At 45.9% G+C, this 529457-nt stretch overlaps 1 protein-coding gene across 1 annotated transcript; it reads left to right on the top strand.

Annotated features, from left to right (window-relative positions):
* Positions 1-163265: 163265 nt before the first annotated feature.
* LOC138491650 (vitamin K-dependent protein S-like) lies at positions 163266-477231 on the top strand. The gene is made up of 8 exons (XM_069618286.1): positions 163266-163873; positions 228583-228692; positions 277996-278188; positions 314781-314948; positions 349383-349548; positions 385215-385372; positions 429074-429299; positions 476284-477231. Exons 1-8 carry the CDS (start codon positions 163775-163777, stop codon positions 476427-476429), a joined length of 1266 nt encoding a protein of 421 aa, XP_069474387.1. The 5' UTR covers positions 163266-163774; the 3' UTR covers positions 476430-477231.
* Positions 477232-529457: the final 52226 nt, after the last annotated feature.

Here is a 529457-nt window from a genome sequence, read left to right as displayed (position 1 = left end):
ACGACAGATGCCTTCTTGATTCTTTACACAACCAGGGAGTGCAGCTCCATGCCAGCTCCGCTATGCACAATTGCATGCCCAACGCCAGACGTGACGTCAGGGCCAGTATATATGCAGCCGCCACGCTCCAGGACATCAGTTCCTTTTTTATGTGCACTCTGTACACTTCATTAACGCCACTAAATCTAGCATTTTTAACTACGTTGTGTCTAATCCCGGAAGGCCTCAGGATTTAAGTCTTCCACAGATTGCGGAAGGCAGATGTCTCTCTCCAACTACTCCAGGATTTTCTAGTACTGTTTGGGGGAGGAACACACCCCGCAGGATTGCGGGTCATTTCACTCCATGCACCCCAAGGCCCAACGGCAGCATGCCACAAAGCTCTTCGCTGTTTGCTTTAGGAATTGCCAAAAAGCACTTTTAAAGTCCAGACCCCTGGCTTGAAGTGGAGTAGAGAAGAGTATTGATTCCCAACCTGGAAGCACCACAGCAAGTGATCCCACTGCCCAAGCAGTTCCTCCAGACACTATTCTTCAAAATGAGGAATCTGCTCCACTGGTGCAGTTTCCCACCCAATCCTCAACACCGGGGGAATGGGAAGAAGTTTGGCTTAAAATGCTTGACATCTTTGCCAAGATGCTGTTGGCATCCACGTGGCCAACAGCTCTAGGAGGAGTCGGGATGGACCCACCACAACTGCAGGTCTACAGGCTTGGTCCTACTGCCAAAAGACACATTTCCAACACTATGCCATGTTGCGCTGCTCACCCGGCTCAGTGCAATGTACTTTATGAGTATGCCCCGAGCAAATTCATGTCAAGGATGTCTGATGTCTTGGGTGGAGAGGGTGATCCTATCCCTTTCCACCTAGAACCCCAGTGTCTGCGCTAAAGTCAAGGGATTTCCTCAAGTAATTCTATGGCGAGGGTGAGGATCTAGTGCAACTGGCCTCTAATCTGTAGGAGTCCAGTAGCCTCAACCCCTCCCTGGAGTTGGGCATTCTCCCAGTGCCAACTCTAGGGAAACCTAATGCTGCTTTTCTGAAAATGATGGTGAATGCCATACCCACTTCTACCCCAGGTGTAAAGTCCTTGTGAAGAATACTTCAAGCATGTCTCAAGTGGAAGGGAGAATTTTTCTGTTCGAAGAAAGGCATCCTACAGCATCAGACACTTGGGCCTTACAGTGACACATGTTTACTGTCAAACATTTGCTCAACGCCCTCCAGACTGCCCTTCTACCTGATGTTGTTTTCCCTCAAACCCTCTCCTTTTAGAAGAGGTTTGTCAGCTTTTAGCATGGGGCGCCATATAACTCGTACTCCACTTGGAATGAGACCTGGGCTGGTACTGAATGTATTCTCTTATTCCGACGGGAGCAGCCTTGTGTCCCATCATGGTTCTGATGATCTTAAATATGTACCTGCGCAAGGACAAGCTAAAGATGGTCAACCTGGTCTAAACCCTTAAGGCCCTCATTCTGCAGTACTGGCTAGTGTGCCTGGAGCTCAAGGATGCCTACTTCCATTTACCGATCCAGCTCAAGCAGCGGTGGTATCTGAGTTTTGTAGAGGGTTCTTTCCACTACCAATAAATGTCCTACCATTTGGATGTTCTTCAGCACCCAGGGTCTTCACCAAATTGCTCAGTGGTTGCAGCTTGCTTCAGGAGGGAAAGCATACATGTCCTCCCCTATCTGGATGACTGGCTCGTCCAAGCCCGGACCCCAGACCATGTGTTGGCACATCTCTCATGGGCCGGCTTCTGCACAGTTTGCCTCACTGACCTTCATGATGTCCCATGTTTCACCAACTCATTCTTTTTTTAATTTTTTTAAACTTGTTTATTTTAAACCAAGGCAGGACGAATAACATACAACGTAGCAAAACATATCTCACCTTTTTCCGACAATCCCCTTTAACTTGTACCCTCTTACTCCCCCTACCCCCCATGGCTCCAGGCCCCCACCCCTCAGGTCCCTCGCTCCGCGGGCCCGCCCGCCGTGCTTCCCCCTCAGGAGTCCTCTTGATCCTTCAGGGCCCACCGAGTATTGATGGGTTTATAGGTCATGGCGGGAATCGCTGATCATACTCCGGTACTGGAGCCCAGATGTTCTGGAAGTGGTGAAGGACTCCTGCCCTTGCCGCGGTTACCTTTTCCGGCGATCAATATGTCCCACAGCTTCCCCCACCACTGAGCCATACAAGGGCCGTCTGGGGATTTCCATAAGCGTGTGAGCACAGTTTTACCTGCTAGGAGACATTGGGTTAGCAGTTTCACTCTGTTCCCGGAGCGCGGGTAGACCCCGGGGATCGGGACCCCCAGCAGGATGGGTTCGGGCTTCAGCGGGAGCGCAGTCCCGGTGATCTGTTCAATAGTCGACAAGCACAGTTTCCAAAATTGCTGGTTCTTTGGGCATGTTCACCACATATGGAAGAAGGAGCCCGGTTGGGCACACCCTCTCCAGCAGGTATAGTCCACCCAGGGGTTCATATGGTGAAGCCTAAGGGGGGGGGGAGTACCAACGCAACATGATCTTGTAAGCGTCTACCTGTTGGTGACACAGGTAGCCAAGGAGTGGGCACGAGCCCAAATATCCACCCAGGTCTGGTCGTCAATCGGGTGTCCCAGGTCGGCCTCCCATTGGGCCATGCATCGAGTTTTTGAAGTAAGAAGTTTCCCAGGAAACGTCTACATAGGGTCGAAATCCTGCCTCGGATTGGAAGATCCTTAAGCGTTAGTTCAAGGGGAGTAAGGGGCTGCGTGGCCGCCTGGAGGGTTTGGGGATTCGAGCACCAATGACGCAGCTGGATATATGTAAATCTGTCTCTGTCCTGGAGTTGGAACACCTCCTTGCATTGTTCGAATGTGCGGGGTAGGTTCCTGGCTTATAGCTGTTCCAGGGTCTCGAGGCCTCATCTATCCAGTTCTGGAAGCTACGGGGGTTCGCCCTGGGTGAAAAGGTTGGGTTGTGGAAGATTGGTGATAGGGGGCTTAATCCTCTCAGGATTCCCTTTTGTTTCAGAGCCCAGTCCCAGGAGCTCAGTGTGTGTTTGGTCGTCAGCAGGAGTCTCTTCCAGCACGCCCTGAGGGGGCCAGAATAAGTGGGAGAAACTGCAGGGGGAGCGGGAGTTGTGCTTGCTCCAATTCCACCCATCTGGGGTGGTCCATGATTGTCTGCCAAATGCGGATGTGTGCCAGTTGCGCTGCTGCCCTGTAAGCCTGTAGATTAGGGACCCCCCAACCCACCCAGCCTAGAGCTACCTACCAATGTTTTATGGGGGATTCTGGCCTTTTTGCCCCTCCAGATAAACTTCAGCATTCTTCAGCATTTTCCTCTGCAAGTCTTGAAGGGCTGGTGCTGGGATGGCTGCTGCGAGGGATGACATTTCCTGTGTTGACCAGCGCTTCAGATCCCCTTCCAGTTCTCGAAACAGCCTAGAGAAGTTTGCCTGGTATGTGTCTTTTGGTTTCGCCGTAATGTGAACTCCCAAGTAAGGGATGGTCTGTCTCTTCCATGTGATTGGGCACATCCTGGTTAGCGCCTCCCGTTCCTCCCGAGGAAGGCCGATCCCCAAGGCTACGGATTTGGAGAAGTTGACAGCGAAGCCGGTGACTTCCCCATAGATAGCTATTTCCGCCAGGGTGTGCTTTAGTGAAGAGCTGGCCTCAGAGCATAAGCAAAACGTCATCAGTGTATAGCGCAATTTTGAGCTGGGAGGGGCCAACCTGGGGGCCCTTGATGAGATTGCTCAGCCTGTGCCTCTGGGCAAAGGGTTCCATAGTTAGCGCAAAGAGTAAGGGCGACAGGGGGCAGCCTTGTCTTGTTCCACAAGTCACGGGGATCGGGGTTGATAGGGACCCGTTGATCCTGAGCAGGATTTTTGGGGTTTTGTAATTGGCCAGTACCATTGTCTGAAACATGCCAAAACCGAAGGCCTCCAAGGTGAATCTCATGAACGACCAATCCACCCTGTCAAACGCTTTAATGACGTCTAGGGCCATAAGTGCAAGGCCCTTGGAGTTTTGGGAGGCGAGGTCTACCAGGTTCAGGGTTCTACGAATATTGTCTCCTGCTGCTCTGTTCAAAATGAAGCCTGTTTGATCGGAGTGAATTATGTCAGGGAGTATGTGAGGTAGATGATTAGCAAGGATCTTGGAATATAGGTAAGTGTCTATGTTCAACACGGAAATTGGCCTGTATGAGGCTGGGTCTCTCGGGTCTTTCCCTGGCTTGGGTAGAAGGATCGCGGTAGACTCCTGCATTGATGGGGTCACCCACCCTGTTTCTCTAAAGGAATTGAGGAGTGTCACCAAAGGGAGGGAATCAGCTGGGGTTTGCATATTTTATAGAATCTTGAGGAGAACCCGTCCGGGCCCGGGGCCTGAGTTTTAAGAGATTTGATGCTTCTTCAACCTCCTCCTCAGTGATCGGCGCCTCCAGGCTCTCTCTCGCCGGGTCAGGCAGACGCGGCTAAGACTGCTCCCCGCAGGTATTCCTCCTGTTTAGACTGATCCCGTGGAGGCGCGGTCATCACTTGGGTTAGGTGGTCCACTGCCAGCTGTTGTTTCTTCGACTCCGCATATTGGATCACTCCCTGTGGATCGCGCAGCCTAGTGATGGTATTGGTATGTCTTGCTTTGGCCAGCTTGGCTACCAGTAGCTTGTTTGCTTTTTTGTTCTTAGCATAGTAGAATTGCCTGGTCTTGGCCATTAGTTGCACGGTATGCTTGGCGTAGTGGGCCTCTAGCTTCTTTCTGGCTGTGCAAATGGCCCGTTGTGTCCCAGGGGACCAGCCTTTTTCCTTATGAGTTTCCTCCGCTGCTCGAAGCTCCTCCTCATGGGCTAGCCGGGATTGTCGCCTATCACGGTGAAAGGCCACACCTTGTGCAATCAGCGCGCCCCTGATCACTGCTTTCATAGTGTCCCAATTGTTTGCGGGGGAAGTGTCTATAACTGGATTTTCTTCGAGAAAGTTCTTAATCGTAGTTGCAATCTTGTCCCTTATAGCCATGTCATTGAGAATTGGGTCGTAAAGAGACCATCTGCGTGAGGTGTTGGCTTTGGGGTCATGGGTTCAGAGCTCCATAATTATTGGAGCATGGTCGGATAGGATCTTTGGGGCAATGGTTACATCGTTAGCGTAGGCGAGAGTTTGAGGGGAAGTTAAGAGGAGGTCAATCCTCAAGAAAGTTTGATGAACATAAGAGTAAAAGGAATAATCCTTCTCGGAGGGGTGGAGCACCCGCTATGAGTCCACCACCTCCAAGGTTCTGAATAGGCGTAAGAGGCTGAGTGCCTGCGTGAAATCTCCAGGGGCGGGGGGGTGAGTTTTGTCTCTGGTGGGGTCCGGTACTCCGTTGAAATCCCGCCCCCCAATTATCATCTTGCCTTCTATAAAGCCCGAGAGGAAGGTGCCCAGTGAGTCGTACAACATTGCTTGCTCCGAATTGGGGGCGTATACTGAGACGAAGGTATAGCGGTCTCCCAGTAAAAGGCATTTAACTGCTACGAACCGGCCCTCCGGACATGTTTTTGAGTCCAGGACCTGGGGATTTAGGTCTTTCCTAAAGAGGATCGCAGTGCCCCTCTTCTTAGAGTCTCCCGATGCGAAGAACTGACATGGGTATAGTCGGGAGCGGAGTCGCCCTAAATCTGCTGGAAGAAGGTGAGTTTCTTGTAGCATAGCCACCTCTGCCTCTTCATCTTGAAGTTTTTGTAAGATCGACTTTTGTTTGGTGGGGGAATTCAGCCCATTGACGTTGAGCGAGAGAAGTTGTAGGTTCTGGTGTTCCTGGGCTAAAGTTCCACCCGCCCTGGTCTCTGGGGGGTTGGGGGGCGGACGAGAGCAGACTAGCCACCATCATGGGTGAGGGTTGGATGTGTGTCGTCCTGCTCTTGGGGTTTGAACACGGGCCCCCAACGGACCACCTAGGTTTCGGGGAGGGAGCAGCCTCCAGGTCTCCTGCCGCCTCTGGGTTCGGTGAAACGGTCTCTTTGGGTGAGGATGGGTGCATGATCTTACTGGCATCTTCAAGATGGCTAATTCCCCGTACCGTGCCATTATATGAAAACTGTAGGGCCGTTGGAAATGGCCATCTGTACCGCACCTGGCGTACTTGGAAGAAGAGGGCCAGGGGCCGGAGCGCTTTTCTGGAGAGTGAGAAGTGAAAGGTCTTGATAGATCTGGAGAGGTGAGCCATGAAAGGAGAGTTCACCTCGCGAGCGGCTATGGCTGAAATGGCCTCTTTTGTGGTGAAGAAATGAACCCTGGTGATGACATCTGGAGGGAGGTCCGAGTCCATTCCCCGACGTGGGCGCAGTCTGTGGGTGCGATCCAGCAGCAGTTGGGCTTTGTCCAGTTGCGGGAGCAGGGACTGGAAAAAGTCCACCATATGTTCTGGCAGGTTTTTGTCTAGGACAGAGGATGGGATCCCTCGGATCCGGAAGTTATTGCTGCGGGCCCTGTTTTCAAGATCCACCTGCTTAAATTCAAGGATTTCGCACTTATCTTGAAGGGCTCTGATTGAGTGTTGGATTTCCCCCAGTGTGGTTGTCTAGTCTTGAGAGCGGTCCTCGATCTCCCTCAGCCTCTGCTCCACCTCCTTCACCCTTTGATCGGTATGTTCTAATTTGGTGGTGAGTTCGGTCATACAGGACCTAAATTCAGCCTTAATATCTGCCATGAAAGCTAACAAGTCTCCCCTGGTGGCAGGGGATTCTCCCTCCTCCTGGGGCTTCTGTGGGGTAAGCTTGGCGGGGTCAGGTTTTCTTCCTCTGTCCGATGCCGTAAACCTGGTGGCAATGTCCAAATTCTTGCCGGCTTTCGCTTGTTTGGCCAAAATGCCAATTCAGGGGGAAGGGGAGATGCTAAAGATTTCTGTTTGAGTCCAGTCCAGAGAGCGCCGACCGAGGCTGGGGCATGACGGTCCTGGAATTCGTTGGGGTGGAGATCCCGAAGGGAGAGGTCCAGCCCAGACAGCACCGATATTTAGGTAGATTATGGCCTCCCGCTGTTCGGTGAGGAGAATAGGGAGGTTATATTTCCTTTGGTGAAGAGAGAGATATAATAGTCTCCCTCGATCCTTAGGTTGGTGGAGAGAAACTGAGCGGGGATGTGGGCCGGGGTGCCCCAGGAAGTGATTGAAAGAGGTTTACGCCATCCTAGGAGTATGCGGGATCAGTGCCTCCTCTCCGAGGGTGGGGGTGAGGGCCCAAGTTGTGTCCGGGTTAGGAATAGAACTGCAGGCCTTGGTGATCACCCCGCAGCCATAGAGACCTTATGGTAGCCTAGATGGTCTGCCACATGCCTGGGGGGCCTGAGTGGAGTGTTTCGTTGCCTCCCAGATCTACTTGCCTCTGTTACGGAGTGGTTGCTGGTTCCAATTTTTGTGGGGGTCCAGGCCAGGTGCTGATGGGCGAGGAAGAGAGGGGGGCCATAGTTCTTTTGGTGAAGAGAAGAATATAATCGTTCCCCTTGATCCTTTAGTTGGGGGAGAGTAACGGAGCAGGGATATGGGCCGGGTGCCCCAGGAAGTGAGTGTGAGGTCTTCACGCCGTCTTAGAAGAGGCCTATTGTTGTAGGTGTTCATGTAGATTGTTGCCTCCCAGTACCAGTCGAAGAAGGAAGAGGGGCTATGGTTCCTCACCCCCCCGGCACCCTGTGGTGGGGAGACTGGGTTAGCCGGTTCCAGTGCAGCTAGGAGTGTGTCAATGTCCCAGCAGGAATCGGGTGATGTTCGTTCCAAACGCAGGGGGGGGAGAGGGTATGGAGGATGATCCTCTCCCCGGAGCCCCCACGTTATGTTAGCCTATGAGGCAAGTTCTCACCCCCCACCTCCTCTGTTGGGGCCTAGATCAGATGCAGCCCGGCCCCCGCCTCTCACTCTCCTAAGGACTCTGCCCGTGTGTGCCTCGTCTGCTCTGCTTCTGTGCCGGTGCCCCTGCAGTTCCATGCAGTGCCGACGCCCTCGGCGGGAGGTGCTCCACCTCGCGGGGGTTCCGAGCCACCCCAGAGTACGCTGTGGGAGTCCCTCTAACCTTGAGGGGCACTTCGGTCCCTGCTGTATGTCACGCCGGGAGCCGGGTGTGTTTTTGGCATCTCGTGGAGGCGGGGCATTCACTGCCTCTCCCGCTGCTCTCATCAGGTGCTGCTTATGTAGGTCCTCGGCGGCTCCAGGTCCACGACGTGGGGTCCGGGCAGCCTGCGCAAGCCTCAGGGTAATGGAATGTGCTCGCCGCCAAGATCCCCATTAGGATCCGCCTCTGCTCTTAGGTGGAATACGCGCCCGCCATCTTGAATTTTCGGACGCCGTCTGGTTATGAGAAGTTCAGTCGAGATTCAGGCATAATGGACCAGCATTATGCCCTCATCTTTGGGCCAGTGGTGCCTGAGAGGTTACGATCGCCTCGGCTGTCAGCAGTGACCCAACTGCGTTGCAGAAGGCTGCCCATTTTTACTTTGGCAGCGGGCTCCCCACGGATGGCTTTAGGAGAGCAGCCACATCGATAGCGCTCCAAGCCACGCCCCATCATTCTCTTTTTTTTATCTGTGCAGTCCTAGACACTTTCCTGGGAAAGACTCATCCTCCCCCCCGATTTTCTCTCTCCGGAAGGATTGAGTAGCAACCATCTTCCAGAGGATTCAGGTCTACCAACCCCAGAAAGAACCTGCCCTGCTTTCCTACGACTACTGGGTCTCAAGGCCTACTGCATTCTGGTTGTGGCAGAGGCTTGGTTACGAATGAGGTCTCTGCAGTGGCTACTTCGTTGTCAGTGGTTTCAGTTACACATGGCCATGTGTCAGACCTTCCACGTTTCTGTGACCGTGCGTTGAAAGACCTTGTACGGAGGTCCCTTAATGACAACTGTCTGAATCTTTCATAGGTCTTGCAACATTGACCCAAACTGACGGTGATCCCGGAGGCGTCCTTGAAGGACTGCAGCGCTAACCTTCGAGACCTTACAGTGAGTCGACTTTAGTCTCTAACAGAGGCTTGAGAACACATCAATTTACTGGAACTGTGAGCAATCAGGCTGGCTCTGGTTGCCTTCCTACCTACCCTTGGTGTGAGGCAGGTGTGTGCTGGTGCTGACAGATAACACAGTGGTCATGGGCAACCTTAATACCTGGGTATTGCTACTGTGGTTCCATGCTCTGAATAATGTGTCTTTGATGACAATTAATCTCACCAGGAAGGAAAATATGACAAATGTTTTGAGAAGACTACAACCCTCCTACGAGTGGGAGCTCTGCCATGTAGTGCTGGAGAGATCTTCTTTTGCGGGACACTTCAGGTAGATCTCTTGGCTTCCAGTGTGAACGGGAGGTCTGAGTTCTTTTGCAACAGGGACTTTCCTTGGAATGGAGTTCTTGGGGAAACAATGACAGTTGTGTGGAACTTCGTTGTTGTCTGTGATCTCACTGATTCCTGTCATTCCACTAGTTCTCCGCAGACTGCAAATGTCTGGATTCATGTTGATTTTCATTACTCCGGACTGGGCATAGGGGACATGTTAACCAGACCTTCTGGACATGTCCATCTGCCCACCCTGGCACTTCTTGGTGAGAGTGGGCCTACTCTCCCAGCCAGGTGGGCGGGTCCTTCATCCGAACCTCAGCAGTCTGATCGTTCATCAACAAAGGGATCAGACTTTGCACGTTTGATGCCCTCTGTTAATCACCTAAACACTTTTCTGGTTCATGTGAAGACAAACGCACATCTCCTCACTTGCATGAGAAACAGTTTTGTGAATCTGACCTTCCCCTCCCCCATAGGTATGAGGCTGCTTCCTTACATTATGAGTGATGTTTTATTGGTAATGCTGAGAGCACAGTGTCATTCTACTGAACCTCTAAGCATGCACAGCAGAGTGCCGTCCACCAACAGGTGTGTTAAATATATTCTGTGACACATTTGCAGGTAGAAGCTCAGATGAAATTAATATATCCGTACTTCATTATACACTCAATTACAGGGGGGGGGGGGGGTGTCATGGCATATGTATATATTTGGCAGTTCTATGATCACATGGCAATGAAATCTAAACCATTGTGTGGGTGATCAGCCTCAGACTGCGAAGGAAGCTACAGAGAATTAACAATTTTAAAAATGCAGATATTCAAGTAGCAATGAAAAATATACACCTTAGACTTTGTTGTGGGTTTCTGCGTGCTGAAGGGCCATCTTCCACATGGCAATTCCTTTTGCGGGATTGAATGGTGTCTATTCACACTGTGTTGGGTGCAGTCTTCTTTGGATGCGTAAGCTTATCAATCTTACAGCAATCAACAAAATGCAGAGCTGTTCCCAAACGTGTGCATGTTTATTTCAGGTAGCCATTTTGTCTCTTTGCAAGAAGGTTTTTAAGACGCGTGCATGTTTATTTAAATGGGAAACGCTTTTCATTTGCTTTCAGGGTACTGGAGTAGGAATAGTAGTAGGATAATCATATGCTACTTTTCATAAATAAAATGTAGATTTCCGTAAACTACTTGAGCAGCACAGAAAAGCATTCTAAATGACATTTAAACTAAGTGTACACTATCTCAAATAATGACATTTTTTCTCTTCTTATTTGACTGGAAAGTAATACATTGTGTAGTGAATACTTCCTATTGCCTTGTGAACCATGTATGAAATGTCAAATATTAATGCCTTAAAATGGTAGTTTTCATTTCGGTACCTGGTGAATTAGTGAAAATATAAAAATGTATTTTTGTTATTTACATTTTATTTTCTTATCAGAATTATTAAACATTTTTTTTAACTATTGTTTGCCAGTAATTCTCATATGCATTAAAAGGAAACCTGACAAATTGTGCATTTTGGCATCAGCTTGAGGACAGATTCATATTTCTTATTTTGCTTGTGTAATTGTTTGTACTGTATTTAATTTTTGATATAAGTAGGCTTTGTTTATAATTCGAATTCTTTGCAGTGCCAGTATCGGCTGTCCGTGTCAAGGCTTTTCTCTGTTAAAGATATTGTGACTACAAACTTGGATTGCCGCGCACTGTCATCCAAGGTTGACCCGCTTCCAATGATGCTAACATGACTGTGGCCACATTACTAAAGGACATATACATTGCGTCTCTAACCATTGGATAGGTCCCAGGTCCCCTAAGCTTGGATTACATGTTCTAGGTTCAAATGGAAAGATGATTTCACCTATGACCTTTGAACCCGTGGATCTGCTCTGTTTGGCAAGAGATTGAATCTGGCTGATTCGATTGAGCACACCTCATTTTATTAACTTTGCAGTTGAACTAAAGTTGGAAGAAGTTAAAGATGCATTTTTTCACTTTCTTACTTTCTAGGAATGAAGATCGCTGTAGGGAAATGCAAAGTTTACATGATTTGACAAAATTGCCTCTTTTGATGTTCAAGATCTGTGGCACACATATGCACTTTCCTATCATATTGTTTATGGTTAAGAAAATGTGAAGCTCGCATCAGCCAAACTCGAGATATTAAGTTGTAAAAACAGAAATGTATCGTTGTTTTTGATAAGCGCACAATGCTTGTAATGTTGCCAACGAGCAGAAACATCTGTATTTGAACAGTCATAATGTTACAAGCATATCAATAAGCAGAACACTGGTAATGTTTAATATTAAAAGCAATCTGAAGCATACGAATCAGCATACAATTGTAACGTTCACCCCACTGCTTCTCCTTCTGATCCTCTTCCTTCTCTTTTCCCTCAGTTCTGTCCTCATTTCCTTCTTTATCTATCTTCTCTTATTAATTCTTCCTTTGCAGACTCTTACTTTCCGGCTGCTTTCAAGCATGCACTTATTCTTCCTGTTCTGAAAAAAACCTAATCTGTACCTCTCTTTTCCTGCCAATTTTCGGCCTATTTCACTTCTAAAATCCTTGGGTGGGCCGCTTATGCTCAGATAACCCACTATCTAAATCTTACCTCTCTTATCCCCCTCTTCAATCTGGCTTTCGTCCCTTTGTCTCTACAGAGACTCCTCTTTTACATTTCTCTCTCTCTTATGTCTGCTTGTCACCCTAAGCTCCCTTCTATTCTTATTCTTCTTGACTTGTCTGCAGCATTCGATACTGTTGATCACTCTCTTCTCATATCTTCTCTTTCTACCTTGGGCCTTTCGGTGTCTGTTCTTGAATAGTTCAGTTTCTATCATTCTCAATGGTCTTAATCTGTAACCTGGGGCCAACACTCTTCTTCTTTATATGGTGTCCCCCAAGACTCTGTAGTTGGTCCTTCTTTTTTCTCTCTTTACGCTGTCCCTCTCTCTACTCTTTTTTTTCTTCATTCAATCTTTCCTTTTATCTGTTTGCAGACACTCTATCTTTTTCTCCTTTTCTTCCTTTGATTCTGCCTTGCACTCTATTGTATCAAACTGTCCTTCTGCTGTTGAAAACTGAATCAGTATCTTCTCATTTTCACCACCTCCACCCTTCTAAGACTGAGGTTATGTTCTTCCCTGCTTCAACTATTTCTCCTACTTTTTCTTCTCCGTCTCCTTTCCTCCATCTTGTCTGCCTTTTTTCCCTATCTGCGTGTAACTTGGATGTTATTTTGTTTCCTTCTCTCTCATTCACACCTTGTATCTCTTCTATTGCTCGTTCTTGCCGTTGCACTTATCAATATCCGTCATGCTCGCCCCTATCTGTTTTCATGCTACGAAACTTCTTCTCTTCCCTCTCGTCTTTTCTTACATCGATTACTGCTCATCTCTTCTGCTTTGCCTCCCTTGCTAACATCTTCTCTCCTTCGTTCTGTTTACAACTCCTTGATTTGTCTTCTTTTTTCTTTTTCCGCTTGTTCTACTATGACATCTTCCTTAATCTCTATTTCATTGCTCCCCTTTGAATCACGTCTCCTCTATCATTTTCTCTCGATTGTCTTCAAATGTATCCATGGTCTAGGTCCCCCCTTATCTTTCTTCAGTACTCTCGTTCTATGTTCCGTCTCGCTCTCTCTGATCACAGAACTTATTTCTCCTAACTGTTCTTAAACCCCCCTGTGCCTCTACTCATTTCCGTTCCTTTGTCCTTCTAGCTCTTAAACATTGGAACTCTCCGTCGTTTTCTTTTTTCTCAGCATCTCTTTGTATGTTGCAGTCAAATCTAAAAGCTTGTCTCTTATCTCCTTTTTCCACTTAATCCTGCTTGCCTTTTCTCTTCTGTTTTACCCATGTTACATTATCACATTATCATGTGATTGTACCATTTTTTGTATATATTCTGTTCAGCGCTTTTGGGAAAAGCCCTCTATAAATATAATGAAATTAATGTTTGTTGTCCTATGCGAGCATAAAAAGGATACCTAAAAATAGGATATTGTGCATACTTTCCTATTGCAGAACTTAGAACTCTCATAGTGAATGTGGGTGATGTCTACTATTATGAAGGGCAACCAAAAGTATATAAATTTCCAGAAACGAGCACAACACAAATAAGCAAAACAACCGTAATGTGTAATTAACAAGCACGCAGAAGCATACAACTAAGCCGAGCTATCTTAATGTTTAATATTCCCAACAAAAATGAATAAACGGCTAAGTATGACACTCGTAATGTGTAATATTACAAGCATAGGCATATGAATAAGCAGAATGCTCATAATGTATATTACCACCAACAAGCAGAAGTCCCTTATTACCCCATCAACCCTCATCCTCGTCACAAACCATTACCCTCACAGCCGACATGCTTGTGGCAGTCCCTCATGACCCCTTATTGCTCCTTCTCCCAGCCCCTCATTACACTGCATCTTTCACCTTCATCAGTCCCTCATTGGGAGCTCTGCATTACCACCTCATCCTAGTCACAGTCCATCATTACTACTGCATCCCCCATCCTTGGTACGGTCCCTCATCACCTTTGCTTCCCCTCCTCTACACAGTCCCTCATTACCTCAGCATCTCTCCTCTTCATCACAGTACCTCATTAACCTAACTCGGGCATTCAGCAGCCTCATCACAGTACCTCATTCCCCTGGCATCACACATCCTCATCACAGTCCCTTATTACTGCTACATCCCTTATCCTTGTCACAGTCTCATTACCCCAGCATACCACATCGTCATCGCAATCCCTCTTTGCCTCAGAATCACCCATCCTCATTACAGTCCCTCACTGCCCTTATCTTGGCATCCTTTATCTTCACAGTCTCTCATTACCCTTACACCAGCATCCCTCATCCAGATCACAGTCACTCATTACCAACAGTTTCCTTTGTCCTTGTCACAGTCCACCATTACCTCTACCCAGCAACTGTCATCCTCCTCACAGTCCCTAATTACTCCCTGGCATCCCTTATCCTATTCACTCTAATTTCTCCCAGAATCCCTGATCCTTGTCACAGCCTCTCATTTCCTATGCAACCCTCATCAGCCCCTTATTACTCCAGCAACTCTAACTCCTCACAGTCCTCTTTCCCCCTGCAACCCTCAACCTCATCAGCATCACTCATTACCCCAGCTACCCCTATACTTTTTTAAATATAATTGTTCTTTTATAACGTGCTTAGAAACCACCCGTTGGTATTAAGCGTGTTATAAAATCGGGATTCAAACCTGTGTTGCGCTGCACTGTCTTACTTCCAAGACACACCCGTTGCCCCTGGACTATCCTTCTTCCCCTTGTCACAGTCTCTCATTACCATGCATCCTCACCTTCCAAGTCTCTCACTACCCCTGCAAGGAGACCTCATCACAGTCCCCCATTGCCCCTTCAACCCTCCTCCTTCTCTTCTTAGTCTCTCACTGCACCTGAAAACCTCATTCTCCTCACACTCCCTCATTATCCACGCAACCATTCTCACAGTGACTCCTCACTCCCGCAACCCACATCCTCCTCAGTCGCTTAATACCCCTACTCCTTTTCACAGTCTCTCACTTACATTCCCACGTGCATCCTCCTCCTCCTGGTTCTTCATCATCATTACTGCACTCATTCTTGTTACAGTGGCTCATTAGTAATTGAAATTGACCTAGAGGATTATATCCTTCCTTCACCAGACGTGACATAACCACTAACCTCACCACCAACAGAGGATCAGGTTTTGATGCTGACCTTCTTAAGAGTGGACACAAGCTTTGATATCCAACTAGAATGGCACCAAGAGGAACCTGACTTCATCAAGCATATTTTAAATGAGAGGAAGTCTGTTTAACAGTCTACCCCTCCATTTAAAAGTGTGTTAAAAAAAGAGTTACTCTCATCACTTAACACAGCGTAGACTACAGCGTTTGACCTGCACATTGAGAAGAAATACAAAGTGGCCCCTTGTTGGGAATGGTGTTTCCCATTGGGCTGCTTAGTTTACTGCTTGGTCTCCCTACCTGCATGTATGATGAGTGCTTGGAGGTGTGAGGTTATGAATGGAATGTGTGATGTGTGACTGAGTGGAATGCTGTGGAATGTGATTCCACCCAGGGCAGTTGAGAATGAAGTAGCCTGGATGGTGGGAGCCATTGGGCTCCTCTGTATCCTGTATCTGATTTACCTAATCTCCTGATGTAATCTGATTAAACCTACTGAAGATCTCATCCTGAGGATCCTTTTAACCTGTTGACCCTACTTAAGGTGACAACACCCCTATTGACACACTGCACATAAGGGGACACCTTAAAGTGGGCTCTGTGGTGGATACCACTACCCGGAAAAGGGGTGGTGCCCCTTTATCCCCTAGTGAGTACCCCACCGGACAAAGAGAGCAAGAAAATCTATGCTTTCAGAAAGAAAATAGCTAAGCAGCTCATGAGGCCAAAATTGCTAATGCTACTGCCCTCACGGGATCAATGGGATGAATTTGAATGTCTCACAGACCAGATGGGTGAACCCCAAAAATCGGCTACGATTAAAATTATAACTCGGGAGAGAAACTCAACTACTAACGCAGTTATAAAGAACATCTTAGATGTAGCTGGAAGGCTAATAACTGGCTCAAGCATTAAGAGTTAGGCCTGGCTTGGGGGGGTCAGGGTTTAAACCTGAGACACAAGCAAATGCTGGACAAACGAATAGCAGAAAATTGTTTGTTTAGGGCATAGGTAGACGAGGCAGTAGCAAGGGCTAAACAGCAACATGATACAATGAGTCTAGGCCAAATAACAGGCAAAACATTCCATAACAGGTGGTCTTTTGCCAGTAGGCGGTCCTTTCGCTCCCAACCTTAAAATTAAACGCCATCCCACTCAAACTACCTCAAGTTACCAGAGTAGTTATGCCCAGGGTACCCGCAGTTATGCTGGAATGTGTCAACCTCGCAGAGGTAGAGCACGTGGAAGAGGAAAAGGGTCAGCCTCCGAGACACAATGACTGCCCAATAAAGGGCCCCTCCCATGCAACTCCTCTAGGAGGATGCATAACTTTGTACATCCACACATGGGAGGGGATAACTTCAGGCAAGTGGGTGTTAAGCACAGTCCAGGATGGGTACTGCATTGAGCTATTATCCAAACAATGCGATAGTCCGCCCAAAGCCTAACGCCTCTTGAGGAAGTGATCCAGACACTCATCTTAAAAGGAGCAATAGAACGAGTACTAAAAGAACAGAACTGGTAAACACAGGAATATACTCCGTTTATTTTCTAGTTGCCAAAAAAGACGAAACCATCCTACCACTGTTAGATGCAAGACCGGCCAACAAATATGTAAAGCCACAAGCATTCAGGATGACAATCCGACAGGAGATCATACCGCTATTAAGGAAGCTTCATGACAACATTAGACAGGAAAGAGGCATACTTTAATATTTCAATGTTCCCAGTTCATCACAAGTACCTCCGATTCAAAATTCTAAACACTTTCCAATTCAAGGTTCTTCCTTTTGGAATTGCGTCAGCGTCACATGTATTCACCAAAGTGCTTGCAGTGGTCGCAGCACATCCGTGCCGCAAGGCAATTACATTGTATGCTTACCTAGACAATCGGTTAATAACCGGAAAGGATGCAGAGGAGGCTTACACACACCACACGGTGGACCCGTTACACAGCCTGGGGTTCTTAGTGAGAAAAAGTCCAGTCTCAAACCAAGTGAAATAAAAGTTTTCTATGGGGCAATTTTAAACAATCAGTCAGCGACAGCCTTTCCTACAGCAGAAAGAGTACAGGCATTGCAGGCACTCACTCCACGGTTCAAAGCAGGTCAGATACTAACTGAACGCAGGTTCATGAGACTGCTAGGCATGATGGCATCCTAATAGCCTATGCACGCCTCAGGATGCGCACAATAAAACAATGGCTTGCAGAGCCAATGTCACAAACACAGGCCATCTTGTGTTAGTCAAGCTAGTACACAAAAGTCTTCTGTCGTGGTCAACGATCAATATGAACAAGGGAGGTCCTTCCATGTCTCTGCTGCCACAACTAACAATAACTGACGCATCTCTATCAGGGTAGCCCATTATCAACTCCTCATTGTACAAGGAAAGTGTTCAATAAAGCAGAAAACTACCAAATAAAATGGTTAAAACTGCTAGCAATAAAAATGGTGCTGTAATCTTTTCAGACAAATTTAAAGAGGAAGAGAATTCTTGTACAAATAGACAACTGCAAAGTTTTATATGAACAAGCAAGGCGTAACACACTCAAAACAACTGTACACTCTGGCACAAAACCTTTGACACTGGTGCAGAAGAGGAACATGTTCATCCAAGCACAACATGCTCCAGGGGAACACAATTGTCTGACAGACTGTTTTTAACAGGCGTTCATTGAAGAACACGCATAGTGGTTATATATTGAGTGGCTGAAGACAAACCTGGTTAATACATTTATATTGCACCGGTATTGGGTTTACAGCTCCAATTAAGTAACTAACTCTCAGACTGCTTTGAAAAAACACTGGCAGGCACTTCGAGGACAATGTTTGATGGTAAGGCTTGATTACAGCCAGCTCAGAGTTCCCATGAGGAAGTGTTATGGGCGGGGATGGTCGGGAATGGCAAGAACTGGATGGCAATGGTCATAGGGATAAGCATGGCCATGGCCATGGGCAGTCAATGGGTGGGCAAGTAACGAAATAACTCCTACAAGTTGTGTGTCCCTCCTCACATGCCTTTTCTCCCTATCTGTAGTCTAATGGAATCGTTTCGGCCTACAGGTGTCACAAGGGACACCTAGTAGCCCAAACTAACTACATCACAAGAGTCTAACAATGATATTCATTGCACCAATGTGGGAAAGACAACCAATGGCACTCACACCTACTACACATGTCTCTGTTGGAAGCGTGCCGAAATAGACGCTGGACACAAAGGTGACATGCTTGTTGGCATAAACTTTTATTTAACAGAAAAATAAGGAAGATCCCTATCTGCCCCTATAAGTAAGAGGGGGTTCCCTGCCTCAAATACAACTAAGGAGGATGTCAGAACATCTGTCAAAATCGAATACTCCACAAGCCCGTGTCCCAAACCTGTTTCCGTCCCCTACACTTCGAAAGAAAACTGTACAATAGGTTACACCCCGATTCTAGAAGGGTGGCACCCTCCTTCTGTGTGTTTTTGGGCAGTTTGCCAATGACGCGGGAATATCCTCCTTCCCCTGGCCCTCACTAGGCTTTTATGTATAGTTCTACACAGAAGGGGCAAGGGGGGTCTCTTTCCCAGGCCATATCCGACGATTCTTTACAGTTCAACAAAGGATGGGGATATGCCTCCCTCCCCAGGCCTTTCTTAGGCTCTCCATCTTCTCTTATCATTATGTGGGTCCCAAAACCCTTCTCAGGTTCATAATGTCTCTTAATCAGGCCTGGTTCACTATCCTGCCAGGTATTGTCTCACAAGTTAAATTCTCCAATTCTCTCTGGGTCCCAGGCCCTTGTCTCTCTTCTTGCTTCTCTGGGATGCTCTCTCACCCAGTATGTTTGTTTCGTTTCTCTGCTCGGTCCAACTGGGACAAGGAAATGGTTCCACACTTCCTCTAAACCACAGCCTACAGGGGTTCTAAGTTCTAAGAGAAAACAATTACCGAAAAATTAATGTAGCTCTATTAGAAGAGCATACTGTGAGCAAACCACGAATTAGGAATACTACCTAATTCTCATTTTGCGATTGTTGGTACCTAGGTGCCTAGGCCTTAGTGGTATGCTCCGATACCGCATTAAGCTAATTCTAACTGGAATACTAGCAAACGGAATCAAATAAGTGGTGCCCACCTTTATCTCTCCCCATACTCCTGCTGAGTACCAACCCCGGGGTACTATCGGGTAGCGGCTTCACCTCCCTGGCCCCATGGGAAGGGTCCCCCTCTGGGGAAGAAGTGATGACATCAAGGGATTCCTCACACAGTCCACCAATCGAACTTTATCCAGTACAAGACTTGCATGCACAAAATAACCAGCAAATAAGACAACCAACACCACTGACTACCAACTTAGTAGCCTGGCTCCTAAGGTCATAGAATTTGGTAATTTACAGCTAACCTCTCAGTGTATGGATACCCTAAAGGAAGCGAGAAAACCTAATGCCAGACACTGCTATTTCAACAAACGGAAAAGATTTGTCATTTGGTGTAAGGCCAAATAGATCAATCCCATACATTGCTCTGCCACAAATGTGGTAATATACCTGATGTATTTATTAGATGTGGCTCTATAATTCACTCATAGTAAATTTAGCAGTATTATCAGCTTCTACAACATCACAACAAAAAATATGTTGGAAGATAACAGTAGTTAAAGCCTTCATGCAAGGAGTCAAATGCATTTATCCCCCAGTGTCTCGTCCTCCCCCAGTGAGATTTAAACGCAGTGCTTTCACTGCTTATGTGACCACGGTTTGAAGCAATGCATAAAGTTCCACCAAAGGAACTATCTATCAAATATCAGAAGAATCAATTAATTACAGGCCCTATCAGTAACTGAACCATTTGTAACTATGCATACAAATAAGGTTGTGTAAAGTAAACACCTGAGATTATCGCCTAAATTAATTTCAAAATTTCATGTCAATTGACTGAATTGCCAACTTTCTTCCAAAATCCACAAAGTAGAGGAGAAAAAGCATTAAACATGCTTCGTGTTTGCATAGCTGTAATGTACTAGCTAGACAATACGAAAGGAATAGGAAAAACAGATCAATTTTTCTTATCAATGGCAACAGGGAAGGAAGGAGATCCAGTCCCTAAAGGAACTATTATAAGGTGGATTGTCAAATGTATTCAAATAAGCTACTCTATAGCAAAAAATATACTTCCATTTACCCCTATAGCATATTCTACCAGTAGTACCGGAGCTACTTCCTTTTAATGTCCCTATTGAAGCCATTAGCAAGGCAGCTAAATGGAGTAGAGTACACACTTTTACTCAGCGCTATTGTGTTAACACGCAATGAATAGCAGATCCTCCATTAGGACAAGCAATCTTTAAAACATGTATTTACATCTTCTCCTTCAGATCACCCACCACCTTCTCAGAATACAGCTTGATTATCTATGCAAAGCATGTATGAGATTTACAAGCCCCAGTTGGCAATATGACTTACCACTAATCGTCTTTCTGTGTCTTGTATCTGCTTAGAATCGCATATGCCCACCCAGCCTCCCCACAGGGGAGCAAGAAAGATGCAATTAAAATGAAGAAGAAAAAAAATGAATCCAAGTAAAGACATGTCAGAAAACAACCAATCTGAGGGTATCGACGCCTGAAGGATCATGGGTACATGCATAATAAGAATAGTGTTGCACGCCCATTTCTCAAATTCGAAAGAACAATATGTAATAGTCTGCACGAACCATTTGATGATGGCCTATGCAAAGCATGTGATTCTAAGCAGATACAAGCCACAGAAAGGCCCTTACTGGTAAATCATATCTGAGATATATTAGGGCGATGATAGCCACCATGTAGTTAAGGTGAAACCTTTGTTCATAGACTTTTCACAAAATTCTACTGCTAATAACATTTGACTTGCTGGATAGAATTGGACCAAAGTTTGTCACAGATTCACCCAAACATATAACATTTTGGAAATAATTTGTTAAAAGATGAAAAAGTTATTAAGAAAACAAAAAACATTAATTTTGGCTCAGCCCCATTCATTTTCCCATACAGAAAAAGTGCATTGATTGAACACTTGTAGCACGAAAACAGCTGGATGGATTTGTTCCAAAAAGGAAACAACTTGGGCACAAAGTTAGTTATTTCTTTTGGTGGTTCAGGGTAAATCCGTCCCATCATTTTTTAAAATATTCCTGCTCCCTACTCCCAAAAAAACGTTTATATATTCCCCCCCCACTGATCCCCCTGGTGTTTTGCAGCAGAGATGCTGAGAGACTTTTCAGAAATGAAAAGTGCGCAAAATGCTATTTGTAGAGGGAAGCATTGTGCAATCCCATTAGGCTAGAGGCAGAGAGGGGGATAGAGGACACTATGTGAAGTTGGGGGTGAGCTGCTGAGCCTGTTACGGATAGAACATTTTCAGCTTATCGCAATATTACTGTGGCAATATCACAAGGTGTGATCAGAAAACAAACTGTGTCACATTTACTGAAGAGTGATTGGGGTCAGTGGGAGTAATGGGAGAAGTTTAGGGAGGGAAAAAACAAGTGAGGAGAGCGGGGGGCCCTAAGAAATGAAGAGGCAGACACATGGTGAGTGCCTGTGAGGATGTTTTCCAATATCGCATTGTATAGATCACATGTGCTAGGCAGAGGGCCCAGAAGAAACTATAAAATAACAAAACCCTTGAAATTCAGTGAAAAAAAACTTGTTAAGGTGATCAGATGTTAACGCAACAAAACCGATAAAATTCAGCAGATATGGGAAATGACCACCCTGACTCGGCGTCCCACTGTTAAAAAGTCCATGAGCACATACATAATATAGCATAACTGAAGGAATTCACAATGACCTACAAAATTACATCTATATCATAACGGGCATCGACAGAGGGAACATACTCTTAGCGGATAGAGGGTAGGGTGTTCCCTGCACAGCAAGGAGTGGCATCGTTCAACAACCAATGCTTGGGCCTCCTTTTGAGGCAGGGTGTGGTCCGTCAGATTCTGACAAAGGTTTCAGAAACGGCAGGGGTTGATATTCCCTTTACGTTCTGGTTCAGAAGAAGGACAAGAGCTTTCATTCTATTCTGGATATGAGACTCTTGTACCTGCACAAGGACGAATTCAAGGTGATCACTTTGGCCCAGATCTTCCAAAGCTTCGATCTGCAAGACTTGTTGATGTCCCTGTACCTTCAAGACACCTACTTGCATGTGCCAATCATATCAGGCACAGGATGTCTCTGAGGTTTGTGGGGATGGAGGGGTCCTCCCCCTCCCACTATCAATTCAAAGTGCTGCCATTCAGCTTTCTTCAGCACCCAGGGTTTTCAACAAACTGCTTGCAATGCTTGTGGCTCGCCTCAGGAGGGAAAGCATGCACGTCTTCCCCTACCTGTATGACTGGCTCATCCGAGCTCACTACTCAGACCAAGCGTCAGCACATCTATGCCGCGTATGCATTTTATTGCACAGTTTTGGCTGCTCCATGAACTTGAAGTTCCAGGATTTGTTGTCTGTGCCCCTGATTCACCGGTGCAGTCGGTATTTCATCTTGAGGACCAAGTGGCAAACATTTCCCAGTTGGGTAATGTTTTCAGACCCCAGAAGATGGTTCTGGCCTCCAACTTTCTACGCCTCTTAGGTCTCATTGCTTCCTGCAGTCCAAGTGCCAGTGGCCGAATGCCCAGGAGGCTTCTTCAGTGGCTACTCTGATGTCGGTGCTTTCAGTTCCAGGGCCACAGGTCGGACATTTTACAATTCATGACTGCGTGTCACGTGATCTCATGTGCTGCTCCCGGAGAGAGAACCTTCTGGAGGAGGGGTGGGGGTGGGGGGGGGAATCATCACTTCGGCAACACTGGTCCTAACTGACAGTTGTCACAGATGCATCCTTGAACAGTTGGGGTGCTCAGCTGCTAGAACTTATAGGGAGCAGACGTTGGTCTCCAACAGAAGCCCAAGAGCACATACGTTTGCTGGAGATGTGTGCGATCAGGCTGACGCTAGTTTCTTTTCTCCCTTCAGTGAGGCACAAGTGTGTGCTCGTTCCCACACAAGTGCGTGCTTGTTCCCACAGAGACAGTGTCCATATATGACCTCAGCAAATGAGGTAGTCTGGAGTCCTTGCCTCTGGAGAGTGGCATGTCTCTGACAGAGGATAATATAGCTTTGACAGAGAATGTCATAGAGGATGCCTTGAGCAGACAGACTTCATCCTCCCTCGAGTAGGGAGCTCTGACAGGAAGTTCTGGAGGAGATTGTCTCTTCACTTTCAGTGCCAACAGGAAGTGCAAGTTGTTCTGCTCCAGGGAATTTCCTCATCAGGGTGCTCTGGGGGTGCACTGACTGTTGAGTGGACTTTTGACCTACTTTATGCGTTGCCGCCGATCTGTATTACACTGGTTCCGTGGATATTGCACCTGTTCGGTACCACTTTGATCCCGATCACTCTGGACTGGGCCCTGTAAGAATGGTATCGGGAGTTGCTGGACATGTCCATCTGCCCTCCCCAGTGCCTCCCTAGGGGAGTAGACTTGCCCTCCAATTCAGAGGGGCAGGCCCTCCACCCAAACCTCAGCAGCCTGAACCTTCATGCTAAGCTGCTGAGAGGCTGAGATAAAAGAAGTGGGACTTGTCGGACAACATCCTCAAGGTGCTCCTTTCCGCTCGGAGGTCAACGGCCATTGTAGCACTATATACTGTCCCTGACATCTTATCTGGCGCAGGGCACGTAGTGGTGTCAGATGGAGCTGCACTGGCACACCCTGGTGGCAGAAAGTTTTCAGGAGAACTGCTGGGATGGGGATATCATAGATGAGGAAAGCATGGGAGGAACATCCATCAGAAAGAACATTACTGAGAGGAAAGTAATGTGTTCCTCTCTGTAATGTTCTCCTTGATGGACGTTCCTCCTATTGATCTCTTAGTACCCCTCCCTACCTGCTTCTATTAGTGGATAGGGCATACACCTCATATGTTCTGTGGTACATCAGCTGCAAAGTGCTAGGGAAAAAAGGTGGAGCTAAAGTCTTGGGACACAGCAACTCTGCTTATGCTGGCCCTGATGTCATATCCTGCATCCCCGGGTGGCAAAAAACTTTCAGAAGACGGCTGAACTGGATAGAGAATATCATAGATGAGGAATTTGTGCCAGGAACATTAGCAAGAGGTAAGTACATTGCTCTTTTATTGGTATTCATTTACCTTTGTTTTCTTGTGAGAACATTCTTTAAAGTGGTATTTAACTGTAAAATATTCAAAAACGACAGTTTCTTCATCATTTGATCTGAGAATTTGGAATTAGTGCTGATGACACATGAATCAATGTTTTGCATTCTCCCGCAGATTCATCATAGGCTAGACATCCATTCGAGCGTCAGCTACTCAGAAACATTTTCGACGGGGGGGATGAGAAACCTGAAGGTGTCTCACCTGCCAGTCTCTGGGGGACGTCCATCCAGGTGGCCAGGACACAGCCATCACTTTTGGATCCACTTCCTGGGGGTGGACCAGTGCGGGAGGATCACCTGGATGAGGGGTCCTCGGGGAGTGGAGGAGGGACACGGGAAGGTAAAACACTGTATCCGCTTTCTTGTAACACCTTTGCCCCATCATAGCAGGTAGGATACCTAGGAATTCAACCCCCACCCTTTCCTGAGACTAAAACTTTCTCACGGACAGGTCACCGTGAGTGACAATGGACTAACACCCAAGCTGTATACCTGACCTGTCCCAAGACAAGGGTCAGGCAGAGTCGGGCAATTACTGATAATTACACACACCTGACTTCCATCACGCACCCCACATGAATAAAAGACGGAGCACGAAACCACACTCTGAGCAAGGCAAAACACACGAGGAAACAGCAGTTGCAATATGGCAGTTTAATATGAGGAGAAAGACAGCGAGACCAGAGAGGGTTGCAAGCAGGGGATTGCCCTTGGCCTTTTCAGAGGAAAGAGACTGTACTTTCATAAAGCCTCGGTGCTAAGAAACATAGGACCCAGAGAAAAAGCGGAAGAAAGGCGCATTGTGTGTATAAGGTACCCAGGACTTTCCCACCTCGACAGCCAAGGCGGGCAGGAGCGTTTGCTGCTGTGGTACTGTCCTTGGTTCCGACAAGAAAGCCGCTCCAGTAAAGTCAGCACAGCCGATGAGTCGGGGAGACTGATAGCAGACCGGTCTGTGTTAGAACAAGGTTGCAAGCAGTAACATTGTATGAAGACATTTGCAAAGAACAAAGTACAAGGCGTGCATGGTTAACGACGCACATGTAATTGAGTATCCAAGAAATACCTGAACATTTGTAAACCAAGGCAGATACCCTATACAGATTGGTCGAAAGCTCTGACCGGTATCCAACAATATGGAGTACAAATTGTGAACTGGGAAATTGAAGTGGTCCTCCTATGGGTCAAACCAAACCCTGTGCAAATTCAAAAGTCTTCGATAGCTAAAGCAAACTGAAATTGGTCCGTGCCCGGCTGAGGGAGACTAATTGGGAAAATGGGATCTGAGCCCAGTTTAGGGGGATCCGGGGTGAACCGTGAGTCACCCGAAGAAAAGTATCCAAACTATAATTGGTCCGAACCCAGCTGAGGGAGACTAATTGTGACAAGGGCATCTGAGCCCGGCTGAAGAGGATCCAGGATGAATCGTGAGCCACCCGAAGAAAAAGAATACGGACTATGATTTGTCCGACCCAGCTGAGGGAGACTAATTGTGAGAAGGGGATCTGAGCCTAGCTGAGGGGGATCCGGGTTGAACCGTGAGTCACCAACATATATTTGGAAAGGAACTTTTTGTATTTTTGACACATCAGGCCCTCTAAATCAGGAGACTTTGTTTACGTAAGAGAATTGGGCATAGAAGGCCCTGATGCTTGTAACAGAACGTTGTCCTCGTGCCGAAGAAGCCCAAGAGTCTGCTATGCTCGAGTGAACTGCCTTGTCCCATGCTGAAAACGTGGGTAAGGGAGGCCAACGGCCTGACCATCCTGATTTACCATTTTGTGAACACTTCTTTGTTTTTCATGACCATTTCCCCACACCATTTGCAAATTAGCGGTAAGGATTGGCAATGGCTTATTTTAGTATAGGCCCTTTTAATTTTGACAACCTCCACTAGGATTGCATTATTATTATTTGATGTTTGTAGCTTGCTCCTATCTTAGATTTAGGCTTACATAGGAGTTTATCACACCCTTGATAAGGTTAAAAACACCCTTGAACTGTGGTCACTTGTGCCTCTTACTTTGACACCATGCCTTCCTTACAGGGGGCATAGTACGACTCGACCATTGACCCCTCTTGACTCGCCCACGCTATACGTCGTTTCCAGACGTGACGTCCACCACCATATATACTACATCACTACGCCCTCGTACCTTTTGGACGCAAACGCAGCAGACTGCTTTTTGGAACGATTCTTGCGAGATGAAATTGAAATTTGACAAACTTGTCATATTCAATCAAATTTCAGTGGTATGACAGCTCCTAAGGGGTCCAGGTTTAAGCGTTGGCAAGACTGCAACTCCAAGATGTTGATCACCGACCCGCATGGCATCTGCGTGTGGTGCGTCGGTAAAGATCATATCGTCAAGGATTGTTGGTCTTGTCAGCGAATGAATCCCAAGTCGTTGAGGGAGCAGTCAGCGAAACTAGCACTTGGGCGACACCCATTGAAATACCCAGCTCGTTTGATTACCAGGTCGTCGGGGCAAGACACAGAAGGTTCTGCGCCTGAAAAAGAGGACAGATGTCACAAAAAGGCTAAGAAATTGTCCCATTCCCATAGCCATTCATCGTCCTCATCTTCCCACAAGAAGCAGCGATGCCACTGATGAAGGCACTTCTCCGGTTCGTCAGAGGAACATGGCAAGACTTGCCTAAACCCAGGCGCATTTAAAACAGAGTGCGAGCCTTTAAAGGAGCAAATGCTCCTAATGTTTAAAATGGCCTCAGCTAGTACGACTCTGGTCTCGACACTGCAGGCGCCCACAGCACCAGTTGTGCCAGGAGGTTTTGACGCCAAGGTTGCCAAGTCAGGTCTGATGCGCTTGTGCTGAACAATGACTACTGGGAAACCGGATGTAGTGTCGAAGGCCCCTGTGTTGCTGGCGCAGTTAGGCCTGGTTCTCGCTCAATGTTTTTCGACAGAATGCGGTAGATTTCCGATGACGAGGGGGACTACGTGTCTTTCGCCTTTAGGCCAATGGGCAAAGGAGCTAGTGGAGATAATTATTTTGCTGACCAGCTAGATTCGTTACCCTTGCTGAAGGGCTCAACGACGCAAGTGGTTTGGACGCATCTCCCGACCTTGATATGCAGCAGGCCTCTCCATATGGACACCCTAATGCTCAATACAGTAGGACAGTTGAGAGGGTTGTTTAGGTTTACCAGAGGACTGGGGGTTCACTCCACACAAGCACTGTTCAGAGCACCCAGGGCCCAAATGAACCCTCCCCCGGTAAACAGACGGAGGACTCGGCCAAGGCCAAGTTAGAACTGTCCTTTATTTCCCATAACAGACAGGGATCATACAAGAAATAGGAAAATCTCCAGTATCACAGCTCCTGAGCCCGTGTCAGGGGCTTTTGTTGGGGTGTGTCGTCACAAGTTAGGGCTCTGCCTCAAAAACCTCAGAGCATCAGCTATTGTGTGGCTTGGGTGGTATTTCTTAATAGACTGCACCTATAAAAGGTTAGCTGACTGGTCCTCACATGTCAGGTGGCTTTGCCTGAGCCTGCCCCAAAAACTATTTATTACATAGCTGCAAGGTCGCAGGATAACAATTGGCTCTTGCCATCAACCCCTGGATTTGTGTTCCGTGATTGACTGGAGTGGGTCTCCACAGGCCTGTGAGCCAGCTCTGTTCTCAGCTCTCCATTTACCTTCTCAAGATGATGAGAAAGACTGCGTCCCCATTGTTGCAACTGGTATAACCATTTTTCCTTAGAGAGTGCCTGCAGGTTGCAATGTTGTTAAACACATGTATCATTTCTTGTCTGCTTCGCTGGGAACTGCCCCTCTTCCCACTGCGGGTGAATGGCCATTGTTTGGCTCGGCCGGACCACGTGGGTGAAGACCACAAAATTGAGCCTTTCTGTCTGCAATTAGTGAGGATTTATTCTGTTATTTTTCAGGTGGCTCTGGGCCAGGAATGTTCTGCTCGTTTCTGACCTTTGCTACGAGCACCAGCCCTGGACAATATGCTGCAAAGTCCTTTTCCTTCCTCCCATATTCTGAGGCATGTGGCTTCATGCAAATTTACTATAGTTGTGCCATTCTTTCTATATGTCTGTTGCATCTTTTTCCTTATGGGTTAGTGTTACTTGGTCCATACAGGTTCCTTATACGACCCTGTAGTTCCATATGGTTAGTTGCAATAAGCGGCTGCAAGCTTGAGCTGCATCTCTTGCTTTTCTTGCCTTTCTTCGTTTTGCTAGTGAAAGAGAAAGGTTTCTGACAGTATGTACATGTATATGTATCTGTCCTCTATCTACAGAACTGTGTAAGCATATTCTTCGTGTGGGCATGTTTATGTCTGTGTAACTTTGTGCAGGGATGCAAGCTTGCTTCATGGCTAACGTTACTATGTCATGGTGTCATCTAATGATGTCAGCATAGCTGGACATTTGTCATTAGTCAATCAGGTCCAGTGAGGCACCTGCATCCATGATCAGTGTTGAGGTACCTGTATCCAAGAAGATGTCAGCTGGATATGGTTTGAATGGTTGTCTGAGAGAATATCTGTTCACGTATGTAGATGTCACCGGCCCTCTTGGGGGGCTAGCCAAACAGTGATTGCATCTTGCATTTCTGGCTCTTTGGGCTGTCATGCTTATGGGGGGTCAAGAGTGGCATTGCAGGGAGGTTGCAACCTTGGATCTGGGCGCCCTTGCAAAACCCCTGTCAGCCTATGACATCATGGACATTCTTGATAAAGACCCACAAACGGACAGGGCATTACCCTCCAATGCTGCCATTGCAGACCCCATTACTACTCTGTGGATGAGACCTTGCTCCACTCAACTTGTCGATTCCAGGCTTACCAAAAAATATAAGTCAGCGTGGGGGCTGCCTTTTCTTTGTTCTCAAACAATGCCAGAAGGCTTAGTGGTGCAAGCCGCTATGGTGAGCTCCAGACCAGCCACGTATGCCTCTCATTTGCCGACAGATAGGGAATCTAAGAAAACTGATTCCCTAACTAAGAAGACTTTTGCCCCACGCAGTATGGCCCTGGAGGCAGTGAATGCATCCTGTGTCTTCGAAACTTACTCCCATGGACTATGGAGACTTAAAGCAGAGGCAGCGGAACACATCCCAGCTGGTGAGATGAGGGAGGGGTTTCTGTCAGTAGTTGATGACAGCAAAGATGTTGCTTGCCAAACACTGCATTCTGGCCTGGACACCACAGATTGCTTTGGGCCAGGCAAGGGGTTTTCCACTGTGCTGAGGAGGTCAGCCTAACTGCACAGTTCAGGTTTCTCGCCAATTGTCCAAGCTAAGCTATTTAACATATCTTTTGATGGCAAGCACCTGTTCGCCCACAGGCTAACGAGTCCTCAGACATTCAAGACTCTAAATCAGCTGCCAAATCACTGGGATTAGCTGTGCAGCAACCTGCTAAACAATCTTTCAGCTTCTACTCTAGGGGAAGAGGCCAGTGATGGTACATTCTGTTTGGAAAGTGAGCACAGCTCCTGCAGGCCAGGTAAGTGACTTGTTTTCTGGCATCCTGGATGGGGTAGAGGGACCTCTAGGAGCCCGCAGACAGCTGTGACAGGGGTGACAGCACCCACCAAGCCGTTTTAAGTACATCCCTCATGTTTCCCCATTTGGAGGAAGAATTTCCAAGCATTTTCTTCAGTGGATGCGATAACGTCTGACTTCAGGGCATTGCGTATGATACTGTCTACCATACTTATGCAAACCACCAGACAGACCACTCCCCCCCGGCCTCCCATCAACATCTGGAACAGCTGAGAGTCCTGTGATTGAAGGGTGATCATGGAAGAGATGCAAAGTGAGCAGAGAGGATCGGGTTGGTATTCCTGTTATTTTATGATACCCAAGAAGGAGATGGACTCAATCCTATTTTGGACCTCGGCCTTGAACAACTTCTTGAGGCAAGGCAAAGTTCAAGATGGTGACACAAGAAGAAATTCTCCATGCTTTGCAACTTCAGGACTGGTTGGTGTCACTGGATCATCAGAATGCTCATTTTCATGCGTTGATCCATTGGCAGCATAGGCATTTTCTGCGATTCGTCATCGACGACACTCGTCAATTCAAGTTGCTCTCCTTTGGTTTAACCACCGTACCCAGGGTTTTTACCAAGCTGATGGCAGTGCTGGTGCACCTCGGGAGATCCGGTGTTCACCTATTCCTATACCTGGATGACTGGCTGATCCCAGGGAAGTCACTGAGGCAGGTATCGACACAGTTCAAGGAAACCTGCTCACTGCTTCACAGTTTGGGCTTCCCCCTAAACTTCAAGTCCCACGTCACACCAAGATAGAAGGTTCAGTTCAATGGAGCGGTCCTGGACACACAGGTGGGGAAGGTGAAGAAAGAGTAACCAGTGCTAGGCAAATGTTCGACCTCTTCAAGAGCTAAAACAGCCTAGCAGCGGCCTCCTTCCTCCGTCTCTTAGGGCTCATGGCTTTCTGCATTTTTCTGGTGCCATGGGACAGGCTGCGCATGCGGTCTCTGTAGTGGCTGTCGAGGGATTAGTGGTCCCAGTACTTCGATGACATAAAGGACATTCTCATAGTGTCGAAGTCAGTGGCCAATGACCTATCTTGGTGGTCCAGCAGAGAAAACATTAGAACAGAGGAACCCTTTTGGCCTCTCTTGCTTCAGGCCCAGGTGGTCATGGATGCTTCTTTGAAGGGTTGGGACGCTCACTTCATTGACCTGTAGGTGAGCAGTGTAAGGAACTGATGGTGGCAACATTAAAGACAGACACAAGTGAAGGGTGTTTATTAAACTATATATGCAGGTTGGAAAAAATGCCTAATCTAAACCTAAAACTAAGATGGGAGCAAGCTACGACCATCAAATAATAATAAGACAGTCCTAGTGGCGTCTTTTCAAATAAAAAGGGCTATACTAAGAAAAACCTATTGCCAATTATTACGCTAAATACAAACAAAGAGTACGGGATAAGATTCTCAGCAAAGAAAGAAGTGTTCACAAATAAGTTAGGAAGCGGAAGTCTGGGTCTCCCTCCCCACGTTTTGAGCACAGGACAAGGCGGGACTCGGGAGCACAGCACACGATTGAGCTTCCCCAGCACGAGCCAACAGTTCTGCTCAGCTATCGGAGCCTTTGGTGGTTAAGTCTCTTTTCTACAAAAAGTCTCTTGCCTCCGAGGACCGGATGTATTCTAAAAATAATAAACAAAAAGTTCCTTTCTGCTTGCACGTTGGGTGATGCCTTTTCACTCTTTGATCCCCCTCTTCCGGGCTCAGACCCTTCTCGAATGTTTGCTTCCCTCCGTCGGGTTCTCGATGGCTTTCAACACAATTTCATCTGTGGTTCACAAATCTTAATGTTTTTTAAACAGTGGACATCCATTTGCCGGGTTCACTCTTGTCAACTTTTGTTAATCGGGACTTTTAGGCTTTGCCCCTTTTTCATCAGCATCGCTCCATCGGAGTACACTCTTGCCAACTTTGTCAATATACAGTTCTTACGAAATGGGATTCACTTCCCTTAGCTTCACAATCATCTGCCGGTCAAAGACTTTCGACTGTACCGAGGATTTTACTAGACCCCTATATGACCACTTTGACCCCTTTGTAACGGTAGTTTCTACAATTGGGTAATCGCCCAGAGTTTCTCAAGTCAGCACCCACATGGTGCCAGACTCCTCTGCAGCTGGCTTTCCCCTCTCTTGTATCAACATTTCTTTGTGCTCTTTCAGAGTTCAATTAGCCATTTGCTACCTTCGTTCATCAGAGTTCGGTTTCTTATCGGCTCTCCCCTCGACTCACCGGTTGCTAATGTTAAAGGACATTTGTACCGCGCACTTTCACCACCGCAGTGGTCCCTTGGCGCACTGGTGGCTCTGAAAGGGGAAGGGAAGGGTGAGTTAGTGGGAGGAAGCAGGAAAAGTGCAAGAGAGCAGTGATGTGCTGTTAATCCATTGGGTTTTCTGTCGACCATGACTTGTTCTCCTTCTGCACCCCAGGACACCAATCCAAAATGGTAGCACTTTCCGTTTAACACACAAGGTCCACCTCGGAGATATGGCCTCAAGGTGGGGCAGGCTGTTTTCTTTGTTCAAAAATAATTTTAATAGTGATGTATATAGAATTTTTGTGAATTGGGGGTTCACCCCCTTATGTGGTTCCTCAAAAGTGGGGTCTCATGAGTTTTTATTCCCTGTCTTTCCAGAGTGTATTCTTTTATCTCCTGATGAAGACGTTACTCAATTAAAGTTAATAAGTCGAAACCGGTTGAGAAATTGGAGATGAGGTCGCCCTTGGACATTTATGTGACCCATCCCAACCTTGCACAATTTACTGTGGCCATGTATATTGATTGTACATCTTTTTTCTATAATGAATACAATGATTGTTTATGAATTTTTATAGGTTTTAGCTTATACATATTGTTGGTTGTTATGAGTGTATGGATGCATGATGGATGCATGTGGACGAATGATATGAATTGTATTTAACTTGTATGTTCCTAATTTTCCTGCTGTGTAAATTGTTATTCTAGTGCTGATTAAATCATGATTAAAATTTGTATACTTAAATAACGTATCAGGTATAATAAAATCCATTGATATCAAAAATTGTACCCTCTGGACTTTCTTTCCGAGACTATCAATTGCCTGACTTTGCCTGACCCTTCTGGTAGGACATGTCAGGTAAACGGCTCTGGTGTTTGTCATCTTTCGTGGTGCACAGAAGTGTTTGTGTCAGGAAAGGGGGGGGGGTAGAGTGTTTGAGTATCCTACGGGGTAGGATGGGTAAAGGGTGTTATAAGCACGGGGATACCGCGTCTCACCCGTCTATGTCCCACTTACACTCTCTGAGGACCCCCCACCCAGGTGATCCTCCCTCACTGGTCCAGCCGCTGGAACTGGATTAAATAGCGATGGCCGTGTCATGGCCACCTGGATGACAGATCCCAGGGGACTAGTCAGGGAGACACCTACAGTTTTCTCACAAACCATTCCTCCATACAATGTAGCCACATTTGTATCACAGGGGAACCGGGAAAGAAAATCTGCATTTCCCTAGTCTTTTCCTTTTCGGTGTTCCACAGTGAAACAATGGGGTTGTAGGTCTAGAACCCATTGCATGACCCGAGGATTGGAGTCTTTGCGTTGGCTAATCCAAACTAGGGGTGTGTGATCTGTGACGAGTGTGAACTTTCTTCCCAAGAAGTAGTATCTAAGATGGATTATGGACCATTTGATGGCCAGGGCCTCTAGTTTCAACACAGAGTAATTTTTCTCACGTGGGAATAGTTTGCAGTTGGTGAATAATATGGGGTGTTCCAATCCATTGCAAACCTGGGACAGGACTGCTCCTAACCCTGTAAGGGAAGCATCCATTTGTAAGATGAACTCTTTAGAAAGTTCAACTAGATTTAGGATCGGGTTCTTGCGCAGAGTCTGTTTCAAGGTGTTGTAACATATCTCATCCTCGTCATTCCAATGCAGTTTCTGAGGTTCGGCATTCTTAAGTTTATCTGTTAGCCGGGCTGTTTTATCCGAAATGTCGGGGATAAACCTACGATAATATCCTATTACCCCGAGAAAAGCTCTAAGATATCTTTTGCTCTTAGGGGCTGGTGTATCTAAAGCAGCTTTTACCTTCTCGTGTTGGGGCTCTACATTCCCATTCCCTACAAAGAAGCCTAGGTATTTTATGGCCGACTGGGGCAATCTGCATTTAGCTGGATTTGCAGTTAGGCCACCGTTTCTGAGGACTTTCATGATGGTATAAAGATGGAAGAGATGGTCCTCCCAGGTTTTATTATAAATGACGATATCATCAATGTGAGCTTTGCAGATCTCAGAGTAGTCTTGTAAAATTTGGTCCATGTGGCGTTGGAAAGTGGCTGGCGCACCGTGTAAGCCAAGAGACAGGACTTTCAACTGAACTAGACCTGGCCCGTATACAGGTACTTGCCAGTACTCTTTGGTTAAATCTAGGATCGATAGAAAGGTGGCGACTCTGAGTTTATCAATTAGGTCATCGATCCAAGGCATGGGATGTGCATCGAAGTCTGAGATGGCATTAACTTGACAGAAGCCATGGGCTTGAAGATGGTTCAATGATATTGGCTTTCAACATTTGTTGACTACCCCGATCACTATCTGTTTATGGGCTTCTCAGAGTCCATACGGTTTTAAATGAACCACTTTACCTTTCGGTGTTCTAATGTAGTGGTATTTGCCTTTTACTCTCCCTGGTTTTTCTGAGAACACATCGGGAAATGAGACTACTACGTCTTTTAAATCTTCTTGGTGTTGGGTATATGGCTCGGGAGGGATTAATTAAAAGTTATCTATCTCTTCAGGAACCAGACCAGCTAGTACTTTGGCATGGGTGGCTGATGGGTTCTCTTTACACTCTTTCAAGAGATTTACGTGATACAACAGGATTTTATGTTTTCTGTCCGGTTGGGCAACTTTATAAGTACAGGTTCCCATTCCCTCTGCGATCTCATAAGGTGTGTGCCACTTAGAGACATGTTTGTTTTCTGACATGGGTAAGAGGACCAGTACTTTCTGTCATATGGAAAATTATCTTAAATTCCCTTTTTTTTCATAATTGAATTTTTGTTGGCTCTGGGCTTTTTCCATATGTGTACAATCCAAGTCTCGAACGAATTTCATATGTTGTTGCATTCTGATGGCGGTTTGCGAGATGGGAATGGGGGCCTCCACTCTTTCTTCCCAGGTTTCCTGGTGCATGTCCAGGACATCTCTCGGCTCTCTACTGTCATGATTCCAGCAAATGAGCACAGTGTACATTCAGGCATTCCAGTCAAGCCAGGAACATTACCTCAGGCAGTGGGTCAAAAGTGGGTGTTAGCCTGGCATACATGGCATTTGCACCACTCCCAGCATCAGTTTCCATAGACTTTCATAGAGTTGACGTTGGCCTTATACTCCAAACATGGCTGCCGCAAGATCCATTCAGATCTGACGGCGCGTTCCATATGCAGAGGGAGCTACTTAAGCCGGCCTCGTCTGAAGCGCTCGCTTCGCGTCTTCTCCGCCGACAGCGGGTAACGTTACCGACACTTTTTCCTCACAGAACCTGTCAAAGGAGAGACATATAAGACATCAGCTTCACAGAAAAAAGACAACAGAATTTCATAGCTAATAGAAAAATATACTGAACTGTAGTTTTCTTCAAAGCAATATCTCAGTCAGCAGTGTCTCCTCCCATAATAGTATGTCACGATCTTGACTGCAGATACTAACTGTAAAAAAACCCTCTTAACTTCTCACTGTTCTCATGTTTTTTTCACTCTCTTTTATCACCACTAGTATCCTCAATTGTAACCACTTTCTGCGCCTTTCCTCGTGCCTTTGGTCTTCAACGCCACCAATTCAGGCTTGTCCTCCAAATGCTGCGCCTGCTCAGGACTCCTCTCCATGGGTCCAAACTATAACTCCATGCTCTGCAATATAAACCACCTGTCCACAAAGTCTTGTTATTCAAATTGAACCCACTTTTTCAACTTCTCCACTGGCGACAGCAATCATTACACATATGGGTGCACCCTACAGGACAACACAACAATATACACTACCCCAAGTTCACAGCTGTCTTCCAGCTCTCCTAGCAAGGCAACCACCTGTGTTTATTTCACCCCACTGCCGGTGTTTATCAAGTAGTCTTCCCCAGTCCTTACCAGATGATAACCAATAATCAATACCCCATACCGAGGTTTACTCTGAGATCTTCAAGAACCCTTGTCCTAGGCTATCCACATCTTCAATCCTTCATATATATATATGTATATATATATATATATATATATATCAAAAAAAGGGGAAAAAAGAGTCCTTCTTTTCCCCAAGGGGGATGGCACTCCGAACAGTGAAATACTCGCCAGAGTAAAGCTTCGTCCTTGATTAAAAGACAATGAGTTTTTCTTTTTGAAATCCAGTTTTATTGCCGCATCAGCCAAAATAGAACAAAAGACACGCTACAACGCGTTTCACAGCCTGCTTGCTGCTTGTTCACGTACAAGTGAGTGCTCAAAGACAATGTGTATATATTCCCACTGATTCCCAACTCTATGGTTCAACAAACTGTGGTGGTCCCTTTTCAGTTTTTGTTACTGCCCGTACTTAGTACCTTGCGGTTAGTAAACATGGTTGCCATTTTGTAACGGCTATTGCCAATACTTTTTTATATACTAAACTGCTAATATACCATAGCCAGGACAGATGAAAACATGATGTGACTCCTAAATGCCTCTGCTAAATTAGCAGTAGTTTTATTGCAATCGAGTGGCATATCGTCCTTAGTGGACAAAACAATTATCTAAACTATTTGCAATAAAGTGCAAAGTGCTGATAGATTGTAAATGGGTCACAAAGTGCATAAGGTTTATAGCAAGTCGATCAGTGCATAGTGCTTTGTTACGCATGGCCATTTTTCAAGAGCAGTTTTTTATATATATGAAAAAAAGAGAAGAAATCTAGCTCAGAATAGATTTGTAAAGTGCTTAATGCAAATGTAATCTCACTAATAATAGATCAATAAAATATATATATATATTTCAACAAGGATCCCCCACCCCCTCATTTGTCAGGTCAATGCTCTATACTTTCATTCCGTGGATCGACTGAGGTCTCCAGTATTGTTGTTCTGCCAATTGGCCACTTACCTTCCGCCCTGCGGGCACCCCCACAGGGATCGGCAGGACTTTTCCCAAGGGGGCTCCTGATGACCGTCTTGCATTTACATGCAGTTTTCTGAGTCTCCACAGGTCACCCCTGCAGTCTTCGTGCTCGAGACAGGAAGATACGCCAATTCTAGGGCTCCTGGCAAACCATCTAGATCTGCTACCATATCTAATGGCGAGATGGACAATCCAAGCCCTTAAGCAGACCAGGGAACAATCCTCAGAGCTCTCAGCTTTGTCAAGCATGACAATGGTTAAAAAGCAAAAAATATATCAGCATTAATGTCACGTCACAATCTTGGTTACAAAAACCTATGAGGTATAGAGATTGGTTAAGGGAAAGATATTCATATGGAAGCTGTATGGGTTTGTCTTTTCATTGCCTATGCTTTAACTGATGGCTCCACCTGAGACTACCTCTAAATTGCTAATAGAGAACACATGTCATTTCTTTATCTTTGGATTGGCCAGTGCGTTTACTTATGAGATATCATGAATTGAGGCTAAGGATTGGTTGGCGTGGACTTTACCAACCTTTATTACTTTGCGGGTCATCAAGACATGAGTAAATGTGCTGGTAAGAGGAGAGACATTGAGAGGCCTTTTTCTCAATTAAAACGTACCATCTCTAATTCTCTAGGACATGAACCGGGGCTTCCACCTTAGAACTTAACCTTGCCCTGTATCGTAGTTCTGAGAACTTTTAAGGAGTAGCTGTCAGGTGCATTTCTGCATCTCGCCTTAATGAATAGACAGTCTTCAACTTCAGGTCACGTGTGGCGAGAACACATTTTGACTCATTCTGCTTACCTTTTACCGTGTTTTTCGTCCATTTGGTTATGGGAGTCTTTACCCTTCCTGTCCTCTAGATACTTGGTCGAGCTACTTTTCTTCAATATTGTTTCCTAATTAAGGAGCATCTGTCTTCGATTAGTTGTTTTTCCTGGACTTAATCTAAGAGAATTTTTTTCACCCATGTGCATTATTTTCCGTTCTCCTCGCTGCCATCACAGCTGTGTTGCTCGGCCCAGTGATTTGAGCTATTACAACAGGTCTGTTCTGCTTGCGGGCTCTGCGTTTCCCCTAGCGCCTTGCATTCATTTGACTGCAGCCTCTGCATCCACCTTGTTTTATATGGCCACTCATTCTTGTCGACCCTTTTACATGTTAAGCAGGCTTTTATGTCTGTTTCTCGTGCGTCTTGTGTTTCAGGGTATAGAATATATGTTTCCTGTTGGGCGCAAATATGCCCTTCATGTCTAAGTGCAGTTTGACCTATTGTTTGCATAGCTTCATGGTGGATGTACATCTGCTTCGTGTCTAATGCGTCTATGCGCGTCAGCTCCAACAGGAATGTAATTTGCTTCGGCACCCTGATCACACAAGGGTCAGTTCTTCTTGGTTCTGCACTTCACCTCCTCTCTGATTACTTTAGCAGCCTGAGCGAATACCACCTTTTACTTCCATGATATGGCAGTGGGAAGGGGAAAGGTTCAATGAATGATGCTCTGCCGTCGCTCCTTCGATATGGAGGTGGGGAAGGGGCTGATGCTATAAATGACTTGTTCATCTGTCTCTCGACATTGGAAAAGGGCTTATCATATATGGCATTTCCTGACCTTAGGAGGGAGGAAGAAGGCCAATGAAAAAGATAGCAGCCAGTGTCCCGGGTGAAAAGCACTTGGCATAGCCATTGCCAGTATATAATACTTAAAATGGCATTTGGTAAAGCTGCATGAAAGTACATGTGGCAAACACAAAAAATACGGTAACCAAATATCCATTGACACTATCAACACCAAGAAATGTAACAAAGTGTTACAAATGAAAAAAGAAAAGGGATACATAGTACCCCAGCTGCACCTCACTGTAAGATGTGTGCTACAGTAACATAACAGTTATCTCGCAAAGGTGACAGGATCCCCTTCCACTAGTAGCCATATGGGCTGACTAGTGCTTCCCAAAGAGATGAGTTGAGCAGGTAATGTAAAACAAAACGACTCTACCTACCTTCATAAATCAGGACAGGGCTAAAACCATAGCACAAAAAATGTGGGGGTTCAATTTATGTCAATGGAGATGATGGGAAGCAGGGGCGAAAGTCCCAGGCCACTAGTCGATTTTAGGATGAGGCGGTTGCAGAAGGAGATGCTGTAGGGGAGCTGGGAGAATTGAAGGGCCCACTCACAGAAGCCAGATTGTAGTGAATTGTAACATTAGAATCACGTGTGCAATGGAAGTCCATTTAGAAGGTAGGCACAATTTTGAAATTGAGGCCTAGTGCAATGGCTATGCCAGTATGATTACAGTTGGTCCAGAGGGTTATAAAGGTATCCACAGCCCTGGCTGTTACACAAAAGGTTAGTTTCCTGAACACACACAGTGTTTCCTTGTATTTTAGTAGTGCATGCAACCCAGAAGGAATGTACCCAGCAAGGCCAAGAGAGACCCGAATGAATCTTCAAAGAGGCATCTCGCAAGACGAGGGGTGAGGCTTTAGACCCTCGCCAGTCCATACCCATGAATTATAGTGACCTGAGACCCCCAAGATTCAGACATAAACAGTTGAATACACTGATTTGTGGTGGTGAGACCTGTCAGAATCGCGCAAGACAGTTTGTGGTTTGCCAAGAGAGAGTTCTCCCAAAAATGCTTACGGAATCTTGTTCATTACAACATAGAAAAGTATTTATTAGGATTGCTAACGTTCTTAGATTTGCAACAGTGATGGCCCATATCTAAGTGAAGTGGCTAGTTCCACATGGTGTCGATATCAGGCCTGACTGGCTCTGAAAGTATATTCTCGGTGCGTAGTCCCAAGGAGACTATAACACATTCTGCAGGGCACCTCATACATGTTTACTTGACAGCTCGGCAGTCCCACGGTTCTAATGTTCCAATTGCAAGTGCCATTTGAGTACACTGACTAGACTAAGACCCTTGGCCATAAAACTATAGAGTGATCAATTGATCAGGAAGATCAGAGAGCCGGGGTGGGCTGCCCCCACTATTAGTCCATGTGATCTGTGCAGCGAGGTGCCAGGGGAGAAAGAACAAACGTATGTCACAGGTGGGAAAGATGTGGGGCAGCAAACGTGTCTGGGAAAGGAGCGGGGGTACATGCAGTTCTGAGAAGTTATCATGACCTCAAAAGTAGCCGCCTCGCTCATGTCCTTAATACCAGGTGCCCTGTAGAGTTGTGACATTATGGCCTGTGTAAACAATTACCAATTACTGTCTTTGTGCTTGATGATGGCAGAAGATGATCCCCACGTGGAAGAAGATGGGCATAAGATGCATGGACCAATCACCTGGAATGCTGTATGGCGCAGGCTACATGCGTATAGGGTCGCCCCAACCAGCTACCTGGATTTGTAACCTTTGTGATGTACGTCACTTGTGAGGCTGTGTATCCTTAAAAGTTATTGCTTGTGCTGTCTTTCATCAGAGCGCTCCGTGGCCGTAGAGTATTTTGTTGACTTGTACTTGTATTTTTACGAGATTAAACCTTGTTCTCCTTGAAAGAGGTCTGCTCGGTCTTTTTCCCTAGTGGGTTGTATTTTTTCTGGTGTGTGTTGAAGGGTTACTCTGCATTTTTGGTGAACCGGGAGTGATTCCAGGGCGTACCTCTGGAGAGGCCGTGCACACCTGCAGCAAACAGTTCCAAGCATGCAACCCATAGTGGTGTATAGGAGACGTTTTGACAGAATTCCTGTCTGCTCTTTCGAGCAGGGCAAGGCTCTTAGGGGGGTGCAGGCCGTTAATGGGACCCCGTAATGGAGGAGCTCAGGTGAACATGCAGATGTAAGTACACCTCTTGCAGTCAAAAACAACAGGGGCAGACGCGAGAGGGCGATTGGGGGAACAAGATAAAGGGTGTGCAAGTTTGTGAGGTGAAGAGGAAGTAATGATGGTGAAGGGCAGGACGGTTTGTTATTGAGTTGAGTAGTGTATGAAGACCATGTTACGGGGAGATATATATATTACGTGGCCTGCGGTAGCGGCCATGTAGTTATGGTTAAGTTGCTAAACCCATAGGAAGAACACTTTTTGGGTGGCTTATAACTTTGCTCCCCCTGAACGAATCCTCACCAAACTGTGCAGAAAAAGTATATGGCCCACTCTGCTCTAAATCTTTTAGCACAGTTTGGTGAGGTTTGGTCAAGGTGAGGCAATGTTATAGGGGGGGTCCCAAAATTAATTTTTTCCACATAGACTGAATGGAGAAAAAACTTTGCGCACGCCTACAGCCCAAACCGCTAGACGGATTTGCACCAAATTTGCGGAAGGAGCGGTGGCTTGGTCCCGAAAGTGTGCTTTTGTAAATTTGCTTGAAACCCGTCCAGTATTTTTTTGTAAAATTACCAAAAAGTAGGCACCAAAAAATTAGTGATATCTAGGTCCGCACTTCCCTGTTCACAGGACTGGACTCCGATTGGCTTAGAGGGCAACGTGGTGTCCGCGGACATTGGACGCGACCGCTGATTGGATGGTGTCAGATTTTTGGAAACGCCCGTCATCTTGGATTTGCGGACAACGGCCGGTGTCCGCGGACATCGCAGTAAAAACATGTTCAAAAACACAACATTGCACTTGTCAAACTTATCAAATAATCTTTGAGGAGGCGAGGGGTGATGAGGATGAGAATGGGATGGGATGGGATATGGCTGCAAGAAGCAAAAAAACAGGTGTTTTCCACTGCGAAAGTCTGTGATATTAGGTATATGGGAGGTGATTTTGAGGTGGTGCGGGGGTAGGATCTGAAGGTGCAAGGTCCCCAAAATACAAAATATAATAATAATTATTGTACACATCCATAAGGGAATGAGAGTAGGAGAGTGGCATTGAGAAGAATAGTATTTGGCAGGATAGCTCAGCGGCAACGAGCTCGCCTCGGAAGCAAGATGACACATAGCCACCCAGGTTCAATCCCCGGGTCCGCGCTTAGAAACCTCTCGGTATTAAGTGTGTTATAAATAACTTATCATATCATATCAATAAAGTCTTCATAGAGATTTAGCATACCGATAACTCTGCCGCCCTGTAAAAAACATTATAAAGGGTAAGCCAACTAAGCATTATGACATAGTAATAAACAGTAGCATTAGATCCGAATAATTGTGACTAACAATATTTTTCTTGTCTTGTGTTCGTTTTGTTTGTTTTTTTCACCCCTTTTTTCTCCCTGACTTGGTTTTGCACATTGTGTTATTTATCTTATGGACTATATTGATGATATGCTCTTCACTTACCCCGTGTCATCCTCCCCAATGCCAACCCTTTTTTCTCTATCTAACGCACGATTTGTTTTTGCTTTGGCTTATCGCATAAATATAATATTCAAGTGCTTTTTATTTGTTGAATGCTACTGATGACCGTTTGGCATTGGGCTTGATATATATGTGAATTCAAAACATCATGTGGTTATTTGATGTGTTTATTTGAACAAACCTGTCTTTAAATTTTGATTTATGTTGCACACATGTTTTACACTATGTTTTTTTATGGATATACAAGGAATGTATTAGCCCTGATTTGAAAAAGGCCAGGAAGGGCCGAAACACGTGTTATCACCGAAGGGCTGACCTAATAATAAACACATTTTTCACCTTATTGGGCGCAGTGTCCTGGATTTTTTCCTCTTGTTTGCATCATTATATCAAACAAATTCCATTTCCAAATGATTGCAGGGATGGGGAGTACAGGGGTACTGCTATTCAAAGACCTTATGAGTGGAAGGAAAACCAATACACTGTTTGAATTATAACACTTCGCGGTGGACCAGCTGTGACAAATGGGTAGTCTGACAGAGGCGCTGGAGGAAAAAGGTGGGGGGCAGTCACTGTTCATTGCACGCAGCCTTTGTAAATGTGGGGGCTGTTGGTGATCGCTGTGTGCTGAGCTCGCTAGCAGGAAACTGGAGACGTGCTCAGCTGACAGGTGAATTATGAATTAAGAGTGTTTTCATAAAATGAGTACATCTCTGGAAATGTCCACGGCATTGGTGTATCCAAGCAAACAATTGGTTTGTTTTTTATAAATATTCCTAATTCTACAGTGGTGCACGTGGGAATCGATGCCGTGGGCCTGAACGTCAATGCCTTGAGCTATCTACTGCCTCGCGTCCTGCCGAGGGAATTTGTCACTTCCATTTACCAAAAACAAGCTAGGCATAAGCCTGTATTGTTTTCTGTCCTTGGAAATAAAGTGAGTATTCGTAAGGAAAGGAAAGGAATGGAATGAGGTATGTAAAAACGTCAAACATGATGAGGGTCAGCATTCTAAAACTGGACAAAGTAACGTTTCATTTCATTTGATGAAAAATCGTTCATCTAAAGAGACTCTGCCTTATGCCAAGAGAATGGAAATGTCGATTATTATGTAAGTTTTACTGTAGACAAATTTGTAGACAAAGGAGTCAAGGTTTCATTTTATGACCGGTATTGATGGCTGGCTAACATTGCAATAGCTTGTTGTTTTTGGCAATTGGTGAGCAGACTCGGAAACAACCGGTGCGTACTTGTATTTGTCCCATGGCACGTGGGCTGTCCAGCAACAAAATGCATGGAGTCCACGTCGGTGTTAGCACAGGATCCACCAATGTCCAATTCTAGGCAAATGATACGTTAAAATGCTGTCTGTGTTATTCAAATTCTTCAGTCAACTTCTGCATCAGCCTCCCATTGCGATCTTAACACACTGCATAGCACTAACCTCTCAATCACAAAGTTGACGCAAACATTGCACGTTGTTTTCTCTGTTTCCATTGTTTCTCGTTTGTGTTCATTCTTAGTTGTCACACGGTGCATAAGTAATGGATCGATTAGAATAGAATTAAGAACGGCTACTGAGACACTTTTCTGTTATGTTTTCTACACAGCCACATCCTGCCCTACGGCAAATGTCATAATTTCCAGATACCAATTGATGGCTTCTTCAGCCGGCAGTTGATGATACACCTCAATGGTTGGATGAGCATAACGCTCTTTTGGGATGATCGCCCTGGGCCCATATGCCCTTTCGGGGTACCAACAATAAGGAGTATCTTGACATCGTTTACGGTGGTGTAGCAACAAGCTGACGCCAAAGCCTTCCGAATCACAGTGCCTCCATCCAATGAGCTTATACCCAGAGGAACACTGTTGTGACTCACGATAAACATTTCTGTATTGAGAACAAAGAAAGCAACAAAACATTTGGTTAAATAGGATAATCGGCAGATGTTCTCGGAGCTTTTATTGTGAAATAAAAGCACATTCTAAATTGCAGAGTATTGTGGTTTCCTTTAAAGATGGTCTTTTGTATTCACAATTGGGACACACTGTGCTGTGAAAGGATGTGTGTTGCTATTCCGGTTTTGCGTCAACTGATGTCTGGACGTACGTGATGATTGGCTGCATTTGGCTACACTGCAAAGTAGCATCCCGGATATAGGCGGAGAATATCGCTAGCAATGGTGATGTCAGCTTCAGGGGCGGGGACTATGATTTAGTGCCGAAAGGTTGATGCGGCAACGGATAAGATTAGCACAAAATGGCAGTGCCCTGCTACCGGATTTCACATATGTAAAAGTGAGGAAAACCACGGTAAGGTGCATAGGAAAAGTTTTTACGGTTGATCAACATATGCTTAAATAGACATGCCCGAACGCTTGGGACAATAATATTTTGGAGCGCACTACTCCTTTAATGAAGCTGCATGAAATTTTACAATTTTATTCCCGACCTAATTCCAAATGAGTGTGCAAAGTTTGGTAGGATTCTGTCAAGAGGAGGCAAAATTAGAGGGAGGTTCCAAAATAATGTAAAGGCTTATAAATGAGGTGCCATTTGACGAATCTACACTTAATTTGGTAAACTGATAACAGATCTATATCTAAATGTTTTTGCAAAGTTTGGTGGGATTTTGTCAACAGGTGGCAAAATTAAAGGGGGGGTCCCAAAATAATGTAAAAGCTTATGAATGAGGTGCCATTTGACAAATCTATACTTACGTTATTTGACAAATGTATACTTACGTTGGCAAACTGATAATAGATGTACATATAAATGTTTTTGTAAAATTGGTGGGATTTTGTCAAGAGGGGACAAAATAATAGGGGGGTTCCAAAATATTGTAAAGGCTTATAAATCTGGTGTCATTTGAGAAATCTACACAAAGGTTTGTATAAAGATTATACATCTAGATATAAATGTTTTCGTAAAGTCAGATGGATTTTTTCAAGTGGGGCCTACATTATATGACTATTGTATGTGCATACATTTGACACATTTGAAAAAATTAAACGTGGGTGGATTTCCAGCAAACTTGTGTAAGGAACATTGGCAAGGACCTGAAAGCATGGTTTTGCAAATGTGCCTGTGTTTTATTTTTTGACAAGTGTCATAATGTAGGTACAAAAAATGGTGATATACCTTTGGTGAGTGAGGTGTGGCCTATGGCCATGGGCAGTGTCCACCTGGGACTAACTTTGTGGTAAAGTTGTTCAAAATTGGGATAGGTTTGAAAGGAAAGAAAAATGTGCTCATGGTAACATGGTCATAGGGTTCTCTTTTCGCCTTCTGCAGGCTGCCATGGAAAGCGAAGAGGGTTCCTGTACAGAACCTCTACTTCCCTTTCCATGGTGGCCATCTTGGAAAAGGATCTGGCATCCCAGTGTAGGAAAAAATCCATTTTTTTTAGCACCCTGTGTTCCCGCTTTTGGAACTTACGGTGCTAATGTCCTTCATCCCCCATTGCAGGGGCTGTAATGGGGGGATAATGGTCCGGAGACTTTGTTATCCACCCCGCTTTGCTTGGGTGATAACTTGGGCTGCCAGGCCGGTATCCACCGTTCCAGTCCCTGAAACGGGGGATAAACGCCACAATATTTCCATTAGCATAACACAAAATGCAAATGGAAATGTTGGAAAATCGTATTGCGTCTATGTACTTTACTGAGAAATATAAAATAGATAGAGTCTATACATTTTTTAGCTCTATTTTTTAACTGTGAAAGGTGGGTCCAAAAGGAAAATTTCTTTTATTGTTTTTGGATGTATTTTTTTCCAGGAGAGCTTAGAACGAAAGGTGGGGAGGGAAATGAGGGAAGATGCACCAAACACTAATATGGAGGGGCAGGTGGACAGGGGAAAATGTTGCGTGTGTGTTATTTCTAAGGTAGGGGGCAGTGTTTCTCATGCTCCTTGATTACAGCAGTGGTGGTGTCTCTTGGGGAGGAGGGATGGCATTAGCTGATTCCATTTTAAGATAAATAGCAGTTTTGCTAAAAGTATGAACCGTGTGCTAGATTGTTAATGAATGAGTAGGAATAAGTGTTGGATCTGTGCAAGGGAAATTTTTAAGTTGAAAGTTCCTAGGTCAGTAGCAAATGCAGTTCGAACTGTCCGCGAAGTACGGATTTTATCCTGAAGTGCGGATGGGTTCCAGACACGACATCATGCAACACCCGCCAGCGTATGCTCATGTGGCACTGTCCGGAAGTTTCACAATGAAGTCAGATGTTCGTAGACCTCTACGGATGCAAAACTAGTTGAAATTGTTGCAAAAAGTGTATAGCAGTGTTAAAAATGATTCTAGAAGGTGGGAGATGGAAAAGTTTTAAGATGACACTATGTAAAATGGACAAAAAAAATATTGCTATATTGGGTAAGTATGATAATAGTAAGTTGTAGGAAAGTAGCACGCACTGGTAAAAACCCATGAAATTCACTGACAAAAACCTTGTTAAAGGGACATTATGGTTACGTTGCACTAATAAAAACCTATGAAATTCAATGAAAAACCTTTGTTAAAGGGACGTTATGATTACAAGTAAAACCGAAAAACCCCTGAAATTCACCAGTTATGGTAAGATAAGCAACCATAACTCCCGCCACCACCGTGCACTGCTAAGACTAACACATAGGATATCAAAGATGACATCACAAATGTCATTGATGACATCACATGTGAAATACATTTTGATGGAAAGTCCATACAAGGAGTTGTTTTTATTGTTGGTAACAAGATGTCAGGTGTGATCGGGAGACCTATCATGAAGTACTTAATCTATTAAAGAATGTACTCATCTAAAATCATTGTATTGGAGTGTTGTTGTTAATACTGTTAATGACTCCAATCAAGCATTCCCACTAAGTCGGTGCCTTTCTGGGATTGCTCAAGGGAAGCCCTTATTTATATATTTTTATGACAAGTTGTAATCTGGATGATGAACCCTTGTATAATGCCCCTCTCTTAGAATCCCCCTGACCCCACTGAGCCAAGAAGTAGGTTTGTTTTGCAAATTAAAAAGATTTATTTTAAAAATTAAACAATAGATATATATCACACTTTTATAATAAATTAATATTTGATATCACACTTAGACATATGACAGTGATCAACAATGGATGATGTGATACTAGCACACTGGTTTAATTACTTAGAAGTAGTATATAGGATAAGGTAGCTGAGAATGCTTTATATGGTACAAGGAAATGCAAGGTGGAAAAGAAGCAACACAGGAATAAACTTGATATGATTTCAGCAAAAGATAATATAATCACTTTGTCTCTGACAATTCACTCCTCCCGCCCCCTATGCAATGTAAGATGATGGAAGTAACACACACAGTCTTCAGGAATACAATCACAGTACAATACAAATTCAGTTCCCCCTTAGCAAGTTTATATCACCACGGATGATTTTGAACCACAGGCGAAAGAATTTCAGGTGATTTACAAGGGAGTGAAATATGCTAAAATTGATTTTAATTCCCTCTAGAGGTTCAGGGTGAGTGGGAGATACTTTAAATCAATTCAGGTCCACACTAACAATGATTAATGAGGGATTATCAGGTTGAAAACGGATTTCAGTAATGGAAGCAAAGGACAGATCTTTCTACACGTGGTTGAAATGAAGCAAAATGTCAAATCGCAGGACTTTTTTTCGAGTGCGTCGAGCGCAATTACGGAAAAAGTATAATGAATAGAAAGCCGGTTCTGGGTTCATTGGAAAGCCTAGAATCTAAGCTTTAAAATGAAATAAAACTCGCTCCTAGCACAGACGGTTCAAGAGATACGGACAATTTCGTGAAGGTAGATTTTCAGAAATTAAATTACAGTTTCAGAATGACAGATGACAGTTTTGCAGCTGTGAACTCACAGAATAGACACACGATTCCTTATGATGCAGTTCTAATAGGTTAAAATAGTTTGAATTAGATTATTTTAAACTAAGAGATTGGTTTTGCACAGTTCTGGCTGGGTACTCACACTATAAATTTGAAATAGGCCGTCAGGGTCTGGTCAGGTTGGGGCTGGACTCCGGGCGATTTCTGGTACTGGTTCTCTGGTTCTGGATCTCGGGTTCTGGTCTGGTCTGGATCAAGTGGATTCTGGATACCGCACTGCTTTCTGGGTACTAGTTCTGCTGGATACACAGGACTCTTGGCAAGCAGCAAACCGCACAGCCGGCGTTTGAATAGTTTGCAAAAGATTCTGAGGCCTGCTGAAGAGTTCAGCTCTTTGGAGTTTTTGTTCTGGAGTTAGTCTGGGTCTCTGGAGTTCTGGATTCTGGAGTTCTCTGTCAGCGTGCTGCGCAGGAATTCAGTTGAAGGTTGGAAAATGAATGTCCCTGTCCGGCTTCCAGTGGCTCTTTTTATGTCTTTTGAAAATGGGTGTGGATGCTAACTTTCTATGCCCAACCCACTCATGATTTGATAGGTCAAGGATTTCTCTTTGACCTGATTTGAGAAGGGAGCAGTGAGTCATCCTATGTCATCAGGTGTCATGTTTATGGCTCCAAAGAAAGAACACTCCCGTTTGCTTTTACCTTAGAAAATCATTTTCATAACTAAACATATTTCCCAAATACACAAGTGGTTGACATTACATGTACATATCATATATTACTTCGGGTAGGTCTCTGTTCCAACTTTGTTTCTAAGAGCCAGGGTTCAAAAATGGCAACTTATTTTCATTTTTAGTTAGTTTACCAATATTGGATTTTTACCAAAAATTACACAGATGTACACCGCCTTTCTACACATATTCCAGTAAATTTTCATTTTTCTAGCGTGAACCCTGTGTCTGCAATCTCCATAATTCATGGGGTTTTACCTCAGAACATGGTACAGAGTCCTAACACCTCTTAAAATGTGCACAGAAAAATCACAAGAATAATGATATAATGAATGAATAATAATGAAGAATAATGATATTAATTATATAATTTTGACAAGTCTGTACTATGAATTATCAATTTTTTTTAAATTATGCTCTGTCCCAGAGGGGGTGTGGTTTCCCAAAGCACATGGTGGAATTTCTGGTTTGTCCACTTCCTCCAACTCAAGTTGCTCACAGAGGCACTGCCCCTCCCCGTTTCTCTCAAGAGGAAGCAATTTACGACCCCCACTAATTTAACATTTGCCTGAGCCAAGGAAGGCTCATTGGTCTGTTTCCCTCCAGTCCTAGGTGCTCCTCCCCTGATTCAATCGGGGAGGTGTCATCTCCTTTTGGTGGGGGCAGCAGAATGCAGCCAGGCCTGGGAAGAGTGGCTGATCAAGTTTCAACTCCTGTCGGGGGTAGTTGTCAGGCAGAATTCAATCTCCTTAAGCCAGGCTTCAGCTAAATGTCACTTTTGTTCCCAGTTTTTCTTCATCCAAATCAAACTTACAATTTTTACACATGCAGTTAGAACGCTGATTCTAAGTTCAAAACTATGACATTTAACAGTTGCAAACTATGTGACACTCAACAGTAGGTCACTCATTTATTTTAAACATTTAGATTTGAGTGTCTTTCAGTCCAATTTAAATTAGGCGGCTGACATTGTTTTAGGCTCTTTCTCTTTTCAGATTTTGTATGCACACAAGTCTACCTTCTGCCAAATGTCTGCTGGTGTTCATTGAGATTTTTGAATATCTTGCAATGTTTAAAATGGGCATTTTTAGCTTGCATTTCAGAGAAACAAAGGTGATTTCAAAGCGCTTTTTGAGCCAACCGGCACTGCTGTTTTTCCTTTGGCACACATTTCACCCATGGCACTCCTGGCCCATCACGCTCGCACTGGTGGGTGGCAGGTCAGGGGAACATTTTGGTGTGCGCAAAAACTGTGCGGTTTTCCTGGATCCTGGCGCAAATGTGGGCTTTTCCGCCATTTTGGATTTCCTAAGCCCACAGCACCAAATGTTGCAGCATAATAGTCCAAACGTAGGTCAGGACACCCAACAATACAGAAACCTAATCATATATAAACATAGGCAATGATTGCAGCATGCACCACAGAAGTACACTATTAATAATCTTGTAATTTTGGATAGTACAATAATGAATGCTACCTTATCAGAGTTTTGAGTAATGTTAAACATGTAATAACTACCTATCAATTCAAGACTTACAACACTTGTACTGGTACAAACAATACATATGAATAACCACAATGCATAAAAATCAGAGGCACATACAGGGAAACTAAGTAAGTAAGGAAGGAAGAAAGAAACAGCATCATCAGAAAATGTTATGTTACTTGGCATTTATATAGCGCTTTATGTATCATTTGTATGACTTCAAAGCGCTGGTAGGATGAACGCCATCAGGAACCGTAGTTCAAGTCAGTAGAGAGAAGGAGTATTGTTTGGTGCGTGGGTGCACCGGCTATGTGTGCATCTGGAGTGGTTGATGGATGATGGCTGCTTTATAGCGATAGGTGTAGTGCTGGTGAAATCAGTTGGATGTGTTCAATCTGGTGGATGGACACCTAAACTGGGTTCTGGCTGCGTTAAGCCTGAGGGACGCCTAAGCCAGCCGGAATGTGCTCAGCTAGCTGTGTTTTATTAGGGTGATGAGGTGTTCGTGGGGTCGTGTTCGTATGAGAACAGGTAGGCCGAATTTATCATGGTGTAGCTGTGTTCTAGTTGAATGATGATGTATAGAAGAGAGTAAGCATAGTGGTGTGATATGGTGGCTATCAGTACAAGTGCCTGCCTAAGACCCGGCACGTGAGCAGGACAGTGGGGACGTACATAGCAACACACATATATTTAATGACAGGATGGATAGGGTTATATCTGGGGTACAGATACATAAGCGGATACTGGTACATGGCATATATAGGCGATAGAGATATTAGGTAGCTTCGTGGTGAACATCTAGGGCATCCGCACTATTTGCACCATCCGTGACATCCGTAACATACGCGCCTTCCGTATCATCCATGCCTTCCGTAACACCCGCACCATCAGTTCCATCTGTTCCGTTCACTTTATCCATTCCATCCACTCCATCAGTTCCATCCATTTCTTCCGTTCCATCCACTCTGTGCGTTCAATCCATTCCATCTGTTCCGTCCACTCTATGGGCTCTATCCACTCTATCCACATTTCCACCTACACAAACTGTTTCACCCGCACCTATTGTTCCACCCACTCATCCGTTCCACCCACTCTTTTCCATACACTCCGTCCTTTCCATACACTCCGTCCGTTCCATACACTCCATCCGTTCCATCCACTCTGTCTGGTCTATCTACTCCATGGGTTCAAATCCATTCCATCCGTTTCATCACTCCATCCACTCTTCTATCCGCATCCGCCGTACCATCTGCACCAACCTTTCCATCCGCATTAACCGTTCCATCTGCACCAACCGTTTCCTCCGTACCAGCCATACCAACTGTTCAATCCATAACAACCGTTCCATCCACACCAACTGCTCCATCCGCAACAACCGTTCCATCCGCACCAACCGATCCATCCGCACCAACCGATCCATCGCACCAACCGATCCATCCGCACCAACCGATCCATCCGCACCAACCGTTCCATCCGCACCAACCGTTCCATCTGCCCCAATCGTTCCATCTAAACCAATCGTTCCATCTGCACCAATCGTTGCATCCGCACCAACCGCTCCATCCGCACCAACCACTCTATCATTGCCAACTGTCCCATCCGCTCCTTCCGTTCCATCTGCTCCTTCCGTTCCATCTGCTCCTTTCCATTCCATCCGTTGCATCCATTCCATCTGTTCTTTCCACTCTACCCGTTCTTTCCACTCTACCCGTTCTTTCCACTCCACCCGTTCCTTTCACTCCACCCGTTCCATCCACCCCACCCGTTCCATCCACCCCACCCCATCCGTTCCATCCACCCCACCCCATCCGTTCCATCCACTCATCCATTCTATTCACTCCGTCCATTCTGTCCACTCCATGGGTTCGGTTGATTCCATCCGTTCCATCTACACTTCCATCCGCACCAACCGTGCCATCTGTACTAACCTGTTCCATCCGCGCCAACTGTTCCATCCTCACTAGCTGTTCATCCGCACTAGCCGTTCCATCCTGCACTAGCCATTCCATCCACACTAACCGTTCTATCTATTCCTTCTGTTCCATCCGCCCCTTCCGTTCCATCTCTCCATCTGTTCTATCCACTCCCTCTGTTGTATCCACTCCCTCTGTTCTACCCACTCCCTCTGTTCTAACCACTCCCTCTGTTCGATCCACTCCCTCCATTCTAATCACTCCCTACTTTCCATTCGCTCCCTCCGCTCCATCTGCTTTCTCTGCTCATCCGCTTCCATCCGTTCCATCACTCCATCCGCACCATCACTCCATTCGTTCCATCCACTCCCTCTGTTCCATCCACTCCCTCTGTTCCATCCACTCCCTCTGTTCCATCCACGCCCTATGTTCTATCCACTCCCTCTGTTCTATCCACTCCCTCTGTTCTATCCACTCCCACTGTTCTATCCACTCCCTCTGTTCTATCCACTCCCTACGTTCTAATCACTCCCTACGTTCCATCCGCTCCCTTCGCTCCATCCGCTTTCTCTGCTCATCCGCTTCCATCCGTTCCATCCACTCTATCGTTCCATCACTCCATCCGTTCTATCCACTCCATCCGTTCTATCCACTCCATCCATTCTATCCACTCCATCCGGTCTATCCACTCCATCCGGTCTATCCACTCCATCCGGTCTATCCACTCCATCCGGTCTATCCACTCCCTCTGTTCTATCCACTCCCTCTGTTCTATCCACTCCCTCTGTTCTATCCACTCCCTCTGTTCTATCCACTCCCTCTGTTCTATCCACTACCTAAGTTCTAATCACTCCCTACGTTCCATCCGCTCCCTCCGCTCCATCCGCTTCCTCTGCTCATCCGCTTCCATCCGTTCCATCCACTCCATCCGTTCCATCCACTCCATCCGTTCCACCCACTCCATCCGTGCTATCCATTCCATCAATTACATCCACTCAATCCATTCCTTCCACTCCATCCGTTCCTTCCACTCCATCCGTTCCTTCCACTCCATCCGTTCCTTCCACTCCATCCGTTCCATCCGCTCCTTCAGTTCTTCAGTTCCATCCGCTCCTTTCCGTTCCATCCGCTCCTTTCCGTTCCATCCGCTCCATCTGTTGGATCCACTCCATCCTTTCTTTCCAATCCACCTGTTCTTTCCACTCCACCTGTTCTTTCCACTCCACCTGTTTCATCCGTTCCATCACCACATCCACCCGATCCGTTCCGTCCACCCCACCCCACCCCATCCGTTCCATCCACTCCATCCGTTCCATCCGTTCCATCCACTCCATCCGTTCCATCCACTCATCCATTCTATCCACTCCTCTGTTCCATCCACTCCATCGGTTTGGTTGATTCCCTCCATTCCATCCACAAATCCATCCGCCCCAACCGTTTCATCCGCGCCAACCGTTTCATCCGCGCCAACCGTTTCATCCGCGCCAACAGTTCCATCTGCGCCAACCATTGCATCCGCGCCAGCCGTTCCGTCCACGCCAACCGTTCCATCCATCCGCACCAGCTGTTCTGTCTGCACTAGCCGTTCCATCCGCACTAGCCGTTCCATCCACTCCCTCCGTTCCATCTGCTCCCTCCGCTCATCCGCTTCCATCCGTTCTTCCATTCCATCCACTCCATCCGTTCCATCCGTTCCATCGTTCCATCCACTCCATCCGTTCTATCCATTCCATCCGTTCAATCCACTCCTTCCGTTCAATCCACTCCATCTGTTCCATTCACTCCATCTGTTCATCTACTCTCTGTTCCAACCACTACCTCTGTTCGATCCACTCCCTTCAGTTCTATTCACTTCTTCCGTTCTATACGCTCACTCCGTTCCATCTGCTCTCACCGTTCTATCAACTCCATTATTTCTGTCCACTCCATCCACTCGATCAGTTCCATAAACTCCACGGATGATTGTGATGTCATCTTTGATGTCCTGGGTGTTAGTCTTAGCAGTGCATGGTGCTGGTGTGGGTTCTTGTTGCTTATCTTACCATAACTGGCGAATTTCAGGGTTTTTCGGTTTTACTTGTAACCATAGCGTCCTTTAACAAAGGTTTTTCATTGAATTTCATAGGTTTTTATTAGTGCAACTTAACCATAACGTCCCCTTAACAAAGTTTTTTCATGGAATATATATATATATATATATATATATATATATATATATATATATATATATTATTATTATGTGTACATGAGAAGCGAAACAGAAGTGGTGTCCTTTCTGAGGTAGGGAAGAAGATGGTGCCACAGTTTGAAATAAGATAAGAGAATTCAGATGTTGGATCCCAGTATAATTAGTGGACTAAAATACCTATGCCCAACATATTCCGGGTGGGGGAATAAAGTGAAGTAGTGGTTGTTATTTTAGTTTATTGTTTTAGCTTGTTGTTTTGGTATTTTAAGGTGTATTGTGCAGGGAACAGGGGCCAAGGGAGTGCCTGTGGAAAAAGGAGTGTGGGTATTGCGTGTAGGGAGCGTGCGTGCGTGTGTGTGTGTATGTGTAGTATTTGAGAGAGAGAGAGAGAGAGAGAGAGAGATAGAAGGGAGTGTGGGTAGGGGGCGACAGGGGAGTGGGAGTGACTGACTGGTAGGAACGCATAAGACAAACTATATCTTGTACATTGTGTAACATTATTGCATATAAAGTCTTTCATCATGGGGGTAATTACACCATTGGAGTATTTGTGTACCCAATTTTGGGTACCTTACCTTAAGGCCCTCTTTGACAATATCTTTGTAACCCACACAATTCCACTGTCTTGGACTCAATCCATAGTTATTCCTGTATACAAAAAGGGAGATCATACATCACCAGAAATCTTTAGACCAATTTCACTCACGGAATCTGCTAGAAAGGTTTTCTCTGTTCTTCTTCTTAGAGATCTGAATTAAGTTCTCGTCAAAGTAGGTTTTAGGCAAAGTATGGGTACTGGACTCAATCCAACAGTTATGGCGCATCTGTTGCATAATGTAAAAATCACGGATGGGGGTCTGTCTATATGGCATCTCTGGACATGTCCGCTGCCTTCGACTGTGTATTGCGAGAATTACTTTGTGCTAAACTGATAAAATTCCCCCCAAAATTAGTTCAATTTATTGCTCTCTTACACGGAAACACTACGATTAGAATCTGTGTAACTAGTGATGGTGCCCTATCTAGAATCATTTCACCTCAAGGGGATGTCAAACAGGGGTGCACTCTTGCCCCAACTCTTTTCAATCTCTATTTAACTAACATTGAGAGTTTGTGGTGTAGGAACGACATCTATCCAGTTAGGCTCAGTAATCTTAGACTGCATTGGCTTGCATTGGCTGATGAGCTTATTCTCTGTGATTGTACGCCAATCGGCCTGCAACACAAATTATATTTTCCGGCAATTTGCGCTCAAACACAATCTCACGCCCAACACCTCGAAATCAAAGATCTTAATTTTTTCCAAACAAAAGCAGCCTAACACGATGAGTTGAATTTTGGGAGGAGAACTCATTGAACAATTATCGTTGGTTAGATACCTAGGTTATAACCTCACCAATTCATCTTCCATTACTATGTGGCAACACTCTATGAGGGACAAAATCACAACATTAGTCTCACATATGAAACGGTTACTCCACAAAGTTTGCAGTTTTTCGATTGTACCTGCCCTTCGTTATCTATTGAAAATCAAACCTGTGCTCTTTGTATGGCTTGGACCTTTCGTTCTTGGATTTGGGGGACTTTTTGAATAAGTTACAGGTCCACCTCTGGAAAGATGTAGTGTCTCTTACAATGTCTGTTCCCAACTCTGTAATTTGCCATGAGTTGAAACTTACTTCACTTCAGGCTCGATACCAATGGAGACAACTGCTTAACTATTCAAAATGTCTCAATCCAGCAGATAATTCACTCTATGCAGAGTTAAACAGTCTTATGAAGGATAAACAGATCCCCTCTATTAATAACTATGTGGAAAGGATGTCAGATCTGCATAATATGATTGGGTCGACAGATGAAGAACTACTCAATCGAACGGGGGGAGGGAAATTAAAACTCTTTAGGTATGATTGGGTATGTACTCTTGACTCTATTCAATCATATTGTTCACACACGGAGTATGCCAAAGAAAAAGGGAATACTTGTCAATGTATCTATACTGCTTCCCTTGCCCATAAATGCGCTCTCTTTACATTGATTCAGTATTTGATTATTTAAATAGTCCCTAAACATAATGTGTTTCAAAGCGCTTCAAGGGTGGGAGGGAACAAGGGAGAATACAGTGACATTCTTATAATTCCTTGCTACATTAAGAATGTGAAAATTAACTATCATACTCAGCCTGGCTACATTTTAGATAGTGCAAGTGCTTTTGACACTGATAGGAGGGGGGAGGGGGGTTGGGGTTTGAAGGAGAATGACACAGATAAGCGGCTACCTTACCAGGCCTGATGAAAATGTTGGTAGTGGCGGAATTTAATAAGAGATGAGGGGGGGGGAGAGAACAGGGAGAAGGAGAAGAACAAAACAAGCAACTTTCGTATGAGGCCTGGCAACATTTCAGATAGTGCTGGAGGGGGGGAGGGAGGAAAAGACAATGAGGGATGGGGGGAGGAGACAAAGAAGCTGCTATCATACAGGTCAGGAAACATTACTGATAGATTAAGAGCTTTGATAATGATAGGAGGGGGGTGGGAAGGACAATGAGACAGACAAGCGGCTATCTTACTAGGCCCGATGACGATTTTGGTACTTTCGGAATTTAACAAGAGGTGAGGGACATCCATTTCAAACTTAACCAACTTCCTACTAAGGAACGGACTAAACAATGGGGAGGGCATTCTGAATCCCCTGCAATAACGGCAGAATGTCGGTTTTGTTCTGGCTCCGATCCCATTCAAACCTTGAAGCATTGGGCAATTGAATATCCGGCTCTTGCTTTGAAGAGAGCTAGGTACTTCAAACATTGGGATTGCTACGAATCTGTAGTCTTAAGGGAATTAATTTGGTCCAGGCTTCTGTGGGGGTCAAACGTTTCTTTGATACTCTCCTTATGTCAATTTTTAACCGATGGCCTGGATCATCTGGACTGTAGGTATTCTGTATGAATTAATTATGAATTCAGTGCATAAATTCTTTTTAAGAGTTACTATTTGTATGCTGTATGAATTAATTATGAATTCAGTGTATATATTCTTTTTATGAGATATTATTTATATGCTGAATTCTTTTTCTTGTACACTTTCTCTTGTATTTGTTTTATTATTTTTGTTTAAGGTTTATCCAAACCAATTCACAATAAAACATTTTTTTTTAAATTATGCGTAGTGCATTGTCATTGTATAAAGAAAAGATTGAAAAATATCATAAGCAGTGGGTAGCAGAGACACAGGGGGGAATGTTCCGCCGATGGACAGAGCAGCGGACAAGCAACAGGGGGATGATGGAACACATGTACACATTTCTGGCAGCCAAATATAAAGGTAAAAAGCTCCAAAGGAAGAAAGAGATTCTAGAATTATGGAAGATGGTGGAGGACATAGAGACTAATGATGCTTGCAAATAGCAGTGTGACAACAGCGTACCCCCCAAGTGTAGTTGAAGTAGCAGTAGCCGAGGAGAAACAAGCACCTCTGCCCCCAGTAGGGTGTTACCCAAACCTTCCTGCTATAGGATATACTAATCCAACATATGTGCCTTCACCCGCCACAGCACCACCCCCATCCATGTCACCCCGCCATATCAAACTAACACTAACACTGCAGTACCACAGGATGGAAAACCACAAAAAGAGCTAGAATGGGCTTTAGAGGTGGCACAGGCAGAATTAGCCCGGTTGAGGGCCCTCATGGAAGAAAGGAGCCTATCAGGGTGTGGACTAGACGAATGGAGGGCCGGGGATATCTTGTTCAGATTAGACAGCATTGCGATTAAGGATGTTCATATTGAGAAGGGGAAACATGGTGAACGAGGAGCGTGGCTGTAGCCGATGGAACAAGTGAGATCGCATGGGGGTACAAACGGAGAATTGCAGGAGGATAAATGGGACACCATGGATGAATTGGAGGATGAGGAGGAGCAAAAGCAGTTAGCCCACGGGTAGAGAACTTGTGGGGTCCACAGTTGAGAAACAGATTTGAGCGGGCAGCATTGGTAAGGAAAAAGGCAAGAGGGCAAGAAGGGGAGTGGGTACGCAGTTGGCATTATTGCAAACATTGCACAATATGTCCTCTCTGCCCAGATGGACAATTGGATTCAAATGCTCCCGCCCCTCATCGCTGGGAAAAGGCTATACCCTTTTGAGAAGCAAAAAGCTGGGATTCCTTTAGCAGTGGGAGATGTGAAAAGCTTACTTGTAGCAATTCTGGGAGATAAGGCAGCGGATGTTTGGGTTAAGGCTGTATACCCAGGAGTGAAAATAGATGCTGATACACATGATGGGGCACACTTTAACGACATTGGAGTGCAGGTGTGGGCTTCACTCTGGCGGGCTTACCCTGATACACCTGATTTGCACTTCATAATGCAGGAGATGTGGAGGGCAGAGACGGGGTAACAGTAGGATCAATCAGTTCCACTTTTCTATTTTGATATCAAAAAGGGATTGCCCAAGGAGGTACAGAAAGCTCTGGATAGGATTATGGGAATATAAGCGAAAGGGTGGGCTGAAACACAGACTATAATTATACATCACTGTAAGAGGATCAAAAAAAGAGAAAAGGAAACAGCAAAAAGGTGTAGGCTGAGGAAGCAAAACTGTTACAGAAAAAATTGGCAACAATAGCCTTTGAAGGGGTGGTAGCAGCAGTCACCCAAACAGATTCGGCAGAGCAGAAAGCAGTGTGAACAGACGCAAGAATAGGAGCGTTTTGGCCAAGCGCAGGGCAGTGGAAAGGTCATCGCAACCACAGTACCCAGAGTGGGACCGAGGAGGTCAGCAGCGTGGAAGAGGATGGTTTCAAGAGGGAAGGAAGGCAGTGGTGGACTTGGAGGGATGGGGCCGAGAGGTAGAGCGGGACCAGTTCCATGTTGGGGATGTGGGAAAATGGGTCATTTTGAAAGGGGTGCAGAAGCAGGATGAGAGCAGGATACAATCCATACACTCCCACAGGCAAAATATACCCACCCTGATGAGGAACCCTTTGAGGGCGTGGAGATAGGAAATAAACAATTCATCTTCACGGTTAACATGGGTGCCGCTAAATCATGCTAAATCATGCATTAGTGAAGGAAACTTCCCGTTATCAGGCGAAACACTCGACACGCAAGGCTTCTCTCAGGCTGTGGCAACAGTTCCATTTAGTGACGATGTAGCCATCAAAAAAGGAGGCAAAGTGGTGCGTGTACCTCTATTGTAGAAACCTCACCAGTAAATTTGTCAGGGCGTGACCTCCTAAGCAAGTTAAACATGACCATCTCTTTTACAGACCAGGGAATACTATGTGCTATCCCAGGAATGTGTGCATTGAGAGGGATGGTAATTATACATGTAAGAAGTGGGGAGGTGGTGGCTCAAGGCATTCCTGTTGATCCTGATATGTTTGTATATGGGAGTACAGAGTTACTTGATTCAGTGCCCCAGATTGGGAAGGCATGTTGGCGGATACCATCTGATTTTATCTTCAGACCTGTTGTGACCCCAGAGCTTGTGGCAGAGACAATACTCTAACTAGACTTGCAAGGGTTGGTGGTGTCAGAGAAAAGGATTGTTGGGACCAATTCAGATGGGTGCGAGTGGCGCACTGTATTGTGCATTGCACCAACAGTACCTGGACCGGGTTGATGATCGAGAGATATGTTGGCAATTTACATACACTGTGAGATAATGGTGCAATATCGTAAAGTACAGTGTTCTCTGATGGCCCTTGTGACAGTGTCCTTTTTCACTGAAACTGATCTAGAACAGGTGACCGAGAGGTTATGGAAACCAGCGCCCATGATGTCAGCCTCTTACAGGGGGTTGTGCCCATCCAAATAACACTCAAGCAAGGTGAGGTGTTGTCCCGGGTGAAACAATATCCACTGTCCAACGAAGCGGAGGAAGGGATCAGACATACCATCTCCAAACTTCTAAATCAAAGAATTATTGTGCCCTCTAACTCCCCATGCAACACAGCTAAATACCTGATGATAAAAAAGGCGAAGGAGCCAAGTTGGAGAATGATCCAGGATCTCTGCCCCTTAAATGACATCGTAAAGGCAGAGTTTCCGGTGGCTTCCAACCCTGTGACCATTTTGTGTAGCATCCCAAAACAAGCAACACATTTCACTGTAAGGCACTTGAAAAATGCCTTCTTTTTCCATATCCCTGCATCCAGATTCCCAATACCTCACAGCTTTTACGCATGGCGGAAAGCAGTACAAGCATACAAGATTACCTCCGGGGTAATGTTAATCCTTTAGTTTCTTTAGCAGAATATTACATGCAGATTTGGGGAACATACAGGTGCTCCGCAACTATCATACAATATGTGGATGCTTTGCTAGTATGCACTGATAATGAGCAACAATATCAGAAGGACTCTGTCACGCTCTTAAAGTTGCTAGCATATAAAGGGTACAAAGTAGACAGAACTAAGTTACAATATTGCCTCCAAGACCTTCTCTATTTGAGACAATTGATATGTGTCCATGGAAAGAAAATAATACCACAATGTGCCGCGTCAGTGCACAGTGTCCCCCAGCTAAAAACTGTCAAAGAAATGCAGAAATTCCTTGTACTGTGTAATTACTGCAGGACGTGGATTCTAGATTACGCGGCATACACTGGGGCTCTGCTGCGGGCCTCAAGGAAGCACAAAACACAGACAACAAGATTACATAGACTGAGGACATGCGTACGAGCTTTAATTAACTGAAAGAGGTCATCTCTACTGCCCCAGTGCTAGCAACCCCTGACTATACTCAAGAGTTTTACTTGTTTTCCCATTCAAATGGTCAAATGATGACTGCGATGCTCACGCAGAAAAGCACTATGTTTCCCCCTCATGTTATTCAGCTTGCGCCCACAGCCCTCTAAGGATCATCATTTATCATCATATGAGGTGATAACAGGCAGACAAATACATATACCTCTATCTCCTGTAAGGTGGGCCTCTGATGCTCACAAGACAGTGTCCATTCTGGGTGTGGAATTTAGGGACTGCCTGACTGCATTAACTAGATCAATAAAATGTATCCCTCAATAGATAGCACCATGCGGTCTGAAGAACAGACCAGCACTGCTTCTACTCCTGCGACTTCCCAACCTCTTCAATTGTCACAGTGTTCGTGAAGAACTTCGTACACGGGTAGAATGGACCAATAAGTGCACAGGTGGAGTGGACCAATACATAAGGCCCATTTTCCATCGTCCAACCCACTCCATCTGTGGTGAAGGTGTGAGGGTACACCTTTCTGATGTTCGGAAGTCCCCCAATGCTGCACCCCCCGCTAATGAGCATGACTGCAAGTATGTGTGCACTTTTACTCATGTACTGCTGAGTAATTTACCAGCTGTACACATGATTTTGAGTTAAATATATAATTTCATCACGTGTATCTTTTAACAAAAGTTTGCTTTTAGTAATGTTTTACTATATTCTTTCTGTTTATGGGTAAAGTGTTTTCTGTTTTTGTTTTCTTAACATGTTTTGGCTCTTTTTCCTTGCATATCCTTGCTCTTTCTCTTCTCTTCTCAGAATGTCAGTAAAGTTGCTCATTGATGCACCAGTTTCTAATGTACAAAATGCAACCAAAGACAAATATAATATGTCCATGTTTTTATCCATGAATATGTGCGTGATGCATTTCACACTAAAAATATGTTGTGATTTTAGGTTTGGCTTAGCAGTATATTTAGTATGTACTTTTATATGGTTGGAGCATATACAAGGTGAGGATATCTGAGGAAGGTGTACAAGGGCGAGGTGTATATATCACAACGGGGATAATAACACAATTCGGGGAATTTATACTAATACACTACCATATGGGGACGAGATATCACAAAAAATGAATAATGTATTATTAGATGCAAAGTTACATGTTCCAGATGCAAGTATTTTAAAACGTTTTAAAAGACAATCTAGGAAGAGATGTGATGAGTAAAGAGGTTTAGGTTTTGATATGATAGAGGACGTGCACCACCCAGAGATGAGTAACAGTTGGTACGCAGACATGAGCTCAGTGGGGAAACAGAGGGTAAATGGGAGTTGTTATATTTGCTCCTTAACACCACACGCGTCAGGAGCACCCAAGGTATTAATACCACAAGAGGTTCCATTTATGGATGCTCAATGTCTTGTTCAACTAGCACTATGTAGATTGCGAAGCACACTCCAAGCAAACAACATATGTCTTCTGATGATGGATCCAGGTAAACAGCAGTGTGCCTGCAACCCAGAATCCTTCTTTGTTTGCGAAGACCATGAATGCAGCTAGAAGGAGTGAAGTTTGTGGCCAATCAGTGGGAAGAAACTGTGATGAGCTGTATGGCAGGCAGACTTATAAGACAGAAAAAGGAAGTGAAGCAGAAGGTGAATGAAGCATGTCAAGAATACTGGGGGAAGCACGTGGCAAAGTTAACATGGATCAAAGCAAAAGAGAAGCCAGTGAAGGTCCAGAAACAGGAAGAATATCAACTGTGCTTCTGTAATGCAGGAGATGTCTCGAGGGGATTGGGTCCTCTGACGTATTTCATACGCAGCTCTGCTGCGGTGATTACTGTCATAGATTTTATTTTTTTTTTTTAATATCTTTATTGGATTTTCAACAAGTAGTGACCAACAAAGGATCATTGATTAGTCAATGCAATATGCACAATCCAAAAAAAAATAACATAACATAACATTCCCAACTCTCCCGCCCCACCCCCCTCCCTCCGAGACCTCAGGTACATCCATTTTATTCTTCTGGACCTCGCGTCAGGCCGGGACTGTCCGTACTGACCGAGGTGATGTCTTGAGCCACTGGGTGGAGCAATGGTACTGTTAGCGCCACCCATCGGAGTAGTTCATCACTGGAGTCCAGCCTCTGTACCTGAATGGCTGTCTCCCAGGCCGCGGTCTCAGCGGCTATCCATCTTTTGAGGTCACCCCACCAAAGGGCCTCGCTTAGGCTTCCGGTGCTTTTCCATCCCATGGCTATGCGTCTTTTCGCTGTGATGTATATCAAGTCTTTTAATTTATTTAGGGGCGTATTCTTACTGTTTCGCTTATACCTTCCCAAAATACAGGCTGCTGGTTCGTGAATTTCCACTTCGATCTCCGTGTTTGCTACCCTCTCCTTCACCTGGGCCCAGAACCTCTGGACCGTCGGACAGCCCCAGAACATGTGGGTCATTCCCGCCCTCGGCTCATTGCATTTGGGGCATGTCTGGATTGTGGCTCCTTTGAACCTCGATATGGCATCAGGTGTAAAGTAGGCCCTGTTGGTAATGTACAGTTGGATGAGTTGGAGACAAGCATTTCTAGAGATTTTTTTATGGTAGTGAGTTATTCTCTCCCATGCATTATCCTCAAATTCAAGGCCCAATTCCCTCTCCCACCTCTCTCTGCATTTAAGTTCATTCTTGGTGGTGCCCTGCAGTAGGGCTTCGTATAGTCTGGAGGTTGCGTGGCCCCCTTCAGCAGTGTCCAACATCGACTCAATGATATCATTCTCCATGACTTGGTCGGTGGCCTCCGGCCATCTGTCCTTCATGGCCTGTGTCACTGCTCTGTGGAGCAAAAACTGGCCTGTGGGCAGGCCTGTGGACTCGCTGAGATCAGTGAATGTCATGAGCTCCTGTTTGTAAATGAGGTCTCCTAATACTGCCACCCCATAGGGTTCCCACTGGGTGTGTATTTCCGTGTGTCCCCATGAGAGTTTAGCCATGACTGCTGCAATGGGGATCTGCGGGGAATATGGGTCTGTCGCCCCCACTGCTTTACAGGCCCGCATCCAGAGCTGGGATCCAAGTCTAACCAGGTATGGGTAATGTCTCAGGGCCCCCTTGTCAACCCATAGTAAGTCTCGGAGTAACCGACGAGGCAGAGCTGGCTGGAGGAGTCGGGTGTCAGAGGTGGTTTCATCTGCCATCCAATGCGTCACATGCCTTAGATGGCTAGCCAACTGGTAAAGTTCAAAATTAGGGACATTCAATCCCCCCTCTCGTAGGGTCTATGGAGAATGTACAGCGCCACCCTGTGCCTACCTCCCTGCCAAAGGAACCCCCTACAGAGTTTGTTTATGTCTCTGAAAAAGGAGCGAGGGATGTTGAAGGTGACGTTGGAAAAGCAATGCAGTAAACGGGGGAGTGCCACCGTTTTGAGGAGACCCGCCCACCCTGCAACTGAGAGTGGGAGCTTACCCCAGAAATCCATGGACTTTGCAAGGGCATCTTTAGCCCTAACCGTGTTAGGAATCTGTTTGATGCTAGGTTTACGGTGTATGGTAACACCCAAATATCTAAACGATGTCACCTGCCATTGAAGGTCTAGAGGGGGCAGGGATCTGTGCTCCTCTCTGTACAATGCAGCAAGGGGATAAAGACAAGACTTATCTTTGTTGATCTGAATGCCCGTGTATTTGTGGAAACCATCTAAAGTCTCTAAAATGTAGGGCAGGAGGTGCTCTGGGTTGTGCAGGTACAGCAGCATGTCGTCTGCGTACATAGAGATGAGGTGTCTCCCCCCCATCAAGTTCGATGCCCCCGTCTCCGTACTCTTGCCAGAGATATGCAGCTACAGGCTCTGCGGCAATAATATATAGCATAGGGGACAGTGGACAACCCTGCCGTGTGCCCCTATAGAGGGGCCATTTCTCCGAGTATGTCTTATTGGTGCGCACTCTGGCCGTGGGATTGGTGTAGACCAATTGGGTCCACTTCAGGAAGGCTGGTCCGATCCCCATCCTAACCATGGTGGCATATAACCATTCCCATCTCACCGAATCGAAGACCTTGGTGGCGTCTAGTGATGCCACAGCATATTTCTGAGGCCCTCGCTCGGTGCTGTATATTATGTGGTGTAACCTGTGCATGTTTTCGGTGATAGAGCGCCCCGGCACGTAGCCAGTTTGGTCCTGGTGAATCAACAGGGGGATTGCTCTACGTAATCTATTAGCAAGGAGTGCAGTCAGGATTTTGTTATCTACATTTAACATAGATAGTGGTCTATATGACCCACAGTCCGTCCCATCTTTTCCGGGTTTCAGCAAGGGGATTATTATGGCTTCTCTCATGGAGTCAGGAAGGATACCGCGTTCGTAAGCCTCGTTGTATACCTGTGCTAGCAGTGGGGCAAGGGTCTCCTCATATGACTTATAGAATTCCCCGGGTAGGCCATCCATGCCCAGCGCTTTCCCAGATGGTAAGGATCTAATTATTGCTTTCACCTTGTCGGGGGTGATTGGGTCGTCTAGGGCTTCAGCCATCTGTGGATCTATTTTGGGTAGCTCTATGTTATCCAGGACATCCTCTATCTCGGTGTCAGTGGGGGTGCAGGGTCCTGGAGTATAGGTCACGCTAGAACTCAGAAAAGACCGAGCTAATCTCTGCCTGGGTGTGCGCTGTGGTGCCGTCAGGTCTGAGTATGTGGCAAATGGGAGTCCTAGGGGTTTCCTTTTTTTAAAGCCAAGCTAAGAGTTTACCGGGTTTATCTCCCAGCATGTGCGTTGTTTCCGTGTGCTTAGCATAACTTAGTTTCCCCAAGGTTTCCCAGTGTGACAGGCAGGTTTGTCACAGTTTGGTAATTTCCAGTAGATGTTCTGGAGTCGAATCTGTCCTACTCTCCAGCTCTCCCAACTCCCTTTCCGCGCCCACCAGGGAATTAGTGATGGACCTCTGGGCGCCCCTCACTGCGGCTATCATCTCTCCCCTCATGACTACATTATATGCTTCCCATGCGGTACCGACGCACTCAACACTGTCCAGGTTGTTTTGCCAGTATTCATCGGTACTGTCTTTTATGTGTTCGCAAAATGTTGCATTGAGCAGGGCTTCGGCCCCAAGTCTCCACGTGCGAATCGGGGGTCTGCGCGGGTATACCTCCCAGGTGGCCAACATGGGAGAATGGTCTGACAACACCCTTGGCAAATATTGTGCGTCGCTAAACATGGCTTGCTGCCCCAAACTGACTAGAATATAGTCCAGCCTTGTGTGGACGTTGTGTGGCGGGGAGAAGAAGGAAAATTCTCTCCGCTCAGGGCCCTGTTCCCTCCACAGATCACACAATGATAGCTGGCTTATTAACTTAGACAATATTTTGGCTTGGGGGGATGGGCGGGTGTGTTTAGTATCAGACCTGTCTTTGAGGGGATCGACGGTGCAATTATGGTCTCCCCCCAAATCATAGTGCAATTTACATAAGGGCTCAGTCGCGAAAACAGGGAGTGGAAGAAAGTGGTGGCATCATGATTAGGAGCATAAGTACTAACAAGGCATAGTTCCTTCCCTTCCATGGTACCTTGCACAAGTGCCATCCTGCCTTGTCGTCCATCTTGGTGCTCACCACTCTGAATGGGATGTTCGGGTCGATCCAAATCAGGACCCCACTTGCATAAGAGGAGTAGGTGGATCCGATCAGGGTCCCTCGCCATGTCTTGGCTAGCACCTTCAGTTTTTCCGTCGTCAGGTGTGTCTCTTGAAGCATAGCAATTCCAACCTTGCATCGTCGCAAATATGCGTGTATCCGGCGTTGTTTCACAAAGCTGTTCATGCCTCTGACGTTCCACGTCATTACTTTTATTTTTTCAGCCATAGGCGCCGTGGTGTCCATTGCTCTTCCTCGGTCGAGGACCTGTCCATGATGTATCCGTCGTGCAGTTATCCTGAGGTCTCAGTGTTTTTTTTCCAAACTTCCCAACGTGGGTGCTACCTCTTTGTTTCTCCCTCCCCTTAAATAAACTTCCCAGACATAGAACTGGTCCAGCGAGGTGACCCTCGTTCTGACTGTCCCGTTTCCGCTCCTTAGGACCAGACATGGTCTTCGGGGGCACTACGGGCGGGTAAACGTACCCTGAAAAAGAAACTCCTGGGGGTTGGGGGAGCACTTGCTTTGGCCTTCCACAAATAGGATCATATCAGCCATTTAAAAGGCTAGGTCCTTCTGCTGATACGCAGTTGTATTAAGAAAAGTTCTCCTGCAGTTTTTGGGAGGTGGTTTGATGCGGCTTCCGTCTTTTGTCTTCGATGTCGGGTACCTGCTGTCCGTCCATCCAGTCCCGTGCCTGTTCCAGGGTGTCAAACAGGAGGGCCCTGTTGTTGTGCATTACCTTCAGCCTTGAGGGGTATAGAAGCATGTACCGCAATCCTGTTGCTTTCAATCTGGCTTTCGTATGTATGAACTGAGCTCTGCTCATCTGTACTTGGAAGGTGTAATCGGGATAAATCGCAATCTTGGCGGAGTCCCTCTTGATCTGGCCACCTGATCGTGAATATGCCAAAATGACCTCTCGGTCCCTGTAATTTAGCACTTTCGATTTCATAGGCCTAGGTGGACCGCCTGGTGGTGGTTTCTTCGCAAGTGACCTATGAGCCCTCTCTATGGAGAAGCCCTGTGACAGCCAATCTCCTGCAGCAGGAGGTTCTCCACGTAGTTGGTGGGATCCGGGCCTTCAATGCCCTCCGGTAGGCCGAGAAGCCGGATGTTGTTGTGGCGAGCCCTCCCTTCTGCCTCCTCCGCTCTGTCCTCCAAGTTCTTGACTCTCTGCTGGAGGCCATCTACGTTGTGTAGAAGTTGGGTTTTTGCATCCGTATTTTCGCGTACCTGGGTCTCCAGCGCTTCGGTTCTGCCAGCCAAGGAGCGGACATCCTGACGTAGGAGGCCCAGATCTGTGGCCACAGCGTCAATTTTATTCACCATTGTTGCTTGGAATGTCTTAATGGCCTCCAGTAGTTGGGTGTTGCTGGGTTCGGCCACTGTTACAGTGGGACCGGGTTCTGTCTCACCAGATGCCGTGTCTGAGGCCTCGGGGTGGGGGAGACCATTGGCCGTGAAAGCGTCTATGGTGGTCTGGCGCTGCTTGGACTTAGCCCCCTTCGGCGTCGATTTGTTCGAGCGCGACATTCGCCTGGCTCCGGCTGAGGGCTTTTTCGGTGATGTGCGCTTTCCTTTGTGGCCTTGGTTGAGGCTCGCCGCTTCGAGGTGCGGAGGCCTGTGTCGTGCCTATCGTCCACGGCCCCTCGGGTGTCCTGGTAGCCCATGCAACACCGCTGATGCCCCGTTCGGCAGCTGTGCCACCAAGTCGCTCTTCCTCTTCCTCTCACGAGCAGTTGTGCGGGTTTGTAGTTCTGCGGTCCGTTGGGATGGCGCTGGGTTCCCCTGGCTCAGTGTGTGAGAGCCGCCATCTTGGTTCCTTGCCGAGCGGTTATCTGCGGGCGGCAAAAACAAGTCTTTTGGGCTTACACCCTCGAGTGTGGAGGGTCCTGGTGCTTCCCGCAGGCGTCCGCAACAATCGTGGTGCTTCGCAGGGTCTGTTTAATGTTTCAGAGCCGTAGAAAACAGCTTATAAGTGGCACATCTAGCGGAGCTCGCCGATGTCGCGTCCTCTCTACATGGCGGTTAGCCACGCCCCACTGTCATAGATATGGAATACGTCGTCGGACCATCCCATCGAAAGAACATTACCAGGTAAGAGAGTAACTTGTTCTTCTGTGGGTACCATGGACAGGTTGTTACGCTCACCTGGTTTGCACGGGGGCGTGGACCGGAACGACTGGACTGGCCCGCTCAGCCTAGTTTGTCTGGCTCGCAAGAATATTCTTCTGCAAAGGAGAAGAGGAATTAACCACCCGTGGAATTGAGTGTCAACCCACCTTCCCCACTCCCGTTGTCTTCCCACTGATGACTCTTGATGTCCCCTCCTTAGTCTCACCTGATGGTTTGGAAGGATGAGCTCTCCATCCTGCGTCGACCGCAGGGGCGCGTTGATGACCAGTTACTTCACTGGCGTAGAGGAATTGGTGAGTTCCAGTATTGACTCTAAAGTCCAATTGTTCATAAGAGTTCAAATGTCTGCTCTTCACTCTGTCCGATTCCTTGCAGGTTGCCGATTAATCCACTCGAAGATTTCCAAATGGCACTCGGTAAGATTCAGGTAAGTCTATTGTGTTTTTTCCCTTAGGGGCCGGGGTACGGCGATGAAGCAGAGTTGACTGTACCGACCCGAGATGAGGTGAGACCCCCGTGGTAAATCAGGTAAGTTTTGTGGGGGGTAACTGGTATTGTCCTTGCTTTCTCCCCTTAGGGGCCGGGGTACGGCAATGAAGCAGAGTTGACTGCGCTGACCCGAAATGAGGTGAGTACCTCCCGTGGTAAATCAGGTAAGTCCTTGGGGGTAGCTTGTATAGCCTTAGCAAGTCCCCTTGCTCACCTTGCTGTCTTTGTCTCCTTAGGTGTCGGAGGGCGGCCTCGAGATGGAGAGAGCGTGATGGAATGCTGAAGTACCGCCAAGCAGGTGAGTTCAGCACGGCGCCGTAGGAATGCGAAGCGATGCTTCAAAGACTTCTGTCTTTCAGTTCCGTGGCGAAATGGATCAGGATTCAGGTAAGGATTCAAGTCAAAACTCCTGCTCTAACCTTTATCCTTTTGTCTTCTTGTTTCAGGAGTCCTAGGACTGAAGCGGGCGTGGCTGAAGACTGGAGCTGCTGAAAACACGGTGAGCGTTACGCTGCAGCAAGCAGAATAACGCGAAGCACGTGTGGCTGTCCGGGCGTGCTTTAAATAGCCTTCGAAGAAGATCCAGGTAAGTATTCTTCCACAGCCCCACCCAAGTAACAAAATAGTCCCTTCAGTAAAATAGTCCCTTCTAAGCCTCATTTGGCTTGAGTCTTCATGCAGCATGGTCTGCCTCAGGTGAGTATGCAGCATGGTCTGCTTCAGGTAAGTTATCAATAATGAGCCTGGTGCCCATGGCGCCAGGACTGACTTCATCTTTATGAGCCTGGCGCCATAGGTGCCAGGACTGTACCCAAACAGCCCCTAACTGGGGTTTTTGGGCATGCTCCAAGTGGCATGATGCCTGCTTCCGGGGCTGCTGGGCCTGGTCTGGTCTTCCGGGGGCAGGCATCATGACACAGGTGCAATGTGACAAACATTCCAGATCTCAAGAAAGGAACAGCCTTAGTGATGGATACCTGCTGGGTGTGCGGCCAGCAGGCATTCTTGCACCTCCCACCATCATGGAGGGGCATATGCTCACTGACCACGCTGTAGTTGGCTCTTCTTGTGATCCCAGAAGCACATCTAATTATGAAACCAGGGAGCCTGGGTATCCTCACATCATCACCACAGACTACTGCTTCTGCATCCCCACTACAGCCTCCTGTCTTCTGAATTCTGCCAGAGAAGACGAAAAACATACTTTTGAAGGGGAAGAAAGGGTTTAACTATTTATCGTCAAACTCAGCTCAATTGCTCAAAGAAATACCTGATCAATACAGACTGTATGATAAAGAAGAGACATGTTTTGTTTCTCTGTTAGTGCCAGGGATACAAGCAGCAGGCAATTCCAAATGGCTGCAAATAGTTAGATACGAACTGATACAGCTGTCGAATGACACTGAACAAGGCTTTAACGCGATTAAAGTTAAACAGAGAGCCATCCGGTTAATGATGTTACAGAACCGGTATGTGCTTGATTTGTTCACAGTAATGGAAGGAGGAGTTTGTAAACAAATTGGAGAATCCTGCTGTACTTACGTGCTCACAAATGATGCTGCGAACGGGTCTCTCATGCAAATGATAGAGGCCGTGCATAGCATTGGAAAACATATGCACACTGAAGCAGGGATTCAAAAAAGTGACTGGTTCAATGATTTCTTCTCATGGGCACATTCATGGATGGGAGCAGTTATGAAGATATTAATGCCAGTGGTGGTGCTCGTGTTGGTGGTCTTCTGCACCTGCCATTTGGGACTTTGATGCTGTGCTAAAGCAATCCCTAATAGTGCAATGATGATGGTTTCAATTGGGGTAAGAAGTGCACTTTGCGGTACAAAAGATGGGTACGTACAAAAAAAGAAGACCCAAATAAGCCCTGCATGGTGAGGATAGAGCAAAGAATTGATCCCCCTGGAACAGTTACCACAGCCCCACCTGATGCTGAAAACTATGTGGAACACTGGGTTGCTTAAGAAGGAGATGGGGGCTGTATAAATCTTACATGCAGCCCAGAGCAGTACGCCCAAGCAGGGGAAAGTTTGCGGTCAGTATGTAGAGTGTGGGTGCCCAAGAAAGGAACATGGAGGTATGATGAGGCTGAACGAATGGCCAGGGAGTTCATTAATACAGAATTAATGAACATGGGGAATGTTGGGAAACAGGGGTGAAAGTCCGAGGCCACCAGGTGAGTTAGGAAGGAGCGGTTGTAGAAGGAGATGCTGTAGGGGAGTTGGGAGAATGGAGGGGGGAGGAGACCCACTCATAGAAGTCCGATTTTAGTGGAAACATAGTGAATTTTAACATTATAACCACATGTGCAATGAAACACAATCTTAGAAAGTAAACACCATTTTGCAATTGAGGCCTGGTGCCATGGCTATGCTAGTATGCTTAGAGTTAGTCCAGAGGGTTAGAAGGGTGTGTGCAGCCCTGGCAGCTCCACAAAGGGTTAGTTTCCTGAAAACACACACACAGTCCACCCTTGTATTTTTTCAGTAGTGCATGCAACCCAGAAGGAATGTACCCATCAAGGCCAAGAGAGACCTGAATGAATCTTCAAAGAGGCAAACCACAAGACGAGGGGTGAGGGGTTTCGGCTCTCACAAATCCATATCCCTAAGGTATAGCAACCTGAGACCCCCAAGTTTCAGCCATAAACATTTGACTACACTGACTAGCCGAAGACCCTTGGCTTTTAAACTGTTGAATGATCAATCAATCAGGAATATCAGAGAGCAGGGGCGGGCTGCCCCCACTTTTAGTCCATGTGATTTGTGCTGCGAGGTGCCAGGGGAAAAGGGATCGAATGTTTGCTGTGGATGCGAAAGATGTGGAGGCGCCAACGTGTCTGGGAAAGGAGCATGGGTACATGCAGTTCTGAGAAGTTATCATGACCTCAAAAGTAGCCGTCTCACACATGTCCTTGATGCCAGGTGCACTATAGAGCTGTGAAACTATGGTCTGTGTAAATAATTAACAATTACTGTCTTTGTGTTTGATGACGGCAGAAGAAGATCCCCAGATGGAAGAAGATGGGCAGAAGATGCTGGGACCAATCACCTGGCATCCTGTATGGAGTAGTCTATATGTGTATACGGTTGCACCACCCAGGATACCTGGAATTGTAAACTATGTGATGTATGACACTTGTAACGCTTTCCATCTTTAAAAGCTATTGCTTATGCTGTCTTTCATCAGAGCACTCCATGGCAGCAGAGTTCTTTGTTGACACATTCTTGTATTTTTACGAGATTAAACCTTATTCTCCTTGCAAGAAGGTGTGCTGGGAATTTTTCCCTAGTGGGTTGTATTTTATCTGGTCTGAGCGTTGAAGGGTTACTCTACAGAGTGACAGCTACAAAAGGAAAATCTTTCCCACACACACACACATGTATGCACAGGTTTATGGTCGCTGGTAAACGGTTTCAGTGCAAAATGTTACAATTCTGCCTGTTGCTGGAATGTTATTGGCAGCCATTGCAGCCAATCTGACGAGAGTTACGTTCAGATTAAAACCAACCGACTGGCCGATAAACTCCCTTCTATGAAAAGGCAATGTTTTTCTAGTGAATCCTTTGCCTAGATTGTTTCATAACCAATTTAAGAAAGTCTCTTTTAATTCCCACAACAGTGGTTCACTTTATAAGAGAGTTGACTCATGTGGATACAAACATGGCCTTTCCAGTGGTACAGAAATTTCAGAGGCATGGAATAGTTTCTCTTTACTTCCAGTAGTGGACCAGCGTTTTCATTCTGTTCGAAGGTGCCCTTCAAATCGGCCAACCATCAAGTGCAGTTCTTGGTTTATACATGTATTTCAGGTCAGGGGGCGGGGGGCAGGTATTCACCTGGAAAAAGCTAGTATTCATGCTCTGTGACAGAGTCCCATTGGAGAGGTCAAGAAGAAAGGAGATGGTAACCCTAGGTGCCACGGAAATCCACCTACTAAGTGATGCCAACTCCAGGAGAGTTACACTGGGATCCCTGAGGTTCTCTCTCCCATTCCCTACCCCATGATCAAGAACCCTCATAAACACCCTAACGTTGAAAGAGACAATCAAACAATCCTCCGGGGCTAGGGCCCTTGAAGTCCAGGGGGTAGCAACTGCGGCTCACTGCTTTGGTAAGGGGGCCAGGGACGCCGCTGAACCAGAGAATGATAGGCGGGTCCCCTGGTCATGCTTTGCTGGATCCTGCTGAATGGCAGAGTATAGCCACAGTAAAAAGTCTATGGACCCCGTCCCCAAAATAAAGTGTCTGAAGTCACTCTCTCTAGGCATTACCAAAGATATGGTATCCGGTGATATTATCCCCACCAATAATATCGCCATATATATAGTCGTGGGGTAAGGCCATAGGCGATATTATTAATGGGGATAATTTATGTGGTTATTCGGAACGGGAGTTGCGGGGGTGTCCCCCGCCCCAGGTTCCATGGCTTAATATTGCCTCAAAAATATGGGGATATTTTTGTATGGCGATATTTTTGTGGGGATATTAAAACATGGAACCAAAGATATATAGTAAGGGGGAAAATGTGATTCCTTTTAACTAGGGTCAATTATATTCACAGGCTTTTACCAACATGTGTTCTGATTCTGTTAAGTCATTCCACAGTGTTAGGAAGCTCAGCTCCATGCCCTGATCGGGTGCTCCCCCCGCTTGAGAAAATGTTGCAAGTTCAAGGGTCTCTGAAAGTGGGGTTCTCCGCAAATGAGCTTCAGGGACTCAAACCTGATACAGTGTTGCAAAATCTTCATTTGCTGAATGCGGATCTCTCTGTGAGTGATTTAAAAGTTGCCAGCTCATTGTTGCACGGCCGAGAGCTCTGTCACTGTGGTCAGAGTATTGCAATTTCACTCCGAATCAGCGATATTTATACACCAAGGGGACTTGCTGACCATATCAAGGGCGCTTCCAGCCTGTACTTCACATTCTGCGGAACAGATGAACTAGGCCCTGAACTGGCAGCACCATAGACAATTGAGGAGAGTGTGCCATCCTCAAAAGTGGAGAGGCTTGGTTCTGCCCCCTAACCTGCAGGTGAGGCCAGGTGCATCCAGGAGCAACAACAAATTCCACACCTCCTCTAATTACCATAAATAGGTGGAGCGTGTAACCATGAACCCAAAACATGGAGACTGCTATAAAAAGCTATGACCTCAGTCAACCAGTGTTGGATGTTGAAGGATGTGGCAGGTGGTTGGAGAATGATACAATGAGCATTAACAAGGCGTTGGAGATAAGTGTGAGAAGTGATGGGAGGAGTCAATAACATCAGGAGGGGGAGTTGGTGTAGGGGAAATAGATGTGGTAGAAGGAGGAGGTGGTGAAATGAGCAGGAAGAGGAAATGAGATCTTAAGAGGTAGATGTGAAAGAAGGAGCAGAAGATGGGTAGGAAATATGATCTGAGGTGAAATTGATTTAAGGAGTATCTGAGGAGGGAACAAGATTTCGGGAGGAGGTTCTGAAGCGAGAAGCTGAGATGAACAAGAAAGCCAGTCCCTTAGTTATACAGTACGTGAAGTTATTGCTGGGCCAGGTCGGCCATAGGCAAGACCTCCACTAGGAGGAGGAATGAAGCAAAGGCAAGGAGGCCAGATGGAGAGCGGTCAGGGCAACCTAGGTGGGTGCACCCACAATATGCAAAAGAATGGGAACCACCAAGTGGGGTGCTAGGAAGCAGAGGGGGCCATTCTTGACTCTTTCACACCCCAATACAGAAATTGCATCTATCACCAATTGATAAATGTGACAGACTCACCCAGGGAATTTTGGCATAACCAGGATTGAGAGACATTTAGTGCAGGATTCAGGATCCCCTGTGAAACCTACAATGGACAGATACTTTCCAGGGTTGGGTAGCCCCTGGCTACCCTACCGACACCACTGGGAAGTGAGATGTCATGCCCAGTATGAGGGACATAACATTTTTAGTTTCACCATTGTGCATCCTGTTTGTTCAATTTTTGTTTCAAGAACCTCCTGTGAACCATCATTCATGGGTCCACTCCTTTTTGTATCCTGCATGGGCTTTGTGAGGGGTCTGAGAGGTATGAGGATAAAAAAGTGGGCCTAGAGGCGTATTACAGCTGACTCCTTACAGACCTGAGCGGAAGACTGATGGGGGCTAAACCTGAAGGCGCAAGCAAAGCCAAAATAATAGTGAGTGAGAATAGGCATAGGCTAGTCAGGCACACTACTATGGATATTAGTGGAACTAGCCAATCTACCAGAGAAAACAGATATAACGATTTAAAACTCAATGAGGAAAAGAACTGGAAATTAACCAGTTGAGAAAACCGCCAGGCTTTTTGAGGGCTATTCTCCGAATGCTGGTGGAACGGAGGAGCCACCGCACACCAAATAATCCAGGAGGGGTTTCCTCATTGTAAGCCAAAGAGGGAAAAGGCTCCTAGTCGAGATCCTGTGCAGAGACTGGACACCAGAATGCTCAGAAAGAAATGTGAGCCAAGGTCACTAGCCGATGGGGGAGGGTCTTGGAGCTTAGACTCCTGATCAATGATGACCAGAGCCCAAGAACCTACAAGGCTTGCAACCTTCTACGGTAGGTACACCCGCCACCCAGAAATCCCAAATCTGGAGTGGTGCAAGTGTTTAGCGGGGATGCCCCATTACACATCACTGCACTGGGTGGGGAGCTCATAAAGACTGCAGCCCAAAAAATGACTCTGGACAGATAACAGAGAAAAAGGCTCATTGGCAAGACAGGTGAGTGAGCACAGCGCAGGTGGGCCACCATACACTAGCAATCGCCAAGAGGACCACTGTATGCTAGCAGCCACCAGGAGGGGTTCTTGGGACCATTCAATCTTGATAACTTTGAGTGACCTTGATTCAAGAGAGTTTAGCCCTCACTATGAATGGTTACATAATTGAATTATGTAACAGTCCTACCCATGTCTACTCTGTGCATTATGAACATTTCTCTCAGGTGTTTCGGTTATACAGAAACCCTCATGCTTTTGACGTACCTGTATCCATATTTGGCTTCTCTTACTCCAACCCATCCTGTGTTTTGACAGTCTAGCATTTTGTTAACCCTTACTAAAAGTCTCACAGCCTTTCTGTGACCACTTTCTTTTCATACAAGAAGTAATCGCTCCACAGAAATCTGTTGGAGCTCAGGGCATTGTGTCTAAGGTTCAATTTCATGCATTAATACTGATGGATAGGGGCAAACTGGTGACCAAAATTGACCCTACAAATGTTTTTCAAAATGGCCCCTTTTACCCAGTGCAAGTAAATGTAGCGAGCAATCCCAGCCCCTACAAGTAGGGTCTGAAGGGTTCTCCCCGCAAGAAAGTTTGGAAAACATGCGTCCAAGTTTTAATTTATAAAAGCATGTGTGTCCCTATGTAGAATTTAACTAGTAGACCATAATAAAAAACGGGGATATCACTTTTTGAAAGATTTGAAAAGCATACACTGACAGCTTTATATACTATTCTTTATTTGAAACGGCTGTGGGTGGTTGGTGGAGTGGGTGAACCACCACCTCAACTACCTCAGCGGCTTGCCTCATCCCACTGGTCATCTGCGTCCCCCTGGTCATCTGCAGGTGAGGGCTCTGGAGCTGGCACTGGGCCCTGCACTACTGCGATCTGCATCCCCCTGGTCATCTGCGAGCAGGTAGGTGCTGGGCCCTGCACTACTGCGATCTGCATCCCCCTGGTCATCTGCGAGCAGGTAGGTGCTGGGCCCCGCACTACTACGATCTGCATCCCCCTGGTCTTTTTCGAGCAGGTAGGTGCTGGGCCCCGCACTACTGTGTCTTGCGCACTGCCTCCGGTCCCTCGCAAGACCACCCCACTTCTAGAGCGAGCAAGGCCTCCTCCACCTCAAACAAGGACTTAGATCCATCACTGTCCTCTGCACTACGGGTACTTAAACATTGGTGCACACAGCGAATCCGGCTGGCCGTGCCTTTGTGATCAAGCGCGGTGTCACTGCTTCTGCGTGTGCGTTGTCTGGCGAGGCATCACCATTCCTGTGGCCGATCATCACTCCTGTGGCTGCTCTTGATCCTGGGCTGTCAGCAGCATGCATTGTCTGGCGAGGCATCACCACTCCTGTGGCTGCTCCCGGGCTGCCTGTGTTTCACTGGCCCAGGATCGACGTGACATCCCAGCCGAGGCGGCTGGACTGGGGATTGAAGCCTCATCTCCTCTGCTGAGCCTCCCCTGTAGTGCCACTCTGCAGACCCTCACAGCGTCCTTCCCAGAGCCCATGGAACTTCCCCGGACTCTGTCCCAAGCTGTGGAGCATTCATTTGCTGAGACCGTGCTACCGTACACCACTCCTAGACCAGTTTGCTCCTCCTGATCACCCAACAAACTACAGACGCTTTGCGGCCAAGTCTATTCACCTCCTTTATTCACCCTTGCTCACTGATCTTCTGCTGAAGCCACTCACACCTCCTCTCCAGTGACCCGCCGGATCTCCCCTCCAGTGTTAACCAGCCGGGTTAACCACTCTGCTTCCAAGGCTAATCTCCCTGCCTGAACCTTCTGTGCTCACTGATCTATCTGCTGTCGCCCTACCACTGAGGTTACTCACACCTCCTCTCCAGTGACTCTGTGGACCTCCCCCCCAGTGACTATTTGTGGACACTCTACTGCTAAAACTACTCACTCCTCCTCTCTTACCCCTTCCTTTTAGCCTCCTTCCCATCACTCCCTGTTACCACTGCGCCCTGGACTGACCGAGAACGCTCTGCTGCTGAACCACCTTTCCCTCCCCTACTGCATCACCCATCCCTGCTGCTGAGGCTACCTACCCCTCCTCTTCAGGGCCTCTTCCACCTCTGTCCTGTCAGCCCCTCCATCCCTCTTCGGATCCAGCTGTGTATATTACAGTGCTTGTGTGCACTCCTCTGCTAACGCTACCTGCCTGTAATCATTTACCCTCTTGTCATGCGCTTTGCCCTACCCTCCCCTCCTCGCTCACCCTCCTCTCCCCACCCCCTTCCTCCTCCTCCCCCTTTCCTTCCTCTTGTTCTCATGTCTGCCACCACAACCTATCCCCTCCCTCATCAACCCCCTCCCCCCACACACTCCTTTTTCGTCCTAACCTCATCTATCCTCCTACTGTGAAACCATCCAGTTTCATTAACATTACACTCTGGAACGCCAGATCCATCTGCAACAAGACCGCAGCGGCACTTGACATGTTCTTCCGCCACAACCTTAATTTCCTTTGCATCACGGAAACTTGGATCCCCCTTACCAATTCCACTGTCTCTGCTTCTCTGACCACCCCCTCTTCCTCCTTCTCTCATGTCTCTCGCCCCTCCGGTCGCGGTGGCTGCATTGGTCTCCTCTTCCACCCTAAATCTCTTTACTTCACCCCTTCCCCATCTCTCCCAACTTTCCGTTCCTTTGAATATCTTTTCAAACCCTTCACCTACCCTCATGCTATCTCCTTCTTAATTATTTACAGACCCCCGGACCCCCTCTCTTCCTTTTATGAAGACCTGGATCACTTCCTCTCTCTTATCTCCCCCTCTCCCACATCTCTCTCAGTCCTCGGTGACTTCAACCTCCCCCTCTCCAACCACTCTCACTCTTCCCCTCTCCTCTCCATTCTAGACTCCTATCTCCTCTCTCCACTCACTACTCCTCCAACCCACTCCTTTGGCTCCACTCTTGACCTCATCTTTATCTCAACCCACTCCTCCTCACCTGTCACTTCCCAACTATCTCTCTGACTATGCCTTACTCTTCTTCACCCTTACTCCCCCCTTTCCCTCTCTGACCACCCCCTCTCCCTCCCCCGTCCTTCTCTCGCCGCGACCTCCGAAACTTCAGCTCACTCTTCTTTAACTCCTGCTCTTCTTCCCTTCCCCCTCTTTCTGACTTCTCCTCCCTCCCTGCCAACAACACCCTCTCCTCACTATCCTCCGCCATCTCCACCTGTTTTGACCATCTCTACACACTTACTCCCTTCCACCCTTCTATCCTGGCTATCCTCTCACCTTCTGTCCATGCGTCGTCTTCTCCGTCACCTTGAACAGCGTTGGATCAAATCCCTTTCTCTGACTAACCAATCAACCTATTTTTCATATCACTCCCTCCTTGACTCTTGCCTCAACTCAGCCAAATGCTCCTACTACTCTAACCTTCTACACTCTCAAGCCTCCCACCCCCGTCGAATCTTCCAAACCCTATCTCGCCTCCTCTCCCCTCCAACCCCTGTCCCCTCTGCCAACTCCACTCTCTCTCCCTCTGATTTCGCATTCTTTTTCACATCCAAAATTCAAACCTTACGCCAAAACATTCTTCTCTCCCCCTCCTACACCCCTCCTTCCCCTCCTCCCCCTCCTCTTCCCCTACCTCTGCTTGCATGTCCAACTTCTCTCCTGTTACTCCATCTTGCGTCTCCCTTCTTCTGTCCAAAACTCACCCAACTGCTGCCCCCTCTGATCCTCTTTCCACCTCCCTTATTCATAAAATTTACCCCCACTTCATTCCTTACCTTACTACTTTCTTCAACAACTGCTTCTCCCCCTCCACTTTCCATTCGGCATTCAAACATGCTACTATCATTCCCATCCTGAAGAAACCTTCTGCTAACACTCTTTTCGCTTCCAACTTTCGTCCTATCTCGCTTCTCCCCTTCCTATCTAAACTCCTCGAGCGCCTAGCCTACTCTCAACTCTCAGCTTTTGTAACCTCTCATTCCCTTCTTCCTCCCTCTCAATCTGGTTTCTGCCCTAAACACTCCACGAGACTGCTCTTACTTCTGTACTCAATTCCCTCCTTACTGCTCGCTACGATAAGCAATCCTCTATCCTCATCCTCCTTGATCTGTCTGCTGCCTTTGATACCGTTGATCACCCTCTACTCCTCAGTACTCTGTCCTCCTTTGGCTTCAAAGGCTCTGTCCTCACCTGGCTCTCCTCTTACCTCTCCAATCGTTCCTATGCGGTCTCTTGGGGCGGCCGCACCTCTTCCAACTTCCCCTTGGACCATGGTGTCCCCCAAGGCTCTGTACTTGGACCTTTTCTTTTCTCTCTTTACACATCCCTTCTCGCTCCCATCATCTCTTCCTTCAGCATGTCCCACCACTTCTATGCTGATGACACCCAACTCTTTCTCTCCTTCTCCTCCTTCACTCCTGATCTTCATCACTCCTTATCTTCCTCCCTTACTGCTATTAAAAACAGGATGTCATCCCATTTTCTCTCCCTCAGCACTGACAAGACGGAAGTCCTTTTCTTTCCTTCTAACACACTCTCCCCTTCCCCTCCTCTATCCATCCACTTTCCCCCTTCCAATCTCCCCATCTCTACCTATTCTTGCAATCTTGGTCTCCACTTCGACTCCTCCCTTTCCTTCTCCCACCACATTTCTCTCACCTTTCGTTCCTGCCGGCACCATCTCTACAACATTCGCAAGATCCGATCCTCCCTCACCTTCCACGCTTCTAAACTCTTAATCTCCTCCCTCATCTTCTCCCGTCTCTTCTACCGCTCTTCTCTCCTCTTCGGACTTCCTGCCTCTCATCTGACCCCCCTCAAATCCATCTATCACTCCTCCATCCATACTCTCTGTCTACTCGGCCCACGCAACTCTATTTCCTCCTCGCTCTCTCAACTTGACTGGCTTCCCTTCCCCTCCCAACTTAAATTCCAATTCCTCTGTCTGGTCTTCAAATCACTCCACGACCTTGCTCCCCCCCTATCTCTCTTCTCTAATTCTACACTCCCTCTCATCCTCTCCACTCTGCTGACCTCTTCTTGCTCACTGTACCCCCGTCACCATGTGCAGCCTCTCGCTTCCGTTCCTTTCAGCTCTTGGCCCCCCTACACTGGAACTCCATACCTCTCTCTATCCGCTCTATTCCTACCTAGATCTCCTTCTGCACCTCCTTGAAAGCCCTTCTTCTTCACTCCCCCCTTGACCCTCTACCATCTCTCCTCTCCATCTCCCTGTCCCTCATGCCTTACCTTCCCCTCCTTTCTCTCATCCACTTGACCTTATATCACATATCTGACTTTATTGCTCCTCTTCCTTTCTACCTTCTCTCCCTTCCTTCTATCCGTTCCCTCACCTCCACTCCCAAGGAAACTGTTCTACATAGTAAATCGTTTTGTATCATGATTGTTAACCTGCTTCTACCATTTTTGTTACTGTTATATTGTAAAGCGCTTTGGCCTAAAGCGCTATATAAACTAAATCAACATAAACATGGGAGGGTAAGTGGAACAGAAAAGCAGGCAGCATCAGTCGTAGTTTGCTGATCTAGTACTTAAGATTGCCCAGGGTTTTTTCTTTATGCTGAAGGGGAATAGGGTGCAAAAAGGAGTAGCAGGAGCCACCAAGGTGCATTTAGGCCCCCACTTTTACCTTTGGCATTTTAGGGGTTCCTTTCAAACAAGTGTGCGCTGGCACAGTGCTCCCATCTACATATTGTTTGTTTCATGGTAAATACAAATAACCTCCCTGTATTTTGTGGGCATCTAGTGAGGAATTAGTATAGGTGCCCATTACCCAGGTTCTGCCAGTTTAGACCAAGCCTTGGCTTTTACCAAGTCAAATTCAGATCATGTACCCTGCTGACCATTCCTCCCTTACCTAGAAGTATCAAATCCCACACTAGGGAACTCTAAAGCATCATGTCTAAGCAAAGATTTATTTCTTCGAATCTGAGCTTGTGTTCGCTGTACTACTGATTTAATGGCTTAACGACCTCTTGTTTGCCTTTAGTTTATCATTGTATGTTTATTTGATTTGCTACTGCCACACAGAGTCCCTCTAGAAAAGTGACTCTCTATAGAAACCTGAAATGCCCTCCCAACACAATGGTTCATCACTGTCACACTAACAGGCTTTGTCCTAAGGAGTGTAAACGTAGCTAATGCTATGCTGCATTGCATTGTACTGCGCTGCACTACTCTGTTCCAACAAGCAGGAACGGCAGCTTCACTCACACAAGAAATCAACTTTGTCTGCATCTTGCAAATTTGTTTGTAATTAAGTTACTCTGTGATACCAAAGGTCGATTTGTGGAGTTATCATATGTTAATGTGTTTTGTCTTCATAAAAAAGCTAGTTTTGTTTATCCGTTCTTGTGGACAGGTTTTATCGTGTCTAAGGGTCACTTTAGTCTTGTCCTAAATAGCATCAATTATCAGGAATGCATTACCTAAGCAATGTGTTCATGTATTACTTAGGCAAAATAAACTAGTAGTATTAGAATAACGCAAATCATTGAATACTAGTAACCTTATGTCCCAGGGTAGTTTAAATTCCCATTTACAATGGAGTGTTTCCCTACACGCTATATTATCCTGGACTAGAGTCCCTGCTTTGTACCTCCATCGACCAAGACGTATAAGCTAAGCCCCAAGCTGCATTGCTGTTGGAGCCTGTTCTGCTAGTTCAGCTGGAGTCAATTACTTAAGCATCATAAAGCACTCCCTGACACGCGTAGCTGAGAGAGTGTCAGTGAGTGTCAGTCAGCAAACAAAGGTGAGTGGGGTGCTCCCTTCAAGTGCTTTAAAGTGTGGGGCTTTGTACTCTGTAGTAGACAAACTATCAAGTTCATTAAGTCATACTCGAGTTGGTGTATCCTTGCTTGAGAATTTCTGGGAACATTCAAGCACTCAGACACTTGAAGTGGCCTATGCAGAACATTTGGAGCTATACTTTTTGGTGTTTATTTATGCTTTGCGGGGACTGAAACATGTCCATGGCGTTGTCTACTGGCTCCAATTATTATAATTTGAGGAGCAACACCAACATTTTGTTAAATACTGCTCTTAAAATTTCTGCGATTTCTGACTCCACTTCCCCCGAACGCAGACAGGTTTTTCGATTTCACCACCGGAATTTAATTAGGAAATACTGACGAATTGCTGAACGGTGCAGATTCTAGTGAAGTGAAAAGATTTGCTGTAGACTGCACGTCTGAAGCGCACGAACATGATTCCCCAGTATTAGATGAATATTTTATTAGGATGTGTCACACCCTAAGCATGGGTGCTAATTTATCCACACCTGAAGAGGCTCTGCAGGGTTCAGCTGATCCTATATCTTAATAGCATGTGGCGTTTGGACCTTTTGGAAGCCAATAAAAACAATGTTGAATCATTTGTGACAGCTCATGCATGCAAACAGGGACTGAGTGCCCTGGACACATAGGGCCTGTCCTCTATTTCAGCCATTCATTTAGTTTTGCAGTCTATCGTTCAGCTGTATGATAACATTTAGGAAGCTGTCCAGCACAGTCTAGGCTTGCTATCTACTATAGCAAATAAACTGAAGGTAAGCCAACAGCTTCCATCGATGGTTAAAGGCATAGGACCATTACCAATGTAAGATTTGGAGTCATTTTATCAAGTGGTCAACTCAAATCAAGATCATTTCAATAACTCATCGACACACAATGAAACACCTGGAGAGGTTAAGCCTAACACCAAATATATTCTGTGGGCTACATTGACCCACTGAACAGAATTCCTCCCATCCATAATAAACTGCATTTCAGCAGAAACAGCAAAATGGCTGTGCTGGCTCCTGTGCGCACTATGGCCTCAACACTGCGTTTTGCAGCGACACAAAGATGGCTGCACCGTCTTGCCAAGCACACATTGGGCAGGGTTGAACAAGTGGGCACACTGACGGAGCGTGCCAATGTGTTCTTACATATACAAAGGAAATAGAGTGAAAAAGCAGCGCTGTTTTGCTGCCAACCCAAAGTTCTATGGAAAAAGGGAATTATGCTCTGATGCTCTTTTCTTCTGATTTCTTATCACAACATGTTATTAATAAGACCCTGCTATGCTTATCCACATTCACATTGCGCTCCAGCAGACAAGCACGACTTCTGAATGACAGGCCCTGTCAAACCAAATCTGAGAACAATCCACAAAAGCTTTATTTCAGCAGCACGGAAAAGCGCTTAACTTTTGCTACAAAGTGTCAAAATCACTGTTTGAAAAGAAATCATAGCTTTCTGTGCACATGCCAATTTCATGGAGACCTTTGCCTTGTACAGACTGTTGTGTAAAAAAAAGCTGGCTACAGCTATAGAACCATATTGGAAAGGCAGATGCAAAAACCGAATTTAAAAACAAATGCCAGCTTTCACCCCATGTGTCAAAATTGGCTTGTGCAAACTAAAGAAAAATAAATGCCAGTTTTAAAAAGTAAAATGTTGAATGAAAGCTTGTCTGTGTATAGCAATGTGAAGGGGTTGGCTGCTGGGAAACTCATATGGGCTGTTTATTCAACAGGCTTGTTTTTTTTTATTAAGGACCAAATAAAAGAAAATAAAGGTTTTAAACTGCCTTGGCTGGATTTTGCAAGCTCCCAAAAACATGTTATTCCAGTTGGCAGAGCTAAGGCTTCCCCCAAAGAGAGGGAACCACCATAAACTTTCAGGTTTCTGCTGAGAGGATGACTGAAACAAAAGGGGCCTCTCTCAGTAGATACTAACACCTCCGTGATAATTACTAGGTTGGACAGAATCTGGTCTGGGCTGAGCCCTCTGACAATGGAACTTCCAGGACAAGGACATGTGGAAATGAAAGTCACACTTCCTTGTGATTTCTACAGGAAGCCTCAAAGGGAATCTCTGTGACAACCTGGGGTGAGGGGGTAGCCTTGGAAAGGCATGCCCATACATGGAGATCAATACTGTCATTTGGTTCCAGAGACTATTTATTGATAAAAATGTAAAGACTTCTATCTCTGCAGCAGGACTTTGTAAAAATGTGAAAATCCCGCAGTTTAAAAAGTGATTTTGTGGTTTATAATTTCAGACATTGTAGAATTCACTGACACCTTGGGGAAAGAAATGGCAAAGAATTTGGGATTATAAGGAAAGTATCCATGATGCCATTGCAAATTTTAATACTTTCATACCTTATGATAATCCACACACGTGTATAAAGTTACAGAATTTTAGGCCAAATCTTTCATACTCAAAATTACTAAAAAGTATTAGAAGGGCGAAACAAAGTCTCACAGAGTTCAGAGTTGGAGTGGAATGGTCTGCATAAAATATGTAACCTGTTTATGTAAGTTGCTAAGAGACTTCAACTGTATAAACGTACCATTTGTGTAAAATTTGGATTTTAGCTAAAGTAACTGTGGGAGGTTTTTGAACATTGTAAAACTCACATCATAAATCTGACATTCTGCCTTGAAATCCAACCAGTTGAGAGCGAGGCGCGGACTAGCACCCCTGACCAATGCAGTCGGTTAGAGGTGGGCTTAGTTAAGCCTGCCCAGCCATATACTTTGATGATGTCACTATGCATTATAAATAAGAGTCCCTTACAGGACTCCAGACACACCCTCTTCCTGAAGTTCCTGCGCTGTGTTCCTGATCTGCTCCATCCATCTTGTTGATTCCAACTACAAGGCCTAAGCATTGCTGACCCTTCCAGCAAGGCCTCAATTCTGGAATCCCACTAAAATCCCAAATAACCAAAGGGGAAAGCTGGGGTATTCTTTTGGGAAGCATCCTGGTTTGCTGTCCATTACCTGCATGCCCAATGCAATCCTGCCATTCAGCTGTCCTTTGCCAGGAGAATTACCATCCAGTGACCCGAATTGCCCAGCTGTTTGCTACCCGGTGACCAGACCTTGCCCAGGTGTGTCTTTTGCCAGGTTCACCAGCCGTGTGGTGACCAGACCCTGTTGACTGTCCAAAAATCCCAAAACTCAAAAGTGCAACGTGAGTATAATCCCTACCCCATAGAAATACAAAGCCTACCTTGTCTTGCCTTTGTCTCTATCCCACTACCTAAGCAATCCTATTTTACCCCGATAACTTGTTGAAACAGTTAGAATTATCCTTGTATCCTGTCCTTAATTTTTAAGTGCTAGCGCCATCTCTTTTCAATTTTGTCTTGCGTAATCCTAAACCATTAGTCATATTTTGAGTGATCGGACTGGTTTACGCCAGGGTTGGGCGCTGGGGTGACAGGGTTGAACTTGCAAATCAACCTTGGATCTTACTTTGTCCATCTTTGGTGGTCTAGTCTGAATACTCTAGTTTAAAGTAAAAATATTCTTGTCACAACTGATTTCCTTTCCTATTTCACAGCTTCATTTTACTCGAATCAACCCTTTTTATATCTTGCATATCCCATCCAGTTTCATAGCTAGAGACCTATTTTAACCTCTATATTGTACCTGTGATGTACCTCTGTCCCCCAGACTAAAAGCTGCATCCTGGGTGCTATCTTTCCTAAATCAAAAAGTGCTCCTATTCAACCATGCTGTAAATATGTTCTAGGGGAAGGTTAACCAAGTGCCTTGCTTTCATTTTCATTGTAATTATCACCCCATTCGTGATTGCTGCCCCATATTAAAGATTGTATGATTTATTTTGAATTTTAAAATAAATAAATAAATATTGCATTTCACCAACCAGCCTGGTTCATGGTCCATTGTGACCCAGGATATTTGAAAAAGGGGGTGTGATATGAGTTGTGTACCATCTCAAATTGAATTCCCATAAAATAAAGAGAAAGTCATCTCAGTTGTGCGCTACATACTAGGCTGAGACCAAGGTGTGTTCCGCCTGATTGAAATCCTTAACAAATTAAATCTCCAGATCAATCAAATTCAACAAATTGCATTATTGAGGTGACAGACACAGACTACCCGTCTCAGCTGGAGCCCCTGACGACCACACAAAACCCATCTAAAAGTAATTAGACAAAGAAACAAAGTGGATAAATAAAACCGAAAAAAAGTAATCCAAAACTAACATGGATACAAAATCGCTCCTCAATGAAATTTCTCTGAGCTCTATCTACTACCAATGATGTGATCGACTTAAATACTCAATCATTATCGAACAATGAATCCTCTTCATACAATCCGATTCCAAAGTCTCGAAAAGCCAATAAGAAAACCAAGAAAAGGCAAATAGTACAACACAAAAGAAGATACCTAAATTCTTTTTACCTGATAATCGAGACAAGTATTCAGATAGTGCCAACTTTGTAGAGTTAGTTGAGTGCCCGGTAAGGAATGAGACAGTGGAATCATTTGGCAGCTACATCTATTGGTACACTAGCCATTTTACAATTCTTGGAAGCAGAAGGTGCCCCATTGGATAATATCAAAACCATGGGCGATCCCCCAGATCGCTCCCCTGGCAATCAAGGGAAAGCAGGGGGTCAGATTCATCAAGCTCAATTGGTAAAATAATAGGCTTTATATGTTACATCGGCCTAGAATATTGCACATTTTCTCACTGATTCCCTCCCACCCCCCTTGAGAATGGTCCATTCCAGTGATATCAACTGGGTAGACATGCAAGACGGTGGTGGTGAAAGAGTAGTGGTCCACTTTTTGTAATTGGTTATTTATAACATGCTTAATAACCAGAGGTTTCTAAGCGTAGACCCGGGGATCGAACCTGGGTTGCTCCGCATCATCTGGCTTTCAAGGCCAGTGCGTTGCCCCTGAGCTATCCTGCCGAGACTTTAATTTCTTCTTTAATTGTGGGAAGCCTTGACTGGGATCAATTGGACCACTTCAGATCGATGGGTGTGATTTGCATAATCTTATCAACCTTGCTCAGTATGAAACATTTACCATGGCAAAAATACCCAAAATAAAGACTTTAAAGTATCCTTAACATCTTTAATGATCAAACGGGACTTGCAGTCAAATGGTCCGATATCGCTAGCTAACGAGGCATTGAAACGCACTGAAGGTAACCACAATGACTGGTTCTGGATGGCATCAGCACTTTATAGAGATAGTAGAAATTCGACACACTGCCCAAATTTTAGCATGGAGCACCTAAAAGTGCTTGCCTGCAATAGCTGTGGGTTTAAAAATATTGTTCATATTGCAAATTCTTCCTCTTTCACATTTCAGGGTGATTTTGACATTATCCTATTTTGAGAGACAATGTTATTGAATCCTTTGTATAGTGATGGCTTTAAAATATTTTCAAAAAGGGCAACTAAGGGCCCAAGTGGTCGCCCTAGTGGAGGGCTTGCCATTGCTATAGACCTTAAATTAGGGTTCACTCACTCGATCTTGGATATGTTTTGTGTTGAACTAGTCGCTGTAAAATTTCAATAGGGTAATGTCGAGGGTATAAATTAAATGCCGATTGTTAATATCTATTGGAACCCCACCAGAACTAATATTGAACTTATTTTAAAAGATCTATGTGCAATATTTGAAGAATGGTTTGGAAATTGTCACCAAAATAATGTCCTTGTAGCTGGGGATTTTAACTCTGTGTGCTCTCGATTATGTCATATCGAAGGGCAAGTCGGCTGACTTTAAACATCTCTACAAAGTTTATACCAGGAGGAGAGGGGAGATCTGAGTAGATTTTATGTTCTCCTGCGGCATTGAGCTCCTTCTTCCGGTGAGACGCACTTGCCTCCATGAAATCATAAGCTGGCAAAGAGGTAACTCCTCTTCATGGATTGACCATGTGTTTCTCTCCTCTCCCATTCACAGCTAAAGCTCTACAATAAATATTAACTTCAATAGTTTCAGCGATCATGCTACCATCACTTTTGAAATAGAGTTTAAGAGTTCTGAGCTCTTATGGGATCCTAATAAAGCATTGTTAATTCCTTGTCGACAAGGACTCTGTGCGCTGGAATTCCCTACTTTTGAAAAACTTCATGTCTTATTATCTGAATTTTGTTTCCTCTCTTCCAGGTGACGTACGTGACAAGGCATTTAATGTAGCAAATAATAAGACTATGTTCAATGTGTCTATCACACCGAGCTCATCCCGTATACAATCATGGGTGGTCACTAACTTATGCCACCACTCGCAGACGTGGGTCCAAACAGTAGCTGCCCACAGTGCAGGTTGCGCACACAGCCTTGTCTGTGGCAAAGAAGACAGTGGCAAACAAGTACCTTCATAAAATGTCATTATTAATGTTTGGGCTTGTCCCTTGTGATATTAAGACACTAGTAGTTTAGAACATGGTCCTGATGAAGATAGCCATTATGCAAACAGGCCAATGAAACCGGTCGACATTTTCAGTTTGGGCAATACGCTGGAGATTAGCAAATACCAGACTGTTTGATTATAGAGAGCGTGGGCCTCGTGATCCCATTACATCTTTGGAGGAATAGTGCCTAGAATTTAATTTTAGATTCTTTTGCACACTTCTTTTAGCAATAGTGCAATATGATCCACGCAGAATAAAACTCAGAAGACCTGAGACATTGACACTTTTTTTTGTTTAATTAACTTTTCTTGTAAATGGCATTTTGGTGGGTGCCAAGACCTTTGGAAATAAGATTGAATGGTTGGAGTCACTACTTTGTATCAAGATACTGTATATAATCTGAGAATGTGTTGCAGAATTGAAGCAGGTCGATTTTCTCTTCTTCTATCCTTTTATAGATAAGCGGCCATCACCGGCTCCTAGGGCCAGGGGGTATTCTTTTGAGGGACAGATAGCTGTGTGTGCTGTTCCTTTTTTGTCTGCTTACTCACACATATGTCAGTGTCTTGGTACATAGAGTAAGAATCAATTGAAGTGTGTCTGTATTAGGTGTAAATTATGTGAAGGTAGTTCTGTCCCTTATGGGTGGTACAAGCTTTGTTTAGACAGACCCTACAGTACTTGGAAGTAGATCCTCTAAATTACAACGTGTCCATCAAACATTTTGGGAAAGGGAACGCATGAGGTTGCCATGCCAACTAAGCATGCCCATAATACAGCACTAGTTGAGGCCAAAAGAGTAAATATAGCAAAGTTGAGAAGCCTCTTAAGGGAAGGCATCGGGGATAGTGAAAAATATAAGCTCACACAGAAAAGAAGTTGGCAGTCTTATAGGAACCGATGTAAAGGGCTGAAATATTTACTTAACATTAGAGACAACCAAAGAATTCTCTATAACTTAAATGAGAAGAGAACCACCTCTTTCTGGGAGATTACCAATATCACCTTTCGTGCAAATGAGATTTTACAATTTAACACAATAGAGGAAGGCGCTTGGGTATTCCATTTTGAGGACACCTATGCTCTATAAGGAATTCACTGCCAGTGGTGCCAGTCTCTTGATATATACTCTGAATTTGCAGTAATAACAAACATGAAAGCATCAAAGGCCCCTTGTTCCGAACCATTTAGCACCGTGCAACATTAAGACCAATCCAGAGCTGTGGTTGGATATCCTGCAAAATCTATTAAGGGACATTATTGTGAGAGATATTATTCTGCCCACCTGCAACCTTTCCTACAACATTCCTTTATCCAAGAAAGGAGATGGAGGCTGCCTAGAAAATCACTGGCCCATAGTCATTTTGGATTCCTCCAGTAAGGTTGTTGCTGCTCTTTCCTGAAAAGAGCTCAACCATTGGGTCGAGAAACTGAATTTGATCCCGAAATTTCAAATCGGGTTCCAAAAGAGATTTGGTACCTCTTTAAATGGAACTCTTTCAATGCACCTTCCTGCCATGTCCTAGACAAAACTTGCTAAAATATTTATATTGCCTTAAAACGTTTTAATCTGTACATTGCAGATTTGAATAAACTATGTGTATGGTTAAATTGTTTTCCCATAAAGCTTGGTTCAATTTCTATGCACTGGTAAGCATTTGCAGATGACTTGCTTTTTTTTCAACCTCACTCCCATAGGCCTACAATGAAAACGGAAAGCTTTCTCAGGCTATGTAGACTGTAATAATATGTGGGTTAACAGGCTCAAATCGAAGATAATGTTTTCATGGAAACAAACGCTTAAAACAGTCCATTGGTCGGTTGGGGACACAAAACTAGAGACAGTGGATTCCTTGATTTATCTGGGTTTCACCATTTCCAATCTAAAGATGATTGAAGAGAAGTTAAACATGAAGACCAAACCCTTATTAGCTGAACTAAAACGTATTTATGTGAAACCTCCCTTCTGCCAATAACACAGTTTTATTCTGTGAAAATTGTGTCTGTGTTAACCTATCGCCTTGATATTATGCTCTTTGATTTGGTGGGCATTCCTTAATATCTTAGAAGGCACACTATGGAAAAAAGCCTTCAGAGTTGTGCTAAATATCCCAAATTCTGTAATGAGACATGAACTGGGATTGGTCTCCCTGAAAGCCTTGGTAGAATGGAAAAAACAAACTTTGTATGCAAAATACATCTCACCACCTGCAAATGATCTCTTCTGTGATCTTAATAGAGTCCAGTTTGATACGTTGATCTGCTATATTACTGAATTTGCAAAAACCCAGGAATCCTTATTAATGGATATTGGTTTGGATTCCTGGGAATTAATCCAGTTCAAACTAAGAAAAAGTTATACCAAAATGATTGGCGATGGACCATAGAACTGCACAATCTTATCCTTTGAACTCAGAATATGCGTAATTTTTCCGTAAGCAAGAAGCTATTCCTAAATACCTTAGGCTTTTTCCCTGTAATCTGGTGAGGAGGACATATATGAGATTTAAATTAAATCAGGCCCCCACATTAAAATGCATAGGTCGTAGATGGGGGGGCTAAAAAAATAGGAGAGAACTTGTAGATTATGTACATGTGAGGACGTTTGTGAGACCTTGAAACATCGTATTTATTGCTCTGGAATGCATAATCTTAGACTTTTATATTTCCAAAGGTTCACAGATTTTAATTTTGCACGTGGTAGAGAGTGCCTATGGGCTAGATTTATTGTTGGTGAAAACATCCCGCTGATTTTAGCCTTAACGGTATTTAAACAAATTGTATATGATACGCAGGAGTTTCAAATAACAACACATAAGTTATTACACATTTAGATTCCTTCCCAAGATACAGAACAGTGATCAAATGTATTATGTGATGATTCACCAGGTATCGTCAATTCTCCCCAGCCGGGCGCCATTTCCTGTGAGGCTAGGGAGGTGCCGCTGCTACCCAGTAGTCACCCTAGGGGTGGTTTGATGTGTGGTGGGGGGCCTCATGGGGAGGGACACCCCCTCTGGGGACAAGGACGACCACCTGGGTACAGCCCATTGAACAATGTCACACCCCTACATTCCCTAGCCCCCCCCATTCAAAACTACTTCCTTGAGAGTAGACCAATATATTACTGTATTACATGGTATACAGCCAAAACAGAAAGGGCTAGGGCAAAAAAGAGCACAGAATACATGAAGATTACTGACTGTGCTAGTACTGGTATGGGGTGGCCTAGAGGAGGCATGAAGATCAAGGTGTCAAAAGAACAAAGGACATTGGCAATCCACCAGGGAGGGACTGGCAACATTGTGCAGGAAGATTTGATGGACTAAGGAAGTTGTCAAGCCCAGCCAGGGGTGGCAACGGGTACCTGGAGATTGTTCCGCGTGGGAGTTTTGAATCCAGACGGCAGATCCGAGGAAGAGAAGAACGGAGGATGCCAGCAAGCCATTGAAGGAGTCCTCCGGGGGTCCTGCTGGAACGGACCCAGACATTAAGCCGAGGATAAGCGATGCCAAGAGGAGTGGTACGCCAAGATGTCACATTGCAGGAGGAGCAGGGGAGAGAAGCCTGAAGAGCCGGAGAGACAAAACCCAGTCTCAGGAAGCCCTGGTGATGTACCAACGTCCTATTGAAGGTAAAGGGTGGTACGGAAGACCCAGACAGGACACAGGGATGCAAGAAAGATAGGCTCAGGCGTCTGTCCCTCAGCTCACTAGCAAATATGCAGCTACTAAGCCCAAGAAGAGTCAACCGTGCAGCCAACCTAATCTTCCTTATCATAGTGGAAGAGATAAGCCTGCTGACCACCAGAGAAGGGTCTGGGAACCCAATGTAAGTGAACTAAGCATCTGAGGAAATCTTCCTCATAGCAGTGGCAGAGGTAGGCCACCTGACCACGTTTGAAGGGTCTGGGACCCCAACATAAGTAGAATAAGCATTGTAGGAAATCATCTTCACAACAGTGGCAGGGATAAGCCCGCTGATGACCAGAGAAGGGTCTGGGTATCCTAATACCAGCGAAACAAATATCCAAGGAAATCTTGTTTGTCTCAATGGCAAGGATAAGTCCACTGGAACCGAGAGATGGACTTGAGACTTTGCGGATATCTTGAGAGAGTAGCAAGATAAACCACACAACGTTTGCAATCTGGGTACCAAAAGTCAGGGGGAAGGGAGTCATTCTCCCCTGGTTCAAGTTTGAAAGATATGGAAAATAACTCTCAAACACCAGGAGAAGGGAGTCATTCTCCTGGTCCAGAAAGTTGAGTTGTACAAGATTTGTTGAAACTACAAGCTAAGGGAAGGGAGACATTCCCCCTGGTATCCTTTTACAAGAGAATATTTGGGAAGCGACACCCATATACCAGGAGAATTGAGTCATTCTCCTGAAGAAGGAACTTTCTGTTGAATTCTATTATTCTTTAGTTGTAGTGTAATGGCTAGAAATAGGTTGTGACACAGGATGGCAGAGTTTGATTTTGACGGACATTCGGACAGATCCATTGGTATTAGTTTGAGGCAGGCAAACCCCTCCTAGAGATAGGGATAGTGAGGGTCTTCTTTTTACAATAAATAAAGGTTAATACCAACCAATATGGCACCTTTGTATCAGCTTCCTTCTTCGACACCCTTACACTTAACATGCATGCACTTTAATGATTTGGAATGTGTTTTCTTATGATATGATTTTAAGCATTAAACGTGTTAAACTATTAGACTACTACTGTCTCCTTTTTCTCAAGCAGATTTTGGCAATGATTAACTAGCAGTGGAAAGTGTTGAATTGTATAAGCTTGTAATATGTGAGTTTGGTGTCCCTCTCTCCCCAGCCCTACATTCAAACCTAAAAATTGGGACAGCGTTAAAAGGGATAAACGTTGCCTAAAGTACATACAAAACAGTTTTAGCAACCCTGGGTGAGAGAAAATTGCAAGTGAGTGCATTTAAATGTTTATATTATATGTATATCATGCTATTTACATTCAATGCCAATTTACTCTGCAAAAAAGCAAATCAAGTGGAAATTAACCAAATTAGAAGTGCTTGCAACACATTGAAAAAGATTCTAAGTAAAAAAAAAATATTTTTATTTTTTTAGAGAAACAATTGCACTGTTATAATATCAAACATATCAAGAATGGATTGAAATGGATTGAATAATATGACACATGAATGATTATTTAGCTATTCCCTCCTGAAGATCTGTCAGGCAATTCAAGACAGTGAAACACGTGTAGAGGGTATTGAATTGAAACTATTGATTTATCAATTTGAAAAATAAATTTCGCCGAGAGAGCAAGAAAAAGAGAGTATTGAATTAAAACTATTGATTTATCAATTTGAAAAATAAATTTCGCTGAGGGCGCAAGATATCTGGTTTCTGTTCTTTTTTTCGTAAAAAGACAAATTTGCTGCATTGAGTTTGTGTCTGTTTGCAATTTTAATCATTTTTTGTTGGGTTGTGTAAAGTTTTAATGTTAAACCAAATCCCAATTAAAAAACAGAAATTCCCATTTTCTCTGAAAACACAAGAAAAGCCAAATCAGGCCTCAAATGCCCCCACAGCAACACTGGCGCAAGTCAAGCAAGCCATAGATGAGTTTAGAAAGAATGCAGAGAGGGAAGTGAAATATTAGCACCCCAAAAGCGGCAAGAAGATATGGGAAGATACCCTGGAAAATGGTTGTCTTGCACTATACAACAGATCAGAGGAAGTAATTGCATTCCACTGATTAGAAATGAGGCTGATATCGTAGTACACATCAATACGGATATCAATACCATGTTTCACACCTCCTACTCTTTTTTTTTTCTTATTAAGTTTATTGAAGTTTACATAAAATTATACATAACATCAAGTTTATCAGTATCATAACTTTTGAATTCACCACAAATAATCCACACACCCTCTACCATCCCCAACCTTAACCGAAAGCAATGTAAAAACAGACCAACCTATCATTACATTTCTTCCAAAAATCTACCCCACATTTGATCAAACAATTTCTGTTTTTTGTTTCTGCGAAGAATAACCTTCTAAATCCTGGAAACTCTGCCTCAAGTCCTCCACCCATTCTGAATAGGTCAGCCTCTCATCACATTTCCATTTTCTCAAAACAATTTTCTTCGTTGAATTTGCAGCCCTGAAAAAACAATATTTCTGTGAATAAGTGAGTTCTTCTACTTTATCATCCTCGCCCAAGATGATAGTATTGTAGTCAAAATTTTCCTGCAACAATAAAACCTCATTAATCTTCTCAGTGACTTTCCTCCAAAATGTTCTTAGCTCATAACACTCCCAGATCATGTGTTCAAAGGAACCAACTGCATGTTTACATCTCCAACAAGCATCTGAAGCAATCATCCCTCTCGCATGAAGTCTTTGGGGAGTCCAAAACACTCTATTAAGAATTTTGATTTGTCGGCAATGCTCTCCCAGATTAACGGAAGTCAGGGTCACATTTTTACAAAGGAACCTCCACCTCTCCACAGACATATCAGAGCCAAGGATCTCAGACCACTTAGTTAATAATCCTTCTGCTGGCGTATGTTGTTGGCCCAAATTCTTATACACCTTGGATGCCATACCACCTCTTGTCCTGTATTCAGGCAACCATAACTGTCATCCACCGCCATTAGCTGTACTTTCGTTTCGCAGTAAATTTCTCAATTTCCTGTATTCTCCCAATGTGCAGTCTCTGAGAGCTTTAATTTGTGCAAGTCTTTTATAGATGATCCATTTTCCGCCTTCAATCAAGTCGCTCAACCATAGCACCCCACTCAGGAGCCAATTCAACCACAATAGCGGCCTCCCCTTCAACAGTATTCTTGGATTTAACCAGATTGGGATGAAATCATTATCACATACCTTGCGTTTACTCTTCTTCCATAGCCCATTCCAACAAGTTCTTAGGAATTTTGTTGGTGGAAATGATCGACATCCAGGCCCATCCACCGTGGACAGCATGGCCCTAGGCGGCAACGGAGATGAACGACTTGATTCCGCCTGCGTCCATACGTCCTCCGAATTTTCAATAAATGGAACCAGATGCCTGGCTCCAAAGGCCAAATGGTAATTTTCAAAATCCGGGACCCCTAAACCCCCACAGTCTTGGGGTAGCTGTAATTTCCACAATCTGAGGCGTGGCTGTTTGTTCTCCCAGATGAACGATTGGATTAAACTCTCAATTCTTTTCCAAAAGCCTTTCTTAACATCCAGGGGAAGTACACTAAGCACATAGTTTATACGTGGCGTCAATGTAATTTTGATGGAATTCACCCTTCCCCAGAGACTCAATTTAAGCGCACTCCATCTCTTCAAGTCAAGCTCCAGGGATTGAATCACATGTGTAATATTGACATCCATAATTTTTGAGACATCATCCGTTAACCAAATCCCAAGGTATCTCATCTTACTCGGACACCACTTAAATGGAAAGTTCCTCATCCTCAAAACAGTGCATGCGGTCGATGCCGGCAGCACTTCCGACTTGATCCAATTGATCTTGTATCCGGATACTCTGCTGAACACACCAAGCAACTCCATCAGCACAGGAATGGAGCTCTCCACATTCTGAACCACCAACAACATGTCATCCGCATATAACCATACTTTCTGGTAGGCCGCGCCATAGCATACTCCTTCAATTCTATCTTCCTCTCTCATCCTCACCACTAACAGTTCCATAGTGATTACAAACAAAATCGGCGACAATGGACAGCCTTGCCTCGTGCCTCTCTCAAGTTAAAAAAAAGCCAGAGCTCATGCCATTAGTCCGAACACTAGCCGTTGGATGTGAATACAGCAGTCTAATCCATCCGATCATGTTATCTCCAAATCCAAAACCTTTCAATGTACTTAAAAGATATGTCCATTCAATACGATCGAAAGCTTTTTCAGCATCCAATGATAACGTCACCACATCATTCTGGCGTTCTCTGCTTTCATATAGAGTCAGCAACAGTCTTCTCATGTTATCTGATACATGTCTTCCTTTCACGAATCCGGACTGACCAACATCTATAATATCCATTAGAGAAGCTTCAATCCTCAATGCCAATGCCTTGGCTAAGATCTTGTTGTCAGTGTTCAGTAAGCTGATTGGCCTATAGCTGCCGGTTTCTACAGGGGGTCGCCCCTCCTTTAGAAAAACAGAGATTGAAGCGTGCCTTGTTGAACCTGGAAGGCACCCATCCCTCAACGATGCGCGCAGCATTTCTGGCATCAATTCAAAAACCTCTTCCGGGAAAATTTTATAAAGTTCTGCCGGTAGACCATCCGGGCCCGGGCATTTCCCAGAATTCAACACACAAGCTGCCGTCCTGAGATCCTCCATGCATAATTCTCTCTCCATGCACTCCAGAGATTCCGAACTCACTTTCTTCAAATGGCAGTCTTCAATGAATTGACAAATTTCACTCTCGGATGAGATGGTTTCTGAAGAGTAAAGGGTTTTGTAGTATGACTGAAACGCTGCATTAATTTCCATAGGGTCAAAAGTCACCACCCCATCCAGTCTCTTCACTGCATTTACAGTTCTGTCATTATCCATGACCCTCAACCCGGGGTGTTGCCAGGTCTACAAAAGATCAGGGGCTAAGCTAATGTCAGAACTGGAGGGACTCGGGGCTAGGTAGCATTTTGGTTGTAGTTCCTGAGCTTCTATCTGGGGCTACAACCAAAAGACCCGGGGCTATAGCCCCCTCAACCACCCTCTAGCAACGCCTCTGCCCTCAACCGATGAGCAAGAAGCCGATCACATTTTTCGCCTCTTTCAAACTAGCTACTTTTGGTTCTAAAAAGCAACCACTCAGCCTTTGAAGAATACAAATCTTCCAATCTCTCTTTTTTCAGCTTTAATACTCTGAAAGTATCACTTGAAAGGTTTTGCATATTTCCTCTCTCGAGATCCTGAATGTCTTCATTAAGTTTTTTCACTTCTGCATCTCTTGTTTTTTTGTCTTGCTTGACAAACCAATCAGCATACCTCTCATTTACGATGTAAAGGCTCCCCATACGAACTCCACCCTGACTTCACTAGTCCAATTCACAGATACAAAGAATCTCGCCTCCTGAATTATCTTGTCCACAATGTCATCATCGTCTAGAAGGGAGACATTCACCCGCCAGGTGTTAGACTTAGGAACAGGGAATGTCAATTGTAAGTCTATGGAGATCAGAGCATGATCCGATATAAGCAATGCCTTGATGTCTTCCCTTTGGAATGATTGCGTACAGAGGTCAGATGTCAGAATGAGGTCAATTCTCGAGTAAACATTAAGCCTTGCAGAGAAGAATGTATATTGTCTCAATGAAGGGTTCTGCAATCTCCATACATCTGAGAGGTTCCATTCAGCTATTAGCCTCTTCAATGCTGTTCTTTTCAGATTGTTAGCACTGTCTGCATCCCCCATACTTTTATCAAGTTCAGGTTCCAGAACAACATTAAAGTCCCCTCCCACAATAACATTAATGGCATGCATATCATGTAACCGCTGTGCCAGAGCCACAAAAAAACTACCATCACCCCCATTCGGAGCATATATATTGCAGAAACAATACGGAACATCATGAATATACGCAGTGACACAAACAACCCTCCCATCTGCATCCTTCACACACTTCACCACAGTGATCGGCAGATTCCTCCTAAACAGAATACCTCCTACTCTAAATTATACAAGTGTAACAATGTTCTCCTAGTAGTAGACATTGATGGGTCCCTGGACAATATCCCTCCCACACAGCTGTCACAAGAAGCAACCTCCCAATTAGATCTCCTTATCACTCTCAAAGAGATTGCCCATGCGATTGATGACCTCCTTAAAGGGAAGGCACCAGGTCCTGATGGGCGCAGCTACTACTGACTATTGCGGGTAGAATATCCCTGCTCAAAATGGCCATACTCCCAAAGTTGCTTTCTTTTTTGCAACATATACCCTTATGGCCCATGGCAGTCTTGACGCTGAATATGCCAAGTTGGTGTGGCATGCAGGGGCAGTGCAGCTGAAATGGACCACTCTTGTTAAACCATTTGATAAAGGTGGGTTTGCAGTGGGTAATCGTGACATCCGGTCCCTTGTGCTCCCCTCAGGTTTCACGGATACATCGCTGTTTGACCCAACAAGCTTAACTGCACTGACCTAGCACAGAATATGGACAATATTAGGGATATCCCATCCATATAACAGGGACTTCCCTCTATGGAACGGTCTACCGCTCTCTCCCACATCTGATACTGCAATCCTGGCTGGAGTGGGAAAAGATTTCAGACCTTAGGTGACCTGTACGTGAACAGCCCTTTTATAGATCCAAGTGATGTCCCAACCAATAATCGGCGCAAAACCTCATGCTGGCTGCAGCATTATGGGATTGCCGGGAGCCTTCAGAACACTAAGGTGTGAGTTCCAGGGTGAACTGCCCAACAAGCCACTTCTGGGATAAGTCGTTAATGCTCATAGCAACCATGGGGTAGTATCTGCCTTGTACAATTTGGCACTAAATCCACGTCCTGAAGTGCCTACCAAGTCTACAGTGATAAATGGGCTGCTGATTTAAATGTGGAAATAAAGGATGGCACGTGGCGTGCAATGTGCGAGCTGACATGGGAGGCCTCTCAGAATCCTTGCTTTAGGCTCATTCAGATGAAAATACTCAATACATACCACTACACAACCAGCATGTTTGCAGCTATTTGCACAAGGGTCATCCGGCGCATGACCTAGGTGCGGGGAGGGGTATTGGAAGTACATATATATGTGCTGATCCTGTCCTGCACTGGCAGCCTTCTGGTCAGATGTATTTACCACACTAACAGCAGTGCTTAATTTGTGTGGGTGTTTGCCTGGGCTCTGTCCTGGCACTTATTTCTGAGCCGCAGCACTTATTGTCTCAGACTCCGTTTAATTATGATATGGTGTTTTGGCAACTTTATTATTTTAACCTTCAGTCACCTTAGAAGCACCTATAAAAATCGGAGCAACATGTTAACAAGGATTGTGTTTAAAGACACTCTTCAACATTTGACTTACATCAAGACACAAGCACATTACTTTATGTTCATTGAAATGTGTAACTCACACATCTACCGTAATTAGTACATGCATCAACCCCAATGAGCCAGGGAGAGTTTCAGCTTTAACCCCATACATATTGACACCGAGGGGAGTAGCCATGGATGGTGTCAATTGTGAGTGGGAAGTTACCTGTTCCGATGTGCCATGGCCGCGCTACAAAATATTTGCGCCCTGGCACTTATTTGTTCACAAATTGCGCACAGACTAATAGCAATCACAGGTAAAGACATCAGGGTCACACCTATCCAATGTTTGTTTAGTGTCTTTGATGACAATGCGCAGGGATTGTGTAAGATTCTGAACTTATGTTTGCCGCTAGCAAAGAGCTGTAGATTATGGGCTTAGCAGCGCTCTAAACCCCCAACTAGAGAAAAATGGCTACAAGAAATTACTTGGACGAATGAGAAGGAAGTCTGGGCGACAATGCAGCCGACCACAGCCCACCCAAGAGATATTTATAGCCCATTTACAGCTTTTTTTAATTCAATGCTTGTGCTATATCATCAAATCTCTGGTGCGTGTGTTTCCTCCCCTTTCATCTCCCCTGCGCCTTGCTTTATAACTGGCAAATAAATCGTTACCTTTTGCCATATCATGTTGTGAGCGTTTCTGTATGTAAATTGTTTTGTTAACTTATGTCATGACGATTCTTTGACCATTTGTTTGAGGTGAAAGCTGCCCATTTAGGAGCTCAAACTTTTGGGCGCTGACTCAACCACATGTTAGTCTCCAAGGGCCATTAGATGTTTGAGATGTATCGCTAGGTTAGCAATTATGTGTGCAAAGCTTACTGCGAAGGTTGGGTGTATGCTGATGGTGGTGTATAAATAAGTAGGAATAAGTGGTTGGTTTTGTGGTTGAGTGTGAGGTGGATCAAGAGTCCTTCACAGTCTGGGAAGTCTGTTGTGTGAGGTAAAGATTTTGAGGTGTTCCTTGTATGCCCAGCGATACCTCCTCTTTTGCCAGTTTCATTGACTTGGGTGAGTTTGAAGTTAGTGGGGATGGATGTGTGCGCTATAGTCTTGTAGTCGTCTGACAACCAGGTTTCTGTTGTAAAGAACATTCTGGTTCGTTCTTCGCTGAGGCAGTATAGCCAGGTGAGGGCTTAAAAATTCACAAACAGCAGAAATCAGCATGAAATTCTCTTCTGAAAATCTAGCAGCAGGAGAGAGAGCAGAAGCAAGAAGGACACTTACGTACCACTACTTTTAGAGGCTGGGCAGCGCCTGCCCACCAATCACAAGAGGTGGCTAGGGACAAAGGGTTCAGGCGGCCAACCATTATGGTTGGCCAGTTGAACTGTGCTCAGCCAAGACCAGTCTCACAGAGAGTCCGGAGACTTAGATTGGTTGAACAAATAAGTAGGCTTCCCAACCATGCTTGTTTATGACAACGCATTGGCGGCTTATCTGTTAATCATCTCTCCATTACACTCCATGGCACTCTGCATAACAGTGATTCATAAACATTTCCCGTAGTGGCTCTAGTTCACAATTAACAGTAAAAATGCCTATCTCTAATGCATTCAGATGAATATATTGTATGTTATTCCTTCTTTGTCTTGCTCATCAGTCGCATTTCGGGATTCACTATATTCGCGCAGGTTTACCTCCAGCATTGCTGTCTGTTGAAACATAGACAATACCTTCTCATGGGAGTGGAATGACCTATTGACATAACGTCTCAATCTGCCTAGAAACTCGGCAGCCATATTGAAAGGGACTAGCTGCCTAACACATGTATGTAATTACGGTTGTGTACTAACCACACAACTTTTTTCAATATATGTTCAATGTGGAGTAGGGGTGTCACGGTATTAGTTTTATGACAATACAATAACCTTCTTGCCAAATGACGGTATATAATGGTTATCGCGGTATAACAGGTGGAGTGAACTAATCTTAACAAATATTTTCTAAAAAGGTCAGATTTATCATCACAAACAAAACTAGGCACCAAGGGCCAGAATTGGGCTTTTCAACATACTTTCCACTGAAATGCCACCCCTTGCTTCCACCAAACACACGTGTGGATGAGGAGGAGGGGTGGGGGGGAGCCCTTCTGCGACTGGCAAAGCAAACTGAATAGCTCTTCTTAAGTGGTCATTTAGGCTATTAGCTCCCCCACTGGCTACTTGTGAAGATGAACATGTTGCCATCTTGATAACCGGCATGTCACAGATCATTGGAGGCTGATGGTAGTATACGCTTGTGCGCATACAAACACACACACACTCTCTCTTTACGTTACAGCCTTTAGTTTACTTGCGGGTCAAAAGGTGATCAGTAATCACGGACATGTTACCCTTTGGTATGGCAGCAGGGAATACCTACAGAGATGAGTGACTTCTGTGGTGTGACTTATTATATGTAAATTCAATGATGGAACCAGGGAAATCCCCCATTGTCATATGTTTAGCAAACATTATCCATTATAAATATATAAACTCCAAAGCCCCCATCCCAAAGTAAACCCTTTTCCTTCTTGGCACTGTATTTATTCTTCCTATTGCTAACATATTGATTTTATGTCAGGCACGTGTAGTTTATGGAATGGCATTAAAAACTGCTCCAACTGAAACTACTTGGCAGACGGCACATCCAACAGTGCAAGACCAAGACAGTGCAGCACTTGCTTACTGCAGCCTTTCCAAATCAGATTGAAAAGCACACTTACGGTATAAACGGTATACCGGTATAAACAATGTGATGGTTATTATTGTTCAATTAAGTGGTTCACGGTATCTTTAACGGTATACCGTTATACCGTTCCATCCCTAATGTGGAGCCTGTTACATTTTTACTCCAACGTCCTGTCCCTTTTCCACCATACTTATGGGAGTTCGTCCTTGGGGATGGAACCAGTGCCTTTTTGATCAGCCAAAAAATATTTTTTCCCTTTCAATTTTGATTGTGCTGTGAGGTGTGGCAGCATGGGCGTGGCTAGCACCCACTGAACCAGCTCACTGGCAGTCCTTTTTTCCACCTTGATGGGAATGGCCGCCTTGCATGGCACACAGCGACATTATGATTGTGTATTTTTCTGTTACCTGTTTTTGTAATTTCTCTCACTTCACGCAGAGCCTGTAACAGTTTTTTTTTTTGCATGCATGTCATGCAGTAAGCATTATGCGGGGGCAGATTCGCACAGTTTGTGTCTGACATGCTTGGGTCCCGAACACAGGTGGGTGGATTGTCATTCTTGTCACGCTTTTTTGCCCTGCCTGCTATGATATGATATGGCATTTATAACGCGCCTATACACAAGTGTTTCAAGGTGCGACGAGGCAAGGGGGAACAAAGGGAAGACAGACAACAATCCTACTAGGCCAGGTGTCATTCAGATCGCGCAAGTGCATGGGAAGGGGGGGAAAAGGAAAAGTGTGAGGGGGAATGGAGAGGGGAAAGTGCAGTGCATGGGAAAGTGGAATAAATAAGATAAATAAAACGGCCAGCTGGTGACAAGGGCAAGGAAGTGCAGACATATGTGCTGGTGGGGGGACTGTAGGGATACAGAAAAACAGTCCCCAGGTGCAGGGGTTGCCATGGAGGCAGTGCTGGTGGGCAATTGACGGGCCCTGGGCCAGAGATCAGAAAGGGTGGCCAGGTAACCAGTGCCGTTTCAGTCAGGAATTCAGCAGGGCAAAGGGGGAGAGAAAGCAGAAGCAAAGAGGAAGGTTTTGAGGTGCTTCCGGAGCAGGAGATGGTTCTCCTCGAGTTTCAGGGAGGCAGGAAGGCTGTTCCAGAGAGAGGCCCCTGCCAAAGAGAGTGATCTGCCACCAACTTGTTGCTTGGAGAAGCGACTGACCCTGAGGGAGTTGGAGGCGGATGAGCGAAGAGCTCGAGAAGGAAGATATTTAGGAAGAGAGAGTTGAAGGTATTGCGCCCCAGACCCCAGAAGGCCTTGTGTACAATGCAGAGGGTTTTGAACTTAATCCTTGCAGCCACTGTGAGCCAGTGCAGAGATTTCAGTCCTGGAGAGATACGATCCCTGGGCTTGAGGCCAAGGACAAGTCTTGCAGTCCTGTTCTGGATACGTTGCAGAGGGCGGAGAGTAGAGGCAGGCAGATTTAGATAGAGGATGTTACAATAGTCCAGCCTAGAGAGGACCAGGGCATTGGAGACAGTGAGCTTCTGGGGGAAGGAGAGGAAAGCAAGAATACCTCTAAGGAGGTGCAGCTGGTAGTGTGACTTCTTAGAGACGTCAGAGATGTGAGGGGAGAAGGAGAGTGCAGAGTCGAAGATGACCCTGAGGTTTTTAGCCTTGGAGGTGGGAGTAGGAAGAGGGCCAAGAGAGGCCGGCCAGAGAGCTGCAGGGAAGGAGGGAGTGGGTGTGCCGATGAGTAGAATCTCAGTTTTACTGGCATTAAGGCGGAGGTGGTTGGCGGCATACCACTCCTGGATGGCAGACAGACGGTCAGAGATGAGGGAAGGAGAGGAGGAGGCCGAGGGTAGCCTGAAAATGAGCTGGGTATCATCTGCATAGGACTAAAAGTTGGGACAGAAAGCGGCGATGCGGTGGGCAAGGAGAGCCAGGTATTGGTGGAACAGCTAGGGAAAGAGGTTAGATCCCTGGGGGACACCACAGGTAGAGAAAAAGAGAGGAAGGACCCAAGTTGGACCTGGGAGGTTCGGTTGGAGTGGAAAGAAGTCAGCCACGCCAGAGCCTGATCAGTGATACTCAGGTTATCACAGAGACGGTTGAGCAGGAAGGCATGGTTGACAGTGTCAAAGGCAGGGGAAAGATCAAGCAAGATGAGAACGCACGGGGTGTTAGAGTCAAGGTTGGTGAGCAGTTCTTCACAGATGTTCAGGGGAGCAGTTTCCGTGATTCTGGTAGTTCTGAAGCCAGACTGATGGTCATGAAGACAACCAACAGATTCAGTGTGGAGATGGCCAGTTTCTCCAAGAGCTTGCCCAGGAAGGGCGTGATGGAGATTGGGCGATAGTTAGCCGGGCAGCAGGGTTCAGCAGAGAATTATTTTTTTTTTAACTTTTCTTTATTGACATGGTGAGAGAACAGACAATCAACACAATGTACAGCATAGCAAGAGTGACAGGTATATATATAGTAGTGCATTACATGGAAATGTTAGGTAGATATCGGTGGGGCCATTGCCCAGCTCCAAGCGGCACAGCAGTGGATTAGATTACATCACCAGGAGGAGGGGAGGACAATAGTTCTAGGTCGTCTTTGTTATTTAAATATGTACAAAATTCTGTCCACACATTCCTGGGGCCGGAGGCCAGCGGGAGGGTATTGATATAGTCCTCCTCGCAGTCCAGGTGAGAGCCCTCATCCACATCTCAAACGAGGGGGGGATTGGCGCTTCCAACATTGTAATAGGCTTTTTTTGGCTATTATGGTGGCAACATTGAGAAACCTAGACCTTTTCCTCAATTCCGGGCTATCCCACAGGCCGAACAGTACAGCAAGGGGTTCTGCAGGGATACGGGAAGCTGTGATGTCTGAGAGAGCTTCAATTATGGCCTTCCAGTATGGGACCAGCGCGTCACAGGACCAAAACATGTGAGTATGATCTGCAGCAGGAGAACCGCACTTAGGGCAGGTGCGGGCCTGGGTGTGTGCAAACCTGTCCAGTCTTTGAGGTGTGTAATATAGTCTGTTAAGGAGTTTGTATTGCATACACCTATGCCTGGCATTCAGAGAGGTGGTCCGGGTGTGTGTGCACATTTTCCCCCACATTGTGTCCGTGATGGGGAGGCCCAGCTCCTCACTCCACGTATCTCGCGCCTTGATTGGCACGTCTGTGGGGTCGGCCATCAACAGTTTGTACAGCGCGGATACTATCCCCCTAGCACCAGCCGAGTTGGATATATACTGGATCTCAGGTGAGTCTGGAGGCTCATCTGGGTATAAGGGCCACCAGGCGCGGAACGCCGCTCTCAGCCTGTAGTATTGTAGCAGTTCCAATGCAGTATCTAGGTGTCCGGGGCGCCACGTCTGCGGAGTGATAAACTTCCCGTCAGGGTAAAAGTCGGTCAGGGCTCGATAGCCTAGATCATGCCAGTGTTTCATCAAAAGCTTATCATGTGTAGGGCTGAGGCCCGGGAACTGCCAGATGGGCAGCCATTTGTAGTACGGGTGGTGGTCAGGTTGTATCTGCAAGATATGTTTCCAGGCCCTAACAGTGGCCGCCACAGGGTCTGCCGGGGTGTCGGCATGATATGTGTGATGGAGGATAAGGGAGAGGGTGTTAACGCTCTCGCTCGCTAGTTTCTCGAGCTTCACATGCGGGGGGGGGGTCGGAGAACATGTACCAGTATGTGGCGTGTTGGGCCTGCGCAGCTGTCCAATATTTGGCAAAATCGGGGGGCGGTGAAGCCCCCGTTGCCATAGGGGAAAGTCATGTGTTGCCATTTCTTACGAACCGCGCCCGAGTGCCACAGGAATTGGGCACATGCAGCGTGTAGATTCTTGAAATATCGCTTTCCGGGCCTGATCGGCACATTTGCAAAGACGTAGAAAAATTTAGGGACCATAATCATTTTGATTAGAGATAGTCTACCCGACAAAGAGAGTGGGAGACTGTGCCATTTTAACATTTGAGCCTCAGCAAGCCGCGCCACAGCCGCATAATTGTCAGCCAACAGTGAATCTTTAGTGAGGGACACCTGCACTCCAAGGTACCTGATGCCTCCCGGTGACCATCTAAGGGGGAATTCGCAGGACGGTTGTGTAGTGGACGGGGTGAGCGGGAAGATTTCGGATTTAGAATAATTTATGGTGAAGCCCAAGAAAGTGCTAATTTTGGTTATGTCTCTCAATATCGGATCTAGGTGGGCAGCCGGGTCTCTAATATATAGGAGCACGTCGTCGGCGTATAGAGAAATGATCTTGGGTGTATCACGGAGACGTATACCTTTGCGCGTATGTTTGTCCCTTACGTTATCAGCCATGGGCTCTATGGCGAGCGCAAAGAGTATCGGAGAAAACGGGCAGCCCTGGCGGGTACCTCTGTGCAGAGCAAAGGGGGCCGAGACCCTGGAGTTGACCAGGACTCTGGCAGCGGGGCTTGTGTAGAGGAGTTTGATGTACGACCTCATGCGTGGGCCAATTCCCATTTTGTGGAGCACCGCTCACATGTATTGCCAGGAAACCATATCAAATGCCTTCTGGGCATCAAGGGTGACTGCCACGGCCTGTGCATTGGGGTCAATCCTAGCCAGAACATTGAACAGGTGACGGATATTTAGGGCGGTAGATCTGCCGGGCACGAAGCCACTTTGGTCGGGGTGGACTAGGTGAGGCATAATGGGGAGAAACCTATTGGCAATGATCTTGGCGAATATTTTAGTGTCTGTATTGATCAGAGAAAGGGGCCTATAAGACCCACATTCGTCCAATGGTTTGCCTGGCTTGGGTAGTACAGTTATAAGCGTCTCACGCATGGATGGGGGTAGGATGTTTGACTCTAGGGATTCGTTCCACACCTCCAGGAGTCTGGGTGCCAGAATGGCTACATGCTCTCGATAGAACTCCAAGGTGAGGCCATCGGGGCCCGGCGCTTTGCCCCTGGGGCAGTTCGAGATGACCGTGGTTATTTCATCGAGGGTGATAGGGGCCTCAAGGTCGTCACTGGACGCGCGGGAGAGGAGGGTCATGGGGATCTGATCTAATAGGGCGTCAGTGTCTTGCAGGCTGTGTTCTTGCTGTGGGACATATAGGGTCGTGTAGAATGTGATGAATGTCCCGAGGATTTCCTGGTCAGACCAGCACATGGTGCCTCGTGTGTCCTTGACGCAATCAATGCGATTCCTGCCCCCCTCAGTACGGACCAGTCTGGACAGTGTTCGACCCGGCCTATCCCCCTCACCATACTTCCTGGCCGCCACAGGGCGGGCGAAGTACCGAACCTCTCTCAGGGCTTGGGACTTGAATGTTTCTAATTCCCCCCTAATCTGTGCCAGTGCAGCCGGGGAAGGGGAGGAGGCATATGCCCTCTCTAGCTCTTTTAATTTCGCTTCTGACTGTTGCAAGCTATTTTCTATGGCCTTGAGGACCCCAGCCTCTCTAGATATGCACATCCCTCTGATGAAGACCTTGAATGCCTCCCAGCACACTCCATCAGAGGTGTCATGCCTGTTGTTGCACTCGAAGAAGGTGTTGATATTGGCTAAGATATCGGCTTTAAAGAGTATTGCCTCATTACAAATCAGGCGGTCCGAAAATAACGGTGGCGCTAAACCCGCCGCCACCGTTGTTTCCGGACCGCCTGATTCCGACTCCTGCAGGCGGGAGGTGATATTTCCGCCAGGTTTGACCTGGCGGGTTTAACACCGCCCGCCTGCAGGCGGACGAGGAAACACCGGCAGCATTACGAGATGCTGCCGGTGTTTCCATGATCCCCATTCCCATTGAGTCCCATTGGACTCAATGGGAATGGGGATTAACACCATTCCGCCTCCATGATTCCTGGGAAACCGGGGTTGTAATGCCCCGGTAATTCCGGGAATCACGGAGGCGGAATGGTAATACGAGTCCGGACTCGTAATGAGGCCCTATGTCTAGCAGGGCCTCCGACTTAAATCTCCAAGAGGAGCGGGGGGGGGCTGGTCGTGTCCCAGTGTTATCTGGAGTGTTACCGGTGAATGGTCCGATAGTGTGCGCGGTAGTATCTTGGTCTCCATGACCCTGCCCATCATGCAGCTCGATATGAGGAACAGGTTGATCCTGGAGAGGCTATCGTGTACCGAAGAGTCAAATGTGTACTCTCTAACTTGCGGGTTGAGAGCTCTCCATGCATCTCTGAGATCCAGTGTGTCGATATGGGTGTGTAGCCTGTGGGCTGCGCGTGACGGGGCTCTGCGGGCCGTCCCGGACCTGTCCAGGTCTTTGTCTAGGATCAAATTCATGTCCCCGCCCCAGATGATGGGAATCCCAATGTATTTCAGAAGCGTGGTGGCGATGGCGTCAAAGAACTCAGGGGCATCAAAGTTCGGGGCATATGTGTTCACTAGGCGAGTGAGCAATGGAGGATCACATATCTACCCTCAGAGTAAATATGGCTGGAGCGCAGGGAAAACTGGACTGATTTATGGATTAGAGTTAGGACCCCCCTGGATTGGGTGGAGTACTTCGTGTAGAATCTGTTGTTGCCCCACGTGTGGGCGGGACATGTTGCTAGGCGCCCCAGAGCGTGAGTCTCTTGTAGAAAGAGGATTTTTGCGCCATGTCGCTGGGCATAGGCAGTTATCCTGCGGGCCTTAGAGAAATTGCTTAGGCCGCGAACATTCCATGTGACAATGTTTAAAGCCATAGCAATATATTATGGAAAATCCCAGTAGTAGTATTCGTCAGGATTGTCCCTCATGCACCTGCCGTGTGCACAGCAGTGTTGAGTTAAGGTCATGCGTCTCTCAGCCATGTTTTTAACTGTTAACACAACCCCAATTACGCCACCCCCCACCCTCACTGCCCAACCCCAACATGCAGTGCAGCTCCCCCACCCCAAAACACACCCGATGCCCCATGGGCTTGCTCCGACCGGGACCCAAAGGTCGGAGGACCAGATCCAACGTGGATAGGGCCACATCCTAGCCCAACAGGGGCCAGTCAATAGGAAGAACAAAATAAAAGTGAAAGCAAACATTGCAACTGCAACGGGGGGCGCTAGTGCCGTGCGGCCGGCATGTGTGGCTTGATGTGGGGCAGCAGACGCTGTCCCGAGTGTATTGTTGCGGTAAAACAGGTATCATAGACAGCCTCCGAGAACCAGAGAAGACGCTCTGGCAAGATGACATCGCAAGAGAGAGCAGGGCACAGGGATAGCTCCAGGTGGCAGGTGAGGGAGAAGGCAAAGAAGCAGTGCAGGAGCTAGCCCGTGGCCCACATACACATGGCAAGAGGCTGCCGTTATTGAGTGGACATGGTGGGGTTGCCATCAACACATCAGAAAGTCACGGATCCGTGGACACTTAGAGAACATCGTAGGCTGTGTAGTCTATGGCGTGTGGTCGGCTCGCGGCCCGGGGACAGGTATATGTAGTTCAATAAACTTCACCGCTTCGTCAGGGACAGTGAAGAAGAAGATCTTACCATCATGGGTAATCTTTAGTCGTGCCGGGAACAGGATGGCGTAGGGGACGTTGCGCTCCCTGAGCAGCTTTTTGACGCCTAGGAACTGGCGCCATTCCTGCTGCACCGCCAGCGAGAAGTCCGGGAAGATTCTAATCATATGGGCTTCAAAACGCAGGTCCCCCTTTTCCCGCGCCAGACGGAAGATGAGATCTCTGTCGCGGTAGTTGAGAATCCTGGCGATAATGGGTCTGGGGATGTCGCCGGGTCTGGGCCGTGGAGCCAGGGCCCGGTGAGCCTACTTGACCGTGAAATATGGAGAGAGAGCAGGGTCGTCCAGGATGGTCCTTGAGGAGTTTCTCCACTGCATCCTCCATCCGCCCCTTGAGAGCATTTACGGGGACCCTGTTAATGCGCAAGTTGTTCCTACGGGAGCGCGACTCCAGATCGTCACACTTCGCCTTGACTCCTTTCATGTCACGCGTTAGGGAGGCCACAGTGTCCTGGAGCGCGGTGATGCTATCTTTGTTCCCGGAGATCCTATTTTCCGCCTCGGTGATCCTCGATCCTGCCTGGTCCACTCGAGTCTTAAGCGAGGCGACGTTAGCGTTGATGTCGTCTAATTTTTCATGGAAGGAGGCAAAGTTTTTAGCCATGGATTCCATTAGTAGGATGAGGTCAGGTGCCTTGACCGCACGGTGCTGGGTTAAATCTGGCTTGTCCTGTGGCGATGATGTGCTGGCTGGGTCATCTCGAGGGACCGCTTTAGTGTATTTGTCCATTGTGCCTCCTTGGGCCCCCGCCTTATTTCTGCTAGGCATTGTCGTTGTGGTGGGCACGGTTGCAGTGAGGGCCCACTTGTGGGTAGGATGGAGAGCTGAGATGGGCCAGGGCAAGCAGGGTCAAACGCAGTGTCTTTCGGTGGCAGTAGGTGGTTAGAGGTAGGCGGGGGACCGCCGTGGATAGCAGAGAGTCAGCGGTGGAGCGGCAAGGCTGTGATGGCGAACGATCGCGGCCCCCTTATGTGTACAGGTTCTGTGGGGGTGCCAGCGGGATCATTCATAGGGGGGCGTGGGCAGAGGCGGCGACACTGTCAGCAGAAAGGTGGGCAGGCAGTACAATGAGGGCCGCTTCTTCATGACAGTACAGGCCCGTAGTGTCGCAGACAGTGGGCAGCTGTCTCGACGCCCACTGCTCCAGCCCCCGCTCACCTGGTTCGCGGCAGCGGGACGATGGGATCCTCCGTGTCGTCTGCGCCGGGGGGGTCGCGATGATCACTGACGCAGCAGGTGGCATCCACGGAGTTGTGGCATCCGCAGCAGGACCCCCAGGCACTCGCCGCAATTTCACAGAGCGGTGGGGAGTGGGGAGGGGACCCAGGAGACAGGCAGGCCAGGCTGGAGGGCCGGATGTTAGGCAACCGCCAGGGCCGGATGGAATGCTAGGCCCAAATCCGACAGGGCCGCCAGCCAGGTCCCAGGTGGGCCGATCGAGACCAAAATCACACAAAATGTCCAGTGAAGTGGCAGAAGCAACTCGGCCAGCTTATAGTCCTTCACAATAACGGGAACCGCAGATGGGAGCAGATGAATGCCGAGGCCGCACAGAGCTGAAAGGCTAGGTAGCCATCTTGGGCTGCTCCACAGCGCCACCGTTAGCAGAGAGTTTCTTAAGAAGAGGGTGCACAAGGGAGTTCTTCAGGGGGGAAGGGAAGACTCCCGTGGCGAAGGAGTAATTGCAGAAATCAGCCAGGGCAGGAGCCAGGGAGTCGATGTGGTCCTTGATAGTTTTAGAGGAACAGGGGTGAACCAGTTTCAACAAGACTTTCATAGATCGGACTTGTCTAGAAACCTCGTCTGCAGAGAAAAGGGGAAAGGCAGAGAAGGAGGGTGGCTGCGGAAGGGCCAGAGGAAGAGCAGGGAATAGCTGGAGGGAGGCGAAAGGAGGAGAGTGAGGACAGGATATCCTGAGTTTTAGAAATGATAAGTGAGAATCCAGTGCCATGCAGAGGGCCTGGGAAGGGACATGAGAGGTAGAGACTGCGGCAGGATTGGCCAATTCCTTGCAGATTTTAAAGAGTTCAGCCGAGTTGTTAGATGCCGCAGAGACGCAGGCTTGGATATGAGCTCTCTTCTTGGTGAGGACGGAGGGCCGGTATTGCCTTTGCAGCAGGCGGCAGGCCAGTTTGTCAGAGGATGAACTTGAAGCACGGTATTTCCTCTCGGCCACCCTGCACTTAGGTTTTAGGGTGACGAGGTCTGAGTCATACCAGGAGTTACACTTGACTTTGGGCTTCAGGCAGATTCTCATGACAGGGGCAAGGATATCAAGAGTATCAGATATAGAAGAGTGGAGCGTGGAGAGGGCTGTGTCTGGGTGAGAGTCAGCCAGAGGGTGATGAGGGGGTGGGAAGGTGGTGGCGAAAGCCTCAACTGACACGCGCTTCATGGGTCGGATGACCGAGAAGGTGGGTGGCAGTGACGGAGGTGGCTTGGCCTGCGGGGTAGGGAGGGTGAGGTGGGAGGATAGGAGAAAGTGATCACTCCAGGAGAGAGGAGTGGAGAGAGGGACAGAGAGGGGAAGGTCTGAAGAGATCAGAACATCGAGAGTGTGCCCTGCAGAATGGAATAGGCCAGAAGGGAGAATGTTGAGTGAGAGAGAGTCGCAAAGGTCGCGAAAGAGTCCAGAGGGGGGACAGGAGGCATCCAGGTGGATGTTGAAGTCTCCAAGAAGGAAGAGTTGAGTGGTTGAGGCCAGGAGTGAGGAGGAGAGGTCCGCCCACTCAGAGAGGAAGGAAGAAATCTGACCAGGTGGCCGATAGATAGTAGCCACAGTAAGGGAATGGCTAGGGGGGAGAGAGAGCCTGCAGACGAGGCATTCAAAAGAGGAGTAGGCCTGCGTAGGAGTGACAGAGGCAGGAATCCACTCAGGGAAGATAAGGGCTACACCCCGACCAGAGCAGTTGGGCCTGGGCGCGGAGAGGATCTTGTAGCCGTCAGGTAGGAGCGTGTCAAAGCTGGTGACAGAGCTGGCAGTAAACCATGTCTCAGTGAGACCGAGGACATCGAGGTCAAGTTCTTCAAGAAGGCGGCAGCTATCAGAGGAATGTTTGACAGCGGAGTGGGAGTTAAGAGTGGCAATGTGGAGAAGGTTGCCCTCCTTGAAGGACTTCCGGGGAGGGGTACAGATCAGAGGTACGCCCTGCGGAAGTGAAGAAAGCGCCCGAGAGGGGGCAGAGAGGGAGGGGGAAGGCAAGGTAGCCAAGGGAAGGGGAGAGGGAACAGCAGGAGAAGAAAGGAAGTTGATGAGGCGCGGAAAGCGTCTATCAAAGAGATGAAGGTTGGCCTAAGGGCCTTGGACCAAGACCGTCCCATTAGAGTAGACATTAACGATGACCTTAGAGGATAGGAAGGAGGTCAGGAGGGCGTCCCAACAGGTGCCACCGTTAATGGGAGAAGAGGAGAAAAGAGAGAGCACAGAGACCGTATGAGGGGTCCATAGATCTGGTGAAGGAACGACAAAGAGGATATCAGTGAGAGTTTCCTTGGAGGAGGCACTGGTGTAGGTGTCGGAGATAGGGAGGCCTGGGTTGGAGACCAGGATGTCCTTTTTAAACTTCTTCCTACCAGCCTTAGTGAGGAGAGCAGGATAGTCAATAGAGAAGCAGTTAGAAAAGATAGGGGAGACAGAGAGCACCATAGAGTAGGTGGGAGAGGAAGGGGGGATCCCAGGGGTAGACAGACAAGACAGCGAGAGGCAAGTGAGTAGAGCCATTGGACAAGACGACGGCACTCAGGATGCGGGCTCAGAAAAGCACAGGACATTCTAAGACAGGAGAGAAGACATACCTGCTGTGCCGAAGACTCCTATGTTGGGAAGATATTTTCCAAAGGACTCCTCCATGGGATATCACCAAGTTTGTCAACCGCAGAAGAGGCTGCTTGCAGTTAAGTGTTTCTTCAGGTCTTTTGGTAACCAGTTCAGTTCCTCCAGACAGGAGCAACATAAGTTCTTCAGCAGTTAGCCACTGCATTACTGGGGCTCACCCTGAGGTATTAAAGGTTTTTACCGGTCCTCGCACTGAGGATCCTTTGGGGTATGTTACCGGGTCTGATGGACCAGAGGTGAAGCCTCTGCATCAGGAATCTCCTGGGCTCTCTGAGCCCGATGGTCAGCGACCCTCTATCGGAGCTCACTTTGATGATTCCTCAGTTATCAGAGTACACCCAAGGGCCTGTTATGGTCCAAAGCACTGAGCTACACCTTGAGCAAATCTCCTGGTTTCTCAAATAAGGTGTGTCGGGGTTCCTCTAGTAACCTGGCTCTGAGGCCTAAAACTAAGGTTTCATAGGCCTCAGCTCAGCTCAGTTGTGCCAAAATTCCAACAGGATGGCAGCAAGACACCCCGATAAACATAAGGATTCCCCAGTAGCAGTTACTCGTACTGCAGAAGTGGTGTCGGAATTGTCATCTTCCAAATCTTTTTTCTCTGAGGTCTCCACAAGTTGTGCACAACATTGGCCTCCTCAAGTTTCTTCCCCCCAACCCCACTGTTAGCAAGGAGGCTTTCCTAAGAGTGGACTAGTCTCCGAAGACCACTTCATGGAATACATCCAATCCTGTATCATCCTTTTCAATGAGAAATGGGGCATCGCCAATTGGCGTACCTACGCCTCCCAGGCAACCCACATGGTACCCTGTCTCCACATCAACCTGGACAACGACTGCATCATTGCCGGACAGATATTTTGATAGATTTCAGAGGATAATGCACTCTGAGGCCATGGTGAGTTGCTTTAAAATCCAATTAGATGGTTATGCCACAACAGCCTTTGCAGCTTGAGCCTACTTGCCCTACACCTGCACTACAGCTACAGCCCCTGGGGTCTCCCGCAGTACCTCTACCCTCTCAGCTTACTATGCTGGCCACTCCCACCACTCCATCAGCGGGTCCAAATGCTTCGGTTGCTCCATTGGATCCCGGAGCAGGAGGGGCTCCACAATCTATGCAAACCGATGCCCCATCAGCTCCAATTGCGAATTTGCCATCTCCAGAAACAGCTAGTTCAGATGCCGTGGCGCCAGCCACAGATGACAACGAGGAAAATGTGATGCTGTCCTATAGGGCTTTTTTGGAAGCATGTGGCGAGTTCAGGAGCCTGCCCATGCCGGTAGAAGCTACTGCTGAACCGGGTGGTGTTATCAGTAATTTTGTCTCACCAGAATCAAGACCGCTCTGGAGTGGCTTTTCCGAAAGATGTTTTAGCTTGGGTGAAAAATTATGGAAAAATCCACCATCTGTCTAACCTAATAGCAAAAAGGTGGAATATAGGTTTTGACAATGGCAATCGGATGCATCATGTTTTTCGGCTTCGCACCACCCTCAGTCTTCTGTAGTGGCTGCAGATTCAAAATCATCATCGCTCACGGGTCAGTGATATATGCCCCTGTCGAAGGAGGGCAAACACTTGGAAGCGTATGGGAAGAAGGTGCATTCCAACGGGGTACTGCACCTTTGCCAGGCTAATTGTGAAGCTTTGCTAGCTGCTGCAAACCAGCGCCAATGGAAGGAGTTTGCTGATTTCCAACAGTTCCTGCCTCAGGATCCAGTCTCAGGTTTCAAATCTGGGATCTGTCTGCAGTTTGAGTCACGCTCCCTGAAACTGATATCATTAGATATCTAAAGGCATTTCGGACCATACCATCTTGGCTTTATGCAAGGGGTGCCTAAAGTGGCCACAAGAAGGGACTTGGCATGTTTTCAAAAGAAAATAATAAATGAGACCAGCAGCTAAATGCCTTTGAGCTGTGGAAGACATGTTAAAGGGTTTCCATAGCCTTGCTTGGAAGTGGCTAACACTTGTGTAAATGTGACTTGTGTAAATACTGACTCGACTATTCATGCATCTTCTTCTTGTCCCGCTTCATCCTTCTTCAAAATGGCACTCCTTAATGCTTGCTCCTTAGTAAAAGCATGGGGTGGAAGTGGAAGACTACTTGGGAAGCTCTGACATCGACGTACTGGGTATTACTGAGACAGCGTTGAATGATGTAGACAATTTGGCAGCATCCTTGTCTGCTCCAAAGAACTATGATATTCTATGGACTGATCGCCTAGACCAAAGAGGGGGAGGAGTTGGACTTCTTATCAAGAAACATTTGGACTGCCATATAGTCACACATTCTGGTATAGAAGGCTGTGAGAGCCTGCTTATTAAAATAAAAACAAGCCCACACACATTGTTTGTTATCTTGATCATATATAGACCTCCGAAAGATATGCCTCTGTACGAGGAGCAATTTGTGGCCCTTGTTAACAATTTGCCAAAACCCAAATCTACCATTGTCATCTTGGGTGACTTTAACTACTGGGCAGAGGACAAAAACATAAACCAGAAAAATCACTACTTACAGCATTGGATACTATTGAATATATTCAAGGATTAAAGATCCAACACACTGACGGTCATGTCATTGACTGGGTCCTTGCGCATCGGTTAGAGGTTTTAAATCCAGTTTTCTCGCTTTGTCCATGGTCAGATCATCTTTTGGTTTGCTTCACAGTTTGTCTTCCTGAGGCACCCATTTGATTGGATAAATTGCCTAGAATGTTGAAAAAATGTCATAACTTCAGGAATATTTCTGCAGCTAAATTCATCTCACTTACTAAACCTAAATTGCTCCCCCCAGAATCTTTTGGAAATGTTAAATCCTTGGTTACTCATTTGTCAACTGATATTGCTGATGTAACTTAGGTGCTTTCTCCAGAAAAAAAGTCATCAAACCTGAGACTTTGAAAAATGCTTGGCTTAATGACATTGGGCCTCATTACTAGTGTGGCAGTTCAGCATTAAGGGTGCCAGCAGCAACGTGCCGGCACCCATTCTGTATCGCCACATTACAAGTCTGCGGGTGTGGGCAGTTGCGCCTAGCAGGTCTGACCTGCTGGGTGCAACGGCACCCGTCCGCAGAGTTTTCACAGAAGTATCGGCACTGGTGGCAACGGTGCCGATGCTTCTGTCTCCCCACTCTCATGGAGTCCATGGGAATGAGGATTAACATTTACCAGCGCCTGACCTCTGGATCCGCTGGTACTTGTAATGTCCCGGTGGCACCGGGAAGTCAGGTGCCGGTGAAGTGTAGCGAGTATGGGGGCAACCCGCCGAAAGCACTGGCAGGGTTACCACCGGACTCGTAACGAGGCCCAATATTGTTCTTGAATCCAGATTATTGAAGAGAATACTTGAGAGAGAATAGTGGAAAAATACAACCCTCGAAGCACTCTCTAAATATAAAATTGCTGTGAACAACTATAAGAAAGTTATTATTAAAGAAAAGTCGAAGCACTACAGTACATGAATATGTAATGCTAAATCAAGATCTGGTGAATTGTTTAAAGTCCTAAAGGAAGTGGAGGGCAAAAGCACTGTCACTCATAACATCAAGGGAAATTCCACCTGGTGTCAAATTATCCAAGAGGAATTCTCTAATAATATTCTTGGCCATCAAAGAACCATCCAGACAAAACAACTCTGCTCTCTGCAAAATAATGTGGTATCAGATACTTCCATCACTGGTTTATTGACAGCTGAGTTTAATTTTAAACAATGCTCTTAGGCAGAGATTCTTGGGATAGTGAACAACCTAAAACCTACACCTTGCAGGGGTGATATCTGCCTTGCAAGTGTTATTAAGGAATCTATGCCTTTTTTGATTCCCTGGATTGGTAGGATGGTCAATCTATCTTTTTGTGATGGTGTGGTGCCTTCTTCTCTAAAGGAAGTTTGGACAACTCCTCTTCTGAAAAAGAGCTCCCTCGATCCCTACCTAGCCACGAATTTTCGTCCTATTACGAATGTTCCTTTCTTTCTTAAGATATTGGACAGAGTGCCCTATCTCCAATTCCAGGATTTTTTGGAACAGAATACCATCCTACGCATGGATCAGTGCAAATTTAGGGCACGGCATGGGAAGGAAACAGCTCTCATGGACATTAAAACCACCTTGTCCAGTATTGTTGAAAAAGGCCATCCAGCTTTGTTGATGCTCTTGGATCTTTCTGTGGGCTTTGACCTGGTTGACCACTCCATCCTTGTTGACAGGTTGAAGGGCTTGGCGGGCAGTTCCCATTAGGCATTGCATTGGATAGCATCCTTTCTCGCTCCTCGGGTGTCAAGAGTGGCAGTGGAGGATGCTCAATCCTCACCTAACTTCATTAACGCCAGAATCCCATAGGGATCTTGCATCTCACCTTCACTCTTTTTTTTTTAATTTCTTTATTTATTAAGCCTTTTTCTTGGTTAACATGTCACACAGTTCAATATAACACTGACAAATCTGCCATTGTCCCCTCGGCATAGGCATGAGTTATGAACTTTTATGGAATCAAATAACAATCTCAGCTTAAATCAATTTGGCTGTGTAACCTCTTACCCCCTATACCCCAACACACGAGATGGGCCAAGAATACATGTTAAAGTTTGTGGAATTCCGATGGGTTGGATATGTGTCTTAGATGGAACATGGGGAGGTTTTATGGGTATGTGTTGAGGAAACGTAGCCAATCCATTTCTCTAGCAGGTGAGAGGTCATGAACTGTCCCTGTGATATTTTCCATCTCATAAATTTCCTTAGCCATGTGTTCCCACATTCCTTCTGATGGGAGAGTCGGTGATTTCCGACTTATCCTGAGGCATACCCTTGCCGCTAATAGTAGGAAATGTGGCATGTGCGCGAGACGCGACCAGTGGCCCTCCGATTCTTCCAGCCCGAATAGGACTGGCTACAGATCACAGATTTGCTCAACGCTGTCTACGCTTTTGACCCATGCCAGAACCTCCTGTTATGGTCCAAAGCACTGAGCTACACCTTGAGCAAATCTCCTGGTTTCTCAAATAAGGTGTGTCGGGGTTCCTCTAGTAACCTGGCTCTGAGGCTCTGAGGCCTAAAACTAAGGTTTCATAGGCCTCAGCTCAGCTCAGTTGTGCCAAAATTCCAACAGGATGGCAGCAAGACACCCCGATAAACATAAGGATTCCCCAGTAGCAGTTACTCGTACTGCAGAAGTGGTGTCGGAATTGTCATCTTCCAAATCTTTTTTCTCTGAGGTCTCCACAAGTTGTGCACAACATTGGCCTCCTCAAGTTTCTTCCCCCCAACCCCACTGTTAGCAAGGAGGCTTTCCTAAGAGTGGACTAGTCTCCGAAGACCACTTCATGGAATACATCCAATCCTGTATCATCCTTTTCAATGAGAAATGGGGCATCGCCAATTGGCGTACCTACGCCTCCCAGGCAACCCACATGGTACCCTGTCTCCACATCAACCTGGACAACGACTGCATCATTGCCGGACAGATATTTTGATAGATTTCAGAGGATAATGCACTCTGAGGCCATGGTGAGTTGCTTTAAAATCCAATTAGATGGTTATGCCACAACAGCCTTTGCAGCTTGAGCCTACTTGCCCTACACCTGCACTACAGCTACAGCCCCTGGGGTCTCCCGCAGTACCTCTACCCTCTCAGCTTACTATGCTGGCCACTCCCACCACTCCATCAGCGGGTCCAAATGCTTCGGTTGCTCCATTGGATCCCGGAGCAGGAGGGGCTCCACAATCTATGCAAACCGATGCCCCATCAGCTCCAATTGCGAATTTGCCATCTCCAGAAACAGCTAGTTCAGATGCCGTGGCGCCAGCCACAGATGACAACGAGGAAAATGTGATGCTGTCCTATAGGGCTTTTTTGGAAGCATGTGGCGAGTTCAGGAGCCTGCCCATGCCGGTAGAAGCTACTGCTGAACCGGGTGGTGTTATCAGTAATTTTGTCTCACCAGAATCAAGACCGCTCTGGAGTGGCTTTTCCGAAAGATGTTTTAGCTTGGGTGAAAAATTATGGAAAAATCCACCATCTGTCTAACCTAATAGCAAAAAGGTGGAATATAGGTTTTGACAATGGCAATCGGATGCATCATGTTTTTCGGCTTCGCACCACCCTCAGTCTTCTGTAGTGGCTGCAGATTCAAAATCATCATCGCTCACGGGTCAGTGATATATGCCCCTGTCGAAGGAGGGCAAACACTTGGAAGCGTATGGGAAGAAGGTGCATTCCAACGGGGTACTGCACCTTTGCCAGGCTAATTGTGAAGCTTTGCTAGCTGCTGCAAACCAGCGCCAATGGAAGGAGTTTGCTGATTTCCAACAGTTCCTGCCTCAGGATCCAGTCTCAGGTTTCAAATCTGGGCTCTGTCTGCAGTTTGAGTCACGCTCCCTGAAACTGATATCATTAGATATCTAAAGGCATTTCGGACCATACCATCTTGGCTTTATGCAAGGGGTGCCTAAAGTGGCCACAAGAAGGGACTTGGCATGTTTTCAAAAGAAAATAATAAATGAGACCAGCAGCTAAATGCCTTTGAGCTGTGGAAGACATGTTAAAGGGTTTCCATAGCCTTGCTTGGAAGTGGCTAACACTTGTGTAAATGTGACTTGTGTAAATACTGACTCGACTATTCATGCATCTTCTTCTTGTCCCGCTTCATCCTTCTTCAAAATGGCACTCCTTAATGCTTGCTCCTTAGTAAAAGCATGGGGTGGAAGTGGAAGACTACTTGGGAAGCTCTGACATCGACGTACTGGGTATTACTGAGACAGCGTTGAATGATGTAGACAATTTGGCAGCATCCTTGTCTGCTCCAAAGAACTATGATATTCTATGGACTGATCGCCTAGACCAAAGAGGGGGAGGAGTTGGACTTCTTATCAAGAAACATTTGGACTGCCATATAGTCACACATTCTGGTATAGAAGGCTGTGAGAGCCTGCTTATTAAAATAAAAACAAGCCCACACACATTGTTTGTTATCTTGATCATATATAGACCTCCAAAAGATATGCCTCTGTACGAGGAGCAATTTGTGGCCCTTGTTAACAATTTGCCAAAACCCAAATCTACCATTGTCATCTTGGGTGACTTTAACTACTGGGCAGAGGACAAAAACATAAACCAGAAAAATCACTACTTACAGCATTGGATACTATTGAATATATTCAAGGATTAAAGATCCAACACACTGACGGTCATGTCATTGACTGGGTCCTTGCGCATCGGTTAGAGGTTTTAAATCCAGTTTTCTCGCTTTGTCCATGGTCAGATCATCTTTTGGTTTGCTTCACAGTTTGTCTTCCTGAGGCACCCATTTGATTGGATAAATTGCCTAGAATGTTGAAAAAATGTCATAACTTCAGGAATATTTCTGCAGCTAAATTCATCTCACTTACTAAACCTAAATTGCTCCCCCCAGAATCTTTTGGAAATGTTAAATCCTTGGTTACTCATTTGTCAACTGATATTGCTGATGTAACTTAGGTGCTTTCTCCAGAAAAAAAGTCATCAAACCTGAGACTTTGAAAAATGCTTGGCTTAATGACATTGGGCCTCATTACTAGTGTGGCAGTTCAGCATTAAGGGTGCCAGCAGCAACGTGCCGGCACCCATTCTGTATCGCCACATTACAAGTCTGCGGGTGTGGGCAGTTGCGCCTAGCAGGTCTGACCTGCTGGGTGCAACGGCACCCGTCCGCAGAGTTTTCACAGAAGTATCGGCACTGGTGGCAACGGTGCCGATGCTTCTGTCTCCCCACTCTCATGGAGTCCATGGGAATGAGGATTAACATTTACCAGCGCCTGACCTCTGGATCCGCTGGTACTTGTAATGTCCCGGTGGCACCGGGAAGTCAGGTGCCGGTGAAGTGTAGCGAGTATGGGGGCAACCCGCCGAAAGCACTGGCAGGGTTACCACCGGACTCGTAACGAGGCCCAATATTGTTCTTGAATCCAGATTATTGAAGAGAACACTTGAGAGAGAATAGTGGAAAAATACAACCCTCGAAGCACTCTCTAAATATAAAATTGCTGTGAACAACTATAAGAAAGTTATTATTAAAGAAAAGTCGAAGCACTACAGTACATGAATATGTAATGCTAAATCAAGATCTGGTGAATTGTTTAAAGTCCTAAAGGAAGTGGAGGGCAAAAGCACTGTCACTCATAACATCAAGGGAAATTCCACCTGGTGTCAAATTATCCAAGAGGAATTCTCTAATAATATTCTTGGCCATCAAAGAACCATCCAGACAAAACAACTCTGCTCTCTGCAAAATAATGTGGTATCAGATACTTCCATCACTGGTTTATTGACAGCTGAGTTTAATTTTAAACAATGCTCTTAGGCAGAGATTCTTGGGATAGTGAACAACCTAAAACCTACACCTTGCAGGGGTGATATCTGCCTTGCAAGTGTTATTAAGGAATCTATGCCTTTTTTGATTCCCTGGATTGGTAGGATGGTCAATCTATCTTTTTGTGATGGTGTGGTGCCTTCTTCTCTAAAGGAAGTTTGGACAACTCCTCTTCTGAAAAAGAGCTCCCTCGATCCCTACCTAGCCACGAATTTTCGTCCTATTACGAATGTTCCTTTCTTTCTTAAGATATTGGACAGAGTGCCCTATCTCCAATTCCAGGATTTTTTGGAACAGAATACCATCCTACGCATGGATCAGTGCAAATTTAGGGCACGGCATGGGAAGGAAACAGCTCTCATGGACATTAAAACCACCTTGTCCAGTATTGTTGAAAAAGGCCATCCAGCTTTGTTGATGCTCTTGGATCTTTCTGTGGGCTTTGACCTGGTTGACCACTCCATCCTTGTTGACAGGTTGAAGGGCTTGGCGGGCAGTTCCCATTAGGCATTGCATTGGATAGCATCCTTTCTCGCTCCTCGGGTGTCAAGAGTGGCAGTGGAGGATGCTCAATCCTCACCTAACTTCATTAACGCCAGAATCCCATAGGGATCTTGCATCTCACCTTCACTCTTTTTTTTTTAATTTCTTTATTTATTAAGCCTTTTTCTTGGTTAACATGTCACACAGTTCAATATAACACTGACAAATCTGCCATTGTCCCCTCGGCATAGGCATGAGTTATGAACTTTTATGGAATCAAATAACAATCTCAGCTTAAATCAATTTGGCTGTGTAACCTCTTACCCCCTATACCCCAACACACGAGATGGGCCAAGAATACATGTTAAAGTTTGTGGAATTCCGATGGGTTGGATATGTGTCTTAGATGGAACATGGGGAGGTTTTATGGGTATGTGTTGAGGAAACGTAGCCAATCCATTTCTCTTGCAGGTGAGAGGTCATGAACTGTCCCTGTGATATTTTCCATCTCATAAATTTCCTTAGCCATGTGTTCCCACATTCCTTCTGATGGGAGAGTCGGTGATTTCCGACTTATCCTGAGGCATACCCTTGCCGCTAATAGTAGGAAATGTGGCATGTGCGCGAGACGCGACCAGTGGCCCTCCGATTCTTCCAGCCCGAATAGGACTGGCTACAGATCACAGATTTGCTCAACGCTGTCTACGCTTTTGACCCATGCCAGAACCTCCTTCCAGAATGTTTGCACTTTCTGACACGACCACCACACATGCCAGTAGTCTGCTTGTTGGCCGCATCCTCTCCAACATAGCAGGCTAGATCCTTGAAACATCCTGGAGAGGCGCATAGGATCATAATGTCACCCGTGGAGACATTTTAGTTTGTGTAGTTTGCATTGGCATGAGATGGAAGTTTTGTGGGCGTTGTTGCAGAGGCATTTCCAGAGATCTTTATGAAGTGGTTTACCCAAGTCCTTTTCCCACCTCTTTCTGAGGGCGTCATTCACGTTTGTCGCTTTATTCAACAGGGCTTTATATATCTGAGAGATGAGGCCCCTTGTGAATGTGGACCTGCTCAATATCCCTTCCAGTGCAGACAGATCTCTTTGTAAACTGTCCCTCCATTTCAGGGACATCAGATCCCCCTTCGGTTCCAGGAAGTGGAAGACCGAAAGGGGTTTGATTTTCAGCCCTTGATCTAACTGTTGGAGGAGATGCACATGTTGCCCTTTATTATTTGACCAACTCTCGCAAGGCCAGCTTCGAACCACTCTTGGAAACGATGTATGTCCTGAATATGATTTCGAATTGGAGGAGCCCAAAGTTGGCTGATTGGGGAAGGCCAAGTTGTGAGTCCCTTCATTTCGTGTTTGTTCCACCACAGTTTCAGGAGCGGGCCCAGCATCCTGTGGTTTAAGGCTTTATTTGGGTATGCTGATTTCAGGTGCTCAGAGCCATTCCTCTAGTGTTACTGGTCTCAGTAGGTCATTTTCTATCTCCACCCACTGCTTGTCTTTGTCCCCTCTGAGATGTGGCCCCAACGCCCTAAAGTGAGCTGCGTGGTAGTATGTACAAAAGTCCGGCAGGCCTTCTCCCCCCCCTCCCTCTCTCCCGCTTCTTTGTCACGTATCAGGGTGTTTTATGCTATCCTCTGCTTTCTCACTTGCCATAGGAATCTGTTAATTTGACCCTTCAGTTCAATGAAGTGGTCCCTTGGGACAGCTATTGGCAACATATGGTATAAATAGTGGATTCTGGGGAGAATTGACATTTTGACAGCATTGAGGCGACCCAGCAAGGAGATTGTCAATTTCGTGCACCTGTCCAGATCGGTAGTTAGCTCGGACAGGAGAGGGGGGAAATGTGTGGTATAGAGATCTCTGATGTCTCTTGTAATGTTTATTTCCAGGTGTTTTAGCGTCTGTGGGGCAATTGGAAGTCCTAGGTTGGTTAAGTCTTCCCCCGCTGGGTCCCTCACACTGTTATATGGGAACAATGTAAACTTCTCTATGTTGGCCTTCAGGCCAGCCCATCGATCATACTCCTTTATGGTCTGGAGGGCTCTCGGTGTGGAGGTGGTAGGATTGGCCAGGTAGAGAAGCATGTCATCCGTGAACATTCCCAGCTCATATTTGTGGTCCCCCACCCTGATACCTCTATGGAGGGCTCTTTCCTGATCTTGTTCCCCAAGGGTTCTATGGAGAGGGCGTACAGGAGGGGTGAGAGCGGACAGCCCTGTCAAGTTCCCCTCCAGAGGCTGAATTCCCTCGAGGTTTTCCCATTGACTACATCCCTTGCTGTGGGGGTTTTGTATATCGCTCTGATCCCTGTTATGAAATGCTCCCTAAATCCATAGTTTTCCAATGTGGCGCAGAGAACCTCCCATTCCAAACGATCAAAAGCTTTCTCTGAGACCAGACTGAGCATCACCTTCACTCTTTAATATCTATATCGGACCACTACTTGACCATCTGTGTCTCCGATATACCAACTATGCTGATGTCGCTCAGGTGGTCTTTGAATTGTCTGGTAATTATGTACAAGACTCTAAAGACCTTATGTGGTTTACACAGTAATTCAGCCATGGATGATTTCTAATTCATTACCCTTAAATGACGATAAGATGGAGCTCCTTATTGTGGCCACTCCTGAACAAATTTGATGATTCCTATAAATGTTTTAATATCGCAAACAGTCAGATACTGGGTTCAGACACGGTCAAAACACTAGGCGTTTATTTTTCCGGAAGAGCTGAACATGAAGACCCATGCATCCCACATTTGTTAATCCTGTTGACACGTAGTTAAACCTCTGAACCAAATTAGGACCTACATTTCCCTTGAAAACAGATTCAGGCTTGGGCTTGATTATTGTAATAGCCTTTTGTCAGGGACAACCAAGTCCAATATACAATCCCTGCAGCTAGCCCAGAATAGTGCAGTAGATACAGTTTTTGGCCTCTGCAGACAGGATCATAGCACTGATTCCAGAAAGGCACTGCACTGGCTACCTGTTATGCACAGGATCTCCCATAACATCCCAGCGCTTGCCTATAAATGCTGGTCATCTACTGCCCCTCTGTATATGGTGAAACACCTGATCATCGATCATTCAGCTTGACTTCTTTGCTCCAGCGATAATCATATATTTAAACAGCCTCAAATTAAGTTGACCATATTTGGTGGATGCAGCTTCCCAGCGCTGGCCCCTAGAGAATGGAATGCACTTCCGTTATCAATAAGAACTATCAACTACTTGACAGCTATCAAGAAAGCAATAAAACCTGTTCTGTCAAGAAATTGGTTAAAGATTTTGGACTTACCTGAGCTCCCTGTATTCCCGGTTCTTGTTCTTGTTTGTTTGTCTCTCTTATGTGTGCACCCTGAGGCCTATGGGCGTGTGGTGCGTAACAAGAAATAAAATAAATAAATAAATAAATGTGGAGAATAATTTCTGGAATGCATTTCTTTCATTTTACGTAACAAGCGTAGCTGAGATTCTGCTCCTTTTGCTGCAAACCTCAAGGGGCCCATTGTGGTGTGCTCGGGAGTCCTACCCGCACCGGCAAGGTTTTTTATTGGGTACGTTTGCATGTTCCATGCTCTGAGCCTGGCATGGTTGTGCTGGATAGACACTGTGATTTTCAGCAATACAAGAACAATGTTTTTGAGGGTCCCATTTAAGGAAACTTTGAGCCGTACGATGCTTAATATTTCTCAGCAGATTCGGACTGGTGCCTAGTATTAGCCCAGGAACCAATAAAGGAGTGGCCCAGAATTGCAAATGGACATCCATTACTTTTGAGCTTTACCTGACGAATAACATTTTTGATGACATTTGTAGCACATAGTGCATTCTAAAGCACATTTGATCAGTAACGTTGGTCAAAACGACCAGCTGCACAGCGGAGTAGCTAATCAAACTGCCCCACTTAATATATCACCCCTCTACCATCTTGAGCCGGCACTTTGAGCTTTGTCCTAGGGGCCAGACAATGCCCTTTGTCAGTCGCTAAGGGTGGTGGGTAAAGTCCTTTCTTTAGTTTCGGGTAGATCCATAGTAAACGAATATTAGTAATCGTTGATGCTCCTGCTGGAAATCATGTCTCTAAGTGATTTTGTGTAGGTGCAAGGGCGTGGGGCTGTAGGATAGACACCTGGTGGACATGGAGTGGAAGATTAGTGGGAGAGGTCTTTCATTTAACATTTTGATGAGCAGAAAACAGAGCTGCAGGAATGACTCAAAATAGGCGAAGACCCTGCAACCATTGGTCGCTCTGGTCTTTTTGAGGCTTCTAAGAAATGTGTAGTTTATTTTGCCAAAGGCTGCTGGTGGGTTCAGTAGGACCAGAAGGTTTACTGCTTGGCTGTGGTACTTTAAATGTAATGCATCATCGACAACCTGTAAGGTGGCTTTTTCTTTGTTGCAATTCAGTCTGGATCTGGATTGCTTATTGTCAGGGTTCTGCAGTCTGTAGCTCAAGGTTGTCCAACTGCAGGCCTGGAGGGCTGGAATCCTGACAGGCTTTCAGGACAGCACTCATTAATGGTCACGTGGAAAAATGTGGATACATTTACAAACATTGTATGCAAACCCCGCCTCACCTGTATTCTCACCACTGTAATTATGGAAATAACAGCAAATGTATGAAAAAACGCGTCTATGCTAATCTGTATATCTGTATATTCACCATGTATGCCTGTAACAAGTAAGACTTCTTAGCGCCACGATGCCCCCGGGCAGATGTGCGCTCTACAAATCCAAATAAATAAATAAAATGCATCTAATGAATATGAATGGAGGGTAGCCTGAAAACTGAACATGGATCCAGCTCTCCAGGTGTCTTGAACTGAAACTCCCATCCGCCGTAACCATCAAAGACAATGGTATGGGATCATGGAAGTCATAATTTAACACATCTGTAGTGCTACAGGTTGCACATGCATGTTCCAGACATTCAGTGACGGAGCCAGTAGAGTGTGCAAGGAAACCAAATTGTCTCTTGGTCTATGACTAGGGACTGAGACAAGATTTAGGTGGGAAAGATCTTGAGGGTGGTCCAACTTGGTCTGGGTACTGGTCTGAGAAAAACAAGGGCCATTACTCAGGGCAGCGGCAAGATTACTAGACACTGAGGCCTTCCCCAAGATCTTTATTGCCATTAACACCAAAGCAAACTGTCCAGGGGCGGCAGTGGTAAAAGGGTTTACGTGGGATGCAAAAGACTATTTACTACAAAAAAGAGCAGCAAACAAAGTAGCAAACATGTCAACATTAAGAAGCACCTGGGGGAAGGGGAGAGTTTGTCGCAGGAAGTGGGGGAAGTGAAGTGACCCATGGGCTTGCATTGGCACTATGATTCTTTTAGGTGGGAGAAAGGGAAAAATAGCAATATTTGTTATGGAGAAATCAGGAGTCTCCTGCCTAAATTGGGAAGGTTGGCGTGTATGAAGTAGCCGCCATGAACACTGTAAAGGGAGCCAAAGAAGAAGTCCATTTTCTATGCTCAAGGCTGAGGATTGATAGGGCAGATGGCAAAGGTAACTATACCAATTTTATTTTCAATAAAAAGGGGAATGGGGAGACTGCAGGGGAGTAGGCACGACAGAGGCCTGTTGGAGGAGCTCTGGGAAAGCAGTGCATACCCCTGGTGTTGCTGCATTGAAGAGCACCCAATATTAATGTTCAGAGAAATGTGAGTGCCTTTAGCCCCTGGTCACCACCTGTGGGCTAAGTAGCATCCGATCAAAGGGAGCTTGAGGAGAAATACAAATGCCCACCTGGAGGTGGGGTGGGGGCGTGAGGGGGAAGTGTCTGGTGGAATAGTACTGTGTTACAATGCTGTGCGGCTCAGAGGCACTGCTGGGCTTGATAAACTCCAAGTATTGGGGTGTAAGTGTGCCAGGTGGCCAGGGGGAAACAGGGACTGTCAGACATGCCGACAGTGTTTCCAAAGATTGCATGCTAGGCACTGGTAGTACACTTCACTAGGTGGCCCTCGAGCAGAGAGGGTGAAGTAAGCAAACTCGAGATCTCATGGTGAGCCGAGGAGTGAGGCTTTTCAGATAAAGGAATTTGAAGGTGAAGCATGGGGGTCCACTCTCTGGCACCCACGCCGCAGGAGCTAAGTTTGGTGCAGGGGCATTAGTGACATTGGCGGCATCACAACAAGCCAGTTAGGGTTACTCTGGTTTGCTCTCTTATGGGGATCGGATAAATACAAGACATAGGGCCTCATTATATGTGTACCGGTCCAGATACAACAGTGCCGGTAAGCATGCAGGCACCGTTGTTTCTGGTCCGGCACACTATGGGTTTGCCTTCCGGAGCCGCTGTGCCTGACATGGCAGACACAGCGGCCACAGTAGGCAAGCCGTCACTGAAGCACTGGTACCGTTATTAACGGTGCCGGTGCTTCCGTGGTCCCCACTCCCATGGAGTCATATGGGACTCCATGGGAATGGGGATTAACAGAATTACCGGTGCCTGACTTCGCGGCCGCCGGGTTTGTAATACCCTAGTGTTACCCGGGAAGTCAGGTGCCAGTAATTCTTTACGGAACTGGCAGCAAACCCGCCGGTATCACCTACAGGGTCACCGCCAGACCCGTAATGAGGCCCATTGAAACTGCTCTTTATGGATGATGTGGAATGGGGCTCTCACAAATGATAAGTAATCAGCGATGTGTGAGCCTTTGGTAGATAGTTGACCCCTCAGGAAGGAAGTGACCAGTGATCCAGCTCCTCAGAGAAGAGAAGGTGGTTTGCAATAGGGTACGGCAGAGTGGACCATACATGTAGTTTCAAGGGACCAGGAGCCCTTTGCAAGAAGAGGTTGATAGAGGCAGGCAGCAGATTCACTATCCGGGAGTGGCCAGTCCTTTCAGCGCTTTAAAGAATTGAGTCAGCTCAAATCATCAATAGGGAGCTGGCTCAGTCTCGCAAGCATGCAGAGGATCTTTCAGAGGCATCCATTAAAATGGTGTGAGACACGCATGGTATCAAGAGAGACACAGACTCAAGTGTTACAGTTTCAAAACCTTTATTTACTGCAATGCTGGGGTTGGTGTAATACCTAGCTGGCCCTGACTCTAAAGGGATGATTCCCTCAACTGATTTTTCTAAGGGCTGTCGATGTCTGAAAGTCCAAAAACTAAGATTCGTCTGTGTCTAAACCTATGCTTGCCCTCACTCTCTGATAAACTGTGGTAGTCTCTTTAAAGGTAAAATAGTGATTCAAAAAGAAATATATGCAAAGGCTGGTTTCAGGTGGTCTTCTCACCAGGTGTGGCTTGGTTAGCATCCTCAATGTTTAGCACAACCAAAAAGAAGTTGTTAATCAGCTCTCCTCCACAAGGTTCAACAGGTCCCAATGTGTTTAGTTCCTGGGGATTCCCTTCCCCAAGCTTCACTCCTTCCAAGTTTTAAATAAAACAATATAACACTGTTTCTTCAGGCTTCTCGCGGTTCCCTTCCCCAAGCACATGCCTCCTTGTTTCACCAAATAAAAGTTCTCCTTTGTTAGGCCTCTTAGGGTTCCCTTACCTAAGCTCAGGGCCCTTCAGTTTCAAAAACAATGTTCAACTTGTCAAATATGTATTCACCTTGGTTCGGCCTCTTGGGGTTCCCTTCCCCAAGCTCAGGCCCTTTCATTTCCCACACACGGGTCCAGTTTCAAATGCAACATTTGAACTTGTCAATATGTGCCTTTCTCTTATTTACAGTTCCCTTCACACAGAACCTTCACATGGGGTAATATCAGAAACTTTTGAAAATGCTAGGTTCTTGGCTCATCCTAAGCGCGACCACTCTGATCTTTGGCCTCTCTCTGTATTTCCTGTACTTGCTTCTCTTCTATCCTTTCCTCTTCCAGGTGCTTCCTGGATCCCTTGGTTATCTTCCACCTTGGTGTGCTCACTTGCACCTTCTTCGTCTTGCTTTCTCTCAGCTTGCCGTGCCCCTGGCACCTTCCCTTTGGGTTCACTGTCTCTCTTGCACATTCATTTCTTTGCTTTTGTACACCCTTTCACCTGTCCTTTTCCTTCCTTGTTTCGTTCACCAGTGCTCACTTGCACCTTCACTTCATTTTTTGGTCACTCGCACCTTTCTCATTTGTCTTGAAGCCTTTTTCTGCCTTTCTGCCCTCTCATCATCTCTCCCATGCTTTCCTTTCACTTTCCGCTATCTTTCTTGCTTTCTGCTTTGTGCCGCTTGCAAATTCTGTCTTTTCTCCATTTGCGCTCCAGGTAGCCACACGCTCCTGAGTTTTTCTTACTTTCCCTTATGAAACTCACGGGGTAGCATTGCGCCGGTGAGCGGTCCTCTCAGGGCATATGGGATCGTCGTCAGGGTCTCACCACCTGCTCCTCAAACCCCCTTGGGACTGGCACACGTCCCAAGTCAACGAGCACTCCTCCACACGTCACCAGCAGGACACAGGCTGCCTCAATCTGGCTCCCTAGCCACGCTGCAGCCCCTCACATGCACCGGGACAGCATTGCGGCACAACGCTCTCCTCCGGATCCTCCAGGCTCCTCTCCCTTCAGCTCTTTGGCTTCTCAGCTTCCTTCAGGATTCAGAACTCGCTCTTCTGATTGTGCAAAACCACACCTTTTATACTTCACATTAGAGACAAGTGGAGTAAGGTGTGGGTAGTCAGTCGGAAATGCCTGACCATGCCGACCCTATTAATGGGACAACCTAATGGAAGTAAGTGGCAGTCTTTCTTCTGTTTCTCAAGGTGTTTCATGTAGGTAATCCTCGCTACTCTCGGTTGCCTCTTCTTCTTCCGAGTATTGGTCAAAAATGGGGAGGGGGAGATGGAATGGGATTGCAAATCGCGAGAAGGGGAATTGAATTGGGATTGAGGGTTACTTCTATTTACCAGAATACTCTTAGGATATTGACAGCATGGATAGGAACATTCTCTAGCCTTGGTGTACTCAACTCTTTTCTTCCTCTTACTTGGACCATGAGTAATTGGCTTTGAATTTGGAGTAATGCGACCTGGATCAGGGCTAAGAGGGTCAGAATACCCCATGGAGGCTTCTTGGACTTCTTCTTCCTCTCTTATTGTTCCGTGTGTATACTGCGTCTCACCTGGGGCAGCCCCATGAATATAACCCCAGACTTCCCTACCAAGCTGTTCGTCCCTCGCTTGTCCACCCTCAGGGCTGGGGTCCAAAATCAATGGCCCTGCCCAGGCCACCTGAATAGAGGGTTCTCAGGGTTTACATGCGAGAATACCCCAAGGTTTCGCACAATGGATTATGTGGACAAGAGAGATCGAAGAATGTGTTGACAAAGTGGAGGACAGAGGTGATTTGATGCCCTTGAAAATAGCAAGCTGACCTCTGCCTTAATGCCACTAAGACTGAGATTTTCCTCATCGGCACACCCGCTCCCTCCTTTCCTGTAGCTCTCTGGCTGGCCTCTCTTGGCCCTCTTCCTGCTCCCACCTGCGAGGATAGAAACCTCGGGGTCATCTTCAACTCCACACTCTCCTTGTGTCCTCACATCTCTGACGTCTCTAACAAGTTACACTGCCAGCTGCACTTCCTCAAAGGTATTCTTCCTTTCCTCTCCTTCCCCAGAAGCTCACTATCTCCAGAGCTCTGGTTCTCTCTAGGCTGGACTATTGCAACAGCCTCTTTCTAAATCTGCCTGCCTCTACTCTCCGCCCTCTGCAACTCATCCAGAACAGGACGGCAAGACTTGTCCTTGGCCACAAGCCCAAGGATTGTATCTCTCCAGGACTGAAATCTCTGCACTGGCTCCCAGTGGCACACTGGTTCCCAGTGTGAGGATTAAGTTCAAAACCCTCTGCATTGTCCACAAGGCCTTCTGGGGCTTGGGGCCTCAATTACTTCAACTCTTTCTTCCTAAATATCCTCCTTCTCGAGCTCTTCGCTCATCCGCCTCCAACTCCCTCAGGTTCAGTCGCTTCTCCAATCAAGAAGTTGGTGGTTGGGGCCTCCCTCTGGAACAGCCTCCCTGAGACTTGAGGAGAACCATCTCTGTTTGTGGAAGCATCTCAAAACCTTTCTCTTTGCTTCTGCTTTTTCTCCTCCTCTCCCCTGCTGACCTCCTGGCTGAAACTGAAACTGCACTGGTTACCTAGCCACCCTCTGATCTCGGGCCCCGGTCCCTCCCCCGCCAGTCACACACACCTGCACTGCCTGCCTGGCAACCCCCACACTTGGGGACTGTTTCTGTATCCCTTACTGTCCCACTACCAAACTTGACACCTGATGTCTGCACTTACCTTTGCACTTGCCACCTGCTGGCCGATTTTACTTATTGTTATTATTATTTTCCCCTGTACTGCACTGTCCCTTCCCCCTCTGCCCCGCACTTTCCTCCTTCCCCCATCCCATGCACTTGCATGATCTGAATGACACCTGGCCTAGTAGGATCGTTGTCTGTCCTCCCTTTGTTCCCCCTCCCTTGCCTCGCCGCACCTTGAAACACTTGTGTATAGGCGCGTTATAAATGCCAAATCATGTCATATCGTATCACACCTCCTTGAGTTTAAGTATGACACGCAACTGCCCAAGAAACGTAAGACTTAGATCTGGCTGTAAAACTGGACAACATTGAAAATAGATAGAGGCGCTGTGATATGCAGATATTGGGGGTACCCAGGGAAGGATGGAAAATCACCCTGTGAAGAGGGGAAGGTCAAGGAAAGTCCTCATTACAGTTTTGCCAGTATTCTATTGGTAATTCCTGCAAGATACTGGCAAAACTGCCTTGCCATTTCCGCCACTTGATATCCCAGTATTACCGGGAAATTACGGGCGGCGGAGACGCTAGTAAGCTCCCATTCCACGGAGTCCCACAGAACTCCATGGATGGGATTGCTGGAATTACCAGCACTGGTGCCGGTGATGCCGGCATTTATTTGGCAGTGCGGGCATAAGATCATGTGTTTCCCCGGTCGGGAAAAAATGCTGGTTACCAGCATTTTCTCCGGCATTTGTCCTAGACCAGGGAACTTATAATGTGCTTGAATGTCTTAGTAAAGTTGGAAAACAGAAAAGACAATTCACTTGAGAGCTCAGAGGGGTGGTACACAGGTAGAGGGCCCCATATTTATTGTCGCCAAGTGAGAAATCAAATGAAGGTCCTAGGGAAGATACAGAAGATTGAGAACATTGATTATGATGGAATGAAGATTTACATTTTGTAACACCTTACTCGGGTAATGCTGGAAAATAGAAGAGAATGTAAACCTGTGAGCACTTGGTTGAAGGAGCACGATGTGAGATGCAGATGGGTGGGTGCGGGTGGGGACTCCTTCTCTTTGATGTTTGAGCAAAGTGCTGAAGAATGTAGAGTTGCATGCCTCAAGTGGATGGAATAAGCCCTTAAACACTCAATGAAGAGAAGTGTATCTCAACATCAAAAGTTCATCACAGGGGAGTGCTATGTATGTTGATGGGTTAAGGAGGATGAAAGAAGATGACTGGTTCAGGGAAATGCAGGGAAATATGCACACCATCACTGGGGGAAAGATCAGAAGAAGGCAGGGATGTTAATAACTTAAAATTCACTCCCGGGGAGGATCACTACCTATTTTCTTTTGGATATAACACTTTATGTCCTTGTATTTCTAAGAACTAGGAAAGGATTATAAGTGGGTTTTTCCACTTTTTTATTTTTCAGATACTCCTGAGAGTGCTCCTGAGAATTGGGAAGTTTCATAGATCCCCACAGTAGGGATCTGTGCACTAAGTTGTATAACGGGTATTATTTTAATGCAACAGTTGCAAAGGTTGGGGATGGGTAGAGGTTCCGCTGAGACCAATCAGCAGCCCAGAAAACTCTGGGCTTCTCGTATAAAGCATACTTTTATTATCGGCTTCATTTCCATGAGGGATTATATAATGTTCAGGCTTAATTACAGTTCTGGTCGAAGGGAGGAGGAGGAGACTTGGGGTTCATTGGGGTCTGACTGCAACATGGCTTTCAGAAACTTCCTGAGGTCAAGGCTGGAACTCTAGGTAAAAGAGATGAGAATCGTTCTACACTTTATGTAAGGCTGGGGACCATAAGGGTTTGAAAGTGGGGACTTTAAATGAAAAAGGATTGAGGTCACCCTACAGGAGATCTCTGGTTTGCAGAGAATGAAGTTGTCAATGCTTATCTGTTTCATTTCTGCAGGAGTCCAAATTCAAACACGGGGAGGAGCATAAGGTTTATTGGGGCAACTTGGGGATTCATACTGGGATTCAGGCACTTATAAAAGGAGAAGGCTAGGAATTAGCAGTTTTCAGTGATGGTTGTAAGGGAGGTACTTCAAGGGTGCCTTCTGCTGATATAGGTTTTTCTTAACAACCTTAAGGTAACCCTACAAACTATATATGGCCTTATTCAAGGTCCTAGGCTGAGCTGAAGATCTTCTGTTTGGAAAGAATCTTAATATCGGTTCTGGATTGGTGGTCATGGAGCAAATGAGCTTCATCATTATGACTAACTAAGGTAGAATTTAGACTGCATTTGGAAAGCATGGAATCCTTGCAAAAGAGGCTTCACTTGTGTATGAGCGCGATATAAATAAAATATCAATTCTCTCTCTCCCTCATTCTATATACACGTGTATTGATTATTCACTCATGGAAAAGGAGAAAGAATGCCTGGTATCCATTACTTCTGTCTACAATGTTGGTGGGACAGTGTACAACATGGTTTTCGATGATGCTAGATGCAGGGATATTTCCCCAGGTTGGCCCACATTGGCAATGTAAACATTTCCTTTATCTTGATGCAGTATTTAGAAATGCCCAAAAAGATTTTTTTAAAGTTCTATCAGCCACAATGGCAAGGTTCTCATGAGCTCCATATGGGAGGCAGTGAAACTCAGGCTCAGGGGCTTGTTGATTAGTGAGGGGTGACACACAGAAAAGGAAGACCATCCTTCTAGAAACCAGATTGCAGAGGGAATTGCGGGAGCTAGAGAAGGAATTTCTGGAGGAGGGAGGGAGGAGGGAGGAAATTCATCACGGATATATGGAACCTGAATGTCCTTTTAAATAGGCAAAATGTTTAAGAAACTGTGCTTCCTTAAGGACCAATACCATGAAAAGGGGGACAGGGCAAACACTTTTCACACTGGGTTAAATGCAGTCAAATCCATGAGTCTGGGGATATGGCGGGCAAAATGCTGGCATGGTTGGAGAGGAGGGATAATGGAAATGGTTATGTGCTGGCCTTGCAGGGTGATAAGGGGGCTGTCCATATGAAGAATGCTGACATGGTTCTATGTCATTTCAACAGATTTTATTAATGTTTTTTTTAGCGAATATCTTTCAATGAAAAAACTCTTTCTTTTTGGGGTGTTTTCCCCCCAAAACCCCCATCCCCTACTGTGTTTCTCTAATCCCAACCCCACACCCCTTAAATGCACTGCCCTATATTTTACAATGAGTTTTTTCATTGAACATTTTTCGTTAAAAAAACATTGAAAAAAGTGTGTTGATGAAAGGACGTTGCACTACTGACATAGCTGATACATTAGTCACATTCTATGAGTCCCTATATCGGACTCCACAGGGTGGGCCCCTATCAGAGAGGCCAAAGGTTGTTGACCCCACGATCCTTCCACAGTTGAGTTTGGAAGCAGACATCATAGAGGAAGAAATAGTCACAGCCATTTCACAGCTTCAGTCTGGGAAGTCCCCAGGCCCAAGTGGTTTCCCAGTGGAAGTCTAGAAGAGGTTGGGGGACACGGTTGTGCTGTCTATTTGTGCAGTGCCGGCAGGAAGGTGTCCTTCCTCCAGACCTGCAGAAAGCAAGCATAGTCGTGCATCCCAAAGCGGGTAAACCGCCAGAATTCTGTGCCTCTTACAGGCCAATTTCACTCATAAATGGAGAGGCAAAAATCCTGGCACAGCTTTTGGCCAATCGTATACTAGGAGTAATTGGGTCCATCATTCACCCGACCAGTGTGAATTCATGCCATCCAACTCTACATGCATGAATTTACGGAGGACGCATATGGCACTCAGTCAGGCCGCCATGATATCGGGTCCACTGGCTCTCCTCTCGGTGGACATTGAGAAGGCATTTGACTCGGTCCAGTGGGATTCCCTATTTGATCAATCATGGAGGGTATGGGGTACCCTTCTTGAGGTGGACACGATGGCTATACAACTCACCCTTGGCTGAGGTTCAGGGTAATGGAATTTCCTTGAGAACCTTCGTCATGGGATGTGGAAAGCTCTTTACCTTAGCAATGGAGCCGCTAGCCATTGAACTTCTAGCGAGCCCCAAGTGGGATGGTTTCAAATTGTCTTGGGGTGGGGAAGACCAGGTCTCACTGTAAGCGGATGATCTCCTGATCTACATGGGTAGTCCCAGGGTCTCCTGGTAACAGGTATTTTGAATGACTACCAGGGGTTTAGTGGCCTTAAAGTGAACTGGGAAAAATCGGACAGGGTTTAGGTACCTGGGTATCCAGATGGGGCGTTGCCCCTCAGAGTTCCCCATGCTGAATCTGTATCCAATCATAGACAATTTAAAGCTTGATGTGATACACTGGAGGCCCCTCCTTTTGCATTTGCTGGGCAGAGTGGCTCTTTTTAAGATACTCTCACTACCCAAGTTCCTGTATGTGTTGCAAAATGCTCCTTTTCTGACTCCCAAATTGGTTTTTGCCAGGGTTGAGGTGACTCTCGGGGAGCTCCCGAGATCCAGAGATTGTCAAGATGGGTCACTTTGGAACCTGGGAAAGTCATTGGATTTTAACCCTGGGAGATGTGGTTTGTGAGGGATCTGTTCTCCCCTTTGAGACAATACAAGAGGGGTTAGATCTCCCACATGGGAAGTGATTTCGATATTTGCAGTTTACTCATGCTGCGATAGCACAGTTCCATGCTTGAGTAACATCTCTTCTCAGTGTTGCCACCATGGAGGCCAACATGCTCCCTGCACGCATTGAGACCAGGGTAACGTCTACTCTGTACCAAGTCTTGTCAGCCTTCGGGGCTAAGGAAATTATCCGCCTTAGATGTCTCCCGGTTGGATCCCGAGGAGTGGGTGGAGGTGTTAATGTTTCCCAGGGAGGTAGGCATATCCGCTAGACCTAGTCTCATGCAATACAAAATTCTGCACCAAGACTATTCTTCTCAGCCAATGCTATATAGATGGGGGAAGTCTGCAAGTGATTGCTGTGTGCGATGTGGGAGACCAGGGGGCTTGTATTTTCACACACTGTGGGAGTGTTCTCAAATCCAAGTCTTTTCGGGGAAGTGTCTTGACAGGTTGTCTGTGGTGGTAGGCTCCAAAGTCCCAAAAGATCCGAAGCTTGCGCTACTCTGAATTTGGGGGGAGGTTGGGTTCACCAACTGTGAGAAGGTGTTTCTGTCCGTAGCTCTGGGATTGGGCAAACGTACTATTGCTTCAATATGGGCTGCTCCAGAATGTCCCCTGACTAGTCAGGGGCCAGCCGAGGTTGACATGTGCATGGCTCTGGAAAGGCAGGTGTATATAGCACAGGGTTGTCCGTCCAAGTTTCAAAACAGTGTAAGGCAAATGGGAGGAGGCAAATGTTTGCTGGTATTTGACATTCCATGTAATTTTGTTTTGTAACTGTGTGATGCACACTCTTATGTCTTTTATTATGCTGTTAACAGTCTTCTCTGGATCTCCACGTCAAGCAATGGTGTTTGCTGGTTTGATATGTTTACTGTAAAACCAATAAAAAGAGTTATACAAAAAAAGACATAAAAAAAGTAGAGGAGTTGCCAGCAATGAAGATTTGACGGTGGGATTACTCGTCTTTCAGAGATTGCCCATTGCTTTGCACAATTTTCAGGCCTTCAATAAAGAGGATGGAGATGAGACTGAAAACTTAAAGATTATCTGTCCAGGTTGAACCACCATTGGCTGTTGTTGAAGGAGGCTTCAATATTGGATGCTCTCTTTACAACTACAGAAGCAAAATGATGAATGAGAAGGGGGAAAGCTCAACGGAATGCTGGTTTTCAGTTTCCTTTTTTAAACAGTTCTCTGAAGTTCGCCCCATTTTCAGCTTAAGTAATGAATCATATTCTAGTGGAAGTATGGGCTCCACCATCATTCCTGGAAGCAATTATATCGGTGATACCCAAGGAGGGGAGAGACATGCAGAGTTGTGGCTCACATAGGCCCTTCTCATTGCTCAATACAGAAGTAAAGATGTTCACTAGGATATTAGCAATGTGCCTTGATGCACTGCTCCCTCTCTAACAACAAAGTGGAGTTTATCTATCGGATACATTTCATAAAACCCTGAACCTTATAGCCTCACTGTGTGAGAAGTTGCCTTTTCTGCCCCTTCTACCTTTAGATGAAGAAAGGGCATTTGAGTGGGTCAGTCGGAATTTCTTGGATGAGGCATTAAGTCGAGTGGTCTTCGGGGAGAGCTGGTTAGATAGATAGGGGCACTTTACCTGAGTCTTTCACCAAGAGTAAAGGTTAATGGAGTGAGGTCTGAGATGTTCATCTTGAGGATTAGGGCAAGGCAGGGATGCCATATTTCTCCCGTATCATTTTCCTTGCTAAAAGATCCTCTATCTATCTGCCATCTAGTGATCCAATGACATCATTCCAAGCCTGTTAGAAGTATGAGGGGAATATGGAAACCTTTCTTAGTTTAATGCCCCTACAGTGTAAAGAAGAAGAGGGGCATGAGGATGTTTGATCCTTCCCTTTCACAGTTTAGACTGAAGCTACAAGATATTTGTGGGTCCAAGTGACCGAAATAATCAGATAATCTTTATTAAGGAAGTGATCAAAGTTAACATTATCTTGAATTGGAAGACTGCCCACCATTAAGATGAATATCTTACATAGAGTGCTATGTTTATTTCAGATGGGACCAGTCTAGGTGCACACAAACTTCTATACACATCTAAACAAGTTCTTGTCATGATTTCTTTGGAATAGCAAGGAGGCAAGAATTGCATAGAGCACATTAATGCTTCCCAAGTAGGTGTTTGGGTTCTCCAATTTTGGGCAGTATTTTAGAGCCTCAAAGCTGTGGGTTTTGACGATCACTTGGGAAACAGGGGAGAGAAACGGCGTGTCTTTATAGAAAATAAGATCTTATCTGAGCAACCATGGGGGAATCCCTGTGGGTGGCAATTGATCGGCTTCTGGGTATAGGGTGCACAGACATCCAGTGCAGTCAATTCTGTGGGATTTATGGAGGAAGCAAATGTTCCCCGCAATGCTTTCCTCTTGGCCCTCACCCCTCTCTTTCCTGTGAGCCCCCTGATTATGGATGACATAATCAACCCACTAAGGTTCCAATATTGGTGCAAAGCTTGGGTGGAAATAGGACAGTTATGGAGGCACAGCTGATCAATAGTTCACCCCCAGCTGGAGGCAAAGCTAGCTGGGGATAAACCTATTAACCTTTTGATACATGCAGCTATAAGGGCTTCTTTCTGTGCTAAAATGGACAGATGATGTTTGCTCCTGCAAAAAAAAAGGGTAAGATTCCAGGAATCTTACCCTTTTGAAAAGGTGCTTGGTAAGTATGTGCGTACATGGGGATTGATATCATGCCGCTACAACGTTGAATTGTTTGGAGTTTTATGCACTGCACGTTTTCTTTTCACTGAGAAAAGATATGGGAAGGGCCATCTCCTTTGAAGGTTATGTTCTAGGGCATTATTGTAGATCTGATGACCTTCACGTTCCCATTCAAAATTGTAAGGGAACCAAGCTTAAGGAGGTCCGGGTGCTACCCAAAGTACCTCCCAGAGGGTGGCAGGAGATTGGCTGACTGAGCTATTCACCTGTGAACCTGCCATGGACTTGGTCATTGACCCTCCTTCAGCTCACCCCAGAGAATCGGACATTCTATTGGTATGCAGTCTTTATAACGAAATATTTAAAACGATTGAATATATAACGAAAATGGAAATGTATGTGAGGGTGGGGTAAAGGGTTAAATCTTGTGGAGAAATGGTTGGGGTGGGTTTTTAGGGGTGAGAAACATGGGTTTGCCCCCCCCCCATAAGAAACAAAAATGTGTTATGTTTTGTCGTGATATATTTTTCGTTATACATGCATTTGTTATTCAATATTTCGCTATAAAGACATAGAACCCATTCTATTTCTATCCCCGACTCTCGATCTCCACCTTCAGGGGGATTGCTGTTTTTAGAGTACTATCTTTCTGACCTGGGACATTAACAATGATGCCCTTTTTAAACCCTCTTCTCTGTCATTCTTCCACCCTAACCTGGTTTACTCAACCGCTCTGTGAACCCCATGCTGCTGCCATGCAAACACCAGAAGATGCTTCGAGCTAGAGGACTATGTGTCCCAGAACTCACATCACATGGCCCACATTGATTGTGGAAGGGCACCGATTTCAAGGAGAACGCACAAGCCAAATCCTGGTCTGACAGCACTCATCCCTTCAGGCCAGATGCCAAACGTACCTGAGGGAAAGCCAGGAGGCCTTCCTGTATGAACAGACAGCTACCCGCTGCCTCTGCATACTGCTGTACTGAGGGGCCACTTCTGTGTGATTTATAGATAACCGCCATGCTGCATCCCCATGATGTAGCGTTCTACTGCCAAGGTGAGTCAAAAGGGCTCAGTAGGGGAATGTACCAATTAGGAAAAGGACTAGTCCCTCTCTTGAATGGTGGAAGGCCGGCTCCACCATTCAAGAGAGGGACTAGTCCTTTTGAACAGGTACAACATGCCAAAGGGGCAGAAGGAAAGGAGACATGCAAGGATAGATGAATCGGAGAAGTCACGGCTGCAAGTCATAGAACGCGTGAAGCTGAGCCCAAAGTCTGCAATACAGAGGAGCAGGCCATTGTCACTGGAGAGCAACTGGTTGGCAGTAAGGCTACAGCAGAACTCAGGGTGTGGAACCGAAGAGCCAGGACCAGCAATGATGACCTAAAGAGGCACGAAGGCAACTTAGCAAATGTGAGGAACTGGAGAAACCCCAAGAACCATTTGAGTGGGAAGCCCTTGGTTGGGAACTTGGAGGCCAGGAGAGGATATGCTCCAGCTAACCCAAACTGCCCAGTGCAGAGATCCTAAATCTAGTTGGTGAAGGGGAGGGGAAGGAGAGGCTCTCTGTCAGCAACTCCAAGTGCATGAAAATGCTAACGAGTGAGATGGGCACTATATTCCAGTATTTAACAGCAAATAAGCTACTGTGACGCTCACCTGATTCCCACAGAGGCGCAGTTATGGCTTCGAGTGCTGATGCTTCTTCAATGGTGAAGCGCAGGACTCTGAAGATGGACAGGAAGGGCCCTCTACTCTGGCTTCTCCGGCTCGCAGGAATATTCCCCTGTGCGTGAAAAGGGAGTATTACTACTGACTGAGTTATGCTCAAGCCTCCCACTCTCTTCCAACCCTCCACGATACCCTTCCACGATTCCCCGTGAAGTCTCACCTTAGGGTCTGAAAGGACGAGCTCTCCATCCTGCTTCTGACGCAGGGGCGCGTTGAACCCAGTTACTTCACTGGATTGAGGTGGATGGGAGTTCAGATAAGCTTGATTATACTGGTAAGGCGCTGTAAAAGTTCGGTTGCAAGTTCAAAAGTTCAAGCTTTAAATAATAATGTTCATTGTCTTTTTTCAGGTGATGAATGAAGATTCCTTTGGAGACTTCTTGCAACAAAGGGCTGATGTTGATGTCTTTTCCCCATAGGGGCCGGGGTCCGGAATGCCGGAGATATGGCGCCGACCCGAAGTGAAATGTGCAGTTCCAGTAAAGATCTGGTAAGTCCTAGATGAGCGCTCAGGTAATGTTTTTGCATTCGCTCATCTAATGTCTTTGTCTTTTTTCCCCATAGGGGCCGGGGTCCTGCTTGGAAGCAGCAAGACCCGAAATGAAATGGGAATGACCCAACAGGTAAGTCTTAGAAGGAAACTGAGCTTTTCCTATTCCCTTCCTTCTCTCACCTCTTATTCTTGTCTTTTTCTCTAGGCTCTGGGAAGTGGCTGTGTATCCGGATGATCGCTGCTGAAGATGGAGGAACCCAGGAAAGGTGAGTGAAATGCAGCGCTGCAGCGATCGTAACGAAATGCTTTTAAAAATGATGTCTTCCCTTTCAGGATCGTCGGTGATGTCTCCGTGGTGCAGAAAAGCTGGTAGGTCTCTTGTCTCCCTTTGCAGGTGACCCAGGATGCTGACAGGCGTGGCTGAAGTCCAGATGCAGGAGCTGACACGGTGAGCGTCCAGCTGCGAGGAGCAGAACAACGCTAAGCGTGAGTTGCTGATCGGGTGTGGTTTAAATAGCTTTGGAGGAAGTTCCAAGTGTGTATCCTTCCTCCGATCAGGTATGTATCCTTCCCCGACCACACCCGGGTGGAAAGTAGTCCCACAGGTAAAGTAGTTCCTATTCAGGCCTCAAGAGGGCCTGGATGTGGCAGCATGGTCTGCATCAGGTAAGTGCACATTAAAACACATGTCTAGCTTTATGAGCCTGGCGCCTAAGGCGCCAGGACAGAGGTCCAACATGAGCCTGGCGCCTAAGGCGCCAGGACTGCGTCCAAAGGGCCCCAGCATGGGCCCGCTGGCACTCCCCTGGGGGAAATGATGCCTGCCTCTGGGGTTGCTGGGTCGGACCTGGCTCCTTGGAGGTAGGCATCATGACAGCTACAGAGTGAGACAGACACTGTAACTCAGTATTCAGCACCAAAGAGGCTGCAGAGTGGGACTGGCATGATATCCTAGGGTTATTATTCCAGAAAACCTTTGCAAAGAACCAAGTCCCGGAAACCGTCAGACTGCTACTATCCAGGACTAGGTAGGGAAAGACTTTTTGAGCTGTATTTGGAACTTTACTTTAGCAAGAACTATTTGAACTTGTCTGGTTTAGCTTAGGGTTAGCCAGTAGGCTAAAGGACTCATAGGATTAGGTTTAAGACCTTTTGTTTCCACCATTTGAGGTTCTTTTTTTATAGAGAGGGTGTTCGGCAAGGGTCTTGGATTTATCAAGCATGACAGCCCTATATTTATATCAAAGGTGTGCATATGAACACCTACTCTCCTTCACACGTTTATACATCCTACTACCTCATACTTTATTACAGTAATCCCATTATTGTTCCAGTTCATCTCCTCGTACCATAAGGGGTTTGCCAAACCTTCTTATTTATTTGTTACTTATAGAGCGCATTGTTCGCCTGTAGGCATCTTGATGCTAAGCAATACTGGGGAGGACCACAGAGAGCATGATATTAGAATAGGAAGGTTTCCAGTGCTTGCCTAAATGACAAGTGGTCCTCAGTTTTACGCAATGACCTAGGAAGGGAGTTCAACAGCCTTGCGGCCACCACAGCACCAGCACGACCCCCTCTGCGAGCGAAGTTAAAACGAGGGACGGCCACCCGGCAAGAGAGGGCCGAGTGCAGTGCGAAGGACATAGGGCTGATGGACGTATGGCTGATGGATGAGAGAGGCTGGTTCACCCAGGTAAATAGCAATGCAGTAATGCAACGGCAGACACAACTAAGGAGACCACCAAAGGGGCCCTGTGCTCAGTGGGTAAGGAAGGGAGAACACTTCTGAGAACTTTTAGCTGATAGTGGTCCTGCTGGCACACTGCGCTGACCTGCATTTCAGCCAACAGAGTGGAGGTGATCTTGACTCTGAGGTCCTTTACAACCGAAACAGGGGTAGGGAAAGGTCCCAGGGGAGAAGGCCAAAACAAAGGGGTCCACATGGCTGCAGCGACAGGAGGGCCAACCACCAACACCTCGGTTTTATCACTGTTCAGCATGAGCCAGTTACTCCTCATCCATTCCCCCACAGCCGCCAAGCATTCCCGGAAACTGGATGCAGTTTCGGGCGAAGAAAGGTCCAGCTGCACAATGATTTGGCGGTCATTGGCATAGGAATAGCATAGGAAGCCGTGGGAGGAAATGAGACTGACCAGAGGCTGATCATAGATGTTGAACAACATAGTTGAGATAGCGGACCCTTGGAGGACACCACAAGTGAGAGGGCAAGGCGCTCTAGCAGGATTGAATGATTGATGGTGTCAAAGGCGGCACTGACATCAAGCAAGATCAAAGCTCCCATGCCGGCCAGATCCTGCAACCGTGCCAGATCATCAACTACTAAGACAAGAACCCCTTTGGTGTCACGGCCAGGGCAGAAGCTAGACTGAGAAGGGTGAAGAAAGGAGGAGCCTTCCAAAAAATAACTAAGACATGGGGCCACCAAAGACCCTAGCAATTTAGACAGGAAGGGGAGGAGAGCTATAGGATATGCCAGCACAGTGGGGTCCAGAGAAGGTTTCTTAAGGAGAGGAACGACGAGGCTGTGTTTTTAGTGGTCAGAGAAAGATTAACTGTTTGCGCAAACAGTGGGACAGCCAAGGGAATAATGTCCTTCAACACTGGAAATACTTCTGGACTGCAATCATAATACAGGTTTTCAAACCAATACCTGCTGTCTCATCACTTTGTCAGATTGCATCTTTCACACTACTCTTTACTTTTTACATGTGTATTTAGATTTCTCCATTTACAATGTACATAACATCACTTACATTTCCGACAATTAATAGAACATCACTTATTAAAATAGTTGCTATATCCAAAATCACAGATGGGCATGGCTTAGAAGAGTTATACATTGCAATGCGTAGGAAAAGGGAGACTCTGACAAACTCAACCAGGCTACATATACAAGCCTGTTCATCACAATTAAATAAAAAAAACACATGGCTGTCATGCAAGTCCTTATTACCGTTGTTATAAAATAAGACCTTAGCAAAACGTGCATAGAGCTAAGAAACAAGGGCATGTTTGAAGAAAATGTATCAAATCTTCACTCCCCATTTTGCATGGATATTTCGGACTTTCACTCCCCCCACCCCTATTTAGTCTTGCAAGTAGCAACAACCTACAATCGGTGCAGTTGTGGATATACACACCAATTTGCAGATATCGCTAGGGAGGACAAATTCTGTATATTTTGAATGTCCAAATGTCTTCCCATTTGAGCATCCTTTGGCTTTAATTGCTTTTGAAGAGTGCATCGTATACCAAAACGTGTTCGATCACTTTTTCTCCCCAGCCATGCCATGAACATACTAATACTACCTGCATTACTGATACGTACCACACTACTTAGTCGTCACAGCTTTTAAATCATCTTTATCCTGACCCAATGAGCTACATTATATTAGATTGCTCTGCATATGGCAGTACACACCAGCTTCTCTATTTAAAATGTCCCCTAATGTTTTCCATCAATGTTGGAGGGGCTATGTGAAACTGGTACCTGTCTAATGGAGCTTTAGCAGGGCTCAAATGTTTTGGAAAGAGGTCTTGGGGTGGGTCACATAACTGGATTCCTGGATCTTGATCTTTTTAGAGTTCTTTGATGATATTATAAGTCATGTATAACACGCCTGTACACAAGTGTTTCTGGAAAATATGTATTAAGCTACATCTGCCTGTTTGGAAACAGTATGGAAATTGCTGAACCAGCCGCCCCAACAAAAAATGAATGGTTACTGATGGCTTGGGAGATGTATGGCGTGGGGTTTTAGTCAATGAATCTTTGATGAGTATAGACATCGAGTGGTTTTACTGTTTGGAAAGGGCCCAGGAAGGAAAAGGTTGGCACCCATTGGACTTTGCTGATAAAGTGGCTGTACACATCTTGGAGATTTAAAAAAGTAATAAATACAAATACCAAAGTATTGTATGGCAGACATTATGCATCCACTTGTTAGGAGATGATCCTGTTGGACTGTTGTTTCGGAGCAGGGTTGGAGTGGGTGAGCTTTGGGGAGGGGATTTATTTACTTTGACTATATTATTCTCCCTTCATCCATGTTATTGAATTTCTACTCAGAAAAGATTGATGTTTACCCATGTTTTTCTTTTGATTGGATTATATCAAAGTCGAATTTCTACATGCTAATGTTCTTTCCTTAAACCAAAAACCAATTAAAAAGAACATATTTGACAAAAAAAGAAGGAATGGGTGGGAGAGTAGGATGAGCGGAAGGTGAGTCAGCCACCTAAAAGCTTGGGACATGATTGTGATGCCGGAATGATATGATCCTGGGAGCCAATCAGGATCCATGGTTCTGGGCAATAATGACTGGACCAGCCTTGAATCCCATTGGCTCACAGGATTCTATCATCCATCCTGGCTATCTTCCACTGGCCCGCTCTTCTCTGTCCTCTATGTATCTGTCAGCTTCTCTCCTCCATGCCCATCTGCAGAGCCACTTACCTGCCGGTCGACTATCTCCTGCCAACTCCATGATGTGGGCCCATTTCCTACACCACACCCTGGTCCAGCTGCTTGCCAGCCCACGTGACAGCTGTGAGTGCCTCCATTCTTTGTTGAAGTCACTGGCTGTGTGACAAAATGGAAGACCTGTAGGCTTCTGAGTAACAGTTGAAGGACGGCCATAGCTGATTGTCTTTACCTTTTTTCCTTTTCCCACCGTACTTGTATTCTTTGTGCTTAGCACAGGCCACACATCCGATCCGGGTGCTAATAATTTTTCCCAGAACTACAAGGCAACACAGGATCGTAGGGTCCATTGGCCCTCTTTATGCACTCTCACTTTACTTTGGCCTATAAGTAAGTTGGTCTTGTGGCCTCATAAAATGCGGCACTGGCCGCAGTTCTGCACAATGTTGCTTAAATAATACCCATATTCAAAGCTTTGTGATTGGAGGGCAGTAATAGTCAATAAACTGAGAAGCAAAGAAGCGATCAGTAGAATGCCACGTTATGTATTTCTCAAGGATCACACAAGAAAGTGGGGCGCTGCTGAGCAGCCAACAAGATGGCTGTTTAGGATTGGAGCTCTGCTTTCGGTCCCTCCAAAAACCGAATGTTGTGGCGGTTTCACAAAACTTTTTTTGCATTCTAAATCTGAGTGGGGGGAACGCTTGGTCCCAGTGGCGGGAAAAACCATAGACCGGGCTACCTGCTGCAGCCCAAGGGAAACTCTCCGGCAGCAGCGAGGGAGGAACCACTACAGTCCTGGCACTGAGGGACGCCGGAGAGGGATTGTGGCCCGTCGCGACTCCCGCCATGAAACCGAAGGTGCACACTACTCCAGCGTGACATCACACAGAGCAGCGGGGACTCTACTGCCGCGATACAGCAGGAACCAACACCCGGAGACCGTGCTTGAGCCCAGGGAGATGGCCACATCTACACACCCGGGCGGTGTTAGAGGTGAGTGGTCAGCCCCATGCTGGTGTGTGTCCCACCTGCGGCTCCCAGACGTACTGTGCGCCTCCCAACTATGCCATTCTAAGATCATGTTGCCTGCCCTTAAGCAAACTGGCTGGATGTCTCTGGGCCATAGCCAGCACCCTGCCACATCCTAATCCACCAACTGCCCCAGTCAAGACTTGGCTGGGCTCGCAGAGTGGCAGGCAATACTTCCAAGACCCACCCATTGCAACTACGCTGGCAGCCTAAAGAACTGTGCAAACTACATAGCCCAAAGGTCTGTGATCACAAGGATGTGTGAAGTCTTTGTAACGGGACATGGCCTGTAGCACCACAACTCCCTGGCCCATGCACGTGCCCAGCTAGACTTCCGTGGGGCTCACAGAGGGACAAGAAGAGCAACAAAAGGCACGGGCACTCGCCAGGGCCTGTGGCGACTTACCTGGGCGAGTTGCTGGCCCTATAAATCTCTGCTTGACCCTGCACTCCCCTAGATACAGCACAGATTGACTGGGCCACTTCCCAGTCTTATGGGGCTCTGCACACAGTCGTGGTCACTGACACGAGTTGAGTTAAGGGCTTGCAGAGTGACCAGAAGAGTAACATAAGGCATGGGCACCCACCTGCGCCTGTGGCCGCTTATCTGAGAGAGTTGCTGACCCTATATATCTCTGCTAGACCCTGGATTCCCCCAGATACAGAGCAGATTGACTAGGTCACTTCTCAGCCTTGAGGGGCCCTGCACACAGTCGTGGGCACTGACATGAGTCGAGATAAGGGTAATTGATCGTGGTGGCTCCCTGCCTTTGATCCCGGCACTCACCTTCACGCTTCCTCCCCCCTCCCATCCGTCATGATAAGAGGAGCAGGTGGTGAAAAGAATACAGGGGCCATGGATTCATTTGCTAAGGTCGCCTCCTGTGAAAGCACTGGGCCCTCAACTAGCTCTCATCCGGTTCAGATTCAACCCATCATGACTCGGATCTCGCTCACATGATGTAAGCCATTGCTAAAGGATTTGCGGCGGTCCACGAGAAACTTGATGACATAACAGCAAATGTGGCATCCATGCGGTCGCAGCTCATTAAGGAGGCTGGAGGCTGTGCATATCACGGAAGCAGAGACAAGAATTAGTGTGACCAAGGACACCATTCAGTAGCTTCAAAATACAGTGGCAAACCTGTCATAGGAAGTGAAAGTGTTGAAAAACAAATGTGAGGACATGGAATCACGTTCTAGAAGGAACAATATTCAAATTGTGGGAGTCCCCGAGGATGCACTGTCTGGATGCGTGGAGCAGGCGGTGGAAAATCTTCTCAAAGATCTACTCGAGGAACCAGCGCTCTCCCCCTTTTTTGCAGTGGAGAATGCCCACCGGGCTCTCACCCCCAAACCAAAACCAGGAGACTTTCCTTGCCCCATCATTGCGAAAATCCTGAGTTTCCGGGACAGAAATCACCTTATACGCCTTGCCAGGGAAAAAAAGGAACTATCCCAGGTCACCCGGATAGTACAGATTTTTCCAGACTTTTCACTCTCAGTCCGGCATGAGAGGCGCCAATTTATCAGAGTCAAAAAAATGTTGCGGGCCCGCGACATCCAGTACTCAATGCTGTTCCCGGCTCACCTGAGGTTTCAGTTCCGTGGCAAATTGTACTTGTTTACGGTTCTGGATGAGGCAGTCAAGTTTATAGAAGCTCAGATACCAATCCCGGACCACGAGAAAGCTAATGAGAACAATCAACTTCCGGTTTGAGTGAACTGGCCATGGCCGTATTTCAGTTATACCGATTTCTTGGATGAGTACATAGCATAAGATGGGTAACCTACCACAACTACTTGTATATCCGGCTATGTGATCCTGCAACCTTGTTGTGGTGCGGGCTGAAGCGTCAGCAGTTAGCCCCATAACAGCTGCTTGACTAATGTTTAGTCATGTTTGGATGTTGTAGCCATGTTTGGCTAGGCTGTGGGTGGGCATAGGGCGAAGTAAGGGGATTTACGCTGCTAGTTTGGGGTGGGCAGTGAGGGTGGATGCGTAGGGATGGGGATCTGTGTCATCAACGGGTTCCCTTAAATGTTCAAGCGCCAGTTGCACAGCGTGGGTGAGTAGGGGAGAAAAGTGCAAAAATGATTTGGCAGCAGAGTACATGGTTGGATCTGATCCAAGTTGCAAAGACGGAACCTGCAATGGTAGATTTGTGGGGTACCCATTACCAGTGACTATTTACTACAAATGGAGCTGAGAGTGATGAGCTGGAACATTAGAGGGATGGGGAACTTCACTAAATCGCATAAGATCATAGCTTATGCAAATCGGTACAGGGAAAAGGTTCTTCTCCTCCAGGAAACACATGCTAAGGAGGGGGCGTCCATGGGCATTGCATCGTCAAGGGGGGCAAACAGGTTTTTCACCTTGTACCCAGCCCAATCTAGGGGGGGCCATGACACTAATTCACAAATCTGTGAAATTTGCTTAAAAAAGAAATACTTGGACCCTGGGGGCAGGGGGCGCTATGTTATTCTGCACTGCTTCATTCCCTGGATCGAATTGCTACTGGATAACACCTATGGTCCCACATCGACTCTCCTGAATTCTTTGATGAAGTAGCCTCAATCCTCACTAGGTAAATCGGGGTCCCCATCCTGTTGCGGGTGGGGGAAGGCATGAACCTAATCCTTGATCAAACTATGGACAGGACTGGTGTGGCCCCCAGACCAAGGTTGCGTGCAGCTCGGCAACTCCTGGCCCATATGTAATACCTGGAACTGGGGGATACATGGTGTTTACTACACCCAGAGGAGTGACAATACACATTCTATTCATCAGTGCATGACAGTTCATCACGTATCTACATGTACCTGACCTCTGGCTCGTTGATGGGCAGAGAAGGAGACCTCACAATACTACCCCGCACTCTTTCCGACCACTCCCCAGTGGTGTTGACCATAAAAACAGACAGGCCCCCTGGGTCAGGCAGCGCCTGGCGTTTCAGATCTGAAGCTCTCAGAGACATTGGGCCTCATTACGAGTCCGGCGGTAACCGAGGCGGTAAACCCACCTGGTTACTGCCGGACTCGTATTACCATTCAGCCTCCGTGACTCCCGGAAATACCAGGGCATTACGACCCTGGTGTCTTGGGAATTCCGGAGGCGGAATTCGGTAAATCCCCATTCCCATTGAGTCCCATGGGACTCAATGGGAATGGGGAAGTGGAAACACCGGCACCATGTCGTGATGGTGCTGGTCTTTCCACGTCCGCCTGCAGGTGGACGGTGTTAAACCCGCCAGGTCAGACCTGGCGGGAACATCACCTCCCGCCTGCAGGACTCGGGATCGGGCGGTCCGGAATTAACAGTGGCGCCGGGTTTACCGCCACTGTTAATTCTGGACCGCCCGACCTGTAATGAGGCCCATTGTATTCAAATTGGAGATCCGGTCTGACATAGAGACCTACTTCACCTGTAATGAGGCGGGTGTGACCTCCTCCGGTGTTTATTGGGAAGCCGTTAAGGTCTACATCCGTGGAATGTCGATCTCTAAAGAAGCTGGATCTTAAAAACCATTAGGAGTAACCTCCAATGTTCTGAGGCCAAGCTCAAGTCCCTGGAGCAGGAATACTCCAATCACTCGAACCCACAGGTACTGGCGCAGATACGCTCCAAACTGGAGCAATTCAAGGCACATGACCTCAATGAGTTGTGCTACTTCTCGCGTCCACAAGCGGCCAGGAAATACGGGGAAGGGGAGAGGCCGGGCAGAACACTAGCTAGATTAGCCAAGATTAGCTGGCGCACCCAGGTGAACTGCATTAACAATGCACTAGGAAATCCCCATTGGTCAGACCAGGGAATTCTCACTGTTTTCTCTGACTTCTATACTTCTTTATATACCTCTGATCAATGGAAGAGTGCACAAGACATACACCCCCTTCTCGAAGGGATACCCTTATCGCGACTGAGTGCCCAAACCAGGCAGAGTTTAGAGACCCCCCTGTCGATGGAAGAGATCCTTACAGTGGTTACTAATCTACCTAAGGGTAAAACTCCTAGCCCGGATGGTCTCACGTCTGAATTTTACCCGGAACATGCGTCCCTGCTCGCTCCCTGCCTTCTTGAGGTGTAGGTGGAAGAGCTACGTGACTCCATTCCGCCAACTTTCCTGCGTGATGCCACTATAACCATCCTCCTCAATCCCAACAAACCAAGCAACGAATGTGGTTCCTACAGACCCCTTTCCCTCATGAATGCGGACACCAAAATATATGCCAAGGTTCTCACAAATAGACTTCTCCCACTGATGCCCCACATCATACACAGTGACCAGGGGGGCTTTGTCCCGGGCAGGTCAACGTCCCTGAATATTAGACGCCTTTTTGATGTGATGGCAAGAATTGACCCAGCGGCAGAGGCGGTGGCTGTGTCATTTGACGCACAGAAAGCATTCAACATGGTTTGGTGGGAATACCCATGGGTAATCCTCGAAAAGATGGGAATCGGCCCAGAAATGCTTTGCTATATTAAGCTGTTATACACGTGTCCCACAGCCAGTGTTTTGGTTAACTCTTATAAGTCTACACCCTTTGGGCTAAGCAGGGGCACACGACAGGCCTGCCCACTGTCCCCGATATTCTTTGCCCTGTCATAGAACCAATGGGGGACATGATCAGTGCCTGTCACAGACATTGGGGAATTTGTCTTAAAGGCCCACCCAAGATAGTCTCAATATACCCAGTTAAGAGTGTATTCTTTTCGAGACCCCCACCATCACCCACTGATTCCTCTCTCATTCGACCTCCTCCCCCCGTATCTGTCAGAAAGAATCCACCATGCAAATGCAAACAGACCTAAACATGCACAATACTCACACCAGCTTACAGTCCCGGCTTTCAAAAGAATCAAAGCTGGAGGTGCTAGTTTCTCTGTGCTATCCCCGAAGAACTGGAACTCACTGCCACTCACACTCAGAAAAGAAACCTTCTTCACTGTGTTAAGAAGAGCCTTGAAAACAAAGCTCTTCATCTAGACCGTACTTAAGAGAGTTCCCCTGTAACTATGGAACATGCCTACTGTAATATTGCAATTTATTGTGTAATTGTCTCTATCCCACTGTTTCCTATGTAATTTTGTATCCAAGTGAATACTCTAGCAGCGCCACAATGCCTCAGGGCCGCTGCACGCTTTATAAATCAAAATAAATAAATACACGGACAACGTCTTACTGTATGTAAGAGACCCCCAGACAAATCTTGATCCTATCCTCCGGGACGTAATACAGTTGGGGGTCTTCTTCAGGTTCACTATAAATTATACAAAATCTGAGATGTTCCCACTGACAAGTGGCACTAAGCAACTGAGGGGCATGTACCCACACTGCTGGTCCCCCAAGGGGATTAAATGCCTAGGAGTGAAAGTATATGATGCAGAGTTCTCCCTCCTGAAGGATAACTATTGGGAAATGGAGGACTATGTGGCATGCAGATTGACCAGATGGAGGGCACTTCTGCTCACGATGGCCTATAAAACTATCCCTAGTAAACATGAAGTTAGTCCCCAAACTCTTATACATATTTGCCAATGTCCCGGTCTGGCCCGGCAAATCCTTCTTCGCCAAACTCCATGGGCTCTGTGAATGATTCCTGTGGCATTCAGGGGTGGTCCGGAAAAAATTGATAGACATGACTCCCCTATATGACAAGTGGGGTTTCACTGCCCCAAACCTCTAACTATACTGGATAGCTGCACATGCCCAATTAACCTCTTACTGCAATGAGGAAAAGCAACAACCACTTAATGTCAAACTTGAACGCTTGGCAGCTGGCAGATCGGACCTCAAGACGCTCATCATAGACTGCAAATACAAAGATGACTGCCTGTTCGACCCGATCTCCTCCACAGTGGTAGCCTGGCATCACATTTTATCTGCAAATGCTGAGATATATCCATATTATAAATGGCTTCCGCTGTGGAGATTCCCTGGTCTGGGCCCCACTTGGGATGCTTCACTGGCGGCACACTGGGAGCGGCTAGGCTACAAAGTGTTTGATGGGAAATTAATGACTCCCTTAACATGGGGATAGGAACATACTGGGATAGAACTTATGCAATATTACAGGATGTGTGCGGCTGTACAATCGTTGTGGCCATACTACTCTTTGGAACCGCTGGAAACTGAAGAGTTGGTTTATATTGCCAACTCTAGTGGCAGCCGCAGAACACTGTCAACACTATACAAAATGCTTCTGAGTAAACAATCACCCTCGAACCTGAGGGCATGCAATAGTTGGTCCAACAACATGGTGGTGGATTTGTCCGATGCCCAATGGAAGCACATGTGTACTCACACTAAACAGGTCTCCCTTAACTTCAGATTTCGGTGTATGTAATATAAATTGTTGAACATACTGTACTACAACCCTCAAAAGCTAAACACGATATCCCAGGGTGTAGAACATCTCTGTCCTAGATGCCGGTCTAACCCAGCCGATCACATGCACATGTTCTGGTCCTGTGCTCGGCTGGAGACATTTTGGGACAATGGGCCTCATTCCGAGTACGGCGCTAACCAATGGCGCTATTAACGCCTTGGTTGACGCCGTACCCGGACCGGCAGCGCCTTGGTGGATGGCGGAATTACCGCCCCATTCCAAGGTTGGCGGGGCGGTAATTCCCCAATCCCCATTTACCCTTCCCCATTCCCATTCTTGCCCCATAGGGCATAATGGGAGTGGGGAAGGCGTCAATTACGCCACCGTAAATTACGGTGGCGTAATTAACATCAAGGTCCCTTAGCGCCATGGTTTTTAACACCTGCTAAAAGCAGGTGTTAAAACCACCATGGTGCAAAGGGAACTCGGAGTATGGCGGTAAGGGATTACCGCCACCGCTCTCGTTAGCGGTGGCCGCTATCCCTTACCGCCATACTCGGAATGAGGCCCAATGTATTAAAGACCCTGTCTGATTTTGTGGACACTCCCCTCAAGTGCTCCCCTTTGGGAGTCTTATTCGGTATGTGGGACAACCTCCCCAACAAGAGACTCAGTGCATTTGTACACATAGGTTGCATGATTGCTAAGCGATGTAGCAAGCAGCACCACCCAACACCAAAGCATGGATGGCTGCACTAACCTGGGCCCAGAACTGCAAGGAGATGTACTTGAACTCATTGCCCCCCACATCACACCCAGCAATGTATGCTCAGAGTTCCAAACCTACCTGGCCAAACTTCCCCCTGATGAGTAGTCAATTAACTGTTACAAGGTAAAACCACTAGCTATGTGTTTCTAGTGAAAAATGTAATGTATGTACGTCGGATACCTCAAGACTGGATCCCACTGTAAAGTATTATGTCTATGTCTTCATACCTGACTTGGATGCTAAATGTAACCCACTGTACTCTGCTTTGTTTGCCAAATAAACACAAGTTTTTTAAAAAAAAAAATGATTACACAAGAAAAGGGGGAGTTGTAATTTGATTGTGTAATGTCAAATGGTGTTGAAGAGCTCTACGTTTTTCTGGAAGAAAGCTTCAGAAATTGATCTGTGGGACCAACAAGCTGCAGCTCAAGGTTACCACTTGATCATGGAGATCTTTGCTGAGCTATGGGCAAGAAGGCAGTGTCTGGATATCTTGTTTTAGCGGGGTAGATGGGTGTGCACCTATGTAAATATTTACCGGTGAGAAACAAATTCTTGAATAGAAAAATCGATCCAACTGACGGTTAGCAGAGCTATCTTGACAAAAGATTGCCATGGTTTTCATTCGCAAAAGTGACCAGGAAAAATGGCATCCAGCCGAAATCCTAAACTTGTGACCATCCTCTGGACAACAATCTTATTTCCAAAAGTATGAGGGATGGTCACAATAATATTTTGTTCCTAAATCCCAGAGAGTCAGGTGGAGGGAGAAGAAGGAGGCTGGGAAACGCGACGAGAAATGTAATTGAAATGTTGACTCTCTTTATGCTCCTATTTACCCCTGTAGTCTTTCGATACTCTGATAGACTGGTGTATTGACCTACAGCGCACTGGAGAGGCAGAGATCGTCCTATGCGTTCTCTGCATAGGAAAATAGATATAGAATATGAAACAGGATGAGTAGCTCATTTACCCAATAGTTATAATTTTGTGAACTCTGTGGCTTTTAAGCCTGCAGCGGTTATTGGCCATTTATTTATGGAGCGAGTAACGACATCATTTCACTTGATCACAAAATGCGACTCAGCAGTACCATCACTGAAAGACTTGGCATATAGAGAGGTGTTGGGTTATGCCCTCAGTCCAGACCAGTTCGCATTTAGATGGGCCGGGCTGTCCCATCTGTGATGTCATTTGGATTTATATGTGCTCTGCTGCCATTTGCATGGCATCCAGGTGCTTTGGTGGACAGGAAAGGTAGAGGGTGCGACTTCAAAGGCTTGAAGCCAAGAGGTTTCCTGTGCAATCAGGCGAGACTTCCATTTCTCCTCCTACCTTCTTAAAGTCCCCATTATTTAAAATTCCATTTGCGTGGCCAGAAGTCTCCATTGCACGGTCTGGTCGTAAGGATACTCCTTTGATTAATGAACACAGATGGTTGTTAGATGCAGAAAGAAACAGCAATTTGTGCCATCTCAATCTGAATTCTGCACTCACTGTGTTGAACCTAGACAGTTGAGTTGGTGGTGTCTGCCCGGTAGTGCAGCAAATGGAACTCTTTAATGGTGGATTCCACCAGTTGCTGGGGATCACACAGAGGGGGAGGGCTAGTGTGGCCGGAGGGATCATTGCTCTTACCCCCCCATAAATGTTTGGCTTTCAGCCTCTTGGAAGATTAATCATTAACACCTGGAAAATAGCTCAGTAAACAAAATTCTATTTCCTGCCTTGGTCTTCACGCAACAACTCCCCAGCACCGTTTTCACTAAACATACAAATCTGTACTTAAATATTTCTTGTAGAAAGCAATCTTAATAAAGGATTTCATGAGGTGGTGACGTGTTCACGCTATGCCCGCGACGGAGTGATGTAACTGTTGCAGGGGATAAATGGGGCAGTCCCGCACATGCGCGACAGTGCGCACGTGGAGCCAGGACGGAATACACGTGTGTGTGTGACACTCTGTGGGGGCCCAGAGGCTACCCTAGCTCAAGGCTGTGCAGCCTTACAACAATGGTGATGAGGAGGTCTCTTTCCTGGACTCACTTGCTTCATCAGCTCAGCTGACGGGGAGATTTGGAACGCTCGTTTCGCTCGATAGCTGAGCTAGCACACGAGGGGAAGGTGATACAGGGATCACAATGCTGGTTGGAAGGAGGTTGCGGCTTTCCAGTTAAGGAAGTGCACGTGTGCCTCCAGGACCATTTTTGGAGGGGGCATTTAAAAAAATAGAGACTTTTCCTCATCCCTACATTTTTTCAATTGAGCTGTTCCTGTGCACGTTTCATTGAGAGCCATGCTGAGTTGCGGCCTCTGCTAAGACGGGATGCCTGTGCGCTCAGCGTGGCACTACCGAGTGAAGTGCTGCACCAGCATGAAGGACGGCCAGGCAGCAGCCGCTCCGACGGTGGCCCATGTGCACTGGCTCCTATGCCAGAATTTGACATTTCGGGTGCGCCATCGGCCCTGGGCCCCAGATGGAACCGGTGGCTGAAGCACCTGGAGATGTACTTCTCTGCGGTTGGGGAGGAAAATGACCAGGCAAAGAAGTCGACACTTCTGTATGCTGCAGGATTGGCTGTTCTGAAGCTGTTTCAGACCTAGAGGTCAGTGGATGACTCCTATAGAGCAGCGAAGGACTCTCGGAGGGACCATTTCATCCCGTTGGTAAATTTGGATTACAAGAGATTTGTGATGTGTGCGGCTAAGCAGAGGGACGATGAGTCGCTGGACTCATTCCACGGCAGGCTGAGACAACTAGCGACCACGTGCCCATGGGTCAGTGAAAAAGGGATGGAGCTTAACCAACTGATTCAGGTGTGTGCTTCAGGGAAGCTGAGGAGACAGATCCTGAGAGAGCCGGGACTCACCCTGGCGAGAATCCTTGAAATGGGACGGTCCTATGAGCTGGCGGACTCAAGAGCTTCCTGGATGGACAAGGCCATGAAGATGGTGAAGCTGAAAGATGTCTGCGTGATAGGGCGCCAGCAATGCACCAGGGGTGGTCAGTGAGGCATGGGCCCCACAAAGGACAGGGGGCCAGAAACACCTGCTCAATGGATACTGTGCGGTTATGACCTCCCGCATGCGGCTCTTTGCCTGACCAAAGGGCGTTTGTGTGGGAGATGTGGGTCAGTAGATCCCTTTGCATGCATTGCAAAACCCCAGGCCGGTCGTCACACTACGAGGCCCTGCCAAAATGGGCATGTTTGCTCAGAAAATATTCCTGAGGCTTGCTTAGGTGGATCAGGACGAGGATTAGCCGGCTCATGATCCGGACCCCGAGAATGAAGAGGAAGACGTGTTTTTTATCTCCAGCCTCAGTGACTTGAAAAGCAAGAGGAAGAGGCAGCCGAGATGTGCGGTGGATGGATGTGAGATCCTGGTATTGATTGTATTGATTGACACAGGCACCTCTGTGGGCATAATGGCTGTGGAACATTATGAGGGGCTGCCAGGCCCGCCTGCTCCTAGCACAGGCGAAAGTGAGGATTTTCACTTTTGGTGGCAAACAACCGCTGACGCTAAAGGAGGCCTTCGTCTCGAGAGTGGGGCATGGGCTGAACACCATCAAAGTGTGATTCTTCATTACTGATGTCATCAAGGACACCCTGTTAAGCTGTGCCGCAACAGAAACCCTGAAGATGGTCTGATTCACATATGGGGTCTATATGGAGGACATCCACGAACTACAGTGGAAATTTGAAGAGGTGTTTGTGGGCGTGGGTAAACTGATAGGTGATCCCGTTAAGCTACATATTGATGAATCCATTCACCCTGTGGCACTCAAATACAGGAGGGTCCTGTTTCATCTGAGGGGCCAGGTAGAGAAGGTGATAGAACACCTAGTGGAAATGGACATCATCGAGACTGTAGAGTGGCCAACCCCGTTGGTATATACATTAGTGGTGGCAAGGAAGCCGAAACAGCCGAGTCCTTCCGGATTTGTGTGGACATGCGCCTACCCAACAAGGCCATCAAGCGAGAACGGCACCTCAAGCCCACCCTGGATGACATCAATGCAGAGTTTCAAGGGGCAAGGTTCTTCTCCAAGTTGGACCTGAGAGCGGGCTATCATCAGGTGTTCCTGCACCCCGAGCCGCGATACATCATAACCTTTACAACTCACAGGGGCTTGTACAGATATAAGAGGCTCTGTTTTTATGTATCGTCAGCCGCAGAGGTCTTCCAAAAGAGAGTGCTGGCTGACCTGGCCAGAGTGATCAACATCAGTGATGACATTCTGGTGTTCGCCGAGTCTGAAACTGAGCATATGGAGAGACTAGAAAAAACTTTAGAGAGGATCCGGTCGCTGGGACTAACTGTCCAACAGGAAAAATGAGAGATTTTCAAGAAGATTGAATTATTTGGCTTCATATTTATGCAAGGAGGAGTATCACCGGACCACAAGAAAGTTAAGGACATGAAAGAAGCCATACCACGAGAGTGAGTCACGGAGGGGAGAGGTTTCCTTGGTATGGTGACATACTGCGGATGCTTCATCCCGAATCTAGGGACGCTGTTGGAGCCCCTGTGAAATCTGATGAAGAAAGAGTGCACATGGCAGTAGGGCCCATTGGAACAGAATGCATTTGAAGGGATCAAGTTGGCCCTGACGGCGGAGAGCACCATGGCATTCTCAACTAGGCCATGGCATCAGAGATCATAGTCGATGCAAGCCCTTTTGGACTTAGAGCGGTGCTGAACCAGCAGAACTCAAAAAGGGGATATCCTGCCAGTAGAATTCGCAAGCATAGCGCTGACGGACATGGAACAACGGTACTCCCAAATCGAGCGGTAAGTGCTGGCGGTGCTCTGGGGGTGCACGCATTTCAGGCTCTATATACTGGGGAGGCCGGTAACAGTGGTGACTGATCATAAACGATTGTTGACACTCTTGGCGGGATCATCATCGAAGCCCCCAGCACGAATCGAGCAGTGGATGCCATCTCTACTAGAGTATGATGTCTGCTTGGTGTATCGGCCAGGAGCCACCAACGCTGCTGGCTATCTGTCCAGACATCCTTGGAGCTTTGAGGCAGAGTCTGAGAAAGGAGAGATGGACGATGAGGAGTTTGTCAGGCTGGTGGTGGAATCCAGAGTTCCAAATTCCATGCCCTGGTGGGTTTGGACAAGCATACAAAGGAGGCGAGGACCATGCTAGAGCAGCTGTGGAAAGTGAGGAATGAGCTGTCCTTCACAGAGTCAGGGCTGCTGTTGAGGGGCCAGAAGATGTTCATACCATCGGTGCTGGTTGCCACGGTCATATCACTGACACATCACAGGCATGTCAAGATCTGAGGTCCACGTGGATTGGTATACCTCTGTCCCCAAGTACCAGTCAAAGAAGAGCAAACAACTCGCTGACCGGTTATTGGGGCCACAGGTGGCAGGAACAGAGAACACTGGGTCCCTGGCTGCAAGGAAAACACAAGGTTAGCAGGTAAGTACCGAGACTCTACAGTTAAGTATAAACAGACAGGTAGAAAGACACCTACCCTTGGGATGACCGATGACAGCCTTGAACCTAACTGTTCCGCCTGAAGGTTTTGCGGGTTGGGGTAGAGGACATGAAAGGGTACCTCAATATCGCAGAGTCCAGCGTGGTCTCAGAGTAGCACAAAGTGATGCTAAGAATAATAAAGTACTTGATTCCAGATGTGATAGTCTTTTGATACCAGGGCCAAAGGAGTAAGAAAAAGGTAATTCAGGAGAGATCCAAAGGTCTGAGCAGTTCAAGTAGGCAGTCCGAATATAAACCAGGTCCAAGGGGCAAAACCAGAACATTCCAAGAGAGCAAGATCCAAAGGTCTGAGCAGTTCGAGTAGGCAGTCCAAATATACACCAGATCCAAGGGACAATACCAAGAGTAAACCAAGCCAGAAAACGAAGTCCAGAATCCAAAAGGTCGAAGCCAGAGTCGCCAAATGCCGTAAGAACAGCTGATAAGCACTGATTACGAGGGCCGGACCTCTTTTATCCTGTACTTCCTGGTCATGTGACCGCTTTCCTGGTCACGTGACCGCTCTCCATGAAGCTGCTTCCTGCTCACTTGACCGCCTTTCTGGTCATGCGACCTCCTTCCGCGATGTACCATCTCCCGACCATGAAGGAGGATAGGGCTCCTGCGCACCCGAAGGCGCCACAGTAATCCCCAGCGCAAGCAGGGCAAAAAGCACCAGGGGTGCCTGAACGTATGGCACCCGTCCGGCAGCTGGGCAGACGCAGAGAAGGAAGGGGTCCGCGGCCTGCGCCACCGCCGAACCCGAGCCCCACGTCTACACGCAGCCAAGCCGGGTGAGTGTGCAGAGGGCATGACAAGCATCAGGGATCGGCCAAAACCAAGTCCAGACTGAGGATGAAAGTGTGGTTCCCCAATCTGGAACTGCTGGTTGATGAGTTTGTGAGGAATTGTGTGTGGTGTCAGGCTGCAGCCCCCGTGCAGAGGGAACCCCAGATCGAGCCAATGCCCAGGGGGACCAACCGTGGGAAGTAGTGCACATGGACTTTGGCTCGATAGGGAGAGATGTGAACTTCCTAGTGGCCATTGATGAATGGAGCAGATATCCAGAGGTGGAGGTCATCAAGTCGACATCAATTCAGAACGCAATACCGGTGGTGGAAAAGATGTTTCGGCGTCATGGATTTCTGGAGGAGATATGCACCAACAACGGCCCACCTTTTCAAGGGGAGAGCTTTGCAATGTTCCTGAGGGAGTGTAGAGTCAATCACAGGAAGATCTCTCTGCTGTGGCACACAGCAAATGTGGAAGCTGAACATTTCACGCGGACAGCTAAACAAAGTGTTCCGGATTGTCAATGGTCGGAGCAGTCCCTGCATCAGGCACTAAATCAATTTTCGAGGGAGTATAGGGCCACTCCACACAGGTCCACCGGAGTTGTCCCTGAAGAAGTTAGGTTCCTAAGGTGCCCGTGTGGTCTCCTGCCAGACGGTGCAGACAGAGAATCAGGGATGTTTGATGAGGATGTGGCCGATGACCGCAGGAGACGAAAGGAGAGGGAGAACATCTGGAGGAAGTTGTGACCACCCGACATATCGCCGGGAGATGAGGTGCTAGACAGGAACCGGCACCCAGAAGGCAAGATCTCGTTGCCCTGTGACCCGCAACCACTGGACATTGTAGGAGTAAAAGGGTCCATGGTGACTGCCTCAGACGGGAGGAAGATGGTGACCAGCAACTCCAGTTTCTTTAAGAGGCTTAGTGTCAACCATCCTACAATCTAAACCCTGTGCGGAGCGAGAGTGGCCCATATCGGGAGCAAGCCTGGAGCCCGTCAGGAGTGGCACATCCGAGCCCAGGGGAGGAGGACAAAGCCTGAGGGCGCACAGGTAGGAGGTACCCACAGAGGGAGTCCTCATGCTGTCCATCACGTTTTAAGGCCTATGTTTTGGAGGACTAACCTGTCATCAATATTGCACTGGAATGAGTCACAGACTGCTGGAGTATAGTGTTTTGAAGTTTAGAGATGCCAATGTTAAATGTTTAGAATAATAACATGTTATGTGTGCCTGTTATATTCATTGTTATGAAAAAGGAGGGATGTAGTGACGTAACTCTGTCGCAGGGAATAAATGGGGCAGTCCCAAGCATGGGTGACAGTGCGCAGGTGGAGCCCGGACAGAATACACGTGTGTGTGTCACTCTGTGGGGGTCGGGGGGCTACCGTAGCGCAAGGCCGTGCGAGCGGCCTTAACACACAGGTGTCCTTACCAGAGCCTCTATTGGCCTTGATGTTAAGTGTGTGTTTGTCCCTTGATCTCAACGAATAAGATTCGAATCCCGGCAAAGCGAGAGGAAAATAAGTGTCAATGGATTTCCCTGAATCTGGGAGCGAGATATGGGGAGAGATTTGTTGCCGGATCCGGAAACCGGCCCAGTGCCAGCACTGCTACCCGGGTGTCCGCCTCATGGCCAGTGGCGACCGTTCTCGTTTGTCCCTCCTCTCAGGTTGTTTTGTAAAGCTACAGCTCGGTCCATTCATTTACCCAACACTTACACACTACCCTACATTTGCACTAGGCCCCAGTCGTACAAGCCTTGCAGTAGCAGAGCCCTGTTCGCCCAGGGTGCCTGGCACTCCTTTGCTGCAGTGTAGCCTTGTCTCGGTTTACTCCCTGTAGAACCGGCCTCCCCCGAGCAGCATTCACGATGACCTTTGCTGAAAAAAGTCTGCTCTTAGACTGACATTGTTGGAAGGCAGCCGAAGGCGATCGTGAAGTTAAACCAAGGCCAAAGCCGGCCTCCTCTGATAAAACGGGATGCGCCGAGCAGATCCCTCAGTCATCCTTCCGACGCCTCCGCACTTCCCAGGGCGAGCAGAGGAGGCGCAAGAAAGGAAGCCACAACAGCAGCTTTTGGGGTGGGGGAAAGAAAGATGATGACCAGACGGACCACCCTGACTTTCCTTATTTTATTGCAGCATTGGGCCCTTTCAGAAGAAAGCGCCGTGAATCCAGGCCTTGAACCGGAAAAGGTAAGCGCTCCCGCTGGTCAGTCCCAATGTGGCGGCTTTATTTATTTATTTAGCCGCTTATACAGCAAATACATTCTGTTTCAAAGCGCCCACAGGGCAACAGGGAGGGAACATGAGATTGAAAGCACATTAAAAATACACCAATATGAAGGAATGGACGAACCTACTATGCCTTGTGAGTATTCAGAACGTGCTTTGGCGCTTTGTGTTCAAAATGAATTCGTGAAAAAAGGTTACAATTATAAAAGGGTATGTTTTGTTCATTGTGTGTTTTACTATTCAAATGTGTATTCTCGATCCGCTCATTCGCTTTTTGCGTTGCTTGTATTTGAAAGGGTTATTGGTTGTATTCTGAAAAGAGGGCGCACATGTGAGGATGTTCCTGTCATGTGTGTTTTCTATTTGTAAATGTACCTGAAAGGCTTGCTTCGTTTTTTTACGGGGGCAATGACCCATTGCCACCCCGTCTTTACACCCTACCACTCTACACATGCCCGAGGTACCATCACAATGTAAATTGCCACCGCGGGAGGATAGATCAGCTGCTCGCTTTGGAAGCAAGACGACACGGGGCAACGCGGGTTCGATCCCCGGGTCCGCGCTTAGAAACCTCTGGGTGGTATTAAGCGATTTATAAATACCCAATCATATCATGTTACCACACGTAGTCATTTTTTGGGGCTGAAACCACGATGCACACCTGAACGCATTATGTGATTTTCTTTTTATGATTTATGTGCAGCCATTTTAAAGTGTTTCAGTCAAGGTAGGCTGTGGTGCATGCAGAATGCAGTCAGAGCCTATGCCCGTGGAGAATAAAGCTCGCACTCAAAATGGCACGCATGCTAAACTTCCACCGAAGGCGAACGAGACAGAAACGGAAAGTGGACCCTCGCTCCTCACACTGTTACTGCTTTGCTTCGAGTAACAAATGCACTAAAAATGCACGATCAGTACCAGTGCTCTAAATAGGAAAAACAAGGTGCAGGAATTCACCATTCTAGGCTTTAAGTGAGCCGGGGCCCAGTCTTTCAAACATTTCTCTCGCTTTGTGGCTCTGCCAGGGCTCTTCCGTGTCTATTAATGTCAGACCGGTGTCCCTCTCCATTTGTGTAGTTCTGTGTGTCTCTCTTCATGTCTTACCAGTGTGCCTCGTTCTCTGTCTCTCTCCGCATCCACCCACTGCAGTCATGTTCTCACATACTCTTTAACGCTGTGTAAGTGACTCTTGTTTTTCTGAACGTGGGCGCTGGGAGCGTGACACTCCGAAACCACAGGCAGTGATTCCAACCAACATCTCAGCCCATGGTTTACTCTTCAGGCATTAACTTTAAATGTCATTCTGTCAGCCTGATGCAGCCATCCCTCAAAGGCGCTCATCAATCACAGACCGATTTTGCCCTGCTTTGGCGCCCTTATTGTGACTGATGTTCAAAAGTTGTCAGGCTTTGAGAGTGTGCAGATAAGTCACTGTGAGATTAAACCGTTTGCCCAGGATCGCACATTTTCTTTGAGCAATGACACTAAGCTTTTAACCCACTGTGCAATTTTGCCAGATGGCCACATACCTTTTGAGCTCTAGATAGTACACATATTTAGGTTTTGGGTTTCGAGAACACAATCTTATAGAGTTTGCATGCAAACTACCCACATCACATAGTAAAGCAACCTACTAATGTGTACATATGTGTAGAACCATGTAAAGCGAAAAGTGTCATTGTAGCTTTATTTTACACATTATACATGGAAGACAATTGGTCAGAGAATGCAAAGAAACACAAGCCTGAAAAATGTCCTGTTTTACACCTCTTCATTTTCATCACTGAGACACACAAGAACATCAATTTTGTCATAAGGTCACTTGCTGAAAGTAATTGTTTGATGCAGACTTCCACCTTTTTTTAAAGCATGGTGTTAAGATAATGTGAACATCCACATACAAGATTTTGGGGTAGGGTGGGCACTGCTAAGTCTTTTGGGTAGTTCACCGATTCAGTTATTTCTCACACTTTGTATGGGAGCTCACCCTTTAGCCTAGGCACAAGGTTATAGCATAATCCAAAAGAGTAGGAACGAACAGCTTCCGTTCCTGGATAGCTCAATCGCAAGACCCTTTCCGGGGTTCCAAACAATATTCAAATCAATTAACTCGCTTTCATATATTAAATTTGCTTCTAAATCATAAGTTCACGATTCCTTGTGTGATTTTTCAAATATCGTTATTTATTCCTGACTCGTCAGTGTCACATAATATCAGCCAATGAACACACTCTGGATGATAAAAGACGACCAGGTAGTGAACCGAAGCCGTATTTATATACTTTAATACAGTGGTCAGATGATGAGATAATGAGTTACAATGAATTCTTCTCTTTTTTTCGTTTTTTTCGTTTTATTCTAAATATTACCTTGGACTGCAACAATCATTGGGTATGTGCAATTTACTTATTTTGATTTTTGTTGAATTTTACTCAAACATGATGAATTGGGAATGAATTACATTAACGTATGATGTTGTGATAATGGGATCCATATTGATGAAAAAGCAGCAGTGTTAATAGCCCTGATGATGGACGGATGTCCAAATGGCATTGGCTGATATTATGTGACACTGACGAGTCAGGAATAAATAACGATATTTGAAAAATCACACAAGGAATCGTGAACGTATGATTTAGAAGCAAATTTAATATATGAAAGCAAGTTAATTGATTTGAATATTGTTTGGAACCCCGGAAAGGGTCTTGAGTTTGAGCTCATCCAGGAACGGAAGCTGTTCGTTCCTACTCTTTTGGAACATCCACATACAAACCTTTTTTTATTTGCATGTCAAACTCGAAAACATCCTGGATAAGCTTTAAAAGGGAAGTTTCATTTTTGTGCTGCCCCCTTTTATTGTCTAGTAAGGAGGGACTCATTGTGTAGGTCTCTTCAGTGGTGTATGGGCTTTGTCCGACATGCCACATCGCAGTTCCAATCACCTACTAGAGTAACATGTGGTCTAGATGGCTATTAAGTACTGCAAATTAAAATGTTTTCTAAGCAATCTCAACTTTATTGCATTTCTAATTTGCATTGCAATCATTTGTCCACCTACTGAGCGCCGCCGATATGTTCTGTCGAAAAATTGATGTTGCCCACCGTTTCATTTGATATATGCACATTTTGCTCACTGCGCACAAAAGGTTGGGGACGCGGACCTAAACCTTTACATATTAGAAAAGGCAGTGTTAAAGTACTTGTCAGGTGATGCCTTGCAGGGGTACCCCGAACTCTGTCATCACCAATGCGTCTTCTTCATGAAAGCTCTAGAGCGCCCCCTCCCTACCTCCACGTGAGTAACTGGGAGAGCCCAATTAGCCACATTGGGTTGCATGCACGGCGAGCACACTGGCGGCTCTGGAGCTGCGTGTGGCATGCATTGTTCTGCAGGGTGGGGGCCAGAAAGGGGCATGGCCACTGAGGGTGGGAAGAGAGGATGAGGGAGGGGGGAAAAGCGCAGTCTTTCTTTGTGGTGCATGCTTGAATTGTCCCCTTGTACCACAGCTGAGTAATGGTACTCCGCTTCAGCTTGGAGAAGTTCCAGTTCCCAAACATGTCAAAAATGAGAAGTGCAGTTCTGAGGGCCGGTTAGGAAGGGCCATTTAAATCTCTGACAGTACACGATGGGCCAGATTCACAGAACGTTTCCCTATGGGAGTATGCCATTATAAAACACTTCCATGAATCAGGCCCTATGTTGGCACATGATATCATGGGCAATTATCTGCAGAAAACATGAGGCGTGTGTTCAGGCCTTCTGATCTACAATTAGGAACGTTTGAAAGGTGCAGGCTGCAAGTGAGGCAAAATGGCGCCATCTGCTCTTGCAATAAGCTCATGCGGGGTGCACAATGTGCAGGCAGATTCCTTGCTTCACCAGGCAAGCAAAATGTGCAGATTGCACCCACTGCATGCCAGAAAAGGTGCTACCTACAAACAGAACTGGGAATACATTTGCTCTTATCTCCAGCAAGTACAGCCAGGAATGGGCTAAAAGTGTACAATGTAAGCATTGGCAATGACCATAGACTTGGCACTTGTAGTTGTTTATTGCATTTTACCTTTAGCATGGAGGGAAGGATTGAAGACTGACAGCACAGGAAAGAAGAAATGACAGCATGGAAGAGAGTGAAGGGCAGTGCCGGTTAGGGGGGGCGAGGGAAACGCTGTGGGGGGGAGGTGGGGAATAAGAAATGAATGGCAACATGAGTGAGAATAAAAAACTCCAATGGATAAAAGCTAGGCCAGCAACAGTACGCCGGCGCATTGTACAACATTTGAAGGAAGGGGTGGCAGTGCAAATGGAGGGGAAAGAGTCACAGCGCAAATGGGGGCATTGGCAGGGCCGTCACGAGGGGGGGGGCAGGATGGGCAAACTGTCCCGGGCCTCGCTCTTGCGGGGGGCCTCGCGGCCCACTCTCCTGGGGAGAAGGCAGCACAGTCGACCTGTGTCCTTTATTCACACAGGGGACTGTGCTGTCTGCTTTCTGCCCCTGCAATGATTTTGCTGTTTGTTGCGAAGTCGCAACAAACGGCAAAATAATGGGAGATAGCAGGGCTCAGAAGTGAGCTCTGCTGCCTCCCGTTATTCAGCTGACAACGTGGACATGTTGAATGACAAGAGAGGACGCCTCTCCTGTCAGTCAGTGTGTTCACGTTTCTCAGCTTGACCACGCTGAATGATGGGAGAGGATTCCTCTCCGGTTAGGCAGCATGTCTACGTGTCGGAGTGAGGGCCATCCGGTCCACCGTGGCTGCGCAGGGGCTTTTCAAGGGTGCATGGAGGTAAGGTGTCTTTTATTTTAATTTAAATGTGTGTGTATATATATATATATATATATAGTCTATATGTGTATTTAAATTAAACGAGTATGTATAAGTGCATGACTGTGTGCTTGTAATGTTGGTGTTTATGTTGGTGTCAATGCTATATTTGGTTTTATGTATGTGTGCATGCAAGGAGTTGTGTGACTGGTGGATGCTATGCATGGGTGAAAGTGTTATATGCAAGTGTGTGCGCTAGCACCCACCCCTAAATTTAGCAGACCTGCGGGCCACTTAGTTAAGGGGTGGGGTCATGGCATCAGAGGTGCACGTAGGCTAAAATTTGGGGGAGTGACGGGGTGGGATAACACTTCAAATGTTGGGAGGGGCGCTAACTTCAGAGCCTGTGGGGGAGGGGAAAACTTACGTGTGTGGGCACATCTAACATCTTTCCACATTCGAATGAGACTATTCTGACAAGGCTTCAATGTTACAAACAGTTAACTCTCGCCCTAATTTCTGAAACGCCACACTTAAGGACCTTTGTGAGAATGAGATGTCTCATGTTACCACTTCCCTTCTAATCACTCCCCTGGCATGCAAGTGCTAACCCCACATCACAATTTCCATTACCTAAACATGTATGTTTATGAATGCAGGTGCTAACAGTGAAATGTTTTATATTAGAAATTTCAGGGCCTTTGTTAACAGTGAAGCCCAGGCCCCGTTTAATGTCTGTCTTGTTCCGTCTGGCCACGGCTCTGTTGGTCAGCCCGGCATGGGCTGGATGAAGTTTTGAAAGCAGATAGTAAGTGGTGCCAATGTGGGGCCAATAAACCCATTGCGCTGTCGGTCTCCCCACTGAGGGATGGTGTCTGGGTCTTTCAGCTTTTTCAGTTGAAAATGGCCCCCAAGCAGCTGCCCCCATGTTGGCAGTCTTATGACACCTACTGATAATCTGCAGCTTTTAACCACCTCACTGTATTATTTTGACTTCTTTGTTGATTTAAGCACTCCACAGGTGCCTTGGCCTATTTTTCCAATCTGTAAGGCCTGGGGTGCCCCACAAACATCGCAAAGAAATGGGCCCCCACCAGCCCTGACACATCGTCAACCAGTCCTGCTCTCACTTCCCTCCCAATACCCTGAGGCCAGCTAGGAAGCTGAATAGCTAGCTCACCTTCCCTTTGGCCACTAGACGTACCTTTCACCCCAATTCAGTGGCTCTTTACTTTCATAATGCTATGCTAATCTCTGGAGAGGTGGGCCATCTAAAAGCTGAGACCAGAAGTTAAGACTTTGTCCTTATCAAAGTGAGCCTGCTGATATTGCATGGATAGGCATTTGTGCTCTGCATGTTTGATGCGGCTGCCGCTCCATAACGAGAGCTACAGGCTGGCGACACATCAAAAGAGGCCTTCTGCCTCAAAGTGGGAGGGCTTCAGCCTTCCCTTGCCAGGGGCTGACTCTGCCCATTCAGCCAGGTCGAGTCACCAAAACCCAACATTTCGGGAGGGGGCTAAAGCCCGATCAGCTCAATGGTGTTGCACCCTACGTGTCTTTCACTGAAGTGCTGTTAAAAACAAACATTGGCAAAGCCAACAGTTTTGGATTGTGCATAAGTATTAGGCATTTGCCAGGCACTGCTATTAAATGCTCAGGTACTCAAACCAGTTTGCACCTGCTACCATCAACGGCCAGTTAATGCCAATACAGCAGTGCCTTTACCATGCCTACATGAAAGCCCAAAGTGTTAGGATTGCCAATGCTTGTTTTGCTTTACCCATGTTGCACAGGACTATGCATCAAGGTTAAAGCAAACCTACTACTTTGCTAAATTGGCATACATTGAATTTAGGCCAGTTGATCCAGTAATAACACTTATGGTGCACAGTCAGCCTGGGCATACTTTCTGTGGCATGGCATGTTTACTGGCAGGGAGTGCGTACATGGTAATAATGGCATATATTGGTGCAGCCTGCATGGACCACAAGGGAACAACCAGCATGAAAATATCTCTATACTAGCATATGTTGTGTGGGAACAACCAGCATGAATATATCTTTTTATACTAGCATATGTTTTGTGCAACGGTTGCATGAAATGTATTGGAAAACTGTCCTGTGCACGGTTGGTGACTTGCAACTATTGGGTTTTTCCGTGTCCTTCCATACAAAAGCAATTGCAAACTGTATGGATTCCTACCCAATTATACATAGAAAGTGCTGTAAAATGCATAATTGTAACCTAATGTTTCAAACCTTTTCTTGCGAGTGAGAAACCCCCTCAAATAACCCTTGTTTGGGCACCCTCACTGTGCTCTGTCGATCCTGCATAATTGACACAAACATTTAAGTCTCTTCAGTTCAGAAATTCACCAGCCTCCACTGTACATCATCCATCTGTGACTGTGTATGATGTGTGTTTTAATGCGCACATAGGGGCAGGGTGCCGCCGTCCGTGAGCCCCCCACCCCCCGTGACAGAGAGACACGGAGACAGGAGTGCTTCCAGTGTGGGCTCCCCGGTGATTGTGATGTCACCAGGAACGCCCCGTTTATTTAACAGCGCACGCGACGGAGTGCACGTCACTCCGTCGCGTGCGTACCCTTAAAGGGCAACGCCACACTCCTCCTTTTCCATAACAACAAATTGGAAACAGGAGGGACTAAACTATCACACATTTATAAACACACCACTCTATCAGTTCCCCAAACGAACCCCCATTTATTCACAGCCACCCTGGATCCCCCGCGGGTACCTGTCTTGACCTGACCATTTAACCCCGGTCAGCCATGCCAGCTCAGTCCGTAATATAGTCTGTGAGACGGGCAGGTTTCCAACGCCCTGTTCTCAGGGGGTACCTCCTGCCAGCGTCCCTGGCCGGTGTCTCTTGACCGGGTCTGCCTCGAGCGGGAGAATCCACAGCGGGTCCTTCTCCCCCACCTTCATCCAAGGCACCTTCACCCTCTCGGTTGTCCGGGCTGTCCACCCTGGGGTCGCCAATTCTCCTGAAGAACGAGGCATTCCTGGTTACAGACGATGTCCCGTCAGAGGCTGTTACCATAGAACCCTTGACCGCCACGACATCTAAGGGAGCGGGTTCATACGTGAGGGACAGCTTTCCATGTGGGTGGCGATTCCTCACCAGCACCTCATCTCCCAGTGCGATGTGTGGGGGTCTGAGGCCCCTCCGGATGTTTTCCATCTGTGTCCTGATTCGTCTTTCCTCTTCAACCTGTTCATTGTCAATGACGGCAGGGTCCCTGTCCCCCACCTCCGGTATGACGTCTCTCGGGCACCTCTGGAACAGCGCCTCCGCCGGGGCCACACCAGTGGACGTGTGAGGTGTGGTCCGGTATCCCCGCAGGAAAACGTATAGGGCCCTCTGCAAGCACTCGCCCTTGCCATGGGCGATCCTGAATACCTTGTTGAGGGTGCGCATCATGCGCTCGGCCTCCCCGTTGGCCCGAGGCCACAGTGGGGTGACCCGCCGGTGTTGAATGCCATATTCCCTCATGAGCTCGGCAAAGCTCTCGCCCTGGAATGGTGCCCCGTTGTCAGAGCACAGCACAGAGGGTAGGCCATGGGTGGCAAAGATCTTCTCCAGCGCCACCACCACGTTTCCAAACGCGACAGACTCTATGAACTCGACCTCTGGGTATCGAGACCACTCGTCCACCACAACCAGGAAATGAGTGCCCCTCGACGTGGACCCGGAGTCTGCGTGCACCACTTCCCATGGCCGAGTCCCCCTGGGCATCGCTTCGATGGATGGTTCTCGTTGGGCCGGTGCTGCAGCCTGACACCATACGCACGACGCCACAAACGCTTCCACCTTCCGTTCGAGTTCCGGGAACCACACTTTCTGACGGAGGCGAGCTTTGGTTTTGGGCGCGCCTTGGTGACCCTGGTGCGCCAGTGCGATGACCTGTGCAACTTTGGCCTGGGGTATCACGATTCTCTCACCCCTCAGTAGCAGCCCCGACTCCGAGAATGTCAGTTCTTCTCTCACTCTCCACAACTGCTCGAGGGCCACTCTGGCTTCACATGTCCTGCGTTCCACAGCCTCCAGCACCGTCTTCCAGGTGCCCCTCTGCATGGCTTCCTTCAGGATCGCGAAACATTCGTCGCCTTTTGATGCGACCTCGAGCTCCTCCACCTGCATGGAGTTTGGGGTGGCCGTCTCCACGACTAGGCGGACGTGCTCGTCGGCCTCCTCCGCGGATGCAGAGTCCTGCGAGTCCCCTCTGGGGTGTCGAGAGAGGTAGTCCGCCGTGTTGTTAGCCCCGGGACGATATATCAATGACACTCCATACTCGAGCAAAGCGAGCATCCAGCGCTCAATTCTCACTGGTGGACGGGATGATGAGCCCGCCATGATCGGCAACAACGGCTTGTGGTCCGTGACCACAGTCACTGGGCGCCCCAGAATGTAGAGGCGGAAATGTCGGCAACCCCACAGCACCGCCAGGGCTTCCCTCTCAATCTGAGAGTATCTTTGCTCGGTGTCGGAAAGCGCTTTACTGGCATATGCTATGGGTCGAACTTCCTGATCATTCCCCACTTGTGTGAGAACCGCCCCCAGTCCGTACGGGCTGGCGTCCACCACGATCTCCGTCTGCAGGCTCGGGTCGTAGAACGCCATGGTGTCTTCCGCCGCCAACGCCCCTTTTATGTCGTCGAATGCCGCCTGCTCAAGGGGGCCCCAGTGCCAGGTGACGTCCTTCTTCGTGAGCGATCTCAATGGCTCTGAGCGGGATGCCAGGTTCCTAATGAAACGGCCACAGTAAGTAACCATGCCCAGAAAACTCCTCACCTCTACGACATTCTCTGGAGGACGCGCCTCTTTTATGTCCTTCACTTTGCGGGGATCCGGCGACACCCCATCCGCCTTGAAAACGAACCCAAAGAATTCGATCGTTGTTTTCAGAAACTCGCACTTGTCCTTGTGCAGGGTGAGGCCCAGCGAGCGTAGTCGTTCAAAGGTCTTGGCCAGGCGTGCCAGATGCTCCGTCTCCGATTTCGCATACACCAAAATGTCGTCACTGATGTTAAAGACTCCATCCAGATCCGCTAATGCCCCTCTTATGATGTTTTGGAAGACCTCCGCCGCGGAGGACACCCCGAAACTCAACCTCTTGTAGCGGTAAAGCCCCCGATGAGTAGTAAATGTTGTTATGTAGCGGGACTCGGGGTGCAGGACCACCTGATGATAGCCCGCTCTCAAGTCTAGTTTGGAAAAGAACTTCGCCCCTTGCAGTTCCGCTATAATGTCATCGATGGTAGGGGTTAGGTGTCGCTCCCTCTTTATGGCCTTATTGGGAAGCCGCATGTCCACACAGATCCTCACCGCCTCTGGCTGTTTGGGCTTGCGCGCAATGACAATGGGAGACACCCACGGGGTGGGGCCCTCAACCTTTTCAATGATGTCTAGCCCCACCAGACTGTCCAACTCTCGATCCACCAGATCCCTCAGGTGAAACGGCACTCGTCGGTGTTTCAGCGCCACAGGTTGGATCGATTCATCGATGTGGAGTCGTACCGGCTCACCCACCAGCTGACCAATGCCTTCAAACAGTGCGCCATGTTTGGCCAGGAGTACCTGAATGTCTTCTAAGTATACTGAGTAGGCGAATGTGACAATTCCCAGTGCCTCAGCCGCGGCACAGCAAAGCAAGGTGTTGTCGCTCACCGGTGTGACATAAAATCTGGCCCGAATGTCTGAGTCACCATACTGGACATCAGCCACGAATACTCCATCCAGAGGCAAGGGCTGATCTCCGCCGAATGCGAATATGCGTGCTCTCGGCGCGGTCAGCGTGGGTGGGGCCTGCATGGTATCATAATGCTGTCTGGCCATCACATTCACGGACGCACCAGTGTCCACTAGCATCGGGACAGAGTCTCCATTGACAAGTACATTGCACCTGGGCTGTCTCTTGGAGCGGGATTTCAGCATGCTCACACTGGACACGAAAAACACGTTTTCCTCGTCCTCTTCCTCTTCCTCTCCTTCCTGAGGAGTCCCTTCTCCACCCTGGTCTACCTGAGCAACGTTGGACGTCCTCTGGGGTCGGAAGAAGCCGGCTCGAACTGGCCCCCTCGGCACTATCTTGGGAGCTGCCGACCTGCACATTCTGGCGAAGTGGTCAGCGCCTCCGCATCTACCGCACTTAACCCCAGTCGCCGGGCATTCAGCTGGGTGCGGGAGATCATATCCACAGTTCGGGCACGAGGAATTAGTCCCTGGCGGGCGTGGGCTCTGAGTGTTCATGGGGCGCCTCGATCCGCGGCCTCTGCCGACCGCGCAGACCTCTTCCACCCTGCCTGGGCGGGCACTAGCTTCCATCCTGGTCGCCCGCAGTTCCGATACTTCGTGGCACCTTCCCAATTCTAGGATGCGGGGAAGGGTGATACCAGGCTCACACAGTATCTGGCGCCTCAGTTTCCTGAATGAGTTGGTTGCGAATCATCACCTCAGGGTCGTTCCACGCACATGGCGCTGCCAATCTCCGCAGCCGCCCATAGAATAGATCCAGAGTCTCGTCATCCTTTTGTCGAGCCGTTCCCATGAGAAAACGTTCATAGTCCGCATTGGCCATTGGCAGAAAATGATTATGGAGAGCCTCCTTAGCCGCCGCAAACGACCCATCCACCGGCTGCAGGGACAGAAACACCTCATGCACTGCTGGACCAGCGGAGTACAGGAGGGTGGCCAGCTTGCCGTCATCACTTGTCTCCATCGTGGCCCTGAAGTACATCTTCAGTCTATCCATCCACATCTTCCACCTCTGTCCCAGACTTGAAGGAGCACCCGAGATATCAAACTCAGGCATTGGCTGTAGGGACCCAGGTGGTTTCGGCGAGGGTACAGGCGGAGGCGCAGGAGCAGCAGCAGCAGCTGCAGCAGCTTGACTCATGGTGGACAGCGCACAGGCACCCCAGAAGTTATAATGAATGGGGCCGCAACTCACCACCAGCAGTCAGGTTCGAAGTCTGCCTCTCACCAGGCGCGCTCTCCGCAGACTTTCCACTCCAGCCAGCCAACAGACCATGAAGTGTCCAAAAATTGAGCAGGGGAAAAAACCCTCAATACGTTCAGCAGGTTTCCCATGGAGTCTCACCCATCTTCTCGGTGAGAAACAGTGAAAGTGTCAATGATTCATTCTGAAAATGACATTTATTGTCTCCAGCGATCGTCCGCCGCTGGAATTTCCGAAAATTGAGTCCGGATGGCTCACCGACGCTTCGTTATGAAGCCGTGAGTCTCCGAGGCCTATTTATCAAAATGGCCGCCGGCCGCGTGTGTCGCTTCCTTCTCCGCGGTCAGAATTCGCTGGGGCGGTCAAGTATGATCATCTCCGCTCCCAACGAACGTCTCCGCCTGTTCCAGGAAGCGATCCCGGCTTCGTCGCCACTGTTGGCGGCCTCCGGTTGCCGCCGTCCGTGAGCCCCCCACCCACTGTGACAGAGAGACACGGAGACAGGAGTGCTTCCAGTGTGGGCTCCCCGGTGATTGTGATGTCACCAGGAACGCCCCGTTTATTTAACAGCGCACGCGACGGAGTGCACGTCACTCCGTCGCGTGCGTACCCTTAAAGGGCAACGCCACAATGCACCACGTGCCGTCATGCCATCCTATATATGTTTATGCCTATGACACAAATGTTAGGCTGGCATAAACCTTTCTTCAGTAGAGAAATCTAACTTTGCTGTAGTTGATTTGCAGTTGTAATAATAAACCATATTTGGGTTCCTCCACACAAACTCAAGGGGAGATTTGTCGAGTCCCCTGTTTGCGAATGTGCTGCCGCTGGCCCAGTGCGTAACATCAAAACGGGGCCTCACCAAATGTTTTGCCCCGGGCCTCACCACATCTTGTGACATCCCTGGGGATGGGTGGCAGTGCAAGACTCGAGTGAGCAACAGCACAAGGCTGGAAGAACCAACAGCGCAAAGGGGGCAGGAGCGACAGAGCAGGGGGTGAAAGAGCGACAGAGCAAGGGGCGACAGAGCAAGGGGGGAGGAGCGCTGAGCAAAGGGAGAAGGAGTGAGTGCGCAGAGGAAGGATTGACAACACAAGGAGGGAAGGAGCAACAGCACAAGGGGAGAGGAGCGACAGCACAATGGGTGAAGAAGTGACAGCACAATGTAATGAAGGAGAAACAGTGTAATGTGGTGAAGGCGCAACAGCGCACGGGGAAGGAGCGGCAGCACACAGGGGAAGGAGTAACAGTGCAAAAGGGACGGAGCGACAGCGCAAGCAGTGAGGAGGGACAGTGCAAGTGAGTGAGGGGGACAGCACAAAGGGGGAGGAGGAAGCACAAGGGGGGAAGGTACAACAGCGCTAGTGGGGAATACACCTGTTAGTTGTATGTGTAATTGCAGCCTGGTGGTAGCTGTACGATATTGTAGTTTTGCTCTCAATGGGGCTAATTTCCACCCCAGTGCAGATGTCCTCAAAAGAAATCTGACATTTCTTCATAGTCATAGATGAACACATTCTGATACCCTTTGCCCCATGCTTTATGCAATTGCACAAAGCAGTAGGACAAAACGTAGTTCTACCTATTTCAAAGTGCTTCCCAAATTCAGAAACAGGATGTGCTTTCAAATGAGCATACATCGTGTTTTTCATTTTTGAAAACATGTTTTTATTGAAGGTTTTACAAGGGAACAGTATTCCAAAAGAGAAAATCAAGTGGAAACCATAAAAAATAAATCCGCATTCTTAACAGCTCAGCACAGATTTTAAAGCACAATGGTTCTTAAAACACCGTTACAGAGAACAAAACAAAAAAATCAAAGTGAAATACACTACAAGCAACACTGAAATGCAGTTTCCTATTGTTCATCTCCATATAAACTGTCCCTTGTCAAGGAAAAAAACAATCTCCCCCCGTAACCCCAGTCCCCTATTGGGACGAGGGAAGACCGGGAACTTTTCTAATACAAATGGGGAACTCCAAGGACGGGGAAATGATTCTAGTTCTAAAGGGGCAGGAAAGTTACATCTCATCTATACCCTTGCACCCTGCGTAGGAGCCATCAATGTCTGCTCCCGAGGGCCCCTTTGGTGTCTACCATCTGCGTGATAAGGCCCCTTATGAGTTCTGTCTGTAGACTTAGATGAGTTGGAATATTCCTGGAAGACATGGGCATTTGTCTCCAATAGCATTGCCGTCAGGATTTCCGTGTCATAGATTTTATATGCTTTCCTTAGCCACTCTTACCCTGCGTGGGGAGAGGTGGCTCCTCTTCCAATGGAGAGTTAGACATACTCTGGCCTCTATAAACAAGTTTCTCTGCATATGAGGCAACACAGACAGAAAAATGGTCATCCTCCTTCTCAACCCCAAACAGGACCACCAACGGGGTCAGATCACTCTCTATCCCATCAATGTCTTTAACCCACCCCAACAGCTCTTTCTAAAAATTCCTTGCCAAAGGGCACTCCCACCACATGTGCCAGTATGTACAGTGCAGACCACAGTTTCTCCAACATAAAGGACTGGCATTAGGATACTACTTAGAGAGTCTTGAAGGGGTGGGGTGCCATCTAAACATGTGTCTGCTCTTATGCATCTTGTACTGGGTTGCTATGGATCGGGACCAGAGTGCCCTGTATATGACCGTCCAGACATCCATCTCCTCCTCGAACTGGAGATCAGTGGACCACTGTCTCTGGGAATTTGGAATACCTATATGTCTCCTCGTCGTTAGTGATAGATACATAGCAGAAATAAGCCCCTTGGTATCCAAGTGCGTGTTAAGAATCAGTTCAAATTGGGTGAGGGAATGTTTCAGGTCATTGCCCAACACACGTCTGTCATTACCCCTTTTAGCTGGAGGGACACTAAGGGAGAGAATGAGGTCAAATTTAAAGAACTCTTAAGTTCAGACTTTAGCAAGAAGCTCCGTTCTTTTCACAATTGGCCAGCCCGGGTCAACCGGACTCGTAATTGGGTTGGAAACTAGAAGGATCTATTATCATATCTTTAATAGGGGGTGACCAATTACAGCTGAGTGAGGAAGGCCATGTTGTAATCGCTGTCATCTCCTTTGGTTTTTCTCGAGAGATACCAGAGTACTGAAAGCACTGGGTGATTACAAATCCTCTGGGGCAATCGTCTCTGGTGGACTCACAGCTGCTCTCCCAGGGTGATGGGGGAGAACAGTGACTTCTCCAGGGTGACCCCATTACCTTATCTCATTACCCCTTATGTGATCTACCAAAACTCTAACCTGGGCAGCGCGATAGTATGATATGATATGATTTTTTATTTATATACCGCCCATACACAAGTGTGTCAGAGCGCGACGAGGCAAGGAGGACAAACCAACGATATTACTAGGCCCAGTGACATTGAGAACATGCAAGTTCAGGGGAGAGGGAAAGGGGAAAGTGCAAGGGGGAGGGGAGAATTGGAAAGTGCTGAACAAGTGATCAAAAACAACAGCAGATAGTGCAGCCAGCAGGTGGCAAGTACAAGAATTAAGTGCAGACAATGGGTGCGTGATAAGTGCAGTTAAGGGGACTGTAGGGATGCAGATACAGACCCAAGTGCAAAGGTTGCCAGGAGGTAGTGCTGATATGCCGCTTGGGTGGGCAGGGAACTGGGCCCGTATTCAGAGGGTAGCCAAGAGCCCAGTGCAAAAACAGGCAGCTCAGCAAGGGAGAGGAAGAGAGAAGGCAGACGCAAAGAGGAAGGTCCTTAGGGTCCTTAGGTGCTTCCGAAACCGAAGGTGGTTCTCCTCAAGTTTGAGAGGCAGGGAGGTTGTTCCAGAGGGAGGCCCCAGTCGAAGAAAGAGATCTACCACCAACTTGTTGCTTGGATAATCGACTGACCTTGAGGAAGTTGGAAGTGGAGGAGCGAAGAGCTCGAGTAGGAAGGTATTTCCAAAGGGAGAGTTGAAGCTAATGCAGACCCAGGCCCCAGAAGGCCTTGTGGACAATGCAGTGTCTTAAACGTAATCCTTGCAGCCACGTGCAGCCAATCCTTGCAGCCAATGAAAAGATTTCAGGGCTTGAGAGATCTAGAGGACAGATTACCATATTTCTAATAAGGGGTGACCAAATACAGCTGAGTGGGGAAGGCCATGTTGTGATCGCTGTCATCTCCTTCGATTTTCTCCAGAGATACCAGAGTACTGAAAGCACTAGGTGATTACACATCTTCTGGGGAATAGTCTCTGGGGGCCTCACAGCCGCTCTCCCTGGGTGTTGGGGGAAAACAGTGAATTCTCCAGGGTGACCCCATTGCCTTATTTTATTACCCCTTATGTGATCTACCAAAACTCCAACCTGGGCAGCGCGATAGTATTAGTAGAGATCCGGGAAACCAGACCCCACCACTTTCCTTAGGAAGTATGAGAGTGTCTTTTACTTGCCCATAGAAAGACAAGGAGTGCCCTTCTAACTTCTTCATGAAAGGAGAGCGGTAATGTATGTGGGAGGGCCTGATGCACAAATAAAAATCTTGGAATTACGTACATTTTTATTGCAGCTAAGCGGGCTGCCCAAGACAACATGATCTTAGACCAGGACTGAAGATCTTTTTGAATTGTATTCCACAGTGGCACAAAATTGGCACACTACAATTTATCTAGTTTGGTGGTAATATATATCCTCAGGTATTTAATCTTTTCTTGCTGGACTTGTATAAAGAGCTTCTGAATTCATGGATTGAATGAGGCAAACTATTTATCAATGGTAGTGCTGCTGTTTTTGTGAGGTTAATCCTAAACCCAGAGAGATGGCCAAAATCAGAGATGGTATTCAAAAATGCTACAACTGTGGTACTCTGGGATTTTAAATATGGCAAGATATCATCTGCGTATAAAGTTAGCTTATATTTCCTACCACCCACCTTCAGACCTTGTATTAACTCATTTGAGCGAACCGCTGCAGCCAGCGGTTCAAGTGCAAGTGCAAAAATAAGTGATGACAAGGGACAACCTTGTCGTGTTCGGTGACTCAAATTAATTCTGGGGATGCAACACCATTCACTATCACCTTCGGTCTAGCACTTCCATATAGTCACTATGTCCCAGCCAGCCACCTAGACCCTATGCCTGCCTTCCTCAAGGTTACTGAGAACAGGACTGCATCTTCTCCATTCTTTTCTGCGCCGGCCATCAGATTCAAGTGGCCTCATTACGGGGCTGGTGGTAGCCGTGCCTGTAACAAAGGCATGGCTGCTGCCGGACCCGTGATTTTACCGGCATCCGCGAATGGGCAATTACCGGTTCATGCTGAGGTCGGTGGACCCGGTAATTGCCCGTTCGCGGGTGCCGGCAATAAGGGGCTGCCCATCCCCATTCGGCCCCATGGGAATGGGGAGCTTGGATGCACCGGCACCGTTCATAATGGTGCCGGTGCATCCACACGTTGTTCTCGCGAGTGCCGCACTGCCCACCAGGTCGGACCTGGCGGGCAGAGTGAGACCCGCGAGCACAACTCGTAGTATGGCGGTACAGTAGCAACGTTGCTGGTAGCGATACTGGTGCCGTTGTTGCCTTACTGCCATACTTGTAATGAGGCCCAAGGTCTTGCGAATATTGTCTTCCCCCGCCTATCCCTAATAAATCAACTTGGTAACTGTGTATCAGTGTGGGGAGGATAAGATTCAATCTACCCGCTAAAATACTGGCATACAGTTTGGCATCCATGTTTATAAAAGATATACATCTGTTGGACCCACATTCAAGTGTATCCTTACTTTCCTTTGGGAAGGATTCACTACAACCTCCTCTCGTGCGGAGAATCCAGTGATTGGTGAGTCTGCTGCCTCTCTCTGATTGGCCATCCCACACCTACTTCAGTCAATCACACACGCTGGCAGGTGGAAGTCAGCCCCTCCTCCAAGGTCCCACTCCTAAGGCTCCTGTCTAAGCCTGTGTGGGCCTGGAAGGGCTCGGGAGGGCTCCCACCTTCGTGCCCCTCCACAAACAGCGATGCAGTATCCTGTGCACGTCTTGCTCCTACATGAACTTGGTCCAAAGCACCGCAGCACCCCCTTCTGCTCAAATGTAAGTGATGGCTGAACTGTCCTAGTGCCTCCTCCACTATCTCCTTGAACCGTAACTATGCCATTCCTATTATGCCTTTTTCTCCCTTGACCACCTATTTTCTTCACTGCACTCTGTGTTCTTTAATGGTAAATTCATTCAAGTTGTGAATTTTTTTCCTTCTGGCATCCCTGTGTGCACCGCATTCATTTGTGTTCCTTTTTACAATCGTAACTAGGTGGGTGTGCATTACATCTTGCATGCATTTTGTGCATTGCATTGTGATCCTTTTTTAAAACCATATCTAGGTGGGTGTGCTTTACATCTTGCATCCATTTTGTGCATTGCATTGTTATCCTTTTTAAAATCATATCTATGTTGGCGTGCTTTAGATCTTGCATCCATTTTGTGCATTGCATTGTGATCCTTTTTAAAACCATATCTAGGTGGATGTGCTTTACATCTTGCATCCATTGTGTTTATTGCATTGTGATCCTTTTTATAATTGAATCCTGCACCCCACCTATTGCTTTGCATTTGTATTTGTGCCCTCCTTAACTACTGGGCTGACTTGGAGTAAGGGCCAGGACTGCGCAGTGCAGACCCCCACCCCCTTCTTTTCCTTCTCTCATCTATCCTCTGCCAATAAGATGGCACTCACCATCTCTTCAATCTTCTCTGTTACACTGTCACCTACCCTCCGTCTCTCATAAAGTCTCGATGTACAAAGCACAACAAAGACATCCAGGGTGCAACTCCTGGCCTTCCCATCGCAGACACCTATGTCAGTGCATCTTCTGGAGGGATCTTCACTGATATCCTTTTCTCTGTCCCCTCTCCAGACCTTTGGACTTCTCATCTCACCTCTGCTCTCTCCCCTTTCATGTCCTCTCCTATTAATGGTGGCACCAAGCAGGAAGTCTTCTTGGCAGGCTTCTTCTCACCACGCTGCAACATTAATGTCTACCACACTGGTGCCACACTGGAACTATCCTGGTTCAGGGTCCTCAAGCCAACCTCCTTCTCTTTGACTGGATCCTGCCATCCCTCATTAACTTTCTTGCTTCTCCTGCCTCTCCCCCTACCACTCTCTCTGTCCCTCTTCCTACCACGCCCCTGTACTCAGCCTCAGAAAACCTTCAAAGTCAGAGACCGTCTCCACCTGGTGACTCTTAACGCCCGCTCAGCCAACAAACACTCTGCTGACATCTGCCTCCTTCTTGAAGACACTGACCTCAACATTCTCGCTCTTATTGAGACATGGGTCAATGCCAGCTCAGTCACTGCTTTCGACTCCCTCCTACCTGACGGCTCCAAGATAATTTCCAAACCGCAACTTCTCTGTGCTGGTGGTGGGGATGCCCTAATATTCCTTTTTCCATCTTAACCACCCAGCTCTACACTTCCTTTGAGAGCCTTCTATGCAAATTGGTAATCTCTCCCTCCTCCACCCTGACCAATGCTACCATTTACCAGCCTCCAGGCGCTACCTCCCTGTTCCTCTCTGAATGGGCTGATTTCTGTTCCTCTTTACTTTCAACCTCCTCCAACCTGCTCCTCTTGAGTGATTCTAACATCCAATTGGACTCCCCTGGCACAGCATCCACTCTTTTCACTGACCTCTGCACCTCTCTGTTCCTCTCCATTCTCCTTCCTGGTCCAACCCACTCTGCTGGGCACAAGCTGGATGGCCTCACCCACTCTGACCTCCCTCTCTCATCTCATCTGGTCACCCCTCTCTCTTGGTCAGACCATTCTCTTCTATGGCCCTTTGACCACACCCCCAAAAGCCCTGCCAACCTCGTTCACAAACATCCACCCGATGAAATGAGTGTCACTTCCACCTTTACCCTCCTTGCCCCCTAACTCAGACTCTACCACCGACTCTGCTCTTAGCAACTTCCACCTGTCCACCAACAGCACTTTTGACATTCTTACCCAAGTCATGAGGATCCGCCTGAAACCTACCTCAAGCACAACATCCTGGTACGACTCCGAACTTGCAACCCTGAAACGAAAGTGCAGAGCGGCGGAACGGAAGTGGCAAACTTCAGGCTCACCCTCTGACAAACTGGCCTGCTGCCTGCTGCCTGCTCCAAAGGCAATACAGACTCTCTATAAATGCCAAGAAAAGGGTCCACATTCAGGCACGGGTATCTGGCGCATCCAACAATGGCAGAACTTTTCAAACTCTACAGGGAACTAGCCCACCCTTCCGCAGTCTCCTCCTCCCCTATTCCTTCCCAGGCCCTCTGCAATGCACTGGCCACTCACTTCACCACCAAAACTCAGGACATCCTGAACAGCCTTGTTACTCACCCTTCCAACCCATCCCAGACCCCGTGCCTCCCTTGGCCACTCACCCTCCTCCTTCCTCTTTCTCCTCCTTCACCCTTGTCGCACCTGAAGAAGTCACCAGAGTTGTCCGGTCCATGAAGGTCTCTTCCAAATGGGTGTCCCCTTGCTCATCTAGAACCATCAAGGGCAACATTGGCTCTATTGCCCACGCACACGCTGATCTCTGCAACTACGCTTTTGCTGGATTCCAACTCTCCAGCTGTCCTCATCCTACTTGATCTCTCCTCTGCCTTTGACACACTCAACCACTCCATCCTCATACAAAGGCTTCACAACACCCTTGCTATCTCGGAGCGGGCACTGTACTGGCTGACCTCATTCCTAACTGACCACTCCTCCCAAGTCATCCACCTTCCACTCTCCTACTTCCTTCTCCACCTGTGGTGTCTCCCCGGGCTCTATCCTCTCACCATTAACATCTACCTTACTCAGCTGGCACTCCTCATCTCCTCCTTGTCCCCCAAATTCCAGTGTTATGCAGATGACACACAACTATTTTTCAAACTTCCTGCTGAACCTCTTGCATCTTCCATCATCCCTGACTCCCTGCCATCTAGGCCTGGTGTGCTTCCAAAGATCTTGCCTTAATGTCAGCAAAACGGAGATCCTTCCCTTTGGGACCCCTACTCCTGCCTTCCTCCCTTCCATGGGCGTAATTTTAGGGGGGCACAGGGGTGTTTCTCCCCTCCAACTTTCATGGAACGCCATTTTGTCCCCATTCATTTGGCTGGGGCACCTTTTCTTCAGATGTTATGTCCCTCCCAACATTTTCAGAAAAGTGACTCCACTGCTCCCTTCACTCTGGCCTTCCTCCATGGGCTCTCCCCTGCTCCTTCTTCTGAAGCTAGAAACCTTGGAGTCACCTTCGACTCCTCTCTCCTTCCTCCCTCACACTCGGGACATTCCCAAGAAGTCCCACTTTCAGCTCTTCCTTCTCAAAGGAATTCTAACTTTTCTCACCTTCCCCCAGAAGCTCAATGTCAGCCAAGGCCTGGTTCTCTCTAGGCTTGACTATTGCAATGGCCTTCTCATGAATCTACCTTCTACCACTCTGCGACCCTCCAGCTATTCCAGAAAAGATAGGGCAGCAAGACTTATCCTTGGCCACAAGCCCAGGGACAGCATCTCTCCAGCCCTAAAAGGTCTTCACTGGCTCCCAGTTGCATCACAGATTAAATCCAAACCCCTCTGTATCATCCACAAGACTGTCTGGGGCAGGGGACCACACTATCTGCAACTCTGTCTTACTAAATATTCCCCATCTAGACCTCTGCGTGCCTCTAACACCAACTCTTTGTGTGTAAAGCTCTTCGCTGAACAGAGGGCAGGAGGTTGATCGCTTTCCTCAGCTGTCTCCCTTCTTTGGAACAGCCTCCCTCTTCGTCTTGAGCAGGACCGTTTTAAATTCCAAAAATCTGCTCAAGACTTTTCTCTTTACATCCTCCTTCCCCCTTCTCTCACAGTTGCTTTGATTGGTGTCCAGGACCCTTATACATCGTCAGGGCACACACCTCCCACACCGAATCGCCCCCAGCTTCTGTCTGTCCTCAGCACTTGCCTCAGCACACTCTCCATCCTGGAGGCTTGCACTTATCATACCTTGCACTTCACCTGTTGCTCACCCACAAGCACCCCAGCACCAACCCCACTGCCCCCTCCCTTCTGCACTTGCACATTCAGCATAATCACAAGGCATAGTAGGTTTGTCCCCCCTGCTCCCTCCACTGTATTTATATTTTTATGTATTTTAATGTTACTCATCCCCTTGCCCCCTGTTGCCCTGTGGGTGCTTTGAAACAGAATTTACTTGCTAAGCGCCTAACAAGCAAATAATAAATAACATAAATAAAAAAATGACTACAATTCGGGCCTGTCTAAAGGTGCTTGGGACAAGACCTCCTTCCAGCATGCTATTAAAGAGTTTAGTCAAGAACAGGATTAATAGCGGGCCATGTCTCTTGTAAAACGCTGGTGTATAGCCGTCCTGCCGTGGCGCTGACCCTGCCTTCAACTTTGATATGGCTAGACGAATTTCCTCTCCTGAGATGGGGGCATCTAGCACCTCCTGTTCCTTCAGTTTTAACACCTTAAGTGGGAGCACATTCAAATAATTCTGGATCACCCCCTCTTCCCCCTGATCTTCTGTAGTATAAAGCTGGGTATAAAACTCCCAAACTTGGCTGCTATGTCTTCAGGGTCAGTGAGTAAATCATCCATATAATTCCTAATCTTAAAGACCGCTCTTTCTATTCTCTCTCCTCAGATGGGACATGATGGGACAGATGTGTGGGCCGTCTCCCCATTTTCAAAGAATCTGTTTTAAAAAGCATACTTGTGTTATCGCCTTCTCTTTCCATACATCCCCTAGGTCTTACCTTTTCTCCCTTATCTCTTTTAGTAGTTCTTCTGTATTGCCCCCAGATGCCTTCATGTCCTACTCCATCTGTTGCTATAGCATTGTTTCATACTGTATTTTTTTTCTTTTCTTAGTTGCTCTTTCTGAAACCAGGAGACCGCGAAACCTTGGCGTCTTCCCATATATTATGGAGAGGCATCTCACCCTGTGCCATTGCGCTGGAAAATTCCTGCACCTCCATCCGAAGCTTTCTATAAAAACCAAATATCTAAACATGGTGTCATTACAGACACGCCATCTATCTATTGGAGCTTTAGACCCTATGTCCAACAGCAATACACTCATATAATGATCAGACCATCTCACTATTTGAAAACGAACCTCCAACAGAGAGTATTCCCGCGCCACTTCCAAAATGATATAGTCTATTCTAGTTAATGTTTTATGTGGTAGAGAATGAAACATATGTGCCCGTGTGTGGGGGGGGCAGACCTCGAAGCGTCAAAGAGGAAATGCTCTGCAGAAGCTCTGACAAGGCTTCCCCTCTTGAGAAGGCGGGCCAAGGCACTACCTCTTAATGAAATCCATGGAAGGGTCTCTGATTAAATTTACGTCTCCCTTGCATATCAGTTGGCCTGTCCTTCAGGAGCATAGGAGAGCCAGTTGTTGCTGTTTGGGAGCATACAATGAGCACAGCGTAACAGTCTTCCGGCCAATTGAACCTTTCACTGCCAATATACGGCCATCCATCCCCCTCTTAATCTGTGAGACCTCAAACCCAAGAGAGGGCCGAATCATTAAGCCCATACACGCTTTCTTCGTTGGGCCCGATTATTCAGCTGATTATTGTCCAGGGATTCCAATTTCTCTTCGACATTGTCTACCCTGCCCTTCAGCTCTGAAATTGTGACCGACCGTCCGCTCTTTATAGACCTGATTTCCTCCAATAGCAATCTAACGTTTGCTTTTATAGAGCCTTTATGGTCGGCCCCTGTGGTGGTTGGAGCCTCTGCCATTGTTATTGCCACAAGTCCATCAGGGTCCCTTCGAAAACTGCTCAACACCTCTGCAGTATTGGGGTTCAACACGTGGTATCTGCTGGTTCCTGAGATATACCCCAATAGGTATATCTCAGGAGCACACGAATGGGTGATCACAGCACTCAGGCCAGGTTATCCCAGCCCTCCAAACAACTTCTAGTATTCACATTCCTGTAGACCAGTTTGGCCCCAACATGCCCAGTATGGGTCGAGGTTGGAACACTCCTCAGAAAGACCAGATGCCGGCTCGCACAGAGCCTGAGCGAGTGAATAGCTGTTATGGCAAGGATCTCATCCACTTCCTCGTGCATGGACCAATCTTAGAGACCCAAAGCCAGTTTAGCACTAATGTACAGAGCCCTCTGGGTCAAACAACAAAAAACGATCATCTCTGTGCACCAATGGCCAACAGGGAATTGCTGTGCCCCTCAATTACTAACTCTCTCTGGCCTTGAGGAATTCATACGCGTCATGGTTTAGTCCCTGGTCCGTTTGTGGTATCCATAAACGTCTCCGTTCTCCTTGTGCGCTGCTCTGTGTACAATTCTCCTGGTGGAGTCTCCCCTGTCCAAGTGTGATTTCACAGTCTTCCCGGTGCATTATCATCAGGGATTTAACTCACCTTATCAACGTGTGTTGCCGTGGTGCTTCCATGTAGCCTCCACTCCACTCTCAGGCCTGTTCCCCTTAACTTCCCTTATGGCACATCCAGATATCAGGTCTCTCGGCTGCTGTCCGCCCAAAAAGCTTCACATGACAGACTGATCGGTCAGCTGAGCAGTCCAAAGCGGCCAGAGTATCTAGAAATCGCTGCTTATCATATTGCAGGAAGAGCCCCCAACCCCTTCACTGTTGTGCTTCCTGCTGCGTAATGTGTACGTGACTTCCCGCGGGGAACAGGCTGCTGTCTTTCAGATTTGGATTCTTCACTGGCTGACCACGAAATGCCTCCAAACTTGGGCAGATGATTCAGGACCCCTTCTGATTGCCTTGAGGTCAAAGACGACACATTAGGGGCTGATTCATGGAATTATTTGCAGAATGGCACACAAATCCCTGTTTCTCGGCGCAAATAATTCTATGAATCAGCCCCTTAATGCATTCCTAATAAATTTCTTCTGTGGTTCAGTGCTGCTGAGCGAGGGAGATGGCACATTAAGGAGTCATGCTGTCTGCGCCCCATGGGTGTCCCAGCATAAATCATGTTTTGATCGGCAGCAAGTGAATACACAATGCATATCCAGGTCATTCATGACCCTGTGATGCTATTTTTCATATCTCTCCAACAGAGATCGAAATGATTGAACAACATACACAACATACTGTAACGGAGGCATGGCATAACTAGACCCTTCCTAACTAAAATTAGACCCATCCTAACTTTTCTCACTACTAAACTCTTAATCACCTCCCTCATCTTCTCCAGACTTTTCTACTGCTCCACTCTTTTCTTTGGTTTCACCTCCACTCACCTCTCCCCCCTCAAATCTGTCTACCACTCTGCCATCCGCTCCCTCTGCCTTCTCTCACTTCACGACTCCATCTCCTCTTCTCTTACTTCACTAGACTGGCTTTCTTTTCACTTCCAACTCAAATTCAAGTTCCTCTGTCTAGTTTACAAATCTCTCTATGGTCTTGCACCTCCCTACCTATCCTCCCTTCCCACTTTCTATACTCCTTCTCGTTCACTCCGCTCTACTGACCTTTTCCTTCTCGCTTCTCCTCCTCCTCCACCTTGCCCCCCTTCCGCTCCTTTCCAATTACTCGCTCCTTTCCACTGGAATCGCCTCCCTCTCTCCATCTGCTCTTCTTCCTTCTATCCTACCTTTTGCACTTCTCTAAAATCGTATCTCTTTCATTCACCTCCCTAAACCTCCTACTCCCTCTCTCACTTTTGTCCCCCTCCACTCTCGTTAACATCATCTATTGTTCCTTGTACTGTTTTGTGGTTTGCTTCAATTGTTATGTAATGCTTGTTGTATTTTCCTTGTACCTCTTGTAAAGCACTTTGGATTAAAGTGCTATATAAATATAATATAATACTAAAATACAAATAACAAGTATGACACTGACACAAGAGTTACATGTTTCAAAGCCTTTATTAGATTCTTAGGGTTTGGGGAACCTCCTACTTTGCCCTATAGCTATGACAGGAGTAGGCTCTACACAGGCAGTTCCAAACGTGGATCAAGGCCCGCCTGGCCTTCCATGTTTAAGTCACTTATTCCAGCATTCCAAACGTTCATTTACAGCTCAACAAAAAGTTCACATAGGTCTCCCTGCGTCAGGCTCGGGCCTCTCAAAGTTTTAACAGTTCACATAGGTCTCCCTCAGCCGAGCATGGACCACTCAAACAACAAGTACCTGATTCAATGCAGATCTCCCTCAGCTGGGCTCAGACCTCGCAATCACAGCACTTGCAGGGATTCCCTTTCTCAAGATTAATTCACATTTGTTAGGGTTTCCTTCCCCTAACTTATCACACTTCCAGTCTCCCTCAGTCAGGCTCAGACCCTTTTCTGATGTCGAAGACTTTCAAATGTGCGAGGCCTTCACCATAGACATCTGTAGGACCACTTCGACTTTCTCTTCAGCTCACACTCTTATGTTATTTGCCCAAGTGTCTCTTGGACTTGGTAGTTCAGTACCATGAGCACAAAAGTTCAAAGAAATATTTCTCTTCAAGCATTCACCTTTTCACTTCCCCTTTTGCTGGGGTTAATCTTGACCATTACGAATTTCAGAGTTCATTCACTTTGCTGCTTTATAACAAAATATTTCACATTTCGCTGAGACTTTCGAGTGGGCTACTTCCTTTTCACCTCACCTCTCCACTACTCTGTATCACTGGCTTCACAGTTATCAGCCACTTAAAAGTTCATCACTGGTTAGCTGTCTTTCGTGTTGCATCAGCATGTGCGTAACCTTCACGTGTGAGATACCGTGTTGCGGCTTCAATCTTTCCTTGACACAAACCGGCCTTTCATGTCTTTCACTAACTCACCAGTTGTGCGCAGTCCTTTCTTGTCTCTGCGGCTTTGATTCACGAGTCAAGGTTAATACCACAGGCTTGACCTCGCCTCTCCAACTCTTGTTGTTCATCCGGGAGGGTCGCCGGCGTCCTTGAAACACAATGCATGTTTCTTCTTGTCTGCAATCTGGCTTTCCCTGAGTCTCCTTCACGACTTCCCAGAGGCAACAAACTCCTACAGGGTACTTCAGGGTTTCTCTATTCTTTGCTCGAGTTCCTCGATCGTCGTCCTGCTCCAGTAGGTTTACCTTTGCCTCAGAAGATCTGCTCCTTCTCGTGTTCCACCTTGCTCAGGGTGTGTCTCTATCTTCCACCTTTTATCCGTGTGGGTAGAGGTAATGGGTATCAGATGTATGTGATTAAAGTCAAGTGCCTGACCCGATTAGCGGGACATGTCCAATGAGATATGTAAGTGTTAGCCTCTTAACTCTTAGTCGCCTTCTTCCTCGGCCCAGTGTTTGTGTAGAAAGGAGGGGGAGTTAGGACATTGGAGGATCCTATAAAATAAGATGGGGCATGAGTACAGGAAAGGGGGAAATACCACGTCTCACCATCGGTTGCCTCAATCACACTCCCCGAAGACCCCTCACCCAGGTGATCCTCCCGCACTGGTCCACCCCCACAGTCTGGATCCAAAGGCGATGGCTGTGCCCTGGCCACCTGAGAGAGAGAGAGAGATCCCTGGGGACTAGAATGTGAGACACGCTTTGGTTTCTCTCAATACTCAGAGCACAAACATTTTTCCAACAATAAAAACGTAAGGCAGATATGAAAACCCTGGGATCTGAGCATTATATTGCATTACAAGTGTTTTTTGGAGAGGTGTAGTACTACTGACAACATACAGGTTCCTCATAAGACATTTCAGATTTCTTATGAATACCTCTGTATGGCATTATTATTTGGAGAGGTGCAGTACCACAGACACTATGCAGAGGTCTGCTCAGATTACCTATGAGGACCTCTGTATGTTTTCAGTGGTTCCGCACCTCCAAAAAAGAATGCTTGAACATTACAAGCATTATGCTTTGGAAAGGTACAGTACCACTTACAACATACATAGGTCCTATTCTTAGGAGGGCCTCTGTATGGCATTATTTTGAGAGAGGTGTGCAGTACCACTCACAAAATACAGACGTCTTTATAGGGCCTCTGTATGGCATTATTTTTTGGAGAGGTGCAGTACCACTGACAACATATCGAGGTCCTCTCAGATTTCTTATGAGGACCTCTGTATGTTGTCATTGCTACTGCACCTCTACAAGAAATAATGCTTGTATGGTAACATTACCCAGAAAGGGAAATCTACCTGTGGCCTAAAGGGGCCTGTAAAGTAGCCCAAATATTGCCAAACTCCCTCTGACTCCAAAAAGAAAGATCACTACTCGGCCCCAGCTTTGAAACTGACATACACGTGGCATGTTACAGTAATTCTGATTGGGAGAAAATAAGTTATACAAGCCATTATTGGATTACATTGAAGTAAGGAAACAAGAAATAACATTTAGTACTTTAGCAGATTATGCCACAACATTTCCAGTTGCCATACCAACCACAAAGTCTGCTTTCTGACCCCCTTTTACTCTATATCCTTTCACTGTAGCAATGGTGTTGGCAATATTTTGGTGGCTGCGAAAAGAAGTACAAGGCTCCTGATTCTGCACCTAAGTGTCCGCGAACGCAACCCAGTCCAGACTCTGTTGTGTCAGCGACAGCTGAGAAACGTTCTGCAAATTCGTACTCACCTTGTTCAGTGCCACTAACAAGGAGGGGAACAGCTAGACTCCTTCGGGAAGTGCATCATATCCACGGCCGCTACTACCATCAAGGTGGCTAATGCTATGGCCATCCTGTCCTGCTATGACAGGGAGCTATGGTTCAAGATTGGTCCAATATTGGATTTCCTTCCAGACAACAGGAAGGTTGAAGCTTAAGCTCTCCTTCACGAAGGAGAGGTCTTCTCTGACCACCGGATTTCAGTGGCAGTGGATATTGCGGACACTAGCTTCCGGGATATGTGAAACAGCACTGTACGATGCTGTCAGGGTTGCCCTCATGGCCACTAATTTCCATTTGGAAGTACAATCCAAAGTGGTGGACATACCCTTCGACGGGGAAGATCTTTTGGCAAGAAGGTTGATGACACACTTCAAGCCATAAAACAGGACAAAGACACCCCAGCTCCCTGGGCATGCTGCAGCTTTTGTGCCAGTCCTTTCGGTCTGGGAAGACATGTTTTTCAAGGATGTCCCATGATGACAATTGTTCCTACCGGTCACAGTCCTACCAGTCCAGCACCTACTCCTCACCCGATACCTACAATGGGATGTCTCAGGTATACAGGGAAAATCAGTGCATTTGTGGCTCCTCACATATTAGGGGCTAGTCCTCCAATCAGGTCTGACAACGCTCCTCTACTTTCACACCCTAGTGGGAGGGTGACTCTCGAAGCTTGTCAAACAGTGGTGTTCCACCACCGCGGATGAATGGGTGTTGTCGCTGATCCAGCAGGGTCGCCATGTGTTCCTCCATTCTCAAAGGTTGAAAATCACTTGCCATTACTCCTGCAAGAACTTCAACATCTCCTCACCAAAGGGGCCATCAAGCACGTCTCCCGTCAGCAACAAGGTCAAGGAGTGTACTTGAGATACTTTCTTGTAAAGAATAAATCTGGGAGTTGTAGACCCATTCTCACCCTACGCCTCTTCAACAAGTTCCTATGGGCTCAAGCCATCATGATGGTCACCCTCCACCATACTCTAATTTAGCTAGCGAAAGGGGATTTCCTGTCATCCTTAAATCTAGAAGACGTGTAGTTTCATGTCCCGATCCATCTCCGGCACCGAAGGTACCTACGATTCACCATTGCAGGACACCATTTTCAGTTCAAAGCCTTGCCCTTTGGCCTCTGCTTAGCACTGAGGATATTCACAAAATGTCTGGCTCCAGTAGCTGCTCATCTACGTCGTTTGGGGGTGCACATCTACCCGCATCTCGATAATTGGTTGGTTTAGGCAGACTCTCTTCCGTTGTTCAAAGTCAGACTTCGGTGTGTTTTGCATTTAACTTTGAAAGTCAAACTTTGTTACGTTTTACATTTAACTTTGAAAGTCAAACTTGTGCGTGTTTTGCATTTAACTTTGAAAGTCAAACTTGGGTACGTTTTGCATTTAACTTTGAAAGTCACACTTGGGTACGTTTTGCATTTAACTTTGAAAGTCAAACTTGGGTGCTTTTTGCATTTAATTTTGAAAGTCAGACTTGGGTGTGTTTTGCATTTAACTTTGAAAGTCAAGTTCAAGTGTGTTTTGCATTTAACTTTGAAAGTCAAACTTGGGTGTGTTTTGCATTTAAATTTGAAAGTCAGAGTTGGGTGTGTTTTGCATTTAACTTTAAAAGTGAAACTTGCGTATATTTTGTATTTAACTTTGAAGGTCAAACTTGTGTGTGTTTTGCATTTAACTTTGAAAGTCAGACTTGGGCATGTTTTTCATTTAACTTTCGCCATTAATTGTAACCTTCTAGCCCAGTGACTGTTCCATACTGCTGTACTTGCATACTCCTCCCACTGCCTCCTCTCTCTACTCACCCATGGTGCTATCTGTTTCTACTATTTACTCCAACTGCTTCTCGTTCAACTATCCTTCCCTTCTCACTAAGTCTGGTAAGAAGAAGTTTAAAATGGATATCTTGGCCTCCAACCCAGGTCTCCCCATCCCTGATACCTATTCCAGACAGACCCTCACCGACATCCTCTTTGTCGTTCCTTCGCCAGATCTATGAACCCCTCATATGATCTCTGTGCTCTGTCCTGTCTCCCCCTCTCCTATTAATGGTGGCACTCGCTGGGAAGTCCTCATGGATTCCTTCGACTCCTCCAGAGTCATCATTAATGTCTACCTAAATGGCACTGTCATGGTCCAAGGCCCTCAAGCCAATCTCCTCCTCTTCGATAGGTGTTTCTCTCGCCTCATCAACTTCCTTTCATCTCCGGCTGTTCCCTCTTCTCCTCCCTTGGCTACCTTGCCCTCTCTTCCCTCCTCCTCTGCCCCACCTTGGGCTCCCTCCACACCTAAGTAGGGCGCACCTCCCAGGAAGGTCTTTAAGGCTGGCAACGTTCTTTATCTTGCCACTCTCAACTCTTGCTCTGCTGTCAGACACTCCTCTGACATCTGCCACCTCTTGGAAGAACTTGACCTTGATGTCCTCGGTCCTACCGAGACACGGTTCACAGCCAGCTCTGTCACGAGCTTTGACACTCTCCTCCCTGATGGCTACAAGATCCTCTCCGTGCTCAGATCCACACGGCCTGGAGGGGGTGTAGCTCTGATCTTTCCTGAGTGGATTCCTGCATCTATCATCCCCACACAGACTTACTTCTCTTTCGAATGCCTTGTCTGCAGGCTCTCTCTCTCCTAGCCAATCTCTTACTGTTGCTACTCTCTATCGGCCGCCTGGTCAAATCACCTAATTTCTCTCTGAGTGGGCAGACCTCTCCTCCTCCCTCCTGTCCTCAACCACTCAACTCCTCCTATCAACTCCTCCACCTCGGTGACCTCAACATCCATCTCGATTCTCCCTGTTCCTCATCTCTGCTCTTTCGCGACCTCTGCGATTCCCTCTCCCTTTCTATCTTCCCCTCTGGCCTGACTCACTCTGCAGGACACACATTGATGTCTTGATCTCATCTGGCCTCCCCCTCTCTATCCCTCTGACCACTCCTCTCTCTCCTCGAGCGATCACTGCCTCCTCTCCTCTCATCTCTCCCTCTCTTCCCCCCAATCAAAGCCTACCCCAACATTGCCACCTACCTTCTCAGACAACCGGCCCATGAAGTGTGTGTCAGTTGAGGCTTTTGCTGCCACCTTCTCACCCCCCCCCTCCGCCCCTGGCTAACTCACACCCTGACACAGCCCTGTCCCTGCTCTGCTCTTCTATTATTGATACTCTTGTTGCTCTTGCCCCTGTAATGAGGATCCGTTTGAAGTCCAAAGCCAAGTGCAATTCCTGGTATGACTCTGACCTAGCTACACTTAAACGTAAGTGTAGGGCGGCTGAGAGGAAATGGAGGGCTTCTTGTTCATCCTCTGACGAATTGGCCTGTTGCCTGCTCCAAAGGCAATACCAACTCTCTGTCCTCACCAAGAAGAGAGTCCACATTCAAGCCCTTGTCTCTGCGGCATCTAACAACTCGGCCAAACTCTTTAAAATCTGCAAGGAACTGACCAACCCTGCTGCAGTCTCTACCCCTCCTCTTGCCTCCCAGGCTCTTTCCATTGCCCTTGTCTCTCACTTTATCTAAAAAACCCAGGACATCCTGTCCACCCTCTCCTCCCCCTCCTCTACCCTCTCCGTCTGCGCTTTCTAATCCTGCTTCAGCCACCCCCCGCCCTCTTTCTCATCCTTTCCTATTTTCTCCCCGATGAGGTTGCTAGACAGGTCCGATCTATGAAAGTCTAGTCAAAACAGGTTCATCCATGTTCCTCTAAAACCATCAAGGACCACATTGATACCCTCGCTCCAGCCCGTGCCGATTTTTCCAACCTCTCCTTTGCCTTAGGATCCTTCCCTCCCCCTGCCCTCTGAAGCACTCCCTTGTGCATCTTCTTCTCAAGAAACCCACAGCTGATCCTTCTTGACAGGCTAACTATCGCCCAATTTCCATTACTCCCTTTTTGGGTAAACTCCTGTAAAAGCTGGCCATCTCTTACTTAAACTTCATGCTGAATCTGTTGGCTCTCTCCATGACCACCAATCTGGCTTCAGAGCTGCCAGAAGCAGGGAAACTGCTCTCCTGAACACCCGTGAAGATCTGCTCTCCAACATTGACTCTAAGATTCCCTCTGTCCTCATCCTGCTCAATCTCTCCTCTGCCTTCGACACAGTCAACCATATCACCCTGCCCAACCCTCTCTGTGATAACCTGGGTATCACCAATCAGGCTCTGGCCTGGCTGACCTCTTTCCTCTCTGATCGACCCTCCCAAGTCCATCTTGGGTCCTTCCTATCATGCCGGTCAAGTGGCACAGCGAGTAGAGCGCTCGCTTTGGCATGTGCAGAGCCTGCTAACGCAGGTTTGAATCCCGGCAGGGCCAATCTCAGCCTTTCATCCTTCCGAGGTCGATAAATGAGCACCACACACCGTGGGTAATAATAAGCAGTGCTCAGATACCTGAGGGTTCGTAGCGCTATATAAATGCGAAATTATTATTATTATTTTTTTATGTATCTCCCTCTCTAACTGTGGTGTTCCCCAGGGGTCTAACCTCTCGCCATGGCTTTTCAACCAATACCTGGCAACTCTCGCCCACTGCATTGCCATTTTCTGCTCATATTTCCAGTGCTGCGCTGACAACACTCAACTCATTTTCAGGCTGCCCTTGGTCACATCCTCTCCTTCTCTCATCTCTGATTGACTAACTGCCATTCAAGATTGGTGTGCCGCCAACGATCTTTGTCTAAATGCAAACAAGACTGAGATCCTCCTCATCGGCACACCTTCACCATCCTTTCCCCTCACTCTCTAGCCGGCCTCCCTTGGCCCTCCTCCTACCCATACCTGCGAGGCTAAGAACCTCATGGTCATCTTTGACTCCACACTTTCCTTCTCCGCCCACATCTCTGATGTCTCTAAAAAAAAAAACCTCCTACTGCACCTCCTCAGAGGTACTCTGCCTTTCCTCTCCATGCCCCAGAAACTCACTGTCTCCCAAGCTCTGGTTCTCTCTAGGTTGGACTATTGTAACAGCCTCATTCTAAATCTACCTGTCTCTATTCTCTGCCCTTTACAACTAATCCAGAACAGGACTGCGAGACGTGTCCTTGGCCTCAAGCCCTGGGATCGTATCTCTCTAGCTCTGAAATCCCTTCATTGACTCCCAGTGGATGCAAGGATTAAAAGTAAAACCCTCTGCATTGTCCACAAGGCTTACTGGGGCCTGGGTCCAAAATACCTTCAACTATGCCTCCGTAAATACCTCCCCTCTCAAGCTCTTCGCTCCTCTACCTCTAACTCACTCAGGGTCAGTCGTTTTTCAAAGAAGCGAGCTGGGGGTATATCTCTGTCTTTGGCTGGGTCCTCCCTTTGGAACAGCCTCCCTGCCACTCTGAAACTTGAGGAGAACCATCTCCGGTTCAAGAAGCACCTCAAGACCTTCCTCTTTGCTTCTGACTTTGCCTCCCTTGTGCCCTTCTTATCTGTTTTTCTCTCGGCACTGTGCACCTGGCCACCCTCTGTCCTCCGGGCCCACGCACCTGCTCACCATGCCACCCTCCTGCACTGCCTCGGGCCACCCCTTGCACTGGGGTCTGTATCTGTACCCATACTGTCCCCCTCCCCCTTGCTTTTCATCAGCACTTATCAGACATACCCTGTCTGCTAAACCCAGCACTTGCCACTTGCTGGCTGTACTACTACTGTTTATTGACTTAATTATATATTTATTTAATTTATTATTATTTATATGTTTCTCCTCTGCTCCACACTTTCCACTTCTCTACTCTTACATGCACGTTTCCCCTTTTCCCTTTCCCATGCACTTGCACGTTCTCAATGTCACTGCGCCTAGTAAGATCGTTGTTCTGTTCTCCCCTGTTCCCCTCCCTTGCCTTGTCGCGCTCCGAAACACTTGTGTACGAGAGCGATATAAATAAAATATCAATTCAGTTCACACACAGAGACCATTATCCATTGCTTACCATCACTGGGGTTCTCCATTAACTTTGCCAAGTGCTGCTTGACCCCCTAGCAACATTCTCTGTGAGCGGCTGGACACGCTGCCTTGTAACACCCCCTGTTTGGAAGACAGAGTGAAGGCCATGCTAGTCAAAGCTCTACTGCTATCGCAGAAGACATCAACATTAATCGGCATATTGAGGTCCCTGTTAGGGATGATGTCATCATGCATCCCTTTAATCCAGCACTGCAGGCTTTGAATGCAACCTCTCCAGGAGTTCCTCGATGGAAATATGTCTCCGGAGCATGGGAAGGGCAGATTAATTTAACGCACACCTTTCCATTCTCACCCAGGGAGCACACTTTCATCTGCAGATCATCAGGTTATGGTCACAACGAACGCATCTCTGGAGGGTTGGGGAGCTCACAAGGGTCATCTTCATAAAAGGGGTACCTGGGTGCCGCAGAAGAAAATGTTACACATCAGTGTCGTAGAATGGCGAGCTGTGTTCTGGGCTGAAAAGTCCTTTCTACTGCAACTCAAGGGCTGAGTGGTCTGTGTGCTTACCGACAACACAATCAAAATGTTTTATCTGTGCAAGCAGGGCAGCATCTGGTGCTCTGTTCTGTCAACGGAAGCTCAAGTCCTATGGACTTGGGCTCTGGCCCATTTCCTCTTTCTCATACCTTTCCAACTACCAGGGATAGATAAAACGGGTGCAGATTCGCCCAGCAGAATTGCGTTCCTGCCATGAGTGAGAACCTCTAGATGATCAGGCCCTTTGCATCTCTCAGCAGATGGGAAACACACAGATGTCGATCTGTTTGCAACCTGGGAGAATAGGAAAGGCGGGGCCTTTGCCAACAGATTCCATAACGGAAGGAGTCTCAGGGATGCCTCACGTTCCTGTGGGTAGGCATGTTCCTGTAAGCATTACCTCCAATTCCTCTTCTCACTCGAGTGATTGACATGTTTAGACGGCATTAGTGTAAACTTGGCCAAGGCAATGTTGGTTCCCCTCAGCCTCTCGTCGGCACCTCCCATCAAGCTACCACCTCCTGTCAACCTTTTGTCCAGGGACCAAGGAGCAGTTCTGCACCAAGACGGGCTTCCTTCAATCTGATGGCCTGGCTCCTGCTTTCTTAGAGTTTGGAGGAATACCTCTGCCACCGGACTATCACAAGGTTCACGTGATGAGGGTGTTAAAACAGTGTGATTTTTTGGGACTGATAAGTTATCTGCCCTTAGCCCCAAAGGAATGAACACTGAGTTGTTACAAGTGATCGCCCCACAGAGATCAGATGAACTGGACAATATCTTACAATATTATCTCAGAGTAGATCTGTAGGAACGGGATTCTTATTTCAAAGGTTTCTGATCATAGGGATCCAGGAATTGTATCATTCAGGTCTAAATCGCAAAGATAAATGGTGGGGAAGATGGAGCTCAGTGTTGCTGAACCCTATAGTAACAGGTAAAGTAAAATGAGACATTAAATGGAATAAATGACCAAAACTTGCATGCACTTGCACTTACACTCGCCAAATGCGACAAGTGCAATGTTTAGTATCCAGGTTATCGTTATGAAAGGGAAGTTAACATTGCGACTGATTATGCTAGTTTTGCCCAAGCCTTTCAGGTGCAATAAATGATAGGCGGAGGCACAGTGCTTAAAAAAATATGAGGACAAAATAAACATATACATGATGGAAAGAAAATCGGTCTGAGGTGTGATGAAATGCAGGGAGCTAAAATTATCCCCAGATAACTATATCGGCACCCCATCTTGTTGCACATGTATGGGGGACTGCCAAACATGACATACAGTATACAGTGACTAGGTAAAACGTGTATGTAAGTGATAATCTGCTTGGTGGCCCAGTCGTCATTTGTTATGTTGATTGCCTTATTTTCCTCAGTTTAGAAGGAATCCACTTGAGCGTGATGGAGAGCATGCTAGGGAGACAGAAGGATCGTGTCCCCTGAGTTGTCTTTAGAAAGGTTGTTTACCCACTGTAAACATCTCTATGAGAAGACCCCACTGGAGAATGAGCGAGGGAGGGTTTGGTGAAAAGTGGGAGCGATTATACAGTGCTTTTTTTCTTTTTTATCCTAAGGCCTCTTCTAGCCACATAGCAGATTTGTGTTGAAGAGGTTAAAGATGAAAACAAAGGGAATGGGCCTGGGTCTGATAGGAGAATGTCATGGTTGGAAAGGCCTTTTGGTGTAAGATAGAATGTGGGTAAGTATATTGGTCTGAATGTTCAAAATCTTGATAAGCACCCAGCAGATATACAATACAGTCTTTACTGGATGATATTGGAACTGTTGTGTTTGTCAAACATGTGTGGATCAATAAGACACACATACAGTGCACTGACAGTAAGTGGACACTCACTAATAGTTAACGCAATAGCATAAGCATGAAACAGGGTAATATCGAACATCTGTATTAATTGTGTTCCCATTGGATACCAGACCTCACCGTCCTCATACCAGGATTCACCAGATGCATGTGATGAAACCTCTCAGGGAAAGACGTGTTCCAGAGGATAGCGGCACGCATGCTGTTATGCCCCTATTCTGTCTGCACTGCGCAATGGTAGAGGCCGGAAAAGGTAGTCAATGCCATTGGATCCCTCACCCACCCACTCAAAGCCACTTCAGCATCACCCCTCCTGATCTCCTACAATATTTGGGATTCTAATACAGCTTCATAAATTGGGAAGGTAGGGGATTCTGCTAGGTTTATTGGCGGGCATAATGTCCCCCACATAATGTACTTACATGAGAATCAGTGTCATTAGAATGGCCATGTATTTTCTTTGTGTGGGTTTATGGTTCACTGCATGTCTTTTGTGTTGCCCAGACAAGTGGGAACATCATATGCAGATCCCTTTACATGCCCCAAACTATGTGGAAGCAGAGAAAAACAGGTAAAGGCCTTTTTCCCATGCTCCTTCTGACAGGCGAATGAATGACTATGAAGGAAGCCTATGGACTTTTCATGAAAGGATGTCAAACAAATATTTCTGACACACTTGGAAAAGAGAATTCAAGGCAGTCCCGATATTATATGTAATGGTATATTATTGCTCCATCATGGTTTTTGACAACCCGTCTCCCTGGCCCCAAAGGCATTTAGTAAACCTCCAACCAAGGGCTAACTGGAAGGATGAGCTCTCAGCAATCAATCAAACATTTATTATTTTAGGATTACAATATACACAATCCAATGGAACACACATTAATACAGTTTAAAGTACGGTGACAGATTGGGGGATCAACAGGTGACTCAAAGCCAACTACTTAAGTTCAAGGGTATTTATTAAGCAACATACAACTAAGACTTTAGGGGGAATCTGGGCCACCAGGCACTTTGAGATCCTTTGCCGGGTTGCAGTGGGCCTTAGCGACATTAGACTTAACCCTTTTACAGGCTGTCCGAGACCACCTTGGCTTTGACTCCTCCAACAGTCTAGGAGACTTTGCAGGGTCTTGGCTCTTGACCACCCCTCTCTCATCTTCCCTTTCTCCCATGTCACTTTCTCCTTCCATCTTTGTGTATCACCCTTTTCCCCCCCTCATTGACATTCTGCAGTGATTTGTTCTTCTCCTCTCCTTCCCTCTGGCTGTTCCTCTTCCTACTCCTTTCCCCCTAGGTGTAATTTCACTCTTTCCTCTGCCTCCAATGTTTCTCCTTTTTCTCACTGCTCCCTCCCACGTAAACTCCTAATGCTCTCCTCCCTCCTCCTACTCAGGTATAGTATTCCTTCCTTGGTTACCTCAGCTCCACCTCTGCTCTTGGGTCTTTCTCTTTCCTCCTCTTCTTATTGCTCCGGTTTGTTTCTGATACCTAAACTTCTCCTTTATCTGAGTTCCTTCCTTCCTTCTCCTTTGCAATCCACTTCTTCTCCACTCTTTTCACTTTCTCTAGCTTCCACTCCTTCACCTAAAGTTATCTCATCTCCTCCTCCTCCACCACCACCCCTGCTCCTCTTACTCTCGCCAATGTCCTCCTCTCCTTCTCTGCTGTTCTCCTCTCCTCCTCGCTACCGTGAAACATACTATCCTCAACCCTTCATTTCCAACTCCCGAATCAAACACCTCTCACCCCTTTACAGCCCTTTTTACACCTTAGCGGGCTTGTTAGCGTGATTAAAAACTGATGAAATGGGTTCAGCTCAGGGGCACAGGGACCTGGTTGGATAATTGATTCATTTTCCCTCGGACTTCAAGATCCCCAACTGCACTGAGTTGGTAGGTGGGTCCGCGTACGGCTCAGCGGTCTGTAGTTATTTCAGTACTAGCCATAATCTTGGATTTACTTTCTGCTTGCTCTCGGCGGTTGAAGCGCCAAGTTCCTGAAGTTACTGGCTGGCGTTAACAGGCACGCAAGGGTCTTCCATGCTGACATGGGCACTCGTGCACGCTAGCTTTCTAGGTCTGCATGAGCATATGCGCTCCGCAGGTACTGCTGAGAGTCTTCTTTAAAGCTAGTCTGTTATTTGACAGCCTAGGAGTGTGCCGTTGGTGTATGATTCTCTCATACTAGAATTTCTAATCCTTGATCTTTCACAGTTACTGTTCCTCAAAATTTTGACAGCACTTTCCTTTCTCAACATGATGGAGTACTTCTTACATACGAAGACTAAGACACAGACCCCTCAGGATAAAAGATGATGGAGAGAAACTGGCACTGAAGGCTAGGAGTGGACTGGAGAGCATGGGCGATACTTCATGCACCTTCTCTGGGGCCTACATAACATAGTGTGTAATTGTCCCCGGTCTCCATGGTCTCCCCACTTCCACCCACTAATCATAAACATGGGACTTCATCACAGTCCATATTTGATTACACTGATTACATGTGAAAAATATAGGTTTAAAATGTGTTCATTACATATTTCATTTTGGCATATTGCATTGTGTAAACAATTCTGGAACTCTAACTATGTTCTAGGACAATGTAGCAAAATAATAAGCAAAATGATGTCCCTATAAACTTAACAGTTAATTGATTACAAAAAGGATAAAAAAAGGTGAAAGATGAGACATGCCTCTAGAGAAGTACCATCAAACTTGCATGCTTTGTTATTTTCAGGGCCTCTGCTCCATTTTCCAGTTACTTTTGTAAGGTGGAATAAGTTCAGATGAAACTTTACAGCTAATGACCAGATATCGATGTTCTTTTGATGTGGTGACTACTGTTCACAGACATATTCAATTCTAGCAGGAGATTAGCCTGAACAAATAGCTTCTATAGTCCTACACACTCTCTCATGCTTTCTGGCAGAAGTCGAAGCTTTCCTTTAAAATTAACTTGAACTTTGCAGGGAAGTGACATGGGATTGCCATACAAGTACTCAAAGCTAAGGTATATATTCTTTTAACTTACACCAATCAAGGGATCTTTAGAGCAGGGGAGATGGTGTCTGAAGAATATCAGACACTCCTGTCCCCTGTACATCCTTTTGCTGAAAATCAGCCAGTATTATTGTTAGATGTTATTCAATCATACATCCAAAGTGTTATTCATGAAAACATTCATATATACAGTAAAAAACAACTTATTGTATAAGGTTTAGAAAAGACACTCATTAGCAATAGATTCTTTATCCACAAATCAAGTTCCCTTCATCAGGTGCAATCCAACCAAAATCTACAATGTAATAGATATATGGAACACAATATAAGTATACAAAAATGTACACATTATAAATAAATGTCAAATATGCATCCAGAGTTAGTAGATGTCTATTAATCACCAAAGATTCTCCTCAGATACAATTTGCAATCTCATTCTTAGCCCATGTGCTCATGTAATACAGATAAAAGAGTAGATACCAAGCCTCATAAATGATAAATTAGTGGATGAAAGTCAGTCCACCTGTGAGATGTAAATGCAGGAATGCAAACTGAAATGCCCGAATACACCCTGTGCTCACATGTCCAAATCAATTCAAAGGAGATGTATGAAGGAAAGTACCTGTTGCATAACTTGTAAGGTTCACAGAAAATGTCAAGAGAGTCCCTACTGTTTCCTACAGTATCAGCAAACTGGGGGATCAAGGAAAGACACAAATGGAATAAGAGATTAATCAATCCAATTACACTGAACAATAAAGACAGAGAAGTACTGTGACAAAATGACAGTCTTCAAAAAATAAGGAAAATATAACTATTGCCTTAATGGAACAAGTAGAAAAAATATTGAGATAAGAGAAATCCGCTGTGCAGTAAATCCTAAATATAAGCGTTCCAGGTGAGGGCAGTCAGACTGATAAGTGAATTGTGAACCAAAGAATGACCTATGGGTATAATAAAGAGTGTGCCACAAGCAGATTATCTATGTATGTAACCACTAGTAACAGTTTAAAAAGTAGAAAGGCCTTCCAATTAGCATGGTGGCAAAAGCAGCATTTCTTCCCTCTGCTTTTGCTTTTAATTGTATAATGTGGTGGAACTGCTGTATCTTGCAACATAGTGGTATAGTGTATGCCAGAGCGGTAACCACGGTATAGGATAATATCTTGTAGTCAGTACAAAGTCAAATCTATGAAAATAATATAAATTGCCTTGCCAGAGGATCGCGTGTGTATATGCGGCGAAAAAATGTAAGATCAAAGGATGTCTTACAAGAAATATGTAAGCAGCATTTCATACCTCTGTTTTTGCTTTTAATCGTATAATTCGGCGGAACCACTGTGTCTTGCAATGTAGTGGTATAGTGTATGCCAGAGCAGGAACCACGGTACGGGATATTATCTTGTAGTCAGCGCGAAGTCAAATCTATGAAAACAATTTAAATTGCATTGCCAGAGGATCGCGTGTGCATATGCAGCGAAAAAATAATGTAAAATCAAAGGCTGTCTCACACGAAATATGTAAGCCCAAAGATGTGTCCTTAGCTCCGAGATCATTCAAACAGTGTAATGCGTGGACACTGCTGTGCCAAAGAATGCGGCAGGATTGTATCAGCTGTTGTCTTGGAGACTCCAGCTAAACACACTAAAAGGACTCTACAGTGTAATACGTCGGAGTCATAGAAAAGGACATGAGAAGCAATCTGAAATGGAGTAACTAGCATAGAGGGAATACTATCCAATATTAAGTGGAGTTGGAGCCCGATATGTAACATAATAGAGCAAAAACTACATAGAGATATATGGGAAAAAAAGAAAAGAGAAAATAATAATAGAATGGAGCCAGGCTGTGGTTAAATAGATGGAGACCTATGGAGAAAATCAAAAGCAATGTTGATTCAATGTATGCAGCAACTTGGGGTGAAAATACAAATGTGAATGGTTATTTATCACTCATTACATTATTTCATGTAGTTGACAATGGATCAATCTTAGAGGCATAATTGATCTAAAATCTTAATTTATGGTATACAATTTTATGGTATGCGGTCAACCTTTATAGTTCAAAAGCACATGTCAATGAATACAAACAAAATTAGAAGACATGGTTCATGGGGAACCCATGGTCTTCGTACCTAGTTGGTACTAAAATACATCAAATCATATCACGAGTATCGTATAAAAACAGTGGAAGAGTTAATTTCTTGATGTAAATTGAGAAATAAGTTGCAAAGTATGAAGATCTGCATAGAAATTGTCAGGCACTCAACCTTGCGCGGAGGTAGCACGTACACCTGCCTCCCCGTTGGGTCTTGGTGCCTGGCTTGGTAATAAACTCAGGCTTCCGTAACCCGCCGGGGAAAGAGGGTTAGGGTCCGCTGGATTGGATAGGTAGGGGGAAGTTAGGGTAAACGGGAAGAAGGGGTAAGGGAATGGTAGGAAAAGGGGGTTATTAGGAAAGGTCCGTCTTGCTGTCCCCTTGTGGGGTTCCTGAGATCGATGGCACTCCGCCCTTACACTCACTCTTACTCTCAGCAAGAACCTCAGAGACCTGTTGGGTCTCACGCTATACACAATGGTGATTGATGCACATTACTTTTGTAGAAGCGTTCCTATCACGCTTCTTGAGCTGTTCACACAGACACCCCTGGAACAAGTATTACCAAGCACTGTAATGGAATAACTCAAAAGACACTTAGCTTCGTGTGATGCAGCTGAGAGGTATGCAAGCTTGCCCCAGTTCTTGCCGTAACACTACAGCGCGATACAAGTTCTTGCTGTTCACTACAGCGGAGCGCCGCTACAAGAAAACCAAAAACAGGAGTGAGTGTTATGTCAACAACCGTGTTTCCTCACACGGCACATTCACACATTCATTCGTTCCGAGTTGAGTTAGTCAGGCCTTGTTACTTCACACTGACTAATTGGCACCGGGTGAGTGTTCCGCCAAGACGGACTTTGGAATCCCTTCCAGTGCTAGGCTTCCCCCCACTACCGACGTGTGCACACAACGTCGAATCCCAACCAGCGTGTTCCAGACACACGCTGAATGTATCTGTTATTTTCTGCAAGCGTTCCGTTAGCGGTCGCTTGTTCGCAATAGTTTGGCCATAAAAGAAATGCACTTATCTGTCATGGTGCGCGGGGCCTGCAGTGTTCACAGGCGGGGTTTGGCCCCGCGGGTCGCTGCCTGCAGGAGCCCTCTATCTGCACGTCTGCTCAGGTCCATCTCTTTTAGCACAAGCAGGGATCCTTGCGCGCGTCGCGCGCATGCGCTGGTTCTCGGGCGTTGTCCAGAAGTAGTTCTTTTGCTCGCGAAGGCGCGAGCATGCTGGGATTTGAAGTCTTTCTTGGTCCTGATTCCGAATGCTGCATTCTGCTGCCTCCAGGCCTGCATTCTACAAATAGGGCACAACAAAGTCCTAAAATACTGATGCTTGGACCACTGCCTGTCTCTCCCCAGTCCAGGATGTTGCCCTTTGTGCGTGGTGTGTACCAAATGCCCCAAACCTGCATTAGGCACTGTCGGAATCCTGACAGTACTCCCCCTCCCAACAGGGCCTGCATTAGAGGGGTTGTTCTTATGAAAAACACGTATCAGCCGGGGTGCATGAACATTCGACGCCGGCTCCCAAGAGCGCTCTTCGGGCCCGTAACCCAGCCAATGTATCAGGTAATACAATTGCCCCAAACGAAAACGTGAATCCAAAATTGCTTTTACTTCGAACTCAGGAACCCCGTTAACAGTGACAGGTGGAGGTTTCTTGGGGCAAATGGACGCTGGGGCGGGTTTTAACAATGCCACATGGAACACAGGGTGAATTTTCATTTGTGTTGGCAAAGTGAGGCGAACTGCTACGGGATTTAAAACCTTTTCCACAGGGAATGGACCCACAAACCTGGGCTGTAACTTACGTGGGCCTATCAAGTGAAGATTTTGCGTGTTCAGCCACACCATATCCCCGACCTTGTATGCTGGAGCTTGTCCCCTGTTAGTATCAGCATATCTCTTGTAGTTTGATTTGGCAGTGTTGAGGTTAGTTATGATATTGCGCCACACACCTTCCAGGTGTTTTTTAAGCAGGGTAACAGCCGGAACTTCTGCAAAGCTCACTTGAGGCACCGGTTGGAAACGTGGATGAAAGCCGTAAGTACCATAGAAAGGAGTTACTTTGGTGGATGCATGCACCGAGTTGTTGTATGCTAACTCTGCTAGCCAGATGACATCTGCCCAAGAGGATTCATTATCATATGTCATACAACGGATGTACTGCTCCAGGGTTTGGTTCACCCTCTCAGTCTGCCCATCCGTTTCTGGATGATAACTGGTGGACAATTTTAGCTGCATACCCACGTTGGCGCAAAAGGCTTGCCAGAAGCGTGATGTAAATTGCGCCCCTCGATCAGATACAACATGAAGGGGAATACCATGAAGGCGCACTATGTTCTGGAGAAAAAGATCAACTAAAGCTTTGGCCGTGGGAACCCCTTTACAAGGGATGAAGTGTGCTAGCTTAGTCAAGGAGTCTACAACCACTAACACAGTGGTGAAACCATGACTCATTGGTAGGTCCACAATAAAGTCTAATGAAATAGTATGCCAAGGTACTGGTGGTGTGGGTAAAGGGTGTAACAGCCCAGCTGGTCTTTGATGATCTGCCTTATTCCGTAAGCAGCATTCACATGTTTGTAGAAATTGTTGAACATCATGTTTCATTCTGGGCCACCAGAAATGACGCGTCAGTAATTCGTATGTCTTGGCTATTCCGGGATGTCCCACGAAGGGAGAGTCATGGCACCACCTGACTGCTTGTTGCCGAATAGCCGTCGTGGGCAGATACAACTTAGTTCCCAAAAAGGGGAGCCCATCCTTAACAGTCTTTTTCTTGCTAGGATCACTCCATTGGGCCAGCTCTTGTGCTGTTAGCGCCTTTCTGATGTTGGTAAACATATCATCCACTACAACACTACCTATGATCCGTGCTGGTGGCACAATGGGTTTAGGTTCCTCTTCTATATTGTATTTGACTTCAGGTTCCGGGTAACGGGACAGGATGTCCGCTTTCTTGTTCTCTACCCCTGGACGGTATGTGACCACAAAATCAAAGTCAGCGAAATACGTGGCCCATCGCAGCTGGCGGGGACTTAGAGCCTTGGCTGACTTCAAGAATTGCAGATTCCTATGGTCGGTCAATATTGTTATTGTATGTTGGGCTCCCATTAGATAATGACGCCACTCACTGAACGCTGCTTTGATAGCTAGTAATTCCCTATCCGCTATCACGTAGTTACGTTCTGCAGGTAACAAAGTGCGAGAGAAGTACGCTACTGGGTGTAGTTGACCAGTGCCATCTCGTTGGGATAGAATAGCACCGAGAGCGTAACTCGAAGCATCCGTTTCTATGACGTAGGGACGAGTGGGATCTGCATGTAACAAGATTGGGGCTGTTGTGAACGCTTTTTTCAGAGTCTGGAAACTTACCTCCGCTGCCTCATCCCAGTGAAACACTACCCCTTTTTTCAGTAAACGGGTGATCGGCTGTACTTTTTGGGCAAACCCGTCAATGAACCGTCGGTAAAAATTGGCGAAACCTAGGACAGTCTGCACATCCTTAACAGACGTGGGGGAAGGCCATTCTACTATGGCTCTCACCTTGCCTTGGTCCATGGTGACTCCTTCTGGCGAGAGAACAAATCCCAAGAATTCTACCGTGGTTTGGTGAAATACACATTTTTCTAATTTGGCATATAGTTGGTGTTCTCTTAATCGCTGCAAGACAGCCTTAACATGTTCTTGGTGCTCGTCTAGATTCTGGGAATAGGTAAGTATGTCATCTATGTAAACGATGGCAAAAAGATCCAAATAATCCCGTAAAACTTCGTCTAGGAAATGCTGAAAGGCGGCGGGTGCATTGCAGAGTCCGAACGGCATGACTTGATACTCATAGAGCCCATACTTGTGTCATGATCTCTGCTTCCAAAAGGTCAGGGTTTTCCCAACTCCCTTGGAAGCAGATCCATAACCCAGGTTCCGAGTGCCAACCAGTCCCAATTGGGACCTTTTGGACCCAGTCCTGGCGCCAGTGGCACCAGGCTCATAAATATGCCCAGTCCCAGCGCTGGAAGCGCCGGGCTCATAATGCTTGGGTGGACTTACCTGCAGCAGACCATGCTGCTTACTTGCCTGCCAGTTGAGCCTCTGATCCTCTTCTGTTTGGAACTACTTTTCCTGTTGGGTGGGGCAGGAGCCACTCCCTAGATTCAGAACACTGGAACTCTTCTGGAAAGCAGGAACTCTTTTCTTACCTAGGCGTGGCTGTGGAAGGAGACACTTAAGCACTACAGGAGGCTATTTAAACCACACCCGATGGATGAATCTTGCTTTGCGTTATTCTGCATCCTCTGCAGCAGAACGCTCATCGTGTCTTCTGCATCTGATCCTGGGCCTAAGGAAAAAGGCTTACCATCCTGAATCCAGTCTTCAGCAACACCTATAAAGACAAGAAAGAACAGGTTAGCATTACGGTCTTCAGTGACAGCTCTTCACTTACCTGGTCCATCGGCTGTCACCAACGCCTCGCGCTGCATTCCGGCATCTGAAAGACAAAGGCTTACCTACTCTTCGTGCGCTCCGGAGGTCTTCACACTGCATTCCGGCATCTGAAAGACAAAAGCTTACCAACTCTTCGCACGCTCCGGAGGCCTTCGGCGCTGCATCCCGCATCTGAAAGACAAAACAAGGTGCGTTTAAAGACATTGGGGAACTTTAATACTCACGTGCCATTACTCCTTTCCACATCTAACCCAGTGGGTATTCCGGCACCCTGCAGCCGCTCCGAACTTGTACCTGCAAAATAAAAAGACAGTTAGAGCGCATCGTGAAGCAGGCAACAAGCGCTTACTTACGTGCTTCCAGGCGCTTCTATTCATCACACGGGCTCCATCTTCAACTCACTTCAGCCCGTCATCCGCCATCGCCGGAACCCTGCAAAACAAGAAACATCATTACTAAAGACTTTAAAGACATTAGAATTACTCGAAACTTACCGTTCGTGCAGTAAACGACGGACAGCAGTCCTCTGAAGTCAAGAGGCCTGCTCCCCTTATCCAGTGAAGAAACTGGTTACAGCACCCTGCCCCGAGGCAGATGGAGAGCACGGCGTTCACTTACCTAAGGTGAGAGCGTTAACCTTTGGGGTTCTACAGGAGAAGAGAAAGGGAAGAAGAGAGAGACATTCAATAACCCAGTTCCTTAATCCCATATTTTCTATCTGCAGACATCTTACCCTTCGAGTCAGACATACAGTGCACAGAGGTCCAGCCCAAAGAGCCAGCCGTGTGTTACACATCACCTTTGAAGATACGGTATACGCCCAGTCAAGACCGGCGCCTCTACGGGAATCAGGTGAGCGTTACAGAACGCAAAGCCCACCACAAAACTCCCGTCCAGGCGCTATGGAAACCTCGAATACCGACCAGCTAGCCCAGTTACTTGGGGAACTAAGGGCAGAAGTGCATGCAGCCCGTCAGGAAACGAACGCTCTAAGAAGGGAACTGATTATTTCCAAGGAGCGAACAGATGATCTCGCTAGACAATTGCTACAGTCACAAGCCGGACAGACCCCGTTACCCGCATCTGGGGGAAATCTTCCTTCTACATCCTCTATGAATCCAGTGCAGATCAACCTACCTGGGAATGTACCTCTGGCTCCGCCTGAACGATTTTCTGGTGACCCAAAGAGGTTTGCAGTATTTATCAATCAGTGCCGGTTGCATTTCTTATGCCGGCCAGCAGCCTTTCCAACTGATCAAGCTAAAGTAGCTTTCGTGCTTTCGTACCTTAGTGGCAATGCGGCAGACTGGTCGATCCCTCTAGTAAATCAAGATGATCCGGTCCTCCATGATTTTCAAGCTTTTCAGCTCAGTATGGAAAAACTGTTCGCAAGACATTCACAGGGGCAGGCCTTGGACAATGAGCTTCTTTCGTTGCGACAAGGTAATCAAGACCTTTTGGCTTATATTGCGTCTTTCAACAGACTGATAGTGGAAACTCAATGGCCTGAGGACAAAAGGATTACGCTGTTTTATAGAGGTCTACGTGGAGAGCTCAAAGATGTGTTAGCCCAAGTAGTGAAACCCCCACAAGATTGTTCGGACTATATAGACTTAGTCGTTCAAATAGATCAAAGACTGCAGAACAGGAAGGCCGATCGTTCCAAGTTTGATGCTCGAGTATTTTCCAAACCTCCAACTCCTTCCAAAGGAGTAGACTCCGGGGAACCCATGCAAATAGGGGGTCTGAAAGGTCCTCTAACACAAAAGGAGCGGGAAAGGAGAAAACAGTTGCAATTATGCCTCTATTGCGGAAACTCAGGGCACTTTCTTCGAGACTGTCCGGTGAAACCTGCCAAGAAGGCAGTAGGAGCTGCAGTTACCAAAGTTACAAACTCTGAGCAGGGAAACGACCTCGCCCGACAAGAATAGAGGTCCTCTTGCCGAGCGTGAAAACCAGTTCCGTGAACTCGCATTTCGTGATACCTATGGTCCTCATTAGCCCTGATAATCCGGATCGATTACATGCAATTGAAGCTTACATCGACAGCGGTGCCATCGGCAATTATGTGGATCATGAAATGGTTTTGAGGATGAATCTAACTCTTTGTCCCAAGGCTGTAAAGAACGTCATTACTACGGTGGATGGTACGGAGATAGCCTCCGGGCCAGTAACGCATACCACTCAAGAGGTGACGCTAGTAAGTCAAGATGGACACCATGAGAAGATCGTGTTCGATGTGATCAAGGCCCCTCAGTTTCAGATTATTCTAGGAATACCTTGGTTAGAGAAACACAATCCTCTGATCGATTGGCGAGCAAGAACGGTCCAGTTTCCAGAATGTGTCTCTACTTGTCACCCTCCACCTGGTGTTGCACTGGCAGCAATTTCTTCAGAGACTCCCCAGTTACCTCCCGAATACCTAGAATACCAAGATGTTTTCCGGAAGGATCAGGCTAACTCTCTACCTCCTCATAGGTCTTATGACTGCCAGATAGACCTGATACCTGGATCTACTCCTCCTTGTAGTAGAATTTATGCCCTCACCGAGCCTGAGAACCTTCACCTTCGACAATACCTGGATCAATACCTGGCAAATGGGTTTATTCGTCCTTCCAAGTCCCCTGCTTCTTCAGCTTTGTTCTTCGTTCCAAAAAAGGAAGGAGACCTTAGAACTTGTATAGATTATCGCTCCCTGAACCAGATCACCGTTAAGAATAGATATCCGTTACCTTTGATCCCTGAACTCCTGGACCAAGTCAGAAAAGCATGCATATATACAAAGCTGGATCTTAGAGGAGCTTACCACTTGGTACGAGTAAAAGAGGGCGATGAATGGAAGACGGCCTTCCGCACCAAGTATGGGCTATTTGAATATCAGGTCATGCCCTTCAGACTTTGCAATGCCCCGGCCGCCTTTCAATATTTTATGAACAATGTCCTCAGAGAGCTCATAGATGTGTGTGTTGTTGTTTACATTGACGACATCCTCGTTTATTCTTCATCGGAATCTGAACATCGGAAACACGTGAAAATGGTCCTCGAAAGATTGCGTCAACACAAACTTTTCGCTAAGTTGGAAAAATGTGTTTTCAACGTGACTGAAGTTGAATTCTTGGGATTCATATTATCACCTGGCGGAGTGCGTATGGATTCAAAGAAGGTCGATGCAGTTCTCAAATGGCCATCACCATCCTCCGTAAAAGGTGTGCAAAGCATGTTAGGCTTCGCTAACTTTTACCGCAGGTTTATCCCCGAATTCTCTCGAATAGTCCAGCCCATCACTGCCTTGTTAAAGAAAAACAAACGTTTTGAATGGTCTACCGAGGCGGAACAAGCTTTCCAGGATTTGAAGACTAAATTTATCTCTGCACCAATCTTAAAACACCCTCGCCCCGAACTCCCCTACATCGTGGAAACTGATGCTTCAAGCCTTGCCATGGGGGCAGTTCTATCACAAAAGGACCCGGTAACCAATCAGTTGCATCCCGTGGCATTTTGGTCCCGCAAATTCTCGCCTCCTGAAATCAATTACACGATTACTGACAAGGAACTTCTGGCTATCAAGTCTGCCTTTAAGGCTTGGCGGCATTATCTGCTGGGGGCCCGACACACCGTTACTGTGATTACGGATCACCGAAACCTGCAATATTTGAAAACCGCAAAAGCCCAATCCTATAGACAACTCCGTTGGGCATTATTCTTTGCCGAGTTTGACTTCATAATTACCTATCGACCTGGTACAAAGAACGGTAAAGCTGATGCCCTTTCTCGGATGGGAGTGGAAGAACACTTGATCAACCCTAAACCTGTACCAATCATTCCCGAACAAAGAATTCTGGGTGTAATCGCCACAGAATCCATAGAGGAAGTTAAGGATAAAGCCAGGCAACTTGTAACTCCAGCAGACATACATAATTGGCATCTGCAGGGAAAGGACTTTGCAGTAAAGGACAACTTATTGTATTTCCAAGAACGATTATACCTACCCAGCACAGATTTACAGAAAAAAGTAATCTCTTGTTATCACGATTCTTTAATGGAAGGACATCCCGGTATGGCCAAGACCTCAGAAAAGATCAAGCGCTACTTCTGGTGGCCGTCTTGGAAAAAAGATATCAGAGACTTTATAATGTCCAGTGGAGTATGCGCCCAAAACAAGAGTCAAAAGGAAATACCAACAGGCCTCTTACGCCCTATTGACATCCCACCTCGCCCTTGGCATACGCTTTCTATGGACTTCATCACCGATCTACCTCCATGCTCCGGATACAATACGATTCTAGTAATCGTGGACTTATTCTCCAAGATGGCGCATTTCATTCCGCTCAAAGGCTTGCCAACAGCAGCAACTATGGCCCGAGAATTTCTCGAAAACATCGTTCGACTGCACGGTTTTCCTTCGGTTCTAATTTCGGATCGAGGTAGTCAATTTATTTCTCATTTTTGGCGAAGTTGCTGTCGGTCGGCTCAAATTGATGTGAGACTATCGACCAGTCACCACCCTCAGACCGACGGACAAACCGAGAGGACCAATCAAACTCTGGAACAGTATTTACGCTGCATGCTGCAACAAACTGAAAAAACTTGGAAAGACATCCTTTGGATAGCCGAATATGCCTACAATAACTCTGTCCATTCGGGAACTGGGAAAACCCTGTTTTTTCTTTTGTACGGCAGTCACCCTCGAACCTCGGAGTTGGATCCCCTCCAAGATCTTGAAACACCAGCAGTAGACTACCTGCATTCTACAATCACCCAAGCCTTTAAGGAAGCTGTTTCTCACCTTCAAAGGGCTAAAGAACAATACAAGAAAGGAGCAGATCAACATCGGAAGGAAGCCCCTCAATATCAAGTAGGGGATCAAGTCTGGTTATCCACCAAATATCTACCTCTAAAAGGGCCACGCACATTCAACCCAAGATACCTTGGTCCCTATTCCATCACTACCATAGTAAACCCAGTAGCGGTCAAGTTGGACTTGCCCCCGCACATGAAGATACATCCGGTCTTCCACGTCTCTCTATTAAAACCCGTGCAACCTCAAACCCGACTAACTAAATCTCCAAAACCTATCCTAGTTGATGGAGAACTCGAGTTTGAAGTCAAAAGCATTCTGGACTCCAAGATCTCCAAATCTAAACTATTTTACCTAATTGACTGGAAAGGCTACGGCCCCCAAGAGAGATCCTGGGAACCTGCTGAATATGTCCACGCTCCTCGCCTAATCAAAAGATTTCACCGAACATTTCCTGACAAGCCAAAACCCCCGGAGAAGCCCGGTTTGGGAGGGGCCTTGAGGGGGGGTACTGTCATGATCTCTGCTTCCAAAAGGTCAGGGTTTTCCCAACTCCCTTGGAAGCAGATCCATAACCCAGGTTCCGAGTGCCAACCAGTCCCAATTGGGACCTTTTGGACCCAGTCCTGGCGCCAGTGGCACCAGGCTCATAAATATGCCCAGTCCCAGCGCTGGAAGCGCCAGGCTCATAATGCTTGGGTGGACTTACCTGCAGCAGACCATGCTGCTTACTTGCCTGCCAGTTGAGCCTCTGATCCTCTTCTGTTTGGAACTACTTTTCCTGTTGGGTGGGGCAGGAGCCACTCCCTAGATTCAGAACACTGGAACTCTTCTGGAAAGCAGGAACTCTTTTCTTACCTAGGCGTGGCTGTGGAAGGAGACACCTAAGCACTACAGGAGGCTATTTAAACCACACCCGATGGATGAATCTTGCTTTGCGTTATTCTGCATCCTCTGCAGCAGAACGCTCATCGTGTCTACTGCATCTGATCCTGGGCCTAAGGAAAAAGGCTTACCATCCTGAATCCAGTCTTCAGCAACACCTATAAAGACAAGAAAGAACAGGTTAGCATTACGGTCTTCAGTGACAGCTCTTCACTTACCTGGTCCATCGGCTGTCACCAACGCCTCGCGCTGCATTCCGGCATCTGAAAGACAAAGGCTTACCTACTCTTCGTGCGCTCCGGAGGTCTTCACACTGCATTCCGGCATCTGAAAGACAAAAGCTTACCAACTCTTCGCACGCTCCGGAGGCCTTCGGCGCTGCATCCCGCATCTGAAAGACAAAACAAGGTGCGTTTAAAGACATTGGGGAACTTTAATACTCACGTGCCATTACTCCTTTCCACATCTAACCCAGTGGGTATTCCGGCACCCTGCAGCCGCTCCGAACTTGTACCTGCAAAATAAAAAGACAGTTAGAGCGCATCGTGAAGCAGGCAACAAGCGCTTACTTACGTGCTTCCAGGCGCTTCTATTCATCACACGGGCTCCATCTTCAACTCACTTCAGCCCGTCATCCGCCATCGCCGGAACCCTGCAAAACAAGAAACATCATTACTAAAGACTTTAAAGACATTAGAATTACTCGAAACTTACCGTTCGTGCAGTAAACGACGGACAGCAGTCCTCTGAAGTCAAGAGGCCTGCTCCCCTTATCCAGTGAAGAAACTGGTTACAGCACCCTGCCCTGAGGCAGATGGAGAGCACGGCGTTCACTTACCTAAGGTGAGAGCGTTAACCTTTGGGGTTCTACAGGAGAAGAGAAAGGGAAGAAGAGAGAGACATTCAATAACCCAGTTCCTTAATCCCATATTTTCTATCTGCAGACATCTTACCCTTCGAGTCAGACATACAGTGCACAGAGGTCCAGCCCAAAGAGCCAGCCGTGTGTTACACATCACCTTTGAAGATACGGTATACGCCCAGTCAAGACCGGCGCCTCTACGGGAATCAGGTGAGCGTTACAACTTGGGGCTAAAAGCAGTCTTCCACTCGTCCCCCTCACGCACCCGCACCAGATGGTAAGCCCCTCGTAGGTCGAGTTTGGTGTAGATTTTAGCATTTCGCACCTGATCTAACAAGGTGGGTATCAATGGAAGTGGGTATCGATTCTTTACGGTTATTCGGTTGATTGCCCTATAATCAATACAAGTTCTTAGATCTCCGGTCTTTTTAGGGACGAAGAACAAGGGTGACGACACCAGTGACATGGAGTGACGTATAAATCCATTAGCCAAATTTGTGTCTAAGTATTCTCGCAGGTGTTTGTTTTCTGATTCGGTCAATGCGTAGATTCGGCTACACGGAAGTGCTGCACCTAGTTCTAAATCTATTCGGCAATCAAATGTATGATGAGGTGGTAGGGTTTCTGCTGCGGCCTTGCTGAAAACATCCCTATAGGCTTGGTAGACTGCTGGTAGGGTCTCTGTACTCCCAATCACGTGCCCTTGCCTAGGCGTACTCTGGATTTTATGGTTTTCCGGAACTTTGGCGGGGTTGCTGAGACAATGTTCCAAGCAGTGGTAAGACGAAAAACGTAAGGAACCCCGAGTCCAGTCCACTTCCGGATTGTGGGTCCCCAACCAAGGCAACCCGAGGATCATTCCGAACTGGGGTGCTGCAATTACATCGAACCTTATGTCTTCATGATGCTGGGAATTACATTCCAAATGTACCCACCTAGTCTGCTTAGTAATGAGGCCAGAAGTGAGTGGTGACCCATCCACTGACTGCACTTCTTCCTTACATTCCTTGTCGTGTAGGGGTATTCCCAATTTACATGCTAGGTCCTGGTCGATGAAATTGCCCGTGGCTCCTGAGTCTATCATCAATGATACTGGAGCTCGCTTGGCCGCCCAACTGATATGACCTAAGACTGTCACATGAACCACCTGTACGTGGTAAGTATTAGCCAAGAGCTTCGGGGTGTTTTCTAATTGGCTCGCCCGGACCACCCTTACTGGCGAGCTTTCTCGTTTCCCGGCAGCTCCCCCTTGGGTTTGGCAGGGCATTCTCTTACAAAATGTCTGCCTTTACCGCAATACAAACAAAGCTTTTCCCTACGTCTTTTGTCTTTCTCTTCTTTGGTCAACGGCCCACGCACCGTTCCTATCTGCATGGGTTCGTCCACTGGCTTCTCATTCTTACTAGGTTTTGGTTGGTGGTCTAATCTGGCCAGTGGTCTCGATTCCCATTTCCTTCTATCCTGCCTTCTCTCGCTTTGTCTTTGATCCAGACGCAATGCAAGGTCTATCATGGAGGAACAGCTTTCGGGCTGCGGATCTACTTGCGCTATGAGGTCCTTCATCTCATCCCTTAGCCCTTGGTAAAATAAAGCCAGGCGCTTCTTCTCTGGCCAATCAGTTTCCACCGCTAAGCGATTAAAAGTGGTTACATAAGTAACCAAGTCCTTACCTCCTTGACGCAGGGTAAGTAATTCTCTGTCTTTAATTAGAGTTGCTGCCTTACGGTTAAAGATCTTACCGAATTCCTCTAGAAAAGTGTCCCAATGATACAGGATAGCGTCATCCTTCGATACCAGGGGCGTAGCCCATGATGCAGCATCCCCACCCAGGTAAGAGATCACAAATGCTGTACGGGACTGAGCGCTGCGAAATATGGTAGGCTTGGTGATAAAATGCAGCTGACATTGCATGATGAACTGATTGTAACGCTGTGGATCGCCATGATACCTTTCCGGGGCTGACAAGGGCAAGGGCGGTTCAGTAGATACGTGTACCTGAACTGGGGTGGGTGGAACCTGATCCCTGGGCAAGGGGGTAGCTTGGGCATTACTCTGCACAGTAAGGGTATGCACTTGACCAGCTAGGTTTACATAATCTTGACGGGTGGCCTGCAATTCGTCTTTCAACTCCCGTAATGCTGCCAATACCTCCTCCATGGTGTCGTGCTACCCAGGCGCTTGAAATACTTGGGCTTGTGCTACTGTCAGGCACTCAACCTTGCGCGGAGGTAGCACGTACACCTGCCTCCCCGTTGGGTCTTGGTGCCTGGTTTGGTAATAAACTCAGGCTTCCGTAACACGCCGGGGAAAGAGGGTTAGGGTCCGCTGGATTGGATAGGTAGGGGGAAGTTAGGGTAACCTGGAAGAAGGGGTAAAGGAATGGTAGGAAAAGGGGGTTATTAGGAAAGGTCCGTCTTGCTGTCCCCTTGTGGGGTTCCTGAGATCGATGGCACTCCGCCCTTACACTCACTCTTACTCTCAGCAAGAACCTCAGAGACCTGTTGGGTCTCACGCTATACACAATGGTGATTGATGCACATTACTTTTGTAGAAGCGTTCCTATCACGCTTCTTGAGCTGTTCACACAGACACCCCTGGAACAAGTATTACCAAGCACTGTAATGGAATAACTCAAAAGACACTTAGCTTCGTGTGATGCAGCTGAGAGGTATGCAAGCTTGCCCCAGTTCTTGCCGTAACACTACAGCGCGATACAAGTTCTTGCTGATCACTACAGCGGAGCGCCGCTACAAGAAAACCAAAAACAGGAGTGAGTGTTATGTCAACAACCGTGTTTCCTCACACGGCACATTCACACATTCATTCGTTCCGAGTTGAGTTAGTCAGGCCGTGTTACTTCACACTGACTAATTGGCACCGGGTGAGTGTTCCGCCAAGACGGACTTTGGAATCCCTTCCAGTGCTAGGCTTCCCCCCACTACCGACGTGTGCACACAACGCCGAATCCCAACCAGCGTGTTCCAGACACACGCTGAATGTATCTGTTATTTTCTGCAAGCGTTCCGTTAGCGGTCGCTTGTTCGCAATAGTTTGGCCATAAAAGAAATGCACTTATCTGTCATGGTGCGCGGGGCCTGCAGTGTTCACAGGTGGGGTTTGGCCCCGCGGGTCGCTGCCTGCAGGAGCCCTCTATCTGCACGTCTGCTCAGGTCCATCTCTTTTAGCACAAGCAGGGATCCTTGCGTGCGTCGCGCGCATGCGCTGGTTCTCGGGCGTTGTCCCGAAGTAGTTCTTTTGCTCGCGAAAGCGCGAGCATGCTGGGATTTGAAGTCTTTCTTGGTCCTGATGCCGAATGCTGCATTCTGCTGCCTCCAGGCCTGCATTCTACAAATAGGGCACAACAAAGTCCTAAAATACTGATGCTTGGACCACTGCCTGTCTCTCCCCAGTCCAGGATGTTGCCCTTTGTGCGTGGTGTGTACCAAATGCCCCAAACCTGCATTAGGCACTGTCGGAATCCTGACAGAAATTCATCAGTTAGAATAAACCATGTTCATAGAAAACAATGTAGATTGAACTCTTCATTCGTACCTCTGCGGTGTAATGTATTGAATAAATGGATCCAGTACATTTCTCTCTGTGCTAGTTTCTTACCTTTGTTTCCTCCTCTGGGAGATGTCCGAACCACCTCCAAAATCATAAATCTAATCTGAGATAAATGTTGACAATGTTCTTTGAAATGTCTAGCGACTGGTGACTTCATATTTTGGGTACATATGTTGGATTTATGCTCCAACCATCTTTCTCGTGCTGATCTGGTAGTCTGACCAACATACAGAAGGCCACAAGGGCATTTTATCGCATAGATAACTCCTGTGCTATTGCACGTGGCAAAAACCTTGAGGGCAATCTTTTGTCCAGTGTGGGGATGTTGAATAGTATTGTCCTTTACAATGTTACTGCAATTACTGCACTGTAGGCAAGGATATTTACCCTTCTTACGTGTGGCTAGTGTCATTTGTTTGTCTGTTTTTTTTCCGGATTTCACTGATCTTTCTCTAAGATTTCTGCTTCTCCTATAGGCCATCATCAGTGGTTTGGGAAAAAGCTTCTGAAGCATTGGATTGTGATGTAAGTGTTTCCAAATGTTTGTAATGATTCTTTGGAAATGAAAGCTCTGTCTTGAAAATTCTGATATGTAGAGTAGTGAAATCCACTTATCTTTGGGACTGGGGTGAAGTAGTGTCCCTCTATCTATTGTATCTGCTTTCTCTTTGGCTTGTTTTATTATTTCAGATGGATAACCTCTCTCGATGAATTTGGATTTCTGGTCTGAACATTCTTTTTCCAGTGTCACAGTATTCGTTGTGATCCTTTTAATACATAATAACTGGGTGTAAGGTAGACTTTGCATCATTTCTCTTGGGTGGAAACTGGCATAGTGTAGAACATTATTGACATCTGGGAGTTTGTGATACGCATTCGTTTTCAGTCCAGTGTCAGATATTTTCCACATCCATAAAGTGTAAATGTGGTTTAATCCGGGGATGTAGCCCATTGAGATATTCAAAGAATTCATTGAGTTGTGATCTGGTGCCTGACCATATTCCAAAGATATCATCTATATATCTTCTCCAGATAACCACATAACTATTCCAATGCAAATTCTCCAATATATGTTCCTTTTCCAGGTGATACATGAATGTATTTGCATAAGCCGGGGCCATAGCAGAGCCCATGGCAGTGCCTGAAATGTGGGCATAGTATTTATTGTTGTACCTGAAATAGTTGTTGTGTAGGATGATGTATAATAATTCAATTATAAATAGCTTGTTACCTCTTACTGTGTCATATTTTAAGAGAATCCATTCCACTGCCTCCAATCTGTCTTGGTGTGGGATGGATGTGTAGAGGCTTCCCACATCCAATGCAAAGAGTATATAGCCAGATAGAATGGACCCTCTGTTTTCAAGATGGTTTAGAAAATCAGTGGTGTCTCGTAAATAGGTATCTTTTGATTGTAAAAGAGGTTGTAATAGTTTATCCAAATCGATGGCTAAGGGAACAAATACACTTTCTGTACCTGCGACTATTGGTCTGAATGGTGGCAAGGTTGCATGTTTATGGATCTTGGGAAGTGCGTAAAAGACTGGAGTTATGGGGAATTTGTTGATCAGGAACTCTCATTTTCAAAGAGATCCACTTGTTTTCTTCATCTCTATATAGTGTGATCTTAATTAGGTCTTTTATCTCTATGATAGGGTCTATATCTAGTCTCATGTGAACAATCTCATCTGATAGGAGGTTCCGACAGCTGGTGTGGTACAACTCAAGCTCCATGACCACAAAAGCTCTTCCCTTATCTGGGGGTTTGATGATCAGACTTTCATCTTTGGATAGATTCTAAATACGTTTGAGTTGGTTATTTTTAATGGTCAAAGGAAACTTTTTCTTGAAATTCACCTTATGCATTTGTTCAATAACCTGACTTTCAAACATGTTTAGGGCTATGTTATTGAAGGTGGGATTAAATTGACTCTACGGTCTTAGTTCCAGCATATCGAATGATATTGACTCATCGTCTAATGGAGGCCGTGGTTCAAAGAACATTTGTAAGCACATATTCCCTTAGAGCAGGATCAAGAAGAAAAATGTGTTGCAAAACAGTCCTAGTAAATGCACCTTGAGAAAGCGCGACTCTAGAATGACGCAAAAGCAAACTCCATTGCTGCATACACACTAGGGCAACGAGATCCCTATAATACAAAATACCCAGTTCTTCACGTAAAATCTAGATGGGGATTGCATTTGGGGTACCCACACTTACTCCCAGCTGTAGGGAAAACACGTGTGAATAAGATATTTGAATAAAAAAGAACCCATACCGACGTAAGAGCAACCGCAGAATAACAGAGTGTCACAGTTGCCTCCCCAAGGACTTGAGTCTGTAGATTGTGGCCACACAATGGAATAAAGACATGGTCAAAAGAAAAACATTCCTTAAGCGGGGGCTAATAAGACCTCAAGCAGATGAAGTGAGTAGGGAGAGTATTAAGAAAAGCCAGGCGGATGACAGTCACTCAGTCGGGGCAGGTCAAAGTGAGGAAAGTCAAGTCGACGCCAGGATGGCAGGAGATTGGAAGGTGGCAACGAGGAAACTGGTGCTGTGAGAGGAGTGTGGCAGAGCCTGCGACAGGACTGAGGAGAATAATAAAAGAAGGTCGGCAGGATGTGGGTTGTGTCCGGTAAACAGAGAGTTGGCACAACCAAGCAATACTCAGAACGAGGTCAGAGGGGAAATGAGGTCCAGTTCACAGAAGTAAAACAAAAAGTTTGTTGTCGGGCAATCTGGCATTCCCTGGGCAGCAACTTTAGATCTGCCTGTGTGGACAGGTCTTTGACAGGTTTCAGGCTCTGAGCACTTGCATAATGTTATGTGCTTTCCTGTGGTATCTCTATGATGGCCTGGAAACTACACACCTTGGGTAGTATAGCTTTAGGATTGTGACTCCATTCGTTGTGATGCCATGATAAGTGACAAGACCTCGCCTATGTATACGGAAGGGAGGGGTTGGCGCTTCCTGTTCCTGACAGTCAAGTAGCATATTTAGAAAGCACACTGCCACCATTACTCGTTTCCTACAACTAGAATGAGCTGCACAGTTTGGTTTAAGAAACTTACGTCTCCCCATTCCTGTATGGCGAGATACAGGTGAATAACGTTGTGTGCTCACAGGCATGGGTCCGTTTACAACCCCATGGGCCTCATTACGACTTTGGTGGCAGCCATGCTGCTATTGGCAGCATGGCTGCCGCCAAAATCGGGTGCGGGTCCGGGTTCCCTGAATGGGGAATTACCAGACCATTCTGAGTTTGGAGGGCCCGGTAAGTCCTCCCTCCAGGAACCCGGGCCCGGAGATTCCCCATTCCCATTTGAGCCCCCATAGGGCTCAATGGGAATGGGAGAGGGAGCAAACAACGGCCCGATTACGAGCGGCCCGTTGTTTGCTCCCTCTTCCCCTCACGGGACCCGGTAAGGACGCCTGGTTTGACCAGACGCTCCTTACCGGTTCCCGCGAGGGGAGCTTGTAATGAGGCTGAACGGATTTAACCGGTCCGCCTCCTTTAGCGGAGCCCGTTAACCCGTTCCGCCTCAGTTGTTATGAGGCCCCATGAAATGTGACAACCGCATTATTGAGCAAAATGATTGGAAAACCTACTAACCCAACTCTCAACTTTTCTCATAGTGAAACTCACACAACCACCTTTCGGCACAACAAACCCCATTGTAACAGCAGACTAACACCACATAACATGTCACAAGAGCACATGGGAATTCGCACAGACCCGAAAACCGCACTTAAGCTCAGCAAACGGTGCAAACCGAACTGAAGCTGCCAACGGGACATCACAAATCTCACTTGCCATTTCCCACTACACCCTACTAACCCCGCCCTCCCCCCTTTCTTCACATTCTCCTTTTCAGATCCACCAGAGCGCCTGGGGACCACTCCGGTGGTGACGGTGCGCGGTACAAATACATTTAACATTAACGACATTCAGGTTGAAGGTCTTGAACAGCTTCATTAAAGAGCAGAGTTGGCTATACTGACTACTGTGGAAAACCACTGGTGAGCATGACTTTCCTTGAAAGTAATGAGAAGAGATCAGCCAGGAAAGTGTATAATAATCAATGAATGGATGGTGGAAACCCACGGTAGCTATAATATAGTGCCCCTACGAAGGTCATTGACATCTGTTATAAAACAGTTGTTAGCCAAGTGCAACTGGAGGGGTGAAGGCAGAGACCTGAATGCACATGCAGCAGGATAGGTCCTACTCACTAATCACAATATTGGGCCCACAACCAGGTAAGCTTGTCTTTTTCCATTTTAAAATCAACTGGACTGCAGTGTTGTTATTCCGACTGTGGCTATGCAGGCTAAAGACATCATTACCGGGTGCAGATTGACTTGCCAGCAGAGCAATAATAAAAGACCACTTAACCGATTCTCTTTTGGTAGAGCAATTGTTTAAGTTCACTGTGGATCTAGAAACAGAAAATCCCTAACTGATCCCTCAATGAAAGAGAAAAATCACTGGATATCAAGGATATCATTGCCTTTCTTGAAGTATGGCTGGGTCAAATAGAGGGTCAGGGTTTTAAGTGGGTTTGGGGCAGAATCGGGCACCAGCTTCGTTTTAAATTTGACATTTAGATGCTGCCCTGTTGGGGCCACTGACCAAAGGCCAACTTCCCTTGCTCACGCAACATGGTGCTGCCTCTCATATCAGGGCTCACCTATCGATACCTGGAATAATTGAAAAACAAACGAAGCACACTAGAAGCATAGCAAAACCACACCGATTACTGTAGAGAGCAGCTAAAAGGAGGAAACCGTTTGGGGGTCATTGCAAGTTGGGTGGTATTCCGGCAGCAAACCCGCCGGAATACTACCCAACGGAATTACTGTTACCGCCACTTCGTATGGGCAACTTTACCGCCTGATTACAAGTAGTGGTGTTAGTCCCCATTAATTTGGAGTCCATAGGACTCAATGGGGGATTTTGCCAGAATTACTGCAACGGTAATTCCACTGGCAGTTGGGCCTCATTACAAGTTTGGCACTATCTCTCTTGGCAGTAAATCCACCAAGATACCACCAAACAGTATTACCGTTACTGCCATTTGGTCTGGCGGTATTACCGTCAGATTACAAGTGGTGGTAGGGGGTGTTAGTCCCCTTTAATTGGAGTCCCCAGGACTCCATGGGAGATTTTGGCAGAATTGATGTTTTTTGGCAGAAAGGTGGCGGATTTACGTCAAGCTCTTAGCTGGAGGTGAATCCTCCACCTCTTTACCGAAGTCGTAGTTGGGTGGTGTGGTAATGCAGCGGTAATGGTATTGCTGCCACATTTTTCCACACTGCCCAATTTACAATGAGCCCCATTGTTTTTATGAAGAGTAAATTGGAGAGTATATTTTTCAGTTTATGGGGGTGGGCTGAATATTGACGTGTGTCCAGAGGCCTTCTGTGTTGTTTCGGTGGGTGGAGTTGTGCCTTGGATGCTACAGATATATCACTGCATCATGCACGCTAACCCCTTTAGCAATGTCGCTGGGATGGGAAATTATAGCATGCAGAGTACACGCATACCACTGCGGCACCCACTTTAAAACCTTGGCCTAAATGACATGGATCGGAGCCTACATTTAACTTTTTTGTTTAGATTACATTTCCATTTTGTATTTTACTATTTTTATTGCATTAGTTATTTTGGACTACTGAGTAATTATATTATATTAAACACACCTTTTTGTACAATTACTGCCCTTTCACTTCAGGACTATTTGGTAATAGATCTAATTCTCCACAATAGTCTGTTTGCCACTTCATTAGTTACCTAGTTTGGCACTTTCAAGCAATGACACATATCACACACTACTAATGTAGTTCAATTGAATAACTTGATTAGTTATTTGCTCAGGACCAGGTTTGGACAAAATGCCTGTAGGGTCTAGAGATATGCCAACAAAGAATAAGGATGTTCCTAAAGCAAACATCCTCAGGCAGGTGTCAACATAAGTGGAGTTCTCTTGAAGTATCCATCACCTTCAAAGCCGAGAGTCCAAATCATAACTTTTGGAACCTATTCTAACAAGTCCTTGTCCCTCTCCGGGATGCTCTAGTTTACAAAATAATGTTGAAACAATGTGGCCAGCAGAAAATTCGAACCCCTAATCTCAATGTGTCTTTTAGCTTCCTGGCTACCCTAAGATTTCAACACAAATGTTGCAGGTTTCGGCCAACGTAAGATGTCCAATCCTAAAATAACAACAGAAAACAGATAAGTTGACATGGGAAGCTCTACAGGGCTTACTCACAGTATGTACCTCTCCAGTCTTCCTGTTTTCACTGTGTCTTGCAAACCTTTCCTAAGTATCCGGTTCTCTGGTTCCTTTTCTCAAGATCCTTCTCGTAGGCGTTCACTCAGCTCCCCATGCACTTGGAGTCCTGTATCTCTCCTTGCCGAATACCAGTCACTCCCAGACCTTGGATTTCACTGCATTTAATTTAATGGGTATGTCTTTCCCCCTGCCCGTCCATTCAGGGTCCTTTCTGGGAAGATATTATGTCACCCTCCTGTCACTGGCTCTCCTCTTTAGTAACCACTTAACATTCAGGCTTCCTTCGGCACTAGGTCAGGACTATTCACTAGGTCTGCCACTCTCCCATCAGTCTGCCGTCCTGTGGTTCGGTGCTCTGGTTTAGCCCTCTCCAGAGTAAATGCTGTAGGTTGGCCAAGGCGTAGACTACTTCTTTCCAGGTTGTATATTCCCCATGTATCTAGGATCAGTTTGGAAGCGTAACAACTACCTTCTAGTTTCCCCCTAAACTTCTTCCTCCTCTTCCACATTCTTTTCCCTCCTTTTATACTTCACGGCTTAGGTAACCGATCCAGGCTTTCAGATTGGCAGGGGCCGTTATGGTTCCTAGTTCTCATTTCCTCTAGCAGATATTCAAATCCCTCTATTTAGTTTTCACAGAAATGTTTAAACAGGTGTCTTCTTCACCTTTTTGGTCCGCTTCTTTAAATGCAGCTCGCTGCTTCGCTGTAATCTTTGAATCCCGCTGGCACATTTGTGGGTGCATCCACAGTGTTTCAAGTCTTCATGCTGGCGGTTCCCGTTGCCTCGATGCCTCTCCCTCCAAACTGCGAGGACCGTGATTGTCAGAACCCTTATTGTGGTAGGTTTGGGAACTCCTCTGTTGACATTGCACATACTCTGGGATATGATTTCCTGACGCTGTAGGGTTGAGCCGCTCCGTGGTTCCTCCTTACCAGTAAGGGTTTTAACATATGACATATAAGAGAAGCCTGATGATCTTGTACCAGCTTTCAGTTACAAAATAGCAAAAGATGTTTCTTTACGTGTTTTGGGAACTGAGACCTGTAACACCCCACCTTGGTGGTGTGGCAAGCCTGTGGGATCCCACTCCTTCCACCCTCTAGGAGCCACATTGTGTAGTGGCCGGACCAAACCATTTGCTAGGGGCTCACCCCCTCAGATAACAAGATGGGGAGTTTGCTCAACTAACCACAATAGGACACACCTCTTTTAACACTACACTTCTCGAGCCATGGAAGAGTGGTCTCAGGTCAAATATAATGTTGTAACTCCACTGAGCTGCCTCCAACCCACCCAATTTCTCATTCCATTTAAGGGCTGGGCTATAGAGCATATTGTTGTGAATTTGATGAATTTACTCGCCCTCAGCGAGTCCATGTTGCATGTTGCAGTCCATGTTCTGGTATACAGATGGCTTAGGGTGTTTGGACAAAGATTGCATTTTACGACGTTATCCTAATGGAGTTGAAACCCATGTTTGTGTACAGTGATTATGATAATAATGCATTTAAAAAGACTAGAGACACTAACATCTGCACGTATATTCGACACACTGCGATAGCTGAGTGGATATGAGACCTGGCCGTGGGCTACGGATGGAAGGTTAAGTTGACTTTGTTTAGGGTTGTTCTGCTCCTCGAAGATATCACAGCCAAACATAGCTGTATCAAATGCAATCAGCTGGCTTTCCATTTTAGGATCGGAAGGTCAATGCACCGTTGTGTTTCAATAAACATTTGCCTTCTATGCTAAAGAGGTCTAAACTCAGAGCTTCATGACTCTGAAGTAACGGGACGAGCATTGTTGCCTATATTTCATACTGTTATGTTTTGTGACACAATATTGACTATTGTTCTTCAAATATGTGGTATTGGATGGATTCGAAGTTGCTTTCAGTATTACACTTTGCAACTTCTGATGAAGGCTCGTTCTCTCTGTTAAGAGAATAATTGGGGTTTGAAAGTGCAGGCCTAGGTCTACCAGACTTGGCATTCTGCAACTAAAGTGCGCCATTCGTCAAGCCTGAGACTTTAGAGAGTTTTTAACTCGTTCAACCGTTACTTAATCTGATCTTGCTTTATAAATTCACAGGGCACTTGTGTTCTTCTGGAGACGACTCGCTCAACGAATGGCTTGTACCTGGGCAATGAAGACGCTGAGAACATTCTACTCATGGAATTTCCCCTTTCTAAGTTAACAAGGTATGGCCTGGTGGTGTGCACGTGCTTGAATGCACACTTTCCTTGTGGGACATATATCCAAGTCAGGGGGAAAGGTGTATATGAGTGTGTTCATCTACAGCGTTCATCTATAGCGGCAGGCAGTCTGCAACCTTTTCTGACTTAAATAATGCCACCCACCAATTCCTTTTCCTGGTAAAGCAAGGATCTGCACACTTTGACCCGCCTGATGATTTGGACAACTCCGTCAGCCCTAGCCAGCATTATCAATGGATAAGGATCATGGGGGTTGTAGTCCAAAATATCCGGAGTGCCACAGGTAGCGGACCGAGACTGTAAAGGGATCAGTGGGTTGCTTTTTTATTATCCTTTGGCACAACTAGTCTTTGTTATTCAAGAATCTGAAGTGTTAGATTTTGACAGGCTCAGATTGCTTTTTGTGACAGGAGGAAATGTTCCAAATTTACCTTAAAAGTTATTTTTCATTCAGAGTTGGCTCCAGCATATAACAATACATGTTGATTGCAAAGAGTGAATGAAAGAAGGCATTACTAGCAAAACGTTGTAATTAAGTATTTTCTGTGCAGTTTATAAACAACAAAAACGTTGATGTGATCACCTTAAAAGAAACAAGTAAATAAACCTATATCAATCTAAAGTGGGCTCTTTTAAAATCCAAAATGAACCTTTGATCACCAAGAACTCACAGCAGGTCCAGGAAGCCAGACATCTCTCCAAATGTTGTTATTACATATTTGGGGCACATTTTGCAAGTCCCCGTAAATTATGCGAAAGGGACCCGTTACTTGTGCACCTGGCTGTATAGAGGTGCCCTCACCATTTGCACTGTAGCAGGCAAAAGGAAGATGTGAAGTGGAGGCGAAATCGTCTTCAAGCCTCGCTTTTGCACACTGCAGTGCACATTGAGATGTTTACAGTGGATTCCATAGGAATCTACAGCATTTACGCCAGAAATGTCATGAGGGAGTAAATACTGAAATGAGAGGCGGTGGAAACAAATCACGAGCTTTCCCCCTGTCCCCCATACAACTACATTAAAATGAGTAGTGGAAACTTCATGTGTAAAATGTTTAAGCATTGATTTTACACATGAAAGTTACATTACTCGTTAAGGAATTATAGGTCTTATATATCACTTGCTTACTTAGCCTTGTATTTCCAGAGCACTGTGAGAACCATGTTTTCTCTACTATAACAAGATGGCCCTTTTCAACCTCAAATAGGCATGCATTTCAATCAGTAGCAATGCTTCAGCCACACGAATGCTCAATCTAGAAGCAGTAGTGCAGGTAGTCTACTGCTCGATCTAGAAGCAGCAGTGCAGCTATTCTACTGCTCGATCTGAGCTGTAGTGCAGCCACTCTACTGCTCGATCAGGAGCAATAGTGCAGCCACTCTAATGCTCAATCAGGAGAGATAGCACAGACACTCGTATGCTCGATCTAGAAGCCATAGTGCAGCCACTCTACTGCTTGATCTGGAGCTGTAGTGCAGCCACTCTACTGCTCGACCGGGAACCATAGTGTGGCTACTCTACTGCTCGATCTGGAGCTGTAGTGCAGCCACTCTACTGCTTGATCCGGAACCGTAGTGCAGCCACTCTACTGCTCAATCTGGAGCCACAGTGCAGCCACTCAACTGCTCAATAAATCAGAGGCCATAGCACAGAAACTCTACTGTTTGATTTGGTGCCATGTTGAAGCCACTCTACTGCTCAATCATGGGCCATAGCACAGTCACGCTACTACTTGATCTTAAGACGTAGGGTAGCCACTTTACTTCTCAATCTGGAGCCATAGCACAGTCATGCTACTACCTGATCTTGAGACATAGTGCAGCCGCGCTATTGCTCGATCTGGAGCCATGGAGTAGCCACTCTACTGCTTGTTCACGAGCCATAGTACATCCACACTAATGCTTGATCTAGAAGCAGTAGTGCAGCTAATCTACTGCTAGATCTGGAGCTGTAGTGCAGGCACTCTACTACTCGATCGGGAGCCATAGTGCAACCACTCTACTGCTCAATCAGGGGCTATAACACAGCCACTCTACTGTTTGATCTGGTGCCATGATGCAGCCACTCTACTGCTCAATCTGGAGCCATAGCACAGTCATGCTGCTACCTGATCTTGAGACATAGTGCAGCCGCGCTATTGCTCGATCTGGAGCCGTGGAGTAGCCACTCTACTGCTTGTTCACGAGCCATAGTACATCCACACTAATGCTTGATCTAGAAGCAGTAGTGCAGCTAATCTACTGCTAGATCTGGAGCTGTAGTGCAGGCACTCTACTACTCGATTTGGAGCCATAGTGCAGCCACTCTACTGCTCAATCAGGGGCCATAACACAGCCACTCTACTGTTTGATTTCGGTGCCATGATGCAGCCACTCTACTGCTCAATCTGGAGCCATAGCACAGTCACGCTTCTTCTTGATCTTGAGCGTAGGGCAGCCACTCTACCTCTTGATCTCGAGCCATAGCACAGTCACGCTACTACTCGATCTTGAGACATAGTGCAGCCATGCTATTGCTTGATCTGGAGCCATGGAGTAGCCACACTACTGCTTGTTCTGGAGTCATAGTGCATCCACTTTACTGCTCAATCTGTAGCCCTAGCACAGTAACGCTACTACTTGATCTTGAGATGTAGTGCAGCCGTGCTATTTTTCGATCTGGAACCATGGAGTAGCCACTTTACTGCTTGTTCTGGAGTCATAGTGCAGGCACTCTACTGCTCAACCTGGAGCCATAGCGCAGCTACTCCACTACTCGATCTGGAGCCATAGTGCAGCCATGCTACTTTTTGTTCTGTAGTCCTAGTGTAGCAACTCTACTGCTTCAGATATGTCTTTATGGGATGGCAAAAGGGGCATGTGCCATAGTCATCTACCTTGGGGGTAGAAGGGCTATTTGGCTGCTTGATGGATGTCAGTGGCCATTTTTTGCAGATCATAAATAACTCCTTCATGATATTCTACCCTGCTACTTGACTGTTGACAACCTGGTCTGATCTGATCTATGAATTCAGTAATACCTGTAAGACCTTGTTGCAAAAATCTGTGTTCAATGCCAGGTCACAGTATTAGATCCTGACAAGGCGCACTCCGCGTTTCTGCTCCCTGAGTTTACTAAACTTGAGTATATAAACTTTGACGATGGAAACACCTACCATACACCAACAAAAATGTACATGCACCAGAAAGCACTAGTTATAAAAACGAACACAACTCCAGCGTGGTGCAGGTCTAGAGCCTGGTCCATGGAACGAGAGTTGTAAAAACTAGCCACCCCCCAATCTACAGCATACATCATTTTTTGGGAGAGGTGATTAGGAAGCCAAATTTGAGACCTTGGAATTAAAGTGTTGAGGCTCATATCCCAGCTTTGCCACCGGGCAACACTGTGATCATAAACAAATCATATTTTCTCATTGTGTAGTACTGTCATCTCATTGCCTTCTCAAATTCTGATGTCATGTCCTAGCCTTTTGTCGGCTCTTTCTTCTCATGCAACCTATTTTCTGGAATGTACTATTAACCCTCCAAAACCATCAAGGACCACATCGACTCCCTGGCTCCCGCCTGCAACCACTCCTTCGCCACTGGAGTCCCCCCCCCCCCTCTGAAGCACTCTCTTGTACACCCTCTACTTAAGAAACCCTCTGTTGATCCCTCCTGGCCGGTAGCTATCGCCCAATTTCCATCACTCCCTTCCTGGGCAAGCTCCTGGAGAAACTGGCCATCTCTCAGCTTAATCTCCACCCTGAATCTGTTGGTTGTCTTCATGACCACCAGTCTGGCTTCAGAGCTGCCAGAAGCACCGAAACTGCTCTCCTGAACATCCGTGAAGACCTGCTCTCCATCCTTGACTCCAACACCCCCTGTGTCCTCATCTTGCTCGATCTCTCGTCTGCCTTTGACACTGTCAACCATGCCATCCTACTCAATTGTTGCGTGACAACCTGGGTATCACTGGTCAGGCCCTGGCGTGGCTGACTTCTTTTCTCTCTGACCGACCCTTCCAGGTCCAACTTGGGTCCTTCCTCTCTGCTATGTTTTTCTCTACCTGTAGTGTAGTGTCCCCCAAGGGTTTAATCTTTCTCCCTGGCTGTTCAACCAATGCCTGGCACTCCTTGCTCACCGCATTGCCTGACTGTGCCCCAACTTTCAGTGCTATGCGGATGACACTAAGCTAATTTTTAGGCTACCTTTGGCCACCTCTTCACCGTCCCTCATCTCTGACTATCTGTCTGCTATCCAGGAGTGGTGCGCCGCCAATGACCTTTGCCTTAATGCCATTAAGACTGAGATTCTCCTCATCGGCACACCTGCTCCCTCCTTTCCTGCAGCTCTCTGGCCGTCCTGTCTTGGCCCTCTTCCTGCTCCCACCTGCAAGGCTAAAAACCTCGGGGTCATCTTCGACTCCACACTCTCCTTCTCTCCTCACATCTCTGATGTCTCTAAGAAGTCACACTACCAGCTGCACCTCATCAGAGGTATTCTTCCTTTCCTCACCTTCGCCCAGAAGCTCACTGTCTCCAGAGCTCTGGTTCGCTCTAGGCTGGACTATTGCAACAGCCTCTTTCTAAATCTGCCTGCCTCTACTCTCTGCCCTTTGCAACTCATCCAAAACAGGACTGCGAGACTTGTCCTTGGCCTCAAGCCCATGGACCGTATCTCCCCAGGACTGAAATCTCTGCACTGGCTCCCAGTGGCTGCGAGGATTAAGTTCAAAACCCTATGCATTGTCCACAAGGCCTTCTGGGGCCTCAATACCTTCAACTCTCTCTCACTAAATATCTTCCTTCTCGAGCTCTTCGCTCATCCGCCTCCAACTCCCTCAGGGTCAGTCACTTTTCCAAGCAACGAGTTGGCGGTAGATCTCTTTCTGCAGCTGGAGCCTCCCTCTGGAACAGCCTCCCTGCCTCCCTTAAACTTGAGGGGAACCACCTCAGGTTCCGGAAGCACCTCAAACCATTTCTTTTTGCCTCTGCTTTTTCTCCACCTTTCCCCTGCTGACCTCCTGGCTGCACTGTCTACCTGGACACCCTCTGATCTCGGGCCCATGTCCCCCCCCCACCAGTCACACACCTGCACTGCCTTCCTGGCAACCCCCACACTTGGGGACTGTTTTCTGTATCCCTACATTCCCACTACCAGCACTTGACACCTGATGTCTGCACTTACCCTTGCACTTGCCACCAGCTGGCTGTACTTTTACTTACTGTTTATTTATTCTATTATCCCATGTACTGCACTGTCCCCTCCCACTTGCCCCCGCACTTTCCCCCTCCCCCTTCCCTTGCACTTGCGCGATCTGAATGACACCTGGCCTAGTAGGATCGTTGCCTGTCTTCCCTCTGTTCCCCCTCCCTTGCCTCGTCACACCTTGAAACACTTGTGTATAAGTGCGTTATAAATGCCATATCATATCATATCACAGGGTGACCAAATGTGAGAGGCTCCCGCTAATCTTATTTTTATGACTGCTTATGAAAAACAAAGCATGGGTTCCTACAATTGCAAATGTGCTTCATCACATCTTAAATAACAATCTACAAGGCTGTGTCTAACAATGACTATAAACATCTGACCTTATCACACAAGTTCGTTTGTTGGACGTATTTAAAGCTTTAAAATACAGTAGTAAAACCCCGAGAAGCCATTTTCGGCTCAAGTCAATTAGTATTCTTGTACTTATAGAACTGCATTTATGATGTATAAAATGAAGCTGCAACCATACCGTTTTTAGGTAAGATGGTTCAATAAGGATGTTTAAATAGAATATTCTCATGTTTCTTTATCGTGTGATATGTTTACTTTCCAAGTCAATTCTGCAAAAAAGGGAATTCGTTTTGGTAACTGAAAGACATAAATGCACAAACAATTACACCTTGCTGCACGACGAGAATTGGAAAGCACCCCAGTGAAGTGGGGGAAATTGCAGGCAGGGGTCAAATCCCAATTTCATGACAAAAAAGACTGAGAAGATCCACAGTAGTGGTTGATCCTTCGTAGTGAAACACTACACTTTATATTCAACATGGATACAAGGAAATAATAAACAATGGAAGATAGCTAAACAATGTTGGTTCAAGGCATGTAATACATGTTCAGGAAGACAGTAATTGGCCAATGCATTTCAGACCAAGCACGTCCTTCATCAGGGAAAGAAAGATATGTGTGATGAAAAATAAATAATCGTAATAAAGGCTGAAATGGAGAACACAAAAGAATGGATAAGAAAGAAGGAAACCAGCACTAAACCTGGCCTGAGAGATAGCCAAGTAAACCTCACATAATGAGATGAACGTCTAAAATGGGGAATGCAAAAAGAGGAAAATGTTACCCAAAAATAACGTTAATTTCTCTGACATAAATTCAAAGCCAATGTTGATGTAAAGAAAAGAGGCTCTTAACATCCTACCTGGCCTTGAGAATAGTCAAGTATAACAATACCTAAGTGAATGCATGCACAAGTTGTGGTCTAAAAAATACAAATATATATTGCACAGCCTGCGGTAGCAGCCATGTAGTTATGGTTAAGTTACTCAACTCATAGGAAAAGCACTTTTTGAGCGGCTTATAACTTCGCTCATCATGGACGAATCCTTACGAAAGTTTGCATTATGTGGCCCGCTCTGAATTTATTTGGCAAGTTTGGTGAGGTTTAGACAAGGGTAGGCAAAGTTATAGGGGGGGTCCCAACATTTTTTTTCCCATAGACGCAATGGAAAAATAATGTGCTCACGCCTACAGCCCAAACCGCTGAACGGATTTTTCGCCAGATTTGCGGCAGCAGCAGCGGCGGCGGCTTGGTCCCGAAAGCATGCTTCTGTAAATTTGGTGTAAACCCGTCCAGTAGTTTATTTTCAAAACAACCAAAAAGTGCGTAAAATAATTAGTGTTCTGATGTTTGTTAATCTGCTTAGAATCACATGCTGTGCATAGGTCCGACATCCAGTGGTCACTGGGGAGTATTGCATTTTGTTTTTTGTAGTCGAAAAGGAGACGTCGACAAGGCGTGTCTGTAACACTATCCCTATAGTGACGTGCGTTGTACCCGCAATCCCTCACGCGTCGAGGTCCCTCAGATTGTTTTTTTTCCGCCCAGTTACTGGTCGCCTTTATGCGGAGCTCCTCGAGAGAGATTGCCAAATCATTCCTTCGACCTTTGGTCGTTTATTAATAACATAGATCCCTCCCTCGACGCAGAGCTGTTTCTCCGCCGAGAAAGATCTTCGACGGAAGGACGAGCGGAGGAGATCCTTCGGCGCTGCCGAACACGTGGCCTGGCCTCGCCGGCCTTACACAGTAGGGAGAGTGGGGTTGTGTGGTCTTTCTTTTCTCTTTGAGAATACCTTTCTCTTTCCCCTCCCTCTCTTTCGAGGTCGTAATCACACTTCTGGCCCTCAGCTATGGAGAGGACGCTCTTTAGGTTTTGCCCGCTTTGCAAGGGTAAATATACCTGGAAAGACAAGCACAAACGGTGCAACCGTTGCTTGCCCCTCGATCACAAGGAGGACGGCTGTGCGGCCTGTAAGTTACTGAAGCCCAAAACGTTAAAGGACCGCAAGGTCAAAAGGTGGGCGGCCTACGCCATGTCTAGGCCTGACTCCTCGCCCGCTGCCGCCGCCGCCGAATGTGATGAGGACAGTGATTACACGGCCCCCGTAACGGAGGTTGTAGACCTCTCAAAGGAGCGTCCACGCTCCTCGTCGTCCGTCCCCGGCCCCGACAAGCCCGACTCACGCCCAGTTTATGGGGATGAACACCCCGGCGACAAGGACGCACACAAAAAAGCACAAAAACACATACCCCCCGGCACGCATTTGTCGAAGACGAAGGCAGCCATAGCGCCAACGGGGGCGTCGGGTGCACCGGCGTCTTCTGCCGACCGTAAGGGTCGTCAGCCCTTCCCGCCACCGCTTCGGCCACAGGCGTCCGGGCATTCTAAAGATAAGGGCGCTAGCACCAAATCCTCCGGCGACGCGCCTCGTAAGAATGCTCACGTTACCAGTAAAGACTCGACATTACCTAGCGCGACGACGACCGATCCCTCGGCAGAGAGAATGATCGCCGAAAGCCTTGCGCGTATATCCACTAAAGACGCCCAGAGACGGACGGCGAGCGATACGTCGAAAACCGCGCACAAGGCCAAAGAAACGCCAAAGGCGCAGGAAAACAGGTCAGGACAGCTCCCGCCGTTGACGGAAAGCCCAAGCCTGCGAGAAGGCTACTCAGAAGGCGAAGGTTCGCTTTCTTCGACGTTATGGGACAGAACCAGGCAACTACAGGGAGAAGAAAATCCTTTTTCATTCCCAGACCGCTCTGGCCTACCTCAGTGGACCTTAGAGAAGTTCCAGTCCTGTATGGATAAAATAGACAGGTTCATGGCCATCCCAGAAAATAGGGCTCCCAAGAGACCAAGGGAGGCACCCCAGGAGAGTCCAATGGTTAAATACCCAAGGTTCTATAACCCCATACACGAAGACATGGGGCCTCATTACACGGACGGCGGTAAGGGTTAACGGTCACCGTTAATGGCAACGGTGACCGTTAACCCTTACCGCCGTACTACGAGGTCCCTTTGCGGGTTGGAGGAACTAACGCCTGCTTCTTGCAGGCGTTAAGTACCAACCCGCTAAGGGACCTCGGAGCTAATTACGGCACCGCAAAATTGCGGTGCCGTAATTAGCGCCTTCCCCATTCCCATAGAGCCCTATGGGGCTGAAATGGGAATGGGGAAGGGCAATGGCGGAAAGGGGATTTACCGCCCCTCCAACCTTGGAATGGGGCGGTAAATCCCCTTTCCGCCAAGGCGGTGCCGGTAATTTACCGGCATGGTCCAGGGTGCTAATAGCACCCTGGATTACCGCCTTCCGTGTAATGAGGCCCATGGACTCTTACGACCTCACTGAGGAGGACACTCACTTCCAGCAGGAAGATGAGTTAATTAATGATGAAGACCAACAAGAAGAAGAAGGGTTTCATGAGGACTCTAACATAGGTGAGGAGGGGTACGAGGATGACACAGGCGAGGGTGACCCAAATCCCTGGCAGTCACCAGCTAGGTCTACAGACACAGACAGTATAGTCATCAGGTCTACTGAGACTACACCAGTCAGGAACCCTTCGCCTGTTGATGATCAGCCCACCTTCAATGCACTACTGAAGAAGGCAGCAGCACATTTCGAACTCGAAACCGGGGAGGTCACCCCAGATACTGACTTTGTGGAAAGGATTATCAAGGAAAAACCTCCCACTAGCAAACAATTCCCATCCTCGCCTCAGTTAAAAGACGTATTACCCCCTCACTATCCACTCCGGCACTGGTGAGAGGGGTCAATCTGAGAATTGAGAAATTGTTCTCACCCTCTCAGTCAGACCCACTATATATGTCATGATGCCTAATCCCGGGAAGCCAGTTCAGGCCCAGCGTCCCCGAAAGCAGACATCATGTCCACAGGGAGGGACCCAGCAACCCCTTATAGGGGCTCTTTGGACATTGTCCTGGCGCCTTTGGCGCCAGGCTCATAGAAGGCATCAGTCTGGCACCATAGGCGCCAGGCTCATTATGGGAGTGCTTGGATGGACTTACCTGATGCAGACCATGCTGCCGGATCCAGACCTCCTTGAGATCTGAAAGGGACTATTTTACCTATGGGACTATTTTACCACTCGGGCGTGGCTGAGGAAGAATACTTACCTGGAACTACTTTGGGGGCTATTTAAACCAGGCCCAGACAGCACCTCACGCTTCGCGTTGTTCTGCATCTAGCAGCTGGACGCTCACCGTGTCTGCTCCTGCATCCTGGCTCCAGCCACGCCTGCCTGCAACCTGGAACACCTGAAAAGGAAGGAAAGGAGAGAAAGGTGAATAATTGAACTTTACCTACCTCCATCCGGAGTCCGGAACCATCACTCCGACGATCCTGAGAAAAGACATTATTTTTAGAAGCGCATCGCATCGCTCGCTGCAGCGCCGCGTTCCACTCACCTTCACGAGGCGCCCTCGGGCTCTTCAGCGACCATTGGCACCATCCGCCGCCTTTCAGCGCCTAAGGAGATAAAGAGACAAAACAAAGGTGAGCGAAGGAACAGATTGAGGAAGGCCTGATTCTTCCACCTTAAGACTTACCTGATTATTTTTGGGACAATCTTTCCTCACCTCGGGTCGGCGCCGCTTCTTTGGCACTTCCTTACCCCGGCCCCTAAGGGGAAAAAGACACACGCATTAGTGGGTGAAAGCAAGATCACTAAGGGAACCATCCATCAAAAAGACTCACCAGAGTTTACCTTCAGCGAATCCATTCCTCTACGCGGATTCTTCATCCTGCATCTGAAATAGAGAAAAGGACAACAGACAATTAAGGCTTGAACTTTTGCAACTGAATACTTACGGCCTCATATCGGAAAAGTCAAGCGGAGTTGAATACTCACCAAACCCGAGATCCAGTGAAGTAACTGGAAATCAACGCGCCCCTGCATCGGAAGCAGGATGGAGAGCTCGTCCTTTCAGACTCTAAGGTGAGACTCTACGGGAATCGCGGAGGGGGTTCGAGGAGTGTGAGAGGGGGAAGGGGGGGAATCCGACACATTATCCAGCAGACAGTTATTCCCCTTTTCCATCTACAGAAGGATTCTTCTACGGGCCAGACAGGCGAGGTTTGGGGGTCCGGTCCAGTCCGTCTTCCGAGTCCTGCGCATCACCTTAGAAGAGGTCATAGCAGTCCAGAACAGGTCGGCGCCTCCGTGGGAATCAGATGAGCGTTACAATATATTAGGGGTCATTCAATCCCGGACTCCTTAGTGGTGACCAACACTAGGAAGAGGGCTGGGGTCCCACTGTCTACCAGCAAGGCACCCCCGGATAAAGAGGGGAAGAAGCTTTATGCCCTGGCCAAGAGAATGACCACCTCTGCAGCATTCTCAACCAGAATTGCCAATAATAATACATTATTGGCAAACTACACAGATGCTCAATGGGGAAAGCTTACGCAGGACATCGAAGAGGCCCCTGAACCCCTTAAAACTCGATTATTGGCTACAATTAATGAAGGCTCTCTGGTCAACCAAAGCATCGTTAAGAATACACTCAATGCAGCAGAGACGGCTGGCCGTACTTTGGTACAGGGAATTTTGCTGAAGCGTCACGTCTGGCTTCGCAATTCCGGGTTTAAGGCAGAAACGCAAGCGTCCCTCATTAATAAGCCCATTGAAGAGTCTAACCTCTTTGGTAAGGCAGTTGACGATGCTCTGGAGAATGTGAAAAAATAATTTGACGTCATAAAGACCTTGGACCAAATCTCAAAGCCCCCTAACAGGCGGGGATTTGGTAACAAGTGCTTTTTTCGTGGCCAACGCCAGCAACAAAACCAGCAACAACAGTATTCTGCCAACAACTACCAAGGTAATAGTGGCCAGTACAATCAGAGAGGCCAACGCTGTGGCAAGGGGAGAGGCCGGGGTTCCACCCCTAAAGGCTCCCAAGCCACCAACAACACATAGTGACGTGAAGATTCTGGTCCCCTCCCATGCATCGCCGGTCGGAGGCTGGTTAACATCCTTTCGTCCAGCATGGGAGGGAATAACATCAGACCGCTGGGTACTATCCACCGTAGCCCGCGGCTACTGTATAGAGTTCAACAGTTCCCCAACATACAGACCCCCGAGGGGACGACGCATGACACCAGAACACCTCGCCATCCTTCTCCAAGAAGTGGATCAGCTACTGGAAAAAGGAGCTATAGAGGTCGTGCCTCTATCTCAGGTAACGGAAGGTATTTATTCAGTGTACTTCCTTGTACCCAAAAAGGATCAAACCATCCGCCCTGTATTAGATCTGCGCCCAGCGAACAAGTTTGTCAAACCCCAAAAGTTTCGTATGGTGACCTTACAGGAAGTGATCCCACTGCTATCACAGGGAGATTACATGACAACACTGGACATGAAAGATGCATACTTTCATATTTTAATGTTGCCAGCGCACAGAAAATACCTCAGGTTCATGATAGAGGGCAAACACTACCAGTTCAGAGTGCTACCCTTCGGCATAGCATCTGCACCAAGGGTATTCACGAAAGTACTGGCAGTGGCAGCGGCCCACCTGCGCAGGTTATCCATCCCAGTATACCCTTACCTCGACGACTGGCTCATAACAGGAGATTCTTACGAGACATGCTTCTCAAACACCAAAAGCCTGTAGACCTTTTGTTCCAACTGGGCTTCTCCATCAACGAGAAGAAGTCCAGCTTAGACCCCAGCCAAGTCAAACAATTCCTAGGGGCTCTAATTCGAACAAAGGATGGCCTCGCCTTCCCCTCCAACGAGAGGGTCCAAAACATGCTGTTTCAGATCCCCCAATATGTGGCAGGTCGAGAGGTGACGGTGCGCAAAGCGATGCGCTTGCTAGGAATGATGGCGTTGTGTATTTATTTGGTACCTCACGCGCGCCTGAGCAGGCGCCCAATGCAAGAGTGGCTCAACAGCCAGTGTGTCAGGCCAGCAGACAATGGGACGATCTAGTGGTGGTCTCGCAGGCCTTGGTTCTCTCGCTGCGGTGGTGGACAAAGGAAAACCTGGTAATAGGGAAACCTTTTGCCACACCCGCAGTGTAAGCCACTCTAACCACGGACGCATCCCTCACAGGATGGGGGGCTCACCTATCCCATCAGACTGCTCACGGAGTGTGGACTCTGAGCGTAGCATCCAAGCACATAAACCTACTGGAGCTACTGGCGGTGTTCAAAGCACTAAAAGCCTTCCAAGAACACCTACAACGGAAGACAGTGATGGTCCTTAAGGCCAGCACCACAGCCATGTACTACATCAACAAGCAGGGGGGCACCCACTCTCCAGGACTGTCCAAGCTGTCCCAGAATATATGGAAGTGGGCTCTCAGACACAACATGTTCCTACTGTCACGACATGTACCAGGGGAACTCAATCTGCTAGCAGACGAGCTCAGCATAGACTTCCCTCTGCCCTCAGAGTACGAATGGCAGTTGCAAGAAGACATCGTTTTCGACGTCTTCACACAATGGGGATTCCCAGAAATAGACCTGTTCGCAGCTCTGGAGAACTCACAATGCCAAAGTTACGCCTCCAGATACCCCCAGAACCAGTCCAAGGGGAACGGTCTGTCGATTCCATGGTCAGGGAGATTTGTTTACGCTTTTCCCCCGACTCCCCTTCTCAACAAGATTGTGCACAAGATGCACCAGGAACAAGTCACCATGATACTAGTGGCCCCTATGTGGGCCCGGCAGCCATGGTTCGCTCACTTGATGGAGATGTCCCTATCCCCCCCAGTGAAACTTCCCTGCCCGTACAACATGCTGTCACAGAACAAGGGCAGGACATTGCATCCATGCCCTCAGAACATGAACTTAGCAGCCTGGCTCCTGAGATCATAGAGTTTGGACATCTAGAACTTCCGCAGAGATGCATGGACATCCTCAGGGAAGCTAGAAAGCCTAACACTCGTCACTGCTATTCTAGTAAGTGGAAAAGATTTGTCATCTGGTGTAGAGGGAAAAGCATCAACCCGGTTGACTGCTCACCCACACAAATTGTTCTGTACCTGACCCACCTATTGGACTCAGGTCTGGTGTTCAATTCTATTAAAGTCCACCTAGCGGCACTTTCTGCATACACCACTTCCCAACTTAAAGTGTTGTGGTGGAAAATCCCAGTTATCAAAGCCTTCATGGAGGGGGTAAAGAGAATACACCCTCCGATAGCTAACCCAGCTCCCGGATGGGACCTAAATGTGGTACTTACCAGACTCATGGGCTAGCCATTTGAACCCATGCACAAGGCAACTCTTAAGCACCTCACTCTTAAGACTGCTTTCCTAATAGCTATCACCTCCATTAGGAGAGTAAGTGAACTACAGGCTCTTTCAGTTCTAGACCCCTTCGTAACAGTTCACAAAGACAAGGTGGTTCTACGCACACACCCAAGGTTTGCACCGAAATTCCTCTCGAAATTCCATGGGAACCAGTCAATAGAACTACCAACGTTCTTTCAAAACCCTTCAAATCTGGGAGAAAAAAGCCTGCATACACTCGATGTGCGCAGAGCTGTCATGTTTACATGGAAAGAACCAGACCACTGAGAAAGACTAATCAGTTCTTCGTCTCGGTGGCAGCAGGAAGAGAAGGAGATGCAGTTTCAAAGTCCACTATATCTAGATGGATTGTTCAATGCATCACTCTCTGTTACACTCTTGCTAAGAGAGAACTACCTTCAAGCCAAGAGCACATTCTACTCGAGGCACGGGGGCATCCATAGCTTTCATTGCAAATGTTCCCCTTGAGTCCATCTGCAAGGCGGCAACCTGGAGTTCGGTGCACACCTTTACAAAACACTACTGTTTAGACGCACACTCTAGATCTGACTCCCAGGTGGGACAGGCAGTATTAAGACATCTTTTCTCTACTGTTCCTTCTCATAACCCACCGCCAACTCCGGGTACTGCTCGCTAGTCTATGCAGAGCATGTGATTCTAAGCAGATTAACAAACATCAGAAGACAATGCATTATTTACCGTAAAAGCATTTCTGAGGGTTGTATCTGCTTAGATTCACATGCGCCCACCCTTCCTCCCCGCTCGGATGGAAGGAACATAGACATCTTTCTACATCTCTCTCTTTTCTGTACTCACTCACATATAAAAGGCTCCCTCAGGGCAGAAAAATACAAACAGAGGGACCTCGACGCGTGAGGGATTGTGGGTACAACGCACATCACTATAGGGATAGTGTTACAGACACGCCTTGTCGACGTCCCCTTTTCGACTACGAAAAACAAAATGCAATACTCTGCAGTGACCACTGGATGTCAGACCTATGCACAGCATGTGAATCTAAGCAGATACAACCATCAGAAATGCTTTTACGGTAAGTATTGCATTTTCATACCTGGGTTCCGGTTCGTGGACCCGCTTCCCTGTTCGGTCCGCGCCCCTGATTGGATGGTGAAAAGCATGAAGTGCATCAGATTTTTGAAAACAACTGCCATGTTGGATTCACGGACAGTGGCAGGTGGCCGCGGACATCACAGTAAAAACATATAAAAAAAACACAACATTGCTCTTGTCAAACTTATCAAAGTTTTTTCATTACATTTCATAGGTTTTTATTAGTGCAACTTAACCATAACGTCTCTTTAACAAAGTTTTGATTTGTATAGATTTTTGTTAGTGCAACTTAACCATGACGTCCCTTTAACAACATTTTTCATTGAATATATATATATATATATATATATATATATATATATATATATATATATGCATGTATATATAAATATATATGTAGATATAAAGAAAACGAAAAATAGTCATACATTTGGGAGCGCCAATTGGCAAAATTGGTGAATAAGAGAATGACACTTATTGCACCAAAACTTGATAATTTAATTATTTTGTTACAGATTTGATGATTTGATCATAATTTATCACATTGCCATACTAGACATCTTCCAATTTGTTATGCTTTTGAATATGAGTGAATGTCTTTTTAATTAAGTCATTGAAACAATCTTGTGTAATTATCTTCTCAATTTCCTCATTGAGAAAAAACAAATTCAATGTCCACACAACTTTTCTGTTGAGTTAGTTTCGTCCTCACTTTCTTTATTGTTGAAGGTTAAGTGAGTTGCCCTCTCAATGTATTGCTGTGTTTAGTTATGTTTTGGGAATCACCTCTCGAAATCACCTCAACATGTGTTTGATCACCTATTAATGGCAGATCTTCACAAGGATTTTGCTTAGTATAGAGCCTTTAGGATTAATTATCTTAAATGATGGAGGCTAGGAAGATGAATCCAGATAGCTATAAATGTTGGGCCATTGAAAAATGGACTATCACATCCAACCGAATACAGAAATTTAAAATATACACAAAATGTACGTATGTACCACAGGTAATTACGCAGACATATAGAGGTATCTGTATTAATCTTCCCAGCCACCATGAAAGTAGCCCTTTGTCTGCAGACCCTGTTATGCTGCATTTACCTTCCTTTGCCACATTGGGGCAAGTCCGTCCATGGTGAACATAGGGAGAGGACTGGGCTCTTGGTCCAGAGGGTATTCGCTGATATGCAATATTTATCATAGATAAAGAAAAGGACTCTATGTGCTATGCCTAAATGTTGTGCATTTCTTCTTTGATTACATTTTAACTTATTTACTTGGGTGACAATGATAAAGTGAATGGATAGCTAGTGACCGTGCACCGTATCATGTGGGTAAATTGACCATAATGAATGGTTTTGATAAGCCTTGGTCTTCGCATATTGTGGTACACTTCTTGTGGAGAACGCCCTAAGGATCCAATGATCAGTTTACACTACAGACAAAGTTGTTTTCCTAAGGTGAGTCAGTACAATTCTGATTTGTGCATAGGGCTGGGCATTGCATTCATAAATATGTACAGAGTATTGCTGCAGTTCACAATGTCTATGTTGTGTCTCAATATTCAGAGCATGGCTGAGTATTGGCACAAAATGGTATTCTCCAAATGGTGTAAAACATTTCTTATGGGCTCATTTAAAAATACAATTATTATTTACATGCAGGGACTTGCCAATGTTAGCATTTAATTGCTCTTGGGATACCCGCATTCAGTTTTAATCACTTGCAAAAATGTCAAGCAGTTGTGAAATTATGCAGTATTTGAAAGTGGAGTGGGAATGAACAGTGGAAACGAACATCCCGTTTCATGCCTCCACTTCAAATAGAATCAAAATCACCTTGAGCCTAAAAGCAAGGTTAAAACCCCTTATGTCCTGATTTCATGCCTTACTTTTGCACTGTGGGGACATAGAACATTACCTCCTCAATGTGTTTTGCTGGGACAATTTGCATGAGTTCTTCTTTTCCAACAGCAATTAGAGTTGGTAGATGACATTAAATATCTGGGCTTCTACTTGATTTCAAGACCAAAAAAAAAGAAAGTTGAAGATAGATTGATAACAAAAAATGGTCAACTGGGAACACAAAGTATAATAACTTGAAGTATAGATGATGTACTATAAGTCCCTTGATTCATTTCTATCATGCAAAAGTAATTCCAATGAATCTGTATGGATTGGAGTTTAGTTATCAAGTAGGGGTAGATATTTATGAGAGGCTGGATGAAAAAATCTGCCGGAAAGGAAAGCATTAATGCAACCTAATTGTGTTCCTATAACCATTTTAAGGTATGAATTAGGTTGTATGTCTTTAACTGCCTATTACAGCTGGGTAATTATTTGCCTATATAGACATATAATAATGGCTATGGGAGAAAATCTCTATTGTGACATTCCGGAGCAAATGAATAAAGACCATGAAGGGGTATTGGAGTCTATAAAATGAAAGAGTGTAGAGACAATAGAGATGTTAAACTTGAATCATGATGACTTAAAATATAAGAGTGCACTAGTGAAAAGGAAGTTATATGAACATGATTGGTGCAGGACAAGTTATCCTTCCGATAAAATAAAATAGTTTGGAAATAGTTTCAGATGCCAGATATAGGAATATTTTTCTGAGGTTTAGGCTAAACCTGATTCCACCATGCCAGATTTTAGGAGTTGGGTGTGGTCTACCGATTGGAAACTGTATTTGCCGTCTTTGTATCCAACCCCAAGTCATGGAAAGCCTTGAACATTTGGTGGTAAACTGTCCATCAATGAATACGTTGAGATTGGAATTTTTTAAGCAGTTAATGTTTTTTGGTCTGGGCACAGGCTGTGATGACTTATGGAGACAATTATATAGCAGAACCAATTCTGAATTATCGATTCCTATTGTAAAATTTCTTAGGAAAATTGATTTAATTGATTAATAATTTTAATTGGTTTTAACTTCCATGTTTTAAAATAGGAGCATGCTTGACTAAACATTGATGATTTTGGAGTTGTAATAATGTGTAAGACCAAGTATAAGTTGTGATCTTTTATATTCAGCTGTTCTTTTGTTTTATGTATTGTTATACGAATTGTATTACCTTCTATTTTATCTACTTCTATGCTGTACTGCATTTTGTGTACGGTTTGAACTAACCAGCACAGTAAATAAAAAAATGTATTAAAAAATAGTATTGTTATGATTTTAATTATTTATATCCATGTTCGATAAAGGTGCTAATTCACAGCCGTTAAAAATGTTAGTGAAATGTCAACAGTAATGCACTATGGTGGCCCTGTACTATAAAATCACAGCAAAGAAAGCCTTTCTGAAATGACAACATCAGTAGTTCATCATCAGCTCTCTTCATGCCTTTCTGCAATTTCTTAAAAAAAACATTATTTGTATAATAATGTCCCTTACCTACTGAGTTCCTCAGCAGCTTTGCTGGATTTCTAGGATTTATTTTTTTCACCTAGTAAGAGTGTCAGCCTTTTTTTCCCCACTCTTACATGTGTTTTGCTGTGTGTGTTTAAAATGTGTGTGTTCATAGACTGTGAAGCTTCACCTACTCCATAGGCATCATGTTTATACTGTGTGTTAGACAGCACCCTCAGTGCAGTGACACAGGGTTGTCTTTTTCAGGCTTCCCACTTCAAACTCCATTTTCTGGGACTGACTACTGTCTCCCAGAACATGTAAAGTTGCCATTGACTTTTTTAGTCTTTTTAAATTCACAGACCTAGTACACACTATCTCACATTGAGTTCTGGAAAGGGTTAATAGTTATCCCTTTTTCTCTGTCTCTCATGGAACATTATTTCGTTCCCCTTTCTTTAAGATTTGGCTGGAGGCAGTGGTATCTACTATATTTTCCTACCGTGGTTTATTTAAATATCCTTGGTACTGTTTTAGGCTAAGTTAGTACCCTCAAACTTAAATCCGATGGACCCCATTTACTTTTATTTGGTCCCGGCTGGGTTTATTTGCCATTTCTTTTTTATAACGGTCTTTCTCGTGTTTTACTCTGTGCGCCAAACCAGGTTTGGTTTCTTTGTTCGCCGTCCTTTGGCGTGCTTCTGCACAGAAGCCCTCCGTAGGCGCCCAAATGTCTGAGGGGGACAGGATGTGAGGGAGGGGTTTGAGACTCCCTACACAGGGTCTCCTTGGAGACCCATGTCGCACACTGTATGATTGGCTGTGGTGACTGTCCCGCGAGGACAGCCACCCTGTTGTGTGATTGACAGCCAGGTTGTGGGAATGGGGGAAAACTGCATAAAAAGCAGGTCTCTGGGACTAGGAAGGCAGAGTCACCACTTGATCGAGAGAACCAAAGAGAAGCTGAAAGAAGAGGACCACCACTGAACCTCCCGGTGAAGCCCTGCTGCGGGTCAGGAACTCCAAACTTCAACGACAGAGAAGATCTGCAAGGAATCTTCTTCCCTTGAGCTGGTGGGACCAACCAGTTTGCCAAACACCAAGCAAGGCCTCCCTCCCCTGGTCGAATTTGCTGTGCATCGCTGCAGTGAACCGGATAGCCAGGAGGCTCGGACCCTGTTTGGGTTTTAAGGAGCGCACCTTTTATTCGTTGCCTTGCTCTGCTGCTGGTTTCTTCCCTGGGCATTGCAGGAACCTCCAGTCTTCCTACTTCGTGTCAGTCTGACAATTGCTTCAGGAACCGTGAGCCTGCAGGACCTGCCAGGAACTTCTGCCTCACCTACAGCCTTCTTCTTCATTTAAGGTACTGTTCTAAACCGGTTGTTCGTTCCGTCCGACTGCCATGAAAGTGTTTGAAATCTTTCACTAATCCGAGTGCTTGTTCTTCTCTACTCTTTTAAGTAACTTTTCTTCTGTGAAAGGCAAAAAGTCAGAATTAATTGAAAGGTTGTTAGAGAAACAAAGTCTGGGAAGTGGGTCTGAAATACCTGCATCTCCAGCAAATGTGGAAAATGATGAGGATGATAATGTGTCTGTTATTATAGATGAGTTAGATGCGGCAGATGTGTCCCACAATGTAGGCCTTACTGCTCCTCTACCTGCTCAGCAACCTCAACCTTTGTCCACTGGGACCCCATCAGGTCCTACGCTCAGTCCTGAATTCATTGCTCTAGAAAAGATGAGGCTTGAATTGGAATGTAAACGTATTAATGCTCAAACTGAACAAAAGAATCAAGAACTGAAACTCAGAGAAATGGAGTTGAACCATGCCTTAGAAATGAAAAAGTTGTCTATTGAAAATGGTTCTCTCCCAGAGTCTTCTAGGTCTTCCAGTCCTAAGAGACCCTGTATGCCTAAAGAAATTGTTGGTATGTATTAGGCTATGCTTGTTATGTTGGATTGGTTGGCAATGTTTGAATATAACCATGGGATTCAAGACATCACAGGGAATCAGTTGCTTCCTTGGCTCTTCTCTAGGCTACCCACTGTTGCATCTGATGTTGTGATGGAGTTGGGGGAGGTGGATAGGATGGATTATGAGTGTGTGAAGCTAGCTTTAATTTCTAGATTTGGGAAGACCCGTTCGCAGTACCTTAAGAGGTTTAGGACCCTCAAAAAGCATGATGGTACCCCTTGGGCTACCTGGTTATGTGAATGTTTGAAAAACTTTGATGGTTGGGTTAAAGGTTACAGAGTAAACACTTATGAAGGTATGAGAAATCTTATGTTGGAGTCAATTTATGATGCCTGCTCTCCTGAGCTCAGATAGCACTTGGCTGATTCTAAGGAGATAGATCCAAAGAAGTTTGCTAAGGCTGCTGACTTGTGGGTTGCCAACAGGGCTACTCACAAGGATTCTGGGGCAACTCGGAAGAAGGATGAGAGAAAGCAGGCAAAGAAAGATAACAAGGAGAATTCCAATACCTCCAATCCAAAAGAGGGCCTGAAACAGCAACACAAGGGAAACCAAATCAGGCTTGTGTACCATCTGGACCCAAACCAGATGGAGGTCAGAACAAACCCCCATTCATCAAAACATTTGGGAAATGTTATGTTTGTGGGTCAACTGACCATGTGAAAGGGCATCCCAGATGTAAGGGTAAACCTTCAGGGGTCCACACTGTCTCCTCAGCCTTCTCCCCAGAGGAAGAAGTACCTATGGCAAGTGGAAACTTTCACCTACTGGCTGATGAACCCATGAGAGTCTCAGCCAGTTTTTCTTTAGTGTCCCTGGGGTTGTGGGAACAATACAATTTAGATGTCTATAATTCCATCCCAGATAATACTAAAGAGTATTATACAGATAGTGTTCTTGTGAATTGCCAGGAGACACCTGCCACCAGAGACACAGGAGCCAGCATAACTGTGGTTGATGAAACATTTTTCAAGGTGGAGGATGTTGCTAAGGCACCGAAATGCCTAACCAAGTTAGCTGGCAGCCCTGTGCAAATGCTTCCCCAGTTACCAGCTCTCATCCAGTGTAATAATATGACTGTCAAAATACCTGTTAGTGTGCAGAGTGAAGTGCCTGGGAGAGTCCTGTTGGGTAATGACCTTAAAACTCTTGGAGTTGTGTCTAGTACCCCCAGGCCTCCCAGTAAAAGGAAACAGGAGCTCACTAGGCCTGCAAGGGAGAAGACCTTGAGAGGCTCTCCGGGGGAAGAGAGAGAGGAAACTATCACCCCCACCCCACATGAGTTGCTCACTGCTATTTCAGGAAAGAAAGAGGAAAAGGGGAAACCCAAGACCTCCAGGAAGAAAGCAGATAGCACCCCTGTGCTACCCACAAGGACATCCCCAAGGTTGTCCAAAGTCACACCTGTGACTCCTCCACCTGCTGAGGCTGAGTGTGAGGTACAACCCTGTGTGGTTGATCCAGTTTCTGAAGAGTCAGATCTAGAAGAAGACATAACTTTAGTTGGAGATCTGGATCCTGTTGACCGGCCTGAGCTGCAGTCTTTACTGGCAGAAGGTGGACCCAACAGGGCAGACTTCAGCTGAGGACAAATAGAGTGTCCCACTCTTGAAGGTCTTCGCCTACAGGCAGCTTCTCAGCTGGATGGGCAAGAGCCTGGAAAACATAGGTTGCACTGGGAAGATGGCCTCTTCTACAGTGAACCGACTGAGTCTATCCCTGGGGACTGCAAAGGACTTGTAGTGACCCTAGAAAACAGACCGCAGTTCCTACAGTTGGTCTATGAGGTACCTTTATCTGGTCATTTGAGTTTCAAAAAGACCAAGGAAAGGCTCTCCCTATACTTCTACTGGCCTAGGATGGGTTCAGAATTTCACAAATTCTGTAGGAGCTGTCACACTTGCCAAACCTCTGGCAAGAGTGGAGCCAAGAATGTGGCACTCCTGGTGCCTCTCCCAGTTGTAGGAGTTCCTTTTGAGAGGGTGGGCATCAACATTGTTGGTCCACTTGACCCTCCCACATCTTCAGGAAACAGCTTTATCCTGGTTGTAGTAGACCATGGTACTAGGTACCCTGAAGCAATACCTATGAGGACTGTTACGGCTCAGGCTGTGGCTAAGGCTCTACTTGGTATTTTTTACCAAAGTAGGGTTTCCTAAGGAAGTGATATCCGACAGGGGATCCAATCATGTCCCACTACATGCAAGCCATGTGGAAAAACTGTGGTGTCACTTAAAAGTTCTCTACAGTCTACCATCCACAGACAAATGGACTGGTAGAGAGTTTTAATCATACTATGAAGAGCATGATAGGTGCTTTAGAGGAACCCCTTAAAAGAAAGTGGGCCCTTCTACTCCCATGCCTTCTCTTAGCTTATAGAGAAGTCCCTCAGGAGAGAGTTGGTTACAGTCCCTTCAAACTTCTCTATGGCCATCCAGTCAGAGGTCCATTGGCCCTGATTAAGGAGGGGTTGGAGAGTGCTCCTTCCCCCAAGCCAGTCAGAGTGACAGACCATGTGATAGGTCTCCGGAGGAGAATTTCACTCATGATGGCAGAAGCTAGTGATAACTTAAAAGCAGGTCAGGCTCTGGTCAAACATTGGCATGACCTGAAGGCCAGCATGGTTGAGTTTACTCAAGACCCGCTTGTACTAGTTGTGATGCCAACAAGGCAGAGGGCCTTGCAGGACAAATGGATAGTACCCTTCAAGGTTGTGGGCAAACTTGGAGAGGTGAACTATTTGGTGGACATAGGGAGACCTAAGGAGGCTCCAAGAGTCTTTCACACCGACCGTTTGAAGGCATATGTCTCAAGACCAGAAGTGGGAGCTTTGCTTCTAGCTTCAGCTCAAGAGGAGGAGGAGAGTGAACCTCTACCTGACCTACTCAGAGGCCAACCTTTGGATGAGAACATAGAAGGAGTCAATCTCACTTCTAATCGGACATCTGAACAACAGGAGGAGTATAAGGTTCTGTTAAATCAGTTTGCCTCCCTGTTTTCACTTTCACCAGGCTTGACCCCTTGGGGCCAGCATGATATTCTCACTGGTGACTGTTTACCTGTGAAAAGCAGAGGTTACAGAATGTCAGAACATGTGAGATCCCACATCAAAGGAGAGGTCAACAAGATGCTTGATCTCGGGGTTATAGAGCCCTCTACAAGTCCATGGTCTAGTCCAGTTGTTCTAGTACCAAAGGCAGGATCCAAGGAGTTGAGATTCTGTGTGGACTATAGACCTCTAAATGCAGTCACTAAGACTGATGCCCATCCTTTGCCAAGGACAGATGAACTGGTGGATAAACTTGGTGCAGCCAAGTACCTCAGTACATTTGATCTGACATCAGGCTATTGGCAAACAGCCCTGACATACCATGCCAAGGAGAAAAATGCATTCTCAACCCCAGCAGGCCTCTACCAGTTTAAGGCTATGCCTTTTGTTTTAAAGAATGCACCTGCTACATTCCAAAGGATAGTCAATCAAGTTCTGAATGGGATGGAGGACTTCTGCATGACATACTTGGATGATATTGCAGTGTTCAGCCCTATTTGGAAAGAACATGTTGATCACTTAGGATATGTTTTGCAGGCTCTTGAGCAGGCCCATCTGACCATAAAGGCAAGCAAATGTCAAATTGGTCAGAGAAAAGTGGTCTACCTTGGTCATGAGGAGGAAATAAGGCCATTGCCTAGCAACGTACAAGTTGTACAAAACTGGGCCACCCCTACTACTCAAACCCAAGTGAGAGCCTTCCTAGGTCTCACTCGGTACTACAGGAATATCATTGAGAACTGTGGGTCCATAGCTTCTCCTTTGAATGTAATCTCCTCTCCAAAATTCCCTAAAAAGGTTGGATGGAATGAGGAGGCACTGAAGCCTTTGAAAACCTGAAGAAAGCCCTTTGTCAAGCCCCAGTCCTAAGAGCTCCTGATTATCACCAACCCATGTGCGGACAGATGCATCTAATACAGGTATAGGTGCAGTCCTTAGTCAACTGGATGAGAAAGGTAGGGATCACCCCATTTGCTTCATCAGTAGGAAACTGAAGGAACCAGAAACAAGGTGGGCAACCATAGAGCGTGAGTGTTTTGCCATTGTGTGGTCTCTGAAGAAGTTTAGACCATACTTGTATGGATCTACTTTTGTGATTCAGACAGACCACCAATCCTTGAGATGGTTAATGCAAATGAAAGGGGAGAACCCAAAACTTCTAAAATGGTCAATCTGCCTGCAAGGGTTTGATTTCACCATTCAGCACAGGTCAGGATGTCATCACCAAAATGCTGATGGTCTCTCTAGGATGCTTACAACCGACTACAGTGAAGAGATTCATCCAGGAGTGGATTAAATCCTCCTGTCTCTTAGTCTGGGGGGGCTCCAGAATGGCTAATTTCCCTAACCTACTGAGTCCCTCAGCAGCTTTGCTGGATTTTGAGGATTTATTTTTTTCACCTGATAAGAGTGTGAGCCTTTTTTTTCCCACTCTTACTTGTGTTTTGCTGTGTGTGTTTAACATTTTTGTGTTCATAGACTGTGGCACTTCACCTACTCCATAGGCATCATAATGTTACTGTGTGTTACACAGCACCAATCAAAACTAATAGGTCTCCTTGATAGTTTAGGTGTTTCTAAGTGTATAAGTTTGACAAAATGAAAGATGAGTACATTCCATATAACTGTTTTTCAACATAAATCAATTTCAATAGTACCTATACTCAGTACATTTTGTATTCTTACATTTCAAAAGAGGAAAAACGAAAACTTTTTGATAAGTAAGTTCAATTTACTTCAAACATCAAAGACACTAATAATAATCATAGTAACAATTTAAAAAAACAAATCATATAATTAGGTACAGAGCACCGTTTCGAGAGATAGTGTCTCTCTTCTCTTCTTCAGAAGCAAAATTAATTCAAAAGTATTTTTCAAATGGACTTTTTAAAATTCAAAAGTCTTTCTTGGTCTCTGGTGTAATTTCGTTGTGAGATCATGGAAACGTCATCTATTGGCGTCAGCTTTCGTTTTGTAGTGATAATCTGAAAATTGTATGGTATAAATATTAGTATTAAATACTATGGTGCATGTAGTAATCAACTAATAGAACATAGGTATGGTTAATACCTGTACATGGGTGAGTCCTCTATGAGTGTAAAAGATGAAGTAGGTCTTCCTTCTTTTCAATACAAGCAAGTTAAATCTGTCACCAACGATCTCTTAATGTTTGTAAACTGCATCTGTATCTCCTAAAACAGTAAGTGTATACAAGTTAAATTTGCAAACATGGAGTACTCACCAATTGGGTGTCTGCAGTGTTCAAAACAAATGCGTTTTCAGTTTCTGTGTCGGGCTCAGGGCTCCATCTGTAGAGATTAGTCTGGCATTAAAATGAAGAACAGAAATGTATTCTGTATAATATACAGAATTGTATATGCTTACCTGTATAGTTCTTTCAAGTACACAGTATCAAGGAGAATCTAGCCGTTTCCCTTGTACCATTGCCGAGTGAACCTGTTGCTCAGTAACGGTCCCAAAATGAAATCACATGACTCGACGCTCGCGGTCATGTGATATTTTAGAATTATGCGGTTTTTGTCATCTTTATTGAGCACACGTAGTGAATCAGTTGGATTCAATGACTTGGAACTACGGTTCCCACAATTCTAAAATCTAGTCTTAATTGTGTGTGGTGTTCCCAAAGGCTACTGCATATGATTCTGCCTATAGTCAACAAGACTTTTTATACAGTAAAATAAAAAAGATTACATACATAAGTCAAACTTTACAAATATAGCATTCCATAAAATAATATTGTGTATTTCCTTCCAGGTGAATAGAGGGAGAAAAATAATTACCAAACCTAAATAATACATGTTTTTTCTACAATCTCTTTAGTGATTTCCCAAAGTTTTGTAAAATGATAATTTAAATGTATATCATCACCACACTTGTGGTGATCCCAAATACTCAGCTTAGTGGTGTTGAGATAATGCAGGTTGTCATAGGCCAATAACGATTTCCTACGAATGATTTTTTTAAAAAATATTTTATTGTTATTTGTATATATCAAGTTAGCTTGATTTAACAAAGATTTGTTTCTTTCTAGGTACTCGTTGCCTTTTTTTTTTTGTTTCTTTTCTCTGTTGTTAAAAGTGCCTTATTCTGGCAGGGTGGCGTTGTGTGTGTTCACCTTACTGCATTGGTGTTAGAGCGGCTTGCAAGATCTTCACTGCGGCGATTGACAGAGATATTTTTTGGCCGCTCATAAGTCGTTGCCAACATACCTCTTCTTCGCTCTCTATGTAAGTTTCTAGTAAAGGCTGTAAGTATACTTGTCGAATCTGCTGGATAGCCGGGCAGGCGAGTAGCAAGTGACGTATTGACTCTGTCTGGTCGGTGTTTTTACATAGCCGACAGGTTTTGGTGGTTGATTGGCCTCTTACGAATAGAATCTCATTCGTAAGCAACAAGTTCAGACAAGCTCTTGGTTTGCTTGGGAATCTTCGCATCAGCTGCATTGTGTCATTGAGTTTCTTTGATTCAGGAGGAAGATGGATCAGGAGCTTGTTAGCCTTGGCTTTTTTCCTGAGTGGCAATCCAGTCCGCTTCCCCCAATTTATTTTTTATTTTTGTGGGGTTTTGGATCAGGTCCTCTTCCGTGCATGCAATATACTCCAGCTGGGCTCTTAACTGAGTTGCCCAGTTAGACAACATCTTGCATCTTCCTTCTTTGACTTCAGCATTGATTAGTTTGTACAGAGATAGTGCCTCCGGGATGATTGTTTTCTTAAACAGAGAGAAGGTGCAAAATTCCACCGGCGCTTTGAGGGATGTGAGGCCTAGCTCTCTTCTGATAGTGTCCATCTGGGTCGATTTTGGCAAGTTCAGAACTGCTTTCCAGAAAAAGCCCTCCAGTTTTTGCCAGATGTTGGTTGGAATGCTAGGCATGGCGTTGGCGCCGTATGTTAGGGCAGGTACCACTTTCGCTTTGTAAAACTTCAGCGTTGGTATCAGGGAAAATCGGCCATATCTTTTGTCCAGGACTCTTGCCTGAGTGGTTAGGGAGCAGACTTTCCTCCAGAGTTCTTTTTGCATGCTCCTCTCTGAGCTTGTGCTACCAATCATTGCTCCCAGATATCTAATACTTGAGACTGTTTCCACGTTGACTTTTTCCAATTTCCAGTTGAAGATTTTGGATCTTCTCGGCATTCGTTCCATTGTTTCTGCTTTATTTATCAGCAGATTAGCTTGTTCTATATACTCTGCTAGGCTGTTCAACAGCCTTTGCAATCCGATATCGGTTCTGTCCACCAGAGTGATATCATCCGCGAATAGCAGTCGTTGGACTGGATCACCACCAGCTCTTGGGGGTATGCTTTGACAGCTTGCCCTGAGTCTTTTAAGTCACCAATGAATGCTGTAAAAAGCGCTGGGGCTAGAGGGCTGCCTTGTTTCACTCCTCAGTTCGTTGGAATTTCTGCCGACAGTAAACCATGTTGATTCAGTTTTACCCTCATTGTTGTTTCCTTGTGTAAGGCTTTCATTGGTGCAAGGATGTTTTCTGGACAGCTCCAGACTTTCAGCTTCCCCCACAATTTCTCTCTGTCTACTAGGTCAAAAGCTTGGGATAGGTCTATGAATGCCAGAAATGCTCTAGATGTACTTTCAAGTGTTTTGCTCTTGATTATGCTTAGCAACATGATGTTAACTGTCGATGAAGAGTTTTTTTCTGAATCCCACTTGGAAAGGGTCCGCGCATGGTGCTGTCTTTGACCAGTCTTGAATTTTGTTTTAGCAGTAACGTCCCATAGATTTTCCCGATTGTGTCCAAAAGAGCGATTGGTCTGTAGTGGCATGGATCGGACCTGTCACCTTTTTTGTAAATTGGGACGACCGTCGATGTTGTCCAGGATCTTGGGATGGATCTAGAGTTTAAGCAGTTGCTGAACACCTTACTAATAAACGGCGTCCTGTTTTTCAGTAAGTTTTTAAGATCAATGTTTGTGATCCCATCGGTCCTGGAGCTCTTGAAGTTTTTAGTTTTTGTATAATTTCAGCGATTTCCTCTTCATCGGAGACATCTAACCATTGCGGCTCTTCTTTTGGAGGAGTTTCCGAGTTGGATGGTGCTTGAAACAAGGATTCAAAGTGTTTCTGCTATTTCTCTTCACTGACGTTATTTGTAGGCTGACTGTTGTTTGGGTCACCCGACAGTTTCATCAGCTTCCAAAATTCTCTTGCATTTTTCCCGTCTCTGTTTTTCAACATTGTCTCAGAGACGTTTTGGTACAGTATAGCACCGTGGTTTTTTATCCACGCGTTGTATTTCCTTGTTTTTTAGATCTACTGAGTTGCTGTTTTTCACCAGCCTTTTCAGGCGTATAATTGCTGCTCTTTTTGCCACCACCTGTATGTCATAATGGTGAGTTTTTTTCAGCCCTTCCGTCCTGTTCCTTGTCGTCGTTACTTTATACGGACTTAGGAGCGGTTGGTAGTCTACACTTGATCTGGTGCGCTCATATTTTGACGCCAGCTGGTCTATTCTTTCTGCCGTCAGTTTAAGGCGGTTGCCTTGCCTGTTTCTTTCGACGTCTAAGGTCATTGAAATTTTATTTGCCCTCATGTGGCTACCTAGAGATTGTGATTGCTTGCGGCAGTCTGGATCACTTCGAATGTTGTCATCTCCTTCTGCATTTCTTTGGACGCAAAGATGTAATCAATTGTCCCCTTTTGTTTCATTCTTTCCCACGTTGGAATTCTTTTAGGATTTGGGAAGGTTTGAGCCATGTTGAAGAAGCCTCGTGTGACCATTATTTCGTTCCATTGGATGCCTCTTTCCTGCGCTGGTCGTTTCTTGGTGGTTTTTTGTGCCATAGCGGATTTCTCCTGGCAGTTGGCATTGAGGTCTCCGCATATAATGATGTGAGCGATTTGTTTTTCAACATAGATGTGGTCGATCTCTTTTTCGATGGTTTTGAGGAACTTTGCATCGAGATTGCTTGGGGGTTCCAGTAAACCACTATGATGGCGATTTTGCTCAGCTGTGTTTTCTGATTGGTTGCTCCCCACTTGGCCCAGTTAAGGATGGCCACCAGATGGTGTTTTGAAGATGCAGTTGTTTCGGAGATGCTAATGCCACTTCCTGATCGGACTGCCAATATAATGCACGAAGACTGGTGACCTAGCTTGCTTTTCACTGCTGGTGAGATTGCCAACACAAAGCCGTTCAATGACGGCTTTTCTACGAGGCAAGTTTCCTGTAGAGCTAAAACGTCGAACTGGCCTAGGTTAATTCCTCCTGTTCTCGTGAGGTGTTGAAACCCGCATGTGTTCCATGAGCCTATTTTTACATTGATTTCTGCAGGTTCTGTTAGTTCTACGTCTCTCTTCTCGCTGTGCCCAACTTCATAGGCCTCGGATTCCAATTTTTTCGTTGTTTTTGAGAGTGCTTTTGGCAACCAGGCCCAAAGCTGATCCTTTGGCCATGTTTGTCCACGTTCTCTAATGCTGTATTTTTGTTGGATGGGTTCAATCCCGTTTCCCTGGTTATTGTTGAGTTTTTGTTTTCTTGAGCGGTGGCAGAGTTTTCAAGGCGTCTGTCAGAAGCCGGCTGCTTTAGTTTTTCTCCTTTTGTCATTTGCGGAAGGCTTTTTGCAGAGCACGTTTTCTTTGGTGATCGTTCCCTCGGCGTGTTGATAAGGATGTCTTCTTGGTTTGAGTTCAGCCGCCCGTTGTTTGTGTATTGTTTCTCCATACTTGACGTATAGTGTCGTCTGACTGAGGATTGTCTTGTGGTTTCTCTCTTCCGTGTATCCTGGGCGCTCTTGTCGGACCAATTTGTAAGCAGGAAGCCCCGATGGTACAGGTTGTCCTGGGCTGCTTTTAGAGAAAAGTTTGGTGCAGTAGATCTTATATGCATAAAGGCTTTGGCTTTTGTATTTGTGTGGTATGGCTCGACTAAGAAGAGCTCATCCAATCTTAGTTCTTTTAGTTTGTGGGTCTTTCTGAAGATTTGCAGTATCGATCCTCTGTTTAATGTTACGTGTTCCTTATTCCAAGATGTTTGTTCCATTTTGAATATTGTCCCGCGGAAGTGTTTTCTCTTTTTTTGATCTTGTAAAGGTATATGTTTTACTCTCACTCTTGATCCCATTGTTTTGTTGCGTTCGGTGGAATGTTTGCTTTGCTCCTTAGTTCTTTTACGATCGGGTGTTCGGCTTTGAAGTTGTTTCCTTGGAGGTCACCCACTCTTTCCATTGTCGTTTCTCTTTTCCCACGGGTGCCTGATTCTCTTTTTCCTCGGGTAGTTGACGGTTTATTGGGGGAGTGTGCAGTGTTGTGGGTGAAATGTTCATTCAATTGTTTTGGCCCTATTGCGTTTTTTTCTTGCATTGTGCCGCTGCTCTGAGCGAATGTCTGCGTTTTAGGTGGAATTGAAGAAGCACTGAGTTTTAGGACAATTTGGTCGTTCTCTGGTCTTTTTTTAGCCATTTGTTGTCCTTTTTTGAAAGGGGACTTTGCCGAGGCCAGCACCCCAGCTCCTGTTATCCCCTTCGGGCGTGACAACTTTGAGTTGAAGATGAAGGGGTCCGGGATGGAAGAGGGCCGGCCTGTCGCGATTCTCGTAGTGATGTTAAATAGAGTGAAGTTGCTGCCCTGGCTCTGTTTTAGTTTAGAAGGGGGGGCTGTGCCCAATGGAGCTACTTGACTGAGCTCCTGCGTTTGCATACCTTTGTTTTTTGTCTTCTTGATTATCATGATTTCGGTCTCAGAGCTTGTTGGATCAGGAGGATATCCTTTGGGATGGTTCTCCTCTGGTGCTGTGGTCTTGTTATAGGTCAATTTTTCCGTAGCTGTTATATATCCCTCCAGGGATATCAGTTTAGTGTGTGCCATGGCGAGCAGAGTTGTGTGATCTTTTAGAGTTTCACTCAGTGACTTGTATAGTTTGCAGAAGGGTGCAAGGGCTATAGTTATGGCCGACATTATTGTTAGCATGTCTGTTTTTTTGCCGGGCGTTTCTTTTTGGGATGTCGCGAAGGCCTTGCTACGTCTTCTGGATTTGGCCGGTGTGTATAGAAGAGAGTTTTGCGGAGTCTGCAGAAAAGGATTTTGGTTAGACGAGGTCCGGCCTTTGTTTGATTTTGAATTGTGGGCGCTTTGCTGGTCTTATTTTCTCTGGAAACCCTTTTGTCTTGCGGGCGTTCGGGTTGAATATTGTTAAGTTTAGGGACTCTTCTTCTTGGTCTTTGTTTGGAGACTTAATCCACTGGTTAGGGGTTGATTCTGATGGCATATTCAATGGGATAGTTTGTGGTTGCACCGGCACCGGGCTTCTTGTTTCAGAGGAAGTCGTAGGTGAATCAGTGGTCGTGCTGGTTTGTGGGTACTCGGTTTGGGCTCCTGAGCTTTCGGTCGCCGTCATGCCCCCTTTACTTTCTTCCCCGTGCTTTGGGGTTGTTGCTGGTGACAGGGTATTTTGGGCTGTGTGTGGTTGAGGCGACTCCGGGGCTCTGCTTTCTGAGGAAGGCGCTGGTAAGGCCGAGGTCACACTGGTTTATGGGTGCTGAGTTTGCACTCCTGGGTTTTCAGTCGCCGGGTTTTCCTCCTTGCTTTCGTCTTGGTTGACTGCAATGGGATCAGTCAGTTCAGTTGGGTTTGGATCATCCTCGTTGTTCCCTGGCGACGTGGACGGTTGCGACCTAGGTTCATTGTTGATTCCTAGTTTTCTCAGTTTGGGAACCGGGGCTAGTTCCTGGATTGCCTCCAGAATTTCTGCGCCCGAGATCTCTTCAGCAGCATCAGTTTTCTTTTGCCAAGTCGTTTAAAAAAATCTTTCAGGGAGTTACCCTTTATTTATTTATTTATATAGCGCAGACCAGGCCCAAAGGCAACCGGGCGCATATCTTGACAGAAAGTTACAGGTATGACAAATCATCGCACTGGTACCAACAGATTGCGATCAGAATATACAGAATATACAATTGACGTTTACAAAGCAAAGCAATGAGCGGGACAGTAATGTCGGAGCAAAGCAAAGCCGGATGGTCCGTCAGAGTCAGTGAGATGTAACTAGCCAAAGCTTGGCTTTGTGTTTGAATAGGTTGAATGACGGTAAGGTTCTGATGGTGAGTGGTACAGTGTTCCAAAGCTTGGCTGCCAGGACAGGGAAGCTGGCACCACCAGCTGTGTGAAGCTTGAATCTAGGGATTGCAAGACCGTGGGACTGTGCAGATCTGAGTACTCGCGTTGGTATATGTTGAGTGAATCGAGAGGCAAGATATGAGGGGGCCTGGTGGTTAACACATTTGTATGTAAGAGTGAGTGCTTTCAGTGAGATCCTTTGGGCGACGGAGAGCCAGTTGAGGTTCTTCCTTGTTTCTGAGATGTGGGCAGATCGAGGGATATTAAGGGCCGGTCACCCTGGTGGTTCATTACAGTAGTCTTTTTCGATTTTCCGCTTTACTCTATTTTTTTTTGTTTTTTGTTTGTGCTTTTGCCTTCTGGTAAATCCACGTTTGTGAGCTGTCCATTCTTTTCTGCCGGATTCGGCTGGTCTGTGTTTTTTGGCTTTATTGTTAGTTTAGGTTTCACAATCATTTTTTTTATTTTTTGTTCCTGAAGTTTTTTGTTTGGCATTGCCCTGTTGTGATCACAGTCCAGCACCGAAATGCTAGGCAATTCTCCTCTGAACAAGAGTACCAAGTTACTAGGGGAATCCAAATGTGGACGCCTTGCTCACTATTCTTAGAGAGGCACAGCTACACCCTACTGATGAGGTTCAACCAGACCGAAACACGTGTCTGGGGTTGCTGTTGGTGCTCTTGTTCAGAGGAGAATTGCCTAGCATTTCGGTGCTGGACTGCCCCAGCGCAGGACAAAGACTGATATGTTTGGGATATTTCTTCTCTGTGAAAGATAGTGAGCTAAAGACTCTGGGTAAGGCTCTTGTAACCAGGATTTATGTCTGGCAGAGAGTCTCCCAGGACCCCCCCTTGTTATCTGCATATTTCAAGTAACTTTGGGTCTCACCCTAAGTTACTTGGGGAATCCAGACGTGGACCCCTTGCTCACTATTCTTAGAGAGGCACAGCTACACCCTACTGATGAGGTTCAACCAGACCGAAACACGTTTCTGGGGTTGCTGTTGGTACTCTTGTTCAGAGGAGAATTCCCTAGCATTTCGGTGCTGGACTGCCCCAGGGCAGGACAAAGACTGATATGTTTGTGATATTTCTTCTCTGTGAAAGATAGTGTTCTAAAGACTCTGGGTAAGGCTCTTGTAACCAGTACTTATGTCTGGCAGAGAGTCTCCCAGGACCCCCCTTGTTATCTGCATATTTCAAGTAACTTTGTGTCTCACCCTAAGTTATTAGGGAATACAGACGTGGACCCCTTGCTCACTATTCTTTGAGAGGCAAAGCTACACCCTACTGATGAGGTTCAACCAGGCCGAAACACGTGTCTGGGGTTGCTGTTGGTACTCTTGTTCAGATGAGAATTACCTAGCATTTCGGTGCTGGACTGACCCAGGGCAGGACAAAGACTGATATGTTTGGGATATTTCTTCATTGTGAAAGATAGTGAGCTAAAGACTCTGGGTAAGGCTCTTGTAACCAGGATTTATGCCTGTCAGAGAGTCTCTCAGGACCCCCCTTGTTATCCTCAAATTGCATGATGTAATCCATGGTCAAATTAGTATTCCAATCTGTTAAGTAATTTACATCGCAATAAGCAACACGCCTGCTCAGTATTAGGTCTGCAATAGGTTGGCTCTGTCAAGATTATTCATATTCCATTTGATTAGGTTTAATCCTGAATTAACAGTGATGCTGGCAGCTACATCTAGGTTGTGCTTAGTGGTCACCAAACACAGTACAGTGAGTAATGGTAATGATCGATTTCTTGTCTAATGAATACCTCCAGATATAACGTTGCTGATAACAGTGTGGTTGACAAAAACATAATCAATGGTAGATGCACTATTTACAGCAACTTTGGTATAATTTCCTGCTGTGTCCCCTGGGCACTGGCCATTTTACATAGCAGGTTAGCCCAACAAGAACCTTTTGGGATCAGTGTATTGCTGCACAGGATAAGACGAGATAATGTTAGTAATACAACAGTTATGATCTATTGGAATCCTTGCATTAAAGTCACCACAAATGGTAATAGGCAAATGGTCCAATAGTCAATTCAGAGTTATTAATATCCTCATAGGCTTACCACTAATGGGAGGATCATATATGTTAATCACTAGTAATGTTGAAAAAGTACTCATCTGCTGCTGCTAACTAATGACCCCTGCCAAAACAAATCTTTAGTTAGTTTCAAGTAGTTTGATGGTCGATAGATTACATATGCTAATTATCAATCCCCCTTTTGGCCTGCCTATATGTCCTTTAGTGGCAGGTATTTGTATAGTTTGTCTGCCATCAATATCTAGACTATCCACCAACCAAGTCTCTTGTAAGGCCTCTATGCTGTAATTAAAAATGTTGTCTAAAAGTCTATCATCTTCAGTACAGAGCGAGTGGCCTTGTGTGTTCCAGGAAATAATGGAAAATAGTTGACTAGGGTTTCTTTAATGTTTGTGGTTTTAGTACCATGGGCATTCACTGACAACTGGAGGTCCTAAATTCCTCTGGTTCCTTCAAAGTAAATTTGTGCACTGCCCTTGTGAGTACCATGCATAGCCATAGGTATTGTAATCTGTTCAATATTGTTCCTATTAAGGGATTGAATAGTATATTTCCTTAATTCTAAATAGTTATTTTTCACCACAACAGTGGATACTGATGGACTTATAATTATATTTGGTAATTGATTAAACTCAACATCCTGTCAATGATTTTGTTTGACCTTGATAATGGAACAATCATAACCCTTTTTGTGCAATACGGTATCAAAAGACATAATACATTCTAGAATGGTAATTGAATTAAATTGTATAGTAGAGGTTGATGAATAGGAATCTTCAAGTAATTCAACAATTGTGATGTCTTCTGAAAAACCACGCTGACGAGTGGGAAAATACTGTGTAATAATTGCAGGCTAGCAGAACGATTTAGATGATGAGAATTTATAGAGCAAAAGAGACTCTGTATTTTTATGGCCAGATCTGCCTTATCCATGTGAGTCTGTATAGGATTATTGTGATGCTTCAAGATATCAGTCAAGGCTTAACGATTTGTGGTGGACAAATTTGCGAGAACACTTTCTTTTGAGTAGGCTGTATCCTTTTGTGCTGACTTAGTTTGTGTAGATAGCTCTGGTTTAACCGTGTAAAAAAGCTGTTTTAGAACTCCAAAAGAGTCATTAAGACAGTTGTGGTAGCTAGCCTCTTTACATAATTTTGGATGCTTGTTCACTCTGTATTGGTTATTATGGTTGGTGTGCGCCATCAGTGACTTTATACATGTAGTTTTGTATGTAATTTGATCCTGTTGCTATTTTACTACTGGTAGTGATAACTGGTCAAGCATTAGTTCAGATACGACAGGATATTTGAATTCCTTTTTATGTTTCTTCCTTTTATTCCATTTGTGACCATCCTCGTCTGAGACTCTTCTAGCTTCTGAAGGAACAATATCAAAGTGGACAGTTTCCTTGGTGATGAATGTGGTAGTCAGCCAGCTCGAGTTAATTAAGCGTGTTTTATTATTGCGCTTATTTTTTTCTTTGCATACGTTGTTTTTGCTATTCTTGAGCTTATTTTGCACTTAAGTTTCTTTTTTCCCCCAAATTAGGGGAGGATTTGCTACATTTGACTCAGCAATAGGTCTGCTATTTTAACAATCACACAATCGTTTTGAGGAGTCAATTGGAACGTGTCCTTTGCCCCCATATCAACTTCTTCAGAGTAACCCTTGTCCGTCACTAGATCACAATTACCTGCGTTGTCAGTGTAAAGTGTAGACAATTCAGTACTTTGAGAGTCTGTTATTATGGTTAGGGTTGTGTCTAAATTACAAGCAACATTGGTAATCAGTCGATTCAACAGTAGTCATTCAATAAGGTTGTTAAACAAAGAAGCGTGCGTCACTGACGTGCATTGTAGCTCCTCACAAATATTAACCAGGGAAGTTAGTAGACAGTCTACAGCCTGCATTTGCTTCGTGAATGAGAAGCTTTCATGCCCCTTGACTTCCACTAATGAGGCGTTAAGGGCCTGTTGCGTATTACAGGAGTCTGATCCAGGGGACAACGCCTCTCCATTTTGTGAAGAGTTTGAAGGAAAAAACAGTACAGAGTAGGCCTTTGTCTAGTAAGTCAATGTCACAGTGATGAATTTCGATGGCGTCAACTGTTACTTCATTATTCCCTTTAGATGTGGTGTTAATGGGAGCTTGTATCAATATAGGTTCCAGCCAACTGCCCATACTAGTTGGGTGTTTTTCATTGATAGAGTCCCGAAAGGCAGATCAGGTACCAGCGCTGAAGAGTTTGATAATGTTATTTCACTTGTAGCAGTAGGACAGCTTGATTGCGTAATACCTTGTGTGAGCTTGCTTCCCAAACAAGCAAGCGTAGTAGTCAGATCTAGCTCCAAAGGGCAGTTCTGTTTGCAGCTACATCATCCGTGGGTGGAAAAAAATGAGTGATTTTGATTGTTGTAGCTGTAACCTTCATTAATGAGCCCAGGGCTTTTATAACCTTAGCAGTGCAACCTCTAGGGTGCCTCAATTCATGTTTTCAGTTTCTCTCAGTATATTCATTGCTTACTCTTACCGCTTCAATTTCTGCCTTGTGAGTACCTCTCTGTTTGCCCATAATCTTCTCTTCAGTGTCGTCATGTGCAGCCTTCGCCGCTGTGGAGGATGACGGCATGACAGCATTGCTTACGCGCTACTGAAGCATGGCTTCTGCGCCTTGGGTCTCTCTTTTTTGTCTGCTGGTGGTGCAGTTCAAAGGGCAATTAAGCCCAGCAGTCACCACTGACAAGTGGATTCTGGAGCTTGCAGTTTGGCAGGTGAGCAGGTACAAAGTAATTAGCATTTAGAGGCTCTTCGGACACCCGCAGGCAGTTGTAATAATTTGCAAAACGTAGTGTGAAAATCACCTTGTTTTTGCAAATGTTTAAATGATGCCTGGTATTTACGCATGACAGTCAGTCAGTATCTTAATTCGGTTTAAGTTAACCATAAAAGTTTGCATAAAACACAGTTGACATTAAAAGCAATAAACGATTTACATGTTGGAATCGATATAACATGAAATACGTCTTCCTTTGATCGCTGGGGTAATTTAAAACCTGATAAAAAAATCGTATTTATTTTTCTCCTTGCCCAGGCAGGTTCAATATAACTTGATGCTGTAAATCTTACATCCACCAATTGTGATTGAACGCATAAAATCTGTGCATCATGTAATAATTAAGAAGGCAGGGTTTTAGATTTCTATGTGCTTGACCGTTTCTTCAACTTCAGGACAAAAAGGGCACTTGGCTGTTGAAGTATTGGACTAAAGTGTTTGTGTATTAAATGCACCAACAGGCAAGGTTCCCAATCTCAATTGGGTATATGGGGTCCTTTGAAATGGTTTAAATACCAAGTCAGATACTTCTCTATGCCATAAACATCCTCATTAGATAAGTATGTTTGTGCTCTTGAGAGTCTTAAACACTTGTCAATTTTCCTTGCTAGGGGCGAATCTTCAAATGCATTAATTATTCTTTGTCTGAACCCCTCTGTAATAGCTGTAGCTGTAGCAGTATCCCATAGATCACCCAGTCTTAATGTCAGCAGAAGGACTTGACCTACCTGAACCAGGGAAGGGATCTCACTCCCTGTAATCCTAGCAGGTCAATAAAGGACTCCCTACATTTGATCAAAGACTCACATGGCTCCAATAAAGCAAAGGATTAAGAGCGATTTGATCCTCAATTGGTATTATACCAAGCTCAAGCTGTAGGGTCGCAATGGGTGTACTTCCTGGTAAAAATAGAAATGTTTTCAAAAAAGTGTTTTCTGTGCCAGCCGGAATGTAGTGTTTGCATGAACGCATATCTTTACTCCATGTTCAGCAGCAGCGCTGGCCTGGGCCCAATAAACCTCCAGCCCTGGTGATAGAATATTCTTATTATAAACCCGTGAAGGGACCCAGTAAAAATGGGGGGGAAACAAACTAGGTAAATCTACAACCATGTCAACAAAAGACTCCCCCGCATATTTGCCAGCTTAATTCAATATTGTTGATACACAAGAAATCCACTCTGTTCAAATATAACCTTTATTTTAAACTACAATCAAATGTTTAGAAAATTCTCATTAGTACAAAAAATCACATCATATATATAACAAAGACTGTGGTACAACCACATTCACATATGTCTATTCACATAAAACTCTTCATATTAAAATTAAAAACCACCATCACTACACCCAGTGATATAATGTGAAGAAACTCAACCAAAGAAAACATTGAAAAAGCTGGGTTACGCCCCAACATGTTTCTGTTCCTAGTTGTTTCAGGACATTATTCAGGGGAATTCTTTAACTACTACTAAGTTCACTCAATGATGACATTTCAAGTGTCCACTCTGAATTGTATGCAAGTGGTGTACCGTCTGGTAATATCTGTAACAATGTACAAAAATAACAATTATTAAATCAATAACCTCCTGCCGTTTCAGCCTTCCACACATCAATCTAAAAAAGTGCATCACAAACACATCAATGTGATCAAAAGTTACTTAATGCTCCAAACTCCCAAATGAATCTTACAATACAATATTTAGACAGCCTTCACCATCCAGATTGCCCCTCTGTGGTGGAACCCAAAAACTAGTTCACCAAAATTCCATGCCAGACAAACGAGCAGTGAACAAACATTGGCTCAAGCTACTGACCCCTCGTCTCATTTATTTAACCAATGGACAGATTAATATGACTTCTGTGACACCCTCTCTTGTGATCTATTACATTATTTCCAATTTTTTCACCACAACGAGAGTCCCTACAGACTCCAAAAAGTCAATCAAGGGAAAGATGGGCGAGGATCTATAGGAGGCCATTTTGGAAAAACATATATGTATATGCACAAAGGCCAACGGACCTCAGCATGGTCACTAACTTTAAGTAAACAGGTTTAGACATGTCGATGATTGCGGGTTCTGTACATGGCAACCTCTCGCATGTTGTGCTTTACTTCATTCAGTTGACGTGAGTGACGCACCGTCATCACATTAAAGACTGCGATAGAATCAATCTTTGGATGAATTATATGCATTTTTTATATATAATTCATCCATAAATTGATTCTATCGCTGAGGTCCGATATTCTCACCCTCTACCCACCTGTCGCATTCCTGGGGCAATACCAATACCAGTGGCACACAACTACCAGCAAGTATTTCTGACCACTTGTATAAGGTTCAACAACTTCAATGGCGTACCTCCAGAACATGAAGTTCAAATCTAACACTCCCTCAAACAAGCAAAGGATTGTGTGCATTAGTTCTTTTCATACCTAAGCTACCAGATAGGGATTGCGCAGTACTAGGCCACTAGTCTAAGAATCATGCTTACCCTGCACACATGGAGGGGTTCTTGAATATGTTAGATAGCCTCTTCCATTAAACACTTCACATAGTGGGGGTATGGGGCTTCCTGGTACCAAGAGCACCTTGGTGTGCTAAAGGAGGATCGAAATACATTACTGTCACGCTACCTGTAATCATGTAACAGCCTACTACCTCAATTAATTTGCCTGCAAACCCGTGAATGTCTTTAACAAAGGCAGGATATTAACACCTAAAACGGCCTGCCATTGAGGGAATTATTGCCATTGGCATCGGCCAGAATGCAGTAGGATGCTAAAGACTAAAACAGGGCAAACCACTAGGGCGCAGGCATCATTTTAAGAAGGTGAAGTAGTCATAATCCAAAATGGGGTGGCTGCAAATGGAAAGGGAACTTAATAAACGTGCTATGCATTTACATTGCCGCACTTGCATATCTTTCCATCAGTGCACTGTCCATTTGCTTCAAATTTGCTATTTTTCAAGGATCAAGCGATAATGCGGTAATAACTGGTAAGAGGGCATATGTTAAAACAAGGCAAGTCGGTATGGAACGCTTGACCCACTTCTAAAAAAAAATGATGACAATCCATCAATGTAATGGTACCAATGGAACGATATAGTACTCCTTGGAACATTGCCCTCATTGTGTTTGTAATTTAATAAATCATTTAACCTTCCCCGAAAGTCTAAGATAATATGTAATTCAGTGATCAATGGCCCATCTCCAAAAATATCATGTATCTCAAGATGCCTTGTGTTAATGTTTTGTTGGAGAGCCCTTAGGAGAAATATACAAACTGTATGGAAGTTCTGGTGTGGTCTTTATTTTATTGTCGTCCATGTTTATTAGTGATGTTTCTGAATATGTTTGTGTACCTAGATGTTCTTGGATAACGGCGCTTAGGCTCCTTCATTGAGGGTCCCCCGCTCCTCAAAGAGAGAAGAAGCAGCATTATAATGTTACCTTCCCTGTAATGGGTTGCTGGTCAATCATTAAATTTGTCAATCAGGAATGATCTGGTATAAGCCTGCTTTCGGAGCAGCCTGAATGCTGCTGGCCAGCGCCCCCTTCGTTTCCCTTATCGCCTTCCATTTCCTGCCCCCCGGCCCCACTGATTAGCACCCATGTAGTTTATTCGAGGGTGCTAAGGGTGTGTGTAACTTAACAAAAAGATTTACTTTGCAGTGTGGTGCCCTTAACTTCGCTCGGGCCCTTAACTTGGGCGGTGCGTCATTACCGACTGGGTCGGCCCACTACAAAGGGTTATATCGCCTCATTAAATAACCTGCCAGCCACTGAGATTGGGGCTCCACACTAGGTGGAACCCAGAGGGATACTAGGCTGCTCAAAGAACGATGGAGGGAAAATCCCACAACCCATTTAGTGTACATACGATTAAGTATCCCCATTTACCACTAAATACCAAGGTTACAGCTGGATGCACTGCTGTGTTTCTCCTCTTTCCCACCTTAGCTGACATTTATGTTAACACATTCTCAATACATTTTAGTACCCCAACAGTGTCTTTGCATAGTCAAATTTGGTGTTGCCATAAATGCTGGTTGGCATGGCTTGTTTAGCCAACCCGTGACTATGACACATTCCACTGTTGAGGAACATCCGATCACATTAACCATAGCACTATCTTTTTACGGGTAGAGTGTAAATGGTAGTGAGAAGGCCAATTTGTACTATCCCTAACCCACCAAATGGTCTGCCGTTTCATGATTCACCTACATTTACAAGTTTAAAAAACGTTTATGAAAATAGGGATAGAAATTGCAACAAGCGATTGCATTACTAAATCAATCAACCAACTTGTGCAGATCCTGAATACTGACCAAGGTCCTGTTGGACAGGACCAAGTTAGAGACATTGAGCCTCTAAATCAGTTTAATTTCCATCAAGTGTCTGAGGACAAGATATGTTCACTGATAAAAACTCTGAAACCGACCAATGACTCATTGTTTCCACTTCCTGCATTGCTAGCTAAGCGTATGGCTGAGGAAATTGCCCCATTTATTACCACCTTTGTTAATAAATCTTTAGATCAACGGTCAGTACCTCAGATGCTTAAATATACCATATTAACACCTCTATTAAAAAAACCTAATCGGGACCCTTTGGTCATCCAGAACTATTGCCCCATCGCTGGCCTTCATTGGCCACGGAAGGTTCTGGAAAAAGTGGTGACTCAACAACTGCAGGCTTTTGTTAAAGAAGAGTCTCTTTTAGATTCTTTACAGTCAGGGTTTCGTCCAAAGTTCGGTACGGAGACGGCTCTGCTGATGGTCTATGATGATCTGTTGAGGGTGGCTGATCAGGGCAAACTTTCACTTTTGGTGATGCTTGATCTTTCAGCCGCCTTCGATACAGTTAATCATGCTATCCTTCTAGACCGGCTGAGGTCGGTCGGTAGTGTATCGGAGCACGCTATCCAGTGGTTTAGCTGTTTTTTGGAGAATCATCAACAGTGTGTTAGACTGGGAGGCTTTAGTTCAGACCCCAGTAATATGGGATGTGGCGTCCCACAGGGGTCTTCGTTATCGCTGCTTTTTTTAAATCTGTATCTTCAATTTCTAATGGAAATCCTGAGACGTTATGGAATGAGCTTCCAATCCCATGCAGATGACACTCAGATTTTCATCACAATTGATAATGTCGAAGAAACTTTTACTAGGATCAGTGAATTCCTCCAGATTATTGAGTGGATGGAATCCAATCAGCTCCAATTTAATTCTGCAAAAACAGTGTTTATCCTGTTTGGACCTGAACATCCCATTACGACCATGAAAAAACATCCTATTCCCAATCTACTGGGAGTAGAACCTAAATTTGCTGTTAAAGTAAAAAAAACCTTGGCTGCATCTGGCAGGACAACTTGGCTGTGAAAGCCAGGTTGGAGCCGAGGTGAAAGCAATGTACTACTACCTGAGACTTCTTCGGTAGATTCTTCCGTATATTCCAGAAGAGGATCATGCTCTAGTGGTAGGAGCACTTACAAATGCCCATTTGGACTACTGTAATAGCCAATTGATGGGTATTCCAAAAAAACAACTATATAGGCTCAAAAAGGCCCAGAATGCAGCAGTTAGGCAGATCTGTGGGCTGAGCAAAACCTCTCATGTCTCTCCCTCACGCGGATTACTTCACTGGTTAGTGGATGAGGACTGCATTAAGTTTAAGGTGGCATGTCTGGTATTTAAGTGTTTGAACAATCTAGCACCAGCCTATTTGAAGGATAAGATCAATCAATGCCAGCCTTCCAGATGGCTATGTTCAAGGGACCAAGATCTTTTGGTTATTCCTCCATCCACATTTGTATCAAGAGGAGACAGAAGATTGGCAGTGTTTGGCCCTAGACTCTGAAATAGTATACCTAGGGAAATTAGGACCCTCAACTTACTTTCCAAGTTCCGTAAGGCCCTAAAAACTTCCCTGTTTAAATAAGATTTAACCATCTTTTGTGCCTGCTGGGAACCTTTTGGCTCAAAGGATGGGATACAGGGTATCTATACAATTCTGGTAACTGGTTTTTGGGATGTCATCTGCGCCATTATTTTAGTCTGTTTTATACATTTTTCAAAAATCAAAAATCAAAATCAGTCAAATCAGATGGGCACAGCTCAATAACCTTCCTCATAAGCTACCAAAGAGTAAAATTGAGAAAGATCTTAGACGGGGGCACATTTCACGCACCACACATGCATACTGGTAATGCAACTCAAACATTGATTAGTTTGGTGATTTTTCAGTCTTAAGTTAAAACATCGATTTTAAAAAAAGGATTAAAAAAAGACTGATTTAGAAAGACTGCTTTATGACTGCACAGAGCGGCCTTTCTAAATCACACTATCACGCCCCTGCCGCAAATGGTGCGTGCAGGGGCTGACAGGCACACCAGGACCCGGAAGTGCCATCGGGGAAGAACAGCTAAGTGTTTGTGTGGTGCGTGTTCGTGTTTGTGTGTGTGTTGCGTGTTCTGGTTTGTGTGCATTTTTGTTTACGGTGGAGTCTTGGGTGGGGTGGGAGGTAGCGGGGGCTGAAGGAAGGGGGAATCGGGGGTAAAACTCCCTGATTTCGATCAAATCCCACAAGACGAGGTAGAGGCGAAACAATGTTTGTTTTTTAGCTTTTTGTAGCATGCCTAAAATCAGCTGGAAAAAAACTGTCCTTTTTGTTAGGCGACCTACACAAATTGAAAATATGACAGGGAACCAATTTTTCACCTTCAGACTGTCCTGATTTATTGATACGATCAAAGATCTTGTAGCAGATATTCACATCCAACTTACCGTGGGCTTCACTTTTATATTTTTAAAATTTCTGAATCGTTTTTTTTGCAGAATACATGGCTTTCACATTTTCACTCGTGCTCTTTGATTATACTTGAAATTCACGTTTCGGGTAGTATTGAACATTAAAGCCTATTTCTGTAAAACATGTTCAATCAATTGTAATTTTAATGATGTTAAGTGTTGCATCTGAAAGCATAAAATGGGTACAACATCTGACACTGGGTTAAAATCCTGTTGAGGAAGAGACTTACACAGAACATAATAAACTATCTTGAGGATAACGTGTCTGCAGCAGACTTCTGAAATCATCTTTTGACTTTATGGAAATATCTTTTTCTCCAAAATGTAAATTGATTGGTTGAAGTGGTTGATCTTAAAATGTGCTATTTTATTTTTTATTTTTTTATTATTAAGGTGCATGTGGCAAATTTCTTGCCTTTTGCACTCATAAGAAAACATTAATTTACAAGATATAAAGCACAAAAATTGCAATCAAGTAAAAATTGCTAAATTGTTAAAATGAGTCCATTCATAACAGTAATTCATCACACAGGAGAGATTCTCATCTTAATAAAAACATCATTTTTCACATTTTACAGGGCCTGGAGTAGCGGCTCTGTATTTATGGTTAAATTGCTCAACCCATAGGAAGAGCACTTTTTGGGCGGCTTATAACTTTGCAACCCCCGGACGAATCCTTACCAAACCTCGCAAATAAAGTATATGGCCCCGTCTGAATTTTTCTGGCAAGTTTGGTGAGGTTTCATCAAGGAGTGGCAAAGTTGCAGAGGGTCCCAAAATTTCAGTTTTTTGCATCTGTGACAATGGAAAACAAAATATGCTTATGTCTACAGCCCAAATGGCTGTACAGATTTTGACCAAACTTGCAGCAGGAGCGGCGGTTTGGTCCCGGAAGCGTGCTTTTGTAAAGTGTAAATCCATCCAGTAGTTTTTTTTAAAACAGGCCAAATGTAGGTAAAAAAAATATGGTGATATCTGGGTTCGGTCCGCGGACTCACTTCCCTGTTTGGTCCCTGGATGGTCCTCCGACTGGCCAAGAGCATGACGTGATGTCTGTGGACATCGGACGCACCCATTGATTGGATGGTGAAAAGTGTGAAGTGCATCAGATTTTTGGAAATGCCCACCATGTTGGATTTGCAGACAGCTGCCGTTGTCCGCGAACATCGCAGTAAAACCATTCCCCGAATATATTGTAGACCAAAATTGGTTGGTAAGTTACCCGAGATCTACGCTGTGATAATTGGCACAACCCTTTTTATACTGGAGAAGCAATCCTTTGCAGCCAGTGAGAATGTGTCTTGATGTTTCAATTTACATATTACATAATCTACACATGTGTTTTTCCCTTGGTATCCTGTTCCATGCTCCAGTGTACTCTAGCACTCGTAAAATGTTCAAACGTAAGTATAAAATAAATCGGCGCAGCTTTAGAATGCACCATTAACCAATTATGCTATTACAGTACACATAGTATTTTTGGATCTATGATGTGTCCCTGCAGGCCGTTTTCATAGTCACCCGGTTGCACATGGCCTGGTTTCAGCACTGTGGGGATACATCATTCCCATTAAGGACCCCTTCCCTAGCCCTCTCCTAATGTGGGGGACAACCCTCAAACCTGTTTTTCTCCACCGCTATCCTCCCCACTCGGCCTGGAGTTTGTTCAGCACGGGGCCAACCCCAGACTCCTGACCTGCCCCACCCTCCCTTTTCCAACTCTACTAACATGCATACAAACACACATGCACCCCACCACACATACATACTGACAGACATACACACACACATTCCCTCTTCCCCAATACCCCTTCTTGCCTCCCCGGCCAGCTAAATGGCCCTGCTGCCAAGCAGTGGTATGGTGGTACTAATTAAAAAAATTGATATTGCAGAGCATGCTGCAATAGGTACAGTACCCACAGGCACTGACGTGAACACACTGTAAGTTGGTTCACTCTGACTTGGACGTGGCCAACTGTCACAGTGCATTGTGGGTATGGATGCAGTCCATGGCTATCATGCGCTGCAGGTGAAGTTTCTGTGCCAGGGCATGGCTGCACTATCACTCCATGGAAGCTGCTCTCATGAATGTGTCCAACTTCATCGCCTCTGCTAAGCACTCAAATCTATCCTCTATCCTGATTCTCCTTGACCTGACTGCTGCTTTTGACACTGTCAATCCCTCAGATCTCCATAATACTGTCTTTCTTCTTGGGATTCGTGATCAAACCCTTGCCTGGATTGAATCCTGCCTTGCACCTTGCCAATTTTCTATCTCCTGGCGCAACAACACCTCTCAACTCACTCCTCTAACCATTGGCGTTCCACAACTCTCTGTCTTGGGTCCGCTCCTCTTTACACTTTATACTTTTGCTGTTGGGCCACTTATGTCCTCATTTGGGTTCTCATACCAACTCTTTGCGGACAACACCTAATCTTATTCTCTATTCCTGAACTCTCCTCTGATCCCTCTATCAAAATTTACAGCTGTCTCTCTGCCATTAAATATTGGATGGCTTTGCATTCTCTGATGTTAAACGCTACCAAAATAGAGGTACTCTTCTTCCCTGCCAAAAGCTTGCTCGCATCTCAACCTCTGCCTATCCAGTTCCCATTTGACACTCTCCTCTACTCTTCTTCAGCTAGACCCTTCTCACACCTTCTCTACTTTCATCTCCAAAACTGGAACAGCAGCAAGCCTCTACCGCCTAAATATTAATGAAAATCAGGCACCTCCTTCCTTTCAACACTGTCAAACATCTCTTAACTCTTGTCTTCTCTAGACTGGACTACCGTGCCAGCATCATCTTTGGTCTCACCAAATGTGCTTTCTGTCCTCTCAACAAGATCAATAACTTTGGCTACCACTACCAGGACTCTCTTTGAACTCCCTGACTTCACACCTACTTCCTCGTACCATCACCAGGCTGGATAGCTGATAATGCAAAACAGGGCCAGATTTACATTTCTTCTCCTGGTTAACAAATATATCCATGGTAGGGCACCACTGTATCTATCCTCCTCTTTCCAACTCTATAAGCCTTCTCCTAATCTCCGCTCTGCCTCATCGACTACCCTTGTGGCTCCTCGCCCTCCATGTGCTTCCTCTCGCTTCCGCTCTTTCTCTCTTCTTGCTCTGCTTGGATGGAATTCTCTTCCCCCTGACATCCGAGAAACAGTCTTCACAGATTTGTTCAAAACCTCCTCGCCTCTGAGTTACCCTCTTAACCTAACTCTCATCTGCCTGCTCGCTAACATTTTTCTCTTGCCTCTAACCTGCCTCTGTCTCTCACCTCCTCTGCCTCCAGTCTAGCACTTCACTCATCATGGTCACGTCCTGAGCACAGCTGGCAGTAACCGCCTACCTGCACTTAAAAATGTCTAATGTTGGTTGTCCTTAATCTATGTATGTCCACTTATGTATTGTCCCCGGTGACTGTTCCATTTACTCCCCTCCACAACCTGATCAGAATGTCCCTCAAATTCACCCCATTGTATGAAGCTCACTGCTTCCCTGTCAAATCAGATTTCTTATCTAGTGCATGCTCTTTTGTGATCAAAAGAGCATTGTTCCTCCTGAATAAAAATAAATAAATTAATCTTACAAACTCCCAGAAAAAGATTATTTAAGGGGATTCTATTGATACAAATCAAAATCTAAACTTCACTGAAATGCATTAGTTATGGTTAGAAATGTTTATATCCGCACTGTACATTAGGCTTTGACTTTCTGCTACCATACTGTTGATGATGTATCACTTTGGAGGATCTGCCAATTTTTTTAAAGATGTTTTTGGCTATTGTGCGTAAAATGGCTAATGGTATTGTATCGTATGCCTAAAGTCAAGACAGGTGAATGTTTGTATATGTCAAGTAAGATATGGTAAAAACAGAACTTTTTCTTCCCAAAACGTTTACATGAGTATGTTTTGAAGGCTAAGTGTATTATTGATGAATTTGCATTGTATTTATTTATATTGATGGATTGTACCCTTAAGTGTATCTTTGATGAATGTATATCATATTTATATTTTGGGATTTTTTGTTGTTGTTGTGTTTTCTGGCGTTATGCTGAAATAAATCTATTTTTGGCTGACTGACTGGTTAAAATCACACACTTCCTGATTTTATACATGCACTGCTCTTGACTTCACAAATTTCAAAACAGATGACATCTTGAATGACTTCATCAATTACTTCACTGATGGAACTACATATTTCACCAGCAGTCTGGCTGGTTGTAATCAGTTATTACGTGACTTCACAATGCCTCCTGCTTGAGCCAGCACAGAGCAGAATTCAATTTGTCACTGCAGCATTTTACTAGAGCCATAACATGCTTTTCTAATTCCTCTTTTGTAAAATAGCTTTCCGTGATACTTTACAGCCATTCTTTGATAAGGAACTGTTCAGAGTGGTATGTTTATTTTGTGCACTGTGGAATTAAACACACGAGAGCGAGAATCTATCTGCAGGTTATTACTTATTTCAAAGCACAAAACATTTTTAGATGCATGTCATTAAACTGCTTGAACTATTTTTCTGTAGCACATTAGAATCTGCATATTAGGTTTTTCTTTTAATCCATAGTGTACATTGAGTATGTGAGTCAGCAATTGGAAGATCTCTTACATTAGATTAAGCAAGAGGCTAGCTATTAAAAGCGTTGACACTCTGTGGCCATGTATTATAAATAACCCTTAATATACGAAAAACAGGATATTGCAAGTCCCCTCTGATTTCTCAGACTTTATAAAGGAACTCAGCCTTCGACCTTCATCCTTTGTTTGGTCACAGGAGCTCCCTGGGAACTTTCAATATCCTCTACAAATACAGTTGGAGGTACTTTATCACAACGCATTAAAAAATTCTAAGGACAGATGAGAATGATGAAAGAAAGAACTTTATTGCAACAATGCCATAAAGTCAAGACCAGTATCGACAAGAGGTAGATTTGCTTTAATCCGTTCCCAACCTTCTTTTAATTTGAGCTAAATCAAATGAGCATATTGCAACAGGCTTCACAACATTTTAAAAATGCAGTACACAATTGTCTCATAAAGCTTTTTAATTTTAAGAAGTGTGGTATGAATAAAATAATTATGTGAATGTCTACAGCTTGTTTTCAAGCTGCATAGTTCAATTGTAGTTTTGACATTTTTCCTGCATTTCTTTCAAGAATGTGTTCTTATTTTGTCCTTACAGTTATTTATCCTCTTTTGATTTACGGACCTTTGATTCTGAAGGCGTTATTTTTTATGGCGACATTGGCGGGGAAGGCAACTGGTTTGTTTTGGCACTTCGTGAAAAGCATTTGGAGGTTCAGATGAGCAATGAGAATGGAAAAATGGTTCTTACCAAGTGGGGACCGAACATGAGCGATGGAATATGGAGAAAGGTAAGTCTGAATAGGAAAGTTGAGAATGTTACTCCCCACTTTCTATGCAAATGTTTCCATTTGGAAAACATGCTTGATTACAAAAGGTAAAACCCGTTTTTATACTTCACTTCTTTTATTATTTGTACAAGAAAGCAGAAAGAAGAAAACAGAGAAAAGAGGGAATTACATAATACAATCAGTAAAGGTGACATTCATTTAATAGTTCACCTACAAAATTTTAAATTAAACAAGATTTTGATAAAAATGTACTTCAAATTCATGCATAAATGACAATAAAGGGTGTCCACAGTTCCTCATTTGTATTTTTTCTTTTAAAGAGTGATCATATACTGGTTCCATTTCCATTTCTCTATTGTTGGTTTCTGTGACGTTTTCCAAACTTTTGAGATTTGTAATTGTTTGCAAACACAAACCCTTTCAATAGTGATTGCACTTTAGAAGGAGTCATGTGAAATACCCCATAGGAAACAAACAAGACAGCCTTGGGGGAATCTCTGGCGACAGATCGCCCCAAACAACATCTTAAATGTATTTAAAAAGTCAACCCAGTAAGAGGTCACTGAAGGACCCTCCCACATCATATGTCCTAACGTGTGTCTGTTTAATTTACAAGCCCAAGATAGCTCAGGTTCACACAGTCCTAATTCAAACATACTTGCAGGTTTCCCTTAAATACCAAAGTACATTTTCTGCTGTGTGTATCTTACAAAATATCTACACACTTTTTCCAACTGTTAATAGATGACTGGAGCTCAATCCGACTGTTCTTCTGTGACCTTTAATATCACCTGACAGCTTCTGTCTTCCGGGATCAGAACATTTTGTAAACTTGAGGCTAAGGTCAAAGATTTGCAAATTATTCTTTGTAATCCACAAGCCCCCACAAATGCTCTTGAAGTCTAACTATTCGCTTGGTCGAGTAAATCCCTGACTTTATCATATGGACAATGTTAATTTTTCTTAATCTTAAACCGTTGTCTCTGCTCTTCAAATGGGAGAACAGTGCCTCTGGTCCAAACATCTCTAAATCGCATGATCCCAACCTTGACCTAATCCATTGAATTTAATTTCCTATTATCCAGGATTAGGATGGCATTATCCTGCAGCAGGTTATCCATACGTAGCCCCTGGGGTAAACGCAAGTCCGTTAAACATCTCCCCACGTAGATAGAGTATGTGCCACACAGGAGGATCTTTTTTATTGTCACACATTTTATCTATCGTAGATTTTGCACAAAAAGGAAAATTAGTGACTGTTGTAGATTCTACGCCCAACCATCCCATTAAATATTTATTTTGTGGTGTCATTTTTTAATCACTAGTGTGAATCCCTATTTATGAAAGCCTGGTGATATCTTTCGAAATCAGAAAACCCAAACCCTTCCAAATAAACCCCTTGTCTCAGTATATGCAAGGGAATCTAAGCTCCTTTACCTTCACCCCCTAAAATCTTGCAAATATTTAAAACAATTGTTGCAGTTCCTTATTTATTAGGGGACGTTGTGAAGCCTGCAATATATAAAGTCACTTCAGCAAGATGCACATTTTGATAGCATTGATTTCTTTCCTCCTACAAAGTAAAATGGGGGCATTTAGCTTCCCATCTCTTACAGGCGCCCTTCACCTTCATAATCATATCCAAATTCATTCTCATTACCTTCATCTGCTGACCACCACACTTAACTCCCTTAATATCTTCTTGAGATGGTACGACTATTGCCAATGGTTCCTTTGCCAGATTAAATTACGTAGGTCATACGGAGCATCTTTGTCTGGTGCCCTTATGAAAGTGAAAACTAGTACGTAGGAGGTGACAGAGGGTATGGTTAGAGGGCTCACACAACTGGTCTTTGCGCCTACCGCCGTCCAACAACCACGGCATGTCCGCAGCATGGATTCCAGCACTGAAGGCTACAACAAGTGCTGGTCATAAAATTGAGGGTGCATAGGAGAGTCACATGGCTAGCCCTTTGACATTTTATCCTCCAAAAACCATGGCAGTCCTGCATAATGGATTCATTACACTGGTCAAGTGGCACAGCAAGTAGAGCACTCCCTTTGACATCCGTGCAGAGCCTGCTAACGCAGGTTCGAATCCCGGCAGGGCCAAACTCAGCCTTTCATCCTTCCGAGGTCGATAAATGAGCGCCACACACTGTGGGTAATAATAAGCAGCGCTCAGATACCTGAGGGTTTGTGGCGCTATAAAAATGCCAAATTATTTTATTATTATTTATAATGAAGCATTATTGTGTAATCTAAATCTGTGAGGCATTAATGCTCATTGGAGTGCCTCAGTTGATTTAAGCAGTTTAATGCTCGATGTCTTGGTGGTGGATGATTTGGGCCTTAATGCCTTTGCTCAATATTATCGTTGCGCTCACATTAAGTTATTGCATGTAACATTATACTGTTTGGTTATATGCTAATTATATTTTTTATTATTTGTCTTTATTAAGTATCAGGTAGTCATTTCAAACAGAAAAGCATACAGAGTAAATAGTAACAGAAGGTGGAGGCAGTCCCTGGGTTGGGTGCCTTTACAAGATGCATTGTTGGACTGGATGGGATAGTTTGGGTGATGAAGAGGAACCATGGGTATATATACTAGGGACAGGAGGATAACACATTAATATTCTAACAAGAAGAACCTTGGGCTAGTATTCACATAACTATAATTTACATTACATTATCCTGTGACATGAAAGCAAGATAGGTAGGTTTGGTGGTCAATTGGGATTGGAAGGTGGGGAGATGGTGTGAAAGCTTCAAATACTAGCGGGGAGGTTGTACTCTCGTTTTGGACATTAACACTGTTAAAAAGGCATTGATGGCTGGGGGAACATTCCAGAGTAGGGGGGCAAGTAGAGAAAAGAAACTAAAGCATGAGGCAGTGCAGGTGCAGCTGGGGGACTGCTAAGCTGCAGAGATACTGGGACGGAGATTACTGTGAGATGAAGTAAGGAAGTAGTTGGAGCAAGACCATGGATAGATTTAAACACAAAAAGAGGAGCTTTTGAAAAAATGTTTACATTGTAACAAGAAGATTTCCAACAAATCCACAAAAACATATTCCAATTGGCCCCCAACCCTTTGCTACACACCTTCTCCCCTCCCTAAGGTAACATTCAATCTCCTGCATCAATGCAGCATTGAGATCCTTTCCCAAATGGCTCTAAACAGTTTAGTCTTCTTCTGCATCAGATATATCACCCGAACCATCAAGGACACCCCGCGCATCTCCTTTATGCCACCACCGTCGGACGGGTTGTAGACTTCCAACCTCTAAGAATCAACTTCCTGGCTGTTAGGGCTGCTTGGACAACCATCACAGTTGTGGCCTGGATAGATCCTTCAACAGAGAATCTTCACCCAAAACCAAGGTCTCAAAGTCAAAATCCCAAGACTTCCTCAAAACTCAGTTAAAATCACAATTAAATCACTCCAAAAGAACCTCGCTCCTGTGCACTGCCATAACATGTGTTCTAAAGTCACAGTCAAATATGTGCAACCCCAACAGGTGTCTGAATCAATGAGCCTATGCTTATACAGTCGTTCAGGTGTCCAATACACTCTATGTAAGATTTGAATCTGCCTATCCGTCTCTTCCAAATGTAACAAAGAGAGGGATACATTACCACGAATTCTCATCCACCATTCCTCAGTCATCCCTTCATGTAGTCTCTTAGACAAGCTCTCTAATAAAGGCTTATCCACTTCTCTGGCCCCGATAAGTAGTTTATACATTTTAGAAGCCAAATGCCCTTCTGATGCATTATTCCTAATACAATCTCTGAGTCACTCTCCTCAAATCACTTACCAGGATCTACGGCCCTCTTATATGAAAAATCACCAAAAGTGCAACAAAGCAGACCGCTCTCATTCTCAATTGGCTAATTCACTTCCCATCCACAAGCAGATCACAAGTAGATCACCAATTACCTTGATACCACCCAAGTACCATTCCGACCAAAACAGAACTTTATTCCTCGTCTTAATTTCAGGGTTCAAAGGCTGGGGCCACTTTGTCTCAGATAATGAGTTCCTCAGTAACCAGCTGGGTGGCATTCTTATACAATTATTTCAATGGGATAAAATAGATAAAATAACCCACTGAAACCAGTTGACCGCTGATAAAACAGGAGGCTCAGTTAATAACTGGACATCCTTAATTAAATATTTATAACCTTATTTGACATTGTTTCTGAGCATCGAAGTAGGAGCATTAAAGCAGATATCCTTCCACTCATGCTCACAGTCCAGTCATGTTTCTTGTCCGGGCATTTATCTGAGCACATTTCTTGCAAACATTCCCGCTTTTGGATTGTACGCCTTAGCTAAAGAAGGGCCAGTCTTTTCTCTGTCCCCTCAACCTAGATAGACATCTCATCACCTCCGTCTAAGGATAGTCCACTCCTAGGGGTCGGTTAGTAATGTTTGGAGGGCCACTTAGGCTATTTGTTAGCAATTTCTGAATGACAGAAGCAAGCATGATGGCCCTGCTACTGAATGTAGACCTGAACATTCAAACAAAAACATGTGTGTTATGGTATTGGGCAAGCAGATCCACCTGTCTCAGACTGGGTTTCTGCAGGGGAAGCTTTGTAAAAATAACATCAGGTGGTTGATTGATGTTCTGGAGAATATTCACAAAGAACCACTGTCCAAAAGCTGTATTAAATGTAGATGCAGAAAAATCCTTTGATCGTGTAAACTTGAATTACTTACAGCATACCCTAACAATATTTGGATTAGGTAAGGCATTTAAAAAATATATATGTTTATTATGTGCATTTGGTTAAACAACCTTTCATACTAGAAACCTTATAAAATTCATATAAAATCACATATCTAAAAGGTTTGCACCTTATACAAATTGAAATAATATAAAATAATTTCACATTTCATCATAAAAAGATTTCCATTAAAAAGTTAGGCATTTATTGTTATGTCATGGAGGTGTATCTGGTCGCTAAATGAAGAGTTTTGATTAATAATGTGAATTCTGAAATTTGCTTTCCTAATCGGTATGTGGGTGGGAGGATTTGTAAAGCCAAATTCTCTTGCTGCTTTATGAGCCTTGAAGCGTAGAAGCAAGAATGGGGCTCAACGGCATGGGGCATCTGTTTTAAAGGAGTAGCGATTGTTAGCCATTAATAGAAAATGTCAACGAGGGCTGCCTACATGTATATGGTCATGACTCCTGAAGGCTACATGGAACTTTAGATACAAAAATGCAAAAAATGCTCTCCTCTGTGACTTGTGTTCCCGTCCATGAAAGTTCATCAAATTTGAAAAGCCGTTGATTTGGCCAAATCCAAACACTCATGACATGTTTGTTTGTTGAAATGTTATCATCATTTTCTTGCCCAAAATAAAATGTTGAAAAAGAAAATTTACTCATGGGTCTTTCCATAGAGGCTCAAAAATACATTATTCACCATTTGATATCTCAAAATTGTCTACTGCAATTTTTAAGAGTTTTGGCACACACCAGGTGCTTAGGTTGCATAAGAGTCGCTGCAACCATTTTGAAAATAACGATGTCTAAACTTAAGATACTCCCTTTTCAAGCACCAAACAAATACATCCAACATCTGCAAGCGTGCACAGTGGTTGTGGATTGACAAATGGAATACAATACATCCTCCAGAACGCACAAAAACACCGCCCAGCCCCCAAACACAGGCACGCTCATGCCCCTGTGCAACCATGTACGGTAGTATCCGAGGGACAAAACAAAATGAAAACTATACAGCAAAATGAAAATTACTCTGCAAATCATCTACAGCCACCATCACACACACAAACCGACAGCCACCCCTATGCACTCATGCACATCAAGACACAGCAACGTGGTTGAAGGGACCAAAAGAATTCAAAAATATCCCACGCAGCATACGGTCAGAGGATCGCAACTAAGTAATTAACATTTCCCGCAACAAACAAAAACATCTGCAATAACATATCCACAGCATGGAATCATAATGAATTATAAAGAAATAGATTACCATGTAACAGAGAACTAACAGACCTTCTCAAAGGACAACCAATATAATACAAAACACGCAAACCGTATTTGACCTTAGCATACATGGGCAGCACACCCATGAATTCTCAAACACAGGTGATGTGCAACAAATAAAAGCACATGCACAGCAGACAAGCAACTCAGCACTGCATCAGATGTCACAGACAGCACAAGGCAAATCACTCTTAGACTCAAGGATGGGTCAAGGGTTTTTATTAACATGTTTGTCATCCCTATGGCCACCCCTCGATCTATCTTATCTAGTGTCGGGCCTCTTCCCTAACCCAGGCATCTGTTACCCCCAGTTAGTACTACTGAAGATTGACCCCTATTGTCTGAAGCTAACTTGTACTACTAGTAATAAACTATAAGACGGCTGCCTAGACTCGCTCAGGGACTTCCTAGCCGTCCCGACTCTATCCAATTGTTAGTATTCTAATTGGGGTTTAGATAGTTCCACACAAATACTCTAGATAGGCTCAGTCTTTGTCTTTCATGCTCCCTCTTACCTCTCCCTTGACTACTCTTTCTTCTGGTCTACTCCGTATCACTCCTTCCCCCATTCTACTGTCCCTACAATGTTCTCCCACCTCCTAGATACTGCCTTCAACCTTTGATATTACCCTTCCTCACTCCTGTAAGCCTCCATCTCTCACTCTGATTCCCTCCTCCACACTTCTACTACTCCCTCCTCCACCCACACTAGTACTACTCCCTTCTCCACACTATTACCACTCCTTTCGCCACACTATTACTACTCCATCTTCCGCACAACTCCCTTTTTCACAGTATTACCACTCCTACACCACTACTACCACTTCTTCCTCTCACTAAGCAAATACCCTCCTTTCACTCAGTATCATTCATTTCCCAGACACTCTTTGTACTATCTTATCTACACACTCACCACACAAACACACAGACTCAAACTACAGAAACATATTCACTCCTTAACTAATACCTCATCTCATCCACAAATCTTTGCCACAAGCCGTTGCTCCCTTCTTTCTTCTGCTGGTCTCTTGGTCGTTCTCTACCTCCACCTCTGATCTCACTTGAAAAACCCGCACTTCCTGCTTTCTCTCCTGGGCTTGTATGCTCCTCCCCTTGTGAGCATTAGTCACCTTTCCCAGACCAATCTGACCATGTCTTTCCTGTCCAGGGCGTGTATGTGCGAAGGAAATCTTTGAACAGGTGTCTAAGCCTTGATTGCTTTCTCAGCGCAGGCTTGCTGCATCCCAAGGATGGCGGACCAGGATACTGAGTGTCCATGTTCCTGTTCCAGAACCATGGTGGTTTGGGTCTCCCGATAAGTCTCTTAGAGGGGAAAATGGGACTGGTTCTCTTTTCTTTCCCAGTGCTCCCCGGGGTCCATCTGTTCCAATGTGGACTTGCTGTTGCTTCCTGGTGGCGGAGCATAGCTCTGTAGTCCACTATTTGAGACGTTGCCTCCTCTCTGTGACTCGCTCTCTCTCGTCTGCTCGTCGGTGTCAATGGCACTGATGTGTGCTGGCTCTGCTCTCCCTGTGTCTTTGAGGTGATTCAATTTTTCACCTTTACTAAGGTTTGCGCAAGGGTTGGCTTATGTGTCCAACAAGGTAACGGTGTGTGAAATATTACACAAACAGTGGTGTCTATGAAGTCTGGGACACTATACCTTGTGGAGTAAAGTGAAAGAGCACCGCTCCCCAAGGATTTTCCTACTTATAAGAATGATTATTAGCCACATTGTAGCTATTAATTCTTCAGCAGTTCCTCTGCCATGGAGCTGCAGAATATAAGTATCACCCTGGACATAACTTTTTCACCCTGATGAAAATGTGCCAAAAATTGGCATTAGACATTGAAAGCAGTCGTTGTTGGTGATGGAGATTTCGTCCCCTAATTGGATACATTTGATGGATCTAGAGTGTGTATTTCCTAGGAACATCAGCACTAATTGTAGGCTTATAATGAATCTAACAAGTTATGTTATGTTATGTTGATTTATACTGTGCAGTGCTACCACCCAGGGGCACTCTCCGAGTGCTTGCGTGGCTCTGCAAGAGAGGGAATTGGGGAGGTTAGTGGGGATAGGGTGAGAGGATAGGTTTAGGTCTGGGAGGAACTACCATCTGTGAGTGTTGTTTTGCATGTGGTAGTTTGTACCAGAGGCCTCGTGCATTGTAACCGTATGAGTAAGATTCAGTGCCTTGGGTGTGTGGTAGTGTTTTGTGTTGGTTTTAGGGTGTTGTGTGGGTTATGGTGAGTTAGGTCATGCATGCTGGTTACATAGTGTCCATAAGCAATCCAGAGTCATGGGTGGTTGTAGCAGTAAGTTAAGCTGGTATCTTAGTGTGTAGTCGCGTTGTTGATGGTTTTGTGGACTAGGTAGGTGGTTCACTCTAGGTGTGCTTCAGCATTTAGAGATGTTGGGTGTGAACATAGTATTGATTCTCTGTTTGTTTATGTGTAGTGTGGCTATTCCAAGGTCTGGTTAGTGGCGTTATTTATGTTGGAGGAGCAGGAAGGGGGGAAATGGGTTAGTAAATTGGTACGTTTTTGGAGCCTCTGGCACGGTTCTTTGGTTGCCGCTTGATGGTATCTAGCCAGGTTTGTGTTCGTGCTTTTTGGCCCATCTTGTCTCCTCTCAGATTGTTTGTCTACGAGGTTGTTGTTGTTGGTATCCTTTCAAGGTTGTCATTGTCTGCTGAATAGGCAGGTTTTGAGCCGGTGGTCTTCTGTGATTCCACCTTCTTTGGGCATGTTGTTCCAGATGTTAGCAATTAGACTTGAGAATGCTGAAAATTCCTTTTTTCATAGTGTTTTGCCTCTATTTGTATGTCGTTGCTGGATCTTAGTTCCCTTCCTGGGCGGTACCCGGCTAATCTTGTCTTGGAGGAATTCTGCTCCTTGTCTGTGCAAGGCCCTGTGGGCAATGCAGAGTACTTTGAATGTGATGCACTTTTTTTTACTGATAACCAGTGTAGGCTTTGCAGTGCTGGAGTGATGTATTCTCTACTGTTTAGTCTTAATAGGATCCTGGCTGCTGTATTTTGACCATCTTTGGAGTTTCTTGGTAAGTCTTTCCGGCATTCCTAGGTAGAGGCTGTTTGCGTAGTCAATTCTTGTGAGGATCAGGGATGTGATTGTGAGGGAAGGAGAGGTAGGGGAGTAATCTTCTGAACACTTGTAGGAGTAAGAAGCATTTTTTGGTGATTGCATTGACTTGTGGTTCCAGTGATAGTCGGTTGTCCATGAGTATTCCTAGGTTATTTACTACATTGGCAGTCTCTGGTTGCGTTCCCATGGCAATCGGCCAGTTCAGTTGTGTGTCCCCACCCTCGAATCGCGCGGGTAAGAGCATCATTTCTGTTTTTACCGGGTTAAGTTTAAGGTTGTTCATTGTCATCCAATTGTAGCTGTCTGTGAGGCAGTTGTTGAGACTGTTATTTTGTTCCTGGGTCCTGTTTGTTTTCACAATCAGTTGAGTGTCGTCTGTGTAGTTGTAGACGGTAAGACCGTGGGTTCGAATGATTTTCATCAGTGGACACATGAAGATGTTGAAAAGCAGCAGGGAGAGGCTGGATCCCTGTGGGACTCCGCAGGATATATTTTTGGTGTTTGAGGTGAACGGTGGTAGTTCGGTCCTTTCGGTTCGGTTTGTTAGGAATAAGGTAAGCCACTTTAGTGTGAATTCCTGTATGCCACATTCCATCAATATTTTTATTGGTGTTGCATGGCTGATTGTGTCAAAAGCCGCTAATATGTCCAATAGTATGAGTGCTGATTGGGCATCATCGTCTGCGTTTATTTTTCTGGTCATTCCATATCGCTAGAAGTGCTGATTCTGTTCCTCTCATTGGTGTGATGCCAATTTGTGACCTGTCGATAATTCCATTTGTTTTGACATATATAAGAAGGATTTTGTATACCTGGATCTCCAGGATCTTTGCTGGGTAGGGCAGGTTGGATATCTGTCTGTAGTTGCTCGGTTCTTCTGCGCGTTCTGATTTCTTTTTTTTAATCAGTGGTTTAATTTGTATTTGTATTTGTATTTATTCGTAATGTAGGCTGATTTGAAGGAGGACGGTACTATTCCTCTTTTGAGTGATAGACTCAATTAGGTTCCGGAAGTGTGATGCCAGGGTTCTGTGGTTGAGGATTCCTTTGAAGATGTGAGGCGGGCAGGTGTCCCTTGGGGATCCTGCAAGGTTGGTGTCCTTGATCAGTGTGGCAAAGGTTTCTTCTGTGATTGGTTCTAGGCAGGTGTGTTTTGCTGTAGTCTGTGATTTGCTCGCTGTCTGTGGTCCGACAGTTGTGGTAGTGTTTGCTCCGGCTAGGTTGATGGTCTCATGGATTGTGTCTCTTTTTGCTCTAAGGTGGTTGGTAATGTTGTCACAAAGTATTGTGTTGGGGTGATGGAGTTCTTGCAGGAAGAAGATGTTTTATGCCTTTGATGATTTTGAAGAGTTCTTTCTGTGGATTGTTTGCTGATTCTTTTCTTGTAGCGTAGTAAAACGTTTTTGCTTTGAGGGCTGTGGATTGAATAGAAAGCTCATATTAGACATAGGATATATCTTTTTGAAATCACATTGATGGATTTGTGCATTTGTTTTATGTCTCTTTCATAATTGTATGAAACATTAGCTTTATACTTGTGCATGTGTCTTGTTGGACAGTTTTATGCCTGAGAAGGATTTTCATCATGTATGGTTGTGTAGTTTTATGACCTTGTATTTTGTTGTCTTTGTAAATTAATTAGCATATATTTGCTATAATTGATAAATAAATACATAATGTAAATTCTTTTAATTCTTCCCATGGAAACAAATGTTCTGCATGTACCTAGATGTTTACAGGTTTCCGATGGATTAAGGGAAATCTGCCTTTCTGTATAATATCTTGGAGATTTCTACATTGCACAGCTGTAACTTTCTGAAATATCATAATCCTCGCATCTGATCATTTACTAATCAGTTCATCAATTTGCTCTCACTAAGGCGAATCAAATGATGGTTGTCTGATTTCGGCACGATGTGTGATGTATGTATGATAGATTTCTGTCTTTTTCTCTCTGATACATTTATACAAAAATTATCTTTTTATCTCAAAATAACAGGGTTGCTGGCATGGATGCTAGGCTACATGAATACTTTGGTTCCAACTATCCATGCTGAAGCTGTTGATAGTCTCCATGACCATCAATCTGGCTTCAGAGCGGCCAGAAGCACGGAAACTGCTCTCCTGAACATCCGTGAGGACCTGCTCTTGAACCTCGACTCCAACACTCCGTGTGTTCTCATTCTGCTCGATCTCTCTTCTGCCTTTGACACTGTCAACCATGCCATCCTGCTCAACCGTCTCCGTGATAACCTGGGTATCACTGGTCAGGCTCTGGCGTGGCTGACCTCTTTCCTTTCCAATCGACCCTCCCAGGTCCAACTTGGGTCCTTCCTCTCTGATATCTTTTTCTCCACCTGTGGCGTTCCCCAGGGATCTAATCTCTCTCCCTGGCTGTTCAACCAGTATCTGGCACTCCTTGCCCACCGCATCGCCGCCCTCTGCCCCAACTTTCAGTGCTATGCGGACGATACCCAGCTCATTTTCAGGCTACCCTCGGCCTCCTCCTCTCCCTCCCTCATCTCTGACTGTCTGTCTGCTATCCAGGCATGGTGTGCTGCCAATGACCTCTGCCTTAATGCTAGTAAGACTGAGATCCTATTCATCGGCACACCCACTCCCTCCTACCCTGCAGCTCTCTGGCCAGCCTCTCTTGGCCCTCTTCCTGCTCCTACCTGCAAGGCAAAAAACTTCGGGGTCATCTTCGACTCCACACTCTCCTTCTCTCCTCATATATCTGACATCTCTAAGAAGTCACATTACCAGCTGCACCTCCTCAGAGGTATTCTTCCCTTCCTCTGCTTCCCCCATAAGCTCACTGTCTCCCGAGCCCTGGTTCTCTCGAAGCTGGACTACTGTAACAGCCTCTATATTAATCTGCCTGCCTCCACTCTCCGCCCTCTGCAACTCATCCAGAACAGAACTGCGAGACTTGTCCTTGGCCTCAAGCCCAGGGACCGTATCTCTCCAGGACTGAAATCTCTACACTGGCTCCCAGTGGCTGCGAGGATTAAGTTCAAAACCCTCTGCATTGTCCACAAGGCCTTCTGGGGCCTGGGGCCTAAATACCTTCAACTCTCTCTTCCTAAATATCTTCCTTCCCGAGCCCTACGCTCATCCGTCTCCAACTCCCTCAGGGTCAGCTGCTTCTCGAAGAAACGAGCTGGGGGTAGATCTCTCTCCGCGGCACGGGCCTCCCTCTGGAACAGCCTTCCTGCCTCCCTGAAACTTGAGGAGAACCATCTCCGGTTCCAGAAGCACCTCAAAACCTTCCTCTCCACTTCTGCTTTCTCTCTCCCTCTCCCCTGCTAAATTCTTCACCAAAACTGCACTGATTCTGCAACTGGGCCACTCTCACCGACCTAGGTCCTGGGCCCAGTTACTCTTCACTTGCACTGCCTCCCTGGCAACCCCTGCACTGCGGGACTGTCTCTGTATCCCTACAGCCCCCCCAGCACTTGTCTGCACTTACCTTGCACTTGCTACCAGCTGGCCCTATTTATTTATTATTTTATTTCTATTCTACTTATTTGTACTGCACTCCCCCCCTTCCCCCTTCCCCTTGCACTTTTTCCCTTCCCCCTACCCCTGCACTTGCGCGGTCTGAATGACACCTGGCCTAGTAGGATCGTTGTCGGTCTTCCCCTTGTTCCCCCCTCCCTGCCTCGTCGCGCCTTGAAACACTTGTGTATAGGCGCGTTACAAATGCCATATCATATCATATCACTGGTGCACACTGTTTCAGTGCAAAAAATATCAAAATTCTGCTAATTTACAAAAACAAAATTCTATCAAAAACATACCGTTTTACATTCAGTCGATGGAGCTTTTCACCCTGAACCATTTTTTTCAACAGTATCTCTTTCTAGCATTTTATTGAAAAGTTATTTACAAAACTGCAATTCCATATGTAAAATTCAAAAGGCAGGTTGTGTTTCTACTTTAACAAAATATGAAATGACATCTCCAGTTCCTATGCCTGGTAACATAACTACTGGTATCAGTTACTGTTGGTTCCTTTGAAGCTGAGAGCTGGTCATTTATGACTGCTTAGAATACTGGTTGTCATGGCGCATATTCTTTGAAATTAGGATGCTGGCAATGGCCTTTTATGATCCAATCCCACCCCTTTCAGTCATTCAGCATCTACCGGTCCCTTGTATCCGACATCAAGTAGCCAAAGGTGCACATTTCCTTCTCCTGGTTGATGAACAGATTTAATTACTTGTATATTTAAGCAGACACTACAGCTTATAGCGATTTTGCAATCCTGTAAAATGCTGCAATAACAGAGGGTTTTTTAAAAGCGTCAAAACGTTAGTTTTTGCAAAAACACCAGTGAAAATGGCAATTTTTGCAAAAACAACCGTTTAAAAAAATAAAAAGACTCAAGGGGCCAGTTTCTGAAAACGTTTTGTGACCCAAGAAATGAAATGCGCAAGCATGTCTCATCACTTGCACAAAAAAAGTGCAGCTCAATTCACAAAGGACATCTGAATGGGTGCATCTCATATGCACCCATTCAGATGGCCTTTTTCAGCCCTTTGTGCAAATCAGGGGGCATTTCTGCGCATTTAAAAGCACATCCAAAATTTGACAAACAAGACACGCTTTTAAATGTGCAGAAATTGTAGGCAACCCTATGTGTCTGCTTTGAATAGGTGCACAGGGGGGTGCCACTGCATGATAGGGCCTTTCCTGACCCAGTCATGCAATACTTTTATTTTAAAGTATGACAGCAGATGTATAAACCGCTGTTGTCTCACTTACATTTATTTTCCGCAAACGGGATAGAAATGTGCTTTTTGGGTCATAAGGGCCCGTCACAGTGAAATGCGCTGGGAGCCTGTAGAACATTGTCGGGACAGCACTTCCAACACAAACGTATTCAAGGTGGCTGGCCAGTGCATCACTTGCGCTGCAGTTCAGCCTCGTGGAAATGTGCAGGTCACCTTTGAGAATAAGGTGACCTGCTCATTTCCAAAAATTAGATATCTAAAAATAGCACATCCTCTGCTCTATTTTTTAGATACACAATATAATAATTTGGGTAAAACACCCCAGAGTTTTTCCCTTGATAAAGGGAAGCCTTTTCTCTACCGTCTGCGAATGGCAATATACACATGTATGAAAAAGAGAAAGGAATCATTCAAAAAAATACTGGTTTTTGAAATGCTAAATCCTGAAAAAATGTATCTAATTGCATATTCATAAAATGAACATTTATGGTGATCCTTACAGGGTTGCGTCCGCATTCTAAACAGAGCAAAGGGTAAGCAGTGCACCCTAGAAAATTTGCTTTTGAGGAGTCTCTTTATCCTTTCATTAAAGTCGTTGGTCTGGGGGTGGTAATACTCAGTAATGCAGTTATCCCTTTAAAGAGTTCATTGAAAAAATGTGTGCAATTATCAGATCTTAAAAGTTTGCATACACCCCATGAGGAAAAAACTCTCTGACCAAGAACTTGGCTGCACTCTTTGCATCAGGGTATGCACAAGGACCAGCCTCCACCCACCGTGAGAAAGGACACACAGCAACTAGTTTAGTTTAGTTTATTAGGAAACTATTAGGAATCGTGACCCCCCACACCTTTCTCCCATATCCACGTAGTCTATATGTAGCTCGTAGAATGGCTCAGTAGGGCGGGGCAGTGTGCCTCAAATTGTTCTTAATGTGAGACCAGCACTGAAAGTTGACAGGTGATACAGTGTACAACCATTTTAGTTACCGCCTCCTGCAGATCCAGGACAAACCAGTCCTCCTGTATATATGCAGCAATATGCTGTTTGGACACGTGGAACAGATGATTCAACTGGTTGAAAGCGACCTGCAACAATTCCTGTGGCATCACTGCCTTGCCTGATGTTTCTTAGCACCACAATACAATGGCAGGGGATTCCTTGCACTCCCTTTTTAACCACAAATCTTGTTCTTCTTGTGCAGCTCAATCAGCTGTGCGACAGGTAAGGCATTGTAGGAATCAGGCAGCTGTTCTTTGCCTTGTGCTACCATTGGGTATTCAGAGACACTCAGCATTTGTAGGGATGCTGCTTGTTTGGCTGATGCATCCGCAGCAGTGTTACAGAGTCAGACTTTGTCTGTCTGTATCGTTATTATGGGTGGTGCATTTCACCACAGCTGTCAAGGAGGGTTGGCGAGTGCATCAACTAATTTGTCTAGCAACTCTGAATGTTGTACGTGAGACCCGTTAGCCCTCTTAAATCCCCTCCTTTTCCACCGTGCCAGACCCACATGCACCGTAGTGGTGACATAGGGAGAGTCGGAATAGATGATGACACTACACCTGTGAGATGCCAAGAGCGCCTCGATGAGTGCTATAAGTTCTGCAGCTTGGTCTGAATAATGCACGGGTAATCTCTTTTGCACCACTACCTCATAGACTTCATCCACTAGGCAGACCACTGCTGCCCCAGTATGTTCCAACTCGTGCTTTTGTCGATAGTCACTGACCCGTCAACAAACATTGCCACTCCCACCCCGCTTAAGAGGGCTATCCTTAGCTTTTGGAATGTCATCTTCCTCCCCTTCGAAGGTTACACAACCATGTGCTACAAGGTCCTCCTCAGTGCACTGTTCTGCCAGGCATGTCACAGGATTTACAGTCATGCATCTTACAATGTGGATGTTTGGGGTTTACAGAATGATTCCATATGCAGATGCTCGCTGTGTAGTCAGAGTACATTTGGAACGCTCTAAAAAGGTGAACACCACATGTTCCACATACAATTTTATTGAACACCCCATGACAATTGTAGAGCTCTTTTCAATCGCAAATGCAGCCACTGCAAGTGCTTGTTCACATGTGAACTGGCCCTGCATTACAGAATCTAGCAGTCCGCTGTCATAGGCCAATGGCTTGTGATGCATAGTAAATTTTTGTGTTAGTACAGCAGTCATCAATTGGCCATTAGAATGAGAAAGCAAATAGAACTCTTGTGTATAGTCAGATGTAGCTAATACTGCGGCAGTAGGAATGACCTCTTTTAGATCGTTGAAACTGGTGAGCATGTCTTCTGTCCAGCTGAGTTTCTGGTCTTTTTTCTGAGCCTCCTTTAGGCCTTGTAATAAGGCCCTCATGTATGCAGTGTAATCTAAAATCCATGCTCGGCAGTAGTTACACAACCCTAGAAATGTCTGCATTTCCTTAACTGTTTTGGGCTGTGGAGTGCTGCGCACTGAGGCAGCGCACTCTGGTATGATTTTCTTCCTGTGGACAAATACAATTGGCCCAAACAGAGTACCTCCTGAAGGCAATATTGCAGCTTTGCCTTATCAACCATATATCCTTTATATGCCAACAGCTGTAGGAGTGTTATAGAATCCTTCCTGCACTGCTGCGCACTGTTGCTACATACCAGCAAATCATCAACATACTGAGTCATTGGTACTGGGCACTTGATTAGTCCCTAAGTCAGCATGTAAGATCCTGTTGAAGATGCTGGGGGACTCACAATTCCCCTGGGGCAATCTTGTGTGCTCGAAACGCATTCCCCCATGCATGAACGTGGTGAGGTACTGCAAATCAGGGTGCAAGTGTATGGAGAAAAGGCGTTCTTAAGGTCTACTACAGTGAAGCGGGTTGCCTCTTTTGGGATGCTGCGCAGTATGGTTGCGGGTTTCGGAACTACCGGAAACTCTGCCTGGACAATGTCATTTAGGGGACAAAGGTCCTAGAAACATCCTTCAACACCCCACCCCTTTTGCCTTTTTTATTGGATAGATTGCTGTGTTGCATGGGGAGGTGCAGGGGACGATTATTCCCTTATTCAGGAGTGCCACAATAGTGTCCCTTATGCTCTCTTTCGCCTCTTTGGACAACGGGTACTGCTTAGCTCGCTGTAACATTACACCTGGCTTGAGTGTTATTTGAACCAGGGCCAACCCCTGCAAAAGCCCAACATCATGTGCGTTAGAAGTCCATAACCTCTCTGGGACCTGCTCTCAATCTGTTTCAGTGAAAGTGGCAGTGTCCCAAGGGCCATCAGAGAATATTGCACCTTGCAGTACTGCACCATAATTTCACAGTGGATAAAGATTGCTAGTACAATATCTCCATCATCATCCTTGTCTTCAAACAATTCTGCATCAGTCATCTCCTTAAGAGGCACTGTACGATAGATGCACAGCACCATCCGCCACTGACACCCATGTGTATCCGTCCCGACCACAACAATCCTTTTGGCCGACACAACGAGGCCCTGTAAATCTAGGGACAGTATTTTACCTGCCACAAGCTCTGGGTCACCACAGGCTGGAAGATGAAATCCGAGGGCACTCGCCAACAAACCTGGCCAATCTGGGGCACTGCATCAATTAGTACCATTTTTCCATGGACAAACATGTCCGGATCCACTGGGATGCCGCGGACTACCACCTCCCTGCCCGTGCCTGAATGATGACCATTGCCCTTAAGGCACACATGCCTGTGGTGGCACATACCACCCCATTGTTGGTAAAGGAGATTGTCAGGTTCAGCTTTCTCAACAAATCCCATCCCAACAGTTTTATGGGGGACACTGCTAAATACAGCAAGGGGCACGCACTACCTTTCCTCCTATTTTGATAGCTACCTCTTTTGTGTAGGGAACTGTCGTGACAGCCCCATAGAATACTTGCGTGTCGAGAGTTTCACCTAATAGCATGAAGTTTCCCTCACTGATGAATGATGTAGTAGCACCTGTGTCGACCAAAGAGATGAATTGCTTGTTACCTATCTCAGCATTCACCAAGGGTTCGTTGTCAGTGTGGGTAGTCATGGACAGGACTGGACACATAAGGGCTTTCTGCGGGCTGTCCTAGTCAGGGTAAGTATTGGTACCTGGGAACATTAAAGGGTTTCCTCCCATGACACTGACCCCTCAGTAAGGCACCACTGTTCCATTTGGTACTGCATTTGATATGGGCACTTGTCCCCCATACACTGTATTCTGGTGGGCCTGGGGGGTGGAAATTAGGTGCTGCTTGTGCCTGCATCTGTGGGGGATTTGGCGACAACTGGGTGTAAGCCTGGTGTATTTCGTAGGGTATGGAGGTGAACATCGGGTCCTGGTGTGCAGATTGCTGTGGTGGTGTGGGGATGGGTTGGTTAGATGGGTTGTATCCTCCCCCTGCCTATTTCTACATTCTCTCGCAAAATGTCCCCACTCCCCACAGCTCCAACACTGAGAGGGTCCCATACCACTCCTTGGTCCCATTCCACCAAACCACGTCTGCAACCCTCTACCCCCTTGAAGCCCTCCTCTGCCCCGATGCTGACCTCCTTGGTGCCATTCAGAGTACTGATTCTGAGGTCAGCCACTGCACTGCCCCTGTGCTCGGATTACTGTGATTTGATCGAAAAGAAATTGACCTACTGAAGAATTGACCGAATGTCTTTAGTTTGATTTTTTTTAAAGTAATGCCGGGGAGGTGACCCCCCCACAGTTCCCCCTACCTTAACCTATTGCCTTACCCCACCCCACATCTATATATAATACAAAATCACCAAAATACCTAACAAATTCAACCCTTGTCAATTTTGAATAAGTCAATTTGGTTTTCGATCAATTTGGGTAATACCCTGTGCTCCAACTGGCCAGAACACTGCTATTCTTACATCTACGCATGCTGCAGTCTGCTCTTGTGAGTCTGTCTCTGTGCTTGTTACTACCATCCCTTATGATGCTATTTTTGCTAGTTTTTTCTGCGCCAGTTGCGCTTTCTCAGCCTCTAATCTCTGAGCTGTTTCTTTTTCTCTTTCCTTAATCCGTTTACAATGATGAAAAATAATAGTCTGAATTTCGGCCCACCCTTTCGCTTCCACACCCACTATTTTATCAAGTGCTTTCTGAACGTCCTTTGGTAAGCCCCTCTTAATAACAAAATAAAAAAGAGGAACTGATCCGTCCCACTGGTCAACAATCTCTGCTCGCCACATCTCCTGCACTTTTCAAATGTATTGCGCGGGGTCCTCATCGTCCCCCATAATATACTGCATTATGGACTACAGGTCTGGTGTGCCTCGGTACACCTTCTGCAGTGAATCCCACATTTGCACTCTGATGTTGTTAAACGGGGTCCCATCATGTGCATCATTATCTAATGTCACTCCTGGATAGCCGGCCTTAACCCACACGTCCCCCGTTTGGTCCCCCACAGTTGCAACAAGTAAGCTCTTCATTGCTCCTACTGCTAGGGGATCCCTGCTGTCTGATTTTCAAAGGCATATATCCACTTTCCGGCCCCGCTAGCGAGGGACGGGAGCATTTTAATCAAATTATTTATATCCATCTGAGCCCATGGCACATAATGCACCCTTCCTGGACCTTTATGCAACAGTGGCAGATGCGTGCCCACCCCCTTCTCTCACTCCGCCCATCACTTCCGTTTTGCTTCCCAATGCTACCCACCCAAATCGGTTCCTCAATTGCGGTCCCCACAAACTCTCTAATCTGGGAGATATTTCGGGCACCTCGTCGTCTTCATATTCATCCATGGTATACCATTCTCCTTCCTGTAGTCTCCTACTGCGCATCCCTATGTGACCTCACTGTTCCGTATCCTACGCTTTCTGCTCCGCGGTGGTCACCCCTCTCTCTCTCCACATGCACATCCTTTATTGAGGTGCTATCCAGTCTTAACAAAATATCTCCCGCCCTCCACCGGTCTACCCCACATCCCTTGTTGCCCTCTCCTTCCTTCACTGCCCTCAGACGGGTGAGCTCTGCTTGCGTCGCCTCTAAAGCCTCTTCTAGCTCCATCTGTGACTTTCTTTCTTGTGGCAGAATGCTACTGGATGTTGGTTGATATGATGTGGGGCGTTGCAAGCAGGACGGTGACAGGTGTGGGCACATATGTTGGGTTAGTGTAACCCGTGGCTGGGTGAGTGGTAAGTGGGTATAGTAGCCCATCCCTAGGCACGGGCTGCAATCCTTTCCCTGGCACTACTGTGGTCACTGTATTTAGGGGTCGTTATCTTTGCATCAAGGCGTACACCTGGCAGTATCTTCTTAGCCTCTACCATCTTCCACAAATCCATAATCTCTTTTTGTTTCTGGAATTGTTTACCCTTGTATTTAGCCACTAAGAATGTGCTCATTTGTTCCAGTATTTCTCTTTTATTAATCCCTTGCTCCGGCCAAGGGAGGGGCATTCCTCTTTGAGTCTCTGACACCCGTTAGCGATGATATTTCTCAATCTTATCTTTATACATTGACAACGCACTATACATATACTCCAGTGGAGCCATCACCCCCACATCACCATTTTTATTCTAAATAAAAAGTTTAATATATGTCACGCACAATACCAGTGCAATTGTCACTACCAGTCCTCCAAATCCACCTCCCCGTAGCCCCCTGTTTTGCTCTCTCCTCCTCTCCACACTTCCACGCTCCTCACTCCACACACTCACAAAACTCCCAAAGGCCCACCCTCGGCCTCCACCAAATCCACAATAACAATTTAATACACTAAAACAATAAATTAAAATAACAAGCCAAAACAACAACCACTACTTTTCCTTCTTCCACAGGAGTCCAAGCTCTCTAACTATATGCAGCTCCTACTTTTGTATCCTCCTTATCACAAATGGTGCATCTTCTCCCCTCACTTGGGGAGGTTCCCACACTCCTGTTTTCCTCCACTCTATTTCCTCAATAATAAATGCAATAATAAAGGATTAAAAAACTTCACCACGTGGTCTCCCACACTTTCTTTCCACACATATACACTGCACACCTCCAACTACTCTCTCCCCCGTTGTTGCCAGTTGCAAGAGGTGTAATTACATCAGCGTGTTCACCCGAGCTCCTCCCTCACGGGGTCCCAAAAACGACCTGCACCCTCCTAGGAGCAGCGCCACACTTCAAAGAGCAGACAGGAATTCTGTTAAAACGGCCCCTGTACACCACTGCAGATTTGCGCACTTCGGACTGGTCACTGTAGGTGGGTGCGGCCCCTGCAGAGGTGCGGCCTGGAAGCCTTTGACTTTCCAGGGGTCGCTGGGATCACATCGGGGTAACAGAAAATGTAGAGAAGCCCCTCTTACAAGGAAACATTTTATTTTCACAAAAATAGAGATGCGCCAGCAAAGAGCTATGCTGCTGCCAAACGGTCTGCCAAAATTAGTATGGCCAGTAGTTTATAAAGACACACAGCGCCATCAGTGGCGTAATTTACGTACGGTAAAAATTCGACTAACTGCTTGGTCCAACCCTATACAAAGGCTACCTGCTCCATTTGGGATGCCAGGCCATTGGTCCCAGCCCCGACCATCCACCTTCTTCCACCTGTGCTCCTCCTCGCACGTAAGCAGACATGAAGTTACAATGAATTGCTTGTTAAAAAAAGAAAAAACAATATATTCTCTGTCTCTGACGTAACGTGCACAGGGTACTGCAGACATGGGCTAAGAGAAGATCTTGAGGCCATCGCTTCTAACTAAATACAGCTCGATTCCAGACACATTTGTGCCCTCCCAAAACTTCCCACCCTCATTTTGGCTATGTTGTTTTATCCCTCCCGGCACCTTGCAGCACAAAGCAGGTGACCTATCATGAAGGCAACTGGTTCCTGCTTTCTGATCTTTTTTGATCGATCGTGGGTCTAACAGTTTTATGGTTGCTGGTCTGGGGCAGACTGGTACTTTGGAATGCAGGGGTCTTGGGATGGGGACATCTGAGTGCTATTACTTAAAGTTGAAACAGGGAAGGTCGGAGGCTTGTGCCCTCCTTCTCATGGGATTGCTTTTTACAGACAGCTCTCAACCCCACTGTGGCTTTGCAGGGCACATTCTTTCTGGGATATGAATACTGGCAACATGAGACAGTGGAAGGTCTATGAATCTCTGCAGCTCTGGTATTTATCACTGGTGCCCATGCTACAACCTATTCTCGCATGCAGTCACCTACTTCTCCATGAATGCCGTAGGGCCTCCTGTGGCCCTAATGGCAGCGCAATGCTAGGCCTCGATTTTAATATGGCTGCTGTTATCCAAGATGGCGTTTTGTTCCCTATGTACACAAGCACGGAAAACCTGCACCACCCTCCCCGTATGGATGCCCCCTCCCCCTGGACCCTCTCCAGGCCCCTACTGCACACTCCCAGCCAGGCCTCTGTCTCATTCGAAAGTGGTGGGGGGCTTTGGACGAGCGCCCCTCCTTCCCAACAAAGGTTAGGGGGCAGTTTGTACAAATGTGTACGTCCTAGGCTAGCTAGTAATCTGCCACATGTATTTTACATGTATTTGAGGATTAATAGATTATTTGTCAAATATGATCTCAGGTTTGTTTCTGTACTGTGTATTGTGATGGAGCTATTCAACTAGTAGGGCATACCTCTTTCAAAGATTCAGCAAATTATGCAGAGTGCGGATAATCCATATTCCTACTGGTAATCATTTGAGGGCTTTCAGGCCTGATGATATGTTTCCCATGGTTTCAAGTCGATAGTGAGTCTGACTGCTTTGTTTTGGATACGTTGGAGTTGCAATTGGTATTGGTTTAGTTTTTTAGTTAGTTGTATAGGATGTTGCACTCATTTAAAGATGAGATGACACAGGCTCTGGCCACATCAGTTGTATGGTTACTTTACAAGTACAGTGTGATATTTCTTAAGATGTCTATTTGAAACGTGACTTTTGTGCCAATTCATTAATTTCTGGTTGCATGATGACTTTGTTATCTAGAAGTACCGAAATGATCTTTTCCTGTTATTTCTAAGGGGATTGTTACAGCTCTCATGAGGGTGGGACAATTAAAAGTAGTGTATTGGCAGTGGGAATGCCAAAAACGATAATTTCTGTCTTTGGTGGGTTTAAAAATAAATGTTTATTCATGGTACAGCCGTGTATTTTTTGGTGCAGGTCTGTGATGTGTTGGTTGTTGTCATTGTGTGATTCTAGTTTCAGAACTACTTGCAAGTCATTTGAGAATAGTTTGAAGATGCATGGTAATGGGTTTGAGATCGGCTAAAGGTTTGATATAGACTTGAAAACACCATTATGAGATTATAGGCCCTTGGGGAACTCTGCACTAAATTAACATTGTTGGTTTTAGTCTCCTAGGTTTTACCTTTTTATAGACATTTTCTAATCCTCATTAATCTAAAATATCAAGCTAATTGTGTTAAATTACATACCTTATCACAGTTTACACACATGTGCAAGTATCTTTATCCAGGATAAATTATAAAACACAGGCAATCATTTCCCATCAAGGCAGGTCACAACCACTAGTGGTTATGTTCTAGTGTACTTACACACAAAATGTGGTATGAATGCAACAGTGATCGTATTTCTTGAAAGAGAGTCTGCTTTGGAATATAAAAGAGACCTTCATAATTTTGTTAAAAACGAGCTACAGTCACTTAATTACAAATAATCTTAAAGTGTGTCCCATCCCTTCTTGTCCCCAGAGCACAGCAGCCCAGAAATTGTGAAGCAAGTTGAACAGCACTACTTTTCTGAGGTGCATTTCTACTGCACTGCCTCTTTCTTGTGCTTTTCTAAAATTGTGAACAAATAAACTGTTGTTTTGAAAAGCATACCAATACAGTCAAGTCACAAATGACATCAAGATGCCCCATTTGCAGAACTGACCTAATATGATGTTCTTGCAGTACTACTAGCCCTCTGCTATTTAATAACACATTAAATCCTCTTGATTCATGACTTTTACTTTATCCAGCCCGGGTGATGTAGACATTGAATTCTGTGGTAACTTGGTGCGTTTTCCATACATCTCCATCATGCCACATATGCATTATCCTTTCTTCCATCCATGAGAGAAAATCAAATAAGACATGAGGCCTAGGTGCCAGGTGCCAGCTGCCAGATTTGTGCATGCTGTGGATGAAAATGCAAATAAGTACAAGAGCTTGAAGGGTGAAAAGATCCACGTTAGTGTTTTAGAGAACAACTTGTTGAAACCCATTGCTCAGAGTGGTGCTCAAACTACAGAAGGGCTCAACAGACTGAGCTATATTACTGCGAAAGGAATTGGGAAGAGTCCAGTGATGGTATCAAAATACCAGCTGAGGAGAGGACGGGGATAAATAATGGCCTAGATATAATTAGGGATAACAGAGAGATGGCTCCTGCACTTGGGGATGCTGAGAGAGGCTATCCTCATGGACGGTCCAGATATCCAGGGAATGTGTCAGGTAGCCACGCTAAAAGGAATGATATGAGTTGGATAGATTTTGTGAAAGGGTATGACATACTTCGGTGTTAGGGAACTTGGACTTGTAATCACCTTCGATTGATGGGTATGTCATGTACGAAAATGGGGTCATAGCTAATGTTCATGGTCGGCCCTCAGGTAGGTTAGTGATTTATGTTTCAATGGCAATTGGGTCAGCACAAGTGAAAATGCAGGCAGAGTAAAGACATGTCCCTTAAGATGCCCGTATAGGGTGGGGCAGGGGGTCAGCTGGCCCTGGTACATTTCTAAAAAGCTCCAGGTGGATCTTACGCCCCATTGAGGATCCCCAAAAATCAAGGAGTTAGTGTCCTAGACAAGAGTCCTAATGCTATAATAATTCTAGGAGGAGATTTTAATGACAAAGTAGGTAAGTGGATCGCAAAGGAGGACATAGATGCGTTAGAGGATAGGGCATGGGGATCCCCTTTTGTGAACTCGAGGCCTAATATTTGTAAAAATGGAAGGATACTTAATCTTTTATTGATCAAACATTACACATAGTGAATGGACCGGGTCCTTCTGATTCCTTTAGAGTCCATCGCGGGAGCTCGCTAACAGATTATTTTGTGATTATGGGACATCATTCGAATAGGATCACTGACATGGAAATTCTAAATTGAAAAGATAGTGATCACACTTACCCGTTGGACTTGATATGTCACATGAGAGTTAAAAGGAACCCAGGCACCATGTACCTTGAATGGGATTTTACTTTCAGATGTAAGAGGATTTATTTGAATAAAGTGAATGTTCAATTGCTCTATGAATATTTGAACGATGGCACGTTGCCAAATAAGTATATTTTAGCATACAAATATATGGTAGAAACCATCCCCAAATGGCTGAGTAAAAGAGTTTTAACCAAAAAGGCCCAAAAGGGTATAGGTAGGTTTGACAGCAAATACAAGAAAAGGAGGAAACCGCTATTGGAGGCCCTTTGGGCTGACCCCAGAGATAGCTTGTTGATTAGTGAACAAAGGAGGGGATATAAAAGAGCCCAATAGATTAGGAAGAACAAACTGGCCAATATGGCTTGAGAGGACTTTGTGGAGGAAGTGGGTAACCAGGATTCTAGCAACTTTTGGTTGGTGGTGTCATAGGTGTCAAATCCAACCAAGAACCATCAGAGTAAGACCAATGTTCAAGCCGGAGTGGGAATCCCACTTTAGTAACATTTTCTCAAAGGAATTGTGATGAGGAAGAGGGTACCCTTAAACTGCTTTGATAGGGCTAGAAGATTGGAAACGCGAGCGTCTTCTTTTATTATGCTGATCTTAATAAAACCATTAAACACCAAAAATCAAACAATCGGCCAGATCTTATCCCATGTGATTTGTTTAAGTCTGATATTGACTTATGGGTTTAATCTTTTTAAGGAGGACAAATCCCAACCCAAATCGTATCCCACAATCTCCTTATCATATGGATCGTCATAGATACTAGGGAGTATTCCTTGCATTTATTTCAATGGGTTACTTCATCTGACATCATAGTGGATACTCAACTCGGGTTTAGGGAAGGTCTGGTGACAACAAATCTGTTTCTGAAATGTATCCTGATTACCTCCAAATATATTTCAAATAAGGAGGGTACCATTTATTTGCCCTTTGTGGATCTCTCCACTTCATTTGATGTAGTTGACAAAAAATTGCTCTGGATCATCCTACTAGAATTGGGCATCCTGGTGGAGATATTAAGGCTACAATTAATATTTCATACAACCGCTGAATATGTCGTCAGAGTGTGATTCAGTTGGGCAGTGTAAAGTCCACGTTGGCATGCGACAGCGATGCATCGTAGCACCAATTTTTTTAATTTATACAACAATACCCTGGATGTCCCATGTATTGGTTGTAGGAGATTCCCTTTATTGGCTTATGCAGACAATGTTGTGCTTCTTGCACAGATACCTAATGCCCTACAGATTCTGCTGAATGCTTATGCTGGCTTTAAGATTAATTGTTAATTAAAAATAAATGTTGGTAAATTGACCCTGTAAGCTCCTAAACACCATAACTCGATCCGGACAGAATCCTACGTCCCCAGGCTAACCTGAACTCCCCTTCTCGGCAGTGTGCTACAGCATACTGTCGCCCAGAAAGTGTTCAAAATGAGTGTCTTGTGATAAACGGAAAGAGAAGAAACGAGGAGTGTTTCCTGAGCCCCATCTGCTCTGTGTGGAGATGAAAGGAGGGAGGCCGGGAGGGAGGGAACTCGCCGGCTGATTCTCCGCCATGCTCCCAGAGACTGAACAATGGCAGCGATAGGCCCGCGGTGGAGTACCGGCTATAGTGTTGCCAGGGGTTGGGGGGATACTGCACTCCCCACAGGAGGTTATATAAAATCTGACACCCGGATCACTGGCCCTGCTGGTCCTCCCCTGGAGAAAGCAGAATCCCAGCATGGGAGCAGGAGCTCCTGACCTCCCACGACAGGAAGAGGATCCAGCAAACAGAGGGAAGCAGGGCCGGTGGTGCCAGCGGGCAAGTTCTGTGGAGGAGGATGCTGCCCTGAGCCGTGGCTGTGCTGGGACTGAGGAGAGGCACTCCTCAACAGAGCACCCGCCGAGCAGTGCGATTTCACCGCATTGTACCTGAGGATCACTGCTTCACGGAAGAATGTGTGCGCAAGGTCCTGGGGTCAGCTACGGGCAGGCAGTGGACAGGCCCGGGTGGGCACTCCCCCCCTGACCACTAAAAAAAGGAGCCACAAGCCCAGTAAGAGGTGTTGCATTAGAGGGGGTACTCCGGAAAAGAGGATTGCCTGCAGTATGGCTGGTAGCCATATCCCTCTCCACCACACTGGGTAACTCAACGCATTGACCCATGCAACAACCCTCCATGGGCTGCTAACATATAAGCCCAGCCACCGCGGAGCACAGGACTCCCCCCCCAACACAGGTGTCCAGGCGCAGAGTCACCTCCTTCAATTGGCGCTGCAGTGAATACTGGTTGGGGTACCCTTGAATACACTAGCCACCACCCGAAGTTCAGAATCAGTGGTGGGAAGGGTGAAGCTGCCCGAGGTCACCACCTGAGATATCGGCAGTAAATACGGCTATATTTTAGAGGGAAGCAGCCGCAACGTGACCGGCAGTAGGATTAAAGAGGTGGCAGAGCCCAACATGGGAACAGACACAGACCGCAGTACCCTGGTGGCGACTGGGTCCCAGAGAGCCCAGGGGAAGAACGTTGTGAGCCGCCTAAGTACCTGACATCATGTCAAAAGCAGGCAAAGGGCGTAAGCAACAATCAAAGCTACAGTTCAAAACTCCCTCACACTCCAGGAACCATGGGATACTGGAAGAATCTCCAGATAGGAATGGTCAGCCCTCCTCCCAAGACACCTCGGCAGCATTTCGCGACATCAAAGAAATGTTCAACCAGTTACAAAACAGCATACAATCATTAGATGGGAAGATGGAGACCCTCACATGAAAGGTAGACCATATGCAGGTCCGACTTGACAAGCATGGGGAGAGGCTTCATGAAGTGGAGGACGTGTGTCCACTGTAGAAGATAAATCATCATCCACATCCAGAGAACTTACCCAAGTGAAATGGGCCTTGAAAGAACTCACTGATAAACAGGAGGACCCAGAATACAGATTTCAGAGGAATAATTTAAGAATTTGTGGAGTTCCTGAATCAGTGGAACAGGGATTTATAGAACCCTGGTTGAGGAAATGCTACGAGAAGCATTGGGAACTGAGGATTTCTCAGATGTGTTTATAGTAGAACGAGCACACCGAGTACCAAGCGGGAAGAAACCGATACCAGGGGCCCCACCACAACCAATTATAGCCAGAATGAACTATCGAGATAGGTATCTCACCCTACGCAAGGCCAGAGAAAAAGGAACTGGGACCTACAAGGGAGACACCATCAAACTCTTCCCGGATTGCTCAGACAGGGTGCAAGCATCACAGAGGGCCTTCATAGAGGTCAGGAAAAGACTGCGGGAAAAAGACATATGCTATGCCATGATGTTCCCTGCTAAACTGAGAATAGAACACAAGGGACGAGCAATCTTTTTTCACACCCCGGAGGATTCCAACACCTTTCTTGAACAATTGCCACAGAACCCTAGACAAAGGGGGAACAACGGATGACACGAAGCTGACCGTCTGTCGTCCACACTAGCCGATAATGGGCGACAATCAGTAGGAAGCCCAAATTAATGACATCTGGGCATGAGTGGTAATATTATGAGTGTGTGGTGGATGGCTGGGCACTGAGTTGCCCCTCAAGCGAAAGCTTAAGCGCGTTAACAGGGGAGGGTGGGGGTAGTAGCTGACAGGTTGGGGTTGTCAGAAGGTAGCGAGGGAGGGAATTAAGATTACTGACATGTTGGGTTTGTTGGTGGGGAGGAGGGAGGGATGGAGAAAAAGACAGTGGATCAGACGGGATCAAGGAAGGGGGAGTGGGGGAGGATAGGGGAGGGGAGAAACAGAACTAGCGGTTTACAGAGGTATCAAATATTACCTCAATGCGCTGGTCCACGTGGTCTTAAAGGTAGAAAGGTTACGCAAACTATGAGCTCTGGCACAGGTATGCTGATATGGGAAAGTAATGTCTGGATCACTTAGAAACATAACATGGAACATGAGAGGTCTAATGTGCATGTCCAAAAGTCGTAAAGTCCTGCTACATATAGAAAGATACCAGGTGGGAATTGCTTTCTTACAGGAAATGCATCAGTCGCCAGAGATAGAATCCAAATGTGGGAAAGAATGGGGATGCCACTGCTACTTCTCCTCATATTCGTTATTTGCCAGGGTGGCGTGTATACTAATCCACAAGTCTGTTGGATTCAGAATGGTCTCCACAAGCAAAGATAGGGAAGTGGCGGGGCCTGATAGTACAAGGTATTATACAAGGCAGACGGTACAAGCTGGTAAACTTCTACGGCCCAAATCAACACCACAGAGGCATTTGATTGGATTGATACCCAATTAGGTAGGCTTACAGCTGGTGAACTAATCTGGGCAGGGGATTTCAACGCAGTCATGGACCAGACCCGGGACCGCACTGGGGGGGGGGGGCGGGTCCACCGGCAAGTACCCAGAGGGACTGGCAAATTACAGGGCTTGTCCCTGACATGGCTGGTTAGTGATGTGTGGAGAGTCGGGTATCAAGAAACATCGGAGTACACATATCACTCATCAGTCCACAACTCAGCATCTCAGTTGGACTTCTTCTTGATCTCTCACTCATTGACTGGCAAAGTGACAGAGGTGAATATCTTAGGGCGCACATTATCAGACAATGCCCCGGGAACTGCTAGCAGTCGGGCTAACGGGCCGCAATAAAGAGCGGGCAACCTGGCTATTCAAGAGCGAGGGGCTAACGGACGGACTGTTCCGAGAAGGTCTGGCAGGTGCAATAGACGCATTCTTCGAGATTAATGAGGGGGCGGTGGGATCACCTGGGGTTCGGTGGGAAAGCTTTTAAGGGAATGTAAAACGGGGGAATCTGGGGTACTGAAACAGATGAGGAGGGAGTTATCCGATACTGAGGTTCACATTAAAGGACTGTAATCCAGGGCACCCACATCCACCCTATCGGAACAAGCAGAGATTAAGAAACATCTTCAGCTATTCAATGACCTAGCGCTCATTTCTCACAAAGAAAGCAGGGGAAAGGCAGTATGGGGAAGGTCAGAAACCGGGTAAGATGCTCACAAGGTCTGCCAAGCTAGACAATCTCTAAGATCGGGTCCTCTCCATAAAAGACACTCAGGGGGAGGATAGATATGCAGACGTAGAGATAGCCCAGGAGTTCTGCCGGTTCTACACTCAGTTATACTCCTCTACATTCAAGTATCCCAACAAGAAGTCAACAACTACCTAGACCAGATGGCCCTTTATTGGTGTACTCAGGAGAAAAGGGAGTGGTTGAGTCGTCCAGGTGTCCCTGGAGGAGGTTCATGTAGCTATTAAGTCTCTCCCTTCTGGGAAGTCCCCCGGGCCCGACGGAGTGACAGCAGAGTTCTACAAGCAATATGCTGGGAAACTCGCTCTGTACTTACTTCAGATGTTCCATCAAAGCCTACAGGACGGCCGACTGCCGGAGTCCCTAAGAGAAGCGCCGGTGGTGGTGTTACTTAAACCAGATAAAGCCCCAAATGAATGCTCTTCCTACAGGCCTATATCCCTCATCAACCTGGACAATAAAATCCTCGCCAACATATTGCACCTGATGCAATAAATTGTAAAAGCAGACCAAGCTGGATTCATCCCAGGGCAGTCCACCTCACACAGGTTTAAGGAGAATGTTTGGGTTGATAACTGTGGTACAACAGGAGGAAGCAATAGTAGCAACCTTACTAGATGCTACTAAAGCGTTTGATTCAGTGGAATGGCCCTTCCTGTTCACAATACTGTGTTGGATGGGGATGGGAGAACCATTTATTTCCATGGTGTCACTGCTGTATTCACTGCCGACAGCCAAGATAAGGGTGACCGGACAGTACACACCGAATATAAATCTGGAGAGAGGTACACTACAGGGCTGCCCCTGTCACCACTGCTATTCGCGTTGGCGATAGAACCCCTGACAGAGAGAGATCCAGTGATGCAGGATGTTGTTCAATTTGGGGACTTCTCGGGCCTTAGAGTGAATGCTACCAAATCTGTCCTGTTCCCGCTAACGGGGATCACGGACCAGTATAAAGATGGGTGGGGGTTCCAATGGCATATAGACCACACCTGGTACCTAGGGGTCAATATTGGCTGGGACCCAGCTGTCCTGTATAAACATAATTACCACAAGGTGCTTGAGCAGGCTTAGTCTGCAATGGACAGGTGGGGAAACTGACCTTTGAACCTCGATGGTTAACATGGTGCTATTACCTCGATTCATGTATATCTTTCTCAATGTTCCACTGCCAATACCTAGTGAATATTTCTGGGATTATTTAAAATCACCGTTGCTGAGCTTTGTTTAGGCAGGGAAGCAGGCCAGAATATCAGGCCAGAATATCCTGGGACAAGCTGACGACGCCAAAACAGGGGGAGGTCTAGCACTACCCGAGTTTGAAATATACTACAACGTAGCACAGGCGAGCTTCCTCCTATTCTGGTTTTGGCAAGCAGGGAGCCAGATCGCATGTGGAAGTGGAAAGAGCGATAGCGGTACCCTTCCTGCTGCGGGCCATTATCCTTAAAGCGCCCAATAGATTATCCCACGTAAATAACATGGTGGAACTGACCTGCAGAGCATGGTCACGTATCGAACATAAAACCAGGGGAGACGTCCTGTACTCCCCTGAGTTGCCAGTTACATACATACCTGGGATCCCCCTTACCAGCGAGCCTGGTCATGTCACTCTTATGAAGCGATTACAGGTAACCTGTTACAGGGAGCTTTTTCCAAATGGGCAATTAATTTACACTGGAAGAGTTCAGAACAACAAGAAACAAATTAGGTCAAATATTCCACATATTGCCTTGTATGTATCACCATCTACTGAGAGATGTCTAAGTTGTTCAACTAACTGTCAAGATTATTTGTGGTCAACAAAATCTTTTCTGGAAAATCAAAACAATAATATTCAGACAGTTTCACAAGCTTTGCCCATGTGCTTACATTGTCAAGATGTTGTGTCCCTTCGGGGTTTTTCTTAGTTTCAGAAAAATGTCAGACAACTAAAAAAAAGACTCGAGGCCCGTAAGGGGGGGTGATTATTTAATTGTCCGTTTTATAACATGTAAGGAATATGTACATTTGTAATGTCTATCTTTATTTTAACAGCTTATGGTTGTAAAATGATTTTATGCTAATGTTTTTTTTCATTTTGAAATTAAGGATTGTTTTGAGATTTATAGATTTATTTCATCATGGATGCAAAAAATAGATGTTTCGTAGAGGCTTGTTTCTATTTATATGCCTTTTAAAGGATTTTGTATATATATATATATATATTAACTGAGATCAGATGCACTCTTCAGAGTGCATCTGATCTCATGGAATTTTTACCAAACTAAATCTATGTTGGCTGACTGACACAGGAGGCACACCATTCTACATTGTGCCCTTCCCCTAGCAATTAACATGCTCGACCCAAAATAAGTCAACCTTCCATTCCTTCTCAAACTCTCCCTACTCAAAATCCCTTCCCTACGTAATGATTTTAGCTGTCTCCTTAGGAAACACTAACACTAGACAATAACAACACGGACAAAGGGCTGACAAGGGCAAGCAAATGGATGTATATAGGCTTAGCGGGCACACCAAGAAAGGTGACTAAAAAATAAGGATTCGCTGGGTCACAAACTGTTTTTTTTTACATTTTCACAACCAAGCTGGAATGCAAAAGGAAACAGTTTTTACTGGTTTCTTTAAAAAAAATGTGCAGGGCAAAAAAGGAAACAAACGGCAGCACTTACTTAAGCCATAATACGACGTGCACACCCCAAACGGGATGAGGAATAAAAATGAGATATGGGCTTATATTAAGCAATATTAAACTTTTTCGGGTAGCACAGAGGAGAAAATGAACAGAAAATAGACGGGAAACTTTGTGGTGATTTTAAGAGGGAAAGTAGGGGTAAAAGGGAAAGATGACAAAGGGGGCTTAATAAATACAGAGAAAAAGTCAATCAAGTAGTGATCAGAAAGCACACAAATCGAATACACGGGCAAGAAATATCACTAAAACACACCTAAAACAGACGTTGTTAGCTTGTCATGTACACTCTTGCTCCTGCAGTCTAGAAAAACCCACAAAGGGAAATTGAAAGTGATCTAGTCCTTTTGAATGTATCACAGAACTCCCAGAGTACAACCTAGATCACCTGGAGATGCAGTGATCCTGATTGGTGTGTCATGGTCATGGGGCTGACCCTGTAAAGAGGGGGGGGCTCTCTGCCTGTTATAGGCAAACCTAGCAGGGCTACAGCAGAGCTAGACCTACTCTAGAGGTAATGTGGGGTAACTGAAGAGGACCCACATCCCCAGCATGTGTGAATCCATGAATGTGGATGAGTGCCTCATTCTTTGAACCGATGCTTATCAGCCTCTGTCCTGGCTGGGTCTCTCTGTCTGATCTTTCCAGTGGTTCCTGGGAGGCAGCAATATCCAAAGACAGAACACTACAAGTAGCACAATGCACTGGGGACCAATGGACAAGACCTGGCCCAGAACAGGAGAAAATAGCTGCTTGCCCTAATGGAAGTGGACTCTCCTCCCCCATTCTGGAGCCGAACGGGAGACCCAACATCTATCCCACACACCACAGAATGGGGACAGGGGCGCAGTGGGGCAGTGTCTGCAAGACTAGCTCTAGCACAAGACTGCACGGGAATAGGGGAGACCCAAGAACACTTCCCAAACCCTATCTGAACAGTGACTTGCAAAGTGTAGGAGAGGCCAAGAGGACAAGCAGTGCAGGAGATCGCATGGCAGCGTGGACAAGAATGGAGGCTGAAAAGGACGGGGACCAAAACACCCATGCGAAGACTTCATGGGGAATTATCAGCCTATAAGGGGAGGAGATCGGAAGAGTTGGCACTAGACTAGAAAGAGATTGGCCCAGGGAAGCAGCTGACTCAAGAATCCAAAGGAGGCCAAAGGAAGCAGGGTTATAGGCAGCAAGGAGAGGGATATAGAAAGCTAGGAGAGACACTTGACAGTTAAAGGTGTTGTGGAGTAGGTGAAGGGTGCCAAGAAACCAGAGGCATGTGCAGTAGGTGAAGGGGGACCTGGCGGAGACTTTTGGTGTGTTTAGAGTGAGTGAAGGTAAGGTGCTGGGACTGAAGGGATTGGTCCGATTTTGCTGATTGTATGTGTGAGAGGAAGAGAGAGGAAGGAAGAGAGAGGGCGGGAGAGGGCGAGAGAGGGAGAGAGAGGTATAAGAGGTAGGAGGCAGTAAAGATAGGTGGGGAGAAGATAGACTAGGACTGGAAGATAGAGTAGAGAGGGGAGAAAGTGTGAGAGAGAGGGGTGAAGTAAGAGGCAGGACTAGTGAAGGAAAGAGTAAAATCTAGAGGGAAGCAGATTAGATCAGGAGGGAGGCGGAGAGTAGAGACAGAATATGGGGTAGAAGCAATAAGACCAGGAATCAGAGTGCAGAGAGGTGCAGTGCAAGAAAGCGGAAGGTAGAAATAGGAGGATGGAGAACAGTAGAGACACACAGTAAGAGGAGAGTGAGGTTAAAGTTTGAGACACTGTCATACAGAGGACAGGCAGCCAGGGCAATCAAACCTTCCCGAGTTAGGCCCCCCAGGCTAGAGACAGCTTAGACTGTAGGGGTATCCCCAGGCTGCAGTGAACCTGTATTGTGGCAAGACCTTTGGGTGCAGGGTGCCTGGGCTAGGGAGCTGGGAGCCCCCTTCAAGGTTAGGGACAAAGCATACATTTACCACCCCTAGACTGGGAGCCCTAGTTGCTTGTTCTTGTATGATATTTCTTTGCAATAAAATCCCCACACGTATTTACTTTGTCGAGTGACTTATTGGGAAACTTGTCACATTTACCCACTGAACAAAGCCCCATCGCCCGAACCAGTGAGATGGGTTTGAGCATCATTATTGACTGACGGCGAATCATCTGGGACCCTGGGCTAAGAAGGAATACTCTGAGGGGTATTTGGTTCAAGCTGTGAGCCAGGCCGGACAGAGGATTGCTTAGCTTTAGGTCAAGGTGAGCACTTAACTTAGCAGGGAGTTGTTGCCAACTATGTGAGAGAAGACTAGAGCTTGGACAGTGATACCGGAGTCGCATATCTGTCAGCCATGTCTACATTTGCTAGGCAGGCTTGGAGTGTGACGGATTCAGTGTTCGTAGAGTTTCGCTTCAGAGAGGCAGTTGATTTTTATCATTGTATGTGTGAGTGGTCCAGTCCTAGTTTTTTAGCTTTGCATTCAGGGTTTTGTAGTCCTGGGTTTTTATTGGCAAAATATGGGATTACAATTCCGATACCAGTCCCGGGAGGATAGCTCAGCGGCAACGTGCTCACCTTGGAAACAAGACGACACAAAGCAACACAGGTTTGATCTCCGGGTCCGCGCTTAGAAACCTCTGGGTATTAAGCGTGTTATAAATACGCAACTAAGAGACATATAACCTTTAACTGCACCTTGATGCCCCCGGGCTGTGTGAGCCCTTTAAAAATGAAAATAAATAAATAGATAAATCCCAGAATGCAAAATTAAAATCAGTACTGGACTAGCATCTCACGAATGCAATGAGGCCTGATGGCGTGGATGTAATTGAGGGAGGAGATTTTTAGCTATAGCTGGGTGTCTTCCTCGTATTGGTGGATTTTGAAGTTCAGGGTGGAGGGGAGTTTGCTTAGGGGTTCCTAAATACTGCCGATAATAGCTATAGAGCCTTGGTGTTTGCTGCAGGTAACTTGTGTGCACTTTTGATCAAGTGTGAAGAAAACATGGCTTTTGTGATGGACTACCATTGAAAGCAATATATGAATTTGGCTGCTGGAGCACTGTCCACGTGACCATGGGAATGAGAAGGCGTTCAATGGTTTCTGACCCGTTTCCTGTATGCCTGATCTCCATCAAGGATATCGCTCATGACATAAATTAAACATTTACTTTGCTACACCAAGGCCTTCCTTCATTATTTGTTATTTATAAATATCTGCGGTTTCTCCTGGCCCGCAATGGAAGCATTAAAGCCCATTTCTATGAACTCACAGGTTTTGCCAGAGTACAGGACTGAAACAGAGGTAGATTAAATGATTTCGCCTAGGATCACACAATGAGCTGAAGTGGGGAAGCTGGGATTAGAACCCAGGTCACCTGCTTTCAGAGGCCAGATTTTAGCAGCCAGAACCGATCATTAATTTTGGCAAATCAAGTAATACTGCCCTTTTAGATATAAATGTACACAATTAGAAGATCAGCGACAACTATCTATGTCTATGGATCTGAGAGTGGTCCAGCATATGACAAATCAACATTTCTGGCGATCCGGAGACTCACTTCTTTTAATAATGCTTGTAATTTCTAATGGCTTACAAGAGATCTATTGTTTTGCGTTCTTCACTTCGAAAGTGTGTCTAATTCTGACATCTTGGGCGACAATGTAGTTGACTAAATATGCCCGTTGTTTCAGAATTTTAACTCTCTCCCCATTGATATCTGTGTTAATAATGTCGAAAGCATTATTTCCAGGAACAAGAATAGAAAAGAAAAACATGGCATTGAAAATGACAGTCTTGCTTAATAGCTCCATTGATAAGCATGCCCCCGCACTGTCCTCCTGTAACGAGATCTGCTTGTTGTTGTCAAGGTCTCCGTCGACAGGAATGCCAACACAATCGAAGTGAGAGTGGACGGGGAGGTGGTGATCAGTCTCATGCACTACGTCAACGCGCCGTTCAGCGTGCAAGGCGATTGGAAGCTCAGGATTGTGGTGGGGGACCTCCCGCCAAATAACACCGCGGCACTTTTGAAGCCGGTAAGTGCAGAGCTCTCCGCCTTTTGTGTCACTAAGGCAGGTGGAAATTCCTGATTTTTTGGGGGGTGGGTGAGAGCCAACTGAAGTGAAGGAGCGTATCGGGGACTTGGCGGGTGAATCGGCTGATTGCAAGGCGGGTGACACCCTCCAAACACGTGCGTGTGAGTTGAGAGCTATGTAAGTGCACACAAACCATTGCTTTCGTGATTCTTCCTGGAGGATAAGAATATGTCATCATAAGTGGGGTGGATGAAACAGCAAAAGTTCACTGAGTGGTGAAGTTGGGGAATTCTGGACATTATCCTTTCGCTTCACCAATGTACAGTGAAATTGACCATTTCGGGTGCTTTGCTTTTGTGCCGACATTTTGTTTCTTTGGGGGTATTTTGCTTGCAAGTTTGAGAATTGAGGGGCTGCAAAGCGTTTTGGCCCCCGAATTGCCAGACATTTGGGGGAATTCGCTGTCAAAATAAGAAATGGATGGCAAACTTTGCCTATTTCGCTTTGCCAGTGGCAATTATATCCACCTCTGAATGTAACATTGATGATGGAAGAATGTTACTGTCCTAACTAAAGGGACATTTTTCAAACCTCTCCTAACACCAAGTTTCTTTGGGTGACCCATCACCCTCGTGCCAACAGCAGGGGTGATTATGCTGGTTCTGGCAAAGATCTGGGGCTATGCTAATGTCAGGACTCGGGGCAAGCTAGCCGTTTGGTTGTTGGCCCTGAGCTTCTATTTGTGGCTACAACCAAAAGACCCCGGGCTTTAGCCCCCTCAGACACAGCTAGCAATGGCCATGGCCAACAGATGCAACAGGAAGGTACTGCAAATAGTTATTGCAAAAGGACAGGTGGCGAAGATCATCACACAAAAAACGCAGACTTTTTTAATGGTATCATCTGTAAGCAGGGCGCCCCAGGCATTTGTCAAAATCGGCTACTCTACTGGGCAAGGCCTGCATTCTAATTGAAGAGATATGGAACAAAAACTGCAACATGCAGCTGTCTCTGATAAAAGAACATGCACAAAAGGGCCAGGACCTATCTTTCTGTGCATTATGTATCCGCTGCACCTGTTTCAAAAAAGTCGAGGGCCAATGTGTTGAAACACCCTCTGTTGAGTCCAAGTTTGCGTGGTTGTGCAAGGAGCAAAAAAAGAGAGGTGCGCGTGCCTAAGAGGAGGAGGTTGGTAAATCAGTGTTTTGTGTAATGGTAGAATACCAAGGATAATCATCATTACCCTACATCGTAGATCATTGCCTCCCTTCTTCGTCACAGTACTTACTAATCAAAGATTTCATAAGCAGGACCAATGTTATGTGCCCACATTGTAATACACAACACATGTACACTGATTACTGCTCATATGTGCTTTTTATTGAGTTAGTTCACCAGCCTGTAGTGAAGAATAAAAGTATTGGGGAAGCTCAGGTTGCAGTATTGCAGATGTCTCTGATAGAATCTGCTTTAGTCTCTGCCCAGAAGGCTGCCATGCCTCTGGGGGAGCATCCCTGGTTCTTTCGGAGAAGTTAATGATAAAGGTATTTGTACCACGCACTGTCACCACTGCTGTGGTCCCCAGGGACTCTGGCGTATCTGAAAAGGAGGGTGTGAAGAGGGGATGAGGGAGAGGGTTATTAGGGTGTATTGGGAATAGGAAAGTGAGAGTTGTGATTTCCTGTTGGCCACTTCAGTTGGATTTGCATTGTTCGCTGAGCTTAAGTGGTGTTTTTGGTCACTGCCAGCATTCCTATGTGCTGTTGTGTCGGGGTGTGTGTTGTTAGTCTGTTGTTGCAATGTGGTGAAGTGCATGCGGATTGCTGTGCAGAGAGGTGGTTGTGTGAGTTTCTGTAAATTGAGTATGCAGAAAGTTTACATTTCAAGGTACTGTTATAATGGTTTTCAAGTATTTGTCGATTTCTTACCACTTTGTCTTTTCTGCACCCAACCTTTATGGTTATCCTGTATGTTTAGTACTCTAGTTTGACCGTTTGGTTGGCAGGCATGGTGCGTAGTGGGAGCCCTCTTTTGTGCGGCCCCCGTGGCTTGTGTATATAGCTCATTTCCACTATTTTCCCTGCCCTGTGGCAGGTGTAGTTTTGGTCACAGGACCTGTCCCTTATTGTCCATCCTCTTGGGTTGCCCTCACCTATCCAAGTACCCTTTAGGATTTGCGGCATGTGGGCCTGGGTGGGCTGTGCTCACCCACCTCTCCTTTTATAATGGATGGTCAGGTTAGGGATTATGGTTTCCTACAGGGGTATTCACGGTTTTGTTGTGGTCCTTTCTTCCCAGTTAATTCCTCCTGAATCTAGAGCAAAGAGCCAAGTTTTGAGTAGTTTTCTGAACTCCAAATGACCCCTTGTGTTGCATATGTTTTTTGGTAGATTATTCCAGGTTAAATTTGCCAGGTGAGTGAAGGGTGATCCTCTGAGTTTTCTTTTGTTGTAAGGGTTTGGTACTAGGCGAATGTCGTTGCTTAATCTGAGTGATCTTGTTGGATGGTAGACAGTTATTTCTTTCTTTAGGAACTCTGCTCCTTGGCCGTGGACTGCTCTGTGCGTTACGTACATTGTTTTAAACTTTATTCTCTCTTTTATTGGCAGCCAGTGGAGCATATTCAGTGCTGGGGTAATGTGTTCTGTTCGTGGTAGTCTGAGCAGGAGTCTTGCTGCAGTGCTTTGGATGCGCTGACGTTTTTTTAACAGTCGTTCTTGCATTCCTAGTTATAGGCTGCTGGCATAGTCTACTCTAGACATGAATGCGATGATGGTGAGTGTTTTTGGGTGAAAGAGAAGAATGGTGGGACCCTTTTTATTGTTTGTAGCAGGAAGAAACATTTCTTGATCATGGTGTTTACTTGTAGTTTAAGTCTTAGTTTGTTGTCCATCAAGACTCGCAGGTTTTTTACTATTATTGATGGAGTCGGTGGGGTACACAGTTCTGTTGGCCATGGGATGTAGTGGTTATTTTCCTCGCTTTTAGCTATGATCATTATTTCAGTTTTGCCCTGGTTGAGTTTGAGGCTGTTTGTGTTCATCCAACTGTAGAGCTCTTGTAGGCAGTTGTTCAGCGTTTTATTTTCTTCCTGTGTATCTTGTCTTTTGTAGACGATCTGTGTGTCATCTGCATAGTTGTAGCATGTGAGGCCGTGTTTTTTGATGAGTTTGATTAGTGGCATCAGGCATATATTGAAGAGCAATGGGGAGAAGGATGATACTTGTGGTACTCCGCAGGTGGATTCCCTTGTAGTAGATTTGGAAGGTTTGATCCAGATGGTTTCTGTCCTGTTGTTAGGAAGGATTTAATCCATAGTAGGGCTGCGTCAGTGATTCCTATTTCTTCTAGTCTCTGGATGAGGAATTCATGGTTGTGTCAAATGCTGCAGAGAGGTGCAGAAGGGTTAGAGCTGTGCGTTTGTCTGAGTCTGCATTAGTCTTTAGATCGTCCCAGATTGTGAGCAATGCTGTTTCCATTCCTCTCATCGGTCTGAAGCCTACTTGTGCTTGGAACCACAGTTGGTGCTCTTTTATGAATTCTTGTTTTATTCTGTAGACGTATGTCTCGAGTAGTTTAGCTGGGTAGGGGATGTTGGATATGGGTCTGTAGTTGGAGGTCTTCCACGTTTCCTGCTGTGTCCTTGAGGAGTGGCTTGATGTATGCCGCTTTGAATGATTGCAGTATTTCTCCTGTTAAAAGTGATTGGTTGAAAAGGTTTCTGCAGTATTCCATGAGCATTCCTTGTGTGAGGATTGATTTGTGTATGTCGGGGGGAGGGGACTGCTTTGTTGCTATTGCTTACCTGCATGAGGGATGTCTCCGCTGATAATTGGGGGAAGCTTCGGGTGGGTCGCATGTTTTAGTCGATTGGTCTGCTTTGTATGATTTGTTGGATGGTGGTGATTTTGTCTTTGATGTGGTCTGCAAGGTCATTGCATAGCTTCAGTGAAGGTATTGGAGAATTGTTGCAGCCAGGAGGGTTTCTTATTTCATTTATGGATTTTAAACAATTCCTTTTGGATGTTGGTGGCTTTGGTTATTCTGTTGTCGTAGTAGATCCTTTTCGCCTTATGTATTTCCTTCTTGTATGAGTGGAATTTTCACTGGAGTTGTAATTTCTTCACCTGATTGTTTTTTTTACTCCATTCTAATTCAAGTTTCCTGTTTTTTCTTTTCATGGCGCTGTTAAGGATTTCAATCAGGCGATACACTCTGCTCTCGACCTAGTGTACAGCGCAATGGAAAAACTATTTGATATATAGATTCAATTATTTGAAAGATGTACCACTCGTATCACACCCCTTACTTAAAAATACCCTGGGTCACGCTGGACCATGAATCAGCCTGGTTTGTAAAAGGTTTTATTTATTTAAGATCGAAATCACAATATATATTTTAATAGACACAACAGTCACCAATGGGGTGACAGAACACTGAATAATATCTTTAATACACTGGGAATCAATTTATAAACACAAGCAGAATGCAGCAGAGAACACACAACTTTAAATGGGTCTGAAACAACAGATAGCACTGTGGTTAACAATTCCCCCTGCAACACACCTCCACTCACCAATAAGCAAATTTAAATAAATGTGAGGAGATAGCAGGTATTCAGAAATAGTACAGATCAAACAGTGTCTCACTTCCCCCTTCCCCCCTTACACAGAAAGAGAAAAACAAAGTGGGCTTTTCAACTGTCAGAATGACTTTTAAAGTGGCTGAGCAAGAACTCTAAATGTGTGGAAAAATGCTTAAATTATTATAAATTCCTCAGGGAGCCGCTTTGAACAAATGCACACAATCACAAGCGATGGTTTAATCAGAAGAAAGTAGTTTGGATCTCAAAGGCAAAGTGGGAAATTATAGAAAGAGAGTTCACACGTTTAAGGTTTTGGCAAAAATGCAAATTTGCGGCAAACTTTTCGTTGCGCTATATTCGCAATAACGGGAGAATCGCAAGGGTGAGAGCATTGCAAACATCTGTCTGTTTTGGCGGTAAATATTTGTCCAGAGAAGGGTTTGGTGTCGTGTTAAAGTCCCCACTCATGATTAGATGGCCCTTGGTGTATTCATAGAGGATTGGGCTGAGTGTCTTGAAAAAGGGGTCCTGTGCCTCTTTTGGCGCATATATCGCAGCAGGGGTGACTGTGCCCGCCCAGGCTATCTTGAGAATGTGAAATGGGCCATCGGGGTACCTACGTATCATGTGCTTGGTGAAGGGGAGCTCCTTGAATATGAGGATCGCAAACCCTAATTTTTTGGAGCTGTAGGATGCGAAAACTACTGAAATGGAAAGTAGGGTTATCTAAAAAGTGGTTAATGTTTCTGAAAACGTGGGTCTTTTGGATGAAGACAATGCCACATATTGAGTGGCGTAACAGCTGGAGAATCCCTTTTCTCTTCCTTGGTGAGTTAAGGCTCTGGACATTGAGGGTGCTCAATGGCATGGAGGTGCAAAGCACCAGGACATTTGGCATGGCGCTGAGGCGCATAAGCGGAAGTAGCTGGGACAGAGCCTTTCGGTGTGAACCTGAGGAGTAAGAGTTGCAGGATGGAAGGGTAAGGAATGCATGAAACAGCTGTGGATAACTGGTGTAGCGGGCTGTAGGGTGCATCTCTAGTTAGGGATGTACAAGAACAGCTGTTACGGGTGTGAGATTTATTGGGAATGCATTGTGGCGCGCTTACAATCTTTGGTAGAACAACCCCATGAAGCAATTAGAATGAACATGAGACAATTCTAAAGCATAAGGAGCGATATGGAGGCCATTCTGGGCCCCATTTCTAGTTGGGAGTTGGCAGACTGTCCTAGGTAGAGAGTCATGGCGGTTGGGGCTCTGGAGGGCTGGACTCGCGCTGTCCTCCCCTGGCCCTATTGTTCTTCGTGGTTTCCGACTCTGGGAGGGGGGGTTTGAGTTGCCATCGGAAGGAGCTGGGGATCCAGGATGGCCAGAGTCCCTCAGGAATTTTGTCTCTCTCTGGTGTAACACTCAGGTACCAGACACTCAGGTCCCAGGACTTCTTGTTCCAGGTAAAAAGAACGGTGCACGGGAAGGCCCAAAGGTACTTATTGTTTTTATTTATTGTTGTTGGCTCATATGAAACTTTTAACAAAAAAGAAGATATTAAACCTTTAACAAAAACGAAGAAATTGAAGGGGACATATAAATAGCAGACCGACAAAGTAGAAAAAACGTACAAAAAATGATTTCCCATTTTCACATGTTTTTTCCAACAATACAACATCCTGAAATCCATCCGCATAGCAAAAAAGAAAGAAAATGGAGGTGGAAAAAGATGAAAAGATGAATACATGATAAAATCGGATTCAATACTACACTTTGATAAAAAAAAGAGTTAAAGATATTAAAACGAAGTTCATGTGAAACAATTTAGTTAATAACCAAGTTTTCCAATTTCAAGGAACCCATGAATCCCACCACTGCAACCACATATGAAGTTACGCTGCCTCTTAGACATCTTTCCCAAAGACACACTGTATCAATAAAAGAGATTAGATTATCTAAGGCAAGTATTATGCACTGTGGGACATTCAAGAATCAAGTGATGTAAAGTTTCAATTTGGTCCTAGCAGAATTCTACATCCTGCGTCTTCTGAAGGTATTTTCTTGTATTTTCATAAGATCTATTTAGTCCAGATACAGTTGCACCGGAATCTGAAGAATGTTCCACAGGCTGCTTTTCCAGGGTAAATAGACAGAAACGGGGCGAGGACACCAAGCTCTTGTGGTCTCCAACCAGATGAACTAATGTGACATAGCTATGCATTTGTGTCAAGTGTTACTTGCCAATCCCATCGTTCCTCAAATCTTCCCGAGTCGATCCAATGTCATTCAGCAATTTGTCACACACAATACAAAGATGATTTACAGACATGCCCATTCCCAATTCAGTTTGCAAATTCACGTTTGCTTTCAAGTCATCATACAGGGTTCCTGGGGAAGCGTTGAATATCTTAACACATAAAATGTAAAAACGCCACATTCCACTGCACCTCAGTGAGCTCAACGCCAGTTCATAACAAATGGCAGCAGCTGGCGGAGATCTAGGCATTTTGAATAATTTTCCCATAGCTATGCTTCAATATAAGACAACATGTTTAAATAAGTAAAATCAAACAACTCCACACCACAGATGACCTTCGTAACTATCCTTCCCTTGTAAAATATTACAGCAGGCAATATGGCACATCAGCCACATTTCTCCTCAATTTTAACAAGTTGATTGCTCCTTCCCTTTATTTTATTACATAAAAAGTCACAAGTAGCAGACTTAAATTGTTTATTGAAAATCGGGAAACCCCAATAAGTAAAGTGTTAAACCAGATCTAGTTTCTCCAATCCACAATGGAAAACAAATTTCGTAGTCAAATCTTTTTTTGTACAATGCATGACCTTAGTTTTCTTTGCATTGATTTGTAAAAAAAAGTCTGACTTGCGTATGTGCCAAATGTTTCAATCAGCCTCTGGAGTCCAACTGGCGTTAAATCGAATAGTAAAAAGTCATCAGCATACGAGAGCCAAATAAGCTTTTGCTTGTTTACTTTAGGTGAGGCAAGCACAACCTTCTCTAGCGAATCTCCAATGTCTGAGACATACAAATTAAAAGACATGGTGCAAGAATGCACCCCTCTCTGACACCGGTGGAAGTAGGAATCTCCTGCGTCAGCCCTCCCTGATTATTAAGTCTGACCCTTATAGGGTCAGAATACAAAGCACTATTTGGGCTCAATAAACCCCAGGGAAGGCCCCACTTAGCTAATTTAATCCACAGAAGATTCCTATTCACCTTGTCAAAGGCTCCGGTCATGTCGAAGGTCACCACGAATAAAGAACTGACTTTTCTGTTCCCAACCAGGTTTTGTGCAGATCTTAGAAGAAAGCCATTCAGAGTGGTGCAGTGAATTTTACGGAACCCAGTTTGCCATTTCTTTCACCTCCATGTTGCCAGAGACCATGCTGTTAGGTGTTGCAAAAGTAAGGCTGTAAAGCCCTTACTATCAGAATCTAAAATGGTGATGCGTCTGTAATTTTTAGGGTCAGCACAATGTATGCAATCAGCATAAGTATGCAATCAGCACAACGTATGCAGTATGCCGTGAATTAGGAAGTACTTGGGAGAGAATAATTTGCCCGAAGTAAATCATTAAAATCCAAGACCACATTACAGGGCTGTGTTTAAAAACGGCATTCGATAGTTTATTATGGCCAGGTGCTCTTGAGTGACTACTACCCATAATAACTTCATGAACCATGGATTGATCAAAATCAAAATCCCACTTTCTATTCAAGATCTCTTCTGGGATAGCTGATGTGGCACTTTCTTCATAGCCCAAAAACTGTTCTAAAATGTGTCACCCAAAGGGCTTTGCTAATGGGGCTCAACAAGAGATCAACTGGTGACCTACTGCAATTGTTAAGAAGTCTCCAAAAGGAGGAAGTGTCGCTTTTGCATAATAATTCTAACATAACTTCAGCATCCCTGTGCAGTAAATGATCTTGATAATTTCGAATCCAATTGCTTTAGGTTTGTCTAGCTTTTTTTGTTTCTTCCGTTCCAGACTGCCTGTCACCCCCATGTTTTGTATTGCTAGCTCTAATTTTGGCCCTAAGTTTACGTGTTTCCAGGAGAACCCTTTGATCAAAGCAATGCGTGTGAATTGTCCTAGCTGAACAAGACATTGGAATCGAGCCTTTCAAATGGCTGTCAATAAAACTGGCAAAGTTAAATAAAATAAATGTGGCAAATTTCCACTCCAAGGTGGAGGATTGCATAGTTTTGTTCACTTGATTTGTTAAATTCCACCACTTTGTGCTGTTTATACCTAACACGGTTACCCACCTGGTTTGCCCTTTTATCATGTTAAGTCCATTAACTTTCCTAGGAAGTTCAAAAGTGGCAGTTAACATTTCATGATCACTCCACTCACATGTCTTGACAGAAAATGTACAACAGCAGAGCAGCGCTTCATTTGAGAACATGTAGTCCAGTGTGGACGGCTTGCCGTCCCTGGACGAGGTAGGTTGACTTGAGATGTCCCCCATGTCCCCCGACACAGCCTCATTAAGACAGTGTGACCACAACTCCTTCATACATGATAGCCATTTTCTGCCATGCGTGATCTTTATAATCTGGCTCCTATCACACGGGTTACCCCGTCGATGGACCCATCTCCACAGAAGTGGAGTTTAGATCCCCACCTTGGCAAATGAGGCCAGACTCAACGTTTTCTGCCCAATTCATTATTCAAGCGCACAGATTGGCGAGCATGGTTTCAATAGAACAGATGTAGCGTTACCAATACACAGTTATTTAAAATACCTTTTCTGTTAACACCCCCAAGAAAAATAGAGGCCTCCTCGGCCAAAAAGCCCTTGTCCGAAGGTAACAAGTGGTGAAATGAGATGCCTGCAGCCTTGTTAATGTCAATCAATAGTCTCCCAGGGTATTAGATCAATAGACGGTTTAAAAAAAACGAAAACAAAAAAAGATTTAGAAAGACCAATCTGTGACTGCACAGAGCGGTCTTTCTAAATTGAACTGTCAGCCCCTGCAACGCATAAGAGTACATGCAGGGACTGAGAGGCACGCCAGGACCAAGAAGCAGCGATGAAGGGGATCAGGTACATTTGTGTATGTGTGGTGTCTAAGTGTATGTGTTTGTGTGCATTTTCGGGGGCTTGAGAAAGGAGGGCGCAGCGGGGGCTGAGGGATGTGGGTTCGGAGGGTGAAACCCCCCGATTTTGACTAAAAATGGTAAGTGTAGCTGGGTGATGGGCAGGGGGTGGTGTGGGGGGTGTATGTCATTATTTGAATTTTTGTAGGCTGCCAAAAATCAGCTGAAAAAAATCAGTCTTTTGGTTAGGTGACCTACACAAATCGAAATAATGACATAGAACCATCCCCCGGAGAGCTTGCCCCGAAGATCTTTCACAGCCGATTGCACATAGGTGGTGTACCCATCAAGCAGAGGGCACTCTATTAGACAGGTCTCTTGAAGTAAAATTATACAATACCCCTTTAGAATCTTTCCTAAACAGTGATTAAGTTCATATGACCACAGCTGTTCCATGAGAGAATGTTTAGAAAAGAATCATCAATAGCGAGGCCAGCATGAAGAGAGATTATTGAGAGTCTGCCACCCAAGACCAGTTATCCGAATCAACAACGCCTTGTGTGTCCTCACTCACCCAATTCACTTGCCTCTGTACAATCAAATCTTGTGGAACGTGTATCTTGAAGTCAATATTTTGCCTTGTCCCAGGCAAAAACTGGTCTGGTTTATTGAATGACTTCGAAGGATGGCCAACCCGGGAACAACTCGTACCCTTACTGACGAAGATGCATGGCTTCCTTCAAAATGAGGTCGAAAACAATCTTGGAAGATATAGCCCGTAGTAAGGGGACTTCTGACAGTAGGGATAAGATACAGGCACGATTCAGTGCAACATTGCTGTTTTCAGGGAATCGACTCTCCACCCGAATTTGCCAACCTTCTAGGCCCCTTACCTTCTTTTGTTTCTTGGCCAGGCCCTTGGTATTCTAATTACTAGATTTTTTAGTGACCCCAATAGTGGCCCCTCATGGGTAATCAATAAAATCCATACTATGCGACCCCCTTAGTAGGCCACTTGCTTTTTCAACTTGACCCCCACGGATAGTAGGGCTGCGTGTGTTTACAGCCAAGGTGTGACTACTCAGGTCGTTGTTACTAAACTTGGGGTGCAGCCCCCTTGTTTGCGGAGCAGCGCCCATGACCATGGGGAGAGCTCAATCATACAACATTGTGTTTGCTTGTGGGTTGGCCAGGCAGTTTGTACAGCGGCTTCCTTTCCACTCCCTACTACTCTTCCTAACATGTCACTGATCTCATTGATATGCGCCGCCGTATAGACCACTGAATCATTCACACATGCGTAGACACCAGCCGCCTGCTTCAAAGACTGCTGATGAGGAATAGGCACCCTGGTTTCGGCCGCAGGGCTATCAGGCAGTGAAAGAGATTTTAAAAAAAAGGACTATGTGCCACCATTATTTGTTCTAGAAGGTTTTTAGTTTTCTTTATAAAACAGGTTCTTTTCACCTTTACCAGACACTTATTAGAGGGACCAGTTTGCACTGAGGCAACCACCGCCTTCTTCCCATGTGCGTCTAAGTGGTGTGGGGAAGAATTTCGACTAGCTAGTGAAGGGGCGCACTCCTGCCCTACTATTGGGGAGGCAGCTCAAAGCCTGTACATTGTAATGTAGCTGGCTGAGTTGAGTAGCCACCTGCCCCACCTGTTGCATGGATGGCACTACCTCTACCGTACATTGCACGTTGCAGTGTTTGTTTATTACCCAAACAAGCTGACTTTCGTAAGTGTGCAGATGCCAATTCACTTAAACTAGGCATAGTTTTAATTTGGTTTAATTTTGCCAATATGAAGTCAAGAAGGGACCCATGAGTTTTTACTTTGTGTTGCAAGTTTTCAAATAGATTCAGTAATGCACATAGAGATTGTGATTCTTGCAATAGGGGGTCGCCCACTATTTGATCAATGTTTTTAATCAGGAGTGACAGTCTCTTGTGCTCGGCTGGTGCTGGAGTAGATGTATAGCATGTCTGTGTTGTATCCGAATCTGTATCAACGGCTTCTGAAAATATCAGGGGTGGAGAGGTGATTAGAAAAGTCATCACCACCTCAAACTTGTTAGACCTCTCTCAGGGCATCTGCTGCCAACGTTTAACAATCTGTGACCGGGGGGGGGGGCGGTTTGGAGTGACCAGTGAATGTAGCCACACTCACCCCTATTTACCCCTAGTCCTAGACCGGACGAGCCCAGTCTTTGTTGGTCATACCAAATCCCTTTCTGAATTGAAGGAAAATAGTCAGTATTAACCCTAGAGACTGAGTAATTTTCTTTATGTGGAGTCCCCCCCCACTGTTAGTAAACCTTTCAGATATTAACAAGAGTTTTACAAATAATTGTCCCAGGTTTATCCGCGCCCATAGAAGACAGAAGCAGTGGAAGCTCAAGTGCCATGTTAAGTGCTGCAGAAGCATCCAAAAGTTATATCTTATGTCGGGACGCCACCTTCCAGGCCTCCCCTTAAGTCGTAAATAGACTTAATTGTGTATGCGATCTTTTTCACCATGCTTTATGGATTTGAACGTCAGTAAGCAAACATAGCAATTATAGCAATCCAGAGGAAATTACTTGTGGTGGCTTCCGTAGAGACTGGCAGTTTCTGAAAGCAGGACCCACGCAAGATGTAACTTTGGAGGGAGAAATGTTCAAACCACGAAAAGCCAGACCCCTCACTCTGCTCTGTTGCTGTGGTCTGCGGACTGCCTCCACTTCCGCACTTTGCGTCCGTTTCGCGGAGGGGCCAGGGTTAAATAGAATGAGGTGGGCCTTTCTCTCCCTACGCCGCTGCTCCAATGACATACACAGAGCTGTTCACAAATGCTCAACGGTATTTAATGTTCCTTTTGTTGATCCAGGAGGTTACAGATTTGAATGTCCATTGCTTCGCTAGCACGGAGGGGGCCAGGTCCTGAAACAGCTGGATCGTGGTCTTGCAGAGAGGACCACACACACACACATGCTCATTGCCTTGCTGCGTGCCCCCTCTTTGAGGTGATTTGTTCCCCTACTGCTGATATACTGTCATGAAGTATTACAGTTGCAGAAATTGACACTCCAGATTTCTTATTAGCCAGTTCTCCATTGCCTACTTAAGCATAGCAGCTCTGATTGCCTTCCCCTGTGTATGCTTGGACACCCAGAGCATCTGTCTGTAGTACAGACAGTGAGCAACCGTGGGAAGATTTGCAAACCTTGCCACAAGTGGCTAACAGCGCTGTGCAATTGCAGTTTCAGAGAAACTCAGTAAAATCATCAAAAAATAGACTACTTGGAGACCACCAGGGGTTGCAGGTGACATGGCAGCCTGAAATATCGTCTCTCTCACCCAGGAAACACTGACTACAGAAGTTTTCTCGTCCAAAAAAAATCAAGGCGACAGCTTGGTGAAGAGGTGTAGTGTTTATATGCTGGCAGAGAGACACAGCCGATGAGGGAATTAAGAGATCGGGTCCCCAGTTCAGCGGTGGCCCTGTTGGAGGTGGTGAGCAGAGATCGCAGCTGCCCTGTGTGAGACATAGCGCCGCCCCCTGCGACACTTAGCCCAAAAAGTAATCAAATCCAGGCAACGGAGTGGAGAATGGTGTGAGCCACGACTAAACATCTGCCTGGAACATAGGCACCAGAGCCTAGACTTGGAGTGTTGACAGGGACGAGCCACCTTTGGGGCACATGAGACAGTGCTTGGCAGTGAAACCCGTTTGAGTCTATAAGGGCCCAGGATTTTACCAGCCATTTTCAGCCTCACGGGAATCTAGAGGAGGACTGAATCAGAAAGACTGGCAGCTGAACGACCTACAGCAGGGTTTAGCCCTGCTTGAGATACACAGGAGCCGGCTTGCACACATCAAGCTTAAGCCTCCAGCGCATGGTTGACGATCGGCTACCAGGCTCCTTGTCAACCGCCGGACGGCTGACCTGCCGTATTGCACTGGGAGATTGCTGCCGGCAACAACGGGCCTGGCGCTATAAGACCCCAGAACCTGTGACGTGAGAAGGTTTTAAGGAGTTTTTGCTAACGCTGAGACAGACCACAGCGGAGCAGACCTTGCAGCAAACTTGGACCAACGTGGCCGTAGATCTCATGGAAATGAAATTCAAAGGCTGTTTTTCTAGACCTGGAGCAGAGGGAAACCAATCTCACATCTACATCAATCACCTCGAGAACCAGAAGAGACGCTTAAATATCTGCATTATGTGGCTGACGGAAACACAAGGGGAATCAGCCCTGTCTCTTGAGCAACAGGTGAAGACCCTAATTAACACTCTTTTTGACAAGCCTCCGACTCCCAAAAAACATTTCGACAGAATTCATTGAGGCAGAGGCACCTGAACGGTCCAAGATCGGTTCTAGCAAAATGTCATAATTTCAGGCAGAAGATGGACATCGCGCAAAGGGCAAGATAAAAATGGCACCTAGAATTTGAAGGCTCACAAATTGGAATATACCAGAATGTAGCGGTCATGACCTTGGTGAAAAGGTAAGACTGCCTTCAGTTGACCCAGTGGCTTCAAGAGCAGGGTATTCAGTGTCAGTGGGGTTTTTCCGAACTTTGAACATTGAGGAGAGGAATACAGGTTCACATCAGGAGATGAGGCGGAAAACATCCTGAAACATCTGACCTCAGAAGATCACAGCACAGAACTCAGAGATGTGCTCTGTAAACAGGACCCCTGACGGAGAGAACTGCAAATCCCACCCAAGGAGAGGCCGCCACCTGGGATCCAGGAAACTTCACAGGTTCAACCCTATGACTGAAAAACCTCTGTTTTCATAGTTCTGCTCTGGCATGTTTGATTGTTTTTGCTGCCTCGAGTGGGACTGCACCCCTATAACATAAGTTCGTTGTTTAGACCTCTTCCCGACATGGGGAGAAGTAAGACAGTTGGTGGAATGGGTCTCTAATTGGCCGGTCGAGAGATAATGTTGCTATTTATGCCTTTAGAAATGTACATTGCTGCATAAATGGACAAGGGTTTTCCTCTGAGTGGCCCTCGGTTCGTAGGGCATCTCCAGCTCATGCGCAATGACCGTTGTCATTTTATTCAAAGGGGGGGGTCAGGTACATAAGGGGGGATCTGATGGTGTTCACAATTTGCTGTTTCTTATTATGCGCGCTACGAGCTGGGGAAATCGAGGAAGATGGAAGGGAGCAGACAGAGGGGATAGGAATCAAACGACCTTACAATGTATCTTCATCACAGGAAACTATCAATGTTGTTGAGAGAATTCAAACAATCAGGGCTGGATATTCTATTAATTCAAGAGTCTACATTTAAAAAAGGGAATGAACACACTTTGAGATGTAAGGACCTAGGTGGGGCCAAATAGGCCTTGGGTCCCGTGAAGAAAGTTGGCGTAGATATGATGTTTAGAGCATCATTAGGCCTAGAGGTTATACAGATTCATAAGGTCCTGGAGGGGTAGACTCCTGGCAGTGAATGGAAAAATTGGGAACGTGGATGTGACTCTGTGCTCAGTGTATGCACCAAACCAGCAAAAGCTTTCTGTAAAGAGATTTTCTCATTCATAGGTCTGCTTATTTGTGGGAGGACTTAATAAAATAATTAACCCTACATCAGATTGGGACTCACTGAGGGCCGGTGGGCTTTCCTCACCCGAGAGGGACGGCTTGCACTGCCTCTTACAAGAATTCTCTCATAGACACATGGAGAGTGGGGCATCTACACTTGCGGGTATTTACCTTCTAGGAGGATAGCTCAGGGGCAACGTGCTCGCCTTGGAAGCAAGACGACACGGCAGAAGAGAGGTTCGATCCCCAGGTCCACGCTTAGAAACCTCTGGGTATTAAGTGTGTTATAAATAACCTATCATATCATATTCACCACCCCATCAAACATTCTCAAGGATAGACTACTTATTACTAGACGGAGTTCAGGAGCATAATATCACTGAAGCGGACATACAAATAGGCTGGTGAGCCATGACATGTGTGGTCTGAGGTTGGACCTAGACCCACGTGCCACTTTAGATAGGAGGTGGACCTTCAATGATACGCTATACAAATATATTGGGCCTCATTATAAGTTTGCTGGTATACCGCTGGTAATTCCTTTGGGATACCAGCAAACTCATCTACCGTTTCCGCCGCCTGATATCCTGGAATTTCAGTGATATTCCAGGTAGCAAAATGGGCAGTAAATCCGCATTCCATGGACCCTGACAGGACCCCATGGAGGGTATTGCTGGCATTACCAGCACTGGTTTTACTGGTGCCAGTAATACTGGTCATTTTTTCCAGTGCGGGCCTGATTTACCACTAGCTCGTGGCTGGTGGTAAATCAATGACCCCCACTGGCAAACTTGTAGTTTTGCGGTGCAGTAAAAGTGCTGGTCTTGTCATTACCGGCACTATTCCCACACTGGAAAACTTGTAATGAGGCCCTATAGTGTTCAAAGAAACGCTCCGTACAGAAATTAAGGATTTCTTCCTGCGAAACAAAACAGGGAAATAGCCTTAAATACAGTCTGGGAAGCAGCTAAAGCCACCTTTTGTGACCTGTTGGTCTCGGAGGGGACAGCCAAGAAGAGGATGAGAATGGTGCGAGAAGTTAATCTGAAACGCGATATCAAAATGAAAGAAGCAACCCTGCAGAGGAGTATTGGTTTGTGGGATGAATTATGAGCCGAGATCAGAGATTTAAAAAGGAAACTTAACGATATCTGGAAAGTGTGATAAACCAGAAGGTGTCTCACCCACTAGTCCCCGGGAATCTGTCATCCAGATGGCTAGGACACGGCTATCGCTTTTGGATCCATTTCCTGGGGGTGGACCAGTGTGGGAGGATCACCTGGTTGAGGGGTCTTTGGACAGTGGGACAACAGATGGAGAGATGTGGTATCCCCTTCCCTGTAACACCTTTACCCCATCCTGCCAAGTAGGATATTTAGGAACTCTATCCCCCCACCCCCTTTACAACACAAACACTTTCACAGGGACAGCCCGCTACAAGGGAAAACAGACTAAAACCTGAGTCGTATACCTGACATGTCCCAGTACAATGGTCAGGCGAGGTCAGGCAATTGCTGACCATCACACACACCTGACTTCCATTAATCTTTCCCACACGGATAAAGGGCGTAGCACGAGAGCGCATTCTGAGGAAGGCAAGGCACACAAGGAAACAGCAGTTCCACGATGGCAGTTTAACAAGAAAAGAAAGATGGCAAAACAGAAGGGGATTGCATGGAGGGAAGTTCCCTTGACCTTTTCGACAAGGAACCGTTACTTTCCTGAAACCTCAAGAATAGAAAGCGTAGGGCCAGGAAACCAGGCTCAAGAATCCTGCATTGTGTGTCGGGGGTACCCGGGGACCTACCACGTCAATAATCAAGGCAGGGAGAAGCACCAGCTGCCATGGAACTGTCCTTGGCTCCAAGAATAAAAGAGCAAAGCAGCATCAGTGAAATCAACACAGCCGGGTTAGTTGGGGAGACCGATACAAGACCAGTCTGTCTTGAAGCCAAGGTTGCAAGCAGCAACAGTGTATGGCGAGCGCTGGAATGAACATTGTTAAAATGAGTGTGATAAAGAACGCAAATAAAGTTGAACTGCTGATCAGTGATTGAACCTTTAAAGCAAGATGCAATACCTTGGACAACGTGGTCTATTAGGGTGGGTCTAATCCAGCTTAGAATTTGCAGTGTGAAGGTGAGAAAGAGATCATATCAGAAGACAGCAAAGTGGTCCTGCAACGGGTTAAGTAAAATCCTGCGCACAATTGAAAGCCTTTGAATTTTGAAGTAAAGAAAGCTTGGAAAAGTAGATGAAGTTGGTCCGAGCCCGGAAGAAGGGGATCATTTGAAAGCTTTGTGTTTAAGTGGCTCTGAGCCCGGTGGAGGGGAATCCAGGGTGAACCGAAAAACACCCAAGAAGTTGTACATTTGAAATTCTAAGAAGGAAGGAACTGTAATGTTTGTCATGTTGCATCCGGCCCTCTTAAATATGAGGCTTTGAATGGCAAAGAGACTTTGGCACAGATGGCCCTGATGTTGAGGTTTTGAACTGCATCCTTGTGCTAGAGAAGCCAGAGAGTGTGCTAAGCTTGAGTGTGTCGCCTTGTCCTGTGCTGAAAACGTGGGGAAGGGAAGCCAACTACTTGAATATTCCTGACATATCATTTCTTGAACACTTTCTTTTGCATAACATTGTTTCCCACACTAATTGTATTTAGAAGTAAGGATTGGCAATATGTTTATTAGTATAGGCCCTTTTATTTTGACAGACTTGACTAGGACTGCGTTATTATTATTTGATGGTCATAACTTGCTCCCATCTTTAGATTCAGGATTAGATAGGCATTTTTCAAACCCAATTGAAGTTCAATAAACACCCTTGAACTGTGATCACTTGTGTCTGTCTTACTGTTTGATACCATGCCTTCCTTACAAAAGGTAACACCATATCCCAACTTTGCTTTCTGAAACAGAAATTCTATGAGAAAGGCGACAAAGCCTTTACTACTGGCACGTTTAAGGGGTCAGAGGACTCGGAGAGCGATATATAGTTCTAAAGATGACACAGGCACTGTACAGATTTGTCCTTTAGATATTGCACAAAGATTCAGTCAATTCTGTTTCGAACTTTATACCTCAGAGAGCATGACTGGTGAGAAGGGCATACTTGCATACTTGGCAGGGCTCATCCCTCAGGCAGTAAAGATGGACGAAAGTGCACTGTTAGATGCTCCGGTAGATAATGACAAAGTACTCGGGGCCGTATCCAAGCTGAAAGTGGGATCAGCCCCGTAGCAAAATGGATTTACGTCCACTTTTTACAAAACATTCAGTGCCTTGCTTGCTCCATTCCTAACAAAACTTTTCAATGCTATCCTAAACAATGAAACAGACCCTGATGTATTCACTGAGGCCAGAATAATACTTATTTGAAAAGAGGGATAGATCTGAATGCAGTTCCTATAGCCCAATATCCCTGATCAACGTGGATGCCAAAATATATGCGAGTGTCCTAGTAGGGTTTTGTCTAATTGTGTGGAGGAAGTTTGAGTAAGTGGGTGCAGACTCTGCAGATTGGAACCTGCACCTCTGGATTGTTTTTCCTGTTTGTAGTTTTGGAACTCTACTGATTTTTCTTGCCAGATTTAAAAACCTCCATTAGCGCATAATGCACGCGTGTGGAGGAAGTGTGAGCAAGTCAAGTGTGAGCAGACTCTGCAGACTTGCAGCTTGTGGCTTTGGTGACTGGAGTCATTCTGGGTGAATTATATATTAGCTTGCCATAATTGTCAAATATGAAATCCACTAAATCTCGCCCCTACATGTTGAGAAGTAAATGTAAACACCCTGCAAAAAGACAACGGAGCACGAACACAAATGATTCTGTTACTAGCTTATCTCCACCTGGTTCTAAGAAAGACGAATTGGATACTCTAGGCCCAGAACAATCTAAGATCACAAGGTGTTTTTCTGTGGCAGCCCCCTTCACGCATGGAGACTGCAGCTGTCACTAGTGCCATGGAGCAATCTCTTCAATAAATCATCAATCAGGAAGAGCGCTTCACATCACCGAACATTAATAGTAATAATAATATAATAATAATAATTTAGCATTTTTATAGCGCTACACACCCTCAGGTATCTGAGCGCTACTTATTATTACCCATGGTGTGTGGTGCTCATTTATCGACCTCGGAAGGATGAAAGGCTGAGTTTGGCCCTGCCGGGATGTAAAAGCAAGCGCTCTACTCGCTGTGCTATCTGACCGGCGGACATTGACAATAACAATTCACTATTGAACTTATGTTTGAATCTACAATGGGAGTCTCTGTGGGCTTCTCTCCCTTTTGCCTCTGCATCCATAGTACCAGAGTATAACAATATCATCGGCACTCATCTGTCTGCCTCTCCCAATCTACAAAGCCTGATATCTAGCTCTGACGATTCCTCTTTTGACTCGCAAGTCTCAATGGTTACTAGGACATATCATGCTTCTATTGAAGACTCTACATCTAGTTTAACCGCAATTGCTGTGACTGTGGATTCAGTCGTTGGCCTTTGTTCGAGCATGGTCAAAGAGCAACTCGAATTAAAAAATATATTGGCCAAATTGATCAATTATTTTATAAAGAACAGCGTAAATGTGAGCATTCACAATGTGAGCACTGCTAATTGTGGCAGTGGTACATCCCTATACTCGACCCCCTGCCATTTGTGATTGCTGAGTCTGCTATTACAGAACTCGTGGAAACTATTGAGTTACATCAGATGCAGATAGTTTCATCTATGAGTCAGCATGGCGACATGGCAGCCTCAAAGGCAGGAGTATCGTAAAAGTCCCCTGTTAAATCTAAATCAGTAGCCATAGTGCAATCCAATTTATTTACTTGCAAAGACCGCCAGAATATGCTAAGGAAACTTCTTAAAAGGATAAGATATTAAAATATACTGGGACCAACACAGGGAATCTTGAGAGCAGGAATGAAGAAGCTTTGATATCATCTAAAAATCCTATAGTCCTCACTGGCCCTCTTGATAAATGTCTTCAGCCTCATCCGGATGGTCTTGCCTATGGCAATAAGCCTACTCATAGTGCCATCACTTTAGATTTACCACAGGACAATTCATCACAACCAACAACGTGTTATGCTGGAACTCAATCTATTTCTACTAAGATAGACACAAACCTTGATGGTAATTCGAGTTAACCAGACAGAATGTAAATTTTAACCGGCCACCTGAATGTTTGGCAAACTCTTGCACAACCCAAGCGTATCTACTCGTAACTTTACTGCCCATTCCACGGGCAGATGGTTAAAAATTGAGGAACAAGCTCCTGCGGCAGAAAGCCCTTTTACTAACTAACCACAGTTTTATATTATGCTTATTGCATAAGATACCTGCATTAACCATAATTACAGTGTATACCTTGACCATGTGGAGATCCCGAAATTGAATGTCCCTAGAATTGTGTCCGGGTGGAATTTGTCTCAACTTCTTTGTTGACCTTATTTGCTCACATTTTACTTTGTTTAGCGTTTTAGGCTTCAGGTTCACTGTCTCTTGCAGGCACACTATATTGAAACCTCCCACTGAAATTATTCAGCCCAAATAATTCCCTAATTCTCTCCTAGATAACAATCATTTAACAGAGAGAGGCAGCCTTATTCATTCTCATGTTAAAGAAACTTTGCGAAAACAGCTGCCTGGCGAGGTTGACTGTTGGGTATCAGAATTGGTTTGACCTTATAGTGGTTGACAGCTTACTTCTGTTGAGACTTATACATTTCTTTCATGGAACAATAGGTGGTCATCAGGCTTTTTAATCTAATTTGGAATGTTTCTCGTAAGGATGTTTTTATGCTACAAGAGACTTGGCTCCAAAATGATTTAGTGATGGATGGTTTTAATATTGTGTGTTTGGCTGCCATCTTGGATAATAGTGGAACAGCGAGAGCCGGCCTATGTATTGTAGCAAAAACAAGTTATGGTGTATAGGAATGTACTGTTGATAGGCCTTCTTCATTCGTTTTAAGCACTGAGATTAAAGACTTCACTCCACCTGTTGAATGTCTATTCATAAACCTGTATGTTCTCAAAGGTGGTAATGATAATGATATTCGGCCCATAAAAGCTCATTTTGAGAAAGTATTGCATTAATGGATTGCAACTAATGTCCATAGTCCTATTCTTGTGGTAGGCGACTTAAATGCATATTGCCCCACTTCGTTTGAGTGTTGTTCTTCATATGGTGATAGTAAGAACATCTCTGTGGCTCTCAGTGGCAAAGCGATTACTTATCAAGATAAGCAGTTGTCTATGGGCAGTAATTGGACTGATTATTTTTTGCTGAATTTGATCTGAAATGTATGGAGATGGTTAATTGTAGTAATAAGGAGGCTATTTACACTTGGTCTAATGGTAGGCATTATTCTGAGCTAAATTATGTATTCCTAGGACATCCAGGTAGGAAATCATGTAGTTCCATAACAGGTACTCCTACCAATCTTAGTGACCATTGTGTGCCTTCTTTGACTATTGAATTAGATGTCCCAGCGTACTCTCAAAAAATCACCTCCTGAGTTTCGGTTAATACTCAGGGCAACCAATTGATTTGGACTGATTATATTGTTAAGAAATTCAGTGTTTTCGTTAATCGGGATGGCCGGATAATAGACTACTTTATCTCATCCACCTGCTACACTATAAAAGCCCTAATGGAGGAAGCCAGAGTTGCATTGATGGTTGGAAGGAAAACTGGTTAACTCATCTACGCTTAGGAATCCTTGATATTAATATATCTAATAAGAAGACAGCATTGCGTGGGGAAATTCGACTTGCTTGGAAATATAAAATCACCTTAGTGTAAAACATGCTAGTATTATTTCCCTGTGCAATAAATATAAGAATCGGTTATGCAATTATAAACACTGTCTTAGCAATGCAAATTGGAAATTCTTATTTACTTTAGTCAACATTTGGTATCACTGGAAGTATTTGGCTGAGGAAACTCCCATTGATTTAAATCCCATTTCCAAAGAAAGCTTGATGAAACGCATCACAACATTTTATTTTAATCCTAAAACTGATAGTGATGACATACGTTCCTTGTTCCATGCCATCTATTGCCTGGATGGCTTTGAGGTGAAAGATATTTTATTGGTGATAGGGAAAATAGAAGGCTCTAGAGCAGCAGGGCCAGACCGCCTGTCTAATGCCATAATAAAGAGCAATCCAGATTTTTGGGTGTATGCTTTGGAGAAACAGTTAACTCAAGCTCTCCAGTCTGGCAACATACCATCCAGTTGGAAAGAATCTATCCTGGTACCTGTTTTTAAAAGAGGTGATTGACAGGACCTTATGAATTATAGGTTACTTGCCATGATAGATTCTTGCTGTTGCGAAAACTACAGCATTGGGCTGATACGAACAATCTACTAGGTATGCATCAAAGGGGATTCCGAAGCGGACATAGCACTCTTAATAATACATGGATGCTACAATATCTAGTAGCCGATTTAATTCAACATCCTAATAAAAGACATTATCTATGTTAGATAGATTATAGCAGTGCGTTTGACCGTGCTTCTCTTCCAAGGTTATGGGAAAAATTGGCACACTGCTGCATTAGTCCTATACTGTTGCATTACATCTGCCAAAGGTACTCTAACACTTCAATCTCTGTGCGAACTGACCAGTATGGCCAGACCACTGGTCTTATACCAACAAATCTTGGACTGAAACAAGGGTGCATATTGGCCGCTGCCATCAGAGGGGCAAAAAACATCCCACCTCGTACTGGAAATGAATCTGGGATTGTTAGCTAGCAACAGTCAAACCATTTTTTGAACAGTGCATATAGTAATTTCAAAACCTCTGTGGAAACCCATTTAACAGCATTAGGCCTGCCGCTTCCAACGTACAAATTGTCACCCAACTTTTTCCAAAACTCTTAAGATAAATAATGCGAGATGGGATCGGATTTAAAATATTGAAGCCCTATCCCTCAAAAGTAGATACAGGGACTATTCCACACAAGGGTTTTGCCCGGAATATCCCTGTACTTATTTGCAAAAATTGTGTTCTGTTGCACTCATGCGTTTCATTATTTATCTACGCTTTAACATACTTCTGACTTTTGATCATATAGGTGCCTAGAGGGTTATTTCGAGGGAGGATAGAAAATGCTGCCTATGTGGAAGCTCGATCGAAACAGCCAGACACCTACGTACGGCCTGTCTTTTTTTACAGGACAAATATTTTTGGGGCTACAACAGGTTTGTTAGTCATACAGAAGGAATACAAACTGATGACATATGAGCATATTTACATACTCAGAGACCTTGGTGCCCGCACTCATCTCTATGATAACAGAATATGGAAAATGTTTGAGCTTTTGAATAAATCTGACCAAAACCCTTGGTTGACAATGCTCCCCAGACACATTATTTAATAAGCTATGGTATTCAATTGCAGTCTAACAGCTTCAAATACTTGGGAATAACCATCATGAGGAACATCAACGACCTCTACAAAGCCAATTTACTGCCACTGTGGGGAAAGATTACTAGGGATTTGCACAAATTTGCCAAAACCACGCTTTCATGGCGGCAGATCTATAAAAATGAACATCTCACCACGATTGCTTTTTCTGTTTCAGTTCCTACCAGTTATGATAGCAGGTGCACTCCTCAAGGAAATTAAACAATCCCTCCTCGCATTGCCAGAGACCACGGGTAACATATAACACCTTAATACTGTGGGATTCACCGATTTCTATGAATACTTCAGGGCTTTGTAACTCCGAATTCTGGTAGACCATCTAAGCGAAAACAGAGAACAAAAGTGGGTGAATTTAGAGAATGGCCTATTTGCCCCGGTCACACTAGGGGAATGGTTATGGGTCCCCCACAGGCACTTACCATGCAAAATACAAACACACCCGATTCTCTCAGTACTTTGGTCCATGTGGAAGAAGCCCAAAGAAATTGAGGGTGTGACGTCCTGGGCATCCCCTCCTGGTTGCATATGGGCCGTCCCATTTGAGATAAAATAGCAGAACCCATATGCTTCCAACCATATTATGAGGCTGGGATAACCAGAGCGGGACAGATGCGGAGAGAGACTGCTTCTTAACAAATACAGAATTGGAATCTGCTCTACACACAGACACCATGCCCCCCCCTGCTATACTTGCAAATACAAGGCACCCTATTGGACCGGCAATGGGTAAACAAACTGCAACGCCCGCTGACGTTATTTGAACAGATACTCAAAACCTAGATGGGATCTAAAGGGCTCATCTCGAAGATTTCTATCTCACTCCTGGGTAGGGGCCATTTAAACACCCCCAACACACAGAGACTGGACAAGAAATCTTGGGCTGCAAATGGATCCAAAATTTGGCAAGCAATTTATTGTCATGAACTTCAGATCACGCCCCTTTTGGACCTCCTGGTCCTTGTCTCAACGGGGCTTACATTCCGTACTACTTCCAATATGGCCGTCCAGAGCTGAAGCCCTTGCTCGCTCCATGCGCTGAACGCGGCGTGATCTATTTATAGACCACGCCTTCCGCGGCTCTGCGCCTCTCAATGCTATTGCAGAGTAGCCTCAGACGTGTGTCCGTAGCTTGCGGTATTGTTTTCGTTGTCCCAGTGATATTACCCGCTCCTGACCCTTTCCCCCTTCCTGATTCCGAGCATTACTAGTCTTTCCCAGACTCCCGGATTCCTGGACTCTGCGCTCCCGGAACTAAACGCAACCTGGAACCAGACGAGACTCGAGCAGCGCTGTTCAAGACCAGGAGCGTTCACAAGAAGGCAGCGATCGAAGACACCGGCAAACACCGGACCCAGGTGAGAAGGGGGGAACTCCTTGACAGTTTGAGACGCCACCCGATCGAACTTAAAAACGAGATGGAAGCCGCCGTGCAGGACTTAATGCGACGCATGCAAGAATTATCAACCAAGGTTCAAAATCTTAAGGCGGAAAACACCGCGCTCAAACAATTGGTCTTATCCCGGGATTCTGCTACAAAGGAGGGTGCCCTGTTGGGCGGTATTGTTGACAAGTATGATGGTTCAGCAAAAACACTTCGTGGATTCCTGGATTCATGCCTGGTCCACTTTACCTTTAAGCCCTATTATTTCTCGACTCCTAGGGCTAAGGTGGGTTTCATCATATCCCACCTTTCCGGCAACTCCGGCGATGCCCTCCTAGGCGACTATGATGGGTTCATACAGGCCCTTAAAGGCATGTTTGACCATCCAGAGCAGGTCTATACTGCCCAAGAACGCTTGCTGGACTTTCAACAGGGCTCCCAAGATATGCTCACTTATGTGACCAGATTTAAACAATTGGCTAAGGAAGCAGACTGGTCCTCTGAGGCTAGTTTTACCCTGTTCAGGAAAGGCCTGAACGATAAGATCAAGGATGAACTGGCCAGGGTGGCCAGACCAAATTCATTCCAAGCACTAATGGACATGGCCTTGCAAATAGACTTTCGCATCCAGGAAAAGAAGGCTGAAAGGAAGAAATCCAAGGGAAACCCACCCAAGACGTCCTTTGAGAGCACAGCCAGAACGGACGCAAACCCAAGTCCAGCACCAGAACCTGAACCCATGCAAATTGGAGCCTTTCGTGGACCCATATCACCTCAAGCAAGATTGAGAAGGATCCATACGGGTTTGTGTATGTATTGTGCTTCTGACAAATATTTGGTCAGGGAATGTCCTCTGGCACCATAAGACCCTCGAAATCTCCAGCGGGTGCTTTGTTGTTCTTCGTTCCCAAGAAGGATACCAAGGAACTCAGACCTTGCCTCGACTATAGAGGCTTAAATCAATGCACCCTCAAGGATCGGTACCCACTGCCCCTGATCTCAGATATCCTGGAAGCTGTGAGAGGAGCCGTAATATTCACCAAATTGGATCTCAGGGGTGCCTACCATTTAATCCGTATCCGGGAAGGAGACGAGTGGAAGACCGCCTTTAGAACACCCTTTGGCCACTACGAGTACCTGGTCATGCCCTTTGGAATAGCCAATGCCCCAGCAGTATTACAACATTTTCTGGATAGGGTTTTCTCTGATATGTAGTTTCTCTTCGTCATTGTCTATCTGGACAACATATTGATTTTTTCCAAGGACCCTCTGAAACATGAAGGACATGTTAAGGCAGTTCTACAAAGACTCCGGGAACATCACCTCTTAGCCAAGCCTGAAAAATGTTTGTTTCACGTTACCTCTGTGCACTATCTTGGATTTATCCTTAGTCCATAGGGGATTGGCATGGACCCTTCAAAAGTAAAGGCCATTCTTGCCGGGCCTACTTCCACGTCCGTGAAACAAATCCAATCCATCCTAGGACTAGCCGATTTCTACCGAAAGTTCATAGCCACCTTTTCCGAGATTGTACAACCTATAGTGGCTCTGCTAAAGGACGACACCCCATTTGTCTGGTCAACATTACAAGAAACTGCATTCCAGCGTTTGAAGACCGAGTTCACACAAGCTCCCATTTTGGCTCAACCCGATACAAGTCGACCCTTTTTAGTGGAAACGGATGCCTCTAATTACGCTATAGGAGAAGTGTTTAAGCAGAAAATGGAGGACGATTTGGAACACCCCGTTGCTTATCTTTCAAGAACCTTAACTCCTAGTGAAACACACTACTCCGTCCTGGAAAAGGAACTCTTAGCCATTCGCCAAGCCTTCACTGAATGGCGACACCTACTTCTGGGAGCCAGACATCCTGTCCAAGTCCGTACTGATCATCAAAATCTTCAGATTCTACAGTCACTGGAGTGCAGGAACAGTCGTCAGGCACGTTAGGCCTACTTTTTTGCCCAGTATCAGTTCCACATTACCCATGTCCCTGGATCACAGAACCTGATTGCTGACGCCTTGTCTCGCCGTCCTGACTACGTGTCCACTGAAGATGAGGCATTTTCTAAAATGTTTTCTCCCACGATTTTCGTAGCCCAAGTAGTTGATCTCCTGGAAGAAGTCCGATCGCAAACCCAATCCTCGGAAATATGGAAGGACATTTCAACAAGAAATCAATGGAAATTAAGAGCCACGGAAGGCTACTTATTCAAGGACAATGCAATACTCATTCCTACACGGAAGTCACAGCAAAAAATAATAAACCTTTGTCATGAGACACTCCATTCCAGGCACTGAGGTATCACCAACACCCTCCGTTTTATACAAAGACAGTTCTGGTGGCCTAAAATGAAGTCTGACGTACAGCAATACATCCAGGCTTGTATAACCTGTGCCCAAAATAAACATGATAACAAAAGACTGGCGGGTCTTCTGCAGCCCACTCTACCCTCTAAACCATGGGAAATCATCGCTACAGACTTCATAGTGGAGTTACCACCTTCCTGAGGATATACTACCATCATGGTCACCATAGATTCTTTTTTTACCCATATGGCCCATTTTACGCCACTGATGAAACTACTCTCCTCTTCAGAGCTAGCTGGAATATTTCGGAACACATATTCCGACTACATGGGCTTCCTTCCAAGATCATATCTGACCGGGGTCCCCAATACATTTCACAATTCTGGAAACACCTCTGTCGGGTACTAGGAATCCAACGTGCCCTCTCTTCAGGATATCACCCCCAAACCAACAGAGCCACAGAACGTGCAAATCAGACCCTGGAACAATATCTCTGATGTTTCGCCACCAAGGTCCAGGATGACTGGTCTCTCCTGATAACCGCTGCGGAATTCGCTTACAACAACTCCGAACACTCAGCGTTACAGACCAGCCCTTTTTATTGTAGTCAGGGGTTCCATCCATCGGTTTTACCCTCGGTTCTTCCTTACCCTACACCAGTACCTACTGTTGACTCCTGGATCGAAACTCTTATCAACATTCATCGGGAGTCTAAAGAACACTTAGAGAAAGCCAGATTACAGACCAAGAGGTATGCGGATTCCAAGAGAAGACCAGGTCCTTCCTATACGGTCGGTGACCGAGTCTGGTTGTCATCAAAACTACTCCCCCGACACTTGCGACCAAACAAGCTGGCTCCCCGCTACTATGGTCCATTTCCCATCAAGGAGGTTATCAATCGTGTCTCATATCGAATCAAGCTACCTGACTCCTGGAAAAGAATTCATCCAGTTTTTCACACATTCCTATTGAAGCCCTACATCTAATCCTCTCGAAAGTCCAGTAGACCTCCTCCTCTACTGGTTGACAACCAACTGGAATATGAGTTGTCCCGGATTTGTGACTCCAGGTATAAGCGGGGCCATCTTCAATACCTAGTGGAGTGGAAAGGATATCCTCCTAGCGAAAGGACCTGGGAACCTGTTTCAAATATCAAGGCTCCTCGGTTGCTCAGAAGATTTCACCTAATACACCCGGGCAAACCTGGAGGGAAAGGCCTTCGGAGGAGGCATGCTGTCATGAACTTCAGATCACGCCCCTTTTGGACCTCCTGGTCCTTGTCTCAACGGGGCTTACATTCCGTACTATTTCCAACATGGCCGTCCAGAGCTGAAGCCCTTGCTCGCTCCATGCGCTGAACGCAGCGTGATCTATTTATAGACCACGCCTTTCGGCTCCGCGCATCTCAATGCTATTGCAGAGTAGCCTCAGACGTGTGTTCGTAGCTCGTGGTATTGTTTCCTTTGTCCCAGAGCTATTACCCGTTCCTGACCCTTTCCCCTTCCTGATTCCGAGCATTACTAGTCTTTCCCAGACTCCAGGATTCCTGGACTCCACACTCCCGGAACTAAACGCAACCTGGAACCAGACGAGATTTGAGCAGCGCTGTTCAAGACCTGGAGCGTTCGCAAGAAGGCAGCGATCGAAGACACCGGCAAACACCGGACCCAGGTGAGAAGGGGGGAACTCCTTGACATTTATGGGGCAATATGGTCATCTACCATAGCAGTGCAGTATAAAATGCACAACAGCAGGCCTTTGTTTTGCTTGCACCTTACCCCCCCCCCCAGACTCTCTAAAATGTACCCCAAAGCTAGCCCCTATTGTTGGAGGAACTGTAATGGTATTAGCGACTACTGGTACATGTGGTGGAACTGTCCCCTGGTGCAGCAATATTGAAAAAGGAGGTTTTGGGATGGTTTAAGGACAAAGATGGATCCACATAACATTGTCCCCTTTACTGGTGGTGTTTGGTCTTGAGATAAGAGAGAGTGAGCATGTATTATTGGCACACATGCCCAGAAACCTGCTCTTGGCAACAAGGTTCTGTCTTACTATCTACGGGAAGAGAAGCCACCTTCCGACGAAAAAAGAATGGATGAATAAGGCCTATGAACTCAACGAGATGGAAAGCGTAACAGCATTATTGCTCGAATCTCATTGACACATAGATATGGATGGAATGGCTTCCCTTTCTGGAGTTCTGTAGCTTGTGAAGGATACAAAGAGGGTGAGTGAAATTGTGTAGAGACACTGGATAAGTGAGCATGGCAAGACCTGCTAACATTCAGATGCAGACCTGACTATTAATCCAGATACAACTATGTCATGTGATGTGAAAACTGGTTCCCCTCCTGATACAATTTTAGAGGTTGGGTTATTGTCCATTCCTTGCCCAAGATGTGACATCACCTGGGATGGGTAGGGAGGGGCATACAGGAGTAGGAAATATTTTGGGGTGGGCAAGGATCCATTTGGAGATGAGATTTCATTGTTTTAGTCTTTATAAGGGACTTATCTTTTGCTCTTAATGTGCGTGAACTTAGAAATGGCATTACTTTCTGCTTTGTATATTATTTGTTCTTTCTCAAACCAAAAGACTACTCGATTAAACAAATAAGAATAAAGAGCAAAATAAGACTACAAACTAAAGAATAATTATAAACTATCCAAACGTTCACTTAAAAAGGTTCCCACTGGAGAAAAGAACGTAGCAAACAAGCTGGAGTAAGTTTGGGTAAGTAATTCCTAAAGCGAGCAGCTGCCACAGAAAATGCCTGATTTGATAGTAGTACTTTCCCAAACAATGCAATCTCCAGACGAGCAAAGACAAACTTTGCATAACTTGTAAACCTGCAAAGGGCATCACTTTTTCCACAGGATAAAAAGGGTGATTTAATCAAACATCTGTAAAAACATGAGCCAAGTTGTACTAAATATGTGCCTCAAGGGACAACCAATGGTACTTACAATATATCAGGGAGATGTTATCCAATTTCTGAGCATCATGGATCAGTTGGGCTGCAGAATGTAGAGTGGCATTTAATGGCAAAAGTGTGCATTTCAGCACTCATTTAACATAGCATTGCCCCTATCATTGAGCGAGTGCACGCACAATTGAATGCACAGCAGTCCGGTATCTGGTGCTTGGTAGAAATTGACATATGGGGATCAAGGTAGAACGCTGAGACTGATGGGCTGTGGCCTTGCTAGCAATGTGAACTTTGAAAGTAAATAATGGATCTAGCAGGAAATCTTGGTACCTCTCTGTGTTGTAAATTTGCAGAGTAACAATATCACTTTTAAGGGCAGTCAGTCATGATTGAACAGTAGAAAGACGAATGCCAGCCTACCCTTAATTGAATGATTCAATGTGAGGCTTGTAGCAAACATCCTGGTCTGATTTACTGAGAATCAACTCCTCATGTTGTGGAAGTCACCCACAGACAGCACGCTGAGATAACATTCAGTGTTATTGGCATTCTAATGATTACAGAACCTGTAGTCTGCCACCAGGCTGTCCAGAAATTCAATGTAAAAAATGATTAATAGGGCACCAAAATTGACTCGTTGGCCACCCACGCCCCATGGGGGAAAGGGAAGATCGTGAAGAAACCATTCACACCCATTGTATGAGGCCAGATGGTAAAGATGAAAACTACTCCAGGATCAACCCCCACAATCCAATACTGGCCCCAAGATTTAATGTAATGTAAGTGGTCTAGTATAACGCATGTCTGCCACTATTGGTGGCCTTGCTGTGCTTGGCTGTGTAAGAGAAAAGGGGGTTGGGGTTCATTAGTGGGACAGTGGGAAAGCCAGATGCGAAACCCGTGGTGTTGATGGGTGCAGGTCGGAAGTACCCAGTTCCTGAGTCCCAATCTGATTTCTATGGGTTTGGCAGACGGAACTTGGAAGTATGTTATCCACAGGGGAAAGGCCCAAGATCTGATAGATTACTCTGCTTTGGTCTGGGTATCCGCTGATGTGGGAGAGTGTGACAGAGCTAAAGAGGAGAGTTTATTTGTGGCTCGGTTAGTTTTGATGTGCTAACGGCTAGGCCAGTGGTGGCCTTCTGCGGGAGGTGGGGTGGTTGGTGTGTGTAGTGTACGGTGGTAGGTGATCTTAGAGGGGAGTTGGTTAGTCGGTTGTATACGAATTGTTCGTATTACAACTGTTCGAATGACAATTGACCGAATTGTGAAGGTCAATACTAACATATATGCGGGGTCAATTGTGAAAAGGTCAATTGTGACCCTTTAAATTCGGTCAATTGTTCATTCGAACAATTGTAAACGAACAATTTGGGTAATACCCTAAACGGTTACTCTGGGGAATGCAGGAGTAGACCTTTCAAGAAAAAACAACCTGCAGACCTGCACTCCTACCCCAGGCCATTTGCAGACAGGTCCCATTTCTCTATCTCCTAATGCCACCCCCCCTCTCCCTCTCTCCCTCTCTCGCTCTCTGTCTCTCTGTCTGAAATAGATACATTGTCCCCAATGAGGAACATCTTCGAGTTAGCAGATGAGGGAAAGGGGCAGTGTGGAAACTCAGACATTATCATAGCCTGCTAAGGCTTATAGGCGGCAGTAACGTAAGGTTCAGTGGAAGTGTAGCTTAAAATTTGAGGACCGCAGTCACCCATTTCATCTTCCTAAGTATGTTGGTTAGCAGGCTGAAAGATGCCTCAAAAATTATTCTAACCTGCTCAGGTGATGTGCTCGCCTTTATAATGGGCTAGCAGTGCTGAACCTAGGTTTGCCCACTTCCACCCTAGCAAACACTTTTAGCTGTAAAGTGGGCAGGAGGAGGAGAATAATAAGATGAGCATCTGGTTATCATAGTGGTCAAATGAACCTGTTTGCTTCCGAGATTTCTCAGACAGTAGTACTGGGTGTCTAGGAGCCCAGGCAAAATACTGGACGATTCATTGGTTCTATCAGATGATCAAACCTCTCTCATTTCTGGTTTATCGAAAGAGAACATATTTTAATCAGCTGTGTGTCTTTTCTTTGCCCACTAGAGATCCCTCCAAAATAAGGCTGTCTTTTTTTATCTCCCTCCTTATTTCGGGGTGGCCTTTATCAGGGGATGAACTGGTATGTTGTCCCTCTCATGGGGTATTTGGCCCTCTGCTCCTGCTTATCACACGCCTAGCCTCTCCAACCCCCCTCCTGAACCACGCTGCATTGCTACCTACCCATCATCTGGTGCCCCGCTGAACCACTCAGTGCTCTGCCTGCCTTTACCCTTGTTTTTCCCCCACTCCTCTCCCTCCCGGTCCCCCGGCTGCCTGACCCACATACCGGTGCACGCTCTGCCATCCGCTTCTGTGTATGCGCTCTTCTGTGAGTGTTGCTTTCAATATTGCCTCTTTTGTGGGCGGAACAGGAAACTCAGTCCACAGTCCCCACATGTATTAATCAAGTTTTAATGTAGTGCTTCTTCTCTTAATAAGGTTGTTTGTGCTATCAGCAGTCCGGAGGGTTAATGAGCATGGTGTGAAATACCAGAGTTTGAACTCTTCTTTTTTACATCACAATCCATGAAGTCACCCCTTCCGGCAACAGTTTTCTAGGAAACCCATATCCGCTGAGCAGGACTGGAGGTAGTTCAGAATGACAGTGTAACAGAACTATTGAGGCTCTGCAGACTTGCATGTTGCAGTGAACAACCAACATGCTACTGTCTGAAGAACCCCAAGGTCCAGCAAAGCAGCCTGAAGCAGAACTCTAACCTCTAAAGCTGTGGTCTGAAGCAGATCATGGCCTTGTTTTAACAGGAAGGCCATGGCCTGGTGGAGCTGTGGCTTTAGATGCCTCCCATGCCTGTGTGGGCTTCCCATAACTGGGTAGTGTTGAGTCCTATGTTTTTCAGTGTAATGGAGAGAGGTTTTGCACAGGGCAACCATTTCAGTTTGTTGGCCTTATTGTGTTTAAAGGGAAGGGGTCACTTCCACTTTGGCTCTCCCAAGGAAAATGAATGATCCACAAGTGTTGTCGACAATAATTCTTAAATTTTAATGATGAAGGCAGAAAGACCAACAGGACATTCTAGATTGCTGTGACACCTTTCCAACAGCGGTGCAAAAAAGTCTGCAAAAAGAAGAAAGAGCCCTGGAGTTGTTTGGGGCCTTGACAGCACAAGCTTCCTTCATGGTACAACACAGGAGAAAGGAATTCAGGGTTACAAGAAACCTTCTCAATACCACTTGTCTAGTCCTGAGCCTTTTTCTGTCGTCAAACTAAGGCATTCTGTGAGTTGTGCTCTTGGTTAACTTTAATGGAAAACACTAATCAGAAGCGCCTTATACCAAAAATGTGAAAAAGGGAAGCCCAAAACTTGTAAAGTTGTGTCATGGTGCCATCTGGCCATAAACATACATATCTTCAGGAAGAGTTCAGAAAAATATAATGGAACAGCGCAGGAAGTCTGAAGAATTAACCAAAATGTGCCACCCTACAATACATGTTTCAAAACAAAATATTGATATCAAACTGATAGTGTTGATTGAATCTCACTAAGGTGCGGTCATGGCTCTGCATTCCATTCATGCTAATAGACACAGAGAATGGGAGTTGCATCTGTTACCATAAAACAGCTATAGTCGGTGTAATCATATGTTGCACATTTATTTATTTTCTGTAAAAAAGGTAGTAAAATTCACTGCTGAGCCTGATTTGTTTGAATAAACAAGAGATCCACAAGGGGGAGAGCATAAAGCCATTCCATGTGATCACGTGTCTCGATTAGCGAGGTATGCCTTTACTTCTTCTGCATTCACTTCGCCATACATTCACTCTTTATACTTTTACTTCTTCTGCCTTTCCCTTGTTCTAACATTCACTTTATCATTACAGGGGGAAACACCGCCATGCCCACCCATCTTTTCTAACCCATATTCTACCATCCCTAACTCCCAACCCTAACCTTGCAGCTAACCTTAAACATATCCATTGACACCTTAACAATGTGAAGATTGGCTGATGTAGTGAATGTAGAAGAAATTTTCTGGGTAAAGAAATAGGGGGATACCCAGATCTTGACATATTTGTCCTGCCTAAATGAGGTTGTTTAACAAATGTTGTTCCATTGTTTTTCAGATAAATCCTTCTTTGGATGGGTGTATGCGTGATTGGTCATGGGTCCAAAAAGAGGCAAACATCCTAACCAGTGTGATGGAGAGCAATGAACAAAGACGCTGCTTTGAACACGAGGAAGAAGGGGCCTATTTTCCTGGGCATGGGTATGCTGAGTTTGAAGCACCCTGTAAGTGTTACAATATATGTGTAATTAAATGTATGCAAATGTTTTTTCCTTCAATGTCTTACCTTGGCTTCCCATAGAAGACGGAACGTTCGTTGTTTGGCTATACTCCATGTTTACGTACACATATGAGTTAATTTATTGGCTTGAGTGGTTACGAGCATGCTCTTGAAGACTGTTAGTGAGTCAGATGGATTCCTTCTTTTCAACTTACTGGCAGACCCTGCCATGCGCTTGTAACCGGGACAGAGCGAAGGTCTAGGGGTTAATTTAGGGTTCCCATCTCTAGGTTGGCCTCCCATGACCTTCGATGGCTAGATGCCTTTGGGCCTTAGTCCGCGCTCTATATGTGCGGTACATTCCATTTCATTCCATGACATTACCTCATCTGTGAAAACACAGGAACACTGACTTTATTTAATACAAAACAAGACCGTAGTGAAGACGAAAAAGATACATATAGTGGGTTCCTGATCAAATGGGTCAATTACATGGGAACCTGCTGCTAGTGAAGTCAAGACGGCATATTTCCATAAATACAAGTCTTCAAAAAGGAGTTAGAGAGAGGATAAAAGTAGAAATGTTATTTCCATGTGGTATTCACAACCTCTGGTCAAAATATTTCTGGAAGCAATTTTCCTGTTCAGGAGGGAAAGTGATATTTTGTACCTGGCCAACATTGAGCTATTAATGTGACCCAAGAATGATACACCGAGACTGTTAAGCATGAATTTGGAAATCATTATTTGTGTTGTCATTTTTTATGGAAGGATCCAAAACATACTCCAAGAGTGGATGTATATTCCTTCTGAAGATTCAGAATATACGTCCTTTTTTCCAGAAAGAACCATCTAATAAATGTTTTCTGAATTCATGAATAAACACATTTTCATTGAAAACTTTGCAGATTTCCACTTATATTATGTACAACACACAAGACTGGAGTGTTTCCTTTATTACTACTTTAATTCTGATAACACCTCTGGTAGCACATAGGCCTGTTATAGTGCACTAGCACAATTTTGGTTATGCTTTAATGTGAAGTATTTGCACTCTGTAATACTTGCTTTCAATGGGTTGGATGGGACCCAGTAAGCTGTATAGAGATTGGTGCCTCAGTAATTGGAGCTTGATTCAGTAGAGTTGCAAGAATGAGTAGAGGTGATGTATCCAAATTGTGGGGGAAATTGTTTGCAGGGAGTTATGGGATGGCCCAGGGAAATTGTCTTCTAACTGCTGTGCGTGTGCCTTTCTGCACCATCATGGGCTAACCCAAACTTGCAAATGTTTTGGACGTGAGCGCTGCACATTTGGCCCATTAAGTGCTGAAAACATAATGGTGATGTTGAATGACCCTTCTGAGCAGGAGCATGGCCAGAAAACTGATGGAACCCTTCCAACCCTGGCAACATGTAATTTGGAAAGTGTTATATCTTTCGTTACTGGTAAGCCGGGGTGGAGCTGTGAGCAGCAGGGCAGTGGATTCACGGATGGAACCGTTACCCAGTAATGTTAGGAACATGCCGAGGACAATAGTGCGACCCGAGTACGGGAGAGAAAGGAAGGACTGGTGTGTGTACTGATATAATTGATGTAACATGATGCTAGTAACATGATGCTGTCTGCAGTTACTACTGGTGATCTTCATGCTGTAAAGAGTAAAGTGCAGCCTCACATGGAACCTGCCTCCAGCGTCATCAATGCATGCATGAACCAGTATACAACATTTTGGCGATAAGGATAACTTGCCGCTGTGAGGACAGATGTGGGCTCGGCAAAGACAGAATCCTGCATCCACCACCCCCCAGGTGAGACCATCAGTAAAGAGGGAGATCTGTTGAGCATCCTGTCATAAATGAAAGGGAGCAGTTAAGCTGTTCAGCTAGGTTTGGGAGTAGCAAAGAGCCTCTTAGCCCACCTGCCACCAGGGACCTACCTACTGCTGGAGAAGGGGCATGCCAGAGCCACTAAGCCTCCTGGAAGAAGGGACAAATCTCTTGAACTCCAAGCAGAGGTAGCGGGAGAACCAGTGAGCATCATACGATAGGGCCAGTGTGCACCCGAAGAACATTGCCCATGAAAAACCGATGAGCATTCTAGTGAAAGACAGATGACCCCTCCAAACAAATCATCCAGATGATATGCCGGTGAGCAACAAATGATAAGTGACAGCTGTCTAGCCAACAGTTAACGGTGAGCCGTGTGGGTAGATCAGCACTTGCCCAGGACAGAGAACTCACACTTTTTTAATGTCAAGAGCTTTTTTTTTTTAACTTTTCTTTATTGGCATGGTGAGAGAACAGACAATCAACACAATGTACAGCATAGCAAGAGTAACAGATACACACATGGTAATGCAATACATGGGAATGCCAGCCAGGTACAGATGGGGCCATTGTTCGGATTCAAGCGGCACAGCAGTGGATTAGTTTACATCACCAGGAGGAGGGGAGGACAACAGTTCTACGTCGTCTTTGTTATTTAAATAGGTGCAAAATTCCATCCACACATTCCTGGGACGGGAGGTCAGCGGGAGGGTATTGACGTAGTCCTCCTCGCACGCTTGATTCCAGGTGAGGGCCCTCATCCACATCTCAGACAAAGGGGGGATCGGCGCTTCCAACATTGTAATATGCATTTTTTGGCTATTATGGTGGCAACTTTCAGAAACCTAGACATTTTCATCAACTCAGGGCTATCCCACAGGCCGAACAGTATAACTAGGGGTTCCGAAGGGATACGGGACGCTGTGATATCTGAGAGAGCTTCAATTATGGCCTTCCAGTATGGGCCCAGCGCATCACAGGACCAGAACATATGAGTGTGATCTGCAGCAGGAGACTCGCACTTAGGGCAGGTGCGGGCCTGGGTGTGTGCAAACCTGTCCAGTCTTTGAGGCGTGTAATATAGTCTGTTAAGAAGCTTGTATTGCATGCACCTATGTCTGGCATTCAGAGAGGTGGTTCGAGTGTGTATGCACATTTTCCCCCACATTGCGTCCGTGATGGGGAGGCCCAGCTCCTCACTCCATGTATCTCGCACCGTGACTGGCATGTCTGTGGGGTCGGCCATCAACAATTTGTACAGCGCGAACACTATCCCCCTAGCACCAGGCGAGTTGGTTATGTAATGGATCTCAGATGAGTCTGGGGGCTCATCTGGGTATGAGGGCCACCAGGCGCGGAACACCGCCCTCAGTCTGTAGTATTGTAGTAGTTCCAACGCAGTACCCAGCGGTCCGGGGCGCCACGTCTGCGGAGTGATAAACTTCCCGTCGGGGTAAAAGTCGGTCAGGGTCCGGTAGCCCAGGTCATGCCAGTGTTTCATTAAGAGATTATCATGTGTAAGGCTGAGGCCTGGGAACTGCCAGATGGGCAGCCTTTTGTAGTGCGGGTGGTGGTCGGGTTGTGTCCGCAAGATATATTTCCAGGCCCTTACAGTGGCAGCTACAGGGTCTGCCGGGGCCTCGGCGTGATATGTGTGATGGAGAATGAGGAAGAGGGTGTTAACACTCTCGCTTGCTAGTTTCTCGAGCTTCACATGCGGGCGGGGGTCGGAGAACGTGTACCAGTATGTGGTGTGTTGGGCCTGCGCGGATGTCCAGTATTTAACAAAATCGGGGCGGGGGTGAAACCCCCGTTACCATAGGGGAGAGTCATTTGTGCCATTTCTTACGAACTGCGCCTGAGTGCCATAGAAATTGGGCACACGCAGCGTGTAGGTTCCTGAAATATCGCTTTCCGGGCCAGATCGGCACATTAGTGAAGGCGTAGAGAAATTTAGGGACCATAATCATTTTGATTAGAGATAGTCTACCCGACAGAGAGAGTGGGAGACTGCACCATTTCAACATTTGAGCCTCAGCAAGCTGCGCCACAGCCGCGTAGTTGTCAGCCAACAGTGAATCTTTAGTGAGGGACACCTGCACTCCAAGGTATCTGATGCCCCTCGGTGACCATCAGAGGGGAAATTCGCAGGGCGGTTGTGTAGTGGACGGGGTAAGCTGGAAGATTTCAGATTTGGAATAGTTTATGGTGAAGCCCGAGAAAGTGCCAATTTTGGTTATGTCTCTGAATATCGGGTCTAGGTGGGCATCCGGGTCTCTAATATATAGGAGCACGTCGTCGGCATATAGAGAAATGATCTCGGGAGTATTATGGAGACGTATACCTTTACGCATATGTTTGTCCCTAACGCTATCAGCCATGGGCTCTATAGCGAGCGCAAAGAGTATCGGAGAAAACGGGCAGCCCTGGTGGGTACCTTTGTGGAGAGCAAAGGGGGCTGAGGCCCTGGAGTTGACTAGGACTCTGGCTGCGGGGCTTGTGTAGAGAAGTTTGATGTACGACCTCATGCGTGGGCCAATTCCCATTTTGTGCAGCACCGACCACATGTATTACCAGGACACCATATCAAATGCCTTCTGGGCATCGAGAGTGACCTCCACGGCCTGTGCGTTGGGGTCAATTCTAGCCAGAACATTGAACAGGCGACGGATATTAAGGGCTGTGGATCTGCCGGGCACAAAGCCACTCTGGTCGGGGTGGACTAAGTGGGGCATAATGGGGAGAAACCTATTGGCAATGATCTTGGCAAATATTTTTGTGTCAGTGTTGATCAGGGAAAGGGGCCTATAGGACCCACATTTGTCCAACGGTTTACCTGGCACAGTTATAAGTGCCTCACGCATGGATTGGGGTAGGATGTTTAACTCTAAGGATTCGTTCCACACCTCCAGGAGTCTGGGTGCCAGAATGGCTACATGCTCCCGATAGAACTCCGAGGTGAGGCCGTCCGGGCCTGGTGCTTTGCCCCTAGGGCAGATCGTGATGACCGTGGGTGATGGGGGCTTCAAGTAGGTCGCTGGTCGCGCGGGAGAGGAGGGTCATGGGGATTTGGTCTAGCAGGGCGTCGGTGTCTTGCAGGCTGTGTTCTTGCTGGGGGCCATACAGGGTCGTTTAGAACGCGGTGAATGCCCCAGGATATCATGGTCAGACCAGCACATGGTGCCTCCTGTGTCTTTGACGCAATCAATGCGGTTCCTGCCCCCCTCAGTTCGGACCAGTCTGGACAGTGTCCTACCTGGCCTATCCCCCTCACCAAACTTCCTGGCCGCCACGGGACAGGCGAAGTACCGAACTTCTCTTAGGGCATGAGACTCGAATGTTTCTAATTCCGCTCTGATCTGTGCAAGTGTGGTCGGGGAAGGGGCGGTGGCATATGCCCTCTCAAGCTCTTTTAATTTCGCTTCTGACTGTTGTAAGCTCTTTTTTATGGCTTTAAGGACCCCAGCCTCTCTAGATATGCACATCCCTCTGATGAAGACCTTGAATGCCTCCCAGCGCACTCCATCGGAGGTGTCATGCCTGTTGTTGCACTCGAAGAAGGTGTTGATGTCAGCTAGGATATCAGATTTAAAGACTATGTCTAGCAGGGCCTCCGACTTAAAACTCCAAGAGGAGCGAGGGGGCTGGTCGTGTCCCAGTGTTATCTGAAGTGTTTCCGGTGAGTGGTCCGATAGTGTGCGCGGTAATATCTTGGTCTCTGTGACCCTGCCCATCATGCAACTCGATATGAGGAAAAGGTCGATCCTGGAGAGGCTATCGTGTACCCATGAGTAAAATGTGTACTCTCACTAACCTTTGGGTTGAGAGCTCTCCATACATCCCTGAGATCCAGTGTGTCTATGTGGGCGTGTAACCTATGGGCTGCGCGTGATGGGGCTCTGCGGGCCGTCCCAGACCTATCCAGGTCTTTGTCTAGGATCAAATTCATGTCACCGCACCATATGATGGGAATACCAATATATTTCAGAAGCGTGGTGGTGATGGCATCAAAGAACTCAGGGGCATCAAAGTTAGGGGCATATGTGTTCACTAGGAGGCATTTGTCATGATCTCTGCTTCCAAAAGATCAGGACTTGCCCGACTCCCTTGGAAGCAGACCCATAACCCCGGTTCCGAGTGCCAGCCAGTCCCAATTGGGACCTTTTGGACCCTGTCCTGGCGCCAGTGGCACCAGGCTCATAAAGATGCCCAGTCCCAGCGCTGGAATCGCCGGGCTCATAATGCTTGGGTGGACTTACCTGCAGCAGACCATGCTGCTTACGTACCTGCCAGTTGAACCCCTGATCCTCTTCTGTTTGGGACTACTTTTCCTGTTGGGTGTGGCAGGAGCCACTCCCTAGGTTCAGAATACTGGAACTCTTCTGGAAAGCAGGAACTCTTTTCTTACCTAGGCGTGGCTGTGGAAGGAGACACCTAAGCACTACAGGAGGCTATTTAAACCACACCCGATGGATGAATCTTGCTTTGTGTTATTCTGCATTCTCTGCAGCAGAACGCTCATCGTGTCTTCTGCTTCTGATCCTGGGCCTAAGGGAACAGAGGCTTACCATCCTGGAATCCAGTCTTCAGCAGCACCTGTAAAGACAAAGAAAGAACAGGTTAGCACTACGGTCTTCAGTGGCAGCGCATCTCTTACCTGGTCCATCGGCTGCCACCAACGCCTCGCGCTGCATTCCGGCATCTGAAAGACAAAAGCTTACCAGCTCTTCGCACGCTCCGGAGGCCTTCGGCGCTGCATCCCGCATCTGAAAGACAAAAGAAGGTGCGTTTAAAGACATTGGGCAACTTTATTACTCACGTGCCATTACTCCTTCCCACGCCGAATCCAGTGGGTATTCCAGCACCCTTCAGCTTCTCTAAAGCTCCGAACTTGTACCTGCAAGATAAAAGGGACAGTTAGTGCGCATCGTGAAGCAGGCTACAAGCGCTTACTTACGTGCTTCCAGGCGCTTCTATTCCTCACGCGGGTTCGATCCTCAACTCTCATCAGCCCGCCATCCGCCATCGCCGGAACCCTGCAAAACAAGAGATATCATTACAAAAGACTTTTAAGACATTTGAAGTGCCCAGAACTTACCGTTCGTGCAGTTAACGATGGACAGCAGTCCTCTGAGGTCAAGAGGCCTGCACCCTTATCCAGTGAAGAAACTGGTTACTGCACCCTGCCCCGAGGCAGATGGAGAGCTCGGCGTTCACTTACCTAAGGTGAGGGCGTTAACCTTTGGGGTTCTACAGGAGAAGAGAAAGGGAAGAGGAGAGAGGCACCCAATAACCCCAGTTCATTAATCCCATATTTTCTATCTGCAGACATCTTACTCTTCGAGTCAGACATACAGTGCACAGAGGTCCAGCCCAAAGAGCCAACCGTGTGTTACACATCACCTTTGAAGATACGGCATTCACCCAGTCAAGACCGGCGCCTCTGCGGGAATCAGGTGAGCGTTACAGCATTCCATATCAGCGAGTGAGCAATGGAGGATCACGTATCTACCCTCAGGGTCAATATGGCTGGAGCGCAGGGAAAACTGGACTGATTTATGGATTAGAGTTAGGACCCCCCTGGATTGGGTGGAGTACTTCTTATAGTATCTGTTGTTGCCCCACGTGGGGGCGAGACATGTTGCTAGGCACCCAAGGGCATGGGTTTCTTGGAAGAAGAGGATTTTGGCGCCATGTCGCTGGGCATAGGCAGTTATCCTGCGGGCCTTAGTGAAATTGCTTAGGCCACGGATATTCCATGTAACAATGTTCAGAGCCATAGCGTCACATTATGGAACATCCCAGTGGTAGTAGTCGTTAGGATTTTTCCCTATGCACTTGCCGTGTGCACAGTAGTGTTGAGTTGAAGTCATGCGTCTCTCAGCCATGTTTTTAACTGTTAACTTAACCCCAACTTCGCCACCACCCACCCTCACTGCCCAACCCCAACCCCAACATGCAGTGCAGACCTCGCACCCCAGAACACACATGGCGCCCCTTAGGCCTGCTCCGACCGGAAACCAAAGGTCAGAGGACCAGATCCAACGTGGATAGGGCCACATCCTAGCCCAACGGGGGCCAGTCAATAAAAGGAACAAAATAAAAGTGAAAGCAAACATTGCAAATGCAACGGGGGGGGCGCTGGTGCCGTGCAGCCGGCATTTGTGGCTTGATGTGGGGCAGCAGATGCTGTCCCGAATGTGTTGCTGCGGTAAACGGGTATCACAGACAGCCTCTGAGACCAGAGAGTACCCTCTGGCAGGTTGACATCACAGGAGGGAGTAGGACACAGGGATAGCTCCAGGAACCAAGTGGGGGAGAAGGCAAAGTAAGCAGTTTAAAAGCTAGCCTGTGGCCCGCATACACATGACAAGAGGCCGCAGTTACTGAGTGGACATGGTGGGGTTGCCATCAACACATCGAAAGTCATGGATCCGTGGACATTTTTATAACATCGTGGGCTGTGCAGTCTATGGCGCCTCATGGCCCCGGAAGAGGTATATGTAATTCAATGAACTTCACCGCTTCGTCAGGGACAGTGAAGAAGATCTTGCCATCATGGGTAACCTTTAGCCGTGCCGGGAACAGTATGGCGTAGGGGACGTTGCACTCCCTAAGCAGCTTCTTGACGCCTAAGAACTGGCGCCTCTCCTGCTGCACCGCCAGCGAGAAGTCCGGGAAGATTCTAACAGTGTGGGCCTCAAATCGCAGGTCTCCCTTTTCCCTCAACAGGCGGAGGATGAGATCTCTGTCGCGGTAGTTGAGTATCTTGGCGATAATGGGTCTGGGGATGTCGCCGGGTCTGGGGCGCGGTGACAGGGCCCGATGAGCCCGCTCGACTGTGAAATACGGTGAGAGGGCAGGGTCATCCAGCAGGTCTTTGAGGAGTTTCTCCACTGCATCCTCCATCCGCCCCTTAAGGGCATTCTCAGGGACCCCGATGATGCGCAAGTTGTTCCTACGGGAGCACGACTCCAAATCATTGCACTTCGCCTTGACACTTTTCATGTCGCACGTTAGGGAGGCCACAGTGTCCTGGAGCGCGTTAATGCCATCTTCGTTCACCGAGATCCTATTTTCAACCTCGGTGATCCTCGATCCCGCCTGGTCTACTCGAGCCTTAAGCGAGGCGACATTAGCATTGATGTCGTCTAGGTTTTCAAGGAAGGAGGCAAAGTTTTTAGCAATAGATTCAATTAGTAGGGTGAGGTCAGGGGCTCCGACCGCTCGGTGCAGGGTCAAGTCTGGCTCGTCCTGGGGCGATGATGTGCTGGCTGGCTCATCTAGAGGGACCGCTTTAGCTTACTTGTCCATTGTACCTCCTTGGGCCCCCGCCTTGTGTCTGCTAGGCATTGTCGCTGGGGTTGGCCCGGTTGCAGTGAGGGCCCACTTATGAGTAGGATGGAGAACTGAGAAGGGCAGGGGCCAGCGGACTCAACCGTAGTGTCCTTCGGTGGCGGTAGGCGGTTGGGGCAGTTGGGGGGCCACCGCACATAGCAAAGAGTCAACTGTGGAGCGGCAAAGCTGTGATGGCGAGTGTTTGCGGCCTCCTCATGTGTACAGGTTGCACGGGGGGCCAGCGGGATCTTTCTCAGGAGGGCGCGGGCAGAGGCAGCGACAATGTCAGCGGGAAAGTGGGCAGACAGCATGGTGAGCGGCGCTTCCTTATGTCAGTACTGGCCCGCAAGGTCACACACAGTGGACAGAGGTCTCGACGCCCACCGCTCCAGCCCCCGCTCACCTGGTCCGCCGCGGCAGTGGGGCGATAAAATCCTCCATGTTTGTCGGTGCCGGGGAGGCCGCGATGATCACTGACGCAGCAGGTGGCATTCACAGTGTGGCGGCGTCCGCAGAAGGACCTCCAGGCATCCGCCGCAATTCCACAGAGCAGCGGGAAGCAGGAGCAGGGAGGGGACGTAGGAGCCAGGCAGGCCAGGCGGGAGGGCCGGACGTTAGGCAACCGCCGGGGCCGGGTGGAATACTAGGCCCAAATCCGACAGGGCCACCAGCCAGGTCTCAGGTGGCGCCGATCGAGTCCAAAATCGCACAAAATGTCCAGTGCAGTGGCAGAAACAGCTCAGCTAGCCGATAGTCCTTCACAATGTCGGGAATCGCAGATGGGAGCAGATGAGCGCCGAGGCCGTACGGAGCTGAAAGGCTAGGCAACCATCTTGGGCTGCTCCACAGCGCCACAATGTCAAGAGCTTTTAAAGAAGCCTGACTGCTAACTGGGCAGAAGTGTTATTACCAGTATGCAAGAAAGTGCAAATGTCATACTGGAAATGAAGTGCTGCAAATTACTGCACAGCACCAGCCCAGATGAAGCTTCTACTGCAATGGGTTCACCCTTAAAATGTGTGGCTGTGGGTCCTGTAAATGGCACTACAAAAGTGTGCAGTAGCCAAGTCATAAAGAAAAGTTAAGTGCCTGTGTAAATTTGATTACCCAGAGCATGCACACTAAAACAACAGGGTACTTGAGATCTTTACTTTCAGAGAACTGCTGGTGGATCATTGGGCAGTTGCCCATTTGTACCATGTGACCTATAGTTGGATAAGTGCTATGCCAGGTGCAGGTGAACCATGGAACAGAAATGTCGTGAGAATATGCACTGTAAAACTCACTGGGATTAAACACTTTTATGTAAAATGTGCTTTTAAATTATATCTATGCCCACTTGCAGCCATTATCTTCTATGACCCCCATTCTAGTCGATGGAATGCTTTGCTTTCATTGGGCTCGAAATTTCCAGTGCTCCAGCTATGCTGCTCAGCCCATCCCCTAAATCCTGTTTCGCATATTTCTCATTTGTGTCATTTAGAAAATGTTACATTGTTTTTCCACTCTCCCTATCCATGTAATGGAGGAAGGTTCCAGACCACCTCCCCCACTCATGAAGAAACAGCCCACCTCTGCCTAACTGCAGAACCTCAGACACCTTCTGAAACCTGCATTTATTCATTTCATTTTATAGACACAGAGAAGGTTGTGTACTTCAATGTTTTTTTTATGAAGTCATTATTAAGTCATTTTAATATTAGGAGTGTTGATATAATGTGCATTATTCAGTTAGCACTTTATTTGCAATTTATTGTGTATAGATTTGCTGTTTCTACCACTTCATAGGCAGTGGTACTGTCCCGGTGGCCCCCATGACAATGTGGTCAGAGTTTCATTTTAATCAGCAAAAGATACCTCTGGTTCGGCAGACTATCTGTTTTCTATTGAGGAGTGTGAGGTTAAGCTCTGTTTTGCCGCGGCTTGGTATATAAATATTTGGTGATATACTGGTATGGTGGGTGCATGCAGGCTGCCCCACAGCCCACAAACGAAAATTGTGTACTAGTTATTGCCCCATTTTACATGCGCATAAACAGTGGATTATAAAATCCTCAATTGGTTGTCATTGGTTAGTGAGTAGTCAAGAATGGCAATCTTTGGTGTTGTATGCTCTTGAAAGAAAAATGCCTTTGATGTTGGTAAGATTTGTCATAAATGTAAGTTTTTAATGCCAATTAATGATCATTGTATTTTCCAATTTCCCATAAACCAACACGTTTCGACCTATCCTAGGTCTTTCTCAAGGCTGGGCTGGCTGCTACTACTATATTGTGAGTAGCAGTGGACGCTCCTGTTGTAGAGCTTGACTGTGACCCTCTCGTCCAAGTTATCACAACTCAATAATGTGTACTTGCATGTGCTCTATAAAGCATGGAGTCGCCCTAAGTTTTTAGTATATTGACTCCATGCACCTGGAGTATCCTGTGTTTCTAAATAGAGGCTTGCTCCTTGTAGTAGAGTGGCCTGCCCTATTGCATCCGCGAGAATGTCTCGTCTGCTTCCTACCCTGGATGTGGCCTGCAAGTTTATAGACATAGCTACTTCTTTTAGAACTCAGAAGCACTTTACATCATCTTTGGAGCAATGCCACTCGAAATAAACCTCTGGAAACTTTGAGTCACTGCATACGTTCTGCCATCTGCACCTGTAACCAGATGGCCAGCATTGCACTCTTTAACATCATCCATGGTCGTGCACCGGGGCAATGGCTGCTTCCTGTGCAGAAGTGTGGGCCTCTCAAAACACATTTGTGGGTCATTACAGATTAGTGACGGGAGAGTCACTGTTCCTCGAATTAGTCCCCAGGATCCTTCTGACAAATTTGCATTGAAACTTTAAATAGACATACACTATTGAGAACTATTTCTGATGACAGGTGTTTTTTTTTCTATGTTGCAATTCAGGGAGATCTTATTGAATGGCTTATATAGCTTCACTTAGTATTATTATAATTATATTATTAATGGGATATTCATTGGGTGCATACAAATCATATGGGGAAGAACAGTTAAGCAGATTGCAAGGGATTAAAACAAGGGAGCTGAGAGCTAACAGGGGAGCGGGAGGGCAGGGAACAGTGGAGGAAACCAGGTGGAGTAGATCACACAGCTTCAGGTAAGGTGGGAATTGACAGGGGTGTGTACCTAGGTGTTAGAGAGGAGCCATTCCTTGAAGAGGAGGGACTTTGAGCTCCTTCCCGAAATGTAAAAGTGAAGGGGCATCTGGTGTTGACGAGGAGGAGGTTCCTGAGTCTGGGGGCATAAATAGAGACTTAGTAAGGAATGTGAAACTGGAGGGTATGTAATTGTTTTGTAATTGTTTGTTTGTACAGCGCTTATACACAAGTGAAGTGCTTCAAAGCGCTTCAAGGCAGGAAGGGAGCAAGGGAATGCAGTAGTCATTCTTAGGCCTTGAAGTTTCTGAATGATCTAACAAGCCTAACTAGCGTACTAGGCCTGACGGAATTTCTCCTGGTGCAAGTGCATGAACTGTTTGAGGTGCAACCAGAATAGGGAGGGGTGACAAAAGGGGGAACAAGACGGAATTTACTAGGCCTAGTAAATTCAGGTCATGTAACTGTACAGACAGAGTGCAGGGGAGGGGTAGGGGGAACAACTGCGCCCTGTCCAGCAGATTCCATGTTTTAAGTGCAGAGAGGCTACCCTTCTCATGCAACGTATGCTGAAAGTGCAGTAGTGCTGAGATTGTGCAGAGGTCCGAAGGTAAGTGCAAAGACTGGCGGGGGAGCCTGGGACCTGTGAGGCTCTGGAGGTGAGCCAGGCGACCAGTCAGTAAAAGCTGAACAGAGTTAGGGGAGAGATGGAAGAGTGCGGCTAAGAGAAAGAAAGAGGAGGTAAGCAAGGGAGAGGGAGAGAGAAAGAGGAAGGTCTTGAGGAGTTTCCGGACCTTAAGGAGCTCTGGCTCAAGGCGTAGAGAGGCAGGGAGTTGTTCCAGAGAGATGCACATGCAGATGACAGAGATCTACCCACAAATCTCTGCTTGGAAAAATAGCTCAGCGGCAAAGAGTTGGAGGAGGACGAACGGAGGGCTCTAAAAGGAGAGTATTTAGGAAAGATCGTTGTAGATAGTTTGGGCCCTGGCCCCAGAAAGCCTTGTGGACTATGCAGAGGGTCTTGAAATTGATCCTTGCTGCCACAGGGAGCCCAGTGGAGGGAATTCAGTGCTGGAGAGATGCGGTCCCTGGACTTGAGGCCAAGGATAAGTCTTGCGGTTCTGTTCTGGACGAGTTGTAGTGGACGGAGAGTGGAAGTAGGAAGATTGAGAAATAGGCTCTTGCAGGAGTCCAGCCTAGAGAGAACCAGGGCTCTGGCGACAGTGAGCCTTTGGGGAAAGGTGAGAAAAGGTAGAATACCTCTGAGGAGGTGCAGATGGTAGCAGGAATTTTGGAGATGTCGCAGATGCAAGAAGAGAATGAGAGAGTGGAGTTGATGGGGGGTTAATAGCAAATTACATATGATAGCCATCATTAGGCCAGAAGGAAAAGAAGAAACATCTTCAAACACTTGTTGAATGAGTTGCATGTTAAATTAGCGTCCAGTAGATGACAGAGTAGAAACACATTAAATGCTCCTTTTAAAAATAGTGGCATACACCATCAGAAGTACAACATTAAATGAATTGCTTAAAACATACTAACATGTTTTAATTAATTCTACAGAGTTTTTGAGTGTTTAAATGTAAGAAATACTGCACTCGCAATAGGGCAATACAATGTTTGTTCATGAAGGACCCATTTTTTAAATGAGGAATTGTGCAAATTCCAAATATGTCAAAGTGAAATCATTTAGCGGTTCTGCAACCTGTGGTTCTCTAGATGATTTGGACTACAACTCTCATGAACCCTCACCATTGACTATGCTGGCTATGGCTGATTACAGTTGTAGTCCAAAACACCTGGAGAGCCAAAGGTTGCTGGCCATGCATTTATCTGAATGATCACGCAAAAAGATGGAAGCTTTTGGACCAGCAAATAAAGTAATTGACCAATTGAAGACATGAGTAGAAAGCAAGAAAGAGGGCTAAAGAGCGTCAGTGTCAGAAAAGGAAGACATAAAGAGGGAATCTAGAGAGAATAAGTAGGCCTGGGGATTGTGAAACTAGAGCAAGAAATGTAAGTGAGGTAAGAACAAGAGAATTAGAGAGAAGGGGCGAATGAAGAGAAAGAGAAGGTACATGGAGATAAAAAGCAGCACAGAGTGTGTGAAAGAATAGAAAGAAGAGTGGGAGAGAGAAACAGAGAACTAAGAGAGAGGTGAAAGTATCAAACTGTGGAACTCCTGCGTGACCGTGAGAGAATATATAATTATAGATTGGTAGTTATCAATTAATGAGATACATTCCATCTAGGGGCCCAGAGTGACATTTTGATAGAGAACATGAGCGAAGCTCGAGTTCTCCATGATGTACCTTGGAATTCCACAGTGAAACACAACCCATAGTTGAAGGCTCCCCATCTATAATGTTATGCTGCTGGTACCCTGACTGCATCCCTTTTTCACCCCGTCTCTTGTCCCTTATGGACTAGCATTACAGAGGGTGCAGGGTGGAGGCATACAGGGCTATATACAAAATAACAATGCCAAATTAATCCTGTCTACACCCCACAACGACCCACAATTGTAAGGAAATAAAACTACCTGTCACAAAACATTCCGTACACCCTCCCCCATGAGGTCACAGCATTTAATTATGAATTCCAACATACTCTTCCATTTGTTAATAAACTTATTTTCATTGTTTTATGAAACGTAACAAGTGCAGTTGTCCAGTGTCGTCAACCTATATCGTTCCATTCATTGTACAATTTAATTTCCCCCTTGCTTGAGGACACAATCGCCACAAATTTAAAGTACAAGGTCAGAGAAGCATCTTCCTCTACCCCCACTCTGAGTATTGTAGGTATGCCAATCTTAACATGCAATGTCTGTCTCCTAGAAACTAGATTTCTCCCTCCTTCATCCAGGTACTCAAAACAGCATCCTCTTCCATGACGTCATGGTAGGAAGATGCAACAATCAGAAAAAACGTGTAGTTGCTAATAGCTTTCTTTGATGAAAGTCACATGCAACTTTAAGGCTTGTGGACAGTGTCGTGATGTGGTTGAGACATATAGATACACTCAACCTCGACATTGATTGCCTATCTCATGCCTCATAACCATTCTTGGCTATTGCCCTGGGTATCCAGTTCATCTTACTTGACATCTTAGAAGCTCCAAGCGCCTGAATACTGTCAACCAACTAAATGCCCATCATAGGGGATATCGACCTCTGGATGTACAAACCAGACACCCACCATACCTCAGAATTTCATGCTATCCATCAGCCAACTGCAATCACCCTCTTCCTACTCTCCTTTTCTCATCGAGGATACCTTGATATGCACATATTCAGGGAATTTAACACTCTCTCTGTTTCCTGGATCAATGTCTTCATGCACCTATTAATAGTAGCAGCCACTTCTACATTCATAATTAACTTTTCCAAACCAAAATTGTGCATTTGTCTGATATTGTTTAGGATCTCATAAAAAGGCCCCAAAGACTTGCATGACATACTCTTTTTTAAAGAAGCCACAGTCCTTCTAAACATGCTACAGCAGATGCCATATTGCCCTTCAGACCTGAGCTATCCAGATTCAGTAGCCACGCTTATTTACTCAAGACCTGACCAGCACCCATCACATACGCCACTAGAACAAGACACGCTGCAAATGCTGAAAGGGTACTTCAGACCTAGGCAACTTGGAGCTGATCATCACCTCCGTAAGAAGCCAAACTTCTTGTGAAAAAATAATTCCTTTCCTCAATAATTCAAGAAACCCTGAGCAAACAATAATTCAGTAACCCCTTATCAAGCCCAGAAAACATTTGAATACTATTCTGATTATCGTCAATCATGTGTGGCTTAATTTGTTCACTAATCTCACACTGGCTAACCCCACGGTGGGGGATTCACAACCTTCCTACCTCGTGGGCAGTATGCAATAAATAAACAAAAGGAAGCGGATACAGTATGTGTCCTAGGTTAACTTTCACAGAAAAGACATGGAGTAGATCCTAAACATATATTAGATCTCAAAACAGACAGATGTGATTTTTTAACATATACAAATCATTCTCAATTTTATTAAAAAATGTTCTTTATTTATTTCTATGGCGCTGGAACCCGTAGGCATCAGGGCATTAACAAAGACATGCTAGGACGACAGGAAGACAGGACAAGAAGAAGCAAGAGGAAACAAGGGGAATTATTCAAATAAAATAGTTTTCAGTTATTTCTGAAAAACCTGCTCGGATTGCTCCTTTCGTAGGACTGGCGGGATGGAGTTCCGCGCTTTGGTAGCAAGAAAGGGGCAAGATCTGCTGTTGAGTCGAGAATGGTTGGGTTGAGGGCATTGTGAGAAACCCGAAGGTGTCTTCCTGACCAGTCCCCGGGCTCTGTCATCCAGGTGGCCAGGACACAGCCATCGCTATTGGATCCAGTTCCTGGCGGTGGACTACTGAGGGGGGATCACCTGGATGGGGGGACCCTTGGGGAGTGGAAGTGGGACACCGACGGGTGAGACGCGGTATCCCTGTTCTTGTAACATCTTTCTCCCAACCTACCACGTAGGATACTCAAACACCCTACCTCCTCCCCCTTTTCCGACACAAACACTTTCGCACACAACGAAAGACGACGGACAAACACCAAAGCTGTTTACCTGACATGTCCCGAACACCAAAGTCAGGCAAAGTCAGTCAATTGACCGGGATCACAGATACCTGACGGACTTTTCCCTTCCCCACAGAGATAAAAGGTCGAGCACAAAATGAGCAAGGCAGACCGCACGACGAGACAGCTATCCAAGCACGGCACTTCAAGATGAGGAGAAAGGAGGCAAATACCAAAAGGCTGACAAGGAGAGAAGCGACCTTGCCCTTTTTTGGACCCAGACCAGCGAGACCTCAGTGGAAGGAATCATAAGACCGCAAACAATAGCTCATGTGTATTGCAGCAGATGTCAACGTTATATGGAGAATGCCTACGCTGATAAGCAGGACCGAAGGAGACGCCTACTACTGTGGTACCAGTCTTGACTCCAGATACAAGAAAAGCCAAGCAGTTCATCACAGCCGGTGAGTCGAGGGGAGAACCGATAAGAGACCGAACTGTGTTGAATGAAAGTCGAAATGTGGCACATTGAGGAAAGTTCAAAGAACTGTAAATTAACCAGCTGCAGAGGGGATTGGCACCACGTGGGTGCTCACTTGAGAGACTCTGGTTGATCCTGTGTTGATTGAAACTACTGATACCAGAATGCCTTAGGAGAGCCGCCAAGAAAGGTCAAAGCGGTCATACAGGGCTCTCGCAAAATCCCTGTACAGTCGAAAGTCTTTGACCGACAAACCGTTGAGAACGCAAGGGAAGTGAATCCTGCATCAAGAGAAGGCAAAAGAAAATATGAAGTGGCAAGAGTGAACCTGAAGGAGGGATGCCAATAAAGAGGGGCAAAGTCTAAAGTCCCAAGAAACAGTGTGTTGACAAAAGTAAACCCGGCAGAGGGAGGTCCACGGAGGACTGTTTAAAAAGACATTAAGATTTTGAATTCCAAGGAGCAAATATCATTTCCAAGGCCAGAATGAGCCCGACAGAGGGAGGCTGATATTAGAGACAGGTCTTCTCCTGGAAGAGGGGCATCCAGGAGTGAAGAATCATTTCCTCAAGTGTAAAGCCGAAAGGAATTTTTTTGTTCTATTTCAACATATCATGCCTTCTGAATCAAGAAAGCCAACCACACAAAGCCCTGATAACGATAGGAACTGTTTGTGGATCTAAGCCTAGAAGAGGGGATCTAAGGGTGAAAAACCATCACCCAAGGTACCTTCAAAAGGAACTCTTTGTTTGTTATTTTTGGAGGCTATCAACTCCTCAGAGGCAAGAAAGAGACTTTTTGTTGAAAAGACACTTAACCACCAACGGTCCTGATAACCAAAGCTGGAACTGTTGTCAAGCTCGAGCGGGTGCTGTGCTCAGAAAGCCCACCTTGTCCTGGGCTCAAAACGTGGGGAAGGGAGACCGCCAGCTACCGCATCCTGACTTATCATTTGTGAACACTTCTTTCTTTCTTGTAAATCGTATCTCACACTCTTTTTGGTATTTAGTTGTAAGGATTGGCAATAGTTCTTTTATTATAGGCCTTTTTATTTAGACAGGATGCCACTCGGACTGCCTTATTTTGCTTTGATGGTTGTAGCTTGCTTCCATCTTAGAGTTAGGTGTAGATTAGGCGTTTTTCCGCTCTACCTCTACCGTTTAACACCCTTGAACTGTGCTCACTTGTGTCTGTCTATTCTTGGTATCATGCCTTCCTTATAGCATACTAGAAGATGTTGTTTACTAGCTCTCAGTGTTTTCTGTGGGTGGTAATTGTTGATGTTCTCTTTTAAATAGTTTGGGGCTTTGCCAAAGACGCATTTGTGTGACAGTGTGAGAGTCTTGAATTGAATTCTCGAGCTTATAGGAAGCCAGTGGAGTTTCTTTCTATGCTCTGAGATATGTTCACCCTGGCTTGTGTTCTTAATGATGCGAACTGCATCATTTTGGACTTTCTGCAGCCTGGCTATATTACTCTTAGATGTACCGCCTAAGAGCGCACTGCAGTAGTCTAGCCAAGAGAGGCTGGTTGCTCCGGCTAGAGTTTTGCAGTTATTTTGTGAGATAAAAGGCTTGATTTGTCTGAGCAGAGTCAGATGATAATGTGTAGTTTTCACTAGGTTTTTTACAGATGAATCTGAACTCAGAGAGGAATCTAAATAATTTCCTACGGGTTTAACCTTGCTAAGTGTTGGAATGTGGCAGCCATGAATCCCAAAGTGGTTGTACCGTTGGTCTAGTTTTGTTCTAGCTTGTTGGGGGGCAAAAAGTAAAAGCTCTGTTTAGGAATTATTTAAGCACATTTGATTCGCTGTCATCCACTGTTTAATTGTGAAGAAGATACTGTCTAATTTGGAGTCAGATTTGTGGTTACCGTTCAGCGTGAGCAGAAGTTCAGTGCCATTGGCATAGTTAGAAAATTCTATATTTTCTCTATCCAGGTTGTCACATAGTGGCCTGATATACATGTTAAAGAGAGTTGGGGATACACTAGCTCTCTGGGGAAACCCGTAACAGATGGCAGCAGGGTCAGAGCTAATGCCGCCCCAGTGCACAGCGGACACTGACAGGAAGGACCAAAACCAAGTCAGAGATTGATTAGAACATCTGCCTGTATTTTGGAGTGTAGAAAACAGGATGTTATGGTCCAGTAAATCAAATGCTGCGGATAAATCCAACAGCATCAGCAGACCCAATTGATTTTTCTCAATCATGCCAAGAATGTTGTTTCGAAGGTCGAGTAGGGTACTCTCTGTGCTGTGGTGGGCCCTGAAGCCGGATTGTCTAGGGTGAAGAATGGAATATTGCTTCAGGAAATCTTGATATTGTCTTGTAGCCATTTTGTCAATTATCCTAAGAAGGAAGAAATAATTAGTGATGGGTCTGAGGTTGAATGGGTCTTCAGGGTTGAGCCCTGGCTTCCTGATCAAAGGTGTAACTGTAACTTTTTTTATGCAGTCATGGATTGTGCTTGAAAGAAGAGTTCACAAAGCGTGTAAGGAACGGGATAAACAGGGATTTATGATCTAAGATGATCTTGGATGGTATTGCAACGCCTGGGCAGGAGGTAGGGCGCATAATAGCAAGGACACCTGCAAGGTGGTGATAGCTTTAAAGGAGAAAGTCGGGTGTTCAACAATTGAGTCTGATGTAACTGGCATGCTGTTGAGACAGGGTGAACCACCTGAAGTGGGGTGCAAAGCATGAAAAGAAGAGGTGAGCTTAAGAGGGTCCATCGGGCGGTAGTTCTAATTTTCTCACATGCTACTAAGATTATGTCTGAGAAGGCGAGCTGGATTTTGATACAATCTGCTATGGTTGCCATGACTGGGGCTGAATTTTAGGTTTTTCTGACGCTTTCAGGATTTTGAAGAGCTGCTTAGTGCAGTTTTTAGCTTTTACTATTTGTTGGTTCAGATAATTTGTCTTAGTATCAAAAACTGCTATTCTGTAGGTTTTTGTCAAATCCTTCCAAATTTCTTGTTGGTGGCTCGATTGAGATTTGGTCAAGGTGCATTTTGCCTGTCGTTTTTTCTTTTTTGATTCCTCAAATGCAGGGGTAAACCAGCAGTTACGTGAGGTCCCGTCTCTGACTGTAGTTGTTCTAATAGGTGCAAGGTGATCTAGCATGTGAATCATTTGCTTCTGGAATGTAGCTGCTAGTAGATTTTACACGCAATAATATATTTCCATAAAACCCTAATAAATAATGGATAAAACCATAGTCTAATACACAAATAGTAAACGATAGCAGCATGTATACACAAATTATACAATACAAATCCACCGTTGTACCAGTTCTGAATTTTGCTAGCGTGAATAAACTGATCACACTTTCTCACACTTTTCTAAGAGCCCAACTTGTGCAAGTTTCTGTCCTAACAAGGCTAAATTCTGCAGGACATTCATCAGAAGTCAGTAGAAGGTAGATTTCAGGGAGATGATCACAGCCGTTTTCATATTGATATGTTCTAGCATTGTGTTTTAAGGCAAAGGTGGGGGGCATCTATTTTTTCCACAAAACAAATGCAAATACCTCATCCCCTACCTTTTATGTGATCCCCCTGTAGTTATGGTTAAGTTCGCTTTCCCATAGGAAGAGCAGTTTTTGAGCAGTTTATTACTTTGGCACTGTTCAACAAATCTTTCCCAAACAAATGTAAATCCGATTTTTTTTTTTTTTTTTTTTTGTGCAAAATTTGATGCGATGGATGCATTTGCACCAAACTTGCATGAAAAGCGGCATCCTGGTCCCAAAAGGGTGCTTTTGCAAATTTGTTGTTAATTGGCGTTAATCCGTCCAGTAGATTGGCCAAAACGTAGGTCAGAATAAATTAGGAATATCTCAGTTCGGTCTGCAGACTCACTTCCTGATTAGGTGTCCGTGGACGCCGCTGAACCAACCAGGAGGCAGTGAAACATTCACAGACATCGCGTAAAGGTGGGTATTAGCCAATTGAGAAACATGAGGTCCATCAAAGCTTTTGATATGGACGACATGACGGATCCGCAAACTGTGCCCAGAGTCAGCTAATGTCATTGTAAAAAATATGAAGAAACACAACATTACAATTGTCTTAGAAATTAAACAAGATCTGGGGAGAAGAGGGTTGGTAAGAATGCAGTGGAAGGAGTGCGTGGATAGATCAGAGGCAACACGTTTGTCTTGGAATTAAGACAATACAGAGCAATACATTTTTGGATCCCTGTTTGCCGCTTAGAGACTGGTCTCCAATGTTAAGCCTGCAATAAAAGATTAATTAAGTATGTCCAGAAAAGGCCAAAAATGGTTTGCTTTTTCGTTGACAAAGACTGTGATGTCATCGATGTTGCAATTTATGATTCCACCTTTGATGTCCTGGGTGTTAGTTTAAGCAGTGCATGGTGGAGGCGAGAGTTATGCTTGCATAGCTTACCGTAACTGGAGAATTTCTTTGGTTTTTATATTTTGTGCAGCAATCATAACTTCCCTTTAACAACGTTTTTTTCTGAGAATTTCAAATGGTTTGATTATAGAAACTTTATTACAGTATCCCTTTACCAAAGTTTTTTCATTGACTATATGTATAGAGATATATATTAGAGGGTGGCGTTCGCTGCCCTATAGTTAAGGTGAGTCGGAGTTACATAGGAAATTGAAAATATGATTAGCTAATAACGTTTGACTCATGTGACAGATTTGGCAGAAAGTTTGCAAACAATTTTGTACATCTGGGCCCCCAGACCAGAAGGTTGGGGAAAGATGCTTTAAAAAAATAAAGAAGTTATTAAGAAAACAACACAAAAAGCACTTTCGGCCTAATCCGCATTCATTTTTCCATAGACAAAAAAGGTCAATTTTGGCTCCACTGCACAGCCAAAAGCGCTGGGTGGATTTGGACCAGGTTTGAAACAACTTGGGCATGAAGCATTGCCTCGCGATCCTTTCCTGGTTTGGCGTTATTCCTTCAAGTACTTTTTTAAATATTTGACAGAGAATGGGGGGCCCCCCGGTCCTAAATAAATAGCTATATCTACCAGGGTACATTGAGAATCTGTGTGTTTATAAACCCCAGATGTCAATGGTGGTGGGGGATACTATGACTATCTAACACAAAGAAAAAACCCAGCCATTGAACTTCTATGTAGTCATTAATTTATTAGCATCAGTATTCTCAGCAAGGGTAGGCCATGCCGGATATCCCTTACTACTTTTCTGCAGCACCAAAACACACACGTCAACGAAACAGTATGTACTTTATAAATTCAAAAATAAAAGTATTTTGATTTATTGCAGTTCTCACACAGGTAGTCTGCACATAAAATATTTTCACTGTATTGTGGGATAAGAGGAATAGTTCCCAAGCATGAGTTAGATTTGATAGACAAGTACATAAAATACCCAAAGAGTGTTGTCTCTAAAGACTTTCTTAAATCCCTTGATGTAGGATTTTATCCCCTAAGTGGATACAATTGAATGCCACTGACCACATGGGGCAGAAAGAAAGAGGGAAAGAAAGGAGAAAATTCAAAATCTTGTTACAAATGCAGTTACGTATAGAGACCATGGCCCTCATTACAACCTTGGCGGATGACCATGGTGCTATTCGCACCATGGTCCATGCCGCTAAGGTTATGATTCCGCCATGGTGGATGGCGGAATTACCGCCCCATTACAAGGTGAGTGGGGCGGTAATTCCCCATTCACCAATGGCCCCTTCCCCATTCCCATTTTTGCCCCATAGGGCATAATGGGAATGGGGAAAGGCGCTAAGTACGGTGCCGCAAATTGCGGCACCGTACTTAGCACCAAGGTCACTTTGTGGCATGGGTTTTAACACCTGCAAAAAGCAGGCGTTAAAACACGGGACCTCTTAATCAGGCGTTAAGGGTTAACGGCGCTGACGGCGGCGTTAAACCCTTAACGCCTGACTTGTAATGAGGCCCCATGTATTTGTTGGTTAATATTTCAAGAAGATCCAAAAAGACAAACGTGAAATTAATTCACATAAGTTCATCATGAAAACCAAGCAAAGGAACAGGAGGATCTGTCTCCGCCCTTTTATATAAATTGATTACAATGTACACATGGGATTTCTTAATTTGTTACGATTCCAAAGGGTATGCCGATGTGTGGGTGTATAGAGTATCACCACTCAATGAGGTTGAGGGATCCGGTCTGTGAAGGTGGACTCTCAAGTTCAATATGCTTTGACGGTCAATGTGGCATCTGTACGTCTTCTTCAGGGCGTGGTTGTAGACCCTGGAAAATGTGTGTGTGTGCTTTAGTGCTTCTAACCACAGTAGTTAACACAATGGGCCTCATTACACGGAAGGCGGTAATGGTTAACGGCCACCGTTAATGGTAACGGTGACCGTTAACCATTACCGCCTTACTGCGAGGTCTCTTAGCGGGTTGGTGCTTTAACACCTGCTTTTTGCAGGCGTTAAAAACCAACCCGCTAAGGGACCTCGGAGCTAATTACGGCACCGCAAATTTGCGGTGCCGTAATTAGTGCCTTCCCCATTCCCATAGAGCACTATGGGGCAGAAATGGGAATGGGGAAGGGCAATGGCGGAAGGGGGATTTACCGCCCCTCCAACCTTGGAATGGGGCGGTAAATCCCCTTTCCGCCAAGGCGGTGCCGGTATTTTACCGGCATGAGCCATGGCACTAATAGCGCCATGGCTCACCGCCTTCCGTGTAATGAGGCCCAATGTATCTTGAAAAGGCCTTAAAATATCCCTTCTCATCACTTAGCCTTGTTAGAGTAAGCTGGGATACTCCAGGTGTCCGCTGTCGTCCCAAGTCCCCAACAGCAATAGTATGGCCGACTTCAAGTCAATCAATCTACTCGAGGTCCCTGGTGGAAAGGGATCCCGTTTGTGTTTATAGTGAAAGGACACCTAGTCGCCGGGAACGAGATGGGAAAAACCAAGGAAAGCCAATTACAAAAGTTTGTGATTGGACTAGTGCTTTTAGTTTAGATCACCCAACTCATGTGTCAGACCCTGTGTCTGATTTGTTGATAAAGTGCTTCCCCACTCCACACTCTGTGCCCCTGTCTTGCCTATCTATCGATGAACGCCTGAGTGTGAAGTGGGTTGGCATGCATGGACATGTAGGGTCTGCTACATTGAGGGTATATACTAATTCCTTGACAGAACACCACCCTTATTTCGGCGCACAATAATCTTTCTACGTACCTGCCCATTCTGGTCCTCATGTACGGCTAGGCCTGGTCGTTTCTCCTTCCTGATTAGTTTTGTTTCTGCTCGCGATCGAGTCTGTACTTTTGACGCCTGCAGGACAAAAAAGTTTAGTTGTTAGGTCCTCTGCGGATTTGGGCGAGCCATCTACATGCAGTCCCAAGGTCGGCAAGTGCTCATGTTCACTTGGTCAACTTACTAAGAGTCGAGAGGCAGGGATCTCAGTCTCGTGTGTTGGGTTGTTACGAAGGTGGGTCAGTGTTGCACAAGTAACTATGGAAACCAGTCAGAAATGACTGCCATTGTAGTAGTTTTGTCTACGTCTTCACGTCCGCCGAGGAAGTGCAAGAATTTTGTTGAGAGCAGTGTCGTAGTCACGGTGACCCACGTGAGCAATCCAAGTTCAGATATTCTACCACACTCGGGGATGGGGGGGGGGGTCAAAAAAGTTATGTGTGCAGGGCAGCTCAGGCCTCGGAATAACTGTCACTAATCAGCCCAGGAGGTACGTGATCGTTTACGTCCCGGTGCATGCCCAGTGCGCACACTCAATGGAATGCCTATGCGCCGAATTCTAATATTGTCACAGTGCATCTGCCCAAACCACTGTCGTATCCAAACTACAAGGCACAGGAACAATCATATTGAATCAGATATAAGTAAATAAGGGTGTTATCAACCTCATTATTTAAGCATATTTATGGATAGAATGCTTAAGAGGAAGTTCATGGTGGACACTATGTGGAGTTCTCCTCTCAGGTTACCTAACTGGGTACATAGATGACTCACTCATTTCAGAGGGTTACTTGTACTTGAATACTTATGCTATTGGTATGAACTCTTAATTAAATCCATGGTTGAATGTGTCCAATCTGTGGATCCAACTGTTCTTCTTCTGTAAACAAGCTTCTGTGAGGGTTGGGTACCCCTTTGACAATATCTAAGACCCACCATAGTAGGTCATCAGGTGAATGTTGAAATTCAATGTAATGATTGACTAAGGGTGCCGTTGCCTTCTTACATCGAATTTTCAATCTGTGTTTGGATATTTGGATGTGTATGGACCTTATCGTCTGTCCCACATAACATAATCCAAATGGGCACTCAATGCACTACCTGGGTCGTTTTACGGTTTTTTAGGCTATGCAGTGTCCATATCCTTTCACCTATAGTGACGGATTGAATTTTCTTGGTGAACTTACAGACGTTACAATTGCCACATGGGAAATGTCCAGTCACTGCTCGCAGGTTCCACAGGCCTGTATGTGGTGTCTTCATAGTGAACCAAGAGTGGACTGGATGGTCTTTCAAGTTTTTTGCCCTTCTGAAGGCAAACCTAGGTAATGGCTCATCATGTATATTTAGTTGAGCCAGTGACCAGTATTTGTGTATAGGTTTCTTTACTTGAAAGGTGTGGGGGCCATGTGTAATGACACAGATCATTCGTCGGTTGTATTCATCCGCGCTCCGGTTCTTGGGAGTTAGGTGTGCCTCTCTGTCTGTAAATCTTGCCTGTATTTTAGATCTTTAAATTAGTTTTTTGGGGTAGCTTCGAGCTTGGAGTCTCCCATCTAGTTTTTCTGCATGTTTATAAAAATCTTCCAGCGATGTACAATTATGCCTGATTATTAAATATTTTCCATAGGGTAAGTTGTCTTTTGTGTGGATCAGGTGATTACCAGTGTAGTGTGGAGAGGTGTTCCTTTCACTACTTTTCTGGAACAGACTGCATTCCAATTTCTCATTGTGATGTTTAATCACTAGGTCGAGAAAATTAATTTCTGACCTGTTGTATTCCATGGTAAATTGAATGTTCTGATCACAACCATTGAGCCAGGTGTGGAAAGATTTGAATCGTTCTTCTGGTCCATCCCATATGAAGACGTTATCATCTATGTATCTCCAACAGTATGGCTTCTGGGCCTTGAAGGGATTGATATCTGGCAATACATATTTGGACTCATATTCTGCCATGAATAGAATGCCTAAGCTTGGAGCAAATGCTGCCCCTGTTGCTGTTCCCTTAATCTGTTGTTAAAACTGTGAATTGAATTTGAAGATGTTTTTGCAAAGAGCTAAGGACTGCAGTTCCACAATGGAACTGTTTGGTATCCTTGTCTGTAAATTGTAATTGTTAAGCTGTTCCCTGATACATTCAATGGCTGCATTTTATGGAATGCGTGTATACAATGATTTTATATCCATTGTCACCAGTAGTTATGTGTTAGGGCCAAAGTCAATATGTTCAAATGTTTGGATACTGTGTGTGTGGTGTCGCTTAGATGTGTTTCAGTCTAGATGCTCATTGATTTAGGAAGGTGTCCACAAATGTGATGGGCTCCAAAACTGATCCTCACCCCGACCTGAGACTATGGGTCACCCTGGGTTGTTTTCCAGGTTTTTTGTGGATTTTGGTTGGTGTGTAAAATGTAGGCGTGCATCCTTGACTGTTGTTGAGGAATCTGCCACCATCTTCTTTTTCTTGATGTAAGAGATACCTAAGATTATACCCCAGGTTATATCCTTAGGACATTGGTACATAAAACGCAGAAAAAAGCCATTTGCAGGTCAGAAACATGCAAATACCATCAGGCTAAAGGTGTGGCGGGGGTAAGAGGACACTTTGAGAAACCTGAGGGTATTCTCCCAAGTGAACCTCAAGAAACCCTTATTCAGGTGGCCAAAGAAGGGTCGACACAGTCCGATCCCAACCCTGGGACCGAAAGAGCAAGAATAGATCACCTGGGTAGGGGAGCCCCGGGTTATGCTCAGGAGAATAACCCAGTGGAGACGCAGTATTGTATCGGAGAAGAAGGAGAGGAGGGCGAGATCACTGAAATCTTTGTAAACTGTACTACATCTACCTCTCTTCCTCCATTTAGACCTCTCCTGTCCCAATCCGACGTCCTGTCCATATCTGGTAAATATCCTAGGACCCCAAACTCTGTTGCACTTCAACACTGCACCTCCCAGAATCCCTGTTTTTCTGTTTCCTACCAGCATACTGCCGTGCATTCTTTCCAGGCCCCTCTAGTCACTATTCCCCATGCTCCCTGTCTTCCCAAACAAAACACTACCAATCCCACAATTCCCCCTTTTTCCTTTCATACTAATAATTCTGCTAATTCCTGTTTGCCTTATAAACCCTTCTACTAATTTTCAAACCCCTCCGAAACCCACCTTTCCGAGATCACCAAAAACCCCTCTAATACGAGGGTTGTAATCCCAAATAGCATCGTTTCCCCGTCCTATTCTGTAGAACAATCCGACAATCTTCCCCTCCCCTTTTCTGACATGAACACTTTCCCACGACACACCAGAGAACGGACTAACACCAGAACTGTTTACCTGACATGTCCCAATAAAGGGTCAGGCAAAGTCAGGCAATTGATCAGAATCACACATACCTGACGGCCCTTTCCCTTCTCCACAGGGATAACAGGTGGAGCAAGAGAGCACAGTATGAGCGAGGCAGACTGCACAAAGAGACAGCTATCCAGACCCGGCAGTTCAAGAGGAGGAGAAAGGCAGCAAACATTGAGAGGCTGACAAGGAGGATCTTGCCCTCTTCAACAACACCCTGCAATCCCTCAGCTGAAAGAATTATAAGGTCGAGGACAATAGCCCAAGTATGCTGCAGCAGATGTCAATGGTACACGCTGATAAGTGGGAGCTAGGGAAACTCCTGCTAACGTGGCAATGGCCTTGAGTCCAATTACAAGGAAAGCCAAGCGGTATATCACAGCTGGTGAGTCGAGGGGAGAGCCGATAAGAGCCGATGAGAGCTGGGCTGTGGTGAATGAAAGACGCAAAGTGGCAAGTTGAACAAAGTTCAAAGAACTGTAAAAGTGTTGAGGGGAGACCAGCTGTGGAGGGAACTGGCACCATGTGGTTGCTAACTTGAGAGACTCTGGTCGATCCCCGTCTGAGTGAAACTACAAATACCAGAAGGCCATACGAGAGCCAGGTCAAAGTGGTCATACAGGATGTTAAGCAAAATCGCTGTACAGTCGAAAGGCTTTGACCTAAGAACTGTGCGAAGTTGACAAGAGTGAACCCGGCCGAGGGATGTCCACTGGAACTGTTTAAAAAGTCATTAAGGTTTGTGAAGGAAGGAAAAGCCATAATGAACCCGGTGGAGGGAGGCTGAAAGCAGAGACGGGGTCTATGTCCAGAAGAGGGGGACCTAGGGGTGAAACCATCACCTGAGAAATATGTAGAACAGAACTTTTTATTTGTTTGTTGTTTTGATATTTGAAAGACCTATCAGGCCCTCGGAACCGGGAGACGCAACCACCGAGGTCCTGATATCGATAGGAAGTGGTTTCGGTTCCAAGCCTGGAAGAGGGAGATCTAGGGGGTGAAAATCTATCACCCAATGTCACGAGAAACAGGGGTCAGTGCCCGGAAGAGAGGTACACAGGGGTGAAGAATCCTCACCGTAAGTGAAAGCAGGACACAAACTTTCAGTTGTTGTATGAACTTTTTGTTTTTTTATTTGAATACGTCAGGCCCTCGAAGGCAAGAGACTTTAAAGAGAAACAAGACTTGGCCATCGAGGCTCTTGACACTGGAACAGAACTGTCGACTTGTGCTGGGGAAGGTCGAGTGTGTTCTATGCTCCAAGATCCCACCTTACCTCGTGCTCAAATCATGGGGAAGGGAGAACCAAGCTACTGCATCCTGACATATTATTTGTGAATACTTCTTTCATTTCTTGAAAACCAGCCCACACTCTTTTTTATACTAGTTGTAAGGTTTGGCAATAGGTTTCTTAGTATAGGCCTTTTTTGTTTGACACAACACCACTAGGACTGCCTTATTTTCATTTGATGGTGGACACTTGCTCCCATCTTAGATTTAGGTTCAGATTAGGCGTTTTTCCAACCTGCATACAGTTTATTAAACACCCTTGAACTGTGATCACTTGTGTCTGTCTTTACTGTTGGCACCATGAGTTCCTTACAACAGCAAGTCAAATTCGGGAGTTGGAGGGGGGCGGAGGGGCTAGTGACCAGCTTGCAACATGAGGCCCAAACATTTTTCACATACCCTCAAGTATAACCTGGGGTATAACAGCGGCTACTTGACATTTCAACTGAAACTGCATCACAGAAACGACAAGAGTTGTGGGGGGAATGAGAGAGGGCAGGAGAGGTGAGGAGGCCACGAGGAGAGTGGGAGGAGCAGGCACACATGAGAGGGGCACTAAGTGAGGGTCTGGGAGGGCAGGGAAGCATTTTTGTTTCACTGTTTTCCTGATAACCGAGGGTATAAAACAGCAATACCCACGGGTACATATATCGTTTGTACTACAAATACCCTCAGGAATAACCTGGGTATACCCATGGCTATGGGAAAAAAGGTTATTGCAATAGTCAATGGGACATATACAGTGAGGTCGGGGGGAAGGGGAATCACTGGCCATGGCCAAAAACGCAGTAGTGTTTTAAAGTAAAGAGTGGGCACGGACGAGTGGGCGTGATATACAGTGGACATTGTATATTTTACAACAGTACCAGACCACTAGCCATGGCCAGTGGGCACGAGCTTCGTCTCTGGCCACTGTATATTTTAGAACACTAGCAGACCTTTTGTTAGAGTATAGTTTTTTACACGCCAGTGCCCTTTGCTTTCTGCCATGGCCACTGGCCACAGACTTCAGGCATGCACACTGTGTGTTTTAGAACGCTACCAGACCGCTATACCATTCCTTTAACCTCCTGTTGGTCAGACTACGACCCAAATATCCTTCATGAACATTAGCCACTAAATTGGACCTTAGCCCGTTGGGAGTTATCAGCCTTTCTTCCGCTCATGCCAGACTCCATTCACACAGGAACGAATCATTAGTAACTAGTGTGTACGCGTCTTCACGTTTAAGCTCAGCCCGGGAGTATTCAAATACTATATTAATCTCATTATCCTCCTCCAAGCATCTTCTCCTTTTACTGATTGTGTATTCCTCTCTGATCTTACTTTCTCACCACACCTGTGTGTGCCGCTGCACTCAGCGTTGTCACAGCAACTATAACTTTCTCCCTGCTCGCCGTTCCTTCAGAGTGGGCCTGTGTGTTTGACGTTAAATTGTTCTGGTAATCTCTTTAGCCTCTTAAATATGTTGTTGCCCCTCGCTAACATCCCCACCCGCTTGCCAGAATTACCTTTCCTTGCCTCAGCATTGATACAGGGTTGGACTTGCTGGCCTCAATGCCAGTGCATTCTATTTGTTGCTTCCTCCTACCGGGGTCTCTGCATACATGGGCCACTCGTGCCACTGCTGTAATGAAGGGACCACAGTGTAGCAGGACTGAGGTCCGTTTTATTTTGCAAAGTGCCCAGACAGGATCACTCGTGACCACCACTACCGTGGCCAGAGGCGTTGCTAGGGTGGTGGCATAGGGGGCTATAGCCCCTGATCTTTTGGTTGTAGCACCGGATAGAATCTCAGGGTCTACAACCGTAAGGCTAGCTAGCCCTGAGTCCCGACAATCCCAGCATTAGTGCAGGCCCAGATCTTTTCCAGACCTAGCAACACCCCTGCCCTTGGCGTCCTTTCTCTTCTCCAACAGCCTTCCCTTCTCAAACCCTGTGGGCTTGGCAGCCTGGAACTAGGCACGAGCTGGGAGAAAGCCTCAGTACTGTTTGCTAGCCACATTACAAACCCTCCCACCCCCTCTTTAGCCGAAGCCCATGCCCCAGAAACCCACCCTAAGCTAAAACATGATTGTCCACCATTAAAAAAAAAAACAGATTAAAAATAGAATCACAGTTTAAGCATTATTGGTACAAAGGCTGAAAGGGAAGCAGCAACTTCCAGTAAATTATAAACACTGTTTATTTTTTATTTCTAAATGCCGGAAATTCGGATTCTGTGTGAAGTGGAATTCGGAGGTTACTCATAGTTCCTCACCCTGTCTTGTACCATGCATGTGCCACCTGTGTTTCTAAGCATTTCGCTTTCACCTGTGCTGGCCGCCCTGCTCATATCTGGGCAATCTGCATTCCTTTGAGGAGCTCATTTCCTAGCGAATCACACGTCAGGAGGAGTGGCATTGCTCTGGTCCAGCCAGGCCTGACTGGTATTTTACTTGGTCTGATAAGGGCTTGTGTGAGTTTCTTGCTTGGAATGGATGGTGTTTTACTAATCCAATGCTTAAGCAGCAGAGCCTGAATACAGACACTCGAGCAAACCAAATGTGGTTTTAGAATACTGTCCACCAATAATAGGAATGTGTGAAGAGATATTTTCTTCAGATTACCAAAAGGTATTGCTTACTGTTTGGGTCTGCGACCTGCCGGATATGGTTTACTCTGCTGGATAGGGTTGATGGGAGTGGTAGTGCAAAACATCTGGAGAGTCAGAGGTTAAAGGCCAATGGCTTACTTACTATATTCCATCAACAGTACAGATACAGTTTATCCATTTTTTGGCTCATTTTCCGCTACGCGCGTATCTTAAATGCAATGCATGAAAGCTTTGAGTCGGGCATTTACGCATTGCATTACTGGTAGGCTGCGTTTTCCTCAATTTGTATGGCAGAGATCAGCTTCCTCTCCACCATACAAATACGGTTCGCCGGCGGTAATTACTTAGTGGTAATGTACTACGAAGTAATTACATTCGAAATGTTTCTTCACCTTTTTCTGTTTTTAATTGCACCCCTCGACCCCCCCACAGTTCCCTTCATTACTGACCCTACCCGAGGGTTCCTGCCCCCCTTTTTACCTCTTAGCCACAAAAACCAATATTTTTAGAAGACATTTCTAAGTTATTACTTTGTAGTAAATAACCATTAAGGTAATTACTGTCAATGAAACAACGTGATACCAAAATACTCCAGCATTTGCTCCTTCATGCATTTTCATGCAAGCACAAATGCTGGGGATCCCTATGGAGTGCTGTGGCTTTTTGCAGTAGCAAAAAAGCAGGCAGGCTCCATAGGGATCCGCTGTTAACGCAGCCTCGTTTGCATGGCGAAGTGCAAAAGTGCATGGCAAAGGCGGCATACCTGCTTGTACGCCCCCTTCTGGCCTGCACATTTGCATCAGCAGCGCATGACCAAAATTCAGCGGCGGGAACCTGTGCATGTCAAAGTGCAACCATGCAGGTTCCCGCTGCTGAATACTGCTGGAACTAGAAAATGGCCTCCTTTGTGCCTAGGCCAAGAATAGCTTTAAACCCGGCGAGGTATTGAATTTGTAATCTTAAAACTACATTCCTCTGGATATTCCTTGACACTCCCGGACGGTATAGCCATCAGGATGGATTCATGTCTTTACATCATTATTGACATTTTCAGTACCCGATGTAACGGTGCAAAACTACAGTTTAATTTATTTCAGTTTTTTTTATTCAATTCTGAACTGTTTCCTTTCCTGTTTTCAAATCTGTTTTTTGTGGTTCCTAGTGATAGCCTCAACATACAAAGCATCGAATGCAAAAGCCTAAAAAAAAAAAATGCATTGAAACCCCCAACCCTTGTTTTTTTACTCCTTAAAAACCATTTTAATAAAAAAACCCTTACCAACAAAAAAATGCATTTTTTCGATGTATTTTTTTTCGATGCTTTGATATTCGAGGGAATCACTGGATACCGTTTTTTGGGTATCCGGTAATAAAATCGCTGCAAAAATGTCACCGATAAAAAAAATTGGGGCAAAAATGCCATGGTTTGACCTCGTAAAGGTGTACCCCATTATACCATTTAAGGGGAGCAGGGTTTGCGGGGGTGTCCCCCTCTCCCCTTAAATGGTATAATGGGTCCGGGGGTTGCAGGGTTGTCCCCTGCATCCTTTACATGATTGTGGAACAGCATTTCTGCCGTAATATTTTGTATTCACGGCCATTTTTGCCGCGATTTTATGACATGGAACTGTTTTTTGTGTGTGAGTTTTTGTACCTATTGATGTAGTACCATTATTTTCGTACCATTGGTTTAAAATCCTGAGTTGTGGGTATCTGGGCTACTGATGGATATGGTGACCAGATGACTGCAAGCCCTGGCCTTAACCTTTATAAATCATTGGTATTAGTTGTCTGCATCCAGTGTGTCCATATGAGGTTAATCAAATCTGCATGTTCCAGTATGCATTTGTTTGTTAGAAAAGAATTGGTGGTGTCCTGGGATATTATTATAATAATAATTATTATTAGTATTATGGTATTTATTAAGCGCAGACCTGACTTTGAGAAGCAACGGAGCGCTTTACAGAGGTATAAAACAGTACAGATGCATAATGAAGCGCTTTTCAGAGTAGCAACAGAACAGATAAAGAGCGGGGTGTGGGATAGAGATAGGCACAGAGAAGGGGTTCAGCTGTATCAGGTGGCGGGGAGCAGAGGGGCAGGTGGCATCTAGAAGTCAGGTGATGGCCTAGGTGTTGAGGCGGAGTGATTCCTTGAAGAGGTGTGTCTTGCGTTCTTTTCTGAATTATAGGAGCAGGGGGCAAGTCTGATACTGACGAGGAGGAGGTTCCATAGTCTTCGGTCGTAGGTTGAGGAGGCTTGTTTTCTGTTCCTTTCCTTTTTGAAGCAGTTGATTTCAAGTCTGCACATGTCCTGGCTTCTGGTGTTGCGCTGTCTGCCGGAGATGCTGAGTTCCTTTGCAAGATAGCTGGGTGACTTGAGGGCGACCGCCTTATAGATGATGCAGCAAGACTTGACGGTGATTTGTGCTTGCAGTGGGAGCCAGTGAAGGTCGATGAAGGCCGGGATGACGTGGTCATATCTGCGTAGTAGACCCTTGATGAGGCATGCAGCTGCATGTAGGACACTACTCAGGGGCACAAGGGAGGACGGCAGGTGGCCTTTAAGGACTGCATTGCCCCTATCCTGGTGGTATAGGACCAGGGCTTGAACAGTGGATCTAAAACTGTCCAGAGGGAGGAAGGTCTTAGCGATTTGTAGGAGGGAGAGCTGATACCAAGCTGTCTGAGTTTTCTTAGCTATGCGTGTCTTGAAGGAGAGGTGTTTGTGCAACCCTAGGAACTTGGCACAGGAGGTGAGCTCAGGTATGAAGCCCTCAGAGTTCATGGTTGACGGCCAGGTCTGTATGTCTGGGTGTTCAGTATTGTTGGTGAGTAGTAGGAATTCAGTCTTGGATGGGTTGAGCTTCAAGTATGCACTAGACATCCAAGACTGCATCAGTGAGAGGCAGGTTTTGAGCCTATGGATGCCCTTGATGGAGTTGATTGTGTGTTGTCAGCGTATTGGTGGATGTGGATGTTGTGTGTGGCTAGGAGGGCTCCCAGCAGCTCCATGTATAGATTAAAGATCACTGGGGAGAGGTTGGAACCGTGTGGGAGTCCACAGGTGATGTGTAACATTGGCGATCTAGAGGAGTCCATCTGAGGAAACTGCTGTCAGTTGACATGTGGTCAACAAGTCCCCTAATAATTGGACAAACCATTCCTTGACTGATACTGACTTTTTTCTAGTTGCTTGTATAGCGCTTTCTCACCCCAGAGCGGATACATAAAGTATGTATGAAAAATGAGAAATGTGTTTTCCACTACTGCACCTTGTTCTCTGTGTTATGCTTCAAAGTTTGTGTACTGTGTTAAATCACCACTTAGTAGTCTTAGAGCGCCTAGGTGACATATTGTGTCCTGGTTATGGTTTTTCAGAATGTATTTTGCTATGGAAGGGAAAAGGAAAGGGAATGGAGAAAGAGAACATATAAACCACAAATATGCTAAGACATAAACTAATAGGTAAAACAGAGAGGTAATATGTTCGTGAATTTTTGCATGCATGATGCACCATTAAGCCTTGCACATGAAAGACTTGCGCAGAAAGTTAAGAGTAAGTTCAAAAGTGCCATTTACTTGAAGGCAGGTTTGCTATAGAAATGTACAAGATTGTAATGTATGGCTGTGTTATGGAGTTGAGATGTGCTCAAGTGACCCCTTAACACATGTTAACCTTCATTGCCCAGGAGTAGGTTTAATTTCTCTCACAACACAAACTGCAGAATAGTAATTCTGGGAATGCCAAGTGCATTGCTCCAGAGGAGCCAAGTGAAGACTACATTGTCTGAAAGGGGAATATGGATGCGACAAACAGGATAGGTAGGGAGAGATGAGCCAGATATGTGTAAGAAGACATCACATATACATTTGGTCACTTGTTCTTTTTCTGTGCCTCTTGCAGCATTCCCATCAAGCAAGAAAGATGGAGAAAATTCGACAGCGTGGACACTAACAGCCACATTTTCCTTTCGCCCTGTGGTATTCAATGGAATTCTGCTTGCTGTACAAGACGAAAACAACACTAATGCCTTCTCTTTTGCAATGGACAAAGTGAAACGGGTAAGGATTTTTCTGTGTCGTGTCAGAAATAGTTAATATTATGCGTCACATGCCTCAACAATATCAAGCTTAACTTCAGTGAAAAAAAAAATTGCAAATCACAAGAAATTTAAATAGCATAACCGTTACTTATGAGGCAAAACTATTGACATGGAAGCTCATCTGGGGAAGGAGAGTAGGGTGATCTGGAGAGGAGACAAGCATGTGCACAGGCGTCATTTGCAGAGTGTTTTGAGAGTGTTTTGCATTGTGCAAGGATCCCGGTTTTGGCTGCTGGGCTTGGAAAGTCTGTCTACACTTTCCATTTGGCTAAACCTACAAAACATTAACTCCAGACGTGGAGCGTCGCAGAGTGTTCGCCGAGTGTCCCCCATGATTGAACTAAGAGCCGTAAGGCGAGCAACATCCCCATTGAACCCGTGCAGGAAGCCGGGTTCCATGAACGCACAAAATGGCAGGTACGTTTAAACTTGATGAACGATGCAGCGGATTCTGCCCTTTTGTCAGCTGACAGCGGGAGCCCAATATTAGATCTCAGAGCTCCCACGGACCATACCACTCTCAACAGCCTATCTGCCAGAGACAATGGAGCTCCTAGGGCTGCAATACAAGAAACATCAGTTACAGCGCAGGACTGGCACTCAAACACCAGTGCCCCTCGTGAGATCTCTAAAATTGAAAAATGTCAGATTCCCTCGTCGGACCCTCGAAAAATGAAAGTCACTAATAATTCTACATCTACAGAAGGGGTGGAGAGAGAACCACAAAAGCCAAAAAACAACTCCAAACATGCCAGCGATGGTTTAGAAACTGGTTACAAGAACTAAAGTAGCCCCCTGTTTAAAAAAAGATGCCACTCAGTCTCTGACATTGGAAAATTCAAGTGTTAAAGTGGCACTTCAAGCGGCCTGAGTCTACCCACCACCCTAAATTTGGAGATAAGGGCTGCCCTAGAAAAAGAGGCAACAAACAAGCAACAAAGAGAGGGAAACCTGGATACCTTAGGGCCGCGCCTGGTGCTGAGCACTAATATAGAAGAGGCCGGGGCATCCTGTAAACATTTTGGAGATCCATCTGATGAAGACCTGCTGGGTAGCGGAATCTTTGGGACACCATTTCATCATCGATGAGCCACGCTGACAGCAACATTTGAGATTTTATAGACGTTACATCAATGTCATTTTCATTATATGGAGAGGCACTGAGACAACTTTTAAGCAGTTTTTTGAAGTAATTAATACTGTAAGTGAATATTTCCTCCCAGACACACTTGCCCTCTAGTGCCAGTGTTTTGCCACAGACATCCAAGGTGAATACCGCCTGTCAAACCCTCATACAAAGGGAAATGATAGATCAATCCACTCAAACTGACTCCTGTCGGAAGGAGTCTGTGGGCTCCATTGGACCAACTGTGGCATGCAGCAAAAAGGCAAAAATCCTCAGTGTAGACTCATTACAGCAAACTGTTCCATCTGCATCACTACATGAGTCGAACGCTGGCTATAAAGAGGTTAAACAGTCTATAGTCATGAATCCCAAACTTAAGAGGATATCTCTACGAAACCTACAACTAAGAAAGTCCCAAATGCCAATGATAAAGGACTCAAACTCCTATGACTTTGTAATGGACCAGAGAAACTTCATCATATCTAACATTCCGAAAACCAAAGAAAAAGAGACTAGCTCTGCGCAACAATGTTCTTGCCTGGCTGTGCCAGAGAACAGGTCCAGGGGTGGTCAGACTTACTGACTCAATAATCATTCGGAGGATAGACCTGAGTGATTGGTGCTCACAACCCAATAGTGATTGTATTTTAGTGCGCTGTGGGGTTGGCACTTTACCTGTTTTTCTCAGACGATGCAAATATTTGCCCAAAGGGACCTCAAACTGCAATTTGGTTCTTTAAATTTAGATCTTTTCAGGGAATTCTTCCTGTTTTTCCTTTTTCCACTGACTACTGTTTAGATGATGACTTTGTATGTCGAATATTTGATTTATGGCTACCACTGGCTGGTGATTTCTATGACGTAACTCATCCGGATTTTATCATGTCACTGGCGCTTATATGTATTTATGTTGTTTGTTTTGTCTGCGCCCTCACGCCTTCGGGTTATTGATGCGCAATATAAATGCAATAAAGTAAAAGTAAAGTACTGTGATGAATCCTATGGAGTCCTCACAGTAACCCTGCCTAAAGTCTCCTCCCACGTGGCCAGGGAAAGGCAGATGCTTCCTGATTCTAACCTTGGGGCTTGTATTAGCTGGGAGGATCACCTGGATCAGTTGGGAGGAGAAAGTCCCATGGGTAACAGGATGACTCTGTGATCCCTCAGTGAAACCAAAATATATAATGGCTTGCGGTCAAAGAGAGTTGTTAATTTCCCAAAGATGACTATCTAAATGTGGGTAAAAACAACAATGATTTATGTATCAGGAGGAATGAAACCCCTTTTGAAATCATAGACCTACATAAAGTAACCTTGGTAGGATGTCTGAAGTAAAATGTTGGCGTTGCAAAGAGGATCGCTCAGAAAACAGATGATGTTTCTGCATGCAAGTGAGTTTCATGGGTGGGGCTTACCTTTCGAAGGATCTTTGGCGTATAGCACTATATAAATAAAAATCAAATAAATAATTCTAGGTTAAAAAAAGCTATAGATGTAAGTTGCCAGCAAGTGTTTAATGGGCATCCAAGCTTTGCAAGTCAGGCAGGTGAAGCACAGCACTGGGATTGTTTGGGTAATCCCTCATCTAGGCTTACAGGACTCCTCGTGCCTAGGGGTGGTTTGCAGTTCTCATCCTTTTGGACAAGTGCCATCTCTGGATAGCTGGTCTGCACAGGAACACCCCAGGACAAGGTGGTGGCCACAAGTACTAAGAACAGGGATCAATTATAGAAAGACTTTTTGCAGGCAGGGCTCTCCATCTTTTGACCGACCACGTCCCTAGGGGTTGAAACTCCGGACCAGTCTGGGTGTATTATAGCGCTGTGTGGCCTACTGTGTCTAGTCCAGTTGATCCTACCCCTAACACCATGTGTCACAAAGTGCACAAGCATCAAACATATGTCAGATGTGGACTGTTTCCCAACAGCACCTTATTAGGGGTTCTTACAAAGGCTAAGACATATCAGTTTCTTTAAGACCACAATATGTTTAAAAATAAAACTAACTTGCCACCAGAATGCACCAAAGTCTGGACGATTACGATCCAAGTATTGGGGTTGTGTGAGAAGTAAGGGATGACGGAGGTTTTCTTTTTTTAGAGCAAATTCATATACGTTTCTGAAATTGTGTGCCTAGTTGCACTACAAGGAACATTTTGTAGCATTGATCATGGCACCCCTTCTAGTGCAATGGGTGGATAGCTTATGGCAAAGCAACTTTTATATACGTAGGTGAGGGCTCAACAAGTTCATTTTTGCTAGGGAGGTCAGGTGATCGGGGGGGTCAGGCAAGGGATTTGCAAGTAAAAATAGTAGCAGTCACTATGGCAACTTGAACTGTACAACAGTATTTTAAATAGTACAGTGCAGCAGGTGGACACTGAAGCGATTCAGGCAGCACATTTTAACCCAGGCATAGAGTATACAAATGCACCACACAAAAAAGGTTTTTCATAGATGTAGCCACGAAGGAACAAAGAAATTTACTTTAAGTTTTGTAATTACTATTGGTCAGCTGTCGGCCATTGGTACAGATAAAAGGTTGTTTACTGCAACACATAAAGTGTGAATTCATAGATGCCCAACATCTTCATAGGCACACTGGACTTGTGCAACTTAGCACAGCTTATAGTGACTCTCAAATGTAATTCACATATATGTCACACACAATTGTTCAGGCAAGTGACCACCTCAGGGACTAAGCAATGCAGTTCAGCATTTTGAGTACTACATTTTTCCTAGTGGACATTTTTGCAGACAGATGGTTATACATTTTGTTTATTTTTAGTTTCATTGTTTTTAAAGGGACCTCCACAAACTGAACGGCGTCTAGGCTCTAATAAAGACTGCATCGTTGGTTGGTGAAATGGCCAATAAAGCAGGAAATAGGGCTTTAATTGCTATTCTAGCCCAGCTTCAAATTTGTACAAACTATGAATGAAGTACATGCACCCTAAAACCCAAGTAATCAATCTACCTCGCTTCCAAACCATGGCAAATTGTGCAGGCCATATTACGAGGGAAAAACAAAGGAACATTCCGTTAACTTTGCATTTACCCCCAGAAGCTACACCTTTTGTAGGAGTTCTGGTCGAAGGTAGAGCCTTTACATCCAGGTGCAGTACACCAACCACCTCCCTTATGAATATGTTTCTCACTGGATCAATATGGAAATAATTGGCCATAGTAAAGACTCACAGAAGATAATAAAACAAAAAACACTTTTTCTTTTTTTTTTGCCGATCCAGGAACAACTGCTACACTTTTAAATTCAAAGTTGGTTTTAGAATCTCTAAACAGAAAGACCAAGTTTCTATATCTGTCCTGTTTTCATGAACTACCCAGAAGCAATTGGTTGCTCACTAAATGTAATGACTGTAGTTTGGCCACCAAACTATGTAGTAGCAGGATTGACTATACTTGTTGGCGGCAGAACCCTCCAAACGAGAACAAAAAGCAGTTATCCTTGCTGAATACCCCAATACATTCTAACAACCAAACTACCTAACCTCGAGCCCGTGAGGGAGTAGTCATCACTGTGTAACACTTTGAAGTATTAACAAGTCTGGACGAAAAAGATTCACAATCCAGCCGACAGATTACAGACCCAACAGTCTTACCTATTTGCTTGAATTCTTCTTTTCCCTTTGGCAGAACAATGTGGATCTACTGCTACTATAACTTCATAGAATATTGCTAGGTGTAATAATAAAATTAACTACTCAAAGTTTATGGCTCGTTTGTAGTCTTCTGTTATTATTATGCTTCTAGACAATTGGGCTTAACACAGACTTAAATATTGATGATTATTCCTTTTATCAAGTATAGGCAACAAAATAAACTATGGGGCCCCCGAGGGGAGGTATGGCGCTGTTTATTAAGACAACACTCCCAGCATATGTCACTAGTCTCCCAACCATTTCTGACAACTTGCAAATTACAAAATCATGTTGTGAACAGCTGTGCTTGATACTGTATGTAGTGACTGTTATAACTACGAACTATGAGACTCATCTTCAGCCAATTGCTGTTCATCCAGCTCCCTACAGCCGTCGGACACCTACACAGGCGCAAAAACACCTCAGCATGGCTAAGATCTAAAGGGACCAGGATCTGGTTGTTGTCGGCATATGAATAGCACCGAGGCCGAAGGAGCGGACAAGACGAACAAGAGCCGGAATATAGATGTTGAAAAGCATAGGGGACAAGGCAGAGCCCTGAGGAACACTGCAGGTTAAACTGAGAGGGGGGAAAAGAAAGGAACGATTGACCCCTATCAGCCAGGAAGGAGGTAAACCGTGTCAGGACTGGCCCTGAAAGACCTGCCAGGACCAGGTGGGAAAGCAGGATAGAGTGGACGACATTATCAAAACCTGCTGAAAGATCTAACAATATCAGGGCACCCACCCCTGCACTATCCACCAGCCTGGTGTGTGCTAGTGGCTTAAAACTTTACTCTTGGTTAGTTCAGTGGGGATTATGACCAGTAAATGGAACATTTCCAAGTGACGATCCCGGAAAATACACCTTCATAGTCACCAAGGAAAGTCAACCATAGACTATTTATGTGTTTCTGTACCTAATGGGAACTCTATTCTTGGTGTCAAGGTTGATAAAGACTTGCTCAGTGATCACCATCCTATAACCCTATTGCTTAAATGGTAAATTCAACATATCTCTCGAGAGAATACCAAGTGTATGGATGATAAAGCTTCCAACTCATATATAAGAAGAATAAGATGGGAATCTACCCGATCAAGAAATCTCAATGTGGCAATAATTGGCTTAAATTCCCAGTCAATAACTACTATTTTAGATCCACTTTGTACTCAAGCTACAGCTCTTGCTGCCTATTTTGAACTAATCCCAGAATTAGCTTTAAACGGATTGGACATATTAGAAAACCTCAGCTGTTGGAATGGTGCAATAGCCAGTGCAAGCAAGCCAAAACAACAGAATTACTTAGGCTGATTTTATTGACAGAGCAAAAATCAAAAGTGCCAGGGCCAAATATAAAAAGGTAATGAAGAATCGTAAACTCAAACTTCAAGCAAAAGAATGGAAAGAACTCTTACAAGCTGCGGGTAAAATGAACTCCTGAACATTCCGGGACCTTATAACAAAAGTATCACTCCATAAGAGCAATGGTCCCCACCCTCTAACGTATATGACCCTGTGTGGTTTAGGGGGGGTGTCTACCCACTCCCACCCCCCCACCAGTATACCAACAAGGTGACAGATGCCACTCACTGAAGCAGCCCTACAGACCATAACCGGATGACATCACCAAAGTAATCATGAAGAGGCGACCTGGCTGACCACACACATGTGGCGCGTTAGTCATGAAGTACATGCATCCCTGCACGAAGTTACACAGACACTTAGGCCGCACTGCTCTTAGACACGAAGCACATGCTTATAATTACTGAGATTGAGATCACAAACACCTTAACTCTCTTATGCAGAATTGCCAATCATACAAGAATACATATAACTGTTTGCTTGATGCAGAATGCAACTAACGTGACTGGCCATATAAATCAAGATGGAAGCCACAGCCACATTGAAATGAATGGAAGGCACTGAAGAGGCCCAAGAACACAGGGAGAGGCATGCCACACTGATTTTACTGAGAAATGCAGACCAGGCTGTCAGTGCAGACATTGTGCATATTCTTGCCGAGGATGCAGAGGGAGGGAAAGTTGCACATCAGCAGAAGAGATAAGACACCTGCCTGTGTAAAAGCTGAAAATCATTATAAATGCCTGCAGCAAAATAGGTTTTTAGTCCCTGCACACATAATCTGAACCTGAAAGTCAAAGCCCATTCACTTGAGCCAGAGACCGTTGTTCCCACCAAACTGAAGACATGATACAAAAGTAATAAAGCATGAAGTTGAAAGCTAGAATGTCCTTGCTTGTGGCCAGGGGAGTCAGAGAGTGGTAGCCTCATTGGAACAGGCGGCACCCTGGCGCCCTTCGTCCCACCTCCAGTGTGCCCATATGCTGGTTGCTTTGCCAGGCTGAAAAGGCTTACAACAGCCAATCCCTACCCACCGCCCGTGCAAGTTCACACTTTGTTGCAAGAACCAATAGAAATGTGCCAGCCTGACATGCTTGTATTTGTAACCTTTAGGAGGTGGTCGCAGGTGTAGCCACCAGATAATATATATCCAATCGAAACACTAACCGTGAGTAGATGCTATATGTAGTTTACCCCACTAACTAATACCATCCCACCTTAGGTTTGTGAAATGTATCATTTGTTTGTGACATCCCTGTGCCTTAAAAACTCCATGACATGCCTGTTACCAGTGAGAGAGCATTGGAAATCATGCGATATCCACTTCTCGATCCCTGTTTTTAAACGTTTTAATAAACAGGAGAATTGTCACATTTCTGGACTCTTCCATTTTATGAGTGTGGGGGATTTCCCCTGTACCATGTCCTCTTGCTTGCATCTGGGGAAATTAATAGACCCTGTGCTTTACTTGCTTCAGTGGGTTAATCATGTTTCAGCCCTTTAGGGAAACTCTGACCCGGATGATAATACATTGGAACTAACTGAGTTATTGAAGCAAGACATTTTTTTATTACATTTAACCATTCTGAAGTATTAGTGACTTTACGAAAGCAGGTTCCTGGGAAGAGTCCTGGCCCTGCTGTTATACCTGCAGACCTTTTGAAATCACTTGAAGAATTTTAGGCACCTTTTCTGTTATTGATTTCTAAGCATGTGATTGCATTAAGCACTTTTCCCAATATCTGGCATCAAGCCATTATTTATCTTATCTTTAAAAAGGACAATAAAGAATCTCCACCTGCATATAGACCTATATCGTTTCTTGATGCCCAATTTGACATTTTTGGGAGACGTGTTTTGCAATGCCTCTGGGAATGGTGTGACAAAGATAATATTCTTAGTGAAATAAAATTTGGTTTTAGAGATAGTCTGGGAACTAGCAAACAGATTTTAACCTTGTATCTCATTGTATCAAACTCTGTACACATGAAAAATGAAAAGATTTACCTGGCATTCCTGGACCTCATCACTACATTCGGTTATGTAAATAGATCAAAGTTATGGCAGTTGCTGAGGACCTTGAATTGTCCGGTGGATTTAATAGCTCAAATGGCCAAATTACATTATGATAATGAAGCCCATGTCTCGCTGGATAGCAAAGGACATTGCTCTCCCATGTGCCCTGTGAAAAGAGGCACAAGCTCCTCTTCATTTTTTCTTTGTATATCAGTGTTTTATCGGATACTCTAAATGCATGTAGGGCTGAGGTTCCTCATATTGGCCATAAACATGGTCCTTGCATACGCAAATGATACAATTTTATTGGCAAGGACACCCAGGTCGTTAAAGCGCTTGATCAGCGTGTACACGGAATATATGCGAAAGCTTGATTTAAGATTTGCTATTCACATGGGACACATTGTAACCATAGAGGCACCGATATTTGCCACTATGCAGGAAACAAATTTTAAAGGTGATAAACATATTTTTTTAAAACAGGAGCTAGAATGAGGCAGTCTGTAGGCGCTATCTCCCGTTTTGAAAAAAGATATAAGGCCCAACATAACGAGATTGTAATACAGATTTAAAATGTTAAAACTAAAGCAGTGTCTAGATATGGTGCAGACATTACTACACTAGGCATACTGGAAAACATCTACTGACAAGGATGCTGGTCTTCCTCAATGGGTACCCAACTACACTTCCAATTGTGGAGTTAAACATGCCTTTTTTAGTAGATGTTTTACAGCTAGAACCTATTTTTCTTTGGCTGAGGGGCTGGGCAAATGAAAGAACAGTATTAACAGAATTAATTTTGAACCAAATGTTAAGCTCTGAGCGTACATATTTAAAAATACCATGGCTTCTGCATATCAAAACTTTCTTACCCAATATTAATACAGATATGTACTTTCGAGAACACTCTGTTATCACTAAACAAGGAAGCGCATTAAGGAAAATTTGATCAGCAAAAGTATAATTACCAGAGAGGAAAAAGAACTAGGTAAAACCTTTTATAGAAGGCATATCATTTTTACATCTGGCCAAATTCACGGCTCTCAATTATGGTCTAAATACAAACATAACAGATTTTTTTATTACAAGAGTGCATTTTAATTTACTCTGGTTAAGATGAGTTACTGCCAAATGGAACAATGAGAGAAATAGTAATTGCTTATTTTCCACAGTTGGAAAAGGAGACCTGTTACATTTGTGGATTTTTTGCCCATCATATAGGGATCCAGGAAAACGCTTGAAATTACCTTGCTCTCAGACCTATGCATTTTAACAAATGTTTATCTGCACTTTTTTATCTGCTGAGATCTAACAGCCAACTAATTGCCTGATCTTTGCTTTCTTTTTTACGTGCAGTAGTTAAAATCAGAAATAATGTATAGAAAGAGACCACTTAACCTTGAAATTACAAAAATAGTTATGTCATATATATTTTGTTTAGTTTCTTTTAATATAGTATAATGAATTTGAATGTGTGCATGGATTGCTCTGCTTCATTGTATTTTATATGCACTGTTGTTTATTGTAATGGCCCGAACTTACAACAGAAGGGCATAGTATTTGTGCCTGAACTAAAATAAATCTCCAAACCTTTTAGTTTTAGAAGGTGGCAAAGTCAAGAGAACCAATAAAAGTTCCTAAAAGTTTTCAGAGAGATGGGAACTAGAATGAGAATTTCGGGCACTCACAAATTTAGAAAATTTGAAAATCCCCTGTCAAACAAATCAAAGTGCTAGATCCGTTCAATTTTGAAGATGAACTATTACTTTTGAAATACCCTAAGGGTACTCGGATTATGTAGAAATGACTGACTTTGATTAGTCAAGCTGATTTGATGTTGGCAGTTGCAAGATAACTAGGGAAACTTTGTGCAGGGGGAATCGAGCCGGGCTGGCCTAGACTCTTCCTGGTGTCTCAATAGTCTTTTTCTTCTCATCCCTCTTCATATCCGAAGATGGGACGATTACTACTTTTGAATGTTCCTTGTTCTGTTTTATTAGGGCTAAAATGTTGGGGGGATGTAAAGTTGTACCATGAAACACCCACACAACAAATACACAGTTGTTGCTCTCTCTCGCTCTCTCTCGCGCTCTCTCTCGCTCTCTCTCGCTCTCTCTCGCTCTCTCTCGCTCTCTCTCGCTCTCTCCCGCTCTCTCCCGCTCTCTCCCGCTCTCTCCCGCTCTCTCCCGCTCTCTCCCGCTCTCTCTCTCTCTCCCGCTCTCTCTCTCTCTCAAGCTGCACACACACTCATTATCTGCATATTACCTTCAAGGTCTAAAAAATTGATAACATAATCGCCACTCTCAATGTGAAGGGCCTTAACTCCCCCACTAAAAGGTCACTCTGAGGGAGAGAAATGAAAAGGCATAGCCTCTCAGGGGTGTTCATTCAAGAAACCCACTACAAGAAATGCGAGGAAGCCAAGATACATGGAGAGGCCATTGGTCAATGCCTCTGGTCCTCAGTACAGACTAACATGTGGAGTGAGAATTATCTTGAACTCTGATACATACATTGATAACATACAAATTAGGAGGGATCTAGATGGCCTTCCACCTTGATGCTAAAGGGTGAGCTATCAGGGAACACAATCACCTTGACTACTTTATATGCCCGAAACCCAACAATAGAAGTTTATCGAAAAAGCATAAATGACAATGGATAAGTAGGTGCAAAGGATGAGAAATCCTGGGAGAAGACTTCAAGATGACTAGGAGCTCCTGACTTGATTAGATATCTGAATACAAACATTTAGATAGACCTAGGGGGGTATATGAACAATCCTTTGAGGAGGTCTTCAGACAAATGCCTGGTGTGACACGTGGACCGGGGTTCAACCTAATGCAGTGAGTTCCACTGTCTTCTCTAACCTGCACAGATCCTTTACAAGGATTGATTGCGTATTTGTTGACAAAGGTAAAGAATATCTCTTTTAGAGTGTGCACATACGGGTGGTTGGCTAGTCAGACCATGATATGATACCGAAGGATCTGATTTGGAAGTCAGAAAGCTGCAGAGAGACCAGGTGGCAATGTAAAAACATTCTGTTGAGTAATCATGTCTGCCGTGATTTTCTGAAAGAAGAAATAAAACAATATTTTGTAACAAACGATCATGGAGAAGTAGATTTGAATACCATCTGGAAAACGGTCAAAGCCACATTTAAGGGGCTCCTCATAGCCGAAGGTGTTAGAAAGAAGGGAAAGAAACCTTTTGGAAATCAAATTATCCAAAGTGATAACAATGTTGAAAGAGTGTCTGTAAACTTACGACAGTGATACTGATGAACTGATTATTTATATCCAGTCTAAAAGCCCTGGCTAAAGTTTATCATTCAATGAGAAAAGTTAAACAAATGCACTATGAAAAAGGGATAGGGCAGGGATGCTCCCAGCTAATAGAATAAGAGCACAAGCATTAGCTAGAAAGGTCAAGAGTATTAGAGATTCAGAAGGTCAGTTAATCACTAGTCCAACCCAATTGGCCTGCTGGTTTGTAGAATACTATGAGAGACTCTATGACACAGAGAATAGAAGTGACAAGGTGGCCCTTGCGGAATACCTACAAGAAATAGATTTTCCAGCGCTAATCCCAAAGTGCCAACCTATTTAGAAAGACTGATAACAAAGGAGGAGATATGCGTTGGCGTGAAGAATCTAAAAATTGGGAAATCCTTGAGGGAAGATGGCTTCACGGCTGCTTTTTATAAAACATACTCCACGTCTCTATCCCCCTTCATGTTTAAACTCTGTAATAGCTTTTTGTTAAGTCAAGGGATCACTTTGTCCTTTCTTAAAGTCCTTATTGTCATCATACCTAAGAACTGACATATTGCTCCTCCTATTGCCCATACCCAAGGTTTATGGTCAATTTCCCAAGCCACTTTTATCCCCTATGAAGGAAACACATCTTACATAAGAGAATTTGTTTTCATATCCCTCTTCATATACTTTGAAGACAAGATCAAAGATTTAGGGATAGCTATAACTATTCTAATTGTTAATATTGACCATGGTTGAGCACCTTGATCCCCAAACAATGGCCTATGTTAGGAAACAAAGTGCTTTTCCTGGTCTCCTTGAGTTAATGGTTGTGAGTCCCTAGAAATAAGACAGCCAAGAGAATCCAAGCACATCCTGTCCTGACGGTCATTTGGGATTTATGGAGGGAAAGGGGGGACACAGGGTGGTTGACACCATGGCCACCCCCGTTAAGTGTTATTTGGGCTCCCCGCTTAGAAATTTATTCCAACAGTGGTACGACGGGTGATTGGTGAGGTTGGGCCCATTATGGGAAGATGGCAAATTCAGAACATTCAACAACTGCAGGACCTCCTAAATATTGTCCACTTGTCATTATTTCAATAACTTCAATTAAAAGGAGCCGTTAGGGACAAATGCTGGGGAAACAACTTGGCCAGACACCTCACACCATTTTAGAGGATTCTCATTAGCCGAAACAATGTAAGGGGATTGATCTCGACCTCTTTAAGGTCTCAGAATCAGAACACAGCGGGGAAGAGACTTGTGTAAAGAAAGAGGTGATGAAATATGGTCGAGGGTCTGTAGGTCGGTTAAACAGAAGTTTCCTTAACAGTCCAATATAAGCTCAATGATTTTAAGTAATTTCATAGGTGGCATTTTCCTCTGGAGAGACTGGCACCTGCTAGCAAATGTAGTGGTCCTGTTCCCGCATTTACTCTTACTGGAGAGAAGTCTTATTCTGTTTATATGAGATTGATGGCTCAGACAGATGCCTCAATCCTCTTCTAAATGCACTCATTTTGGAACACATACTACCCATACAAGAGAACACATATAATTCAACGAAAACTGATATAGACTACTAACTCATCAGAACATGCCTTTTTATGTAGTTGCACTAAAATGCATGCAGCCTGCCATTTGCCCGAACACATTCATAATCAGTGTATTAGCTTGTTGCCAGTTTGGCTTCAGCCCCTAATGCACTAGCAAACCAGCTAGTTGATATACCCCTTGGCAACCTAGCCTGATGTGTGCCATAAAACAATACCATGTTAATGTGGCTCTTCAGTGATTGTATGCGACGTAGCATGAAGCTGAGTGGGGAAAATTCCACACAGATACTGAAGAATTTAAGTAAGGGTTTATTCAGGATAGTTGCAATACTGGGCTAAAAATATAACATTGCTCCATTCACGAACACTACCCAGATGCCTAGTACCTTCCTGAAGTAACTACTGAGCAAATTCAATGCAAGGGTTTCTCCGGGGCTTAGCCAAACTTTGCATCCCAGGATTAGGATGTTTTCTCCAAGTTCAGTAGCCCATCCTGGGAACAAAATTTGAGCTAACTCAAGAATATGTAACACAACAACAGAATGGATTTAACTTAAGGCTCAAAAACAAAGTCTCTAAGGTCAACAAAAGTCTCTAAGGTCAACAAAAGTCTCTAGGTTGAATACAAATCTATATGGGTTCTACAAAAGTCTTACATTTAGGGTTGGTTCTTTGGATCTCTCATCGATTCCCAGCAAGACATAGCCTCAGGGTTCATGTGTCTCCTCACATTTTTCTGCACTTTTGGCTCCTTTTCTTTGTTCCTCTGCCTCTATTCCTGGGCTCCTGAGAGACATATTTTCCTGGGTCTTAGCCCCACATGGTATCACACATTAGGCCTAGGCAGTGGTGAAAGATAGAGCTAAACTAAGTCCAGAGCTGCCACCAGGATGCTGGCCACCTCTGGTTGTCTACAGTCTGAGTCATTCTACACACTCTTCCTGCCTACCTTGATCTCCTGGCTCTAGCATCATACACCCTGTTCTCCTCCATGTCCTCCGCGATCTGAGGTAATCTTGTGCCCAAGGAGTCTGTCCTTCCCCTCCTCTCCACTGCACTCCTTTTATCTCTTCTTTCACCTCTTCGATGATCGACCAAATCCTTATGCCTCCACCACCCTTCCGCAACTCCCCCCGTCAGGCTTGTAGCTGCTCTGCTCCTTTACACTTATTCCTTAGCCTCTTGTTGACTGTCTCACCTCTCCTTCTCCTCCCAATGTTCAGCTTCATCCTGACAACTTCTACCACCTGAGGTCTTTCCCAACTTCCTGTAGCTTATATGCTCATTCTCTTCTCTTGCTGTTGCACCCGAAGTCCTCTATGGCTCTTTCTTCCTCCTTTCTTCTTATCACTCTTCCTCCAACACATGCACTCCCTTCTACACCTATTTATTGTCCATCCTTCCCTTAATCTTCACCAAGTATTTCCTGTCAATGTCCTCCACAGTCTACCCCAGCACTTTAATCTCCACCTTCACCAAATCAAGAAATCCAAATCCATTCCTATCCCCTTGCCCTCCAGTGTGCTTCGGGATTTCATCTTATCCAGTAATTAACTTAAATGGCTGCGTGGGAATGCTGGAGAAAGTAATACAGCCACCTCAAACACCAGCATTTGGGTACATGGTACCCATGAACCGAAGCTCCTCCTCAGTAACAGAAATTCTCAAGATATCCTCAAAAACTCAAATCTACCCATCAATTCTTGGCTGCCCAACTGCTCACAAACATCATAAAATTTGTTGAATGCCAAGCACCATTCCTCCAGAAAATCACATAATTTACGTCATGCACACACATAATTTAGAACTTTGTATTTGTGTTCTTCATTTTTGAGTATTGACATAGCAGAACAGGCAGCAGAGACAGTTTGATTTCTGGATGACTTTAAAGAGGTACTGAAAAATGTGATGGTGTTAGGCTGCAAATTGGGGGGGTAGGATTACTGCCTAAGCTCTAGCTCTCCATCATAGCGAGCCCAACGACGCTCAAAGTGACAGAACATGCTCCAAACCTCATCAGCACCAGATGGTTCAATGGCATGCACATGATTGGACTTCACTGACTGGACCCTAAGCCCATATTAGTCATGAAGCAATTCACTCCCAGTAGCCTACTATCCTCTGAAACCTAACATTTATAAAATGGTCTAAATTCGATTGTGGATGTTGTTAATACTGAAGAACTTCACATAAATACAGCAAACTTGGATTGCGCGAAGTTGCCTATTTCAGGCTTTAGTTGGGTGTGTAGTCTTCCTTTGCTGCACTACATTCCGGAAATTGCAGTTTTGCATTGTTTTCCCTGATAGACACATGACAAGCCTGCTCATTTCACCATTTGCAGCCATGTGCAATGCTACACCACCCACACATGGACTATGCAGCATGTGCCTCTTTGTAGTGACAGAGCAGCATGAGTTGGCACACTCCTGATAAACCATACAAGGCCAGGTGCTTGCCGCAAAAGGGCATGGTGCCACACTACGGATGTTCAAGAGCAGGAATTATCACCTCTGCCCATTTTCTGCTTCCTATCTGTGCTTTTATTCGGAAACTGGCACGATCCACAGAATAAGAGCAGCAGGGGGCATTTGAATGCACAGGACACGTGTAATGAGGGGGGAATGGTAATGTCTGGGAGTAATGTGAAGGGCTCAGGGACGTCATTTCACCAAAATGCCATGGGTAGCGTAAGTGACATCACACAACCCTTGACCCCAGGTGACATCGCAGGAAGTGATGTCATTTGACATTTGACTCTCCCCTCCCCCAGTGATATCGCGGGATGCGATGGAACGCGACCTTTCACCCGTTGAAAAAACAGGAAAGGCTATCACATTGCATTGTACACTACAAAAAATATGGTTACATATCACTATAATGTGATGTACATTTCATACAAGAAAGGATCGCCATATGTATTCGTTAAGTTCAGTGTGTATAGGCCCATATTACCAAATTACTGTGAATGCAAGCAGACGTCCATGACCAAATGATAATGATGTGTTATATATATAGCACGTACGCGTAAGCGCTTTATATTGAAAAAATATACACCCAATATCACCCAAATGTGTTGGTACTCATTTATCGACCTCAGAAGGATGAAAGGCTGAGTTGAGGTGTTTAAGAACAGGGTAAATCAGTGACTCACACCCTGAAGTGTGCATGAAATAAACCTTCAATGAGTCTAGCAATTATTGTATAAAATTCCAGAAAGACACATTATTTGGTATTCCTAATCTCTCTTATTTAGCGTCAGTGCTGAAAGTGTTGGGCTGTTGGCACTCCTTTTCTTCTTTTTTTTAATGGGCTTTAACAAGAAAGCCAGCCACTCCAGAACTAAAGAGCCACATGGTGCTGGCCACAGACCATGAGCTTGCATTACAACCAAAAAACAAAAAAAAACGTTTTTTTTCCTTTTTTCTTTTTTTTTTTCTAGAGGTCGCAAGGGTGACCACAGAGGTCGCAAGGGAGACGACCCCTAAATGACGTCCCTGGAAGGGCTATGTGGCAACATTTAGTGGGCAATGTGAAAGAAGCATGGGATATACAGTAATATAAAACGGTATTAAGCCAAGAGAACTTTTATTAAAAAAGTGGGGGAAAAAACCCATTTAGAAAGACCGCTCTGTGGCTGCACAGAGCAGTCTTTCTAAATCGAACTGTCAGCTCCTGCAACAGAGACAGGTGCACGCAGGGCCTGATGGGCACGCCAAGACCCGGAAGTGGCCTCGGCAGAGAACGCGTACGTTGATATGTGCATGTGTGTTTGTGTGTGTGTTGGGTGTTTGTGGGTGTGTTGGGTGTTTGTGGGTGTGTTTCTGTGCGTCTTGGTGGGGGGGTGTCTTGTAAGGGGATGGAGTTGGGGGGCTGAAGGAGGGAAGTTGGGGGGTGAATGCCCCTATTTGATGTAAATCCTGGAAGAGAGGGTGGGGGAGCGAAGAAATGTAATTATTTTGATTTTTGTAGGCCGCCTAAAATCGGCTGAAAAAAATCAGTCTTTTGGTAAACCGACCTACAAAAATCGAAATAATGACATAGAACCTATAAAACAGATAAGGGGCATCTTCTGAGAGAAATTTGATGGAGCAACGTTCTGAGATATAGTTCAAAAGGGCACATGGCTTTTCCTGGGGGCAATGTGAATGGGGAACATGATTTTTCAGGGAGCAATGCTATGTGAAGCATAACAATGTATAGAACTGGGACAACCCAAGCATGACATTGCGCGCACAAACGTTTGCTGATATTTTCAACAATGCGGAAACCTGCATGATAATGTGCTTACCCAGAGCAAAACTGGCACAATACTGTTTATTATGGCAGGCCATTGACAATATGTTATCTACTAGCGTAGTTTAATACAGGCTTGGCAATATGGAAAATTGCCATGGCAATACGGAGAGGTACTAGCTGCAACATTGAGCTGAACCCTACTATATTTCAAAGAGTAGCATGTTATTTTTTAGGGTCACTCAGGGTAGATTGACACATTGAGCATTTTATTAGCAGCACATTTGACTGTTCATGGAACCTCCTGAAGTTATTAACAGCTCCCTCCCTGGATTATTTGAGAAATACGCAAATATATTTCTAAGCAGGGGGCGCTGTTGCGCTAATACGAAATGGCCATCTGATTGTGCTGCTCCATGCTGGGAAACATCCTTGAGACCTAATTGTCCTTTCTGGTGCCACGTTTCACCCTGGAAATAAGCTATACTTGTGCCCAACTACTTGGTGCAACGACTGCCTGGCCACCACTCTCTGCGTTGGTGCCGTTGCTGAAAAATCCTACACTGACGATGCACCGGCAGGGGCCGAGACATCGCCCGGCACCGCAATTCCATGGTGCGCGGGCTCCCTCTGGGGAGAGGAACAAGGCTTCTGGGGCCCGGTAGACGGAGGTGCCTCCATTGTTCTGGACTGCGCACCCTGCTTTTCGGTGGCTCGGGGCTGGTGCAGCCAGCACTGCAGGGCCCATGAGGCTCATAGCAGGTCACCTGATTGTTTCCTCCATGACGGCACCCTTCCCAGGATGCACACCATCTAAAGACTTGTGGCAGCGGCTTCCCCGGACCGGAGCCGAACCACCGATCCGAGCGGGTGGCCCAACCTGCTTTAACTCTACTTTGTGGGCCCCCGACCATCAACATGGTGGGCACCATGGGCCCGGCGAACCAACCGTGCTGATGACTTCAGCTGCCCTGCCACACATAACACGCGCCTGCCGCAACGACCCAGGGGACGGTGGCGTCCTGGTGGACGTGGAATCCCCCCCGCACCCATATCGCGGTACAAGATCCCTTGTGCATAGTATTACCTTGTTTGTTTGTTTATTCATTTGTAATGTGCACCAGACCTGGGGGTATTAGGGCGCAATGGATACAGGAAATCTTTCTGCTTAGCTTACATAGGATAGGTACAGAGATTAACATATAGTGAAATATGTACACAGGAATATAATACAGGCAAGTATACAATTGTAGTAATACAAATAGAAATGAGTGCATAAATATTGCGGAAAACAGTGAGGGTGGAATTTCAGTTGCAGCTATTTACAATATAGGTATGGTAAGAGCTCTGCTTTAGAAGTCATTGGCCCTCATTCTGAGTTTGGAGGTAAGTTACGTCCCTTACCGGCGTGGTGCAAATAGCGTGTCCGTGCTGGCACCAGTCCGCTAATAAAGGACTATTACGACTTTGTGGGCACGAGCTTTGCGCCATGCCGGTAAGGTACCTAGCGCCATGCCGCAAAAGGCACCCAAAAAGCCCTTAACGGCATCAAGCTAGGCACAGATTACACCACCGACATAGTCCAATGCGTCATTAGCGGTGACCGTAAATAGCGGTGATGTAATTAGTGGACACTGCTATTTACGGTCACTGCTAAATAGCGGAACCGGAAATAGCATCATCGCACAGGAACGGGAAGGAGAACGGTGGCCTGGGACACTGATGATCGACTGAAAAGTACTTCCTACAACACAAGAATGCCTAAAGCTCTGAAGAAGGGATCTGCCCACCTCAGAAAGGAAAGATTTAGTCAGGACGAACTCCAGATGCTCCTGGACACTTTGCATGAGCATGCAGGCACAGTCTTCAGCAGCAACATGAGGAGAGAGGCAGTGCTGCGTAAAAAAGAAATCTGGGCACTTGTTGCCCAGAAGGTTAGTGCAGTGGGCAACACACCCCGCACGGTGAAAGACTGCCAAAGCGGTGGGATGATCTTCGCCTAAGGGTGTGCAACATATTATCGGTCAATCGCACCCAGGCCACGGAAACTGGAGGAGGACCTAGTTCACCCATAAAGCTCACCCCGTGGGAGGACACATGTGCAAGCATGATTGGGTCGGAATCGATAGAAGGCGTAGGTGAGATGGAGTGTGGCGCCACGACATCTGCTGATGGAGGTGAGTGTCCTAAGTAAACACTGCTAAGCTAAATCTGATGAAAGTCAATGCCAATGTCTGTCCAAAGAGCACACCATGGTCGGCCACACACACTCCCTGTAAAGTAGACCGGAGCAACTGAGACACATGCTGATGCCTGCTGCATGGCCATATCATACATGACACATACCACACAAAGTAGGAAATTCCACGAGGCACACAGCATGCATTACCAAAATAGTGAGCATGTCAGACAGCACTGTTCCTGGCCAACATGAGTGACGCCAACATATGGCTGCATTTACCACCCATGTATGAAATGACGTGCCCTTCCCAACACAAATGCCTATTGCCCACAATTGTGGGGATGAGCAATTGTCCTAATGTATGTATGATGCCTATCCAAACATCACTCATGCCGTCCATCTCTTCCATCCCCACAGGCAGTGAGCATGACAGCGAAGAGCAGGACACCACCTCTGCACAGGCCACACCCAGTAAGAGGTCCCAGGAGGACAGCAACCGTCCATCAACCTCCAGGCGACAAGCCAGGGGGCGCTGTGTCCCAGCAACCAGGCCACCGCAGGTACACATTGCACCTGTACCACCAAGGACCGTGGAGGGCACAGCACCAACACCCTCCCCACCCACTGGTCTGCCTGGAGACACCTGTGAAACACCCCATTCAGAGGAGTCCAGTGTGGCTGGGGAGGAGGCCGCCACGGCACCCCTCACAGTGGAAGACAGCCAGGAGGACATCTGGGCCACCATGGAGGATGATACAATGGATGTGGCCCATACCCCAACGCAAATTGCATCCCCCAGGTATCTACGAGCGATACCGTGGACACCAACACCCCAGAGCACTTTGTCCATGACCACACCCAGGGACATATCAGTCCAGTATTCAGTGTTGGGGAGGATGAGCAGGCTGTGCATGCCAGCCAGATTCCCAGCACAGCCACAGGTGCAGCCGCAGGACCACAGCGGGCTGACGTGCTCACTGCACTCATCCGAGAATTTGTAGAGGACAACCGTCAGACCAGAGTTGAGTGGCGTACAGAGTTGTTAGCACTGGGCCAGTCCTTTACAGACAACACCAATCGCCTCTGCGAGGAGGTCTCAGCCCTCCGGCAGGTGCTAGGGCGCATCGCTGATGCCTTGGAGGCAGGTTGTCCTGCCCCTCAACCTCAGCAGGAGGCCACACAAACCTCCTGCAGTTTAACCCAAACTAGCCCGCTCCGCCGGTCGGTCCGTGCACACCCCCTGGCTCTGGAGTGCTGAGTGAATGTTATGGCAGCCTCATGTAGGCTTCGTGGACTCAGTGGGACTTGTGTGGTGGAGTTGTGGGGGAGGGTTGTGAGGGTGTGTGGAGGAGTTGTGGGGGGCAGGGGGGTGAGGGTGGTGGAGGGTTTTGTCACTTATGTTAATATTGTTACATTCAGTACACCGGTTGTGTGAACAAGAACAACTGAGTGGACATTCATCATTGAGCATGTGTCATTTAATCATTCACAGTGCATAGTGTAAATGTACCCCCACACCCAGTGCCCTATGTCCATATATTATTTCACCCTCTGCTGACATGTATGTCAGAAATATTGTGTGATCAGTGACTGCCACACAGCACGTCCGTCCTGTGCATCGGCACCGTGATGATGTCCTGCCACATCTTCCTCCTCCCCTTCATAATCATCAGGTGGTAGCAGTTCCATGTCAGGGGGCAGGGGCACGTTCCGTCAGATGCACATATTGTGCAGCATTACGCATGCCATGGTGATCTTGGCCACCTTCTCATGCCTGTAGAGGAGTTCCCCACCCGACCGGCTGAGGCAGCGAAATCGTGCCTTCAACAGGCCAAAGGTCTGCTCGATGACCACACGTGTACGGGTATGGGAATGATTGTAGTCCTCCTCATGCCTGTTCTGTGGGTTTTGGATGGGGGTGAGGAGCCACGGCTTCAAGGGATAGCCACTATTACCTGTATGAGAGAAAAATGAAGGTAAATGTCAGGGGAATCATGAAGGACAGCTGTACTAGTCACACATGCCTTCAGGTTATGGTTGCCCATATGCACATGTCCCTGGATGCATTGCCACCATTTTCTGTCCCTCCATGTGTCCTGTGCCATGCTCTAATGGTGTGGGTTTCATATTCAAGGTGATGGTGTGCACTGAGGTCTAGTGGCACATGCATGGTGTTTGCATACAACTGTGTTGGTGTCAAAATAGTGAGGTGTTGTGTCCTGGGAGATTTGGCAGTAGTCTGTGCAATATTGGGCAATCAGCATTGGCATTCCCATGGTAACATGCAGCACTCCTGTGATTGTGCCGGCCCTGTTCCGGACAGTGGATTCCCAAGTAGGTTCAGTATGATGCACTCCCAGGGATGCTTGTCCTGTGTGGTGATATGCTGTAGACATCAACATGGTACATATCCACTGCATGGTGCAGAATGGCGTTACGGGGGGTCGCTGATGGGTGGTGCATGTGTCGTGGGATGTGGGGTGGTTTCCTGTTAGTCATGTCGTGATAGGTGTGGACCTTACTTCATTCATAGGGAATTTGTGTGTCTTGTACGGTATGTGTTGGTTTGGGCACAATGTTTGGTGATGTGCACATCATGCAGTCACATCAACATTGGCAGCATGGTGGTGTGTGCATCTCTCCCCCCTTTTCAATGCCATGTGCCAGTCCTGCTACTTACCAAGCAGCCAGGCACGTCGTCCAGCATGTCGCTCCATGAAGCGTGGTAGTGTGTAGTTCCGCAGGACCAAAGAGTCATGAGTTGATCCAGGATATCGGGCACAACAATGTGTGATGATCTTGCTGGCGTCGCATACCATCTGCACATTGATGGAGTGGTATTGCTTGTGGTTGCGGTACACCACCTCCATGGCATGCGGGACTACCAACCCCACAAGGGTGCAGTCGAGGGCACCTACACAATTTGGCATGCCTGCCAGTGCATGGAAGGCAACCTTTGTATCAAATATCTCCTTGGGAGTCCGTGGTAGGGAAATGTAGTCCCTTGTGTGCTTGAGGAGGGCATCCAGCACTTGGTTCAGAATCCGGGAAAATAAGGGTTGTGATATGCCATGAATGTGCCCCACTGTGTGCTAGTAGGTGCCTGTTGCAAGGAAGTGGAGCACAGGCACTACCTTCAGTAGAGGCGGGGATGGCGGTGCGTATTTCAATGAGGCTCACTATGTCGTTGTGTATCAGGTCCACTATGGCAGTGATGGTGTCCCAGTCTAGACGGTAAAGGGTGTGGATCTGCTCACGGGTTAGGTTGAATGGACTGGCTCTGATGCGAGGGATTGGGGGCTGCTGGCATGGTAATGGTGGCTGCACTGGTGGGGCATGCTGGGCCTGTCGCCTCTGTGGTGGTGGTGGCGGCTGTTGTTGTTGTTGTTGTTGATGTTGTGGCAATGCAAGCAGGTCCTCCAGCTCCAGTAATGCTACTACTATTGGAATCATCTTGGTGTGGGAGGGGGTGTGGTGTGTGGGTGCGCTCCTTTTGTACTGGGCCTGACTCCATTGCCTCCACCTGTGCTGATTGTGTACACCTGTGGCTGTTGGAAACACTACTCAGGGCTCTTTACGGCAGGTGGGCGATGCTGGTATTTACGGCATGCCGGTAGGCACCTTTTCCGCCTTCATGAGGCTGTTAGTTGCATGTCCGCCTCACTTGGGATCTACTCCGGTTTACGGCATGCCGCTAATGCCAGCATGGTGGGTCGCGTGCGCGCGCCCAGCCCGCTATTAACGGCATCGTACTTTGCGGTGCCATTAATAGTGGTCTGGTTGGTAAGAATAGCCTGTAGCGGTAAGCGATGCTGGTAATCCTTTACCGGCATCATTTTTCCCTTACCTCCAAACTCGGAATGAGGGCCATTATCTTTTAGCCATTTCATCAGATTCTGTCTGAAGTTTAGGTATGTTTGTTCAGCTCTTAGGTATGGAGTGAGGGAGTTCCACAGCTGGGATGCTTTGACTGGGAAGCTGTTGCCCCCGATTGTAGACAGTTTGAATCTGGGGATGGTCAAACAGTTGGAGTAAGATGTCCTAGTCGGCCTATTGGTAAGTTTTCTCTTGAATCTTTCAGTGAGGTAGTGAGGTGTGGCATTATTCAGACATTTGTAAGTAAGTGAGGCAGTTTACAGTCTAATTTTGTCATTGGTGGAGAGCCAATTGATTTGCCTCCTTGCTTCTGATATGTGTTCTTTCCTGGAGATGCCCAAGGCAGCTCTGAGGGATGTATTTTGGAGACTCTGGGCCTCATTACGACCCGGGCGGTAAGTCAATAACGATGCCGGTAAAGGATTACCGGCATCGCTTACCGCTCCGGCCGATTATGACCTTATAAAGCGGTATTAGCGGCACCGTAATTAACAGTGCCGCTAAAAGCGCCAAGTGCGCAGGCACGCGACCACCCATGCCGCAAATAACGGCATGGTGCAAACACCGGGAACATTACGAGTCACTCAGACATGCAATTAACGCCCTAGTGAAGGCCGTAAAGTACCTTACCGCCATGGTGCAAATACCGGGATCGCGGACCACCCGTAAACGGCCATGTGCAGTGTTCCCAACTGCCACAGGTGCACACAATCAGCACAGGTGGAGGCAATACAGACTCGACCAGCAGAAAAGGAGCACACCCCACCCTTTCCCACACCCAGTCACACCCCACAATGATTCCAATACTACTAGCAATGCAGGGGCTGGAGACTTGATTTCAGTGGAAGTGCTACAACAACAACAAAAACAACAGGCAGCACAGAGGAGACGCAGGAGGAGAAGGAGGTTGAGGAAGGCCCAGCATGCCCCACCAGTGCAGCCAGTGGTACCACGCAGGCAGCCCCAATTTCACGCATCAAAGCCAGTTCATTCAACCTAACCCCGGAGCAGATTCACACCCTGTACCGTCTGGACCGGGACACCATCACCACCATTGTGGACATTATACATGACGACATTGCCAGCCTGATTGAAACACGCACCACCATCCCACCCCTACTGAAGGTAGTGTCTGTGCTCCACTTCCTGGCCACAGGCACCTACCAGCACTCAGTGGGGCACATGCATGGTATTTCACAATCATTATTGTCATGTACGCTGAATCAAGTGCTTGATGCCCTCCTCAAGCACACAGACGATCACATCTCCTTACCACGGTCTGCTCAGGAGATCTCAAACACCAAAGTCGGTTTCCATTCACTGACCGGCATCCCTGGTTGCATTGGCGCCATCGACTGCACCCATGTGGAATTGGTGGTCCCACATGCCGTGAAGGTAGCGTACCGCAACCGTAAGCTATACCACTCAATCAACGTGCAAATGGTATGTGACTCAAACAAGATCATCACACATTGTTGTGCCTGATTCCCCGGATCAACCCATGATTCAATGGTCTTGCGAAACTCCACAATACCACGCTACATGGAGCGATATGCAGGGCAGGGATCCTGGCTTCTCGGTGAGTCGCATGTTAGGCCAATGGAAATGTGATGTGGGTAGGTGATTGGGGTAGTGATGCATACCTCACCTGGCTGAGATGGGGGGTGTAGAGATGCATACCTCACCTGGCTGAGATGTGGGGCGGTAGAGATGCATACCTCACCTGGCTGAGATGGCTGGGGGTAGAGATGCATGCCTCACCTGGCTGCGAGTGCCTGATGGAATGGACCATGGTCTTACCCCAAAGCAGCCCAGACAGGACCTGACACCTGACCCCATAATGCAAGATGTGAGCAGCCCTACCGTGTAAATGATGCAGTGTCAGAACCATTCCATAGCCATCTGCATGTGCACTGTATCAAATCAGACCGTATCCCCTTCAACACAATGCAGCTACAAGAAATTACTATAGCCAACACACAGCACCAAATACCATCAACTGAAAGGACAGTCCCCCACTACAGCGTACAAAGGAGTCACATGAGGGTGAACTACATCAATACACCACTACACTGACACAGCGGTCCTACTGAATTGCAAGTCCCCATTTGTTCTGCATAGTGAGATCATCATGAGGCTGACATCAACGGTGCCAGGATGAAAGTACACAAATTACAGGACAACAGCCTGATCATAGAAACAACGGCTGTGGACTGACAAAGTGCATGAGCACTCACAAGGAACTGGACCCCCCTGCACACACTAGTTGATGGCACGCACACCAGTCCACAAGAGTAATACACACATAGCAGTCACATCGTGTGTCTCCATTCATGCATGTGAATGTGGTTGTAATCAAAAAATAAATGCATGCTATGTTGTCATTCATTGAGGTCCCATACGATGTGATGACTTACACATACATTGATGGCCACATGCAGGTGATGCAGGCTATCCCTTGAAGAGGTGGCTCCTTACCTCAGTTCGCAACCCACAGAACAGGCACAAGGAGGACTATAATCGTGCACATACACGTACACATGTGGTGATTGAGCAGACATTTGGCCTCTTGAAGACACGGTTTCGCTGCCTCAGCAGGTCTGGTGGGGAACCCCCCTATACCGTCCTGAGAAGGTGGCAAAGATCATCATGGCATGTGTCATGCTACACAATATGTGCATCAGACGGAATGTGCCCCTGCCCCCTGATGCTGAACTGCAACCACCTGAAGATGAGGATGAGGAGGGTGGGGATGGGGCAGCACCTCAGGGAGGCAGCGATGCGCAGGAGGGACGTGACATGTGTCAGACTCTGATCAACCAATGTTTCTAGCACACATGGATGGGGGGTGTTACATGGAGATGGCATTCGGGGCATTGGGTGTTTCAGGGACATGGACACTGTAGACTGTTAACCAATAAAGCACATGTACGCAATAAGCAATGTCCACACATGTGAATTATGAGTAACCAAAATGTGTATTGAAGAAGCATAACCAAGTGAACAAGCCCTCCACCCCACACACCCTCCCCCATACCCCCTCAACTCCCCCACACACCCTCTCCCCCCTCAACTCCCCCACACACCCTCTCCCCCCTCCCCTCTCAACTCCCTCACATACCCTCTCCACCCTCCCCCCCTCAACTCCCCCACACACCCTCTCCCCCTCCCCCTCAACTCCCCCACACATGGTGTGCAGTAGCGTGCACCAGTGGTCCACATGGCACCAGTATGCAAGGCTGTGCCTACTGGCCTCCCCCTCTTCTAGCACCAGGTGCCCCCCTGTCCGATCGGCGCAGGTTCCTGCAAGACCTGTGCACGGGGCTGGTCCTGGTTGAACTAGCAGCTGAAGATGTACTTGGTTGCTCGGATAACTGTGGTGGACGCATGTCCCGCATTGCTGCCACCATCTCAGAGAGTATGTGCCGCACTGCGGCCAATTCGGCACATATGTCCTTTGAGGATATCTCTATAGCTGACTTCAAGGATGCAGCACATTCCCGGATGTCGTCCCTTACACTCCCACATTCAGTTATGTGCTGCGTCAAGAGGCCAGTGAGCTCCTACTGGCGCCTTTGAATGTCCTGGATCCCTTCTTGGGTGTTTGGGGCAGCGGTGGATCTTTGAGGGATTCCCGAAATACTATGCTCCTCGGGCACAGTTGGGGTGGGGCTGGGAGTTGCAGGCCATGAGTGATCCGGAGACAGGCCGTGCATGCTGGTATCGGGCAGGCTGCATGGGGACGGGAGTGGGGAATGCAGGGGGCCAGTGGGGGGAGTTGCAACATGCAGCTGATCCCCTTCCTCATCTTCTGAGACTGCTGCTGTGGCAGCTGTTTTGCCAACTGTGCTGCTTGCAGCCGATGCAGTCCCTACTGCCGCTGACACTTGGGTGCTGGTGGCTGTTGTGGGTGCCATAGTGGGGGACGTTGAGCACATTGGTGCTGTGGCCTGTGGTGTGGTCTTGGCCTTCCGATGTTGTGCCGGTTGGCCTATGCCGCTTGAAGCGGAGGGGCGGTGTTGTCCCTCCTCGGCCCTGGTCTTCTTACATGGTGTGCCATCTTCCTCCCTGCTGTCCATGTCACCACTGTCTGATTGCGTGCCTGTGGGGGACCAATAGAGGGAGAGGGTTAATGATGGGTCTACAGGCATCGGGCATACATTGGGGTGGCTACATCCATATGGAATGGCAGATGATTGACATTGGGGGAGTGACATACGGTTGCTTGGATTTTGGGTGGGTGATGCATAGAGGCATCTGGCCTTACACATATGGGGTGCATTCTGCATGTGGACAAGGTGAAGCTCTCCACTGCCTGTAGGCGGTCTTGTACTCATGTGTCTGGTGGACCCTGATCTACATCATTGCACTGTCAGTTCTGGTGGACATCATCGTGGCGAGATTAATATTGAATCATTTAGGACACCTACCTGCATCGGCCGATGACGGTGCTCCTCGCTCCCTCTCCCCGACTCTGTGTATTGACTATGCCCCTATGGTGGTGGCACATATCTCCTTCCACGGTTGTAGTCTGATGGGGGACTCCGCTTCTCCACCTGTCGCCATCCCCATGTTGCGATTTGCGGAGAGTATGCTGCGCACGCGTAGACTCAGGTCATCCCAGTGTTTGCGGCATTCTTTTGGTGTGCGGGGTGTGGTGTCAACGGCGCTGACTTTCTGGCTGACCTCCGCCCAAATCTGCTTTTTCTGCTGCAGTGCTGGACGGGACATCTCATTCGAGAAGACCTCATCTGCATGCTCCTGCAGTGTCTCGGCTAGCATTGTCAGCTCCTCTCTGGAGAAGCGCTCCTTGCTCAGGCGATCTCCCATTTTCTTCACACATTTTGGCATGGTTAAATGGAAAAAGTAGTGGTGGAGGTGTGTATGAGTTCTGGGGGTCAGATGGCTTCTGGTTGTGGTGGATGGCAATGGATTGTGTTTTTAATCATGGCCGCCGTGCTCTTTCCCATTCCTGTGCAATGACGCACCTTCCGGTTCCGCTTATTAGCGGTCACCGCTAATAGCGGTGGTCGCTAATGCCGCATGCTTGGATGCCGGAGGTGGTATTTCCACTACTGACGGTGCCGGAAAGGGGGATTTTCAGGGTTTTTTTGCGGCATGGCGGTGAGGTCTTAACCAGCATGGCGCAAAGCTCGTGCCCGTGTACTCGTAATGGGCCGTTTTTAGCGGTCCATTGCCAGCACGGACACGGTAATTGCGCCATGCCGATAATGGCAGGTTCTTAGCGCCCGGGTCGTAATGAGGGCCTCTGTATTCTTTTGATAATGTACTTATTTGCACCACTGTGCAGGGCATTACAGTAGTCCAGTTTGGACAGGATTAAGGCTCTAGCCTGGATAAGACAGCTATGTTTAGATAAAAATGGTTTGCCAGCTCTGATTAATTTACATGTTTAAGCAGTAGCAGAGGCCATGGCATTTACTTGTTTAGTAAAGGTGAGGGTGGAGTCGAGGTAAAGACCTAATGTTTTCACTTCGCTGGCCATCTTGATCGGGTTGCCATCAATGTTAAATGAGGTGTATTTGAGGCTGAGTTTATTGAGGTTTGATGTGGTACCCAGGATGATGAACTCAGTTTTGCATCATTCAGGCATAGACCGTGGGCGGCCATCCATGCCTGGATGATGAGGTAGACTTTGTTAATCAAGGCTAAATCATTGTCATAATCCCCAGTAAATGGTAAAATAATCTGGGTATCATCTGCATAGTAAGTGTAGGTGATACCGAGAAGGTCCAGATCGTCGAAAAGGGGCTTGGTAAAGATGTTGTACAAAGTCGGTGAGACGCAATAGCCCTGGGGTACTCCACATGTAATAGGGACAGGGTCCGCCGCTGCCTGCGTAAAGTGAGAAGAACCTTATAGTACTGATGCTCAGGAAAGATTTTATCCAGGCTATTGCTTGCTGCAAGAAATGTGCCACAGACTCTAAGTGGGTACATATGATTTGGTGGTCTACCAAATCAAATGTCGCTGAGAGGTCGAGGAGGAGAAGTAGGGCTAATTTCCCATTGTCTCTAAACACATCTATTTGGGTCTTGTCTGATGAGATCGAATTGGTTAGGTTTGCTTTTTTTTTTGGTGATCTTATTCTGGAGGGTGGTGATTTTGTTGGCTAAGGCTTGCTGGATGTCAGAGCACCAGGTTTTGTCTTTCAAACAGTTGTCCTGAACAGGGATTGGGTTTTCAAGTTTAAATTACAAATAATTCCTTGGTGCTCGAGTTAGCTAGCACAATTCTTTTATTGTATGTTTCTTGTTTAGCCAGGATTATTTCGTTTTTGTATTGAGAGGAAATATTGATGAGGTTAGATTCGTTTTCAGCTGAGGGTGCTAACCTCCATGAAACTTCACGGTTCCTCTTTTCCAATCTGAAGGTTTTCAAATGTGGTGTGAACCAGGAGTTAAGATGGATTTAAGGCTTACTTTTTCTCATTTTTAGCAGTGCAATGGAATCTAAGTCAGTTGTTATGGTTTTGTTGTATGCCTCAAATAGCACCTTGGGATCGGTAGTTTCAGCTAGAGCGTTAAGGGTGGGTAGGATAAGGGGCAGGAGTTTATCAGTAGTAATATTCTTTTTGTTCCATGTTAGGGTAGGGGGAGCATATAAGGTGTTTTTAGTGGTAGGCCTTTGGTTGCTAAGGAGAATGACAGCAAGTGATGGTCAGTCCAAGCCTGGGGGGTATTGGCCATGATTGTGGCCTTGCAGTTATAATTTGCCACCCAGTCAAGTATTCTGCCCTTGTCGTGTGCCGGCAGGTTCACTTTTTGGGTAAGGCCAAATTCGGATAGTGTATTAGCAATGATTGTGGCATGTTGATCTTTGGGATCATTGAATTGTAATTTGAAGTCTCCTAGTAGTAGGACTTGTGATGAGTTTTTTAATTTGTCAGAAATAATGGAGGAGATGTCTTCCTCAAATGAACCGAGGGGTCGTGGGGGCCTGTAGATAAGGTGTATGGTGAGAGTTTGAGAGTTGGCAATGGATAGTTTGGCCGTAAGGGATTCACAAGAAGTGCGGTCTGGGGAGGGAGCTAGTCTCATGGATAGATTTGATTTGGCAAGGAGTGCTATGCCGCCTCCCTTAGTCTCACGTCTGTCTACTCTAAGAATGGTGTAGTTATCAGGCACTGCTAACATGAGGGACGGGCCTGCTGCTGTATGGAGCCAGGTTTTCGTGATGGACAGGAAGTCCAAGTTCTCTGCTAGGATAGCTCTATAGCATGAGCGACTAGAGATCTGGCATTTATTAGTGCGCCAGTCAGGCATAGGGCACCGCTGTCTATCCCAGAGGGGGTACGGGGAGGAGGGATGGTACCATTAACATTTCTGACGATATGTGAGGTAATATTGCGGTTGGTCTGTAAGGTTGTTCTACAGGTAGGATGGATATATTTTGTATGAGTGATGACTATAGCAGGATTGGTCCTGTTAATGGGGATAGTTGGTCCACGTGTTAGGCTATTCTTCATTTGGTCTATAATAGACATCAATTTGGCGAGAGGTTCAACCAATTTAGACAGTCTTATATGAAGCCTAAGGTTTCTGGAAGTTGTAGCGCAGGGTTTGCTAGAGTAGGGTAGGTTCTGGCTATGGTCTTATAAGCTAAATGTTGGTTGAAGGGTTGGATGCATGCGTGGTGGCAGAAATGGTGAGTCAGCCCTACTAACTGACATGCTGTTATGGAGGTATCATCTGATGGGGTAGAGTAAGAGGTTTCGTGTGAGTGGGTGAGGGACTAGGTACAAGTAGGGTGCCAAGTAATACTAAATATAGTGGATGAGTAGACATAATGATCCTATGTTGGAGTATATCATGAGTTGAGTCAGGTCTAACTAGGATCGTAAAGTTGTGTAAATGACTGGGGTATGGTGACATACAGGTGAATGCTAAATTAGCCTAGGAGGCGGGTGTAACCAGGATGCAGGTAGGTATGCAGAATTGCACAAGCTCTGAATTGAAGGCACAATTGGATGATTATAATATCATACAGCTGAGAGATAGTAATTAAAGCATGTATGACACTGTGTAGATTGGAACTGGATTTGCCCACTGGCCTAATCAGGATACAGGTAGAATGCAAAAGTACAAATGCTCAATTGAGAACACAATCGGAGGATAGTGACATCATACAGCTGAGAGATGGTAACTAAGGCAAATAAGGTGCTGTGCAGATAGGTGATGTATTAGCCCAATGTAGAAAGCAAGATTACACAAATGTTGAGTTGAAGGCACGATCAGTAGATTGTAACATCATACAGATGTAGGGTGATAACTAAGGTGAGTATGGCGATGTATAGATTGGTAATGGCCTAGCCCAGGGGGCAGGCATAGTCAATATACAAGTAGAATGCAAAATTACAAAAATGCTAAATTAAAATAAAGCCATATGCAAGTAGAATACAGAATTACGCCAATGCTAAATTAAAAGCACAATTAGTGGATAATAGCAGCGTACCACTACGAAAATAGTGAGCTGAGGCAAGTATTTGGCGCAGTTCCGGTACTATTAAAAGGCATGTTCGCTATGGCCAGCGGAGGGCGGGCTTATAGGCTGCGGTTAGCGTTATAGTGCAGGCATGGCAGCCATGCTGGCGGTGAAACTAGATGTAGCCGTTTGCTCTGGTTACAAGAATAAGATTCGCAAGATAGATAGGGAGATATTGTATCAGAGCTCAACATACGCGTATACCGTGTTGCTGGTTCGGCAGCCAGTATGCAATAAGCGGGTCTTGGGGCCGTTTGTCCATGTAGATGATATGCGTCATTAGATAGCGTGCAGCATGTGGAGGCGGTGAAGCCCAGTTGAGTTAATGCAATGTTTCAGATCCTGGTGTGCGGGTAAGAAATCAGGTGTAAGGAAAGACGGAAATTAACGTGTTCAGTTTACCTGAGTGAAACAGCTCTAGCCAGAAATAGTTGACAAGGCTGAGGCTCCTTGTAGCGAACAGGGGAAAACAGGGCCTTTTGCAGGCCTTCTGCAATGGCCGGCATTTCCGCCTGCCAGCGGAGCTCCTTATTCAAATAGGATTTCGTTGTTGGGAAATGGGCCGAAGCCAGCCTCGTTCTGGCACAACATCGCACCGGACATCTTGGGGCAGGCAGAGAAGTGACGATCATATGCACGGCTCCACTTGCTGGGTCAGAGCGTGCATAAATGAGAGATTTGTAGAAAATAAGATGCGTAGTGCACACTGGGGGCTCAGATAGGAGGCTGCTTCACCTTGATACTGGATAACACGAAGATCTCCGTAGGTCGCGGCAATCACAAGGCAGATGCCACGCGGCCGTAGAAATGGCAGTGTTGCTATCGTCGAAGGGAAGGTGGGGGCTCCTGCCCTCTCCTCTAAACTTTAGAAGGACTGGGGTTTTTTTTTAAATAGAGGACAGGACCATGCCCCTCACACCTACCTGAAATTTACAAAGAAGTCCTGTCGCCTCTCAGTAGTTCCCCCTTTCCAATGAGACAGTTACTCAGAACACCACCATGATGATTTGTAATACCAAATCAGAAACCAAAGAACAAAGATGTACCCATCGTTTTAGAAAAAATATATATATTTTATTTTGTTGTACCAAATTTTATCCTGTCTTAAAATGCATATGACTTTAGATAGGTATGCAGTCTTTTTTATAAGAGTCAATAAAGAAGTAAAAAAAGAACAGAAAATTCCATTACTAACTTTAAATACAAATTTCAATAACTGATTATAATGAAAACATTAAGAAATAGAAAAAAACTATGCAAATTAATTCCATAAAAACACATTTAAGAAACCACTAAACAAATCGAATGCAACAACTGACAAAACTAGCAGAGCAATACAGATGTGATATTCAGCTGTCTGGTACTTCATCCTTTGTTTCATTCATAGGATTACTTAGTATCTCTAAATAGCTGCAAGCTCTAAGTGCTCTTTTTGTACTGTGTCAACAGTCACACGGTGTCATTGTCCCAACATGTTTCATTCCCGAAATCTGTGAATCTTGTGTGGGGAAATTCTTCAGGGGATTTCTTCAATACTCGAATGGTGTATCGTTAACCAGACATGTTTAGTGTAAGTTCTACAAAAATTGGTTAGACCGGAGTTGCAGACCTCATGGGGTTACTTCTTGTTGTGAAATAACAGTGGATAACTCCTGCCTTCTCCACCTGGAGATACTGGAATAATGAGACATTGCTGATGCGAGACAGTGGTCGTGGTGGCCACACATCTACATTACCGACCCCTGGGTGAGGTGGAGGGGTCAACATTATGCTTGGCCTCCTGATTCCATCCTGGAGAGGCCCTCCCCTCCCCCACCTTCCTCAATCCATAAACACCCCAGACGGGACCATAGCCACCGGATTTGAGGATACCAGAGGGGCCCGGCTGCGTGTTGCAGTATGCCTCAAGACCTATATATTGCTTTGGACCCCACCGTCCCTGTCACCTCTTCCGCAATGCAGATCCTTGCCCACCTGTAACTGTGGGCCTATAGGCCTAGGGGGCTGTGGCCCCACATTAAACCATTGTGAGCTGCGGCCTTGGAAAGAGGTGAGCTGCACCCCACCCTGCCACCATGGGGTGGGATGGAGACACTTCCCCTGACCCAAGGCGATATCTCTCCACCGTCTGCCTTCCAAAGATATGCGCCGACCCCTGGTGCGACATTTATTTCCTTGGGTACCACATCACATGCAGCTGTGGTGAGAAGGAACTGATACCAAATCGGCTTGACCTCACCAGCCGAATGATGCTGGGAGCTGAAAATCATCCCTGACTTACTCAGCTGAATGATTCAACAAACTGCAGCGTGACCTATAACACCCGTGTACGGGGAGCTGTACAAGGGTTGGGCACAACCCAGGCGAAGTTGTGACTTATTAAACACCGCCGTCAGAGTGTGGCTGGCACCGATTTTGAACCGCACTGGGTACCTGATCTCACAACTTAATGAGACCGACCTGATCAAGGATGTGCACAGCTCTATGCCTCTCGCCACGGATACTATGCACCCATTTTACCAACTTTCTGATTGTTCTGGGACACACAGCTCTATCTCTTAGCTCCTTTGTGCCCTTGCATCATAACCGCCTATCCCTACCGCTGCTCAGAGGAGCTTCGCCCCTTGTCTCATCGTCTACCGGAGTCTACTACCTGCGGCTAATACATCCACTACAGGGGACTGTAGTGTGTTCCTCTGCCCCCACCATCCTAGCTCATCTTACCCTGCGGTACTTTGCAGCTGCCTCTCATATGCCCTGGTCTGGTCATGACCAAAGGGGCTAACAAAAAACAAAGCTCCATCAACATGTACGCCAAGGCGACGCCAAAGCCGAATGAGGTCCTACCAGAGGCGGAGACACCCTTGGTATCCCGCGAACCTACCGAACTTCAGAAAATGATGGACTATATGCGTGAGGGGTTCACCACCCTTCACTCGAAACTCGGTGATATGAGTGGGACGATCTGCTCGATTAAAGTCCGGATGGAAATAACAGACACCTGAGTGACCGAGGTAGTGTCCAGTGTTGGCGTAGTGAAAGATTCTCAGGTCAGAAGTGGCCACATTGTCCAGACAAGTCCAAGTAGTCAGTAAGAAAAATGAAAACCTAGAATCTCGCTCCAGATGTAATAATCTTGGCATCATCAGGGTCCCGGAAGATTAAACTGATGGCCCCATGGACTACGTGGCACGCATCCTGCTTTCTCTACTGGATTCCCCAAACTGTCACCTCAATTCACAATAGAACGGGCCCACCAATCCCTGGCAGCGAAGCCCATGCCCGGTGCTCCCCATTACAGCAAGAGTGCTGAACTACCGAGATAGAGATGACTTACTGCAGGTTGCAAGAGCCAAGGGCCATCCTTACCCAGACTTCTCTGTGGCTATCCAGCAGGAGAGTAAAACCTTTCCTGCTACCAAGAAGAGACTACGAGAACTGGGGGTCAAGTACTCAATGCTATACCCAGTGAAGTTGAGGGTTGAGCACACACACACCGTGATTTTTTTCTTCACTATTCCGGAGAAGGGCTCCAAATTCCTCGACAAACATTTCCCAGGCTAACAACTATTTGACTCTACTCTTGCAAACAATCCGGATCTTTCCTATGAAGGTAGTTCCCTAAACACGTACATGAGATTGGAGCTGGGAATGCCAATATGATCTCTGCCCACAACGCACCAGTCCTACGGACCCAACTTGTGTCCGGTTCTGTCCCTACTTATGTTGTCTACTGTTCCTATATGTTTTATCTCTACTTTGTGCACCACGTTATGTTTTGTTGATACCCAACGTCAGAGTCACAGCCGTTCTTGGCCGACGCATAGCCCCCCAGGCAAAGTTGCCACCTTACGCTAGCTGGTTGATGTTTTATAGGGTTGTCACCCCTCTGATAGGGGGGTTCTAGGAGGGGGTGGGGGTAAAGGTAAAAAGTTCAAAAAACTGCTTGACACGCAACGGAGGAAACGAGTATCTGAATATGTCCAGATTGGGCCTCATTCCGAGTACGGCGCCAACCAATGGCGCTATTAACGCATTGGTTGACGCCGTACCCGGACCGGCAGCGCCTTGGTGGATGGCGGAATCACCGCCCCATTCCAAGGTTGGCGGGGCGGTAATTCCCCATTCACCAAGGCTCTTCCCCATTCCCGAATGAGCCCCCATAGGGCTCAATGGGAATGGGGAAGATGCAAATAACGGTGACCGTTCATTACGGTCACCGTTATTGGCTTGGAGGCCCCTTTGCGCCCTCGACTTTAACACCTGCTCAAAGCAGGCGTTAAGGGCGAGGGCGCAGAGGGAACTCGGAGTATGGCGGTAAGGGATTACCGCCACCGGTCTCGTTACCGGTGGCTGCTATCCCTTACCGCCATACTCGGAATGAGGCCCATTGTCTTTATCAGACCATGGCCCCTCCTAGTCTGGTTGGAACTTACAGACATACGCTCCTGCGTGGGAGCAGCCCTACTGAGACTAGCATACCGTTTAGATGGCGGATGAATGCATTGGTTGTATGAGCTGGAATGTGAGAGGATTGGGCAACCATGCCAAAATGCAGAAAATGCAACTGTAAGTTGAGCGTCACAAAATTAAGATACTGTTCCTTCAAGAAACCCATGCTCTCACCATTGGTTGTGAGGAGTTTGCTAGATCATAGGATCCCCAGTACTACTACACCACTTATTCCACCCAAAGCCGGGGAGTTATGATTCTTATCCAAAAGTCTCTCAAATGTGCACACAAGACAACTCGCATATATCCCTCGGGACGCTATGTCTTACTATTTGGTTCTCTTTTGGGGAGGGAGGTAATACTACTTAACAGCTATGGTCCTAACATCGATGATCCCAATTTCTACACTCATCTTTCTTCCCTATTAGCCGGGTTCCCTCTTATTCCTAGTCTTTGGGGTGGAGACATAAACACAATTGTCGAAACTGACCTTGATTGGTCTGGAACTAAAGCTCGCCAGCTCTCTAAGGTTGCTAAGACCATCATCGAGGTGCAATCTCATTTGAATGTTGTTGACGCATGGAGGCTTACACACCCCGACTCCTGGGTTTTTTCCTTCTACTCCTCAGTACATGACTCGCACTCACGTATTGACAGATGGCTAGTCTCCAATATACTCATTAGAACGATCGTCCAGATGACTATCCTGCCCAGAACATTTTGGGGCCACTCCCCAGTGATTATATCATTGATATGTGGTGAGGACGGAGGGAGGACACGCTTGTGGAGATTGTAGCCATATGCTGTATTAGACACGGTATTTGAATCTGAACTTGGGTCTCGTATTGATGACGTTTTTCTACTAAATGCCAGGTCTCTTGAGTCTCTGGCCACTCTCTGGGAGACTTTTAAAGTTTAAATCCGGGGTATCACACTAGCTATGTAAGTAGGGATTCTTAAGACAATTCGTAGGAATGTCGCTGAGAGCAAATCTCTGCTTGCCAGCCTTGAAACCCAATATGCTGTGTCCCCGTCGGCCACCACACTGAGTGGAATAGGCACAGCATTGTATGCATTTAGGGCCCATGCTGACCGTGAATGGAAGTTCCTCGATGGCCCCCAGTCTGCCCAGAGAAGGAGAGCACCCTGGCCGCCTTTTAGCTAGACTGGTCTATCATGAAAGAGGAGCATCCCATATCCCGGCTATCAAGAGGGCTGACAGTACCCTGGCGCTCTTGTTTCAAGATACCAACGACGAGTTCCGCTCCTTCTATGAAACGCTCTATTCTAATGCTGACACAGCCCCCACAGCTGATATTGAATCCTTCCTAGACACCTCCTACTCTCTAGCCTGTCCACAGAGACGAGGGACGCCCTGACTCTCCCGGATTCAGGCGAGGAATTATCCAATGCAATAGAAGCATTTTCCTTGGGGAGGGCTCCTGATACAGACAGGCTCCCCACCAAATTTTACAAATGCTATAAAAACCTCTCTGGTTCCCCGGTTGATTGCTGTTTGGGAGGAGGCCTGTAAGGTGGGCATGCACCCCCCTTCAAGAGGCGGTTATCTCAGTACTACTCAAGCCACGCAAGCCACCCACCCAATGTGGGTCATACCGGCCCCTCTCCCTCATCAATTGTGATGTCAAAATGAATGCCACGGTACTGGCCCTTCAGTTGGTAACGTACATGTCATTTATTGTCCACCCTGATCAGTCGGGTTTCATTCCAGGGGGTTCCACTGCTCTTAATTTGCGCTGGCTATTTCACATACTCGCCCAAATCAGCCCAGACACATAGGCAGTGGTATCCACCTTAGATATGCAAAAAGCATTTGACTCAGTCTCCTGGAAATTCCTGTGGTTAGTTCTGGAGAGGTGTCATTTCGTCCCCATTTCCTATCCTGGGTGAAAGTCTTATACTCCTCTACAGTCGCCACGGTCCACACTGAAGACCATTGTTCCTCCCAATTTAAAATAGCTAGAGGTACTAGAAGGATTGCCCCTTCTCACCATTACTATTCGCATTAGCCATCGAACACTTGGCGGATAGGATTCACCAACAACATGCACATAGGGGCCATCGAACACTTGGTGGATAGGATTCGCCAACAACATGCACATAGGGGTTTTAGACTGTCTGGGACCCCCAAGATCATTTCCCTCTGTGCAGACGACGCTCTACTTTTCATCCACTATCCCGCAGATAATCTGTGCCAGTCTTAGATGAATTATCGGGTTCTAAAAGTAAACTGTTCCAATCGTGGTGTTCCCGCTGACTGACGTCACCGTCCCCACGCCCCAGAGATCTCTGAGGTTTTGTCTGGTCCCAAACGGAGATTACGTACCTTGGGGTGGTGGTCGCACGGCACCAGACCCCGTTATATGACTCTAACTTTGGGAAATACTTCACCACTCTAACTCGTAAGTCCGCAGATTGGGCAAGTTACCAATCACACTGGCCGGCAGAGTCGCTATTCTTAAAATGTTAGTTCTACAACTTGTGTATTTATTCCAGAATGTTCCCATTTGGCCTGATAGCGAATTCTTTAGGGCACTGACCCGGACCCTCAATGCCTTTTAGTGGCACTCTGGTGCTGTCCATCTGAAATTAGAAAGCTTAGCTGCAAGTTCACAAGTTGGGTTTGGCGCCCCTCCCTTCGAGAGATTCTGGATCGCTGCACAGGCCCACTTCGCATCATTCTGGTTTGAACCGTGCTTTCCCCCTCACGTCAAACTCGAGCGTTTGGCCGCCGGTGGGTGAGATAATCACTCCTTGGTCCTCCCTTCCTCAGGACTCCAACTAGACGCCCTGGATCCCACCGGGTCCACAATACTGGCAGGGAACAAACTATGGAGACAGACAGGCACCCCACGCCCATTCCACAGTGACTTTGCCCTTTGGAACTTCCTCTCTGAATCTCCCCGAGTAGATGCTGCAACCGCACAGCACTGGACTGATGCGGGCCTTAACACTGTGACGCTTTCACCCAGGGTATCTTCATTGAATGGCCTGACTTCCCAGCACCTCTACGAGGAAGACCTTCCATTGGCTTCAGTATGATGGCCTACGCCGATCTTTCAAGAACAGGTGTCCTGACTTCCCCTCGATCCCCCCGGACGATTCAACATTGACTGAGATCATAACGAATACAACCTCCAAAGGGAGGGTCTCCAGACTGTACGGCCACCTTCAGGTTCAGACAACCCCCTCATTTGACAGGCTCAGGGGTATGTGGAGTAGGGATTTGGGTGTTGAACTAATGGATCAGCATTGAGAACACATGTGCACCCGCACCCATGAAGTCTCCTTCAATTCTAGATTTAAGTTGATTCAATTTACAGTACTCCACAGATTCCACTACACACCAGCTAGACTACATGTCAGCGGACCATCCCCCCGGGTACCCCAGATGCGGAGCAGACAATGCAGACTATATACATATGCTCTGGCCCTGTCCACACCTTTCTCCATTTTGGGAAGACATATATGTAATCGTATCTGAAATTTGTGAATGTACCATTGCATCATCTCCATTTGCCTGCCTCTTTCACGAGTTCCCCCGCCTCGGCCGCGACCTCAGGAAATTGACCAGCCTATGTATGTAGCTGGCGATCCAATGTATTCTGCTACTCTGGCTCCGCCCTACAGTCCCCACCCTCAACCAATGGCTTCAGCCTGTTACCTGTGCTTCAAATACGGAGGAGCTCTGGGCCAGTCTACAGCCGGTAGTGTGTATGCCCAGGAAAATTTGGACCCCCTTCCGATCCTATCTGTTCTCCTTATCCAGTGATGATGATGATGACACCAATGACCCACTGTCCCCTATCCTTAACCCTGATTAGACTATCTGTATGACCGGTTTATTACTCATCACTCTGGCTACAATGCTCATGATTGCTTTTCCGCGGTCCTGCGAGACCACTCTACCAGACTCTTTACTTTTCATGCGAAATCACTGATTAATCTTGTATTGCTCCTGTTATATATAGCTACTGTTGTACTGTCAAGCATAATAAATAAAGTTTTAATTAAAAAAAATCTATATATATATATATATATATATATATATATATATATATATATATATATATATATATATATATATATATATATATTGTAAGCAACCTGGCATGTGATGCAGCAAACTTGCACAGAAATTCTGATTATAATTTATGGACCGGCACTGGGACAATTGGGTTAATTAAATCTCCTGATACAGCATTTAAAACTGGTGTGATTTCCACAAAGTATGGTTTATGATTGCCATTTTCTCAAGCATGGCAGGGAGACAATCTATCATTCACTGCTTTTTAACATCAGAGGTTTTTACGTGACACACTGTCGTCTAACAGCTCAAAGAACAGTGCAAAGATAAAGAGGGCTGTCAAAGTAAATTCTTTAAACGGCCTACCTCTTGAAACACAAGGGAGAGGGAGATTGACCTCTTTAAGATTTTCTGGCTTTGATCTATGCCCATGGAGTGGGTTTCCATGACAATAGCGAATATTGAAAAGGCTCCTGATGAAATTTCGGAATTAGCTTTGTATGAACCGAAACATTCTGACCATATGTATAAACAATGTAGGTGGATGACTGCTACATTGCAGGGTTTTGGATTTGGGGAGAATTGTGTTCGTTGGGTAACACTTCTTGATGCCTCCCCAACCGCCAGAGTGAACTCGGGCAAACATATATCGGGAACATGGAACATACAGAGAGGAACACGACATGAATGTCCACTCTCTCCCATGCTCTATATTTTGGCACTAGAGCCTTCGGCTGTATACCTGCGGCAGGAGTTTATGGAGGCAGGCGTCAGAGTTGGTGGGTCCACACACCTCATATCACTATATACAGATGATGTCCTGCTTTACTTGTGCAAGCCACAACATAATTTACCTATTGTACTGGACGTGCTAGACAAGTTTGCAATATTGTCCCGGATCGCCTTTAATAAACATAAATCCTGCCTCTTTCCCCTGGCAGGACTGCGCAGCAAAGAAGTGGCATTCTTGCCCGACATAAAACTGAAATGGGTGATCCATTCCTTTAAATATCTGGGGTTTCGGATTGCACACATTCCCATAGATATACACACACTTGAAGGTGGTGGAGGGAGTCAAGAAATCCATTACCTTCTGGTCTCATCTACCACTCTCTCTTATGGGCAGAGTTGCCATAATTAAGATGGTTGTTCTTCCCAGGTTCTTGTGTGGATTTACGAACGACAATTTTTACATAGATGCCTCATGTTTCCGCTCCCTAGATGCCCTCCTCCGAGACTTTCTGTGGGGCACGAAACAACACAATCCGGCACTAAATGTTATGTGCCTACCCTACAGAGATGGCGGGGTGCAACTACCAAAAATGTTACTTTATTATTTGGCTGCTCAGTTAAGTTTTGGCACGAAATGGCTGTCAGATGATCTCACGTCTGGATCAAACTACTTAGGTCACTGGTGAAACCTGTCTGGCTTATGGAAATTCTTTGACTCCCGAGCTGTTGCATCAGTCCGGAACCTCTGTTTATTAGACTAGGTAGGCAGATTTGGTCTAGAGCTGTCAAATAACTTCTCCTACGACATCCTTATTCGCTGAATGTACCAATTGTAGCTGATGTATGTGCGCATATGGAAGATCTAGGGGAGACACTGAGGATACCCACATGGGGTGATATGTATGAGATTATGACATTTAGGGATCTGGACAGCCTGATACAGCAGGACGGCCTCTCCAAGGGCCAATTTCTGAGACACGTGAGAGTGGCAAGGGTAGCCAGGAATAAATAGGAGTGGCCTGCCGTACCGCATGAAAGCCCGTTACTGGCCCTGATGTACACTCTGGAAGATGGTTGGATTCCTGTGTCCAGATTGTATGAATGTCTGCTAGATGGGTCCGGCATCAGAAATACTAAGCTGAAAGCATGCTTGGAAATGGACGCAGGCTCAGAGATTACAGACAAACAATGGGAGCTAGCACTAGGTTTCACTAAAAATGAATCCCGGAATACAAGATTTAGACTACTCCAAGTCAATGTGCTCCACCGCACATATATGACCCCTAGCAGAGTGGTCAGATTCAACACTAGCGTGCCGTCAACCTGCCCGTAGTGCCACCAGGAAGGCGCTGGCCTAATACATATGCTGTGGATTTGCACACATGTGCAGGGTTTTTGGTCTCAAATTAGACAAGCTTGTACGAAACACGGTATTGCCAGATACCACCGGAATCTGCTTGAATGTCTTCTGGGCTTATATTCTAGACCAGGTAAACACAAACATATTACCAGATTTATGGATCTTGCATGCATACTTGCTAAACGATATTTGGCCATGTCATGGAAACTTCCACATGGTCCACAATATGTAGCATGGTGTAAGGAGTTCGAAACTTGGTGTGATGCTGAAATGGCAGCGTGGCTTAGAGCGATGCCGGCACACGATGATGGGGCTGACCCTACTTTTGAGGCCTGGAAAATGCTAACTGTAACAATGTTCCATCCCTCGGATGATAAACCCCCCATGAAGGTTACCCTACTGTTGATTTGCATTTTCTTATTGAATGAGTAACACTCTTAGGGCCCCTGTCCCCCTATTTAATGCCACCACCCCAATTTAGCCGTATGAATCACTGAACTGGCACACTGCCCCTCTCTGGAAGATCAAAGATCTGTACTCGTGATGCGTGCAAGCCCTGGTTGTACATTATTCCATTCATTGTAACAGACATTGCACTTATTGCACTGCTACATTGTATGTATTGTTGTGTTCATTGATGGGATTGATATTGTAATGTGTGTCAGATGAGGATTCAAGATGAATTCCAATGACTTCATAGAGCATGTGCTGCGAAATGTTCAATTCATTTTCAGATTGTGTAGTGTTTCTTATATTTGTTTTATTGGATACAATGAATATCAACAGATTCCGATAATATATGATTCTGGGTATTGTACTGTTTGTGTTATTTACTTTCCATTTGTATGTTGTGGTATTAGAGTTTTCATGGCTAGGATTTGTGCCCTGGGGTTCTCCTATTTATTAAATACATCTCCCCACAAATCTGCCCGTAAATCCTGTTGCATTTGATCTTATTTCTACCAGAATGTCTGATTTAAAACACACCATTTCAACTCATTATTTTAAAAACGGTTCTGGCTTCGCTTGCTTGCTTCTACCACTTAAGAGAAATATCCATGCCTCGGCCACTTTACAAAAGAAATCAGCAGCTGCCTCTGATTCTTGACAGATTTTGCATGTGTATTAGTCCCTTCTTGGCCATGCCTGCGCAGCACCTGAATCACGTTTAACTTGGAATATGCTTCCTGAAGTTGTTTGTTCATATTTTAAGCCATTCCTCTTCAATCCCTGATGATTATCATGGCAAGACCTCATTCCATTTCTCTGAATTCACCCCCTTTCCAGGTGTTTATGATCCGTCTGTTTGACCAGATGTTTAGCAGCAACCCGTTTCCCTTGGATCTCTGCAAGCGCCAGTGGCTGCACGTGCAGCTGATCCTGCAGAATAATCACCTGTCACTGAAAACGCCAGTGGCTCAATCAGAGTGCGACATGTCAGCTGAGGACGTCCATCGCCTAGAAAATATTTGGCGTACACCAACCACCACTATTTACATTGGTGGAACTCCAGGTAAGTACTTTGTTTCCTGTATAAGGTGATGGATGGCACATAATAAATTTTGTTCCATTTGTTTTAGAAATCGTACTTCTTAAAGCTAACATTTTTTCTAAAATAAGTTAAGTACATTAAATTCCAAATATTTTATATAAAAGCAGCACCATTAGCAAAAGCCTGTGACATCTGAGCTGCCACACTTCAACAAATCTATTCCCTGTGTTGCCCCTGTACTGTTTTTCACAATGTTGTTTCCCTAAATATATTTAGTTGGAGGACGCCCTCCTAATGTTTGATTTTCAATAGTTTAAGTGGCACTGCCCTAAAGGTTGTTTCATTTCGATTGTTTTGAGCAAATGTCAAAGGCACCAATTGTATTTTTAAACTCATCTCACCTCCCTGGTAGCCCCCTGGACTACTCTTTCCTCAACTGCACTTTACTGTTCCCTTCCAGTTTGTTTTAGTATCATCTTGTTTTAACAAAAAATTGAATTCATTTTATAAGTTCTTACTCCATCGCTAAAAGGTGGAAACAGGTTCCTAAAATGTAGTTAAAAACTAATTTTCCTGTCCTGCTCCCTTTTCCCCTTTACCACACTTTTCTTAATTTCAATGAACTTTTCAATTATCTTTAGACCTCTTTAGAAAGGAGCACAGTTGTTCCTAAAATTATTTCAAAGGCTGTTAATGGTATATTTAGTGCATAGTCGCCTTTTTCCCTAGAAGTAGTCGTGTAACACTCTACACTCCAACTAGGTCCTAAGTGAAAATATAGTTTTATTAAGGTCGCTCTAAAAAAAGATAGATTTAGAAAGACCGCTCTGTGACCGCACAGAGTGGTCTTTCCAAATCGAACTGTCGTGCCCCTGCCGCACGATAGTGCGTGCAGGGGCTAACAGGCACATCAGTAGCAGGAAGAACCGTAGCGGGAGAACAGGTACGTTTATGTGTGTGTAAGCATGTGTTTATGTGTGTGCATGAGTGTGTCGCACGTTTGAGAGTTTAGGGGGTTGGGATATGCTTGGGTGGGGAGGTATGCAGGGGCACCTGAGGAGGGAGGTTTGGTGGGCGAAACCCCCGATTTTAGACATCTCGTCAGCGAGGGTCGGGGTCAAAGTGCTGTCATATTTTCGCATTTTGCGTGTCGCCGAAAATCGGCCAAAGAAAATCTGTCTTTTTGATAGATGACCAACAAAAAGCGGAAATATGACATAGAACCTCCAAATAGACACCTTAGACCAGCATCACCAGGTCTACTTACCATTCTCATGTTTAAATACCAAAAATAGGGTGTACGTTCATTCTCTGTGCAGTTTCCAAACTTGTGTAACCTACTGCCATCATCATTGCGCCATCTCAAAGACCATGTAGAATTCAGAAAGAAATTGAAATCCGAAGCTCTCTGTAAGGTGATGATTTAATCACAACCATCCATCGCCGAAATGCGTCTGTCAAGTCAAGGTGTTTGAGCTTTAGAAATTCTATTACTTCCCTACCTAGAAATAACAAGGCCAGCTGATTTTTTTCAAAAACGACCTTCATGGGTCGACCTTTTGAAAGACAGAACTCTTGAGGTTCCATTTGCCATTTCTGAGAAGGCCCTCCAGTCCTGTTATTTTCTTGAAATTCTGGCACTCTACACGTTCCAGGATTGAAAGGGGGAAAAGGGAAAAGGAAAAAGGACTGGATGGCTTTCTCAAGCATGGCAAGGAGAAACTTGAGAATTCTGTGTATGGTCGGCAAATGGAAATCGAGGTATACTGTTTTGCACATTAGTGGGACTTAGTGTTGGTGTTAGCCTTTTTCTAAGCTTTCACAGGCTTTGCAGGTAAGGGAACTGGCGCTTAGCGAGAGAAGTGGTTCACGCAAGATCACACAATCTGGTCAAGTGAGAAGAACTAGCGTTTCCTGGTTTTACACTCACATTGCCCAATATCTCTTACCAATGTGTCAGGAGATGTAGATTCTATGAAAGACACAGATGAGAATGTTATGTGTTTAACATATTAATCTACTCATCCAGCAGCAACGAGAATCATTAAACTTAAGTACAAATAATTTATAAGTTGCAAAGTATGAAAACACAAAGCCTTAAGGAGTGACAGCCCTGACTTCTAAACCAACAACCATCTAAGACCCAGTTAATGTAAAGAGGTTGCTCCATCCCCTTCTGACATGTTCCTGAGCCATTGCTACTAAAAAAAAGAACATGTACATTTGGAAAGTGATTCATCATGTTGAGGGGATATGCAGAACCAACTTCTGCTCAATCTTTTCAATGGTTGCTAACTGAATCACAAAGCATCAAGGGTCGGTGGGTTTTACAGCAGTGCTATCCCTGTCTTTAATAGGATCGAAACCTCCTAACACCCTAGTAAGGTTCATTCTATCATGAGTGCCAAGGAATTTTATTATACAATTTTGAAGGATCAGCATGACATCACTAGCAATACATATAATATGTTTATGTAGAAGTCTTTTGAAAGCTGGCCTGTATCCCTGACTCTGTGCACAAGGCAGTGATTAGTTTGACCCCAAAGCTGAGGTGAGATGATTTTTTGTGTGGGAACTACAGAATCGCTCTTCTAAATGTGGATCAAACATTGCCACAAAGATCTTATCCACTAGACTCGGTAGGGTTATTGGAAGACTAATAGAAAGAACACAATGTGGATTCATATACGGCTGGCACATGACCAGCAGCATAAGCACCCCGGTGACCTGATCAGTGCTTTCAAAGTTGACCCAGCTGCTCTAGTAGCAATCTGCGTCTATACCAAAAAAGCAAAATCTTTAGTAGATTTGGTCGCCGAGAGAGGTTTATCAAAGCTTTCAATGTGCAACATTTTGGAGCACGTACGACCAATAGGACTTTATCAGACATATTATTATTGGGGTACAGCACAAGGCAGGACTTTCCTCTGTTGCCTCTCATTTTTGTCCTTGTTTTAGAGCCACTTGCATTGGCGGTGGTACAGAAATTGCAGTTTACAGGCCTGGGTTTAAGGCTACAGTACACAAGGTCATGCTCTGTGCTGATTTTGCTTTAAGACTTGCTTTAGGATTTTGCTTTAGGCAAAGGAATCCCATACGTCATGAATAGAGGAAATATCTCAGGTTATAAAATTAACTGGGACAAGTCCGAGACCTTCCCTATTCCAAAGTACAGTTTTTGTGCACACATGGAGGAAGGACTCTGGTCTTAAATGGGCCACAGGGGTTTCCATTATTTGCGGAGTTCCATTTATCTGGGACATCAGGTTTACCCTATCAACCAATATTTCTGCAATGTCCAGCAAAGCAAAGTCAGATCTAACACCACAGAGTAAACTAATATTGTCTCTAGGAGCTAAGATCAATGCAGTGACAATGGACATCCTTCCGAAACTCCTTAATTACAGCTGCTAAAGAAGGATGTGGCCAGTATTAAAGATTGTTGAAAGACGTTTTGTGGGCAGAGGGCAAGAAATCCAATTTTCCATGATGGGTATTGCAAAGGCCAATGGAGAAAGGGTGATTTGGTTATTCAGACAGATTGAATACCATTTGGCCTTTAATCTAAGAGACACTGCATAATGATTGGGTGCTGAAGATGCAGAAATGCTGGTATGGCTACACATAATGAAGCTATGACACCCTTTTCGCTAGATGAAGCTATCCAAAGAAAACTTGCCCAAGAAGGCCTTGTCCGAATTGATTGTGGCTCTCACACTGAAAGTATGGAACACCTGCATAACAGGAATGTCATCCAATATCTACCTTCACAAGGGAGCCACATTCAGGGGCAACCCTGCTCTCAAGGTTAATTGCAAGAAGCTTTACTCTGCACTGTGAAAGGGGACTTGGTTCTTTATCTCTTACGTGTTGGGGTTATGCAAACGTGTCATCATAGTGCAATAATTTATTGGAACGGGTTAACCTTGTTCAATACTACATCACTCCAATAAAGCTACTTAACCACTGCATCGTTCAGAAAGACCAAGATGTGCACTAGGCACTCAAAGCATCCACAGGACTGTGTGTGTTATATGGAGAACACCTTCCTGGGTGTGGCAGCCCATTAAGTTGAAATTTAGCTTAGGGGACTGTGCCAGCACGCAGATCAACAGACACTCAAATCTAAATTAGGATTCAACTTAATTTACTGTTTTTGTCAAAAACAGCAAGTAGTGGGCTTTTCTAACTTAGCTTTTCAGGACCACAGTCTCCAGTCCTCCCATCTTTCTGGGTCAGGGCCATCCCCCTTAGAGGGTTTTATGTTGTCCTAAGCACCTTTTGGTACGGGTCTTTTTTTTGTAGATGCAGGATATACCAGGATGTCGCTTTGGTATTCCAGGATTCTGTCTACAGGTAAGCCCATTCTGGCACTCTTGGATCATCTGATAGGGATCAGGCATCAGACATGGGAAGAACTATTGGACCACAGGGAATGTCAACCTTCCCTTCCTGTGCAGATTCTAATGGAGGCCCTTCCTGTACCGACTCTAATGGAAGATCTCCCTTTTGGGCTATACTAGAGATCACCTCCCTTATCCACTTGTTTCCCCTTTTCAATAGCTCCTTATCAAACAACTGAGGGTCACTTCTCAGGCTCAGGTCTTAAAGAGCGTGTCCGCCCCTATTCCTTCCCACTCTACTCTCCATTATTTTCTAGTTCTTTCTTACTGCTCCATACCCCTTCCTGTCCTCTCTGCCTCTCTTTGAATGTTCTTCCAACTACTCCTCCCTCTCGATCTAGGTGTTTCCCTCCATTTTACTCTCCTTCATCTCTCTTGATATTCCTCCTCTTCCTCTCTTTTCAATCCCTCTCTCACCTTACTCTCTCCTCTCCCTCTTTTTCTCTCTCCTCTCCCAGTGCATGCTACCAATGCCCTAGGTCTCACACTCTACAGGGTCGACAGGTTCCTATCCCCACCGCTTAATGATGATAACTTCACATGCCTCCCCCTGTTCCATCAAGCTCCCCCTCAATTCTTTATGTGGAGTTAGGGGAGATCAACTTAGAAAATCGATGTTCACCTGTAGAAAACCCTCTGGATGTTTGATGGTAAATGCATATGGTTGGCACAGCAAACCACCTGGATGCAGGGAGCTGTATCTTTATTACTAGCCAACCTGGTCAAAGGGCCATGATCAGTGAGCAATCTGAAGCGTTAGCCTGTGATATAATCCCCTAAGGTCTTGTTTTCCCATTTGATAGCCTGACATTCTAGCTCAGTTGCCGCCTAGTTTCTCCTATTCGGGAACAACTTTGTACTTGCAAATACAAAGGACTGTTCACTACCGCCTCAAACTTGAGAGAGTACTGCACTCAAATGACATATTTGGAGGCTAGAAGGTTTGGAGAATTCTGGCATAATACGGAGGGGTGGATGGCATAGACATCCCATCAACTCCTCAAACGTTTCCTGGCTTTCAGTGGACCATTGGAGTCAGTTGGTGCACTTTCACCTGATCCATGGATGTCGAGCAATCATTGAGAACCTGGGGATGAAGCACGGATAGTATCCCAGTAATCATAAAATGGCCTAGAGTTTCTAGGCAGTAGGATTGCCTTCAGAGCTTCCACTTTTCGGTGCTAGTGTTAAACGATGCATTTTCCTCTTTGGAAACCTAGCCTTTGAAAGTAGACACTTGGCTTCAATCCCAATTCCCTTAAGGTATAGGCATTTAATATGTTCGCTCAATGTTTTGCACTCCATGAAGACCAAAAGGTAATATAGTGAATTGCCCCTCTGGCATATATAATGTGGTCTGTTCCTAATCTTCTGGAGTCAGAATGGCCTGTCGGTATCCTTTGATGTGGTTGAGGATGGAGATACAAGTGGAGGTACCCATTCTCTGAATCGTCTTGTGGGTGGAGTTGTAGGTAAAGGTACCAATTCTCTCAATCATCTTGTCGATGCTCAGCACCGGATAGGCGTTGACGCAGGAGATGTGGTTCTCTTTTGGGAAGTCAATAGAGAAACGTCAGCTTCTGTCTGTCTTTCCAACTATCACAAGGAGAGGAGAGGCCAAGTGGCTATGAGACGGGTTCAATGGCCTGTAATAATGTCATATTTTGGATTTCTTCTTTGACCACTTGTTTTTGCAGTTCAGGAAAGTGATAACCACACAGCTGTTACAGATGGTCCATGTACTGTATAAATGTGGTGGAAGAAATCCTTTACTCCACCCTTTTTTCTCTTAGAACACATCTTGGAATTGGTGCCGTTAGTCTTGATGACTCTAGTAATATTAAAGTTGGAGCTGTAAGGAAGGCATGGTACCAAATAGTAGGCACAGACACAAAGTCTACTCGTTTCGTAAACCTTTATTTGGTATTTTGGTTGTCTTGGTAGAATTCCTAACTGGCCCGAACTCTACAAAGGGAGTAGTCTTAAACAAATAACCAACAAGTCCAAGTCAGTCTAGTCAAAATAAAAAGGCCTAAACTAAAAAAATGATCATTGCCCTCGTTTTCAAAATAACAAATGTCTTAAGGGAATACAAAAGGAAAATACTGTCTCAAAAAAAATGTGGGTGTTCCCTTCCCCACGTTTTGTCTTATCTGTCTTTTCACTGTCGTAGACTTTCGAAACTGCAAGGATTTTACGTAGACCTCTGCATGACCACTTTGAGCTCTCTTTAAACAATTCTGCAATCCACAATCTTCCTCATCTTTCAACACTAATGCCTGTTGGTACTTGTAGTTTCCTATTCTCTTTAGTTTGCACTCTTGGCCTCTTTCAAAGTTCATATACTTTCCCCTCTTGGCATATTCATAGTTTACATACTTTGCTCTTCACTTATTCAACTGTCTTTCGGGATTGCGGTTACTTTCTTGCCTTTGGTTCCTACATTTCAACTCAGAACATTTCACAGAGACTTTGGATAAGTGCGATTTTGCCTCTAAGGACCACTCTGTTACTTTGTATCCTTTCCTTTTGCAATTCAGCAATTGTCCTTTCCATTATGCGTTTTACCGGCACACATGCAGCCTTCAACTTTTGCGTTAGTTACTTTTTGTTTTTAACACACACCAGGCTTTTGTTGCCTTTGATAACTCACTGGGCCTCATCACGACCCAGGCGGTAAGTTACCGCCTGGGCCGTGACTTTACCACCATGGCGTAAACTACGTTTACGCCATGGTGGTTGGCGGACTTACCGCCCCATTCCGACCTTGGCGGGGCGGTAAGTCCCCAATCCCCATTTACCCTTCCCCATTCCCATTTTTGCCCCATAGGGCATAATGGGAGTGGGGAAGGCGTTAATTACGCCACCGTAAATTACGGTGGCGTAATTAACTCCATGGTCCCTTAGCGCCATGGATTTTAACACCTGCTAAAAGCAGGTGTTAAATCCGCCATGGCGCTAAGGGACCTCGTACTCAGGCGGTAAGGGTCGGCGCTGTTTACGGCGCCGTAAACCCCTTACCGCCTGAGTTGTAATGAGGCCCACTGATCATGTTAATTGGTCTTGTTTCATCAACGCTCTTCATGCAGCTCTGTAGGCCATTGCCCACGCCTTCTCTGCTCCTCCCCAACTCGGTTGTTCACCCGGGAGAGTCGCAGGCCGCTTTGTGGTCCCTTGAAGGGTTCTCTCTTCCACTCACTCGGTTTCAGTCTTGGAACGCTTATGGCTTCCCGAAAGTGTGGAATTCTTGCCTGGCTCTCTCTCGTTCTTCGCAATGGCCGATTAGCTCTTTGGCCTTCCAACTTCCTTTGCCTGCTTCCCATCAGCCCTGAAAGAGCGGTTCCTTCTCGTACCCAGCCTCGTTCAGAGTGTGCCTGTGCGCACTACCTTTTATACTGATGGGAAGTGTTAACAAGTGGCAGCTGTGTATAGTTAGGATTACATGCTTGACCTCATTACAGGGACAGAGCCATTGCAAGTCAGTGCAGGTAATCTTTCTGTCCTCATTCCTCATCTTCCGCGGCTCAGTAGTGTTGTCAATGTAAAGTGGGGAGGAATTCTGGGAGCTGTAGTTTCCCATAAAATAAGCAGGAATAGGATTTAGCTGGGTTGTGGATAAAGGGGGAGACCATGTCTCACCTTTGGGTGCTTCTCCCCCACTCCCCGACAAACTCCTACCCAGGTGATCCTCCCTCGCTTGTCCACCCCCAGGGTCGGTATCCAAAAGCAATGGTCTTTACCTGGCCACCTGACAATGGGACTAGATTGTGAAACACCCTCTGGTTTTTCCCAGAGCCATAGCAGGATCTTCCTCTCGATTGGGGACAGATCCTCTCTCCCGGTTACTTGGAGTTATCTATGGCCTCCAAAGTCATATCAGCTGGGTCCTTCCTTTCCTTTAGCCAGTTTGCAAAATCAACTTGGGAGTATTTTCTTCTGTCTGTTTATTGTAGCCTGTAGTTTAAGCCACCGATGACATCCATTACCGTGTATAGTCCATGCCTTTTGGGAAACACCTTCTTTCCAAGGTGGGGAGTAGGTCCTTGAAGCAGCAAAGCTGAGCCTTGAGATTGTCCAGCTGCTTCTGCTTGACTTAAACCTGCTGCATATGCTATGTCATAGGTTCTTGAATTAAAAATGTCTTTTCTTGTGTTCATAGTCTTGGGAGGATAGCTCAGGGGCAACATGCTCGCCTTGAAAGCAAGATGGCACGGAGCACCACAGGTTCGGTCCACGCTTAGAAACCTCTGGGTATTAAGCACGTTATAAATAACCTATCATATAATATCATTTGACAATCATTTCTGACTTTAGAGCTCACATCAAGGGCATTGCAATGTTCTCTCCCATATATGTTTGTGGTGGGTGGAAATCTCACGGCTTTCAAGATGGTGAATAAGGTCCAAGAAATCACAGTGATCCCCGTTTTTCCCATCTTCACCTACCAGTTTGCTCAGTTATTTAAAGTCTGGTTTTAGTGTTCCTCTAAGCCATCTTATTTTTTCTTATTATTTATTAATTATAGCATTTGTATAGAACGTTTATCCAAAAGCTGTACACATTTAATACATTACAAAGAAATCCAAGTGAACAGAACATGAAGACAGTACATGAAAGTCATGGCGCAGCCAGAAGTCAAGGAAAAAATAGCACCAGAAAAAGCTATTTGTGAAACATTGAAAATGTTTCTTAAACCAAGATAAATTAGAGCAAGAATGAGTATCAAATGGGAGAGAATTGTATAATTTAGGGGCTAATAGTTGGAAATAACGGAATTGGGAAGGAGCACTCGGGTGACGGGGGACAGAAAGATGACTGAGCTGCAGATCTGAGAGCCTGTTAAGGATGATAAAAGGACACCAAGGGACACAAATAAACAGGAGCTGAAGCATAAATAGATTTACAATCTAGACAAAGAAAATGAAATTCAAATCTAAATTTAATCAGAAGAAATTTAAGTCTGCAATTGAAGAGGAGTCAACAATAAATCCTAGGTTTTGAGAACAAAGCCATATTGTTAAATTAAGTGGAGAAAACAAAATAGAAGGAGGCAAAATAATTGAGGAAGATGTAGGAAAGAGAAGGTCAATTTTCTTGGGGTTGAGGCATACAAATCGAGAGGACATCCATGCTTTAACGTCCAGAAGGCAAGCAGATAGGTGTTGGTGAATAGTACCATCAGAGAAAGGAAAGACAGATTTCGGTGTCATCTGCATTATTAACATGTGTGTCAAATCCATGATCTGAGATCAGAGAAGCCAGAGGAGAAGTATAAAGTGTAAAGAGCAGGGGAGGAAGGACTGGACCCTGGGCAACCCCATAGAAAAGATGGTAGGAACATGATAGAGCACTCTTTCAACACACTAGAAAGGGACAATGAGATAAATAAGATGGTGATGGTATATAGAGGTGTAGAGATTATGGATGTGTAGTAGGCCCTGAAGGATACTAAGGGTCCCATAAAGACCATTCATAGGCAGGGTTTGCAGAGGAGCCTGACCCACATCAAACCTGTATGTCTGTTGACATATTTGAGAGGCTTCACAGTACCTCATAAGCTGGTGAAAGTCCCCAGGACAGAAGGATTGACTGGGGACAACTCTTGGGTCTTAGCTATACCTTGGTGCCTGGCCATAAGGTGATAGTGGGCCTAGTCCAATTCTATCTGATGAAACAGGGTGGGGATTAAGAGTTGGTGATAAGGGGTGTAATCTGCCTTAACATTGTTCTCATTCCAGTCAAGTAACCTCCTCTTCACTAAAAAGAGAGGACCTTGCTTTGCCACCTACTATAGGAGAATCACTTTTTAGTGGAATGCTGTAGAGAGGAACCATTACTTTGTGCAGCTGCAGGCTCCAGAGAAATGGAGATGTCAATTCTGGGTGCATGGCAGTTGACATGGACCTTCGTGCATGTGCGGTCGAAAAAAACCCTTTTCTTCCCTCTGGGCCTGTGCTAACCCCTTGACTTCCTCCAGTTCGGGAATGAAGATTATCTCATAGATTAATCGTTCTATAGGTTCCAGCTGGTGGACGGAAAAGGGATTTGTTGAATGATTGCCATCACTCCTGCTTTATCCATTACTCCCACTACTAAGGTTTGCTTCTAGACTGGAATTATTTATTTGTTTGCTTGTTAGATGCATATACAGCAAGTAAATTATGTTTCAAAGCACCCACAGGGCAACAGTGGGGGGACATGGGAATGATACACATTACTATACATAACAATTTTAAATACAGTGGAGGGGAAAAAGAAATGACAAACCTACTATGCCTTGTGAGTATTTAGAACATGCAAGTGCAGAAGGGAAGCGGCAGTGGGGGTAAGTGCTGGGGTGCATGTGCTCATGGGTGAGCAACAGATGAAGTGCATGGTAAGATAAGTGCGAGCCTCCAGGATGGAGGGTGTGCCGGGGCAAGTGCTGAGGATTGACAGAAGCTGAGGGCGATTGAGTGTTGGAGGTCAGGGCCCGAGGATGCATAAGGGCCCTGTTACGCAATAAAAGCAACTGTGAGATTAGCAGAGGAGAGAGGGGGAAGCAGGAGGTAAGGAAGAAGTCTTGAATTATTGGAGGCTATTCTCCTATAAGTTTCCCCTGTGGAGCTGGACTTTCCAGTAAGTGGAAACAAGTGGTCGCTCTCCGGCTTGTATTACCAACTTAAGGGTTGTGACAAAGTCGCAGATAGTTTCCTCAACCTTAGGTGCTCCAAGAGATTGAAATATTTTATTCTGACACCCAGAAGGAGAGAGAAAATATCTATACTTACAGCAGCTGTGCAGGTCTTTTGATCTGAGGAGGGATGATGAGAAGCGAGATGGGGTAGTGAAAAGGTACCAGAATGGTGTAAGTCCTGATGCAGACTTTGTTCGCAAGACCATCTGGCATTGACAAAAGAAGATAGTGTAATTCAGCAGTCAGGATAGTGCAGCCTCTACGTGGCCTAGGAGAGATCATTAACGAAAGAAATATACAATAGGACTGCGGTTTGAGTCGAGCAATATCCAGACTCATGCTGTCTGACCTTCTGATGGCTAACTCTGAAGAGAAGACTGCGGATATCAGGCTTGTGCGAAGTTGTGGGTGTCACTGTGTTTTGATGATGAAGAGGAATTCACTTAAAAACAGCCTATCCCCCTCATGCGAACGAGTCCCAGGCAAAAATAATCCACAGGCTAGCTGCATATGTGTCCAATTAGTAATTGAATAAAGAGGACTGCACCAGATGCCAAAAGAAAGAAGGCAGACATTTTGAGGAGAACACAGATGGGGACATGCAAAAGAAGAGTGGTAGTCAAGAATACAAAGAGCAGAGCCCCAGAGCCTGCAGTAGTGCCCATAGAAGGGATGGCTGGTTTAAGAGGTAGGATGGAGACAAACAACTGGAGGGAAGGGAGAGTGAGCAGACAGATTGAGATCGGCGGAAGGAAAAGTGAGGAGAGGTGCAGTAGAGGTTAAGAAAAATGGAATAAAGGAAACTGGGACAGGTAAAATAATAACCCAGATCCTGCAACAAGGATAGTTAGTGAGGTAAAAAGGTCAAGGAAAGGTGGATGGAACAGGAAGTAGAAGAGACACAGGAGCAAAAAGAAAAACATTAGTGTGAAGAGCATTCCAGGAGCACAAGAGAAAATTGTTTTATTTACCAATCAGGAAAGATGAGGGGAGGAAAAGGGGGAATATTCGAAAGAGAGTGGCGAGGAAATGAGAACTTCCTGGGAAGTAGAATCAAGAAGCAGACAGATGAGCACCCTAGAAAGGGGAGAAGAGGAAAGAAAGCCCAGAGAGTGGAGAACAGGAGTGGATCCCTGGAGGAGAGAAGTGGAGAGAACTGCATAGCTGGGAGAAAATAAGAGAACCATAGGGAAGAAAAAATAGGAGAGAACCCTGGAGAAGTCAGAAAAAGCCCTGTAAGAGGGGAGAACAGAAGACAGATTGAGAGAACAGGAGAAAATCACAGAGACGGAAGAATAGAGGAAATCCCAGACAGCGGAGAAGCGGAGAGACCAGTAGAGAAGAGGGAACCCCGGAGAGGAGAGAACAGGGTAGATCTTCAGAGAGGGGAGAATGGGAGTAAGTTCAAAAAAGGGAGGAGTAAAGAAAGGCCTGATAGAGGAAGAAAGAGCAGAGGAATGAATGTAGCCAAAGAGGGGCGTCCACGAGAATCCAGAGAACCCAAACCAAGACTGGAAAGAAAACAAGTCAGAATCCTGGGGTCACGGAGAAAGTCCCCGCAAGAAAATCTAAAATGGGTAGTTCTGGTGGGAAGAGTTGCGGCCAGAGAATATCCTGGAAATTTAAATATAACCTTCAGTTCTACTGAATGATTATCTACCTATGGAGAACAGATCAAATACTCTCCCAAGATTATGAAGCATCCTGACAAAACAAATAAAACCTTCTCAAATGGGAATACCTTATCTGTGTCATTTGTAATGGCTTGTTACACACTGCTGTACAAATCAAACCATGGCCCGATAAGGAGGTTTAGTTGGGTTCAATACCCAAACCAACGTAAATTGATGAGGCGGTGCGCTAGGTGGGACCCTTGGGTCCCATTGATTCCCCTTGTAACATTATATCTAATGGCAGTGGGAGCAATAGATACTTGAAATCAATTTAGTGTTCTACTTTATTTGTTCTTGGTTTATATGGGATTATAATTAAAAGCAGCAGGTAGTGGGGTTTTCTAACCTGGCTCTTTAGAACCATAGTCTCCAGTCCTTCTCCCCATTCTGGGTCAGGGTCATCACCCTGAGAGGTTAGAACAGTCACCCAGTGTCTGAGATGTATAGTATCCTGAGCACTTCTTTCTTGGTCTGAGTCTTTTTTGACTGGTACCAGATATGCCAGGATGTTACATTGGCCCTCTGGGACTCTGATAACAGGTACCACTACCCCAGTACCTTTGAGTCATCTGGCTAGCATAAGACATGAGAGGTGGTGAATTTCAATAGCCAAAACATGCAGTGCTACTGTAGGGTTGTCTTTAAGGCTAAAAAAAAACACTGTTGGGTGTCTGTCAATTCTAAAACCTTTCCTGTTTACCGAAGAAGGTGTTTGAAAACCATATATTTGCCAATCATTGCTGGTTATGTACTCGTTTTTAGTAGTTGCCATGGGCAACGTATACATTATTAGTAATACTATTACAAAATTATGCAGCATATATTTCATGCATCTAATTATAATGAAGTATTTTGGGTAATATATATATTGTAAGTAAGACAACACACAGTAATACAGGCTCGAATCCTGATCCAGCGCTTAGAAACTGCTGTCTAGTATTGCGCACGTTATAAAATATTACTTAATTACTACAATGAATAGCTCTGAAGAGCTGTGCATGCGAATATAACAAAATATGAAGGGATGTGGGTAGCTAGGGAAGGAAACTGCCCAATAAACGAGTCAAAAATACGGAGATTATTAAAAGGCATTTTTCATCCTAGCATAACCGTCGCCACCCTCGATCTGCCTCAAGCTTGCTAGTTCCAAATTCACATTTCATTTCCTGCAGGCTGAATGGGACACTGAGTTGGGAAACAACAGACCAGAATTTAGAGGAACAGGTCTCCACAGTCAGTCTCACGCATTTATCTTAAGATGCCATTGTGTCATAAAACTGAGCGGGATCAACTCTAGACAGAGAGACGTATGAGGCAAATAAAGGTTGATTAAAGGAATTCCCAACCTTGATGCAACATCAAAATTAAAAACAAACACCCTGCCACCACTTCCCAATTCCCTGGGTACTTTGGGTAAGTAACCACCACTCGGCCCAAACAGGTAACAAAAACCAAACGTCAAGATGGCTTCTCCTGGGGGTTTCGATGGAACGACAAAGTCTTATAAGCTTTGTAGTGCTTAAACTGCCCCCCCTTTGCCAGCATATGTTTTTATTTCAGAGTCACATAATTCAGTGTTGGTATGCGCACTGTGTAAGCAATAGTTTTAAAAACGTTCTTAAGTTCCTAATTGTTGGAAGCAAGATTATTGCCACCCACTGTAAATAGATCTTGCACTCAGCTCCTAAACCAAACTAAAATAATGAATTGCCTGATAGATAACATTATGAAGAACACAGTTTCACTCACTAGGTGACCATAGGACTACTGTCCGCATTTATTCTCAATATATTGATTTGACAATGTAAATGCAGGTTAGTCTCCTAACTCTTTTAGGAACAGGGGATCTTTCAAAACTAGCATTTCCAAAACGTTTTTTTTATTTGTTTAGAGGTTAATTCCTCCTGCAAAAGGGAATACCAAAAACGTGTAGAGCAAGTGTTAGGACTTCAGCTATTTTGAAACATGAACCTAGAGTTCTACATTGTGAGATATTTCATAATAAGTATTAACCCTACCACTTATGTGAATTTAATTGAAAATAATTGTGATCCTACAGAACAATGTTGGCTTGAGGTACGATTAACATTACGAATTTCATTGGGCAAAGTATGTTGATGGATGGTTTGAATGATTTACTTATTGTGAGTAAATGCTGACGGGACCCCTGTGATCACCCAGTGAGTGCAACAGTGTTATCTATCAGACAATTATTTTTTATTTCTCAGTCACTCAAAATCTTGGGGGTTTGACTGTCCCCTCACTTTTTTCTTGGGTCCTTGTTCTACAGACTCGGATCCTGTGCTTGTTGACCGAACACCAGAGCAGTCCCATCGCCTGAGTCTCTCGGTCCACATGCCCTTGCACTTCAGGCCTTGGCCACAGCACAAGATACCATAGCCCTAGCGCTTCCATCACAAAGCTGGCCACCTAAGCATCTCTACAGACCTGATCTAGTCCCTAACACCCTGTTCTCACAGGAACTGCACCAAAATGTCACCCCAAACACTACAACATTTAATTTACTGCACCTTTGTGCTGTACTGAAACGCTGACCCCCACTACACTGACTAAGGGGATCGGGGGTGCTGGTGTCCCCCGCTCTTCATTGTCGGTGTAATTGCGGTCAGGGGTTGCGGGGGCCCCCACTTCCATTAGATCAGTGGTCTTCAAACTTTTTTAATACCAAGGCCCCCCTGAGAAAAAAAACTAAATTGTCTAGGACCCTCCTGCCCCAACCCTCTGTGTTGGTGTTATTTTTTTTTTTATATAGATGGCTGCAGAACCGCGTCATGCCATAATATTGAAGGGATATGTTGTTGGGGACACATTTCAAGACAGTAGGACAATAACTTCCAATCCAAACATAGAAACCGTACAAGGAAACACAAAATTCTCCAGTAAGGCTTTTATTTTCTCAAAATACAATGGTATTTAGTTTTCATTACAGCCAATGCTGAAAAGCCTATTTCGCACAAGTCGGAAGACCCAAAGGGTAAGAGAGACTGTATACCAGATCTTGCCAATGTAGAATACTCTAAGGAGGTAAGCAATGTCATAAGATGCTTTCAGTGCACTGGCTGGAGTAGAAACGATATTTTTCACTGTACTTTTCTACTGTCTGATTACTTGTAACTTGCGAGCAAAGAAGTCTCTGCTCTTAACAATGAGATCCCGATGTTCTGTTTCCAAGTGGCGTCTTAACTTGGTTGGTTTCAGGCTCTCATTGGCTAAAGTTGCTCCACAAACCACACACTGAGTCCTTGTTTCACCTCAGAGCACAACGGAAGTAAATCCAAGGTCAGAATTTGTGGCCTCATACTCCCTGGCTTGAGCTGCTTTTTGTGTCAATGTCTGCGTCTGCCTTCCTTTTGACACTACCGATTTTGGGCAAAAAGAAGCACTCCATTTCAAAATGGGTTCCACACTTATGAAAAAATGTCAATATTAATGCCTTTTCACACACTTTCTTGATGACCTGCAGTTTACATACCGAATGAGGTACAGCATCTATATCATATATCAAATGTTTTGATATATGTAACATATCTCACATGTAAGTCTTCCGACAGTGTAACATAAGAAATGCTTGATATATGATACTGTAACATAAGAAATGTAACTTATTTATGTACCTGCAACCCAAGATTTATTTTCTGTAAGAACCCAGTTGCTTAACGGCCAGGTGCGCTCTATAAATAAATAAACAATACAATAGGATTTGAAAACGAAGCAGCACACCAGGAGATGCATTTTGGAACACGCAACATTGTAAACACACCTCTAGTTCAGATTGTAAATAGTGTTGTAATTACAAGCAGCCAGTTATAAAAGTCCACACTTAAAGCACTTGCTTTGCATTCAGTGAATAAAATAACCTTGTAAAAATAAAATGATCATAGCTGGCAGCTTTACATACATTTAAAGAGAATTGTGTGATTATCAAGCACTGGCAAGCAGGCCCTGCTACTGTGGGAGAAGTGAGGCCTCTGCTCCATCAACTTGAGCACATCAGCTACGCCCCTCATCGGTCCTAACTCTGAGGTTGCACCTGTGTACATTGGAAAGTGCACAGCCACTGCAGGAGAAACGAGGAACATGGTGGCTCTGTTATATCAACTTGAACAGAGCCCCCCCCATGGTCCTCATTTCTCCCCTGCTTAGTGAAAACAGTTGTGTGGCACCCCTGGGGTGCATACATTATGATGGTGACAAAGCTAAGGTTAATAGCTGCCGTTTATAACGAGACGGCAAACCAGCAGGGATCTTAACCACTAAATACCCACTGATCAGTTATAAACTCTTTGCAAGTGGTTAATGTGGAGGAACCACTGTTAGAAAGCAATAAGGTGATAATACTGTACTATATCCACTGGGAGGTGACGCTGGGAGGGCTCCAGGAAACACAGATTCTAATGAGAGCCCTGTGAAGCGCACATTTTAAGTCCCAGAACAAAAATTGAGAAAGGAATGCATTGCTGTGGTAAGAGTTCTGACTGTCCGCATGAGGGAAGTTGCTCACTGTCACTCACCCCCCCCACCCCAAGACACAGTGCAGACCCCTCTCATATGAAAAGGTTGAAATGCCCTGGCACCTCTCATTTGAAAATGTTGAAATGACCTGGCACCTTCCCTGGCCACTGCTGCTGCATGTGAAATGAGGACAATGAGGGCTCTGTTATATCAACTTGAACAGAGCCCCCACAGTCCTCATTTTTCCCGGCTTAGAGAGGAACCAGTCTGCGACACACAGCTTGTAACGCAAAGCACACATTTTAAGCCCAAAAACAAAAATAGCAGAGAAAGGAATGCATTACGATGGTAAGAGTTCTGACTGGCAATATGGTGGCAATTGCTCTCCCCAACCCCAAAGAGTCAGTGAAAGCCCCTCTAATATAAAAAGATTGAAATGCCCTGGCGCCTCTAACTTGAAAAGGGTGAAATGCCCGGATGCCTTCCATGGCCACTGCTGCTGCAAGAGACATGACGACCATGGGCACTTTGTTCTACCAGCCTGAACAGAGCCCCCATGGTGGAGCTCATGTTATGCTGCAGCGCTTGCACTAGGAAAGTGCACAGCCACCGATGCTGCAGGGGAAACGAGGACCGTGGGGCCTAATTGTGATTGTTTTTTGTAACGCGAATAATACCAGCAAGTGGTTTCTAAGCGCAGGATCGGGATTCGAACCTGTGTTGTGCTGCGTTGTCTTGCTTCCAAGACAAACATGTTGCCCCTGAGCTATCCTTCCTCTCCAGGTTCAGGTTGATAGAACATTGCTCCCACAGAGATAATTTCTCCAACAGCAGCGCTTGCACTCAGAAAGTGCACATTCACTGCTGCAGTAGAAACAAGGACCGTGGGGCCTCTGTTCTATCAACTAGAACAGATGCCCGACGCCTTGTTTTTTGCTTGTATTTTACAGGCACTTACCTTTTTAAAGTAAAAGAATGGCAAAGCAAGAACCTCGCGCCAGAATCCAACTGCAGAGTCGATGGGCAGCCAGCGGAAGCAGGATCACTGAAGCTGCTGGTGAGCATTATGTATTGTTGGAGAAAGTGGTGCCTTCCATCCTCATTGGCTGTCAATCAGCCAGATTGAGCTGACAGCATAGCTTGTGACCCCTTGCAAAATGCAAGCATCAAATAAGCTGGCTGACACGGATTGTCCCGCCTACTGTACCATCCCCTCCCATCTGAAAGATGGTCAGGAAACCATTATGCCACTAATGAACCATCATTAGTGATTTCCTGCTCTACATTCGGATGGGATCGGCTGGTCGTGGCGGCAAAAGAAGGTAAATGCTTTTTCTTTTGTTTTGTTCTTTTTCATGAATAGGCTCCTAATGGAGGCTAGGAGCCTCCTATGCAAGTGTGACATGTGCCGTATTGGATTGGACTGCTGCTGGTTGATGAAGCAGCAGCCCAAATCTGTTTGTATCCTTTTTTTTTTTCAGGCTGTGGGTGCACGCAGCCCTGGGCATAAGGCTGCGGCCCACGAGCGAGGCGCACCCAAGAGTTTGACTATCGCTTGCTTAGATGGTAACGGGAGATAATTAAAAAACCCACGTTAGTGGGAGAGAACTAATGCCACAGGGGCAGAAAAGGTAAGTGGATCGGGGGGAGGTGGGTAGAGGGATGCAGGGCACAGTGATCCATGTGATCACTGCGCTGTGCCATAATTGGACTCAGCATCATATAAGTCGACGTTATGGGTGGCACATTGATCACATAGATCCTTCTCATCTACCTTTTCAGCTGTCTCGTGTCTAAGGGGACCTTCATCATAACTCCTGCTTCCAACCTTACCCTTTCTCATATTTCTCCACTGCTTCACTGTGTGCTTGTACCTCTGCCCCTCCTCCACCCACACCCCTCAATCTTAGGGTGTGTCTACTACTCTACGAGTTCCCCCTGGGATTCTCCACCGGCCTCATCTCTGACAGTGCTATGCTCCTCCTCAACTCCCCTCTGGACCTCTCCTCAAATCTCCTTTCTGGCAGACCAATCCTCCACCTCTCCTCTCCCTTGCTGTCATTGCCAACCTCCTCCACAAAATACACCTCCTCTCAGCACTTGACATCACCTCCAATCATTACTATCCTGCTTCTTGATTATCTTGTTTCACGAACACCCCCTCCAACCACCTTTCCCCCCTCTCATTCTGGCCACATCTCCCCAGAATCCTCCCTACTGCGTCACCACACCACAATCTCCTCCTACCTGTTTTTACTACTCTGGAAATAATAAGATGTAGGTGGTGCACAGCATGGTGTTGTGTGTTTGTGTGGCTGTGAGGATATAAGTGGATCTGTAGTGGTGTGTGGTCGTTCTGGTGAATATGAAGCATTTGGCGATGTGGTATGTGAAGTGATGATGCTTCCTCATAGCAGTGGTTGGCCTGTATGATGGATCTTGAGGACACAGGTGACGGATGGGGGTGGCGGCATCACTTTAAGTGGCCATGTTGTTTTGTGTCATTTTACTCGGGTGTTTGGACCGCCCAGCCTGGTTCTTTGGAATCTGTGGGTGCACAGCTCAGAGTTGTGTTTGTGATGTGGCTGTGAGGAGAGTAATGGAAGGGTAGTTTGTTAGGCGTGCAAGCTGTGTTGAGGTGGAGAGAAGTGAGATGCCTGTAGTCGTGGGATTTGTAGTCGTGGGATTTGTAGTGGTGAAATTTTCAGTGGTTGGTGTCCTTTCTCCACTGTGTAGAAAAGGGGAAGGGCACTGTTGGTATGTGTTTTGGTACCATCTAATCTGGTGACGTGTGCAGGGGGTACAGTTGTTGTAGTTGTAGTTTTTGGTTGTGATGCACACGCAGGGGTTGGAGTGTGTGTGTGTGCAGTGTGTGTTGTGAGTGTGACCTGGTTTTGGTAGGTGTAGTTTGTGTCCCTTAAGGAGGGAAGATATGTAGTGATTTGGTTTCCATGTTGCTTTTGTAAGTATGAGTGGAATGTTGGATGAGTGACATGGAATGCTGCCTGTGAGAATGTTGATGTATGTTTGAGTGTTCTGAGTAAGTCAGTTGGAGATATGTAGCCTACCTGAGAGGATGCCAGTGCATGTTGCCTGGAGCTCAGATGTACCTGACAAGATAAACCTAAAATATGTACTGGAACTTCAATAAAGGAACAACTGGAACATCAACTGATGTCAGAGTCATCACTGGGAACCCAGAGCTTTACATAGTACCAAGATTTTCCAACTCTTCCTGGTGAACAGTCCGTCAAGGCTTCTTTGAGTCAGGCAGCAGTCCTCTTTCCAGGCAGAGCACGTTGACAGGTAGGCCTACCTCGCCCGGTTCCAAATCACCAAATGACAGCCTGCAGTCTCTTTTATACCTAAGAGGCTGTGGGCTTCCCTTTAGGGCTAACCTCTGGTTGGCTCTTTCCTCAGCCTCCTTTGTTTCTCAGTTCTGATTGGTTAATTATCTAAGGGACCATTGAGTTTGATGGTGTTATCTTATTACCTCTGGGTGAGCTCCTGGCCTATGGCGCCATCTTGGTTTCTTCGGTTGCTGTTTGGTGGCTCCACACATACATGGATGAATTCAGCTTTTGGTGTACTGCTCACAAGGTAATCCACTACTCTTGTACAGTTTCATGTTTACTGTCCAGGCAGTCCAACTTTGGAATGGCCTCCCTCCGTCCTTACGCCTGCTTAATGATCACCTGAAGTTCAGGTGAGCTATGAAGACCTTCTTGTGTTCCCAGTAATTTTCTTCTAGGGGGTGGCAATGGGGGAAGGGGGAGGTACTCTGCCATGTGGAGCTTTTGTAGCACCATGATGTCTTTACAAGGTGTGTGTTTGTGCTCTGTACATCTTGTTACCATAATTTACCATATGCAGGGTAGTTTGAACAGCGCCCCATCATTGAAAATACTGTAAGACCTCCGGGTAGCTGGGACTTTCAGTTCTTCTGTCATACTCAAGCTCATTCAGAATGAAATAAAAAGTATACATGCTGTCATACTGCCTCGTCATGGGCTGTTGGCACTCCTTCACGTCTGTGCCACTGGGGCATTCCAATATACCACTGGACTGTTCAATAAAATGCCCCTACAAACATGGTGCTCAGCTAGGATCTGGATACATTCCTGTGGCAAGCTCATTGCCACATGTCCCTCCCCACAACACAACACAGCAGGAGATCAATTAAGCCAAGGGTAGCTTCTTTGCCATTGCTGGCTTCCCTAAGGTCCTGGGGACACTGAACGGATCATACACACTCTGGAACAGCCATATGCAAAGGACCTGTTGTTATTCTAGAAGGAGCAACCCACCATCAATGTGCAGAGGACCTGCAATGCCACCCTCTTCATAACACGCTGCTGGGTCTGCTTCACTGGATTGTCTTATGCCTCCATGGTCCTGCTGAGTGGCATCCTGCACAGTTTATGGTGCCAATCAGGCAAACACTGACCAGGTTTCTAGGAAAATGACAGAAACACATATTTGGGATTCTGACAGATGGCGCCATGCTACTGGGGTCCCCGTATACCCCTCCTGTGCTTTATTTGTACTTAACTTGTATATTAATTTATCATACCCATTGATGAGATCCAGGATCACAACACTAAAAATGCACCTGATTGAGAAATCAAAGCTCATGACTGGGACTTGGTGTCCCATTGATGGAATCACATGATAACATTACCCATACCCTCACCCTCTCTTGATCCTCAGGCACCTTTCATTCCAGCCACTTCCTCATGCTCCCATAGTGTGAAACAGTGAAAGCAACATCAGCCACAGCATATTAGCCCTTTAGAAGATGCTGGATACCCACTCCTAAATTGGCTCTCTGTCTCCACCCAAAAACACACCAGTCAATAGGTTGAAAACTACAATAGGGTGCAAACCTTGACCTTTTAACTCATGAAGACCTGGTCCTGGTGCCTGCATTGTGCAGACAGTGCATGTTGCACAATATAGCGATTATGATTAAAGCTGATCTGGGAACATGTAATATACCTGAGGAATGAACTTATAAGTATTAGCCATATAGAGTATACGTTGGTCATTCTGAGTACTTGGCCTTATGGTAAGACTGGTTCCATGTGGTTTCTGCCGACTACATTTACTTTGACCACATTGTGGTTGAGTCATGAGGGTCATACCATTTTTTTTTAATAATGAGGGTTCCACCCATACCCCATCTGCTCCACCCCTACAAACATGCTGTCCCCACCACCTCCCACAGGAACAAGAAAAAAGAACAATGTTGCACACCTTTCTATGTTGTGGTTCATTAATAAGTATAGCTACGTATGTGGTAGGTGGTAGTTTGTATAGCCACTGGTTTAAGGAGGTTTTAAGGTGCCGGGGAGACAAGCGTAGCCTTGGTATCTAAGCTGGACGGAAAATGTAAAACAAAATGAGTTTTAATTAGGAACCCTACGTCCCCTGCACACTATTTGATGGCCAAAGCTTATGGGCTATTAAGCAAGTACAGTCTAGTGTCTATTCCCCTTGGAAATGGAGACAGGGTAGACCGTCTTGTGTTTCTATAGGTATTCATACAGAATTAATTCACTAATTTGACATATCATGTGGTAACATTTCATATGGTGGCATATGATGCATTTTTATATTTAACAATTTAGACCATTAGGCAAATTCAGTTATTTATAATCCAAATGATTGGTTTATTATACAGAATAGCCCAACACGTTTCGAGTATTATTCACTCTTCATCAGAGGCCAACAATTCCATTCAATCATTTTCTACAAAAGAAACATTTTATGAAGAGGATATTAGTATATTTACAAACAAATGAGGACATCAGTTCATCAGTTCAAATAGTGTTTCAGTGAAAAATCAGAACAGAATAATAGCTGACTAGAGTTATTTCATTAATCTGAAGTCTAAAAAGAAAAAGGGTTTCAACTCCCTAACTAATTCAAGTCCTCAAGGAGGTTGTGTAAGTTGTATCAGAAGATTTATTCTATACATGTTTCAGTTAGAAAATATCAGACTAGAGTTGTTACATTCATCTGCACCCAAGAGGTGTTTTAACCTACTAACTAATTGAAGTCCTCAAGGTGGTTATGTGTGCTACATCCTTAGAACTCCATCACTTAATGTGATTAATCGTTGTAATCCGTATTGATGCTTTATACAGACAGCGATTGCTAAAATATGGGGGCTGTTTATTAAATAGTCGCTCTCTTACCCATATTCTAGTAGGGGACTGCTTAATATCAACGTCACTTCATATTCTTGACTGTGCTCGATGTGCTTAGGGGGAGACAGAGCTCCCGGTGGGTGCTTTATTTCACTGGTATTGATGTACCTCCAGGGCCCTGTGGAATATTAGCTGGACATGAGATCTAAAAGATGATGTTCAAACATCTATTAAGTTATTTATATAACGAGTAAAGATGTTTACCAAAAATAATTAATAGCGTGTTGAGAAGGAAGTAGGTGCTAAGTGGGCACAGGCAAAGCAGGTTTATGTTGTCGCCTGTAGGTAATTGTCAACTCGGTTACGTTATTGGATGTACGGAAGCATATATGCCAAAAAGGGGACCATCCAAGGGTGCAGAATTCTGCAAAATAAGAAAAGTAAAGGAGGTAATAAATATTAAACGAATATTCTCCAAAAAGTCACTTACTTATGTTTTGTTCTTAATGGTAGGAATGCAGCAAAGGAAGTGTATGCTCCAGGGATGAGTGTCGCAAAAGCTGCATCTGTCCTGATCCTTGAGCAGCCATATTAATATACGTGTGTTTGTAATGACGTCACTCGCGCATGTGCGAGTGACGTCATATGAATTGAAGCCTGAATATTAAGACCGGGGTTAACAACTTCTGAAAAATATCCGGATAGCCCAGATGTAAATAAGTCTACCCTAACTAAGGTTTGAATCACAGAAAATATGTTTAGTCTTCTGTATTAAAAAGGAAAAGCGATGTCACATCGCGCATGCACGATTGACGTCATGAATTTGTAAATGAAATACATTGGAACTTAATTTTAGAACATGGAGAACAACTAATGGAGAAGATGTTCGGGTAGCACAGATGCAGATTAGTATTACCTGACTAAGGTTTGAATCACAGAAAGACGGCATAATCTTCTGTGCTAGGAAGGAAATGTGACGTCACTTCCCACCCCATAGGCCCATTAAGAACACACTTATATATATTCAAGCATATATGTAGGTAGTACGACCTACAGGAGTTGGCCAAAAACATGGTCAAAGTAAATGTGGTTAACAAAACCACTATATACGGTTAAGACCGTATGATTAATCCTGAGATGCAAAAGTGATCACGTTCTCATGGAACTGCAGCTCGAAGCCAACCATTTTTGGCATAAAGGTAATTTGAACAGGTTGGGGATCAAATCCCCTTGGAATGCTTAACTAACTGAAGAGGTGTGGGAAGGGCAATAATCGATTGTGATGCTGGTACTCTGTAGAGAAGTTATTGGAAACCGTGAAGTGGAGCCCAACAATTTCTTTTAAATACGAATATAAATTCCCTTGAGCGCACATTGAATGTAGTTAAGCAATTTGGACTCAACCCAGTAAATTAGTATCCTGAGAATGAGGCAAGCTGAAATGGTTCTATAAAGAAAGTAGAGCGATGAAATGTAATTTACAGATTCTACTTAAAGATTTGAATGTGCGTAAGAAGCAGGCAAATAAATCCGTCGACTGAAAATATAAGAATTTAATCAAAAATTAAAAAGCACCCAGTTCCGATGAAAAATGAATTGCCCTTGAAGATTAAAACACTTGGGACTTTTGGAAGGTAGTGTTATCAGGCTCTAAATATATATGACCTCCTTTTGTGTTAAGCATATCAGAGCCCACATGTTTATTTATTTCAATGGGTTGCATAAAAAGAAGAGATGCTTGCATACCCAAAGTAGGCTTGATGATAGACAGGAGAAAGCTCAACCTCATGGCAACGTGGTGTTTACCAAAGCAGAAATGAACATAGATCCAAGTTTGCAAAAAAGTGGGCCAGACCCTGGGACTGGAAACCGTTTGAATAGAGCTATTTCAGCTAAAGGCAACTATCTGGTTGCCTTATCTCAGTTTCCTATTTAATGTGAGTGCATCATTAGGCACAGTCCACCCTTTTGGCCATCAACAGAAATTATTTTGATACATAAAAAGGCGATACAGATTGCCTGTGAAATTATCAGGCCATTTCATTAATTGACAGTACAGTGAAAATCTTCAAAAAGCTCATTCTGAGCTAGCAGGAGGGTTAGCTAGATGAGGTTAACGTACTTAGCTATCTCCAGGCAGTTTTTTCATATTAGAGTGCGTATTAAAGATCAGGCATTTAGATTAACATTTCCTTCCCAGAAATAGGTTTTGTGAAAAAGGATACTTTATATTTTATTTTCATAGACCTTAAAAGCGCCTTCGATGGTATCCCACGTAGCGTGCTCTGGAAAACCCTCTGTCACCCTTAATATGTCAGATGCTATACTAGATCCCCTGATCACATTATAAAACAGAAATTGTACTTCAATGAGATGGGGCGTTGAGGCTGAGACATCCAGGGCTTTCCCTGTGAAGTAGAGTTTTCAACAGGGCTGTGTCCTGGCTCCATTGCTGTTCTGTCTAATATGAGGCACTGCTAGAATGACTGCATGCCTCCATGTTTCCAGAGCTGGGATCCAGACACAAAGTAATATGGTTCAAATGGTTTATTACACCAGTGCTTAAAACAATATTTCTAAGGTGTCAGAATGATGGCTCCAAATGTCTGTGTATAGCATGAAGGAAAGACTATTGATGCTCAACTGAAGGGGCATGCAGAAAACAGGGTTTCTACTCACGGGTGTCTGGAGCATGGTGCTCTATGTTCCAAAGTAATTTGCAAAACAGTGATGCCCAGACTTCCGGTGTACAAAAAAAAGAAAGTGTACCCAGTGCCTTCCCTCATCACTGTGAGTGTCTATCCCTTTCCCAGGGTTTTTGAGAGAGAGAGGAAATCTTGTCCTTTGCCCGGGTTGTGAGCTTTCCGGTATAGTGGACCCATGGTTTTGGGGCAGTTAGGTGTTTCTGGTGTCCATCAGTTCTCTGCCTCCCAGCGGTCTTCTATGGGTCACTTTCCTTGTGGGTTGGTGAGGTCTGCCTGAAATATTGTGAACAAAGTTAGTTCTTTTGGGTTGTCCTGGTGTGCACCAGTGGGGTTGGTGGAGAAGCACAGGCCCACTCTCATCCCCTCATTTTGCACAAAGGAGTCTTTCTTGGGCCATTCTCTGTCTTGACTACTCCTGGGCTGTCCTTGTTCTCCCCTAGCATAGCAACTCTCTCTTGTGCCTCCACTATACTCTTCACTGAACTAACCTGGTACCCCAGACGATTTCTATTCATTGTAAGTGGTTGGTCTCCCCTTCTCCATCCTCTGTCTGATGGTCTGAGTATATCCCCCTCTCTAGCCACTCAATTCTTACCCCTCTCTCCCGATGTTATCTCTCCTTCACTACCCAACTCCCTCCCAATCCTAGGTAGGCTCTCCCCTTCTCCAGCATGGGGTCTGGCATGGATTCACATGCTCATGAATTCCCCGTCGTCAGGCTGGGAATCCTCGGTAAAGAAAAAACCAGTATCAGTTTCGTTTCTGATCTGTCTTTCGTAGTAGTAACCAATCACTGGTCTCTGCGTCATACTGACCACAGCCAATGACTGCCCTCTACCTAAGCACCGCCTCTGGCAGCCATCTTCAGATTTTTACCGCACGTTCATGTGTTGGGATCCTCGTGCTATTGCTCTCGAGCGTTAGTGCTATTTTTTCACGTTTTTTCTCAAAAACTTCGTTTTTTCGGTCAAAAGAGCCTCAAGCTCCACCGACTCTCCATCCGATCAACGGGGACCCGTGTCGGATTCGTCTGCGCCCCTCAAGGGTGAAGATTTCGTCGAGCTACGCTTTTGGAGGACTCCAGAAGTTTCTCAGGCCCGGTCATGGCCCAGGAGAAGGGAAGCTCGACGCCTGGAAAGCTGTTCAGGGTCTGCCCTGGATGCCAGCTGCAGAACGTCTTCAAGGAGGACGAACACTCTTTTTGTCTTTACTGCCTACATGAGGACAAGACGCACGTGGAGAAGCCCTCCTCCTCCTTTTCAGCCGTCGCGCCCCTTCCAGCCCTCCTCCCCGTCCACCCGAGGGGATGATACGGGGACTGACACGGCAGCGACGGGTACGGACAACGAGGTATACGACGAGGATGTACCGTCGTCACCTCCCACCAGGGCTTCTCCGCCCGACGAGATTGGATCGTTCCACTCCATGATCGCCAGGGCATCCGAGCTTTTCCAACTCTGCCCTGAGGAGAAGAAGAAGGAAGGTTTCCTTTATCAGCGGCGCGAGGCCAAGAGGAAGACGGTCCTCGCAGTGCCTCTATTGGATGACATTTGGGATGAGGGCCTCACCCTCCTCAAGAACCCTTCCACGACGCCAGCTAGAAGAGACCGGTACGAGAAAAAGTACCGGGTCCCGGACACGTGCCTCCAGGCGCAGCCTACCCCGGACTCCGTCGTCTCCGCGGCGGCCAGGAAAAAAGCGGGGGGGGGGGTGCGGCCTCCACATCGACTTCCCCACCGGACGGCGAGGGAAAGAAATTGGACGCTATGGGACGCAGAGTCATCTCGTCTGCAGCGACGACGATTAAAGCTGCCAACGCCTTGGCTATCGTGGCCCGATACGACAGGGAGCTCTGGTACAAACTGGCTCCCCTGCTGGACTTCTTGCCGGACGACAAGAGGGCAGAGGCCCTGGAGATCCTGCAGGAAGGTGAGGTGGCTTCGGACCACGCCATTACCGTTGCGACGGACATCGCCGACACTGGGTTCCGCCAGTTGGGCAACGGCGTTTGCCTTAGGCGGCGTGGATGGCTCAAGGCTATGGACTTCCGTCAAGACATTCAGACCAGAGTCCTGGACATGCCCTTCGATGGGAACAACCTGTTTGGGAAAACAGTGGACGATTCCCTTCAGGCCATTAAAGCGGACACCGAGACGGCCCGGGCCCTTGGAGTTCTGCAACAACGACGGACGCCCTTTCGGAGCAGCGGCGGCAAGGGCGCCTCAAAAGGTTCCGGCGGCGGTTTCTCCTCCTACCGTCAAGCGGCCCGCTCGTCGTCTCAGGAGGCCTACAGAGGACGAGGCAAGTCTGGCGGACCCCGCCGTCGTCGCCAAGGACAAGGCGGCAAAGCCTCGTCGAAGCAGGATTGAACCGGCCGTGGGGTCGGGCCCCCACCGAAGCACCCCGGTGGGAGGCCGGCTGGCGAGCTTCGTCAGCGTGTGGGAGTCCATCTCCACCGACCGTTGGGTGCTGGACGCCTTGGCCTGGGGCCACGCGCTCGAGTTTCAAAGAAAGTGTCCGCGCGTCCCCCCCGTGGCCAGGAAAGAACTTCACGTCCCTCAACTTCTCCTGGAGGTAAAGGCGATGCTCAGGAAGGGCGCCATCGAACTCGTCCCAAAGAGGCTTCGGGGCTCCGGAGTTTACTCGAGATACTCGTGAAGAAGAAGACGGGGGGATGGCGCCCCATCCTGGACCTGCGACGTCTGAACAAGTTCATCAAGGCGCAAAAGTTCCGGATGGTCACCCTCCAGCATGTCCTGGGTCAGGAGGAGACTTCCTGTCGTCGTTGGATTTGGAGGATGCCTACTTCCATATTCCCATCCTGAAGGGGCACCGAAAATTCCTCAGGTTTGTGGTCCAAGGGCGTCATTACCAGTTCAAAGCCCTCCCCTTCGGACTACGGTCGGCACCCAGGGTGTTCACCAAGTGCCTCGCACCGGTGGCGGCGCAGCTGCGCCGCGAAGGGATCCACGTCTACCCCTACCTGGACGACTGGCTCATCCGAGCCAAGACAAGGGAGCTCGCCGTGGTTCACACGGCAAGGACCGTCCAACTTCTCACGGACCTGGGATTCTCCGTGAACTATGCCAAATCCCACCTGGTACCCGCGCAAGACGCTGTGTTTCTGGGAGCGAGGCTCAACACAGTGTCCCTTCTGGCCTCCCCGTCGGAGGAGAGGACCAGGACCATCCTGGGCAAGGTGCAGCGGATGTTGGTGACCGACGCGGCCAAGGTGAGGTCCATCAAGTCCCTCCTCGGAATGATGTCTTCCTGCATCTACCTCATTCCCATGTGCAGGCTCCGGATGCGCCCGTTGCAGGAGTTCCTGGACGCGCGCTGGATCCAAACGACGGGCAGCTTCGAGGAAAGGATCACACTCGACGAGAGTTTCCGACGAGCGATCCGGTGGTGGGGCTCCCGCGCGCATCTGACGGCGGGCATGGACTTCCAGACCCCAGCCCACCAGGAGACAGTGACCACGGATGCCTCCCTGGAAGGGTGGGGAGCGCACACCGAAAATCTGCACGCAAGAGGCCTTTGGCTCCCGATGGAGAAATCCTTACATATCAATGTCCTGGAGCTCCGTGCAGTGTTTTGGGCCCTCAGGTCCTTCCTTCCGTCCCTCAAGGGCAAGGTGGTGAGGATCTTCACCGACAACACCACCACCATGTTTTACATCAGGAAACAGGGCGGAACCAGGTCCCCAGCACTGTCCAAGGAGGCGCAGGACCTGTGGCATTGGGCAGTCGCCCAAGGGATGTTTCTGATGCCGTTTCATCTGGCAGGGATAAAAAACACCATCGCCGACTCACTCAGCAGGGAGCTGCGCTCGTGCCACGAGTGGGAACTACGGCAGGATCTAGTGGATCGCCTCTTCCGACGGTGGGGGCACACCCCAGATCGACCTGTTCGCGACGGCGACGAACTCCAAGTGCCGGAGGTTCGCCAGCAGGTTTCCCCAGGCGAGGAGCATGGGCGATGCGTTCTCGTTCCCCTTGGAGGGCCTGTTCCTCTACGCGTTCCCTCCTTTGCCACTGCTAATCCGGCTCGTCAACCAGCGCAAGAGGTCACGGTGCAGGATGATCCTCGTCGCACCTGTGTGGCCGAGGCAGATATGGTTCCCGGACCTTCTGGACTTGTCAGCGTCCCCGCCAATCAAGCTGCCGGTGGACGCGGATCTGCTCTCCAGGGAAGGAGGCGCCATCCTCCACCACGACCCGAAATCGCTGAACTTGCAGGCCTGGCTCCTGCAGCGCTAGAGTTTGGAGGATACGACATACCAGCCGACTGCAGAGAGGTTCTTGCAAAGGCCAGGGCGTCCTCGACTCTTAAATGCTACGGACACAAATGGAAGAGGTTCTCTGTCTGGTGCCACGCACAGAAGATTAACCCTCTACGGATTACGGCTCCCCAAGTACTGCCGTACCTGCTGACGCTGGCCAAAGCTGGACTGGCATACGTGTCCATCAAGATTCATCTTGCTGCGATCTCCCGATACACCAGAGCCACGGGGCGGACGTCCTTGTGGTTTCATCGTCTGGTGAAAGAGTTCATGAAGGGACTGTTCAGATCGTTCCCGCCGGTGAAGGCTCCGGCCCCGGCGTGGGAGCTCAACGTGGTGCTGACCAAGCTCATGGGACCTCCGTTCGAGCCTCTGCACTCGGCCCCGTTGAAGTTTCTGTCGTGGAAAACAGCGTTTCTTGTGGCCATCACCTCCGCACGACGGGTGGGAGAGATCCAGGCCCTTTCCTGCAAGGCCCCGTACTTGACTTTTCACGACACGAGGGTAGTGCTCAGGACGCACCCCTCCTTCATGCCCAAGGTACCGTCGGACTTCCACCTCAAAGAACCCTTGGTGTTGCCTGTATTCTTCCCTTCGTCGCCGGCTGAGAGGACTTTGCACTCGCTGGATGTGGCTAGAGCGCTGAAGTTCTACGTAGACCGCACAAAGTGTTTTCGGAAGACGTCACAACTCTTTGTGAACTTTGGACCTGTCAATCAGGGGAAGGCTCTCTCGAAGGCTTCCATTTCCAGATGGCTCTCCGGCTGTATCATGTACTGTCACCGGTTGGCAAACCGACCGCTGCCTGGCCGTCCGAGAGCCCATTCCACCAGAGCGATCGCAGCTACCACGGCGTTCCTATCTGGTGTGCCCCTGCTGGACATATGCAGGGCTGCTACGTGGAGGTCGACGCACACCTTCACGAAATTCTACTGCGTCGACCGGGATTCCAGGGAGGAGTCCAGGGTCGGCCAAGCAGTGCTGCGCAACCTGTTCGCCTGAGGTGAGCCTGGTGAGGAGGTAAGATGCTTAATGTTGAGTTTGATGCGATGCTTAATGTTGAGCCTTTGCCACCTCCCGTGGTTGTGCATGTGTGTACTGCTATGTATTCTTTATTCATGAGCATGTGAATCCATGCCAGACCCCATGCTGGAGAAGGAACAAGTTACTTACCTGTAACTGTTGTTCCTCAGCATGGGTCTGGCATGGATTCACATGCGAACCCTCCCGCCTACCCCTCTGCGGCTCTTCACTTGGTCATACTGCCACTTCACGTGCTTCCAAATCTGAAGATGGCTGCCAGAGGCGGTGCTTAGGTAGAGGGCAGTCATTGGCTGTGGTCAGTATGACGCAGAGACCAGTGATTGGTTACTACTACGAAAGACAGATCAGAAACGAAACTGATACTGTTTTTTTTCTTTACCGAGGATTCCCAGCCTGACGACGGGGAATTCATGAGCATGTGAATCCATGCCAGACCCATGCTGGAGAACAACAGTTACAGGTAAGTAACTTGTTCCTTACCCCTTCCCACAACTGTAGTCTCCTCCTTTTACTCTCCCCCTTCTCATTACTCCTGAATGCCCAACAAAACTGGTCTTTCCTTTTTTCTCCTCGAGGTGGTATCAACCTACGTATTCTCTACAAAAATACCTCTCGATTTTCTCTCCAACAATTAGTTAATTCCCCTAATTTTTTGATCCAATGTGTAAATTGACCATATCATTTGGGAAGCAAGGTAGTGGTTATCTATGAATAAAAATCACTACAGCTAGCCATGCTCTCTCTATCTATAAGATTGCATGGCTGGTATTGCCTGCTGAGTCAGCGTTCTCTTTTCCCACAAATGTCTTCTGTTTGGCCACTCTGTTATAGAACCCCAGATTCCAATAACGCCCTACTGCAGGAGGTTTTTTTTGTTATATAGTTACAGCACTTTCCATTCACTCTCCGCTTTTAACCATGTTAAGTTATTTTGATTTTTTAGATTGATGCCCCCCTCTTATTTAACAACTTTGCCTTTTCATGAAGGGTTAATAGCCCTTAGTTTCTATTATTTTATTACTTCCCCCACTTATAAAAAGGGCACTTTAGATGTGGAGTACTTACAGTACAGTACATACAGTACTTTAATATGGAAACTCGTATTCCATTAATATGGCCAAATCACTTTTCCATCGATTTTCCCTGCAAGTAGAAATACTTTGATTGAAAGATATCTCTGCTATGTAGGAAAAAGGTCAGGCGAACAATTCATCTGAATGAAACTTCCTCCTCTTCTTTTAACTATGTAGCATTTGTATGTCAATGTGCCATTCTCAACTAAGGTGAGATTTTATGATCCTTGTGATGAATCTAATGATGTCACCCCTCCTTTCCCTCGGATAGCCTCTTCACATGTGGCCAGGGACGGCAGCTGCTACCTGATTCTGACCCTGGGGGCGGCTATTTGAGGGAGGACCACATGGGGAGAGGCGACCTCGGGGGATGACATGACATCATCCGGTAAGGCACAATATCCCCCTTCCGCTTTTAGGGATATTCCCTCCATCCCTCATGCCCCAAAGGCATATTGCCATCATCCCCTTCAATAACTTGACAATTTTACTCACAGTATTCCTCAATATCAGAAAGCAAATAAAGGAACAAAAACTGAGACGAGGAAGAGGCAAGGAGCAATGATGATTATTCCTAATACGAATCAACACCATCAGTCGAGTAGCTGGAAGAATGCAATTGGCCCGACATGGTTTAAAACCATGCCGGGAAAAGAAGCATGGAGTTTGTCTCCCGACCCAGTTTGCGTGAGGAGGGCCGGGGAGAGAGACCGGGAGAACAGCGGCTGGCAGCTCAGAAGATTCCCTGCGTCCAATGCGGGTCGGAGCAACCAGAAGAAGCAGAAGGGCTTGTCAGGTCTTGGAAGCCCTAGGAACATTGACCAGCATAGTTCATCGGTCAAAGCACTGCCACTGAGACACAGAGAAGAGGAGAGGCGTGGTGGCAGCTGGCAAGTGAACGCAACACTCCGCAGACCCGACCACAAGCCGCAGACCAACACAGGAGACATGAGAGACCCCGAATTCGCTGCTCAGAACTGTGACCTCGCTGAGAGGGACAAGGACGCCAGGGCACTTTGGAGGGTGTACCATGTACTGAAGGAAACGCAGTTATGAGAGCTGGGGGAAGCCTGAACAAGATAGTAGGGCTCCTGGGACATTTGATTACAAGATAATAAGTCTGTGGAAAAGGGTCTGCGACCCGTAGCCACATCATAAAATACATGTGGGAGAAAAACTGTTGAATATTGATGGGTTCCTTTGTGACAAAAGTGGCACCCATATTATAGTGGCAGGTAACGAAGATAGGGGTCAAATTTAAGAGCTGTGATTGAAGGAAAAATATAGGTGGAATTTTGGAAAACCTGAAACCAGAGGATCACCAACAGACCCATCTTTGGGGATGTTCCACCATGGCCAGCGTGGAGATCTGGGCAGAAATCCTCATTCTTGGACTACTGTGCCCTCTCACCAACACGGTTTGATCTCTGTGAGATGAGGTGGATGAGACTGGTTTAAGTGACCACCAAATGATTAAAATAAGAATGTGATATGAAGTGTATTGTGTCCATACCCTGGTTAACAAATTTGGTTGCAAATCAGAGTGGTAACCGAATTTCCAGATACATTGGCAATGTTTGTAAATATAACGCCTCAATACTTGAGTTCATTAAAATATCCACCCTGGAGCAAAGAACCGCCGGCATCAAACCAGGTCTATTCGAAACCTTTCTTGATAGATCCAGCAGTGCGCCCCGTGGAAATAAGATGGCCAAACGAACAGTAACCCACTCTTTTGAACTGACAATTCAAATTAAAAAGAAAGACCTGAGAGGGGCGCTATGGCAGGTGAGAAACGGTGGTTCTGGATCAGAGGTATACTTGGTTAAATCGAAACATATAAAAAAAAATAAAAAATTGGATTAAGGGATATAAATGTATTCAGGCACACAATGAAGGGTCCGAAATGCTCCAAACCTTAACAGAGCATGACTCAAGAAATGTCTGTGAATTGATAAACGGTATGAACATAACACATTTTCGCCAAACAGAGCAATACTATAGCAGAGGGAGAATGGGTGAAACATTTCCTGCATCTATACAGGAAGCTGCAACGGGAAATTACATTTGATCTGGCAGACATCCCTCGGCAGTTGTCTTTATCAATAGTCTATTGAAGGCCTAATTAGGAGGTCCTCCAGTTTCATGGCTGCCGGCCCTAATGGCTTGTTGAATGCTGTTTTAAAAGCAAACCCAGTGCTGTGGTCAAAGATCTTGCTAATTTTGTTTTCTGCAGTATTAACGGTAGGAGAAGTTCCTATTTCCTGGTGCAGTCCCGTTATCGTGCCCATTTACAAGAAGAGAGATAAAGCTAGACCGGATAATTATCAGCCTCTCTCCCTTCTTGACAGTGAGAGCAAGATTTTTGCGGCTTTGGTAGTGAGAGATGTGATGACTGCTATGGAGTCATCACTGATCCCCAGCCTAAAGTCTCCTCCCATGTGGCTAGAAAAAGGCACCCGCTGCCTGACCCAGACCCTGGGGGTGGCATTATGAGGGAGGATGCCATGGGAGGAGATAGCTGTCAGGGAGAAGGGATTACTCCCTTAGGAGAGGTGCAGTATTCGCCCTTTTGCGAGGATGAAGATCCTATAATCCCCAAATATCTGATGGCATGCTGCCACTATGCAAAACTGACCCATGTGAAAGCCCCAAAGATAATATATGAGAGACCACCTAAATAGAATACGTTTTCCACTTTGGGAATATGTGGGTCACATGTGGTACCCCCTGACTACAATAATTCTGTCTCGGGTAAAAATATCTTAAATGTAATGTTATTGCACATAATGTTCATATGACCCTCTACCCATCAGTTAAAACAAAGTGACTTTGGGAAACCTAGAAACATTATGGACTTCAATACCCAGCATGCCTATAGTACTGGGACAAGGAAGAGGAAGGAAGAGTTGATGTGGATTGCTGGTGATGTCAAACAGAGAGAGAGAGAGAGACAGCTCCCAATGCATGCTTTAACTTCCTGGACTTAACTATCTTCAACAAGGTAGAAAGCCTAGCATAACAGAAGTACATTATTGCACTACTGAAGTTACCGGCCAATAGAGGGATACATGATAACCTGCAAATTGTGCAGTTCCTTCAGATGAGAAGAAACTGCAGTGAGATATCAGATTTTGGCACACATGCAAATGATTTGAGTATGAGACTAGGAGTTATCCCATGAAATTAATCAACCACTCGCAGAAAAGAGCAAAATGTATTACAAGAGAACCCCTGCTTAGAGACCAAACAAAGTGTGACAGAAATGCAGAGATTAACTGGGTAACCTCTTTCCACCCTAACTTTCTACAAATCCAGAAAAGTGCTTGTTACTAGTTGATAGTTAATCTAAGCCTCCCATAATTATCTGCATTCCTACGCGTTCTTAAATCTGCAGAAAAATGTGAAAGTCAATTCAAAATACCTGGTGACATCAAGGACTGGTGACCAAGATACACTCTGAAATATCCCTCAAATCAAAGAATACTTGCCATGTGGAGGTTGTTCACTTTGCAAGTATACAGGGAGAACAAATAATTTTAAATACCCAAGAGGCAAATGGGAAATTCCACACTTTTCAAACTGCCTCACAAAATGAGCAATTTTCTGTATAGTGTGCCCCTGTAGTTTAAAGTATGTTGGAAGAGCAACTGGAATGGTATTGGAATAATTGATCATTGCTTGCGGATCAAAACCAAGAAAATAGGGGCTCCCCAGGTCAGAATTATCTTGATAATAATCATGTTGCAGATATTAAATTGTGGTTCCTTAATGAAGAACATTCCGCCAAATGGTCCAGATCTATAGAAACAAATATAAGTTATAAAGAATAACTTTGGATATGCCATTTCCAGTCCTATAAACAAGGACTCAACAAGCAGCTAGACTGGTTGGCTTTGTGATTGATCTTGTTTCCACCATTCCTGGAGCTACTGCTATAGAAAAGATGCTGTATGGAATGTCTTACAAAAACTTTCCCATAATAACCATCCCAGTGAAGAAAGCTATAAGTGGTTTGTATTATGAATCCACATTCTTAATACAATATTTGGAAATGAAAACCCTGAGTTAAGAGTTATTAAGCACATTAAAACTACTGTCTACTGTATAATGCTTAAGCCTCTCTCGTTGGCTCAATACTGTGTTGCTTGGAGATACAATTAAATTCATTTGCATTTGCTGAAGCTTGAATGGCCAAATTGCGACAATTACGTCAGTTTGTGATACAAGATAAGGACACTGCCAACGTAGTGAACGTAAACTTTCAACTGGAATTGAAAGTAATGATAAGCAGACACATCCACAAATGCATAGTTAGATGCTGAACATATTCCAGGCATTGCAGAAATGTGCAGGTAAGACTTTGCATCCAGTAATAGAAGTAAGGAATGAGAGTTAGCATTTCGTTAGGTTGAACCCGCTACTTGTAAGCACTGCCCTTCTGTTACCCTGACAGTAACTTACTATGGAGCATTGTCATGTAAAGCAAGACTCCCTAATGAAGATAAATGTAGCTATCACCCCTGTGTTTAACACCCCCGCCAGCCCATGCACTCCTGTGGGCCATTACTGACCATGTACTCTCCCTGAAAAGGGGGTGATTGCTATTTGCCCCCTCGTCCCCCCGCTCAGAGGCTCCTTTCAGGGAGCAAAATATTTAAAAATATATTTTCATGGGAGAACCAATCACTGCACATATTGTGCAAGCCTAATCTCCTGTGAAAACAAAAAAAACAGGTGGCTGCTGCCATAGTAAATAGAAAAGGGGCATAGTCCCATTTCTATTTCCATGATGGCGCTAAGGACGGGAGGGAGCGCCGAGACTGGAGCACAAAGCTCCGGTCCATCAGGTAACTGGGGAGGGAAGGAGGGAGGAGTTTGGGGAAGGGCTTGGGATGTCATGAGAGGGGCGGGGGCAACAGGGAAGGGCTTCGGGTGGCTGTGAAATGCAGGAGGTACTACTGTGTGTTCTCACCCGTGTTTCCAGCCACCTAATTGGCTGTGCGCACTTCCCTGGGTGCCAATAACTCGTATGAACTGGAAAGGGATCCAAACCACGACAATCTTAGTAAGAGGCTTTTTTTGTCCTCTGTTCTTTCTTGCTCCCCGCCTTCTCAGTTTTCTAACATGAAAATATTTTACACATATCTTAATAGTATAAACAAATTACTGAACCCTTATGAAATTGTTTGTCTTGCCTTGAGCAGTTGATGATTAGGACATTTTAGAAAGCTCATAATAAAATAATGGGAAGAATATAAACCGTACAGCATGAGGGTTGAAGGGCACCTGCTGCACAGTGATTGATCAATGCTTATCTGCACCCATTATCTTTTCAATTATTAACATCTGAGATAATTACACCCTGTGGCTTTTTTTTCCTTGAATTTATTTTCTGGTAATGATACTTACAATCTAGTGTAGCAAAGCCGTATATGGTCATCGCTGTGATGAACGTCATATGCCAGACCCATGAATATGAATATAAAGATACTGTGTATTACGTTGAAAAATCCCATTGAGGCTCAATAGAAGTGAAGTAGATGGAAATTCTATGCTGTAATAATTATGTGAGTTTTGGATGAATTATGTCACATCTTGATTTGAATATATTTGCAGATTTTATTAGGATGTGTCAATAGAAAACTAGTCCTGTTGGTCCTGAGGAAGGCATCAGAATTTACATGCCAAAACACTGTTAGGACAAGCGTGATATTCTTTGCCAAATAAGCGTAGTTCCGTCTTGGCAGTTGAACCCATTGTGTAGTCGACAAGTTCTTTCTGCCAATATACCCTTCAGAGGGACCAAGAACGTCAACCAATAGATGGATGGACGCCACAGGAACCGCCAGACTGCAAAGGAAGTCACAATTAATGCCAGCCAAATAACAGTAACTATGCAATATAGGAAACCATAACAAGGCAATACCTGAATGACCAGCAGGAAGTTGTAAAATAAGAACTTGAGACGTCTAACCTAGAAGAACACCAATGCTATTAGACACTAATCAAATATTCAAGTAGATTAATGAAGAGTCAACATAGAACACTCTTACAATGTGTATTTTTCTTGCAGGTCTGTGAAGATGATTCCGATAATCTGAGGTAAATACGGGAGACTGCCTATCACCGGCTGGCACGAGGATGCCTATTAGTCCCAAATCCCAATGTCCATGATGAAAGAGTTCAGCAATCCACCTACCAACCGCCGGCACGAGGACGCCTAATTTAGCACAACGAAGAGTCTCTAGTTCAATACGCCAGAAGGAATTGAGTATAAATGAAGTCTGCGGTAAAATGGGCTCAGAAGTCCGATAGATGGGTCACAGATGCAGGAAGAGTCGATGAAGTGGTCCGGGTCGGCAACAATGCAGGCAAGATAGAGACTGGAGGCTAGGCAGTAGCAGGTCAAGGAGAATTCGGAGGGTCAGAACCAAGGGAGCAGACAGGAATCCAAATCACAAAGCAGAGGAAGGTCGGTTAGCGGTCTGGGGTCATAGAAGTCCAGGAATCAGAAGACAAGAAGGGCAATCCAAAGGAATCCAAAAAGCAAGCCGGGCTCATGAAAATTCCCAGGTTCGACAAGTCACAAAAAGCACTGGCTGTAGAATACAAATTCAGAAGCGAATCGCCAAGTTTGAACGGGGCATTAGTACAACCATCGCTGGTCATGTGACCCGCAAAACGGGGCTCAACATGAGAAGACACGTGATCCCAGTAACGCAGAGCATCCGTGTTGCCAGGGCAATCCCCAGCACTTTTGGAAAGACTGGCAGCGTACCTGATGATTACGGGTACGATCGATGTAGGAAAATGCCCTAACTCCATGACGTGCATGACAGCTTTGTGTGGTAACAGAGGGTGGAACAAGCCTTATTACCTGACACCGGGCTCCGGACATAACCGAATACCTGATCCCCTTACGTTTCCTGACAAACGCATTACAATAGATTATATATTGCTCTTAATTTTTAAATTTACATTATATATTTAATTGGGATTAAAGGATTTGTTAACTTTTTTCTTAAACTTGATCAATTTAATACCTTTCTGTAAATGGGTATAAAATGTATAACTTGATTTGTTTTCAAAATGATTTGTTGTTGAACTCCATAGGGCTAACTAGGATTAACAGATGTTCTTTTTAAAAAATCGAATGACTAATTCAATATATATATATATATATATATATATATATATATATATATATATATATATATATATAACTATAACTAAAATGTGACATCACTGATAGTTTGTATGTATTTATGGTAATGCAACTTACAATAACTAGTGTCATGTTTACTGTATGTTTTTAGATAGTGAGGTATATTTAATCTAAAGTAATTGTAATAAAAACCTTTGGAAAATAGATTTGGGGGAAATATATTTCTGTGTTGTGATGCACTATTGTCTAGTGATTGAGCTAATGTAATCAGTTTAAAGTGTTAAAGTGTACACCAATATATATCAGTTAAGTGAATACAATAATTACAAAGTTAAATGTAAATGTGCCTGAATGCTTTTCGGTGGGGCACACATATGGCCTTTTTAGTTATAATCCCAGATCCCTCTGATTTTATTGTAAGAGAACGTTTTACCCTTGGACAAGGGACGTGGTGAGGATAGGAGGTACAAGCATGTGTGCGGCGGCATCAAGAAGATGTTACAAAGGTTAAGAGAGTAATATACTCAAGAGAGAGGAATCAAAGAAGCAGGGAAGATCCCCCTGAGGTACAACAGTGGTGCGAATCATTGAGGAGGAAGACCGGGAAGAGCCAAAGAGAACCCAGTCCCCCAGGTCAGGAGCAGGAGTGAGAACCCCCCAGAATGCTGACCTACCCAAGTGGCCAAGCCCATAGTTGCTGCAGTATGGCTTTGGCTTGGCAGCTCTCATCCTCCATCTTGCTGGTTCTAAGACTTGGAGTGCAGCAGCCTCTGACCCTGGTCAGAGGACCGAGATGAGAAGCATCAGATGAACCCAGAACCTAGAAAAAAGGACAGTGCCATTTAGACTTACAGATTGTGAGTGACGAAGGAACTGGCAGTTGCTTCCAGGATGGGACCGCGATTGAAAAACTGTTTTCGTTGAACATGTAGTCCTATTTCATAAATTCTTTTTGGAACTCACTGAGAAGTCATCCAGCTGTTTTGTTTGACTTTTAGTTGACTGAGTGTTTGTTACCCCACTATAGCGACACCTGTTCAAACTGCAGTTTTGTGTGTGCCTCTCATTGATTCCCACCCAACTTTGCCACACAAAGTGTGACAAATGAGCTCTAGAGGTGAGAAGTTTTTTGCTGAAAAAAGCCATCACATTTTAATTTTATTTGGGGAGGACCCCCAATCCCCTCTCCCCTAATATTTATCCCTATACACCACCCCACCACCCCTTATGTGCCCTCCCGTGAATCCCGCCCACCCATTTTTTTCAAAATGTTTTGGCCAAGAAATGTTTGGTAAAAAGTGCAGTGAAAAAACAAACCGCGGATGAATGAACGTCGTGCCAGCTCTATATAAGACAGCTGTAGAGAAGCTATCTCTAGAGATACCTACGCCTGTGGTGGGATCTTGTCTGACCAAAGCAGGCAACTGGTTTCAAATTCGGCACCGGACCCAGGGCTGGGGGTCTTATTGATAATGAAGGGAACCAGAAAGAAATCAACAATCATCAGGGTCAAGCAACCAAAGCATAGGAGGGCCAACATTACCAGAAACTAATGCAGAGGGGCCTTGGGCCATGAGAAACTAAAACAACTGTGAGTGAATTTGTATGATTCCTTCAGGGTGACCTAATCCAGACCACAAACATTTCCAGGCCAAAGCTTTTGAAAATAGGATCATATTACTTCTGCAGATTGGGGCAGGGGGGGGTTCTTTGAACATTTCCTCTCCTCTGTTTTGCCCTTATTGAACCTCACACCCTTCTAAGGATATATCGCTGTGTATTGGTTCAACCTTTACCCTTGATGCAACCCTCTGTTCTGTGAACCGAAAAAGAAATTGTGTTTGGAACGTATTCGGTCTTGAGCCATCTGTTGACCCCCTGGCCTGATACACATGACATAACCGCATCCAGATGTTCATGTCGCTGTGAGGAGAAGAACGTCAAAGGATTGTTTGGAGGTAGACCAGAGATTACATGCAGTGTTGTTGTTGTTAACTATGTGTACCACCCTTTAATGGCCAGGCCAAATACTTGGTGCTTGCTAAGCTGCACATACTTTAAAGATAAAGTAGGCGCAAGAGTGCATTCAGTGTCTATAACTGAGCAAGCCATCGTTTTATTGCCTGAGATATTACTAGTTGCACTGAAAAAGTATTATTATTATTGGTTTTCACAGGGAAATTCTGTTCAGTCACAGTACGTGTGTGTCATCTTTTGATGGCCATAGAAACTGCAAGCTGCAGAGAACAGGTCTTATAATTCTGGTTAGGCAGGGGATGGATCAATTCAGTGGTTGTAATTGACTGTCATTTTAGTACTAAGAAGAACAGGATGCCAGTACATTGCCTGGGATAAACGTGCCTGAAGGTGGAAGGAGAACTTCAAAAAATTGTTTGGAGGGGCAGGCGCAATATTACATTCAGTGGCTGCAAATATTTTATTGGACTGACCAAATAGTGTTGCTTGCATGTTGCAAATATCAAAATTCTGTTTAGGCCAGACCGTGGCTGCAGCTGATTGTTGTGCCTTTTGTGGCCAGAGAAAGGTCTACTTATACTTTTCTTTCCAAGCAACCTAAACCTTTTGTTTACAAAGGTGTTCTCATTCTTCTTTGGGCTTCGCAAGTATGTTCAGTGACTCCATCCAACATGGCAACATTGCATGGTTAATAAAATTAAGTAAACATTTTGGGTGGCAACATTTTTGGAGCACAGAAAAGTGTCAGGAGGAGAGGGAAGCTTACATAGGAGGCTCCTCCCACATCTCTGCACCATAGGTGGGAGAGGATCTATAGATTGTTTCTACTCACAAGCCACTGAGCGAAACAAGTGCTGAGCTGCAGGGTCTGGGATGTCCCTAGCCTCCTTCACCACCTATATCCATCGATAACACGCCTGATGTCAACAAGGATGATGATGACAACCAAGACAAATTTGGTGATTTATCTAAGTCCAGGTTGCGACGCATGATTTTTGAAGCCAGTTATACAGAGGAAGAGCACAATGCTACACTAACCGTGATAGAAGGGAAGGACAAAGCGACTCTTCCACCTTTGTACAGGTAAACTCAGTCACAGCCTGTCACATCTGAAAGTGCAAAACAACAGAATGCGCCAACACCACCACCAACTCATTTGCAGTCAAAGAGCGTAGAAGAGCATGTGTTCCTGCTGCAACGACAAAGTCCAAAATGTGGATGTTCCTCATACTAAAGGACAAAGAGTGATATCATCTTGACACCTGCAGTCTGTGCAGTAAAACTGTGTGCAGGAAAAGATTGGGACCCACGTTGCCTACCTCATCTTTGCAGTGCCCTTTGATGCAATACCATGCTCTGGACTGGCATGAACCAGAAGACCACTATTAGAACCCCTCAGCAGAATACAGTCGCCATCAGACCCCTAGTCACCCTAGGAAATGTTGCCGCTGGTGTGCTACAGCTCGCGCAAATGACCACAGTGGAATGCACTGATTAGCTATGGATCTATAGGCCTTCCTGCGACTACTGTTCTGCTCTTCAATCCTTCTCCTGCTACTCTACAACTCCAGTAAGGAACAGAGTGTCACCTTCCAACCGGTCACCAGGCAGTGCCTCTAGCATTTCTTTCTTCCCTCTGTGATATGAGAACAGCAAAAAGTGAACATGTTTTGGCCACCCCAGTCCGTGCTGCATGGGAGCATGACAAGCTAAAATGAGCCAGTATCCACTCCAATAACTTGCTGCGGTGCATTATCATGCTCTTTGCAACCATTGCAAAATTACCACCATCTAACCAGTTTCTCTGAACAACACACAATCAGCCCCAGGCCATCAGTGAAAACAAGATGGCAAATTTGATTAACTCCCCAGATGCGAGGTACAAGCAGACGAATTACATTCTCTCTTGTGTAATGTCACCTCGCATCCTATTCAAAGTGTTGCATGTGTGTCTTCTGCTTCACTGGAGGTTTGATGCATTTTCCATGCACCTTCACCATGTCAAATACATATTGTAATCTCCATGTCATTTTCATGTCACATCCATGACGGAAGACTGAATAACGCAAGTGTGGCTGCTGCTGGCGGATGGTGCCCCTGGCACAATACGCAGGAAGGGCCGTGGTACTTGGGCAGGCTGAGAGGGTGGACGAGTGAGTGCTGCTGCCGCCGCCTCTGGTGTGTCCTGGAACAAAGCCGAGCATGTGTGTCCTCCTGTGAGAACGCCCCCTTATTGATGTCTGTATCACTGGAGGGTGCTGCCCAAGAGGTGTCACTGGAAGTTGAGATGCATGTACTAGATCTGGCCACTTTATGCTTCAACTGAATGTGCCTGTGCACTGCCATGATCCACAAGGAGCAACCCTCCTTTGGTGTAGCCTGCTTCACTGATGTCTTGCATATGACTGTGCCTTTCCACTCCCTCACAGTCTTTCCCTTCCACAGCTAAAATGGCCCAGGGACATGATGAGGGACACCTGTGATTACCTTATCCCCTCTGTAAGAGCAGGCACAGGTGCAGAGGCCTCTTCCTCTTACTGAGTTTCTGCTGGGGGACCACCTATGTCTCCTCTACCTGTTGCTCTTCCATCGCCTCCAGCACCAACCCATTCACCCTCTCCTGGCATGTGAAGCCCAATATCTCTGCTGCATCCTCTCCGGGGCTGTACGCTAGCACCATATGCTCCCCAACTTCAAATTTGTTCAAGGCATGTCCTGCAACAAGACTACTGTATTGGCATGTACAATACCCACCTCCTACATTAAGTCAATTATTTCCTGTTAGTCTGCCCCAGACATATCCGCCACCTCTGGATCACCTGCTTTGGCAGTGGCAACCCCTCCTCTGTCAGGCTTGCATCCTGCTCCACCATATTCTCTCCCTCTTGCAGTGGCATTTTCCCCCCATTGTCAGTACTGCTTGCTCTCATCTTCCTGAGCAATTGCCCAATTGCTCTCACCGCCAGCAAATCATGATGTAACTGTGCCACCTGCACCTTCTCCAAAAGCAGAACTCTACTTTTCAAAGAGCTGGCACTGCAAATCCACATCCTGCTCCGCCTCTCCTCTCCTACCCCACTTCAACATGTCTGTACCTATCTAAGAAAGAACTAAAACTAGACAAAAACAACAAAGACAAGAAACTGACTAGGACAAACTTCTTCTGACACACAAAGGAAGGTGACTAAACTGAGGAAGGATTCACAAGTTCATACAAAGATTTGGTTTTTGGAGATTTCACAAACAAGCAGAAATAGAAAATGTATCTGTTTTTTATTGTTTTCATTTTGTTGGTGTTAAATGCAAGGTAAGGGAAACGCATGGATTATATCCCACAAAGCCTAGTAGGACAAACCCAAAGCCAAATAGGATTTGAAATACAAAAGGCAAAAGGGCTTTGTTTTCTGCTTATTAAAGTTTTTTGGGGGAAACGCAAAAGAGGAGGGATAACCTTTTGTGTGTGTTTTGCATAGGAAAATGTAAGGGTGAAAATGTAAGATGGCGAAGGCCCCCAATAAACACATAACAGACCAAAGGGGACGAACAGGGATCAATAAGTATTACAATCTTTAAAAAACTGGCAAAAAAGATAACCAAACTCCTTCAAGTGCCACAAAGAATGCATCGAAGACACAATATATGAGCTTTCCTTGCATACTCTTGCTATTACAGCCTGACAACGCCTACATGGAGAAATGGACTGGTCCTTTTATAGGTGTCGCAGAAATAAATAAATAAATAAAGGATTAGGTTTATCTGAGTTTACTTTGTGTGAAATCAACAGAACATAAAGAACTTAAGCTTCTCGTCGGGGTCTTTGTCAATCCTATTCTCCCTCGCTGAGAGTCTGCTTTCTCGGTGGGAAAAATCCCTTAGTTTTTAGGGTTTTAAGTGCCCTATACTTATTTCTTGGCACAATGTGCTTTCTTGTCAAGGTAGTTTTCATCTGCTTCTCATCCTGGAAAGCTTGGCACCACCACCCTAGTGCCTAGTGTTGCCTGAACGTGTGGCAGGCATCATACTCGAAGATCTTTTCCCAGATCTCTTTGGGCAATCGGGTTATCGTGCTTAAAAGCCTCCGACTTGCTGCCCGTGTGTGCCTCCTACTCCTCCTTCTATCTTTGATGTTCTCTGCACCTCCTCCCTATTGTTCCTCTTTACCCCTTTCCATCTCCTTCTATCCTTGGTGCCATCTCATTTTCATTCTTACTAATCCTCTCTGCAGCCATCACCACCTCTTCGCTGTCTCTCTGGCCTTCTCTCCTTCTACTCCACTCCACATGTTTGAATCGCTGAATGTTTGAAACTTGACCTCTAATGTTGAGGATTAGCATCCTGAAGAAAGCCCTCCTGCAAATGGTTCTTTTATGGTCGACACAGGCATGTTGATCCAAGAAGGACATAGCATCCATTTAAAAAGAATGTTCTGTTCCACTCAGCGTCACTAGGCATGGCACTGCACTATCCTTATAGCACCCATTTCCCTTCTTTTTTTGTTGTTTCTAGCTCTATTCTAATTTTGTTAATTGTTTAAGTTCCTCTTGTGTGCTGATGTTCTCAAATTTGATAATAATGTTATTTATGTGATTATTTGAGGAACTGGTACCACATAACAACAAGTCAGAGAACGTTCGTCAGTACAATCATAATACCTTTTCTGGGGTAGATTCCCTTAAACATATTTAGGGGCCACTCACATTGAACATTTTCTACAGTCCTTTAAATTGGGGTTTTTATTTGTACACAATTGTAGAGATCAATTATTGTGTGTGTCAAACAAATAGCATTGCACAACATGTGAAGTCTTCAGGTACTTACTTGGATCATGCTTCCTTCTTGACCATGTGTAGCTTTAGCACGTTCCCTTCTGTCCCTGAAGAAGGGTAACCACTGAAACATGTCATCACTGAAACAGGCTGGGAGAATAGCGCAGGAGCACTGGACTTGCCTTGGGAACAAGACCAAGCCGTGCAACATGGGTTCAATCACAGGTTCGCGTTTAAGAGTCCGGCAATAGGTGTGATGTAAATGACCAATCGATAAAGAAATCTGGTGCACCTGATCATCGTTTCAGTGTTTTGAGAGTGGCTTATGAAATCTCTGAGGTCAGACACAGTTGTTTCTAGAATTCAAAGCATACACTTACCAACAACTTTAGCTAAACTCAGTTAGGGGCTACTGTAACTCAGCCACCTACCTAAGTAATTTAACTAAGCCATGTCATGTGTGGGCTAGTGTAACCCAGTTTCCCATCTTTATGTACTGTAACTAAGACGTTATCTTGTAACAGCGCCTCGATGCCCTTGGGCTGTGTGCGCGCCATATAAATGCAAATAAATAAATAAATTATGTATCTTTTTTTTTGTTCCCATCTTGCAGGTTCTACTGCTGAAGAGTCTTTTTTTGCTGGATGCCTGAAAATGCTTTTACAAGGGAACCCAGTTGAACTCGACAAGGCAAAGAATAAGCACCGGCACATCCGAGCTTATAGTTGCCCGAAGGCCCTAGGAGACGCAGACCCCTAGGCTATCTAGAAACAGACCCTACAAACGAGACCATTCTTGGCTTTCAACAGTCTTGAAAGAAAGCAGTTTGGCTGAGCTTCTTCTGTGTAATGCGTAGCTGTACAGCTCGAGAACATGTTATCTGCGCTACAGACACCCTCCTCTTTTAATATGCAATGTAGTTTAAAGTGTAATGCGGCCAGTAGAATAAAGGCCATATACATGTAGTGTACTCTTTCAGCGCAGCATTCTAAATTGTGTGATTTTGATTACTTTCCTCTGACAAAAACACACACTATTTCAAAATATTTACTAAACAGTTGCCTAAGAAGGCAGAGGTGACCTTTGAACTTTAAAGCGCAACCCATTAGGCAAGATGCAGAATAAACAGCCAGGCTTTGAAAATGTTCCTTTTCAGTTCAGAGGTTTTCAACAATGCAAGCTGACCCGTGAAATTCACACACTATCAAACTTGCTTTCTCTGCCTTTTTAACCCCTACACTCAAAGACGCTTTTGCCATGAACTGACATGAACATATTTTCAAATTCATTAGGCCCCCTTTTTGGAAAGAATTTTTCCCATGTTTGGAAACGCACGCAAGACTGAACTGCTTTAATCATGTAAATCCAAGTGTGCACTATTTCTAACTCGCCTATCTGTAAGCTAATGGTTCTGCAGTGTAGACTTACACCTGTTAGATAACCAATCACTTTTTTGCTTTTTACCGTCTGTTGACGATGTGTGTGACTTCAAAAGCTCATGCATTATTTCATTGCATGGCCACTTTTCCAGTTAGTCCAATAAAAAGTCATAAAACTCAAACATTTGTGATTTCTTTTTTTGAACCTGACCTAAAACATTCACACACTTTTTTTTGCAGGTTGTGAGAGGGAAAGAATTGGCGGTGTGCTGTTATTATATTGCATTTATTTAGTGCATGCATCTGTCATAGTCATTAGACATAGTCATGTAGAACAAATTAATGATGTCATTCTTTTAGACTTTCCCAATGTGTTCCTAGTCATTGCATCGAATACCAAACCGTCGAATTCCCTACCATAGAAAGAAATGCATCGGGAAAAAAGCATCAAATGCATTTTTTTTTAATGGGTGTGGGTTGCCCCCAAACTCCCTTTTTTAACCTTTGAAACCCATTAAAATTAAACTAAACCCTTTACCATTTAAAAAATGCATTCCGTGCTTTTTTTCGATGCATTTTTTTCTATGGTATGGCATTCAACGGTTTGGAATTCGATGCTAAAACCAGATACCCTCCCAATTGCATACACAATTTTAAGAGTCATAGTTATAAAATGATCATTTGAATTGTATGATATATCCTATCAATTAAAAATGATCTGCCCAATTGACAAAGCAATGGAGCGCACAAAAGAAGTGTACTTTGCATGTGCACAAATTGCGCCCAATCCACACAAGACATCTTTCTGTACAGCAGCCCGCACTTGGGGGTACACACATTGCATTGCCTGGGTGCAATCTGGGCACCTGTGGCTGAACAGGCAAGAGGGGCACGTACCGCCATTACCTCTCCACTTGGATACACACAATGGGTGTGTCTGGAACTTTGGAAATGGTCACAAAAGGCAACTTCAAATACAGCTTAGGACACGCTGATTCACAATAATAGGAGCAACGCGTTTGCTGCTTTTTTGTATGGTCGCACTTTGCACCTGTTGCAACCAGGGATGCACTGGGAACCAAAAGAGGCCTTGCAAATAATGTTCAAAGTGGTCCCATATTACATATTTTCAGCAAGCCCAACCCTTTACCTATGGGAACATTTGGAAATACCACACAAAAGAGGACCAGGGTGCAGAGGCCTACCGGGAAATCTCCAGAGTTCCCTATGGGCCAGTCCAGCCCTGGTTATGCAACCTGCGTATTTTAGATTTGGGGGCCGGCCCAAATCTGCAAGGACTAATAAAACTGCTTTTTAATATTTTTCTCTGAAGGGTTTTCACTTCCACCACTGTTTGCCAACGCTTTCAGAGAAAAATATTAAAGTGTAGTTTATCTTTCATTTTCCCATGGGAAGTTCCCTGCCAAGGATATGCTCGTGGCTTTTGTTTTCCTTTTAAGTGAAAAATGATGCATTTGGATGCATTAGTCACAATGTGCGCCCTCGTAGCACGCCATTCTTTGTGAATCGTCATGTGCACAGAATGTGTATGTGGGCACATGGACAAAGTGTGGCAGCCCCGCCTTTAGGCCGCAAAATGATTCCTTTGTGAATCAGGAAAACTATTTTAACATTCTCTTGAACAACTTTTGAAAAGTACCCAAATTGAGACCCTACATTTATTTGACCTATGCACATTTTACACTCACAGAATTTTTAACAAACCATATGATGGGCCTCATTACGAGTGCGGCGGTGTGGCAAAAACGCTGTTAATACCACCACATTACCACACTGCCGAACTATAGGTTTGGAGGTAAGACAGAGAAAACACTGCCAGCAGAATGCTGGAGGTAATTCCTCCACCTTATTGCCTCAAAACGGCCAAATTTGTGGTTTTGCCGCCTGTGGGAAAACCGCTGATGGAAATACCGCCAGACCAAGTGGCGGTAACGGTAATACAGTTTGGTGGTATTTCTGGTATTACCACGAAAATACCACCAAACTCTTAACGAGGATGTATGTCTCTCACTAGACTACTGGGAATGCAATGATGACTTGGACGCAGGATCCTTGATCCACCTATGGGGCACTTTCTGCAGAGAGAAAAAATCTCAGTTACTAACAGGACCTTTGATCTCTAAAACACGCGATAAAACAATCATGCACTTAAAGACCAAGGAACAAAGAGTACTTGTATTGCCTCAGGGGAATGTCCTGAATTGAACGTGTAACAAAGTCGCTAAAAAAAAGTCCAGAGTGAGTCAATGAAACTGCCTCAAACAGGATTTGTTGCAATCGTAAGTGTTGTGCTATACTGCAAATGTATGGCACAAAACCAACCTCTACTCATGCCCAACTATAAATGCACACCCACCATGCTAAATAAAACAACACTCTTGATTCCCCTTGTTTGGAAGTGTTTAGGTAACTCTGGTACTGCCCACGGCTTCTTCCTTCATACTGCACAACGTGTGTGTTTCTCCACTGAGGCGTATCTGTTTTCTCTCAGCTTGAGGTCCATCATGAGTACTTTCAGTCTGCAAACTGATGTGTTATTTTGCTTCTTCCAGGTTGTGCTACCAGCCACAAAGACATCATATTACTGTTTTCATGTAGAAATGCTCTTTGACAAAAATCTGCAATTTCCTAAGGGGACTTTCACAGTATCTGGACATACAGACAGTGCACTACCAGGTGAAAAAAGGAACACAGTAATCCTTACCACAAAGGTCACATGCACTTGTGATTACATTAAGATCACTGTCATGTTACATTCTCCACTGTGCTATGAACTGCCTCTCGGGTGTATGGTGCTGTTTACAACTTGCCTTCTTTCTGAATGTCACGCCCAATGCTTTTCACACTGCATGGATAGACACACAAAAGGGGGAACATTGGTCATGGGAATCCATGACCAATCATTGATAAATGGACCTCCCCCCTACTTAACTCCTGCCCCAACCACCAACTTTATACTCCCAACTCCAATTTCTTTTTGGGTAGGTATTATATTCCCTGAATATAACTCATATTTATGTTGTCTTTGTTGGTACTATCCTAAACCCTGTGACTCTTGTGAGGGGTCAGAAATGCGAGAGGGATACAAAGGTGTAGTTTTCTCAAATGCTGTCATTTTTATTACATAAAAGGGGTTAGATAAACACCTATCTTTCCCTAACCTATCAAAGATGGCCCTGCCGGGCAAACTAAAACCAAAGAAAAATGACATAGTGTCCATAAAGTATCTGACCCTCACACTAATGAACACAACAAATGTATACAAGGATGTTTGGCAATTTTCAGTTCCATAAAATAATATAAAAATTTAAACTAAAAGATTGTACAAAAGTACTCCTTTTTGACAGGGCTGGACTCCCTTCCCCTAAATCAATTCAGGAATACCTTGTGTAAAGTTTAGATTCAATAAAGTTTCGTTCACTAGCAAAGTTCTGTTCAACGTAGCACAAACATTCTTTTCCATTCAACGTATTCTTCCACTTGGCAAAGAAAATGTCTCTCCCACAAATGATTGGTCAAAATCAAAACAACTTGTTTTCCAGTCTTCTGCTTTTCAATGTAAAGGTTTCTCCCTCAAACCACAAGTTCATGAATCAAAAGCAATTATTCTCTTCAAAAGGCCAAGTAATCATTAGCACATCGTACTTCTTCAAAGAAAACACTGTTGCCAGGATAATATAACGACTATTGGTACCTTTCCTGATATACTCGCCTGCAAGGATAACAACTCCTACTATAATTGTGTTCAGTGTTAATGTTTGTTCCAAGAATTCTACACAGCAGTATCCTATTTGAGGAGACTTGAACAATAACTGCGTCTCTTTATAGTTTCTTGACTCTTGACAAGGTGGGTTACAGATCTCCCCAAATGCTAGTGATACTAGTGACACTTTCATTGATGCTGCCATGCAAAGTGCTGATACACATTTTTTAAAACACAAAAAATACAGTGCAGGACTTGAAACTCTAGAATTCACATACATGAAACATTACTAGTTATAATGGACAATCAACACGAGACAAAGGTGATACCTGACAGTTTATTAATCAACCATTATTGGTCCTCCACCTTTCAAACCAGCTATCAATAATCACTTAAAATTCATTACTTTCTAATAAATAACATATCCTTATACTTACATTATACTTACATTAAAAGACCATTATATCTGAAGAGAACACAGTTCTTGATTATAGATAAAAGACACCATTTATTATATACATTTCATTGAAATGCCAATGCATTTTTTAAACAGTACATTGTTGCAACATAAAAACAATTCCACGGACCATATCACCATATTATATCTGCTGGTTAGTTTTGCTGCAATGACAGATTTAGGAGGGCATTACAGGGGAGTACTGTTCTTGGGTATAGAGTCTGCTCGTGGAAGAACCCCTGTTCTTAGACAGTGTGTTTTCATTGCCAAGGCTGTCAGTGTGATCTCACATGAACTCAAATTCCATTTGTTCGAAGACAGGCTTGGTGACCCAGTCTTCATTGCTTTTTGTGAAGCGCCACTCGTAACACAATTTTCCTACAACACCAGCAGTTCTAGCCTGTTGCCTACCAACAATCCTATTCTGAACAAGCACAGCTAGCCGTGTACAAGCCTCTATACCATCTATGCTGACATGCTCAGAAATCTAGGCCTGTATTTGAGACACATGTTGTGGAAAACCTCTGAATCCCCTGTTTAGCAATATTATCTTTACAAGGGCTACTTGAGGAGGAGACCCAGACTCCGGACACTTTTTCCTCTGATTCTCTTCCTCAATCAAAGGCTTTGTCTTTATCGGTTAATTATGAGGTTGCTTATGTGGTTTCATCAGGTATAAATCGGGTGACTGCGTGTCAATCGGTGAAACAGTGAAAACGACCTCAGAATCTTGTACACAGTCAGTGGTGTTGATTGCATAATTTAATCCACACAGAATGTCGTTGGCTCTTTTATTGATAGTGGAAGGTGAGGAGGACATGTTGTGGAGTAGCAATGACCCTTCATTACTTTCACGGCTCTGCTGTGGTATTCAATTCAATTTCCAGCCATTGCGCACAGGCATCCATCATCAGTACATTGTGTCTATGTTCAGGAATTTGCAATAAGAGTTCTTCCTGAGTCACCATCGTTTGACGCCCACACCTCTTCTGTGTTGTGTGATTTGAGTTTTCCAGTTCTTCTTTTTCTTAGGCTTCTATTTCAAGGGTTAAAATGTGTAGCATGGTGGGTGAGGGTTGTGTGTAAATATCCAAAATATAGCAATGCTAAGTCTTGATTCAGAGCACATCTTACAAGGCATTATACAAAAATGTGCTGGCTAAAAGTAACAGATCCTGTGCCAAGGTCAGTCTCATGCTACAATAGGATGACAATAATGAAAATTAGACAAGCAGTGCACGTTGTCAACGTATATATGATACTTTTAAATTTCATTTTGTGCAACATTTTTCCTCTTGTATTTTTTATTTTTTTCTCAATCAACAGTGAATTAACAATTCATACACATTTAAAATTATTGTAAACAAAAAGGTTTAAAAATGCAAATAAATTTGACAAGCATTTACCACCTGTGCTGCTTCCGTTGGGTTGTATTGTCCTGAATCAACACTCAGGATCACGTTCATATCCTGCTGTAAAAGGAATGAACCTACAATTTAATACATAGGAAGAATAAACACTCAGGTACAGGGCATGACTCAATACATTACAATTGGCATACACCGACAACCATGATGTCAAATTCAAGCCATCAATTTACAGCAACATTAAAAACAGAAAACCAACACTCTAGCTATACATATTCTCTTTCAGTTGTGACATATGGTGCTGACGAAAGAGTCTACATAAAGTTAGATTCCTTTGGAACAAGAAAATATCAGAGTAGTGAAAAAGGTACACTACTGACACAGGGAAAAGGCATTTTGATATGCATTATAGTAGGCTGATAGAGAGAGAGCAATATCATTCACCTGTGACATGGTCGCTTTCAACAATACATGAACCCTATCCATGGATGTGCACAAAGCAAACACTACCACCATACATGTTCTCCTTGGGTGTAGTTACACATTCTGTATAGAAGACTGCCCACCACACACAGTATTCTCCTCCTCAAAGAGATAAGTGAACAAAAGGAAAAATAAAAAGTGTTATGTTATTGAGGTTTATACTGCACACTGCTGACATTTTCATGGTTTCCAGACGCTCAGCAGGATCTGAAAAGGAAGGAGGGTTGTGGGGAATAGTTAGTGGGACAGAGAGGGGATAGCGCAAAAGAGCTTTTTGCAGCATGTTGGTAGCTTCAGTTCAGAATAAACTGTCAGTGTGCTGGGTTTGTTTATAGGTGGTGTGCGTTAGGTGCTGTTTTGGTGTGTCTATCTATATGGGATTGTTTTGTGCGTCTGTGCCGTAGTGCTGGAGATTTAGTGTGTTGGGATTACGGGGGGAGTGTGCCATTTGTCGTGTGATTTCCAGTTTGTGCTGTGGTAGCTGTATCTGTGTGTTGTATTTGGCAGTTGAGCAGTGAGTTTGTAGGAAAGTTTAACGTTTTTAGTAGGGTAAGTGGTGAGGGATGTCTGTGGATTCTTGTAAGTTGCATTGTTACGATTAGGCTGAATTCCTTATTTTTTGGTTTGTCAATATTATGGTTCCTTTTCGTTAGGCCAGTCCAGTTCTCTTTGGTTCGATTTAGTGTTACAATGGTTTGTTGTGCCTTTCCTAATTTCACGTTCGGGTGTTTTTCTCAGTAGTGCTACCTGTTTGGGTGGGTATTTAAAGAGGCAGGTTTTTAGTCGTTTTCAAAATTTTAGGTATTCTTCTGCTATTCGTAGTTCCTTGGAGAGTGAATTCCAAAGTTTTGCTCAGATGCAAGAGAGCGCAGATCCACTATATTTCAATTTCGAGTATTGCTTAGGTTCGAGGCATATGCCATTGCTGGATCTGAGTGTTCGTTTTGGTCTGTAGATGAAGATTTTCTCCCGTGAGAATTCCACTCCTTGGTCATGTATTGCTCTGCCTGCTGTGCAAAGGGGTTTGCAGTAAATCCATTTTTTGACTGGTAGCCAGTGTAAACCTCTCAATGCTGGTGTAATATGTTCTCTCTTGTTGAGCCTGAGGAGTAGTGTTGCCCTGCACTCTGTATTCGCTGTAGTTTTTGGTGAGGTAATCTGGCATTCGAACTTCGATGCTGTTGCTGTATTCTGTTGACATGAGAGAGATGACGTGTTTTGTGTGGGAAGTTGAAGAAAGGTAGAATCCATTTGATTGTGTGTAGGTAAAAGAAACATTTCTTTTCTACTGTTGTTGCCCATTAATATTCTGAGATTTGTATCTACTTTTGAAGGTCGGTTTTCCATTTCCCTGTGTCATGGAATGTGATTTTGGCCCGAAGGATTGTTGGGCGTGATCATTATTTGTCTTTTTTCGGGGTTGAGTTTAAGGCTGTTGGTCCTCATTATTCATTTATTTTTGTGAGGCACTCGGTGAGGGTTTGGTCTTGTTTTCCAGTAGAGTTGTGTAGTTGTAGCAGATGAGTCCATGTCTTTTGATGAGGTTGATGAGTGAGGTCATGTAGATGTTGAAGAGTAGCAGTGAGAGAGATGAGCCTTGGGAGCACCCACAGGATAGTGCGTGTGGTGTCGACTTGAAGGGGCTTTGCATGGAGGTTCGTGGTGGACTGTGTTGAAGGCTGCTGAAAGGTCTAGTAGAATAAGTGCTCAGGTGATATTGGAATCCACATTAGTCTTTCGATGGTCCTAGATGGATAGTAGTGCTGTTTCCATTCCTCTCATAGGTCTGAAATCTACTTGTGCCTGGTCAAGTGAGATGGGATTTCATCCATTCTGCCCTATGGGTAGAAGCAACATGCGAGATACCATTTCATGTCAGAATGTCCCCCATCATAGTACATCAGCATTAGCTTGGCAAGGCTTCGAGTGGAATGAAGTGCAACGTCGAGTGTCCCTTTAGGATCACCCTGGCATGGGCAGTCTGTAGACGAGTAGGAATGAAAGATTGGTTTGGTGGTCCATGGATAGGTGGAGGAGGAGTGATTCACAGTTTGGGATATTTAGGGCCTCATAATGAGTTGGGCGGTAATGCCGGCGCTATTAGCGCCGGCATTAATTGCCCTACCGCCAAACCCCTTGGTGCTAATAGCGCCGGATCACGGGTTTGGTAGAACGGGTATTGCCCATTCACCACTGAGCCCATTCGGGAATTCCCCATTCCCCATTGGGCTCAATGGGGAATTTTCGTGCTCTTACCGCTGGCATATTTCCCGCCGGCGGTAATAGCGCAAAATTTCAGCGGATTTCCCCCAGCTAATAGTTGGGGGAAATCTGCCAAACCCGTGATTTGGCGGACCCTTAAATGCAGCGGTAATAGCGCTACTGCCGCATTTAAGGGTTACCGCCAAACTCGTGATGAGGCCCTTAGTGTTGGTGCTGGTGTGATCTTTAGGGGAGGTCTTTGTGTACAGTGGGGAGACCTCCTCTTTTTCCCTTCTCTGTTTGCTTGCTTCCATTTGACTCTGGGTAGGGATTCATGTTTGACTACCTTCAATTCTTCAGTTAGGTTTTGGTCAGGAATTGGATGTCCTTTCCACCATCGCTGGGAAGGTTGCATATCTCTGCTGTGTTTTGACATCGATCTTGCATTGACTAGGTTGCAGTGAATCTTTTTGTTAACTGAGATTAGTTTGTCCTTTGGGGGCACTGTGGGTAATTTGGTTTGGCACAGGGTTGTCTTTCCTTGGGATTCTGTGATAGGTTTCGGTCTGTGAGTTGTATAGGAGATTTCCGTTGGAATATACAATTGCTTGATAGCATACCTTCAAATTTAAGTATTTAGGGAAAAGTGGTGTAGGATATTAACAGTGCTGGTAGTGCTTCTCGAATTGTTTACAACATTCCACATTAAAGCAATAATAAAAATAATATCTAACACCTATTACCCTTCAGTAGTGTCACATGTTCCTATAAAAAAAGTAAGCATGACCGTTTTCTCCAAAAATTAACTTATCGATGATGTCAATGAATATTTACAAATGGAAACTGCTTGTTGATATTCATCGGTCTATATCAAGATAATCAAAACACCTACATTTGTTAAATGCATGGTGATGCCACTAACCCCCGAAAGAAAAACCCACATTAAGAGAAATGAATACCTGCACAGCCTATTGAAACAGATAAAAGAGCTAACCTGAGGGCATCATCCTTATGAAATGTGACGAAGATGTCCAAGACTAGATTACATATTGATTACAACTGCAAACAAGATTGCCAAATGGCTTTTAATCTGGCAATATACTATCTTGACATAATACATTCATGCCTGTGATACACCAAGAAAAATAATTTAACTACGCTGCATGTCAACATGCGTTGTGATACAAACATCCTGAATGGCTTTGGAGACACACAAAAATCATATGACATGACATGTATTTTTATGCAAGATGAGAAACCGGGTTAGAAATGTATGAAATAATACAATATTGGGCAAGCCAACGGGATGGCTAAAAAAAAGAAATTTGTATACAAAAGCTAAAGAAAAATTATTGCTGAAATTGTATCTCCCACATATATGAACATGAATATCCATACAAAAGATACAAAACAATGCACAGTGTCATACCTGTGTGCCCTCAGTGGTTTGCAATCACGGTCATCTCCTCTATAATAGACATTGAAAATGTCACAAATAAGGACAACAATGATTGCAAGATAATGTCATCATAACACAAAACAGAATAGCATCAAACATTGAAATTGACACAGAGGATACACTTATTTTTAATAGAAGAATAGGATTCATCAAGTATCAACATACAGAACGTAAGAAAATTAAAAAAAACATCATTGTGACATAGCATACTGACCGCTAAGCAACATGTCATTGGACTAGGGAAAGTAGTAGATATTGCCGTTTGCCCCTGTAGTCATAATTTTAAAATAGTTAAATGTAACGATAACAGCAACGGCATAGCCAACACACAGTAAATTCAAAATGACATGTGCACAGTCATTAGAAAGGCCTTCCAGGAACCTGTACCGTGCACAATGCAAGATATAGGGCCTCATTACGAGTTTGGAGGCAGCCATGGAACAATTAGCTTCATGGCTGCCTCCAAACCGGGCTCCATTACCGGGTTCCTGCAATGGGGACTTACAGGGTAATTCCGACATAGGAGGACCCGGTAAGTCCTCCTTGCAGGAACCATTCCCTATTCCCATTTGAGCCCCCATAGGGCTCAATGGGAATGGGGAGGGAGGTAACAACGGGCACATAACAAGTGTCCCGTTGTTACCGCCCTCTTCCCCTCGCGGGACCCGGAAAAGACGTCTGGTTTTACCAGACGTCTGATCCGGGGACCCGCAAAGGGAACCTCGTAATCAGCCCTGACGGAATGAAGGGGGCCGGTCCTGTACCAGCCCCCTTCATTCCGTCAGTGCAAGGGTCGTAATGAGGCCCATATAGCATTACATGAGGGTCAAATAAAGTGCCAGTCATTTCACCCAAAGTATGACAGAGTCTTTGCATTTGCTCTGTCTATATAGGAAAGAATCCACAAGAATAAATGTAAAGTTAAGAACGGTGCTAGCTAGATGAGTTAACATGCATCTCTAATGAGGTTAGTGACATCGGAAAGCTGAAATGTGAGAAAAATTACTCAATGATGACAATCTGTGCATAGAACATAAAAAGTGACATAGCAAATTATATTTCCACAACGTGTTTAAAGGAAGATAAAATGCTCATTTCTGGATGGATCACATGCATTATTTGAGAATTATACGAGGGCAGTAGACCAAGTACAAGTTGAAACATGTTGTAGAGCATTATAGAAATCGAGGAAACATAATACATTCTAAGCATTGTTCTACTTTATACTCACTTTTCCCTGTCGACGTTGAAAAATAGTGAGAACCTCATTTACCAGTAATCTCGGTGTCTGTCTCGGATTAACCTTTTTTGTAATTGCATCTCTGAGGAAAATGCCTGCTTCACACTCTGTGATGATTGCCTCTTACAACTGCCAAGACATCATTGGCACGGCTGTCAACTTCAGAATGTGGAAATCCACAGCTGAGCTACCATTGTCGTATCAACAACATGCATCTTAATTGCGAAAAGAAGTTCTATCAAAAAGACATTTAATTGACATCCTGTCATGGCCTGAAAGTAATTAACTTCAAATCAGTTACAAAGTCGAACCTGATGTAAATAATCCAGTTATTACATAGTTAAATCAAAAGAAAATGTAGGTATGATCAAAAAGATAACTTTGTAGAAATGATGAGGTAGAAGCTAAAAAGGGTTAAAAAGAGTAAGGTGTGTAAACAGAACTATCAACACAACATGAACAAAGACTGGACATACCTGTATGCCGAAGATGATAGGAGTGATTCAGAAATTAAGATAAACTACTGGATGGTGATATTTTTCAATTCAAAAGTAGAACAATGGTCTGTTTTAGGGTTCAAAGTCAATTTTATACCCTAGGATCCTGGGTATATATGTGAAATGTGGGTGGATAGAGGATTTCCTCTCCATTGAATAGTTTTAATGGTGTCTGTGGGGGCAGGAAGTACAATGACGTAGAATTGCAATATGCTATGCCTACACTTATAAATTGGAAGGTGGTATTGAAATGACATCAGTTGACTGTGGAGGCTGACATTGTTGATATTCCATGGTCGATGCAAGCCGTCTTCAATGAACTAGCTAGAGGAATATGTATTTATGCAGTTTTTGTAATGGCATTGAATTGTATATTGCTTTGTTTATTTAACTGAATGTCAACACTGGAATGCTGTTGCTTCCTCCAGGACTACTGGCACAACCACCTAGTTTGATACTTGCTAAACTGAGTCTACACTTTAAATTTGGAGACAGCATTAAAATGATGTGAGGAGACAGGCCTCTTGTAGCTAGCAGGACCGATTACACATGTTTGTTTGTTCAAAATGTTTTCAAAGAGCTAGCTTAGTGTCTGTGGTGGCCATTATGAGAATTACATATAACCTCTATAACTTTGCATTGTCCATTCACTGTGAAAGGAGGGGTGTTGTTGATTCCTCAAGGAACAGTGACAACTTGTTAGATAGTCTTTAATTCAATAAGCACTCGCTATAGTATGAAGGAGGAGGTGATCTCAGAAGGTTGTCAAGCTAGCATATGCCCATGGTGGACAGGCCTGTTAACCTCTGAAGCACGCCTCATTTAATGTGATTGTATGTATACAATTTGATAACCCAAAAATGTGTGTTTTATAAGATGTTGGGCTCCTCACTATGGATAACATGCAGACAAGATTCTACACCAAATCCTTAGAATGCAGAGTGTAACCCAGGAACTGGGTATTTCAGACCTGCACGAATTCACACAACAGGTTTTGCACCTGCATCTCCAAAAGTCCCACTAATAAACCTATCCTCCTTTTACCTTGCAGAGCCACGTGCAGTGCGGCAATCAATAGTGGCAGAAGGGTGCAATACAATATCACTTTACATTTCAATAGTCATATGAAGCTAATTAGAGCCTGGATGTACAGAAGTATAAACAGACCTTCGCAGAATAGGTTGAACATATGAGTGGTGGCTTTTATTTACATGCACCTTATTTTTTTTAAATATATATTTTTTCTATCAAGCATGTTCTCTGGTCATGGAAGCAATAGAATTTCTGTTATGACATTTATGTACATGACATGCCTACAGCATCTTTCTGAAATAATGTAATTTCGGAACAACATAATCCACTATTGCCTTTGCATGTATTGTGCAACTCTATATTTAATATCTTGTTGACTAATGGAAATTCAGATTTAAAAATATGCATATTGACAAGCATGAGACAGCAAGCCCATGGTGGCCCCCTTTTTACACTGTCACCAGAGAGAGGCTTTCTTGCTATTTATTAAATGCAAAATCATCTTGCGCATTTCCAATTTGACACTTGAATGCAATTCATAGAGAGTGCGTTTATTTAGCGGTATCATCTGCTCATATCACGACCAAGCGTGATTTTTGAGGCTTCCGCGGCTGGTGACATAATCATGGGCTTGTGCTATGATTTATTACTGCTGGGGCACTTGACCTTTGCTTGATTGCACTGGAGATTATGTTATCACAATATGGTGGATGGGAACAGGTGTGGTTCATGGATATTATTCATTAAAAAGGTAAGTTATGGTTCATGAAAAAGGTTTAGTACACTCATCTATGGTGCGAGGATGATGGGATTATGATTGGTCTAGTTAAACACGTGGGTGAATCTTTCCTTTACGGGATTTGAATTTCGAACGTCCCCTGCTTATGCAGAGGTAAAGCGCAGGCCTATCAACACCCAAGATGCCACAGAAGTGATATTGAAGGGATTTGTACTAAAAGTGAATGCAGCAACAGGAACAATGTGTGAATCTACTGTGGTGAGGTGGAGTAAAGAGTCGGACAAAGGGGTAGCATGTTTTAACAAGTTCTATTTGTAAAGATAAAGAAACAGTCCTACCTGTAAGGGGTTATCCCTACTTAAACAAATATCAATTTAGGTGCTTGTCGTCAGGATGTTTTTCTAAATGAAAAGCATCCGTCCTCTGTTAAAAAAGCTACTCTAGCCCTACCACTAGTTTACAAAATGGTTCAGCAGCCAAGTAAGAATAATACCAGGAGAATGACTCCCTTCTTCTGGTAAACTGGCTCAGTCTTTATCTATTTTCTAACAATCTTTTGCACTAGCTTCAGATTCAACAAAGGGAGCATAGTCAGGAGAATGACTCCCTTCTCCTGGCCCACCTCAAACAGCCTTGAGGGCTGTCTTGGGATATTCTTTAGCAATAGTCCTCAAAGGTCTCTTTTTTTCTTCTTCCTACAGGCTTCTGAAAGCTTGCTTTACATTTTTCCAGCAATTATTCCCTGTCCTTTGATGTTAAGAAAATGATCTCCAGATAGCTCTTGTTGTCTAGTGTCTTCTTTAATCTTGGCCACTAACAGAGTGCCAGAGACGTGGACTGGCGTAGAGATGTTTCCGATCTTCAAGAAGGGGGATAGGATGGATCCTTCAAACTATCTCCCTTTCTGGACGCATCGGGCAAGACCTTTGCTAAGACCCTATTGAAGCATCTGCAAATCTGGGTTGATGAGTCTCCATTGAGCCACCTGCAAGTGAGCTTTTCGGACGGATTGAGCACTGTCGACCAGAGTTTTAGGTGGCACTTAGTCATTCAGAAGCAACTAGTAATCAACAAAACTAAACTGTATGCAATGTTCATAGGCCTGATGACCACGTTAGACAGTGTTCCCAGAAATTCACTGTGTGATGCACTCCAGATAAAAAATATTCCTGACAGTCTGTTAAGACTGATACTACTCCTCTATTCAAATAATGTATTTATTTATTTATTAATGTGTTTTAATTCAAGCGTTTTACATTATAAACAAAACAAAATCTCACTATGGCATTACACATGTACAAAATATACGTTATTACATATACAACCCTAGACATCGTAAAACCAATAGAAATGCCAAATACAAATTATAATTCTTCTTAAAACATCTTAAAACATACCCTCACTGCATCTGCTCAAAAACAGAGACATCTCTTTCAACCATTTAACAACTCAAATTCTATAAAATTTTCTGTGCAAAGATTTAGATGAGGTGTTTAAACAGCGTATCCAAAAGTCGGGATCCTTAATAGTATCAAGTTTATGCACTTGGGAGCTCAAATATTTACAGAGTAATTCATAGAATTTCGCAGAAAAGTGTCGCAAGCGGCTGGCGCAGAGTGTCCGCGTGCGATTGTCTGCGCCAGGCACGTGCGCTAAAACCGATTTCCGCGCACAGCGTATTCATGGATTTTAGGCTCCCAAACCAGCCGTGGCGCAGAGAATCGCAGCGACCCTGCAGCAGCGCCAGTAACGCCCCCAAGAACGCCCTCGCGCAAGGAAAAGCCATCAAAATCGCTAAATCATCGCAAAGGGCTGCGCTAACCCTGGACCAGTTCACCGGACTGGCAAACAACAAACACCAAGCAGGGAACGTGTATTTCAGGGGTGCGCGGGAAGTTCCACACGCGATTGGCCCCGTGCAAGCAGGGTACGTGTATTTCAGGTGTGCGCGGGAAGTTCCACACGCAATTTCATCAGGGCTCGTGTATTTCAGGGGTGCGCGGGAAGTTCCACACGCGATTGGCCCAGTGCGAACAGGGTACGTGTATTTCAGGGGTGCGCGGGAAGTTCCACACGCGATTGGCCCCGTGCAAGCAGGGTACGTGTATTCCAGGGGTGCGCGGGAAGTTCCACAAGCGATTTCATCAGGGTATGTGTATTTCAGGGGTGCGCGGGAAGTTCCACACGCGATTGGGCCAGTGCGAGCAGGGTACGTGTATTTCAGGGGTGCGCGGGAAGGTCCACACGCGATTGGCCCCGTGCAAGCAGGGTACGTGTATTTCAGGGGTGCGCGGGAAGTTCCACACGCGATTGGCCCAGTGCGAGCAGGGTACGTGTATTCCATGGGTGCGTGGGAAGTTCCACACGTGATTTCAGCAGGGTATGTGTATTCCAGGGGTGCGCGGGAACTTCCACACGCGATTTCAGCAGGGTACGTGTATTTCAGGGGTGCGCGGGAAGTTCCACACGCGATTGGGCCAGTGCGAGCAGGGTACGTGTATTTCAGGGGTGCGCGGGAAGTTCCACACGCGATTGGGCCAGTGTGAGCAGGGTACGTGCATTTCAGGGGTGCGCGGGAAGTTCCACACGCGATTGGCCCCGTGCAAGCAGGGTACGTGTATTTCAGGGGTGCGCCGGAAGTTCCACACGCGATTGGCCCCGTGCAAGCAGGGTACGTGTATTTCAGGGGTGCGCGGGAAGTTCCACACGCGATTGGCCCAGTGCGAGCAGGGTACGTGTATTCCATGGGTGCGCGGGAAGTTCCACACGCGATTTCAGCAGGGTACGTGTATTCCAGGGGTGCGCGGGAAGTTCCACACGCGATTTCAGCAGGGTACGTGTATTTCAGGGGTGCGCGGGAAGTTCCACACGCGATTTCAGCAGGGTATGTGTATTTCAGGGGTTCTGGGGAGTACTACACGTGAATTGGGCGTGTGGGTCCTCCCAGGTGTACGCTCCACAACCTCCACGGCCCCTGCAGGCAGCCCCACCACGGGGGACTACCCTGCACCCCTGCTCATGTCCCGCAGGCAGCCCATCCACCATGGGCATGCCCCCCAGCCAACCCACATGTCACCTTGCACTACTGATCAACAATGCATGTCTCCCACCACCCCCACCCCCCAGCAGTGCAGGGGCAGCCTCCACCAGGCCCCCACTCATGTCTCCCACCACCCCCACCCCCCAGCAGTGTAGGGGCACCCTCCACCAGGCCCCCACTCATGTCTCCCACCCACCCCCACCCCCCAGCCACCATGGGCAGCCCCCACCAGGCCCCCACTCATGTCCCCCTGCACCCCCAACCCCCAGCATCCAGGGGCACCCTCCACCAGGCCCCCACTCATGTCTCCCACCACCCCCACCCCCCAGCCACCAGGGGCACCCTCCACCAGGCCCCCACTCATGTCTCCCACCACCCCCACCCCCAGCAGTGCAGGGGCACCCTCCACCAGGCCCCCACTCATGTCTCCCACCCACCCCCACCCCCAGCCACCATGGGCAGCCCCCACCAGGCCCCCACTCATGTCCCCCTGCACCCCCACCCCCCCAGCATCCAGGGGCAGCCTCCACCAGGCCCCCACTAATGTCTCCCACCACCCCCACCCCCCAGCAGTGCAGGGGCAGCCTCCACCAGGCCCCCACTCATGTCTCCCACCCACCCCCACCCCCCAGCCACCATGGGCAGCCCCCACCAGGCCCCCACTCATGTCTCCCACCACCCCCACCCCCCAGCAGTGCAGGGGCAGCCTCCACCAGGCCCCCACTCATGTCTCCCACGCACCCCCACCCCCCAGCCACCATGGGCAGCCCCCACCAGGCCCCCACTCATGTCCCCCTGCACCCCCACCCACCAGCCACCAGGGGCAGCTTCCACCAGGCCCCCACTCATGTCTCCCACCACCCCCACCCCCCAGCAGTGCAGGGGCAGCCTCCACCAGGCCCCCACTCATGTCTCCCACCCACCCCCACCCCCCAGCCACCATGGGCAGCCCCCACCAGGCCCCCACTCATGTCTCCCACCACCCCCACCCCCCAGCAGTGCAGGGGCAGCCTCCACCAGGCCCCCACTCATGTCTCCCACCACCCCCACCCCCCAGCAGTGCAGGGGCAGCCTCCACCAGGCCCCCACTCATGTCTCCCACCACCCCCCAGCAGTGCAGGGGCAGCCTCCACCAGGCCCCCACTCATGTCTCCCACCACCCCCACCCCCCAGCCACCAGGGTCACCCTCCACCAGGCCCCCACTCATGTCTCCCACCCACCCCCACCCCCCAGCCACCATGGGCAGCCCCCACCAGGCCCCCACTCATGTCCCCCTGCACCCCCAACCCCCAGCATCCAGGGGCACCCTCCACCAGGCCCCCACTCATGTCTCCCACCACCCCCACCCCCCAGCCACCAGGGGCACCCTCCACCAGGCCCCCACTCATGTCTCCCACCACCCCCACCCCCAGCAGTGCAGGGGCACCCTCCACCAGGCCCCCACTCATGTCTCCCACCCACCCCCACCCCCAGCCACCATGGGCAGCCCCCACCAGGCCCCCACTCATGTCCCCCTGCACCCCCACCCCCCCAGCATCCAGGGGCAGCCTCCACCAGGCCCCCACTAATGTCTCCCACCACCACCCACCGCGCATCCGGAAGTGCCTGAGAAGTGCGGCTGTTGGGCTGGACTCGCTGCTTCGTTGTCCTTGGATTCTCTGCCCACAGTGCCGTCGGCAAGAGGAAGGACCCGAAGTGAATTTTGCGCGTAACGCGCACCTGATTGGACCAAAGAGGATCTTTTCACTGGCCACGCCCCCTGAACCCGCCCGCTTGCCCGCCCACTAACTAACCGTCCACTTCCTTATCTGCACACGGACCCGCGCATCCGGCGCGCGCATCCGGAAGTGCCTGAGAAGTGCGGCTGTTGGGCTGGACTCGCTGCTTCGTTGTCCTTGGATTCTCTGCCCACAGTGCCGTCGGCAAGAGGAAGGACCCGAAGTGAATTTTGCGCGTAACGCGCACCTGATTGGACCAAAGAGGATCTTTTCACTGGCCACGCCCCCTGAACCCGCCCGCTTGCCCGCCCACTAACTAACCGTCCACTTCCTTATCTGCACACGGACCCGCGCATCCGGCGCGCGCATCCGGAAGTGCCTGAGAAGTGCGGCTGTTGGGCTGGACTCGCTGCTTCGTTGTCCTTGGATTCTCTGCCCACAGTGCCGTCGGCAAGAGGAAGGACCCGAAGTGAATTTTGCGCGTAACGCGCACCTGATTGGACCAAAGAGGATCTTTTCACTGGCCACGCCCCCTGAACCCGCCCGCTTGCCCGCCCACTAACTAACCGTCCACTTCCTTATCTGCACACGGACCCGCGCATCCGGCGCGCGCATCCGGAAGTGCCTGAGAAGTGCGGCTGTTGGGCTGGACTCGCTGCTTCGTTGTCCTTGGATTCTCTGCCCACAGTGCCGTCGGCAAGAGGAAGGACCCGAAGTGAATTTTGCGCGTAACGCGCACCTGATTGGACCAAAGAGGATCTTTTCACTGGGTACTTGCTGAGGACTCTGCACCCATTATTTTAGTGTCCGCGGGTTTCCCGCGGGTTTTTTGGTAATTGGGCAACCCGTTGATGCTTCTCTTTTCTCTTTCCCCCTTTAGCCACGCCCCCTGAACCCGCCCGCTTGCCCGCCCACTAACTAACCGTCCACTTCCTTATCTGCACACGGACCCGCGCATCCGGCGCGCGCATCCGGAAGTGCCTGAGAAGTGCGGCTGTTGGGCTGTTAGGCGGTAAGGCGGCTTGGTGGTAGGGTTACTCCCCTTAAGGCCCTCACATAGTTTATCAAATAATTGCTGGGAGGGGGTTATAGCGAGCAAAAGTGGGTGCCTCGCATTATCCTTTATCCCTTAGCTTATAATTGAAATCAGAACTGTTTTGGTCATGGCAGAGGGGCTTCGCAGTATAAAAAAAAAAGAGTCCCAAACCAATCCCAAAAAAACTGAGGCGGACCTTAATGTAGTAAAATTGTCTGCTGCAATGCCCTTAAATCAGCCCGAAAAAGAGATAATTGAAGAATACAAACCCCCTCTTGACCCCCATTATTGCAGTACATTGCCTTTTGAAAAGCCTATAATGGCTCTGAAATCAGAAAGCAATGTTGATAACAAAGCTATTCTCACTCCTGCCTCGTTTGAATTTAACACAAATCAGGAATGGAAAAATAGATCGGATGTTAAGAAATCCGTTTCTGGGCCTATGAAATACATGATAGAGAATTCCCAATGCGATGATTTACAGAAATCTAATAAGGATGCCCCTGTCGTTGTAACCCCTGAAGACTATGAGGAACAATTTCCCTTGGAAAAACGGTCGGTGTACATCGACAGCGCGACTACTAAAACTACTTTGCCCGGAAACAACATGGATTCCAAAATTAAACCAGTATACATGTCCGTCAAAGAAGCGAATGAAAGATCCTCAAAGGATTGGGAAATTGTTGACTGTAACTCTAATCAAAGTCTTGATAGTGATGAAATAAAAAAAATAATGCGAACTGAGCAATTCGATACGTGTACTGCAGATGTATCTATTTTAGCCCCGGCAATTGAAATAGAATTAGGCAAACGGATTCGTCTATCCTATGAACCCTCAACTCCTGTCAATAGAAGTAAGTACGGGATTGAGAATGTATTCCTATTTAATAATCCCCCAGCATACACCTACTCGGTGCCTTCACACTCTAGCGCACAAAAGGAAGCACGTATCCTTGGGGGAACTAATACTCCAAGTAATAACAACATAGGAAGGCCCCCCTTGATGGTAAATAGCTCCCCGATCACGGAACAACCAACGATCCCTAATTGCCAATATCCTTCTAGACATGAAGCAAACAGAGCACCCAGTTTTGATTCCAATGAGTCTACCCATTGTAAGCCCCATCCACAGCCCAACTGTCCTACCGCTGAACAAGAAAACTGGAATGCCGATTTGCAACATTCCATCGAATCTTTTCCGGTCATGACCAGAATTCTCAACTTACTTGATAAAGGCCATGAGCAAACTCATGAGGCAATAAAATTCCTACAGATTCAAATGTCTGACCTCATGAGTTCTCTTGCAAAAATGGAGGGCATGTTATTCGCCTGTCATATGTTTTCTTCCATCATAAACAAAAAAGATTCGATGGTCCATGTTCAAACTACAGGCACTCAAACAAAATTGTTCTCTGAAGTAGTGACAGAAGAACCATCCATTATATTAGAAAATCGGAAGGTTGTGAACCTAAAGCCAGTGAACGCGGAAAATACCAGTGAACCTAACCTTGCTGTTTTGACTATCCTTGTAAAGGAAATGGCTACTAATCTTGCCATACTCTCCAAGACAATCAACAAGGATTCGCTGATGACTCCATGTGAAGAGAAAGGAGCTTCCCCAGATAGTCCTTCAGCTCTAACAGATTTCATTGATCTCTCTGGAACAGATCATATCCCTCAGGAAGCAACTGAAACACACGATATTGAGGAGGTGCATGATCAAACTCCTCCCATTGCCCTTACTAGAAAACAAAGAAGAGCTCTGGCACGTGCTCAAAAGAGAAATCTTCTCGCCAAATTACAAAAGAGAAAACAGGAAAAAAAAACAAAGAATCAATCATGTGATAAAAACGATACTCATAATACACACATTAAAGATATCTGTAACCTTTCAGAGGGAGATAACATCATTGATTTAAATCAGTTGAGCGAGGAATCTAAGGCCCTGTTGAATCTTCCAGAGCCAGACTTGAACACTGTAACTACCAAAGTCCCCTGCAAATCTCTACTAAAAAACAAAAAAATTAAAGAAAACGAGGACTCGACTAATGAACCAGCTTGGCAAGAACCTAATAAATCACGATTTAATGTAAACAAGGGAAAAGATAATGAGGAGAAAGGTCATATTGATCTCGGGGTAGTGGCTAACCCAATAGTTGGGCCCCCACACTGCGTTCAAACTGACCTCTCCAAATATTATCCATTGTTGAAAATTAAAAAAACTGCGAAAGTGATTTTGGGTAATGCCAATGGACAAAGAGAAAATAAAATACTTACTTGTCCTAATCATCCTACTGAATCCCAAAAAAAAAATTTTGAGGGTGTAAGTTCAAGCGAGCCGGAAGAAATAGCCTCAGTTAACAAAGTTGACCCCCGAAAACAACTAATTACTCACGAAACTGAGAGCTTAGTTCATCAAAATACTAGCCCAAAGTTACCAATCCTGAGTTTGCAGCGTCTACAAGCCAACGAGCGCTCCAAATTGACCAATCTGAAATCCACTACGGATAATCGGGAATCCCTGACTGACCATAATTGTGGCGACCTAAAATCTGCTATTATTATGGGTTGGGAAAGTGATGAAGCCCGCTATGGAAAGGCTCGCTTGAACCGCACCTTTATGATGACTGTTTTTCAGGATATCCCTGCCCTACGAAATATTAGATCTGACGACATAGATTGGGTGAAATTGGCTGACATTAATAACAACCGAATGATTTGTAAATTTATGTCTCCTTTTATTATGAAGATGTTATGGGATCATTCTGATGACTTGGCAATTATTGGATTAACTTCATCATTTTTTTCATCTTTTGACGATGCACAAAGTTATCTAGAACCTATTCCCCTGAGCGTTGAAAGCGTTTCTGATAATTTAACCCAGGGTACTCCTATAAATATTGATGTTAACACTATGAAACAATTCATGTCATTCATGTCTGCTTTAAAGGAGATGTCTTGGAGGGACCCCATTAACACCACGCAAGCAAATCAGCAAAAGGCAATGAAACACTCGTAGCCCTCTGCGTCTCCACATTATTTCATGGAATTCTTGTGGTATAAATAACTTCAAGAAATGGTATCACCTAAATCAGCTTAATCGACCTGATCTTATTTTTATTCAAGAGACCATGAATCAATCTTCCTTCTATATAGATGGATTCTCAGCACATATTCAGACTGCTAAGCGAGGCAGCGAAGGTCGTCCTTCTGGCGGCCTGGCCATACTGGTGAATACTGCCCTTCAATGCTCTTTGGAAAAGATTAGCAGTTCAGATTCCATCTTAGCAATCATTATGAAAGACGATTTGGATCCCTCTATTATTCTTTTATTGGTATGTATTTATTGGAATAAACTGTCCATATCAATTGAGACCATTATTGAGGAAATGCATGATGTATTAGAAAAGGGATTGATTTCATATCCCACGGCGAAAATTATCGTAGGTGGTGACTTCAACTGCTACTGCTATGAAATAGGTGTTCATAAAAACGCAATTAGGGACAAGCACTCAATTATGTCCCTTAAGTTCGGCAATGTATGGAATTCCTTTTTCCTTGAATGGGATATTCAAACTCCTTACTTTGCTCTCAACGATTATTCCTATACATGGGCTAGAGCAAATCTCAATTCTCTCATCGATTATTTTTTTATTTCTTCGAGTCTATACTCGAATATAGATGCTCTTAAAATTATTGATCCATTCCTAGGAGACCATATGATCATTTCCATGCAGCTGAATATTCCTTTGGCTCGTTTCAAAGATAATTCTCTTCTTTCTTTAGTAGAAATTGATAGGCCCCACCATACAGTGAGATGGAATCCTAAAGTGTGTGCAATATTTATTCGGAATCTAGAATGTGATCCCGGTATCTTCTTATACCAATCACCATTGAGCCCTTCACTTATTCACTTAGAACATCTAAATTCTATCAGAATTCAAATTCACTTAGAAGCTATGCTTCATTCAAGGGATAATCACGAAAAAACTACCCAAGTCCATGCGCACAAATTTAATAGTCAAGTCGCTCATTTAAAATCCCAAAAAAGTCACGCAATTCGTCAGATTAATAGAACCTTTCCTTATGACCTTGCTCGTGATAAATTGATTAAAGCAGTCAGACAAAGATTTCGTAATCAATTAAAATGGCTAAAAAGACATCTTCTTTACGCAGACAATCAAAAATTATTTTATCACTTACTAAAGCATGACTCTAGGAAAACCTGGAATACTCTTCGTTCCATTACCTCGGAAAACTCAACTAACTTTGATTCTGTTATTCCCGCCGAAAATTGGGTATCGTATATAAAACGCAAATATACTATGCCCGAGCGTTTTCAATTTCTCAGGGGTAGTGAACCATGCTTGGAACTTGACCTCTTTACATTATGGTCCATAGAAGACATCATAGTTGCCATTGGTCGATTGAAACCTTCTAAAGCACCTGGTCCCGATGGTATTCCATCTTGTGTGTATAAATCGAACCCAGTATTCTGGGCCCATATCCTTAAAATCAAATTCGATCTGATCTTACAAACAGGACATATCCCCACTACATGGTCCTCTGCGTATGTCATTCCAATTTACAAAAAGGGCTCTCCGGATTGTCCCTCCAACTATCGGCCGATTGCCTTAACTGACGCCTCTTCCAAAATATTTTCTATTTTACTCATTCAACAACTACAAACTTATATGGATGAAAAAAATATGTTGTCTATTTATCAGGGAGGATTTAGAAAACTCATTGGCTGTCAGCTAAATGCCACAGTTCTAGCCCATCTTCAGGCTCATTCCTTGGCTAGTCACTCAGGCCCAATTTATATGGCTAGTTTGGATTTGACTGCAGCATTTGATTGTGTTATTCGAGAAGTCTTGTGGAAAAAAATGATCCAACTTGGTATCCCGACTAAATTAGTTGCTTTGATTGCAATTCTACACAAAAATACAAATTATCGCATCCGTCTCACTAAGGAAGGAGCCCTGACTGACCCCATTCCTACAGAGATCGGGGTGAAACAAGGCTGCAACTTGGCAGCGATATTGTTCAATTTGTACTTGTTAGGATTGGACGAGAAATGGACTGCGGGGGAATGCTATTCTGTAAAGCTCGGTTCCCTGAACTTAGATTGGTTAGGCTTTGCTGACGATTTACTATTTTTCGATCGAACGCCCTTTGGTCTCCAACGAAAGTTGGATTTATTCTTGGAATTTGCATATAATCATAATCTTACGCCTAATCCAACGAAAACTTTTATAATGATTTTTTCCCAAAAAAATTCAAGATGTCATCGTTATTCCTGGCATATAAACAATATTAAAATTGAATGTTCTTCGATGCTTCACTATTTGGGATATCCGTTAGCTGATCAATATTCAATTACAATGTGGAAAAACTATCTTAACCAAAAAGTTAGGGGGCTGACATCTCAGATGAAAATTATCCATCAGAAATATTGTATGTTTTCCTTAATACCTTTAATTCAATTTTATCTGCAGAAGGTTGAACCTATTATTCTATATTCCCTGGACATCTGCACATATGATTTAGATGCCTATCTAAATACTTTACAGGGGAAATTATGGAAAACAGTTCTGGGACTATCAATGTCGATTCCTAATGTGATGATCTGCCACGAACTAAACTTATTACAATTGTCAGTAAAACACACTTGGCGTAAAATTATCAATCTAACTAAGATCTATAATCCACCGAAAAATACTCTTTATGTTAATCTGAAACAATTAATATCTGAATCTTACATCAAATCACTCATTACTTACTCGCTTAAACTTACTAAAATATTACATCTTATTAATGAAACGCCGTTATCCATGAGTATGCGGTTACCAAGCCAAAAACTGAAATTTCAAAGATTTTTTTGGTGTATAATGCTTGATGAAATGGGTAAATATCCCTCCTTCAAAGAATACAATGAAGTTCGCGGTAGATGGGGAACCCGAATAAAATATCTTTTACAGTTCCCTTCAGCTCGCTCAAGAAATACTTATATGCGCTTTCGTTTCAACCAATTTCATACCCGTGAACGACTCAAACACTGGACTGGTTATCTAAATAGTAACTCTGATACTAGTTGCCGTTTCTGTAGAAACTGCATAGTACGTGAAACTCTTAAACACTTAGTGATTAGCTGTCCATTCTTTGAAGACATTCGTATTCAATCTTTTGAGTATTTTTACTCTAATTGTGCAATCACAAAGGAACTCCTATGGAAACGCTGTATGGAAGGTTTCAGTCAGAATCTTATTCTCCGCCTAACCAACTTGCTGGCAGTAATAGAATCGAAGTTGGCAGAACACCTGTAGGCCAAACAAAAAACAAGTAAATTCCATTAGTAGCTCGGGTAGATGGGTGAGAACGAACATTTAATATAACCATATCAAATGGCATTATTATGACCTCTTGATAATCACATAAAGTCCCGAACAGTAACCTTATTCCTTGAACGCTAATTGGATACTTACTGGATGTTGTTTCAGAACTCTTTTGATAGGGCTTATGTCTCTATTCCCTCTCAAATTGTATTTCTCAATTTTCTAGTTTTATTATTCAAATTGAAATTCGGTATTATCCTTCTTTTTGCTTATTCAAAATAACGTCAAAATGTGTTTGTGTGGATTTGCCTTCTTTTTCTTTTAACTGTTAAAGTGCTGTTATGTTTTAAATTATTGGTGTTTAGAATTATTATTATTATGCTAATCGATTTGTAAAGGTTTTTACTTCAATAAACCAAATACAATAAAAAAAAAAAAAAAATGTCTCCCACCACCCCCACCCCCAGCAGTGCAGGGGCAGCCTCCACCAGGCCCCCACTCATGTCTCCCACCCACCCCCACCCCCCAGCCACCATGGGCAGCCCCCACCAGGCCCCCACTCATGTCTCCCACCACCCCCACCCCCCAGCAGTGCAGGGGCAGCCTCCAGCAGGCCCCCACTCATGTCTCCCACCACCCCCACCCCCCAGCAGTGCAGGGGCAGCCTCCACCAGGCCCCCACTCATGTCTCCCACGCACCCCCACCCCCCAGCCACCATGGGCAGCCCCCACCAGGCCCCCACTCATGTCCCCCTGCACCCCCACCCACCAGCCACCAGGGGCAGCTTCCACCAGGCCCCCACTCATGTCTCCCACCACCCCCACCCCCCAGCAGTGCAGGGGCAGCCTCCACCAGGCCCCCACTCATGTCTCCCACCCCCCCCCACCCCCCAGCAGTGCAGGGGCAGCCTCCACCAGGCCCCCACTCATGTCTCCCACCCACCCCCACCCCCCAGCCACCATGGGCAGCCCCCACCAGGCCCCCACTCATGTCTCCCACCACCCCCACCCCCCAGCAGTGCAGGGGCAGCCTCCACCAGGCCCCCACTCATGTCTCCCACCACCCCCACCCCCCAGCAGTGCAGGGGCAGCCTCCACCAGGCCCCCACTCATGTCTCCCACCACCCCCCAGCAGTGCAGGGGCAGCCTCCACCAGGCCCCCACTCATGTCTCCCACCACCCCCACCCCCCAGCCACCAGGGTCAGCCTCCACCAGGCCCCCACCCATGTCTCCCACCACCCCCACCCCCCAGCCACCAGGGGCACCCTCCACCAGGCCCCCACTCATGTCTCCCACCACCCCCACCCCCCAGCCACCAGGGGCACCCTCCACCAGGGCCCCACTCATGTCTCCCACCACCCCCACTCCCCAGCAGTGCAGGGGCACCCTCCACCAGGCTCCCGCTCATGCCCCTATCACCCCCACCCCCCAGCAGTGCAGGGGCAGCCTCCACCAGGCCCCCGCTCATGTCTCCCACCACCCCCACCCCCGAGCAGTGCAGGGGCAGCCTCCACCAGGCCCCCACTCATGTCTCCCACCACCCCCACCCCCCAGCAGTGCAGGGGCAGCCTCCACCAGGCCCCCACTCATGTCTCCCACCACCCCCCAGCAGTGCAGGGGCAGCCTCCACCAGGCCCCCACTCATGTCTCCCACCACCCCCACCCCCCAGCCACCAGGGTCAGCCTCCACCAGGCCCCCACCCATGTCTCCCACCACCCCCACCCCCCAGCCACCAGGGGCACCCTCCACCAGGCCCCCACTCATGTCTCCCACCACCCCCACCCCCCAGCCACCAGGGGCACCCTCCACCAGGGCCCCACTCATGTCTCCCACCACCCCCACTCCCCAGCAGTGCAGGGGCACCCTCCACCAGGCTCCCGCTCATGCCCCTATCACCCCCACCCCCCAGCAGTGCAGGGGCAGCCTCCACCAGGCCCCCGCTCATGTCTCCCACCACCCCCACCCCCGAGCAGTGCAGGGGCAGCCTCCACCAGGCCCCCACCCATGTCTCCCACCCCCCAGCAGTGCAGGGGCAGCCTCCACCAGGCCCCCACTCATGTCTCCCACCACCCCACCCCCCAGCAGTGCAGGGGCACCCTCCACCAGGCCCCCACTCATGTCTACCACCACCCCCACCCCCCAGCAGTGCAGGTGCACCCTCCACCAGGCCCCCACTCATGTCTCCCACCACCCCCACCCCCCAGCAGTGCAGAGGCAGCCTCCACCAGGCCCCCACTCATGTCTCCCACCACCCCCACCCCTCAGCCACCAGGGGCAGCCTCCACCAAGCCCCCACTCATGTTTCCCACCCACCTCCACCCCCCAGCCACCAGGGGCACCCTCCACCAGGCCCCCACCCATGTCTCCCACCACCCCCACCCCCCAGAGTGCAGGGGCAGCCTCCACCAGGCCCCGACTCATGTCTACCACCACCCCCACCCCCCAGCCACCAGGGGCACCCTCCACCAGGCCCCCACCCATGTCTCCCACCACCCCCACTCCCCAGCCACCGGGGGCAGCCTCCACCAGGCCCCCACCCATGTCTCCCACCACCCCCACCCCCCAGCCACCGGGGGCACCCTCCACCAGGCCCCCACTCATGTCTCCCACCACCCCCACCCCCCAGCCACCAGGGGCACCCTCCACCAGGCACCCACTCATGTCTCCCACCACCCCCACCCCCCAGCAGTGCAGGGGCACCCTCCACCAGGCCCCCACTCATGGCCCCTATCAGCCCCACCCCCCAGCAGTGCAGGGGCACCCTCCACCAGGCCTCCACTCATGGCCCCTATCACCCCCACCCCCCGCCACCAGGGGCAGCCTCCACCAGGCCTCCACCCATGTCTCCCACCACCCCCACCCCCCAGCAGTGCAGGGGCACCCTCCACCAGGCCCCCACTCATGTCTACCACCACCCCCACCCCCCAGCAGTGCAGGGGCACCCTCCACCAGGCCCCCACTCATGGCCCCTATCACCCCCACCCCCAGCAGTGCAGGGGCACCCTCCACCAGGCCCCCACTCATGTCTCCCACCCCCCAGCCACCAGGGGCAGCCTCCACCAGGCCCCCACTCATGGCCCCTATCACCCCCACCCCCCAGCAGTGCAGGGGCACCCTCCACCAGGCCCCCACTCATGGCCCCTATCACCCCCACCCCCCCACCACCAGGGGCAGCCTCCACCAGGCCCCCACCCATGTCTCCCACCACCCCCACCCCCCATCAGTGCAGGGGCAGCCTCCACCAGGCCCCCACTCATGTCTACCACCACCCCCACCCCCCAGCAGTGCAGGGGCACCCTCCACCAGGCCCCCACTCATGGCCCCTATCACCCCCCACCCCCCAGCAGTGCAGGGGCACCCTCCACCAGGCCCCCACTCATGTCTCCCACCACCCCCACCGCCCAGCCACCAGGGGCAGCCTCCACCAGGCCCCCACCCATGTCTCCCACCAACCCCACCCCCCAGCAGTGCAGGGTCACCCTCCACCAGGCCCCCACTCATGGCCCCTATCACCCCCACCCCCCCGCCACCAGGGGAAGCCTCCACCCAGCCCCCACCCATGTCTCCCACCACCCCACTCCCCAGCAGTGCAGGGGCAGCCTCCACCAGGCCCCCACTCATGTCTACCACCACCCCCGCCCCCCAGCCACCAGGGGCAGCCTCCACCAGGCCCCCACTCATGTCTACCACCACCCCCGCCCCCCAGCCACCAGGGGCAGCCTCCACCAGGCCCCCACCCATGTCTCCCACCGCCCCCACCCCCCAGCAGTGCAGGGGCACCCTCCACCAGGCCCCCACTCATGTCTCCCACCGCCCCCACCCCCCAGCCACCAGGGTCAGCCTCCACCAGGCCCCCACCCATGTCCCCCTGCACCCAGGTCCTCACAATCACCAACCATGTGCGTAATGGTCAGCCTCCACAGCCAAAAGGCCCTACCAAGTAACCCATTCACCCACATGGAAATTAAAATTACATGGTACACCCCCAACGTACATAAAGCAAATGAACCCATGTCTGTCACACACAATGGTTGCAAATGAATTTGAAAACACCCAACATGACATGCATGAAACCAATGAGATGATACCACACAGTGAAGTATGAAAACAAAATGTATTAAAAAAATATGAATGCAAATGAAATGAAACAAACTACAATGCCAATGAAAAAAAGAAAAGGTGCATGTCCGTCCCAAAAAATGAAAAACACCAAATCCCAAAAAAATGTACTACAAAGTCACATTAAAAATGAAATCAATCCGACAGAAAAAAAATAAAATCCAAACACCATTGCTCCATGGAGAAGAAAAAATAAAATTAAAAAATAAAACAATCCAATGAAGAACTATGTACAAAATATCCAAGGGTCCATGAGCCCAACTGAACAAAGGAAACCTACAAAAAACCCTAACAAAAATGCAACTATATACAAAAAGTGGAGCTGTGTCCGTCGACTCCAAATCATAAGAATAAACAAAAGAAACCTAAAACTAAAGAACTATATACAAAGGTGGCGGGCAAGTCCAGTGGCTCACTCCGTAGTGTTCCGGGCCAGGGCATCATCAAACTCCTCGTCTATGTCCCGGAGGCGGTCCTGTTCCATAGCCCCGAGGGTCCGCAGGGACGATGCCATCTGCTCCTCCAACCCCCTGCGGATTGCCTCGAGGCACTCGGCCGGCCTCAGGGCCCTCCGCATGGAGTTCTCCGCCCTGACCATCGTGAGCCGCTCCTCTTCCGCCCGCCGCCGCTCCGCACCTCTCTGCTGGCCCAACCGCAGTCACACGGAAGACACATCCTGTCCTGGGTCCTCCTGCCCTCCGGCCGATGCCTGCCCCTCCGATGTTGATGGCCCCGAGCCAAGATGCCTCCCACGTTGACTCTGCTGCTGCCTCCGACGCAACTGCCTCTGCCAGCACGACGGCATCCAGGCTGATGGAATCTACCGACGCCGTCGTGCACCTGCCCTGCCTGATGATGCCGGCACATCCTCCATCTGCTGGGGTACAGTTGCTGTGGTGTCCACCCCTGCTTGACCTCTGACTCCCGACTGTGGCAGGGATGGGATCCCCACCGAGCTGGCTGCATAGGTCAGGGCAGGTCCACAGGGGGCCCTGGTGGCATCTGGGCCGGAAGACGGCAAGGAGAACGACTGGCGTATAGCCTCCACAGAGGAGGAGAGGGCCGCCAGATTGGCCGACACATGCAGGAAACCCCCGAACATGGAAGATCCCAATTGGGCCACGTCGGCACGGTGCTCTTCGTGATGATGTGCGTGCTCCTCCCGGGAAGCACACACGTCATCACGAATTGCACCCGCGCGCATCGCAAGCCCAATCAGGACCCTCTAAATACGGACACGGGTCCCCTCGTCCGCAGGTGGAGTGGAGTCAGGAGTGGAGTCAGGTGACATGGACATCCCCTCTACCTGCGGACGGGCCTGGGACGGGGCAACCCTGCTGGTGCATGGTGGTGCACTCACAGGGTCAGGGACAGCGACATGCACAGGCCCCTCCACGGTGACCTGTGCTGCCTCCTGCCCCTGGCCCTGGACTGCACCACTTGCACCAGCAGGGATGCCCCCACCAGGCCCCATGTGTGCCCCTGTGGCGGCCTCCTCCTCCTCTGTGGAAGCGAAGGTGGTTTTGATTCCGAAGGCAGGTAAAGATCTTTCCGTATGCAGGTTGTACAGACCGATTGCGTTAACGTGGATGCTAAGATCTAGATGAATATTTTAGCAAACGGTCTAGATCAGATACTCCCTCATTTAGTGAGCACAGACCAATCGGGTTTTATCAAAGGCAGGCAAACAAGTGACAATATCAGGAGGGTAACTCATCTTATTGAAAAAGTGAATAAGAAATATATTCCATCTCTCCTTCTTGCCCTGGATGCCGAAAAGGCTTTTGATAGGGTGCAATGGAATTTCTTGTTTCTTACCATGAAGAAAATGGACTTCGGGGAGAATTTTATTTCTAAGATCAGAGCTAATTATCACTCCCCATTATTACGCGTAGCGATAAATGGTCAAGTATCAGCCCCTATTAATATTCAGAGGGGCATGAAGCAGGGTTCCCCTCTATCGCTATTGTTGTATGCAATCCATTTGGAACCCTTACTGGAGACGGACAGAGCAAATATTGCAATAGAAGGGATTTTGTTTTGGAATTTGTTTTGGCGGAGGAACGCATAAGTTTGTAGCTATGCGGATGATATGTTGTTAATAGTTAAATCCCCAGAGACATCCATGAAGGCTATGGAAGGGGAATTGCAGAGATTTGGGGAAATTGCTGGATTAAAAATAAATACTCATAAATCGGAAGTATTAAATGTTATGACTTACATACCCAGGGAAAGGGTACTCAAGGCGGAACTTCCATATAGATGGGGCTAGGGTGCCATAAAGTATCTAGGAGTATAACGAAAACAATAGATTTGTTATATGCTGCCAATTATCCACCCCTCCTGGAGGGCATAAAATCCAAACTAGAGGATTGGGGCCCGTTGACTATATCATGGATGGGTAGAATTAATGTTTTAAAAATGGTGACCCTTCCACGATTACTATATTATTTTTCTGCCCTCCCGATTCAGGTCCGCCCTTCATTTTTTCACACTCTTCAGAAATCCCAGCAGTAAGAAAGAGAGGAGAATTCAATGCGGAACCAACCAGAACCCGTTATTCAGGATAAAGGAAGTTTTTCAGGCCTTTCTGAAATTTCAAAAGGTTTCGATTGACCTCAAAGATAGAGAAAGGGTATTCCAAAGAGTAGGGGCCACCAGTGAAAAATGTCTCTGCCACCTACTGGCACCTTCCGATACCAAGGAACACAAAGAATGTGAAGGTTTGCGGAATGAAGGTTCCTAGTAGGCCTATAAAGGGTAATCTTATAACAAATATAAGAAGCGCCCTGTCGATGAAGGGCTTCTTTTGTTTGTTTGTTTGTTTGTTTGTTTTATTCCTTTATAATGCGCACCAGACCCGGGGGTAAGAGGATATGCAAGGCGTAGATTACATAGTTATATAATTACACATAATGCTAAAAATATATACAGGCCTTAGCAAATTATATACAGAACATTCTACATTTTACAGATGCTATAACAGCAGGGTGAGGGGGGAAAGGAGGTACTGGCTAGTTGATCGATTGCTTCAGATGGTTGATGTAGTTAATTCTGAATTTGAGGTAGGATTTCTCCTCACGTAAAGTGTGGGGCAGTGAGTTCCATATTTGGGCTGCCCGGACAGGGAAGCTGGCACCTCCAGCCTTAGTCAATTTGAATCTAGGGATGATGAGTGTGTTGGCATTGGAGATTCTTGAAGGTCTGGAGGATCTTCTTTTTTAAAAAAAAAATAATTTTATTATTTTCCACAACCAACAAACAAACCAAAAACAAAACTTGCAGTGCATATCACATTATTGCAACATTTTACTTATGCCGATCAATTACCACTGCCTACCCTATTCCCCCTCCCTCCCCAACTCGAGCCTCCTTTGTTCTGTGCATTTTACCGATTCAATTCGATTCGCTTTCTTCTGAATCCTGGTCCGTAGCCCGGTCTCGAGTGGGCTCATTCAGGGTAGCTATCAAGCGTTTCCAAGCCATCAGGGATTCTGTTTCTTCTTCCCCTCCTTTACCTCCTGCCTCTTGCCAAACTGCTGTTTCGGCCTCAGACCATTTCTGCAGATCTCCCCACGAGGATCTTCTTTCTACAAATCTATCCGTTAGATAGGGAGGAGCCGCGTTGTTCAAGGCTTTGTGTGTGAGGGAGGCAACTTTCAGTAGGATTTTGTCTTGGATTTTGTCTTGGGTCGACAGCCAGTTGTTATTATGCCTTATCGTCGTAATGTGTGATCGTCTGGGGATACCAAGAGCTGCTCTCAAGGCATTATTTTGTAGGATGTGTATTCTGTGTAGGGTGTGTTTGTTGGCCCCAAAATATAAGGCATTGCAGTAATCGAGTCTAGATAGAACGAGAGCTCTAGCTAGAATCATGCACTTGTCATTTGAGATAAAGTGTTTACCTGCACTGATGAGCTTACATGTGTAAGCTGTGGCTGAGGCCAGTGAGTTCACCTGTTTGTTGAAGGAGAGGGAGGCATCTAGATGGAAGCCTAGAGTCTTCACTTCCTTGGCTACCTGAATAATGTTCCCATCGATCACAAAGGCAGAGTAATCCTGGCCTTGTTTTTTGAGATTGGAATGTGTGCCCAGAATGATTAACTCTGTTTTGTCATCATTCAGGCATAGACCGTGAGTAGCCATCGATGCCTGGATGATGAGATACACCCTATTTACCAAGGCCAAATCCTTATTGTAATCCCCTGAAAGCGGGAGGAGAATCTGGGTATCATCTGCATAGTTAATGTAGGTGATACCAAGAAGGTCCAGATCATCAAAAAGGGGCTTAGTAAATATGTTGCATCTGAGGGGGAGAACACCCTCATGGTCCTTTCGCTAATGAAGGATTCAACCCAAATTATGGCTTCTTTAGAGAAATGTGCAACAGAGTTAAGGTGGTTGCAGAGGACTTTGTGATCTGCAAGGTCGAATGCGGCCGAGAGATCTAAGAGTAAGAGGAGGGCTATTTGACCTTTGTCTCTCAGCTCATCAATTTGAGCTTTCAAATCAATGAAAGCAGTCTCGGTCCTATGTTGTGGACGGAAGCCAGACTGCCCTACTCCTAGGAGCTTGTGGTTTTCTAGGAATTTTTGGATTTGGGTGTATGCAATCTTGTCCAGCATTTTTAAAAGGAAGGGGACTGTCGTGATGGGGCGGTAATTAGTGGGAATGAGGGGGCTAGGGATTGTTTTTTTAGCAACGGCAGTACCCATGATTGTTTCAGGTTGGATGGCACGGTGCCTGAAGTGAATGAGGCATTTACGAGTTTAGCTATGAAGGGGGAGAGATCTCTAGCAGCATCTTTTATGAGTTGTGCGGGGCACATGTCACCTTGGCAGTTGGATGGCTTAAGAGATAGGATGACTTTCTCCACCTCTCGGATAGATGTTTTTGCAAATCTAAATTGGGTAGTATTGTTTTGCTCCATAGAGGGTGGGTTGGTGTTAGATATAGGCGGCTGCTTGAGAGCTGCTTTCTTAGCCGCTATTTCTTTTTGGAGCATAGTAACTTTGTTGGCCAGAGCATGTTATATCTCTGTGCACCAGGCTTTGTCTTTTGTGCACATATCTGGGATGGGAGTAGGTGACTCTAGTTACTTTAAAATAGCAAACAGCTCCCTCATACTTGAGTTGGCTGAGGAGATGCGTTTGTTGTATGAGTTACGTTTGGCCAGGATGACTTCCTTCTTGTAAAACAGATGGCTTTGAATTTGATCTGACTCTCAACTGGAAGCCAGTGGAGTCTGTGCAGTGCAGGTGAGACATGGGCAAACTTGGGTAATGCCGCCACCAGCTGGGCATCTGAGTTTTGCAAAACCTGTAGCCTATTAATGTGAAACTTAGGCTGCGCCAGCAATGTTGCATTACAATAGTTCATAATCCCTAGGATAAAGGAAACGGTGTCCGGTCATAGTTTTAAAAAACAAAGGATCGAATGGCCTTTTTTTCTAAACCAAAAGGACTGGGAAATTTTTTTTTAGAATGCTTTATTTATTTATTTATTTTTCAGTTTAGTATGCATAAAAAAGGTTTTTTTAAAAAGAAAATGGGGGGTTGAGGGGGAACCCCCCCCCCCATAAAAAAAGAAAACAAATAAAGCATTCAAGACTTTTTTTTCGGCACTTTTGGTGTAAAAAAAAAAGGCATTCGATCCTTTGTATTTCGAACAAGTCACCTACAACCAAAGGAAACAACCTCTGGTCCAAGGAGAGCATCCAGATATATGGTAGGACATTTTTAAGTTGAAAAAAGCCCGCACTGCATCTAGCATTAATTTGAAGCTCAGGAGACAGGGAGGCAGTAATTCTAATTTCCAGACTTTTTACAGAATCAACCCAGGTCTGGAGAGTACTTGGAGAGGATGAACAAAACTATGGGGACCTAAGTGACCGAGCTGTCGGAGGTCCAACAACAAGAATTTCAGTCTTGTCTCCATTTAGTTTCAGCCAATTAGAGTTAATCCATTCTCTGATATCTGCCAAACAACCCCTCAACTGAGAGGGCGTTCAATTCAGGTGTTGAACTACTCAGAGAATTAACTTAGTATTGTTTGCATAAGAGTAAAAACGGCATCCATGAAAATAAATGAGACTGGCCAAAGGGCGAATGTAAACATTGAAAAGTAAAGGAGAAATTGCAGAGCCTTGAGGGATCCCCCAAGTGAGAATAGAAGGAGCAGACCTAAAAGATGGAAGTGAGAGCGTCTGAGATTGCTCTGACAGGAAGGACTTGAACCAATGTAGCGTCGTGCAAGCAACTCCAGCCTCGCCAAGGCATCAGCACAGGATAGAGTAGTCAATGGTATCAAAAGCTGCCGGATGAATCCAGAAGGATCCGAAACCCAACTCCACCTTGGTCCAACATCACAGCAAGGTCATCCATAAGTGACACTAGCACAGATTCTGTGCCCATAGATAGTTGGAAACCAGAGTGAAAAGTGTCCAAAATGGAAACCTCCTCTAGAAACCTCTGTGGCTGAGGGGTGACTATAGCTTCTAGAGCTTTCATGAGAAACATCAAAAGGGAAACAGGGTGAATGTTTGCTGGAAGGGCAGGATCTAACACGGGCATCTTCAAAAGGGTCGTGAGTAGAGCATGTTTGAGAACTAGGGGGATAAATCTGTGTGTGATAGAATGGTTTAAAACCGATGCAAGAATTAGGGCAAGATCCACGGATTTTCATTGGGATAGGATCAAGAGGCAAACTAGATCGCAGCCAGGCTAATACAGCCTGGTCCTGAGTGGTTGGACAAAATGTTTGAAAGAGATACATCAGTACCAAAGGAGGTCACCGAGGTCAAGGTGAAAGGGACGATTTCATCCATTCTAGAAGCTGGAATATTATTCTGAATATTAACATGTATATTGTGTTGGATTCTGCTTCTTGAGATGAATTGTTGGGGGCAGGTAATGTGCTGCAGTTAACTAGATGTTTGGGGCAGGAACTGTGTCACATTTTCATAGATTGTTGAGGCCGGGAAATGTGCTGCACCTACCTAGATGTTGGGGTAGGAAATGTATTGCACTTAGATGGTTTGCTGGGGGAAGGAAATGTGTTGCTCCTAACTAACCATACTCACCATTCACATACTCCGCCTCAAACTCTGAACTAAACACAACCATATGATATGTCATTTATAACGTGCCTATACACAAGTGTTTCAAGGCGCGATGAGGCAAGGGAGGGGAAACAGAGGGAAGACAGAGACAGCGATCCTACTAGGCCAGGTGACATTGAAATTGTGCAAGTGCAGGGGAAGGCAGAAGGGGAAAAGTGCAGGGGAAAAGGGTAGGGGGCAGTGCAGTACATAGGATGACATTGAAATAAATATAGAAAAAAAATAGAAGTGCAGCCAGATGGTGCCAAGTGCAATGGTAAGTGCAGAAATCAGGTGTCAAGTGCTAGTAGGGACTGCAGGGATACAGAAACAGTCCCAGAGTGCAGGGCTTCCCAAGGGGGGCAATGCAGGTTTGCAACTGGTGGGGGGTGACCTGGGCCCGAGATCAGAGGGTAGCCAGGTAAACCAGTGCAGTTTCAGATTCAGCCAGGAGATCAGCAGGGGAGAGGAGGAGAGAAAGCAGAAGCAAAGAGGAAGGTTTTGAGGTGCTTCCGGAATCGGAGATGGTTCTCCTCAAGCTTCAGAGAGGCAGGGAGGCTGTTACAGAGGGAGGCCCCAGCAGAAGTAAGAGATCTACCACCCACTCGCTGCCTGGAGAAGTGACTAACCCTGAGGCAGTTGGAGGCGGATGAGCGAAGAGCTGAGAAGGAAGATATTTAGGAAGCAATAGTTGAAGGTATTGAGGTCCCAGGCCCCAGAAGGTCTTGTGGACAATGCAGAGGATTTTGAACTTAATCCTAGCTGCCACTGGGAACCAGTTCAGAGATTTCAGTCCTGGAGAGATGCGATCCCTGGGCTTGAGGCCAAGAACAAGTCTCGCAGTCCTGTTTTGGATGAATTGCAGAGGGCGGAGAGTAGAGGCAGGCAGATTTAGAAAGAAGCTGTTACAGTAGTCCAGCCTAGAGAGAACCAAAGCTCTGGAGACAGTGAGCTTCTGGGGGAAGGAGAAGAACTGAAAAATACCTCTGAGGAGGTGCAGCTGGTAGTGTGACTTCTTAGAGATGTCAGAGATGTTTTATTTATTTATTACTTTGTTTATTAATTTGTAAAGTGCACAAAGCCCAGAGGCAACAAGGCGCTAGGACAAGCTTAAGAATATGGTTACAGGTTTACAAAGCTTCACAGACAGGTCTTCACATTTTGTTGCAAGTTTACACAATACATATATATACAATTGCGTTGCATTGTTGTTTTCACAGGTTAATACATTCCATTACATTGTATAGAGATGTGAGGAGAGAAGGAAAGTGTGGAGTTGAAGATAACCCTTAGGTTTTTAGCCTCACAGGTTGGAGCAGGAAGTGGGCGAAGAGAGGCCGGCCAGAGAGTGACAGGAAAGGAGGGAGCATGCCATACCTCTACCGCACCACAAATCACATGCACTTCACAACACAGAACATGAAACCAAACCACACCCAATCATACTTCAACACCACATGACGTCTACTAACCGAATGCGCACCTGCACCCAGTGACCGGTTTCTCCGAACTGACTCTGCCAACAGCACATCACAACTCTCTTGCTCTTTTTCCTCTCAATCTGGCCAACAAACCCCCCCCAATACCCCTTCAATTGCAGATCCACCAGTGTGCCAAGAGACCACTCAAATGTCAACAGTGCACGGTACAAGTCCCATTAACAATCTTTTGGATAAAAAGTCTGAAAGGAAGTTGCAAAGATCTTGAGAGGAAGGAACTCAGGCAGAAACTAAGCTAGGAAAGGATAGCTCCCTAACCACTGAGAACAGCTCTTTCGGCTGATTTTCGGACCCCATGATTCGATTAGTAAAACAGGCCGTTTTAACCCATCGTTGTATGATAGTTAAGGCAACAGGCTTTCAAATTAGTTTTATCTGACAGTAAATAAGCTGTCCACCACTTAAATTCTCCTAAGTGACAGGTATCTGGGCCAAAATAGAAACAAATGTACCTTATTCTCAATGGTGATTGAAGAAACGTACAATGGTTGGTTCAATTTTGCAGTAAAGGCTACTAAGGGGAGTATCCCCATTCTTAACTTAAGGAACAAAACCTTTTCTGAGATACACTTGATCTCAAATAAATACCTTTCAAACCCTAAAGAGCATCTGCACTCGAGATAAATGTCCATAAGGCTGTTAAGGGTGCTTGTGCTTGACATATGGTCTATTTGTCACTCTTCATAAACAACCTTCACAATATTGTTTGATTGATGAGTAATATTATCCAAGTTTGTTAATATTCTTTCTAAATTTAACATCAACGCCATCAATCTGATATGCTCATGGTGGGGACAATACCTTTGGGGTGTCCATTAGGTATTTTCGGGCTAAGTTATAATGATGCAATTCCCGTAAACTCCACAATTTCACCCAGCACATTAGAGGTTTCAGTCTAATCTCTGCCCCAACACCCTTAAGTTCTAATTTGAATCTTAATGGAATATTAAGGGCACTGGTCGGGAGTTGTAATAGTGATTTAATATCCTGTGTTTTACCGTTCCAGGGGTAACATGCCCCATACCTCTGCCCCATACAAGGCGGTGGACATTTCTTGCACTCAATACACCTCTGTGGTGGCGCTGATTGCTTGCCCCATAGGTTCTCGAGAATCCAATTATTGCTCCCCCCTGATTTAGCAAATGTCTGAGCACTCTTGCCTAAAAGAACTGGCCAAGAACTGTTCTGGGTCATGTGTTTTCCTTGGTAATCAAAGAATTCCAACACTTCTAATTTTCACACTAAGTATGATCTGCAATTTTCATTTCTTGTTTTTGACACAGCAAACCATACATTTAATTTGTTATATTACTTTGTAACTAATTTCTGTTATATGTAAGGTGTATCTCCGTCTGAGTAGGAAATAACGGGGTGAACAGCACCCTGTAGGAGATGTGAGTATGGGATACATACACCTTACTGCGCACTTGCACAAATGAAACCACAGGGGGATGAATGGACTCTCTCCCTCATGACTGGTCAGCCCTGGAGACTAAACATAATTTGTGGGCCCCAGTTGAAATAACCAGTCAGAGCCTTGTTTCACAAGCAAGCGTAAAATAGTTTTCTCTATGTAACAGGAAATAGTGAAAACCTGGTCCTCGGTATGCCAGAATAATATTAAACCAGAAGGCCCTTCTTTGAAGCGCTATCGTTTAGTTTGTGAGCTGAATAAATGCTTAAGAGTCTGTTATCCATTACCTCCGGTACTGAACCATTAACTAACATCACTGGAACACCTAGGCATAAGCTTGGTCACATCTGGTAAGTAAATAATCTAATAGCGTCACATGGGTCACCTGGGAACAAGTTGAATCACATATGGTAAATAAATAATCAAATAGTTAACCTTGTCAGTCTCCCTGCATGCTGGTAGCGGCAGACTACCAGCTAGTCTCTCCCCACTTCGGTCACAGACACACACCTACAACGTTATCCTAAGCCGGGAGGTACCTGATCAACTTCCCCTTCGTTTACGGAGGGGCGTGTACTCCATACATAACTGAGCAATCCCATCCAGCCAACAACGCCTAACAAAATCTCGGGTGCGTGGCCAGAACCAAACGGGCACTTGGACGGTCCTAACTTAATAAACTGCAGGGTTTAGCATACACCTGCCACCGGACAAACCCTCAATGGCCTTGGCCTTCCTCCTCTACCCCTACTTACACCATCTCCAAACGGCACTATCCGTACGCAGGGAAAAGAGTACGTCTTATGGGGCAGATTGCCTCGTACGCAGTCATGTGTTATAGCGTAACCCACTAAACCACTCAGGTCGCACAGCAGCCTTTGGAGGTGCACTGACGTCTGACTGGGTGGGATTCACTGCAGCACCATACCACTAACAACCCTGTTGAACCAGGCTTCTGCGTGTCTCTTAGGCCATTCACTGCCCTTCCATCTGTCGCGTCTGTTTGAGAGAGAGAGAGAGAGAGACACCAAAAACAACATGTGTGCCCATCAAACAACTGCCTAACGTGCTCTTCCCTGGATAGTTGTTTTTCTTTCCACTCCTACCTTAGCAGCACCCCGACTGGGGGAAATAGAGGCCTGCACCGGTCCCTCACAGCCGACCCGGCTTACGTGGGACAACACCAGCTAAACCTTCTCCCTACTTATGTCCCCAGCACAGGCACTGCTCGAGCACTCGACCTTGCAAAAAGGGAGAGCAAGTGGCTGGCCCAGAGATGGGACTGCCGATGAGGATGTCCCGGTTCTTTCTCTTCAGGGAATGCACTGCTGCTCTCCCAGTCCCCTTGTCTCTCCCTCTAATGATCTCCTGGTCCTCTCTCCTTTGCAGCTTCCCTCAGGGCTCTTATTCTCCCTGGGTACCTTCCACTTAAGTTCGCCAGCAGGGGAGCTCCAGCATTCACTGAGGTGAAATCTCCTCACAGCACGGCTCGCTCCCCCTGCTGGTGGATTATACCATGTAGCCAAAAACAGCCGCCTCGCATTAGGGAGCGCTAAAGGAAATGACAGCAGAGAAAAATGAAAGGGTACATGAAAACCACAATGCCTGTCAACAGGTACACCACAAGGAATACGGGTTTACATATACATCAGATTAAATGGGCCAGTTTGTTTTTGGTGACAAGACAGTGCTCTTGGAATCAAAATCACATCATCAGCGAACAGGAGGCTTCCTAGTTTCTGTCCTGCAAGGTAACGGGCATTTGTTTCCAATGTGTATATTTGTTTTGCCCTGGCATTTATATAAAGTGAAAACAAGAGGGGTGCAATAATGCCCCCTGTCTGACAACATGGCTACCCAGAGAGGAAATGGTAGCCCCACCACCTTCATCCAGCTGAATTTGATGTGTAGATGTTATGGATACAAATATAAATCTTTGGGATCCCTAAACATATTAGTTCTTTCCAAAGTAGATCCCAGGGAATAACATCAATTGCTGTTTGCAAATCTAAAAAGATGAAATACAGTAGGATCAATAACTTCTAGATTAGTAGAAAGAGTCTGAAAATCTGGCCCACTGTACCAATTCCTTTTCGGAATCCTGAATGGGAAGCCTAAAGAATATTATTCCCTAAAACCCATACCTCTAACCTAGTTAGTAAAACTCCTTCTTAAATTTTGCCGTCCTTGCGTTTAATATAGTTCTCATAGACCTTGGGTTTCAGCAATCATCATACTACGTCGCTCCCAGACCTTGAGTTTCATCAACTTTTCCCATCCGGTCTTTCCCAGATCGTAGGGTTTACAGCATTCACTTGAATGGGTTTTTTTTCTGCCGCCTCATTAAATATCCTTTTCAAGTAGACAATATTCTGTAATCCTCCTGCCATCTGTCTTTTGGGTTAAGAAAGCACTTCCCTTCATGCTCCCTTTTCCTTGGCAGAGGACCACCAACTACGCGCATCTCTCTTCCCACAGTCTGACCTCTTGTGGATATGAATGCTAGGTTAGCTTTCTCCAGGATTGCTGCTGCAAGTTGACCAGGGCATGGACCACAGCTTCCCAGGCAGGGTACTCCCCTTGTATCATGGGACAGTTTGGAAGTGCACTGTTTGGATAGGCTGTTTCATAGCATTTCAATGGAACTCCATCACTGGATGGCGCTGGACGGGCCCTTCTCCCAAGACCCTCTAAATAAGGCTAATTCCTGTCTGGGCCAGTATTCCACACCAGCAGCAGCAGTAGTAGCCTCGGAAGGGCAGGAGCACTACCCGCAGTCCCACTATCAGCTTCTGGAGAAGCGCGACCATCCTGACCATTGTGACCGTCATCTCCACTTTCCCCCAATTATTATGGGTAACCGTGTGAATACAGCACAGCATCTGTGAATTATCTGTGAGATGTGCAATTGCAATCCTTATACCCCACTGCATTGCTCAGCCCTCGCTCACCTTGCCAACATCATACGAGTTTGGCGCTCCAAAATGGTGGCCGCCGCTTCGTTGTTACGTTGCTAGGCAACATCTTCAGCTGTAGATAGGCTGTTTCATAGCATTTCAACTGAACTCCGTCACCGGATGGCGCTAGCCGGGCCCTTCTCCTAAGGCCCTCTACATTAGGCTAATTCCTGTTTGGGCCAGTATTCCACATCAGCAGCAGCAGTAGCAGCTTCAGAAGGGTAGGAGCCCTCCCTGCAACTCGACTGTTGACTTCTGGAGAAGCGCGACCATCGTGACCATCGTGACCGTCATCTCTGCTTTCCCCCAATTATTATGGCTAAGCGTGTGAATACAGCACAGCATCTGTGAGTTATCTGTGAGACGTGCAATTGCAATCCTTATACCCCATTGCATTGCCCAGCCCTCGCTTACCTTGCCGTTGCTAAGCAACATCTTTGGCCGTGGATAGGCTAGTTCATAGCATTTCAACTGAATTCCGTCACTGGATGCCGCTAGCCGGGCCCTTCTCCTAAGGCCCTCTACATAAGGCTAATTCCTATCTGTCCGGGCCGTAACAGAGCAGAGGGGCAACAGCGCTGCCCGCAACACCATCAATTCCAGCACCCTATAGCAGGGTAAGCAAAAAGTCACCCGTCTGAACTCACACATACGAACTACCGTTGGTCAACGCTGCTACTAACATTCGAACCTTAGCATGGCAAATTCGTCTCTGCACACTACGATCACCCCTTGCCACCCACTGTCTGCCGCCAAACCATGAGCACCACCTGCAATCCTAATCTTTAAGCGCCAAATGTACCATGCTCACCTTGCCCATTATCACGCTGCCTCATACTATGTACGCAAGCTGCCTGCATCTTTCACCCATGACACCTTTTTCATAGTAGCGCATTCAGTCTTATCAGCATACAGCGCTATTTTTGCATTGCACCGTTTACCCCTGTCCCACACAACTCGCATTGTGCCAACATACTCTGTGCTTATGTATGCAAGTCGAGCATTATGCCTCAGTCCAGGTTAATTTAAATGGCCAGCTCATTACCAACTGCACACTGCCAGATATATTATAATGCGTGATTTGTACTTTGCCATTCATGCCTGCAAATACAACGTGATTTATACTTTGCCATTCATGCCTGCAAATACTGCGTGATTTGTACTTTGCCACTCATGCCTGTAAATACTGCGTGATTTGTACTCTGCCATTCATGCCTGCAACCCAGTGCAACCTCTAGCATTGCTCCTCAGCACATGTGAACTTAAAGCGTCTAGTTCATATTGCACTAGCAGTTAGTCGCTATGCAGCTACTATTCTAGCACTAGAAACTTGTTCTTACTTCTGACCCTAGTTTAAAACATAACATGCTGGGCCATGCGCATGATACTCCCCTTCCTAGTTTACCTCCAAATCTTCCTCAGGATCACACATCTATACATCATTAGCAGCAGTTTCTTACTGACATCTGTCATGGACCTTAACTCCAATCCTAGATCGCCATGCGTCCGCATATCCATGTTCTTGAACTTAACCCCATCAGTTCACATACCACCCTCAGGCTTCCTACCACCCTGTCTTCCTATAGCACCCAAATTCACACTAATTACATCTTTAAGCTCACCACCTTGGACCGCACACCTGCATCAGGAGCCTTACAACACTGCCCACAAAAGACACCTAAATTCTTAATAACGTCACCACCACTGATAGATAACCCTATCCACTCCACACCTACCCCAAGACACAATCTATCAACCACCATACCCAGACCCAACCTTCCATGCCCATTACAAAATAGAAATCACAGACTAAGTTCTAGATTCCTGTCAAGGCAGTCCCCTCCTAACGTCAGACTCACCACCAATGTAGCTAACTCTTAAATAAAAACAGTAAGCAACACATTCATACTTAAACAAAGCACCACACAATCAAACCGCAAACTAGACAACGCCTCCTCCTCGATCAAAGAGGCCCTCATCAGCGCTAGATCATTGCCAGGCCATGCTCTAGACATTGCTGACTTTATAACCACACATGACCTCGACTTCCTTGCAATCACAGAGACTTGACTTCATGCCGCGTCAGGACCCTCACTCTTTCTTGCTATTGCGGACAAATATTCCATCATCTGACATGACAGAGAATCCAACCAAACCAAAGGCAGGGGTATTGCCTTCATTTCAAAAACATCACTAGGCTTAAGAATCATTGCCAACCAAACTATGCCATCAGCAGAACTACTATCCATTATGTTAACTAAATCACCATCCAGCACCACCACCATCCATCTCATTTACAGACCGCCTGGCCCTACATCCACGTTCGTAAAGGACATCTCTCTCCTCCTATCAACCAACATTAAGACAAGCTCTCAAGTTAGCCTTATGGGTGATCCGAATCTAGGCTTTCAGGACCCTAAAGACTCCAAGGCACTCGCACTCGCTAACACAATCACAGAATTAGGATTCCTACACCGCATGACTGGACCAACACACAACAAAGGTAGAACCGTAGACTGGTTAGCTGATCTCAATTGCGACATAAAAATCGTGTGTCCAATCTACCATTTCCATGGTCAGACCATCACATGATCTCCTTTACCGTAAAGGAAGGTAACCAGCCCAACCAACAGAACCATGCTCCATCTCTGAGCACCAGGAACAAATGCAACATAACTGCAGAGAAACTATTGCCACTACTTCAGCCAATCATTAATCCCTCAACGACACTCGAGGATCCCACTGCTATAGTCGACCCCTACATTTGCACCTTACTCAATGCCATTAGCCCTCTAGCACCACTAAAATTGCGTAAATCCAAATCATGTGCGCATTTAAACTCTTGGTTTACCCTGCAGCTCAGATCCCTACGTAAAATTGTTCATGTCAAAAAAGACAATTATAACGACCAAATCACCAAAGCCAAATCTAGCACCAAGGAACTTTTCAACATCCTCAGAGAGCTAGAATCCCCCTCCCCACCTCCAGACACTTGTACCAAAGATGTCACCTGGTGCACTAATATTCAGAAAGCTCTACAAGATAAAATCCCAATGCTTCAAAGTAAAATAGAATCCCAAAAACTCAACATCCCCTATGTAACCACCGCATCTACTCCGCTGCCACTAGGCCTGAATTCACAAAATCTATTTAATTTCTCCCCCCCTCTCTATCAAAGAGGTCATGGGCATCATCACGAAATTAAAACCCTCTAAATGCCAGGGAGATATTTGTCTTGCGCCTATCATTAACGAGGCAGCTAAGAAACTTGCCCCTTTCTTCACATCCCTTATCAATGGATCATTTAAATCTAGCATTGTACCCAACAACCTAAAAGATGCCTGCGTATTGCCACTTCTAATAAAGCCAACCTAGGACCCAAATAATTCCTCCAATTATAGACCCTTTACTACAGTACCTTTTCTACTGAAAATATTGGACCGAGCAGCATCCCTGCAGATTCAACATCATCTAGAAGCAAACAACCTTCTCAGTCTCAGACAATCAGGGTTAAGAGCTAGACACAGGACTGAAGCAGCTTAAGACACAAATTCAAGCTCTAAAAGACAAAGGCAAACTTGCACTTCTCCTCCTACTAGATCTGTCGGCAGCGTTCGACCTAGTAAACCACAAGTCCTATGCAACCATCTAACCTGGGCTACGCATTTCTCTGAGAAAGCCAATGCTTGGATCCAATCTTTCCTAAACAACGGATCTATGAGGGTTTTTGTACCATCAGCCTCCGCAGAACCAACACCTGTCACCTGTGGTGTCCCCCAAGGATCCTGCATGTCCCCAACACTTTATAACGTGTTCAAAAAGCCTCTATTTGATGACCTTGACTATTTGGGTGTCACCTATACGAATTACGCTGATGACACCCAAATGCTCATTCCCATCACTGGAGACTATGCAATGGACAGCAAAACACTTATTGACATCTACCTCATTATACAAGCTTGGATGGCCAAGCATTGACTCTGTCTTAATGATGATAAGACAGATTTGCTCCTCCTAGGATCCCCAGCAAACCTCAACAAACTAGATGAACAATTTACCTCCTTTAACATTGATGGGAACCTAATCAAAATCTCTAAGTATGTAAAAACCCTAGGTGTTTACATAGACTCTGCTCTTACATTAACACGACACACCAATGCAATTGCCTCCTCTGCGGCCTATACCTGCAAATTAATCACAGCATGCAGACCATTCATCACAACTGATAACTGCATCACAACAGTCAGAGCCCAAGCCCTTTCAAAACCATCCAACAGAACCTAGTCATACAAAATAATGTGATCCAATCAGCAATGAACATCCCGAGATCACAACACATCTGGGAAATCAAACTTAATCTTAACTGGCTATCCGTCAAACAAAGAATTACACTCAAAACCCTATCACTTACACATAAGTGTCTGGCCAACCTGGCACCTAAGTTTCTGACAAACAGTGTATGCAACATACCAGCCCGCGCCACTAGAACTGCCCAGACACACTGCCTCAAGATCTCCACGTTCAATCTACAAAGGGCAGGAGGGATTAGCTTCCCAGAATTAGCAGCCAAAAGCTGGAACGCTCTCCCCTTAACACTAAGATCTGAACCCTCCTTCCACCTGTTCAGGAAGAATGCAAAGCTGTGGCTTCACGAGCAAGAAAGCAGCAGCTCCTCTTGACATGCCCACCCTTTTTGAACTGCTCCACACTGGCTCTACAACTATGATACTCACAGACCCTCGTATATCTAACTATGTGTAAATATGTAATCATGTAAGATATGCCTTGTCATGGCTACACCACTACACCCTTTTTGATGCTACTGTGTACAACTAACCTGTATGTATGTTACTGTGCAAATTGTACGATAAGTGTACGCAAATATGTAACATGTAAGTCAAGCTGCCAGATGCCGCAGGGCTTGGTGCGCTCTACAAATAAATAAACTAAACTGAACTAAACTGGTTTTCTTCCTTCTCCCTCTCCTTCCATCTTCTCTCTCCCTTCACAGTCCTTGCAGTCAATCTGCACTTGTTTTGGCCCTTCAGATTTGCTGGGCGCAGAGTGATTTAGTTCCCAAGTGCCAGATTGGTACTTTGCTCACACTGCTTCTAACAGATATTTCAATCCCTCTGCGGGGCTTACTTTAAACCGGTTAATTGGGAGATATCCCTAACCTGTTTCTTCCAGGTCTAACAAATGCTAATCATAATGTTGCAGCCATCTTGTAATTTCTCTGATTCTTATATTGGAGTCTGGGGTATTCCGTGTGGACAGGACGAGGATCTGCAGCTTCTGACTGCCGCTGCACTACTACTACTACATTGACTCAGATCATATTGTTAGGATATAACCTGAAATGAATATGTTTCAAAGACAGCATCATTTTGTATGGGACTATGAAAGCATGGTCAAGTTCAGACCTTAACTTAACCTCAAATCGAGGGGAGACAGGTATTCTTAAGGCATACAACATTCCAGGATAGCCCATTGACACACAAATATAGCTACAACAACATTGCTAAGTAAAACGGCAAGGAACTACTATACCTGTGCAAGAGTGTAGGTCTGCAAACCCTGAATGGGAGGACTAAAAGTGATACCTTTGGAAAATTCACTTTCAATTTACCTCACGGCAGCAGCAGAATTGATTAAGCTATCACTGACCTAGCCCCCTCTGAAATCAGTGGCTCAATTGCCAAAGAGCAATCACCACTCTCAGATCATGGTCCCTGGTTGTATGCACTAAAACAGTCCTGAAGAACCAAATAAGAGGTGCCCCTCCAAAGAAACATCCCATCCTCCCCTTCACATTTCGCTGGATGGAAGAGAGTAAACACAAATTCCACTGTGCTCTCCATTCCAAGGAAACATAGCAACATGAACCGGAAAAACCTACAACCAGGACCTATCCCACACAAACCAAGCTCTCCGAATGTAAATACAATCATCACCAGAGCAGCGACACACTCACTTAAGTTCAAAAGCTCCCAGAAATATATGAAAAACAATGACCAACTGGATACATGGTTAGGAAAGGACTGTCAAAAACTGACACCAAAACTTAGAAACCTATCTCACCTAAACCACATGGACACAGTGAACACGGAGTTTCTCTCAAAATATCTCTGTTGGCTCAGGGAATATAAATCAACAGAAAAAACAAACTAGTTCAGATAAAGACAGTAATTGACAGCAACTCCTTCTGGGTATGGGGACAGTTTGAAACAAATAAGAAACATGATATTGCTATCTATTTCCAAATATGTACAGGCTACTTTAAAAACATATATAAAGACATGCCCACTGAATACTTAAGATGGCAGAAAACAATTTCTGACAAAACTGAATTTCATGAAGAGAGTTACCAACAAAACCTCCCAGGCAAGCCTGTAACATTCGAGGAATTAAAAGAAGGCACCCAAAAACTAAAAGCAAAGGAATCATATAGCATAGATGAAGTACCAAATATAGCTCCGACCACATTCAAAGAACACTAGTGAAACTATTCAGTATCATTCTGAAATCTGGGAACTTCCCAGACACTTGGGGCCTCATTACGAGAATGGAGGTAACCATGCCCTTTTTGCGGCATGGCTACCCCGATTCCGGGTGCCGGGTCCGGCTTCCCTGAATGGGGAAATACCAGGCCATTCTGACCTTGGAGGGCCCCGGTATTTCCCCATTCAGGGAACCCGGACCTGGTACATCCCCATTCCCATTTGAGCCCCCATAGGGCTCAATGGAAATGGGGAGGATGCAAACAATGGGCCTGTTAATGCCGGGCCTGTTGTTTGCATCCTGGTCTGCTCGCGGGACCCGCTAAGGAAGCCTGGTTTTACCAGGCGTCCTTAGCGGGTTCCGCGAGGAGACCTCGTAATGAGGCGGTAGGGGGTTAATGAGGCCGGCAGCTCTACCGGTCCCTTTAAACCCCTACCGCCTACCGTGTAATAAGGCCCTTGGTCTGAAGGGCTCCTCACTCCCATCTGTAAAGTTGATGATGCCCTGCACCCAAACAACTCTCAGGGAATCTGCGTAAACAGTTACCTCAGAAAACTTTCTTTCAACCTCATGGAACAAAAAACACTTAAATTCCTAATCAACAGTAACATTTTGCATACGATTCCTACCAAAACATTGAACCACAGACTATTCATTACAAGTTTGCAGGTATTATATATATTACCGGCGTGATACCGGCAAACAGAATTTGCATTCCTGCCACCTGATATCCCAGTATTTCCAAGAAATTACAGGTGGCGGAAATTCTGGATTGCAATATGACTGCTTGAGAGGAATTACCTGAATTACCGGCATCGGCAGTTATTGGCTGGAGGTAAATCAGGTAACCCCGACCGGCAAACCTGTAGTTTGGCAGGCTGTAAAAGTGCAAGTAACGGATTTACCAAAATGTTTACCTACCCTCTCACCACTCCGCCAAACTTGTAATGACCCCCATACTGAAGTCCCTAATCAGCAAATATGTAAAGAACAAAAACAGTGGAAGATATTTGCTTCCTTTCTAGATTTTCGAAAAGCATTTAATGCAATCTAGCAGCAGGGACGGAACCTTAAATTACTGAAGAGTGGAATAGGGCAGAGGGCGAGGGGGTGGTTTATGACCTAATAAAATCCATGTATGGCTCGATGGTGAAGATTAACAACATGAAAACAGGGGCTTTCAAACAGGAACGAAGTGTGAGACACGGTTGCGACCCCACTCCAACACTGTTCATCAATGACCTCTCTGCATTGCTAGAGGAATCTCAGGCACCGGGACCAAGAGTGAAGGGCTCGGAAATATAATGCCTGCTCTATACAGATGACCCGGTCAGACTGGCACCCAACAAGAAAGGACTCTAATAAAGACTGGACGTCACCAAAAATACTGCAGGACCTCTGCCCTAGAAGTGAACCTAAAAAAGGACCAAAATCATGGCATTCCAGAAAAAAGAAAAGCACAACAGCACCACATTTATTTATTTATTTTGAAGCTTATATAGCGCACCAAACAGGAAGGCATCTGGACGCTTTCTTACAGAGTGTGGAGGTTACAATTGTTGCATAAGCAAATACAAGACAGACACAGCGAATAGCATTGCTTTACAAATAGATGGCGTGAACATAATAACTTACAGAGTTTTCTAGTTATGGTAGGCGAAGGAGGGAGTGGTGACGAGCTAGGTGAGATTGGGTGCTTGGTAGCTTAAACTTTGGGTGAAGAGGAGCTTTTTGAGTTGTTTCCTGAAGATCCAGAAAGAATCTTGAGCTCTGAGTGGGAGAGGCAGTGAGTTCCAAAGTTTGCTGTCAAACATGGGGAAGCTGCTGCCGCCTGCCTTTTGGAGCTTGAATCTGGGAGTGGCTAGGCGGTGTTGGTAGATTGCTCGGGTAGGTCAGGAGCGTTGTGTCAGCGTGATGCTGTTGGACAGGTAGGCGGGGGCCATCTGGTGGAGACATTTGCGTGTGAGGGTGAGTGATTTCAACATGATGCGTTCTTGTACTGGGAGCCAGTGGTGTTGGTGTCTAGAGATTGAGATGTGTGCAGATCTGGGGACGTTCAAACTATTCCCTAATGGCACAGATATTGGACATGTTATAGACTAAACTTACCTAGGTCTCAGAACAGGAGCATCTGGAAGTTAGAAACTGGAAAGAAAACACTTAAGAAAAAACTCTCTGTGCATTCTTCGACATTGAGAAGCAGCTGTCATACTTCAAATTAACCTCTAAAATGAATGTGAAAGCTTTTAATAGCACCGTTAACCCGGTCCTACATTACGGGAGTAAGGTGTGGGTTTCCAACACTAAAAGGAGTATGCAGAATGGGGCATAGCAGAGAAATGGTGCACTGCCAGGTGAAAACAGGGCCTTTGCCGGCATAGAAACTGCCCAAACCATGGGTGCAGACCAGAACTAGGAAGATTCCCCCTGCTGCTCGACATCCGAAAGAGCATTTTAAACTTAGGGACTTAGAACAGGCCTAAAGAAGCAATACACAATGGGCCTCATTACGAGATTGCCGATATGCTGGCGGTAGAGCCGCCAGTACACCGGCAAATGGAGATACTGTTTACGGCACTTGGTCTGGCGGCATTGCCACCGGATTCCGAGTGCCGGAATGACTGTGTAAATCCCCTCATGGAGTCCCATAGAACTCCATGAGCGGATTTGCTGTCTTTAACGGCAATGCCGGTCGCGGTAATGAGTGCTTTTTTTGCTGTTAGGGAGTCTGGCTTACCTCCGTTTAGCTGGAGGTAACCCAGGTGCCCCACCGGCAAACCTGTCGTCGGGCGGTCCAGTAAAGTGCCGGTATCCACGAATACCGGCACTTTTTCACCAGACCGCCCACTTATAATGAGGCCCGATGTACTGGAGAGCATAACTTGGACCGCGCCACAAGTTAGACATTTGCAGGTCATTGAGACAGAACTTTTAACTAGCGGGTGACCTCCTTTTTGTAAAAAACGAAAGCACAAGCAAATAGTCACCTTAGCTCCACTGTGCTGATCCACACACCAGTCAGACATGGGAAACTAGCAGAGTCTTGGCCACCCTCACGTAACTTTAATGGCTGAAATAATAGCACGTTTCAATTTTACCAAATGTGGACTTCGATCCCTCTAAGGGCATTCAACCAAAAGTGCGTTGGGACCATAATTATGGTGAAGGGCGCTATACAAATGACAAAGTGAATGAATGAATAAATATACTGAGTGACCGAAAGCATGAAATAGAGACTGGCAGAGAAGCTCGGGGAGGACAGAATCTGTTGACAATTTGTATTGGGAGGACTACAAAATGAGAGACACTTCTGCACTCTCCTGTATGCAAAGACATCCAGGACACATTTCCATACATTTTGCGAGAATAGGAAAGTCTTTGCAAGAACAACTGGAAAGGAACAGTCCTGCTCCATCTTCAAACAACCCGAATTAGCAGAGAGAACTGCAAAATGCACGCCACCAGGAAAGCCAATGTGCATAAAGCA

The sequence above is a fragment of the Ambystoma mexicanum genome, chromosome 10, assembly GCF_040938575.1.
Source record: "Ambystoma mexicanum isolate Mex_15411 chromosome 10, UKY_AmexF1_1, whole genome shotgun sequence".
Lineage (NCBI taxonomy): Eukaryota > Metazoa > Chordata > Amphibia > Caudata > Ambystomatidae > Ambystoma > Ambystoma mexicanum.
The sequence above is the reverse complement of the archived record's forward strand: the minus strand, read 5'-3'. Positions and strand labels throughout refer to the sequence as shown.

What these genes read in the sequence shown, in the direction of transcription:
- LOC138491650 (XM_069618286.1), top strand. Translation starts at nt 163,775, where the DNA reads ATGATGACCAGACGGACCACCCTGACTTTCCTTATTTTATTGCAGCAT. An exon ending in GCGATGGAATATGGAGAAAG is followed by an intron (nt 278,189 to 314,780) that starts GTAAGTCTGAAT and finishes GTTGTTGTCAAG; the next exon opens with GTCTCCGTCGACAGGAATGC. An exon ending in TTACATTGGTGGAACTCCAG is followed by an intron (nt 429,300 to 476,283) that starts GTAAGTACTTTG and finishes CCCATCTTGCAG; the next exon opens with GTTCTACTGCTGAAGAGTCT.